We start from the raw sequence: 552,419 nt of genomic DNA on the forward strand, positions 1-552,419 counted from the left end.
GGTGTTTCCCTCCTTGCCCTTACACCCAAGATTTCCAGACTCTTCAGGGATCAATAGACATTGAGAACACCAAGAAAGACAATGAGCAGACTCAGGTTCCCTGGCAGGACCAGCAGTGTCCAGGGAGGATGCTGGTGGCTGGGACATTGAAGCTGCTGGAAAATCTCTCTCCAGAGTTTGCTGCAGGTGCAGGGAGGTGGCTGAGCTCTAGCTGTTAAGCAACGTGCTCTTCCCACTCTGGTGGGTCTGTGCTTAACTTGCCATGACTCAGAGGCAGAGGAGACATTCAGGGACAAGTGGCAGTGAGGGACCTTCCCCACACGCCGGGCTCTCGTGTTGGGCCGGGGCAACAGATCTGGAAGGACCAGACAAATGCTCTGGGCAGCTGCTGGAGCTTTAGGGTTGGATTTCTTCTCTGTGGGGCTTCATCCCAGTGGGCAAAGCATCACATTTCTGATACATGGGGGTCCGCAGCCCTCTGGCATGCCTGGGAGTGGGAGCAGCAGGGATACAGAGATCATAAGGCAGCAGGGCCATCCCCGCACCCTGCATCTCCTCACTCACCCCCAGCTTTGGGGACTCTGATTTTTTGCAGGAGGGATGGGTGGGACCCCCTGCAGAGCCCAGCTGGGGTCCCCAGATCTTCTTGCTCCCCATGTCAGGGCCCTTTGGACCATTTTGCAACCCAAAAGAGGATTTTCCACCTGCCGTCTGCCAGCAGCACGTCCAGCTACCTCCTTCCCTCCTCTTGCAGGAGCAAAAAATGCAACAATGAAAATGGTTGTGGTGGCAGCACTAATGGCTTAAGAGACAGTGTGGTGGGCTGGGGCTGGAGGGATGGCACTCTGCAGGGTTTTAAAACTGCAGATGAGTGCCCAGTGGGACATTCTGCCCGCTCAGAAGGAGCTGAGAGAGGGCTCTGCACTGAACCAGGGAACACGCTGCACGGGCGGGCTTCTAGAAGCAGCACAAGTTGAGCTGGTAAATTATAAAATGCCACCCTTGAGGTCTGTTATGTAACGTCCCTTTACAGAACCTGGGAGCTAAATATAAAAGAGAGTTACGTTTTGGGCTGGTGTACAAAAATGCTCCACATGGGGTTTGTGTGGGAAGGAGCTCTCTGCAGCGCCACGAGAAGTGGGAAAGCTTTGGGCACCCAGGGTTTGCTCCCAGCCTCCACTGCTTGTTTTCCCTGCAACCTTGTGAAAAGCATTTACTGCCCGGGTCTTGGTTTCCCTCTCTTTAAATCAGGAGCAATAAAACCTCAATTTCCTTGCAGCTGCGTTGTCAGGATTAATTCATGTTTGCAAAGTGACCTGAGAATCTATAGAAACCCGAGGAGTGTGTCATGATCCCGATCTAAACTTGGCATATAAAATCAGCGGGGCAAATTCCCCTCCCACATTGGAGAAGAAGGGGTTGTGTCAGCACAGCCCAGAGGAAAATTCCAGCCACTCTTCCTACGCAAAAATTGCAGAAAGGAAAAGCCTTTTGGGCTGCAACTGTTTGGTTTTCCTGGAGGAATTTCCCCCCTTCATTAGCTCCGAGCAGAGGGATCAGCTCCCAAACTGGGCTCATGCTGAAGTGCAGAGGGGGTTAATGGGAGTTGTGGGTGGCTCGTCCTTCCCCTCAGGGATGGTTGGTGATTCTGGGCTCCTGCAGGACCTGCTGCCACCCTGACCTACTCCTGCCCATCACAGGTGACAAAGCCAGGAGCATCTCCTGTGGGAAATGCAAGTGGCAGTGGAGCAAAGTAGAAATGCAGGGAGTTCCTGCATGTGATTTAGTGTGTATATGACACAAGCCAGCCTGCTTGGCAATTATATGGGGCTGTTTTGCCCTCCCTCAGTTCCTGCCCTTTTTCTCCTCAGCTCTGTTTCCACCACCAAGCCCAGTGTGGCCCCCAGTGTCCTGCTCTTCTCAGAGGATGCTCCCTCCTGTCCCGTTCCCCATGAAATACTGGGAACAGCCCAGCCCGTCTTCATTCTCTTTCCCCTCTGCATGCAGAGTGATGACTGGAGAGGCTGGGCAGTCAGGGAAGAGTGAGGTGGATTTTTGGGTCAGCTTTGATGGCTCAGTTTGGGGGCTCAAGGAAGCCAGGTCCAAAGGGCAGGATAGCAGAGGAAAGCCTGGCTGGGATGAGCAGGGGGTGGTGCTGCTGCAGCCTTGGCCTGCAGTGATGGAGGAACGTAAAGGTTGAACTTGGATCAGCCTAGTTCAGCTTCTCTCTCAGACTGGAAAGAGCAGGGGGCAGCTAATGGAGGGCTCCCCAGCCAGGGGGACCAAGGAGTAGCTCTCCTGGGCTCATATCAGATGATTATTTCCCCCTTGGAGGAGCTTCTCCTGCAGAGAGGAGAGGGAAGACTTGCATCCCCTGGCTTTTGCTATGATATGGGTGATGCAGAGCATTGTGGTCCCTGAGCAGAAGCTGAAACGGGTATGTAGGAGCCTCAAGAAGCCAAGAAGCCTGATCACCCCCCCTACAGCCCTCCCCACTGTGCAGTGCCCATCAGAAGCCGTGTTTCATGGCCCGTGCCTGGATGGGACCGGGCCAAAGAGGATGCTCACCCCCTCCAGGTACTGTGTGTGGCTTCTTAAAACTACCTGGTCACCCAGGCCTGCTCCTGCTCCTGCAAAACTCATCCAAATCACTGGGAAAAATGGTTTCTGACAGGATGGAGATTTGCAGGGGAGTTGCCAAGCAACTGGCACAGCTCTGCTGCCTCCTGCTCCTCTCCTCCCTCTGAGCAGTGAGCAGGCAGGGGAAGGCTGCATCCCTGCATCCCTCTGCCCCGGCCAGCCCAGCGCTCCCCGGTCCTGCCTCCGCCTGCCTGGGGGTGCCACTGGGAAAGGCTGGTGGGACAGGGTGCTGCTGGCCAGTGGGGGTGACTCCTCCTGCACACCCGACCCATGGCAAATCACCATCAGTGGCAGGGTTAGAAACAGGCTCAGTCTTCCAACCCATTTCTGTGGATGTGCAGCTTCCTCTTGCAGCAGCCCCAGCAACGTGCGCTGACAACACCCGGGGACACTCATTGTAACCCAACTTTGATTAGTGTCCCCTCTGCACTTCTTTGTGAGTCACTTCAGATTTACACCAAGAGAAATATGGAGCCCAAACCCTTGAGGTTTCCTTTTTTTTAAGCTTTAATTTAAATCAGCTCTTGGGTAACAACTGCCTGTTCCAAAAAATCACCTGATGTCCTTTGTAAAGCCTTGAACCCGCAGCGAGGGGCATGAAGCACAGGCTGGTGGGAGGGGAGGCAACTGATAGCTGTGATCTTGCAAAAGATCAGTTGCTGAGTGAGTGGCAATAAACAGCTAATGCAGCCAGCTCAGAGGAATGGCAAATGGACCTGAGTGTTCAGAACAATCTGTTCCTCCTCCGGAGAAGGGCTGCGGTGCCGGCCGTGGGCTGGGAAAGCGGCTCTTCGCAGTGGGAGCTGGTCTGAAATTCTGCTGCAGGAAAATGGCAGGGCCAGGGCAGGGTAATTACTGGGAGACATGTTCCTAAATCAAATGGAAGGGCTGCAAGTGGCTTTGCTGGGCTGACTCTTTTCCAGGAGAGAAGGAGGCATTGGAGGACTAGAAGGAGTGTATTTTGAAATAAACCTTTTCTCTAGGAGACACACACAGGGCAAAACTCAGGACAGTTGCAAAAGGCTGCAGATCTACAACTGTCCAGGTGTTTGCAATGCATTTAGGACCAAAACTGGTCTTGCTCATTGAAGACTGGCATAACCAGAAAGAATGTGTTCATGGGAGAAGGCCATTCCAAAGCCAAGTCTTGGTAAGGTGACACCGTGAGACCAAGGTATCACTCCAGGTCCACAGGATGACATTTCAGGAGGGATGGACCCAGAGTGTGTGTGGATCTCCTCTGTAAGGTTTTCCCACCAGACTAAGGAGATCTTTCCCCATCACCAGCTGCTGTAGCAGGTGTCAGCGTCTTCCTGCTCCTCCCAGCACTGCAGCTGGAACTTCTGGGAGTTTGATGATGATGATTTAATCCAAGCTTTTAGAGGAGGGAAAAAAGTAAGTTCTGACAGTTCCATATATAGTCCCCTGACTCACAGATTTCATGTGTCAAACACCGAAGATGGGTTAAGTAGAATTAAGTTCTGGATTTGGTATAAATAGGCATTAAGTAACATGAATGTATAAAATTTGCATGAAAATATGGGCCTGATTCTCTAGTTTACTCCAGAGATTTTCTTGTATGTCATTGGGACACTCAAGTGAGCTCAGATCAGAGCCAGCCCAGCTTGGACTGTCCCCTGCAGCCACCACTGAACCAGACCTGAGAAACAGGGAAGTAATTGCTGAAGTTGGGATGGATTTACACTGTTCACAGTGATCAGAATTGGGCCCTTAAAACAGTAAAAGTAGCTTTAATTAGACACCAAATCTGCAGCTGAAGGAATAATTTCTCCATGTCAATCAGTGCAAAATGTACTTATTAAGTCGGGGAAGATGGGTTAAGATGAAAATGGCAGAGAAAGTCACATTTCCTCTGTCTCGTGCTTCTGCCTGCTGGGAATCTCAGGGTTTGCCAAGTCCCTGGAAGGACCGGGCCACGCACTCCGGCTTCTGGGGAAGGGATCATCATGGCTCTTGTGACCCAGCCCATGGGTGCTTCCCTGTGTGGACAGGGCAGAAGCAGGCAGGAATCCTCAACTTGTCCCTGTGCTGAACACCTGAACAGGCTCTGCCCCCAGGACCCTTCCCTGGGTTGGCAGTGCCAGCCCTTGCTGCTCTCCCGATGGTGGGCACCTCAAGGGGGTCTGGGTGCTGAGGGTGATGGCAGGGATGTGGTGGTTGCTGCTTCTCCACGAGCAGAACAGAGAGAAACTAGGTTAGAAGTCCAGGGAGCAGGCAAGGAAGGGGAGGGGACAGCAGCTCCGTGGCCCTAAAACACTGTTGGGGATGGGGCAAAAGGCTTCCAAGCCCCAGGGGATGGGCCAATGCAGACAGCGCAAAGAGAAGTGGGAACTGGTGAAATGAGGGTTTTTGCTTCCTGTGGACATGCAGCCAGGGAGACCTTGGAGCTCCAGGGCTGGTTTTGGGCCATGAAAATCCTTTTGGTCCATGGAAGTGTGGACTGCCAGCACTGCCATGTCTGTCCCTGGGAACATGTTTGTTCCATCTCCTGGGTGATGGTCCCCATGGAGAACCCACCCATACTCCACTATGATGACACCATGTAGCGTGCAGACCAGTGCCAGTTGCACAGCACTTGGAGCAGTGCACAGGTGGCACAGGACTGGAGTTGGATGCCAGCTCTGTGCTGGGATCTTGCCTTTCCTGAGATTCTGTTGGCAAATCTGGGCTGTTTCTTGGGAAAACCCAAGTGCGACGACAGTCCCATTGCCTGGAACCACAGCACCCTGTGGCAGGGTGAGCAGTGCTGGTTAAGGGGGAGAGAGGGGAGCCTGGGGGGCTGCAGCGGGGCTGGGGGGGAACAGCTCTGGGGTGAGGGTTGCAGGTTTGGCCCGGGTGCCCTCCCTGGTTGCTCGTCCCCTTTCCAGAGGTGTGCGCAGAGTGACCCGCTGAGTTAGCCCGAAGACATGAGCAAGATGAACAGACTAAAGGTAAAAACTGAAGCCCAATCCAAAGCCAAACTCCCCCCGAGGTGCTATGGAGTCTCTGCTGTGGGGATCACCTCCTATCTGAGGTGGCAGCCAAGAGCTAGAGGTGGTGGCAAAGAGCTGGAGGTGGTGATGCCATTAACCCCTGTGTCCGCCTCCTCTGTCTACCACCGCTGGTTGTGTTTACTCAAGGGACCAACCTCTTCCTCTCTGTGGCACCAGGGAAAGAAGCAATCGAACCCAAAACGGAAGGAGGATGAAAATGAGGCTGCACGGGAGATTCGGCTGCTGCAGAAACAACTTCAGATTGCAGCTGCCAAGAGGAGATCGTACCACGCCAACGCGAGGCAGCAAATGCTGTCCCAGGAGTGAGTGCAGCTTCTCTTGTTGGGGAAATTCCTCCATGCCGAGATCTGGGAACCTGGGTGCTGATGTGGCGTGGGGTGAGGACCTGCTCCAGCACTGCAGCTGTGATGGGCTCCATGTCCTTTGTTGTTCTGTTTTTACAGAAGAGAAATAGAGTCCATGACGCAAGAGCGAGAAGAGACATGGTTCAAGCTCAGCCAGCTGCAGAGAAAGACCATGCTGGAAGAGAGAGCGCTTGGAAAGCTGCAGCACCTTTCAGACAGCTGGTATTTTCATGAGTCTTTGGTCAGAGAGAGAAAAGGCCTGCTTGCTGAGCTGGACAAAGAGGTAAAAGTGTCTGGACTGTCTGTGACTGTCTGAGCATGGCAGAGTGAGAGCATGAGCCCTGTGACTGAAACTCCTCAGTGTAAAATACATGGAATTCAGGCCTTGGAATGTGATGGTGCCTGCAGGCAAAAGACACATGCCAGTGACCAGTGGGGAGAGCCAGGCTACCCTTCAGGTCAGCAGCACTGGCTAGAAGAGCAAGGTCTGACTCTCAACCTTGTTGTCCTGCTGCTCTCTGCAGCTCCTCTTTGATGGCACAAAGACGTGTCTGGGGTCACAAAACATCCCCCCCCTCAACTTCATTCTTCCCAGGCCTTTATTCCCTCTGCCAGCTCCCCACTTCTGGCAGAAGTTTTCCTCCAATCCTTCCAAGGGGGGACTGCACAGAGCCCTGTCTGGCCAGCATGATACCCCTGCCAAAGCCATCCCTCCACCCTGCCCCAAGGGCTGCTGTGCCTTGTCCAGCACTGGGGCTGAATTTCCCTGGGGGGGGGATTAAAGCTGCTTCTGTAAGTGTGAGCTCATGAATGACATGGTTGCTGTAGCTCAGGTCAGGAAAGGGTATTTTCTTTGGCTAAATGTCCTGACAAGAATCCAGAACACAGGGGTGGAGGTTATACTTCATCCTTTTTGTCTCTGTGTGTGCAGATACTAGAGCTTGAAGAGAAGATTGTGAAGCAAAACCAGAAAGTAGCCAAGATAAAGCAATCCCACAATGTCGAACAGCTAGAAAAGGAGGCTGAGAGACTAGAGAAGAATCTACAAACAGTAAGCAAACATCTTGCAGATGTTTGGAGACCATGTTTGGGGCCACACTGGAGCCTGTGTGCAAAATGCTTTTTGCTGAGGACAAAGGGAAATGGCGCAGATGCGTTTGGTTGACACAAGCTGCATAAAGGCCCTGGCTTGTTCTCCTGGCCTGATGGCTCCCAGGATATCCCAAAGGCTCCTTCAAGCCTGGTGACCCACATGCAGCACTTGTGCCATGCCAGGAAGCCTGAAGGTCTGCATCTGTTTAGAGCTGCCCAAAGCCACCTTGCTTTGGGCAACACCAGCTCCAGGGCTCTGCTGGGATCAGATGTTGCCTCTGCAGTCCTGGGGAGGAGGACAGTGCAGGGCCAGCTTAAAATCTCTTGGGGTGCATTTGTCCCAGCCCTGCTCAAGGTCTGTCAGCAGAGACCTGAGCCCCTCAGTCCTGCACCAGTTTCAAACCATTTGCTTCCTTCTCCCCAGGCCACGGTTCTTCTCAATACCACCCTGACTGAAAATAAGGAGCTCAAAGGGGAGATTCAAAGCCTGCAAGTCCGAAAAGCTGTTTTGGACAACATCTCCATGGGGCTCCATCAGAAGCTGAATGAACAGACCCAAAAGATGACCACTACTCTTGAGCAGTCCACAGGGGCCTATGACCAGCGGTAGGTGGCACTGCAAAAGCCCTCTGTGGCAAACTGGGCAGTGAGGGGCAATGGCAGGGATGAGCAGGGATGTAACAAGAGACTGGCTGCAAGGGTAGAGAGAAGATCCGCTGCTCCTCTCTGGAGCTGGGTGCTCAGGGTTGGGTGCTGGGTCAGGCACAGATGGTGGGAATGGCCAGGAATACAAAGCCCTGCACCAACTCGTGGGGTAACCTGCTGCTCTCTGTGTGCAGGATGGAGACCCTGGCAGAGATGTCAGCACTGGAAGAGAAACACAGCAAAGAGCGTGTCAGGCTGCTGGAGCGGCAGCGGGTCTTTGAAAGCATGAACAGTCTGAGGAGCTTCATGGTGACCAAACGCAGAGACCGCTCACAACTAGAGAAAGAGGCCCAAAAGAGAAGAGGTATCAGACAAGTGAAAGCACCTGCAGTTGGGACCACAGAGCAGGAGTCTGCTGGGCTGGCAAGGGGGCTGCTTAGGGCACTGCACCCCAAAGGCAGGACATCTCCCCTGCCTGCAGGCTCCTTCACCCCAGCCTTTGCTCCAGAGGAGAAAAGGCTGAGCAGTGATAACCCGGTGAGGCCACCCAAAGCCCTGTGTCTTGGGGTGCCCTGCAGAGTGGGAGGGATGTGGAGGCAGGGAGTTGCCGCCATGGTCAGCCAGGGCTCCTTTCATCATCCCAGGGAGGGATCCCACTGTGTTTGCCCCATCCCATGCAGACAGTGAGAGCTTTGCTTCATTTTGGAGTGAAATAAAGAGACTTCCAGCCTGCCCTACCCCCAAGCACCTCGCCAAACCCCACAGCACCCATGGGGGAAGGCTCTGCAAAGGGCAGCCCGTGGGGACATGCACAAGCCAGGCTCTCTGCTTCTTCCTCAGCCTTCAAGGCAGCCCAGCGGGAGAGACTAAGCCGGGGGGAGAGCTGGGAGAGCCGGGAGGCGGTTCACAGGTACCTGCTGGAGCTCTCGGAGAATGGGAACATAGAAGAAGAGCTGAATCGCTGCGTGGAAAAGCTGGAGAAGGAATTTGCCTGCCTGAGCTATTCCACTGAGCTGAACGAGGACGTGGAGAAGTTACAGCTGAGGATCGAGGCTCTCCAGGTCTGTTCCAGGCTCTCCATGTCTCCCCTTTCTCAGCTGGTGCTTTTGGGCTGGGCTGGGTTGGGTTTTTCCTCTCCCATGTGTCCAGCATGACTGCTGACAGCAGAGCCCAGCTCTGGGCCTGCCACACGGGTGGGATGAGGAGAATGCAAAGGGGCAGCAAACAACAGAACTCCAGGAGACAGAGAGCCGCGTTCTCGGAGCCAAAAGTGTCTCAATGCTGCCACCATGTACCCAGCAGAAATACTGCCGTGTCCAAGAGGGCCCAGAGCTGCCTCTGCCGTCTGTGGGGCTGGCTGGAGGGAGAAGAAGGGCTGCCTGTTGTGGGGCCATCACCTGCCCTCCTGGCCAGGGGACGGTGGTCCCCAGAGGGGTCAAGTGGGATGTCCCTGCTCCCAGGGCAGAGGAGGGATGGTCCCCAGCCTCTGTGGGGCATGCCTGGTGGGCATTCAGCCAGAACCCCCTCCACCTGCTTGTGTTTACACAGGAAGAAATTGCAGCCATCACAAGGGAGCAGGACACTGCAAAGAGCAGCAGCCTTCAAGTCCTGCAGGAGCTGGAGGTACGGTGGCCGGGGCTTCCCTTAGCAAGGGCAGCAGAGCCCTGTCCCTCCTGGCATGTGTCCTAGGGGAGCCTGGTCCTGTCAAGGCTGCTCTGGCCCAGGGCTGGAGAGGAGTGGATCAGAAAAGGGCCCTGCACCAGCTTTGGCATCTGGTGACTCCAGGGCTCCTGCCAGCCCTGGTCCTGCAGCACCTGGGGCCTCATCTGCACACGGGGAGCTTGGGAACCCCTTCCTAGAGCCTTTCCCCTGCAGGGATGGGAGCATCCCACAGCCTCTGCTGGGATGTCTCCAGTGTCCAGACTGGAGCTGACCAGCACTGAGGGTGGCAGGGAGAGCAGGGGGCTGGTGTGACAGCCGGCAAAATCTTTGTCGATAGGCAAGTCTAAAGGAAACGACCGAGGAAGCCAACATGTATGAACAGCGATGCAACATGAGCAGCAAAGTCCTGGGCCAGCTCAAGTCTCGCTTGGAGGTTCTGCTCCAGGAGACCAGACGTGACTGCCCCATGGTCCTGCTGGAGCTTGGAGGAACAGGGGAGGTCACAGATGACAACCTGCTGCAGTGTTTCGGTGGGTCAGGGCTGCCCATCTTTCCCCCCACTATGGCCCCACCCTTGTACATCCACCACCCGCTCGTGCTGCATTTTAATGGAGCTGCCATTTTCCCCGGCCCCATCATGCGGGGGTGTCCCTCGTGTGACTTTGGGGTCCCAAATTCCTAGACAACTCAGACCTGGCCGTATAAAATGTGCCAGTGGAGCCCCAAGCCCTCCCGTTGCCTCCGGGGGTGGGACCATCAGCCCTGGGGAGACAGGCTGCCTGGGGGAGACCAGCAGATCCCTGTGGAGCCAAGAGCCCCAGGGGGTGGATTTGGAGCCCTGAGTGACCCTGACACTCCCCGCTGTCCAGGTCTCCTGGAGAAGACAATCGTCGAGCTCCTGCTGCAGGACTCCAGGGTGCTCTACGCATCAACTGTGGACACAGACTCGGAAGAGCCGGTGTCCATCCCGCTGCTGGCCGGCCTGGCGCTGCTGCAGAGGGTGGTTCCCATCCGGCTCTGCCCGCCCGCCCTGGCCCTGGAAGGCCCTGACGAGCTCCTGGAGGCCTGTGAGTGCGGGAGGGGAGGAGGGCCCCCAATCCCCTGCTGCCACCCCATCCTCCCCGGCCAGTCCCGCCCAGCCCGCCCAGCCCTAGCGGGTAGGTAAGGCGGGGTGCCGCGGGTGACGGGGCCGCTCTGTCGCGCAGTGGACGTGCCGCTGGACTACGAGGAGATGCGGCAGCTGGTCCTCCGGAGCCAGCAGGGGCAAGGCAGCGCCGAGCTGTGAGAGCCTGCTGGGAGCGCGGCAGCTGGAGGCGGTTCATTCTTGAGGTCTTTCCTCCTCTGCACCCATCTCCCTTCTCCCCACCAGAGACCAACAAATAGTTTTGGGGTATTATAACAGCTTTGCTGCGTCCCTTTTCCAGCCAGGGAAGCTTGTGCGGGGGGAGGCTTGTGATTTCTGGGAGAGATGGCTGAGGGAAGTGGACTGTTGGAGCTGGGTTTTACAATGAGCAAGGACCTGCCTTTGGGGAAGAGTCTGTCTGCGTCCTCTTATCTCCTTCCTCCTGCCAGATCTCGGGTGTGCTGAGACCCCAAGTCCTTTTCTTTGCTGTCCTACCCAACTCTGCTCTGGCCCCACCACAGCAAGAAGCTGTCCTGAACATCGTGCTCCTGTTGGCAGGAGGAATCCAGCACGCCTGGCGGGAGCAGTTCAGACGAAGAAGAGAGGGGTGGGGGAACGAGGTTGAGCAGCCATCCCTGCCAGCTAGAGTAGAACTAAATAAAGCAATTAAACAAAATTCAAGTCATTCCATCTCCCTTCTCTGGGTGGAGCCTGACACCTTCTGCGGGCTTCAAATGGTCGCTGGGTGATATTTTAGCACAGCTTCACCCACTGCTGACATCTGCTGAGGTGGGAACAGTTGTGCATCGTGGTGCTATCGCCATTGCAAACCCCAAGGCACTTCCTGCAGCCCGGGCACCACGTGGCTGCAAAGATGAGCTGGAGATCGTGTTCCCAGCCCTGCACCGTGGCTGCTCCATGTTGGGGTCCTGGAGGGGTGTGGGGAGGAGGGGTTACCTGTGCTTGCCTGCTGGTCCCTGCTAAGTTGGGGAGCACAGGCAGCTCTTTGCTGGTTCTGGGCTGGTGGGGCCAGATGGCTTTTAGCCACAGCTCAGTGCAAAACGGGGTGTTTGTGGTTGGGAGCTGGGCCAGGCAATGGTGGGACAGAGGGGCTGGAGAGCGCGCAAGGGTGATGTGCAGTGGGGCAGGGAGGCTGTGGGTGATGGGGTCTGAGAGGGCTCTGGGGGCTCCTGCTGGTGCAGACACACCACGCCAGCCCAAGCACCAAGCACCACTCCCCAGCACCTGGATTTCCTCTCACCAAAAGGCAGTTTAATGCAGATGTGTACCCCAGGGAGAGAGGGAAAGGGCCCCCCCCAGTGCCCCCCACACAGAGGGGATCTGGTGGTGCCAGCCCCAGCGCCCAGCCTGGGCTAGTCCTTCTCCTCGCCGTGTGTAATGACGTGGACGAGGTTCTTGTAGTCCAGGTTGCCAGACATGTCTGGAGGGAAGGCTGTGAACATCTGATCGATCTGCTGGGAAAGAGCTGGGGTGAAAAGGTGGCACAGGAGGGGTTTGGGGCTGGGGGGAGGGCTGGGGGGCTGGGGGGCTGGAGGGCATGGGAGGCTGGTGGAGAGCAGGAGGGAGCTCGTACCTCTTCCTGGGAAAATCTCTCACCCTGCGTCATCAGCATCTCTTTGATGCTGCAAACAAGAGAGGGCAGTGAGCACCAGGGAGGCTGTGGTGGGGGTTCCCACTGCCCCCCTCCCCAGGCACCCCTGCACTCACTAGTCGGATTTCAGGCCTTTCCCCTCTGGGTCAAACACTTTGAAGGCATTCAGGATTGTCTCCTCTGGGTCAGCACCTGCAGGTGACATGGTGACATGAGGAGGAAGGCAGCTGCAGACTCCCCTGCTTCTCAAAGCCTTTGGGAGCAGGTGGGGGGCAGGCTGGGAAGCAATGGGCCCTGCAGGAATGCTGACCCTGCAGCTGGGGTCTTGAGTGTAGGTGGTGGGATGAGGGGGAGCAGATGTAGGGTCATGGTGTGCCCACAAAGCAGGAGGTGTCACCACTACCCTTGCATCAGGGATCTATCTAATCTTAGGGTGTATTTATAGAGCTCCAGCACCAGCCTCGGGGCTGTGGAGCCTCCTGCAGATCTGGGGGCAGGCTGTGTGCCTCTGGGTGAGTGATACTGGGTGAATCCAAAGCGCCGTTTGGTCAAAGTCCTGCTGTAGCCAGTGCTCTTGCCAGGGCAGCCACTGGTGCCACTGTGCCCACCAACCCTCTCCTCCACCCCCAGCTCCCTGAGTGCCCTCTTACCCTTCAGCTTCTCCCCAAACATGGTGAGAAACACAGTGAAGTTGATTGGCCCGGGTGCCTCCTTTATCATCTCATCAATCTCCTCATTTTTCACATTCAGGCGCCCTGGGTTAAAGCAGCGTTGGGTGAATCCTGTGTCCCTGCCCAGCTGGACATGCTGCAGACCTCCAGGCTCTGCTCTGTGTACCAGGGACTAAAAGACACACCAAGGGAGCCTTGCCCTGCAGGTTTTTGCCCCACCCTAAGGAAGGAACACAGCGCTGGGAAACCATCTCCAACAGGGAACAGCAGTAGCAGAAGTGACCATGTGGACTGGATATCTCAGACCCTGGTTTCTCAGCCTCCAGGGTCACAAAAAAGAGAGCTGCAAAGGGCTGCTCTGGGTCATCCCACCTAGGATCTCACCAGCCAACAGAAGTGGTTTTGGATCAGGAGGTTTTCAGCAACACAGGAGATCCAGGAGAACCAGCTCACAGCTGGTTTCTTAGTTAGTTGGTCTAACCCCGTGGAAGCTGTTGGAGAGGGGGAGGTCCTAAAAGGGGACTCACCCAGGGCAGCAAATGTGTCTCTCAGATCTGCCTTGTCAATGAAGCCATCCCGGTTCTGGTCCATGATGGTGAATGCCTGGAAGCACAAAAGGAGGGCAAGGAGCACAGGGAGAGCTGTTGGCCTTTGCTGAAGCTTTTGTTCTTTCCTTCTCCCTTCGACTTGGATGGGACAAAGGTGCTTTGAGCTCTGTCCAGGATGGGGCTCTGGGGGTCTTCACACAGTGAGGGAGAAACAATCCAGCAGCAATCCTGGCTCCTGCACCCCTGGGCAATGCAGGGTGGCAGCTTACTACGGCAGCCCAAACCCTAATGTCCTACAGACCCTGTGCCTTGGACAAAGCCCTCTCACCCCTGGACAATGAGACCAACTGGGGAGGACAGCCTGAGCCATCAGCTCCCCCAGCTGGGACTGGGGGACTGTAAGTGGGGTCCACACAGGACTGTGTGCCAGCTGTGCAGAGAGTACGTTGTGAGGAGCTCCTGACACAGCAGGTAAGAGCCAGCTGGGAGATGTTGTCCTGCTCTGCTGGATGCTGCCATCTCCCCTGCAGGGTGCAGGCTCCTAGGACGCTTCCAGGCGATGCTGTATTTAATCATGTCACCGAGTTGTTATTTGCACTTTTAAAATGAAACAACTCCAAACCAGGCTGCCTCTTGTAAACCAGACCTCCTGACCTGAAAGTGCTGAGGAAAGGGCTGAAGGTCACATCACACCAATGACCTTCGGTCATTTCTACCAGACCCACCTACCTCTTTGAATTCCTGGATCTGGGCCTGCTCAAACATGGAGAAGACATTGGAATTAGCACCTTCAATCTTCTTCTTGGCTTTTTTGGGTGCCTGCAGGGGTTCAAGTATGTGTCACTAAGTCACTGGCTTTTTATGGTGTGGAATAAAAGAATTAAACTGCCCTATTCTTAGTCGAGTCCTTCACGGTAGCTTTGGGCTGGTGCTGCCCCTGCACTTGGGTGCTTGGTGGTTTTCCCGTGCGTTGCCTGGGAGCTCTGGGTGCACGTGACCCTCCAAGATACTGAGGGACATTAAGGTTGCTACTTAAATTACAGCTCCAAATCCACTTTCCCGATGAGCTTAGGCAAATAGGTCTGAGGAAAGATGAATTGGGAAATCAGTTCCCCACCAAATCTAGGGCAGGTGAAAGGATCGGCGCTGGGTGAAATCTTCCCTGGTGGAAACTCGGCTCTGGGAGCGCTGCTGAAGCTGCACAGCAACTTACTAAAGAACAGAGCACTTGCTAAAATATTTGCTTTTAAAAAAAATCTGACTCCACCTCTACTGAGGCTTAAAACAACAAGAAATGGCTTGATGTGTCTTAGGAACAGGAGGGGAGGACGGGGCTGCTCACCCTCCCACCCTGCCAATTGTCCCTCTCTCCAACGGCCACTCCTGCAGCTTTTCCCTCTCACCAGGGGGCTCTGCCAGGAAGAGGCAGAGCAGGAGAGTTTTGGAGGACCCAGCAGCCCTTCCTCTCACTGTGCCAGAGGAAGGAGAAGCAGAAAGATGGTGTTTTGACTCCAGACTGGTGTACCCCAGTTAGAAAGCTCTGCTACCATTGGAGACACCTCTTTGTTCCACATGGGACACCGCTCTCTGTTCCCAGTGGGATGCTCTCAATGCAGCCAGATGCTCCCTGGCTTGCTCACCCCCTTTGTGGGGCAGGAGGGACGGATCCTTGGCTGTTACACCCCTGTCATCCCACCATGGCGCCCTGCCCGTTAAAGCTATCCTGGTGAAAAAGTGACCAGATGTTGCCTGTTCCCCCTGGAGCTCCAGGCTCTGGTACTCACCATGGCTCCACGGCTGCCGCTGGTGCTCGGGTGGTGTTGTGGAGACAGTCCCTTGCTTCCCCTGGGCTGAAACAATAAATATCTCCCACTCCGGGTTAAAAATAACCACATGCCCACTTTTGGCTGTAATAGGTAAGTTAGCTGCCCCCAGCCCTGCTGTCTGTGACTTTTCCCTCTCCCTCTAATCTGGAGTAGCAGCTTGCTCTTGTCATCGGCTGATGTGACATGTGAGCCAGAGAGGGTTTCAAGGTTAATGAAGTGCCAGGAGGCCCTGCAGCTCTCATACTGGAGATGCTGACCCATGGTGGGGACTACACAGGAGCAATCCCACCTGTGTGTGTCACTCGGGCTTTTCCCCTTTCCCAGGACATGAAGGGAGGAGTTGGTCCAGGGGCAACCCACATCTACAGTCCCCCAAACCTTGGGACACGGATGTTTCATCAGTCGTTTCTGGGAGCTTTCCTGCCCCACCACAGCATTGGCACAGCAAAGCTGGATGCTGCTTGGCTGCTGGAGGAGCTCCACTGTCCTGGGTGCCACAGGGTCCCATTGCTTGTAGTGCTTGAATCAAAGAATCCCAAACCAGGCTGGTTTGGGTGAGAAAAGGTCATCTAGTTCCAAACCCCTGCCATGGGCAGGGACACCTCCCACTCTACCAGGTTGCTCCAAGCCCCATCCAACCTGGCCTTGAATAGTTCCAGGGATGGAGCATGGATAGCTTCTCTGGGCAACATGGGCCAGTGTCTCACCCTCACAGTGAAGAATGTCTTCTAACATCTAACCCAACCCACACAGAGTTTAAAGCCGTTCCCCCTCTGACTCCCTGCCCTTGCAAAAAGTCCCTCCCCAGCTTTCCTGGAGCCCCTTCAGGTACTGGAAAGTGCTCTAAGGTCTCACTGGAGCCTTCTCTTCTCCAGACTGAACACCCCCGGAAGAGCAGAAGAGGCTGCCTAGTCTCTGGGTGAAGGGACTGTCCTGCTGCAGCTCCAGCTCAGACACAGCTCCCCATCCAAGGGCACTGGGATGCAGCTGGAGGCAGATGCTGAGCTCCCCAAAGCCAGGCAGGCTCCTCTCTCATGTGTCACCCCCCACTGAGCCACCTGTCACCCCCTTAAGCCAAACACTTGCTCGCCCTGGTTGTGGGGAGACACAGGCAGTTAACTCTCCACGTCCCGGGCGCTGGCAGCTGGTGCAGGACAATATCCTGTGGCCCTCAGGAGTAGTGGCACTGGCACTGCTGGCCACCGTGGCCACCAGCTCAACATGGCATGGCCACCCTGGCTGGAGTGAGCCACTGAATCCGTAGGCACCAACCTGCAAAACCTCTGCTGGGCTCTGACTCCTGTCCCCAGCACCCTTGAGGAGCTGAGCTGCTGGTGATCCTGTTTTGTCTTCTTTGTCTTCTATTTTTAGCGTGTTAATTTTATCTCTCCTCCCTCTCGCCTTGCCCTGGTGATGTGAGTGTGCTGCGGTAGGAATGATGGGGGAGTGTGGGGGGCACTTCAGCCACTGCTGGTCTCCCCAAGTTCTGCTGTGCCCAACGTGGTCCCGAGCCAGTGGCAGGAGCTGCTGACCTCGCTGCTCATGCCCCTGCCTGGCATCGTCCCCTCCCTGTGCCAGGGCTGGTGGGTGAGCAGGGAGGGCTGGGAATAAAGGCAGCATGAAATGGAATCCCTGGAGCTCCAGGCTCTGCCCAGACGCTGCTCTCCTTCCTCCAGAGGTCACAAACACCGTGTTTGATCCCTGGCACTCACCGCTCCACCAGGTGGCATTGCACGGGGGATTTCAGGAGGCAGCTGGGAAACACGTAAGGAAAAGCGCCTGGAGAGGAGAAAACTCCTCATCCAGGAACAACCACCTCATCTGGGTGGAGCTGCAGCTGAGGGAAGGGATTTGAGGATGAGTTTTGTGTCTGTTGAAGCAAAAGGGCAGGCAAGAGAGCCGCGGGGCAGAGCTGGGGTGAGGACCAGCCCCGGGCACAGCTGGGGATGAGGGGGACCGATCTTGGGGTGGATGCTCCCTCCTCCTGCCAGGTTCAGCCAGATTCATCGGCCAGCCGAGCCCAATTACCTTAATTTGTGGCATTAAGGAAAAATCCATAAGCATCAGGGAAGTGATGTGTAGCTGTTTAATGGGACCAGTCAGCTGTGGAGCCGCCAGCACTGCCTGGACATTGCCCATCCCTGGCTCTGTGTTCAGGCTGGGCCATGGCTGGTGGCAGCCCTGGAGCCATGGAGGTTTCCCAGAATAGTTTTTCGGGGGGAAAGCAGCATTTCTGTCTGTAGGAGGTTCAGACCTTGGTCCCTCCCTGGTGTTACCCACCTTGTGGTTGGAGGTGAGATGGTGGCTGTGGATTTTGAGGGGCTGGCTCTGCTACAGAAATCCTGGCCAGGGATGGGGTGCAGGTGGTTGCCTGTGCTTCTGCTGTGGTTTCTAGAGGGTGCATCTGCTTCTCTGCTCATCTCTCACTGTCAGACCTGCTCCTCTGTACTGCACCAGCCAGGTCCTGTCCCGCTGGTGAGGACCTTGGTCCCATCTGGGGGTGGAAGAAGCTCCAGGCACATCTTTTCCTTCCCCTGCTGTGGATACTGGGGGACTAACTGGCATGCAGGAAAAACTGAGTGCTTAAAATCTGTGTGTGTGTTTACAGATGTGCATGCAGAGCTCTCTAGTGAACAAAAGAGCTGTTGGGAAGTGGCTGCAGCCTGTGAAGTGATGGTCAGGGAATAACATGCATATCTGTGCCTTGGCAAAATCAAGCATCATCCCTTCTTATCTGCAAAAAGAGCCTGTGTTTTGCATGAAAAAGCCTTTCTAATTAATAGGACAACCCCTCTTGAGCTCCATAAAAAATAGAGTCAAAAGGATTTGATTAGCCTCTGCTCTTTTCAAGCCACGTGCTCTGCCTGAGACACCCTGTGCCTGCACCCCAGCCAAGTCCTGCCCATGGCCCCATAAAGGGCTCCCTCAGCCCAGGGAGCCCAGCACCATCGTGCCCACGGGCAGCCCCAAGTCTGGACACCACTTTGGGGTGTGCAGGCCCCAGGGCTGCCCAAGCATGGCCATGTCAGAGCACTGGGATGCTCCAGACCCAGCCCTGCAGCCACTCCAGGCTGTTGTGGTTTCCTTATGAATATCTTTTGCTCCAACGGGTATTTTTTTCCACCATCAGATACATTTGACTAAACTTATACATATGTATACACACTGGTACATTCCCATTCAAACCAATGTAAATTACCTCTGACCAATACATTTTTCCAGGAAATCAATGCATTTTAACACTGGATAATATTTATGAAATTGAATTTTTTATTGAAGCTAATGCAATTCTCTTCTATTTTATGCATTTTTATTAAACTAATGCATTTTAAATTAAACTGTTGTATATTAGCTGCAATGGCTGTTGGTACTTACAGTAAAATAATATATGTTTGCTGAAATCAATACATATTCCAAACCTAGGAATTTCCACTTAACAAGGCTATATCAAATATAACAAATGCATGTAGCTACTTAATTTGATGCTTATATACACTGGCTGGTATATCTGTTTATTGGTAATGATTATTTTTAAAGGGAGAAAGCTTATTAAAGGTAGAAGGATGGATTCCTGTGCAGCTTGGAGCTGCAGTTTGAAGCCAGTGGAGGTGGCCACTGCATCCCTGGTGCTCATGCCAAGGGGGCTATGGGGGTGGCCCATGTGTCCTGGTGCTGGTGTTGGCTGAAGCCCATCTCCTCTGCCACAGACACCCTCTGTACCCTTGGCCTTGAGGATCCCTGTGCCACAGTTCTCATTTTGTGGGGGTTTGGGAGCATCTTTCCCTTTCCTTGGGGTAGCCCTTGCTCAATCCCACTCCCCTCTGCAGCCCCTCTCTGCTGGCAGCATCTTCAGGAGCTTTCAGAGGGTTTTATCCATTTCCTTGGTGTTCCAAAGGTTTCAGTGGTTGACGACCTATTCCAGACAGACTTAATTTAGCGGCTTTGCCGGATTCAGCTCTATTTTCACTCAGAAGGATCTATCACCACAATAATGTTCAGGAGGATTTGGCCAGCTCAGGGATCTGGGGAGCAGCAAAACAGAGCTGGGAGCTGGCCGGCCTGAGGAGAGGGCAGGTGACAGGGACAGACCATATCCCCATCCCTGAGCTGCTGGCCTGTCCCAGGGGTGTGTCCTGTGCTTTCCACGGGATGTGGCCCCAGGAGGAGGTGGTTGTCCTGGCCTCTCGGGCCGGGGCACTGACAAAGCCATAAATAGCATCATTATCCGCCGCGCACGGCGAGTGGCGCCAGAGTTGAGATAATTTGGGCAGAGCAACAAAAGAAGAAAATTAAAGAGCATGTGCTAATTTTAAGGGGAATGTGCCTGGAAATAAGTAGCCTTGGCAGAAGTGCAGCCGGTGGAGAGTCCCGGGCACCCTCCCCAGGCATCCTGGGACACCCAGGGGGCGCCGAGGGCTGAGGCCGTGCGCAGCTCAGTGCACGAGGTGGGAGGGGAGCTGGAGGGGTGCTGTGCGCCCGCGGTGTCTCACCCTGCGCACTCCCGTGCTCACCATGTCCCCTCCCGTGTCCTTTAGTGTCCCCATCGGAGCATCCCCCTGCGGTGTCCAGCCATGGCCCGCCCAAGGGTGTCCCACCGCGGTGTCCCACCATGTACCTCCATCTTCCCGGTGTCCCCCAGTGCTTCCGTGTCCTTCCCAGCTCCTCAATGTCCCCCACAGTCCCCCGTCCCCCCCCCCCACCCCGTGTCCCGCCGTGCGCCCCCGGCCCGGCCCGACCCGCTGCAATCGCCGCGATGTCCGCCAGGTGGAGCCATTGTAGCGGGTGCCGTGCGGGCTGCGCGGAAACGGGGGCGAGGGAGGGAGAGCGGAGAGGGGCAGGGGGCGAGGGGCAGGAGGCGGGGGGCAGTGGAGAGAAAGGCAGGAGGAAGAGGGGCAGGGAGGGGAGCAGGAGGCAACGGGGCCGGAGGGAGGGGGCAGGCTGCAGAGAGAGGGGTGCTGGTTATGAAGCCATCACCTGCAGTGATGGGCTTCCACACTCGCCAGTCTTACAAATCGTTTGTGACAATACGGGCGAGCGACTGGAATGGCTCTGGGCCCTGCTGTGAGGGGTGGCTCTGGCTTCCCTGGGCTGGCAGAACCAGGCAAAGCCAGGCGTTGCTGGGATTGCCTTGGCCTCTCCCACTGGAGCAGGCTGAGACCCTGCAGGAGGGGGCACAGGGCAGGTGGTGGGACCCCCGCCAAGGTCTCCTGGACCTCACGTCCCAGCTCAGTTTGGTGGCAGCTGACAGGAGCTGCTTCCTTTGCACAGGATGGGGATGGAACTCTGGGAGCAGCTGGGTAGGGTCTCTGTGAGGGTCTTTCTGGTCTGTACCCAGAACTGAAGCTGGCCCTGAGCTCCTGGCCAGCCCCAAGGCCTGACTCGTGCCCCTAGCCCTGATGCCACTGCTGTTCTTCAGGTTTGCCCCTTGTGTCCCCCTGCCTGTCCCTGGGACCCGGCAGCTGAGCGAGCCCACCATCACCACTGGCACATGGCTCTGGCTGCCAACATCCCCCTCTGCCTGATGGGGCCGGATCACTGCACAAAGGACTCATCATGTGCATCACAATCGTCAGGAAGGCAGGAATAAATCAGCGCCTGAGACTGAGTGCGTTGAAATCTGACTGCTCTTTTCTTTTTTTTTTTTTTTTTTTTTTTAAGTACACAGAAAAGCCCCTTCCATATTTTAATTAAAAGCCTTTCAGAAGAGGAGGCAAGGGGCTGCCATTTACAACGGGCTATTGTCAGGCACACAAAGCAAACCCTTCTGGAGACAAACTGATTTATTAACCTGCGCCTCGAGCGCTCCCCGGGGCGGGCGAGCCCTGGGTGGTGGGACTGGGCTCCCCCTGCTCCTTGGGGTGCCCTGGGGCAGTTCCTGAGGGGACACAGGGGGGAGCAGGGGTGGAGCATGCCACCCCATGGCTCTCCATCCCTCAGTGGGGCACAAGGCACAGCCGCTCTCCTCTTCCTGATGCCGCCCATCGACTTATTAATGATTTAGCCAAACAGAAACATTCCTCCAAAGCCCACAATTTAATTTGCTCACCAAAGATGCCAAGTCAGTTTTATTTCTGATTTATGAGCAGGCTCTTCTGTTTCCTCTGTGGCAGAGCAGGGCACTGATTTATGGGTGTGGGATCAGCTTTGTGGGTGCAGGGAGAAGGTCCCCTTGCTGGGACCCATCTCTGATGGTGTCCAACAGCAAATGCCTGGAGCATCTTGGTCATGAGCACACTGAGCCATCCCCACCACTGGCATAGAGAGGACACCATGGCATCAAACTGCAGAAACCAACTTTTACCCCAGTAACAACCATCCATTTCACCTGGGTTTATTGACTCATTTATAACCAAACCTCCCCCTGTGCAGTGCCCTAAAAGAGGGATGGAAATTAATTCCAATGGAGGGATCCATTCTGCCACAGCTTGTGCTCCTACCCCTGACTAATTACAGCCTCATTAAGCCAAAGGTGAAGCACCTGCCTGGCACTGCCAGCAGTTCCACTCTCATTACAAATCTCAGTTCCTCCCAGGGGTTTGGTCTCTCTGATTTTTGTGGTTGTGGATTCAAGAGAGGATGTATTTATAGTGCTTGGGGTCCCAGGGCAAAGCTGGGTGCTTAAGGTGGGTGCACTCAAGCAGGGGCAGTGTAGAGGCACTGCTGGTTGTGGTTTTGGAGCTTCCACAGAATTTGCTGTTGATGCTAACGAGGTCAAGATCGCAGCTCAGCAATTCCATCTGGGGTTCATCAGTTTCAGGTGGATGCTTGTGTTTCAACAACAAAAGGAAGATCTGCTGTAGGAGCCCCCTTCTCTGGCTAGCTCTAGAGGTGGGGAGAGGCTGGAGCCAGGTTGTGGGAGCACCTAGGCTTGCTCTAACACAAGCTGCCTTGGCTCTTGCAAGTCCTTTCTTTGAACTTTGATTTTCTGTTCACTTGCTCTTCTGCCTGAGGCGTTTTGCAACTGTGGGATTGCGAGCAGCTCCGAGTTTCTCTGAGTGGAAGAGATGAGAAGGACAAGATCCTTTCCTAGCTGTTTGTGCTACAGCATGGTGCCAAGGTCACTTTGGGTGTCTGCCTTATGCTTTTGGACAGTTTTCCTGGCCCAGGTGAACTTCAGACCACAAGAAAGGAAGGCACAGACCTGTCCCTGTGACAGCCAGAAGTGCCTGTGGAGCCAGGGGCAGTTTGAAGGATGTTCCTTTTCTTTGGTGTCTTCTGAACTCAAATTGTGCTTTTCAGCGTAAGCCCAGAGCCCTGCAAAATGCAGGTAATGGCAGCAGGATGATACCTGGATTGCCAGATGGGGCCAAAGCACCAGAATGGCTGAGGGGCTACTTTTCCCTAGCCATGGACAGAGAGATGCTCCAGTGCTGCAAGATCTGCTGCAACAAGAGGAGCTGAGAGCTTTGGGGTTGGGACAAGGAAGGACTACAAGTGACAGCAACAGGAGTGCTTGTCCTGGGTTTGCTGGTGTCCATGCACATGGGCAGCAAAGGCAGCTGGAATGGCTGATCATCTCCCTCCAGGCACAGGGATCTCCACAGAGGCACCAGGTAAGATGGGGAGCAGTGTGATTGTGTTCAGAGGGAGCAGCTGCATCTGCCCTTGTCCTCCCCACTGTTTTTGGGGCAACGCTTCAGCACAGCATCCCCCTTCCGTGGGGTTGGGATGGGGGTCTCAGCTCCCCCCACACTGGCTCTCAGGGAGGGGACCCGGGGTGCAGGTTTGTGTCCCAGCCTGGCAGGAGCTCCGGGCTCTTCCGTGCGCAGGGAGGTGCACGTGTCTGCACGACAGCTCGGGGTGGGACCTGCTCCTGGGCAGGAATATTCAAGATGCTACACTTGCTTGGTCTGCAAAGACCTGCAAAACGTACCCCAAGAGGCAGCTCAGCTCTTCTCTGCCCAAAAGCCAGCAGCGCTGGGGCCCTCCAGGGCAAACACAGCTCTGCTGGGAGGTTGTTTACTCCTGGGAAAGGATATTGATGCTTGAAAGCCCTGTTGGTGTAGTCGGTACAAAAGGATATGGGGCAGAAACCATGAATCTTTTTTTAATTATTTTTTTTTTTTTTTTTGCTAGGAAAGCAAAGAGGGTGTATTTCTGGACAGGTATTGTTAATGCTCAAGTGCCTTCTGGTGTGAGAGTTGTTTGAATTCTTCTGAGCTCAACTGCTTTAAGTCATTTAAAAATACGAGTCCTGAGCCAGTCTGAACGTGGAGTTTCTTGGCCGCGCGGTGCTGAGAGGGGCAATTCCCCCCAGGGCCGAAGGTGCTGGATTTGTCAGGTTAAGGCATAAAAACAAACAAACCTGGAAAAGTTTAACTGGCGGCTTTCGGATGGCGATTTTCCCACCCCCACCCCCCGGCGGCGCGTTCGGAAAACACCGTTTTGACGTGAATTATAAAGAAAGAAACAATTTGACGGAGGCTCCGCGCCCCTTCCCCGGCGGAGACCCGCGGGGTGGGGGGCACGGCCGGCCCGGGGGGCGATGCCCGGGGGTGCCGGGGGGGCGGGGCTGGGGGCGGGCGGGCGGGAGGTCCCCGCGCTCCCCTCCGCGCCGCTCCGCGCCCCTCCGCGCCGCTCCGCCGGTTCTCCCCCAAGATGGCCGCCGAGGTGGGATCGATGTTTCGATACCGGACGCGGTTTGATGTCCGCCGGCTCCAGGTTGGTGGCGGCGGCCACGGGAGGAGGGGGGTAGTGGGATGTGTGTGTGTGTGTGTGGGGGGGATCCGGGTGGCCGCCCCCATCCCTCCCTCTCTCCCCCCCCCCCCATCTCTCCCTCCCTGCCTCCGCCCGCCCTTCCCCATCGATAGGTATCAGAAATTGATCCCCGCCGCCGCCGCTCTTTGTTCGGCGCCGCCCGGGAGCATGGAGCAGCGCTAACGGCCATGGAGCCCCGGGCCCCCCCCGAGGTGACAGCGGGGCCGGGGGGCGGTCGCCGCTCCGCCCCGGCGGGAGGAAGGGAGGGAGGGAAGTTGTGCGGGATGAAGTTGCGGGGAGCGCAGCCCCCCGCTCCGACAAGTTTCTTGCGGTCTCTGCCCGCGGGCTGCAAAGTGTCCCCGGTGTCGTGTCCGCACCCCCCGCGCCGGGCTCCCTTCCTCGGTGCCGGCTCTGGGATTGCTTCCCTAGGGCAGAGGCTCCGGCTGGCGCTGATGGATGCGCGGGGCTGGCCGGAGCCCCGCCGCGCTCCCATTGTTAGTCGGGGCCGGCGGTTTGCGGTGCGGGGGTTCGCTCAGCCCTGAGCGGCCAGGAGGGCGAGGGGGACCCGCCGGTCGCTGGCCCGTCCTGCCCGCTGAGGGGGCTGGGATGGATGCGGCGGGGGCGAGATCCTTTGTGGCTCTGGGCAGGTCACGGCTGCCGGATCCCGCCGTGGTGCCCTCGGGCTGGGGAATCACCGGTAAGTCCTTTGTTAACGTGTTGCGAGGGAAGGTTCGCCAAGGGATGCTGACAGTTTGGGACCTGAAATAAGGCACCTCTGGAACGGGGAGGCGGGTGATTAAACACAATAGCTTTCCCAACATAATGGGATGAAACCCAACCTGGATCTACTACAAAAGCCGAGACGCTCGTTTGACGTGGATATTAAATGGGTTTATCCCTGTAGGATATTGTGGAGTTGAAAATGCAGCGTGCTTGGTAGGGGAGTAAACACATTGCAGTGCGAGTGATGGGGCTCCGGGACTCTATCAACAGTTCCAGCATTTAATACATTTTGGCTTTTAAGCAGATTACGTGCTTACATCTGTGATCCTCGACCCTTAAAAGTACCGCAGGTACCGCGGCCGGTCGGTTTGCCACGGCTGCTCATTACGGCATTGTGGTCGGGAAGGGATTAGGGGTCTAAGCGCTTCGGATACAAAAGCATTCCTCGCTACAACGCGCTAATGACTTTCCCTGGGTGTGCGCAGACCTTTATTTAAAGGCAAATATTGGCAGCTACTTTTCCGTGGGTTTGCCGGTTGGTGTTGCGGGAGGGAGAGGTGGGCTTGGGGGGGGTGGGCAGCTCTGCTGGGGCTGGCGAGGGAGCAGCAGGGATTGAGTCCTGTCCAGGTAGCAGCTCTGCCACCTCGCCGGGATCACGGTGGGAAAGGTGACCTTGTGCCAGCTTGGCCTGATGCCCTCCATTAAAAAACAAAATAACAACAACAAAACAAAGGAAGAGAAACAATCCATTTATTATTCTTCCAAGAGCTTTTTCCTTCCCCCCCCCTCTCACCCCCCACTTTTTAATGTATGTGTCTGAGCAGCTCTGCTGGCCTGGGGCTGGCCAGGAATGTCAGAGTTTGAGCAACCAACCCTGATGAATGATGGGCATATGTAAAACATGCAGATAATGTGCTCCTCGGCAGCACTTTTGATCGTTGAGCCTTTTTACAGCAAATAGCCTCGGAAATGAGAAGAGATAAAATTCTATCGAAGATAATACCAGGCATATTTCACTGGGTTATGAGATTGTTTTATTGTGTACATTACTAATGCAGTATTTTTTTACAGCTTTCTTGTGTATAATTGTCAGAGTGGGATTCATACCTTTATGGGTTTTTTGTGTTTTAATTTGCTCTTGGTTTATGTTCTGGCTGGCATTGTATGGATTACATGCTCAGTGTGCTGGGTGCTGGTTTAATCTAACCTGTTCTGTGCTAAAACGGTAAAAAAAATATAAATGGGAAGAGTTGTGAGCTGCTGGTTTGGGATAATAAATACAACTGTGAGTGAGGGGAGAGAGAACGATTATAGCCATCTTTTATAAACGTCTTCACATCTCATTATGCAGATGAGCTCTGGCTATATGGCTCCAGTGTTTGGTTCATCAAAGAAAATCCTCTTGGTTTGATTTTCCCGTAATCCAAATGTTCCCTCCGCGTGCCGGAGCTGAGTTGGGCAGGAACTTCAGTGCTGGCTGTGCTGGCAGCCCAGGGTGGCTGTGGAATGTTTTTTTGCTGTTCAAAGTTTAGGGGAGGGGGGAGGGAAAAAAAAGTGGATGTGATTAAAATATTATAACCTTATGATATTCTGAAGTGCATAAATTTTACATATCAGCTACAGAGGGAGTTTAGACATCCATTAAATGATATGACAGCTTGACTTATCTAAATGTGCTATCATTTAACAATGTGTCAAAATTCTTCTTTATATAGACGACAGCAGTAAATAGGCAATCAGTCCTCTTGGTTGAAGCTTAATTCCTGGAGCTTGGACTAATAAACAAACAGTGTTGTTGTGGAGCAGCCCATGGGCTGGGTAACCTCAGGGGGCAGGCCAAGGTGGTTTTGGGGCTGTGAACAGGAGGAGCTTCACCTCTGCCAATTCCCCCAGTCCTGTGTGGTTTTTAGGGCTCTTATGGAGAGATTGGTGGGATCTTCCAGTTTCCTCCAGCATCTCCAGCAACCAATGCCATTCCCACCCCTGCTTGGTGGAGGTGGAGGGTCGGGTGGTGCCCGTGGTCTCTGTGCCCAAGGGGAAGAGGGGGCAGCCTGGGATGGGGCTCTGGGTGCTCCCATCTCAGGGGGACTGTCTTTCCAAGCTGAAATCTCTGGGTTTATGCAAGTGCAGCCCACGGGGCTGGTTGAGGGATGTTGTGGGGTTGTGAACATGGTTTGTGCTTTCCAGCAGCTCCCTGTGCATTGGGACACGGGGGAACATGGGCTGCAGGATTGTCCCCTTTCAAAAATTAGTGTCAATTTAGGAGCAGGAGCACTAATGAAGCTTGGTTCTTTGCAGTTGTCTGCTTCATGATTGAGTTATCTGTTGTCTGATAGTTGTGTGCTCTTCTTGAAAGGTTCTCAATGACCATGGCATTCATGATGGTTCTTTTCATGTGGATTCTCTGCTGTCTGCTGCTGAGGCTGTGCTCTGTAGCCCCTCTCTTGACAGGGACACTTAGTGATGTTTCTTTCCTTCACTCAGGAGCCCTTTTTCGTTTAGAGATCCAGGGCTATGGCAGCTAGAAATGCTTGTCCCTTCTGTGTGCCACCAAGGAGGTTCAGCCCAACTGAGCCCATTAGAACTTCAGCAACTGGGTGACTTTGTCTCTGGCTGGCACCATCATCGACCACTTTGTGATGTCCCTTTCCTCCTCACCTCCACCACAGCTCTGTCCTTGGGACAGGCTGAAGTGCAGCATCCATCCTGCATCCCACTGTTGCCCCCCCTCAAATCCTTCATTAGAAGCAAATACTTGATATTTCTAATATTTCCAATTTATATGTGAAGGGGAGAACAAAATGGGCCACACTCCTCATCCCACCTGCTGTTGGGTCTGTGTTGTGCATCAGCAGAAATTCGGACTGTGAAGTTCCTGAAATGAAATGTGGGTGGTTTTTTTTTTCTTGTGGCTGAATAATTGAGATGCTGCCAGACAAGAAGAGCTGCAGAAAATGAGAGTTTATCTTTAGCTCCGCAGTTCTCACTTTAGAAACTGGTGACCCCAATTCCAGCCTGAAGAGTGACTTCTTCCCTAATTAATAAATCCATTAATTAATTGTGTGTGTGCTGCAGCCCATTAGAGATGTATGTGTTGGCCTCCTGATCCAGTTTAGTGGATTGTCTCTGTGGCCTTGGAAGGGGAGGGAAGGAAAAAAGGGATTATGACCAAGAGATGAATAGGGGACAGGGATGGAAATACACATTTTTAAAATTTTTTTTGTGTGTGTGGGACCAGAGGGAAGGGCATCAGCCCTGCCACCTCCTGGTGGGTTACCCAGCTTAGAGGTGGGCATGGGGACAACCAGCAGAGCACCTGGGGATGCTGTGCCCACCAAAATGGGGGAGAGCCCTTTTATTGGGGTCTGTGGGCTGTGTCATTGTCACCTCCCGCTGCCTTGCAGCCAGGAGTTTGGCAGAGCTCAGCAGGGCCTTTGTGATGCAGGTGGAGCTGAATGTTAAAACGGTTGGTGATCCGAATTATTATTTATGACCAGATTAAGCAAACAGTGCACTCCCAGCCCGCCAGTCCTTTAGGAGGCACTTGCTTAACTAGATAACCTCAGCGGAGCGTGCAGAGCTCGCTCTTCATCTCCCTCCATATGTTGGCACAGGAGCTGCTCCCTTCAGTTAATTTTTCTTGCTGTCTGCAGAGACTACAAATAAAAATGCAGGCATAATTGTTGTGTGCTCTAGTCCCATAGCTACTGTTTTCTCTGCTGAACAGAAAGTTAACTCTTGGCAAAAGAAGCACCATATTTAAATGCAGAAGGCTTTGCTTGCCTGTGCATTTGGGGGTGGGAGTCCCTGTCTGCTTCCCCATTTTCACCTCCTGTTTTTGCTGGTTGGACAAAAGCAGTGGTTTGGGTTCCTTAGGGTGGCTGTGTCCTGTGGGATGGCAGTGATGCTTCTCCTCTCCTCCCTGGGGTGCCTGTCCCATTGTGGTGCTCTACATCCCCAGCTGTGGGAATTCCCATGCCTTGGATTTCAAGGAATGATCCCGGGAGCTGCCGACACAACATGGCAAATTGAAAATGCGGGGCCATTGTTTGCAGGGAGGGAGGGCGATGGTGAGCTGCTGCAGCAGCCTCTCGGCAGCCTCCTTCCTCCCAGGGAAATGAATGTTGGGTTCCAAAGCCACCCTGCGTGCTCCCCCCTTGCCAGACCTCCAGAGGGAAACTACAGCTCAATGAATTAACAGCGTAGCACGTTCCCTTCCAGATTGGAAAAAGGCCCATTAGAGGCATCCATCCCCACTTCCCACCCTTCCTCCCCCTCCCCCCCCCCCCCCCAAAAAAAAAAAAAAAGGCTGGGTAAAGTTTCTCAGAACATTTTGTACCATCTTGCTCCTATTACCGAAAGATGTAATTCCCCAACTTGGGAGATAATAAGCAGGTATTGACTTCTGCTGGGGTCATTATCAAGATTTATTCAGTCAATATGGCTTCTTGGGTCAATAAATCTTGAGGTTGATAAAGGAGGAATATATACTTGCAGACTTTATTAAAAAGTTTTCCCCTTTCGTAACACTTTCTTGTGTGTGTTGCATTAAGATCTATGACTGAGTTGCCTTTAATTACCTTTTTTTTTTCTGCAGCACATGCTTCCCTGCAGCTTTTGGTGTGTCTTGTGGAGGCAGCAAAACCCAGGAAGGAGTATTCAGCCCTGTGCAGGGTCTGGCTCACTTGGGATTGCTGCCTTGTTGAGATTTCACCTCTCCCAGTTTGGCTGGGGGGTCTGGGGGTGCCTCACCCTGTTGTCTCAGGGCTCGGTGGATGGGGAGGATGAGGATGAGTGTGGGATGTTGGGATTTTCTGTGGGAGGGTTAAAATTTGGGATTCCTGTTCCCAACTCACTGTAGAATACTGGGATTGTGTCCCCTTCCCCGTCGCAGACTGAGAAATCGGAAATTTGGGATGGAGTGGAGCAGTCATGATGGTGGGTTGAGATCTGTCCTGGCACCTGGTTGCTGCCTTGGACACTGGCTTTGTGCCTTAGTTTCCCTGTTCCTGGGACACAAGGGATGGAGTCTTTTGGCCAACCAGCATCTGGGGGCAAACTGCCCCAAAATGGGGCCTGGCAACACCATGATATTTGTGCCCATGCCCTGGGTCTGTGGCTGTGGGCTTGTCCCCAGCTCATTATGCTCTGCAGTGCTTGTTAATGAACAGGGCTCCAGCAGCATCCCCCCTTTCCCACCCCAAATTTGGGCTGAGGGGGGGATCCTCAGACAAGGGGGGCAGCAATTCCTGCCCCCAGGCTCTCAGGCAGGAGTCCCCTCAGAAGGGCAGTGTGTGGTGATGAGCTGCTTCAACCTCACCTGGGTTCTCCATTTATTAGCACATATTAATACCATTTCTTTCGGCCATGTCTGCCATGTGTTGCAGCATCCCCGCCATGCTTGGTTTTTCTTTTTAGTGGTGGGAAAATTGCTTTGAAGTTGAGCTTCCCAATCTCATGCAGCCCAACGCGCTGGCACCTCCTTACAAAATGGTTTGTGTGGTTTTTTTGGTTTGTTTTGTGTTTTGTTGTTGGTGTTTTGGGGTTTTTTTTGTGGCCTTGCTGGGTAATTATTTTTTTGCCTACGTTGGTGGAGCACTTAATGATTTCCCCGAAGCTGCAACGGGACCCCAGAGCAATGATTCAGCTGCAGTTTAAGCAGTGGCCCTTTGAATATGAATAACCCAGCGTGTGCGCGCTCCCTGCTCCGCCTGCAACGCGGATTCCTAACAAAAAAAAAAAGTAAATAACCAATGGGAGCCCCGTGTAAATATTCCTGTGGTGGGAGCCGGGCTGTTGGGCAGCCGCTCGGAGCGCGCTGCGTTGCCGCTGGTAACGCTCCTGCAGTTTTACACCGAAGTCGGGACCTCGGGCATCCTTTGTTTTCTTCCTCGGGGGATAACAAAGTGTTACCTGGCGCTGGTGACGTGCGGTGTGAGCAGAGCTGGGCGCGGGGCCGGCGGGTTGGTGCTCAGCCTGGCTGCGGGGGACGTTTGTTCTTGACGAACCGCGCCGCCGGGGAGAGCTGCCTTCGTTCTGCGGCGCTCGGGGCTTTGCAAACATTGCTTCATCCCCGGGAGCTGGGTAATGATTACCCCTCTCGTCCCTCTGGTTTCTGAGACAGGGGACAGGGTTTGGGGGAGCAGTGCTGCTGAAAGCCGCCTGTGGTGCCGGTGTGTGTGGCAGCAGTGGTGATGGGGAGGATGGCTCGTGGGGACCCCTGCACCTCCCAGGATGGCAGCTGGTCACCCTTCCTGACACAGCGTCGTGCTGGGTCCCATGAGGTCCCCTCAGCTGCGTTTTTGGGCCCTGAAGACAGGCTGAGAGAGTTGGGGGTGTTCAGCCTGGAGAAGAAAAGGTGTTCTGAGGAGACCTTAGAGCACCTTCCAGTGCCTGAAGGGGTCCAACAAGAAAGCTGAAGAAGGACTTCTGAGAAGGGCATGGAGTGATAGGACAAGGGGGAATGGCTTTAAACTGAAATAGGGGTAGTTTAGATTGGAAATTAGGAAGACATTCTTTCATGAGGGTGGTGAGACCCTGGACCAGGTTGCCCAGGGAAGCTGTGGCTGCCCCATCCCTGGCAGTGTTCAAGGGCGGGTTTGATGGAGCTTGGAGCAACCTGGTCTAGTGGGAGATGTCCCTGCCTGTGGCACAGGGTTGGAGCTGGATGCTCTTGAAGGTGCCTTCCAACCCAAACCATTCTATGAATTCAGCACCCTAGCTGCTGGTGGAGGCTCTGCCAAGGGGTCCCTTCCCCCCATGAGTGTTCCCTGATGCTGTGTTTGTTGCAGCAGTGTGATGTCCTGGCTGTGCTGCTCCCGTTCCCTTTCTCCAGCACCAGTGCTGGACTGTGCTCTGTAGGTCCCAGCCACCTCCTGAATCCCCCAAAACCTGTCGCTGGCATTGCCAAGGGCTGATAGGTGCCTGGGGCTGGCAGAACCCAGCCTGTGGCACAGGCCAGCACATGTCCCAGCATCCAGAGCCAGCAGCTTTGCCCTCTCCATCCTCCGCTCCGCACACTCCACAGAGGCAGCAGCATCTCCTGCCACTGCACTTTTCTTTCAAAGAAAAGCAGCTAATTAACATTATTCTTTAATTATTGCCTTTATCAACAAGCAGTCTGGTTTATGCCAGCAGGATAGTCGCTTTCCTTTCCGCTACCCAAGCGAATGCTTCAATTCCTGTTGCTTTTGAAATGAATTTGATGTCATCTGCCCATTGTCACTTAATGGGGACACTTGGGTAATGATTGCCCGCTCCAGCACTGTTAGCAGCACTGCGAGCGTGTAATTCAGCCCCTTAGGCAACGGTACTTCTGAAATCTCTGGATAGTTTTGAACTCTCTGTTCTTAATTAAATATGCAATTTTTCACGGTAACCAGGTTAATTCTTTTGTGTTGTGTTGTAATACTGTTAGGAATTTTCATAGTTCTTATTAAACATTATTCAGGCATTGTGACTTCCATAATTAAAAAAAAATGAAAAGAACAAAGCTTGATTCACTTCTTTCTTTTCCCTGGTTAATTTATCAAATGAATTTTGCAAATTTTTCTTTTTCTCCCCAGACGGCGTGCCAAGTGTTTTAAAGGGGAAGGATTTAATTGCTCTGTAGGGATTGGTTGGTTATGAAGGATTTGGCTGTTTGATTAGTAAACCCTATTGGGAATAGTTTAATGCTCCATGATCTTAAAAATTGTCTGATTGTTAGGCTCTCCAAGGATGTTTTCTCTTTTCCTCATGTACGGCAACAGCTTTGCACAAGTGTGATTATTAGATAGGGAGGAGGGAGCAGAGAGTGGATGGATGGCCAGTGTTGGGTGAGCTTCCCTGCCCTGGTGGAGCTGGAATGGTCCTGGGGCCATGATAGTGGTGGTGATGTTGATGATGGTGGTGATGGGAAGAAAAACCAGCATCCCTGCAGATTGCAGGAATGGATCACTGGCTGTGCTGGGATGGGGCTGCTCCTGAGCTGCATCCTGTGTGCGATTTTATCTTCCAAGATCTGTACCCCAATATCTACCTTATAACTGAATGTGGTTACACAGGATATCTGGTGTACCAAGAGGCAAAACCCTGCTGTGTGCTTTGTGTCTGAATCACTCTGGCATCCTGCTGGTGGGCAGCATCCCTGGGAGGATGCTGGGGTGCACAGGGGGGGCTCGCCGGGTCATCCATGAAGCCCTGGAGCCAGGTGGGCTCATTCTGTGCTGGGAGGGGACTTTAATCCAGATATCCTATGGCAGGGGGAGCTTGTAGGGCCCCAATCCTGGACTTAGGTGGGCAATCAACCTGTGGAGCCTGGGGATAGCCAGCCAGGAGCCTTTAACCTTTAAAAATGGGAAAATCAGCACAAAAACGCTCTGCTTCTTGCCGGCAGGGCTGGACCCTGTGCCGGGCTGCTGAGGCTTTTTTCTTTCTCACTTCCCTTGCATAAGAGGGGCTGAGTCCTGCCCTCACACCCCTGGCCCCGACGCCTTCGACTGAGGTTTGGATCCAAAATCAATGGAGATGACATCAGTGTGTGACGTCAGGGCTGGGCTGTGACTCCAGCCGCTTCCCTGGGCCGGGAGAGCTGTGAGGTCCCGCTGGAGCGGGGCCCGAGGAGGGAGCAGCCCCTGCAGGTGCTGCCGCTGCTCCCTGCTTCTTTGTAAAGCGCTTTCGGCCTTAATATAGCAGAAAAAAAAAAGAGTCAATACTGGTGTTTCTAGTCCTGAAGTGTCTGCTGGGGTCCCCTGGGTGCCCTGGAGGTTGTGGGGTGAAGGATGGTGATGGGCTCGCTATTAAATAACCAGCAAGCCCCCCCCCCCGGCGTGGTGCTGGTACCCAGTGGGTTTTTGGGGGGACAGGAGGAGTTTTGCCTCCAGCCTGACCTGTGGAGCATCCCTGTGAGGGGCTGGGAAAAGGCAGCCCAGCCAGGATCGATCACAGTCGGTCCGAGAGGGGCTCCCCGGGGGTTACTTGGGCTTTAAGGAGAGGTCAGAGAGTCATTACACTTATAAATATATTACAGTTTAAGAGAAGAGCTGTTGTTATCTCTGAGCCTGGTTTATGTGGCGCCAGTTTTTCCCCATTCAGGCCTCTTATGCCAGGTGGATCAACCAGCACCTGGGCAGTGTGGGGTGGAAAACAAAATGTTCAGGAGTGCTGGGCAGCAGGGTCTTTGCCCTGAAAAGCATAAAAACCTGCACTTAAACCTGCCACTTTCCCCCCCTCCCCAGAAAAGAACAAACAGCTTGCAGGAAGATGTTGATTTAAGGTTTGGGGAGTCAAGTGGTGCTGCCGTGGCTCAGCTGATGGTGATCCCAGCTTGCTTCATGTGCTGGTGGTTGGAGTCTGCCATGAGGCTGGTGCTTGGCTGTGTCCTGCCCAGGTGCTTTTGGGATTTTCTTGTGGGAGGTTGGAGTCAGCAGCACCTGAATGCCCAGGCTTGGCACTGAAGCCTGATCCATGCCAACCAGGTGTCCCCAGGGGCACGGTGTGACCATGGAAAAATGCCACCAGCCCATGAAGCAGGATCCAAGAGGCAGCACAGGGGGTCATATCCAGGGGTGGCATCAACCCATTGCGAGGTCTCCATCATTGCATCGAGCAGCGTGGGAGATGGATCAGAGAATATGATGTTAAATGCAAGTGGGGCTTAAAAATAATGATGAAAATAGTAATTAAAAAAAAAAAATCCCAGTCGCTCCCCTAAGTTTCCCTGTTCCTCCATGGCTGATCCAGCAGTGCTGGGCTCTGCTTTAAGCAGGGATGCAAACCATTTGCTCGATGAATTTTGCTGAGCAGCAGCGATGTGGGGCTGGAGAGACCGGCTGTGCCCGCAGGGCTGCTCCCTGTGGTGCCGTGCTGAATCCAGGAACTCATTTTAAGAAACAAAACAAAAAAAAAAACCAACAACAAAAAAGGGACTAGACATTTGCTAGCCTGGCCAGACGCTGGTAATGTATTCCCAGGCATGACACAGAGTGGCAGCGTGTCGTGAACCGTGTCCCCAGGGACCCCTGGGCCTGTGATATTGGCTTTAACCCCCACCAGCTCCGGTCGGGGTGTAAATTCATCAGGCTTTACGGGTATTGCTCTTGGACTGCTGAATAATTTACAGTTGCAGAGCCCAGCCAGGTTCAGGTCATCGGGGTTCATGGGTTAATAACAGGTTTGGTTTTTGTTGTCAGCAGCTGCCTTGATAACATATGAAAGAATCCTATTCTGTTGATTAGATTTTGAAATGGATCAATTTTTAATCAGCAGAACATCTGACTCACTCAATAAGAGTAGCGTGGTGGAGACAGGACGAGGGGCTCGTTATTTACAGGACTGTTTGTTTTTACTAATACGCAAATCCTCTCCGGGGCTGGAGCCTGGTCCCCCCCTTCCCTCACCTCAGCTCCCCCAAAATAAATCGTCAGGATTATCTGCAGCCTCACGCTGGGTATTTGATTCATCTACTGATTCTGTAGGAAATCCATGAGGCTGCTTAAGAGATCCAGGGCATGTGGAGGCTTTGATTGAGCTATCTGTTGTTATCAATGGAAAAACATTTACTTGCCAATTACCAAATCTTGGATATAAAAGCACTGTGGGGGTGCTTGGCTCAGCCCTTCCCAAATTCCCCTCCCTGAGGGCCACCAAGAAGCACCTTCAAGATGAATCTGTGGGTGCTGGGAGAGCTGGGGAGAGACCCCAAGGGGATGTGGAGAGGTCCTGGCTGTGAGCAAAGCTTTAGAGGCAGGAACTTTGATTTCACCATTAATGCTAAGAGAGTTGGATCCCATTAAAAGTTAATACTGGGTGGGGAACTGGGCAGATGTTTGGTGGGTTTTCAATTTTTTATTATTATTATTTTGGGCACAAAAATCATCCCAAACAAGACTTGACATGACATTTTGAGCATCATGATCTAGTGGGAGGTGTCCCTGCCCACGCAAGGGGGTTGGAACTAGATGATCTTTGAGGTCCCTTCCAACCCAAACCATTCTATGATTCTATGACACATCACATTGCATCTTGATAATCACGTGCATTTAATTTTGTAGACATGCCTTAAATGCATTGTTTTATTAAATGGAATCCCCTGGGTAAACATTTTGGCTTGAAGCAAGTGTTAACCACTGCAACAGGACTCCCTGAGAGTGAAACTCTGTTTTTAAATAACAGAAAATGTAAATGTCTTGTAAATATAACTCTGGGGGGAGTGTCACTGGAGTGCTGGTGACAGTGACTGTTGGCTGGGCACTGGGGACTGGCTGTTGCTGGTGGGTGTTGATACAGATAAGGGCTTGGTTGGGTTGCTAATTTGCATGGGTTTGCCCTGGCTGCTTTGAGATTTTACTTTTAAAACTTGTGCCTTCTGGCATTCTCTTTAACCTAAATAAATAGTTTTCCCTCTTGCCACGGATCAATTAAGATCATGGCTGTGGGGGAACTTGCTCCTGGCAGGTTTTTCTCCTTTTTTTCTCCTTTTTTTTTAATGAAAGAGTGGCCTCTTATTTGAATTGGATGGATTTATTAAATTAATATGTGTTTTTCTGTTGACATGATGAGGTAGTGATTTGAGCACCAGTGTGGGGATGAGCTCCTTGGTCCTGCTGGGTGTCATGCCCTGTCCCAGACCCACGGGGTCATCCATGTCCCCTGTTCTTTGCCAGTCTGTGGCCACAACCAGCCACACTCTGAGGTCCCCTTTGGGGTTTTGCAGTGCCTGGTGCTATTCCAGTGCCATAAGCCCAAGGGCTTCTAGAACCTGGAAATAAGGCTGCAAGTATGAGGTGTTTGCTGGTAGCCCCAGCAATAGCTGTTGGGCTCTCGTGCCTGTCAGTGGGCACGGGCCAGGCATCAGTTTCTGCTGAAAACATGAGCAACATCAGAAGGTTAAATATGCATATTATATAATCCCTGACAGTTTTCTTTTCAGGGGAGCAATGGGTGTTGCAAATTCACAACTTCAAAATCAAGTTTATTTTAGTGATGGAAAATGGTGGACCCCTGTTGAGTGTCTGCCGGTTATTTTCTGAGATGAGTTGAAAAAAAACAGTTTTGTAAAGAGGGGCAGTTGACCTGGTTTTCATTTAGTAACAGGTGCTTAGGAAGCCTGGATGGGGATGGTGGGTCTTAAGTGTCCAGTTCTTGTGCTCCTCTGGTAACTTATTAACTCTCAAAATTGCCCTGGTGTTCAGCAACTGAGTAAACAAATTGCTGAGGGGCTCCTGGGTCTTAGTGTCATTGCTGCAGACAGGATTGACCCAAAAGAGTGCTGGGGCCAGCCCTGCACCTGATGGGGGCAAACTGCACCTGTGGGGTTGCAGATGGTGCTTTGCTGCTTTTTTGTGATTTGAGGGCATGTGAGGGGGTTGTTCCTTTGCAGCTGCGGGTTCATTTTTGGGTCTATGAATTTGTATTCAGGACAGTCCCAAGGCTGGTGGGTACAGGCCCTTGTGTTGGTCAAAGGCTGTGCTGGGTAAATCTGGAGTTAGCAAGACCAGCACATTGTCCTCTCCTCTTTCCTCCAGGATTTTTAAGACTTTTAGCTAGTTATGAAGCTCCAACAATTTGGGGCACTGCAGGGTGTTTGGATTTGTTCGGGTTAGCTGCAGGGGACACACAGATTGCCTTTTGGCAGCAGCCCTCTTCTCTTCACCCATCACTTGCTTTCCTATTGAAGACCCCCCTTTCCTACCAGGATGCATGACCTGAGCCTGGAAGGGTTTGTGTCTTTCAATTTTTTTTAGACTAATAATTAACACAAGCAGAGCTCAGCATCTCTTTAAATAAAGAGCAGATGGAGCATCCTGAATATTAGCATGGTCCTGGCTCTGACAGTGCCAGCGTGTCCTGGTGCTGGGGCTTTGGATATGCCCCCCAAGGTCCTTGATATTGGGCAGGCAGCAGCCCCGTGGGATGCCAGCTCTGCCACTCAGGCTGGGTAGAGGTGAGCTGAGATGCCCTTTTCCTTCCCATCCCATGTCTGAATCCCAGCGAGCTGCTTCAAAAAGCACTTTGGTGCCCTGGTGGGGTCTGAGTTTTGCCATCTGAGTCCGGCACGCTGCGGGTGCAGCTCTCCCTGCATCCCCCCTCTCCCAGCAGCTCACCAGCAATCCCACTCTTACTGTTATAACAGGCGTGGGGGTTATTTTTTTGGTGACAAATGTTTTATAATGGATAATCCCAGGTTGCTACTTTAAAAAGCTATAAAAGAAAATAGCACCATCACTGGCTGCAGAGCCTGCCCGGAGCCTCTCGCTCCCTCCTTGCGGTGCCGCCGCTGAGGGTCCAGATCAATCCCCAGCAAAATCCTCGTTTTGCCCCATTTTGTCTCCAACCAGCATTGCCACCCAGCAGCTGTGGTGCTCGCCTCCCACGCTCCTTTCTCATTGAAATGCTCCATTTTTATTTTTTTCTTAAGAAGCTACAATTGATAATTTAGCTCTGGATAAAGCAACCTTAGAGGTTTTTATTTCTCAGAGGCCAAACGTCGATGTTGTGTGAAATGGGAGCTTTGAGGAGGCTTTGTATGGAACTTAGCTTCCTGAAAAATTTATTTACTGCGACTGTGATCCACGGGAGCGAATTGATGTTTATCTATAGTAGTTCTTGCCAGAAAAAAAAAAACACACCACACTAAAATGCATAACTGCACTTTCTTGGGAAGCTTTGAAAGGCCTTTTAAATAAGTGTCTAATAGTGGGCTCTCAATAGCACACAGCCAGGGTGACAGACGGTGTACACTGTATTATTAACTATAAGCAGGCTTAATATTTTTCTCATGTTTTAGAGAATGCTTTATAACCTTGTGGCCAAAGGATTCATGATCACCAGGTATTTGAAGCTAAGCAAAATTATACTGGTTGTTACTGCTGGGAGATCGATGCTGCCGGGAAGCGCGCGGGGCCGCCAGCTCCTCGTGTCCCGGTGGTGGCTGCAGAGCTCAGATTTAGACCACGTGTGATCCCTGGAGAAGGATGCTCCGGGGGTGGGTTGTTATTTGTCCTCTTTTGCAGTTGTCAGGTGGGAGCTGGGGCGTCCTGGCGCTGCGCCGGATTTGTGTGTGGGTCCCAGCATCAGTGGTGCAATCACAAGATTTGGCTCCCATGGGATGGAGCTGGTTCAGCTGCATCTTTCCTCTGCTGGATGTGGCAAAAAAAGAGATAAAGCAGGTTTCTGGCCAGCAGTGTTTGCCCCAAGATGAGGTCCCTGTGAGCTTCTGAAACCCATCTCCACTTGCAATCAAGGGCGATCTTGGCTGTGTAGTTTAGTGCCCTGGTTTGCAGTCGTGTTTTTCAGCAGTGTTGGATCCTGGGAGCTCTGGCCAGGAGTCAGGGAATCGATGGATGGTTGAGGTGACAAGGGGCTTTGCTAAAAAAAAAACCCAAACAATTTTGCAAAGGGAGTTTGCAAAGAGGTTGGTGGAGAGGATCTGCATCTGTGCCCCACATGGCTCACTCCAATGGAGACCTTGCCTCTGACCTGAATTAACCTGGGAAGCATCCCTGGTGTGGGGCATGTGGCTGTTCTTCTCTTGCTTCTATAAACCTATGTGGATCCTATGGGAGGGTGAGCCTGAGGAATAAGTTTCCTTCTTCCAGAGAGAACATTTGGGGAAAATCAGGGAGATGAAGGTGCCTGAAGGCAGTATGAAATTAAACAAGCAGCATTTGCTCAGCTGATACCTTCTTGCTGGTCTTGGAGCTGGCGGCTCTGCCGGCATTACGGGGATGGTATTTACATAGGGATGAAGTGTTCCCATACGGCTCCTCCAGCACTGACACATCTAAGCAGGCTTGTCTCTAAGCTCCACCATGACTGGTTGTTGCTTCCAACTCTATTTTCTCTTGAACAAACATATTCCTTGTGTCCACCACCAAGAAGATCCGATAGCCCGTTTAGGGTGCGCTTGTTGCTTTTGGCAGAGCTCGGTGATGCTGGTGGGATGATGTTGTGCAGGGACCTGATGCTTCCTCCTGGCATCACATACAGATGTTCTCTGGTCTCGTGTCACCATGTAGCCCCTGACCATGTGCTGCTGCAAGGGATGGATTTGAGAGGAATGGGCAGAAATGGCAGGATGAGCCAGCAGCAGCATCCTCCTCCCCTCAGGTCTTTATTTTCCCTTCTTTCCTATCTATCAAGTAGGGTTTCCCTTTGGCTGGTGCCCCCTGGAAAGAGCATCATGGGATGCTTGTGTGTTGCTGTTGGGCTTGGCTTTGTGCTGTTACTTGTTACTGCATGGCTTCATTACACATCCACAGTTCGAGTGTAGTGGATGAAACCACCTGGTATTTTATTTTTTTAATCATACTGGGGAGGCTGTTTCTGGCTGCTGATTGATGGAAACATCTAATCTCCTCTGGTCTAAGTGTCTCTGCTTTGCGTGGTAATGAAGTAGTTTGACACGAGTGTCAAACACTTTTCCAACGATGCAAACAGCAGAGACTTTGATCTAGGTGCAAACTGGCTTCATTACAACAAACAGGCCCCCCTTTCATCTGGAAAAGAAGATAAGGGGTTTCAATTGGTGCTAACTAGCAGCTGCTCTTAATGATTTTAAAAACAAACATAAATATATAATAATAGACTAGTTAAGCTATTATGTTATAAACTAGCCCTGGTGCTGTGGACTGAAATGAGGTGGGTGTAAATACCATCAGTATGAGTGATAAACATGAGAGAGTCCTCCTGAAATAAAATAACAGAAGTCTTTGGTTTTAGGAGATGTTCAGATTTGGTTTTCCCAAATGAGGACATCTTCAGAAATAACCTTTTCTGGAGAAAACACAGCTTGTTTTTCATAAAAAGTGGTGTTTTCTGTGAAAAATAACCACTTCCACTATTTCTTTTCAATCTTCCCCCCTGGTTTTTCTCCAAGCCAAATCCTGGCAGGAGGGAGGAATCCTGAACATTTATGTGACATGGAAATAGTTTTGTTACAGCAAATTCTGAGGTTTCTGGGAAGTTCTCTTCTTCCCTCTCTGCTGCATGGACATGAGTGGCATCAGCCCAGGTGCTGCCTTTTGTCTTCTCACCTCAGGAATTTTGCTTTCAACCATTTTCTTAGAAAACCTTTTCCCTTTGAACATCTTGGACTAGATGATCATTGTAGGTCCTTTTGAACTGAACTGGGCTGGCTCCTGGGCCAACATGGATGCTTGGTGCTGTTGGCCCCACTGCTGGGTTTGTCCCCCTGCACACTGTGCCCTTGGATGTTGTCCCTTTGAGATGTCTCTGCCCAGAGCCATGGGGAGAGGAAGTACAGAGATGGTCACACATGGGCAGAAGTGCTTCATTTAGTGACTCCTTAATTAGTGCAGCAGTTCCTCCCTCTTGCCCTCATCCCTGCGTGCCCCACACTGGGGGCTGGAGTGCAGCACAGAGATGCTGTATTTGGAAATGATGGGGGATTTGGGGCTTAATTTTAGCCAGAACATGTGGCTTGATTTTAGATGCTTCTCAAGTCAAGTGGTGGTGGCTTTGTTATAGCTGAAGAAAGAAAGAAAAATCCCACAAAGCTAGGAGGGCAATGAGGTTCAAATGGTATCTCTCCACAGAGGGAATTGTGGAATTTCATCCAAAAAACCTATTGTGAGGTGCCCAGCCTGCATGGCAGCCTGGAGAGCCTGTGTTTGAGATGAAAACTCACATTTCATTTTTATACACTGTGCTTATTCCAATAATGATCCCGCGTTACGAACGGCAATAATATCTTTCAGCATAGTTAATCAGAAGAGACTTAATGCTGTCACTGTTTATTAACCTTTGTTGAAAAGCAAGAAGTTTTCGTACTAATCTGTGATTGTTGCTCTTGTCAGGCTCTATCAAGTGCAAAGCAGACTTGGCGTTGGGGACAGCAGGGAGGAGGATGCTGCCTTCCCCCCATCTGCTGCATCCCACCCCAGGCAGGGCCCTGGTTCCTTAGGGTGCAAGGGGGGGTGGTTTGGGTGCTGGGGGTTGGGCTGGCTGCTCCTCTCTCCCAACTCCCCACCTGGAATTCACAGAGGGGTTACAGCTCCATTCTCCTGAGACTCCCTCTGCAGGGTTGTGTCCAGTTCTGGGGTCCAGGAAGAACGTGGAGCTGTTGGAATGAGTCCAGAGGAGGCCGCAGAGATGCTCAGAGAGCTGGAGCAGCTCTGCTCTGGGGACAGGCTGGGAGAGTTGGGGTGTTCAGCCCTGAGAAGAGAAGGCTCCAGGGAGACCTTAGAGCACCTTCCAGTGCCTGAAGGGGCTCCAGGAAAGTTGGGAAGGGACTTTTGACAAGGGCAGGGAGTGATGGGACAAAGGGGAGCAGTTTCAAGCTGAAGAGAGGAGACTGAGATGAGATCTTAGGAATAAATTCTTTGCTATGAGGGTGGTGAGACACTGGCCTGGGTTGCCTAGAGAAGCTGTGGCTGCCCCATCCCTGGAAGTGTTCAAGACCAGGTTGGATGGGGCTTGGAGCAACCTGGGCTGGTGGGAGATGTTCCCACCCATAGCAGGGGATTTGGACTGGATGATCGTGAAGGTCCCTTCCAACCCAAACCAGCCTGGGAATCTGTGGTTTTGCAAGGATGTGGTGGCAGGGGCTGAGCTGAGGCACCTGGAGGTGGCTCATCCCTCTCCTCCTAAAAGGCATCACTTCCTCCCTTCCAACCCAAACCATTCTGTGATCCCTTGCACCCCAGCATCACCTCGTGCCATGGCAGGGACAGGCAGGAGGCAGCCAGCAGTGTTGCCCTGGAGTATCACGGCTCTGTGTTGGCATTTCCTGTGATGGAGCCTGGAGTGGTGTTGCTGCAGGGTGGGGTCTGGGGAGGGGAGTGCCTGTGGGTGTGGGGTTTTTGAAGCTCGGTGGTGATAAAAGGTCAGTGCATGAAGGAATTTCAGCCTTCGATGTTCTCCCATTTGTCTCCTGGTGCAGAGAGGCTGGTGCTGGAATTTGCTGTAGGAGTACCTGGAATTAATGAGCCAGCTTGGTGCCGTGCAGGGATCGATGCTTCCTGCATTAATTGTGCTGTGTTTGAGGTTGGGCTTTTTATTCTGAGTTATGTAGTTACAGGGAGAGATGTCTCTCTTCAGCACAGCCCTTGATCCCATGGGAAAGGGTCCTTCTCCCTGAGCCCGTCCTGCCTGGGTGTGGGTGGCACATCCCTCATCGCTGTGGGATGGGGATGCCCAGCACTGGCTGGAGCTGGAAAAACCAAAAACCACGACAAAAATAAACCCGAAGTCTTGCTACTTTCCTCTGCAATCAGCAAAACAAAGAGACCACGGTTGAGGAGTGGGCTGGGTGTACATCTTAGGGTGGAAAAGCCACTGGTTTAGAATGGGGGAGGGAAAGGCAGGAGCAGGGAGGTCTCTCTAGAAGGCTGGAATCTCCTTGCCAAGTGGGTTTGCAGCAGCTTTTGAATTGATTTGCAAATTATTTTGCTTTTATTTGCAAATTATATTGCATTTGTTTGCAATTTCTTTGTTACTTCTGTAACCAAATGTCCAAATGGATGGAGAGCAGAGGACCCCAGACCCTCGGGGCTTCAGGAGCTATTTTGGAAGAGCGGGTGTTGCTGTTATTCCTTATTTTTAGGGTAGACTGCTATGGAGCACTATTCTGATCTCAGCTTGGGCACTTGAACAGGTGCAGTTATTTTATGTCCAGCCACAAAGAATCCCACTTTGCTAATATCATTAAAGCCTAAACATGGTATTTGTATTTTTAGCAAATTGTTCTTTATAGTATTGATTTACATGTAATGTAGCCCTTGCATGAATAACTGCCATAAATCTGGGAGCATTTATCATCTGAAATAGCTGCAAACTCAGTCAAATCCTTTATTTGTTAGACACAATTCAGGAGCTTAAATTGCAAGGTAGAGAGTAAAATGTAAGCTGTACTTTTTGTGACCAGCTCAGGGCTTCTGCCAGCCAGCCCATTGATCTGTGGTAAGAGGTAAGGGTTAAGGTAATTTGGTGAAATGAAAAAGTAAGGAATAAATTACAATAAATGGGATCTTTGATCTGGCCTGTCGATATTGGGGATGGTGTGTGCCTTTGCCTTCCCTGCCTGGCTGGAGAAATTAACTTTTGAACTCTATGGCTCCAGTTTTTTCTTCCTGACTTTTGTCCTTCATGCTGATGGGCAGCGGGGACGGTCAATGGTTTCTAATCCTGTTGATACTGAGCCCAGAAGAGCCAGGCTTTGTGGACCCAGGGCTTACAAAAATAATTTAAATCTTGTTTAGTGATTGTGAAACAGTGATCATATGAAAAAAAATCCCAAAAAAGCAACTCCTGAGCCCTGGCTGGTGCCATGTGCTAGACATGGAGGGCTGGAGTTCAGAGGACTGGAGGGCTTCTTCTTCTAAATTTAGCCATTTAAAATAAGATTATGGACTATTCACTTGGGACTTTTAAAAAGGCTTTTACAATAACTCTTGAAAGCCTGGTGCCTTTAATCCTGAACTTTAATTTAAAATAAAGAAACCTTTTCAACTCACCTCTTTCCCCTCCTCCATCCCACGATGCCAGGTTCTTTCCAACTTGCTTACGGAGCAAAGATGTGCTAAAGCTCTTTTAATTTCTTATGAAGATATTTATTTTTTAATAGAAAGAAAATCAAGTCAACACTCGAGAGTGTACAGAGCAGTTTACAGTGATAGGAGGAATTAATCAGCCTATATAAAGTTCAAAATGTACAAAGAGGGAAGAAAAAAACCCCCCGACTGATCAAACACGAGGCTTTTCTCTGAGATGTGAAGATAAAAGCCTTTTCCTCCATGAGCTTCTCCACTATTGGCAGCCAGTGGGGTCAAGATTTTTTTTTTTTGTTATGGAAAGCTCAAGATAATTAATGTTGTTGAAAGAGGCCGGGTGGGTTGGCGTCTCGCAGGCTGGCCTCCCAGTCTGGCATCTCGTGAAACAGCAGCGAGTCGGGGGGAGGGAAAGTTCCTCACTGAGGGAACTGCCAATTTAACAGAGCAATAAATAATATTGAGAGATAAAAAGAGCATTTATAAAGGGATTTGGTGCTGCTGGGGCTGGTTGAGCCCCAGTTACCCGTCTCTAGCTCCCGTACGTGGTGCTGGGAGGACTGTGCTGGGTTGGGATCCTGCAGCCTGGTGTTATTCCTCTGTTATTCCCTCCTTTTGCAGGGACTAAATGGCAGGGACTTTTGACAAGGGCAGGGAGTGATAGGACAAGGGGCAATGGCTTTAAACTGGAAGAGGGGAGATTTAGGTTAGACATTAGGAAGAAATTATTCGCTATGATGGTGATGAGACCCTGGCCCAGGTTGCCCAGGGAAGCTGTGGCTGCCCCATCCCTGGCAGTGTTGAAGGGCAGGTTGGATGGGGCTTGGAGCAGCCTGGGCTGGTGGGAGGTGTCCCTGCCCATGCAGGGGGTGGGACTGGATGATCTTGAAGATCCCTTCCAATACAAGCCAGTTTGTAATTCTATGAAATACCTGCAAAACTCCTCCTGGATACTGGGAATTGTCAGCCAAGGCGGTGTAGACCCACTTGCTGTGTGCTTGATCCCTCTCATCTCCTGAAGCTCGTTTGGATGTGTCCTATTAGGGTGTCTGTGTTAAATCTGCCTGTGCTAATAATCAATAGACGTGTGGTCACCCAGGCTGTTTATGTATCTCCTTTATCAAAGCCCTGACAACACGAGATCAAGATTTGAGCAGGCAGGCTCATACATTGAACGCCGCTTAAATAGCGGGATGAATTAATTACCGCCATTAATGGTTGGGGAGACACTTCAGGAAGCTTCAGCTGATAGGTCTGAGGGCCTTGAGCAGGAACCAAAGCGAGTAGGTGGTATCTTGTGGTGCTTCATCGCTGATATCTCAGCTCCTGGCTGGGGTGCTGTGGTCCATGGTCCCCACCTGACCAAAATTTGCAGGGTGTGGGAGTCCCTGAAGATCTGGTAGGGAATGGACCTGGAGAAAAGACCTCTCTAAATTTAGAGAGGTCTTTTCTCCCTATCCCTTGGATCCGTCATCAGCAATCCTCCCTCCAGCACCCCTGGCTGAGCATCCTCATGGGATGACACCTGACCAATGGGCTGTGACAGTCCCCAGATGTCCCACCAGGGCTGTGTCTTCATCCTTACAGCAGAGCAGTCACGGCTGGATTTGCTTGTTCAAAATTGTATTAATTACTGTTGGTTTTTAATTGCTTTGAGGGTCTTTTTGTCCTTTCCCAGCCCACTTTGAAGGAGCTGAGATGGCACAGCTGATTGTCCCATCCTCCACCAGTTTTCTATTCCAGTTATTTATTATGCAGCATAACCAGAATTGCTCTCAGACAGGACTTGTCAGCTATAAAAGACACGGGCAAATTTTATTAGTTGACAGAAGGGTTGTGGGGTTTTTTGGTTTTTTTTCCTCCTGAAAATATTAAAAAGCCATTTTAGTTTCGAAACCTAATTTTAATTTGGTTAGGTTTTAATTTAATTTAGTTTTTAAATTCATTTTCCAGCAGAACTCAATTTTTCAAGTGTAATTTGATGCCGTCAGTGGCCATAATGTTTAATGTCCTGCCTATAAATTGTGAGGATGGCTCTGAGATGATTTACAGGATTCAGGGGGATAAAACTGTCTCCTGGCCCCGCACATGGGAGAGGCTGGAAAGAAAATGGTTTTATTGTGGCAGCTGCAGTGGCTGGTGCTGTTACAAATGGAAAAATGGGGGGAAAAACCCTTAATTTTGCTTCTGGTTCCAGTGCTGGGTGAGGATGGATGGGGCCTCTCTGGGGATATTCCTGGGTATTCATGCTGTGGTTGTCTCTGTGCTGGGATGATGGGAGACCTCAATGGATGCAAAAGAGGGTTGGGATGGTGACATTATCCCGCAAACTCATCTCCTTTCCAAAAAGTGAGCTGAGCCTTTTCTGGGTGTGGGATGCAGACAACAGCTGACTGCTCAGGGGGTTAAAAATTTGGGCAGACCCTTAGAAAATGCAGTGGTTGTGGAAAACCCCCTCCCTGTGTCATCCATCCAAGTATTGCATCTAATTACTGGATTGGAGAAGTCTTTGGAGCCTGTATTGAGTGTTATGGATGGGGATGAGGTGATTCTGGTAATGGCTTCATAAAAGCAGGGAGATAGAGCTGTCTGTGTGCACCGCTGGGTCGGGGCCAAATGGGAGAAACCCCTTGGTGCTTTGGAGAGTGTGGCCAGGGGGAAGAGTCTGATTTTCCTCTTGGTTTTGGCTTCTGAGCAGTGATGGCTGGTTCCTTTCATTGTCTGGGGAATGCCCCTGGGAATTATTGTCTGGTGGAATGTGTCTAATTTTTTTGGAAGAAATGGCCAAGCTGTGCATTCATGGGTGGGAAGGGAACATCTGCCAGCGTGGGGTTTGGGCAGCCTGGCAGGGGCTGTGTCAGCTCAGGCATCACCAGGGGTGGATGGTTTTGGCCATGGGTCAGTGCAGCTGTATCTTGTCTTGTAACCAACTTCGATGCAATTGGGGTTTTTCCCTGGTGGGACCTGAGATGTGTGGTTGCTTCTGAACAGGGAGTGGAGTGGGATGTGTTGCTGGCTCCTCAGATGTCAGGGCACCACTGGCCCATTGTACATCTGAACAGTGAACTCCATGGCCTTCAGCTCCATGGGCCCACACCACATGTTCTTGGGCAGGGAGCCCAGTTCCCCTCTGCCTGGCTTCCTGCAGGGCTGTGGCTTTTCCTTGGTGTCCATCCCCCTCATTAGCACTGGATCCCTTTGGTTGATTTGAACCCAATGATGGGTGATGGAAGCTTTCTAAAACTTTCATGAAAATGGGCTGTTAGGCTGCCAGAGAAAACCACCTTAAATGATTGTCCTCTGTGGGGAGAGGGGGTGCAAGCACTGGCAGTGTATTAGACACTGGAGAATCCATATGGGAACTCTTTGCCTTAGCCTGGGCTATGCCACCACCCTCCAGTGCCACCACCCTCCATGGCTTCTCCTGGTGTCTCCACGCTGACTTTGGGCTCCTGCTGGAGAATCCACGTGGGAAACATTGGCCATAGCTTGAGTTGTGCCACCATCCTCCGTAGCTTCTCCTGCTGTCCCCAGGCTGACTTTGGGCTCCTGCACAGTCCAGATGCTGCTGGGAGGGGTCTCACCATGCAAATCCCCCCCCAGCCCAATCCTGTGTTCAATCCCAAGGCCAAGGTGCTGGCTCCAGGGTGCCCATCTCTCCTGGCGTGATGCCAGCGCTGCCCGGCGTCCCCCGGGTTGTCATGGTTACTGACGCATGGGACCCCAGAGACCCGGGCTGGGAATTAATGGCAGCCCAGGATAAAGGATTCCTGTCTGGACCGAGTTGATGGATTGCATTGATGTGCCATTTGTCATAGCGTAATTGTTCTGGCAAATGTAATACCCACTAGTATAAACATTGTGCTGCTTTGCTAATAAAACTGAAAATAGGAAGAGAAAGGATGATGCAGTGTTATGGGCAGGCAAAGAGACACCCCCTCCCCGCCAGCAGCGGGGGCTTCGCCTGGAAACCCGCCCTGTCCTGCCCTCTCCCTCCATGGAAAACAGGCAAAGCCACCAGTGAGGTCCTCAGGGATGGGTGGGAGCTGGGGTGGCTGGTGGTGGCACTTGGCCCAGCCCTGCGGTGCTGGAGGTACCTGTGGGGGGGCTGGACCCCTCCCTTGCCCCCCAGATGGGCAGGTGGGGGGCTTTACAAAGAGGGGGATTTATGGTGCAGTGGGTGCCTGTCCCTGGGTGCCGACCCTCTCGTTTTTTAGGGGGCACTGAGGTATTTCCTGCCCCACTGGGAGCAGCTGGTGTCCCCATCCCTGAGCAGTTCTGCTTTTTTACTGATCAGCCCATGGATCAGGAGTCCAGCGGGGATTTCAGCCAGGGTGGAATTGCTCATCCTCCTGTGAGGGGGTTGGAGATCTCCAGCTGCCACTGGTCCTCACCAGTGGGACCTTCCATGACTGTGGGATGATCTGGAGCATTGTCCCCACAACTGCAGCTCAGCTGGGTGTCAGGTCATGATGCCATGCCCATGTTTTGTGTCTCCAGCGAGACCATCTCATCCTCATCTTCTCCCATCTTGTTGGCACAAAAATCTACAGGAGTGAGGAGGATGGGGAGGAAGAACAATCCCCCCCCCTCAGTGCAGCCTCCTAAATCCTGATGTAGTTCAGAGGCATCATGGTTTATACCATCGTATCTCCAAATGTTTTTAAAGTTTCTGGTTGACCTGATTTGTAGAAAAAAAAAAAAGATAAACACCCTTTCTGTGTTTGCAGTCATATGTAATTTTTATCTCTTGACCTTTAAACGTAAGCAGCAGTAAAATGAAGAACTATGGCAGTCATTTAACACCCTGCCTGTACTAACTGGTTTCTGCCTGTGAGCCGTGGTTTTAAATTGGCTAATGCAGAATACTTGCAGAGCTAATAATAATTCAGATTACTCCTGTCAGCTATTCCAGTTTCATGGGTAATTTAGTAGTTGAATAAATTTTTTAAAAAAATTCATTCGTTCCCATGCACTGTTATGAATCAGTAGATGGTTTACCATTGGCAGCAGTAACTGTAAGAAGATTTAAATTGCTACTGAAAAGGATTTGAGTGAAGGTAATGTTTTATAATGTTCTAAGCCATATGCACTACTTTCAGGCCTCATCAGTTTTACATTGATTCCTAGTGAAGTGTTTAATTGCATCATGAATGCAATATAATTCAGTTCTTTTTGCTAATATGGTATATATCTCAAAGTGATATACAGCACTGACAGTGAGGACTCAGGATTTTCTTAGGATTTGAAAATGTGTCTGGGTGTGTGTATCTGTGCATGGGGGCTCTTTCCTTGCGGGATCCTCTGGGTCGGGGGCTTGGTGCTGGGAGCTGCTGGCTCGCCTGGGGTGTTGGCATGGGCAGCTGCAGGGGATTTTATATATATATATGTGTGTGTACATGTAAATGTTATATAGAAAAATGCATCTAAAAAGTGCTGATCTTACAACGTGGCTGCTGGCACAGAGTGGTGCTTGATGGGCAGCGCTCTCTGGCCGGTGCCGTGCAGCGGGTGACAGCAGCTGGGATGGAGGCATGATGCTCTTGGAGCCTCGTGGACAGGGGATTAAAATAAATCCACTTTCATATTAATGGGAAGACAATTTATTAGGGCCCGTGGGATGCTGGTTAGGGCTGGGGCAGAGCACTGGCCGCTCCCTGGGTGCTTGGAGCTGGCAGCGGGTGCTGGTGATGCACCCAGAGCTGCTCATCCACATGTAAAGGCTGTTTCTGTCCTGCTGCCAAATGTGCTGAGCCGTGTGGGGTCAGCTCTGGAGCTGCTCTGGTGGCAGCCCCGTGCTGGCCCCTGGCCCCTTCCCTCCCTCCCAGATCACTGTGTGCCCACAGGGCAGGGATCTTCCTTGTCCCTCTTGCTGCTTGTGCTCATTGCAGCTTGATCTGCTAATTAAGGATCAGGGCTGTGTGCCTGCCTGCTGGACTCTGTGGGACCCTGCAGAGCATCCTCATGGGGGAAACTGAGGCAGGCCTGGTACTGGCTGGGGTGTTCCCACAGGAGGATGCTGGCTCTCAGCTGCAGTGAAGCAAGCATCGCCCATCCCTGCTGTAACCCTGATCTACAAATCTGCTCAGCTTTCCACTCCTGAATTGCTGTGGCTCTGGGAGGAGAGGAGCACCCAGTGCCACTGGGGTGCATCCTGGCGGGTGGGTTCTGTGAGGCTGCTCCTGTGCTTTCACCTTAGGGAATCTTTTATTTCAGATAAACAAGATACATGTTCAGGATGCAGCATGCCTTTTCTTTTGGTTCACATCTCGCCATAGTGAGCAGAGAAATCCTGACCTTGGTGGGGCTGGGGGAGACCAGAGAGAGCAGGATCTGTCCCCACATTTGGAATATTCCTGCTGGAGGCTCCTCCTTGGCCACGGTGTTCCCACCCAGCGCTGCCAGGGCCGGGCTGCGCGCCGGCGTTGGAGCCTAATGTGATATCAAAGTCACTAACGTGATTATGCTTATATATCATATTAGGGGAAATGAATACTAATTCAATACAAACTAGTAATTCAGTAGAACAGAAAATTGCTGAGAGAATAGAAAATTGCTGAGCGTGCCGGAGCTGGGCATGGCTGGAAGGAGATCTGCTGGCTGCCTCTCTCCGTGCTGGAGCCGTTTCTTGCCGTGGCTGGTGGCACAGTTGACTGGAGCAGTGCAGAACTTCCAAGGTGTTAGGTGGGACCCGTGGGAGGACTGAAGCAGAAGAGCAGGGAAATGGCTCTGGGTGCTGGAGATGAGGGGGCATAAAGCCAGCACGGGAGGGTGAGTGTCCCTGTCAACACCATCTGCCCCGATGGAGCCAGGATTTTAGACGTTTGCTTTTCCTAATGCACCTATCCTGTCTTACTGCTGGCCTGGTGCTGAACTTGAACTGTTTGAGGCTCAGGGAACCATCCCTGTCCCAGGGACCATGACACTGACTGGCACCTCCTGTGGTCCAGCCTTCCTCCCCAGCGTAAGCTCTGAATTTCCTCCTCCTCCTCCTTGTGGCACTTCTGCCTGGCACATTATCCCAGTGAGCTGGTTGCAACTTGGGGAGGACCCAAATTTCATTACCTGACTTCTGAGTAAGGAATTTTTATTGCAATTAATGCATCTACTGTGGGTCATTGGCAGAGCAGGGTCCTCAGTGCCTGACCCTGCACATCATCCCATCCTACACTTCCACCTTCAGACTTGCTGAACATGGGTGGTTTTGGAAATGCTGGGAATTTACCTGGTTCAAAGAGAGCTGTAACTGGGACACACGATGTTTCTGTACTAATATGGTAGGAGAGTCTTATTGTATTAGCAATTTCCCATCAGATCATGTCATATTAGTATTGTATTGTATTAGTATTTGTTTTCACTAATGTGATGTGAAAGTTGCTAATATGATAAGACTCCTGCATTGTATTAGTGAAAACAAATATTAATATGATAGGATGGAAAATAGCTAATAAGAAAGTAAGTTGCTAATCTGACGTGATGGATCTCCTAAAGGAATTGGTTGAAGCTTTCCTGTACTTTTCCAGAGCCACCTTCAACCTTCTCGTGGTGGGGGAGGATGGGAAGGCAGCAGCACTGACGTGTGGCGCCGGTGGGTTTTAAAGGGATGAATCTTCCTGGAAAGTGAGAGCATCTCTTTGGGGATTAAATCCAGGGTTTCATTGGGTAGGGAGAAAAAGAATCCCATGCTTGTGGGAAAGCTTGTGATGCTGGTGCTTGTGTGCTGGGAGCCCTCCCAAAGGTTCTGGGGAAGCTGATACCTGGAAAACAGGAGCAAATTTGAATTTAAGGGGAGCAGAGCCCATCCTCTGGTGGGCTGGAGGCTGCCCCAAACTGCAGTTATCGCACAATCTAACTATGACAAGACATAACCAACATTTTCCTGACTTTATATTTTCCCAGCCACCGGAGCAAAATATCAATTTCTGACATGGAGAGCCAGGGTAGGTGAACCAGAGCTAAATAAAAATAAACATTAAACAATTATTGGAATTTAGGTTTATTTAAAAAATCAGCAGGGTTGAGGGAACGAGCCACCTATTAGTGGGGAAAAAAAGCTATTGGGCTTTTTAACAACATGCTGTTTCTTGGCGAAGGCAGGGATTTGGTGGCAGCCCTGGATGTTATTGATTAAAGATGATGTAGCAGCAGCACAATTATATCACAGTTTGCGCTCGCCGTGGTGGTACCGTCGGCCTCTCGTGTGTCTGTGGGAGGTGGGTTTGTTTGCCTTGCCCTTCCCAGGTGTCACTCACAGCTCCGATGGGTCAGGTCCCCTGGTGCTGGGTGCTCGGGGCAGATGGAGAGACTTGGCTTGGGTCTTGGCAGTGAAAATATTTCTAATTACTTCTCGTCCCTTGTTATTGTTATCACAGGATGGTGAGGGTTGGAAGGGACCTCTGGAGATCATCTTGTCTGATCCTTCTGCTAGAGCAGGATTCCCTAGAGCAGATTCCACAGGAACGCATCCAGGAGGGTTTGGAATATCTCCAGGGATGGAGACTCCACAATCTCCCTGGGCAGCCTGTTCCAGTGCTTTGTTACTCTCAGAGTAAAGTAGTATTTCATAGAATCATTAAGGTTGGAAGGGACATAAAAGATCATCAAGTTCCAACCCCCCCTGCCGTAAGCAGGGAACCCTGCCACTAGACCGGGTTGCAGAAAACCTCGTCTAACCTGGCCTTATATTTAGGTTAAACTTCCTGTTTACCAGTTTGTGACCATTGCCCCTTGTTCTGTTTAATGGGAATTCCAGATTCTGCACTATCACTCGTGTCTGTGCAAATAATAGAGGAACGTTGTGTTTTGGGAGGAACTGAGCTGCCTGGGAGGGTCTGGCATTTCCCTGAGGCTGGGATAGATCCAGTGAGATGGTGCTCAGGATTCCATAGGGGGCAAAATCACAAGGAAAAGTGGCTTTTAAGGCATTTCCAGAAAATTCTGTGTGGGCATTGAGGCAAATGTAGAGGCGAGGGGAAGGGGCTGCGCAGGAGCGAGCAGATAGCTCGCAGGGAACGTGCATCTTCAAATCAGTCTATAATGCAATCAATTCTGTATATCCCTGGTGAAACAGCAACATTTATTTAACGTCTTTTATAGAGCAGCTGAGTTTTATCACAAATCACATTCCATTTCTATTCATCGGGGACCCCTTGAAGGCTAAAACACACTTACTTTCCTCCGAGGAAGTTTACCAATTCTTCAATAAAGCCCCATTTGCCTCCGTATGTAAAATTGACACGTTTATTGAATATTAAACATTTGCTGGTTGCTTGGGTTGCTTCTGTCGACTTTATCTGCCACCCTCAAAAGTCGTTAAGGGATGGATATATCAAAGTTGCAATAAAGGCGTGTTTATGGGCGGGAAGGGGATACTGGGATCTGCTGGAGGGTCTGGTTTTGTCCCATTGGTGGTTCTATCCTTGGAGCAGCCCTTTCCTCCACCATCTTTTGGCAATAACCATTTGGCAGTGGTTTTTCTTGGATTCTTTTAAAGGATTTTCCGTGCATAAAAACTGTTCCATGTTGAGTGCTGCTCAGGGTTGTGCGGGGTTGCACTGGATCCACTTTTCTAACCCAAAGTCAGTCGAGCTAATTAGCAGGAGGTCCAATAAAACAAGTTTTTCTTTTATCCCTGTTACTAAGTGCTGTTGTAAATCAATTAAAATGTATTCTAGTAATTCTATTTTTCCTCAGTGACTCTGTTTAAAGAAATACCAAACCATTAACAGTATTTTGTGGATGTTTGTGTGTTTGTTTATGGGAGAATATTGAACTATTGCCATCGAGGTCAGCGATGAGTGCAGGAGTGTGCTGTGCCCTGTGTTCTTCCTGCAAGCTCATGAGTCTCTACTGGTTTATTTGGAGAAAGGAGCAGGTTTTTCTGAAGGTAATAAGGAGGAAATTTTCTTTTCCTTTAAATGTGTATATTCATACCAGTGGCTGTCCTGATTATTAATTGCTGAAGATATAGCTGTGTCCTTCAAGCACATTCCTAGAGGTGGTTTTTGGAGAGTGCTAGATTAAGAGGATGTGAGAGTGATGTGTGAGCATGCCCTGGTGTGGTGGTCCAGCAGTAAAAGGACCTTTAGGTCCATTCTCTAAGGACATCACTGCCTCTGGGCAGTGGGAGAGACTTCAGTGGCTGAAGGAGAAAATGTGCCAGAAGCAAAAAAATGGGGATTTGCAGCCTTTCTGTGAGTCATTGTGTAGCACTCCCTCGTTCCCCACCTCTTCTCCTCTTGAATTCCAGTTATTTTAAGGAGAATTTACAAGCTTGGGTCAGCTTGTCCTGCTATATGGATAATTTCTCCCAGTCCACTGGCTAATTGAAGATGCATCGTTAGATGGGGAGGGGGCTGCAGGGTGGTTTCACTGACTCTTGAATATCAGCAGAGCATGAAGAGAGATTTACTGATGGTTGGCTGATGTCTCAAATAAAGACCTACCTCCTCTATCAACCTGGAGGGACAGGTGGGCTATTGAATCCTAAACAGAGGCAAACATCCTCCCTGCCATGGGTTAACTTTTATAGCCCCATCCAGGATTTGGTTTTGGAGCATTTGGGAGAAATGTCCCCAGCTCATCCTGGTCCATCAGCTGCACTTAGGAAAAATGAACTCGTTAAATTAATATTCTCCTGAGTGCCAGGATGGGACCGAACTCTGTGTTGTGGTTTTTTTGTGTTATTTTTTTTTCTGTTTGGCTAATATGACTAGCAGGAATGAGGAGCATTGAATTTGATATTTAGGGCTTGGCTGGTTGTTTTTAAGGATTTCATTGTGTCCCTCCTTTGGAGTAAGGCAACCCTTGTGTGCTGCAGGGATGCTGTTGGCTGTGGGTTAGGATCTGGCTCCTGCTTTGCTCTGGTTACAACTCCATCTCTGGATGCTGAATTATTATACCAGGTTGGAAAAATGAAGCTCTCGGGGCTGGGACACCCCAAATAGTGATAGGACAAGAGGGAATGGCTTTAAACTGGAAGAGGGGAGATTTAGGTTAAACACTAGGAAAAAATTCTTCACTGGGAGGGTGGTGAGACCCTGGCCCAGGTTGCCCAGGGAAGCTGTGGCTGCCCCATCCCTGGCAGTGTTGAAGGGCAGGTTGGATGGGGCTTGGAGCAGCCTGGGCTGGTGGGAGGTGTCCCTGCCCATGTAAGGGGGACTGGATGCTCTTGAAGGTCCCTTCCAACCCAAACAGTTCCAGGATTCTATGAAATTGTCCTAGGTGGAAGAGCAAATGGGTGTGCAGAGGAGCCAGCCCATCTTTGTGACGGAGGTGAATTTTTGGGGCGCTTGTCCCTATTAATTTATAAAAGAAGCTGGCATGATAACTGGCTCCTCACCAGAGGTCCAGGAATCATGGCTCATCTTGAGTGTACAATAAAAACAATACATGGCTGCTTCTCGGCAGCTCCCATCTCGCTGCTGGCCGGGGAGATCCTGCTGCCAACACCACCCTCATCCCAGCAAGAAACACCCAAAAGCTGCTCTGGGCACAAATTACCTTCCCAGAGCACTGAGAGGCTCTTCTTTATGGGTGAGAGAAAGTGCTTAAAATGCTTAGAGGGAATAAACAGCTTTTAATGAAGTTACATTGCCACATAATGGGTATCATAAAATTGCCTTCATAGTACAGGGTCCCAGGATGGCTTTTATTATTGACTGAGCAGGAATCCTGTCTGTAAAGCACCGGCAGCTGCAGAGAGGAGAATGCAAAGTCTTCTTAAATTACCTGATTGAAATAACCGGCAAATATTCTGCTTTGCTGCTTTGTTGAAGGCAAAGCTGCCTTTGGGGTGGTCTGTCAGACCTGGTTTGCAGCTTCTGAAGAACACAGGAGTTTCATTGCAGCAAAACAGATGTTCATCTTGTTTCTCTATCGGCTGTTTGATGAGAAATTTATTGCTCTTCTGCTGGGCTGGAGCTCCTCTGCCGTGGAGTCTATTAGGCAGCCTGGGAGCTGGCGGGGAGCCAGGGAAGCTGCGTTTTGATGAAACCCATGAAAAAAGCTTCAGCTTTGGAAGGCGCCAGTAATAATGCATCGGCTAGACTCCTCGGATCGGGCGATTGATTGCCCGTGATTTGATTTATTGATCAATACCCTCGAATTTGGCGTCTGAGAAGCTGAACTAATCTTTAACTGCTGTGAACATCTCTGCCTGGTGGAGAATTAGAGCTGATAAGGAATGTATGAAAGGAATCTGAGCTTATCTTAATCACACAGTGCCCCGGCGCTGCCTGCGCGGAGCGGGAGTGGATGTGTGCAGAACACAATCACCAGGCAGAACAGAGCAGATCTATAAATTGATGGAATTCAAAGCCTCCAGCATCGATTACCATTATAACAAACAGTGGCGCGCTGAATGTCTGATTATTTTTAGACAAAGATTCTGTGCTCTCAGCAGCAATTTTGCTGATGCTGTCACTGTGTCAGATGTCTGTTGTTGATTGCAATTAGATGCGATACAAAAAAAAATATATAAAAATTTTAAACTATCTCTGCCCATAGTTTTATTTCCACTTATTAAATCTCCTCCTTTGTTTGCCTCCTCCTAATGTCTGCAGCTGGATGAAATATTGCATTACCAGAAGAGATCTCTTATATTCAGCTGGGTATAATCACTTTACAGATCATTGGATTATATCTGATACGGTTCAGATAATCCTGGGGAAATGTGGGACATTTACTCTGCCTTGGTTAAACGCGCCCTGCTTTGGGGTTTTGAATGTGAATCTGCATAACATTTGGGTTTCTGAAGCAGGTCTGCAACCCTCCCCATGTTCTGCTTCTATTAAAACACTAATCAATTCCCCATGACGTCAGTCCACTTTCCTGCTGGTGCCGAGTGTTAGGTCCAATGTGGATTTATTCTGTCCTTTTAAAATGGCTTTTGGAGCTGCCACTGCATTGGCTTTCATGGTTTAAGGAATGAATACCCTGGAGTGGTGGCAGGGAGCACAGCACCTCGGATGCTGTGGTTTGTTTTGCTAGGATTCTATGGCTGGGGATCCCACAGCTGCCAAGTGCATCCATTGGATTGATGCTTTCCAGTTTCTCTCTGGTCCCAGAGCGTGGCTGAATGGCTGTTTTTGGGACCCGTCAGTGCTGCAGGAATGGCTCTGCTGCTGGGATGTGGCTGGTAGAGAGCATTTTCTGGGATGGTTTTCCTAATGTGAACCCCCCTTAGAGCCCAAGTCTGTGCAGGGATGCAAAGGCATTGTGATTTGGGGGCTCCCTGGGGAGCCCCAGTTGCACCCGTCTGGGTTTGTCTCTCCGCACCCCCCAGTGCTGCTGGTACAAGATATTTGGAGGATTTAACATTTTTATTTCAAAATAAAAGGGGAGGATTTGGGCTTTACAGTGTGGTGAAGCAGTGGCCGTGGCCCTGGCCCTGACCAGGCTGTCGGTGGAGCGTGAGGTCACCTCTTGAACGTGACCTCATCTTGCGCAGACACGCGCAGCTCCGGGGCTTGATGGAAAAATGCGCCGCGATGGAGGAGTTCTGTGCTTCTGGCAGCTGGTGTTTTCTTTCTTTGGGAAATCTAATATATTGATTAGCTTTCTTCAGAACAGCATCAATAAAGCGTATAATGGCCTGGCTGGTGCCTGCGGCGTCTCCTCCCCTGGTCTGGGACCCCCTGGAGCCGGGAAGGTCCTCGGCTGCTCTGTGCCAGGCTCCGCATCCCGCCGGCTGCTCCTCCCTTTCCTGGCAGCCAAGGGCCCTCCTCTGCCCAGTGAGTTCTTGGCCAGACGCCTTGGTCCTCTACTGAAGGGTTACCCTGGGCAGCCTTCAGAGAATCACAAAATGGGTAATTTGGGTTGGAAGGGACTTTAAAGATCATCTAGTTCCCAGCCCCCTGCATGGGCATGGCTGTGATGTGCTCCTGTCCTGGTCATCCCCATCCCTAGGGTGGCAAACATCACCAGCAGAGCCCCTATCACCCCAGGTTGTGTGTGGAGGGGAACGGACTCATTGCCCCCCTCCTGGATCCTAGGTCCCTTCCAGGAGGATGTGGATGCTCTGCCCATGCTGTCGCCTTCCCTGGCACCATGCAGACCCTCCTGGTGCATGGATCACTGCTCCACCCCCGCGGGGATGATGCAAGGAGACACCTTTTCCATTAAAGCCTCTAAAAGAGTTCAGAGGGTGGTTTTATTGTTGTTTTTGTGGTTGTTTTTTTTTTTTCTCCAAGCTGATTGATCGCAGCAATGAATGGAGCCCAGCAATGGGCTGGCGCAGCAGCTCGAGACCGACCGCCGGGTTTCAAGTCTTGGCTCTGAACCCTCTCAACTATTTCAGCTTTCATCTGTAAAATATGCAGGATCTTATTTAGGGCTCTCCCAGACCCAGATCTGCCCTTGGATGCTGGTGTCTGTCGCAGCGGGTGCCTTGTTCTTGTCAAGAGCTGTCTTACATACTGCTGGCTTGCTTATTTATTTCTTTATGGTCCACTGGAGAGCGGATCCATCTGGGGGGATGGCCCGTTCCACCTTGGCATGGTGCAGTGGGTGAAGGCAGCACTATCCAGGATTGATCTGGCTTTTATTTTTCTTTCTTTTATCTTTCATTCTTTTCTTTTCTGGTCTCCTTATAAAAGGTGCATCCTGGTCCCCTACTGCTCTGGGGTAGAAGTGGCCAGAGCTGCATCTTGCCGGCTGGGCACCAGGAAGGGTTTTCTCTGCTTCCCAAGCATCTTGCTATGAGCTCATTGTAGAGAGAGATTTTTTTTTGCAGGGAAAATTGACAGCTGATGACTATGGGAAGATGTTTTCAAAAGGAGAAACAATTTACAATAATTAGAAATTTATAAAATGTCTTTAAACATGGTGGTAATAGGGATAAGAAAACACTTGCTGCAATGTAATCAGTTATTAGCAGCTGATCATTTATCTCGGTGGATAGTTGCTGCTGGTACATGAGACATGTAATAAAAGGACTCTTGATTAACTAATTTGAATATCTTTTGAGCACAAATTCTGAGTTCTCTTTTTTTCTCCATTGTAACGGATCCGTACATCTGCGAGATAAACACTGAATGAATATGGTAATGAATGTTATTCTGGAAGTGGAGCCCTCAAACGCTACCGTCGCCATCCCGGCCTTGGGAAGAGGGAAGGGGCCTTAGTGAGGCTGGCCAGGAGGAGCTGAGGTTGCAGGATGTGGGAGGGGGATTTGCCAGGGAGCAGGACTAGGCTGTCCCCCTCCATCAGCCCCTCCTTGGCCTCTGGTGAGGAGCAGGATGGCAAAACACCAGTGTGGTGGAGCTGTCCACCAGCAGCCACCAAGACAATGCGTTAGAGCGTGTCCCTCAGTTGTTGTTCTCTTTAGAAAACGGTATTTTCTACTCTCCCAGGAATGGAAATCTGATGTGTGCCTCCAATCTCTGCACTCTGCCATATCCCATCCCAGCTCTTTGGATAATGTGCTGGAAACCCTGATTCCTTTTGAGAGGCTGAGCCCTCCCAGTTCCCCATCTGTGCTGCGGGGGTGCAGGTGACCCCAGGACAGGCCCTGGGGGGCAGTGGTGGGGCTGAGCCTTTTGGCTCCATCCCTGTCCCCTTCCCCAGTGATGCTGCTGAGGGATGGGGGGGGCTGGATACAGCTACTTCCGTGAGGACAGGAAGGTGACACTCAGAGACATTAGCACTGCTCCTCCTCAGTTGTATTTACTGCGGTGAAGAGCAAAGTCCACGTAGCTGTGGATGCAGTTTACAGGTAATTAAACTCTGCTTGGTGAGGATTTAAACATTAATATTGATGCTAAAGTTTTTAATAAAATATAGGGAGAGAGAGAGAGGGGGAAAGGGGTATCGATTCCTACAGGCTTTTTATTTTTTCTTCTCTCCTGCTGTTGTTGTCACAAGAAAGGGTTGATGTGTTTGTGAGCATGAAGTCAGGGTGCCCTGTGCTCATACAGGTTCTGCAGATGAGGACAGATGTGATCCCAGAAGGACAAGGTGGACAAAACTGTTAGGAAAATACATTTGTGATTGATCTGTATGGTGAGGCTGTTCCCAGCTCATCCCTCCTGGGCATCCAGTGGGCACAGGCTCAGCCCTGTGCTTGGGAGCATCATCCGTGTTTTGGGAATGGTGCTGAGCTTCCAGGCTTTCCCCATCCCACATGTTGCTCTCCATCACAGATGGATCAAGACACAACCCCTCGGACCATGTCACCATCTGTCTGTCCAGGCTGTGCCAATGGCACTGCTCCCATTCCCAGAATAGCCCTGGTGGATCTGGGATGGGAGTCCCTGGGGTCCCCTATTCTTGCTGCCTTCACCCCCTTCACAGCCCGTTCCCATACCCCACTAAAGGCCATTAAAAAGATGCTGACGGCCATTTTTCACTCCCTGCTTCTCTGCATACACACGGGACTCGGGTTTATCTGCTTTCTTGCCAATATTTTTTATATATAACAGTGAAATATTTATATTGTCCAATAAAAGGCAGTGAGCTGCAATCTCACGCAGTCATTTGAGACCCAGAGCTTCGTTGTCTGAATTTCACACCCAGCAGTGACCCCGGGAATTGGCTCCATACATCTTCAGCATCAGGGATTTATGTCAGGGGTGATGGATGGTGGGGTCACCCCACAGCCCATCCAGCAGGGGATCATAGAACCACAGACTGGTTTGAGTTGGAAGAGACCTTGAAGATCATCTAGTTCCAGCCCCCCTGCCATGGGCAGGGACACCTCCCAGCAGCCCAGGTTGCTCCAAGCCCCATCCAACCTGCCCTTCAACACTTCCAGGGATGGGGCAGCCACAGCTTCTCTGGACAACCTGTTCCAGTGTCTCACCACCCTCATAGTGAAGAATTTCTTCCCAATGTCTAACCAATCTTCCCTCTTCCAGTTTAAAGCCATCGCCCCTTGTCCTGTCACTACAAGCCCTTGTCAAAAAGTCCCTCCCCAGCTTTCCTGTAGCCACACTGAGCCTTGTGATTGTGGACCCAAGGGTTTGGTGGGACATGAGGATGGAGCAAACTGCAGGTCTTCTAGCTGGGACCTGGGGGTGGCAGCTCTTCTGTTAGAAATCAAATTTGCCCCAGAAGTGCCTGTTTGGGAGTTGGGTGGGTGACCTGGGGATGGGATGCTGTGCATCACTGGTGGCCACAGCTTGGGGCAGAACCGAGCCCCACACAGGCACCTCCTGGCCTCAACATCAGCAATTTATCAAAAAGCAATTAATAACAACAACCACCCCCCCCCCACCCCCAGCTCAAGTTTTATGGTTCATGTCTCCTCCCACTGTCTGCAGGGTGGCAATTAGAGTCTGTCTAATGAGGTTTTCATGGCAGGGACACGTTCTCTCATCGTATCTCCCCATCAGACAAAGGCTTTGCCACGGGTTACGGTGCCAGCGTAAATTTTTTCCAGCAGTTTTCACCCCGACAGAAGCTGGATTGGGAGGGTCTGGGCCATCCCAGCATGGCTGGACAGCAGGATTTACTGGGCAGCACCTGCCAGGTCACTTCCCATCACCTCCACCCCATCACTTTTTTTTTTTCTTTCTTCATTTTTTTCCCCACATTCCACCAAAATTAAAAAGCCATCTATATCTTAAACCCCTTATTTATGAACACTTAGGCATAAGTAAGTCATCCTTGGATGGCTTCCCTCCCTGCTGATGGATGGAATCTGGCACTGGGGTGGACCGGGAGGGAAATCTGGCAACACAATATGCTGCGCTTGACTATTTTGACACTCGGAGCGCGATGTTTTTTTTACAGTTACTGATGAGCTTATGGCACTGCTCCTTTTGGAGGAGCGAGGAGGAGGCTGGGGCTGAGAATATTGATTAGGCAGCTCCTGATTATCTCAACAACCCTCTCGGCTTGCCTTTTCTTTTGCGGGGAATACAGAATTTCTTCAATTATTCATATAAACCCCCTTGTCGATATTGCCATTGCGCCGTGGCTGCACAACATAGAGCAAAATCAGTTGGGGGGGGGGGGTTATATTCCAAACTCACTGCTCCTAAACCACCTATGGTTTTTTTTCCTTCCTTTTTTTTTCCTTTCCCTTCCTTTTGTTTTGTTTTGTTCCAGAAGCAGCTTAATTCTGCCACTCGGGCGCCGGCAGCGTGGCGGGGGAAACCGCGCAGCCTCATAAACATTTAATTGAACTCAGCTGGGAATTTTAAGGAAAATGTACCTGAGGTCCAGGAGATTTGCTGTTAGAGAATTAACTCGGCAGGGTGGTGGATTTCCCTCCTCAGCAACTGAATTTTTGGGAACTGTAGATGTAAGTGGTTACCAGGAATTGAAGCTAATTAGCCGCAAAGACAAATTATAGCCTCTGAGCTTGGGTATGGGGGTTTCTGGCTCTCGCTGTCTCCTTTGGATGGGCAGAGGTGGTTCTGGGGGAATACAGCATCCGTTGGGATGTGGTTTCCTCTTGGATGCATCCCGGCAGTGCGGGAGGAAACTTTGAATTTGGAGACGTTTATAAAAAGCCATGTTGAGCTGGGTGCTGAGCTGCTGGCACCCGGCTCACAGCCCAGATGGGAGGAGGTGGGGGGGGCTAAAAAAAAAAAAATCTATATGAGAAGGGGAAAAAAAAAAGAGCAACTCTTAAATAGCTTTGCTGGGAGTGTTTTCTGCCCGCCTGGGTGGGAGGAAAAGCTGGCAGCGTTATGGGGTGATGCTGGGAAGAGAGGTGGGCAGGGGATTGGGCAGGATCTGCCCCCATCCCCGTGGACCTGGCCCCAGCCCTGGCCTCTTCCCACCCTGTCAGTTCTCAGGGGGCTGGAACAGGGAAGGAAGATCCCCAGGAGGGACAGAAGAGACCTGCCTTGGTGTGGCCGAGGTCCCTGACCTCTGTGGGGTTTCTGAAGCTGATAAAATCCACCTGCTCTGCCTTTCTGGCCAGTGCTGTGTGGCCCTTGTGCCACATGTGGGCAGGGAAAGTAGGACCCTGCTGCCATTGGGGTCCCTGATGTCTCACCAGGGAATGTGGCCCTGTGCTGGAGAGCTTCCAGGCAGGGGAAGGAACCATCACTGCTGGGAGGTGCTGTGGTGTGGGTCAGGAGGTGCCACGATGTGGCCCAGATGCACCAGATGAGGTTGCAATAGGCAATCTGAGGAGGAGCTGAGCACTGGGGTGGGACAACATGGTCCTGACCCACCACATTCCTACAGAAGACATCTCCTCCAGCCTCGAGCATGACCCAGGTCCTCCCCAACCCCATGCTCCTTCCACATCCCCAGTGCCTCTGCATGCCTGGGCTTTGGTCCCCAATGCCAGCAAGAGATCCTCAGGATACCTCTTGTTCTCCCTGGCTTTTTAGTGCCAGCTCTCTGGGGACTCCTTCCTCTGCTCCTCTAACGTGCCAGGATGGAAACCCCTGGAGAGCTGCCGGCACCCTCAGCTCACCAGCAGCCACACGTTAGGATCTGTCATCTGCTGAGCATTACCTGATTTCAAATCTGTCTCTTTGGGGCCAGGGAACTGCATAAGGAAATATTAAAGTAAACAATAAGTGAATTTACACAAATGCGACTGATTTCCATATTTTTCATCACTTCATTTTATTACTGGGTTTACTGATATGCTCATTTATTTATAGGGCAATCCAGTATTGATTCATTCCGATGCACTGTGCATAAACACATAAAAGAGAGTGATAACAATAGGAATACATTTTCAGTCTTTTAAATACTGCATTTTTTTCCAATAGTCTTCATTAGATCAGCTACGAGAAGATGAGCTACGTCCTTTGGGGAGCCCCTGCCCAAGTGGCTCTAGATTTATGAAGGTGTCAGGGAGAGCAGGATGCGATTCCCGACTCGCTGCTGCCTTCCTCCTCCCCAGGGTCTTTATTCTGCAGGAGGTTTGGGGGGATTTTATCCCAAAAGGTGGATTCTGCTCCCTTGAGGTTGGCTTTTTGGGCTGCTTCAGGGCCAGGAGGTGCAGGATGGACACCCAAGAGCTTCTCTGGCTCCTGGGGTGAGGACTGTGGGGTCCTCAGCACCCTTTTAACTCTCTTTTTTTCCCATTTTTTTCATGTTTGTTAATATTTTTCCTCTTTTTTTTTTTTTTTTCCTCTCCTTCCCCCCTCCTTTTTCTCTTTATTTTCTCTTTCTTAATTTTTTCTTTTCCCTCTTTTTATCTCATTTATCTCTTTTTCCTCTTTTTTCTTTTTCTAGATATTTTTTTCTTTTTCCTCTCTCCCCCCTCTTCCTTTCTTTCCTCCTCTTTCTGTATTCCCCTCTCTTTCTTTCCCCTCTCTTTCTTTTCCCAGTTTAAACAACTCCTTTACTATCTTCCTTCCCATGGTCACCAGCCTAGGAGAGCCAAGTGTTCCATCTCCTGCAGGGTGAGAAGGATCCCATAACAGTGGGGTCAGGAATGCAAATCCTTCCCTCTCCTCTTCCTGGAAATGGGAAGGAAAAAAAAACCAACCCCAACAAAACAACCATAACTTTGAAATTATGTCCCTGGGTGGGGACAGATGGGATTTTGGGGCCGCTTCTCCCTGCCGTTCCCAAATACATCATATATATTTAGGCTCCTGCTTCCTTCCTATATATTTTTTTCCTTGAGGACAGAGGAGCAGGGCCAGGAGGATAAATTGTACCTGTAAAAAATAAACCTGGTTTTTATTCCCCCCACCCCCCCAAAATCAGCTGAAAGGCACTCTCTGTCTGTCACCACGAGCTGCCCATGCTGGCAGTTTGGTGGCAGCAGCTTGAGACGGACAAAGTTTGAATATCCTTGTGACGGAGAAAAGAGCAAAGCAAAAGCCCTGCTAATTACAAAAGTTGCTTTATGAAAGATAATTCAAAGCAATAATTTAGCAAACATAATCAAGTAGCGCAGATGGGGATTTTGATGAATAGTTTGCAACATGCAATTAGCAGCTCTTGCAGTTACATATCATTAACCCTCAGAGCACAAAAATTATTTTCTCATTATTAGATGAAAAGGTAAAATTAAGCTGACTAGACAGTAAAGGAACAAACTACAATTAATTACCTTCATTTATTACAGTCATTATTTTAAACTTATTTTTTTTTTACTCTGATAGATAGATGAAAACATTTAAATTAAAAGTTTTGTTCTGCTAAATGGGAGGTGAAACTTTATGATGCTTGGGGTTTGTTTGCCTGCCGGGCCCACCCCAGCTCCATCCCAACTCCATCCCAAAGCCAGGGACTAGTGGGAAGCCCCTCATCCCTCTACTTCACCTGGATAAGGGATGAAGAGACCCACATATCACTGCCCTGCTCCTCCCAGGACCTGAGCCACTGCCCTGGGAAGTTGGCATAATTTTGCAGGAAAATAATTTCAGAGGAGAGCAATTTTGCAGGAAAATAATGTTGTGCAGGAATCTGGCCCTGCTGGGAATTAACCCACCCATGTGGCACCTTCTCATGCCAGCGGTCAGGAATCAACCTGCTCCTTTGAGCCACGTTGCGTTCAATGCTGAAACCTTTTGGTGTGTGTGTGCTGGCAGCAGATGGTTTGGAGTTGCCAACTGTCAGCAGATGCACTAAAAAAATAAAGAGAAGGAAAAAAAAAAAAAAGACAAGAGAAAAAAAAAAAAGACTGGAGAAAAAAAAAAAGAGGATAAAATATTAAGGAAAAAAAATATTAAGGAAAAAAAATATTAAGGAAGAAATCGACTAAACCAACTGGTGGAAAAAGAAATGTCTTAAGTTATGTTGGTAAAATAAGCTTGAAATATTTTCCCTGCTTGCTGGGTGGTGGCTGGAGCTCAGCTGGGGACAGGTGTCACGAGGAGGCAGGAGGATGCTCCTGCCTGGCAGCACCAGCCTCAGTCTGGGGGCTCAGCCCAAGAAATCCTGGCATGTGGGGAAAGGGAAAAGCTCCAGCACCTTCTCCCAGCACTGGCTGGGCCGGGATGCTGTGGAAAAAGAGGGGAAAGAAAATAACCTAATGAGCTGAACATCTTCTGCTTTCAGGAACTTTGCCAAAGCATCATTGAACTTGTCAGGAAGTATTACAACAAAATTAAGATCCAGCAGCAATTTTCTTGCATTCGGGATCCTATGCTTTATAAAGTAAATTATTAATGCATTTTTTTTTCTCCGTTAAGCAGTTATTTGCAGCAGTCTGGGTATATTTCTCATTAGAAATAACATCATCTGAAGAACTTCTATTGATTCTTCTTTTTTTTTTTTTAATCTCTGAATCATGAACGTGAACAACATATTTCTGTGACGTTCCCTTTAACTAGAATTCTCAGGCTTTATTTTTATATTATTGATCTTTTTGACATGAATTGCTTTTTGGCCTTGTGAGAATGGTGGGAGCTGGGGGTGTGGGGGTGGGAGGAGTGGGAAGGGGGGGGGGCAGAATGGGGCTGGGGGCTGCCATGGGGCTGTGCATGGGTGTATATGGTGGGTCTGTGCATGTGTGTGATGGGTTTGAGCACGTGTGTGAGGGGTCTGTGCACATGTATGAAGGGTCTATGTCTGTGTGCAATGGGCTTGTCCATGTGCAGCAGGTCTGTGGGTGCCCAGTGTATCTCTGGATGTGTGATGGATTTAAGGAGTTGGTCAGACCTGGGGCACTGGGAGGTGACAAGGGACCCCCGTCTACACGGGGGACCAGTCCCCATCCCCCATAGCTCTTCCTGGGGACAGCAGCTCCCTCCCAGGCTCTCCCCCCTCACAGCCCTCCCGCTCTCCCTGACTTCTTTACACATCAGGGGAAAAAAAAAAAAAAAGCAAGGAAAAAGCAAAATCTTGCATCAATTGATTTTTTTTTTTCATCAGTTTTCTTCAACATTTGGGGTCTCTGCTGCCGCTTTCTCCCCCCCGACAGCTGTTCCTCTCCGCTGAAAAAGAGCTCATTTGTGGTTTGCTGCCACCAGTATTTAGATGGAAATAACCCACTACTTATCCTGCACTTGATCTGATGGATGGAAGAATAAACTCTGCGCCGGTGCCGATGCAAATCCCGCGCCTTTGGAGAGGGGATGCTCAGACTGTCGGTCCTCTCCGCCGCGCCGGGGGAGCTTTACCATTTTGTCAGTCAATTATAACAATATTTCTGCTTCCAAATGTTTTAAAAAGTTGGCTTCGGAAGGTATAATCATGGCGCGGAGGCCAGCCTGACAATAGTAATTAATTAGGCTATTACGCATTCTGCAGTGATAATTGCTTTGCTGGAAAGTCACCAGCCATGAAAGGGACCCGGCGCGGAAATGTAATTCATCACGCGGCGGCGGATCCCGCGCGGCTGCCGGGCCTCACCTTCAGCCTGGTGCTGCTGCTGGGGTGGGAGGGGAGAATTTAATAGTACATGGACAAATCCTGAGGAGGGAGAGCCCGGCGAGTGGCCAGCGGGGCATTTAGTGTCACCAATGGGAAGGGGGGGAGTGGAGATGCCACCATCCCACCCCATTTTGCTGGGGCTGCTTGCAGAGATGTTCATCTCCCCCATTTGTAGCTGTTATCTCCTCTGATGACACAGGTGACATCACTCTCAGGGAGGGACACAGGGTTTGGCCCAGCTTCTGTCCTGAGAGAGCCAGGGCTTGTTTTTTTTTTCTACAAACCCCTCAATTTCAGGGCTGATTTGGGCTTCTTCTGCGTGTTAATTAAGCTCTCCGTTGAGGAGTAACAGTGGTTTCAGGAGCTGGGGTGAGCTGTGCCCTGCACTGCAGGAGTCACCCCTGGCATTTTGGTGAATTATCCCTATCCAGAAAAGGTCGCTGAAAATTTTCAATATCCTTTTATTTAATTTTATTTCCTAGCACCTCCTTGAAGTTCAGTGGCATTCAGGAAGAGCTGATGGCTCATCATCCTGCTGATTGGCTGCACTGGCGGTGCTCTGGGATCGGAATGGATTGAAACATGGCAGCCCTGAGCCAGAGCCTGGCACAGGGGGACCTGCAGGAGCCAGGGACAGTGAAATGGTCCCCAAATGCCTCCTCTGATGAAATGGCCATGAAATGCCTCCTTCACCAGCAAACTGTAGGTCCTGTGGCTCCAGTTAAGATGCTGGTGGTAGTTAATGGGTCAGAAGTTGCTTCACGTGCATCCCCTGGGATAGGGCTGGAGGTGGGTGAACGCCTCATTCCCTCATATGAACCAGGCAGGAACCTGGATCTGTCCCTGGTGAGATGGTGACTGGTGGCCATGGGGAGGTAAGAGGTTCATGGAACCATAGTGTGAAGATGCTGTGGGCTCCTGTCCACCACAGAGCCACGATGTTCCTGGTGGGGAATGCTCAGATCTCCATCGGCACTGCTGAGGAGAGGGAAAGGCGTCAGATCTTCCCCTTGAAAAGCCCTTTGTCTTTATGAAGTGACTTCAGGAATAAAATCCAGTGGGAACAGCCCAATATGGAGGTCTGGGTGATGGAGAGGTGATGATGGAGAACACCTAAGGGCCGGCTCTTTGCTCTGCACCCTTTGGATCAACACCATCTCAGGGGAGGTGAAGCTCCTCTAAAGCAGGTCTGGGTGTCCCTGTCACCCCATGGCAGGACTGAGCTGATGGGCTCTGCCCACTCCCACCCAAAATCCAAAGGGTGTGGGAAGCAGAGGGGGGATGGGGATCACGCAGGGCAGCCACCTTGGGGCACCCCAGCCCCACCGTGTCTCCATGTCCTTAAGGACCACAAGCAGGGTTCCTAGTGCCACCCCTCACTGGCTGCCTCCCCCCTCCCTTTCCTGCCGGATTCTTCTTATTGCAGAGCACCCTGAAGCCAGGCATTTTTTTGCAGAAGGCTGAAGAAAAACCCCCAGGTTCCTCCTCTGCTGGAAACACTGCGCCGAGGACGCGGGTTTGTGTACGAGATGCTATAAAAAGCCCCGGCTTTATACAAGTGTAACAATAGAAAAATGATCTTTGTGCTCCAGCGCCTGTGAGCCTGGCAAGGCGAAGGCAGTTTGCTCAGGTAGCTGCTGGATTACAAATGAGGGGTTTGCTTGGAGTTTGAGTGACAGGGAATGGCAATCCAGGGCGAGCCGGGAGCTCCGCCAGCACCGAGAAGGGAAAGGATGCCCCGGCGTGGGAGCTGCCACCGGGCTGAGGCACTAAGTTTGGGTTTCATTTGATAATTAGCCAATTGATGGTTTAAGAGTCGATTAATTAACTAGTCTGTTGTGGGTAATAGCGTGTTGGAGGCCGTCTGCTATGGGGACAGGCTGGGAATATTGGGAGTGTTCCGCCTGGAGAAGAGAAGGCTCCAGAGAGACCTTAGAGCACTTTCCAGTACCTGGGGAGGGACTTTTTACAATGGCTGAAAGAGGGGAGATTTAGGTTAGACATTAGAAATAAATTCTTTACTATGGGGGTGGTGATACCCTGGCCCAGGTTGCCCAGGGAAGCTGTGGCTGCCCCATCCCTGGCAGTGCTGAAGGGCAGGTTGGATGGGGCTTGGAGCAACCTGGTCTGATGGGAGGTGTCCCTGCCCATGGTGGAGGCTTAGAACTAGATGATGTTTGAGGTCCCTTCTAACCCGAACTATTCTATGATGATCCTGCAATACGTCTGCCGCCACTGAAGGCTGGGTCGGTGTCTCTTCCTCCAGTATCAGTTGGCGCAGGGGCCCAGTTTGGATCAAACTGGGTGTTTTCTGACACGGAATGGATCACCTTCATCCCTGGCTCCCATAGCAGGGACACCGAGGTCCATGTGTCCCACTGGCATCCCATCCACTGCAGGGGTGTACAAGGAGACCCTTGGCAAACAAAATGCACCAGACCCTGGTGGGCAGCAGCCTTGAAAAATTCCAGGGGGTAAATGATTCATGCTCATCAATGTTGGATGGGAGCACAGCAGATGACTGTGGTGTTGGGTTATTAGCGAGGCAGCACGTCGTCTCCGCACCATACAGCCAGTGTGGGGGTCACCAGCCCCCCGGGGGTCAGAGGGGCACTGTGTCCCCATCCAGGTTCCAGGGGCTAGTGGGAGCATCACCCCAGCCATGCGGTACAGGAAAGGCTGGGTGCTGGATCTGGCCCGGCCAGCGCAGCAACGGGCAGGCTTCTTTATTTCTTATTTAAATGCCAACATTAAATTATAATTTTCATTTACTCAGAGCACATCAATGATTTAGGGTGATGTGACATGGCAGCAGGGTTTAGCCAAAGGCAGCCAGCAGAGCTGTGCCGGGGGGGACCCGTGCACTGAGCAGGGGTGGCAGGGGTCCCGGTGGCCCGGCAGAGCCGGTTTCCTCCCCTGAGCCCATCTCTCACCCCCTTTTTCCATTTCCCTGCAGGTGATTGCACTTAGTAAGAGAAGCAAAGAGGCTGAGACGACTTTCCTGAGTGTTTACAAGCAATTAATCGAAGCTCCAGGTAAGCAACACAGCAGCGACCTGGCTGCCTAACGAGCGGCGTGCCGGTGCCGAGAGGAGCCAGCCCATCCCGGCACGCCTGGCGTCCCCTGGTGCTCTGGAAATACCCGCTGGAGAGAGGAGCAGGAACAGCTTTTGCCGTCGCTGGGTTTCAGCCCCTGAGCCAAATGCATCTTGACGTTAGGAAAGGAATACATTTGCTCAGCCCCTGTCATAGCACCGCGGCCGTCCCCGCGTGTCTCTTTGACGGTAAGTTCACCACCCCCCCAGGGGCAGCCCCGGCACTGCTCGACGTGTTGGGAGGGGGAAACTGAGGCACGGGGTAGCCTCCAGGCTTGTGTTGGCAGAGTGGGTGCTAGGGCAGGGTGAGAGGCCAGGACCCCCTTCCCCACTGCTCCCTGCCCAGGGCTCCCCTGGCACGGTGAGGACAGGGAGCTGCGAATGGCTGAAGATGCACAGAAGGGCTCCTGCAGGGCCACTGATTCATTTTCCAGACATTTAGGAATAACAAAATGTTTTAATGATTTCTTAGGGGAATTAGGGAGACATATTTTTGTCCTCATTAAATTTTCTCCTGTGCTACAAGAACCAAATGTCAGCTCGGTTTCCAGAACCCAGTTATCTTCCCTCCCTGCGCGCAACCGCTGTGCTCCTCCTCCTTGCACACGCATGCACACACGTGCACACCCCAAACTGTGATCTCCACACACACACACCTTCTCCTCCCTCCCCTGCCATCCCACAGGATCCTTCCCTTGCTCCTCTCTCCCCTCCTTTTCCCCAAATTGTCCCCCGGCCGTCAGTTTGTCCGTGTGTCTCTTGTTGGGTGAACTCTTTGTGTGACACTTTGTAAGTCCTGATTCGACATTTTTTGGCTTTGAATGGCTGCTGTCAACACAAATCTCTGGCAGAGACTGTAACGGAGCCTGATTGCTCAGCAAGTATTTTGATAAGTGAGCTGGTGTGTGTCTGTAATTACGGGAGAAAACCGTAAATCTTTGGGATATTGTTCACACAGATGTGGCGTGAAGAGAAGGGGGGAAGCAGTAAAATGTGTTAAAAGCATAATTAATGTCATTGTTGTTGGGGATGATTTGATTTAAGCCTGACTCTGACTGGTGGAGGGATGCGTAGGGCGCCAGTAGATGTGTTTGTGCAGGTTGGGATGGGGGTGGAGGAGGTGACATCCCAGAGGGAGAGGGGTTGGCACTGTGGATGTGCCATGGAGATACAGGGATGCACGTGGATGCACTGTGGATGCATGAGGATGCACTGTGGTTGCACTGTGAATGTACATGGATGTTCGTGGATGCCATGTGGATGCACATGGATGCACCACAGATGCACTGTGGGTGTCCTGTGCTCCTCTTGGAGCTGGGCAGCAGCATGGAGCAGTTGTCACCTTTCAGCCCCTGGCATGGAAACCTCTGCCAAAGGCTGGGTAAGGGATGATCTGTGAGTCCCCAGGGACACAGGTGCTCCCTGGAGCTCTGTCTGCTCAGGAGAAGGTGCTGACCACTCAGGACCTCCCCACCCCATACCACCACAAGTGCCTGGAGCTGCTCTGGTAGCCACACGGTGCTGCGGTGGGGTGTCTGGGAGAGTCTGCTGGTGGCAGAGACCCTCTCCAGCAAGGGAGAAGACCCCTGATCCTGCTCTCACCGTGCTGGGGACACCAGAATTGACCCCTGCCTACTGTCCCCATCCCTGCTGGTGGCACTGCTGGTGCCACTAAAGGACAGCCAATAACGCCAGCTAGTGGCAGGACTTAATATATTTATATATGATATTTTATGTTTTAGTATACATCTTACATATTCCTTCCAGTCCAAACCATTATATAATTCTATGTTATGTTCTATTTTTTACTATATATAAAATACATGTACATATGTAAAATACATAGAAGTGGGGGAGCGTATGGGGCAATAGATAAGCACACCAGGGCCTATTTGTGGCAGGGACTTGCTGGCACATGTGTCACCATGAGCTAGCAGGCAGGTGGTGCCCCGAGGTCCCATTTTGGCATGTGCCTCTCTGGCGTCACTCGGCCGTGCCACTGGTGTCACCACGATGGCATCAGTGCCATCTCCTCTCAGTGCCATCTCCTCTCACCTCCCTCCGACACTGTCCCCTGTGCCATGGTCAGTGTCCTGAGCCCTCCCGCGTGGCTCCGTGTGGTGTCTGCAGGGCCTTGGTGGGAGCAGACCGTGTGCTCAATTTCAAGTGGCTCCTCTCTCCAGCCCTGCAGCAGGAGGTGTTGTCCACGGTGGTCTGAGCATGGTGCAAGCTTGGCATGAGGTTGGCCTGAGCTTGGCACAAGCATGGTGTGAACTTGGGGCAAGTAAGGTTTGCATGAGGTCGGTGTGAGGCTGGGATGAGGTCAGTGTGAGGTTGGCATGAGGTCGGTGTGAGGTTGGCACGAGGTCGGTGTGAGGTTGGCATGAGCTTGGTGCCCAGCCCCTCAATGCATCCAAACACGTGGTGCCTGGTGGCAGAGCCGGCCTCCCAGCCAAGGATGGCACATTCCCAGCCTGGTATCAACATGGTAGAATTAAACCAGCCCAGGCATTTGGCATCAGTGCTGCCCCTGCTGACATGGGTGGCAGAGCTGGATCACCACTGGCTCTTTTCCCTTCCATAAGCTCTACGCCTGTTCACTGCGTCCTGGGATGTTGGCTCTGAACGGGGAGCAGTGGGTGGGGGTATCGCAGGGCTGGGGCTGACAGGAGGGAAAACACTGACCCCTGGAAAATCCCTGGAGCTCCATCAATTGGGCTGGTTCCTGCCATGTTATTTATTTCTCAGGGCAGAGGTGAGAGGAGTTGCCAGAGCAGATCAGACAGGGCCTGTCCTGGTGCTTATCCCTGCAGAGGTGGCTGGCACTGAGCCTCCTGCCAACACCCCTAGGGCTGGGGAAGTGTGGGGGGGACGCCCGGCCCCCGCAGCCCCTGAGCTGGGGCCCTGGAGCGTGGGGTTTAATTAGCCGTGTCGTTATCTCAGCTCGCGTACTTATGGGTGTTATTAATGGCTGTGAGAGCATCCAGTCTGGTTTGGGACCATGCCACAGCACTGTGACACCCTGCCGTGGCACGCTCCTGCATCCGTGGGTGGGGAAGTGGCCTGAAGGGTGCCGGGAGCCACAGGATGCCATGAGCACCCAGGAGGTCCCAGCCAGAGCCAAGTCACCTGTTCAGTGCCAAAGGCAGCACTGTGACAGCAGCACTCAGCACCCTCCTCTGGCTGAGACCCTGTGGTCAAGCTCTGGCCAGCATCTCTGTGGTGTCCTGTGCAGGGAAGAGAGGTTGTTCCCTGTGGAAAAGGATGTGCCGGGGTCTCTTTTGTGTTAGCACGTGGGGCCCAGCAGTCATTCACCCCATGGCAGCGATGCTGTGGAATGGGAGGGCAAGAGCTGGTCAGGGGGACCCTCAGACCCCATCTTGGGGGACATAGGTCCTGGCTTTGCTCCTTCGCCAGGATCATCCATGCTGGGCATTCACAGCGAGGCTCACGGGCCAAATCCTGCATTTTTTGGGCATTTTCACCCCAAAGACACCCAGTGCTTCAGTTGTGCTGGCACAGTCCCAGACCACCCTGAATCCCATGGCACAGCCTTGGTGGTGCTGGACGTCCTTCATCTTGCACCACTGCTATCTCAGCAGAAGACCTGCTCTGCATCCTGTTCAGAGCAGGGACAGCCAGTTGTTTTGATTTTTTTTCCCATCACCATTCTTATTTTTCACCCTTGGATGCCTGCCACGTGTCCCTGCTGTACAGCAGCACACCCAGCTCTGTCCCACTTCCCTGTTTGTCTAACTTCATGACCCTGGAGAATTCAAATCTATTTTCTTCCCTCTTTTTTCCTAAAAAAAAAAAAACCAAAAACAACACAACAAAACACAAACCGAATCCTCAAACCTATATTAACCTGGCTCAATAGGAGGCATTTTCTTGAACTTATTAAAAAATCCAGACTTGTAAATTAATTTGTTCATGTTGTACAATGGCAGTGCAGATGGACTCATTAGCATGCACACAACAAATAATTATAGATGAATTTTTAGCTGGCCTGCTTAATGGGCTTGCTGGGTTAATTATGTCAATGTATAATTACATCAGCCCTGGGAGACATAATGGCACACCCTGCTGAGCAGACACCAGCTAATGATAGTGTAATGCTGACAGAGGGAAGACGGACGGCTCTGCGCACACCTGCTTACCTCGGCACAAACCCAGGCCATTGTCTGCCCCCAAACGGGGCCACCAGAGCTGTGGGTGTCACCGGCTCACTCGGGGAGGTGACAGGACCCCCTGCATGGTCTGGGCAGGGAGCAGATATCCCCGTCTCCCCAGCACACCAACAGCTTTGTGGATGGCAATAGAAAATGTGGGACCAAGGGGTGTCCCCATGGCACCTGGCACCCCTTCCTACTCTGGTTTTACGTGGGGTGCTGAGGGCAACTGCCTTGGGGTAGGTAGTGAGGATGGTGACAGAAGGTCCATGGGGAGGTAGGAGGGGCTGTGGCAGGTGTCCCTGCCTCTCATTGCCACCTTTGTGTCCCACAGACCCTGCTCCTGTGCTGGAGGCTGCCCGGAGCCTGGAGGACCGGCTGCAGCAGCTCCAGCGCCTCGAGCCTGAACCCACCCCCCTGAAAGACCTTGGTGGCCCCTGGAAGAAGCACCCGGAGATTGTCATCATCAAAGGTACCCCCCACCACAGGCCACCCCATCAGACAAAGGTGGCAGTGGCAGTCCCCAGCTGGGTCCCCCCACGTGCCTCTGAGCATCCCAAGGATACAGGGGGTCTCAGAACCCTTGCCCGTGGCCCCCGGTGGCCGCCACTGCTGTCCCCAGTGCCACTGTGTGCAACGTGTCCCCCTGCAGGGCGCAGAGAGGGGACATCCCCCGCGGCCGGGCTCGTGGCAGCGGCCGAGGCCCCACTCCCCAGTGTCGAGGGCAAAGCACTGAGCACTGACACCTCGCTGCAGAGAAATGAGGCAGAAAAGCAAAAGTACGTGAGTACAGGGGCTTGGGGCCTCGCACCCTGCGGCCGGGGTCGTTTCAGGGTGCCTGGGGGACACACGGCTCTGTCCCCACTCTTGTCTGTCTGTCCTTCCCTCTCCTCCTTCCCTTTGCACCTCCTTTACTGTCTGGGTTGAGAGTGGACACATCCTGCCCAGAAGCCTGTTATGTGGTCTTGGGCACTGCAAGCATCCGTCTGTCCATCCATCCCCAATCCCAGGCAGTTTTTGGGCAGAGCAAGGGCAGATCCCTCCTGTTGGCCCCTCATGCCATCTCCCTGGCATGTGGCTTTGCTGGGACAAATGGGTTAAATCCAGGTTGGCAGATGAACCTCATTAAATGGCCTTTTAATTTGGAGGATCCCAGCTTTCCTGGTGCCTTCATTGTTATTCCTTAACATGCTGCACTGGGAAACAAATGAGGAATCTTTAAACCCTAAATTGCAGATCTCTGGGAGTAAGTTCCTGGCAAGTGTAGGCTATAAATAATGCAGAACAACTTTTCCCTGATTGCTTCCCCTCCCTCTAATTAATAACAGGCAGGGGTGGGCTGCCACCTCCCCAGAGGGGTTTCAGCCACAGGGATTGGGACCATTTTCAGCCCAAAATGAATTTTTTTACAACCAGGGTAGTAAGTCCTTTAACATCACAAGGTAACATGACCTGAATGCTTTCCAGTGGGTCTTTTCCCAGCGTCACCAAGGGTTGAGGGTGGGGATGCAGCGAGGGCGTCCCCAGGGGAACTGGGGGGTGGGCACAGTCGTGGGGCTGCCATCACCCATGGGTGATGCCTGTCTCTGGCAGGGGGCTGCAGGAAGCACAGGTCACTTTGGCCACGCGGCTGGGAGAGGCAGAGGAGAAGATCAAAGTGCTCCATGCAGGTAGGGGGGCCAGGGCAGGAGATATTGGCCATGGTGGTGGGATCAAGCCCCCACCCTGGGGCTCACCCTCCTCTTCCTTTTCCCAGCACTGAAGGCCACCCAGACAGAATTGCTGGAGCTGCGGTGTAAATACGATGAAGAAGCTGCTTCCAAGTAAGTCCTCAGTGGTGCCTGGATGTTTTTGTGTGCCCGAGGCCAAATCGAGCTGCCAAGTGGCTTGAGGAGCTGAGACACTTCAAGTGACCTCAGCAGCACCCCAAGTCACAGGGGTCCCTAAGCCTAGAGCAGGAGCCCTGGCTGGTGCTGGAGAGCTGTGTCTGTGCCTCCGCACCCACTGACACCTCCTGCTTTCTCGTCACAGGGCAGATGAAGTAGCCATGATCATGACAAACCTCGAAAAAGCCAACCAGGTGAGCCAGGAGGTGACTTTCCAGCCAGCACAGGGCATCTACCCCTGCTTCCTTTCCACCCTGAACATCCCCATGACCTGAACATTTATCCCCAAAAATTGTGACCAGGCTCCAGGACTGGGAAGCCCTACAAAGGGGGGCTCTGGTTTTATTTGCCTGGTGTCCTCTGAACCAGGCTGCTGGGACCCCCTGCCCCGTGAGCAGGGCACAGTGCTGGGACAGTGAGCCCCATTTTGGGGGGCTCACTGGTGTGTTTGGGTTTCTGCCAGGCTCCATTTTGGCTGCTGGAGCCAATGTTTGTCACCTCCAGCCTTTTGAGCATTTTAGGGCACAATCCACACCAGCCTGGTGTTGGTTTCTGGCATATTAGGTCTGGTTCTAATTCCTATTCATTAGTTACATTAACTTCTGAAAATGTAGGTACAAATAAATGTGCATGGATAAAAAAAAGAGGCTTAAAGAGCAATTTGCATGTAAATATGGCCTTTTGGGTGGAAAAAAAGTAGTGTCCTGGAGGTGGGCTGCAGCCAGTGCCCAGGGATTGAGCCTGGGAATCATGTTAGGAGCCAAAATCCGTGGAAGGGTTTATGGTGATGATGGTGGGAGCAGGGTGGGTTGGTGGGGATCCTGGGGCCTGGCTCTGCCCTGTGTGGGGTGGGACGAGCCCCGGGTGCCCAGCCTGAGGGGCTTTCTGCTCTCTTGCAGCGGGCGGAGGCGGCGCAGAGGGAAGTGGAGAGTTTGCGGGAGCAGCTGGCGGCCGTGAACAGCTCCCTCCGCCTGGCCTGCTGCTCCCCGCCGGGCGCTGCCGGGGTGAGGGCACCCCTGGGGGCCACCAGCACCCCTCAGGGCCACTGGGACCACCCCTGGGGGCCACCAGCACCCCTTGGGGCCAGGAGAACCCCTGGGGGGCCACCAGCACCCCTCAGGGCCACTGAGAGCATCTGTCACAGGCAGGAGCATCCCATTACCCTTGGGAGAACCCCATTGTATCCAGGAGCACCTCACAGCAGGCAGGAGCACCCCATTGACCTTGGGAGCATCCCACTGTAGCCAGGATCACCCCATAGCATTCGGGAGCACCCTGTCATAGCCAGGTGCATCCCATAACAGCCAGGAGCACCCTCGCATGTTTAGGAGCATCCCACTGTGCTTAGGAGCAAGCCATTGCATTCAGAAGCACCATTTTGCATTCGGGAGAGCCCACCATGTTTGGAAACAAGCCAAAAATGCCCACGGCTGGGGTATTTTTCCTCCATGGAGGTGGTAGTGTTGGCCATGCCCTGCCTGCAGCCCCAGGCTCTTGCAGGGAGGAGGACATGCACCCCCTTAGCACCAAGCAGATGTGCCCGGGAGACCAGTAGGGGCAGAGAAAAGGTCTGTCCTTGCACATGGCTCTGTCACTCCAGGTCTCCATCCCACAGGGCTCCTCGTGGGATTGCTTCTGTTGGGGAGGGTGGCCCATGTCCCTGCATCAGGTGGCGGGGAGCTGATGGTGTCCCCTCTCCCGGCAGGACAAAGTGAACTATTCCATGTGCTCAGGGTCGAGGCTGGAGGCAGCTCTGGCTGCCAAGGACCGGGAGATCCTGCGGCTGCTGAAAGACGTGCAGCACCTTCAGAGCTCACTGCAGGAGCTGGAGGAGTCCTCTGCCAACCAGATCGCCGAGCTGGAGGGGCAGCTGGCTGCCAAGAATGAAGCCATTGAGGTGCGCCCGGAGGGGCTTGGGGCTTCCTGGGGTGCAGGGGATGTGGGCCTGGCTGTACCAGGGCTTTTCTGGGAGCCAGCTGCGAGGATTCCCCTCCTCTGCTCCACAGAAGCTGGAGGAGAAGCTGCAGGCGCAGGCAGACTATGAGGAGATAAAAACAGAGCTAAGGTATGAACTGAAACAGCATCTGCACGTGCTGTCCCTGGCCAGCCGGTTGCTGCTAGCACCCGGGGCTCACTGCAGCAGCCATCACACACGGTGGCTCGATGGCAGCGGGAAGCTGTGCCCGCCAGGTCACCCCTCTTGTCTCCCCCCCAGCATCCTGAAGGCGATGAAGGTGGCTGCTGCTGGCTGCAGCCTTCCCCAGGCAAGTGCCGCGGCTCCCACCGACGCACTGGCCGGGCTGGGCTGTGCCTGCCGGCCCGGCCGCCGGCGCCTCCGCCGCCTTTTCCCATCTCGGCTTGGCTCCTTGCAGACCATATCGAAGGCAGAGGAGGCCCTGCTGCTGGGGAAGGAGGCTTTCTATCCCTCGCAGAAGTACCTGCTGGAGAAGCCCAACATGCTGGCCAGCACTGGTAGGGTTCCCTGGTTCTGTAGCAGCCCTGGGAATGGGGGTGGAAGGGCTGGGTTGTGTTCCAGCTGTGGGAAGGAGCCCAGAGCCATCCATGGAGCAGGGAGGATGGTAAAGGGGTGGGATGGCACCTGGGGAAACTGAGGCAGGAGACGCTTCGCTGAAAGACATGGAGCTGTTGGATTGAGGCCAGAGGAAGCCATGGAGATGGTCAGAAAACTGGAGCAACTCTGCTCTGGAGACAAGCTGAGAGAGTTGAGGGTGTTCAGCCTGGAGAAGGGAAGGCTCCACTTCTTACAAGGGCACGGAGTGATGGGATGAGGGGGAATGGCTTTAAACCGGGAGAGGGGAGATTTAGGTTAGACATTAGGAATAAATTCTTCACTATGAGGGCGGTGAGACACTGGAAGAGGTTGCCCAGAGAAGCTGCGGTTGCCCCATCCCTGGGGGCAAGTGATGTGTTCAAGGCCAGGCTGGATGGGACTTGAAACAAGGTGGTCTAGTGGGAGGTGTCCCTGCCCATCCAAATGGACTGGATGATCTTTAAGTTCTAGTCTGGGATTCTGTGACCAGGGGCCGCTGGCTGGGGGGACTCTAGTGTGTCTCCCTCTCTCTCATTCATCTCTAGAGGAAGATCACTCCGAGGACGAGGCAGGGAAGGATTCTCTGGGCCTGGAGCAGCCGTACCCGTCCCCTCAGCACGCCCCGTCGGATGAACCCTCCTCCCCTGCTCCCCTCCCCCCTCCTCCCGGCCTGGCCCCCGACGGCCCCCGAACTTTCTCTCTGTCCCCCTTCCCGGGGGGCGAACGGCTTTTGGGGGACCCCAAGACCCCCAACCTCCAGCCACCTGCCTTCAAGAGCGAGAATGCTGGGGGGGTCCCACCCTTCCCCTCCACTTTCTTGGGGGCTAAAAGCAGCACTGGGCCCCCCAGCACTGTGCCAGCCCCCAGCCCACCCAGTGAGCCGTCCGAGGGCAGCACGGGCAGCTCTGCCGAGGAGGAGCAGCTGGACACAGCCGAGATCGCCTTCCAGGTGAAGGAGCAGCTGCTGAAGCACAACATCGGGCAGCGGGTCTTCGGGCACTACGTGCTGGGGCTGTCACAGGGCTCTGTCAGCGAGATCCTGGCCCGGCCCAAGCCCTGGCGCAAGCTGACGGTGAAGGGCAAGGAGCCGTTCATCAAGATGAAGCAGTTCCTCTCCGACGAGCAGAACGTGCTGGCCCTGAGGACTATCCAGGTGCGCCAGAGAGGTGAGTGGTTCGGGTGGCCTCGGCTGATGGGTCCTGCCCAGCGCCGTGGCGGGGATGCCCGTCGTGTGCTGGCAAGGTGGGCAGCGAGGCCACGCAGAGTCACTGGTGGCACCTGGGGATTGTGCCTCATGGTGCCCCCGCTCAGGGTGCAGCCCAGAGAGTATCCTGGGCTGCGTCATAAGCAGCATGACCAGCAGGTCAAGGGAGGGGATTGTCACCCTCTACTCTACTCTGGTGAAACCCCAACTGGATAGTGTGTCCAGTTCTGGGGGTTTCCAACACAAGAAGGACATGGAGCTGTTGGATTGAGGCCAGAGGAGGCCACAAAGATGATCAGAGGGCTGGAGCAGCTCTGCTCTGGAGACAGGCTGGGAGAGTTGGGGTGTTCAGCCTGGAGAAGAGAAGGCTTCAAGGAGACCTTAAAGCACTTTCCAGTGCCTGAAGGGGCTCCAGGAAAGCTGGGGAGGGGCTTTTTACAAAGGTAGGGAGTGAGAGGATGAAGGGGAATGGCTTTAAACTGGAATAGGGGAGATATAGGTTAGGCATTAGGAAGACATTCTTTACTATGAGGGTGGTGAGACACTGGAACAGGTTGCCCAGGGAAGCGGTGGCTGCCCTGTCCCTGGAAGTGTTCAAGGGCAGGTTGCAACCTGGTCTGGTGGGAGGGCCCATGGCAGGGGGGTTGGACCTGGGTGCTCTTTAAGGTCCCTTCCAATCCAAACCAGTCTGGGATTCTGCGATGCTATGAACTACCCCAGGGGGCAAGGAAATGGCATCAATTAACAACCCCTCGTCGAGGCTGCATCCCCGGATGTGCTTTACTCATTTATTCTGACAAGTGCCATTTAATTATTCATCAGGCTGTTTCGTGGTGTATGAATCAATGTACTGGGAAATATTTTGTTAAAATAATTAAGTCTTAATGCTGCAGGACCTCAGTGTGGTGTAAGTGCCACCATGAAATGGTAACAGGGGTGGCAGCTCCTGGCCCTGTCTTGGTGGTCACCTGGGTCCCCATGGTGGCAGAGGGGGAGAGGGGGACAGGGCAATGCTGGTCCATGCATCTGCTGGTGTTTCAACCCAGAGGGCTCTGATTTGTCCCCTGGATCCAACCCAGCATTAACCCTTCAGGAAGGCAAGGTGGCAGGGATTGAGGCTGTGGTCCCCATGACCATGTCTCTGCTCAGCACCTGGTACACTGGTGGGAAGCAGGTGCCCTTGGATGAGATTAGTAAGGTGGCCGGGAGAATCCATGCTGGAGGCAAGAGCTGGCAGCAGAGGCTACCAGGACTCCCCATGCTCGCAACTAATCAGGAGTGACATTTATCTTAAAACCAGCATCTCTAAAAATAACTGAACATGAGGAGCAGTAAATACTTCCTGACATACAAGTGGAGCTTGTAAAACCAGCACTGGTGACAAAGTTGTTATCCTGCCCCTTTGATCAGGTAGCATCACGCCACGGATCAGGACACCAGAGACCGGCGCTGATGATGCCATCAAAAGCATCTTGGAGCAGGCAAAGAAGGAGATTGAGTCGCAGAAGGGAGGTGGGTGCTGCTGTGGGGCTGGCCCCAGGGAAGCACCACCCAGAGGGGTGGCTGAGTGCTGAATGGCTGTGGATCCCATAGCACACTGAAACATCCACCAAATCGATGGTGTCCTGCATGAGGGTCTCTGCCTCCCCTAGGTAATGTTAACCAGCCTCTGCCAGCCCAGCATGGTCCTGGGCAGGGTGGCACTGGGTGCCCAGCACCAGGTTATCCCCGCAGCTGAGCCAGCAAGGGCTTTATTTGGCATTTCTCCTGCTGACACCCATAGGAATCTGGGACATGGTGGGAGGAAATGTTGCTAAATACTGATGGGAGACTCTTCATGCAGCAGCATTTGTATCTGGGCTTTTGGAAACTTTGGATTTGCTCTTTCCTCCCCCCTGCCCCAAACCAGATGATTAAATGAGGATGCACAACCCATCTGGCAGGAGGAATCATTAAAGCAGCTGCGCTCACAGTCAATTACAAGAAATGAAATACATTAAACCAGGTAGTCTGCTGAGAAAGCAGAATCCTGGAGAATTAAATTAGACAGGAACGGTGGAAAAACAGACAGGAAAAACAAACATGTTTGTCTATTGCCGTCGTTGGTAATGGGATTTATTTTGCCATCATCACAAAAGCAGCTCACCTTGAGCTGGGGGTGTCGCAGCTTTTGCTTTGTGGGTGCTGCTGCTGGTCCTTTTGATCCACTCAGTGGAGAGCACTCCAAACCAGATTGGGATAAAATCCCTTTTCTCCAGCATTTTGAGTTAAGGCCGCATGGTAAAACTGTGTGTGCTGCTCCTGGGGGCTCCTCACACTCCTTGTTTTTTGTGTTTGCAGGGGAGCCCAAAACGCCATCGGCGTCGCAGGCGGTGGCCAACGGGGCGGGCAGCAGCAGCTCAGAGGAGGCCATCAAGAGCATCCTGGAGCAGGCACGGCGGGAGATGCAGGCACAGCAGCAGGCGCTGCTGGAGATGGAGTCGGGGGGCAGCGGGCGCCCCGGGGAAACGCCGCCCACTGAGCGCTCCACGCTGGCCACCGTCAACCAGAACATTGTCCCCACCTACGTCAAGCAGGAGGAAGGGAGCAGGGCCAGCCCTGGACCCCCACAGACCCCCCTGGCTGTCCTCTCGCCTGCTGCCTTTGTCCAGAGCATCATCCGGAAGGTGAAGTCAGAGATTGGTGATGCTGGCTCCTACTTTGACCAGCACTGGGCGTCAGAGCGGACCCTCCTCAGCCGACCCTTCACCTCCGTCTCACCTTCCCTCTCCTCCTCCTCCTCGAGCTACTCCAGCATGGCCAATGGCCGAGCCTGGCCGCGGGGGGAGCCCGGCGAGGGCGGTGCTAACGAGGACGAGCTGCCGCCGGCAGACGACGAGCCCCACCGGCTGGCGGAGATGAAGGCGGAGGGAGCGGGCGCGGAGCCGGCACCGGGTGGTCGTCTGTCCTACTACCCTGCCTACGTGCCACGGACCCTGAAGCCCACCGTGCCACCACTGACACCAGAGCAGTACGAGATGTACATGTACAGGGAGGTGGACACGTTGGAGCTGACCCGGCAGGTCAAGGAGAAGTTGGCCAAGAATGGCATCTGCCAAAGGATCTTTGGAGAGAAGGTACCAGCCTGGAGAAGGGGGGTCTGGTGTCCTGTCTGCTCCGCTACCCAGAGCCTGAGGCTCATCAGTGGCCTCCACTTGCTCCTTCCAGGGTTCCCACTCTCCCCAGTGGATTTCCCCTTGGAGGATGCTGAGTCCTCAGGGTCTCACCCAACCCCGAGCAGTCTCCCAGTGGCCACCACCAACTGGTTGGTGGCACTTCTCACTAGGAAAACCCTGTCCCCTATGCAGAACCCTGTGGGAACCATCCTCCCAGCCCACTGGGTACCCCAGGGAGACCCACCACCATCCCAGCACCACAGGCTGGGGCCAAGGGGTCTGGATGTGCCGTGGAGCCACGGGCTTGGCAGCAGGGCTGCAGCCTGCTTCCCCTCCCTTGGCGTGGGGACGGAGGGCAGGCAGCAGCCCAGTGACACCTGCACGGTGCCCAGGTGCTGGGACTGTCCCAGGGCAGCGTGAGTGACATGTTGTCACGGCCCAAGCCATGGAGCAAGCTGACGCAGAAGGGTCGGGAGCCCTTCATCCGCATGCAGCTCTGGTTGACTGACCAGCTGGGCCAAGGCATCAGCCAGCAGCCGACCCCTTCCCAGGGTAAGTGCCACCATCATCCCCACAGTCCCCATGTGCCATCGGTGTCCCTGGCACTTGTGCATCTGCCCTACACATCCTCCCCCTGTCCCAGCACCTTCTACCCTTACACTGATCCTGGGAAGCCCCATTCATCCCCCTCTCCTCTGATGCATCCAACTGGTTTGAACCACCTCAATTAGTCACTTTGACAATTTAAGGCTCTTAAACAGTTCCTCAAATGTTATTTTGGTCTTTGAAAGTCATCTGGTTTAAAAGAAAAAAAAAAAAAAAAAGAGGAACCACAAACAAAATCCTTGCTTGTGCCTGGTATGAAAAAGTAACTGGTTTGTTGGGGTTTTTTTATATTAATGGTGTTTTCTCTCCAACTATTCCACTGGCTGCTCCTGCTTTGCCATAGCCCCCAGGAATACTTGACTGGCATCCCCACTTTGGAGGGCAGAGCCCCGGGTACCCCCCAAAATGCCCTTCACACTCCCACTGGGTCCCCAACACTCCCCACTGCCACCTTCCCACTGACCCCTGTCCCCTGCTGTCACACAGCCAGCCCGGTGGAGCCCCAGCCATCCCCCTCGCCGCCTCCCAGCCCTGCTGAGCAGGAGAAGAGCTGCCAGGAGCCCCTCACCCTGGCCTTGGAGAGCAGCAAGGAAAATCAGCAGCCTGAGAGCCGGTCCACACCTGTGCTGGGTGGGAAGACGTACCCCAACAGCCAGGGACCTGTGGGCATCCAGGAGATTGTGGCCATGTCCCCTGAGCTGGACACCTACTCCATCACCAAGAAGGTCAAGGAGGTCTTGACGGACAACAATTTAGGTGCGGAGCTTCTCCCCACCTGGGTTTTCGGGAGCTGCTGGTGAGGCTGCATGGATGGATCACCCCAATTCCCGTAGCCACAGACCCCTCCCAGTTCACTGCGGGTGCTTGCGGGGATCCTGGGATGATGCTGGCTGGGAGATGGGGTCCACCTGCTCCATGGGGGGACTGTAGGACCCGTCCCACTGACTCTGCCCAGCTCTAACCACCTCTGCTTCTCCTCCGCCAGGCCAGCGGCTGTTTGGGGAGAGCATCCTGGGCCTGACGCAGGGCTCGGTGTCCGATCTCCTCTCCAGGCCCAAGCCGTGGCACAAGCTGAGCCTGAAGGGGAGGGAGCCCTTCGTCCGCATGCAGCTCTGGCTCAACGACCCCCACAACGTGGAGAAGCTGCGTGACATGAAGAAGCTGGAGAAGAAAGGTGAGGGCGAAGGCGATGCAGCCCCAGTAGGTCTGGGGTGCTGGCCGAGCCGGGGTCTCCCTGGACTGGGGGTGAGTGGCACACAGCTGGGTGTCCTCTCCTGCAGCCTACCTGAAACGGCGTTACGGGCTGATGAGCGCCGGCTCGGACAGCGAGTCCCCCAGCGCCCGTTCTGAGTGTGCCAGCCCTGGCCTGCAGCCACAGGACCTCAGCCTCCTCCAGATCAAGAAGCCACGGGTGGTGCTGGCCCCGGAGGAGAAGGAAGCCCTGAAGAAAGCCTACCAGCTGGAGCCCTACCCCTCCCAGCAGACCATCGAGCTGCTCTCCTTCCAGCTCAACCTCAAGACCAACACCGTCATCAATTGGTTCCACAACTACAGGTACAGTCTCACGGTGCCGTGCCACCAAGGTGGTGTCACTGTTGCTCTTACAGCCCTCCCAGTTCCTGTTGCCTAGACAGGGAGATGCAGACCCAGATGGGTTGTCACGGTGTGGCCTGCCTGGCAGCTGGTCAAGAGCTGTTGACCGCTTTGACCAATTCATGTTGGAAGCCACTTCAAAACTGGTTTGGTTTGGCTGGAAACAGCCCAAAGTGTTGCAAAATCTGGTCCCCTGATTCAAGCTGCAGTGATTTTTCCCCTTAAAAAAATGCTTGTAAAGGCCGATAAGGTGGGGTTTTATGTCTCAATGTCACCACATTTTCCTGGTTAGAGGTGTTTTATCAAGACACGATGGGTGGCAGTCCCTGACCCTTGGTGATTGTGTCCCAGCAGGTCACGGATGCGCCGGGAGATGCTGGTGGAGGGTGCTCAGGACAATGACACAGATCCAGAGCAGAGCAGCGGGGTGGCCATCCCGGGGCGCCGGGCCCCCCCCAGCCCCGACTCGGATGCTGAGGACCGTAAACCTATGTTTGGGGGGGCTGAGCACCCCTGTGCTGCTGCACCAGTGAAGGTGAAGGAGGAGCAGGGGGAGGCAATTGGCTGGGGCCGCCAGCGGGACTCGCACAGCCCGGCCGGGGCGGCCGAGGGGACCGGACCTCCCCAGGAGGAGCAGGGGGCAGCCCCCCACGCCACTGCCCCCAGCACCGGCAGCCTCCCGCGGCGGGGGGGCCGTGCCAACGCTGGGGGACCCCCACCACCACTACACCCTGACAGCTCCCAGTCTTCCGCCAGCTCATCCCGTTGCAGCTTGGAGGTCTCTCCAACGTCACCTTCAGCAGCCTCCTCGCCCGGCCTCACCAGCTCAGCCTCCCCAGGGCCGTCCTCTGCCGGGCCGGTTTCACCAGCGCTGCCGCCGGTTCCCGGCCCCCGGCTCAGCACCAGCGTCCAGCGGCGCCACGAGAAGATGGCCAACCTCAACAACATCATTCATCGCCTGGAGCGGGCTGCCAACCGGGAGGAGGCCCTCGAGTGGGAGTTCTGACCTCTCCCATACCCCACCACCCTCAGTATATATATACACACATCCACATATATATATATATATTTTGTTAAATGCAGCACGCGCCGAGAGGCCACAGGCGGCCGGCGCCACAGAGGGAAGTGGCCCCTCTACAAAGTCACCCCCAGCTTTCTTTTAAATGTGAAAAACTGGGAACAATTTTAGAAAAGAAAAACAAAAACAAAAAATATTTATAGACCTCTTTTAGATATTTTAATAAAAGGATACTTTGGAATTTATTAACAGCTTAAGCTGCTTTGATATTAAAAGATAGCTATAACATCAAGATGATGTAGCAGTCGTGTCATTAAATGTACACTGAAGTCTTGTAGTTTGCCACTGGATGAGATTAAAAACAAACAAAAAGAAACCCCACAGCAAAGACTTCCTGAGCAAAGCCATCGAGAAGCACTATGAGACTGACCAAATCAAATGAACTTTTGCCCAGCAGTTCCCACCTCTGTCTGTAAGACACTGCGTCGCTTCTGCCCCAGCCAGAGACTGCCTCATAGTCCCTGAAGACTCTAAAGTGAAAACCTTGATGCCATCGAGTATGTCTTTAGTTCTGGTGGTTTTATGTTTTTTGAAACCTTTGTAAACACAGAATGTCCCGTGCGGTTGTATATGTTGTAGAAATGTCTGCAATAGCCTTCTGGAACAAGATGTAGTATGGTCCCAACAACATCCCTCGTGCTTCCTCCGGCCAGCAAGCAGTGGCAACCCTGGCGTGGCACCTGCCAGCTCCCAAAGGAAGAGAAAACAGCAAAAAAAAAATGATGCAAAAGCAAAGGAAGGAACCGGTGTCCACCATTTTGGGAACAGGTACCTGGGGGAGATGCGCGGGGATGGCTCCAACTTGCTGGGGATGGGCATACATGGGATCCTGGTTCCACACCCCCTGCCCTCATCTGATTGGGAAGGAAAAAGATGGAGCCTCTGAGCTTTGCACCTGGGGCACCAGCAGCCAAAAATGATGAGCTGCCCACCATGGGGGGTGAGCCCTGCTCGGGGCTGCACCCAGCACCACAGCCAGCTCCAGTGGCTGAAGCACTTTTTTTTAGGGAAAGCACCTGGGCAGGAGGAGTGTCCCTCTGCCCTGGCTGTGTCCCCAGGTGGTGGCTTTTGCAGCCATGGGTCAGCATGCCATGGTTGCTGCTGGGGAAGCCAGGATGAGCCCTGGGGTGTGACCCTAAGCTCCCACCTTTGGCTTTGGCTTGCCAGAGCTGACCTCCTGCAAAGGCACAGGAGCTTGGTGGTGGCACCACCCTGTGCTCCCACCGCCACCAGCCACCTCTGCCAACAAAATGCCTTTAAACCATGCAGGGTGGCCCATACTGGGCTTCCTTGCCCTGTCCCCTGCCTGGATGGCATCAGTCATCACCAACCAAGGCCACCACCATCGGGAAGTCCCCCGCCAGGCTCCGAGGCTATGCATTGACTAATTTTCCACTGTAGACATTTTTATCAGAATAGAAGGTATTTTTATATTCAAGGAGCGATGCTCAGAGCGGCTCTGCCAAGGCAGGGCTCTCCTTGCCCTCCTGCCCTGCCCCAGCAAGCCCCAGCTTGCCCAAGGCCACTCTTTTCCCTGCCACCACACTGCAGAAGGTCGAGGTGTGACCATGGACTGCTCTTCTCTGTCGTGTGCAAGCGGGAGCTTTAGTGGAACGGGATTCGAGGAAGCACTTAGGATAGTCTTGAACATGGCAATCCTGTTGTATTAAAGCTGGCAGGACAAACTCGTCACATTTTTGTTAGGCTCATGTTCTGTACTTCAAAAGTTTCTATATGAGATCGATGAACTTTCTTTTAACATTTTTGGAAGGAGCAAGTTCTGTAAGAGAGCCACTAAATACAGAAGTTGGATACAACTCTGGCCTTGGGGTGTGTTTTGTCCAGAGGTGGCTGGAATGGGCACCTGGGCTGATCTTGGCTCCTTTCACAGCTTTGCTTTGGGTTTATGGTGAGAGCTCTCACTGCCATCAACATCTCCTGGTGCTTTAGGGTAAAAAAAGGGTGTTAAATGGGGTTAGTCCAGCTCAGGCAGAAATCCTGCCCCTGAAAGTGCTGTGCTCATCCCTGGTGCAGGTTTGCTCCTTCTCCCGGGATAGCTCAGCATCCTTGTTTGTGAGGTTCAACACCACGGCCCAGCACAGCTCTTCTTTGGAGCCAGCCATCACTGGGCAAGTTTGCAGCTTCTGACATGAGGCAGGAGTGTTTGCCTTTGATTAATTAATAAATCCATATGTTGCATATCTGTTAAAGCTTGCTTGTTGGCTAACATGTTGGGAAGGATTTATTTTTAATGAATATCTGAACGTCTGGAGAAGCCAGGCTGGCTGCCATGGAAACCGGAGTCTTCCTCTCAAGCCAACTGACGGGGCTGGGTTAACCGTCTGGATGTGGTGGGTGAATCCCTGTGGAGCACTGCCACCACCCCTGGTGAGGGGACAGAGATTTTGTCCCTGGAAAAGACCCCTTGGCAGAGGGCTGGGGACATTTGGTGGGATGGCTGTAATACCCAAATTCCCATTCTGATCACTTGTGCCCAACTGTTTGATCTGTCATGGAGGGCAGGACTATGCTGTCCCTGCTGTGGGACCACTCTGGTACTGTGTCCCAGTGTCCCCAGAGTGGCACCATCCCATCCCACACCCCCATCTCATCCCATCCTGTCCTACCCCACCCCATCTCTCTGGGCAGATGTGGGGTTCCAGGGCACTGCAAGACCCCAGCATCAGTCGTGTCCCACTTGGGTGACACAGCTCATGCCCAGACCCATGGATGTGGTGGGGACAGGAGGGGATTGAAACAGAGGAATCATTCCCACATGGCCCCTCCTTCCCAGGGGCTTAAAGGCACAAATGAAAACCAGGGCTAGGAGGGAATTTCTGAAACAACTTTTATTGTAGCAAGCTCATGTCCCTGTCCACAAAGGGAGCCAGAGCCACCCAACCCAAACCTGGGGCACCCCAACTGCTCCCCCAGCCCTGAGGTGGGTCACCTCATCTCCGGATTAGCAGCTTTATTGTCACTGAGGAAATAAAAGAGAAGCACCAGTGTCACGAGACACTGGCTTTGCTCCCGCACATGAATCATTTGACACCCTCCACCGCTGACACATACGTTCCTGTTCACCCCTGCGAACAATGCTTCCCCTTGGGATGATGCCCTGCCCTGAAATACTCTCCCAGCAAGATGGTGCTGGCTGCCACCACATCCCCTCAGGGTCTGTCCCCATGGCAGGGTCCCAGGCTGCAGGCAGCCATCACCCTGCACCAAACACCCGGGTGTCACCAGCTTCCCAGGGTACGCGGTGCTGCTGCTGTTACGGAAGGGCTGTGCTTGCTGATATTTTCATTTTCAAACCACATCCTGCTGGAGCAGAGGGATCTGGTGGAGCTTGGCTGACCTCAGCCAGTATCTTGTGCTGGACTGGGAGAGGAAGGTGGTAGCAGGCTCCCTGGCTATGAAACACCCGCACAGGGGCTCAGGCAGGTGAGATCCCATTCAAATCCTCCTCCAAAAGCATTGCTGGTGCTTGACCCCTCTGCAAGGGCATCATGGGGCCCCACCAGACCTAGTGCAGTGGTTGATTCCGGGCAGATATCAGCCACCATGTGGTTTGTACCTTGTTTGCACTGAGTGGACAGCCCTGCACCCGTACACAGGCATGGCCAGAGGGATTCACCTCTACAGGGAGCACCCACTGCCTTGCACGAGATGCCTGACAGCCTGGCAGCCTCGAGAGCCTGGGCATTTCATGTCTGGCTGGTGGCACACTGAGCCATCGGTGCTAGGCTGGCAGTTTGTCATCACGCAGCACCAGTGTCCCTCAGCCTTGGTGGCACCATCAGCAGGTGTCCATCACCACCATGGACAGCTTGGCACATCCCAGAGTCAGGAGGGGACCGAGATGGCACCTAGGACAATCTCCTCCTCTCCGTCATGGGTCCTGATGGGACAGGCTGATGTGGTCCCTGGAGCTGGGCCACCTCTCAGAGCTGGGTCCCACGCTGCCTCTCCAGCCAGTCCTGCCGCAGCCGGGCCACCTCCCGGCCGTACCGCTCGTGGAGCTGACAGAAGGTGGAGGGGCTCTCGGCCGCCCCGGCACCACCTGCCTCGCTGCTCGATGCCCGCCGGCGCGGGGGCAGCGGCGGTGGCCGTGGGTTCCCCTCACCATCATGCCCACCACAGCCAGAGGAGTCAGACGGCTGGTTGGTTCCCAGCACATTGTTCCACACTGCGCAGCCATTCTCCTTTGGCTGGATGGCAGGCAGAGCCAGCAGAGGCTCTGGGCACCGCTCTGGCCCCGAAGGCCTTGGCTTCCAGGAGCCAGGTGACCCCCGGCAGCCCCTGCATCCACCAGCCACTCCACAGCGCACCTCCTCCAGCTGCTTCTCCAGCTCCCGCACCACCACGCGCAGGTAGTCGAAGCTGGCCCGTGACAACGACTTCACCCAGGACTCCATGGCCGCCTGGCTCTCGGCTGCCAGCACGTAGGTGCGGGATTTGGCACCGCCGAAACGGATGGCGAAGGCAAAATCCTCGGCCGATTCGCAGAGCTCCACAGTGCAACCTTCCAGCACGATGACACCCACCGGCTCCCGGCTCTCCCGCTCCTCGAAGTAGAAGAGCATGTTGCCCTTCAGCACGAACCAGCGGCGGTGGTAGGCTGTGTGCCGCTCGCCACGCTTGTAGAGGAAGCCGGTGTTGTCAGCCGGGGAGTCGCAGGTGGCATAAAACGCCAGGCTCCGCTCGTTCAGCTTCATGGCTCCTCGCCCTGCAGGGACAGAGGGTGCTCAGCCAGCACCCGCAGGATGGATGGGTGCGCCTTAATTGCGCGGTAATAAACTGTAGGCTTTTGTGCTCCCTGCAGCACCAGCCCTGGCACCCAGGAAATGGAGCTGGTGAATAAACTGCTCCATGATGGCAGCTGGGATAACCCCGCTCCCAGCCCAAGCGCTGTGGCTGGACGGTGCCAGCTGGGTCGGGGCTCCCTGGAGAGGGGGTTTCTGCACCACAGCAGGGTGTTTTCCCACAGAGGAGCCCCAGGAAAGGCTTGTCCCCGTGCCCCACGTCACCTGGCACAGGTGACCTTACCTCTGTTTGCCCAGTGTCACAGCGCTCCTCCCTGTGGCTCCCACGGAGCCGCAGATCCGGCTGCCGCTCCGGAGGAGAGTGGCCAACAACCCCCTCACCCGGGCAAGGCCACCCCTCCCCTTGTCCCCCAAAGCTGGTGGCCTCACCATGTCAGGCTTCCCACCTACCTGGACTCTGCCTCCAGCTCTGGTCTCCAGCACACTCCACCACCGGCGACACACGGGTAGCTGTGGAAGCGCTGGATCCGGGATCGGGGGGTGTGAGGGGGCCCCGGGGGGAGGCAGTGTCCCCGCTCTGGCACCAACACGCCTGCGGGTTTGTCACCCCAGCCTGCAGAGCACAGGGCGGACACGCACCAGGATTATTATTACAAGTCTTGGCGACATTTGGAAGCGAGGTGACCGCCCTCCCCAGCCCCGCTCCGGCCCGGCTCCCGCCCGCTCAGCGTCCCCCGCCCCCGAGCCCTTCCCCGGGCACCTCCAGCCCCCCTCTAGGTCCCTCACGGCCACCTTTGTCCTCGGCTCTCGCCGACCCGGCTGGACTCGGCACGGCCCCGGCGGGCGGAGCGTGGCTCCCGCTGCCTTCTCCTCCTCCCCTTCCTCCTCCTCCTTCTCCGCCCCTCACCGCCGCTCTGGGCGGTCCGGCGGAGCCGGGAGGGTTGAGGGGCTCGCCTGGCTGAGAAACCGCTCCGGGGGTCGTCCCCGGTGCTAGGAGGTCCCGGCTCGACCCGAGCACCGAGACCGAGCTCCGACAGTGTCCGGGAGGGGTGGGAGCACCGGGTGTAGCTCGTCCATGGATGTACGTGTGGATGTCTGTGTTGATGTGTGCATGTGTGTGCACGGATGTATGCATGGAGGTACTCGTGGGTGGCAATCTGGGAGCCTAGTGCTGAAAGTGGCTGCATGACACTGAATCAGGTTTTTTGGAGCAGAGAGTGGATGCCCGGGAGCATGTGGAAGGGCTCAGGATGGGGTGGATGAGAAAAGAAGGAGCCAAGTGGCTGGATGGACATCCAGGGGAAGGTGATGAGTGGCACCAGGAGTGAGAGAGCAGGGGGTGACAAGCTGTGAGCCAAGATCTGGAGCTGCTGGGCATTGTGCAACCACGTGGGCAGAGATGGCAGCCCCCTCACTCCTTCCTGACCACGGACGACGTGGTACTCAAGCCACTGTTTTGCTCTCAGCTGGCCAATGCTTGCCCATCCAGGCAGGAGTGAGCAGGTCCAGCAGCTCCAAGCGCTGAGGCAGAAGGGGAAGATTTTCTGCTACCAGTGCCCATGTCCCAGGGCAACCATAAACCTTGTGGCTGGGAGAAGGCTCCAGCCTGACTTCTGCTCCTGGTTGGCCTCTTGCGCTGGAAGCATCACCAGCTCGATGACCACCTTGGCAGTGCTGCCATCCTCACCATGTCCCAGTAAGTACCAGTGTCAAGGATTTATTCTCCTTATCACTGTCCCTTTCCTCCAGTTTCTTCATTCCCCCACTCGGCTGTGCAGCAATGGGTGTATTTTAACACACAATATGTTGTTGCTCTTTCTACAGGTCCCCAGCTAAGAAATCCTACCATTGGTGACCCCCACTGTGACCAAAACTGCCCACAGGTTGTGGTCCTCACCATTCTGTCCCCCAGAGATGTCCTCACCACTCTACATGGTTGCTCAAGGCTTTGCAATCTCTTGCTCATGGCAGTGGTTTTCAGTTCACTGACGGTTTTCCCTGTCACCTGCAGACTTTCTCTTTCAGGCTATAAAAGGGGTTTTAAACCAGCCCTAAAACCACTGGGGCTTTATCTTCCCTTCTGAGTGGAGTGGTGCTGTTCAAGGACGCTGGTGGGAAGTCTTAGGTCTCTCAGCACCACTTATCTCCCTGCTCTGCTGAGAGGTGCCCTTTCACACAGCAAGATTAGGAGGGGGAAGGACCGTGGGGAGAAGCAATGTCTTTATCAGACCAGCTGGGATTATCAAAAACAGGCGGCTGTGCTCCTGACTCTGCCTTCTTTCCTCCAAAACCCCAGTTGCTTCTTGCAGCTCCTTCGGTTGCTTTCACTGCAGCCACTTCCTGGGGTGCCCTTTGGAAGCTGCTTTGGAGAATCACCCTAATTCCTCAAAAAACAGCAGCAAAATTCCCCTGTGAGTTTTTGCTTCCAATAGGGTCTCCTTTGGGACAGTCTCATGTCTCTGCACAGAGTCCCAGCACTTCCCCTTTGGAGCAGCCCCAAGAAATTTTTCCCTGTTGTCCCTGCCAGAGAGGAGAACAGAGCTTGTGTGCCTCAGTTTCCCCTGCCATGTCTTGCTCAAAAAGATGGGAAAATTATTTCCTGTGATAAGCTTTGCCTAACAGCAGGAAAAGAGGAAAGAAAGGGGAAAGAAAGGAGGCAAGGGGCTGCCGGGTGCCTTTTGGATGTGAGCTGCCCTTCCTGCTGCTCCCATGACCGGTGACTGGACACGCAGTTATGCACGGGTGCTCGAGGGCTCAGCGAGGTGGCCCGAGGAGCTCTGAGTCACCTCTGGTGCTGGTTCAGTGGGGGCCCATCCTGGAAATCTGGGGGTGCTTAGGGTGCTGCTCAACATCCGGCACTGCACGTGTCCCCAGCCGGCACGTGGAGGATGCAGGTCCTCATCATGACCGTCAGTGAACAGTCCCCAGGAATCCCAACTGGTCCCAGAAGCTGTGTCATGTTGTGATGGTCACAGAAGCCCCCGTGTGGGGCTGGCGCGACCCTCCACGGTGCATTTTGGGGTGCGGACACTCCCTGTCTCAGTCCGATCCCGCGCGACAGTCACAGTTCCAAGCATGTCTCCAGCCTGGCAGCCCGGAGGTTGGTCACCCGCTGCCCCCCGGGTCCCCCCACCTCCGACAGGGCAGGTGCAGTGCGAGGGGTGCCCGGGAGAGGGCAGCGGGAGCCCGGCCACGGCTGCGGGCAGCGCCGCGGGAGCTCCGGGCTCTGCGGGGGCAGCCAGCTGTGGGGCACCCATTCCACTACCGTCCTGCCCATCGCCACCCTCTCCATCGCCCCAGCTCCATCACCTCCCTGCCCATCGCCCACCCTGCCCTCTGAAGGGGTGCAAGAAAGCCAGGCTGCAATTTGGGTGGGGGTGAAGGCATTGCCAGCTCAGAGCAGACCTCCATAGCCAAGCATTTCCAGATGTCGCCCCCAGATTCCCTTCGGGCAAAGATGGGGGGACCCTTATCTCATTGTGGGGTGGCAGAGATCACCCGCAGCCGCTCACATCTCACCCCAGGAAGTGCCCATGTGTCACTTCCAAACCACCCCACGCATCCTGGAAACGAAGGGGGCCAGAAGGTGGGAGTTGAAGAGTGAAGTGGGAAGGACAGCTGAAAGCTGGTCAAGGCGTTTCCAGGAGAAGAACGCAGCAATGGTTAAAAGCTGAATCTGGTGCACAGCGGAAGGGAAGCAGAGTGCGTGTGTGTGTGTGCGTGCGTGTGTGTGTGTGTACAAAGGCATCTGCGCAGCTCTGCATAAACAAACAGAAAAAGCAGAAGTCGGTTGTAGTGAATTAGCAGTTGGGGACTGTAGAAAATCCATACAGGAAGCAAAGCAAAAGAGGAATCTCGGGCCACGGGGTCTGAGGACTCAGAGAAGGTGCTTTTTGACAGAGATGGAGCTCCTGAAGAAAAGCGTGCGGTAGCTGCGCGCTGGGACAGCCGCCCCCGGGCAGGCATCGCGCTCCGCCGGCCGCTTCTCCAGGCTCAGAAAAAGAGCCAGAAGGTGCAATTATGCATGAAGCAACGGCGGGAGAAGTTAAAAAGCAGCTTTTAAGGTATGATTTTATTAAGTCAGCTGTTCCCAGCCACTTCCCTGCGGGGTTTGCGGAGGGCTGGTTGGTCGCGGAGTTGCCTGGACCCCTGGAGCAGGCGATAGCCAAGGGGAGTGTGGGGTTATATCCTGCAGGAAAGCTCACATCTGGGTCTGGGGAGGTTTGTGGAGCTGGAAGGGGGGCTGTGGGGCTGTGTCTGTACTGGTGGTAGCCCAGGGACATGGTTTAGGGATGGCCAGCCCCAAGGCACAGCACCAGCACGGGGTTCCTTTTTCAGTCTTTTCCCCATCGAAAGAGGATGGGTTGGAAATGGATGGGGCAAGTAACTGGAATGTATTTTAAAACATCACCGAGGATGGAACCTGCTGCTGGTGGCACAGATGCCCATTCAAAAAGAGCTCATGTGCTTCAGCCCTCTCTCCAAGGACAAAATCCTGCAGCTTCCACCTTCCCAACACACACAAATCGGTTGTGTGGTGTCAGTAAATCCCAGCTGTCACTTCCCTGTCTTTCCCTGGCATGGCAAGTGCCAGCACACGGGCAGAGCTGCTCTGCCACGGCTCCTGCAAGGCTGGTGTGAGCAGCACCCACTTGGGGGTCTGCAGGGCAAGGAGAAGCCCCCTGCCTTCCCACTTCCAACTGGAGAGGATGAGGTCCTGCAGGAGCTCTGGGAACAGTCAGTGACAGGGGTGGGTGATGTCAAAGGGCCAGATGTGACAGTGCAGACCACAAATCAGCCCTTTCTCAGCAAAAGGTGCAGTGAAAGTTTATTGTCCTCCTATTTCCCATGGCTCGCAGGGTGAGTGGCTGTAGCTCCCAATGCCACCCCTGTTCCCCTGGGATGGCACCAGTACAGCACTGGGATGGCCAAGCCTGGCCTGTGTGCTCCCACCCCAGTCCACAACCCTGCTCGGCACCAGAGGTAAACTGTGACTGCTGTTTGTCACAGCTAAAGCTCTTGCCTACGCTGTGGGACAACTGGGGGCCCTGTGACCTGATCCACTCCTGTCGGGTGTGGGAAGCGCCAGCAATGCCTTTCACAGTGAGATAACTTTGTCGACTGAAAAGCAGAGGAAAATGATGAGAAATGGGGTTTGAGACGGCGTCTCGCCCACTGCTGCCACCACAGAGGTCCCTTGGGTCCCAGCCCGTGGAGCTGTGGGAGGACATGGCTGAGCAAGGACAGGAAAGCGGGGTGTTTTCCTGCACACACCTCTCCCCAGCCTCCAAGAGACTCCGATCCCCGAGGGGCTGAGACCAGGCTGGGGCCGAGAGGGACTGCGGTTCCCGGACACCCCCAAATCCACAGAGAAAAAATTGTAAAAGTCATAAAAACTAAAGAACAAAAATTGAAATAAAAAAGAAACCAACCCCCACGACAGCAGCCGGGCTGTTTATGCCGCTGCCTCCGCGGGCGCGGATGCGATAAGGCAGCTGCGTGGAGGGGCAGCGCGGAGCGGTGCGCACCCGCGGAGCGGCAGGGGCGGGCGGATCGAGTCTGACAGACAGACGGGTCAGCCTCTCCGCTCCGCCCCCGCGCAGTCTCCGCCCCCGTTCGGGGTCCGCGCCCCGCGCCGCCGAGGCTTCGGCTCGGCGGAAATGCGGAGCCGCCTGACCCGGTTTCCTGCCTGAACCCAACTGTACCGAGCTGTACCGAGCCGTCCCGAGCCGTGCTGTGCCGTCCCGGGCCTTCCCGTCCCGTCCGCCCCGTCCCCGGGCGCTCCGCCGTGCTCCACCATGGGCGAGCGGCAACCGGCCGCCTTCTCCTGCAGGTAGCGGCGGGTGCGCAACGGAACCGAGCCGGGGTTGGGGCGGGACGGGTTGTGCCGGGACAGCCCCGGGAAAGCGGCTGCTGCAAAGCGAAAGTGTCGGGGGGAGCCGGGCGGGAGGGCAGCGCGGCGGGCACTGCTGTGGGGCAGCGCCGGGAGCCCCAGGCGCGGACCCTCCGCCCCCGCGGATTCCGCTCCGGGTGGGTGATTCCCCCTCTGGCAGCTTCTTGCCCTCGGAGCTCTCCCACCCACCCCTCCGGCACCCCTTTTCTGCCGGGAGGCACTTCTGTCCCAGGTCACTCTTTCTAGAGTCGCCCTCGGGGACCCCCGTCCTCCCCGTAGCCGTTTCCCCCGGGCCTCTCCTTGTTTCTGTGGGTGCCCCTAATCCTGGGGACTCCCATCTTCTTAGCACCCTTTTACTCCAAAGCACCCCATCTTCTGGGCTTCCTGTCTCCCTCTAGTTTCTCCGCTTCCCAGCACCCCTATTTTGAGGATCCCTGATCCAGGGGTGCAGAATGCACGGAGCCAGCCCTGCGCCTCTCCCCTGCCTGCCCCCAGACCCCTGCAGCCCCCGCCATGGGGATGGCCCCTCCTGGAGGCCACAGAACCCTGCGGGGTGATGCCCAGCCGCCTTTGCGGGGTGCTCCCTTGCCTGTGGGGGCCGTGCCCTGCCTGCCCGCCCCGCCGCCCCCTTCTCCTCTGCCCCCGTGCCAGGCGGAGGTGCCAGCCGGAGCCTGCCAAGCGGCTCCTCTGGCTTTCTGCTCCCTGCAGACTTTGTTGGCTGGCAGGCTGTGCCAGGCTTGGCAAGCGCCGGGGCTCGGAGCACGAGGCCGATGCGCCGGTCAGCATCCCGGCGGCTTCCCTGTGCCCTGCCAGCGTGCCCGCTCCTGCTCCTGCCAAACCCCCGCGAGATCACCCGCAGGGAGCCAGGACCCACTGGCTCCGGCAGTGGCAATAACACGGTCATTGCTGCCCGGGCTGGGATTTACTGTCAAGGAAACCGGGATGAGTTTATCGAGTTGCGATTTCGATATTGTTGTTGCAAATGGATTCAAGATGTGCTGGAGCTGTGGGCTGGTGTCCCGGGGGTTTTTCGGGTTGCTGTGCTTAGGTAAGAAAAGCAGCCTGAGGAAGAAGTGGTCAGCATGGGGATCTGGCACTGCCTGCTCTTGCATGTCCCTGTCTGCCATCGGCTTTGCTGGTAGGTTACGGGATTGGAGTTTAAAGGCCTGTGAAATTACTGACAGGTTTCAGTTTGACTTTGGGACTAGATCAGATTTCTTTTGCTTTTGGCAGAGGAGAACCTTGTCCCTGTGCATTGCCCCTGCCCCCGGTACTGCTTTTATTTTCTCCTTTGCCTTTCTGTGTTTATTGCCTCTGAAAAGATCCGTTTTGGTTTCACCAGAGCTCACGGGGCAGTGGCTCTGCCAGCACTGTGGATCACACTAGAGAGATTTTGGTGCAAGTGCTGGTGGCTCTTGAGGGGTCTTGCCCTCTCCTCGCCCAGAGCGATCCCGCCCTCCCTCCCCCATAACCCCATGGGGCTGCTGCAACTGACCCTGCCACTGCAAAGATGTTGGGGACAAATCCCAGCAGGTGAGACAAAGCGAAAGTGCAAGAGGGTTTGTGGTATTGCCAGCGCTGCCGCGGCATGGCGAGGAGAAAGGGCCCGATCCAGCCCTGGGGGAAACCACAGTGGAGGGGGGCTGAGCCCCCCTGACCCTGTGGGCGAAGCCAGGGACCCCCAGCTGGTGGCTCCCCTGGGAATTCTCCCCGCACCCAGCTTCTCCCACGCCTACACTGCCACGATTCGTTTCATGTAACAAAACAAACCCTGTCGAAAGAGGCCACCCTGTTGCTGGGCTTTTCCCTGCAGGCAGTGGGTGTAGGAGAGTGTGATGGTGTAAATGGGGCTGCAGGGTTCCAGATGCCGGTGATGGGAGCTGGGGTGAAGGGGAGCAGGCAGAGGGTCTCGAAGGAGCTGGGCTGGCTGCAGTCCTGGTAAGCTCCTGTGGGTCAAGAGAGCCCAGAGCTTGTGTCTAGCCCAAGATGGGTCTGGGAAAGGTTGTTTCTGTCCTATCTGTCCTGGTGGGGTGGTTGGGGGAAGCCAAATGGCTGGATTTTTCCCTGGATTTTAAGTGCTTTAACACTGACTGTGTTGCTGGAACTCTGCAGCACTGCGCAGCCCACACAGAGCCAGAGTTTAAGGCCAGCTCTAGCCTTTAATATAATAAGCTGTGTCGTGCTGCATGGTCAAATAAGGGGTGTGTATGTCCTGCAAGAAAGTGGGGGTAGGAGAGCAAAATCAGCCCCCCCGCCCCCCAACCTCCTGACTTTTAACCCAATTTCCTAAGAAAACAGCTTGCATCAGCATGTGGTGGGTTCTTTCTGGCCTGTTCCTCAGTCACTTTTCAGTTTGTCGGCTCAGTTCAGCAGAAGAGGGAGGGAAGGTCCCGAGACCCCTGGTGTCCTCCGACTTTTGTGGGAACAGCTGGCAGGTCGCAGGGAGCGATGGTGCTGTGCCATCACCCTCTATGAGTCCCCAGAGAATCCTCACTGCCACAGAGGGCTGCTCCCAGAGGGGGAGAGCAAGGCACCTCTTCCCCTGCACCAGCCCATCCTGCCTGGCTGAGCAGCTGTGTCCCTGTCCCCATCCCCAAATGGCCACCCTGCCTCTCTTGTCCTGCTCCACACTCTCAGCCCAGGATTGCATCCAGCTGCTTCTCCAGCACCCGCTGCCTTCATTCCCAGTGGATTGGGATGCAGAGAGGGGCTGCACCAGCACCGTCCCAGGGGGTTGCTCCACACCAAGCAGCCCTTGTGAGTCCACCCCTGGGAACCCACATCCCCCTAAACCCCCCCGAGGACCCTCATCCCCCCTCCTATGAGCCCCCCACACCGGATGCTCTGCCATTGAAAATGCTGCTCATTGTAACCCAGCCTTTTATAGCTGCCTTGGAGTGGGCTGCAGGGCCGTGCCAAGAAAGGCTGCTGCCGGCTCAGAATAGCTCTTTTCATGGAGGACATCCTGGGAAGGAACAATGTTCCTGCTCTTGGGATTGTGGGAACGTTGTATTTCTGCCACTTGGGAAGCCAGGAGCTGCAGGGCCAGCGAGGGCGTCTCCCAGCCCCTCACTTCACTACCTCCTGAAAATAGTCCTCGGGGTGAATTTGGAATAGCTTCACGCTTATATAAAAGGGAGCTGAAAAATGCCACCGGCTGCTTCTCCTCCGGTTGGGGAGCAGTTGTTTCTGGGAGAGCCAGCCCATAAATCAGATTTCCTATTTACATTGCTGGCGTGCGTTTTCCTGGTGCGGGGAGTCAGGGCCAGTTTCATTTTCAGATCGTGGTGTGTCGGCTGAGCTGCACATGCTTCGGGGCCGCCCGTGTGTGTGAGCCGGACTCAGTGACATGGTCTCTGCTCCGTAACGTTTCCCTCCAAGGCTGGGTTTGCAGAGCTTTGTGCTGGAGGGTGCCCATCCCGCGCAGCTGCAGCCCCCCACATGGCTGCTTTGTGGTGGGAAGGTGTTGGGTTGGATCCTGGAGCCTCTCCATGACAAAGCTGGCCAGATCCGAACCGTTCATCCTCTGGGAGCGGGTGGCAGAGCCACGGTGCTGGCTCCCAGCATTGCCCCGGTGCTGCCACCTTCTCTGGGTGCAATGAACCAACAAACACATTTACTGGGAATTTTGCCACCACCAAGGTGCAAATAACTCATTGCCACATCCAAGCTGTGGTCTCGGGGTTGCTGTCCCGGCCAGTGCTGGCACCTGCTGCCGCAAACGCCAGATTGGGCAAGAGCTTAATGAAATGTGCCGGGGGCGGCCAGGCTGCAGGGCTGGATCCTGCACAAGCCGGGGCTCGTCCCCCAGCCCGCATCGAAGCCGGTCCGTCCCGCTTTTCCTCCAGCTCCTTACCCAGCACCCCAGAACACCCCTGAGACAGGGCAGCCTCTTCCAGCGGCCAGGGTGACATTTTCCCCAATCCCAGCCAGCCTGTGGTGTGTCCGAGGGTGGTCTGGATTCTCCATTTAGTGGAAATTAAAGCAATTAACCCTTGTGATGAGGCCTTTGGCTCAGCAGCGATCCACAGGACGGCCAGGAGCCCCTTGTAGGAACATGTAGGGTATAAGGGATGCAGGTGGGAAGTTTGCCTTAAATCCACTGGCTGCTGAATTCCGGCATCGTGGAGCGTGATGGACTGGAGCAGGGAGGAGCCCACCTGGCAGTGGCATCCCTGTGGCCTATCCCTGTGGAAACGCAGAGCCAGATGAAGGAGCTGGATTCATCTGGGATGGCTCAGGTGTGGATTCATCTGCAATAGCCAAGATAACTGTTCCCTTGCAGGAAGTGTGCCGTTGTTTCCCATCATCACACCAGTTGGAAAAATCCCGTTGCTGCCAGAGGTGGCCTTCAGCTGCTCCCACCACGTGGCGCAGGTGAAGCCCGGCTTTTCCCACTCTGCAAACCTCTCCTGAAGCTGGTGTGGAGGCAGCCTGAAAACTTGCAAGGCAAATTCCCAGTCCTGGGAATCTCCTGCCTGCCTGAGGAGCCATCTGCAGGGGTGCCTCACTTCCCTCTGCCTTTTTGGGGGAACATCCTGCTGAGTGTGCTGTGGTGTCTGTGGCAATTCCCGGGTGCCGGGAGGAAGCGGGGAGCGCAGCTGGAGGATGCTGAGTCATGGGCAGGCTGGTAGCACTGATAGACGGGGGGACCCTGTTGGGGGGGCCCCGACGGGGGGTTCGGCTGGGCCACGGGCGGGCGCACACCCAGCACTGCCGCTGTGCCAGCTGGCCCTGAGCTCTTCTGAGAAGCTGGGCCCCAGCAGGGCTGGCGGGGGACAGATAACATCTCCCCTCGCCTGGAAACTTTGCGGGACGTACTCGGAAGGGCGGCGGGTGGGCAGAGATAGAGGTTTTCTTCCCGGCGTTATCGCCCGCCCGGCTGCAAACAAGATCCGCCGCGTCGCGTCGCCCCGCTCACTTCCTCCCGGCCTCTCCCTTTTTTAATTTTATTTTTTAATTTTGCCTTCCCCCCGCCCCCCGCCAAATGCAATCACTTTTCCTCCCCTCCCAGCAGCCGGGGTGATGCTGCCAGGCAGCTGACAGTGCCCATGCTGGCGTGGCAGGATCCGGGGGGGTTGGTGGATGTTTCCTGCCGGAGCGGGGTGCGGGGCCGTGATAAGTGCAGGGGGCTCTGGTGGGGCTCACTGGTAAGCAGCGTGGTACAGCCGGGCTGGCCGTAGGGAGCATTGCTGCCAGGCACTCCAGGGCAGCTGCACGTTGAACATGGGTATCCTCAGATTGGCCTCGCAGCAAAATCTGCTCAGGACAGAGATACGATGTGGTTTGCCAGAGCCTGACAGCCCCTCGGTGCCACCGGCAGCCGAGCATCCCCCTGGGAACATGGGCTCATCCCTGGCTGTGCGGGCAGCATGGCCACGTCTCCCCAGGCCGGGTGGATCTGGCCGGCGAGGCAGCTCTGTCCCTGGATTTCTGTAGCTTTTCGTGTTGTTTCCTCCCCTCCCACCCCCACTCCGGTTTTATCTGCTCCGTTGAAATAGATCCCTGGAGGGAAACCCATCGGCGCAGAGAAGCCTTGGCAGGAGGAGAGCGGATGCGGCCGGGCCGGGTGTCCCTGCGGGGCGACGGGCAGCTGCAGGCAGCTGTGCTGGCAGGAAGCCGCACAGACACCCTGCTCCATGACCTGCCTGCACCCCACCTGGCAGCTGGGGAAACTGAGGCACAGCCCTGCCAGGTGGGGACAAATCTGTGAGGCCCTGCGGCAGGACTGGGTGCTGGGCAGGGAAACTGAGGCACAGTCCTGCTAGGTGGGGACAGGGATGCAAGACGCTGTGTTTCCGCATCTGGAGCATCATGCTGGGGGTTGCTGGGGCTGTGGGGGGAGGCGAGGGGCTGCCCTGATGCTCCGGTGTGCTCTGTGTTGCAGCGCGGCCACCTCGCTGGAGCCACGGCAATGAACGGGCAGGCCCTGCCGTCTGGCACGCCAGCGCATCCCCGGGGCTGGCATGAGTTCTGCGAGCTCCACGCCATCAGCACCGCCAAGGAGCTGGCGCGGCACTACCTGCGCTTTGCCACCGAGCACCCGCACCATGACCTCCTGGCTGCTGAGAACTTCTCGGTGCAGTTCACCGACCTCTTCCAGCAGTATTTCTGCCATGAGGTGAAGGAAGGTTTTGCCATGAACCAGCTCCGCATCCTGCCCGCCGGCCCAGCGCGGGATTACCGGGAGACGCATCGGCGGCACACAGATCTCTCCTTGGACACGGTGGCCACCAAAGCTGAGCCGGAGCCAGTTGCTCACTCTGAGCAACCCAGCCATGTCCCCGAGGCCACCCCAGCAGGGCTGCGCAAGTCCTGGAGCTCGGAGGAGCTGGCGGGGCCAGCCCGGCGACCCTTCTCCCTCAGCCAACTGCGCCGGAGCTGGCGCAGCCTCTTCCGACGCCGTTCCTCAGACACCCTCCCTGGGGACGGGGATGGGGAGGTGACAGCAGAGGCAACAGCAGCTCTCAAGACAGGACCAGGCAAGCGTATCCTGCCCTGGGGGCTGCCACGGGAGCAGCCCCCTGAGGTGCGCAAGGAGGGGCTGCTCAAGTACGGGCTGTTGGATGAGACCTCCCTGGATGTGGGGACGCGCTGGCAGCGGTGCCGCCTGGTGCTGCGGCGAGCAGGAACATCTGACAACGAGGAGTACGTGCTGGAGCTCTTCGACCCGCCCAAGGTAAGGACCTGCTGATGGCTCTCGAGTGTTTGGCCATGAGCGATGCTGTGGGTTCCTTAACGGTGGACCGGGGACAATGGCATATCCCACTGGAGGGATTTGGGCCATGGTGCAAGTCTGATGGCAAGCGTCTGTCACCATGGGCACTCATCAAATCCCAGGCCAGTTCAGGTTGGAAGGGACCTTAAAGATCATGTAATTCCAACCCCCTGCTTTGGGCAGGGACACCTTCCTCTAGACCAGGTTGAGGTTGTTCCAAGCCCCATCCAACCTGGCCTTGAACACTTCCAGGGACGGGGCAGCCACAGCTTCCCTGGGCAGCCTCGGCCAGCGTCTAATCAACCTCATAGAGGAGAATATCTTCCTAACCTCTCACCTAAATCTCCCCTCTTCCAGTTTAAAGTGATTCCCCCTCGTCCTATCACTACCTGCCCTTGTCAAAAGTCCCTCTCCAGCTTTCCTGTAGCCCCTTCAGGTACTAGAAGGTGCTATGTCCGGGTGCAACCCCAGCACCCACCTGGGTTTGTCGCAGTCCCTCAGCTGCACCTTCTTTATTTAAGACCTCTGAGGAGATCTGAGTTGCTCTCATGGGCTCACATTTTGGGGGGGTAAATGATGCTGTCGTCATGCGCCGAGGGTGATGTCAGTGCTAATTATTGCGATCAATCCCGATGCGATTGCGTCTCTTCTTGCTGGGCCCTCAAACCTGGCTTTTCTGGCTGGAAGCGGAGAACCTGCCTTGCCCTCGGTGCAGAGCTGAGGACTGAGGCTGGTGGGATCTGCACTTCTTGTCCCCAGCTCTGCAGACCCATCTCAGACAGGTGGGAGGTCACAGGGGCTGGTGGCCCCCAAATTCCCCTTTGTCTCCATCCGTGGCTTCAGCAGCCACCAGGACATCTGCTCACCCGGGCAAACTGGGAAAGGAAAGGGAAAATAAAAATTAGTCTCTGCGCCTTCCTCTGCTCCCCGCGAGATCTGTAAGGGAGGTTCATTTTATTTTTTGTGAGTACTTCTGTGGCTCAGAGGCTCCGATTCCGCTGCCCCGGGAGCTCCCGCGGCGCTGCAGGGGCGGAGATGATGCAGGATGTGAGCGGAGGGGGAGCCACGCGGGGGGAGCGGCCGCGTTTCATCTTTTAAAAGACAGTTCCTCCACATGGCAGCTCTTACGCAGGCGTGATGGGCTGGGCTTTCTCTTTTTCCTTTTTTTTTATTTATTTTTTTAAATATATTTTTTTTCGTGTGCGCGCGCGTGCTTAAGTTTAACTTTGATGACTAACTTGTGCTTCGGCAGGAGGAAGCCTGGGGTAGAGCCTTGTCGCTGCCTTGGGCTGTTTGCTGCTCGGGGCGGCACCGGGCCAGGGAGCAGCCGGCTCAGTTGCGGCTATTTCTGTCAAACAGCCCCGTTATTACATAGTAAAAAAAAAAAAAAAAAAAGGAAAAAAAAAAGAAAAGAAAAGAAACAACACTGGAATTGTAAAATCCAAAGGCAAAAGCCCGTTTTGTTCCGCTAGGTCAGGGGTTGGGGTTGTTTGTCCCTGTGGGAGCGCGTGTCCCCATCCCAGGGCACGGGGAGGTCATTTTGGGGCTCTCGGAGAGAGCTCCCAGCAGTGCCAGCGTGGTCCGGTGCTTGCAAACACTGCTTTGTCCCTTTTGCTTTCCCTCCCCTTTTCTTCTTCCTTTCCCTCCCTCCCCCTGGGACGCGAGCCCAGCACATCCTCGCTCTCCCTGCAGCGTTGCCCCACGGGCAGGAGGCATTTCAAACAAGAGGCTCCGCAGCGTTATTCCTTGGAGTTTGCCACAAATCTCCATCTCGTGGAGGTTTTTCCTGGTGAGTCCCCGTCCCTGGGAGGCCAGGGGGACCCTGTGGTCCCCCGTGGCCCCGAGCTGGAGGGTTTCTCAGCCAGCTCCACAGAAGAGGGGCAGATGTTCCTTGCTGGATTTCGCGAGTCTCTGGAGTAAATTGCTTCCTGTGCAAATATTCTCAGGGCGTGTCTTTCCTGTCTAATTAACTGAGCCGGGGCTAGATCCTGTCTCCTTTGCTGCAGAATCAATCCAGCCCCTTTTCCCAGTTGAATTCCAGGGGTGGTGGAAAACCCTGTGCTGTGCTGGTGGGTCCCATTCCCCAAACCCAGCAAGGGGACAAACCCCAGAGCAGTGGGAACAGAACAGCAGGGTGGTTTGGGGTTCTTTGTTTTGTTTTTCCTTGAAAATAACTAAATAATAATTCCCTAGGGAAGGCTGGGGGGAGCACCCTCCCCTCCATCCTCCAGAGTCCTGGGGTGCTCACAGGGCTTTGCTGCTGCCTTTTGCCCATGTCATGGATCTGTTCCTGATTTGAAGGTGTTGTTGATCAATGCGAAATATTAATGGTTTTAAATAAGCACAAGTGTAAAACTAGCCCTGGGAGGCTTCCATCACTGGCTGGTCATAGGATCATAGAGTCATCAAGGTTGGAAAAGACCTTCAAGATCATTAAGTCTAACCATCTGCCCTGCAACTCCTAACCACTAAACCATCTCCTGGAACACCATGTCTAACTGTGAGGATGGTGCTTCCACCACCTCCCTGGGCAGCGTGTTCCAGTGCCTCACCACTCTTTCTGTGAAGAAATTTTTCTTAATATCCAGTCTGGTCTCTGGCTTTGTCACCCTTGAGGTCTCCCCAGAAGCATCCTTGTCTTCTTCCTTGAAACAATAAGATGGAAACGGAAATTCAGCTCATCCTTGTGGCTGTACAACACCAAGCCAAGCCCCTGAGCACTTGTCACCTTGCCATGACCTTGGAAAGGCCGGGTGTTTGGAGGGGGGGGGGGTGGGTGGCTCCTCGTGTGCCCCACCACACTCGGCTCCTGCTCTGTCACTCTGCTTTTGGCAGCTTTTATCTTAATTTTCCCCCCCTGGTGGGCTCCAGCAGGGCCTCCCAGCCTAATCCTGTTCTGTTCCCAGCATCAAAGGGAGCAGGAGGCTTTGAAGAGCCCTAATCCCATTTAGTGCTTGGGTGGCTGCTGCCAGCACTGGGCGCAGGGCTGGGAGGGTCAGGGACTGCCCAGCCTGGGCATCCCATCCCCCAAGGATCTGCCAGTCCCTTGGGAGCTTCAGCCAGATGAGGTGGGGCTTTCCGTGCTGCTGGGTTGGTTTTGGCATCGCTCCTTCCTCCCTTGAGCACTGGAAAAATGATGTTGGAAAGGAGAGATTTGGAGATGATTGGATCCAGAGCTCTCCTGGGAGTGGGTCACAGCCTGGCTGCAGGGCACCAGGGGGTCTGGGGCACCCGTTGTTCTGTGGCATGAGCTGCTGGGGCCAGAGGGTGTCAGGGTATCTAGAATGCCTGTGGATGTGTGCAGGGAAGCCCTGGACAGGGTCCTAGGTGTGCAGCCTGGGTGGATTCTCTGGTGTGTAGTATGAAGGCAATGCTCTCCAGTCCTTCCTGCTTCCCGTGGAGGCACTAAGGGCTTTCCCCTCCACCACCCCATTTATTCTCATGTAACTTGGAGGCTTAGGTATCTCTAGGGCTTCTCCACCTTCATAAATCGAAGCCAGAGATGAAAAAAAAAAAACAGGTTTTAGGGTAGCCCTGGAGGGTTTTGGGGCAGTTAATCAGCTGAGCCCCAGCCCCTTGTGCCTTTAAAACAGCCAAGTCCTAAACTCCCTGAAAGCTGTGATTTGCAACGGAAATGTCCCGAGCCGTTTCTGTTGACCAGATGTTTTTACAGGAAGGGCAAGGGAAATGGGATTTGCATTTGCTCTGGTTTCTTTATAGCATTTTAATGAAATCCAGTGCATCCCATAAATTGATGGCATGCCGAGACGAGCTGGGAAGAGTCCTTCCGGTGGGAACGTGCGGAGCCCGTGTCACGGCTCCAGCGTCTGCAGCCCTGGCCATGGGAGGAGCAGTATTTTTATCTCTGCTCAGCGTGAGACTGTGAGACTGCTTTGACTTCCTTTTTTCTTTTCTTTTTTTTTTTTTTTTTTCCCCTTCTATCTTTCTTTTTCCCCTTCCTTTCACCTGAAGCTGGTTTCTGAGAACTGCCACCTCCTCAGCAAGCAGGTCCTGTGCTGCTGGGCTCTGATTTTCAGCCCCTGAGGCTCTGCACAGCAGCCAGCCAGGCACAGGGTTGGGGACATAGAATCATAGAATGTTTTGGGTTGGAAGGGACATTAAAGATCATCCAGTCCCACCCCTCTGCATGGGCAGGGACACCTCCCACCAGCCCAGGCTGCTCCAAGCCCCATCCAACCTGCCCTTCAACACTTCCAGGGATGGGGCAGCCTCAGCTTCCCTGGGCAACCTGGGCCAGGGTCTCATCATCCTCACGCTCAAGAATTTCTTCCTCATGTCTAACTGAAATCTCCCCTCTTCCAGTTTTAATCCAGTCCCTTGGGTCCTCTCACTTCAAGACATCCTGGTGGTGTGGTCCCCATCCCAGCTCCTCTTGTACCTTCAGGAGCAACTCAAACACAACCCTAAGTGACTCAACTGAGGACCTACAGAAAGGCAGTGGCAGAGGAGGAGCTGCTGCTGGTTCCTGCCCACAGGGATGGAGAGGCCACATTTTGGGAAGATTTTGGCAGCTGCATTTACATCCCTATCCCAGGAAAGGACTTGAGCAAACCCCCCCTCTCTTTTGCAGCACGCTTTGCTTCAAATCCAAAGCACATTCCCTCTTATTAGAAGCCTATAATTAAAAACTGGATGCACAAATGCCCCATGAGCTCCTTTCTTCCTCTATTCCTATGAAAAAAGATGCATAGTGTTTTTTTTTCTCCCTGGGGCAATGGGTGCCCCACAAGAAGGGATTTGCTGGTGATGGGAAGCATCTCAATATCCCATCATCTCCCTGACCCAGGGAAAGGCACGTTTGAGTCAATCTGGATCCCATTTGGTGTCCTCCATCCTGTGATCCAGAGCGGGCTGAACCACGTGTACTCCTGCCCTCATCTCTGTGGTTTTCCCATGTTATTTTCTCTCTCTGTTGTACTAATAATGTTAAATGATCCCAGGCTGCTGGGGGTCCAGCCAGAAGTGACCACATTGAGTTATTCCTTGGTGGTTGAACAGTGTGTAGTTGGAGAGTTGCACCCCTCTCCCTGCATCTCCAAGGACTGCATTCCTCTCCTGATATCCCCAGGGACCACATCCTTATCCTGGCATGTCTCTCCTGGCATCCCCAAAGACTACATCTGGCTCCCAGCAGCCATCTCCCTGCATCCCCAGGGACCACATCCCTGTCCTGGCATCTCCAGGGTCTGTGTGTCTCTTCCAGCACCTTCAGGAACTGTATCTCTCTCCCTGCATCCCCAGGCACCGCACTGTTCTGGCATCCTTCTCCCAGCATCTCCAAGGACCACATGCCTCTCCTCGCATCCCCAGGGACCACATCCCTGTGCGGGCATCTCCAGAGCTTGTATCCCTCTCCCACTGCTCTCCTGGCATCCCCAGAGCATGAGCTGGGAATCCTTTCATGGGGTAAGAGCCGGATGGGTTTGGGTGTACTGTAATTCCCTCGGGAGAGGTGAAATGTCACCCAAAGGCACCTGGAGCTGCACCAAAACCCATGGGCAGCTGTTCCCAGCCGAGCAGGGAGGGCAGCCCCTCCCCTCTCTGCTTTCACTGTTCTTCGAAATCTTTTTGAGATTTCAGTGGTGACTTTTTCTATTTATTCCTCCCCTCCTTTTTTTTTTTTTTTTTTTTTTTTTTTAATTTTCAGTATCACAGAGTGAGGGCACACGGGGGGTGGGGGTGACGAGACAAAAGGTTATTTGTCATTTATTAACCACAACTTTTTCCATCCTTGGTCATGCACGGAAAAAATACTTTGAGCAACATAACCACAGCCCTGGCGTTAATTGCTAAAGAGCAGGGTTTCTTATTTTGGAAACTGTTGCTGGGATGGAGCTCGATGGGGTTGGGAGGGGAAGGGTGCGGGTTGCAGCCCCAACCTGCCCAGGAGAGGGGCTGGAGGGTTTAGTTTTAACCTTATCCTTTAAAATCCATCCTGCAGGGGGGAGGTCCCCATTATTGTGACCCCCCCCTTCTCATGGCAGTGATGCTTCAGGCTGTCTTCTAGGCAGGGATGCTGCAGAGCTACTTAGCTTGGAAAGCACCGTGAGGAAGGCGAGAAGGAAATTGGAGTATTGAGTGAATCACAGGAGAAGAGGCTGAGAAAAGCACTCAAGGCTGGTGCTGTGTCCCCCCAGGCCTCCTGCAGCTGGGGGTGCAAGGGGCTTTGGGGGGGGGGGGGGTGGGGGGGGTGGGCTGCAGTATGTCTGGTGATGGTTTTTTTGGGTGGTTGCCTCTTTTTTTTGTTTTTTTTTTTTTTGTTTTTTTTTTTTTTTTTTTTTTTTTTTTTTGGTTTTTTTTTTACCCAGGATGTGGTTGTTTCGAGGCGAGCGCTGCTGCTCTGAAAGGTAAATATTTATGAGAGGCTGCACAGGCAGCGCCGGAGCTGCCAGGATTCATCCCAGATGGATCCTGCTCCTTGCTGCTGGGTGACTGGTCCCACCTTGCACTGATGCCCGTGATGGGCATTGTCATGTGTGACATCATCTTGAGATGATAAAAAAATGAAGCTTTTGGGGCAAGTGCTGCTTTCTTCAGCCGGGCAGGGACAGGTCCTGCTGTGGGACTCAAATACCTCCCTGGGACAGGGATCAAGCGCTTCTGTTTGGGCTTTTGGAGCTCTTGCATCATCCTAGGTTGTGCAAAATCCCAGGACAATGCAAAGTCCTGGGACATCCTGGAGCCTTGGGGGTGGGGAGGGGTCTGTGCTGGACCCCCCCACCCCCTGCCCAGCCCTGCAGGGTCAGGCTTTAAGGTGACTCAGCCGCTTCGCATTCGCACGCAGACACCTTGTTTGCTTTCTGTGCTCCTTGTTTATTCCAGGAAATTATTAAAGCAGCCCACACAGGAAGTGAGTTTGGCTTAAAATAAATAATGTAGTAGCAGTTATTATTATTATATTATTAATAATTAATAATAATAATAATAATAATAATGGGGCTGGCGGGTGCTGTTTACAGATCGTGTGGATAGCCCCTCTTTTCTTGAGCGTTTAGTGAATGTGAGCTGTGGGGCTTTCTGGTTTTGGGGTGATTTGCAGGGGTTTGGGGAAGGAGTGTTAGCTGACCCACATGGCTCTGGCAGCTGCTCCAGTTTATCCATGCAGGAGGGGCAGCCCTGAGGACAGGGTAGGGGGGTTCAGCCAGAACCCCCAAATCTCTCCCCATGTGTATGACTTCAGCCTGGCTCTTGGGGTTGTTTCAGAGGTTTGATTCGATAAGCAGGCGGGGCTGGGGGTGGTGGGGTCCAGGCTGTGTTTTCTCTCGCTGCCGTTTGCTGGTGCTCGGAACAGAAGGAGCTTTGTGTCCCTGAGCCAGTGCTTTGGGCTGGCACAACGGTGCCTCTTGTCACTGCTGAGCCCTGTCCCCTCGGGGATGGCTCTGTCCCCCACCCTGCAGGCCTTGGCAGTGCTTGGAGACAGGGTGCCTTGGAAACTCCTTTGTCCCTCAAGTGCTGGTGGGTTGAGAGTGCTGTCTGGGGCTGGGATGGACAGAGAGGTGATGGCCAGGGGCTGGGGAGGCTTGAGCTGCACACTGGGGGTCACCTCTCATGTTCCTGTGCTCAACAGAGGCAGGAAACCTCCTACACTGAGAACAGCCAACTGCATGATGGCACTCAGTGCTGCTGTCAGTAGGTTTCAGAGTGAACAGCCTTTGCATGCAGGCAGAGACCAGACTGTGGCACCCCAGGGTCCTCCCCAGCAAGCAGTGCGAGGATGAGCAGGTCTGGGGCGGTCTGCAGTGGATGTGGGGTGCAGGAGGCACGTGAAAGGCCAAGGGCATGCAGGGAAATGGCTGGAATCAGTGGGATTGCAGCCCCCATTCCCAACACCAGCGCGGGCACGGGGCAGACGTGAGCCCTTGGGATCAGCCGCAGGGCAAATGCCAGAAGAGGAGCATTGGGATTATCTGTGCTGCCAACCCCCTGGAACGCTGCGATTAGGAGGACAGGCACTGGGAGTAGCTGTGCTGCAAACCTGTGGGGCTGAGCGCCGGGATTAGCTGTGGTACAAATCCCTGAGGATGAACGCCAGGATTAGCTGTGGCGTAAACACCCGAGGACACGTGCTGGGATTATCTATGGTGCAAAGTCCTCAAAGATGAATGCTGGGTTTATCCATGGTGCAGACTCCCAAGGACAAACCCTGGCATTACCCATGGTGCAAACCCTGAAGACAAGGGCCTCTGCAGTGGACATTTTGTCCCCTCCAGATCCACCCTTGGTGCGTCCCCCCAGCCCTGCAGGACCCTTGTGGCCACCTGCTGCCCTGCACTGCACCAACGGGACGTGTTTCCCCTCCAGTTTGCCTGGCATCTCCCCGGATGGGGCTGCGTGTCTCTGGGCTCCTGGGAAATTTCACAAAATTCCCCAGGGCCTTGGGCATGGGTTGTGGTTTTTAACGCTGGAATAACCCAGCCTTTGCACCGCGGCAGCTCTTGGTGACTGCCCGTCCGTCTGTCCGTCCATCCTTTGGTGGGACTGAGCTGTGCCCGGGCACCCTGCAACCTGGACTGAGGTTTGTCCCTTGCGTAAGGGCTCCGTGATTTACAAGAAGTGACAAATCTGGGCCGGATCTGTCGGGGACCTTGCACAAGGGCTGGTGGTGTGACTCAGAGTGGAAGCGAAAGAGCCGCTGCAGGGAAATCCCCGGCGCGTGGAGGGGCCGGCGGCAGCGCCCGCTGCTCTCGAAGGATTTGCTCTCTCTGGCCCCGCTGCCATGGCCATGCCACCATCGTTGTCACCATGCCACCATCATCGTCACCATGCACCGCCTTCATCACTGTGCCACCTGCCATACCGCTACCATCATCCCCGTGCCACCACTGTGCCACTGCCGCCCATTTCTGTGCCACCGCCATCGTCACCGTGCCACTGCCATCGTTGCTGCGCCACCACTGTCACCCTGGTGCCACCACCACCTTCACCAGCGGGGCCCTGGCCAGATCTGCTCAGGTGGGTGGGTGGCTCTGGATCCCTCCTGTGCAAACCAGCAGCATGGGTGCTGGCAGTGTTCTGGGTAACCATCGGATCAGCCAAGCCCAGGAGTGTCTGGGAGGAGCTCTCCCAGCATCCGCAGTGTCCCCTGCACATCTGTGCAGGTCGTGCTCCTTATGGCCACGGCTCAGAGCATCATGGCAGGAGCTTTCCCAGCACATCTGGCCATGCTGGGAGGAGTTTTGCTCCCCCCCAAAAAAATTACAAAGTCAAGGTATCCTTGTTGGAGCTGTGCAGAGGCACCCACCATGCTGATGCACTCTCCTGGGCACTGAATTTCCCGCTGCCGCTGGCACGTGAAAGCACGAAGGGCAAGTGGAGAGGTGTGCTGGGAAGGCTGCCTGAGGGAGAAGCACCATGGGTAGAACTGGCAGCACGGGTCAGCATGGGCAGCCCACCCTGGCCTCCCCCAGAAAGGTAGGGAAGAAAGCAGTGATGGAGCCGGGGTGAGAGCTGCTGTCAGGGCTGTGCAGGGTGGAACCACAGCAGCTCCTGCAGTGCCTGGCGCAGCTCTGACCTTGGCCTGACCTTCAGCTCGTGCTCCTGGCACGACCGCAGGGCCGAGCTCCCTCTGGCTCCTTCCTATATTTGTCAGACTCCAGCAAACCTTGCTTTCTCCTGGCTGTCCTGCTCTGTCCAGGGATGACACTGGTGCTGTGCTGGCACTCCCAGTGCCACACCAGTGCTCCTGATGACACCCCACAGCTGACAGGACTGTTGTCCCCATTGGTGGCCCCATGTCCCCAGCAGTGCCTGCCTCCTGTCAGGGGGAGAGTTTTTGGGGGATCTGGGCCAGATCCCACAGCTGTAAGCCCTGTGAGCTGGAGATCACCCATGTCACAGCCCAGGGCAGCAGGTTTGGTGTGCCAGGCATCAGGACTGGGGGTGCTGCAGTGGTGACACAGTGGTGGCTGTGCTCTGGGAACTGACTTGCAGATGGAGCTTCCTAGGGCATCGTGTTCTTGGGTGATTTTTGGGGGTACTCAACCTTGTGCTGGAGTTTCCCCCATGTGCACATGGGGTGTCTGGGGTGGGAGCTGGGACTGGTGAGGCTGGGGACTGAGCTGGGGCAACATCCTGAGTGTGCTGAGCATCCTATCCTGTCCTGAGCATCCCATCCCATCCTGAGCATTCTATCCTAACCTGCGCATCCAGTGCCATCCTAAGCATCCCATCCCATTCTATCCTGAGCATCCATCCTGTCCCATCCTGAGCATCCCATTCCCTCCTGTGCATTCTATCCTATCTTGAGCATCTTGTCCCACCCTGAACATCCATCCCATCCTGAGCATCTTGTCCCATCCTGAGCCTCCCATCCCAAGCATTCCATCCCATCCTGAGCACCCCAAGCAACTCATCTCCTCCCAGCCCAGCCAGCAGCAGGGTGTTCCCAGCCCCATGGTGCTGCCCTGACACCTCTCTTGCTGAGGAGGAGCCAGCAGGTGCTGGGCAACCACACGGGCTGTTGAGTTTGCAGTTTTGGTTACCAAGAAATGCCTTTCCTGGTACCAGCCTCCTCCAGCAGGGCAGCGAGGTGGAACGGGGGCACCGTGCCTGCGGTAGGTACTTCTCCGAAGCCAGACTGGTTTGGGTGTTTTTTTTCAGCCTCATATCTCTCCGCCACATCATTTCCTTCTCCCTCCCTTTGGGGGGGGGAAGGGGGGGGCGGGGAGGGAAGCAGACGCAAAGGGGCTTCGCCGAACTCCCTTTTCCTGGAATTCCCCAACCCCAACGCCGCGGTTGGGATGCGTGCTGATAAAACCCATGGGGGGCCGCGTGCCCGCCGTCACGACCCGCGTGCTTTGGCTTGCTCCCTGCAGGATCTCACATGGGTTATTCCTAAAAGATGTGGGGGAGGAAAATGAGGAATCCTTCGGGATAAAGCACTGGGGGGGGGGGGCGGCTGACAGCACCCCTGGACCTGCTGGCGACCGTGATTTCAAAGCTGCAATCACGGTCACCGGCGGGTCCAGGGGTGTCGTGAGCCACCGTGGTAGCACCAAACCCATTGGGTGAGTGACTTCTAAGAACTTTCTTTCTGGTGTTGATAAGGGCTGAGTCCTCTCATGCTCTGTTTCCGGTCCCAAAGTACAGCAAGTCCTGGGTCGAGGAAGGCAGGAAGGAAAAAGAAAAGCGACCAAACACGGTTTGGTTGGGTGACCGTGGAGTCATTGAGTCGTCCCATCTCCCCCTCTACACCCCAGGCTGGGTTGGGGACGTGGTGGAGGTGGCTTTGTTGTGGACTTGGAGCTAAATCAATGGGTTTTGGTCAGCAAAACCAAATGGGGTGGTTTTTTTTTTTTTGGTCTGAAGCTTGGCATCCTTGATGGGGTGGTCACAGATCACAGGAGCATTCAGCAGCTCAGCCAGGATTCTGTTGTGCCGTGCTCGGTGTTGGTTGGACTTTGCTGGGCAGTAGGGATGAGGTCCTGCTCCATCACCCAGCACTAATGTCCCTAAGGGGCATTTTCCACCCAAGAGGGTCCCTGTCAGCCCAGATCCCAGGGGTGGCAGGGGGGGTGATGTGTGCCACAGCCTGCTGGTGGTCAGGGGCTTGTTTGCCGGCACACGGGGCGGCAGAGGAACCGAAAGCTGCCGGGAGGGGTGATATTATTCTTAGCCTCGCTGGAAGTGCTGGCTCAGCGTTTTGTCATGTGCTTGTGTCAGCGCCAGGCCGGGTGGGCGGCCGCGGGGAGCGCTGGGCAAGTCACTGCACCCAGGACCGGGGTGCTCCCTGCACCCCAGCTTCCTCATCAGTGCACACACCATCATGCTGGGATCTTCCTGCTCCCTTCTCCCCTCCACCCAGCTCTTGCTGCCACCCGAGCTGGGTCCCCAGCTCAGCCCCTCAAGGTGGGCGCAGCACACCAGGCAGTGCTGTGCAGGGTTATTTTCTTGCCCCCTGGGGTATTTCATAGAATCACAGAATCCCAGACTGGTTTGGTTGATTGAAACTGGGCATCTGTGCCAACTGATAATGGGGGAAGTGACACCTACCCAGCCTTCAGTGCTGGCAGACATAGAATCATCATTGAATCCTGGAATGGTTTGGGTTGGAGAGACCTTAAAGATCATCCAGTCCCACCCCTTGCATGGGCAGGGACACCTCCCACCAGACCAGGTTGCTCCAAGCCCCATCCAACCTGCTCTTCAACACTTCCAGGGATGGGGCAGCCACAGCTTCCCTGGGCAACCTGTTCCAGGGTCTCACCACCCTCACACTAAGTAATTTCTTCATAATGTCTCTCCTAAATCTCCCCTCTTCCAGTTTTAATCCATTTCCCCCTTGTCCTCTCACTCCCTGCCCTTGTCCAAAGTCCCTCCCAGCTTTCCTGGAGCCCCTTCAGGCACTGGAAGGTGCTCTCAGGTCTCCCTGGAGCCTTCTCCTTTCTAGGCTGAACACCCCAAGTCTCCCAGCCTGTCTTCAGAGCTCCACTCCCTCTCATCATCTTTGGGGCCCCCTCTGGTCTCACTCCAACAGCTCCATGTCCTCCTTGTGTTGAGGACTTGCCACATGGGGTATTTCCTTGTCCCATTGGGTATTTCCTTGCCAGTGGAGTATTTCCCTGCAGAGCTGGGTATTTCCTTGCTGGCTGCTGTGCCTAGGGTGGTTCCTGGTGGAGCAGTGGGAGGTTTGGGGTGCAGGGGTGTCATGGCCCAGCTCAGCACCTGCCTCTCCCTCCTCAGGGCTCCAAGCCAAAGCTGCTGGCTGCCTGCTCTGCCATCCGGGAGGTGCGGAGCTGCACACGCCTTGAGATGCCGGATAACCTCCACACCTTTGTCCTCAAGGTAGGACCCAGCCAAGGGAGGGGGTATCCCACAGCCTGCCCCGAGGCTTTTCCCACCCTCCAGGAGGCACATGCCTGCCCAGAGCTCCTGTGCCAAATTTCAGTTCCCCTTCCCCAAGGAGGGCATGTAGCAACTGAGGGGGGGGGAACATGGGGGGGAAGTGCACCACCCTGGCTGGGGTCAGGGTCAGTCCCCAAGTGCAGGTGGGTGGGAGGGGGATGCACGTGTCTCTTTCTCTCTCTGAAGCCCCCTTGTCTCTTTTCAATGTCCCCCAGGTCACTAATGCCACCGATGTGGTGTTTGAGGCAGGGGACGAGCAGCAGCTCAGCTCCTGGACAGCCGAGATCCGAGAGTGTGTGCACAGGGGGTAAGTGCCCAGTGGGTGTCCCCAAGCCAGGGAATGGGGACAGTGGCTCCATATCCCCCAGCACAGCTTCTGTCCCCAACCAGTGCTCAGCCTGGCTTCTCCTGTCCCCAGCAGGTCTGATGTGGGTGACCCCGAGCTGCTGGCGTGCCGGCACCCTGACCCCACGGCCACCAGCCCCACCGCCAGCTCCAACACCCTCAGCCAAGGTGAGCACTGGGGACACCCAGGAGACCTTGGGGACAGGGTGGAGGTGCTGGGGCATCCCTTGCTGCAGGAGGGGTCCCTGCCATGGCTGGCCAGGCCGATTGGGAATCCCCAAATTTTGTGGTGGGGGGACAAAGGGGAGGGGAAGGGGGGTGACAGGCAGGGTCCCTGTGGCGCTGATCCGTGTGCCCTGGCAGGGGTGACGCCAGGGGGCCCGGGGGAGGCGGCGGGGCCGAAGATGGAGCAGTTCCTCTCCTCCTGCCCCTGGTTCCATGGGCCCATCTCCCGGGTGAAGGCAGCTCAGCTGGTGCAGCTGGGGGGGCTGGAGGGCCACGGCGTCTTCCTGGTGCGGCAGAGCGAGACGCGCCGCGGCGAGTACGTCCTCACCTTCAACTTCCAGGGCAGAGCAAAGGTACAGGTGGGAGAGGGGCTAGAGAAGGGGGAGGGATGTCATAGGAGCCCCTCAGGCAGCTTCCCCACCACAGTGCAGTCCCCATCCCACCCCACCCCATGGAGATGCTCTTCTTGCCTGGTCCCTGCACCGATGCTCACAGTGGGCTGGTGCCCCCTGCTCATTGATGGGGGGGAGGGCAAATCCTCCTACAGCGAGCTGCGGGTGCGCAGCACCTCGTGCTGAAGCCGTTTGTTGTGTTCCCCCACCCCGACCCCAAGTCCCCCATCATCTCCTCCAGCAAGGGAGATGGTGAGAGAGTACCAGGTCTGTGCTCCTCCCCGCAGCACCTGCGGCTGGCGCTGACGGAGCGGGGCCAGTGCCGCGTCCAGCACCTGCGCTTCGCCTCCATCCTGGAGATGCTGCAGCATTTCCATCGCTACCCCATCCCGCTGGAGTGTGGGGCAGCCTGCGACGTCCGGCTGTCCAGCTACGTCGTTGTCCTGCCCCAAGGTAAAAGGCGGGCACGGGGGGATGGGGACCTTCCTATGGGGTGCAGAGAGAGGTGTGTGGGGGAGGTCCTGTCCTGGTGGGAGGGTCCCCCAGGGTGGATGTGGATGCTCCAGGGGTTGGGCAGAGCTGGGTCCTTTGGCCACAAGCCAAACTGGGGGGATGAGGGGGGGGGAGCAGAAGCATCCAGGCAGTGGCACAAAAGGTGGCTCCTGAGCTCCCAGCTTCCTCTTTTGAGAAAGGAGATGCTGCCCAGGTCACCAGCTGCTCCCTGCAGTGGCCAGGATGGGAGTGGGATGTGCCTCCATCCCAGCCTTGAAACCCACCCAGGAGCATCCCACCCACTGGCCGCCTCTCCGCTCCCCCCGCAGCTCCCGGCTCCGCCAGCACCGTCCCTCTCCCCCTGCCCGTTCCCAGCTGGAGCCCCGAGTTCAGCCTCGACCCTGCCGACCCCTCCTGCCCTGAGGCCCCCCCGGGTCCCCCACCGGAGCAGATCTTCCACCTGGTGCCATCACCAGCTGAGCTGCTGCAGACCCTCCGGCCCAGCGGGGTGGCCCCAGCCCCCGGCCCCCGGCACCGCGATTCGGACTATGAGGGGGACGCTCCGGGCCGGGGCCACGTCCGGGCCATCGACAACCAGTACACGCCGCTCTGACCGGCACCGGGATGCACTTTCGGGTGGAGAAATCCTGGAGACCTTCCAGGTATCCCATCGAGAGAAAGAATGTACCTAGTTTCTTCCTTCTGGTTAGGGATTATGATGATTTTTTTTTTTTTTTTTTTTTTTCCAAGGAAGGGGGTAATTTCTCACTCCAGTACGGGTGTGCTCCCTCTCTTCGGCCTGTTAAAGGGCCTTTTATCTTTATTTTTTAAGTTGTTATTATCCAAGCTTTCCTGTTACTGTTTACACGCGCCGCTCCTGCCTGCAGCCCTGCGTACCCAGCATCGCGCCAGCGGGCTCGCTCTCCTGCCACCACAGCGAAGGAACCAAGGTCTTGTGTCACACCCATAGAGTTGGAGAAAGGGAAGAAAAAACAAAAATAGGTTATAAATTCATCAACCAGTTGCTGCTCGAGGCTCCTGCCCCAGCACGTGCTGCCACTGCCAAAGCCTCCAGCAAACCCCGGCCTGCCGGAGCTGAGCTCCTGCAGCAGGTGAAGACGATGATCGTGATCAGAATTTGGGCTTTATTTTTAGATAAGGCGAAAAAAACTGGCTTTTCTTGCTCTTCTGCTCTAACCTTGCACAGCTGCAGTCACTCCCTGCACCAGCCAGAGGAATCCACCATGGGCTTTGCTTACTGAGATGTGAACACTAACTGTGAGTTTTTCCCCCACGCAATTTTTGTACCTCACCCACCCTGTTCTCACTCCCTTTCCCCCCACTGTGTTCCCAGGAGTTTGGGGTATTTGAAGCTCTGCAGGGGCCTCTTGCAGGCAAGGGGGTGCCATGGGTGTGGGCCTCCCCAGCTGGAGGAAAAGCCTTTCCCAACCAGACCACTTCCCCCCCCCGAGCCCACATCAGGGCTGGACACCCCAATGTGCCTTAGGTGGAGGAGGCCAGTGGGTCAGCACCTCAATGGCCATAATTACACACACCGTGCTAATTACACACACCAGCTTGTCCCAGGAGCACCATTCCTTGCACAGGGAGTTGCACACCAAGTGAGACTGTAGACACTGCCGTAATTCCCCTGGGAACACCGGTGCAATCCAGCACTTCCCGGGGTTCACTGTCCCCCCATCCCTGGCCAAGGCTCCCACACAAGAGGCCGGGAGCACGGCCGTGTCCCAGTGGATCAGCTGTGTCCCAGTGGATCAGCCGTGTCCCAGGGTGCCACGGTACCTGCCGGTAGTGGGGGCGGCTGCACCAAGAGGAACCACTTCTTAGAAGCTGCAGTTATTTTAAGAATAAGGAAGGAGCTGGAGCTCTTGCGACATGCAGGAGGGGATGTTCACACCACTCAACTTCCAGATTTCTCAGCACAGCTTTCCCCGGGATTTTGGATGCAAAACTGGCCTTGAAATTGCCTTACAGGAATGCCTTGTTTTGTTGTTGTTGTTTTTTTTTTATTTCCCTTGAGGTAGGATCCCTCGGGAGCATTAATGTTTAGGAATTGATTTCAAGCTAACAAAAAAGCCCCACCAGGCCAAGCCAGGGAGTTTTGCACCCATTTTGCCCACTTGGCCAGCGAAGCCCAAGGAGCCAAGATCTGCTCAAGGTGGGGAACTGAAAGGCAAGGTCTGGCTGGGCCAGAAGGGGCAGATGTAGCACAGGCTGGAACCAGGACAGGGCCAAAACAGCCAGGCTCAAATGCAGCCATGACTGCAAAGCTGGTTTTAAAGGTAGTAGTCATAGAGTGAGACCTGGGAGAAATGGGATAACATCACCTTCAGAAACTGCTTTGGATTTGCTTTTTATGCCTCTCCAGCTTCTGCTCCAGGCCTCTCCTGGGCTGTCTTTGCACGATCAGAGCAGGCAAGGGCTTTCCTCCCCCCTCCTCCTGTTTCCTCTGTTTGAAACCACTTGAAACTGGGCACACAGGAAGCCATCCTGCATTTGGGCAGGGCTCAGCATTTCCCAGAGCCCAGCACACACTCATTTAGAGGGGAGTTGCACCAGTTGGTCCCATCTCCAGCACTGCCAGACCCGGCGGTGCTCCCGGGCACACAAAGGCAGCCCTGTCCATGGCTGGGGCTTCCCAGCTGTATCCACATCCCATTTTCCTCCCTGGAGCAGCACCCAATGGCAGGAGCACATAGGCAGGGCTGGTCAGTGCCAGGGAAGTCATCTCCCTTCAGTGCTGATCTAGACCTTCCCATGCTCTGGCATTTGTAGGAATGAAGAAGGGAAGGGGAGGAAGCACAGCACAAGTTTCTTCCCTCCTTTGCCTGCTTGGTGTGTGGCTCCCAGAGAACACACCCTTCAGAAAACACTTGCACGTGATAAAGCATGTTCAAAATGTTTTGGGTTTTGTTGGGGGGGGGGGGCGGGGTTTAATGATTTTTTTAAAATTATTATTAATTTTTTTTTGGTCCTCCCAGGCTCCAGGCAGCCACCCTCAACGGGATCTTTCCCCAAAAGTGGTCTCACCCACTCATCCTGTGCTAAGAGCATCTGCAGGAAAGCCCAGGCTGGGCAGTCACCCCTGGCACTGCCCTTGCCAGCTGCTTCAGCTGCTGCTGGGCCAGGGGCTTTGGCACACCAGGCCTTGTTGTTCCCAAGTGGCAACAACTAAACATGCACATGCATGTGGCATTTTTAACCTGCAAGGGGTTTCTCTGCCATTTAAATGGAAATTGCTGGGCTTGATGAGCAGAATATTCATCGAGTTCATTATCACCCCATCAGGCACTTCCCCCCCCCTTGTGCAAACAATCTCCAGTGGGTGTGGACTCCTCCCCACTAGTGAGCGGTGGGAAAGTCACACTGATTATTTCATAGGGTTATTCCCATCTTGGCCCTTACCAGCAAGGTAGCCAAGGGCTGTCCAGCCTCCCAGCTCCACCAGCTCCCCATCTTTGTTCTCTCCCTCTCCAGCAGCTCAGACCCACTGTGGTCCCAACCCACCTGCTCTGGGACCCGGGACTTTTTCGGGGGCTATTTCCCCAGTTCCTGAAGGACCGAGTTGGAAATCCCATTTCTCCTGGAAGGCATCTGGCTTGTGCTCCTGCCAGCAGAGTGTCCAGGTTCTCCTCTGTGTTACATCAGTGGGCAAAGAGCATTAAGTTGTTCCATTATATAGAATATAAGCAACCTGGGGGATTTTTATATTCTTCTAAATTTGGGTAAAAATGCCTAGGATTTGGCAGGTTTAGTTCCCCAGCCCACATGGGCTTTTACTGGCCTTTATAAGGTGTCATATATGGAGCTTTGGGTGGGGGGGGAAGCCATGGGAAGAGACCCCACATGGCTGCTGAGCACCTACAGAGGAGAAAGTCAGATGTGGTGGCCGAGGTCTCAGCTTGTGCCTTAGCCCTGGAGATGGGCATGTCCACGAGTTGGATCCCAGGTAGCAAAGCCATGACCCAACCAGCATCCACACTAGGTGCCTTTGCCTGGTGACCACTGACAGAGCTTCTCCAAGGACAGGCGGGTGGGGAGAGAAGCCCCACCTCAGCCAGCTACTCAGGACAGATGCTTTTTGGCAATAAAGACACAAAACAGGCAGTGCCTTCGCTCCCTTAGTGCACAACTTGAGGCCTGAGTCCAGTCAGACCATCCTTCCCTCACCTCCAGCTTTTTGCTGACGGACCCTCCCAGTCGGTGGCCTTTGCGTGTCCTCCTGGGTTCTGAAGTTCCTGACATGAAGCATTATTTGATCCCTTTGTCCATCCCTCCCTCCTGCATCCCAGCCCTGAGGAACAGCACCAGCAGGTTACCAAACACTGACACCCCCAGTGCCTCACCGATGGTTTTGGCATCAAAACTATTTTGGGGCAAAGCTCTGAGGAAGTTGCCCAGGTCTGGGGTGAGGCCAAAGCTCCTCATCTCTGAAGTCTCCAGGCCACAGAACACTGCTGCCAGCCAGGGCAGTTTCACTCTAACAAGTATATCAAATAAAACCTTGAAATCTTGACTAACAGGTTTGAGTATTTCAGATGTTAATTGAAGCTTGAGGGATGGGAACAGACCCAACCTTGGGCAGCAGCTCCTGGGTGGGGGAGGCAGCTGTGCATTCTCTAACTCAGCCTTTAGCAGGATGATTAACACCAACAGTTTGTTGGATGAAAAGTACTTTGATTTCTGAGTTCTACTTTTCACCTGCACAGAAGAATTCTTGTATAGTAGGTTTTTCTATATATTGTTTCTGTATGTACTGTACAAGTAACTTATTCTTGAATAATGCAATTTTACCATAATATAAAAAAAAAATAAATCTGCTCTTAATAAACTGTTTTTAGAACTTGTTTCTCACTTCTAGTCTTTAGTCTGATTCTCTCTAGGTACCTGGATGGTATTTTAACAGACACTGGATGCTGAAAGACAGGAACCCTCCCTTAGAAGTGAAAAGCTGCCAGCCTGTGGGACAAGCTGGTCCTCAGAAGATTTGTTCAAGGAGTCCTGCCCCATGTCACCATGGCTGGGAGGGGCTGATGGCCCTGCTGCCCACCCACACGTGGATTCCACACATTTCCTTGCATGTTTTCCACCAAGTTGCAACGGAAGGGCTGTCCCTGCAAGGCTGTACACGCAACAGTTTACTTGTCCAGTAGAATCCAGTCCAAGCAGCATCACCTTCTGGTCAGCCAGGGCAGGGTGCAGAGGGTCAGGAACACAACAGCACTTCACACACAGCCATCACTACCCTGCTCCTTACTGAACGATACACCAGCCAAGCCCTCTCCTACCCTTCTCCCCACCTTTTCCCACTCCTTTTCCTCAGGAAGACTCACCCCCATCACTGCCTTTCCTCCTCCAGCAGCACCACCTCTTTGTAGTCTTATCACCTCAAGGCCCACTTGTGGCACCTTGGGTGACAGCAGCCAGGACAGCAGAAGGCTCTAAGGAATCCACCTGAACACAAGAAAAGGTTAAAAACCTGAATCCAATTTCTGATCTGGAAACCTCTGATGTCCAACAGATGGACCTGGCAGCCACAGGACACAGACCCAGGGCAAAGCTTACCTGACACCACATGAAACACTCCCTCCAACTGGGGTGGAGAGCTAGAGAACACATTAAAGACACATACACTAAGTGGGTCAGTTTTTAAAACTTTTTTTATTTTTTAATTTTTTTTTAAGTTTTTATTTTATATTATCTACAAAGTAAAAGTTTTCTTAACTTAAAAGTTACATCACTGTCTCACGATAGTGATTATCTCATCAAACGTGATTTATAAATAATAATTCATCAGTTTGACGATTAGAATTTTTTTTTTTTACTGAACCTGTTTCAAGTTTAGTTAGAAGTAAAAGGGATCTCCAAGTCTTGATTTTTAGTGATAATAGCAGCAAGAATCACTCTTGTTACTTCTTTTGCTAGCTGATGAGTTCATAACTTTGAAGGGTCATTAAAAAATAAATAACTTCCAGTTTTCAGCAAGCAGAGTTGGGGCACTTGCAGGACTCAGATACAGTGCATGGAATTATGGAATAGCCCACAAGTTCCTAAATGCCTCTACTCAGTCCGAATCTCTCCCACTGCAAGATGAACTGTTAGCATTCCTAGTGGATGTTACAAGAAATCAATTTTTTTTTTTTAAACAAAATAAAATGAAATTCTAGTTTTCTGTGCTTCCAGTTGGCAGAAGCAGTAGAAGGAGGGTATTTGGCCTACAAAAGGTATCCAGCCTTTCAGTTATTCCAGATGAGCCTTACAACTGCTGTTGGTGGTGGGCTTGTACTGTAAAAAAAAAGTTCAAATGTAAATAATAAATTGGCAAGCCACACAACAGTTTGCTAGTAAAGTGGTCACAGGACAACTACTGAGCTGAACTTTTTTATTCTTTTCTTTTCTTTTTTTAAAATGAACAAAACAAAACCCTGCATATCAAGATGTCCTTGGGATGTTTGTTTGATTTTCCCCTGCCTAAGCCCTCAGAAAGCAGCCTTGTTCTGCTCACACATTCCCCAAGAAACAAAATCAGGTATCTAATTCACTACGTAAGTTTAGAGGCTGCTTGGAAACAAGCAACAATAAAGAAACCTAGATAAGGTTAAATGCAAAGCTGAAAGAAGTCATCCAGCACCTACTTTTGCCAAAAAGTAAAGCTGCAGAATGTTACTCTCAATTAAAGGTTAGACTTCAATTGTCACTTTACTTCAGCCATTAGAAGTCTAACAGCAACAGCCAGCAGGGCTCCCCCAGGCAACATTTTCACTCCTACCCTCGAGACCAATCGCCGTCAAGGTAACAACCCCCCAGATCATCATAAACAGGCTACACACACTCCATCCCCCACGGCAAAACCATGGCAAAACCTGGAAGAACACAGTCCCACAGTGTTTGCAGAGTTCTCCACTTCTCTGCTTCAGCTCCAGAGAAGCAAAATCTCTGCTAAATTAGCTACATCTCACAGGCTCAGCCAGGCTGGCTGTGGGGCTGGCCCTGGGCAGCCTGTGCTCTGCAAGGACATCGATACATTTGGCTCAGTTCTCATTATTATTTTTTGTTCTTTTCTTTTTTCCTTTTTTTCCCCAAATCTGGTTCATAACAGTTCTCCTCACTACTCCGACCTGGCTCAGTTAAGGTGCAGGTCTCCCGGGCACACACTCCTCACCTGAAGGGTGCGTCATATAGGGGAAATGTGTTGTTGTCGAGACTGGAATGGGCTGTAGTGCACTTTGAGCGATGGCGGCTTGGGGACCACCAGGTGGCTGTGTCGTCATTAGCATCATTGGAGCATGGGCAGTTGGGTGAGAAGGAACCATTCCTGACTGTACATGAGCCTGAAACAAAGAGCTCTTTAGTATTAACGGTCACAAGGAGGCACCACTCCTGGCCACATGACTGGCAAAAGTTTTCTCCAGCTGTACCAGTAAATCCAGAGATTTACTCCATTTTAACTAGATTAGCTGCAGGGATTAAGTCAGAGATCTTAACATAAAAATAATAACTAAAAAAAAAAAGAAAAACAAAAAGAAAAAAGGGCTCAAATCCTTACTGCTGGCTCTGAGTCACACGCTCAGTTTCAGCCATTTGGACAGGGAGAAACTGCCAGTGTTAAATGGTGGGATAATTAAAAAAAAAAACAAAAAACACCTCAGCAACAAATCTTTAAAACACCACTGTTAGTAACCTGGGTCAAAGCACCTCCTATGCAGAGTGCACGGGGTACAGAGAGGAGCTGGGCACACGCTGGGAGCCTGGCATCCCTTCCCCAGATGCTCCTTACACAACCCCACACCCTTCCATGGCTCCCTGCCCTACAAACCGCTCTCTCCGGTGACCCGTGCCCATCGCTGCTCATCGGAGCCCTCCCAAGAGGAGGGATTTCATTCCCCCACACTGTGAGGTCAGCTTTGTTCTGCTTCCAGTTAAGCTCATCACAGTTCAGGTCCTTGTGTAATCTAAGCAATCACAGTTAAGTCCCAGCGGAAAAAGGAGCTTAGTCCCTACGATGGCTGATCACCTTCTGGCAAACAAGTTCAGTAACTTGTCAGTTGGCTTCTTTAGCTCAGAGCAGTTCACAACTCAAGAGGTCATCAATTTTCTCATTTAAAAAGCTAGTAAACACTAGTTTCTTAACAGCACAAAACATTAAGGAACTCTTAGAGCTCTCAGTGGGTTTCTCTTGAAAGAAAAAACAAAACAACAAAACAAGACATTTGTATCTAAGGTTTGCTTTGTCCTTCTACCATATCCCATTAACAGAGACAGATAGCAGGTAGTGGCTACAATTTTATTTCTTCAAGACAAAAGGGTTACTTGAAACTCATCACAGACATTCCTCAAACTCTTTATCAGACTTGCACTGTATTAGTAGCACTCAAGAAGCCTTTCAAGGAAGGAACTGCAATTCAAATCTCACTCTTGCTCTAAAAAAAGGCTTAGAAGATAAGGCTGTGAAACAGAAATACCTCTCAGGATCAGCACCATTTCTGCTTTGACAAACATGCTGTTACAGCAGCCATCATCCTAAAGCAGCTATTCATGTAGCAGCTGGATTCAATACACACATTGGATAAAAAATTGCCACTGCGGCTCAAACACTCTGCAAATTGGCAGCTGACAGTACTCTGTAATGGAATACCAAGTACTGCTTCTCAAGTGAGATATCTAACAGCTCCAGATTCATCTGATAACCTAAAGGGAAATTCAACTGATCCCCTGTGTTAGCCTAACTGAAATTCCTGCTACGTGGTAGTTCGGAATTGTGTTCATAAGTTGGAAATGAGGCCGCTAAGAAACTATTAAATCCAGTGATGAGTCTCCCCGCAATGGAGTAAACATGCATTTAAAATGTCTTACAGAACTGTAGTTCTTCCTTCATTAGAGGTTTCTGAGGGAACTAGTACATTTGGAGAAGTCAGTTAGTTTGGTGTAAATATCACGGATTAGAGACTGTAGTTTCCATCCTAGAAAAATTACAGCAGAGGAGACTGGGCGAGTCAAAAATCAGGGGTAAGGCAGGTTCTGCCTGTGATTGCTAAAAAAATCCTGACTGAGTGGTCAGTTCTGACTGAAAGTTGCATCTGATTTCTTGTAGCCAGGTTTGCTCACTAAGTGCTTGGCACACAGAAAGGAAGGCAATGGCGGCATCCCACAGTGCAGGCACGGCTGGGCACAGCACCTCTCCTGTCCAATTTGACCTTGAAGCTGCCCTTGAAACAAACTTGTTTGATGTTCTGAGGCACAGCACTGAACATGCCACTAACCCAGGGGCTTCCTGCAAGACCCTTTGGAAGGGCTGTGTGCAGGTCACCCCGAGAAGCTCTGCAGCCCCACACCAGTGCCATCACACCAGAGCAAAGACCTTGTTTCTGGCAGAAAGCAGAGCCTGGGGGGTACATGGCAAGATGCCACAGCAGGTGTGAAGTTTGGACATCCTCTCCTTATCTTCCCACAGTACAAAAGCAGAGAAATTAAAAGCCTAAATGGAATTAAGAAGCTAAAAAACATCAGTAAAACGATTTCTAAAGAACTAGTAATTAATTGGCTTAACCGACTGTCCCAGGGAGCAAAGCAAAGATTTTATCACAATTCTGCAAGGGACTGGACAGCTATTAGACTAACCTCTGTAATTACAGTTAGTCATGGTATCCCAAACTATCCCTATCCTGTATAAGAAGGTGGAAGCCAGACACCAGGAACAAACTGTACAGGCCAATTACTGATTAATTGTCCATTCCTTGACAAAGCACACTAAATCCACCAGATTTAGTAAACATCAGAAAAATCTTTGTAACGCTGCTTTACGCAGAGCTCTTAATTAATCAATCACGTGCTCCCCTTCCCAAAATTCTTTTTTTTTTTTTTTCAGTGAGTTGACCACAAGAGAGTAGTTAAGAGAAGCGGGTTTCTGATCCTGAAGCAAGGACTCTTGTTGCTCAACAATCATTAGGGATCTCCTGCATAAGCAGTTTGTTTAGAACCAGACACATACACACACACACGCACACAGGTTTCTTTCAGCAAGGATTGTCTTGCAGTCATCTGACCCAAATCTCACCCATCTCCCATTGCAGTGCCTTGCTACTCCCTAGAAATCCTGTGTAATATCCTTTATTGGGTGTACTTGTATAAATTTGACTACAATGCAGAGCCTAAAACTGCCACCAAAAGCAGCAATTCAGCCTTCCTCCACTCAGCTCTCCCCTCCGTTTCTGTATGCCAGCTCTTCCTGTGATCATGCAGTGAACCTGAGTAGTGAACTGATTTTACTGAGAAATAGCCTAAAATGGGGGCAGGGGGGGCACACTTCAGCTGAATCATCTCCCCAGTCTGGTTTGCTGCATGGCCAAACAGTTCTGTGAGCAGAATGGTGGGGCGGGACAAGGATGGGAGCAGGGGACTGGGAAGAGAGCTCAATTTCTTTCAGTAGCAGTGCCACCTTAAGATGTCTTCATTAAACTACAGTTGTAGATGCACTGGGTGTTGGAAGCTGGGGTCCAAATATCTTGTAAAATTCTAAATAAAGGCAATGTACAGACAGAAACCTAAATAACACACCAGGTAGTCTTGTGCTGAGAGGTGACAGAATGAAAATCACTTCAGCAGGCCCGACTGTCCTAACTTTGTGGCATTAAGACATTTAGTCTTGAAGGTTGTTAAACTGTGTTTACCTGGGGGACATGGGCCATGTGTGGCGGATTGGTATATGCAGGTTGAACATGGGAGGGATGAATGGTGAAGACTGTTTGTTGTGCTGTAGGAAAACTATTTTGTGGAGACTGCGTGTTGGAGCCTGGCGTCATGGAAGGTGGGGTTGGAGCTAGACCTGCGTGGTAAATGGCCGACTGCTGCTGAGGGTTTGCCAGGTGGAGTGCCTGAGCAGCCTGGTGCTGGTGATGCTGCAAGAAAAGAAAGAAGATCACTTAGGTTACAGTCCAGAATAGGACACGTTCACTCTGTCAACTATCATCAGAGAAGGATGCGAAACTACTCCTGACTGTGAAGCTTTTTAAGTGGCAAATCTAAGGACCACCACACATGGTCTAAAGGAATTCATTTAAATTCCACCAGATTCATCTTCTCCAGGCACTAGAAAATCACCTGAGCAGGAGCCTGGAAAATGGAACCTAGACTGGCAGAAGATACCAAGGAGACCCTGAAGCGTAGGGCTGGATATACTTCAGAGTTGCACTTAGCAGCTCCAAGTCACTACCAGTGGGTAACTAAGGCAGCAGCACTATCACCAGGCCTCTTGTTTTCAGCTGCTTGTCTTTGACAAAATTACAATCAAAGGCTTCTCAGCATTTATCTGCCATTCTCAGTTGTAATTCCACTCATAGTAAAGCTCTGATAAAATTATGATCCTTATTTAATCATAACACAGAAACAAGCTGCCCCTCATCCCCTGTGAAGAGAAATGAATGTTGGACTCCAGTATTTCCTTACTGAAGAAAAGGGACAGCCACAAATTTCCCTGCTAGTTTATCCGACCAACTATGTCATGAGCCTACAACCTGTGAGTCTTAGCCACTTGCAAGCAGAGAATAATCAAGTTCCATGGCTCTACTTCCTTCCAGAAAACAGAGGCATCTAGACAGCTCCTGCATGTGATCTGACACATGCAGGTCGTGTGGGCAACTGCTCCATCTTACCACTTTTCTTCTCAAAGAAGTCGATATACTGATGTCAATCATCAGACTAATTGATGTAAAACCTTCCAGCATGAAATACAATTTAAAGACATTCAGTCCCTTGAGGTGTGTTACCTGCACAGGGCTAGGAGCAGGGTGGCTTCCAGCATGTTGGCTTTGCTGCTGGCCAGTTGGTGTGGCAGAAGGCTGAGGATGCGGAGGATGCGGATGCAGGGTAGCATTAGGGTGGGCATACTGCTGAGCAAGTGAGCCAGTGGAAACTAGGATGAAAAATAAGAATATTTAACCACACATACAGAGCATGCACCTCATAAAGTCACCATCTGCACTTGAAGATTTCACTCTATCTCAAACTTACTGTAAATATACTCCCCCCCTCCCTTCTAAAAAAATGTATTTATCTTGCAAATAGCTGAGTATCTTACCTTGCTTTTGTGTAGTTTGGTTTTGCAGGAAAGGCTATAAACAACCACAATTAGACAGTTCATCTTCCCTAGTTTGACAATGTAACAGATACTACACAGAAAAAAAGCAGTATTTCATCTTTTGTCAAACAGACCAGTTTAAAATATCAAATTTCTTGTTTTCATACAATTTAGTTTTTCCTGAAATATACTTTTCGAAGGTGTTACAAGCCATTTTTATTTCCACCATCCAAAAAATTATTTGGCCTTATACCTGGCTAACCTCACCATGCTACTCTTCTGGAAATTGCTCACAGCACAGTCAGTGTAAAGTACATACACTGCATGTCTGCTGAAGAGCTGTGGGGACACACAGGACAGAGGTGACAGCTGAGAAAACTGAGGCTGCTTGAGCAGCAAATTTTTGCTGAAATCAGGATCTTGTGCTAAAATCAAGTATTTTGTCTCCCCTCAGGGAGGCTTTTCTGGATCACCACCATTCTGTGAGCTTCTCAACAGTGCCACAAAATTCTTAATTCCTTGAAAAAGTAGTAAATAAGGTATGAAATTCCAAAAAAAGGAACAAACTTAACAACATGAAACTTTCACACCAGTGAAACCACATCTGTTGCTACAGCAATACCAGTCTCCAACAACAAACCAGTATCAACAAGTCCCTCCTTGAGGACTCCTGCTCTGTTCTGCTTCAAAACAGGCCGCACTAAACAATTTTCTTTTTTTACTTCTGAGGGAACCTAAGTAAGCACAAAAAGCCACTGACAGCAAGTCTTCCTTTCTGAACACAAAGCATGCAACTGGAAAGCAAGACCCTAAGAAAATGAAGATGCTTTGCCTGTTTCCCTCTGTTGCTTTTAGACATTGTGCAACCACCAGTCTGCAGTTTGCAACTCCCCTTCTCCCCGTGACAATGTGCATGACCCTCCAATACCACAGCTTGTCAAGATCTAGGCTAGGTTTGCTGACAATAGTGCTACAAGACAAGCTGTCAAAGCAAACTATCAACCTGCTCCTGAATCTGCTCCCTGCAACTGTTCCTTCTTTGTTCTGGTTTTATTTGTTGTGGTTCCTTTTTTGTCTTCTGACAAGGTAGTTACCACTTACTACCTAATGGGTTCCAGCTTTATAAATGGGGTGTGTACTACATGGGAACTTGGCGGGCAAGGCTGTGCCTGTCTGCAGCACATCTTGAGAAGTGATGGGGTTTCTGGTCATGTTTTTCTGCCCTAGTGAACAAAGCTGAAAAGCAGGGCTGAGGGAGAATCCTGGAGTGGAAGGGTTATGCTGCAGCCCCGTGCACCCAGGTGATTGACCGCTCTGCTGCAAGGACCTGCTGCAGCTTGGGGACATGTCACTGTGCTGGGCTCTAAGGCCACGAGCACACAGACCTGCCCGACTGTGTATAAAGGCTGAAAGATCAGGTAAGTGGAGAAAACAGACAAAAATGTAGCTGGTGTCTGAAAGCACAATACTAGGCAGCAAAAGCAAGTCTCAAAAGGACAGCAGCCCCACTGTGCTCCACTAACCAGCCCTGATGTGCTGCTACTCTGGGCAAGCACTTGCTTTCCTCCAGTTTGGTTTGCTAGAAAGATTAAAATACTAATTCTAAAATATTCAAACTCACTAGAATATATATAGTGACATGATCTTTTTTACCTAATTGAGCTTCTGTACAGGTCACTATAAAGGTCTCTCCTTTATACAATAACTGCCTACCACATTTAACTTAACCCCACTCTCTTGAAAGCTCCACTAACCCTTCCCTGACCAAACAGCCCAACAGTGATGTGCACTACAGCTTCAGGCCAATAACGCAGATAAATATCACACACATTTTTAACCCTAAATTCTTGCAGTTTGATCCTAGCATGTAAGTGTACTTAGGCATGAGTGTACACACAGACTCCCACTGTGACAATTTCTGACTGAAGGAGGCTTGGAAAACACCTCGATATTTTTTATGCACACTGCCAAAAGTACCAGTATCTTCTGCCATCTTCTCTGTTATGCATTCAAGTGCAATAAAAGACTTGGTGGTTTTTTTTTCATATCACTACTAAAATTTACTTTGCAGCAGCATCTCAACCACGCTTCTACTGGACTTGGAATCACTGCTCCTTCTTACAATGCTCCTACATAAAAATTACCAATGGCAACACAGATCATTTTCACAGGATGAAGTTTATGGCTTCCTACAGTAGGAAAATCTCTCATTATTATACAACACTCTGAAGAAGGCCAGAAGTTATTATCCCTGTTAAAGCAGGAGAAATAATTGCATAGAGGGATTGTCTTTGTTGCCAAAGGCCATGCTACCAGAAACCCTCAGCTCATCCCACTGCCTGAGCCACAGAGCTGGCATGCCTGACTGCAAATTAACTTCAACTCCATTCAAGAGGTTTTAAAATGTATATGAAAATTAATTCCAAGTTGTAAGATATTCAAGGCTTCCCACATCCTGCCACAATACTTGTTAAGAGCCCCTGAAATAATGTGGTGCTCCCTTAAGCCACTTGTGCAGTTCATCTTTCATTTCTTTATAGCTGAGAGTTATTCCCAAGTAGATACATTATACAGTAGTTTCAATATGAAGAATTTCCCTCTTCAGAAACCAGGTAAAACCCAGGAATAGTATCCTGAAAAGCAGATACAGAAGAGGTGGGAGGATGAAGATTTTCGTCACAGTAGCAGCTCTTCCATAACCTACCATCTTCTATCCACAGCTTTGCATTTAAAGTACCAATTTTTTACTTGCCTAGCTTCTCCTCTACCCTATTTTATCTTAAACAAATTACTCTAATAAGCTCTAGAAGTTTGGTTAAAACTAGCTCAGATGCTGCTACAAATTATGTTTTAGTAGCAATATTAAAAGTATCTTTCAAAAAATGTTATGTGGACACTTATCCAAATCCTGTGCAGATAGTGCATACAAATAAAAAATGGTTCAAAGCAAGTGGTAGCAAGTCTGAAAAACATGCAGAGATCTTTGTCAGTTCAAATCCAGAGCTCAGACTTCAACACCAGAAATGTAAAAGGTTTTCCATGTTTAGCCAGTACAATTAATAGTTCCTGACAAACCAATGAAATTTATCAGGTCAGCAAGGTTGTGAAAGAAGTCTTGCAAAACAGTCATGAGAAACTCACCTGCTTAGCTAAAACTAAAGCACCTTCACTGTGACTGTTTTCAAGAATTTCTGCCTGTTCATCAGAACAACCAACCGCATGTTCAGAAGAGCAAACAAGGTAAGGCAGGAGGTGGGGAAAAAAATTATCCAACCTTTCCCCCCATTGTCTGTACTTTGGAGGTCTTCTGGCCATCTAGTATCCAAGAAAGCACTGAGAAAGCTCTAGGGAATGACAACACACCTCTGCCAACCTCCTTTCTGCAAGTAACCTCAGCTCATTCCAACACAAACACACTGCTCCTCACCCCTTACACATTATGTTCCTCTCCCCAAGAAACATTCCCTGGACTACCCACGACCCTGCTCCGCTCCAGCAGCTTTTCCATCAAGTTGTTTCCTAACGTGTAATATTTAACTGCACTGACCTTGCAGGGACACATGGTGAAGTGATTCAGTAATGAAGTGAGCAAAAATATCAGATGGATGGAATGACTGAATGCAACTCTGCAAAAAAGTGCAATCTATTTTTCTGAGAGGTGAGTAATTAGTAGACAGCCACCAAACCCACAGAAGGAGCTGAAATCAAAAGAAGTCAGAGCACCAGAAATCAAGCAGAACTCCCAGCTGCAAGGGTATATGCAAAAAACATATGTTATCTTGTATTTTTCCTGGTAGGAATTTCAATGCTGCCAATGGTGGTCATCGTTGGTCATCATCCAAAGATGCACTGAAGAGCCTATTTTCAAGAACTGACCAGTGAACAAGCTTCAAAAGTATTGCCAGACCCAGTAAGATGGTGAGGATAACTACATTTAAAAGACCTGAATGGTAGGAAGCAAAGAAATAGCAAATATTTCTTTCATAATACAAACATTTAAAGGAGTCATTTTACACAGGTAAGAGTGGACTTCACTTAAAAGATTATCCACGAAAGGAACGAGCTTATCAAAGCCATTTCAGTGCACCAAACCAAGATGCATGAAAACAGGACAGGTCAGCATCCCACCACGCTACTTCATGCAGAACCGTTTCCGTGCGAGGAACACAGGAAGGCTGTTCCAGAAGCGAATTTTGGAGAACAAGTGGTATTTCTCACATACCTCTTGCATAAAATAACTTGAAAAACCCCAAAAGAGTGCCTGGCATAGGCTGCGCAGACTAGCAGACAGGCACAACAAGCCTCACTGCAGGGCAGGAGCATGTTCAAACACACCCAGGAACTGCAGTCTCCCTTTCCCATGTCTTGGGTGATAACTACAGTTCTTCCTGCCACCCCCTGCTTCCCCAAAAAACCCTACTTCTGAGGGCTGTGAACACACAGGGCAGGATTTTGTGGTTATCCACCTTTCCCTGCCCACACACAGAACTGAATGTACTAGCTGTTGTGTGCTGAGAGTACAGAGACCACTAGCCCTGCTCCCATCACCTGCACTGATGGAGGGCACTGGCTCAGAGCACCGGAGCCAGGGAATGTCCCTGGTTATGTTCACCTGCCAAGGAGGAAGTATTTGATGCCATGTATCAGCAAGGAGCCCTCCTCTAGTCACCCACGTTATAGCAGTGACAACTGCACGTCTTGAGTGACACCAAAGGAACTCTTCAGAGCTTCCCGCACCTCAGCTGCAACTCACGGTATCTCCTCCCCAGGGCTCATAACCTGGGGAGGTCATAAGCTTTTTACAGAGATGAGGCACTTCTCCTTTTAGGAAGCAGGTTAACTTGCCAAAGTTTAAAGTCCCACTTGGAGCATGAAAGCCAGGGAATGAGGCAGTGCCCTAGGTTTCGGGCAGAGGCTATCCACATGCAGTGCGCACTTCTGGTTGCAGATGAAATGGCTGGGTAGCAAACTTTAGATCTTTTTTTTCAGTATGTAAAATTCATTTTTCAAGACTGACAAATCAGCTTCCTGTGATCATATAAATCTGTTCAGCAGCTTCATTCCCATGGAAAGGAACATTCCTGCGTTTTCCACATACTGGTTTGGTGCAAGGAAACTTTTTCCCTCAACACGTCCCATTCCTTTAACGTCTGCTCTTTAGAAAGTGCTTTTCTGTACAATCAAAATTAGTACAAAAAACCCAACTCACTGGCAAAGTAGAAAGAAGGGCCTGTCTCCTTGCTGTATGGTATTTTGGGACATGCTGAATTTGGGAAATAGAAAGGTAAATTAGCCTCTTGCCGCGTGCATACTTCCCGTCTTCTGGAAAGGTCAGCATAATTTAATTTTTTTTTTTTTTTTTAATATATATATTGTAGAACCATGCAGATATTTTTATTTACTTAGGTGCTATTAGAGCTGGATATTTAGTTTTACAAACAAGTGGAGATGAAACAACACAAGTCTCAGGTAAGCCTTCCTTCTAAACTGTGACACTGAGGTCTTCCATTCTTAATTAACACAAAAATAAACTACATGTCAATTAATGGTCTATTACAGTCCACTGTAATATGAAGGTTAAAACGTAGTTACATTAAAGCAGAAATTGGCCCCTTGCTTTTTCAGCTCTATCACTGTCATTCTTAACAGTTCCAGGACACCTTTGCTGACTGGTTCACTCTTACTCCCTGGAGAATCCTCTGAGGTTTATATTAAATCCACCATTGTACTACCAGGGTAATAGAATTTACTCTACTGCTGAGACAGAAACCAGATAAAGTTAGAGACAACACCAGGCCAGTAAAATATATGCAGAAGGGGAAAAGGGAAGGGAGAACAGGGACAGGAAGGAGCACAAAAACCAGGAAATGCATCTGTATAAATCCGAGGTCTGGCTTTACACAAGGTTGTTTTCAAACACAAGAGTAAAGTTTTCCAGAGGACTCCAGTTATCTGCAGGCACAAGCAATTCAGCTGCATGGTCAAACTAACCCCAGTTCACTGTCACAGGAATGAACAGATCCACCCTCTACTTCGATAACCACATTTTCTACCAGCAGCACAAGACAAGTCTAGGTCTGCGTGTGGCACAGCCCGAGCGCTCGGCGTGGCCAGCCAGTTCTACCAGCCCTGTGACACTGGGACCAGGGAGGTCACCCACAGCCACTGCTTCCCAGACAGATGGTGTGTTCTGCCACCAGGGTGGGGTTCAGCAGAGTCAGAGGGACAACTCCATGTTCAGGTACATGAAGGGCCTGCACTGCAAAACTTTTCTCCACAGGGACATCTAAGTGGACCACGACTCCAGACGGTATGAGCTGAAGTGTGTAAGAGACATTTTTATCATCTGGCTGGTAGACAGGAAGAAAGAGAGCTGCCTTGAACATTGTCCTCCTTGATTGTGTTTTGAGGGGAAAACCCAATGATTTAACCACTCCTCCAGTCATGTTTAGATGGGTCTGCAGGTGACCAGGCAGCTCAGCTGCTCTTGAGCTCTGTCAACAGTGGGTTGTGAAACAGAAGCAGGACACTGTAACAACTGGCAATGAAATCCCAGGAGTGTAGAAATATCCCACTCAACAGCATTAGACAAAAATAATTTTCTTTAAAATAGAAGAGTGTTTATCAAGAAGTGTAGGTCCAGGTATGTATCTGGGATTCAGCTCTCTCTTCAGGAGACAGGAAGGAGAACAAAAACCAAATTTTGGCAGTATGGGGAGTTCACTGAATGACTCAACAGGCACTTCTCTTCACTGGCAGGCAGCTGCTACTTGCCACAGATTCTCAGCTTGTCCCAAAACATTAGTGGAGATTCAGTTTCACCAGAAAACATTTCACAACTTAGGGATACTTCATAACCAGTGCCTTCCAACCCCCATGTCTCAGTGTGGTTGTCCTTGCAGACATCTTCTTTCTACCACACAGGCAGGGGGAAAAAAATTGAGTGATTTTTACAAGAACTATCTCAAAGAAAGCACTAGCACCTTGAAGGATAAAAGGGCAGCATAACCCCTGAACCCTGATATCAATGGGGGAAAAGATTTTATTTTTTTTTAAATATTAAAAAAAATAATCAGCATTTTAAAGAGCCAAAGTAAATCTGAGAACTTGTTTGAGCAAGTGCTCCAGCAATCAGAAGCAGTAGTGGTTGTTGTTTCTCAGGGAGCTGTTTTTCTGTACTTTCAAATGAGTTTTAAGACAGGACCAGAATCAAAGAGCATTGGTATATTTAGCTCAAAGATACTGTGGGTAAACTTAAGATTCCCAAAACACAGAACAAGTTACTGGATACTTCCTTATGGTCACTCAATCATGGGTGAATGGTTCCAGCGGGTTGTTCTTTAGCAATGTGCTTCATAAGCAGCTTATCTTTATCACCTCAGGTCTTGCTACGTTTTTCCAGAGCATTCACACATGGATACATGGGAGTTGAAGTGAATACGTAACAAATGAACACATTTTAAGAAAACACTATCTGTTCTAGGCCAGGTCCTCAAGTAATCAGCACATGGAAGACTTGCAAAAATCTGAACTGAGACAGTGCTGCACCACATCAGAAGTCGTTTCATGTGCAGCCCACTGTAAACTTTGTAGGTTAAGGGTACATTTGAGCCAATTGGTGTTCACTAGGCAATAAACGCATCTGAACATGGCAAGAACATACTCCTAAAGAAGTGTCTCATCCAGAGTTCATGATCCAGTTGGGTTGAATGGTTTCAATAACAAGAATTTCAAGCACTTGACCATTCACTGGGAAGGCAGGAGAGTATTTAGAAGAGCCACCAAGCAGCTACTTGAAAGGTCACAGGAGGACATGCAATTTTTGTTAAATTAGGTGCTCTTGGAAAATTAATATTTAATTACACAGCAGAAAATCCCAAAGCATTCTCAAGTTTGACATAACTTAGTTGTCTGCACTTGTAGACAGTCATATACCTACGACAAGCTGCAAAACCAACACAAAATGAAATCTAACAGTTGTAAGTTAGAATATCAGTGAAAAAAATATACAGACATCTGATCAAAGCCAACCAAGGGAATGGGCTTGTACTTCAATGCTGTAGAACCCACTGGTTAGAGAAGATAAGGATGGTGCACAATGGGAAATTGCTAGGAAGTCACATGAAACCATTTGGAATCAAATCTTGATCTCATGTTTGGTTTTATTTTAATTAGGATTTGAGAAGAGAGTTTTCACCAATAAAGGTCTGAAAGCCTTTGATCATTCACTTTATCAGAACTCTATTTAATCTAATGAATAAGCAAACAGAAGATCTGTTTACAGGGACACCTCAAGCACAAGAGTTGAAAAGATCAAAGTAATACAATTAGCAAGGACCTGTGAGAGAAAGACTTAAATCTCTGCAAGTAACTTCCATTTAGCTTCAGCACAAATGAGCTGAAACGTTCTTCCTTCAAGTGTCAAAAAGGGTTTCACTCTATTAGTTGTGCTTCTCAGCTATGTTACCACTGCAGGGACCTGACAGGATGTTTTCAGATGGGTAAGACACAGACTTCTTAAAATCAGAATTGATTTTACACTAAACTTCAGATTCTTAGCCTTGGAAGTTTTCATCACACATCATGGGCTTCCATTAAGTAGCAGAGTAAAACTAAGCACCGGAAAACATACAAAGATGTCTAAAGGTACAGAAAATCTTTTATTAGAATCTAAGTCAATAATATACGTGACCCAATAAAAGTCTTCCTCAGATGCTGTAACAAGTATTGAAATGCCACGTTTTCAAGAGACCATCTGCTGTTTTGACATTTTATGACAATTTCCAAGCCCTCTAGCACCCTTGTTCTATCTCTTTCAAGAGCATGTTTTGCAGTGAAGTTTTTTTTCCTCTGGACTGGGTATTGATTTCTCATACATTTATAATGCTTTAGAAGTTCTTTCACATTTTAATTTGTACCAAGGTAACCCACATTTTTCAGCACTTCACTGTAAGTGAAATACTCCCAACTGATAATGCTGCAGACTAATTGTCAAAGTCAGAGCAAATACATGAGCTGTTTCATATACTTATTCTTGACTTACCAAAAAAGAAAGGTAAGCAACACGTTTTATTTTGCTTAAACAGCAGTGTTTATACTGTTAATGATGCTAGTAGTATCAGCAAGACAGCATTTCACTAGTTGTCAGAACTAAAGTCAAGTTTTGAAACTGAGATCATAGCCTTGCAATAAAACAAGTCCTAATTATAATAAAGAAACAATCAAGGGATGTTGTGTCAAAAGCATCAAGAGAACTTGAACAAACTTCTTTCAGCAGATATTCTTTAGCAGCTCCCAGGTTGAAATTTCATCTTGGTCACTGGCATCCTACTGAAATCAGCAAACTCGTGTTTTCATTTTAACCAGGTGGCTCAGTTTTTCATCAGCTTATGAAACACAAACCACACCTACTGGTGTAATCTGATTGATACCCAGGTTTGAAGCTTCAGACTAAACACATCCCTGCACAAGGTAAGCACTTAGAAAGTTACATATAACACAAAACGTTTCCTACCATACATAGCATGCGTCTGTTCATGCGCACCATACTGTGTTGCAGAGGAAGATACTAAACCCGGCTGTGCGTGTGCTGGTGGTGCCATCATCCTAGCGTTGCCCTGTATTACAGGGCTATAAACATGAGGATGCTGCATTCAACAGAAAAAAGAAAACAGACAGTTAATTGCAGGACTAGTACCAAGAAACTGGCGTCATCTCAGCAATAGTTGTGTACTTGGAAACAGCAGCAGCTTGGCCTTGCTAAGATACAGAGCAAGCTGAAGATTTCGTGCTGGTCTGTGAGACCTGAGCTTGATTATCCTCCTTAAAATAGGAACTCCTTTTACAGGAAAGCTGAGGAGGGACTTTTCACAAGGGCATGTAGCAATGGGACAAGGGGGAATGGTTTTAAACTGAAAGGAGTAGATCTAGGTGAGACATTAGGGACAAATTCTTTACTGTGAGGGTGGTGACACACAAACTGGTTGCTCAGGGAAGCTGTGGCTGCCCCATCCCTGGAAGTGTTCAAGGCCAGGTTGGATGGGGCTCTGAGCAACCTGGTCTGATGGGAGGTGTCCCTGCTCAAGCAGGGGGGTTGGAACTACATGATCTTCAAGTTCCTTTCCAACCCAAACCATTCTATGATTTTATTATTCCAATTGTTTCAAAGAATTTAAGGACATTTTTTGCAGTGGGCTGGAAACTGACAAAAAACACTGGTATATCTAATCTTTGCCACTCTAATAGTAAGCTTATGTAATTATATATTTATCCAATCACATATATATATTTTAAAGCCTTTGAAGTAAGATAAGTACACCAGTTTGGTTTTACAACACATCAGTGGATGTCCTGACCGTGACCTGAAAGGAATTCTTCAAAGTGCTAAAAAAGATAGTATTAATAATGAATGCCAGCTTCTAAGCTGACCTTAAAATGTGTCACAGGCTTGGAAGCACATTACACCACCACCAAGCATGCTCCAGAACACAGAAACTGCTCAGAGTGACTCCTTATGACTGGGAGCCAATACGGTATCTAGGACTGAGCCTTTTCACTCTTTCTGTGTTGGTTTATCACATATGCTGAAAGGACTCTTACCTGAGATTGGTAGTGTGGCACATGCTGCACAAGAGGCTGATTAGGAAACTGTTGGGGACTATATGCAACATATTGTGTTGAATAAGCAGGTGGTGTAGCTACAATTGGAGGGCCCGCTGCCGAGGCAGGATGCATCATGGTGCTCTGGTGGTGTTGGTCTTGCCGTTGCTGTGGCATATTTGGTACTACAAAGCAAAGAGTGCCTCACATTAGAAGGACAGGATGAAGAACGATGATCTTCCTGAAAGCTTCTACATGACAATGTCACTGTGACCAAGTGGAATATCCTCACCCCTCACCTTTAACCGCATATTAGAGCTCTATCAAAAAGGAGCAGCAACAAAAGGAGTTCCTCCAAGAAACATCTGATTTTCACCACTGCCTTTGAGCCATGTATATGGCCACAAACCCAGGCCTGCTTTTTTGTGAAAGAAGGAAGAAAGGTGGAGGGAGAGAAAAACTGAAGAATCAGTAACAGAAGAGAAAGGTTGTATCAGGACACCTACATGAAGCAAATATGATCCTGTCCCCTTCAAAAGGCTTGATTCACCCTCTATGAGAACTACTCAGCAACTGTTCCATCAGCTGGAAAGCTGAGTCTGTTAAAGTTACTTCTGTTTATGGCTGAGAAGAGCACAAAAAAGGTCTCCACGCAGCCACAATTCAAGGTATTCACATCTTTTCAACTCTGTGCTAGCCCTCAGGATAGCAGAAAGCAATTTCTGGGTCACAGCCAACACTGAAAAGGACAAGCCAATCTATAAGAAGAAGAGGAGCAGCAACAGAAGGAAGAAAAATAAAGAGAGCACTGTAGTGTGGGAGCACCTGAGCTATCCCAGCAAGACAACCAACAGAACCACAGCAGCGAGGCACTCTGAACAAACTAACAGCCTACTGAGCTACAGGGCATGAGCTCTAGGGGAGCTTCAGGTGGCTGCAGTGAGACTGGACTAGTAACTACACTAACTGAGGCACCTGTAGATTCCACTGCAGTGTGCAATGTAGAGGAAAGGAGGAAAATGTTGAAGATGTCAGTAAATTCACTCAATGATGACTGTATTTACACTGCAAATCAACAATAGAAAAAAGTAAATCCAGGATGCAACTTGGTCAGTGTAAAGGCACTGAACTTTCACCCGTGCAGCTCCTTCAGGACTCTGCTGCAGAGAGTGGGAGGCAGAAACTAATGAAACTTCAAGAAGAAATTCAGGATAGGAGGGGGCCTCACAAAGCAATGTATTTCTGACTAAACCAATCAGTGCTACCAACCAAAAGATTCCATGGATCAGGCCACAGTAGAGTTAGTGCATTTTAAAACAGAAATACATTGCAGGTTTTTGTCTTCCCTAGATTCATAAAGGCTACTTGTTTATTTCTGAACAGTAGAACTGCTCTTTTAAACAATTTCCTCCTCCAGTGACTGGAGCTGCAGCACTAGAACCTGTCATCATAAGCTACTGTATAAAACAGCAAGAAAGCACCCACTGTGTGGAATTAGAGCATTATCTGAAACATGACTATAAAAACAAGACTGTCATTTTTCTGCTCTGTGGCTGCACTGTAGAGAAGTGAGAGCATCTCTCCACACACGTCCTGGTCTGCACAGCCACAGGTGTCACTTGTTAAAGACACGGTGCTGTTAGCCCAGCTGCTCAGTCACTGCTGCAGAAGGAATGCAAAAGAACTAACAGGAACCAGCAGCAAGTTCTTTCCAGCAGAGCAGCACAGCACACTCTTTTGGAAGAAATAGCAATACTACTTGTTGACCCAAAAAAATAATTGCTATCAAGGCACCGTTCAGGGCTCTGCTGTGAACCAGTACAGAAAGTTCCCTTTAAACAAACCTGCAACATTTCTGAAGCACAGGAGACAATCAGCTTGCCCTAACATTCCAAGTCACAGAGATGTTTTCCCACTTGCCAAATCTGATTCCAAACCAAGCAACTCCCCACTACTCAAACTTATGTTTTGGCTGAATTAGTTCCTCTAGAAATGCGTTAGTATTTCCACTCCCTTTCATTAAAATGGCATTTAATGTATCAATCAAAACCAAACTACCACAGGTTAGACAACACACCAACGTTAGTAATTAGCTCATGCTGCATGCAGACTGAGAACCGAACAGGCAGTATTATTCTCACCTTTACCTGCTCTATATGTCTTGGCTTGGTTCACTGGCATGGGCGTCATGGGAATAGGATACAAAGGCTGAAACAGAAGGAGAATTAAAGCTATGACATTCCTTTAAAAACAGAGTGCGTGTCAAGGTGGGGGACCCACTCAGCTCTGATGTGTTTTGCTTGGTTCTGTTACAGGCTTTAGTGACCTCTGCCTAACCTGTGGTATTTTCTTGGATGACTGTGATTAAGTCTGCACGTATAAACAGCTAAGACCTTATGGTTTGCAGCAACCAGTCAAGTAATGATACTATCGCTACTTCAAGCAATGTACTTGCTTTGGAACAGTTAAGATTTGAAATTCCAGTAATCCCTGCAATGACCAGAAACCAGTAGGACACATTTGGAAGCTAAGGGTAAAGAAATAGTTACTTAAACTGTGAGACTATGCTTGGAGTGGGCAGGAAGTCTGCAAAGATTAATAATAAATATGAGTAAAATGTTGGAATTTACAAGTGTTTGAGACTAACAGGACATCTAGATTGAGCAACCACTGGGAAAAGACAGTATTTACACAGGTAAAACTCAACAACAAAGCATTTGTGCCCCTATTTACAAGAGCAACACAAACTGTGCCATTTCACTGTTTTAACTCAGATCTCCTAAGTCTCCTCAACTTGCTGACAATCATATGAAGTGTTATTAACAAGTCTGCAGGATAAGCTGCACTCACCTGCACGCCTGGACTCACTGGAACCGGGTACATCATATTTGGTGCAAAACAAACAGGCTGAGTGTACACTGGGGTTGGCTGCTGATGACCCACCATGGAGGGGCTGGGCTGAGCTTGTGGACGAGGGGAGGTTGGAGTAGTAGAAGGTTTCGGCTAGAAACAGATTTCAGCAATGCACATGGAAGATTAGCTTAATTATCCTACAAGCAAAAAGTTTTATAATAAAAGATCTACCCAAAAGCAGTGTTAAATGGTACCAAATAACTTACTTGAGCAAAAGATCGAGGGTTGAACTCCTTTGCATTAGGATTAAGTGTTGATTTTCTAACTTGCCTAAACATAAAGAACAAAATATTATGTTCAGCATTATTCTTCTACAACCATATCTGCAGAACTCTCTAACAATTAAAAACTGAAAGGGATTAAATACCCCATTTCCATCCGAGTCAGATTTTTGAGAACTCAAACAGTACATGGATTGCAAAAAGCAATATATTTATACATAAACCTGTTTTTGGGCTGGTGATAGCACAGCTCACATGAGTCAGGAAAACATTTAAATAAGCATTTAGATATGGATTAGGCAGCAAGAGGACCAGAGTTCCACATGTAGCTCTGCCACTGACTCATGAGATTATTTTAACCTGTAATCTCTGTGTAACAGAGAGAACTTATATCAGCTGTATAAACAGTGAGATATTACACATTCAAAATAGCTTTTTCTGCAAATGGCTAAAGGCTAAAACCAAATGTGCTTAATCAAAAAAGCATCATTACTCACTCAGAAGTATCCTTCTTCTCCTCTTTATCCTCTTTATCTTGTTTACTTCCAGGCCCAGATGTCTGTACACCTTGTGAAGTTACCTCAGGCCCTCGCTTTTGCTCAGAACTATTACTTATTGAAGGAGAAATACTTGGACTATTAGGTTTGCTACTACCACCATTCGAGTTGGTATTACTGCCAGTTTCTATGATAGATTCTTTAGGGGTTGATTCTGTCTTTTCTTTAACTACATCTCTTGATTTTTCACCTTCTCGGGTTTTGTTCAGCAGCTGATCCACTGCATCTGAAGAAGAACTGGACTGTAACTGAAAAAAACCCAAGGAATAAATTTAGCAAATTGGTACACGGAACCAGGGAGAGACTGTCTTGTGCTATCACATACAGAGAGTAAAATACAGTCCTATAGGCCTCAACCATCTGAAAAGGACCTTTTAAAACATACATTTCCATTCCTACTAGAAAAGAAATCTATGAACATTGACAATGTTTTAAGCCTATACTGTGAAAGAAGCTATTCAGAGACTCAACTGACCTATATGTTGATTAGGAAGTGACAGGAACACTTGAAGGAACTCTCTGGTCACATCCCACTGCATGATTTAACTGTAGCACTTGAAGTGCTAACCTGATTTAATAAACCATCATAACAATTAAGCAATTAAGTAATACGACTTCATCTTCAATTTTCCTCTGCAAAACCCTTTAATTTTGAATTTTGAACCAGCTCTTTCATATGGACTGTAAATGTGATCACTATTTGTACCTAATGATCAAACAGGTTTCAAGTACTATTTTCAGTGTACAGTCAATATATACATTTACACATATTAGACAACTGTACTAGCAAGAGTTGGCATTGATTTTATAATATCTAGCATTAATCCTGATAGATATTCCCATGAATTAAGCATGAGTGGTAAGGACCTGTTTTCCTGTTAACACATGCAGTGTGTTTCCTTTAGTATCTGGACACACATGAGAAATATGATATCATGAAGTTATCATACAGAGAAACTTACCCTAAAGTCATTCTTAAATTTCTTTAAATCATCAATCTGTTTTCTATGTTCTGAAACAATTGGAGATACACCTGCCAAAGATAAGACCAACATTGTTGTGCATTTCTAATACAAGCTTTATATACAGCCTCTACATCACTTAAGTTTGCAAAAAGGTAATGTTTGCATATCTAAAACTGAAACAGAGTGACACCATTTCCTCTGTAATCTGGTATAATTCCATGAACTACGTGTATGAGCACACAAAAATATTCTGTGAAACCAGGGCATTGCATAACTGACATATCTATAGTTCTAATGCATCACACCAAGACAGAAGCCCTGAGGTGCAGGGACTGCAGAACTCAGCTGAACACAAAGAAGCATGAAAAAAACCATCCTCAAAATGTAATGTCAGCATTTCAAGACACAGCAATTAAAGGTGAAACACTGATCAAGGTTGGGATTGCAGCTGCACTTGGTGATCGTAAAGGGTTTTTTCAACCTAAATGATTCTATGATTCTCAGTTCAACAACACAAAAATATTTGAGAACTGAATGAAAAAGCAATGCTGCAGAACAAGACAAATTTAAGGCATAATAGGAAAAAATAAGCTACAAAAACCTGTGCTGACCAGGATGCTCAGAAGTCTTGTGAGCACAGCTCTAAGTAGAAACACTCATTCAGCTCAAAGAGCCAAAACCCAGCTTTGTGAGCAGGGAAAAAGAAAAAAAAGATGTGGAAGAAAAAAAGAGAAACAAGTGAAAAGAAATCACACCATCCTCATGAGCCTCTACACTCTGTGTTGATTAAATGAGTCAAGAACAACATTTCAAATTCTAGGCCTGACACTTTCCAACTGCACGACCAAATTTTTGCTGCAGAACACCCAAGGCAGATTGTCTCCAAGTCTTCCTTAAAAGGCTAATAAGTAAAGCAGCCAATATAGCAGGTTTAGTGTTTGGAATTCTTACAGCACTCAGTTATATACAAAAGCTTTTGATACAAACCTTTGTTTTCAGGTTTAGGAAAACTAGGAGAAGTCTCACTTGGCTTTACATTCTCCTTGTTTCCAGCTGCAGGATTTTGCCTCTGGTCTTGAAGCCTAGTATCTTTAGCTAGAAAAGAAATTGCCAAAATTATTCTCTTACAACTCAAACTGAGTAAAGACAGATAGGAAGATAGAAACAAAAGAGAGATTTAACCATATTTAGCTTACAAAAGAAAAAAATCTAAGTTACACATTTTCTGCTACCTAGGCAGGTCCTGGGGGTTTATCCTTGCCCCTTCCCCATCCTACTGTCTTGAAGCCAAATGAAAAAGTCCCAGTCAAACACATCCCTTTCATCACACACAGAACCTTAACTAGGCTGAAGAGACTACAAACTGAAAATTAATTATTTTCAGTAGTCCAAGTTCTTAATACAGACTGGTACAAAGATTTGAGAGTTTTTAAGCCATTTGACAGTGCTCCTGAATGTTGGGATTTTTTCCCCTTTCTTTCATTATGCTCAAAATATCCTTTGAAACCAGTGGCTTATGTTTCTTTGAATTAGAAAAGAGTTGGGAATTCAGTTTGAAAAAAAATCCTCCATTCAAGTCAAACACCTCTAAGCCCATACTCCTTAAAGGGTAGAAGAAATTAAGCATAGAGACTTCTCAAAAAGCCTCTCTCCAGCCTGAGTTTAAAGTGAGCATCATGAGAAACAGGGAACTCTCTACATAGCAAAATTAAATGCATCAGAAGTTTTCCATCATTTAGGAAGCAGCTTTGCTCTTCCACAGGCTTATTGTCAGGGATTGGTGACAGGGAGCACTTTGAAACTAGTGGGGGTAACTCACCTTCACTGGAAGGGGTAACTGCTCTGTTGGATGCAGGGCTGGCAGGTGTTGGAGAGGCAGCTGGAACAGGCATGGCAACAGATTCAGCAGGAATAGTACCAGGCTGAGGAGAAGGCAGAGCTGGGCCCGTGGGAGTGCTGCTCTGCCTTGGAGACCTAGGCCTGTGTGTTTTAGGGGATAATCTTGGAACTAAAAACAAAGAGGAAAACACAGTTATAGGATAAGTTTCCTCACCTGCTCAGCAGTTTGCTAATTTTTATAATGACTAAAAATATGCTTTAAAGTACTGAGTGGAACATTATCTAGTGATTGAAAACCTGTTTACCTTTCAGGTACATCTCCTAGTTCTTTACAATGAAGCATTTCAGATTAGTGGTGCCACTTGTCTGCAGATTGTCCCCTAACCACACATCACTGCCCTGTAGTCCCACCATGAAACTACAATATGCTGCCCAGTCTCCCAGCAGGAACAACTACAACAGCTCACATTGACACAGACTCAGGCAGAACAGAAAAGGTGGCCAGGTCTCCATACAAACAGATGTGAAACATTTTTTAAAAAAACATCCATTTTAGGGCATCCTCTTTTGGAGGTTTGCCAGCTGGAAAAAAACCAAGCATATCCTCTTGCAAGAAGATGATTTGATGCGTGTTTCTGCCCCTGTGTTAAAGCAGCAAGGAAAGCTGTATATTCTTTAAATGATAAGTTGTACCTCCTGCTTCCTCCTCATCCCACTGTTAGTTACTTTATGTCATATATTAACTTCAAGTGAATGAGGAGAAAAACTGTTTAACAGTCCCACTTGTAGGTTAACAATATATAAAGTGGTGGGTGGGGAAGGAAGATGAATCAGAGATAATGCCAGAACTGAAGAGTTTAAATATCTTCCACAAGGCAACAGGTCTATGGGGGTCTAATTCATACCTTCTTTCTGAAAAATGCCTTCCCACTACACTCTTCTAGAATTCTAGCACTGCTAAAAAGCACCAGACTCCCAAACTGTTGCTCACTTGCCCTTCGAGTCAAGGATGCCCAGCTGCTCACACCTCACTAGAACATGATCCCAACTACAACAGCTCGAGACTGGGGCCTTTGTCACAAGACTGAGCTTTAAATCTCAAGCCAAATATCAAAAAAAGATGTTAACCGATACAAAAAAGAAGAGACAATGACTATATCTGCTACTATAGTACTTAGACAAACACATAATGACCACTTAAAACCTGCATAATTTTTCAGGGAAAAACATCCAACTGAACTTGAATATAATTTCATCTTCTAACACCATCCTCTACCCAAAGGCCTCCTTCATTTGCAAGCCACAGCCCAGTTCCACTGCCATTAACAACGTATACAACTTGTGTTTCCTTCAGTACGTTTACTAAAAACTACTTCTTTCAACAACTAATTCCCACACTTTTCCTTCCTTTCTCTTCATACAGCATCTGACTTCAACTCTCTGCAGTTACGACCCTTGAAGGACCAACTCACCAACTATTTTCCTAAGCTACTTGGGAACACCCTTTTCCCACTCCATCTAAGCAAGCTAAGTTAGCAGACTAGTGTTTATTCAGAGCCTGAATTGTCTAGAAATGCAGTTTTCTGCTTAGCATTCACACTCTACAGTACCCCTGGCAAGCCATCTGCAATAAGCCAAGCTTTACCTACCCCCACTGACAACTGATGACCACGTCCCACCTGAAGGGCTGCCTCGTGCCACTGCAGTAGTAGATGCTTCCCCTGGTGCATTATGAGATACAAATTCTAAGCCACTTGAAATTGTACCCCTACCAGTAGAGACTCTGTGACCTCGAGGGTGCCGTTGTGCCTTAGGAGACATCCGTGGAGGCCCTGCGGAAAAGAAGACAATCCCACACAATAAATACTGAATGTCCAGCACCGAGTACCAAAAACATACTGTTTTTAAAACTTGATTTCATCTAATAACTCTCAATAATGCAGTAATAGTTAAGCAATTTACACTGCCATCGAGCAGATCCAAGAATCCATCAGGCTACAAAGGCCAAGCCATTGGTCCAGCCAGACTACCAAGACCCTCAGGACCTTGCTGTGACAGCTCACACCCATTGATAGTTAGAAGCTTTATCAGAACTGAAAGAGGTATGTAAGCCTTGGATTTAAAATATTTGAATCCAAGCATCCAATACTGCTTACTGCAAGCCAAGCCAAAAAGGTTAGTGGCTCAGCTCCCTCTGGATAAGCACAGCTCCAGGCTGGCAAACATTTTCCAGAAAAGAAAAATTGCTCTTGCTTTTGTCAGGTTTTTGTCACAGGTCTGTGATAGCAAACATTTATTTACACAGTAGTCACCACTGGCTGACCAATGCTCTTGGGGAATTTCAGCAGAGCATTCTGCACAGAGGCTAAACCGCCTGCAGCAGGTCACAATTCATTTACAAGTCAGCAAAACTGCAACTAAACAAGTTATTGTTATCCCAAGGTTCAAGTCATGCATGTTTAACACCAGAAGCTAAAGTCATAAGTGAACACAGGAATTCTGACAGCTCATACAGCTGCCACACAACAGTTATGCTCAAGTCTAAGCAGCTGTAATTTCTACATCCCAATAAACATTTTCTTTACAAGATAAGACTCAAAGGTTGATACTTCAAAAGGAGAGAAACTGTTCATGACCAGAAGACAATCTGGTTGATTACACTTCATTTTTAATGTAGGTCAAAAAAGAAAAGTTCAGATAATGGCTTTCTGGTTTCAGATAAGGTTCTAAAATATCGAGTACCTCTTCTGGTTACACAAACCTTTAAATGTCAGTCTCTATTTTAACCATGAATCTAAAGTACACTTCAATCCAAATTACAGGCAGGCAAGAATTTTAAAGAGTACACACTTTCTAGCCATCTTCTTTTAGTAGCAGAAATTAAATTTTGCAGTAAGCCTGACAAATCAATTCCAAGTGCTAACAAATACCTGAATTTGCATGTGAATTCTCAGTGGTTTACTACCCAAAAATGAGCTCAGAGTGATACCCTGACAGCAGCACATCATGCAGACGTGCCTACTGCCATCCATGTCCTGGTTAGGGACCATCCTGAGCATTTACCAGGCCAGCTGCAGAACACTGTTATTGATTCCATTAGTGGGACAACTGCTCTCCCTCCTGTGGCTCCAGTGGAGCCAGTTAGAGCAGAAACTGCAAGTTCCCAGTGAGTTGAGTACAACTGGTTTGTATTAATTCCAGGCTTGCTTTCCAGGGTCATTTTTAAATGCACTTAAATAAAGTGTCTAAAATGTGTTCCTCACTGCACCCTCTGAGGACAAAACCATTTAGTTCAGCTAATTGTGGGCACTGTTACTCAAGACCCCTGGGTTAGCCTTTCTCTGCATGTCACTGACTGTCAGGAAGGACACTCACTGCTCTGCCTCACTGCAAACAGATCTCAAGTTCTCTACACATTTGCCTTACCCTGTCCCACTCCACAGTGCACTTCCCTGAGTACAGAGTTTTTAAATTATTATCATTATTGTTGTTGGGTTGGGTTTTTTTACAAAAGGTTTAGTTAATTTACAATTATTTAGTTAAATTTGAAATTGCTTTATGCAGAACGACTGGATTAAAAGATTCAGTATTTTATATAAATTGCTTTTTGTGGAACAACTGTATGAAAATATTTGGTATTTTGTATTAATTTATCAGGTCCTGCATGTTGATGTTGGTCAAGACACTGAGCAGCGTTTACAAAGCTGAGTTTATTTCATACCAAACTTGGGAAATGTCACAGCTTTATTTGGTTTTTGTAAAGTTCTTCAAATTAAAAAAAAAAAAAATTAAAAAAAAAAATAAAAGGTTAATAGAAATAGCCTGATAAACTAAAGTTAAACACAAATTATAGGTTAAGTAATGAAGAGGAAAAAACAATTTTGTAATTAAAACTCACGAAGGAGTTAAACAAAGACAAACAAAAAACATGAACAAATCGTGGTATTGTACCTTCTGAAGACATGCGTTTAGGCATAGTAGAGACAGGAGCTGGAGAACCATGAGCAGAGGGGTGAGACGGGGGCCTGGAGGGCCGCGAGGGGGGCCTGGAGGGCGGCCGTGTAGGGGTGGCTGCCCGAGGTGGAAGAGAGTTGGGACCTGACTGGTAGCGAGAAGGTGGGCGAGAGGAAGGAGATGGGCAAGGCGATGGCCAGGGAACACCTGACAGAACAAATGATATGAAGGAAAGTATAAAAACTAAAGAAAAAATTATGGGGAAAAAGGTCAACAGAAAAAAAAAAAAAGTAAAATATGACAAAATGATTATTTTTTTTTTTTCCCACGTTTAACCCTTTGGAGATTGATTCAAGTGTATTTCTGCAACCCATAAAAGAGTCTGCAAGGTTATTTCTTCCACTTCAGGTCAAATTTAACGTGTGAATGTCACAAACTCCCCAAAGGGTTAATTAGGATCTACAAATACTACTAAGGAATAGACAGTAAAGTTTGATCTGTTAGCCTATCATATATATGTTTTACAGTACCCATCACTCTTGACAAGGTCCTTAAACAGCTACCAGAGGTTCTCACACAGTGGCTCACATATAGTATTGACTCTCCAAACTGCTTCTTTTCAAACCAAATGAGCATTAGCAAGGCTAGGAACTGTAGCTTTACAAAAAACAGCGGTGTTCAGTGTCTGAATCCTGACATTTATGCCTTTATCAGTTCTCTGAAGTATTAATGTAGTCATTTTAATCTAGGCTATAGGGTTCATTGTTTCCAAAACAAAGAAAGGGAATTCACAAGCCATTCTGAATATTTTAGGTATGTGATGTTCATTCAGCCAAGTAACAGGACGACAGAAACCAGAAATACTACCAAGACATTTCAAGGTTAGCATTGCTTGGGCAAGACTCAGCTGTACATCCTTTATACAGCTGACTCTGGACTTGAGAAGGAAGTCTCACTTACCTTTAGATGTTTCTCAGACTTCCTCTCCAGATAGAGGCACTTGAGTATTATACATGTTTCATTTATTCACAGTAACCTCATGTAATAGTGTGTTTAACTTAGAAAAAGAACGCCTCAAGGACAGGCTACTGCTGAAATCCATCTCAAAAAACGGTGTTTGGTTTATGAAACACCAGTTCCTGCTATGCAGTGCACAGCCATGTCTGTTTATAAATATTGCCCATGCGTATAGCAGAAAATACTCAAATAGCTATTTGGAGAGAAGGCTTTTGATTCCTTTTCCCATAACACTGACTTCCCCAACAGTTTTGGGTTTTTTTCCCCCCCATATCACTGTGAAGTCAGTGAGCTGCTTTATTCTTTTTAATGGGAAACAGAACTGATCCATGCACCAGAAGGGAAGAGTGAAGCTTCCTCAACTCCCTTTCACTAGGTGTCAGCACTGCTGCTCCTCCACACAGAGCTCAGCTGTAGTTACACATACAGCAATTTTTCATCTTTAAAGCCACACACTGCACCATCATCTAAGACAAAGGTGTTTGAGAAGGAAAACAAGTGACATTTCTGCTCTGCAAAGCTACACGTGGTGCAGTCAATGCATGTTCCATTATGGGGAAGCTAAACCCAAATCAAAATCACCACCTCTGTGTTAAATGATGAATGCTAATCTAGCTTATGAAACACATTCCCTAAGACCACATCATATGCAGTTTCAACATAATAAGGTATTTGACTTCAATTTTATAAGGCACATTTGTTTAGACTTCAGATACTTGCCTCCGTTAACTACTCTTTGATCTGCTCCAGAGTTAGGGCTGAATTCTGAAGTATGGGATCCAGACCTTGAAATTGGTGGGCCTGATGCAGACTGGCCCATCCTTGTTGAGTTTTGTCTTCCATTTCCCCAGGACAGGACATCTCTGTTCCTCTGTCCAGGTGGAATGTACTTATTTTCTCTGAAATACAGCAAATTTCTATCAGTGTTAAGATAGAACTGAAGACAATGAACAGTACCTGATCAAGTGCTCTGCTGATACTTTCTATATTTATAAACAAGCTAAAAGAAAATTTGAAATACTATCAGATGTTGACCTAACATTCACCTCATGAATTGGCTTTTGATACTGACCACACAGTCCACTTTCTATGAGCCCACAGACACCCAATGATTTAGTACTAATGCCTGAAATTCTCCATGACATACCAAACCACTGCCCTTTCCTGTCATTTGGTAGGAATTCACCACAGTGACACCTGAGAATGGGGAAGTCTGTTTCACCACAGAGGTAGCACAGGGCCAGGCAGAAGTGTACAAGTCAGCCTGGCGGCCAAAACCAGCACATGCTTGTTTATACACGGTTCCTAACCTAATCAGTCCTGCTGAAAAAGCACAGTTTTAATGACTAAATTGCTACTGTACCAAGATACATAGATCATTTCAATAAAATACTATTCATAGCATAGGCAAGTACCTAGTGTTCACACCATGTCCTTCTCGTTCATTAGAATTTCTCTGAACAGCAGTATATTTTTCTTCTTCTGTTCTTTCATCATTTTCCAAGGCAACCCGAGCTTTGTATTGGGCACTTGATTCAATTTCCTCTGCTAATTGAGTTGCTCTGGCTTCCCGTTTTAAAAACTCTTCTGAATTATCTCTTTCTAATGGCACCCTAAAAGAACAATGGAAAAGAATCTCTGAAATGCATTCAAAAGCACAGAGGAGCTACAAAAATTACAGTGTTAATTCTAGCCAGGTTAGAGCAAAAAAAAACCAAACAACCTTGCTTTTAATCCATTAGACTTGCTGTCTAGTTTAGCACATCAGTATTTCTGGACTAGTTTGACATTATGTGCAAATTCAGGGTCATTTACCTGCCTGGAGAGCTGGGTCAGGGTGCAGAGCTTTTCCATATGACTGGCAAAATCCCCAGTCCCTAAAGCTATGCAAAGCCTCCAACTTTGAACATGGCTGAGTACATGAGTACTAAAAAGCTGTAGTCTGTTGTTTAGCCAGGAAGCTACCCTAAAAGACCAAAATTTAATTTATTTACCTACTTACACATTCTCAACAGATACAAGTGTCCCCAGTCTTACTGAAATTAGAGTTACATGCTTAATCCTTCGATAATTCCAGCCACAGGATTTCAGCTCTTCCTGTTATGTGTAACTGCAGAAGAGACAGAGCACGGGACCAGAAACCCATGACTCATTTGCCATGTCCTAGGACCTCAAAGTCATCTATCCTGTGTATCTGGATGAGGGAGTCCCACATTGCAAAAAGCATCTGTAGCTCCCTTAGGAAAGGCACCAAGTAAGAGTTCAACACATGGACAATAAAATATGGAAGGAGCTGACTAGAGATGGACATGAAACCTGGCACTTCCTTCTGCCCACTTGTGTTTTGGTTTTTACCTGTTCCAATTTTTGTTCAAGTATCAGGTTTTATAAAAGAACTTTGTGCTTTGTCTTTGATTCTAATTTTAAGTTCCAAAAGTTGTTTCATCCAACCTTCTGAATAAACTACGTAAAAATACAGAACACAGTGGAGACTTGGACCATGATACTCTGGGCATTATTTAATCACTACCACACATACTTTGAATAAATTTTTTAAAAAGAACATAGAAAGTAGGCGGAGACACAAGCCAAGTATGAAATAATATATGCAAGATTACTCAAGTGTTGGTGGCAGAACTGGGAAAACAAGTAGCTTTGCCAGATTCCAGGCCAGCACTCAGTTACTGCTTCACAAGTTTCTCCCCACACACATTTTTGGCCAGCCAGGACATCTACTGGCCTCATCAATGATAACTACAAGAATATTAAATAAAAAGTTTACTCTTCAGCATGAAGCTCTGGCTCAGATAAGATATGCCCAGGGCCTCACTTGCTCTGCGTTAAGTACACAGACAAGAAAGGAGAACACCCAATACACCCTCTTTTATTTAAAGTGACTGAAAAAAATGAAGGGGTGTATGCAGTAGCACTGCTGGCAATTCAAACTAGCAAAGAATGATTTCACATTTTCTAACAGAAAAAAGGCCATTAAAGATTAAACAAAGGGGATGGGCAAGATGACATTGTTCAGAGCCCTGGTGACAAGAGAAGCATGTAATGCAGTGTGCTGGCTTGAACACTAACTTCTACCTTTGTGCAGCTTGACAAATTGTACCTGCTAAGGCTTAGCTCTAGGAAGAGAAAACAATCAAACAATAAATTCTTTACAATCCCTCAGTTGCACATATAAGCACTTGGCTACACTGCTGCTCATCCCCTACTTGGAGAATCAGGAAAAGTTTCCCAGTTTAGCAGACTGCTACGCAAAGCAAGCTGCTCGACTAGGAAACAATGGAATTTGGCTCTTGCAATTTAAAGCCTCCTTCATGGTTTTAATCTGTTTCCATTAATATCCATAAAGCAGAAAGATGGAAGAGTAAAGTTCAAAAGTACGAAAAGTACTTAAGGCAGTGAAGTATATGAAAAAACAGCTTCCTCAGGATTCAAATTTAAGCCGATTAGGACACTTTGATTATCTTCATGTTACAGGTCTATTTTAATAAAATGGAAAAAAAGATGGTGAACCAGCGACCTGTAGACAAGGGCTTCAATTCTACATAGAAATCAAAATACTCACTGCAATTCCTGGACATTCAAAAGTAAGTTTGCACTTTGGGGGTTAAAAGAATGGGAAAACATTGAAGACATTTCACAATGGCTGCTGAACATCTGCAATGGATTTGTTTTGCAGTTAACATTATAGCTGCAGACCATGGGGAACAGGTCACTACTGCCAAAAGAGCCAGAGTGGGCTTTATCCTACTTGAATATTCAAGTTACTATTATATTGTAACTAAAACGTTAGTTTAGATCTGCTGAACAAGTCAGCCACAGCACACAGGCCCCCCCCACACACACACACTTAGTTATCAGCCATATTTCAACATTCCACTATCTACCAGATCAATTGTTTCAATAAAATCAGGGTTTAGTCAAACTGCACTGCCAGGTTAAACACAAACTATAGGTATAGCAGCTGTGCAAAGACTTCACAGTTTCATAATTTGGTATTTTCCACCCTATTAATAAATGTTTGTTTAAGAAACAGGCATTATTGCATGCCTAAGTACAGAAAATGTTGCAATGGGACTGAACTGTGCCCATTTAAGGGAATATATAAGGATTACTACATCTGACTGTTCACAGAACTCTGGCAATGCTTCTTAAGCACTAGTCATTCATTGCATTTTCAGCTATTTGATTCCAGAACTTCAGAAAGCATGTAAAGTTGTCTTCAGAACACAAGCTCATCAAACCCAGGAGAACATGAAATACAAATCTAATAACAAAATATTTTGGAACTTACGTATAAGAAGATAAACTGCTGTCATAAGTTGATACTACACCATAATTTTCTTCATTGAAACGAAACATGTCATTGGGATCCCATCCATTAGACTAGAAGAAAATGATGCTTGTTTTTCAAAATGACACTGGTAATACATTCCCTTAAAATTAAGGGCTGATGGCAGAAGTTAAACCTTTTGCCCTTTTTCCTGGGCCTATGAATTCACTGTCCAGATAACAAAACTACTAAAGTCACAGTTTATTTCAGGAAACATTGTTCATCAGATGTACAGATTTCACCTTCAAAAGCCAGTTCTTTGTTTGTTGTGGTTGTTTGTTGCTGGGGTTTTTTTTTGTTTTGTGTTGTGTTTATTTTGGTTTTTTTAAGTACCATGCCTGCTCTGTACTGGAAGATTACTGGCTAGCAAGAAATAAATACATTAATTCCTTCCACAAAGTGCAAATGGACACTCTGAACATTAGAAGTGTCCCTAGCTGCGGCAAGTGCTGAACCTTTTCAGATGCACTACTCATGCACTTATCTGAGACACACAAAGCACAGGCAGAAGGCCCCTGTTGATCTGCACAACTTCCCCACTTCAGTAAAACTGCTGTTCCAGCACTCAAGCACAACAATAAATGTTTTGAATGTTTTATAAAAGCACTGACAGTATTAAGTACTCTAATAGATCTCAGCTGTACAATATGTACAGTAAAATTGACAGGATAACTGTTCTACACAGACAAAGTTAATATGCTCCACAGTAACATGACTGGATTCTCTTCTAATTAGTAATATTATCTTCTTTCTTTAACATCTTTCAGTATGAATACCTTACTAAAAGCAATGCATGGTTGAGCAAAAGCTGACTGCTATGATAGATAAAGAAATGTCATTTGAGACCATACTCTTCATCTAACGATTCATAATCTACTCAGATTGTATCAGTGCTTATGAAGTCACAGGTCAGACTTCCATCCATTTCCTTCAGCTTAGCTCACAGACACTTAGCTAAGCACAATTTTCCCATAATTTCCAAATGCAATGATAGTCAGACAGCGATGCTCTGATTAAGCCTAAATCACTTCAGTGTATTGCTGAATTTGGAGTCCTTAATAAAAGCTCCTCTTTCAGCCAGTCCATGAGTCAAACACATCCCTTACCACAGCAGCTGCCATTTGTCAATATTTGCCAGAAGTAGCATTTGAAACCCAGCTATTCTTATTCAAATTGTTAAAAAGTACTGTGGCAGCTGCTAGCAAAGACTGATCATACACACCCATACAATGTAGGCCAGGAATTTGAGTTGAAAGTTCATTACCAGATTAAAATTAAGGAATTGTTGTAAGGTATGCCCAGAGAAATAGCTTCTTTTGTACAGACTGGGGCAGATGACAAAAGCATTACTTACAACATCTGTCTCTAATGGCTCAAGCTCCTCAGCAGCGGTGGTCTCTCCTCCATCCCAAGGTTCAAGATCCTTTTCCTTGTGTTCACCATTAACTTTAGCACTGATGGCTGAATCAGTAAAAGCATCTACAATGGAGTGGGGAGGGATGGGGGTGAAATCAATGTGGTTAAGCACAGGAAGACACTGTACACACTAGTTTACCTGAGGAACAACCAAATACAGCCAAATCACAGGCACATTAAACATCATTCACCTTCTCTTATAATCACTGTATTCAACAGGACTACATTAGAAAGGCTGCCCACTTCATACTTGGAATTATGAAAGTACAGACTAACTTCTAATATAGCAAAGAACAGCAGTAATTACCTCTAGTTACTTCAAAATATTTTACATAAATTACATGTTTTTGGAAAAAGAAATACTACCTGAGGATCCCCATTCCTCCAGAAAACCCCACACCTGCCTAAGGTGCTTTTCCAAACAGCCCACACAGCTGCGCACTGATATATTCCACAAATTTCAAAAAAGCATGAATGCAAACCAGTCCCATTCCCTAAATAATGGGGTGCATTTCCCTTCAAATACCTGACCTGCTTCTGTTTCCACAACTCCTCCACACACACCTTTCCTCCCTCTGCAGTGTAACTCCATCACCCATCAACTTGATGCACCCGTTCACTGTGACATGAACAAGTATCTCCTCCCTCCTGCAAAGGCTTTTTCAAGAAGCAGCTTACCCAAATCACCCATTTCAGAAACTCTGTATCTACCTCTTGTTCTAACAATATATGAAAATAAATATACCATTAGGTGCAGTAAGCAGTAAGAGTATGCTATTGTTCACTTAAATTATAAAAACATACATAAATACATCAAGATCACAAGCTTTTCTTTTCACTTGTTCACCTTTCATTCAAGGCAGACTTTAGAAGAAGTAATACAAGAATATTAAAGTGCCATAAAAACATATACAAAGCCATTCATCAAAGAAGCCAAGCTTTTATATTTGGTAAGCAATTAAATCTCACGAGCTGCCTGCAAATTCTTCAATTACTCAAACAGAAGGAACTTTAAAAAATAAAATAAGCTTGTTATAAGCCTATAAATGAATAAGCCTCTACCATGTCCTGTTATCATTCTACTCACAAAAAAAAGAGCAAACATTTCAGACCTTTAGAAAAGATGCAATCAAAACACTAGGCAGTGCCAGACATGGAAGAATGTGGCTTAAATTAACTTTTGGCAAGATTAAGGAAAATGAACTTTAAAGCCATCATGAAAAGAATTCACAACGTATGAAGATGGCCACTGATGTCACAGGTTGGAAAAAATCTCTAGTGGTTGTTTAAAAGAGAGACTGCTGACATAGCTTATTATTCCTGTTGTACCCAATTTCACAGTGAAATTCTGCACAGATATTGGTATGATCTGTCAGAAAAGTTAACTGTGCTCTGTCTGTCTAACACCATCCAGCACAATCTCATGAAACGCTCACTCAACTCATACACAAAGACCAAAGGAACTATGGGTAAGCAATTAAGCGTTAATAAGCTTCTACGAAACAAAATAGAAGATGTATGAAAAATTAAGAGCTTATTAGCTAAACATTCATTTCAAATACAAAAGAATCAGTAAAACAACAGAAGAAAGCCAAATGAAAGGCACCTAAGGAGGCACACCACTGTTAGGGCTCATGTGAAATTGCAAAAACCTGCACCCATCACCACGGGAGATGTCCCAGACTGCCACCCAAAGCTGGGACAGTTCCTAGCAGCTGGAGTTTGGGCTTTCCAGGGAGACTGTATTTTAGCTCCTCACTACATGCAAGGCCTTCAGCAGCCAGGTTCTGGGACTACTTGTAAACTGTTCTGAGACAGTCACTGGTTCACGTGCTGAGGCAGAATGTCAATCGTTGCATTTTCAGCTGCTCAGAATAGGTAAAAATCAAGGGTGAGAACAGAAGTCACCACGGAACTGCAAGAGCCTCTCAATGATTCTGTGAAGTTACACATGCATGTTGCCTAGTGCCAAAAATGTGCGAGCAGAGGTTTTAAGTTTCCGTTATATATTATGGTAACAAAAGCATTATGAAAGGCAAGATGCAGAGACATAAGAGTGACTGCCAAAAAAAGTTACCTGTTTCTGAAGGAACTACAACAGATATGGAGAGAGAAAAAATTGGAAGACATCAGATATAAATACAGGTGTATTTTTTCACATTAAATGGCTGAATTCAGGCAAAGCTAAACTATTCTAGTCCCTCTCACAGACATATTCAAACTTATTATACACCTCCCACCTTGCAAAGATAATTTTCACAGTAAAACTTAGGAATGCTCCCACCCATTAAGAGCCCAATGTGCTTTCCCATCTTGCTTCACAAAAAAAATCCCCTTCAAATAGCCTACAGAATTCTAAGGCATGTCAACTTGAAATAAAACATCTCTCAGTTTCCCTTCATACGAACAGTTTTTAAAATATACTAAAAAAGCAGAAGATGTGTTTAAAAGTCATCTGAAACTACACAGTAACAGAGCACTGCCTCAATTCACAGTGAAGTAGTAACAAAAGAGAACATTTAACAGTGAGGCAAAAGGCACTTGTGTTTGGAAACTACATTTACCTTATCCATCAATACCCTGTAGCTGACACTGCCACAAACCAGACAGACCAGGGCTGCTTTTGTGCCAAACATCATTCATTCAGTGTTTCATGTTTGATCCTCTCCGATTGGACATTTTACACAAAATACAAGTTGGAGGAGTTTTAGATCCGTTAGGAAACTGTGACATTTCCTTCTGCATTACTTCAGAGGGAACTCTTCTCCAATGAGATTAGATAAATATGAGTTAGAAGGACTGATGACTGCATCTGATGGAGGTAACTGTCTGTACTTTAGAAGGGTGTTCCTATTAAATTACTTCAGAGAGAAATCCATGCACAACTGTGCCATTTTGGATACTGTGAATAAAATACTCACTTAACAAGACCCATCTACTCAACCCACTAATTTTCTTATTTTAAAAGCCACATAAACATCTAGCAGAGTGACGTTAAAAAATATAATGATACAGTTGAACTGGGGGAAAAAAAAACAAACAACAACAAACCAGTCAAAACCAAAACTCCAGTATCTAGTGAATGTGTAGGATGTGAACTGTCAATATTAAGTTTCCCAGCAGAATCCAGTGTATCATGGGGCTCAGGAAGCTTCACTGCTTTTATTTCTTTCTCAATTTAGAATTAAAGTCACAAGTGAGACTGCAACACCAATTTAAGCTCTACAGCTCAAAGAAATTCCAGGTAGGAGAGACTGAACCTATACAGGCAGATTTCTAGTCAGACAATATGGTCTCATGAGCATCCAGGCAAAGTTTAAATGCAGCAGAACAGCAACTCAAGGCACAGATCACTATTGTCCTGGAACAAACAGCTAGGAAGGCACCTGGGACACCAAAGACAAGTCAAACAAGGCCTTACCAAAATTAATGAGCAACAAAACTGAGAACATATGTAAAAAATAAATTTAGCCAAGAAGAGTTTCCAAAACACAAATACTGCTTCTAAGATTATTAGTGAAGTAGAAGCTAGAAGATGAACTGCTGCTACAAGCGCCAACTGGCAGAGTCACAACAGAGAAGATACTGACTGCCCAGGCTCAGCCTCTCCCTTATCTGGTGCCTCATTATCTGAGTTGCTGAATGAACAACTCACATGACACCTTGGCATGGCCAAATTTTTAATCAATTCCTTTTCTAGATGGTAAAACCCAAGCTGAAGAAAAAATGAATACTGGTCAAACAAGGAGCTTGAGCTGTAAACCTCAATTAGCCCCCCACTGCCTCTGTATCTGCTGAATGTGACAACTCCTAAACAAAGAAGTTTGGTATCAAAGACCTTGCTTCTTTTTTTAAAGCCTGCTAACTGGAAAAAAAAATCCCAAGGATAACTCCATGCAACAGAAACTCACATTAAGACAAGGAAAATTAAATATACACATTCTGAGAAAAACTCAGCTTGGACAAATTCTTCAAGTATGCACTATTACATGAGTTCAAGAAAAAGATGCCAGAGTAGAGCAATTAAGAGTCCGGGCTGAATTAATCTCAGTGTTTAACGTGATTGTTTTTGCAAACATATTTTGAGCTACTAATGGTGAAGAGCACAACTATGCAATTAAGTGCAGCTCTGCAGTTCAAATGCTATTAAACCAATCAGGCTGATGTGCCAAAGGTGTCCCTGCTGCACGCTGCCAGCTTTGATCCAGGTGAGCGTGGCCCAAAGTAAGCTGAGGTTTCATCTTTCAACAGTAAACTCTCATTTGTTTTGTAACTACTTACTACTGATTTGAAACATTAAAACCAGTTACCACCAGCTTTGGGGAGCCAACATTTCCTTTCTTTGTTCATAACATGCCTACTGCTATTCCCCTTGCAACACTTTCTCTGGAAGGATGCCACTGTCAGCAAATTCAAGGAAAAACTTACACGGCCAATTCTCTTCTCCCTTTTTTCATTGGGTTTGTAACATTTTTCTCAGAGCGCAGGATCAGTGCCAAAAAAACAATAAAAACATTGCAGAAGCCTTTTACTTTACCAGTAGTTATGATCTTGAATTGTCTTGTCATTAAAGAGAAGACAACAAGGCAACTCTGAAGCCTTACTCAGATTTCAATCCCCTACAAACCAGGGCTGTGGGCTGATCAGCCTGTGGTACTGGAGGAAACACTGCAAGGAGCTTCTCTGAAGAACATCAGAGAAGTGTTCCCTCCTCTCTCAGTCAGGCAGCACAAGGAATCCAGCAACTACAAGATCCAGGCACTTCACCTCTGCCTCAGAAGGTGAGGCAGAAAGATGCTACATGTTAAAGTACAGCCAAGGATTTCAACTTGCACGTGAGAGTGGACTTTTAGCAGTCCATGCACTGCCATGTGCAGAAGACAGTGCATACGCCTCTTTAAATGCAGAAAATATTATCTGGAAGGGGAATGATGGATATAATCCAATTTCACCCAAGTTTTCCAATGTATGTTTCATTCATCAGCCTGTCTGTGCTGCAGAAGGCCCTAATTCCAGTGAGAGGCCCTCAGGTGACTCCTTTCCATTCCTTCTGAAGCCTAACAGGAATCTACAGGAGCCCAAAGCTCTATGCAGACTGAGAGTTGCAAGGGCCCAGGGAGTAGGGATAAATTTATTTTTTAAACATAAACTGTTAGAACATCCCCACCCATGCAGACATACTATTTTTTCTCCCAACCCTTCCAATTTCTACAATCCGGGCAGCAAGAAGTTCTCCACTGGTGCATCTAAAGGAGCATTATCATGCTTGGCACAAGCAAATCTAAGGCTGCTGCTTCCAACCAGGGTGGTTTTACCTACCCCAGGCCTGTACAGTCATTACCTCCCCTACACTCACATGACTGGTGGAGCGGCAGGATGAATTATCAGCTCACTGCTCCAAAGCTGCACTAGTCTGATAGCAAGGAGAGGTGCCTGGCAGACTATTTCACATGGTTCTTTCAGAGACAGCTGTAATTTCCACTCCTCTGAAAGGAGAATGCAACCCCTGCTCTTTCTACCCACTTGCTATTCTTTTCCAGTCCTCTTACAGTCTTGTCTGACTTGGTCAGACAGGCTGACAATGCAGCCAACATCTCTGCTATTCGAGTCTGAGAATAAGGCAGAAGATCAAGACCCAGAGAGTAAGGAGCACCATTTGTCCACACTCCTGCAGTTCAGAAAAGCAAATGCCAGAATAAAAATCCACAGAACTCCAGATACTTATACTGAGCCAGAAAACCAGGATACACTACAGCCACCAAAACAGTATCTTTTTCAGAAACTACTTGAAGGCTTCCTCAAAAAAGCCTAGTAGTCTCCTAAAGGGTGGGAGAAACTGCATATGCAGACCCCAACAAACCTGACTCCAGGTGTGCCTCTCCTGTGGCAGCAGAGTGCTTGTGAAGTGCCTCTTGTGTGACTACTTTTCTAGGGAAGTGACAGCAAGCTGCCTTTCCAACCAAGTATGTCCAAATTCTCTACTAACTTGCCTATGAGAGCCAAAAACCATTGAGGGTTCTGCAATTTGTTCCTGGATAAGTGCAACACTGTCAAACTTCCTTGGGCACGAGACAGTAACCACCCCAATACAAACACAGCAAGGAGCACCATCTCCTCACCCAGGAGTTCAGACTCCCTTTTTAGTGGGTGTCCACACAGGCTTCTCTGACTCAGTGCCATGAAGATTTGGGTTAATTTAGAAGAACAAAAGGCCAGCAGTTCCTGCACGCATGTTCATACACTTCCATTCTTTTGAATCCTTGATTTTTTAATTTCCGAAGAAGCAGGAGGCCCTTCATTGCTCTCATTGCAGGTGTGACCAGAGACTGACTTACACTTTTTCAAGTGTCATTTCAAGATAATACATTTTTGAGACAAAATGGAAAGCAGATTAATTTACCCGCTACAAGTTATCAAGTTTTGCAGCTTTCCCAGTCTATCTTGCTCCACGTCTCTACAGCTTTATTTCAGCTCTCCTCTCCAGCTCCTTAAGAGATTTAGATTCAAAGACATTCTACCTAAAAAGAGTGAACTGAGCAACTGTTCAGCCTGAAGCAGTCATTTTCTTCTAGAAAACTTCCATGGAGTAATTACAGCTACAAGTAGTAGTATATTCTTCATTCCAAATGCTCAAGATCTTAAAGATTGGGTAATGCCCAGTTTGCATTTACATTAAAAGGATGTTCATAGTAGACCCACTAAAAAACAGCTCTTGTGTAATTTAAATTCAAAGGCCCATCCAGAACCTGGAACTTATCTGCATTTCAATGCTACATTTGCTCTGACATTATGCATCATCTTCTGGGAAAAGCAAATTCCTTGAAACAACAAGCCTCACATTCTTCAGCTTTGTATCAGGCAAGAACAGATGTATGTACAAACACAAGGTGAAGACAGAAAGATCCCATTAAATGCCCACCAGTCCCAGCGCATCTCTAAGTGGGAACAAAGCCTGTGTGTCACAATAACCACTGAGCTCCCAGTGACAGTTGTTGATCAGCCTGAAAATGTACACAATTTCCATGGCACAGAAAGTTATGTATTTGCTTTTATTCCTTAGTCCAGCAAATCGGGAACATAAGCATAAAAAAAAACCTGCTCAAAAAGAAAAATCTGCAAAGGAACTGGAGCTGTCTTGACTTGTGAGCCTCTCAGATTCCAGAAAGAGAATTAGGGTCTTGAAGGTCAGACATTAGAAGAATGAGGATTGCCTGACTGCCTGTAAATTGCTTAATTCTGACAGTTTCAAGTATTGAATTAGTATTTTTAGAATACTTTTATGAATGCACTACTAGAGATAGAAGTTTCTCAACTAAATATAGATTTTATATACACACAAACTCTGAACAATAATCTTTTTATAAAGAATTTGTATACCCATAGATTTTCATGCAACATTTCATAGACTAATTTAGAAGAAAGAAAAAAAAGAAAAACACACACAAAAAATAAAAACCAAAACCCAACCTCACAGAAAATCTGTAAAATGTTTTGTAACACCAATAAGGATTTGCTTTCCAGACTGCAGTTTAGCTGCTCAAAGCAGTGCCCCCTCACAAAGATTCTGCAATCTGTATTTTAAATTTTGATAGATTTCTGATGTCAGGAAGTGCTGAGCATTCCCTCTTTCCATTTAACAGGCTATCTGGATGTTCCACACGCTTTAAGGTTTAAGGGTCTAAATGTGAACTTTAGTTTTCAGATCCTAAAGCATCTGGCTTTCAAAATCTTGCCTTATAAGCTCAGATAGAGACAACTTTAAAAACAAGTGTACCTCTTCTCGCATAATTGGTATCCATATCCTTAAAATGCACCATGACAAAGTCTGAAGACTTGAACAAGATACTCTCTAATATGTCTTCACGTTTTGGCCCCAAACTGGATTCTGCAGTTTTCCGATGAGCAGCATCAAGCACTAAATCACACTATTGGAGATATAAAAAAAGGACAAACTAACTTAATGCACAATTCACTACTCAGTAAGCTCATGTACTTGCAAAAAAAAAAAAAACAAAACAACAGACATATACAATAGTTTGCAAAAATAAAACTTCTTGTGTAAACCTCAGCATGAAAGGTCAAAATATTTCACAATAAATATTCAAATTTTAATCAAACATTGATTATTTAGTATTAGAATCTTCTAAAACAGGGAAGAGTCATAATGAAAAAAATTACCTTAGGACTGTAGGTTTTGAAAACTCCTTCATATATACCACCATTTTTCACCTGTACTTCACATTTGGATCCCTGGAATAAAGGAAACATGAAAACAGTTTTCTACCAGCCTGACAAATGATAGGAATTACCTTCTCAAAGATGTATTTTTTAACAGAAGTACAAATGTGCAAAAACACAGCTCAGTTTTCAGTGAAATCTACTCATTCAACATTTCCCCATTTATAAATTCACCCCTGAGTTCTGAAGAGGCAGAGGGGTGTGCACCAACATTTCTCTGAAGACATTTAAAGATCTCCCAGAATTGCTGCTCACCAGACTTTCGACCAGTTCTGCTCACAAACAAATTTTTGAGCAAACCCAAAAGCTGTGCATCTGTGTGTGTAGAAATAATGGTGAAGGCTTATCCTGGCTTCTAGAAGTCTGAACGACTTAATTTTGACATGTCAGGACTTCTCTTAACATCTGGGGAGAAAGGCAGCCATTCCCTGCACACGGACTCATTTTATTTATTCGTAACTTCTCTACAGACAAAAAATTCAAGATGAGCAGTGCCCCTAAGAAATTTGCTGTATTTCTGCAAATTGTATTTGAATTTTTCCAAGCTAAAAATACAGAATAGCTATTACTGTGAGTTTTAAAGTTCAATCTTGGCAAAAGATGCCAAAGTATAATATTCACTCCATTATATTACAATTAGTGGACTAGTTAACAATTCCATGTCGCCATAGAAACTGTTTATCCCCCTTACAAAGACAAAGACTTACAACAACTGATGTAAGGATGTGAACCATTCTCATGTTTGCATAGATGCCATCGAAAGAAATCTGAAAAATAAGAAATTTGTTATCATAAATATAGGAGAAACACTTTTAACAATTCAAAAAGGCAGTGTGCCCAAAGTACTGCAGGCTGCATCAGTAGGAACGAGCTGCTAGAAACATTGGGCCAACACACACAGAACATGGGTCACATTCAGATTTCCAGAGGACCTTTATCCCTTCCTCTCATCAATTACAGATCTGAACACCCTTCCAAACAAGACAGACCTTAGAGTGCCCCTAATGTCACTCAAAAAGGACATTTTCTTGCTGGTTGGGTGAAGCTTGTATGCCTGGATTCCTAACTGAAGAAGCCTTGCTAACGTCCCTCCCTGGTTCAAGAACCATCACAGGATAAGGTGCTTAATATAATCATAGAATGGTTTGGGTTGGAAGGGACTTTGAATATTATCTAGAGTCAACCCCCCTAATGGGCAGGGACACCTTCCACTAGACTAGCCCAGGTTGCTCCAAGCCCCATCCAACCTGCCCTTGAACACTTGCAGCGATGGAGCAGCCACAACTTCCTTGGGCAACCTGTTCCAGTGTCTCACCACCCTCACAGTAAAGAATTTCCTCCTAACATCTAACCTAAATCCCCTCCTCCAGTTTTAAACCATTACCCCTCATCCTATCACTACACACCCACCCCAACTTTCCTGTAGCCTCTTCAGGCACTGGAAGGCCACTATAAGGTCTCCTCAGAGCCTTCCCTTTTCCAGGCTGAACAGCCCCAATTCCCTCAGCCTGTCTTCATCTATGGAAAAGTTGCTCCAGCCCTTGGATCAACTGCTGTTGAAGAGGTGCTTCCAGGCCTGCTGAACTGTGCCTTTTCATCTAACACACCTGATTATAAGCATAAACAGAAGCTAAAGTCATCAAATTGTGGAGCACCAAAGAGCTACAAAACCCATCATAACGTTAGTCAAAGATCCTTCAGTGCAGCCTCAGAAGGGGAGGTCCTGCACCAGGAGAGCTGACCAAGCATCACCCAGGCTCCTGGATGACACACTGGCACATGCAGTGGCAAGGACGTTTTGTTGCCACATCTGGTACCTCTCCTTGTCAACTTCAAGCTTGAGAAACAAGAGATGCTCAAACGTGCAAGGGCCTCACCATATTTTAAGCTTTTTAACTAAAATCACACCTTTTAAGCTGTCTGCTACTTAATCCACCTACTCCTTCTGGCATGTCAGCCACCTTCCTGGTCTGAAAAGAGATATTAAAGGGTACTCCTGTGCCCAACTCTCAGCAGAGGACATAAAGACTGACACCTTCATGATGTTAGTGTTTGCATGTGACCTTTTTCATCACTCTTCCCCAAAGCTTCTTCAATTTTACTGCAGAGTCTTTGTATCTTCAATAGACATTTATCTAAGTAAACTGTAGTCCTTTCAAACCTTCCTATTTCTGCCCCATTCCCCAAAATCAGTCACCCCTGAAAACCAGGCCAATAAAAAATTACCAAATATTTGATTAGTGCACTCTTTAAATTGAGATCCAAATCTTTAGCTTCAATAATACTGTGTTCTACAAGTCAAGCCACACCTGTATTTCAACAATCTACAGCCTTGACAATAACTAAATCCAAGTTAATGATAACACTGGGTTAGCTATTTTATAGGAAAGCTAAAGAAAACTGTTATTTTTCTTTAACTAAATGCTGTCTTACTGTCATCTGTTTAAGGGAAAAGCCAATGTAAGAGTCTTCAGAGAGGAAATATTTCCAAATCACTGTGTTAAGTTGAATGTTACCTGTATCTACAATATAATTGCAAGAAAATGCAAAATATTTGTAGTAATGTACTCAAAAAGTTTAAGTGACCCTTCTCCTCTTCCCCTTGGGAGACTTAAATGAATGCAAGATGTTACATCTTTAGAAAAGCATATCTCAATTTAAAATGCTGAGATACCCAAGGGAAAAAAAAAAAAGAGAGAATATTCCAGTATCTGCTATTCTTACACTGAGATACTTGGGCTCACTGCACACAAGTTGTTTCCCCAAACCCAGAGTGGTACAATAAGGAAGAAACATTTACTCACAGTAGGCTGGGGCGGTCCTTTGCCACTGCTGCGACCTCTGAAATCACAGACATACATTGGATATGATTAAAAGAACTGCCAGAACTGAATAAATTCTTAACAAGTAAGGGTTCAAAAGCTCATCTTAATTTAGTGTTGAGAACGGGATCAAAGCAAGCCAGCACTCCCCCAGAGCAGAGCTGGACAACGCAGGACCCACAGCATTTACCCTCCAAACTACTCCCCTATGAGCAGTTAACACTGGTTAGTAGGCAAGAGGGTTAAGTACAATACATTGGAGGAAAAAAATATGAAGAAAATACCAAGTCTACATTGTTATAAAAATCCCAAAATATTATCTCTTAATCAGAATTCTGTAACTAAACCAAATTCCAAAACTTACTGGCACACAAAACCAAAACCCAGTTTCAGGCCCAAACCCTACCCAGCGCAGAGTCCCCTCTTGGAGCCCAGAAGCTCAGTCCATCCTTTCTGTCCATCTGATGAAGGGCCACCCAAATAACCACCCCATACTGCAGGGCACAAAGGAACTCTGGCTGCAAGTCCTGACCATCCCTCAAAAACACTGACTGCTTTAATGCCAATCTGCCCATGGGGAACACTCAGGACACTTCTAAAGCTTTTAAATTAACCTGGATGCTCTTAATGCCTTGCAGACTGAGGTGTAACAGCCTGCGTCCTCCACCTCAGATATTCCAATCCAAACAGCATCCCTGAAGGTACCAAGTCTGCAACAGCTACAATTCTTCAATTTCACTGCTGTGCCTAGCTTCAAAGTTACTTCCTTGTACCAAGAAGTCCTAGATTCAAGTATTTCTCACAGTGATTTAGGTTTGTACTACAACTTCAGGAGTGCACACATTGTCACGTGAGATAAAAAGTCTTCTGTTCTATTAAAAAAAACACAAACCAACAAATTTTTAACAGACCCACCTTACAGATGCATGGCCATGTAATTATAGAGACCCAAAGAATCATGTCTACATTTCAAAATATCCAAACAACATTGAAATCTGAATCCAACTGAATGTCAACTGCATTCAATTGTGTTTGCAAACACTGCGCTGTGGTTGAATACAACCTTGCTCCCAAACCAACATGCCTTTATAAACAGGCCTGATGAGGTAGTCAGGAAATCAAAGGAAGTTCTCCCCATGAACACAGATACCTCTCCAATAAATTGTGCAGAAACAGGCAAGTCCATCAGAGAACCATGAAAGGCCTTAATAAGGAAAAATTAAAACCCACAAAACTATCACCTAGCTCATTTAAGAAAACAAGCTTCTAAAACAGCCGTGTAGTGTCAGCCAGCATCATGCACACTGGTGACATTTGCTGACTGGCAATAACTGCAGATTTTGGGTGTCTCGCTGACATTTTCAGAACACTTGCAGAGTACCTATCTCACAAAAAAACCCGAACAAAAACCAAAAAAACTAATGCAAATAGCCTTTATTTTATTACCTATCTGCTTTAGTTTTCCATAAGGCAGCTCTGAAGACAATCAAGTCCCACCATTTACCAAGTCTGGCAGTTGTCAAATGGCCACCTACATTACAGTGCTGAGACGAGCCCTTCATGAACCTGGAACATCATTTTTGCACAAGATCCAGATGAATGATCCTCCTCTTTCTTAAAGTCATTTCATCAGATGTGAAATGCCCAAATAAAAAATGTATAAAAGAAGGTACAATCCAGTTCAATTTTTTTCCTTTTATTACTATGAGAAATGTCAGCAACACAGTCTTCCAAAGAATGTGGCCAAAGTCAAACAGTTTCATCAGTTCCCTCTGTTGGTCTCAAAAGATTTTAGAAGATACTCCTTCCTACCTTAGCTACAGAAATGGTCAAAAAGGAAAGAGTTTGGTGTCTTTGAAATGGAAAGCATTCCCATTTTTAGTGACAAGTATTCTTGGAACTTAAATAACTAGGTTGCTAGACTGGTCAGAAAGTTTGGAGTATTCCCTTTAAGCATCAACCAAAGTGTTCTAGATTTTCCATCCCTTACCACATTTCCAAAATTACTGTTTCTACCCATATTTCTTTAAGAAACAATCTGATTGTGCACATCCACAATGGCAAGAGGTTCTAACTTCTACATGAGACCAACAGTGAAGCTAATCATAAAAATTCTCTGTTATTCTGACCTAACATCTCTCCATACACCAGACCTCTTGTTTTCCAGCTCCGACTGTTAAACACAACCCATGAGAAAAAAGGAATGACGTTCACCAAGATGAAAACAGAAAAATATTCACCAATTCTGCCCATCCTACATCTCAATCACCACTGTGTGTATTTTCTGCTAAAACCAAGGCTATCAACTTGATGTTTGCATTCCAACAGCTGAAGACTCAAGTTCAAACCACTCTTTGACTCACCTTTGATGCATCATATGAAAAAAAAAAAAACCAAAAAAAGTAGGACCTTCACAAAAGCAGAAAATAGATGGTATTTGTCAGAAGTTTAGCACAATTTACCAGTAGATTAACACTAAGAAATAGGAGTGGGGGAAACTAGAAGGGTCAGCAGCAATTTGGCACTGCTACCCCAAAACCACACCTTGATTACAGAAGTATGGTAAATTTAAAAAATACATTTTGTATTGCAGAATCGTAGTTGAAGGTAAGCCTGGGAGCAGGCACAGCACCTTGGCAAATCCAGCTTGCAAACCCTTTGCTCTGGTGCAGCAAACTCACGAAGCTGGCAAAATGCTGCACCAGACACAGTTATGACCAAGCAATTAAAGTCATTGCAGGCCAGCAGTCACACCTCAAGAGTCTCCATAGGGGGATTAAGCCCAAATACTGCACAAGAAAACATTTTTCCCCATCAACAACTTGGAATTTTTTTTTCTATTTTTATGAGCATTTACTACCCTATCCCTCAGCATCCCTCACCTCCCACCCAAATGTTTACATGCCAAGTAGAGTGTTTGTAATAAGCAAAACAAGGTCACACGTTTCTATCTTTCCAGTTATGTGAAAACTAATGCAAGGGACACAAGTCCTTCCAGGATGTGAAAGAAAGTCTCAGGTTTTCTTTCCAGCAGCATCTTCACTTTGAGGCTACAAAACAGATGCAACCACACTGCAATTAATGTCTGGAGCCTAAGTGCAACAACAAAGACTGCTGAATGTAAAAGAGTGCATAGATGTTTCTGGAGCACTGGCTGATGTTACTACAGCTTTGAAAACACATTTACAGGACACTCGAACTTTCACTACAAGTGCAAAGAGCTGGTGAAGCTTCCTTCTACAGGAGAAAGAAGAAATACAAAGTTTTCTTGAAGTACAGTATTTGCCTGTGAGAGCTAAATGAATCAAAGCTGTCAAATTAAGGTTCTACAAGAAGTCCTGTAGCATTGTCTCCTGCAGTTTTTCCCCAATCCTGACATTAATAATGTCAATTCCGATCTTCTTGCAAGATGACATCGGAATATGTAAGTAACCTGACTCAAACCTGACCCAGTGCACCTCTGTGACCTGTTGATGGACTTAGTCACTGAAGAACCTTCTTCATATACATTGCCTTGAATCAGCTGTTAAATTAAAACTGACTCAAATGCAGGTACATAACATCACACTGAAGTGCATTAAGGGCAGTAAGGAAGACTTGCACGTTTATCCATTCGTTTTGCTCAGCACTTTGGCGCATACAGGGATCTTAGAACAAACTAGAAAACCTCTGAGTGGCACCTGTGACCAAACCTCCAAAACAGTCCCTTCCATTCTGTCAGAGCTCCTTAGCACTCCATATTCCCAGTCACTCCTGTCTGGACAGAACGGACACCTCTCTTCTGCCCTCTACTTAAGCCTTGAGTCAGGCTAATAAAATAGGATGCCAAGGATGTGTTAAGTCTCAAAAGCAAGATACAGAACATGGGACCATTTCAGTTCCAACTTTTTAATGGGCAAAGCCATTTATAAGAGTCACAGTATTCCTAAAGGACTCCCAAATCCAGCTAGGCAAGGAAGTTACCAAATATAAAGGGAAAAGCCCTTCTGCCACAATTGTAACTAGACACGTAATTATCTAAAACCAGAGCCTGAGGTGTTTCGCCTTCAGATAAAATAACAATGGGGAAAAATTGGTAACAAAAAAGGATCCAGTGCTTGAAGGACTGCTGGGACAGAGGCAGCCTTCAACCACAGGACATCTGAACTTCCTGTGCTTGTATAAGACAAAAATTAACTAAACCACAAAAAATAGGTATTGGAGAATGTTTTGACAAGTACAGCCCAGCAGGTTTGTGCATGAGGTCTATGTTCTCTCCAACCACAGTTCAACCTGCTACTGGCATCCCCCTACAGCCCATTTCCCATCTGCCATGTTGCACATGCAGTTGCTACTGAACAAACACAGCATTTCATTAGTACCTCTTGATAAAAAATGGTGTTAATCCTTCATTTTCTTTTCCTGAACACCTTTAAAGATACCTTTGTTCGTGATTTTTCCACTTATGCAAGAGATTATTAGTGTTATGAAAATCAACACTTCTTTGTTAATCACACAAAACTGTACCTTTTCTAATATGAAATACATCTATCCATCATTATGAAACCATGGAAATAAACCTAGTGAGCAAAGCTGACCCTCCACTCACTCTCAGAAGTGGAAGGGCCAGGTGCTCAGCCCAATTAAGTCTTAACGTAATAAACACAGTGGAAAATTAGGTCCAGGACAGTTAACTATCAACGAGCTTTCTACCCAAATCTAAGCCTTTAAGAGCAACGTGGCCATTAAAAGTAACATTTCTTTGCATCTCAAGAAGATAAGAAAGAAAACCCTAATGCTGCAGGGAAATGAGCTGCAAAACCCAAAAGGAAGAAACCTTGGCGTAAACTGGAGATGTTTAAGTTTCTAATTACTACAGGGCTTCAAACTGAAACCAAGATGGGAGAGCAGCTATGAGAGCAGCTATAAGAGCAATTTGATTTTTCAAACAGAAAAGCCCCTTAGTTGTTCATTGACCTGAGATTTGCAGCGTGAACCATCTTTGAATCTGTACTCCTAAAAACACAAGACTTTTCTTTAGACCAGCAATAGAAGTTCTCTGAAGGTGTTCAAGGGGCCACCAACAGCCCAGAGATTGTGATTTCTGAGAGTCAGAAATACCCTGAAAAACTGATTAACCAAAAAGAGAGTATGAACATCTTTGAAGAAGCATCCTGGTTGTTCTGCAGCCCCACTAGAACTTCCTAAGGACTCCTGAAGTGGAATTTAACCAACAAAACAGGAAAAGTAACACTGGTGGGAGAAACCCATTGGCTTTAATCTTAAAACTTGAGAGTGAAATTGAAGCCTGAATCCCTTAATCTACAGAGACACTTTCTCACCATCATCCTGAATTTTCAAATTAAAAAAAAATAATAATAAAAAGCTGTGGGTTTTGTTGCCCTTCACGTTAACCTCTACGGTGCCACTGTGTGTTGGCAGGGATAATTGTTTAGCAAAGCACAGTAAACATCATGATCAATCCAGAAAGCCATATGTAAAAACTATTAAATCATTTCAATGAAGTGCTGATGTATTATTGTTGTTATTTAACTGTATTTTATCCTTTTCAACCCTGCCAAAGCTCTTCCACTTCCAGTTCCACAGACTGGTAACAAAGTAAAACCCTATTTCCAGGGATGTCCAACAATGGGACCACTGTAAATCCTGTCTTATTGCCAACGCACAAAAAGCAGAGTAAGAATACAAGTCAAGTTAAAGAGTAAGATGAATAAAACTTGAAATGGAAGTGCTCTGAGTGACTATGACCTTCAGAACTGTTACCATCCTGTTTTGATTGTCTGTTATGACCCCCACAACACTGGAAAAATTCACAACACTGGGTAGACTATTTTTTTGGTTTTTTCCCCTCCCTCCTTTCCCTCCAATACGTGTGGATCTGTACAGCTAATGCTCTCGGATAAGGAGCAGGATCAATCCTCCGGAGCAGCGTGAGGCAGCAGGGCCTCCGCAGCGCGGCGGGGCGAGGGGTGGGAGGCGGGGTGGGGGGGGGGGTCGGAGCCGGCAGCAAAACCCCCACCCCTGGGCCCCCCCATCTCTGGAACAGCGAGGCCGTGCTTGGAACCACCGTCCCCTGCCGGCCCAGGCCAACGGGCGCTCCTGCGGCCTCCCTTCCCGCGAGAATTTTATTGCGATTTAAATAATTATTTTTTTAAAAAAATAATAATGATAAAAATAAAAAATCGCATATATATATATTAAAAGAAATAATAAAAATAAAGCCCCATTGAAGCGGGAGCTGCTGCACCGCGGGCTGGGCCTCCGGCCGACTTCCACACGGCAGGAACGCTGCCCCCTCCTTCCTCCCCTCCCTCCCTCCCTCCCCCGCCCCGGCCCACCCCGCCGCCCCCCGGCCCCGGGGCCGCCGCCATCGCGCCCGGCCCCTTCCCGCCGCCGTCCCCTCGCGCACGTGCGGCCGCCGGCTCCGGCGCCCTCCCCCGCCGCCCCCCGCCTCCCCCCGCCTCCGCCGCCTCCTCAGCAGGCGGGTCACGTTGGCCCGGGGGAAGCGGCGCCCCTCGCCCCCGCCGCAAGGCCTCGCCAGGCCGCGGGGGGCTTCGCCCGCCGCCCTGCCCGCGGAAAATGGAGGACCCGCCGTGCCCTACGCCGTCCCCGGCCGCTTGAAGGGCACCGGCCGCGGCCTGGCCTGGCGGCCTCGCCCCGGCGGCACTGCGGAACCGTGCGGGCCCCTCGGCGGGCCTGCGTGCGCCCCGCCCGCCGCCATGCCGGCTCCCGCCCCGCCGGGCGGAGCCCCCCGCGCCGGGCCGGGCCGGGCCGCGGCCCCCGCCATGCAGCAGGCCCCGCTCCCCCTCCCGGCCGCGCCGCCGCCGCCGCCCATGGAGGCCGGTGCAGGGGGGTGGCGGCGGGGGAGGGGGAGCGGCGCCCGCGCCGGGCGCTCCGCAGCGGGGTGGGGGTCGATCCCGCCGCCACCGCGCACCCACCTGCCCATGTTCTGCCTCCCGCCGCCCGCGGCTGACGGGAGGCCGGGGCCGCCGCCGCCGGGGGGCTTGCGGTTGTTGCCGGCGGCCTGCGCCGCCGCCGCCGCTTGCTTGAGGGACATGTCGAGAGGGGGAGAAGGGCCGGGGGTGCGCGCCGGGGGCTGGGCGAGGGCCGGTCCGCGGGGCCTCGCTGCGCTGGCGGGGCCGGGGCGCCGCTGGCTCGGCCGGTTGCTCCCAAACAGTGCGAGCGGGGCGGAGGGAGCGGAGCGCGGCGCGGAAGGATCCGCGGAGAGGGGGGGACGGAGGAGGGGGGAAGGCCGGGCCGCGCCGGCGGGTGAGGGGAACGGGGCGGGCGAAGGAGCCCGGCAGTGGTCGCCGCTGCCTCTCGGGCACCCCCGCGGCGGCCGCTGGGGTTCGGTGGGGCGGGAGGAAGGGGGCAAGGCGGCGGAGAGAGCGGCGGGCGTGGACTCTTTACGGGAAGTCGGAGGGCGCCGCGGCGGTGCTGCGGCGGGTGAAGGGGCGGAGGCGGGAGGCGGGGAGGGGAGGGAGGGGGGACACGTGAGGCGGCGGCGCGGGACGGCGGCAGCTCCCGCCGCAGCCCCGGCCCCGCTGCTGCCGTCAGGGCCCCGCAGCCCCCGCCCCTCCCTGCCCGCTTCTCACAGCCCCACCGCGCCTGTGCCCCTCGTTCACCGTAGCCGCAAGGGCGAGCCCGGCCCGCTGCCAGCCGGGCAGACACCCCCAGCGCGGCCGCTGCGGGCGGGCGGCCCGCAGGCCCCGGCCCCCGAGGGCAGCGATCCCCGGGCCCCGCAGCGCCCTGCCTGCCGTCCTCCCCTGCGGGCGGCCCCGCGGGCCGAGGCCTGGCCGGGCGCTGGTGGGGCCGGGCCCGTCGCTGCCCGCCCGGCCCCCCCTGAGGCCCCGCTCGACCCCCCCCCCACCCCGCCCCGCGGCTCGGGGGGCAGCGCTGCGGGGCGTGCGAGCATCCAGAGACACCAACACTGAGGAAAAAATGGCCGAGCTGCCGACGAGCTGTGAAAGGCGCGCTGGAGAAGCCGGCCCCCCGCCCGGGCAGCCGCGCTCGGCCCGGCCCCGCCGGCAGCACGGCCCGGGAGCGCTGCCGCTCGCCGCGCTGGAAACCCCCTCGGTGCTAGATCCCGGGCTGGTTTCCTTTTATTCCTGAATTGCTGCAGCCCAAAGCGATCCAGGTTTGCGCGGCGCTGGCAGAAGCAGAAGGCTGGAGCCCGAGGTGCCTGTTCTCCCCCTGCCCGGGGCTGCTGCAGAAATCCAAGCCGCTCTCCCGCCTCGTTCTTGGTACCGGCTTCACACCCAGGGGTGGTTTCACCAGCTCATACCAACACATAAAAATAAATCCTGGCCTGTCCTGTTAAAAATCTATGTACATACAGGATTAGTAAGAGCAGATGTTAACTTGAAAACCAAGAGCTAAATTGATTTATAGCCATGGTTACTCAAAATGCTCAGAGTTCAATCTATTCATAGAAATGCTCTAGAAATCCCACAGGATTCAGATGTAATAAAAAGGAGTGGTTCTCTCAGGCAGGCATTATTTATACACCTTGCTTGGAAAGCAACAGCTTTCCCATGCAGCTGGAAGAGTTGTGGGTGGCAACACACAATAGTAAAAAGATAACAAATGTTTAACAGCTTTCTTAAATTAGCATATTTTTTTTCCCTACACTTTTGACTGTTAGACTGCTTGGCTTGTTTCACCTTCCAGGCCCAAATCACCCTGTTAACACCTGATTAGCTTGATGACAGATAGGAGAGGAGCTGGGCTCAGCAAAAAGAAATTTTCCATTGAAAATACCCTCAACAGAGCCAGAGGTTTTAAGGAAACCACGTTGGGTGAACTCAGAAGACACTTGGCTATCTCACAGCCACAGAACCGAGAGGGAAGGATATTGAGGGTTTCTGCAGATGAAGAGTTTCTGGAGGAGACACCTGCAGAGCTGAGGACAGCTCACACCGCTGCTGGCACACGTTTCAGGGCCAGTTACTGCAAAAGCAGAATTCTGTTTCACCACATGTAATGGGATATAACTAACATTAAAAGAAGCTAAGAAAAGACCTTTATACACACACACACACATATATCTTTGAAATACACTAGTATACAACCCCCTGCCTTTAACCGAGCTCTTTAGTGTCCTGTTTATACTCATATCTTTAGGTTGGTCCTGCTGGACCTCAAGCAGAAGGGGAAATGCAGCAGGAAAGGGACTTGAAGAGCCAAAACATGCCTTGAAGCTACCTCAAGAAAGCTACAGCCAGCAAGGGCTCAATATTTACTCAACAGTGTGTTTCATGAGTGCGTTGTAAAATGAAGTGACCAAGAAAAAGCAGAAGGAAGTCTGATAAGAAAGTGGGTCTAACACAGCCAGGTCACTGAATTGTTGGGTTTGTTGGGTTTTTTTTTAAGGACATTACTTCAATGCTTTTTCAGCTCAGAAAGCTTACAGTGCACTGCAATTAGTCACTATTTATGTGGCAAAAGGTTAAGAAGTGTTAAGGAGCCTGCAGTGTTCTGAAGTGGCCGCCGTGCCGGGCGGTTCCTCTGCCAAAGATGGATGTCAAGGATGGCAAAAACAGAGAAAGAAGTTCCATGGGCAGAGATGGTTTCTCAGACATGTTATGAACACACTAAGCTGCATTTTGGGGCAATGTTACATGCTTGGGAAGCAGCATATGAGTAAGACTCGTGTTCATGTCTGTGGTAATGACTCAAGTGCAGTTGCAGTTTGACTTGTTCTCTCCTTCAATGTATTCTTTGTTTTGTTAAGCTCTGTTTGGCCTTCATTGTGCCCTCCCTTTTTTGTTTGTCGAGCATCTTTGTAAAAAAAAAAACAAACAAAACATTAAAAGTAAATGCAGAAGTGACCAAATAAAAATAGCTCCCTCAGTAATGGCCACCAGAGAAGGTTGGTTTCCAAATCCAACAGAAAGTGGCGTTTTAGGTGACCACCAGCACAGCCCCTGCTCCTCACCTTTCTGTCGAGGACAACCCAAACTTCCAGCATAATGGGGTTATATCTTGGGTCACCCACCATTCCTAACACTTTGTGTTTACTACTTTATGGTTTGGTTCTACCAGTTCCTCTTTTTTTTTTTTTTTTTTTTTTTTTTTTGGGCTGTTCCCCACCATCTAATTCGGTTGCAAATGAGGTGACAAAGGACCCTCCATGCAGGAGTCTCACTGTAGAAAGGCTCAGGATTCACAGTCACCTGTTCTCTGGTCAAGAAGCAAATGCAACAATTTCCAGTGGAGAATCTGGTTTGCCCTTTCTGTCCACATTCCAGGTTGGAGCTGCTCTTTTCCAAGGCTACTATTTCCATTCAGATTCGTGACTACATGTGCAGGCTGTATTTGCATATGAAGATGAATGAGCCTGATAATACCCTTACTTACCAGGAAGTGCTCCGTGATGTAACATTTCCTTGATCTAACATGCTGGTGGTGTTGGGCTCTTCCTTGAGCTCCCCAGTGTGCTCCTCAACAGCACCCAACAAGACCAGACAGGCACCTCTGCCCAGGGACAACACACACAGGCACTGAGCTTTTATTTTAAGCAAAATCAGCTGCCAGAGCAGCTCACAGAGCTGAGCATTTCTGCACATGCATTTTTCTCTCCCCTGAAGACTTCTATGATTTCCTCCCATTAACCCTGTTCTTGGGGGCTAAAGCTTTGTGAGCAGCACTGTGGGCACAAGGGAACTCCAAACACTTGGAAAGGCATTAGGAAAACAAATCAGGTCCTCTGGCACCAGCAGCACTTCCTAGAGAGAGGTGATATTAGCTCGTCAGCAAAGCTGCCATCTTCAACTGATGAACACGTTACTGGCCAAACCAGAAGGAGGTACAGACATGACATGAGCCAAACCAAAGCCCAAGCTCCAAACCAACCAGGCAGGACAGTTGCTGCCTCCTTCTGCCTTCCCTCCCCACCCCAGGCACTGCCCAGTGCCTCCTCATCACCTGCAGCCCCTCCAATTCACAGCGGGACTCCAAGCAGAGACCACCTCCCAGCAGACACCGTTTTTAATCCACACTTGCACTTTTGTAGCTATTTCTTCCCAGTTTCTCCCAGCCCACCAGCGTTCCCCTCCAGCTCAGGTCAGACAGGGTGTGGATGATGGCTGCGTTCCTGCTGAGCCACGTGTGCCAGCTGCTTCTCCTGCAGCCACCAGGAGCTGAAAGGAAATGCTGACATCCACAGAGCCCAGGAGAGACGTTCAGAAGCTCCAAAGCTCATTTTACCTATAACCAACATTTTAATGAGGCTTGCTCTCGGTTTCCATTGGCTGCAGACCCTAAACAAGGGCATTTCCTTCCTCGGGAGGCAAAGCTCCAGAACCACTACGTGATGCTGTAGCTCCATAGCAATTGTTTTAGGACAGAGCTGCAAACTGGGAGGCACCAGCTCTGCCCAGCAAACTGCCAGGCAACCTCCAGCCAGGCACCTTTCGCTTTTAGATTTCACGTTATTAGAGAAGGAAGGGGGGGAACCTGGCCCAGCTCCTGCTAAGCAGCAGCAGCAGCACACAAAGCAATTGTTATGCCAAGATTTAGCTCCTAAATCCCTCCAGATTTGGTGCTCACGGAGCATAAACAACCTTTGCCTCACCCCCTCGTTGGGCTGTACCTCCATGTTACCCGAGCACAGCTACACAGACCCGCCAATGCCCGTCCTCTCCCAGTCCCTTTGCAGAGACAGGCATGCCAGCAAGAAAGCCAGTTGCCATGGCATTTTTTCCCCCTACAGACAGATGTCCATTAAAAACCAAGTCAGCCTCAGGTTTGCTTCACAGAGCTGCTTTCAGTCATTATTACCAGCCCACAAGGAATTTCCCCCGTGCCCCTTCACCTCAGATGTTTCGCTGCACTCCAGCATTAATCCCTGGGGATTAGAAGGAAACTACTACAGAGCAGGCACAGGTATGTTCAAAGGACAAATTTAGGATTATGATCTTGTTTTATGTTTTTGGCAGATGACTCCCACATGACTGCGTTTGGAAAGGGTCGGGGGTGTTACCTCTGGCTCTCTGTCCCGAGGTCACCAGGGCTCTGTGCTAAAACCATCAGGCAAACTGGAAGCGAGATGTGGAACTTTCCCACTTCTCCAGCATGTTACACCTAGGGCTCAGATCCGGGATTCGGGCTTCAGGAGGAACCTTCCTGCCCCAGCCAGGAGAATCACTGCCAGCTCCTCCACGTGGGGACACCAGGCAGCCTGGGCAGGCAGGGTTGAGCACTCCCAGCAAACACACGCCTGTCAAGAAGTGATGTCTTCTTCCTTGGTTACCAGGCCACGTTTTTGTTTAAGATTGGAAAAACAGCTTAATGGATTCCATACTCCCCCTCAGCCCATCCTTCCTGTGGTCAGAGCCAAGAGCTCATCAGAGGTGTCCCTTGGGAAAAGCAGCAGAGCAGCACCAGCATCTCCACAGGGCTGAGCTTCAGAGGCAGCGGTCAGGTCTTTTTATTTGGATGGTAACAGCACTAAAATACCTGAGAACAAGATGCTGAAATTTAACTCCACAGTGAAATTAGTTTTCCTCAAATAAAGACATCATTAAAGAAATCCTGGTAGTGATGTCCAGGGAGGGATCTGGGTCTGAAGCTGGCAGGGTTTCTAACGTGTTCTTGATCCAGGCTGTGGCACTCGGGACGTGCAGAGCTGACATTTTGGAGACATCATTGCAGCTGGGAGCCCTGCAGCCAGGCTGCCTCACAGAGGGTCTTCCTGGGCCTTCCAGGGAGCCAAATGCCACAAGTGGAGCTGCGGGATCAGGAGCTCCTGGTAGCTCTGCAGAGCAGCTGGGGCTGAGCTCATACCCAGCTGAGGGATCCCGAGGGATCAGGCCCAAAGGCACTTCCCAAAGAAGCATTTGGATTTCTCCTCTCGGTTGCAGCTAGTGTGGCTGCAAATATCATCAAAAATATCTAATCCTCTTAACTGCTTCTGCAGTTTGACTCTGCAGAGGAAAATGCCATGATTGCAGCACACTGCCTGCATTCCCACCCAGCTCCCTGTGAAGTGAAGCTCTTACACAGCTGTCCATTCCTCCCATTAAGTTCTTGGAAGCAGGAGTAGGTCCTTGGCTCCTTGCAGGTCCAGGGCTGTGCTCGGTGCTCCTTCACTGAGCAGGCAGGATCCAGCTGGGATTTCTTTTTCACTGCAGTGAAGCCACAGCACATTCCAAAGCTGCCAAGGAGAACTGCTTGGAAAAAGTCCTCTTTGCTCCTCAGGCAACCTCTGCACTTGCAGAGGGAAACTCTTGGTATGGTTGTGCTTGGCCAGGATTGTCTGGCTGCCCCTCCCGGGGTGGAGGGGTGTCATCCAGATGACAAAGGAACATGCAGGGACCAGCACAGCCCCAGGAATCTCAGGTGGGGAATAAGACACACACTTAACCCAGCACAAGCACAACAGCTCCTCCTCAGCCCCCTTGCCGTCAAGCCCACAAACCCAGACAACCTTTACAACCACAAAGTCATTGTATCACTAAACCTGCACAAAAGCCCAAAATCTCCCTCTCCTGGTGAGCTCAGCTGTGTCTGCTGCAAGCACAACTCCCAGCTTTGAGCAGCAAAGCTTTCCACCACTTCCCAGCTTTAGGAAACCCTCCACAAATCACCTACCCCAGAGCCAGCTCCAGCAAGGCAGCAACCGCCCAGGTGCAGCAACTTTACAGGAGCTGTTGGCCCTGGAGAAGATTCAACAGGGTCCAATTTCCTGGTGGGGAAGTAAACATCACTCTCTCGGAGGCGTTTGATGTTTTTAACCAGCTTGGAATGGAAGGAGTTTGACTCTTGAGCTCCCTTTGAGAAGGTGGAAGGAAACCATGCGAGTGTCCTGAGGTTTGTTGTCTAACTTAATTTGCCAATTACTTCCAGGTCAAGAAGGGGCAAAGCTATAAATGCTGCTCACTGCTATAAATAGTGTTTGCTCAAGGGTGGTGTGGGAGCAGGAAGTTTTGAGGTGTGGGGTTGGAACCTGGGCTTGAAGTGAAAGCAAAATTCACCAGTTGCTTCCTGCTCCCACCAAACCTGTGGCTATTTTGCTGTTTCCCCTGAACCAGGGCACAGAGCTGGCTCCTGCCCTGGGAAATGTGGGCAGGGACTCAGGCTGGGGAATGAATGCACAAATGTCCCTCCTGTGCTGCAAAACTCCCCTCCAAGCTGCTGTCCTGGTGCAGGACCTGCTGTGGAGAGTGGGGCCAGCCTGATGGGTCTCCTTTTAAAATACAGTTAATGAACCAAAATGGCCATTTATGTATCAGGGGGGAAGCCTAGGAAAAATTAGTGTGAATTTCTCAAAGCTCAAACGAGAACAGACAAGTTGTTTGGTGTGGATCAAGGCAGGAATTTTCCAACCAGGCCTTTGGAAACTGGGCTGTGGTGAAAAGGTAAATGGAGTGGGTGGTGGGATGGCAGCGTGTCCCTGGGGAGAGGCCCAGGCTGGGCACAGCACAGGGAGCACAGTGTGTCCGTGGGGTGCTCCACCTGCCTGGAGAGACAGACACGGATGTTTGCCTGCAAAGTGACACCATGTGGCACCACGTGAGGTTCTTCTAGGGCACAAACCAGAGAGATGTCACCTTAACCGAGACCTCAGCTCCTAAAAGAGCAGAACCAGTGTCACAGAGGGGATGAATTGGTGTTAAGGCACAGGCACTTCCCAAGAGGCAAATTAGCCAACTGAAAAATTAATGAGTCCCTGGAACTGTGTGAAACAGAGAGATGTCAGCCAGATATCACCCCAAACTGTGGACTTCTCCCTTCCCCACGAGCCACGTGTGGGCTCAACCCACATCAACGCTGTGTCCCAGGAGGAGGGTGCCCTCAGCCTGAGCCCTCAGGGGCCTGTTGATCCTCAGCAGCGAATAAACACCCCCATGAACACATGGGTTGCTTTACCACCTGGGATGGTTTTAGGAGAAGCTGGAGGGGACTCAAGAACTCTGGGTGATTTGGTGTAAGGCCAAAGTACTCAACAGCCGTTGGCTTTTCTGCCTGAGCTACCCACTTCTCATGGGCCAGAGAGAACAACCCTGCCCTCTCTGCTCATACCAGCTCAGCTGAACCCAACTGCCCCCCAAGCTAAACAACCAAGAGCTCGTTTGGACAGCTCTGCCTTTGAGTTACAAAGTAGAAGACTTCAAAAAGAGTAAGTTGCACATTTCATCCTGCTCTCTGCCCTCTCTTACTTCCACTTCCCATTGAACACAAAAATACTGCACACTCTTTTAATTGTCAATCACATTTTTAAAAAATTATTTCCAAGATACAGAACAGCATCTTAGTGTTCTACACCAAGCAAGCTTCCAGCAAAAGGTCAGAGTATCTTAAGATGGTTTAAAAATATATCTCAAATAAAATAGTTTCTGTAGGATAGCAAGCTGTGTTGTACATCTCTAGTTCCTTAGAATCATTTACAGAAGGCAGAAGCCTGTTGTAAAATCCACACACTAGAAAAGGAGTGTACACTTGCTACAAAGTTAGAAAAGGTAAAATTCCAGATGCCTGGGGCAGATCTCCCAACCCAAGCAGCAGATGCCACCAGTGCTCTAACATGTGCCTTGTATTCCAGAGGGAGGAAGTTCAACACTTCCAGTCCATGAAGTCAGGAAGCAGATTATAACCACTTGCCTTCTGAGAGTCATTCTATTTATTGTAACTTGTTCAATTGGCCTAAAAGAGCAACTTCTAGCAGTAAAGGACTGGCTGGTTTATGTCTCTGCTCCCCTTTGGAGCTGGTTGGTCAGAGCTGCATTCTCGGTGTTGCAGATTAAGCTCAAGGCTGTTCCTGCAGTTCAGACTGTGGAAAAGGATCATACAATGATCTGGAAAGACAACTGCAGGGCTCCCCTCATCATTTTTAATCAAGGTTCAGCCTTTAAACTCTCGGATTGCAACACACTGACTGGAACAGTCGCTTCTCTACCCAGGGGAAACCTCTGCCCACCCCAGAGCATCGAAGTCTAGCAGACATTCTGAGTGACAACCAGCAAAAAACACCCCCCGGATTTGTCCTCACATTCCCCACGCGGGTTCTGTAAACCTTTGGGGCAAATACCAGCCAGGTTTTGCCAGCCGAGGGTCTGGCCAGAGCTCCGTGGCAGGACAGGACAGAGCAGGGCAGGGCAGGGCAGGCAGCGCCGAGAGCTCCGGGGAGCGGCCACAAGAGCCGCCTCCAGCGGCAGCGCTGCCCGGCTGCTTCCCTTCCTTCCCCGGCTGCTTCCCTTCCCTTCCTTCCCCGGCCGCTTCTCCTCCCCTGCCCGCAGGACAGCCCCGCGGCAGCCCCCGGGGGGAACGCACCCGCACCCGCTCCAGCAGGGCCGGGTCGCTGCGGCAGCTGGGGAGCAGGGCACGTCCCAGGCTCCCCGCGCAGTCGGCACCGCTGCTCCCGCAGAAACGCCTGTAAAACCACCACGTTCAAGTTTCCAGACTCTAAACCTCCCCCAATCCCCCTGCTCCCTGCCCCGAAGGCAGCAAGCACTGGCTCTTCAAAGGGGCAGCTCTAAAATGAAGAAGCAGATAGTAGCAAAGTCCCTTGAAGTGTTTAATACCCCAAATTACAAGCCTTTAGGACTCATTTAATTTCTTACACCACTAAGATGTTTTATTTTCCACACCTCACTCCTTTTTAATTCCACGCTACAGTTCTACTCCTGCACTAGCAGTTTTGCAGTGTCAGGACTGCACCTACTAAAAGGAGATTTAGAGAATCTAATTCACACTGTTTATTAAATAAAATCATTTCTTACTCAAGAATACTTTTAATCCAGGAGAACTGGAGAAGCCTCACACACTGGGCCAAGCCTACTCTACTGCATCCCCTTTGGGAATGCCATGTTTAACACCTACACACACCCCCACCCCAAAACAGGACACTCTCCAAGAAGAAAGTCAAATGCATGATAGGAGGGGCTTTGGAAAGGTAGGAAGGCAAAACAGGCCTTAAGATCTGCCTAAAAATAGCTAAATAGTGCAGTGAAATGCTTTTAAATAGCACAGAGACCTCCATTGACTGACAACCAGTTTTATGAGCAGCTCTGAAGACAATTTCTAGCTGAGCTTTAGTGAACTGGGCATTCCCAGTTGGAGTCCTGAGAGGTGAGCCTGGCCTACCATCAGCCAGCCAGCTTCAGGGGGCAGCAGAACATTCTGCTTTTCACTTGCCCCTCTTGCCACGGCCTCTCCTGGAAGAAGGTTTGCCCGTGCTCCCCGTGGAGGAGCTGGCAGAAGAAGCCACTGCAATGTTGATCTGTCCTTCCTGAATCTCCTGTCGGGTCTCAGCTGGGAGGTGATTGATTTTCTGTTGTGTCTCTAAGTAGAACATGACATCCCGCAACTGCTCCTGGATCTCAGAGATCTGCAGGTCCTTCTGCTCACAGGTTTCCTTTAACACTCTCTCCTCTTCCTTCAGCTTGTTCTGAAGCAAGGCTTGATTTGCTCGCAAACACTTGTTCAGTTCCTGCTCCTCCTTCAGCTCATTGGAAAGTTTGGCCACTTTATTATTCAGCTGAGAACACCTTCCAAAGAGAAGCACAAGTCAGGAAAGCAGTGTACCAAACCAAACACTACCACATCCTTTTCATTCCCAATCCTTGGGACAACTGGCCCCCCAGCTGCCTCAGCCCCACCAAGACCACCTGGCACTTGGTTTTCTGGGAAAAGATGGACAAGGGGAGGTAACACAAGAGAACTCTGAAATCCCCCCAGAATGTTTTTCCCCAGCTTAAGGCTTGCTAGCACCTGCTTGTCTGTTTGGTGTTACCTGCACATGGACTAGGATGTTGTGAAGCAGAATCCCTTCCTTTGTCCCCCAGGAGGATCCCTTCCCTTGCAAGTCAGGCAATTCCATCCCGAGCCCAGTGCCAACAGGGTGTGTGTGGGAGCAGGGGACTGTAACCTTCAACACAGATCAGCAACTTATGGAATAGGCACCAAAAAGGGCTTAGAGATTACACGGAGTCCTTGGAGAGCTAAAGGCAGTCAGGGACTGATGCTGGCCCTGCCACACTCCGGGTAGAAGACCCTGAAGATATCACTTCCCTCGGAAGCTCCCACAAGGATATCAGTAGCCTTGTTCCACAGATAGTGCTTCTCTGCTCCCAGCAACTCCCTGCTCTTCCCCTGGAAGTTTGCTGGCATCATACACAGGCTCCTTTCCACTCAGCAGGGTGGAGGCACAGCACAGCTCAGCAGCCTGGGCTTCCTGCTGCAACCAGGACCACTTGAGAGGCAGCAGTGCTGGGGGGAACAGAGCTGGCAGCCCCACCTGGGGAGCTGAACACACTGGTCTGCACGGGGCCCATGCTTGGCATCTTTCATCCAGGCACCTCCTAAGATTTACATTTTCCTCTGAGCAGGGTGAGATGCCTCTGATGAGCTGCTTTTCTTCCCTTTGGATGTATCCACCAATTGTGGAACAGACTGCCAGCTCCTCCCAAGCAGGCAGAGGGAGGATTCCTGAATGCTAAACATGCAGACCATGGAAAAAGAGCCAAGATCCCCAAAGCTGTGCCCCACTCTATAGGCACTTTCCATTTGTTAACATCTACAGAAAGGAGAGCATTTTTTTTTTCCCCCTAAATAAGCTGTGTTCTCAGTATTCCAGTTTAAATAGCCCCAAACTCCCCAGGAATAGCATGATTTTTTTCTTTCTGGATGTCAGCGCGCGGCATTTAATGGCTGCGCAGAACTGAAGCTGGCAGCAGTACCCACTTCCTCTCCACAGACTGCTTTTCTTTCAGCAAGTCATTCAGCCTCTGTTCCAGACTGTCACACTTCTCAATGGTCTCTTTAAATTTGGTCTTCATGTTGTTAATCTGTAAAAACAAACACACAGGCATTTCCAAGCGATCAAAGTCCTCTGCTCTTCCTCTGCCATGTCTGTTTTCCTGGAGTGGTTTCTAGACTTTGACCAATGACTGTGCCCAGGTAAGGAAGAGCTTTGAGTCAAGAAAAGGCTTCATGTGGATGAAGACCACCTGCTTTTACAACTTTTACAGTTTCCTCCTTCCAGAGGAGGAACTGGGTTGCCGTGGAAGCTGCTCACACAGACCAGCGACTCAGGCTGCAGATCTGTGCCAGGCACCCCCTCCACCCACACAAAAGCTGCATCAGATCCTGAACTTCCTCCTGCATGCAGGGAACCACTCCTTTAGCCATTTTCTCCAACTCCTTTGTATCTCTCAGCAAACTTACATTTCCACCTCCAGGCTTTACAGTGCTGGGGATTTTTGCTCGTGTTCAATTAAACCTCAAATAAAGTTTGGTCAAAGTCTGAAAGGGAACACGTTGCTTTGCTCAGCACTGACTCAGCAGCTGCTGTCACAGGCTGTGACCTACTGACACCAATATCTTACTCATGCAAAACCAAACAGAAACACACATCCATGGGCTTCCTCTCCCTCTCTCCTTCACAACTCTACTGCTGCAGAAAACCAAGCCCTCCCTCTCTAGGCACTACACAGAACTCATCCAGACCTCCCAAACAAGACTTGCAGGAGATTTATGGACAGCAACAGTTGTTTCCCCTGTGTTAGTGTCCAAGGAGTGCCTGCTTGGAGCAGAGACAGGAATTGAAAGGAAAAATGCTTTCCTGAAGGAGCAGTCTGGCTACATGTTGGTGTCAGCACACATGGTGCCTTCCCTGATGCCAGAGTCAATGCAGAGCAGGTCTGAAGCCTTCCAGCCTTCATCACTGAGTGTTTACGCAGCTGATGGTTAATTTGGTAAGTAGCCTAAGCCCTGATAATAGAATACACTGCATGGTGGCACCCATCCAGCCAGGGCTGACATGGAACAAGTGCCACCAGCAAAATTTTGAGGACTTTAAACAGGAAACCATGTTTGGAGGATCTAACAGTCACTTCACTTTCAAGTTGCTTTGTGGATCATGTTTCCTGGTCACGTGCAAGATAATTTTTGCTACAGCTTTTCCTTTTATAGGGCCCTCCATAAGATTTCTGGGACTGTTCTTTAGACCAAGGTCAATGGCCACTATTTCAATGGTCCTAATTTCTGCATTTATGATGCTACTTAGCTGCAAATACTAAATGATTAATTAGAAGTCACACAGAAAGTTCAGTTCAGGACTCAACCCTAAATCCTGACTCACTTTAAACCTCATTGAAAGGATCCAGGTAGAGTGAGGAGCATGAAAATATTCTCACTGGATTTCTGCTAGTGACATTTTTGAAGCAGCCCTGCCTACAGAATGCTTTATAGGAGGATACTCTGAACTTTTCCCAAAGGGTGATGAGGAGAGAGAGGGGATCAGAAGGAAAGGGCAAATCAATATGCATTTGGAGCAGAAAGCCTGCTACTACTTTCTGCAGCCGAGCAAATTAAAGTCATATTGTCTATGCTACACTAACCTTCCCCAGAGATACACGTCAGGGAGATGGATGAGCTGGGAGAGCAGGGATCCTGCAGCAGCCTGGGCTGGTTTCCCCACTGCTGCAGCCTCCTGAGCAGCACATTTAAATCAACCTTCCATCTAGGTGGCAATCTACCTGCTTCTTGCACCACTGAGCAGCAAATTGCTAGATCTGAGCAGCGAGGTAAGGGACATGTCCTGGGAGCCAATTTTCCCAGCTGGTGGTGAAGCAGGCTGTGGGAGGGCAGGTCAGGAGTAGCTCCATCTCCTCTGGAACCAAATAGTGTCCAGAGGCCTGTTTGAGCAGAGTTCAGACAAGCCCAGAGCAGAGCTCACCTCTTCAGCCGTATCCTTTTCTATTCGGACGATCTTGTTTTCCCAATAGATCCGCTGTGATTCCAGCTGGCTTGTCAGCAAATATGAGTACTATAAACACAGGAGAGACACAGAACACTCAGCTGGGCCACGAGGGTGGCTACACTGATTAGGAAGCCCAAAGGGCTCCAATATACAAACCAATTTAATCAGATGAAATTGCGCATGCAGGACATCCTGAGCACACGTGCAAGCGGCAGCTCCAGCAGATGTGTTTCACCAACCTGATTTCAAAATCAAATCACTTGATTGTTTGAAGTCAAGGAAAGCCTTTAGAGCACAACAAGCATCAAGGAAAAGCTCTGCAAAGCTCCACTCAGCATCATGCCAAGAACTTGCTAAAGATGAGACAGATTTTTCACTGTAGTAGCAATAAATCTCTATGAGTTTTATACTGCACAGGAAAATGAAACATCAACCCTCCCTGTCACGACAGTCTGAGATCCCAAGGGCTGAGTTCACAGCCCAAGACCCAAGTGTAAGTGCACAGATCCAGAACATCTCTGGGAAAGCATCCTCGGCTGTGTGCAACTCTGCACAGTTATTGTTCTCCCACAGGCACAGCCCATTCCATATTTTGGCAACAAGGACATATGCCTCACAACCCATCTCTGCCCCCCTGGTTCTGCAAAGCAGTTATGAGAAGGCTGGAAAACCTGATCATTTCTTATCATCAGGCTAATAAGCACCAAATTAGGCATTTACTACAGAATTAAGCACATGCAAAAAGCCTTGAATACTCTCAGAAATACCAGAATGCCAAAATATGCTGCCAAATTCATTCTCTCTAGAAATATTTAGATCTCATAAACGAGACAGAGAGGTCTTATATACTTTAAGCACCAACCTCACAGGAAAAAAAAGGGTTAAAACCAGCTAGTTTAGCATCTAAGTTTTCCTCAGAAGATTAATGGAAAGGCAGCCAAATGTTTATTTGAACAATGAGCTTGTGAAGCCTGGCCTCTACAGGCTGCTCCTCCTCAGGTCCCCTTGTGTCTAATGCAGCTGAAATCACACTGCAGTGTCTGCTGAGCAGAGCAGTGATTCTGGGTTTCTCTCCTTTACCTTCTAGCCAGGGCAGGAGAAGCTGGACAACTGGTACACAATAATCATCATCTGCTCAGGAGAAGGGAGCAGAACAGGGCTGGGGTCAGACAAGCCCATCAGCTCCCTTTGCCAGCTGAGGTAAGCACACAGCTGTGGATTCCTGTGTTCTTGGTCAGTTTACAAGCTGAGCTGCTGGAGTTAACAGTTCCACACACATCCAAGCTCCTCAGCCAAGGCACAGCTCCACTAGAAAGGGTCTGGTGAGGGAGTCTGGGCATTTGGACCCATTCCTCTCTCGAGAGACTTGAGTGTAGCAGCATAACCAGCTAATCTTCAATCTACCAGTGAACACAGGATGGAACTGCAGCCAGCTTACACTTAGCTGCATTGGCTCTGCAGAGCCAAGAAGAGTTGCTCTTTTTTAAAAAACAAACCAAACCAAACCAGTAGTAAAAAACATCCTGCTTCTGCCTGAAGACTACTGCCTAAATGCAGGGAGCAGGTTTGCTGCATAATCTGATGTAATTTTCTTGTAGTAATATCTGGATTTGCAACACTTCCACACAGCAGCACAATGCAGAGTCCAACAAGGCAAAACATTTACCTCTAATTGTAAGGCATCAATTTTCTCTTCCTGACACATGTCTCCCTCACATTCATACTGAACTATCTTCCCATCAGTTTTACTTGCAACCAGTCGATGGACGTAGTTATCTGGAGAGAGAAAATTCAACCACAGGGAGTTTTAGCTTAAGAACACCCAGGTTGACATCAGTGGAAATACTTTATGCAGCACAATTAACCATGCAGACTGCTGCAACAGCACATTAGTGAGGCAGAAAGCCAACACCAGATGTATTTGTTATTTATCAGGCTTCTCAAAGACACCTTACAGGGTATTTATTACTCAGCCCGTTCCCACACCTCAGGGCAAATGGATGGAAAGGGAGTAACAAACATCCTGCAGAGGCTACAGGACTGCCCCAGTTCCTCACAGAACCATGTTCTCCCTCCTCCATCTGCTACAGACCCATGAAACCTGCTGTCAGAGAGGAGATGGATGTTACCAAAAGACAAGGTATTAGTAGACACGCAAACCTCTTCATCTCCAAGCAAGAACACTTACTGAGGGGGCCCAAAAGCTGTTGCAGAAACCAGGTCAGCCTTCGCAGGAGGAAGGCCAAGCACTCACCTCCAGCATAGTCCCAGACCCTGTGGTTGGTGAGCTGCATGGCATAGGTGTGCTGGGTCTCCTCAAAGTGCTTGTACGCGTGCCGGCTCACGTAGCGGCCGCAGCCGATGTGCCCGCAGATCAGGCAGATCCAAAGGTTCTGCCAAGAGAATGAGAAAAATCAGTGCATCCAGCACTGCCCAGGGGTGGTGTCAGTGCTCCGAGGAAGCCTGACCTGACACCCATGGGTGCTGAGTGCACCCAGGCACTTCCTTAGAAAGTAATCAGTTTTGCTTCTCCCCCTCCTTCAGAGCCTTGCTCAGCTGGAAGGCTAAAACAAAGGAGGTTCTTGCAGGTGCTGGGCATGCTGACAGATTACCACAAGCAGGGATGGGAGAATGGCCTCGACTAACCAAGGAGGCACCTCAGCAGGACCACGAAGCAAGCTCTGAAGAGCACAGACTAGAAGGGACCACCAAGTTCAGTGTTAGTTTGGCTCCTGCTATCATACTCATCACACACCTCTGATCAGCTGACATGCTAGTGCCGATTCCCACTCAAAAGGAAAGCAGATACACCACAGACTGGAAAAATCAGCCACAGAATTAACCCCAAAAGCAACTAGAGCAGCTGAGCAGTCAGATCTAGTCTAGATCTTGCTCACCATCCACCCACCTACTTACTTCTTGAACTCCACACTCAAAACACTTGTTCTCTTCCACCGGCTCAGGCGTTTGGCAATATCTGCAGACAGGACACCTAGAGGGCAATAAACATTCTGATTAGACACAAGGAGCTCCATCCTAATATTAGGGTAATTAAAGAGAGAGCCACAGAGCTCAAAGTCAAATGCTTTATGCAGTGGGATGCTCCTCATGTGCACATCTCTCAGCTCACACTCACCCCACTCCAATCTGCCTCCAGCCCACACCAGGCCATTGTCTGTAAACCAGTGACAGGAGAACAAAGAAGCCATCTCACAAGTCTCAGCCTGCTCTGGTTTTGCTGCAGTCCAGGTGTAGAGAACATCTGCAACCAAAAGCCTCAGCAGGGCTGCCAGCAACCTCTGCCTCTGCCAGCAAGCAAAAAAGTCACAGCCAGGCTCAAGAAACACTTCCCTGCCCCAGCCATGAGCACTGCAGGAGGCTCCCGTGGATGTGGGACACACCCCTGGGCACTGCTCCTGGCTGCTGCCAGCTGACTTCTTCAGCTCTCCACTCCCTGCAGGGTTCACAGAGCAGCTACACACTGGTGTGGAAGGAGGCTGCAACTACAGCTGCTGAGGAGAGAAACCCACACTTTGCAAACACACCTTGGTACTTAAAACAACCCTCAGGAGACGAGGTGATGCTTCAATCTCACCCCAACACAACAGGTTCAGCCCTTTCAGGAGAAACATCCCATGTCTGCACCCTAGGAGAATGAGGAGCAGGCACCCCACTATCATCTCTCTTAAAACTATACCCCTGTGCTGCCAGAACAGAAGACCCAAGACCAGAAGGAAGGAACCTTTGTCCAGACCCTAAGGGCTTGAAGCTCAGCCAGGGGTAACTGAGGCTGTGCATCCCACTGCCAGGACCATTCATGTATTTTTCATGAGCTGCTGGATAAGCTACAGAAACATTCAAGGAGGAGACAGCTGGATTGCAGTCAGCTTTCTACACAAATCCAGGCACTTACAGCCTCCCTGGTGCCTAAGCAAAGTGGACAGAGATTTTCTTGTATCATTCTTCTGGACTGGAAGCAGAAGTTCTGCTTAAATTGTGTGTTAGACATTTAAGTGCTATTTTGGATCTTGCTCCTGCCCTGGCTAACCTCCACTGCTTCACATTTAAACTGGTTTTGATTTATGGGGTAAAGCAACCATAAACTTCAATAGCTACAAATCTGATTAATCTTACTGAGGTTCTATTACTTTGACTTATAAACGATATAAACTATACAGAGAGGGCTAAAATTCTCCTCCCACTCCACCAGAGAATCAGGCAATCAGGGGTACCAGTGACAGAAAGCACAGAGAAGCCCAGCAGCCTTCTGCTGCAGTGTCTGTGGCTGCCTGATGTGCAGTAAAACAGCAACCAGAAGAATGCAAAATACAAGAGCGAGCAGGACCTCTGTGCCAGTCAGGGGCTCTGCAGTCAGGAGCTCTCACACCTAAATTCCCAGCTACAGGGATGTGAAGAATGGTAAGAGCACAAGCAGGAAGGGTTGGCAGTAGTGAACAGAAGAGCTGCTTCAAGGATAGAGGCAAGTCCAGCCCCCAGCAGTGCCCAGTGCCAGGGAGGGTCTCCCTGAGCCAGCCTGTCTAGAGCAGCTGCCTCCCATTCTGGGACACTGAATGATCCTCTCATCCTCCCTCCCCTGCCTCTCTTCTGTCTTGCTTTCCAGCCCTGTCCCCCTCAACACCTGCTCTTGCCCAGCTCTTCTTCATCCTCTCCCAGCACCCAAGTAAGAGGGTGAGGCTGCAGGGCTCACAGAAGGTCCCTGAGCTCAGCCAGGTGCACAAGCCTGCCTGCAGCACAGCCTCAGCCACCGTGAGGAAAAAAATGGCCAAACAGGCACACAAGACTGGGTGGAACAGGGCTGTGTGTGCATCCAGTGCTGTTTGCCCCAGCAGTTTTATTTTATGATATTTTAAAATAATCAGCACTACTCTACAACTCCCTTCTTGCCTCAGCAGTGAGGCCCAAGGGAAGCATTTTTCAATTACTTTTGGCAGGGAGATTTCTCTCTGGGAGTCCCTTAATGGGAAAAAAAAAATAAATGCATTAGAACTTGAAGTAATTCCTGCCCCCACATTCGGATGAGCAGAACCAGTCCTGTCAGCACACAACCACCACACTCAAATCAGAGTTTCAGATGGGGAGATAAAGAAAAGGCTCTTACGTGGTGTCCTCCCAGCGCTGCAGACACTGGCTGTGGAAGCTGTGGTTACACAGCGTGGTCAGGATCCCGTTCACGGACTCATCCATCCTCTCCAGGCACACAGTGCACTTGGGCAGCTCTGTCAGATCCATCACAGGCAGGCTGGCCCCCTTGGGAAGAACAAGCAGAGACAAATTGGTCAGCATCTTCCAATCACCATTCACTAAGGACTCACGTAAGAAAAAGTCAAACTTTTTTCCCATGGGCACTTGGGTACAAAACCACCACACGGGTTAGACAGTTGTACAAGAAAAAAAAAGTGATCCACTGCACTAAGCAGAGCCCAGCCAGGATCCTTGTCACAGCACAGGCTCAGCGTGGTGGCTCCATCTCCCACCAGCCCCATTCTGCTTTCTGGATTCTCCAGATCTACTGGTCTGGGGCTGAGACACTGCAGGGAGCCCCCAAAGCCACCAAACAAACTCTCCCAAATAGCAAAGCGCTGGAATGCGAAGTGGGGTTTGGGCTGATGCACTTGAGCAATTCTTGCAGCGTTCTGCCTGGTCCAAATAATCCTGTCACAGTGACCCACAGTGCAGGGAAAACAAGAAAAACCAAACTTACGTCTTCTGACTTGAAGACTTCAGCCCTTTCCACATACACCAGCTGGCAAACGTCCTCCTCGATGGAGTTGAACTGCCGGCCGTTGCACGCCATGTAGAAGCTGTCGGCATCGGCCTGTGCACAGAGCAAGGGGAGGCAGAGGGAAAGGGAAAACTGGCAGCTGGTCCCACTGGGGAAGAGGAAGAGAAACCTGCTGTATCCTCTTCTCCCCTCCACCAAGCCCTGTCACACCAGGGGAGGTACTTTAGACAGGCAGCTCCTGCCAGCAGGCACTGCACCTTGGCACGGGGCTCAGTGTGACCACTTGAAGGCAAGAAGCAGAGCTTGTGGCAGGGGCAGCTACTCTGACACCTGAGCCCTTGGCAGAAAGCAAGGATTTCCCTCCAGCATGGCTTTTGCCCTTTGTCAGCATTTTCGGGGCATTTGCAAAGCAAATTTGGTCTCTGAAAAACTTCAGAGGGCCACATAGCAGGACACTGACAGTTGTGGCAGGGAAAGGAACAGCAATTTAACTGTGAGAGAGGATCCGCGTCAGCAGTCACAGCTCAGAACCAAGGGGCACTGGCAAAGAGGCAGAACCAGAACAAAATCTGTCAAATAACTCATCCATGTTCACTCAACCTCCCCAAACCCTTTCTTGCACAAAGGATCACACCAGATTGAGGCAAATTAGCCAAACACCACATTCCCAGACTCCTGGCCACTCCATCCAGGAGTTTGAAGGCCAGTGAGATCTGCTCTTGCTGCCAGCAGACGCGGCCATCAGGAGTCCCTGGGGAACAGGGCTCCAGGGAACTTCCTAAGAAATGGGAATTCCACTGTGAGCTGAGCACAAGTTTACAGCTTTGCTGCAAGCATTAGGTGTTTGCCCACATGTGACACAGTGATCTACAAAATCCATCTTTGTAACAACAACTGCAAATGGCACAAAACAAAAACAAATGCTGCCCCTGCACAAGGGGCAGGGGAAACACCTCGGGCAGCATCCATGGTGTGGGGGAAACCTCCCCCCAGCCCCAAAATAAGTCATCTGCATTTGGGAGAAGAGAAGGTGCAAATGAGAGGGTCCACACAGAAACTGGCAGGGGAAATGCTTGAAGCTGCATAGTTGGAGAAGAGCTGTGAGCAGCAAACTGGGCCACCTCTGACTGATTCACCCGAGCTGCCCCGTTTTGGGGGTGACTGTACTGGCAGTGGCTGGGAGAGCACCCAGCTCCTTGGAAAAGCACAAGCCCTTCCCAAAAGGCAGACAAAGACCCCTTGGATGGGTCCTTTCTGTTCAGCACAGTACAGTGCACCCTCTTGTTTTGAGCACACTCTGAGTTTAGCAGAGAACCACGTATCCTTAATACATATTTTAAATACCCTGCCAACAAGAAATAGGACAGTGAGAACGTGACAGACACTTGCCTCCAGGTTCAGGTGTGGGACTAATCCTTGTCAGCAGTCCCAGGAATGCTCTGGGCAATAGGACAGGACTGTTTCTCCAAGGATAAAGTGCAAGCTGGGCTAACAGCTTGGGTCAGACAGCACCCCTAAGCAGCAGCGGTACATGGCAGAGCAGTCCCTTCAACAGCAAAGGGGTTTCCAGCCCTTACCTGGGAGCTGAACTTGATCAGCACCATGTACTGGTTGGGAGTGGAGTCTCGGATGATTTTCATGTGCTCAATGACATCGTAGAAAGAAGCCACAAACTTCATCAGGTCGTGGCTGGTCATGGTGGCAGGGACAGTGAGGATGCAGAGCATGGCGCTGCGCCGCACGTCTTCTTTCAGCGAGGTCATCTTGCTGATGGGACAACATGGGACTTCCTCAGGGAGGAGAAGGGCAGAGCTGGGTGGGGGTCCCACCTCCCCAGCTGCAGGGTCTGCAACAGCTTTGCTGTCAGACTTAACCCCACTGCACATTTGCAGAGATTAAGCAGAATGAGGAGGCTGAGGTAAGCAATCACCCAGGTGAAATGGCAACTCTTTGGCAAAGGTTTAAACTGGGCAGCTCCAATAAACAGTGGGTTTGTCAGGAATAATTTGGTCTGTTTGCCCATAAAAGCAGTGAAGTTGGCATCCCATGGGTGCTCAGAACTACCCCTGGAACAAGTGAGCCATGCTTGTTACTATTTCAAAGGCCCATTCTGTGATTCCTGAGAGCTTTCAGCAAGACCCAGAACAAGAGTTCTCACACAATTACAGGCTAATGGCATGGAATGGTAATCCCTGGAATTCAGGATGAAACCTCCTGCCCCAGACAGCTCCTCAGGCCTGTGCCAAGACCCCAGAGATCACAATCCAATTGTGGGATCTCCTTTGGAGCATCATTTCAAACATCATTTTTAAGGAACCTACGTTCACCTTAGTGCTCTTACAGCCCTGGGACAAGCCCTCTCAGCCTGGAGTAGCATCTCCCACAGATGGGGGACCCGGGCCAGCCTCAAGCTCCACCACGAACTCAGGACCTGGCTGCCAGTCACCCTTCCTGTTTGTTCCAGGCAGGAGCCACAGCCCCGGGGCAAGCAGCTCACCCTGCTGGGTGGGGCTGTGGCTCAGGAGCTGGTCCCACCAGCACATTAGTCAGACATTCTTACTTGGTTTTGTAGAGGTGCATAATGCCATGCACGATTTCAACTGAGGGATTCCCACTGAAGAAGGAAATCTGGTCAGGGAGTTGTTTGGAAGGTGAGTCTGGAGCAGCCTCACGCTCTTTACTTGGATCATCCTGTTTGGTTTTGTCCTCAGCAGATGTGGCCTCTGAAGATTTTCTCTCTTCCACAGCAGCTTTGGTTTCATCTTTTACAAACCAGAAGTTTCCACGTTACTAAAGGCACTTTAGAAGTGCTGCTGCTCCCTGACACAGCCTGCACGGACACAGCAGCACCCCTGGAAGCCAAGCTACAACCCTGGAGAGCAGCAGAATGAGACACTTCTCATCTCTGCTGTTCCAGGGGAAACTCTGGAGCTGCCACACAGCCCCCAGCAGGAGAGCCCGGTGCTGCTGGGCAAGTTGTGCCTGGTGAAATCCCGCCAGGCACCAGCAGGGACACAAAGCAGGGGCAGGTTTGCTGGGGAGGGGTCAGGAGAGCCCAGCTTAGATATTCCACAAACTTGGGAGTTTCCATCAAGAAACGTAAACACCTGCAGAGCCACCCAATCCTGTCCCTAGGGGCCGGCAAGGCTGGCAAGCGAACCACCCAATTAATTAACCCTTTGCAGAGTGGGAAACGTTTGCCAGCAACGACCAGCCCTCCTACCCAGACCCCAACAACCGTTCCTCAGCTTCTCTACCTGTTTTCCAGCCTGCGTGACTGACTCCGGACCCGCGGCACCTCTCCCACCCACCCCCCAGCGACAGACACGGACCCCAAAACGGCTCTTCCTACCCCCAAAACATCACCTCCCACCCCCGGGGCCGGTACCTGGCCGCGGCTGGATGGTCTCGATGATCACGTCGGTCATTTCCCTGCGGCCGAGGTGCTGGTGGAGAATGGCCGCCCGCTCACCGGGGCCCTTCCCCTCCAAACAGGAGGGCAGGGCCGCCCCGGTGCTCTCCGCAGCCATCTCCGGAGCTGCGCAGGGAGCGAGAAGGGGGGTTACGAGCGGATCCCCGGCACCGCGACCCACCGGGCAGCCACCCCTGCCCCCCTCCCGGGCAGCTGCGGGGCCGCGGGCGGGGCCCAGCTCCCTCCCCCGTTACACGAGCCGGTGGGAGGGCGCGGGACCGGCGGGGAGAGGCTCACCAGCCGCGCTATAAGCGAAGGCCGCGGGCAGCGGGGAATGCTCGGCCAGCTCCAGCCGGATCACCACCAGAGACACGCTCATGGGCCCGGGCACCGCGGGCCGCCGCCGCCGCCGAGGGGAGAGATGAAGCCGCCGCTTCCGCCTCTGCGACCTTTCCCCTTCGACCTCAGCGGGTGTCGCGGCGGGACGCGGTGACGTCAGGGCGGGGACGACGGGGCGGCCGAGGAAGGTGCGGGGCCGGGGCGGGGGGGACACACACACCGAGCCCCTTCCGCGCCCCCCTCCCTCCCCCGGCCCCACCTCAGGGGGTTTCAGGCGGAGGAGGGGGGCGGGACACGGGGGTGGAGGCGAAACGGGGGTTCGCAGTCCTGCCACAGGCCCCGTTGCCATGGCGACGCAGCCAGGCCTCGGCCCCCCTAGGGGGAAGGGAAGCAGCACGTCCCCCCAGAAAGGAATAGGAGCACAAAGCCCCCCTGCTTCTCTTCTCCTCACACCTGGTGTCCCTCGCAGCTCGGGGCCGGGCCGGGCTTCGGTGTTGTTGGTGATTGAAAGAAATTAAAAGGCAGCCCGGCCTGGAAATTAGAGTCATTGAATGGTTTGGGTTGGAAGGGACCTTAAAGACCATCCAGTTCCATGGCAGGGACCCCTCCCAGCACCCCAGGCTGCTCCAAGCCCCATCCAACCTGCCCTTCAACACTGCCAGGGATGGGACAGCCACAGCTTCCCTGGGCAGCCTGGGCCAGGCTCTCCCCACCCTCACAGGGAATAATTTATTTCTAATATCCAATCTAAATTTCCCCTCTTTCAGGTTAAAACTGTCCCCTCTCCCCAGCCCTTGTAAAACGTCCCTCCCCAGCTTTCCTGGAGCCCCTTCAGGCACTGGAAGCTGCTCTCAGGTCTCCCTGGAGCCTTCTCCTCTCCAGGCTGAACACCCCAAATCTCCCAGCCTGTCTCCAGAGCAGAGCTGCTCCAGCCCTCTTATCTTCATGGCCCTAATGAACATAACTAATGTGCAGTAGTGTAAGTAATTTGCATGTTGACACCCAGAAAGACCTTAGGTCTTGTCATAACGTAGAGTCCATGAGGAGAATGTCCTGCCCAACCAGTGGAAGGTTCTGGTGATCCAGGGATTCTCTGTGAATCACAGAGTAGGGCTATCCAGGAAGGATAAAGAATACCCTTGGATAATCAAGGTAACACCTGCATCCTAGAGCCACTCCTAACACATCTTTGAACCCCTCCCAGCATCCTTTGACATCACAGACAGCTAACTCTACTGAGACTGACTTCATGGGCATCTAGATCAATAAACAAGCAACAAGACTGTTGCAAAAGCAGGGCTGTTCTGCAGAGTGTTGCTGTGATTAGTGACCAGGGCTGTGGGGGATCAGTCAGCGAAGGGCGCAGGGGTGTGAAGCCCCACCCGGCTGCTCCGCCTTGCCTGGGGCACCTCAGGGCCAGGGGGGAACGTGAGGAACACCCCCTCTTGTAACTCTCTGCTTTGGGCTCTTGCCAGGTGTGGATTTTCCTGCCACCCCCCCGTGCCACCTGCAGCATGTACCTGTGTCGCGTGGCCCGCACCCCGCGCCTGCTCCCCGCTGGGATCCCCTGGGGGTCGCTCCGGCGCCGCCGGCACCGAGCCGTCATCTTTGAGGCCAGTGGCCTGCTCCTGCCATCCCCTCACAAGGTGGCCATGGGTGGGTATCCTCATTTGCTCCTCTTCTTCCTACACCTGGAGGGAAAAATAAATGTTGGGTGTCCCCGTCGGCCTGGCTCTGGTCCGGGTGAGATACTCAAGAGCTTGTGGCGGTGGCGCCTCGTGGTGCCACCAGAGAACAAGGACCTGAACACCCCTGGTAATGGAGCTGATGCCACCCAGCGTTGGTGCTGTCCTTCAGGACACTTGAACAACTCAGTGTTTTCACCCTGAGGGTGGCACCCCAAAAGCAAAGGCATCTGAGGCAACACCAAAATAACTTCTTTCCATGTCCGGGTAAATGACCCCAGCCCAGCAGGGCAGTTCTCGTGCCTGCTGGTCGATGGATCAGCCCTCAGAGGGACCTCCAGCCCTGTCCTAGCCCTGGTGATGCCATTCCTGCTCTCTCCTGACCTTCTCTTTTCTCTGCATAGGCTGGGAGGCCCGGAATTGTATTCCAGCTGGCACATTCCAGCAGGCTGTACTCTCTGGAGGGGAAAACAGTCCCACTCGGAAGTACACCCGAGGAGAGCTGACAGCTGTGGAGTTTTTGCAGGAGTTGGGACAGCAGTGCTTTGAGATTGTAAGCCAGTTCCCCCCTCCTCACTTTTATGCTTCCTGGCTGCAGGAAAATGGGATTTTGCAATGTAGTGGCTTAGTGAGGAAAAAGGAGCTTTTAAAAGGAATCCTTTGCTGGAAGGGTCTGGATTTACCATCTAGGAAGCATTACTGTCTGATCAGGGCAGGCTTTTTGCTGCCAGCATCATTCTGGTGCCTGGCAGAATGCTCAGCTGAATTTGCCTTCGCTTCTGCCAGCCTCTTCCTGCACGTTTCATCACTTTTTTTTTTTTTTAATTTCAAGACACCTCTAGATCAGCTGAAATGAGAAGTCAGAGGCAGAGACCAGCTCAGAGGCTTTTGCTCCTTGTTCATACATGGGCTTGCTCAGTGGATGGGGGCCCATGGTCTCTGGGGAGGGTTCTTAAGATCAGCAGAAGCCCCCCCAGCACAGCTGCAGGAGCCCAGTGCAAGAATCCCCTTTTGAATAAAGTCTTTTTGAAACAGCTCAGTCTAAAATGCAGATTCCTTTCCTGCCTGCTGAATGGTAAAGGAGTTTTTCTCTCTAACCTGCCCGGATTCCATGGCAGGCACAGTCCCAGTGCAGTTCTCTTTCCCAAAATCAGCCCTTTCTCTGTGCTGCTGCTGCTGCTGTAGGATCAGTCATGTGAGAACACTTGTTTATTTGGTCTGAGCAATTTAGCTGGGAGGTTCACTGTTTGCCTTCTGCTGCCAAAGGAAGTAGGGCAGCAAGATAAGATGATCAGGCAACCTAGCTACCCAACCACTCTTTATTTTCCTCCCTGCTTAAAAACCATTTATGGCTAATTATCATTCTTAGGGGTTTCTCTGGTTTCTTAGGCCAATGTCTGTGTTCCAGTGGACTCATTTATTTCTGACTTAATAAAAAATGAGATGATAAAACAGCTCCCCATGATGGCAGAAGCTGTGCAGTGTATCCGTGCAGAAGGTCTGAAGACAGCTCTCCTAAGGAACAACTTCTGTCTGCTGAATGGAGAGAGCTTTCTGCCCCTGGATCCAGAGCACTTTGATGTGGTAAGGCTGGGTGGGTTCCCAAATGCAGCTCTGCAGGAAGGGCTGGAGAAAGCAGGACCAAAACTCTTCCCCTGCAGGTAACAAGTGGAGGGCAACCAGCAGCAGGGGTTAGTAGGCACCAAGGTAACAACAGCCTGTGAAAGTGTTCCCTGGTGTAGTTCCTTGCAGTGGCCTTGGAGAGGCTCTGAGGGAGTGGCAGCTACTTGTGCATTTGAAAACTCATAGCAAGATGCCCACACAACGACAAGTAACCGTGTAACAGGCAGAGGTGCTGATGTTGATGAAGGGCTTAGAAGCTGGAACACTGCACAGGGAAGAAATGTTCTGCCCCAGTGCCCCTACCTGGTTTATATTTCATCCTCACTGCTGGAAAGCTGGGTTGATCCCAAAGAATTGAGAAGCATCCCCTGTACCACAGAACCCCCACTACCCTGGCATGCTGCTCTGTCTGGGCAGGCAGAGCCCTGTCCCAGCACACTTCCCTTTCCCAGGGGTGAAGCAGCAGGTCACCCATGAACCTCGAGGCCAGTTCCAGTGGCTCCAGTTTAGCAGGCAGCTGTGAGGACTCGGCACGACAGGGAATTTGCTTTTTTGTGTGCCCCAACTCCCATCTTGGATTTTCAGGAGTTCATTCATTACTTAAGTTTGGTTTATAAACTTGATTGAGACAACAAAATATGCAATGAAAGTTGTATCAATGCATTTAAAACCTGAGACTGTTTAAACTCACCTTGTCAGCGTCATCATCAGCTGGGCTTTCTGATCATCACACCCGTGACACCTCTGAAGTTCTGGTGGAGTGAGACTCTGTTGAGGTGCTCTGTGGTGCCTTTCATCCCAGCCTCTTTCAAAGCACTTTAATAACCATGGCCTAGCTGGTGTCATCACTCATGCAGTGTGGCTCTTCTCTAGCAGCAGGCGACAGCACTGTAATTAGTGGGGAAAGAAATTAATTGAATGTGGTTTTCCATTAGGATTGGCTTTTATGTCTAGCTAATAGATTCATTTCTATTCCTATCAGTGCCAGGGTGAGATACTGCTTGAATGTTTTAGTGTTGAGGGCAATGTGAGTGTTCAGAGACTGAATTCAAGACCTTTTTGATGCACATTTGGGCAGATGGTTATGGTCAACATCTCTGCTGCTGTGAAGGTTGTTGTGGGGTGGTTGGTCGGTGCCAATGGTCAGGACACTGCTTTTCCAGAGCATATGGAAGAGGGTGCAATCCAAGGCTTTCTTGGACAGCGCTGAGGAGTTGGTTCAGCAGTCTGGGATGTCTGGTGGGTCTCCCACATTGTGGCATCTGGTTGGATATCTTCCATCCAAGGACTGGCTGGTCCTGTTCAACTTATTAGAGCTGACAGAGCCACAGCCAAGCACTTGGCACCCACACAGTCACCTGAGTCACATCCTGCCCAGCTCTGTCAGCCCTTCCTCCCCATGTCCCTTATTTCACACGTTACTCAGGCTGCCAGCCTCTTTCCCACCCTCCCTTTCCAGCAGTGCACAGATGTTTGTGGTCACAGTAGGCTCATGCATAATCCATTTGTTGTTGCCATAGATGATTGAATCCCATCTGGAAGGGATGCACAAGCCAGATCCTGGGATCTACCAGCTGTGCTTGGAACGCTTGGGTGTTCAGCCCCAGGAATCCATACTCCTCGACAACAGCAGCCAGAGCCTAAAAGCAGCAGCCCAGCTTGGCATGAAAACCGTGCAGGTACAAAGCAACCCAACCAGGGCAGGCTTTGGGTGTGGTTTCTAAGCCCAGAAGCTGCACTTGACTTGAAGGGCTGAGGATTTTCAGTCTCAGTGGCAGACTTGTGTTGTCAGGCCTTCAGTTTCAGCCTGTCCTTATTCCTACAGGATGAGGCAGGGTTCAGGGGCAGGATCACTGGCAAAATCTGCACTGGCCTCTTCTGTTCACACCTCTAAATCCTGCAACCAGGGCAACCTTGGGGAAGTGGCTTCTCCTTTATGAACCTCAGTTCCCTATTAGAGAATCACAGAATCACAGACTGGTAGGGCTTAGAAGGGACCTCTGGAGACCATCCAAGCCCACAGAAACAGCCCTGACAGCATGGCTGAGACAGCCACATCCATATCAGTTGTAATTAATACATTTCTAGAAGCTCTGAATAGTTCTGGATCATCAGCTGGGGACTGGGTAACTCCCAGTGGGTTAGTGGGAAGAGTGAACCTTGCTCCCCTGGACTGCTCACAGGGAGTTCCCGCTCCTACCCCAGCCCAAGCTCACGGTGCCAATGCCACTAACAGGTCTCTGGGATGGGGACCAAGTAGGAAGGCTCAGTGGGTATTGGAAATGGCAGGGAATGACCCGTGAGTTCCTGTGACTTGGTGGATCCCTGCTGTTTGACTCACAGATAAACGCAGCACAAGTGTGTAGAGCTCTTTCTTTCTTAGGCTATTTTATCTTCTAATTGTCACCCAGTGTTTCTTCCTCCTTCTTGTTTCAGATTGATGATCCAAAAGTAGCACTCAAAGAGCTGGAAACCTACCTGGGTTTCCCTTTGCAAGGGTTTGTTCCATATACTTGTTCAGTGAGACCAAGCACGGAGATCCCAAAAGATCGTCTGCAAAAGTACCTTGAAAATCTTCTTGGTGACCAGGCAAGAGGTACCTCAATGCTTTTTCCTCTGGAAAGCTCTCATATTCCAGAGCCATTGGCTCTTTCCATCATACAACAGATGGTTTGGAAAATACTATGGACAAAAGGCTCCTAATCTCCAGGCAAACAGTGCAGCCATTCAGGTTTCAGTGATCCATCAACATTTTAGGTTTTCCTCATTTGGGAGGATTTGAGCACAAGTTGCCAAAGATGCCAGGAATATTCCTGGCCTGTGAGCCATCCATGAACAATTGCTGGGGATTTGGGACACAGGAGCAAAGTGTAGGCTCATGATTGCTACAAGTGAGATCTGAGAGCCAGGCTCAGGAAGGGGAAGTAAAAACCTGGAAAAGTGGTGGGAAATGATCCCAGCTTATGCTTCTGTCTGCTGACCCTCTGCTCCCAACACTCCAGGCCCACTGGTGTTACGCCAGTTTGGCCACAGACCACCTACCAGGACCTATTCCATCAAGTTTGGAGATCACTTGTTGGTGCTGAAGAAGGAGTCCACTGGCCACCTGTGTCACTCAGGCCTGACTGTTGGAAGGGAGTACAGGTGAGAAGAAGCTGTGGTCCTCATGGCAGCTGCCCAGGGAAGCTTGTAGGAGATCCCCGACAGCCCCATCCAAGGGACAGTGCTCTATTCCAGCCTTGGCTTTCCTGTTCCACATCACACACACAGTTCCCACTCCTGCCTCCCACATTGTCCTGCCCTGTGTTTTGCACAGCTCCACATCCTGGCCTGGGATCTGTCCCTTTGCTTCAGCCAGCACCAGTGGTCCTAGATGGAGAGAGGAGGCTGTGTCACTGCCCTGCTGCTGGTGCAGCTGGGACCACGAGGCTGTGAAAAACACCCTCCTGCTCCTGCACTGCTCCCAACCCAAGGAGCCCTTCACAGCTCTCCCAGTACGTGTTGGGAGATGCAGGATCTCCCTGTGGCATCTGGCCGCTTGGCTGGGGGAGAGGTTGCAGCCCAGCACTGGAGCTGGGCAGCCAGGAGCTGTGCTGAGGGCTGAGGGGTCACACTGCCAACGGGGCTGCTGTGCCAGAGACCTCAGCACCAGAGCAGCAGGCCACCTGTGGGGGCTGCTGGGATCTCCCCTGGGTTTTTCAGAGTGTGTTGGTCTCAGGGCTCTGGGCCATACAAAGATTTTGCTGTGCTGCTTTCCCCTTCCCCTAGCTGTGTTCTTTTAGTGTATTTAAAACTGAGCACAGGGCTTTTTATTTTAATACTGTGTGTCTGCCTAGCAACAATGTAGCTCCAGGATCGATTCCCTAAATCCTTTCTGTGCTGACTCAGCTCTTTGCCTCTCCCTGGCAGGGTACTGAAGGCCCTCTCTGAGGCTGGTGTTCCTGTTCCCACTGTACTTGCTCTCTGCGAGGACCAAAGGTAATCTTGTCCCTCAGCTTTCCCTCCGTGCTTGACAACTTGAGGCAGCTTCCCCAAAGACAGGGAGAGGAGGGAAGAAGGAACCAGACCTCACAAAGTGCACTGGTCTAATTAGTGTTTGTCCTCTCTCAGGCTAATGGAGCCTCCAGAGATTCCAAGGACAGTAACACTTTTATTTGACTTGTTTTAGTGTGTCCTTATTTTAGCAATTAATCAGAATACTGCCTTGCTTTGAAAAGCAGCTACAAACCAATGTTATGGGGCTTCCTGCTGCCTCAGTATTCTCAGGTACCCTGTAAGGAGGTGACTTCTGTAGCTGCCAGTCCTCAGACTTGCCCCAAGGTTTACAGCCACGACAGCAGCAAGTCTGTGGGCAGGACACCCTGTGCAGAGCCTGTAGTCAGCACAGCCACGCTCAGCTCTCTGCTGGCTGCAGTGACACGGTCTCTGCACTGCAGCTCAATGTCTGTCCACCCTTCCTGATGTGAGCAGCCTGACAGCCTGGCTGCAGAGCCCGCTGCAGGGGGCAGGGTTGGTGCTGGAGCCCAGCCCCTAGCTCAGCTTCCCGGGGCTGGGGGGACCAGGACTGCTTATGCCACAGCCATGTGCCACTGGCTGGCAGCTTGGGCTGAGCTGGAGCCCCGGCCACAGCTGGGTGTGGGACCCCAGGGAGCTGTGCTGCTGTGGCTGCTCCTCACCTTGCCAGGCAGGCGAGGCCTGGAGGCATGTTGAAAGTGCATGTGAGGTCTGAGGGGTGGTAGTTAGCAGGATTAACCTCAGACCTGCTGGTTCCACCTTGCTTCCAGCACCCTTGGCACACCTTTCTTCCTGATGGAGCACTGTGCTGGCCGCGTCTACAGCGACGCCTCCCTCCCCACGCTGCAGCCAGGCCAGAGAAGGGCTGCTTATGCTGCCATGAGCCAAGTCCTCTCCAAGATCCACAGCATAGACTTCAGAGCAGCCAAGCTGGAGGACCTCGGGGAGCATGGTGAGAGCAGGCTGTGTATCCTCCATCACTGTTTTCTTCTCCTGTGCTTCAGCATTACAAAGGATAGGCTCAGGGACAGGACTTGGGCCCAACTTGGGAGCAGTTGGGAAAGTGAAGCTGGACAGCAGGGTGTCTGAATGTCCAGGCATGGTGGGAGGGTGTGCAGAGCTGCTTCAGGTCCTCCAGGGCTCTGCTTGCTGTTAGTACTCCCCAGAGCTCCCTACCAGGAGCAAGGTCTGCACTCTGGGTGCAGGAAGAGCTGGTTTGCTGCTATCTCTGATCAAACATCCTCAGCTCCCCCCATCTCTCTGCAGGGCTATCTCAGCTTCTTGGAGTTGATGGAGAAGTTATGTTTTTGTCCAAGATCTGATTATTTGCACCAAAATATCAAATCCTGTGCCAGTTAAGAATCTATGAGACACAATTAAACCTTGGAGCTTATCTCAGGGTGCTGGACTGAGCTCTGCTTGGCTTTTCAGCTTCCCCTGCATGCACCTTTTATGCATCTCTTCAGAAGCTTCTTTGTGCCTGTCCCTTTCCTGAGAGCCTTCATTCCCTTTCCACAGGTGATTACATTCAGCAGCAGGTTGAGACCTGGACAAAGCAGTACCGAGCTGTGGAAACTCACACTATCCCAGCCATGGAGAGACTCATGGAGTGGCTGCCTCTGCATTTTCCTGAGTCTCAGAAGACGACGGTTGTGCATGGGGATTTCAGGTACTGCTTGGCTGGCAGCACTTCCCTACAGCACATCCAGGGAGCTGAGAGCGAGAGATTGTAAAGCAATGTGCAGATTCCAGGGAGGTGCTGAGTTGGGCTGGCACAGCAGCTGCAAAGCAGTTGGAAGGCTGGGCTCTGGGTCATGATCAGCATCCCCCAGGTAACAAAGCCTGGGGGCCACAAACCCGTGGTGCCGCGCTCGCATGTGTCAGTGCTGGGCCAGGGCCCCTTCCCACAAGGTTTAGCACACATGTTTCCTGTGGGACTGGAAGCTGGTGAGCTCTCTGCACCCTGGCAGGATGGCTGCCCTCTCCATTTCCTCCTCAGTAGGCTGCTGCCCTCTCCTGGGGCTCAAACTAGTGAAAGCTGAACCACGCATGATCTACAGCCCATGGAAGTGCAGGGCCTGGAGTTACTTTGTGCCTTTAAAATAACCACAAGATCCCCCTGGACAGTGAGCTGCCCGCTTCACTTTTTGGCTAGCCTGGTCTGTAACATCTGTTAATGATCCGAGAATGAATAACTCTGTTTCACTCTTCAGAGCACAGGTCAGTTAGTTCATCATTAACTAGGGGCTTCACTGTTGAGTAATCTCCCTCCTCCCTTGCAGAAACTGATCTTTCACTTGTGCAGCCTCCCAAAGGACTCAGCAATTTTTTAAGAGAGTGAAGACCACTGGAAAGCACCCACTGCTGCTGAGCACTGGGATATTTCCCCCCATCTTGAGACTTTTCTGATCTCTTTTTCCCTCTGATACAGGATGGACAACCTGGTCTTTCATCCAGACAGGCCAGAAGTCCTTGCTGTCCTTGGCTGGAAGCTTTCAACTCTAGGAGATCCCATCTCTGATTTGGCGAATAACTGTATGGCCTACTTCCTGCCACCTCACTTTAGTGCTCTGAGAGGTACAGAGAGGGGCAAGGTCACATCTGACACATGGAGAGAGGAGTCAGAGTTCAGAAACAGATTAGCTCCTGCCCAGAGAGCTCAGCTGACAGCTGGGCTCATTGCATCTGGAAAGGGCTGTGGGTCTCCAGCCGTGCTCCCTGCTCTGCCCTTTTTCCCCTCCCTGAAGCACCCTCCATCCCTCCAGGGCAGAAGTATCTTTCTGCATGTGTGGTGGTCTCCCCAGCCCATTTGTCTCCTCTCTGCCACCCATTTGGCAGATACTCTGCCACGTGCTCCCTGTCCTGCTTGGTGCTGTCACCCTGCTTGTGCGTAAGGACCTTTTTTAGCAGTTGTGTCAGGGATGCCCCCAGAGAGGAGGGACCTGCTTCACAGCTTGCAACATTACATTTAAAATAATTTTGGATTCTTTTCCTCCTCACTTCAGCTGTAAAGCTGAGGAGCTCTGCTGGGTGGGAAAGCTGTGAACTAGGCCCAGAAGAGGTTTGTCCACAAGGTTATACACTTGTTAAAAAGAACGATATAGGGGTAAGCAGAGAGGAAAATCACCCCGTAGGATTTAGGGAGAATTAGAAGGAAGATCCATCAGTCACTGCTTTCACAGGCTCAGCCCAAAGAAGCAAACTGACCCATGTGCATTTCAGCCACGTGGGCTGGTGCCAACCCCCAGTTTTTCTGTATGGAAACAGCAGAGCAGCAGGGCAGGTGCTGGATGGGTGCAGGTGACTCTGCTGCTCCACAGCTCTGCCACAAGCCTCATGGCATCGCTCTGAGCTCCTCACTGTCTGCTGCTTCACTGTTGCCTCTTCACAACTTCCAGGCTTGAGGAAGTGTGATCTGGGGCGCCTGGGAGTCCCCACGGCAGAGGAGTATTCCCAGATGTACTGGAGCCAGATGGGAATGGAGCGGCCCGAGAACTGGAATTTCTACATGGCCTTTGCCTTCTTCCGCCTGGCTGCGGCGCTGCGGGGATTCCAGACACGCCATCCGGCAGGTGAGGAACCCGAGCACCCCGGCCCTGCTGTGCACTGGTCTCCAGCCAGAGCACAGACAGACGAGCGCTGGTGTGGGGACACTCTCACATGGAGCGTTTCCCTTTTTGCTGGATGCAAGGTCTGCTCTGTTCCTGTTTGTGCTGCTCAGTGGTTGCTGTCTGGTCACTTTTCTTCCATGGAAGAACCGAGCAGAGGCCACAGTTCAGAGCTCAGAGCCGTGTCCTACAGGTGGAGCTCTCAGACTTTCAAACTAGGCACCACCTTCGAAAGTAGGGAGGTGGTGTCAGCTCCCAGTGCTGTTTATCTGCCCACATCAGGTCTGGCCTGGGAGTCTTTATCAGAGAAAAACAAGATGTCATTTTCATATTCCTTAGAGTGGAGTCTCCCCGAGTCCTGCGGGGCTGGCCCAGACAAGGGCACATGGTGCTGTTTGGGATGTGACTACCTAACACAGGCTCTTCCAAACAACAGTGTCCTCTTGTCCCCAGAAGAACCAGCCTCAGGTGAAGGCAGCCGTGAGGATGCAGAGTTTGTGGCAGACCTGGCTTGGGAGTTTGCCATAAAAGAAGGATTCCGTGTCTTTGACAGCCTCCCCACCAGGAAGCTTCTCACACGACGTTACAGCACCTGGTCCAGGTGTGGGCCATTCAGGAGCTATGGAACCTGGCCTTGTCCTGGGTCGGCTCCTGAGCCCAAAGTCCCTCTGGTCAGTCCCCCCACCAGCCTGATGGGGGTGGCCCAGGGTCTTTGCTGCAAGCTGGAAAAGATCATGGGTGTCCAGTGGAGTTTTCTGATTTCCCAGCCCAGATGGATGCCACATCCTCTTCTAGAGCTGAAGGTGAGACATCTCCCTCCCTAAAGCAGCTGTGCTTTGCTGCAGCTCCACCAGGGCTGGAGATCGTGGCATTCTCTGAGTGCCCTTCCTTTCCTGATCACATCAGACACTTGGTACTCCTGGAGTCCAACAGGTTGGAGAAAAAGGGCTAGGTTCCCATTGCTGGCCACATTCAAGTAACAGTTCGGACTCTGGAAAACAGCACTTTCAGAAGCTGGTATTCCCTTCTGAAATGACCAGATTAATGCCACCCCAGCTATAGCTGCTGGTGCTGCTCCACCAAGGTCCTGCCTCCAGAGCTGTTGGAGAGCTTGGCTGGGCTTGGGATTTCCAACACCTGCCAGTCCAGTGCTGGCTCATTCCCTTCCTCTGGCAGGAGGAAGCCTTGCTGTTGCCTCTGTGTGGGAAAGGCTGAGTTAGTTCTCTTTGTTGCCTCTTTGAGAGGTTGCTCAAGTAGGGCAGGGAGCTTCTTGCACCTCCACAGCTTCATTTCCTCCTATGTGCTCTCCCGCCCTGCTCTCCCTGGCAGGGGCTCTGCCTGCAGACATCCCTGTCAGTGAACAATTGCCTGTCCAGTGATAAGCCAAGTGTGGTTGGCAGTGCAGACTCTGGGATGGCAGTTGGACTTCAGCCCTGCTACCATCCTGGGCTCTTCTGTGCAGAGCAAGTGCTGCTGCAGCCCTGACCCCTCAAAATGGAGGGACATTGGTCATTCCTGGGGTGGTGCTGTGGAAGCAGAAACCAGATACCAGCTGCCCATGGTGGGTCCGTGGCAGAGATGGCAGTAGCATCAGGTCTTGAACTGTAGAGTTTTAATTATGCCTCTCTTCCTGCAAGGCAAGTCAGGGCAATAGGCAGGTACCAGGACACCTGTGTTCCCTGCCCAGGCTCTGCAGTCTCTCTGGTTTCTCTTTGCTCTCTCCCATGTTGGTGCAGCTCAGTGTGGCTCAGCCCGTGGCTCTGGGCTGGCTGGTGTTGCAAACAGATCTGCTGGGAGTGGTGTTGTAAGTAATAATTCACAGAGTGTGTCATGAAAGCAAACTTCCCTCTCCTTGACTTGCTACTGAGGTGATGTTCTTAATGTATTCAAGTGATATTATTAACTTCTACTGGGTTACTTAACAGCCCTTTAGCTGCCAAAGCCAAAAAAAAAATAAAAATCCTATCCATTGTAGAGCCCTTCAAAAGCATTGCCTGGTGCTCTGGCAGAAACCAGCAAACCCAGCATTTCAGGGTGCTTAGCAGCTGATTCCCTGAGGAGGTGGAAAAGGAGGGGAAGCAGGAGCTCTAGGGAATCTGAAAGTGCTGAGATGAGCAGATCTCCTTGCCCTTCTTCCAAACACTCATCTCCAGAGCTCCAAACATCAGGACTGCCACGCTCTCAGACTCCGTGCCCTGGGCTTGTGGTCAAGACACTGTTCCTTATCTGGGGGGTCAGAGAGCCCCTTCATCCCTGCCATCTCCCTGTAAGTCCCACTGCTGATTCCCTCAGCATTGTCCCTGGACTGCCAGCTTTGCTGTGGAGATGTGTTGTGAAAGCCAGGGGAGGAGTCTTGCTGCCTGCAGCAGAAGGATAATGCAGTGAAGTGTTAAACAGCCAAAGAGTCCTGGCCTGGGATTGTCACAGCGTCATGTCATTGTCATAAACTGGGCAAGGGCCAAGGGAGAGGGCAAGGCTGCCTGGAGCCAGATGCCCTGCAGGGCTGGAGGTCTGTCCCACCCAGCTTGGCACTCAGGTGCCCTTGGCTGAGGCACTCTGGGGCAGTGCCTGGCTGATCCTGCCACATCCCTCCCAGGGGCCAGCAGGCTTTGCACACTGGTCCCCAAGGCTGCCTGTCCCCACAGTTCCCTGGGGATCCTCTGCACTGCTGGAGTCATGTCTGGGCATGAGCCAGGAGTGGATGTGTGAGGGGACCAGCCCCAGGGCAGGGGGATGTGGGAGGATTTAATGTGTCTCATCCTCTTCCATCAGGCAGAGAGCCAGAACCAAAGCAGTGGGGCTGATGATGCCTGGACAGGCCATGGATCAAGAGCACCAGGTGAGCAGACACATGCCCCAAACATCTGTCCCTTCTCTGGCCCTAACAAAGCCACCCAGGGACACATCTTCCTTTGGGGGCCTCCTCCACACCAGGAGTGAGGCATTCCAGTCTGGGGCCTTTGAGCACCAGGGGTGAGCTGTCCTGTCTGGTGTGGGATCCCAGGTGAGGACATTGCCTCAGCACTTCCTTTCCCCAGGGCATTTAGAAGGGGCTGGGCCATTTGCTGCCATCCTTCCCAGGTCCTGCAGCCCCGTGGGCTGTGATCTCACTCTCACACAGGTCTCTGGAGCAGAGCATCTCCCCAGCACAGACCCAGCCTGCTGCTCCACTCGGACCTGAGCTCCATGTCTGGCTGAAGGTCCCACGTGGTTCACAGGCCAGTGCTCTCCAACCTGGAGCTGAGCCACCAGCTGCAGCACTGGGGAGCCTCGGATGGGAGACTAAACAGCAGCCTGGGAGCTTCTGGATTTCTGTGGAGTTTGTTGTTTTCTTATATCTGGACTCAGTGCCTTTACTGCTAGGCTCAACAGGTATGGGGCAAAATCCAGCCCTGGATCATGAGGCTGCAGGCAGTCTTGAAGAGGTCAGGAATGACCAGGCTTGGGATGCAGGATTTGGCTTCGGGAATAAAAATAATAGAAAAGAGTGTCTGTCATGCTTCAGCACATAATCTTCAGCAGGCTGCAGACTCTAGAAGGACTCCAATCAGTGGTGGGGTGAACTGAATCAGGTCCTCAAAGATTCTGGCCTTGGGGAGGTTCCGAAGCTGAGGCAGTGCCTGGCCCCTGGAACTGGGAGGAACTGGGAGAACTCCATGGTCCCATGACTGCAGTGGATCTCTCTGGGTTTCTTTGGGGATCAGGCAGGATGCAGACTGGATCAATAGGGGCCTTCAGTGCTTCACAGAGGCCAGGAGCAAGGAGAGAACTGTAGGAGCAATTGTGGGAACAATTCCTGGGCTTTTTATGTATGGTCTGGTATTAATATTAAAGTAATGGGCACATTTATTTTAATTCTTCTCCAGCTTTTCCAGCATGAGTGCAGCCTCAAAAACCACTTTCACAAGACCATGTCCATGTGCCCAGGGTCACCACCACACTCCTGCTCTCAGGGGCACAAGGGGTGCTGCAGAGGAACCTGGGAGTGGCTGTGCTGGTCCTCAACACGAGGACCACGGGGCTGTAGGGGAAGCCTCCTAACCTGAGCTTTGGTTTGTCCCAGGCTCCAGGGTGAAATTCTACCTCAACCCCTGGCACTTGGCTCTGCTGTGGAAGGGAGAGGGAGCCTGTATCTGTGCAGCCCAGATAGTTGGGATTATTTCCTAGCAAGCACCTGGCACTTCACACCTCCCACCAGCTCAGCTTTCAGGCAGGCTCAATCCCTGCCAGCTACTGCAGGGCTGAGAGCCTGGGGCAGAGAGCTGGGTCTGTCAGGAAGGTGTTTCCTCCATGGCATGTGGTTTTAGTGCTACTGAGTTTGTCTGCTAAGCCCCCGGAAAGGGAAGGGTCCTGCTCAAGGGGAGCAAAAGCATTAACATGGGACTAATGCCCAGTGTCATTGGTTTTCTGTCCAGTTATCAGCAGAAGACATGGAGGACAGCATGTAGGAGCTTAGCCCTGAGCAAGGCTTGGCTGGAGCTCAGCTCTGAGGGGTGCCCTGTGGATACACAGCCTGACTGGTCCCTCTGGGAGACACGGTGCACACAGGCACTTCCCTGCAGGTATAAAAGGTCTTTCTGTCATGTACCAAAAGTGGTTTAATGCATGTGGGAGGGACAGCCTGTTGGAACAAGTGCTCTTCGTGAGTGCCACCTCCTGCAGGGCTGCCCAGGACCCACTGTCTGGGGCACAAAGGGGAGTCAATCACCCCTCAGAGGACATGGGCAGCCAAGGATGAAAGAGGCTGAGATCCAGCACAAGAGGATTTCTTTTCAGCTGATCTAGGAAACACACAGCCTAATCCGAGTCCCTCTGGATAACCTTGGGCTCTGCCTCTCTGGGCTTCATGCTCCCTCCTTGCAAGATGGGGCTGATATTCCCCTCCTGAGTGCAGTGCCTGGAGACCTGCAGATGCAGGAACCACCACTGTGCTACCACCAAGACTTTCAGCGACCCAGGTCTTCCAGCACAGTGGGTTAAACTATTTTTGAATTGACATATTCTAAAGTTTTTCTGCCCCCCGCCCCCCATCCGCCCCCAGTTGCCCTTCACATACCCCTCCTGAAAGGAGCCAAAGAGGTGCTGTCAGATGCACGGTAGTTAACACAGGTTTACTTCGGAGGTTAGAAATTCTTTGTATTTTTGGTCTGTGGCTTCCTTAGTGATGGCGATGATAACTTGAGAACACCTCTGTTCCCTGCATGTGACACTGCACCTTAGGCACACTGAAGCTGCTCGAGGCATCTTAAGCAAACAAGCAGCAAGCTTTAACCTTTGTTGTGAGCAAAAAGCCTCTCATTTTTAACATTCCCCAGTAATGTCCCTTTTGTGAGAGCACTTTCCTGGCTTTGGTCCGCCCCGCCTACACACGGTGGGTTCTTTCTTTGATCCCTGTGTCCACACTAATGGTTGTGTGTCCAGGTAAGCGGGTTGCCCGACCCTTTACCTCCTCACACCGCTTTCCCTGCAAAACTAGCCAGTGCAACAGAAGCTTTTCTGGTTCTACTCTGCCCTTCTGCTTCTTGATGGGTGGTCATGGACAAGGACAGGGACAGTCACTGCTGGCCACCGATGGGGCAGCCCCAAACCAAGCCGTGCCAATGCGATCGGAACTGAGCTCTGCCCGGCTGAGCCGTGCCAAGTTGAACCCCAGCGGACCGAGCTGAGCACAGCCCGAGCCGATTCGATCCGAACCGACCCGTACCAAGCCGGCTCGACTCGGGCTGTGCCGATGGGGGCAGAACCGAGCCCGGCGGGGCTCCCCGGGGGCGGGCGGAGCGGCGGGGGGGCGGAGCGGGGCGGCCCGGAGGAGCAGGGGCAGGAGCCGCCGCCCGGCCCGGCCAGCGCAGCCCTGCAGCATGTTGCGGGCGGCCCTGCTCGCTTCCCGGCTCTGCCGCGGCCCGGCCCGCCTCGGTTCGCCCTTCTCGGCTGCCGCCGCATCCCCGATCCCGGCGCCCAACTCGCGGCCCGAGATCGCCTACAACAAGGTAGGGCCGGGAGCGGCTTCCCTGGGAGGGAGCGGGGCTGGGACCCGGGGCTCCCGCGAGTTGCGGGGTCCGGCGGGGTGCGAGGCCGGTGCGGGGCTGGGGACACCCCCGGTGCAACGCCGAGACGGGCAGGAGCCCGGAACGGCCGGACGTGGGGGCCCAACGCTTGGCCTTGCAGGAAATCCGCTTGGGAAAACGCAGCCCTGCGTGCAGCGGCTGGTGTGAGGCTCAGGGCGCGGGTCCTGCTGCCGTCGGGCGATATCCCGGTCCCCGTGGTTGTTCCAGCCTCCCCTGCCGTGGGTGCAGGCGGTCCGCGGAGAAGACTGTGCGAGAGGGTGTGCGGAGGCAGGGGAAGGTGCCTGGCTCGGTGCTGGTTGCCTGCTGAGATCAGACCCTCGCAGCGCTGGGGCAACACGGCCCGATCCTGTGCGGGTGCTGGGGATCCGGACCCAGGGCACCCAGCGCTCCCTCCCAGCAGCCCTGACACGGGGAAGGTCTCGGCAAGCACCACGATGTTTGCACCAGACACTCTAGCCAAGGACCTGATAAATTCCCCCTCGCTGAGAAAGAAAGAGTTGGTGAAAAGCTGCAGTTGGCACCTGGTTCTGTTTCAGAACGGTACATGGGGAACCTAAAATCAGCTCATCGGGGAAATGCTGCAAAAGCTCTAGTGCTTTGTACAAAATCAACTTTATCATCCATGCCTGCAGCGTTTTCACACTGTTTAGTCTCTGTATTGTCCATGCCAGAAGCATTTTCCCACTGGCAGTCTCCCAGGGCTCCCACTGTGCCCCTGCACAGCTCCAGCCAGGATTCCAGGTCTTGCAGGGACCTACTGAGAGGGGAACGGCTTCCAGTTCACGTGCTGTTTGCTGATCTGTGAATTCTTTATCTTGACTTGAGGCTGTGCCTTTTGTTGTGTACTTTGAGACTAAATTACCTCCTTAATATTGGTGCCGTTCTGGAGCCCGCACAAGTTGAGCCTCTGAATTAAACAGCCTGATAAAACGTCATCAAACTAAATCTCCTCACGCCTTCAGCTAGGGCTGGCTCTCAGGCTTAGCACTGCTTCGCTGCTTTCCCTGCAGATTTTCATCAATAATGAATGGCATGATGCAGTCAGTAAGAAAACTTTCCCTACTATCAACCCGGCAACAGGAGAAGTTATCTGTCAGGTCGCTGAAGGTGATAAGGTAGGTGTCCTTCTGGTGAGACCAGTTGGTTTTCCCCCCTGGGCAGGTACACAAAGATTGCAGGGGGAGACACTCGACTCTCACCCAGGCAGCTCTGCCAGGGGCTGTGTCTGCAGCCGTGTCTGACGCTCACAAATACTTCAGCACTGCTTGGGTTCTTCCCAGCCTGCTGCTTTCCACAAAACCCCTCTGGCTTTGCCTCTCACCAGTGGCAAGCTGGGACTGGAAAGGTTGGAGGGGAATAGACATGGTGTGCTGTGGAGCCTGAGTCGGGAGGCTGGGGAGCAGTTGTGGGTGGAGGGTGCTGGGGCAGGCAGGGATGAGGACAGACACCTCTGTGGTCCCATGGGTGCTGTGCTGGTGGTGTGACACACGGTGGCAGAGGAGTCACAAGGTCAGGATTCACCTGAACAGCCCCTCTCTGCTGTACACATGCAGTGGGAGATCATCCCCAGCCCTAGGAAATTAAAAGAGACAGAGGTGGGGGGAAATACAGTCATGTAATTATCCCATGCCTTATGCAAGGTCCTCCTGGGAGTCTGTGGCAGGGCTGAGGTGGTATTTCCCAGCAATTTTGGGTTCTTCCTACTGTCTGGAAACTTGTTTGTATTCCCCAAGGGAGGGGTGAGTGAGGGGAACCCTTTGTTGTTTGCTTGTTCATGGTAGACTGGCTTGTCCTGGCCAGACCATTCCAGCAAGCCAGAACAGAACCAAGTAGAAACCAGGTAATGCCCGGCAGGACAACATGATGGATTAGAGATATTTGATCAAGATAAAAAACTCCTTTAGACTGTGCTGGCAAAATGAAAGCTGACATAGTGTCAAAACCACACTTCTGGAGCTTTATCCATGCCTTGTTCTAAGACACAAATATTAACCCAGCAGGTGACACTGCAGGAATAACTTGACAATATTTGCACTCTGCGTGGCTGAAATAACAGAGGGTGTAAGTGCAGGTGGAGGTGGTGGCTGCACCCATCTGTTCCACTGCCTCTTCTGCTCCCTCCTCCCCACAGATGCAGACAGGGTGAAGAAGCTGCAGCCAGTCCAGCGTGTGCTGGGGCTGTGCTGCTGTGCAGCACTGCCCGGGTTGGTGCTTGTGGGGCCAGTGGACCAGGGGCCACAGCCCATGTGCTCCCTGCCTGGGGACTGAGTGTCTTGGTGAGGCAGCTGTTGAGGCTGCAAGTTCTTGTCCCCAGAAAAGCAGCACTAGCAGTCACTTGTTTTCTCCTGGAGGCCAGCGAGGGCTCCAGCTTTATTCTGAGAGAGCGAGTGGGGACTGGTGACTGCTTTCTCACCCTCTTGCCTGGACTCCTCTGCAGGCAGATGTGGAGAAGGCTGTTCAGGCAGCCAAGGCAGCTTTCCAGCTGGGCTCACCCTGGAGGAGGATGGATGCTTCTCATCGGGGGAAGCTGCTGAACCGTCTTGCTGACCTGATCGAGAGGGACCGGGCTTACCTGGCGGTGGGTATCGCTGTGTGGCTGAGCGCTCTGCTGCCATCCCTCAGCTGGAGAGAGGGAGGCAGAAACAGGTGGTTTGTGGTCATTGGGTGTGATGGGGATTTTATTCACAGCTCAAACTGTGAGAGAGAGCTGAAAAGAAGTAGTTCTGGGAAGCTGAAAGGCCAACATGCAGAAGTGACCCGAATCACAGACTGAAAATCAACTCTGTATGTATGACTTTGCCCACCTCGCTCTTCAGGCAACCTCATGGTCTTTTGTAGGCACTGGAGACTCTGGATAATGGCAAACCCTACTCCATCGCCTACCTGGTGGACCTGGACATGGTAGTCAAATGTCTCAGGTAGGCATGGAGGCTGCAGTGACAGCTCAGCTGGCCTGGGGTAGCTGAACCTCTGCTCCTGCAGAGACCAGACACCTCTGAGTCAAGTGTTGTGGGTGACAGGGCTGGATCTGAGCTCTTGGTTTCATTACGGAGAGACAAATGTTTGTATTTACTGTCCATTCTTAAAATCACCATTTTGGGAAATACTGATATTGGCATGGGTTTTATGGAGAGACTGAAGGAGGAAAGCAAATAACGGAAGGAAGTCTTTCTTATTTTCTGTTGACAAGAGACTTATTGTTTTAAATTCAGTGACCAAAACCTTATTGTTTCTAGATACTATGCAGGCTGGTCAGATAAATTCCATGGCAAAACCATCCCGTTAGATGGAGACTTCTTCTGTTACACAAGACATGAGCCAGTGGGAGTTTGTGGACAGATCATCCCAGTGAGTAAAATGTATCAGTAGTTCCTGAAGCATTTCAAGGATTCAGTGTTGACATGAAGAATTGCTTAAAATGCAAGTTACCATCTGTTCCTAACCACTGCTTCCTCCAGTGGTGAAGGAAGTTAGGCTTGCGCCAGCTGGGAGGGCTCTTACTTTGCACTCTCAACTACCTGCTGGTTTCATGGGCTCTGAGTAACATTTACTTTGTGTCTGCTGGGAAAAGAAATAAAATAAAACCCCTAAAATCCTTTTATGGAGTTATCTGGCTCAGGACTACAATCAAGTTTAAACTACTGCCTAACATTAAAACCAGAATTCTGTGTGATGAGGATAGTGTGCACAGTGCAGCCTGAGGTACCTGATCCTGTTTCTGTAGCTGGTAGCAAGGTGGTTTGTGAACAGCAAAGCCACGTTTACACCACGGTGCCTGGACAGGGTTACCTGTTACAGGAGCAGCCAGGTCCTGGTTGTTGCTTACTGTGTTTGTATGGTTTTCATACTTGCATTGAGCAAGGACTGGATGTAATTGCCTCACCAGCCTGGGCACACTGCTCTGTCATCATGGACTTTCTTTCAAAACACCTCAGAAGAGCTTTTAACAGCTAAACTGACAGTAAAGACAAATTCCCAGACAGTTGGGGTTGTACAGTGAGATCTCAGAGTACAGCTTTCCTGGGCAAGCTGAAGGCAGGGCTTGAAAAGGAGCCAAAGGGGAGTGATGACAAACTGCTTCCAGAGGTGCTTTCAAGTTCACGCCAGCAAACACCTCCTTCTTTTTCAGTGGAACTTCCCTCTATTGATGCAAGCATGGAAACTGGGGCCTGCCCTGGCTACTGGGAACGTGGTTGTGATGAAGGTGGCAGAGCAGACCCCCCTGAGTGCTCTCTACGTGGCTAACCTGATTAAAGAGGTGAGCCAGCAGGCTGGTGGGTTTCCAGCCACTGTGGCTGCTGGGGATGTGAGCTGCAAGGGGCTTGTGACAGGAACAGAGAAGGGCTGTCTGACCCCAGGAAAGGCTGGATTGTCTTGGCTATCTTAGTGTTTGATTTAGCAAAAAAACCCTTTTCAATGTGTATGCAGAGGATGTAAATCTTGATTAGGGAAGGACTCTGAGGTTCAATTAAACAGCAAAATTAGAAAGCCGACTTACAGATCTCCAAGCTATGCTCAGGATGTGGGTAGGGAGAGGAGTTGTCCGGGTTCTTGCCAACTGAACATTGAAACTAAAGACTTGGGGAAATTAAAGGAAAGTAGGGAGTGCTACTGAAGTGCTACTAACAGATGAGAGAGGGTGAAATCCTTGATCTGTAAAAAGAATAACATTGCTCTCTCCTGCTGGGACCCACCAGGCTGGATTCCCGCCAGGCGTGGTGAACATCGTCCCTGGCTACGGGCCCACAGCAGGGGCTGCCATCTCCTCCCACATGGACATCGATAAAGTGGCCTTCACCGGCTCCACGGAGGTGAGGGGGGTACCCTAACCTTTCAGCCTGTGGGTACAGGGAGTGTCTCACTGCTGGAATACCTTTTCTGTACCCACCACTGGAGGTGCTTTGCCTTCTACACTTGTTTTTTTTAAAACCCACGGGTAACATTTGTTTTTACTTTATGTAAGAACTTTTTAGGTGCCTTCTTTAGAGTAACCTGTTGTTTCCTTTGAGCTCCTTCTTACTGCAGAGGTGAAGCTCTGGTCAGAGTTCATTTGTTCTCTTAAAGCCCTGACAATGAAGGGATTATTATTAAGCTGCTGACTGAGGCCTGAAAGCAGCAGCGTCTCTGACAGATGGTGCTGTGTATGGGAGTTAATTCCTAATTCCTGTTCTTCTCCCGAGGCAGGTTGGGCATCTGATCCAGAAGGCTGCAGCAGAGAGTAACCTGAAGAGGGTGACACTGGAGCTGGGAGGAAAGAGTCCCAACATCGTTATGTCTGATGCTGACAGTAAGGACCTGCTGGCATAATATCTGACCTGTACCTGACCCCTGGGTCCCTGTGGGCAGAGCTGGAGGGGCAGGAACCCTCCCGTGGAGTGTGAGCCGCCAGCTCCACCAGCTCCTGGCTGCTCTGCCTGGGGGAGGCTTCGTGTCTCCTGCTGTCGCTGCTGGGTCGGTTATCAGCACTTCTCCACTCCCACCATCTTTCCCAGCGCTGTGGAGAAGCCCATTTATCAACATTTATCAACAGAGATGAGAATTGTTCCAGTTCAGCCTCAGTCCTCTTTGTGTTGCCATTTCTTTCTCTCAGTGCACACCACCCTCTAGGTTTTAGGAAGATCTGGTTCTCTTTGTCTCTTGCATATAGGCTCATTTTTGGTCTTGATGAGGCAAACGCACTGGCTTTTATGTGGCAGGAAGGAGGGAAATGCTTCTAGATCTAAAATAACATGTCCTCAATACATAGTAATTTCAAATGAGAACTGTAATCTGCCTCAGATTAGATTTTTCTTTTTTCTCTAGTATGTTTTAATAGACCCTCATACTGATTAAATCTGTATGTAACTTCTGAAGTGTGGAAGATGCCTGTCAGAAGGACCTTGTGTCACTGATAATTGCATGATAATTGTTCAAAAGGAGTCACTTACCAGCTCTGGTTGTCCTGTTTGCTTATTTGTTTTCTCTGTTCTCCCCAATCTCAGTGGACTGGGCTGTGGATCAAGCCCATCTCGCCCTCTTCTTCAACCAAGGGCAGTGCTGCTGTGCTGGCTCCCGGACGTATGTGCAGGAAGATATTTATCAGGAGTTTGTGGAAAGGAGTGTGGAGAAGGCCAAGTCCAGGGTGGTTGGAAACCCGTTTGACTTTAAAACTGAACAGGGGCCTCAGGTAAGAGCAGGAATTGTCCTGAACTGTCATCTCCTGAAATAATCCAACCTTGAGTCACTGTAGATTAGAATGAAAGGTGCACTTTGCTCTCTTGATTCATCTCCTTTGGAGAGGCCCAGTGCCTCCTTGCTTGTACAGGAGGGAGAAGTTAATTAACCATTCTGATTATTCCAAAACCTCCCCTTGATGCTGGCATTTAAAAATCATCATCTCCCTCGAAGCCAGCTTGGCAGGCTGTTGAAATGAGAGACCGTCAGAGCACCATGGTGTGCACAGCAGAGTGCGGCTGAATCCCTTTTCATCCCCAGTGGAGGAGAAGCTGATCTATCTGTCCTTGTGGCTCCTAGGTTGATGAGGAGCAGTTTAAGAAGATCCTGGGTTACATTAGCACTGGGAAGCGTGAAGGAGCCAAGCTGATGTGTGGTGGCAACCCTGCTGCAGACAGAGGCTACTTCATCCAGCCGACTGTCTTTGGTGATGTGCAGGACAGCATGACCATTGCCAGGGAGGAGGTGAGACCTGCAGCCCCTTTCTGTCCATCTCACTTCTTTGTCATTCTGCCCCCTCTGATGCAAAACTGTGAAGCTTGATGCTTCGTGGGTAGTTGCCACATTAAACTGCCCCCCTGATTACCCCCTGGGTGCTTCATAATACGGGAAGTGATTCTGGGAATTTGATGGCCTCTGTGACTGCTGCCATAGACACATAACCCCAGCATCAACCACAGCCTCCCTCGTGACGAATTCACAGGGATTTTCACATGCTCTGTTTGGATTTTGCAGATATTTGGCCCAGTCATGCAGATTCTGAAATTCAAAACAATTGAGGAAGTCATTGAGAGAGCAAATTGCTCCAAGTATGGCCTGGCAGCCGCAGTCTTCACCAAGGATCTTGACAAAGCACACTATGTGTCACAGAGCCTGCGTGCTGGAACAGTTTGGTGAGCCTTGACACTTGCTTCTCCCTCAACTGCTGGAAGCTTCCTTGGGTGCTGCCATGTCTCACTAAGCTTGCTGCTTAATAGCCTGTCTGTGCTTTGGATCCAATGTTATGTGCATTTTGCTGGATGTAACGTCAGACCTTCAGTTGTAACGCTAAATGTTGGTTAAATTTAGGCATATTGAGCTGCTGTGATCCCTCTGTGGATTAGTGGACAGGATGGGGGAAAAGAAATCCAGCACTGCAGCTGCAGTGACAGGAACTGCCTCAGGGCTGTGAGTGCCAGCAGCCATCAGATCCCTCAGCACCTCTGAGCAGCCTTGGCTGCTGCGGTGGATGTTCCTCTGGGTTCTGAGGCTGTGCTGAAAACTCTGCCAAAGTCAGGGCTTCAACACCAGCTTACTGTTCTAGCACGAGAGATTTGGAGATCCAGTATCTGACTATTTTTATTTTCTTTTCCCTAATGGTACTGAGTGAACAAGTAGGTGTTTCTGGTGTCTGTCCTCTGAAAGTGGCAGCCTGGACGCTTGGTTCTGTGGTAATGAGAGACGTGAATTGATGTCGTGATGTTCTGTTTCCTGGTTGATGAGGATAAAGTCCCAGTAGTGATTAATTCTGTTGGCTGAGAGAACTGACCGATGCAGAAATCCTGCCTAGGAATTCAAGGAATTCAGCCATCTCTGTTGTAAGCAGCAGATGTGTCCATTGGCTGTGAGAGGGCTCTTTGGGTACGTGGTTCTGAAACTGCAGGTGCTTCACTCTTGTTTTCCATTTCAGGGTGAACTGCTACAACGTGTTTGGTGCACAAGCCCCATTTGGTGGCTACAAAGCTTCTGGGAATGGGCGGGAGCTGGGAGAATATGGTCTGGAAGCCTATGTGGAGGTGAAAAATGTGAGTGTCCTTGTATCCAAGGTCTTTCCAACCCTCTGCTGTAGCTCTACATGGTATTTGTGCCCTTTAGCTGTTTCTCACTGTAAAGAACATGAGTGTGGGGACTTCTCTGTGAGTTTATTTTGTGGAGAACAGGTGCAGGAGCTCTGGGTGAGAAGAAACAAGGTGCCAGCTCACACCACTCAAAGAGCATCTCTGGAGATATGCTTCTCCCTCTCCTCCTCAAGCCTTGCAGATAGGTCCCCAGTCCAAGGTGATCCCAGTCAGCGACGGCTGACTGGGTTATTCTGGCCACTCCTAATTCTCTTCTGCAGGATGCTGCTGCCTCCCTGCCTTCAAGTGAACAGAACTGTGCCCTGTCTCTAGGAAAGTAACTTGTGACTTTTATTTTTTTCCTAGGTGACAATCAAAATTCCACAGAAGAACTCCTAAAGGATGGCAGCCTCCCTGCACCTCTGCAGCTTCGTGGGAGGAAACCTCTTCTTAACACATCAAAAACTTAGGTGGAAAATACGTAGCTCTGCGTTAAGAAATGTTTATTTAGAAGGTGCCTGAAGGAGCTTTTGTTAGAAAGCTTTATTTGGCTTTATCTTTTTAAAATGCCAAATACAGTCAATTGGGTACTAATGCATTACACGGGCGTACTCCTGATGCATCTGTATCTGATGAATATGCTTTTATTTTTCCTCAAAAAAGCATTTGAATGCTTACAGTAACACTTCTGTTAGCTTGTGCAGCTAGGCCTGTGCACCTCGTGCACACCCCTCTTGCGAAAGCAAAGCTGACTCGGTCGTGCAGCAGCAGTGGGGCAGCTCCTGGGCGCGCGGTAAAAAGCCTGCTCTCTTTGTACCTCCTCACAATAAACGCTACTGATCATCTTGTCACCTTCGTTGGAGCAGCTCGCGTCTGCAGGGCCTGGGGTGCACCGGCAGGTCTGGGCGTTCTTCCCCGCGCCCCGCTGCCTCGGGCGACCTTTCAGGTGTCGGCGGGTTGGGTTGGGTTGGTTTTTTTTCCTTCAGGTGTTTCGAAGGCGCCGCGGGGCGGCAGCGCCGGGCGGGCCGGGCGGGCCGGGCGGGCCGGGCTCCCTCCCGCCGCCATGAGGGGGCGAGCGGCCGCGCGCGCCCCGCACATCTCGCGAGATCTCGCGCCGCGCCTCCCCGCGCGCTCACGCGGCCCCCCCCCCTCCTTCCCCGGGGCGGGGTCTCCTCCCTCCGCACTCACCCCCCCCGTCCGTCATCGCGAGGTCCCGGCAGGACGAAGGTCCCCGCGGGGACCTCGGTGGCGCCGTCGCGTTTTTAGGAGTGAGGGCGACCGCCTGTCAAGCGCCCCGCCGCAGTAGCGGGGCTTTCTAAAATTCCGCGGTGGCGGCGGGGAGGAGGCGGGAGGTTCGGGGCGGCCTTCCGAGGGGTTGCGCCAAAGGACGGTAGCGGCTCGGCGGGCGGCGCCGCCCGGCGGGTGTGCCCGGCTCAGGCGCCGGCAATGCCTGCCTGCCGGGCCCCTCGGCGGCGGCGGCGGCTCCCGGGCTGAGCCGCGGTCCGGGCCCGTCCGCGCCTTCCCCGCCTCCGCGGGGGTCCTGGCCTGCCCCCCGGCCCCCCCCCGGCCGGGGATGAGGCGGTGCGGCCGTGGCACAAAGGCTCCCCCGGGGCTGCCCGTTGCCTAGCGCGGCCCAGCGCCCCCGGCCCCCCCGCCGCCTTCTCGCCGCCTCAGCGGTCCCCGCAGCCCCTCGCTGGGGCCGGGACGGCGGATCTCGCCTCCCCACTCGCCGCCTGCAGCCCCGCGGGAGGATGTCGGAGGATCAGGAGATGGACAAGATGATCAAGGTAGGCTGCAGCCCCCGCCACCCGCCCCTGCTCGCCCCCTGCCCTGCGCGGGGAGCTGGGCAGCCCCTCCGGGCTGCGGCTCCGCTTCTCCGCCGGGGCCCGCTGCCCTGGGGCTCGTCACAGCAGAGCCAGACGCCGGGCAGGGAAATGGGAGCTGCAGGCAGACGAATCCCACGGGATCCTCCTTGGGACACCGGTGTGGAGATGCGGAGACCGCGGGGAGCAGAAGCGGGTGCCCGGGGTCGGGGTCTCCCCTCCCGGCGGCCCCCGCTGCCGCCTCAGCCCGAGCTCCTGCTCCGATGCTGCGATGCAAACAAATCTGGTGTGTGGGATGTTTGTGTTTCGAGTGGTGATAGAGGAGCTGAACCAGACCCAAGATTGCTTTTTTTCAGCACTTCCTGGAGAATCCTTCAGTGACCTGGCTGAGGGGATTTCCCGGAGAAGCGGGGAAACCCTTTTGAGATAAAGTGACAATAAAATAATGTTTTAAAGGCTCTGCAGGATCTTCACCTTCTGCATTTGCTCTCACAGGTTCTGGTTGCTTTCATGAATGCTTATTAAAACAAGAGCAGTAGAGTCTGGTGGTGTTGAAATCTAGATTGATTTCAAATATGCAAGTCTTGCATTTTGATCTGAGAGAGCCCAAAGTTAGAGGGGAGTCAAAGCACCATGTTCACACAGCCTGGGTTGTCATTAAACCATGGGATCAAGGTCTGGAATTGTGCACTGTCCTGCTTCCTTCTCACTCTTGGTACAGTGCAGGTGGAGCAGCTGTCTTGGAGGCTTTAAAAAAAAAAGACTTTCCACATATTTCCATGGTATTTCACATGATGGTGAAGATCTACATCAGACCTCGTGGGGGTTAGAAGCAAAACAGAAAAGCTGAAGTGGTTCTGTTCCTGTTGGGACAGGCCTGATCTGCCTCCTGCCCCTCTCAGCCCAGAGGATTCTGAGCAAGAACAGATTCTGGCAAATCTTTTAGGACTTTTATGTAAGATTCAGATTTCTCAGTTTCCCAAATAGTTGGGTTTTGTTCAGGTTTGATTTGTTTTCACCTGTGTCTGTGGGTGTAAAGAGTCGAGGTAGTGATGAGACCCTGGCCCAGGTTGCCCAGGGAAGCTGTGGCTGCCCCATCCCTGGCAGTGTTGAAGGGCAGGTTGGATGGGGCTTGGAGCAGCCTGGGCTGGTGGGAGGTGTCCCTGCCCATGCAGGGGGTGGGACTAGGTGATCTTTAAGGTCCCTTCCAACCCAAACCGGTCTGGGATCCTGTGTCCCTGTGGAGCTATTTGGACAGAGGGGCAGTGAGCTGGAGCAGCAGAGGAGGGGTCACACTGCCTGTTGGGGTCTCGCCTGTTGCAGGGGTGGGTCTGTCCCCACAGTGCCCGGGTGCCGTGCCTGGTGCGTTACCCTTCAAGCACCTCGTTCCAAACCTTTCCCATGGGTGCTCAGAGGAGCCCCACTGCATGCCCAGCCCTGTCTGACAGCAGCTCACTGGAGATCAAGCTGGGAGAGATCTCCCAGTCCTGCCTCTCCATGCAGCCAGCAGCCCAGACTGCTGACGCGGCGCGGGACGATGCTCCCGCCGTTGTTTTAGGTCCCCCGAGCTGGCTGGAAGGCAGTCGTGCTGCGGGAGAGAAATGGTGATGGAATACATTTTCACCTACTTTATTCCCTTTGACCCCTGGAAATTAAGGAGTGGTTGGAAATGTAAAGCTCCTTTCACAGCAGGAGGAGAAAGGTTTGCAGGAAGAAACTGCACAGCAGCAGGTTTGGTTTGATGCGCTCTCCCCGGCGCTCTCCTGCCTCCTCTGCTCCTGGCCACAGCAGATTAGTTCCAGCTGACCTGTCAGCCAGGCTGCAACTCCAGAGCTGTGCAGCACTGCTGCTCTGAGGGATTTGTTCTCCAGATGTGGAGCTCGGTGCAGAATCCCTTCCCTCTGCTGCCCGTGTCCACAGTGCAGAGATCTAAAGGGGGAGGCGAGGTGTTCCCGCTTCCCAGCGGAAATAACCTGGATATTTTCAGAGGGCAGTTTTGGATCTGTGCATTTTAGGTGCTTCACACTGTTTGAATGTTATGAATCTGTGTTGGTTTGCAGCTGCATAGTCTTGGTGATAGGTGTGGAGCTCCTGTTCCAGAGCTACAAGGGGATATGGCACAAGCTGGAGGTTCAAGTTAAGCAAAAGGAAAAAACTTATTTACTGTGAGACTAACAGAGCCCTGGGACAGGCTGCCCAGGGAGGTTGTGGAGTCTCCATCCCTGGAGACATTCCAAACCCATCTGGATGTGTTCCTGTGGGATCTGCTTTAGGGGATGCTGCTCTAGCAGGGGGGTTGGACAAGATGATCTCCAGAGGTCCCTTCCAACCCCTTTGACTCTGTGACTCTATATAAGCAATTTGTACATTGATGGACATCCCAGTTCTCAAATAATGTGTTTCATATCACTGGGAAATGGGGAATAGTCTTTCTTAATCACTAGATTATTCATTTTTACTTCTAAGTTGTAAAGCTACTTTTGAAGGAAGATTTGAATCCAAATTAAAATGCAGACAACAAAATTGTTGACTTTTTTAGTTAAAGCCATTGGAAAGATGCAGAATGTGAAAGAGGAAATAAATTTTTATTTAAAATGGGCTTCCTTGTAGTTGTTGAACTTACCCTTCAGGAGTTGAGAACAATGAGGTCTGATTCTCTCTTTGTTTGACTCCTAATTCCTACTCAGCTCCTCTCTTCAACTTGCTCAGCTGAAAAAAAGCAAATGGTCTCTGTGACATGGCAGAAGTGGCAGCAGAAGCTGTTTAGTCAGGACTAGGCTGGTGTGTGCAGAGAGTATCTCTTTTTAGCCCAGCCTGTGCAGCTGCAAGGGGTAGGCAGGTTTGGGGGCACCAGATTTCAATACAAAATACTGCAGAATGGTTCTCACTTAGGCTGCTGCTCCAGACTCTGGGATTTCCTGCTCCATTTCAGTGCTTTGACTTCTTAGTGTAAACACTGAGCAGGATCCTGAAAGCATGTACTGAGGAAGTGCTCCTCAGGTCAGAGAAACCCTTTCTCTGCTCATTCATGCTGTAAAATGATGTTTTCATTCCACCTGGGAAGCCTTCGATTCCCTGTATCTGAATAGCAGAACATTCAATTAGCTTTTCCACAAGACACTTCTCACCAGTGAAATTTATGTTAGTTAAATTTCTAAGGAAGTTTCTTTTTGCTTCTCCTTGAAAACAACAACCCCTGTGGGAGCCACGCCGCTCTTCCCCTTTAAAAACCCTACATAAAAGCTCTGGTTAAAAGTTAAAGTTAACTTTTTGCTCTGCACCTTTCATTCGACCGGTTTATGATTCATGTAATACCCACTCCAGACTGTGTTAAAAGGCACTTTTTCCTTTCACATCTGCCTTTTGCACTCTCTAATCCCTTCAAATCTTGCCTTAAATGTCAGCTTTCCTCTCTTGCTTTGTTCTCAGTCCCTGTGGCTTGAGCTCTGGCCCCAGCCTGGCAGTGGTGTTTGGAGGCCAGCGATCCTGGGGTGGGCCCTGCCATGGCCAGTGCCTCAGGGAAAGCAGGAATGTTCTCCCTTTCCTCACAGTTTGTAGCATGAGTGAGCCCTGAAATGCTGCTCATTTTGAGGTGAAGAGAAGGGGCAAATCTGACCAGAAAGAAGCTGCTCTGCAGGCAGCAGCAGTCTCTTCCGTTTGTTTCCAGTGCTTTTGGGAAGTATTTTACCTGCTTGTTTCAGCCCCTCCAGTTCCAGCTTTTGTTACCAGCTCCTTTTGTTGCCCTTTCAAAAATGTGAAAGGTGGAATTGTGGTGGTGTGCATGGCCTGCTGACTGGAGTTGGCACATGGCGTGGCCACCACCAAGCCCTGCTGTGCTGTTGGGTGTGACAGCACATGGCAGCAGCAGCCACCAAACCCTGGGACATGTTTGAGCATGAGAGCACCCAAGCTGTGTCATAACAAAACCAAGCCCTGTTTGTATGGATTTGGACAAAAGGATTATAAACATGAGCCTGGTTCATTATCAGACAAGCTAAAACTAGTCAGGCAGGGTTTAATTTAGAGCATAATGATTCCAGAGGTTTGAAAACCCTAAGAAGGCAGCAGAATTATTTTCTATTGCACCGTATGACCTAAAAATACACAGTGATGTTGAAATTGTGTGTGTTGTGTTTAATTGTGTTTGATCATTTATAGTCAGGAGGATGGACTGAAGAGTCAGGGGAGGAAAAGTGCCCTTGATGTGCTTTCTGTATTAAAGGCACAAGATCCCATTTACTGTTCTCAATAATCCTGTTTCAGAGTGCCAGGGTGAGCAGTCTCAGCTGCACAGAACTAAATTTAAACTGAGATGCATTGTTAGGTGAGCATTTGTATTTATGTTTAATTTTCCTAGGGGAAGCAAAACTCCAAAGCAGGCTCTTTCTCTGCTCAGGTATCTTGCAAATCAGGTCTGCTGAGCTGTTGTGGTTTTTTGGGGTGATTTGTTTTTTTTTTTTGGAAGGGATGTAGTAATTTAATTTATTTTTACTCTCCTTCTCCTGCTCTTTCTGGAATAGGAAACCTCCATTTTAGAGGAGTACAACATAAACTGGACTCAGAAGCTGGGAGCTGGGATCAGTGGTCCTGTTAGGTAAGACAGTGTGTAATTGTGTGCAATTGTTTGCTCAGCCTGTTTCATTAGCTGTGGAGATGTGAGGATGGATTTTAATTGAGATGTGATGTGTGGAAGGCTCTTTATAAGCAAACAAATGTCTCTGTGCTCCCTGCGAGTCGAGGCTGATGCACAGATGAGGTATTGTCTTTTGTGGGAAATGTTTGAAGTAAAAACTCTTCCCCCCCCCTCTCTGCTTTGTCCCTTCTCACTGCTGTATCCCCCAAGCAAAGCAGGAGTGGGCTGTGAATTCTGCTCCACCACCTTTGTCCCTGGGATACCAGTGTCTGTGTGGTGCAAAGGTCGCTGCTCCCGCCTGCGGGATCATGGCTGGAGCCATCAGCACCCTGTGCCCCTCAGCTATTTTTACCAGCTATTTTTTCCCATCATCACGTGAGGCCAAAGCAGACAGTGCCACGAGCTCTCCCTCTTGTACCAGACTCGTCCATCGGGAATGTCCAACCCCTGCAGGAACTGGGAGCTTTCTGTAAAGCCAAACGTCTGTTCCCGTTCCAACAAGAACTCTCTCGCTTGAGAAATCTGCACAAACGCTGGAAAACAAATGTCTGTGCCTCTCTGTTCTGGGAGCTTGACAAGGCAATTGTCTTCTGCCACCATTTATCTTCCTGCCCAGGCAATTGGTTTCTCCTCATTCATTTTCTGTTGCTGTGTTGCCTCTGATCTTTATTAAAATACCCCTTTGTTTTCTGTCCTTTCAGCCGCCCGTCAGTCCGTGGGCCCTGCCCTCTGGTGCAGCGCAATTGTTAACGTTCAGTGGGGGAAAGAGAGAAAAAACGTGTGCAGCACAGTTGGTGGCCTTGCTGAAACAGGGGTTCCCATCATAAACCCTTCTTTTATTGCAGACTACACCCTCCCGTGGTGATATTCAGGCTGCCTCTGTGTGGTGCAGGTTTTTTCATCAGAAGCATCTCTTTGGGCTGAATGTCTGGAGTGCCTTCTGCTTGTCTGCAGTGCCCCGTTGCCCTCAAGTACTTCTGCAGTGCTGGAAATACAGCTTGGGGTTAGATGTTCCTGCATAATGAGTTGGATTGTTGTGGAAGGCTGAAAGCTGAGGCTTTCAAGCTGGGATGTGGTGACAGGTGCCCTGTATATTCCAGATGGTGGGCATTCCTGTTGGCTCCAGCCTGGAGAGCAAACTCACAACTGCAGATCAATTGCTTGAAGTGTCTCTTTTTAACATTTTTGCTGACTGAATAATTTTATTGCTGTAATACCAGAGTCTGCGTGAAAAAATCCTCTCAAGAACGCTTTGCACTGAAAATTCTGCTTGATCGTCCAAAAGCTAGAAATGAGGTATAGTTCCTGTTTATCCTGCCTGCCTCCTGACACCCCGCAGAGTCTCCCCCTTTTTGGTGGATTTTTTTATTTTAGAAAAAAGTGTTCTTCAGATCTTGCTGTGGAGGATCCCTTGGGTTTGATCCTCCAGCCTTGCTGTGCTTAGTCCCTGGAGGGTGAGGTGGTGGGTGAAGCAGAGGGTCTTTCTGAGTTGGCTGTAGGTGTGCAGGTGTAGGGTATAGAGCAGTGTTTTAAAGCTCATGTTCTCCTTCTGTCCATGGAATGTGACATGACTAATTTAGAACTGGTTTTGTTTCCATACATCTCACTCTTGGATGTCACCACTCTGGGAATTGCCAAGAACGCTTCGAGTTGCACCATAAACGGGTTTATCCTCGTACGAGAAAGTAAATCAGCTCCTTGAGACTGTTTGTGACTTGTGATTGGCAAGGATGGGCTGTGGCTCAAGGCATCCTGACAGTGAAAGAAGAGTTAATTGTCCTCAAGGTTTACGCAGCTTTCCTGTTACTAAGCAAATTCTCATTTAAAATTCCCATGGAAAAATGAATCTCTTTACAAAGAACATCAAGTCTTGACTTGATTTAGCAGTCCAGGTAGCTTTAAACTGTGGAAAGTTCCTTAGGTGCCTGTTTCAGAAAGTTGGAACAGGAGAGGTTTCACATGGTGGGAGTGCTGCATCATCATAGAATAAGACTGATTATGGAATGTCAGGCTTTAGTAATACATTTTCAGTTTCAATTGTATCTCTATTGCTACTTTAAAGCTAGTTCTAGCTTTAAATTTGTTTTAAAAAACCCCAAATTAAAAGATTGGGCTTTTTCTGGTTCTCTGCTGGGTTTGATTTCATGGTCTGTGATAAGTTGGAGAAGAGAAGGCTCCAGGGAGACCTCATAGTGTCTGAAGGGGCTCCAGGGAAGCTGAGGAGGGACTTTTTACCAAGGGCTTGTAGAGAGAGGACAGAGGGGAGTGGGTTAAACCTGGAATAGGAGAGATTGGAAATTCTTTAGTGTGAGGGTGGTGAGACCCTGGCCCAGGTTGCCCAGGGAGGCTGTGGCTGCCCCATCCCTGTAAGTGTTGAAGGGCAGCTTGGATGGGGCTTGGAGCAACCTGGGCTGGTGGGAGGTGTCCCTGCCCATGCAGGGGGATCTGAACTAGATGATCTTTAAGGTCCCTTCCAACCCAAACCATTGTAAGATTCTATGAAATATGTTGTCAACATGTGATCTTTGTGTCCTACCTAGTCCAAGTAGCTGTTGGTCACTTGTGTAAGTGCTTGTAGCCACTCAGTTTTTTTTGGCTAGTTCTAAGTTGAGTGTGACTGAGCACAGCTGGCAGACATGGGGTGCCATAGTCTTAGGGGCAGAGGGAGGAACAGGAGTGGCCAAGTGTGTGTCACCGTGTAACATTTCCTCCCTTCTCTTCAAGGTACGTCTGCACATGATGTGTGCAACACATCCCAATATTGTTCAGATCATCGAAGTCTATGCTAACAGTGTGCAGTTCCCACATGAATCCAGCCCAAGGTAAGATTACATAGGGTGATTCATTCCCACAGTTTACTTTCCATGTTTAGGCCAAGGTATAGTGGAGTTTGCTTTTTTTTTAAATCACAGTGTAACAAAAATGAATCTTTATAGGGTGTTCCAGATGTGATATCTACGCTTTGCACTAAGCAATGCTTGCTTTTTCCCCTGTAAATGACCAGACCTTTGCACATTTAAATGAATTTGCATCCTTCATTACTGGTTTTGAATACATCTTCATTTCTTAGGTTGTTCATTGATTCAGTCTGTGATACCTGCATTGTCTGAGAGAGTGTATCACCTTCTGCCCTGCTTTGATATTGCTGTAATAGCTTGAATTGAATTGTAACCTTTGAGCCTCCTTCTGCTTTCAAAGCCCTGTTAAAGCAGGCTTGGAGCTGTGACTTCTGTTGCTACCTAGAATCCTAAATGAGATCCTTTTACACAGTGGTGATTCCTGGGAAATTCAGTGCCAGCCTTCATGAACAGAAAAAGGAAGAAGGAATTGTTTCTGAAAAGCCTAGGTTTTATCCTGTGAGCTCTCAAGATGTTGCCCTGCTTAAAATGAACAAAGCAAAACATGAAACTGACTTAATATTTTTCATACATTAGTTGCTTGGGATAAAAAACATTGTCTTCTAATTGGATATTAGTTGAGGAAAAAAAATTCAGAGCTGGGAGAATTAAACAGCTGAGACCTGTCTTAGCCTCTGTTGTGTCTGATTCTGCTGTGTGGTGAGAATTCGAAGTTCTTAGGTTGCCCAGGGGAGCTGTGGAAGCCCCCTCCCTGGAAGTGTTCAAGGCCAAGTTGGATGGGGTTTGGAGCAACCTGGTCTAGTGGGAGGTGTCCCTGCCCATGCAGAGGGGCTGGAACTAGATGATCTTTAAGGTCCCTTCCAACCCAAACCATTCTATGAAATTAGTTTCTTCAGTATCTAGCAGTCCTGATCTCCACACTTCCAATTTGTTGTTCTTCATAATGATGGCAATAAAACTGTAAATTAAAGCAGTGAGGTACAGTAGAGTAGCCAGACTCAAAAGCATTAATGATAATTCCTCAACCTTCTCCTTCTAAGTTGCCACAAACATCTTGGGTGCCTGGGCAGATGGGCCTGGCTGCAGGGATGGGTGCAGACAGGTGTACTTTGTGCCCTCAGCCAGCTCCAGCCTGGGAGCAGTTCAGCCTGTGTCAGGCAAGACTCTACCTGCTGCAGTCTTCTTTGAGGGCAGGGTTGTATGTTGATGTGTCTAAATGGCTTCCAGCTCCAAGCTGGCTTGCTGTGCAGGTGTGGGTGAAGGTCAGGTGTATCTGTCTGAATGCACCCCTGTAGACCTGTCCATGGTGTGTGTTCCAGCTGGATGAGGGAGCCCAGCATGAAGAGCAAACTGTAGATTCCTGGCTGATAATCAGCCAGTCAGATTGGGCTGGGAGCCAGAAAATCCTGCAGTTTATGTGGTTAAAGGCAATGTGACAGAACCAAAATAGCTGGAACAACCACAGAAGCAGCAAGTGTGTCTCTCTCTTGGCCTGCAGCAGTAGATGTGAACTATGCCTTATTACCTTAGCAATTCTGTTATTTTTTATTACTTTTCATATAACAAAATGAAATGCTTTTGAACAGGGCTCGGCTCCTAATTGTAATGGAGATGATGGAAGGGGGAGAGCTATTTCACAGAATCAGCCAGCACCGGCACTTTACTGAGAAGCAAGCAAGCCAAGTAACAAAGCAGGCAAGTTAACACCCATGTGTAAGCAAATCCATGAATGGTAATGGCTAAAGTATTTAACAATTTCCTGGGGTGGGGGGGTGGGAAAAAAGGAAGTTAAAATAATCCGCAGTTCTGATCCAATGGTCATTGCCTGCTTTGTTATAACCTGACAATGCTGAAGTTAAAAAGAGGCAAAGAATTTGAAGGTGTGGGCTAGTTCTTCTGGTGTCTCTGCTGTCCTTAGCAATGGTTTTCCTAACGTGGTCTACAGAACATTTCACCAGAGAGAGTTCTTCTCCTGCTCAGTCTTCCTGCTGTATCCATGGCTGTTGTGCTAAAAGTGTTGCCTCCAACTGGCCACAGGCTCCTCTTGGGCCTCACATGGTTCCTGAGCTCCAGTTTGAGAACCCCTCTTGGCCACGACACAGACTTGGTGTTTCACTCACCTCAGGCAGGGTAGCACACAATAACCTACACGTGTCCTGGGCTGGTGGTTCCCCAGCTGGCTTCTATATTTGGTTTTATGGAAGTGCTGCCTATGATGGAAGATAACGAGAGAACTGGACCACTCCAGTGCCTGTTTCCTGTGCTGTTTGTTCTGATGTCATTTTTCCCCTCTCCATTTCTCTAGACAACTCTCTCTTGAATGTTGTGTTTTCTTTGGGAATGTGTTTCTATTTGTTTCTGAGCTAAGTTAACACTCAAGTTCTCTTGTCACAGTGATTTTCAGTCTTCTCAACGCTTCACCCCAGGTTCTGTATTTGGGTAGGATCCTTCAGGAGCCAATAGGAATAATTCCAAATATGGATTGTGTGGCTTGACCTTACTTCTGTTACAGTGATGCTGCTGAAGTGTTTATGCTTTGGTGTTCTTCAAGTGAATTGCACTTTGGCATGTACAGTTTGTAGCACTTTTCTGACTGGGTTACAGGTTTCTAAACCCCAGCAGTGTGAGAAGTTGTCTTTGAAAGAGTCAAATAATACATTTCTGTGTAATACCTAATGAGAGGAGTAAATTGCAGGCAGCAACATCCAGAATGATGGAATAAAACTGCCTGAATGTTCACTCCTATATCAGTAACAAATGTAATAAAATATTAATTGAACTATTGAAGCAAGAGCTCACTGACTGCTAAGCAGAATGTAATTGCTGGAGAGCGTGCAAGAAAATGTATTGAGTGTGTAGGCCTGGCACAGCAGGTGAAAGGACACTGTCATGATCTGTTTCACTTAATAATTACTCAAACTAAAGTGGCTGGGAAGCCCAGTACAACTTAGCTTTTATGTTCTGTTTGCTTGCAGTGAAATGCAAGCTGAGTCGCTGGGTGGGTTTCATTTCCCCATCGTCGCGGGAGATGCTGTCCCATGCAGTGTGGCCAGGCTGGTCCTAAATCAGATTTGTACCCAGGTGGAGTGAAAATTCTGGGGTCTAAGCTCTGTTGACAATGTTATTTTTAAAGCTAAAATAACTGTCTGGGCTGAAGGAGGAGTTCTGTAATGGTGGTTGATTTCTTGTGCCCTTTTTCAGATAGCTTTGGCTTTGCAGCATTGCCACTCACTCAACATTGCACATCGAGACCTCAAGCCTGAGAATCTTCTCTTCAAGGATAACTCTCTGGTAAGATGAAGACTTGGTTTTCTGTGGGTGCTGCTCCATGGCCTTTTTCAGAACAGTTGTAAAATGACATGAATGCAGTGTTTTGGTGGCAAAAATGAATCAATCACCTGTTTTGGCTGTGTGCTCTTCCATGCTCTGATCTGCTTAGAGGACAGGCTGTCTGTGCTGCTGCTGTTACATATGGGGCTTTTGAAATACGTTCCAACCTGCATTATGGGTCCTTTGACATATCCAGGCTCGTGCCTGTTTCTTTCTTCTTCTGCTTATAACCACCCTGCCTATGCAGTGACCCCCCCCACAATGTGCTTAGTGCTTTCCAGAGCTTGGGAGGGGGCTGCTTTGGACCCAGAGCAGCCTGGAAAAAACAAAAGTAATTGTTCCAAAGATCACTTTATGGCCTTTTATCTGCTTTGTGGAATGGTAAGGGTATAAATACAAAAAAGGAGAATGTGTGGCAAAGGTAAGATGAGTACAAGGTGAGAAATATGTATTAGAAAGGGTGATACAATGAGGTTTTGTAATGAAGCTTCTTCTCCTTGTTTTAGGATGCACCTGTTAAATTGTGTGACTTTGGATTTGCCAAAGTAGACCAAGGTGACTTGATGACACCACAGTTCACTCCATATTATGTTGCACCTCAGGTAACAACCAATTACAGTTCTAGGCTCAAGGGACAGCGTGATCTTGATTGCCTGTTCCTCCATAGCCATGACATTTTTAAAGCCTTTGCTGTCCTATTAAGAACTTCTGGATGCAGGAATCTTGAGTACTTGTACAGCAGCCACTCTTCAAGCTGTAGTGCCCCAGTGATCTCTTGGTTACAGCAGGAGATGGTGAGGCAGATTTCCCAGGCTGTGTTCTTAGCTCTGAGTTACTGCTGGTGTCTCCTGACTCCTCCAGGCCCAACTGCCCCTGGTGACACTACTCCAGGATTTTGACAGTTGGCCTTTAGCTGTGTTAAAGCATTTTTGGAAGAGTCCCTGCTTCCCAATCCTTCTTCCAGCCCAGGTTCATACAAGATGACATTAAAAAGGACTGTGCTGAAACAAAAAGGTTCTGTAAAGGCTCCAAAGGAGAGCAGTGCCAGAGGGTCCCCATTCACCTAGGCCTGGCCCCTTCTTAATATGCAGTAAGACATAATCTATAATTACAGACAGGCTGGAGTTTGTACTGCTGCTCTTTTGTTCTTTGTGTTGGAGTCCTGGAGAAAATTAAAACTGCAGCTAGATGTTTAATTGCAGTGCTGGGCATGTCAGCAGCCTTCAGTGCTGCAGCTGAAGGGAGAGCAATTGCAGAGCTCAGCCTGTGCAGTCACAGGCCAGTGCCCTGGAAATGCCTCCTCAGCTGGGCCTGCTGGTGAAGGGGGTTAAAACAAGTGAGCTACCAAGCCTGTGAGAAACTTTTCCTGAGCATATTTAAATGGAGATTTTAAAAATTTTTTTTAGAAACCCAGAAAAAGAGATTTGATCAGTGAGGGGCAAATTTAATTTGTTCGTGGGAGATGCAAAAAGGGAGGTCTCTGGAGCTGAGGTTACCCTCCAAACACATCTTAAGTCCTGATTTCAAAGCATGGAGGTGTTAGAGTTTTTGAACAAAATGCTTTAATTCAGGCAAATCCAGAATTTTCATCCAAAGCAGCAAAATATTTTAGCTGAATTTTTTGCCTGTAGAAAGTTCCAGTCTTTCTTGGGAAGAATGGTTTGAATTTGGCAGAGTCTTCAGTAGCTGGAGTAAGTCTACCAAGCAGAAAAGCATCAGGCATCTTTGGTGGAGGCATTGCTGGTTGTGGTGCCTGGGAGTGAGAGGTATTTTTCATCATTTCTTTCATTCCTTTCATGGCAACAGGTATTGGAGGCACAAAGACGGCATCAGAAAGAAAAATCTGGCATTATCCCCACCTCTCCAACACCTTACACCTACAACAAGGTGAGCTATCAAACAGCCCATCAGTCACTATCTCTAAAGCACGGTGTCCTCCCCACTGCCCCCAGCTATCTGCTGGAAAATTGGTCTCCAGGCAGTTTATCACCTAAGGTGATAGACTTTATTGCCCCAAAATGACAGCCTTATGGCCAGGAGCAACAGAGATGTTCTGATCTCTGTGACAGGAACTCATCTAATTAGCCAAACATCTCACACATATCTGCCATCCTTACCCATGAAGGTCCCCAGGTGGACCTTAGGAGGAGCTGGGAATCATGTAGAGCTTTTAAGGTCGCTGCTTGCTGCAAATTGTGCCCCAAAGTGATCATTTCCTTGCTTTCAGAGCTGTGACTTGTGGTCCCTGGGTGTCATTATTTACGTGATGCTGTGTGGATACCCTCCCTTCTACTCCAAGCACCACAGTCGGACAATTCCGAAGGACATGAGGAAGAAGATCATGACAGGAAGTTTTGAGTTCCCGGAGGAAGAGTGGAGCCAGATCTCAGAAATGGCCAAAGACATCGTGCGAAAGTGAGTCAGCTGAGGAGAATGTTGTCTTGCTCTTTGCTTGTATTAAGAAATTGGAAAACCCACTTCCAAGGACATTATCACAAAGGGCTTGTTATTCCAAAGGTGGGGTGGGATTGGCTGCAGCACATCCAGCTGGAAAGTACTCTGTCATATTCAGCATGAATGAAGGCTGGTAAATATTTTTCTTTCCCTCTCTTTTTTTGTTTTCCTTCACAACTGTTGTGTTCCATTTTTGATGTCTCCTTGTCTCTGAAGTGACCAGAGAGCAGTTGTGTATTTGGTTTGTCAGGGGAGCGGGTAACACTGCCTTGCTTCAGAGCAGGGTAGACATTATTTAGACATTAGGAAGAAATTATTTATTGTGAGGGTGGTGAGACCCTAGAACAGGTTGCTCAGAGAAGCTGTGGCTGTCCCATCCCTGGCAGTGTTGAAGGGCAGGTTGGATGGGGCTTGGAGCAACCTGGGCTGGTGGGAGGTGTCCCTGCCCATGCAGGGGGGTTGGAACTAGATGATCTTTAAGGTCCCTTCCAACCCAAACCATTCCATGAGTCTATGATAACACAAACCACTGGCTGCCACATCTGCTGTGGTAATGTCTGAACTCCTGTTCAAATCAGGATGCATTAAGGTGGCATCACAGACCAACATCAGTAGATCTGTCCCTTAAAAGCCTGAGCACATAATACACAGTCAAGAGAGAAGTCTGCAAAGGGAGGTTAAGATCTGTCCCAAGGTGTCAGACTATGAGATAAGGTTTTGCACTGATATTTTATTTTTCAAAAATGTGAGAGGGACTTAATGCCTTTGCTTCTATGGAACTGGAAGGATTAAAGCAACATTAATAGAAAAAAAATCAATTTCTTAAACAATTTTAAACTGTCACTGTCTCCTCTGACATACTGTAACATCTTCAAGGACTTAACATTGTTTGGAAGGGGTGCCAGGACCTGTTTATAGCAGTGCAGGAGGGCCCACAACCTTTGACCAAGTAAACCACAGATTGTGTTGCAGTGAAACTTCTGCTTATACCAAGGTCAGCTCTTTTTTTCTCACTCAGAAGCTCCACAGTCAAAAGGTTTCATTGTCTTTGAAAATGACCATGAAACTCAGCTAACAGAATGTTGTTGGATTCAGTTCACTTCACTTAATTCTCATATGACTGTTATTAGGACTCCCTTTCCTGCTTGTCTTTTCCAGCCAGTGAGTCTGAGTCTGTGCTGATGGTGCAGGAATACATTCAGGCTTTATACAATTCTGGATAAATGTACATTTTATTTATGGAGACTGCTCTTCATGTGGAGTCTTGCTTCTGGAGGTCATATTTTGCATTCCAGCAGCTGCTTCCTTTCAAGCATGTCGAGCTGATTTCTGACCTCAAGCTTTGTGAGCTGGAGTGCTTAACAATAGGTGAGGACTTTGGAAACCCTACAGGGAAGGAATGCACGTGTCTTGGGTCTGGTGTCCAGCCTGACCTTATGGCCTGTTAGGCAGCATGGCCTTGCAGGTGGAGTGTGAGCTGGCCTCTGGTCCTGCTGACATTTTGTAAAAGCTTTTTCCACTTTCTTGGTACATTAAACAATTCTGCTTTGCAGCCAGGAGGCTGATGTAGAGCACTGGCTAAGAAAATGTGACAAACTCATCAAGTCATTCTGTTTCTGATTTAGACTCTTGGCATAACTTGTCAGCACTTGGTGTCAAATTGTACTTTTTTTATTTAAACAGATGTGATTGTCACAGGAAATGAGTTTGTCTGCAAAATCTCTTTTCCAGGGTTTCATTCTAGCAAAATCTAATTCCATAGAATAAAGTTTCTTATTATTTTGAGGTGCTGTAGGCTGCCCAAGTGGCCATTACTTGAGGCTTTTGCAGGGGCAAAAAAGCTGAGTTGCATGGTGGAAGAAGTTAATTCAGCAAAGAGGTTTCCTGAAACTTTGCCTTGGTTCACCATGCCCAGAGTCCTGGTATGAGTAGAGACTATCATGTGGATGAGCCCTAGATGTGGATTTTCAGAGAGTGTCCATCTGGGTTATTTCCAGTTTGTCTGGAAGATAATTTCCCCTCTGGAAGGATGTGAATATAGAGTTCAGCAATACACAGGTATTACTAAAATGGTCTTTGGTGTCTTTCTTTTACACCGACTTGCTGAATGTAACTGATGAGCTGTGGTAGCATTAAAATATCACCACAGGTCAGGGAAGCTGGCAGAAAGTCAGACTGCTTTTGGTTCAGCTTCATGTTTTAGTTGTTAGGAGGTGTTTCTTTTTTGGCCCCTCTACTTCTTAGAGATTGCTAAGTGCTGTGATCCCAGCCCGAGCAGCACACTGTACAACACTAAAGACCTTTTTATGGACTGATTGGTTCCTCCCCCAGGCTGCTGAAGGTCAAACCTGAGGAACGTCTGACCATCGAAGGTGTGCTGGACCATCCCTGGCTCAACTCCACTGAAGCACTTGATAACATCCTCCCCTCTGCCCAGCTGATGATGGACAAGGTCTAAATGACATTTTATTTTATTAGGAATGTTGCATTCTTGACTGTGAGGGTGGTGAGACCCTGGCCCAGAGATGCTGTGGCTGCCCCATCCCTGGCAGTGTTGAAGGGCAGGTTGGATGGGGCTGGGAGCAGCCTGGGCTGGTGGGAGGTGTCCCTGCCCATGCAGGGGGGTAGGACTGGATGATCTTTAAGGTCCCTTCCAACCCAAACCATTCTGTGATTCTATGATAGAGGACCTGGGTAGCTGTTGGGTGATTTGAGTGTTTTCTTTCCCGTGGTGTCATGCAGACTAAGAGCTCCTCTTCTGCCTTAGTGAGAGCCTGAGATCTTGGTAAGAAAATGGAAATGGTTCGATTTGAAATTTGGGATAGAAGATGCCCCGGGATTGGTGGTAAAGAGCAGCCATGTGCTAACAAGTAGAGTATTGTAGTAAACATGTCTGAAGACTCTTGTGTAGGTCTTTTCTATTTTATACTCATGTTTTACACCTGACTACAGTGAGGACCTTGTTAATTAGCAGCAGATGAATGGCCCTTCTTGCTTCCTTTAAACTCTGCTCAGTAGGAGTCCAGTCAGCACTCTGGGGCTTGTGAAGATGAGCAGCAGAGATGATCCTTTGTCCTGTTCAGCCTTGTGAGGTCAGGATACCTCTCCCCACAGGCAATGGCTGTAGTTCTAAGCAGGTCTTGCTAACACAGACTCAGGGTTTGTTGGTGGTGCATCTCTGAAATAAATAGGATTTTGGTGCATCTTTTTTTCTTGTGTCCATGGCTAACATTGCCCACATATTGTTCTTTAATGCCCAAAGAAACCAATTAAAACATCAAGTGCAATTCTTGTCATTCCAGGCAGTGGTTGCAGGGATACAACAGGCTCATGCAGAGCAACTTGCCAACATGAGAATCCAAGACCTCAAAGTCAGCCTGAAACCCCTTCACTCCGTCAACAACCCAATCCTGCGCAAAAGGAAACTGCTGGGGTAACTCTCTGAGTCTGGTTGTGCAAGGTCCCAGTGTAGGCAGCCAGGATGCACAGAGAGTGACTTTAAACGTGTTCCAGGTTCATTCAGTGGGAACTGTGCTCCTGGATTTCTGGCTTGTTTGACACACTCTTCGTGCTGAAGCGGGTAGTTGGAGTCAGGTAGTGCTTGCAGCACTTGGGGTCTTCCAAGATACAGCAGTGAGGGCAGGAAGGAGGTTGGACAGTGTTGTATGGGCAGTGGAACAGATCCCTTCTTAGAAGATAGGTCACATGTTGAGTAAGGTAAGGAGAAATGAGAGAAAGAATTCCAGGAATTTTTTTGTAATCTGGGCACTTATGTACTGAAAAAATCAGGTAATCTCTTTGTTACCTATCTGAAAAAATAGAATGCATTTCAGGATTTCCCTTACTTGAATTAATTTAAATTATTTTTCTTCATATTTAAAGTGGTCCCATAATTCAGGACATTTTCTAATTAATGCTGAATCCAGCTCCTAGTCCCAGCTTTCCAATGAGAGAGAGAGGGCATTACCTGGAGCAGTTATGCAGTGAGTGATGAACTTGAGCTGCATTCCGATTGTCATTGTTTCCTCCTGGTTCTTTTGCAGCACGAAGCCAAAGGATGGTGTTTATATCCATGACCCTGAGAATGGCAGTAACGATTCCAACGTGGCTCTGGAAAAACTGAGAGATGTGATTGCTCAGTGCATTCTACCACAGGCTGGTAAAGGTTGCTACTTTTTAGAAAGTTTAATTCCTAAACGTGCAAGATGCTGAGTTTTTAATGTGCCTGAAGATCAGTCTGTGTCAGTAGTGAGGAAGGATAAAACCCCTGTCATCCTAGTCAGTCCCAAGAGGGAAGCCTTGTCTTGTGGGCTGTGATTTGGTGTGTGTATGATCCTGATGTCAGCAGGGACATGCAGAGCTGTGAAAATAACTTCCAAACAGGAGTGTCTGCTTTCTAACCAATTTCCTGGTGTGTGTGAGACAAGGAGGACTAACTGGACGTGCTGTGTGCTGAAGCTCTGAGTGCTGCTGGGAGGCAGAAGGACAAACCTCTGTTTCTTTCTGTTCTCCTACATAGGAGAGAATGAAGATGAGAAGCTGAATGAAGTGATGCAGGAGGCATGGAAGTATAACCGGGAGTGTAAGTTGCTGCGAGACACTCTTCAGAGCTTCAGCTGGAATGGTGAGGAGCTCCTTCTCTTCCTTGGAGAGTGGTGCTGCTGCTGGGTGTGGAAACAAAAACAAATCTCTCAAATTTGTGTCAGGCTGATCTAGTTAGCCCATCTGCCAGCATAGATGTTCTAGAAATGACGTTGAAAGTTCAGCTTTAAAATGTCTGTTGGAGGTTGAGGGTGGAGGGTTCAAAGGCACCAAGTCCTGCAGGAGCATCATAGCACAGATGGACCATCGTTTTAGAAGTTGTTTTAGCTGTTGGGAGCTGGTTTCCTCCCAGCTGTCTATTACCCTCTTTCTGCTGAGGCCTGCTGCCCTCTTCTCTGGCAGCACAAGTCTGGGCAGGAAGAAGAATTAAAACAGGCCAGCTGCCTCAGGGGTGCTCAGGGGGCTCCTGGACAAAACAGGGGGGCAGAGGTGGCAGCCCCCAGGAGCAGACACTGGTGCATATAAGGGAACCAGGGTTCCAGGTGTACAGGGGTTTGGCCGTGCCTCTCCCCTTGTTTTTTGTGTGTTTGGTTTTGATTTAGGTTTCCAAGTGCTCCATTTCTTGCATTGGAACAGATCAGAACTGATACTGATTCCCTTGCAAACATTGTCCTGCATTTCTGTGTGAAGGACTGTTTTGTGTTCAGATTGTTTTCCTCCTTGTGCCCAGCACCACCTGATTACTTGTTCTTTTCCTTTCAGGCAGAGGATTCACAGATAAAGTGGATCGACTAAAACTGGCAGAAATAGTAAAACAAGTCATTGAAGAGCAGACAAACTCCCATGACTCTCAATAGCTGGAGCTTCTTAATCTAATTTTTTTTATCATTTAAGATTTATTCTTTAACTGTAAAAAGTATTTTTATGTAAATTAATAAATCATAATTATTTCATTAAATTTCCATACTGCTTGAAAATGCTGTATAGTTGTAGATATGAAAAAAAAATCATTGGTACTGTAATATTTTTTTAAAACTCAGTTCCTTGAGGTATATATGATCACTTATGTACTGTTAATCATGAGCCCCTTGGATGGGGCAAATTTATCTTGTTAAAGACCATTCTTTCCTTAACAACCAGTTGCAGAAGCTGCCTTCCATCTGCAATAGATACAGCCAGCTGCAATGACTGTGTATGTGAACAAGACAGCCACAGTTTCTCAACACCCTGCTCAGTAAGTACTTGAAGCAAGTGCTGTGAGACACAAACTTCAGAGCTACCCTTTATGACTAAATTTTGAGTCTTTATGTAGAGGCAACTAAATAACTTCTTGGTTGGCTGGGTGACCCCAGAGGCACACTTGGCCTTGCTGAGGACACCCAAGTCCATCTGCTTGCTGTGTTCTTCAGTTCTGATCAGTAGCCCTCTTTTTTGTCTTCTTCCCCATCTTCCTCAGACCTTTTTTATGGCTGAGTTGGCCATTCAGCATAAGACTCCTCATTTTATCCTATTGTTTGACAGCAGAATAGAGGAATGTTCTAGTTACTTCTGTTCCAGTTATTTCTGTGTTCATGGTGGGATCTTGCACAGTAAGTGTGGGGTTCATTTGCTTCATCCCCAGCCCAGCAGTTGTGTCTGTTCCAGCCATCTACTCCATTCTTTCCTTTCTAGAAGATCCAACACTTAGTTTCCACCTTGTCCTCTTGTTTAAAAGAGCTCATCCTGGCAGGGGTCATAGTGCTGCTGTGTGAATCCACCAGTGATCCCTCTCTTGTGTCACCCTCTGGAGTCCAAGCTCCTCGTCTCTTCGATGCCTTTGAGCTCCTCCTGAGGGAGCAACAGATGCAGGGCTGCTCCTTGACACAATGTCCTTATGCTGCCTGGACCATGAGGCTGCCCAGGGCAGATTCTTACACTAGTCTGGAACATTGGCTCCAAAAGCTGCTTTTTTAAATTTTAATTAAACAAACAAATGAAAAAAAATCTGTACATATTTCTAGTTTTCTACCTTCTGATGCTTTTCTTTCTTTCGAGACTGGTCGAAGGCTTTTTATAGAGATATTTTGGTACTAAACCTGTGCAGACATTGAAAGGTTTGGTCTGCAGACTGAAGTGCCAATTCAGGGCTATTAGTAATGACTCTTGAACATTACTGGTATATTTCATAGCTCATTAATTTTGGGTTTACGTTTACAAACCTGAGCCATGAGTCTCTCAAGTTACTCTTATGGCAGTCCTGCCTTGTTCTTTTTTGTCTGTTTTCTGTACCAGACTTCCTTGCAACCTACAGCTTGATGGCAAACCAATGTCTGACTCTTTCTATGGAATTTTGTAAACAGTGACTTAGTTTTTCTACATGGAGATGCTTCATTTCCTTTTCTTCATCAGCACCTGGTCAGCTTTTTTCCAGTCCCGTTGGCAGTTTACCAATGCCTGATCTGTTGCTGAGTCCCTACTTAGCCATCACTTTCCCTGATGGAAACAGGGAGTTTCTGTGTAAGCTGGAATTGTACCTCTTGACACTACATGGAATATTGTGCACTGACAGGTGTCGATGACAAGGGTAGAGATTTAGCCAGAGACAAGAGTATTTGTCATTTCTTGGTACTATCAGCAAGTTTGCAGGCCCTATTATATGCATTTTTGTCCTTGATCTAAATTCTAGGTCGTCACCATCCACACAATCTCTGCATGTAACAGATAATTACCTTTTAAACTTGAAATACATGGATTCTTTTGTGAGAAATCTCATTGTTTTGGAATTTCTAAGAGTGGCAAATAGAGAAATAAACAACGAAATCACCTTTGTTTGAATGGGAGGGCAAAAAATGCCTCACAAAAGCACTTTGCTTTCCAAGGAGGAAAATCCTCAAGCAGTTTGTTGGGAGCCAGAACTTCTTAGCAAGAAAGTGGATCAGATGATAGCTGCTTTTGTGGGGAGTGCAGAGTGCAGTCAGCAGAGACACTGCCGGGCAGCAGCCAGATAGGCAGGGTGTGACATGCTGGGACCTGTTGGTTTGTTTTTGTTTTTCCTTTGGTAGGTTCTCTGGTGTTAAAGATGACAGTAGTGAGGGTTGTGTGTTGTGTAATGAGTTGTAGGAAGCAGCTTCAGCCTGGTTCTGCAGTGCCAGTGTGTGAGGGACAGTGGGAGCACCTTGGGCTGCTCCTTGTCATGCGGGCTGCTCCTTGTCATGCAGGCTGCTCAGAAATGAGCAGAGGAGATGGGATCTGTCTGTGCATCAGGGGGTCCATCCTCTATTCATCCTCCCTTAACTTGTACCAGAATCATTTCAAGCTGTCACTGGTGGTGAGGTGGGTACATCTGTGAAGTGTTTGGTGTGTGGAGAGAAGTCAAATTTCTAAGGGCTTTTGTGATATGGATTTACTATAGATTTTATTGTCTGTGAGAAATGAGAACAGCCTGATCTAAAACAGAGGTAGGGAGGGACAGACTGAGAAAACACAATTTGAAGATACAAGGTCAAATGGTTTTGTTTCTGTGAGAAAGTTGATTATTTTACTCTTTTAAAAGTCATGTTTCAAATTTCAATAATACACTTTAATGGATTAATTTCGATATTTTAAAGTAGTATTTTACTATCTCCTTCCTGTGTTTTTTTATTTTTCAGTTGACATAAATGCAAGATACCTTGTCTTGATTATATAAGGTTTTGCTTGGTAATAAATCTACTGATCCTTTCTAGTAGACTGTGAATATTGTAAATATCTTGAGATGGAAGGGTTGTGTGGGATCAAAGAGGACATTCTTTGTTGAAACACTAAGGATACGGGAAAGCTCTGTAGGTTTGGCTTATTTTATTTTATTTTATTTTATTTTATTTAAGAGAAAAATCTCTGAAATCATTTGACCTTTCCAAAATGTTATGTATATCTGACTTCTCCTGTGACTTAATTATTTTAAGCTGTCTGTATTAAAAAGTTAGAAGAACTTGAGTAGGCAAAAAAGGTTTTTATTTGAAATAGCAACATGTCAGTGTTTTGCTGTCATCACTTCAGGTTTTTCTTTTGGAAATCTGTCTGTCCTCATGCCATGTTTAACTTCTGTGTATGAAAATGTTTTCATTTTTCCTTTTCAGTGTTACCTGTACTATGTTAGTTTGTTTTGGATCAGTATTATATTGTAAATATTATGCATTGGTGTATATAAATGATTTTACTAAACTTAAACGTTATTAGTTGCTTTGTTTTGGTGGTTTTTACCAAGTCCTTGTGGTACAGAAGGGAGGAATGACAGGGTGCACCTTGGGATGCCCTACACAGGGACTGGAGTTGGACCAGATGATCCTGATGGGTCCCCTCCAACTCAGAATATTTGGATTCTATGACAGTGGTGGCCTGGAGGGCCACCAGGCTTCTGCCACCCCAAACCTGTCCTGCCATGCTCCATCCTCATCCCAGCTGCCTTACCAATGTGATACACACTTTGTATTTTGCAGGAGGGCCACGAGGCTTTGAGATGAAAGAATGCCTGCCAGGACGGGCTGGGTAAAGCCCTAGAAGATGGTGTGCTCTGCCTGGCAACACAACCTGAAACCACCTCTTTTAAACCCTGCTTTCCATGAGGTGGCAGCAGCACATGCCCAGCGCTACTGCTGAAACCCCAAAGAGCTACAGGATTTTCCTTGTAGAAGATGCAACTTGTAGCTGTGAGTTGTGTGTGCAGTGACATTTTCCCTGTCAAGTGTTAACAACTCTTTTTTTGCCAAGCATGTTTGGGGCAGGAACTAAGGACCAGCTGTGAGTGCCCATGTGCCCCAGGCCGCCTTCTTTATAAGGGATACCATCCATCTGCTTGGTAACTTTGAGGAGTTAATGGTGTTGGATAGTGAGTGACTGACAGAGCTTCCATAGCACTGGGGAGTGAGAGAACAATGTCTGAGCACCCTGGGAGTATTTAAGGCAGCTACAACCAGCTGCCAGTGCTCTACAGCAGTGGCCCAAGGAGCGTCTCTCCCTTTCCAGCAAGAAAACTCCCCTCAAATATTTAAAGCAGTGAGCAATGTGCTCAGCTGAGTGAGGAGCTGGGCAGGATGTCTGTCAGCACCCTGCAGGCCCTGCCCTGCAGCTGAAGGTCCCATTAGCAACCACCTCATTGTTTCCCTGGCAATCTCCTATTGCTTTCCACTTAGGAAGGCTTAATCCCCTTTTAAACAAATTGCTGTAGCAGCAGGAGCTCATCAGGCTTTCAGCAAACAGGGTCAGCCCAAGTAGGGTGCAGCTGGCTGGGAGGGATGAGATAGGGTGTATTTAATGAGCTGGTGGCAGGGTTCCATTCTCCCCATGGAATGTTTGTGTTCAAAGGGGGCTGGAGCAACTGTCACTCTGCGGGCCTGTCCATTAGAGCAGCTCTCCCCCAGCTTCCAGGCCTGCTCCAGGGCTCTCCCAGTGCTGCTTTGCTTTGTTGCAGCTGGATAGCAGGCTGGCTCCTGGTGTGTCCTACCTCCCTGATGGGCAGGAAGCAGAAGAGCCCAGAAAAGGCATGAAGAGATGGAGGCAGCTTGTGCCTGAGCAGGGGCAAGAGGCCAAACCCTGAGGAATGGTGTCCTGGTGGTGAGAGGGGATCTTTGCTGCTGGGTTAAAGGCAACTTTTCTGAGGTTTCGCCATCGCCCTCATTTTCCTGGGAAGGCAGTGACCATGGCTCCAACCTGGACACCGTCCTGGTGTGCCCTGAGGGGCAGAGGAGTTCTCTTCAAATTAGGCCTCCCCTTCCTGCTCCTGCTGCCCAGCACAGGCTGCAGCCCCCAGCCCTCTTGGCGCTACACAGCCTATGAGACAGTAATTCCAAGGAAACTTGGCCCCAAGGCAGGGAAAGGCAGCCAGAACCAAGTGTCCTATATCATCAGCGGTCAGGAGGTAAATTACACGATTCACCTCAGGAAGAAAGACTTTGTAATAAAAAACTTCCCTGTATTTGCTAGTGATTCCCGGGGGAAAATCGTTGTGGAACTGCCCCATGTGCCAACAGATTGCTATTACCATGGCTACGTGGAAGGCATCCTGGACTCCATGGTGACCCTGAATACCTGCTCTGGGCTCAGAGGACTGCTGCAGATTGGAAACTCAAGCTACAGCATTGAGCCCCTGGCAGCTTCCACCACTGCTGAGCATCTTCTGTCACAGAGGGAGGAGGTGGTTCCTGAAACAGTGATGTACAAAATGCCCAAGAGAGGTGGACAATTTCCAGCTTCTGGTAAAGCAACGAGGCAGTTCCAGGCCCAGAGACAAACACGGTATTTAGAGCTCCTTGTCGTGGTGGACAAGGCAGGTTTTGATGCCTTTGGCAAAAGTATCACTAATGTGACTCTGGAAGTTATTGAAATAATCAATCTGGTGGATGGCCTGTTCTATTCGTTCCACCTTCGTGTTTTGATAACTGCACTAGAGGTTTGGGTGGAGAAGAACCCAATCAGTGTTACTGAAAACATTACTGAGGTTCTTAATAATTTTAATCTTTGGCGGAAGCAGAAAAGCTCCGCCTACGCCACGCACGATGTGGGGTGTCTGTTTGCCTCCACGGGCTTTGGTGATGGCAGGAGAGCACGGCCCATATGGGGCAAAGCCAACTTTGCCAGTGCTTGTGATCAAGAACGTGCCTCTGCTGTCGTGTCGTTTGCAAAACGGCCTTACATGGACACTGCTCTCCGTGTTGCGCGAGTGTTGGGACACGTCCTTGGCGTGAGGCAGAATGACAGATACTGCAGATGTGGAAACACCTCTAAATGCATCATGAGCCCAGACGGCACAGAGAACTATCAATTCAGCAACTGCAGCAAAAAGCACTATTTGGATTTTATAGCATCAGGGCAAGGATTCTGCCTTAATAACCCCCCAGAAATGGTAAGGACACTTGAACTGGAGTTCTGTGGGAATGGTGTCCTGGAGGATGGGGAGGAGTGTGACTGTGGCTCAGAAATACAATGTAAACTGGACCATTGTTGTGACGATACCTGTCATAAAAAAGCAGGAGCCATTTGCACTTCTGGAGGCTGCTGTAAGAACTGCAAACCTCTTCCAGAAGGAGCAATATGCAGGGAAACTGCTGGGCCATGTGACCTGCCCGAGTATTGCAATGGGACATCTGATCTCTGCCCAGCAGATGTGACCAAGCAGGATGGGACTCCTTGTGCTGACGATGGCTACTGTTACTCAGGCCAATGCCAATCTCGCACATTACAGTGCAAGAGTATCTTTGGCAAGGAAGCAAAGCCTGCTCCTCTATCATGTTCCTTGGAGGTGAACACAAAAGGGGATCGGTTTGGCCACTGCTGGGGAGATGGACTTGCCAGCTTTGAGAAGTGCAAGCTAGAAAATGTCATGTGTGGGAGGCTGCAGTGTACAAATGTTAGACACCTACCTCAGGTGCACGAGTTCACAACCATCATTCAAACCCCGATGGGAAATACCTGGTGTTGGGGCGTCGAGTACTACTTTGACGGGTATACCTCGGATATTGGAGGCATCGAAGACGGCATGCAGTGTGGTGAGAAGATGATGTGCATAAATCGGACATGTATTCCCATGGAGGAGTACCTGGCCTCCCCCTGTTCTTCTGAGAAAACCTGCAGAGGAAGAGGTGTCTGCAACAATAGAGGGAACTGCCACTGTGATAGTGGCTGGGCACCTCCCTTCTGCCACTCCTTTGGCTTTGGAGGAAGCATTGACAGTGGGCCTGCACCAGTCACTGAAATGGAGCTTTTCTGGATCATTGTTGGAATTACTATAGTAACTATTTCTGTTTTGGTGCTCCTAACAATTTTCCTTGACAGTGTGAGAAAGCTCAGAGTAACTCAAGCATTAAGAAAATACTTAAGATCTTTTTGTTCTAGAGAAGGTGCTCCTAAGGAGGATGCAGAGAACCAGGTGAAAGAAGTCAACTCCAAACCAGCTGGGACTTGAACCTCTCCCCTGTAGGACTTCATGTGGCAGCAGCAGAAAGCTGGGCTCGGTCAGGCACTGGATGCAGACTCCAGCTGTAGTAGACTCCTTTGAAATTGATCTCAATGCAAGTGTCATTTTAGGGGACCTCGTCTGTATTCTGTAGAATAGCAAAATTAAATTGTTTTGCTTGACCTCACTCAGTAGGAGAAAAAAAAGTCATTGACAAAAATGGGGAGGTGTTCAGTTTAAATTAAAATCCTCCTAGTGGTTTGTACTGACAAGGAGGATCCCAGAGCCTACTGCAAGGAAAGAGCAGTGGTTGTCCCCTCAGCCCTGACCACAGGGGGCTGCAGCACTGAGTCCCCTTCCCCACCAAACCTGCCATCCCCAAATGACAGCAGCTCGTCCCTCTGAGCAGAGAAACTTCTGAGTCACAGACCCTTCACTGCAGCTCAGAGCAAAAGGTGCAAACCATCCACACCACCATATAGGACTCTGTCCCCACGCCCTATTCCCACCTCCTCCAGAGCCAGGGTTCCAGGGGCACTGGCCACCTTTGAGCTCACCCTGGTCATAGAGGAGCACCTCCCCTGTTGCCCAGGAACAAACAGGAGCTGCTGAAAACATCAGGAGGTATTAAGCAGGAGACAGGAGGAGGGAAAAAATAGCTCTGAGGGTTAATTACAGGAAAAGATGCAGGATATATCTGAAAGGAAATCAGAGGGGGGGGAAAAAAACCCTAATTGTCTCATCAGTGGCCTCTGTGAAAAGTACAAAGCTGGCAGGATCATTTGGACAGGAGCTTGTAGGGAAGCTTTGAGCAGGTAAAGAAACTGGCAACAGCATCTAATGTCTGCCAGGCTGAGCTGACAAAAAAGCTGGGCTGCTGCTGAGGTGTCTGTGCAGGCTGGGAGCAGCACTGACACAGAACAAGGACAGTGCAAAAAAACACCAAACCCACCCCAAAACCAACCAAACAAGTAATTTCAGCACTTCCCAAAAAGGCAGCTGAACACTGGGGAGCAGGAGCACATCAGGCTAGAAAAGGGGAAAAGAGGCAAGGCGGTGGCCACAGGGCATCAACATCTGTCAAATCAATTTGCTGGGAAAAGTGCTATTGTTAGTTCTCAAATTCACGAGTCACAGGCAATCCTTGGGCAGGGTTTCCCCTCGGGGAGGAGGAGGTGGGGAGGACTCACAGCTCCCAGATCTCACTGAGACGCAGGGGAGCGGCTCTGAAAACCAACCGCAGCTTCCTGGCTGCGATGGGCACCGCAGGGTGGAAGCACAGCGGGAATGGGGTGCTCTTCATCCCCGTCACCTCCCAGGAGCACGCGTGGTGCCCCAGCCTTGCCCCAGCCGGCCGTGTGTGGCAGCAGCACGGCGGGGCGAGGCGGCAGCGCTGCCAGAACCTTCTCAGGCGGCGCGGCGGGGAACGGCTGCCCCGCAGGGCGGCAGGGCACCACGGGCCTTCCTCGGGTCCTGCACCCGAGGGGACGGCTCCGGCACAGCCGCCAGCTGAGCGCTTCAAGGGAGAGGGGCAGGACGGGGGCCCTCCAGAGGTGTCTCACCGCCATTTTGAAGGCGTGGGCGATGAAGCGGCTGCAGGCACATCATGGCGGCCGGGGGAAAGCGCGGCCTCCTCAGGCTGGCGGTCTGGGCAGCGCTGGGGGCCTCTCTCCTCCTCAGGGCGGGCAGCCATCCTCCACCACCGGGCTATGCTCTCCACGAGATAGTCCAGCCGAGGAAACTGTCCCCCAGGGCGGGAAAAGCTGTGGGGGGAAAAGTGTCTTACGTCCTCAGGGTGGGCGGGGAGAACCACATCATCCACCTCAGGCAGAAGAGAGGACTTCTGGCGAAAAACCTGCCGGTCATCACGTACAGCCGCAGGGGGGCAAGGAGAGTGGAGCAGCCCTATGTCCCTGAGGACTGCTTCTACCTGGGCTACGTGGAGGGCAGCCCCGGGTCCCGCGTCACGCTGAGCACCTGCTCGGGCCTGAGGGGGAAGCTGGAAATCAGGAACCTGAGCTACAGCATCGAACCTGTGCCAGGGTCCCTCACCTTCCAGCACCTTCTCTATCGGCGAGAGGAGACCCAGAACATGTCCTCAATGTGTGGATTGACAGATGAGATGATCCGAAAGCAGCTGCATAGGATGGGAGCTAAAACACTCTTAGGAAAGCAGGACTTGTCTCAGAGACCGAAGCAGACTATGTATGTTGAGATATTTGTTGTGGTGGACCACTATCTGTTTTCCTTCCAAGGGAGCAATGAGACCTCCACGATGCTTCTGGTTATAGATACAATCAATTTATCTGAAACATACTACTCTCCTCTGAAGGTTCGCATCTGCCTGATCGGGCTGGAGATCTGGACACACAGCAACTTCATCAGTTACAGCCAGGACATAGAAGAAGTTCTTGACAATTTTAACAACTGGGCAAATAAAGATCTTTCTCGGAGGACACAATACGACATTGCACATTTATTTACTTACATGGACTTCGGCCTGTCCCTTGGGCTGGCCTTTGTTGGTAGCATCTGCCTGCGCGGTTATCAGTCAGCTGTTATCTCACATATCCGCAAAGATTTCATAACCTTTACAATTGTTTTTACTCATGAGCTGGGTCACAACCTAGGGATGAGGCACGACAAAAAGGAGTGTGTGTGCGGAGAAACCAACAAGTGCTACATGGCGGGGAGCTTGATTGTCAACGCCAAGGCTTTCAGCAACTGCAGCCAGCAGAACTACTTCGACCTGCTCAGCAGAGGGGATGGCAACTGCCTGCGCAACGTTCCCGAGCCCCACAGACTCTTCCGTTTTCAGCGCTGTGGCAACAAGGTGATCGAAGAGGGAGAGCAATGTGACTGTGGGAGGCCACAGGAGTGCCAAGGCGATCCCTGCTGCCACCAAAACTGCACCCTGAAGCCGAGGGCTGTCTGCTCTGTTGGGCAATGCTGTCACAAGTGCCACTTTCGTGCTGCAGGACACAAGTGCAGGGTTGAGGCCGACGAGTGTGACTTGCCTGAATATTGCAACGGGTCTTCAGAGTGGTGCCCAGAGGATCTCCACGTGCACGACGGGACACCCTGCAAGAATGACGGCTACTGCTACCGTGGGAAATGTCCCACCTATGACAACCTGTGCCAGAAAATCTTTGGGGAAGAAGCTCGGGGTGCTCCAGAAAGTTGCTTCAAAAATCAGAACATGAAAGGGAATCGATTCGGCAACTGCGGCAGCAAAGGGGCTAAACCTGTTTTTGTGAAATGTAAACCCAAAAGCGTGCTGTGCGGAAGGCTGCAGTGTGTCAACGTGAAGAGGATCCCTGTCCTGGAGGGGTATGAAACCATTGTTCAGATTCCAGGGCCCGAGGGTTGGTGCTGGGGCACAGCCTACCACACCGGCATCGATACACCTGATATAGGAGGAGGGCTTGATGGCACCAGATGTGGGCCAGAAAAGATCTGCATTAACAAGACTTGCACAGCTGTCATGCTTAGGACCGAGTGTGATGGGAACATTTTGTGTGGGGGGAAAGGGGTCTGCAACAACCTCAGACAGTGCCACTGCAAAGCTGGCTGGGCTCCTCCAGACTGCCAGTTCCACGGCCCGGGAGGGAGTGTGGGCAGCGGCCCCCCCCCACCTCTCAGGAAGTCCCTGGGGGAGATTGTCCGTAGTAAAGCATTTAGGATAGGAATTGGGATCACGGTTCCCCTTTTTCTCATGTTTGCTCTCCTCGTTGCTGTAAGCAAATACAGAAAGGAAATAGCTGCATTTTTCAGTACCAAGTTATCCAAAGAGAGCAGTGAGACTTCTACAGAGGAGGAGGAGCAGGAAGAGGAGGAGGACGAGGAGACGACTACGGATGAAGAACAATCAGATTTTTAAAAACCAAAAACATGAAAGCAGTGGGAAACTCTCCAGCTGAGGTTTGGAAAGGACTCTGGGCCCTGTGGGTATGACCCTGAAGCTGGACTGCTAGTCCCAGGAGATTTTCCACAAAGGGATTTCCACAGCATAACTGTGTACACTGTATGCAAGTTAATGGCACAAAACTTGAGTGTTTCCTCTTCTTGTATTACCTGCTATGTAAATACATTTGGGTTGAACCCAAAAAGGGGAGCTGTTAGAAAAAAGCGTAAAAGTTAGAGAGTTGTTTTCAATGCAGCTAAAAATCTGTTTTATTTCCTGCAGAATGGTAGGACCTAAATAATTCATTTGAGCATCTATAAGAGCACAGACAGATTCATGCAACGTTCTGCTCACCTGGGTCAGGAGAGATGCTCCACCGGATCAAAGCAGCTTATTTTTCTGAGTATTGTAGCTGAGCAGGAGTTGGCATGAAGGACAGAAGGGAAATGTGCAAAAAGTCAAGGCACAGAAGTGAATGCTCATTTTTTTTATGCTACTTTTCAATTTTTCATTCTTTGCAGTTGGCTGTTAGTACAGGACATGTTCTTGTTTTTATAGCGAATTAAAAGTCAGAGATTGAAAAATATTCACCTTTGCTTTACTGTTAACTTGTAATGGCAAATACTTACAGAAGTAAAACAACCTTTGACCACCTACCCTCAAAGGAGCTGTACCAAATCTCTGAGCTCCTACATATAATTGGCTGCATTTCTAGAGATATTTCCGTGAGGGGAAAGTCTGCACTAAAGATTTACCACGTTTAAAGAATCCATTTACAGTCCACATAAACCTGTAAAATAAATAACTATCTTCACTGAGGTGTCTGTCTCCAACAGCTCCGCTCAGGCTCCTCCAGCACTACAGCTCACTTTGCTGCTGCCAGGAAAGTTCCCAGGGGACAGCCAGGTCTGGCTGACACTGCTAAAGCACGACGAGGTCTTGTCAGGATGCTCCCAGTTCTCCTCCAGGGCAGGGATTCCTCAGAGCAAGGTGGATGTGGACCCTCCTGCATCTGGCGGGCTGGCGGGGAGCGTGCTGGCGTAGAACTTCTTCTGGGAACGCAGGAGAGGAGTCTGGGTGTCAACGTCCCGGCAGGCGTTGCGTTTGAGGGAGAGGAAGACGTGCTGTGTCCAGCCATAGACAATGCAGTTGAGGAGCCCCTGGGAAGCTGCTGTCAGAGCCTGGGAGAGAGCACAGGGCAGAAGGGGCTGTCCTGTCAACTAGTGCTGCACAGCACTCCACAGCTCCCTACCAGGCTGTCAAACCCAGCACATTATTCCAAGCCTCCCACTTCCAGTATGACTTTATCTATCTGCATCCCCACGTGATACAGGAATCTCACAGTTATTTGAATCACCTTTGCTACAAGCTGCCTCAGGCACATCAAGCAGCTGGACAAGTGTCGTGGAAAAATTGCATTTGGACACTTCCACAGAAAGGGAAGAAACCCCAGATTTCTGGGGGTCCCTCCTAGGCCTATTTTCTACATTCCCTTGGTGCAGTGGTTTTGTTTACTGACACCTTCTCAAGCCTGGGAAAAACATGTAACAACTAACAAAGCTCTTTGCCAATCAAAAGCAGAAATCAACTGGACTTCTGATCACTGTGGCTACAAACATACTTTGTCCAGCAGGGATCAGATACAAGCAAACACTTATTTTTCTGTTCAAGTAGAGAAAGCAAAAAAGAAGGTTGTAAGGGAGACATTTACCTGCAGGATTAGAAGAGCCATGTAGATTTTGCTGTTTGTTGCTGTTGTCAGCTTCAGTATTCCAAGGAGGACAGCTGTGAAAAGGGATGAGCAAGAAGGTATTGCTTCAACCTCACCTCTTTGGAATTTCATTGCCAGGCACTATGTCTTAGGAGAATGTTGTGAAAATCACTCAGCTCTCTGCTAACCTGGGGCCCAGCAGCAGAAGAATGCGACGGGGTAAAAAACCACTCGTTGCTCCACCATCTTAATCATGGCCCACTGCTGGTCGCCCAGGAATCCCGTGGAGTTTACGAACCTTTTGTATAAACCTCGGGCTTGACTCAGTATAACCTAAAAAAGAACAAGCATAAGTTGTGGTTTGTACTTTTCTGCACGTGCTCTGACCTGGCTTGTTCATCTAGGACAGAGTATCCCATGTTTTTTTTAGCTAAAACCTCATTTCAAACTATCCAATATTTTCAAGGATAAATTGTTCTCTCTGGGGGAGAACAGTTCTTTATATGTGATCTTGTCTGAACAGCAGACTCTGAATTCATTTGGGCTCTTGTTGACCCAAGCCATGGGTGATCTCTGCTCCCATACCCTGAGCCTTCTCTACTTGTTTTTTGGGATGAGTTGACAGAACTCAGGACTCCAGAAGGACTGATATGGTGGCACAATGATAGTGTCTCTCCCATACCACCCCTTCAAAAAGGGAAGCAGCTCCACACCATTTGTCCCCTGACATTACATGCCTTCTGGTACCAGCCAAGCAAGAGACGAAAACAGGCAAACTTCCTCACACTGACCAACAGCTGGTGTGCAAGGATGAGGTTTCTTACCAGAATGGCTATGAAGCTGATCAGAAAAGAAATGAGGAAGACCCCAATGCCATAGAAATGCATCGCATGGCAAACGGAGCCGCTCAGGGTTTGTGGCTCGCTGGAGGACACGGCGATTTCTGTGTGCATCAAGAGACACCTGTAGGAGAAAGGGACCAGCCTGAGCTTCTGCTGGGACTCACAAGCAGCCAGACTGCTTCAGAGACTCATAGAACTTACCCATGCTTTTGGCTGAAGTTTTGGTAACAATTACTGCTGTTGCCCAGGCAAAACACAGGCACCATGAGAAGGAAAGGGACCAAGCTACGAGGAGAAAGGACAATATTGGTTATTGCTCCCATCCCCAACCAAACACTACGTGATTCTACTCCTGTCACTATAGAGGACTCTAGAATGTAGAAGAGTATTTTATCAGCTTTACTAACTTGTGCAGTTACATTCATGCAGACATCACATTGGTAAAGGGAGCAAGTTCTGAAAAACTACATGTAGTTAATATGGTTATAACCAGCTTGGTTGGAGAAAGGCCTTTACACCCAAAACCTCCTACTCTGAGGTCACTCTGCTGTTACTGATGAGCTTCACAGTTTTAATAAAACTTGCTTCAAAGTAAGCAGGAAGGAGAGATCAGCACACTGTAGTTTCTCAAAACCAGGTAACTCTCCCCAAGATAATGAAATCTTACCTAGATGAGATCGTTGCTACTCGGCCAATGCAACTCACATAATCTACAACCTGCAAAATCCAGAGATAATTTTAATTAATTAACCAGTAATTAAATGATCTTTTCAGCCACTGGTTCACAGGAACCAACTCCAAGGAAGAACTTCAGCATCTGAGGGCTCTTCAAACACTGATTAATCCCCAGACTGAGCACAAATGTTTCTACTTCACACTGATTCCACACCTCTGAGCTCACTCTGTGCTGATTTGCAAGAGAGGCAACTGATGTTTCCTCCCCCTCACTGCCTTGTCCTCATTCAAGACAGGAGGATTTGAGAAGGGAACTTGGAACTGGCCAAGGAACAGACACTTGATAAGCTCTCTGGTGTAACTTACTCATTTTTTGTACTGCTTATTCACTTCACCTGGCCCTGTTCTTCAGGGACTTCATGTTCTGGTGAAGAAGTGTAAGCAATTTGGAGTGTCCTGGTCTCTACTCACCAGGAAATGTGCTTTGGCAGCTGGCATCCACACACCAGCACAGATGCCAATGCAATCACCCAACACAACGTGGGCACAGCTGTAGTGGTAGATGTTGTTTTGAATGAGAATCCAGCAAGAAGAAAACCAGTCCTACAAGTGGATCCAAACAAAGGGACAAGAGCCCTTTAAATATTGACTGATCTGCCCAGTCTGCTGCTCCCAAACCAACAACTGGAATTTCTGGGATATGAAGGTTACTGTTCACAGCTAATGTCTGGGGAAGAGAAAGACTCTATCCAGAAATGCGGCTGATGGCTTTGGAGGGAAGAGCTGCACAAGGAATCTGTCCTCTCACAGCATCAGGAGCACACACCAGTCACAGCAGCTGTTGAGCCAGGTGTGAGGAATGAAACAACCACAAGGAGAGACCTTGGTCATGAGGTATGTGAAGTGTTTGTTTAGCCTGCAACGCAGAGTGTGTTTTTCTGAGTACTATGTCCTTGTTCCTTGGTTCCCAGCGATCATATTGGTTCCCCAAAGGGCTTTTGTAAAGGCCAAGTGATGATGAAGTGAGGCCTGGCCACTGTTCAGAGAGCCAACTGCTCCTTTTATCGCTTCCTCACTTCCATCACACCTCCTACCTCAAGCTCTTAGAACACTTACTGACGCTCTTGAACACTATGACACCTGGGAAGGACAGAAACTGTCAGGTCTCAGTTCCAGGCACTCTCTGCTCTCCTGTCCCCTTCTGCCACGCACTGGCACCAACAAACCAGTTCCTCAGCTGGTGCAAGTTGCTGTTTTTCTACCTGTGGAAGAACTTCACCAATACCAGTCATGATCTTTCTCTGCTCTGAGGTGCATGCTGCCATGGGCCTTTGCCTGCTTTGGTCTTGCAAGCCTAACCTTTCACTGGGATCCTACAGCTGACCACAGTGGGCAAGACATGCCAATTCATACAGCTGTGGGGAAGAAGGGCCTTCAAAGTCCTTGTGGTGAGATAAAGGATTATATATGGACCCTGGAAACCCCACCACAACCCCACAGCCAGACCTTGGTACCCAGCAACTGTTGCATGTAAGTCCTTCTCACCTGGGGGGGCATCCGGTAAAGGTTTTGATTGTATTTCACCTTTAGGTCCATGTACAGGTGCCAGGTGTAGTTGACAGTGTAAAGGAAAGAGGCCACGTAGAATATCTGAGAAATACAGACAGGATTTCAGTCCTAAAATAATACTAGCAGTTCTGAAGCACTTTCACTTCATCCCTGATGAGCCCAAAAGCCCATGAGCCAGAGGCAGATGCTGAAAAGTGTTGTGTCAAAGGTGAGGGCCTCTGCACAGCCCCTGTGCTCACATCTACTGGGGTACAGTGGGACACCAACTGGGAAGAGCCAGGGGGAGGAGGGGTTCCCACCTTAGACCCGATTAAGGCAGCTTCACTTTGGCCCCAAGCTAAGGACAGGAGAACTAGTGACAGCAGACAGCCTTAAAAATACAAATCTTTGACTTAGCTCTTTTTTTTTTTTCCCTAAATCCTGGCAAGATTGAAAGCACTTTGACCCTCTCTATGCCACAGCCATTATGAAACACAACACAGATGCAGCACTTAGACTTGCTTCTCACATAATGAACTCTCCACTCAGTGAATTCACGGAAACAGAAAACAATAGAACATTTAAAGAGGAAAGTGGGGTCAGAGAATATCTGAGTTCATATCCCAATAACTCTTTTCTTTCCATGGGAAAAAGGAGGGAAGATACAGAACATTGCTTCCCATGGAGAGTTTCACAGCCCTTGATTCCAGCTTGAGATGAGACCAAATATCTCAAATTTCCTGTAAAAAAACCCCAAATCTTTCTTGCATTTGTTTCTGAATCCAGGCTACTCCGGGCAGTCAAGTATAAACAGCATTGCCTAATCACACACTGTATTTGCATGTGCTGTGTTTGTTACAGGAAACACATGCTCCACTGGCAAAGGCAAAGAGGAAGGGCTGGTGAAGTGACTTTTTCTGTGGATTTGCTATCCCTTGCCAACGAGGCGAGGAGCACAAGTTTGCCATCCTGGTATCATCTAAGTCCAGGAAAGTAGTCACTAAATAAACTTAGTCTTCTCCACTGAGGTTGCAAACACTCTTGGCTGACGCAAGAGGCCGAGTCCAAGGGGCTGTGACGTTGCAGCAGGAACATTACAGTGACTTTCCAGCTCATTAAACGAGGTTTAATGAGGGTTTGTTGCCCTTTTTCGATTACTTCCAGGGAAGGTCATCAAAACAGTCCACAAAGATCATTCTCTTGCACTTGGGACTGCCTTAGAGAGGTTCTCAAAATGTCAGCACTGCCTTCTTTTTTGGAAGAGGGAACCAAAAGCCACTTGTGAGCACTGCCAGCAGAAAGCAAAGGGAGTTCTGCTCTCCTGAACCCCAGCTTTGGAGCTGGGGACAGTCCTGCAGCACTTGCCACAAGGAGATAAAGCAGAGGCTGGGAGATGTGAGAGTCCCTCATTATAACACTTGTGTGGCTTCCCATTGTGCTCACCAGCATGAGCAGAGCCTGCCAGGACATTATTAGGCCACTGGAACTGAACTGGAAGAATGTGGGGGAATTGTGCAATTATAACCACAATCTCTATTCTGGAGATTATTATTGTAACTCAAAGGGAAGGCAGGGAGGAGGAAAGAACAAAGTCAAGGGGCAGCAGAAGGGAGCAGTATTTACATTGAATATCAACCAAGAGTCTGGGGCTGAAACAAGGGAAGTCCAAGAAACAAAGTAATCTCCCCCTGTATGACACAGCATGGATGTTAAGGGAGTTCCATCCTCTGCAATGTCTGCCCCTGGTGATAAAGTGATAGTAAACAGCCTGAATAAAATACTGTCCTGCTCCTAAGGCAATCCCTTGAGACAACCACATCACATGGACTATGGTGTGAGTCTCTCCAAGGGCTGCCGTCTGCAAACACCAGTGCTGAGCAGTCCTGAGCCTGTCCCCACCCTTTTCATTCCGTGCACTTTCCATCTTTGAGGTATTTGTGTGCACAGAAGCTGTGTGTGTTTATGAGACATCCAGGAATGCAACCCTTGAAAGACTTCTCCACTCAGCACGGGCAGAATGGGGCCAGGAGCCATTCCCTCATTTAATTTGGTTCCAGATCACTTACACTCTGCAGAAGCTGATGGTTAAACCTGTTACTGACTTCTACTTATGCATGAGGTGTTCCCACCACACCAGGGCACTGCTGGGGTGCTCAGTAAGGAGGTGTCCTGCACCCTGTCACGTGCACCCTGCAGGCACAGTTGCTATGGCAAGAGCTCAGTTTGTTTTAATTTCTCCCAGAGCAAACAGCAGTGACAGCTCTTGCCAGAGGCAATCTGGCTCTGCCACCCCAGCAGCCCTCCTGCTGGTGGCACGCAGGAGTGGAGCCCAGAGACCTGTGGCTGAGGTTGGGATGTGGCAGGCACCCTGCACACCCCACCACAACACCATGACTGTCCCCCATGCAGCTGAGGCAAAGACAATTCCTTGGTCAAGGTCAGCTCTGCCCTGGAGTGGAGGTAAAGCTCCCACCTTGCCCCCAGTCCTTGCTGGTGTCCCTGAGGAGCGTGGCCACAGGCTGAAAAAGGGCAGAAAGAAGCCAGAAGGCTCCTAATGCCTCTGCTGAGAAATGATGGTGCATTGTCTACATCCAAACTGCTTCTCCTCTAGCAGTGCAACCTCTTTTCTCTCCAGGCCATAACAAGATCACAGCAGCATTAAGAACTGTCCTCCAGGCAAAGGTGCAAGTGAGACAGCTCAGAAACACCTTCAGTCCCAAACGCTCCTCTCACCTTGCAGCTCTGAAAAGCCTCTCTGAAGCTCTTCCCAGCTTCCCCTATAGCAGCATCTTTGAGGTTGTTCTGCATCATCCCAAGTTACCCAGGCCTCCGTTTCCTCTCTCGAGGTGAACGTATTGTGGAGCTGCCACAGGGGCACAGGAGAGCTGCAGAAACCCAAGCTCAGCTGCTCTTGCCATCACGAATACTACAGTTTTACTCTACAAAAAACACAAGTTGAAGCAGCCCTGGGCTGCAGGCACCTGACCCCAGACACACAATAGCATGAACACTTCCACACCCTCGCTCCTTCCCTGCCCTCCCTGAGGTACATAGAGATCCTTTCCAGCCTCAGATGCTGCTGCTCACAGAGGACCTTTCAGTTCCTATCTGTAGGTACCATCACGCTCCCAGGGAGTTGCCCAAGCCCACACCACACACATCAAGGCTCCTGACAGCCACTTGTCCTTTCCAGCCACATTGTTGTGGGTCCTTCAAAAAGAAACTGTTCAGCCCAGAGATGACAGCTTGTGAACCACTGCCCTGGCCCAAGCCTGGCCATACCCTGCAGGGTTTTTTGACAGGGGCGATTTGCAAAGGCCAGTGCTGGAATGGGAACTGGAGAAGACAAAAGCAACCTGCCAGGAAAATGGTATTTCACTCACTCTGCTCCAATTAGGCTCCAGCACACAAAATCAGCTGGAAAGCAGCCAAATCGCTGGGGCATGGAGCTGAGCTCATGCAGACAGAGCAGCCCCTCAGCATCCTTGGGATTGTTTGAGGATGGGGCCAGGTCAGCACAGGCTGTTTATATGAGTCATGTTGTGAATTCGAGCTCAAGAGAGTTGCAGAATGTGTCTCTTCCTGCCCAGGATGAGGAGGAAGCAAGAAGAGGAATAGAAAAGCTGCCCTGTGAGAGGCACAGAGCTCATCGTTGGCACGGGTCCAGCAGGAAATAGATTAAGACCCATCTACTCACTTTACACAAGCAACCCAAACCAGCAACCACAGAATCCCATGCTCTGCTTGCCTTCCTCATTGCCTCACACAAACCAGACCGACCTAAACTTGAGCATCGTTATCTCCATTTTACACACAAGGCAAAGAGATCCGACAAGTCAAGTTCACACGGAGAGTCTCTGCCCAAACCTGTATACAAATAGTCCCCCACAACCACATTCTGATCACCAGGGAGGCAACTGGGGCCAAGGGTGGAAAGTAACAGTATGAATGGTGATGCCAAGGCTACTCACTTGTCCTGTTGCTTGCAGGTTATAGCAGATGAGGTCCTGCTTGGATGTTGGTGTGCTGTAGAGGAGGGCCCCAGCGAGCCAGCACATGCCCAGAAATAGGTCAGAGAGACTCAGGTAGAAAAGAGGGCGAACCTGGGAAAAGTGAAACAGGTCAGAAGGTCTGAGCAATGGACTCAAGGCTCCCACAACCACCTTTAGCCCATCATCTAAAAATGCTCTGATGCCACAGCTCTTTTGGCAGGGCAGCTTTCCTTGCACACAAAAATCATGCTGATTCCTGTTCTCAGGAGCTGTTTCAATGCAGATACCTCTCTTTAACCACCCTCTCTGCCCCAGGACCCTAAAGCAGCATCAGCTCTTACAGAAAATATCTCAAAGGTGCAGAATGTTCCAATTCTGCAGAACAGGACAGGTTGGCAAGGAGAGGGGATGTTATTTCTTCCCTCAGCTGACAGAGAAATCAAACTTTCGGTAAACACAAACCCTTCTTTACATCTGAAAAAACTTAAAGCAGACATTTTTCCTGTGTGTTTCAAGTAATTTCAGCTGGTGACTAAGGCTGAATCTATCTTACATGCCAGATTAATTTTCACTAGGAGTCTCCCTGCTGCAGACTGTGTCTTGCTGGGACAGAGCTGCCTCTCCTCTAATGGGCAGTTTCCAGCCCATTTCCAGTTTGCATGCCCTAGCCAAAAGGACTGTAAACACTGTAGGAAAACATTTGTGCAAAATTCTAGCCAACATTTTTGTTGTTAGTGGGAGAGCAAACACTCTGGAAAAGCAGCCTAATTATCTAGATTCTTAATTGTAGCCTTTTCTACCTAGTTTTCAGCATCCTGGAAAGGAAATTATGGCCTTTTAAAAATTATTTTTTTCCCTGCAGGAAATTACAGTGCTGAACTCAGCATGGAAACATTTCAGGACACCATTTTAAGATTTTTTTTTTTTTTCATGGGACTGAGCTTTTGGTGAGATTTGCCTCATTGTGGTCCTTTAAGTAAATAGTTGCTACCCATCACATTGTGTGACCCTTGTCTTGTTTCTGTGAGCAACACGGAAGAGCTGAGTGAGATTGGTAAGCAGTCAGGTAGATCTGATGGAACCAGATCTGTCCTTGTGCACAGCTGGAGGAAGATCTGCCTGGTGCCTTCCTGGGTCCCCCACTAGGTCCTCTACCTTCTGCAGAATTTCTCCTCCAACATCCTTGTCTCTCCAGTTCCATATTTGTACCATCCCACCCAGCAACATGGAAAATCAAACTGCAGTTGCTGAATACCTGGAGCTAATTTGTATATCATTGCATTCACAAATGTCATTTTTAACCAGGCTTCTCCTTGCTGGTGCTGGGCATGACAGGCTGTGGACATCATCCAGTTTGCAAGCACAGCAGGTTAAAACCAAGCAGCTCCAAAATAAGCAAAGAAACAATTTTTGCAATCAAACAGGTGACCCCTTTCTCTAGCAACAGGTGCCCTTGGAGCAGGGCACTGTTGTTTGGTTGAGGAGCTCTTTTGGCACAGACCTAAATGAAGAAGCAGGTGACACAGTGTTGAGTTAAAGGCACCATCATTCTTCCTTGCAAGAGGGAAAAGAAAAAAACAAAACCAAACCAACAACCAAAACCCCAACAAATGGTATTTATGAAATGGAGGAAGGGAATGCAAAGACATAATGATTCAGATGAGCTGCCAGGCTGCAGCATACATGTTGATTTAGCTCTGTCTGGCCATTGCCCAGGGACATCTGCCTGCCCAAAACCTGTTGACATGACAGAGGAAATTCTTTGTTTGTTGCTTGCCATCATCTCTTCTGAATGATTTAGCTTAGGCTGAAGTTGTATTGACCTCCTAAAGACAGAAAACAAGCTTCAAGAATGCAATCTTTGATTTCCTAGGCTGGGGGAAGGATGGGAAGTGTTTGTAACATTGCTGTCCTCCCAGCCTCCAGAGCTGTTTATTTTTAAACATTTTACTCTGGAGCCTCATGACTCAGGGAATAAGCTGTTTGAGGCAAGTTTTGATATGGATCTCTTCCAAACCCTTTGTTTACAAATTTCCACTTAAGACCAGAAACACAGGGGCAAGGCAATGGGGAAGTTATTGCAGATTTTGCTGCTTTTGAAACACCAACAAAGGATCTCCCCTGGCAGCCTGGAAGAGCCTGGAAGACTGATGTGGACGAGTCAGTCCAGCTGGTATCCATCCCTCCTATCCGGATTTGCAGAAATAATCTGAGCAGGAACATCTGGACTCCCTCGAGCAGAAAGGGTCTATCTGTGTGTGGCTCACCAGCAGCTAGAGTGTGGCCACAGCCACATCATATGACTAACAGCACAAGAGCTCCTGAGTAATGCAGAGTTTGGGCTATGGAAGTAAATGGGCTGAGGCTGCTGAGTCACCCCGGGACACCTGCCAAACCCAGCTCCGTATCACACCAGAGTGGAGGACCCTAGGAGAGAACCATGTCTGGAGCTCTCCAGGTGCAGAAGTGGTGAGGCAGCCTTTGATGTGCTCCTTGTGCAGCACAAGCTCAGGCAGGTTTCCCATCCCAGCACTGAGGTGAAGTCCCAGCCTTCATTCCTCCCTAGGAAGGGAAGGAAATCTCCACAGTTCATTCTTGATGTGCTGGGTAGAGCATTTCCAGGAGCAAGACTGCCCTGCATGTTGTAAAAGTTGTACATTTTCCCTGCAAACCTGGACACACATTCTCCTCCCCACCCAGCTTCATCCAACCATGTGTCAGGTGTTAGTTTGACGGCATGCCCTCCTTCTCTGGGGATCACTGACTGCACTCCCTGGAAGCCCTGTTCTCTGGGCTGTCGAGCAAACCCAGGATCATACATACAATCATAGAAATGGTTTTGGTTGGAAGGGACTTTAAAGATATCTAGCTCCAACCCCTCTTGCAACAAGATGATCTTTAAGGTCCCTTCCAACCCAAACCACTGAAGAGGAGGGAAGTACAAACACAGCTTTGTCACATCATAGGTGCCAGCTCTAGTGTCCTACTGCTCTTAGCAGTAACCTGTCATCTGCATGGTCCAAAGACCAGGCTCCCAGACATCTGCAAAGTCCTGAACAACAAACCTCAGCTTCACACAGCTCATCTCTGTGCACTGCCTCTAGTAAGTCCTGGACAGACAGAGGGATGGCATGTGGACACCAAAAGCCTGTCAGATCCATATTGCACACGAGGACAGTCCCACCCAAGGGAGGTTTGCACCCGAGTCCCACTGCTTCAGTGTTAGAAATGTTTGTGGCTCTTCTGCACTACTGAAGTCCCACTGCAGAGCCCAGCACATCAAACTGCTATTCAGCCCAATCTCTTTTTGTCTGAACCCTGCAGCACCTTTGAATTGTATCAGTTCTAGCAGCACGCCTGCCTGGAAAAACACTCAGGAATACCTGAAGGCAAACACCTGTAATACGTTTCCTTCAGTGGCATCTCCAATTTGCACTTCAGCAGCTTTGTTCACAGCTCCTCAGCCCTGCAGGCGTTTTGCCCCACACAGGAGGACACGCTAACAAATCCCCGTTCCCAGGAATGGCTGGAGGACTTTCCCGAAGCAGCAGAAAGTGCAGGGAACCTGCTTTTCCCTCTACGGCTGCGATTCAAGGTTAGTCCCTTCAACTCCTATCACAGACAAGGGCCAAATTCTTGGCCAAACTATTTGCCTCCCGGCAGTTCAACAAGGTTTAACCATATCAACCTGAGACCCAGCACACCGCCCGACCTCCAGGTCTGTGCTGCACCTGAGACCCATCTGCCAGGTACCGGCACCTCGATCCGGGGGGAAGGAGGCGCAGACCTTACCTCAGGGGACCGCACTGCGTTTTGGAAGACGGCGTAAGCAACGATCGAGCTGGAACCTATAACGCTGAGAAAAGCAAAGAACAGGTTGGAGCAGGAGCGCATCTGCCTCGCTGGAATAAGTAGTTTGTCTTTTTTTTCCGGAGCAAAATCGGGGTTGCAATAGTAACTCCAGCCGGGTTTAGCAGCGCGTTGTACCTGAGCATGGCCATGGTGAACTGTATCCACTGCAGAGCCGAGTAGACCTGGGGAGAAGGAGCGGGGGGAGCTCAGCGCGGACACGGCAGCGGCTCTGCGGGCGGCCCGGGGGCAGGACCCGGCCCGCAGCCCCCGGGGAGCAGCGGGCAGCCCTGCCGGTGCCGTGGGGCTGGGGAAGGGCTGACCGGTAAGGGGATGGGGGCTGAGGGGACGGGCGGACTCCCGGGAGCGGGGACAGCCGCTGCCCCGGGGGCTCCCGGTGCCGGCGGGGCTCGCTCACCTCCTGCCAGCCCCCGTCCAGCCGGGCCGCCTCCCCCGGGAGGGCCATGAGCGCCCGCCGCCACCGCCGCACCGCTCCCGGGGCCACGGACACCGCCCGCGCTCCGCCCCGGGGCTCCTCCGCGCCCCGCCCGCCCCGGGCCCGGCCCCCGCCGTCGGGACTGCCCGGTGGTAGAGAGGGACTGAGGGGGGCACGGAGCTCCGGGGGGGGGGAGCAGCCGGGGTTGGCAGCGCGTGTCCTCGCCGCCCCGCATCCCCCACGGCGGCGCGGAGCCCGGCCGGGATCCGGCGGGAGGACCCGAGGGGACAGAGCCCCCCGGCCCCGCCCCGCCCCGCGCGCTGGTCGCGAGCGGCCGGCGCGGGGGCTGCGCTGAGGGGGCGCGCGCGGCGGGCGGGAAGGGCGCGCGGCGGGTCCCTCAGGAGCCGGAGGGAAGAGCCGTCCCGCAGCCCCGTCCCGCAGCCCGCTTGAGGCCCTTCCTCCTCCCCTTCTGGCGGGGAGAGGGCGCCGGGCTGCACGGACACCCACCCACGGCTTCGTCTAACCTTCCCTCTCTGGGGCATTCCTTGCGCATCATCCTGCTGGTCAGCTTTTGCCTTCCTCTCTAACCGCAGAACCATCGGCGTTTTCTCTAGAAAGCAGCTTAAGAAGCAGCTATCAACTGGAACCATTTGTTTTTTTATTTTAGCATTATTAATACATTTTTATCTTGCAGCAGTATCTGCTCCTTGTACCCACCCCCGGATTCAAAAGGCAGCAAAGCTCCCACAGAAATCAGTTTTGCTCAGCTTAAACCATAGTCTTAAGGTAAAATGCTCAGGTGTTTGTCGTTCCAACTCTACAGCCTCGATCAGGAGCACAGCATCTTCCAGGCACCGTCTGAATTCCACACAGCAGGAACAGCACCTGCGAGACCAAGTTCCCAGGACTGACCCCTGCGCCAGGTATCTCCATTTAAACAGCCATAGATGGGGCTCATAAGGACACAAGTGCTTTTGTTTCCTGTTTCAAGACTTAATTTTCAAATATTTTAAACTACTAACTGCTGTTGAAGCTTTAGTTTGATGATGCCAGTTGCTTCTGAAGACAAAGCCGGAGAAAATACTTTGTTAACTATGGCTTGAGGCTTTCAGACATTCTAACTGGTCTCACCCTCATTTTGAACCTGGGAAACGAAGCTCAGGTGTGTAATCACACAGGCATGGCATGTGCTCTTCAGCCATAAGAAAACTCACCCTAATTTACCTCATCAACAGGCAAGTCTAAGTGTAATAGCACCTCAAGGAGACTCTGCCCTTGCTCAAAGCTCAAACCACTCGCTGTCAGGGTACCTACAAATGATTTCAGGAGAAAATATGCTGAAATGGCTGCTCTGGCCAGAAGATGAGGGCCAAGTTCTGATAAGCAGAGGACCTGTCTTAATAATTCTGCCAGCATTTGGCTGATGCCCAAGCCAGAGACAGGAACCACTGAAGGAGAAGGCAGGAAAAGGAAACTCCAGGTTTCTTTGTCAACAACAGGTAAGGAGAACAAGACTCAGATGAGCCCTTTTGGGAAAGGTAGCAGGAGGGGAGATTGAAGAGCATAAAACCCAAGGGGTCTAAAACCAGGGAAAGGTAGGGGTGCAGGGGGCACCCAATCTGTACCTTTTACAACATGTAAGATTGAACGTGAGGCTGAATTTTATTCTTTGCCAGGGAACAGCTGTAAAAACCACCAGGAATGTGCTTCAGGCCAATTCAGTGCTTTTTTTTTTTTGGTCTACTTTAACACTGTTATTGAACGGTATTACACAATACTGGCATCTTGCTTTAAGGTGATTTTTCCAACATTTAGAATAGTGTGTTTTTAAGGAATATCTTCCTCTTGGTCTTTGAGAATACCAGAAGGAAATCTGCTGCTCTCTCGAAGTCAATGGGAAGTTTGCTTATATTAGGAGAACTGGTTAGGACTCTTGACAGTGTTTTTCACAGCTTGTACAAAGTTCTCCAACATATTAGAGCTCATCTTTTTCACTATTCTTCTTCAGGAAAGAAGCAAGGATATTGAGGCTTTTCTGGAGCTCCTCCTTTTTTCCATCACTCATTTTGTTCTTCTCAATCAATTTTGTGATTCGGACGACTTCGTTAGCAGCAAACTCTTCTCCCTGCTCCAGTATCTTGCTCATAATTTTCAAGTATTGCTCAGCTGACTTCTTCTCCATTTCTTTTGTTTTTCCTAGACTCTCTTGCCCCCTTTTCAGGAGGGACTGGCGTTCTGATTTCTCAGTGGTGCTCACAAACTTGCTGGCCAGCATGTCATACTCTTTCAGGCAGCCTGGCATCCCCAGATAGATGCCACTACTCTTTAGCCAGCGCTGAATAGCCCCAGCCTTGATTTGGCCACTGTAAGGTAAAGGATTGTCAAAGTCACCATCTTGGAATAAGTAAAAAACAGGGAATTTCTCCTTATCCAGCTTGTACTTTTCTCCCAGCTCAGTGTTCAGTTTATCGCCATAATCTGTCATGAGAAAATGAAACACAGAAAAGCACAGTACTTTAATAAAAAGAAAAAAAAATACATTGGGATTCTCTCCTACACAAACTGATAAATACTGGCCTCCAGATTTGACACACGCCCTAATAACCTCTTTGCCAGGAAATGCCACACACTGAAACAAAAAAAAAGCCCCAAAACTCATTTGTGCAAGGCAAACCTTAGGGTTTCCAAAGAAAAATACAAGGTTCTAGCACTGCTTTCCTGTGACTGTGATAGTGTAAGACACTGGCAGGACTTCTACATACAAACTGTGTCCTCCTTACAGGAAATGAATAGCCCTTGTTTTGCTCTATCCATTGATTTTATCTGATTTTACATTTAAATGGATTTTCTTCCTGATCTATGTGCAAACCGTGTACACTGATTTTAGTTCTAGTTCTGACAGCATGCCAAGCTACAAGATGTTTTCTCATTTTACATAAGTTGCCTTTATTCTTGAGGACAGAAAACATTAAGAGCTTTCAACTATGGTATTTAGCTAAATCCGTGCTTGTTTAGAGATGTCAGTGTGGGTGAAACTTCCCAGCTTGACAATTCCTGTAAGCTTAAATTCTTAATTCTACCTAAAAGCAAGTAAAGTGACAGTGACCCATTCTGCACCGCTCTTCTCTTAAAGCAAATCACAAGAACATCAAGTTACCTCAGCCCAGGGCACAACAACCACTTTCAATGCTTCACCAGCAAAACCAGAGGGTTTGTTACAATGAATTAATCATACCACATCTGCTTTGTTTGACCAGGCCTGTGGCTAAAGCACGATTCTTTTAAGGCCTGCTCCCTAGAAATGGCTAAAAATGTTTATTTTAGCAAGGAAAAAAAAAAGTGCTACAAATAAGGAGGGTGGCAGCCAGTTTAGCAGCGTGGGCTGACTTGCTTCATTAACCAGCCAAAAAGAGATAAGCAGCACTCCTACGCTCCTGGCAGGAGGCACCACGGTCCAGCTCAGCCACCAGCAGGTGCCTTGGTCTGGCAGGGCCAGCCCAGATAATTTCTCAATGTCAGAATTACCTCAGAGCCTGTTTTCATTAGGAATTGCAGGGATTTTTATTTCTCCACACCAGCCCATACTGTATTCATCTCTTTGGAGCTCCTCACCTGATATCCCCACTTCAGCCACTAGAAGATCCTCACTGGAGCCTGAGCTCTCTGCCAGCTTTTTAAACTCATCTTGTTTCTCTCCATATGGATATTGTGTATCAAACTTCACAAGGACGAACTTATGCTTTGGAACTACCTAGAACAAGAAAAGGGGTAAAATAAGACAAAACATTAGCATGAGATTGAGTAATCTAGAAATCAGCTAAGGTTGCTTCAGCTTGTTCTTCTTTTCCTGTGCCACGAGGGAGAGTGGGAATTTTATAATTCTGGCTTTTTAAAAATGACTCACTGCAGTGTGGAGGAAAGACTGAGCTTTGGGTGTGCGTGTTCCTACACCAGATAACCATGGTATGTGATAGGTTGGGGGGATCTCATAGTGCCTTTAATTGTACATGATTTGCCTATTGTAACCCTCATTAGCATCTGGGAAGGAAGTCAGCTGAACAGTTTCCAGTGGAACATTAATAGGTGAGAGGCCAGATCTCATGTCACTCTGAGGTGTCCCAGCAGAACTCTGAGCTAAGAGAGGGGGTGCAGGGCGGGTGCGGAGATGCTGGAGGTGCTGGACTGGTTCAGCCAGAGGAGAATTCGTGTTTTAATCAATTCCTCTTGCGCTGTTGATTTTGAATTTTGCTCTGTTTGGATGATGCCCTTTCAAATGAGCTTGGAAATGGATCTGTCACCTGGTTTGGGATTATTTTTTTTTTCCCTTCCTGGATGAGACCTTGCAAAATCTCTTTTCTGGTGAACAGGTTTGGGTTGCCACACTGGTCCCCACCTACCCAGCGCCCTGCAGCTGTTAACCAGTCTTCAGTCCTGGGCCTGCTCATGGCTTTATTTGCTGCTCTGGTAGGAAGGGAACACTGCAGGTGTTAGGGCTTTGATATTTCTGCTGGCCTCCTACAGTCCTCTTTGCAATGCTCTGCCGATTACTTCCAATTCTTCTAGTGGCACAAGAGCTGGAAGCTCCTAAGGGTTGTAGCATTTAAACACCAAAAACGGTTTGTCAGAGCACAGAAGTGAAGTGGGGGGCTGGCCTGTCGTGAGATTTGCTCATGCCTGAGCAGTTTGTTTAGGGCAGAGACTTTTCAAACAGCTCAGCTGGTTGTCTCTTCAGCTCATCCTGCTCCAGCACATGCTTTAATCCTGCCGTACGAGTGAGTCCCTTGGGACGGGTGTCTCGCCATCTGCCCCGAGCTGGGCAGAAAACCTGCGAGCCCTGCTGTGTCACCAGCCTGTTGCTTTCTCCTTCGTGAACAAAAAAGAAGTGAAACCGGCCCAAGCAAAGAACGCGCACGGGCCTGACTCCCGCCTGCCCTGGCTCAGCGGCACGGCCAGAGCAGGAGCCAACTGACCGCGGCTCTCCTGCTCCCTGGGCGGGGTGCGAGGAGCCGGCTGGGCCGGGGGCTGCGGCGGCAGCAGCACCGAGCGCCCCCGGGCCGCCCCCCCGGGCCGCCCCCCGACCCGCCGCGCGGCCCCGGCCCCGGCTCCACTTGGACCCCGCTGATTGGCTGCCCGCCGCGGCTGCCGCTCGCTGATTGGCTGTGGCGCGGCGGGCCCGTCGCCTCGGCCATTCCACGAGCCCCCGTGGCCCCCGCGCCGGTGGCGAGCGGGGCGGCCTCGCGGTGGTCCCGCATCCCCAGCCCGCTCCGCTCCGCCCCGTGGTCCCCCAGCCCGTCGCCACTCTGCCTGTGGCCGTGGCCGCCGCTCTACCGGAGCGGCCGCCCAGCCTCCTTCCCCCGGAGCGCTCCGCTAGACCCTTACCTTGTAGAAGGTGATGGCGTCCAGGGGGACGGAGCCCTTGGTGTGCAGCGCGCTGCCCCCGGGCAGCACCAGGCCGAGCAGGCAGAGGAGCAGCGGACCGGCGGCAGCCGCCGCAGCCATGGCGGAGCGCGGAGGGAGCGAGGCTACCGGGGCCACGTGATGGCACGGAGCGCCGGGGGCTCGCCCCGCCCCGCCGGTCCGAGCGGCTGCCCGCCTCCCCGCGCCCTGCCCGCGCCTCGCACCGCGGGGCTGCTCCCGCACCGTCCCCCTGCCCCGCACAGGCAGCCTTTTCCCTCGGGGAGGCTGGAGCTGCGAGCCCCCCACCGCCCGGCAGGGTGGACTTAGGCCGCAGGTGGAAAGCGATGAGCTTTTTTCCTCCTCCCTGCTTTCCATTTAACTCCATTTTCTGCTTGCTCTGCACTAGGATAATCCGGCTTCACCAAGGGGCTGACAAACCTCACCCGTGCACTTCCACACCATCTAGACAGAAAAACAGGAGGCAGCAATACTGATTTTTAACGAAACTGACTTTTATATAAATTATAAACCCATCCAGTTTAAAGCAGATCAGTTGCAGTTGTGTCACTTAAATCCAAAGAAGGCTGAGGCATACAAATCTCCTACAGTCATAAATTAACAGTGAATAACCAAGGAAGAGAAAGTTCAGATAAGGCTGCAGATATAAAGACAACAACAACAAAAAAATCACCCCTTTAAGACTACTAGCAGTTAAAATAAAATCATGATTATCAATGACTGCAAAATATAAATGCGATTTTTGAACAGTTAAAAAGTACAAAAATGACAGGCAACACAAACATCATTGTACATCTTGTCCTTTATGTAGAGAAAGCAGGGTAGGACTTCTGACCTTTACCTATATTAGACACTGGTTTTAAGCAGAGTTGAGGAAATCTGTAAAAGGATCGAAGCTCATGATCCCAGTAGTACAAAAGCAGTATTTTTTTCAGTCTGTAAACAGTAGTCGGTAGCTTCTTCTATGTCTGTTTTTCAATTCAACACAAAAAAAAATTCTGAACAAACAAAACCACAATCCCAAGAGTGGAAAAGGTGGAACAGCAGCAATGGATTATAGCTTGAATTTCTTATCAAGTCCTTGTGGGACATATTATGGAGGGGAAATGCTCTTTTGTAAGAAATATATATTTAACTGTACACAATTTATAGGGGGAGAGAAATTCTCCCTCAACCAAGCCCCCAGTCAGTGCGTAGCCATTTTTGTACAGTCTCCTCCTGAAGAAAAACTACAGCTTGTGAAGAGATGGCACCTGGTTTTATAAAGAACTGAGTAATAAAAAAATTGCATTTGTTTGACAAGCTTATTGTTCACCAGTGTCTGGAACTGGAAAGGGGTTAGCAGCTAACACGGAACAGCAGTCAGTATTCCCTGCGGTGGCACAGGAATGGCTGGAGTGACCAGCCAGCACAGGACCTGTGCCATGCCAAATGCTGAGGGGAAACGAGAGCAAGCCATAGTTCCAGCTCTTCTCAGACTTTGCTTCAGATGACATGTCCACCCCCCAGCAGTTTCAATTCTGCTTTTAAGAAAGATGATGCAGAAAACCTTATTTAAAGCAAGTTCTCCTTTCCAGCACATGGGAGGATTTTAAAAGCTTGATTATTTTAACCTTGTACTTCACTTATATTTTCATCATTGCATATGGATACAGCTGGTAGAGTTCAAGCTGTTGTTAGCAGCTGTGGAAGGAAACTCCAGCATAAACCTGGGCTGTCCCCTGTGGATGCAGGTGCTGTGCCAACCTCAAATTCAATGCTGGTGCTTGCACAAAACCCTCTGCCCAGAACTGCCACCGGGGCGGGAGGGACAGCAGCAGTTTGTCTCAGTGAAAAGGGGCAGTGCAGATTTCTGGCTCAGTGCTTCTCTAGGAACTGCATCATCTCAGCAAGGGGACTGTTTTCACTCACCCTACACATTTCAAAGCATCAACTTCAGTCATCAGTCTTACTTTAACTTAAGGAGCACACCCTCCTTTCCAAAAGGTATTTTTATACAACATGTAAGAGTTCAGTTGTATGTTTTGCCTTCCCCGCCCCGCCCCCGGAAAAGTATTACTATAAAACAGCCCTAGCACATTTTGGTATTCCTCCAGCCCAGAGCACTTACCAGACATTGCAGTTAAACCATCAGGACATCCGTTACAACTTAAGACAACCTGCAGACATTCTTCTTTCCCTTTCAGGATGGGGCAAAGCAAATACAAATCCAGCAAGAGCAGCAATGTGAATTTTTTTTTTTTTTTTCACACTGGGGATTTATTTTAAAAAAATACTCTCATCAACATTCTAGCATTACTAACAAAACATACCCAGAAGAGATGACAAAGGTAAGATTGTCAGCTCTCTTAAAACTTTAAATATAGACTTCAGATACTAGCTGCTTTAAATCAGAAGATGAGGAATCTGTAGTCTGACCTATCCCTTGTACTGCAGGTACACGTCACTTTTTTGCCTACCTATTTTAGGCTGCATTAGTCTTTAAAAAGGAAAAAAAACCAACAACAAAACAACAAACAAAACAAAACCAACAGCAGAAATGTAGATTCAGTGGGAGCAGATGATGCGACTGCACTTTCTAACAAAATGACTAAAGAGCCAGTACTTGAATAATCAAAGATCAACTGCAAACAGCAAGCACGGTTACAAAAAGTATTCTCAGCCTCATACCACAGCGGAAGCAAAAATTACCTCTGCCAACTTAAAACCAAAGCCAATAGGGTTTAATTTCTATTAAAATATTTAAGTCTTAAAGTTTCAGTAATCTAAATACATTTTTTTAAAGTAATGATGATTGCTGTTTTACATTAAACTGACATGAAATCAGACCACGGTGTCAGACTTCACTGCAGCTATTATATACAAGGTCTCTGGTTTTGTCTTTTTTGCTGAAACACTGATTCCTATCTCTCTAAAGCTTAACAGCAAAGTTTGCTCCTCATTGGATTTGCAATTTTTTCCGAACGTGAAAACAACCTGTGTGTACCCTGACACCACCTCTTCCCCTTGCAGTTCTCTCCTTAGAGGATCCTGCCTCACCAGGGCAGGGCTCTGTCCCACCCTGCGAGGGATGGCCAGGCTCTGCTGAAGGCAGCACCAGAGGTGTTCCTCCCGCACAGCCTCCCCTCTCCCCACCAGACCAACACACAGAGTTAATTCAGCAGGACCAAGTGGCTTGTGGACAAAACAAGCAGTTCTGGAACGGGCTTGTTTCATTTGAGGTGGCTGAACACAGGCATCTACAATTTCTGCATTTCTAAGGCAAGGACCATACAAAAATTATAAACACTGTATGGTGAAGAAAATACAACTCCTTTGAGATATATGCTTTACACTGGATTTCTATTGCTGCTTCTAAAGTCCATCTCCAGTTGTTTCGAGAGATCAAAAGGGAAGAAAGTTAATTTTCTCCTGTTGCAGTATGCTTATGAACATGTATAAAAAGTGGTCAAACCCTGATAAGGGTCCCGGCTTCTCATTTATGTACAATAATTTAAATCAGCTCAATACATCTGTAATACCTAAAAAAACTGTTTTATGATTTTAAGTCCTTCATGCACTATGAGGAAGTTCTGGATTAAAGTGATGGTATATTGGATGTTGCTTCTGTCTGGGACTCTGGTGTCACTCCCTTGTGGAGTCTGTCAAGGACACATTCCTCAAATCTTTAGTTTTTTAATCGTATCGAGTCTCTTTTTCAGCAGCTCTCCAATTTCCTGAACTGAGTGATGGTAACTGCTCTGGACCTTCCCTTGTACAGTCTTTGTAAACTTTTTTTCTTCCTGAAAAATGGAAAAGAGAAATAATTCATTCCACAGCAACTGTTTTAAATCCTCCTGTTAAACGTCCCCCATTATCTCAAAGACTCATAAGAAATTAATGAGGATCACAGTGTAAGTTTACAATGGGAATGTCAACAACACAGAATAAGAAGCAGCAAGAATTCCTGCAGATACTGGTATTGCCCAGACAGGGCTGGTAACACATTAATGTTTCTTCAACAATTCTGGAAATATCCTCGTGCAAAATATTTGTGGTTGAAATCCATAGTGCATGGAGCATTTTGTTTTAGTCAGCATTTACTGAAGTAGATAATTCATTCTAGAGAAAGGTGATCTCACAGGTACCTAGCTTTCCCAAAGGGATTGGATTCCCTTTAATGAGCAGTTTTCTAAAATGCCCATGCTAAAAGGCCCTCAGGAGGGCCACCACCATGCATCACTGTTGGCACTGACCCTGCAGGCACAGCGAGGTCAGCATTGGACCTATCACAAACAATTCCATGTGCCGGAAGAGCAAACCCTGGTACCCAAAGCAGCAGCCAAAACCACCGCTCTGTCAAGAGGTGAGCTGATATCAGCATGCCTTTTGCAAACACAGGTAATGAGCAAAAAGCCTGCAAGGTACAGCCCAAGGAAAGCAGTCCCATGTGGGAAAATCTCCCATCAGTGGCCACGTTCAGCTCACATCACCAGTATTGCTCCAGCCACACCAGAATTTTCACTAATACCTCAACAGGAGGATTTTTCAAAAGCATCTTTTAGCTCTAAACACTCAGAGTTGCAATCACAGCTCCAGGTCTGAACAGATCTGTACAGACTGAGTTTACAGGATTTACTGCAACAATGTCCAACAACAAGCAGAACAGCAAATATTGTGCACAAACACAGGAAAAGCTGCAGACTCCCACAGATGCTTCTGCTCAAACCCACATGGGGGTTTTGCAGATCTGCCTGTGTAGTGATTTGATGCTTCGCATCAAAGGGAAGATGGAGGGATTTGCTGACTCAGCAAGGAATTAGAAAAACTACAAAGATCAACAAGCAGCTAAAAATGTCTTATCCCTTTAAAGTGCAGATTCTTTGATGATATTAAGAAGCTTATTTATTATTTTATTCAAATTTGCATTAAATACAGTCTAAGGGATTTCCTTGCTTTCTATCAAGCTTTTACAATATAATTTTGAGATATTTCTGTATCAGCCTCATATAGGAAGAAAAGGGATATCTTAAATAACGTGTTATGAAATAAACATGACAATCTAATTGAAAAAATAGAAGCTGGCCAACAGCAGCTTAGGGGGACAGAAATGCAATTCTGAAATACCTGGGTGCAGCTTTTAAATCCTCCCCACTTCAAAAGCCTTCAGATCTCCCACCTAAACAAAGATGAATGCTAACAAGGGGGTAAATTTTCCAAAATTCTAATTCTAGGCTTTCAGTCACCTCCAGGCTTTTTAGCTGGACTGACTCTGACATGATTTTCAGGATCTCAACCACTGTTTGAAACAAATAGCTTCCCAGCAAGTATTGAACTGTTAGAAGATCCCTTGTGACAGTATCATTCACTTGTCTGTCACAAGGTTTAAGTCTTCTCTGATTGCCATGGCTTAAAAAGCCAAGCTTCCTCATAAGGCCCATGCTTCACACGTCTAAAGTTGGCATGAGATTTGGCATTTGCAGTGCTTGTTACTCCTGCCTTTTTCCTCTATTTTCCCCTATATAGCTGGAGGGGGAGGGAGTTGCCACTCCTTTTTCTTTAAGGATCAAGTAATTGTTTCCAGAGAAGTGACTAATCAGCAGTAGGTGAATTTCAAGTGTTTCTTGGCATAAGTATTTTCATCTATTATGGCATACTAAAATAGAGATGATAGAACAAGTCATATCACTGACAACATAATGTTAAAACCTGAAATTTTTCTTCACTAACATACCGTATTTTCAAATTCTTGTGTTTAGACCTCATTTTTTGGTATTTTGTGCAGTGAGCTAGAGCTGTTCAGAAGAGGCAAAGTCAATGTCACTATAAAAACCTAACTCACCACTCAAACTAAGCTTTCTAGCAGTCTGTTCCCTAACACCTTGTTAAGAGCAATTCAGTCAGTTGTAACAGGTGGGGTTTTTCTCACTAGTTTTCCTTCTTTTTTCCTTGCAGCAAAACATTTTTGGGGAAAAACATTTCAACAAAGTTATCCCATGTACATACAGGCTCTTATCAGTCACACCCAAATGAATAGAGCACACAAGTAAAGATGCTGAGTTCTTACCTGTAAAAGCAGAGTATCCTTGAGGGACAGCTCTTCAAGTTTTAGTGCAGTCAGAATTATTTCAAGCCCTTTGATGTGATCTATTACATTGGAAGTTAATGTCTGTAGTTCAGTAACATAATCCAGAAAATGTGTAAATATAGGTGGCTATAAAAACAAATATATTTATAAACATATATTAATGCCTATTCCAATGACCATGATTTTTCTTTCAGTATAAATATGCTGTTGGATTGGGGGTGAGGGAAGAAAAAGAGGAATATTGTCTACCATTGCTACACTGCTTTCTTTTTTTTTCTTCTTCTTTTTTTGCAGGTTGGATTTAAACGGTCGGAGGACACTGTCACAGTAACTTGATACCCACAGGGCAATGGAGATCGTCTGGAAAAAAGGTACAAATACATTACAAGTTGCATTTACAGGAGACTTCTAAAGTAATTTTCGTGTTCCTACTGATAAGACTTGGAGTAGTTAGAATATGCAACAAAAAACTCTGTTTTCATGAGTGACTGAGAAAAGAATTTTCAGTGTGTTTTAGTCCCAACATTTTTACCCTCTGGTACTCCAAAAATTATAGTTTTCAAATAAAAAATACCTCAACAAAGAAGACTAGGTTTTCTAACAGCTTTGGATGAGTTTTCAAGGTGCCATCTCTGACTTCAATCAAATCACCTTTACATTTATTGAACAAGTCTGAAAAGAAAAGAAGCCTTATTCAGAACATGCAGATCAACTTACTATGCATTTCCTGTACAGTAAGTGTCTAGGGCAGTGTGCAAAGCTGTCAGAGGACTGACTACTGCGCAGTTAAATGATAAATTTGGCCAAAGCCTCTCAAGGTCCAGCTCCGAAGTCTCCTCTGAACTGTATTCCATTACTAACAGGAGCTCCACTCCCTTTATTAGGACACCTGGACCAAGTTCCAGGGAGACAACAGTGACTAAGATTAGGCTGCAAGGTAGCAAAATAAGACATAATGACATTCTGTGGCATGCAAGAGCTCCATCATCACACAAGCCAAGGGGAATCTCAGCCTTGTTCTCTAGTATCTTTCAGAGGGGTCTGCAGATGCATTAACACCCCGCCCATCATTGCAGCACATCCTCAGAGCACCATGAAGTACCTTAGGTACTAGTGCTTATTCTTGAGTTACCATTTACCTGTTAGTCGTTCTATTAAAGACTTGAAACTATTCCCTATCCTCTCTTGGATTTCTGCTGAATCTTCTGAAAGAAAAGAAAAGTAGTTATAAACTACAAGTTTGTGTATTTTCTGCTTCCAGAAAACTAAGAGGCATTTACATGTAACTTAGTGTTAGCAGTCAGAAGCAAATGCAACTGCTTTCAAAGAGGATCCAGTATTACATCAACACACGCTGTGCAACAACAAAGACTTGAATAAAACATTAAATGAAGGTGTCATCTCCCAGATAACTCAGTGTCACTCAAAAAGTTAACAGACAAGTAACAGTTTGGGTCCCCATCAGCCAACACCTAGCAGTTTCCAAACTAAACTAAGACCCATCTGACTCCCTCCCACCACACATCATGACAATCTGGTTAGACCCCTGCCCCTCAGACACTTACCTAAGCCATTGGTATCTAGTTCATAAATATCACTAACAAGATAAAACAAGCTAGTCTGGCACTGACAGCTGCCATTACTGAAGAAGCCAGCCATTCGGGTAGGAGGAGGGCCAAGGACAGGATACTAGGCAAGAAGCAAAGAAAAAGATAAAAGGTGTTGCAGCTTTTCCTTATCCAGAACACAGTGTTTGTCTCTGGCACATCTCTCAGTCAGATTCATACACTACAAACTCAGGGTCAGTTACGTGCATTCTGCAGCCTGCTGGACAAGATGCATTCAGTTTCTCTGCTTGCATTCACGTTCATTTAATACTTGGGGATACCTTTTTCCTTAATGGGTACCTGAATTTTTTGTTCTAGAAACTTCTTCCCTGCATCCACTGCTGCTTCCAGCTGCTGAAGCAGGGATCGAATTGTATCAATCTTGGACGAGACGCCGTTCTCTGCAGTCTTTTCAGAGTTCTTTGGTTGAATAGTGTGACTAAGAGTTGGGAGTCCGCTTACTAGCCTTAAAGTTAAAGACCGGATTCGCAACCACATGGTTTCTTCCTCCAGGGAGAGTTTCCTATGTTCTTCAGAAATGTCCCTAGAGAAAGGCACCAAATGTTTTCAGGGAAAGGCTTCGCACAAAAGCCTACTCAAAGTTATCTAATACTGTATGAGGGAGGAGTAGTCAGAAATTCAGAAAACTGTATTAATATGTAAAAAGGCAGCACTGCTAGAAGTGATGAATGATGCTTGTTAAGTTTGCAGTTAGCCAGCCTAGAGAACATTTAAATAGGGCAATTGCCCTGAATGGGTTTTCTTTGACATGTGTGCTGCAAGGAAAAGGTGTGGCTGTACAGCTGAGGTGTTTCTACCCACCTGTCTTTTGGATCCCAGTTAAACAAGACTGTCAGGTCTCTGTTGTCATGCAAATCTTTCCACGGAATGTCATCCTCCTCTGGGCTCAGACTCATAGACTTGATACTTTCTTCTAAACTGGTTGATCTGTATGTAAGAAAAAGCCCCGTCAAATCAAACATTCAGTCACTGGAAACAGAAAACACAGCTCACTGACAGACCACACCGCCTCCCTGGTTCTACCCTTCTGATGTCAGAAATGTCACACACACACACGGTACTGACAGGGATGCTGAAGGGGAGAGCATATTAGAAGCTGAGAGAAGTAGCTCACAGGTTTTTGCCAAAGAGCTGCAAGTGCAACTCACTAAGGTCTCACTAGGCCTGTGTTCTGCCTATGCACAATTCTTCATTTTTTTCCCATTTGAGTTGCTGCTGTACTTACATATTTGCTTCAAGTAAGAGGTCTAACAACATCCGTTCTGTGCGAACTTGCGCAAAGTGAAGGGAAGAGTTCAGCCTATTTCTAAATGCAATGAATTCTGGGATCTTCTCAAACGCACCATACTTGTAGGCTTGAATGATATATTCTGAGGTCTGGAAGAAAACACACCATCTCTGTATTAGTTACTTCCATACATTCAGAATAACCAGTCTATCAAGGTGACTGCCAAGAAATTGCATTTCTGTGGTTCTCATTAACCCAGAGGTACAGATACTGAGTCCCTGGGAGAAGCCTGCACTTCTGCTTGTCCAAGTCACCCCAGCAGTTTTGCTACTTAGAGAATGCTCAGATGCTCCACCAGGCAACGTGATTTAATAACCGAACCAAGACTAAGAAACATCATGTTGCTGTTGCCACTGTGACCAAAAAAACCCAACAACTTATGAGGGGAGAGATGATTTTGGAAAGCTCTTTTTTTTTTTTTTTTTGAGATTCAAATTACTGTTTCATTGCAAGAAGTACTTTCAGGCAAAATAAGTATATCCCAGATTTTCTGGAACTGACGTAGAAGTGCATCAGATCTTACCACCATGTAGATCAAAAAAATTACTCACACATTTTTTTTCAATTATCTTTTTTATTAGATTTCTGAATACAGTATCACAAGATAATACCACGCAGGGTATACACATTACAATACAATCTAGACACCAAAGGCAACTGTCAGACTCCATGGGATTGTTTGCTTTCCCTCTGATGAAATGCACCAATACAAGGCATGCAACTAGTATTCACATCAGTCCAAGCAATCTCCAGCAAGAGATTTATATAATGAAGGAGCTCCAAACAAGCACTGTATTTTAATAAGAATTTCTAACTGCAGACAGAGAGTGAACAATTTATGCTCCCAGTCAAGACAGATGGCTGTATTTTTTTACATCAGAATTACTCCACAAGTGAGAAATTCTGGCAAATGAAGTATTTTCTTCTGAACAAGACTAAGAAATGCACTGAAGAGGAAAGGCACCAAAAAAGGCCTCTGGTTAACTGAACTCCATATGGTTCTAACAGACTCAACCTGTCTGGAAGGCTCTGAGAGACTAGAAACTAGCACTCGCAGATGAAAGCTACTTTTTTTTTGTTCCCTCCAAAAGCAGAAATGTCCTCTAGGTAGCTCTGCCTTTTTCCCTATGAAATTTGGTTATTTGCACTGTATGAAAAAAATATGCCAAATATTCAACAACATACCCTCTGATAAACAGCCTTGCAGAGGTGATTGTCAGGCTGCGGGACTGCACTATGGGCGCTAATTCAACTGCAGCGGCGTGGTTTTTAAATCCCCACAGGACACGTTGGTGCTCTGTTTGCCTGCAGTATCTGGAGAAATTAAAGACGGACGGACACAAGAAAATTAGAGAGATTACTTGTGATTTTGCATATTTAAAGGAGGACTACCTTCAGAAGGATAAAGCTGCCTTTTTAGTTTTGGCCAAATCAAGCAATACTGCCTCCTCTCCTCTCTGATCTTAGAATCCTCTCCTGATGCAGAAGTACTATGTAAGGACTGCACAGCATCCTAGGTGGCTGTTACTCATGGAACACTCTTAAACAGGAGTCACTTCAGGCTGTTAAGTTCAGTAATTCAGAGGAAAATGTATTTAAAGCACTCAGTTTGCATCAGCAGCTATATTTTATGCTTTGTTTCCATCCCACACTTCCTGTTCTAGGAAGAGTCCCACACACAGTGTGATGCAGGACACGTTCTCTATGCTATAGCAGACATTCCAAGCTATCTTAAACACCAACCTAGAGAGGAGCAGGCAGTATTCTGCCATCAGGTAAAAAGATAACTTATGAAGGATAGTCCTCCTTTAACACTGCAGATGCAGGGAGTCAAATGGGAAGCTGGTATCAGAAGCCTGAGTATGAAGGGGCAAGCCCAGCAGAACCACAGCAGCACAGAAACCAGCAGCAGATTCTGACCATGTGATACTTGGGCCATGTCTTAAGTAAGGAAGCTGTTTCTCCACTCCACTCTTGACATGCCATCGTTCTAGATGAACAGTACCCTGAACTGAGCCTTCACCTCCTGTAATTTGCACTTTATGGTTGGTTCTAAGGATACTTGCTATTTCCAAATGAGTACAGTTTTTGATGTGTTTCCCAATTAAACAGATCTCAAGGAAACAGCCACTGAACTGTCCAGGACACACGAGAGATTTGGCTGCCCAAGATCAACAATTGTTTGTGGTCCTTTGGTCACAGTACTCTGTCTCCAAGATGAGATATGATGCAAGCAGGTTCCTGAGTCACATCTTTATCTTGTAGCATGAAGAAGTATATAATGTTGATTGCATCCCTTTCGCCCCTCTTGCAATTTCAACCTTTTCAGGTGTGTTAGTGGGGCAGATTGAACCATTCAGGCACTGCCTTTTTGGGATTTCTGGAACACCAGTTAAGTAGCATTTTCCTGCCAAGAGCACTTGGAATGTGGCTGTCTTCACCTGTGTACAGATGTTGAGCTACTGGAAACAATCAGCTTTTCTCTGCTTCAAGAACCTTTATTATTCATGCCAAAGAGAATAACCTTCTTTCAGGGTAACCACACCTGAAGTTACTTCAGATTGTTTTCCAGGGAATAGATGATTTCTTGATGCTTTACAGTGCAGTTTTCCACAGCAGACAATCACAGCTGATAGGGTTGTTTTTTTGTTTTTTTTTTAATTAACTTTTTTCACCTGGTTCTCCAGGAGTCAAATGTTTTATTCAGACAGTTGGTTCCAAGTGTGATTTTCGTTTAACATTCGCTGAATGAATTTTCAACAACATTAAACAAGTTACCCTTCATTAAAAAAAAGCCACCACTGCCAACAACTGACATACAGGATAAAGCTATCTGGAACCAGGGCTTCACTCCAGCACAAAACATTGCACCCAGGAACCCAAAGACTGTTAGGAAGTAGGATCATTGCTTAGAATATAAGCATAAGAGGGAAGCAGAGAAGAGTGCATCATACAATCCATGTGCTCCTCTGCACAGCCCATTCCCTGCAAGGAAATTTCTGTCACACAGAGCACAGTGACTCAGCATCTACCTTCCAGGCACAAGTAAATGGCACCTGGTATCTCATACACAGGAACAACCTGGGCTGCCAAAAGAGCAAGGGTAGTACTTTGAGGGATTACTGTGTAGGCACCTTAACTACTTAGTACAGACAAGTCTTGTGGTTTTATCTATTTCTGGAATGGCAGGAAAACAAATTGTATGACTGCAGAGCCTTTGGAGCTAACTTATCCAGTGGCTGACTGGAAGACTTAGTGGATCACACCTTTGTTTCTTATGAAGTAAAAATAATTTTCTTCACCTTCCTCTCAACAGTGATCTAACTGTAAAATATAAAGATGCAGGATATATTTCCACTCCTCAGAATGGGACTACCTTGCAAGGTCTAGGGAGCTGGGTTGTTATACATACACTTTCCTGCCACAATTCCAGACTATTTCTGTCCCTATTTGCCCAATAGACTTCCACCAATACTTAAAAAAACGTGTTGTTCTACTGTTCTCCTACCTAACCTGTTTTTCATGACTCCATGAGAATTCTGAAACAGAACTGACATTTTCGTTATGAATGCATGGAAAAGTAAATCAGTGTATTTTCCAAATAAGATTACTGACAAGAACAGTTAGTTAATAATTAGCAAGCTACAACCACGCTAGATGCCATGGGCATGGCATGCATTTTGAGGAGCACCTGATCTCTTTGGAGGAATTCACCTACTTTCCCTTCACTATCTCCTCCATTCCAGTCCCAAGACTCTCATTCAAGACAAGTTCCTTTTCATTCATGCCACTTTTGGGGATGAATTGAATGAAACAGGTAGTCCCCATTAGCACAAGCGCAGGTTTTGCAGTATGATCCTATCGCTTCAAAATAATGCAGTTAGACAAGGGCTCTGCTTTGCCTCCAGTGGAGGTGAGTCTTCAGGACTCAGTTTTTCCCCTCTGAAATCCTCCCACCTTGCTCCCTGTACTTTCCCTACCCTTTCAGGGGATGAGCATTCCTCTCCATCCCTCTGTGCCCTGGATGGCTGTCACTAAAATATGCTGCTCCAGTGATGGCAATAAAAAAGATCCCTAAGTTTGCCATCACTGCTTTGACCCACCATCCCTGGCTGCTGCAGGGCTTTCCAAAATGCTAGAAGTTATATGACACCAGGACTTACTTGCCACATGACATTTCACTTTGCACAAAGTGAAATCACAGTCCATACATTTAAAAGCAATCACACCTGTTTTTTGTGGAGCATTAAAACTGTTTTTTAGATTTGAAAGCTAAAGCAAAACTCCATTTAACAGTAAGTTACATACTCTTGCAATGAAACAGAGGTGAGGCAACCTTTCCTATAAACACACAGTTGCACATATTATTCCTTTCCATTATCAACCACTGCATTTCTGTAAGCCCATACACAGAACACAGACTTCTGCAAGGCATCTTGACATAACTGCTCTGTTGTAAGGACAAGGAGGTTTCTTTCAACTTACATCTTTCTGGTTGGAGTGGAAAAACCTGAGTGCAAAATTGCAGGATTGGGATGCAGCAGCATAATGGCCAAGTGACTCTGCATATCGTGTCAGAAGATAGCTGCAACACAACACAGCCCAAGTCAAACATCAGCACACAACCCTGAGGAATCCTGAGCTTCAAACACAGCTCTGCACAGAGAGCTGCAGCACAGCTCAGGCTGAATGAAATGTCTGAAGATTTAACTGAGGACAATCACAATATTCATATTAAAATTTAAGTTTTTAACAGTAAGGAATTCTTAATATTTAAAGGACTTTATGTGGGGCTTGGAGTTCCTCCATCCACCTTGCTAAGCATGCAAGAGCTTTACCTAATTATATACCCACAAACCAAGGCAAGGCCTTTGGTATGTCTGTGTACCCAGGACTCCTGAGCTCTGCTGAGTAATGACCCAAGCCAGAACAGCAACCTATAACTGCAACCAAGATAAACAGTTCACAAATTTACTTCAGAATCCTTATAGTTAATACTCTGAAAACCCCAAACTGATAAAAATAACACATGAAAGATATTCCACTAGAAGTATCTTGTATAATTCCAAAACACGTTTACACAACACTATAAAAATTAGATAATCTGCTAACTTCCAGCAGCAAAAGAAGCTGAAGATCTCAGGACTAGTTACTGGGGGGTGACCAGCAGCAATTATTCTCAGTATATACTACCCACCCGATGGTGTCGTGCTGTATGTGTTTCGCATCAAGGCTGGAATACAGCTCTGCAACAGGTTCAAATGCACCAAGCCTGCAGTAGATTCGAATGAGCAGCAATTTAAACTGAGCATTAGAAGGGCTATGAGACAACCCCTCTTCTAAGAGAGTTAGGCACTGCCACACAGCCATCTCTTCACCTGGTGACAAAGACAAAACAGACAGGCCTGATCAGAGAGAGGCACTGAACCCTGACAGCACAGTTCCCCTTGGCACTGAAGCTTCAGTCCTCAGGTTACACACCTCTCAGAAACAGCCCCATGTTTAAACATGCAGGTGGCATCATCAGCCACTGCCCCCAGCACTGTAGCTCAGAGGGAAAGGTGGAGGAGTAATTCTTCACAGGGAATATCTAGCTCACATTTGTGCAGAGCACAGCACTTGCACGCGGGCCCATTGCAAAAGAAGTGATCTTCCCTGCTGAGTCCTGGACTGCTCAGGGAATTCAGAAGCCCAGGCTCCACCCATGACCTGCCAGAAACCTGACAATGGATTTACTCAGGTTAAAGACTAAATCTTTCTCAGAAAAGACAAAAGTGTAACTGGCAACTATACTAAAGATCAGGAATACAAACAGGGCCTGTGGATGGCCACCATTGGAGACTGACTCTGTGGGATAAGGAGACTAACAGGCAGAGCAGATGTGGAGCAACACTCTGGAAGGCAAAGTATGTTAGGGAAAGGAATACTTTCAAAATGCCTCTGGTATCAGAAGGGAATTGTCAGCAGAACTCATGCAAAGGGAGAGAAAACATTGGCTACATGGGGAACTCAGAACAAGCTTCTAAAGAATACCTAGCACTGGGCTGCAAGAGTCATCAGCAAAGCTCTGCCAGGACTTGCAGGAATGAACCAGAAAAAATAAATGCCTTCAAAGGTCAGTGAGGTTTGTATCAAACACCAACTGAATAGAAGGACTTGTGAAATGCCTCATAATGGGAAGGAAACTAGAAGCTACGAGCCTAACAAGCCATGCCAGGTACATGCTGACCACAGGGACACTGCCTCTGCATCACAACCATCCAGGGTGGCATTAGGCAAGACACAATTTTAGGAACATACCTTCTAGCCACAGATCGAGCAGCAGGTGAACTGCAAGCAGGCAGTAATAATCTGAGAACTGCAATTCAGTTTTCAAACAAGATTTTCCTACAATGAAAAAAAAAAAAGTTAGCCTTGAGTTATCCAGTGCTGTCAGCTGCTTCTCACGTTGTCAGTGCTATTGAATGACAGAGCTACCTGGTAGATCTTAACTACAGCTTACTTTATAAAACCCAGAGTTGTCTTAAAAAGTGAAATAACCATATACATGCTGCATTAGTTCATCACACAAGTGGGACTTTGGGCTACTTTGTATGTTGACATCTGCTGGAAGAAGAAAAGACTCCTAGGACTGCAAGATTTACAAATTAATATTATTGCTCATGTCTTTGTCCTGTGTAAACCAGTGACAAAGTCTGGCTTTGCTTAAAGGCACAGGCAATTCTGCAAAGATACAAATGTACCATCTAGACTACCCAGAAACGCCTCATTTATCTTTAAGATATACAACTGAAAAGACACAAAATTAAAGGGAAACTGAAAATTCAGGTATCCTCAAGGATATAATCATAAAGAAGCAAGCAAAAGCATCATCTAGCAGCAGGCTGGGTGCTGTGCTCCCATTTACCATGGGAGTTTGTGCTTTTCCATCCCCCTGAAAAAGCTCTGAATGTTTGCTCATAAAAAGCTGCGGGTGAAGAGCAACACTAGTTTCAAGATTTTTCTCACCAAACTCCAATCCATGGCGGTATCTTAGCATCAGCTCCCGGACCACAGTCAGCTTTTGCTTCTTGTCCATAGCGTGGTAGATCCCGAGCAGCCTGGAGAGCTGCACCACACACAAGTGCTGCTGCAGGGCTTTGATATCAGCCGGCAGCGCGATGGAGCTCTCCCCAGCTGCCGACAGGGGGATTATCCCCAGCAACTGACTGATGAACTGAAAGAGCAACACGGTTGTTAAATCCGCAGGGCATCCGGGACTGCAAAACCAGAAGGCATCATTTCCTTCCTCAAATCAAGCAAATCCCCCCCCCCAAAAAACCAAACCAACAAAACCCCCAAAAAACCCCAAGGTGGAAATGTCAGTATCAACCCTGACATCACACTGAAATCAGCAGTGAAAGAGCTGGCTTCAATTTTTTATTTTTTAAAGGTGCTGAGCAAATGGTTCTGGTTGCACTCAACACCTTTTAGCAAGTTTCATCAAACAGATGGAGAAAAAAACCCAACAACATAGGCAAGTTTCCAGTAGATGGACACACAAGGGAGTTCAAGCACCTGTTAACACTCAGAGTAATAACATATGCAATTAAAATAATTAGTTACTGAAAGGCTTCACAGCACACTTCCAGGAAACACTGTTTTTTTACTAGCTTTTACATTTTCTCTTAAATCTGGAAGTAATGCACTGTACTCAGTGAGGTCACCATCTTTGATTAATGACTTATTTTTTGAATTAAGCTTAAGAAAAGCAGCCTCACATTGTTTACACATTAAATAGGAGACAGCAGACTTCTCACAACAGGCAGTCAGGGCTGGACAGTGGGTTTTTGTTGCCTTAAAACCCAAAAGTATTTATAACTTAAAGTCGAGTTAGAGCAAATGAATTCAACATCTCTACATTCGGTCCTGAAGCACAAGAACTGCACCAAATGCATGCCCGAGGTAAAAAGCAGACAGCTAGACAGGAGGAACCCACAGCACCACGCTTATGCATTCCAGTTTTCCTGAAGATTTTGATGAAGACTGTGTTGACTAATCTTTTCAGTTTGAGATTTTGCCAAGCTGGGCAAAGTCAACCCAATCACCAGGCTGCATACTTCAGTTTATGCCTCAAGTTAAGATGTTTCGATGATTATGTCTGAAACACATGGTGTGCATGATTGCTACATTCTCAGCTACTGAAGTGTAACACTAGCCTCAACTCCTTAAAAACAAAAAAAAAAAAGAGGATGCCCCCAGCTGTGTATAACCTCAGTGTGACCCTGCTGCTGTACCCAGGACACAGCAACCCCCAGCATCTTTTGCAGTAAAACAAGAATACAGCTAAAATAATCTATGATATCAGATAATCTAAAAATATTTTTTTAAAGTAACTTAAACTTTCAGGTTTCAAAAATGCATCAGCACTTTAGCACCACTAACCCTCCTCAGCTACACATCTCCTTAGCTAAGCTGCTGCAAAAGAGTGCTTCAGAGACACAAGAACCAGAAGAGACTCATACACTGGAAACACACCTTCCCATATGTCAGTATGACACAGTGATATATGCACTAAGTCACCAGCAGTTTTAAGGTCAACCAGAACATTTTAGAGAATTTATTCCAAGTCATAGTTTTACAAGCACTGCGACAAAACTGTAGTCTAAAGTACTATTTTTTACATACCATTCCCTCCTGCTCTAGGGTTTAGAAGTTTTTTCCTGGCAAGTTAGGATAAAACCTGCTCAGGATTTCAGGGTTACCTTGCAATGATATTACCATTTTCAGAATAGAGTTAAATATTCTACTGACCCCATCTCTTGCCAGTAGAGTAAAACCACACTTTTTAACATAAGCCATTAGCAGCAACCCATATGTGCCACCACCCTCCACAGTGAGGCTGTGGGAAGAGCTTGCGTTAGAGGTCTAAAAATAATTTAATAAACTAAGGAAAGATCACCACTACCTACACTTTGTTTACAACCACTTCATCACCAGCCTCTGGCTGATCCAGGATTCTTTGTCTGGCCCTTCCCAGCTCTGATAATTTTACACAATGGCTTAGGAAAACAACAGGGTGAGCAAAAGGATTCCCAGCTGCTGAAGTCACTCAATAAGCTGCTCATGACTCTGCACAAATTGTCTTTTCAGTTAGAGTGCTTGTTTCAGGAAGAGATTCTGGAAAAGTTGTCACAGATGAGGGAGCAGATTTTCCCGATTAAACATAAATTTAATTGGAAAAACAACTGATGGTTCCGAAGGGAAAAAGGAGGATGTCTTTGGAGAACAGAAGTTACAGTGCATAGCAATGAAAACTGCAACTGAATGAACAGGGTGGTCTCTCTACTGTTTTCACATTACTCCATTTTGTAAGCTGTGATCTACTAACAAAAGTGATGAGAGATTATTAATTTAAAAATGAGCTAACTGGGTAGCTTATCAGTTGAACTACAATTCCTAGGGAGCTTTTCATTACAAGATGTGAGCTGGTATCTTGTCATTTTCATCAGCATTACGGGGTTGTAATTTTCCATAAAATAATTTAACTAAGACTGTCTCAAAACACCCTGACATCTTGAAGTTATAATTAATAAAGCCAAACGAACACTCCATCTGGGGCTGAGAATCTGAAGAAGCAAACTTAAGTTTTTAGCCTTCAGAATAAAAACAACCTCTGAATGAAATTGCTCAGTGTATTCAGATGTTAATTATATTTTCTACACTGCAAAATTTTCTGAATTTCAAACAGAAGGTAAAAATTTGATGTTTCCCATCTTTAAGTATTTTAAGATAAAGGGATCAGAGTGCAAACAAGTGCTGCAGTTCCTGCCACCACTTCTTTATCTTCCCTTACCTTTGTGTACTGGCTGGATGGGAGGAGATCCACAAATACTCTGAGATCAGTAAAACAGCAGGGCTTGTCCCCAAATTTTTTGAAGTATTGGAACATTAGTTCTTCTGGATCACCTAGAAAAAAAGACCAGTTCATCTTTTTAATACACTCCAGTAAAAGCTGAACCTGTAAAATCACTGTGAGAAATCTTTGTTAATGCTTTTTCTTTCTCTTTGAGATCACACAGAGTTAGAAAACAGCTGAACTACTGCAGATTTTAACAGAGCCTCAATGTCTCTGGCAACCAAGGATACATAAAAAAGCCTCCATTCAAGCTACTTTGGCAGATAAGAGCTCTGCATAACAGACACGCATACATAGCCTCTGCTTATCTAACAGTACCTTATTTTGGGATGGAAACAAAAAAGGAACTAGTAAGTAGCACAAATGGTGCTCTGATCACATTCTCTCCTAAACTGATTCCCTAAACACAATTTTTAAATGCAAGTTTTTAAAAAAGCAACACCTGGTACTACTTCCAAAAAACCTAAACAAGAAAACATCCAGAGATTACAGCATCCCCACAGGACTCTATTCAAAAGCAGTGCATCAGGAACACAGTTCATTACAGTGTCAGTGACTGTGCTCCTAGATCCCACAGCTCCTTCTGGAAGTCTCCAGGCTTGCTTTTACAAGCCCTGGAGCAAGCTGGAACTACCTGCCTTTCTTGAAGGCTCATCTTCTAATGCTTTACATACAGACAACAGCACATACGTTTTCATAACAGACAGTGATGCAGTAAAGGGTTTGTTCCAAGTTTGTGCTCTCTCCAGAAGATTAATCCATCATCCAGTTAGGGGCTCTTACCTAGTTTATATTCATCATTGCAACCTCTGTGCCGCAAACGTCTGATCAGCTCCAGTTTAGCTAAATATGGTCCCCGGAGTGGCCGTGAGCTCTTAGATTCTTCTGTTATCCTCTCTTCTATAAATTTCACAGCTTGCTCTATGGAATAATGTACCTCTCCTTCCAAAGAGCTGTGCAATTAAAGAAGCAAAAGGTTCTTAGACATTTCCCATTGCTAGGGTGTTGGTAACGTGCTCAGCATACTCACAGGATACTCAGTCTGGCATGATGGATTCTCTAACTAAAACACCATGAAAAATACAAACTAGAACTGTTCTGTAGTGTACAAACCACTATTTCTACAGCTGTTTCTAATAAACTACTGCCAACCTCCAAAATAAAGCAGGGACAACACATCATTTGGGGTCTGTTGTCAAGAAGATACCCAAAGACACAGAAGTGCCCCACTGAAGATATAAATGCAAACAATTTGCTGTATCACAAATGAAAAACAAACCAACAGCAAAACTGTGAACTTACTGCTCTTCTTCTGCTGGAGGTGTCCAGGATTCATCAATGAGTTGAAACACTGAATCAAAATAAGTTATATAAAACTGCCAATCATCTGAGCTGAAACAAAAATTGGGCATAGAACAAAGTTTAGGGAACTGCCAAAACAAGAACTCACTTCTAAAACTGCTGAATTTAAGGAATAGCATGTATTCGTATTAACTGCAATAAAAACAGTTTCTCCTTGAACTTCCCTAAATGTATTAAAGGAAACAATTTCAATACAGAATTGACAAGCTACAAATTCTCCTCTTAACATGTGCGCTCCAACCAGAGCTCACCAATATCCCCATAAAATGCTAAAGCAGAAGCTTCTACTGCGCAGGTTCAGATGAATTTAAGAGTATAGAACAGGAGATGCCAAATACAAAGAGGTAAAGCTGAAAACTGTATTAATTCTACATGTTGTCAATATTCTGTTCAAGTGTCCTGTAAAGCAGATGCTTATTTTCTCTAGTTTTTCCCACTGCAAATATACTTAACAAAAATTAAGTATCAGGAACAACTTATTTAGAGAAGAAACATTTTGCTGTCCCTGTGGACAGTGGATGCAGACAGAACCTTCTAATCTTCAAGCCTCTGTATTTAACTTAAGATTAGCTAAATACAAAAAGAATACAGCAAATCTCTCTGGACAGTTCCAAGAGGCAGATTTGATCACACTAATACACTCTCCTGATGCATCTGTTCAAAGCATTATGTTCATTTCCCAGGATGAAGTCTGGCCAAGTGAAAGAAATGAAGTTCCAGAAAATTAAATGTAAATGCAGTTCTCCCACTCCCACCATGAAAGTTAAGAGCCAGACACTGAGCACAGCCTTTAGAAAAAAGGAAGCAAACAAATTTGTATTACATTAGTGTGTCACTAAAGTCCAACTTCACCAAGAAGCAACTGCACTTCTGACACTGATGCTCCCTGTGACCTTCACCATGTCCCTTTAGCATTCCATTCTGCTGCTTTTGTCCTCAGGCTTTGGAGTCTGAAAGTTTGGAAATGCTTTGAGATCCCTTGATGTTCTATTTTAAGCACCATTTACAAAAGCCACTCAACAAGGCAATTTACAACCAGCCCAGAATTTTCCTTCAGTCCTTCAGCAGGACTGCAGAAATACCATCTCACTTTTTCAGCAGCAGTCTTCTCGACAGCGCGTTGCACTCTGGCCACCTACACAGCTTCTTGTACATCGCCATACACTTGTTCTCACGGCTTTGGAGCTCACTCGTCAGCTTCTCTAAATTAAAAACAGAAGGGCAAGTTGATTTAATTAATGCATTTCCTTCTCTGCTTTCTGCACAAAGCTTCTTATTATAGCCAAGGATGCAAAACAGTAAGTGTGAGAGAACAGAAGAGAGGCACTTGAAGGATAGAAAGGACAGACTTGCTACAGAAACCTTCATATCCCAATTCCTGAATACTTCAAGTGCATTTTTATCTCCAGAAAGAGTCCACAAAAATGTACAATATTAGAAAAGACTTTTTGTTTTAAGATGGCACTTACAACAAACTAACCTGCTATCATTTTCTCCTGCTAGGAATACTGCTGTGAAGTTCACTACAGAATAATACTTTATAGTATAAGCAGGTGAGCAAAACCAGTTTGCACCACAACATCTCCAGAGTTTGCATCAATATTTGAAACTGATTCTAAGAGTCAGGCTTCTTACATCCCTTTTTTTCTGGTAACTAGTGGACAAACCTGAAGCAAAGGAGAACTGCTTGTCCTCTACACAACTGTGATTATTAATTGACAGAATAAGTTACCCCCTAGTTTTCCTCTCACGACATCCAAGGCTTCCTTATACTTCTCCAAACGTTCCAGAATCATGTAGTACAGTTCAACCTTAAAAGAAAGATTAGACTGCAATGAAATTTGCTAGTAAAACAATATACAGGTGTGCCAAAAAACAGTGGCTTGTGTTACTGTCATTAGAAATAGGAGATAGCCAGGACTGCAAAGCTATCTTTAGCAACCCAGAGGGTGGAGCATTGAGGAATTTAGGTCTTTTTTCCATTCTCAGTTCTGAAGTTTCTCTTGGGGCCTCCCAGGGAACAAACCCAAGTACTTCATCAGTCAAATCAAAGGCCAGAAAATTTCCTTGGCCACACTCTTCCCGATCCCTCTCAACCCCCTGCTCTTGGTTTTCATTCTGTCCTGCTGCATTCACATTTACTTCCAGAACACTACTGATTATTGTCTTGGAAAACTGCTAAAATAATCAACTTCCTTAACAGTGCATTCCTTGTCTCAATAAAGTTCAAATCACACTGAAATATCTTCAAGTCTTACTTCAGCCTCAGCTTCAATCTTATCCTCTTTCACCATTTTTTCCACCATTCTCTCAGCTAGTGGCAAAAACATCGTCTTTGAGAGGTTTTCATCCTGTGCTGAAATAGACTAAGTAAGAGAAGAATTAATGCAACAGCTCATGAGCTTCTTGTTTTGTCCCACCCACTGCCTTTTTCATATTAGAAGAATAAAAAAAAAGACAACCCAGGTGCTTCAACCCCTCTGAAACAACACATTCTGAGCTGCCATCTATCACCGGCAGAGAGCAACTGCTCTGTTAAAAGGCAGCAATAAAACCTGTGATATACTGAAAAGCTCCCTCTTGATTACATTGTCCAGAGACTCACTTCTGGGCACACAATATCCAACAACATGTAGCACAAACACATTTGTGTTTCCCAAGGCACAGTATTTTAGATAATGCAATTAATGCTTATTTTTTGCTTGGCTATGTCAGGTTGTCTGATTAGTGCCCAAATCTGCTGTCTACTCCTGCAGGCTTTCTGCAGTTCTGCAAACATCCAGAGCTCTCATTTATTTCCTCCTAGAGCCTTTATAACCTAGTTAGCAAGGAACAGTTCTGCCTCAGGAGCTGCAGATATCTGAGCATTTATTCATTAGCTCTCTAACTAAACGGACCAGAAAAGAAAATTCAAGTTGTATTACCACGGCAAGGCAAACCAGGTAAATTGCATTATAAAAATACCACAGCATTCATGCTGAACAACATCAATAATGCTGTTGAAGAAGGGCTCAGCACTTCTCCCAGCATCACAAAAGAACAGTTGACATTTAACTTCAAATACTTCTAAACTTGGAACATTTCTATGCTTGCACTATACCTGCAGCACAAGTCACTCATTTGCAACACTATACACACCTGCATAATCAGGCTCATCACAGACCAAAAATAGTAAGGATTTTTGGGTACAATCTTATAAAGTGCCATTCCAGCCTGAAAAACATAAGACAAAGTTTCATCATTCCTCAGTCTACTTACGCGCTGCCATGACAGACAACGCAGGCTGAGCCGCAATGACGGCAGCAGACAACACAGAATTAGCAACTAGATGGGAGGATTTTTATCAACCCAGGAACTATTTCATCCTAACACACACGTTCTAAAGAAAACAGAGGGTGAAAATGTTTCAAAGATAAGTACTTCATGCAAGTCTGTAATTGCCTAAATGGATGACAGCTTTAATTAGAAGTGGTAACTACATCAAGAAGCAGAAGACTCATTCTTTACGAGCGAGAGGAATATTTGCAGTGCTGCTTATCACAAGGATGCTCAGCCCATGCTAAAGGCACACTGAACCACCTGCCTCCCTTGTGTCAGAGCTGCCCTTCAACACTCATCCATACACATGCTCAGATATCTGGAACCTGAGGTCACCTATACATGCAATACAGCCCTTTAGCCCTTTAGTCAAGCTGAAAGCTTGGCTGTATCAAAGCACAGCTGAAGTATCAAGGTTCTCTAGCTTAACACAGGAACACTTATTCACAGATTTCCGAAGTCTATATATAATGGACAACACTTTTACCCTTACAAAATCTCTAATTAATTTTGAGAAACTACATATAATCCAGTCTACTCCCACAGAGGGACTTTTCTGCTCATTTCCTGACTGCAGTTTCAAGTTTCATTTTCCAGTTCTTTTAGCTGCAACACCCCAGAATGCTGAGCTTTATTTTCACTTTCCAACCAATCTGCATCCACTTGCTCTTTGCATCTCCAACACCTTAGGTCAAAGCACAGGCCAACGTGGAACAGCCCACTCTCTGACAATGTCTGGATAATATAACTAGATATATGTTTTATGACATTTTAAACATACAAAAGAGCAGACAAATGTTAAGTATGTGCAAGACTGGCATTTTTTCCACTCCTGGTTGTGGACAGGAGTACAATTAACATACAGTCATCTCTGAAGTTTACATTGTCATACAAGGCTTGTAATTTCATGTGCATTCATAACTTAGCCTGTACCTAGACCCTGAACCCAGTATAAAAGTTGGGCTATAATGGAGAACAATCCTTCTGCTCAGTATATTCTCTCAGTTATTTAAACCAAGCTTGTACAAATATTCAAGTCACCTTAGCACAGGGGGAATGAGAGGGAGTTTAGGACTCATTTACTTGGCTCTCTGTGCCTTTTTATATCGAAGAGTGAGCATGCCTGCTTTTAAAAGAATCTTCCATTTATAGGCATTTTCCAGGCACCTAATTTAGAAGGGATGAAAACAAAACTAACCAGCCTGACACTGTTCTGACAACTACGAAGTAAGAGGTACTTAAAGGAAGTGCTTTTTAGTTTTTCTTTACTGATTACAACCAATACAAGCCTAGTTATACGTTAGATTCCAGAGATAAGAGCATGGGCGAGATTACTCAAAGATAACAGCAAACTGAGGAGTAAATAGTCCGAAAACTTGGATCAGAAGATCTTGCTAGATCTTCTTTTATCTATCCCAAAATTTTATTATACAATGCCTCACATATAACCACCATACTGTTCAAGACAGGTTGATAAAAACTTTCCAAAATAACCAACGTAGTCTATCAGACCAGAGATGCACACAAAAGGCTCAGCTGTCCTATCCCATGTAAGGAAAACATCTGCTTTCACATAATCCACCCCCCTTTTCAGTATTTCTGTAAAAACTAACCTACAGTTACTTCTGCATTAGCCCAGCTTAGCTTTCTGGAAGATTACACACAGTATGAAAAGGCACTAACAATTATACATATAAAAAGAGACACCTTACATGACCAGAACACAAACTGTTGAATATACCTGTTGCATCTTCTTGTACTCTCCAACCCTGGCATAGGCCATGAAGAGATGAGAGTGATACTCTTCACTGTTGGGAACCTTCTTTACAGCTGCCTCGTAAAGTTTAGTTACCAGTTCCGCTAAACCAAAACCAGATTGTTGAGTTAAGACAAATTTGGGAATAATTTGAAAGCACAACTACCTAAAGACAGCATCAGTGACAGTCTGAACAGTAATCACACTCATCAACAACAGAAATGGCACTCTCTCCCCCAAGACTCCAAGCACTACAAACAGTAGTCAATGGAGGAAAGTGATTTAAAATCCTCACAAACTTCAAATTTAGAGTAAATAGCAACAACTGACTGTTCAGAAGCACTAAAGTATTTTTCTTAGGGAAGTTTATCTATTTTGGAGCACTGAACTGAATGAAGAGTTCTACTCTTGTCAGACTGACTGTTCCATGTGTGTTATGGATCAAAACACAGACCATTTTCAGAGCTTAAAAACAAATTAGTTACTCCTATTACAGGTTTACTTACATTATATCCTATTGTTTCCCAATTGCCTATTTTAGTACTCTTAATGAGTAAAACACTTCACACCATACTTTTTAATAACAGATTTATCATGACTACTTATGATATTGTAATACGCAGGACTGTCTTACATTTTAATCTTTCCAGATTTTTTTCCTTACACATACAAACATATCTCAGTGTAGCATTAGAAAACTAAATTTAATCTGTCTTTCACGTAGTTTGTATATACTTAACACACAGACATAAGACATCCAATTACAGTTTTCCTGCAGGATCAAAAGTGGAAGTCCCCAAAGCCCACCATTTCCTTTCTGAGTTACAAACCTAAGTAAGAAACCTGAGGTTCATGCTCTGCAAGTTGTTTAGAACCGCAGAAAGGCTTTTGACATTTTCAAGGGTTTACTTATGTTGAAGTCACACATATGCACAAAAGTTTCCTGTTATTCAAGAAATCATACATTGCACATATACATACACACACACACACAAGGAAATGAACTAGGAGAGCATAATTAATTCTAGTATTGCAGACTGATAACAAATATCCTTTTCTACAGAAGTTGTTTCACACCATCACTGCTCCAGCCAGAAACTACAACTCTTCCTTAGGGCTGTAGATAAGCAGTATGTGAAGTCTGTTTTCTCCCAGAAAATCACACACAATTCTACTGCCACTCAAACATACCTTATCACCACAAGGAGCAGTAACTGAAAAAAGCTGCTGTGGTCAAATCGAGAGGCCAGGATTTCCCTTGTTTGTCACACAGCTCCTTGAGGCCTGAACCACTCAACTACAATCTCACAGCACTAAGCACACTCCAAATCACAGACTGTGTAATTTGTCACCTCTACCACACATACTGTCAACAAATTACAGTAGTTTCATTAAAAAGTGAACTCATCAGTTGATCACAATGGACGACTGTTAGCATGCCACTCATTTAGGAACTGTGTACACAATAATGTTAAGGAGAGAAGCCCAAACAAGGCTCTTAGCTTTATGGCGACCACCAGAGCCTTAAAAGCCCTTACAGCAGGTGTCACTTACATTTGCCGAGTCTCTTAATAACAAACCTATATGTGATCCATGGACTTTGCAAGTCTCCCATGAAACTGTGGGTCACATGCACTTCTGGAAGAACATAAATAATGATAGCTTTTTAGAGAGGCAAAGGAGAAAGCTTACGTCTGTGCATTTCCCGGTAAAGAATAGTTAGTGCTTGCAAGGAATTATCATCTGTGGGTTCAAGTGCTGCTACTTCTTGTGCCAGAGCATATGCTTCATCTTGCTTGCCAGTTCTCTGCAAGCCAATTGCCTTTAGAACCTATTGACACAACACAGAGGCAGCTGTTAAACACAGTTAGCAGGTACCAGTGAAAGCCCTCTCATCCCTGTCTAGGAGATGCTTTGCCCAACCACTTTTATGGAGCTTCAGGTTTTATTAAGTTTCTAATCCACATTACTGTAGAGGGAAACTTCCAGACACAAGCTGCATCAAATACTGTGGCTTTGCATTTCTCAACAGACATGCAGGTTGCTCTCAAACCTGCATCAGCTGTCAATCAGTTTTCCCTACCTGCAGACTAAAGACTAACCAATCCTTCCTATTTTGATTTTTCTCTTTCAATAACTGGCCAGAGAGAAGTGATATAAATGAGATTGAGGTCAATGACAAGCACTTCAGCTCAGGAAGCTTTCAAAATATAGAAACTAAGAACTTTAGAGGAAAACCCACAGGGAAAAAAAGAGAAGTAGAAAGACAGTCATGTTCAAAAAACCAAGGAACAAAAGTCCTTTCCCTTCAACAGGGGCACAGCAAGGAGAGCAGTGAACAAGAAGCTTAACATCAAATGTCTCCAAAATCACCTTGTTATGTTTTACTAAGGACTACATGGCCCAAGAAAATGTTTTGGATTCAAACACTACAGATGGGTAGATCAACCTTAGGTCCAAAGGAGGCGTTATAAGCCACAGCCCAGGTACCAAGGCTGCTTGCAGTGGCTCTGACAGGGAGCTAAACAATTATAGGCACCTCTCCAAGAGGATCTGTACAAGTTTTCAGGCAAACATGATATTGTGCGAATTAGAAGAGCCTGAGATGTTTCAGAGGGTTCGGAAAACATTGTGGGCCCTGGAAGATCACGGACACTGCTAGAAAGGCAGAGTGAAACACTCCAAGTCTCAGAGGTACACTCACCAAACAAGGTCATTCCAGTCACACTTACCTTTGCACAGTGAAGATCCTTGTGCTTTTTGAGCAGTTTATCCGCTTGCTGGATTGCCATTTTATTATTGCCATTATCGAGATAATCTGCATGAGAACAACATATATTGTATTACATCAGAACACAAGGCCATTCTGGAAAGCTACCTCTAATTTTACTGTGGAGTATGTGCTGTTAGGTCAGTAGTGCAAACCCTATTTTCATTGTACAATTACTACAAAAGCCAAACATTCAGGAAACATGACATTTTGTAGGTGAAGTATATTCACCTCACTGTACTAGTTTCAGTGGTTTAAACAACCAAGCTTTTGTAATTACTCCACATAGATCATTACAGCAACAAAAGAGATGTATAATAGAGTGGGATCTGCAGCAACAGCTCTTTGCTAGCAATGGAGCTTAAGCTCTTTGGTTCAGTAACAGCAGAAATTAACGTGGTGTGCCTCTGGGAGACTTTCAATGACTTTTACCAGGAAGCAGGTTAGAAACTAAGCACTCACAATCTATTGAAGCATTAAGATCTACCTGTCCACACAATCCATACTTCAGGCAGAGCAAATCTGTGCCCTAGCAGAAAGTATCACTATGCTTTCTTACTGGTTTTAAAGAAAAATGTCTATTTCCTTGGGGGATATCCCACTATCTAGTACAACATCAGCTGTAGAAAACCCATCTTGAGACCATTTTCTTATTTTTTCAGCTCAGCTTTATAATTTTCAGCTTCCACCTTGTAATTAGACAATTACAAACAAGCAATTTTAGATTAGAACACGACCCCCGTCTTCTTCCCCTCCCTCAAAAATACTAATAAAAAACTAGCAGAAAAGCTTAACTGCACCTACTGTGCCAACAGGGAGAGGTCTGCTCACGCTGTTCTGGACTCCCCCTACCAAACTGCCAACAGAGCTAATGCCAGTTAATTGAAATCACATTACACATCTCTCTCTCATCAAGACTGCAGTTCTCATTATGAGAGATAACTCTCTTAGCAAGTAGAGAGGTGACCTTTAGGGATTCCTTGCTATATGGTACAAAGTGTGCATCTACAGTAATGAGATTTATATTCAGCTGCTTTTACATTTGCTTTCACAACCAAGTAAGTGCTGCAGACTTAAGGTAGAGCTAATTGGGCTCCTGAGACCATAGAGACAGAACCTCAAAGGAGACAGGCTGCCTACATTAACCAAACATAAATGTTACTGCATAAAATATAGTTTAAAGCTGTAGTATATTGTCTTTGCATGGGTCAGATGGCTACTTTAACTTACGAGAACCTGTGCATCACCTTTAACATTAAAACTTAAGCAGGGATTTCTCAGTGAAGAGGAATCAAAACCATGGAACAGAACATCCTGGCGATCTCTTCATACATGAGCAGAGACTTCTTGATTTAAGGAGCTGTTTTGCCCAGTTCACTTACACACAAATTATCTGTCATACTGCACTGCCTGCCTTGGGTTGTTCAGCTGTGCTGATAAGATCTCTGCTTTAAGTCTCCTAAAGCAAATCAAATAAACCACAAACCTCTCTAAACTTCAGCAGAATAAAAAGATTGTATTTTGCTGACAACAAGTTTGTTGGAAGTGAAAGTAGTTGGCAACTTCCAAAGGAATTCAAAGTAAAGAAAAATAAACTTAAGCCTACATTAGTTGCAAGTCTGTAGGTGGAGATGTTCAGTGGCTGGAAACGTAACACATGAACCTTCAGGTGAAGGGAGAACAAATCAAGATGAAAGATAAACACAGCTGTCGAGTAACCATGGTCCACGGTGCCAACTGAAAGGCACTGCTTTAAGTCAAAAATCAGACCTCTGACCTCATGCTGCATGTCTCCAGTTGAAGACTGGTGCGAGTTCTGCAGTTCCCTCTTTAAGGACATACACTTTATCACAGGTTCTGCAGCTCTTAAGCCTGAATTCAGATCCTACAATGCAGGTAATTCCTTCCAGAACTAGCAGAAAGCTATCGTAAAGCTCGCTTCCCCATAGCTATACTCTCTGAAATGAACACAATGAAATACATCTCAACATCGTCTGCTTTATTATTGGTTGATTTTACCAAGCTTTTTCTTTTAAGAATATTTCAGATGCTACACAGGTTATAACACAAATAACTGTGCACTAATGAAAATGGCAATCATGGCTAAAACTAAGGAAAACCAAGGGAAAAACTTACACTAGTTACACAGAGACAAAATGCACAGCTGTGCTAATAATTATGCAGTGAGTTTTAAGACAGTGTTTCCACTTTTCATTAAACAAAACCATCTCTCTCCAGTTCACTCGGACTCATCATGGATGCAAGTCTCCACCACAGCATCCTCACGGCCTGAGAGGCAAAGCACATTCATCACAAACGAGGGCAGCTCTCCACGTGTTTGCAGCAAGAGATTTTTTTTTTTCTGGTGTTGAAAACAGTTGAGAGCATTTTCTGAAATCTCTCTCCAATCTTCAATTTTAGGGATGAAGTGACACTGTAGCCTGGGGAAGCGTTTTTCTTTTCTCTTTCTCTACATTTGCATAAACAGAGACAAGCGTGCCTGCAGTCTCTTAAGCAATCTCGAGTGTATGTAATACCCTTGGAAATACTCGGAGACAACTTAATACAAGAGGTTTCTTAACCAGAGCGTCTCCTTCTCACTACTTCACCCTCGTCTCCCAAATTTCATTGCACACAACACCTCAACAAAACTTACAGGTTTCTGCGACTGCTCTTGTCCCTTTTTTTTTTCTCCCTTTGCAGGAGAAAACACCAAAGTTACCCCGTCCGAGGAGAGGCAGAGGACCCACCGCCCCCAGCCGCAGAGGTACCGCCCGGCAGCACCAGCCCCTCCACACCTGCCCCCGGGGACCGGCTGGGGGGGCCTGGGCAGGGAGACCCCCGGGCCGGGAGCGGGGGGAGCGCAGGGGAACGGAGCCCGGGACACCCCCGGCCCCACCGAACTCCTGCTGCCAGCCCCGGGCGGGCCCACCGGGGAGGGGGAGAGCCGGGGCCGTGCTCCCCGGCCCCCACGGCAGCTCCCCGCGCACGCACCGCGGGCTCACCGGGCAGGAAGGGCGGGCTGGCGGGAGGCCGGGCGCTCCCCTCGGCCCGGCGCCTGCCCGCCCCGCGCAGCGCGGGGCTGCGCCGCTGCCGGGGATGGGGCGGGAGAGGCGGGCGAAGGGCCCCGCCGGAGCAGCCAGCGCTTGCCGGGCCGGGCCGCCCGGCGGGTCCCTCCGCGCCGTCCCCAGGCACCGCCAGGCGGGCCGGGGCGGCGGGGAAGCCCGGGGGAGCAGGGGCGGGGGGCCGCGAGGTCCGTACCGTAGATGGGCCGCAGGCGCCGGTCGTTGGGGTCCTGCACATGGCCCCGCGCCGCCATGATGAGAGCGCAGAACCGCAGTGCGCAGCCGCCCGGCCGGCCCGGGGCGGGGGAAGGGGCCGGCAGCGCGGGGCGGGGCCGCTCCGGGGTGCGGGGCCGCGGAGCGGGGCTGGGGCCGCCCGGCCGGTTCCTCGCAAGCGCCTCCCTGCGCTGCCCGGGGCGGCGGTGCCTGCTCCGTGCGGCTCCCGTGGGGAGCGGCAGACCCCGGCCCTCTCCCCCGCGGGGGGAAGGGGCGCCCCGGGGTTGTTGCCGGGCCGCTGAGGGAGGGGGCTGCGTGTCCTCCAGCCCCCGCACAAACCATGGCCATCGCCGCGGTGAGCGAGGCGGAAACCCGGCTCTGCGGGAACTGGTGAGAAACGAAACTGAGCGTTTGTTTGTCGGGCTGTGGGTGTCGCTCATCTGGGCCAGAGAGCCCGGGCGGTTAAATAAGCAGGCGTTTTATGTATTTCCTTGATTGCTATGAGATATTAGAGGGTGCAAGTTGATAATGAACATAGTACCTTTTTAGAAACGTTTGGGATTTGGTTGTACCTTGTCCAGTGTCAATGTCTTAAGTAATTTTCCCAGCCTTTACTCGAGTTCCTGACTTAACGGGCAACTAAATAGAAACCGAGGGTTTTTAATAAAAACAAAGACTTGATTTTCTGCCAGTTAAACATGAAGTGCATTATTCCAAGTATTTCGTCAGTGGCTGTTCAGCTCAGAAGCAGAGATGTGAAAGCGGAACCAGTAGGCACACGTTCATGTGGCAGCTGTCTTTGGTAACAGTTCTCTTGCCCTACAATGTAATCTCAGAAGTTGCACCTTAAACACAAGCAACTGAAGAATGTATATATTTTTTTTTTCTCAAAGAGACATCAGAATCCTCACAGTTCATTGCAACATCAGTCTGGTTTGTTTGCAAGCAGAGAGGATGGGCAGTTTGGATACTGCTGGTGGACTTTGCCAGGCTGTTGGTTGCTTGGGATCTAGCAGGGGAGAAGACTGAACAGTTGCAGAGTTTTTCCTTTGTGACACGGAAGGCACTAAGTAATAGGTTATAAAGTTAATTTTGGTGTTCTGAAGGCTGATTTCTTGTGTGCAGAGAGGGAATGATGCATCCATCTAGAGATGATCCTACCTGCTTGAGGCAGGAATAAGGGCTAAGCTCCTAGTGCCTCAGCTCTTTCTGCACCTTCTGTGTTTGCAAGCCTTGCAACAAGATAGGAAGATTAGTATCTTAGAAATGGGGTGAATTGGGGAATTTTAGCTACAGAGTAATATGGTTGCTGCTGAGTAATATCACTCCCTGAACAGATCTGGCCTAATAGTATCTGTTATTTATTTTTTCCCAGCAGAGCACTGTTTGACCTCTCATAGCCAAGTTATTTTCAGGAACAAACTTTTATCTTCTCAGTTTATTATCATGAACCTTGTTTATGCTGCAAAATTTGCCTTTCACAGAAAGAAATGAATCCACCTTGATTTTATCTTAGTGCAGGGTGAACACTGTGACCTTTGCATGCTATATACATTAATATCCCAACTATAAAGGAGCAGGGAGGGCTGGCTGGTCTTGCCTATCTCTTTACTTACTCAGTTCTCTAAATCATGAATTCATAGAAAGTTTTCTTAGGATTTTTTTTTCTTTAATTAAAAACTGCTTGAAAATTCTCAGTGTATTTTCTGCAAAGCAACCTCTGTGACTTTCCCACAGCCAAAAGGATGTTCCTGTTGCTAATTTCATCATGCATGAGATCCACTGTAGCAGAAATATTGAAGTATGCTGCTACTGCAGAGACTCAATCCCAAAGTCTGAAATGAAGAACCACATTGAGTCTGAGCATGTACAGGTGAGAAACAAATTTCTCCTCTAAAATTGCTGACTTCTGTGGCACTTAATCTAATGAGGTCTTTTTATTGTAGGTTACCTGCAAGTGTCAGATGAAGATAGAAAAAGGTCTCTTGAAGGATCATGAGGTTGGTGGACTTTATATTATTAAAGACTTGAAAGATGCTCTACGGTCTTTCCAAGCAGGTTCCAGAGCCTTTCTGTCAGCCAAGATTTGGATTCTAACCTGTGACTGATGCATCCTTATTATTGAACTGTGCTTTCTGAATTCACACCCTCTGAGAGAAGGTGGTTGGAAACTGCCTTAAAAGTGGTGGGGCCTGCTCAAGTCTTTGTATCAAAGGGGTGTCTGTGATAATCAGCGATTTTGTCCTTATTAGTGATAAAGATGAAAAATGGAATGCTTTGTCAAAAGTACAGAACAGGATTAACTTGACTTTTTTCATTCCATTAACATCACGCATTTCTGACTCTGCACTGGTCATGATGTGAGCTTTAATAACCCGTTGTGTCCAAACGGACTTTTAAAATAGCTTGTAAAAACAAGCTAAAGTAGGACATAGTGGGATTTTTCTGAATTTCTGAATCCAGTTGGCTGCTGTCACAGGGATTCTTGTTAGAAATGTCAGTACCTTCCTTTCCTGTGGGCTCATGTGAAGACAGCTCTGGAAATTCCACACAAGTCTGTTTATCAGGGAAGGAAAAAATATTTTCTTTGATGATATGCCCAGTTCAAAACACTGGAAGGAGATTATCCTGCACATTTGTGTAGTGCTTTTAGTTTTGTTTATGAATCAAGTGATAATATATTATTGCAGCACTTGCCATTATGACATACATTTCATCTATGTTTAACCCCTTCTGAAGGGCAACTTACCTGATACTCAGTGTAGGGAAAAGAACATACACAAGCAATTCTTGTTAAGTATTAAATGTGCTGCAAATCTGTTTCCTAATGTAACACACACCAACATGTTTTTTAGCAGTACTCAATGAAATGTGATTAGTACTGGACGTTGAGACTATATCTAAAAGCTGACTTCAAAAAGCACTACATGAATTTGCTGTCCAAGGGTTACAGATTTAAAAAGAATGTTTTGAGTATTCAGGGTGCTTTAGCTGGCATGGTTATGACTACACAGCTTATACAACATGCTGTTCTTGTATTTCTCACATAGTATCTTATTTCAGGCTATTCTTTAGTGTAGGTTTGCATCTGGCTAAAAGAAACAATAGACTGCTCAGCTCCTAAGCAAGCTGAGAAGCTCCCTCCACCTTTGCCTCAGTCTTCCATATGTGAAGAATAATCCCTCTTGCTTTTTCCAGGCGTCAACGTGCCCTCTGCGTCCTGCCCTCTGCCAGTACTGTGACATACAGCTCACCTTCAGCAGCCTCCAGGACCACGAAATCTACTGCGGAGCCAGGACCGAGAGGTGTGGTGGCTGTGGTCGTAATGTCATGGTGAGAGATCTCAAGGAGCACCCTCGAGTCTGTGGGCAAGAGGTGAAGCAAGTCAGAGGACGCAGATCAGGGCTGTGCTTTGAGGATGAGGATGCAGACCCGCGTGCCCTCCGGGTCAACAGAAACCGACTCAGATCAGGTAACTGTGCTGGGCCTTTGTGCAGGATGCCCAGGGGGCCAGAAAAGCAGATTTATGGCAGCTGTGTAGGAGACAAAACACTTAAGGACATTAGCAGGAGAAATGTTTCAGCAGTACAAAGAAATCAAAAGCATAGGAAGGTTTAGAGAATAGTAGTGATTGGCTTCTAATTTGACATTTGGCAGCAGATCCAAGTATAAGGTTTTATAATTGCTTTCTGTGAAAATACTGAGTAATGAAGGCTCCAGAGGCTCTGTGAGTAGGACTGTTGTACCCTGGAACAGAGCTGCAAAGCTATAAGCCAGGTAAACAGAGGACTGCTGAGGGACCTGGTGTGGAAGCCCAGTCTGTTGCCATAAACTTTCCAGCTTAAAAATTAAATTGGAGTTGTTTGCTCACTGCAAATCCTGTCCATTTTAGTTTAGCAGCTGCCATTCCTCTTTACTTCAGTTAAGTAGAACGGTTGGTAGGACCTGGATGTGAGTTCACGTATTCAGTGCTGTGCCTTTCTGCAGTAACAACCTGTACCTTCCCAACCAGAAAAGATTTCCTGGTTTTCTTCTATATGTGTATCATTCCCACTGTTGTCAGATATAATATCACTAAAAGGAATTTGTTTTCCCATTGATGTACTGGAAAAGCAAAGCTGAAGTGTTTAAGCCTTGTAAAAGGGATGAGACTATAGTAGGTTAATAGGACCTTGTTCCTCAGTGGCTTCGTAAGGTTCCCAAGAGGCTTACACCCAAGCTTTTGGAGGAAAAGGAATTACTTTCTTCTTTTTCTCCTGTTTTGCTTGTTGAAAACAAAACCAGGATGACTGTTTTCCATCTTCCTCCTGAATTTGGTAGAGGTGTCCTTCTAGGCTGTGAAACACTGACCTCCATGAGCATCCACATGTGCACTAGGCTGAGCTAGTCCAATGCACAGAACTGAGTTGCTTGTTGCAGATTTAATGTTCTCTCAAATTTATGGTGTTTATCTTTTGAAGAGGATGAACTGGAGCAGTTGGAGAGAAATGAAAACACTCGTTCTTCACTTTATGAGGAGTGGAATGCAGATTTAGACTACGTGTTGGCTCTTAGCCTGCAAAATGAGACTAATCCTCTCAGTAATGCTGCAGCTGAAATCCCCAGGGACTTCTGGGACAGCTACTACACCAAAGATTCTGTGCCCTCAGCATGTCTTAAAGAACCAGACAAGTCAAATATCTTCTCTGCTGACTCTTCCATGTCCTTTAGCACGTCAAACTACATAGAAAGTAAGTATAAATGCTGTTGTGGTGGGTTATTTTACCTTAAAAGTTTGAGGGAAGTGAGAAGATAAGAAAGGATTATTGGATTGGGAATGTCCAAGATTGTCTAGGTATTTTAAAGTGTCAAAATTAGTCTATTTGAGATGCCCTCTAAATAATTTTTAGATAATACACAGATTAGACTCTCCATGAGTACTGTCTTTCCTTCCTCTCTTAAATGTTCTGCTTCCACAGAACTTAGCAATATTAGGGTTCAAAATATCTTTCTAAGAGGTATTACTAAAGCAAGACAGCAAGGGAAGAAGAAATAAAAGCTGTGGTGAATATCTGACCTTGATATGTGGTGAGAGCTTCATTAGAACTGAGGAGGTGGCAACTTTCTTTTTGAAGTTAATATGAGAGGAAGGGACGATTTGGGGGAGACCTGAAGGGCCATCTTATTTTGAAAGGAGAAATGGTAGTAAAGGATTTATTGAAGTCATTAATGGGCTTTTTTACCAAACTGTTCTTCAGCCCCAAAACTTTGTTCTCACACTGGGTGATGTGAATCTGCTGACATGAAATTAAGCAAATGGGACTGGAGTAACTCTGTCCTTTGCACTTGCTGTGCTTGCTGTTCTGGGCACAGAGCAGGAGTGTGTTGCTTAGGAATTTTGAAGATAAGTCACTCCAACTGCATCAGACCTCTCTGGTAGAGAACGTAACTATTGCTTTCTCTGCAGATTATGACACCACCGTGCTGCCATGTGAATTTTGTGAGGAGCTCTACCCAGCTGAAGATCTGATTCTTCACCAGGTTCAGTACTTTCTTGCCTTGTATCTGCGGGTTTGCAGTAAAGACTTTTTTCTGTTACCATAACTGAACAAGGGTGCAATTTACCCGTAGAGGAGCTAGGAGAACTCCTGCCATTTGCTCTTTGCAGGCCATGGTTTGTACAGTCCATCTGTGTTCAACAGGAGCACTAACTTGTCCATGTCTCTCACATAACAGACAGGTTGTAACCCAGCAAGTGCCTTCGCCTCGTTCAGCAAAAGAAGGTCTCAAAATCCATTGGAATATGATGATCTGTGTGATGCTGGCTCCAAAGGCTGCTGGTCTCTCTCTTCATCCCAGCCCCAAGCTGTCCAGGCAGAAGGAGACATTACGATTCCATGTGAATTTTGTGGCATCCAGCTGGAAGAGGAGACTCTCTTTCATCATCAGGTACAAACCACAACTTGACCCCTTGTGTCACCTCCATTTGTTCAAGAGCTGTGCCAAGTCCTGTGGTCTCTTCTTGTGGCACATTTCAGGAATCCAAGTAACTGTCCCCTGTGTCAGATCATCCTAAACATACACTCTTGGCTTTGCAGTGCTCTGCAGTGTTGTTACAGGAATGAGTCTGGATGAGCTGTCATTTAACTGTGTGTTTCCCCACAGCACCACTGTGACCTGCGCCCAGCCAGCCCAGCAGCCAGAGCTCCAGCTCAGCAGCTGCTGCCGCTGCAGAACAACAGAGAGAGGAGGGAATCACCAGAGCTGGCCCGGAGACGGCTCCGGCATCAAGGTGGGAGAAAGCACAGACTTACACACTCTTTTCCTTTACATTTGCAGAAGACTGTGCATATTCCAAACTGAATATGTGTTACCCTGTTTTATCTCTAAAATTTAAAAAATCTCCCCCCCCCATGTGTTTAGTTGTACACAAGAAAGATTAACTCACTGAAACTCAGCATCCTGAAAGATTCTGGTTATGAAGCCATGTGCTGCTGGAATGGCAACAAAGTCTAGCTGTGTTGTCTGAATGGTCTCTAATGTCTCGCACTGCATTCCCTATCCCTGTTCAGCACTGTGTTCTTGTCTCCTCAGGAGATGTTTCTGCGCGGAGCACAGAAGGCTTTGAGCAGCAGAGGCTCAGCTGTCCTGCCCAAGGGGCCAAGTCACTGAGTAATGCAGCGAACACCAGGAATGTCCTCCTGTCCTCTTCAGCCAGAGCTCGGGATGCTCCTGACGTGAGAGGGAAGCCGAGGAAGGGGCCTGGCAGCGAGGGAAGGGCGAAGAACAGAGGGACAAGTGAATCTGCAGGTGGGACAACACCACATGCAAGACCTGCTCGGAACACTGATTCAGAAGGCTTCACATCCAGCTTCTCCAGAACTCCTCCAACCCAGCCAAGGTAAGGGCTTCTTCCCAGACCTTCCAGAGTCTCTGTGGTGTGAAGGACCCGTGTTTATTCTGTGGTGAAGGTACTGAAAGGTGCAGGTTTGCTTCCTCTGAAAGCTCCTCTGCTCTTCTGCAGCAGCAGCAATGGAGGAGGAAGGAGCCTTGGGATGTCAGATGTTCCGGCTGGCTCCAGGCGCAGGAGTACAAAGGTAAGGTGCCCAGCATGGGCTCCGTCTGGGATGAGGTGTGATGGATCAGAGGACAGTGCCCAGCTGTTACCCTTAGGTTTTTGTAGTGGTTTTGCCAGGCTGAGGAGCTTATTTTACAGCACTTTCTGCTTCAGTGAGGTTTTTATTGACTGCTTGTTATCAAGTACTCTTTGAAAAATGACATTTTTCCTTTTCTCCTCCCCCCTTCCCTTTAGGCCAAAGCCCAGAGCCCAGCACCTGATTATCCAGAGGAGAAGTGATCCATTACTTAGAAAAAACATGTTTAGCACTCTAGTACTTATTCACCTGAGTGCAAGTAATATCAAGCTATATTGCTGTGTCACTGATGACTTTCTATGATTTTAATGTTTTATAGGCAGTCATAATTTTCTATATATATATACACACATGCACACATGTGTATTTTGAATTTGGGAGAGCATACTGCAGGGTTTTTACCTCTGTGATCTCTACTAGCAACATCCCAAGACAGCAAATACACCATCTGGGCACCACCCTAGTTGTGTTTCTGTACTTGCTCTTTGTGACACCCAGTGAAAGAGAGTTTTTGCTATCCTGGTCTTCCCACCCAGGTCCTGCTGCTTTGTTCTCCTGACCCGTGTGCCAGTCGTTACAGCTGTGCCCAGGTCATGGAGAGGGGGCTGCTGTCCATGGAGCAGCTTTGAGCCCATGGCTGTCTTGTAAAGCGCTTTTTAATGCTGTGTTAGGCCATGCTGTTTAAATTCCTTGTAATAAAATTTATCTGATGGTGTCCCAAACCACTGTGCAGTGAAGATCTCTTCCATGAAGGGAATGTTTGAGGGTAAGTTTATCACCTGCACTGGCCAGTGCAGGGACATGGGGCTCTGTTCAGTTGTGTTCCACTGTTACTGGTTGCATTAGGGTTTTGTTAACTTGCTTCCTGAGAGCCACCAGCAGCCCTTGTGCCTCAGCACAGCATTAGGGTAGTGCACAGGCTGGAGCAGGCAGATCTTAGATAATGACTGTGGGCTAATTAACTGGGTACAGCAGATGGCATTAGCCAGTCACCATCCTAGGGCAGGGCTGTCCCTGAACAATGAATGCTGGCTGAAGTGATCCTAGTTCTAAAATAAAAAGATTTTACAGGCACTTCCACCAAATGTCAGCATTTTTTTATACAAGAGAAGCAGAATAAAGGTATTTTAAAACAGGTGGCAGCCAACCCTGCACTGGCACTTCTGGGGAAAACTGCTCTGCTGAGGCCAGGGGACCTGTGCTGGGGATTAACAGGAAGCATGGGTCAGGTATGGTTAGTATGGAGAGTCATGAACTGCTGAGCTCTGCTATTCCTCAGGTGTGAGAAATCCTGCACTTTCTTCCTTAAGAGGAATATTAGCAATTGTTGTGCCTGCTTTCCCTTTTGTACAAAATATTTACATTTCTCTTCTACACAAATACAAAGGGCAGAGTATCAGCCCATAAAGGTGGGATTTAAAGGGAGAGAACTTGCAATTTCATGCCAGGCAGCTCTCATCCTCTGCATCAATGCAGCTTCATCAGTGGAGGAATTTTTGGGTCTCTTTTTGTCTTTAAATGATTTCCAGCCCCAAAGAAGGACACGGTACATATAAAGGGATGTTAAGAATCTCCTTTATGCAAGTGTACACTGTATGGCCAAGAGCACTTGACAGGTTAATGCTGTGTACGGCACCAAGATGGACACACCACGCTAGAACTAACACCCAGCTCCAGAGGTTGGGTTTTTTTTCCATTGTTTAGTATAATTTTACATTCTGAATATATAATAAAAAAAAAATCACAAACCAGTCTTTGCTTTGACAAACAAGCCTAATACAGACAATGTCAAGTTCATTTAAAGCACAAGGAAGTAATGATGATTAGAAAAGCTTTAATTAAAAGGCCATTTGAGCTACAGTTGCACCACTGCAGCACTTCCTTCCTAGTAACAGGAAAAAAAAAGCCCCAAGCCCCACCAGAACTCCTCCTTGTGCAAGGCTCACACTGCTCCTCAGGACAACCCAAAGTCGATGTAGTTTATTTACTGGCATGACATTTCTCCTGTATAAGAAGCTTCATTTACACAGCGAGGTGTAAACAGCTAAAAGTTTGTTATTTGTAATCATAAATAATTAATTGTAATAAATATGTATCAAGTAACTTTACAGCACACATTTCAGGGCCAAGACGCAGATAAGTTCTGCTCCAGCGTGCTCCGGGGCCAGAGCAGACAGGCAGTAGCAGCAGTTTCTCAGTCCCTGTGCACCCACAGCCCTGGGACACGCCAGGACATGCAGCTCTGGCACCCTTGGGGCTGTGCTGCCAGCCCAGGAGCTTGACGCGGGGTGGAAACCCAACACAGCCCCCAAGCCAGCTGCCAGGAACAAACCCCAGAGGGGTCATTGTCAGCAGCGACAGCTCTGCCATGAAATTCAACTGACCTTCACATCTCCCGGATGGGGATAAACTCACTCCAAGCCATCCCTTCTGCTTTGCTTTCCCCTTGGTCTGTGTAAACTCCACGTGCATCTGCGCCTCCTCCTAGTGATTTCTCAGCTACATATATGCTTCTACCAGGAAATGGACAAGATTCAAGAGTAAATATTCTCCCTACGTGTATCTGTTCCTTTGGAAGGGCAATGTGCAATGGAAGGGTTCCACAGCTTTCCTAACCACAGGATTGGGAGACTCTGTATGCCAACACCTATCTCTACAACTGCTGCACACACAGTTTTCCATTCGCTCACAGAAGAACAAGAATATACACATTTGATTAGGCTTTTCTCTCTTACTCACACTTTTATCTTCCAAGTGCCACACACGCCTCACTCCCAATATTCACAATAATGTACAATAAATACAGCTTTTTCAAGTCTCATTCCCACTGACAAGCCAAGTCTTCTAATGAGACATAAAATACCCACCTTCGGTGCAGTTACACACACACCAGTGAGGACCCCTTGTGTGGCTGATGTGCACTAAGCACACTGGAAGGAAATCAAGGAACTTGTCACTCCATGCTGGCATTTCCCTGACATCGAGCACCGAGCCGAGCAGCACAGCCTGGGGCTTGCTAGGACCTCGTCGATTCTTCAGCAGGCAGGGGATTCTCACTGCCAGGTTCTGAGGGATGAACAGAGCCACTCGGGGCAGGGCAACTGCTTTGACACAAGTAACAGCAGAGACACGTGTCCTGTGCTGTTCTGAAACCACCCAGAATGGATTTCACAGGATACAAAAGTTAAACTTGGAGGACTGCTCTCCCTCCACAGTCTGCTATTATCTTTCCATAGAAAACAGAAGCTCTGTCTTGAAGACAGCACTTTGTGCCTTCCCGCCACCTCGCCCAGGGGTCACATTTCTCAGATAATTTGCTTTTAGATCAAAGATTATTTTTGAGTACAAAAATGAGTTACAGGTGTTTAACCACAAAGTGATTATTTGGAAAGCTCGTTCGGAAATAGGATAAAGTCACAGATTACAAGCTTGAAAGGTGGTATCTTACACCAGACAGAGAGAAGCCGTTTTGTTTCTGCTATATTTTAATTACAATAAATTACTTTGTTACTGAGCAAAGCAGACATTCAAGAACATTTGGGGCAAGAACCCAGCTGAATTATAGCTCTTTCACTGTTCTTTTCAATGATAAATCTTCCTCATCAAAAGTGTCTAGCTGAAACCTCAAATTGTGGCAGCTGCCCCTGTGCTTGATTATAATTTAAAAAGTTACAAGAAAATGGTGGGAATGTAAACATGCAGTTTGGCAGCCTATCTTCTGCTCTAAAACTCAAAGCAAGTGCTAGAAATTCTGCACGTTCTCCACCTGTGACAGAAGAGGTGCTGTGCTCTGCTCCTGCAGGTGTCCAGCGGCAGCTCCCTCCCCACATCCGATTCTTGCCATTTTTGTACTCAAAAATGTTTGAGGGGAGAGCAATCTACGAGCCTTCACCTCCCAGTGCTCCCCAACTCAGAACGCCCTCAACCTTTGCTGTGTTCGTGTGGGTCGTCGTCTCTTTCTAAATTACAAAATTAGAAATGTACATGTTTAAAGGTTTTCCAAAATTAAATTATACACAAACTGGTCTTTACTAAACTATCCTACAAAGATTCCACAAACAAGGCAGCAAAATAACCAGTCCACCACAAAGTCTACAAATACAAAATGTAAGTCTTCCAGTAATTATTGTAACGGGAACAAAAGTTCAGAAAATAACCTCCCGCTGGTCACACAGTGTTACGGGAGGTGTTGTGATGTGAATAGGAGGGTTTCCAACGTTAGCAGAGTCATGGAACCACCTGGGCAGGCACCTGGAGGCAGCCCCTCCTCCCGCTCAGCCGCTGAGGGGATCCTCCCGGTAGTGGATGGCATATCGGAGCTTCTCCAGCATGATGTCCAGCGAGGAGTACTGAGGGAGTTTGATCATGAACATGCATGTTTCAACGCGGATGTACCGAGAGTCTGGAGAACCTGCAGGGCAAGAAGCACCAGAAAGGGTTGTAATACAATGTCCACCTTTCACCCTCACTTCCAGAAGCCTCCTTTCCTGCACTCCTTACTAAGAAGTACCAAAACAATCCAATTCCTCCCTATCATCTTTCTCTTGAGCCTCAGATACTTCTGTGCTTCCCAGTCAGTCCTCGGGCTGGTATTTTTTCGAGTCCAGCCATTGTAGAAGCATAAGAGAAATCTTACACAGAATCTCTTCTTGCCTCTAGAGGGCAATGTTTTAAGTAGTTAAATTTTATTTTTACATGGTTTAAACACCTCTTCTCATTTACAGCCGTAACTACCTGCCTCTCTTTTGTGCTTCTTTGCACATTAAATACATATTTAAATTAGAAACAGGGGAAATGAAAGTCAGAAACATGACACAAGCAGAACTGATTTTCTTTGCCAGAGGAGACATAAGGACAACCCCACCTGCAGCCCCGTCTGGGGGGGCGATTTTCATGGGGTACGGCGGGACGTGGGCAGTATCGGGGCCTCCGTCCTTGCAAGGACAGGTGAACGGGATTCGTTCCTGGTTACAGGCAAACTTTATGAACTTGCAGAGCTCCTCCTGAGTGAACATCTCCAAAGCGCTCCAGAAAAACTCGATGTGCTGGTCAGTTTCCATCAAGCCCACCTGGTACATGGTGTGTGCCTGGCAGAGAAAAAGCAACATGTCCACTGCTGCTTCCCTCTCCCTTCATAAACCGTCCCTACTCACACTTCAGGAGGACAGAAGGGGAGGTTCTTCCTACCTTGAGAAACTCCAGGTTAATGTATGGAAGTCCACAGGTCCTCAGCTCCATCTCCAGCGGGGTCAGCGTGGTGAGGAGCTGCAGGGGGATGATGGAGCCCAGCCCAGCCCGCACAGCAGTCATGCACTCCGGGGTCTGCAGCTCCCGCATCCTCAGGCTCCGGATGGCAGTTGCATACACGTCCTTGTTCTCCCATCTGCAGGACAGGAGAGTGTGTGAGAACCCCCTGCCCTGCCCCACGCCGTTACACACAGGAGGGGGTTACATGGAGATTCCACTTTTCAATGACCTAGCATTAAGATCTTTGCATTCTCATGCTTCCCAATTCAATTCCCCTTTATTCAGCTCCCTCCCCTTCTCTTGTTCCTGCCCATTTCCCATGGGCCTCTCAACTGGGAGTTTCCTGAGCAGCAAAGAGCTGACTGGGGCTGCTCCTCCACTGCTTGGCACACAAGGCACTTACATAGCACCAGTGATCCTCAGTTCCTGCCAGCAAACACAAAGCTTTCCCAGATCGTTCCAGCCTTCAGCTTGTTAGAAAAGCACCTCTGGAGAGGCTGGTGCTTGGACAATTATTCCAGAGATACCTCCCACGTAATCCAGTGCAACATCCTGCCAAGCAAGCTGTTACTCACCCCACGGGAATGTGCCTGCCTCTGGGACAAAGCTCCACTTCTTCCCCCATCATGGTCAGATAGGTGAATTTGCAGCATGGCTTGTTGGGACAGTCAGGGCTCTCTGTTGCTAGATGCTGAGAGGCAATTTCTGCACACAGAGCTTCCAGTTCTGTCTCATCATTTATCTGCCAGGAAACACAGGCAGGGTGTCTAATGCCCAGAGTGCCACAGTACATTATTCTTGTGGCTCACTTAAGGTATCACCACAAGGTGTGTTGTGCACACAGACAGCGAAAGCCAGTAATCACTTTGGTGGATTCTTGTCTGCTTTAGCGCTGCCAGGTTCCAGTAAATGCTTCCCAAGGCATAATTCCCCTGCGCCTGGCAGCAGAGGAGACTGAATAGCTTCTCCAAGCCATTAGGATATAAATTCCTGCACCCAAGATGAATCAAAACACTTCATGACCCTGCTCACGTGAAAAACACCTGCTACCTGAGAGGCCAAGCACTGCCACTGAGGGCAGGCAGTAAAGCAAGCTGCCACTAGAGCAAGTAGGAAGCCCTGGAAAAAAGAAGGGATGATGAAAAAAAATTACTTACGTTTTCAAATTTTTTGACGTAGTTGTAGGTGAGGATGTCAGCTTCCTGGAGATCAAGGTCAGGATCCAGTGGCTCTCCTACTAGGGTCTTCCAGAAGGAGGGCAGGAGGTCAAGTGGCAGAGGAACATCTGCTCGAATGGCAATACCCAAGAGCTGCCCAAAGAAATGGAATAACTGCTCCTCGGCGTAGGTGATAGGGCTGGGTGTCAGAATGTACTTCCCCTTGGGAAAGAGAAGAGAGAAGAGCACACAAACCAGCAGTGAACACAGGTTAACAGGCTCATGAAAAACACTGGGTTGGACACAATTAAAACTCTAGTTGGCTACAAAAGGATTTGCTTGTGTGGCACAGGGTCCATAGTATAGTATAGTACAGTGCTGTACTATCATCACCTCATGACCACAAGCAGGGCCATCAGGATGGCACCCCCAGAGCCCTGCTCTGATGAGTTGTTAATCAGCATTCATGGGATTTCCCTGTACTTGCGTTCTCAGTTTGGTATCTGAGTCTTTCAGCTGTGGGGTGTTGCTGAGATCCAGCCCGGATATGCAAAGCCAGCTTTGCTATGTGATTGGCCCTGTGTGAAATGAGCTGTTTTCCTACCACGTGGATACTCCAGGGAAGGAACCACACCTCAACTACTGTAAATTCTTTGGGCCATAAGCTTTATCTTGCTGCTGTAACATAGCCAGGGCACAGAACAGGAGGACACTAAATATGCCTTCAATAGCAGAGTTTTAGTTCTGCTGCACTTTGCAGTTTTGACTACTCAGCTCTTTCTTCAAGGACCTGCAGCACCATCAGAATTGCAGTAGGGGATTCAATGGACAGTCATTTTGAGGTCCAGCAGGCATGAGGCCTATCTGGTCAGCTGTGCTAATGGGCTGCTGGTCTGAGGCTTCTCTCTATGTTGCCAAATGTGTGTGTTCTGCTCCTGGTCAAACATGCATTCAAAAAGAGAAAAGAATTTGAGGTGTCAGACCTTGTTCTTATTGACCGCAGAGCTGGGGCACAACAGCAGAAGGGAGAGCGAGGAGCTCTGCAGCTCTTTGCACACTTGCCAAAGGAAGTGACGGAAAGATCCACCTGGAAAAGAAGAGGGGCAAAATTATGAGCTGCCCTCTGAGGCTCCTCACCTTCTAACCCAGGATTTGCTCTTCTTGAAATCAGGTTTTATGGTTTAAATGACACACTTAACCTCTGCACAGATATTTGCCTTGAACAAGGGCAGGGGAGATGCCAGCCTACTGCTCACATGCTGTCCACCTTACCACATGCACCACCTCTGCAGCTTGGCTGGGACAAGCTGAGGTTCACACTTCTGAAAACCACCTTGCCTGGGCATGACCAATTTTAATTGTTAACACTTGCATATCCCTTGGCAAGTATGTTTGATAATATATCCTATACTAGTATTGAGGACTTCACCTGTTGGCTGTACAACCTCACAGCACTTCAACAATAAGACAGATCCACAGCATCACCACCCAGCTCACCAGCAACAAGCAAATACTTAAAAAACCAAAATCCTTATTTTCAGCACAGTCTGAGCTTATCATGACTGAGCATCAGAACAAGCTGAAGAGACACTGACTAAATGTTCTGCCTGTGCTTCAACCAATTCATTATTCCCCATTTACTCACTCCAGTTAACAAAGCCTCATGCCCAGGCATTCATGCTTCCTGCTGTATCAGCTACAATGTGAAAATGAACCATCTGGCTTGTTTAATTCTTGGCAGCATTGCTCTTTTCCATCTGCAGGACTGCAAACACCACTAACGCTGCTCCTCGAAGTTAAGAGGAGCCCCAACCTGGTGAAGACTTGGATCCCCCCTGGAGGCAGCTCTCACCACTGCACCCAATGTCACCCACACTGGTAACTCTGATCCCAACTTACTTGTCCCATGCACCTCCTCTCCCGTGAAGCGGATGTTGAAGGCATATGTGGGGTCTCCTCCACTGGCCAGTTTGACACAGAGCTGGGAGGAGGGCACACAGGCCAGCTGCCTCGCCGCCTGGCAGAAGTAGGAGTTCTCTGAAGAACGGATCTCCCCTAGTTAAAAATCAGAGAAAAAAAATAAACCTCCCACACTCTAAGTAATTTTGCATTTATAAGCATCTGAGCTTGGTTAAAACAGACCCGAGTTGTTGCAACAGATTAAAATGGATTTTGAAAAGGGCAAGTGCTTCCCATACCTCCTACAATTTCCAAGGGATCCAGGGTGATTTCTGGGGCTGCATGATCAGCAGTTCTTTGGACAGTGGCATTCAGCACTCGGTTCATTACAGTTACTTTCGTGTCATAGAAGATCAAACCTAAAGAAATACATTTCAGTATAGTTAATTTATCCTTCCAAAATCTTCTGAAATTCTCTAATGGCCAATGGTAGAATAATAATTTCACCTTCATTAGGTAAGATATGGATAAACCACATCATTTTCCTAAAATATTTGTTACTAATGTTTACTGGAAAGAGTGCACTGGGTTAGAACATGGATGAACACAACCGAAATGTTACAGAAATGGATTGTAGCAACTGCAGCAGAATCTCTGTGAACCAGGCACACTTTGTCAAATAGCCTTCAGAAATCTGAGATGTTTTGACAGAAATGCTAGAGGGAAGAAAACATGATAAAAACCAGGGCTGTCACATTGCACCATAACCATGGGCTCTATAAAGACAAACCTCTGAACATTTCTCACTTCCCCACACTGGATTTATATGGTATTTTTTCTGGGCCAGGCTAATATTAAAGTTTCAGAAGAAAACAAGTTTAGGAAATGTAATCATCCTAAATCTTGGGTTTGTTTGTTGTCTAATGAAGTCTTGTAAAACCGATTTTAAATACTGGTGCATGATGAGTATTTTCTTGATCTAATTCTGCAACTTCAGTGACAATATGGATGACAAGGTGTCCTGGCACTTTCACCTTCATCAATCTCTGTTGATTAACAGAGAATTTTCATTCATGGATACCCCCAAGAAGATAAAGACATTATCTGAAGGCCACCTGCAGACAGCAGAGATGGGCCACCTCCCTTCAGAGTCAAGAAACATGCACAGCATCTATTAATGACTTGCAAGAATAATCCCCCTTGCTTTTAAAAAACAAACCAAGGAAAAGAAAAAACTCCCACACTGAGAAGTGCTCTTAGGTCAATGCAGGTTTTTGGCTGTCCCCTGGGCCAGACTGTGTGCCAGCACATCAGGCTGAGAACGAAGCCAACCAGCTTTGCTGTCGCACTGAAACCATTCGCTATCTCGCTCTCCCTTCCATGTTCTCCTTTCTGTCACATGAATACACACATTAAAATCTTCTGCAAAATACACTAAGAAGCCCGACGTGAGGCCACCCTTCCAGGCAACAACCACGTTCCTGACTGACCCACCCTTGGCCTCCTGCAGCAGCGCGGCGATGCTGTTGGTGTACATCTCGGTCTGCCGCAGCTCCACCAGTGGCAAGAAGAAGGTCTCCAAGGTTGTATTGAGGGACTGGAGGAGGGCAAACCGGAGGCGTAGACTTTCAACAGGAACATCTGAGGTGGGAAACATTCAATCAGAGAGATCATGATTCCCTACCTGCCGTGAAGTCCATCTTTCCTGCAGATTCAGTTCTTCCTTCTAAAGCAACCCCTCCTGATCCCTGCTCTTCAAGAGGGCTGAAAGAAGCAAGAACGGCCATGACCTGGGATGCTCTCTCCTGGATCTTGAGTCTCTGGGTGTCTGAGTCCAGTGTCTCTCATCGCCACTGAACCTGCTTTATCTGGAGACCCTCTTAAAGGAACTTTGTGCTTAGAACAGGATTTAGGTGACTGAAGTCTGCCTTGGTCCAGAGCTGAAATCCAACCCTCCCTCCTCTCTCCTTCCCTTCCTGCTCTGGCTGGATCTAGGAGGTGGGCTCAGAGAGCAGAGAACAGCTGCAGTGTGTTCCTAACAGAGCTGCACAGGTTCCCCAAGGACAGACAAAAAACCTAGACTCAGTGTTCCCCTCAGCCCACAGAAACTGTTTTCTACAACCTCCAAAGAAATATCCCAACTACCTGAGCTCAGGAGCACTACCAAGCTTTTCAGTTGAAGAAAGCCTCTATGAAAGCCTCTATACGTACTCAACAGACAGGAAATTCTGGGATCTGCTGCATCAGCTGGATCCAAATAAACTTCATGGGGATGGAGTCGTGCTGGTGTAATTGCAAGGTGCCGACAAAGCCTGTTAATATACTGGACAAGGGCAACATCCATCTCCAGTGTCCATTTCCGGGACGCTTTCTGAGCGTGTCGTGCATCGATGCAGGCACACCTGGAATGCAAAAGGCACACGTGCACAACTGCTTCCTGAGAGCACGTCCAGTACAACACCAGGTACCTTGTCCCCCTGCTCTCAAGCAGAGATGTTTCATGACAAAAATTCCAGTCTGAGAATAAGAACTGATTTATCACCTGTCTTGCCTCACTGCTGTTAAATAAGAAATAAAGGAACTGCCTGATAAGCTACTGCACTGCCTTTATGCTCTGAAGTGGATATAGGAACTGGCAATTAGCCTGTGGCTTGACACAGGGACAGAAGGAGGATTAATTTTTTCCTGTCCAGTATCAAGGCAGTAAGCATCCCCTCTGCTGCATTACTGCTGACCCAGCAGCAGCTCTGCCAGTTTAAACCACTATCCAGTGCACAGAACAGAAACGAGAGAGTGCCAGATGGATCTAAAATTCTCATCATGCCAATTTATGATACAGTTTGGAAGCTATAAGGACAGTATGACACAGGATTTTGTTAGCTATGTTGTGCACAAGAAAGTCAGGAGCCTGCATGGTGACAGAATCATGACTCTTTCAAAGCAAGTTCTAAGAAAATAACAACAGTTTTTTTTTCTGCAGGCCTTGCAGCCATGGACAGAAGTTTGTGTTTCACTAACACACTGGTTAGAGGTACCTGGAGTGGGAACACTTGGGATCAAGTGTTTTTAAAGTGAGCACAATTAATCAGTATCACATTTATTTAAAAAATTGCACAATGTACCTTTCAAAATGTAGATCATATCCACAGGACAGAATAGCTCTCCAGACACTGCGGATATCCTGTTTAGATCGGTCAACCACAAATCTGTGGAATCCATCCAGTGTCAAATACTTCTCCTCAGGAACTGGCAGCAGAGACAGGACCATCAAATAGTTAATGACTTACTGTGCAGTCTGCACACCACACAGGGAAATGGTTGGTGTTCAGGGTGGTTCCCTGCCAGCTCTTGCCTGTTTCTACCCATCCCACCATGGCTCATTACTCATGGAGTTCTGAACATCATCCTGTTCAAGGTCCAACCTGACCTTTATTAAATGACACTCGTTCTATCCTCCTGAGGACATAAATCCCCACCTGTCCTCTGGAATCCCCACTGTCCCAAAAAAGCCTTGACACTGTAGCTCTTAGGCAGTCAGTTCCCAACCCAGTGTATCCCCAAGGCCTACACATGCACGAGCTGCACCGGCTTGGTTTGCTCTCACTTGCATCCATGAGTCCAGATTTACAGATACACAGATACACTGATACCACTATACAGATACTCTTATACCACTATTCAAAAAAAAGTAAGTTAGCCTCATTCAAAACAAAGCCAACCCAAATCTATCATGACATCATATGAACATGCCAATACAAAAGATGTATTTCTTTTCTATGCTGTAATACTGTAGAAAAATTCAGCAGAGCTCCTACCTTCCTGTTTCTTTGTGGGAGACTTTTCAGGGTCCTTCTCTTCAGGTTTGCTCTTCTCAGGAGATTTTGGCTTTACAGTAGGTTTCTTCTCACTCAAGGCTGTTCGGCTACAGGACAAAGTGCGTATTAGGATGAAAGTTCTTGTGGCTGCTCAAGAAAACAAACCATTTCTTGAAGGTCTTTTATAATCTCAAAGTCACATTTCCCTCTTCCAAGCCCTACATGGAAATCTAGAGGGAGGGGGAATAAACATCTGGATTCCTAAAGCAAAAATCAAAGGTTTCACAACTGTCAAAAGGCTGAAGCCACCAACCTGACACTATTGAGCATGGACTTTTCCTTTGTAGGGGGTTTAGTAACCGGGCGCTTGGTGCTCACAACTTTCACTGGGTGCTGCTCCTTGCCTGCCTTGTACTTGCTCTTGTCAAACTTTGGCTTGGGGACACCGTATTTCCTTAAAATCTTCCAACACAGAGAGTGAACAATTAATTACCCAATGCTTGAGTTACCTCAAAAAAGATGCTGCAAATGGTTTTCAGAGCACTACCTGGGTAAGCTGGTCCTCCAGCACTTTCTTTGGAGGCCGGACATTTGTGAAGAACACGTGAAGAAGGTTTCCAGGAGTCTGAGAATTGATCTGCTCTTTACTAAGATAGATATCAGTGACCTTAATGGGCTTTGCTGGAGTGAGGCTCAGCATCTGCTCAGAATGGATGCAGCTTTTAAATATTTCTGTGAGGACTTCCCGAGCACCTGGGACCAATTTCTCACCTAATAAAATAAAATAAAAGCCTTATGGTACAAAATACCATGACAACTGTTTAGAATGTGACAGGTGAAAAAACATTTGGCATTCAGCTAAAATACTGTGACATGCCACTTGCTCCAGGTGAGAAAAGTCACTCTGAAGAGTTCTACTAGCAGACCTGACCTTTCTGCCCTCTAATACCCATTTATGAGAGAGACCTAAAGGGCCTCTCCTGTTTTGGCCACATACTATGATTATTATTGGAGTGGCTGATGTGATAATGAAAAAGTAGATGATTTATGATGCCAATGTGAGAATGATGTTGTGTGGGTACACACCAACAGCCACCAATTGAACTAGGAGTCAGCTGAACGTCCTCTAAGTATTATGCTGCCCTGTTCCCTGGCTTAGGATTCTGGCCCCTTTCTGGTATATTTAGATCTATAAATTACTAGCTGTTCTACTTGAAGAGTTTTGACTCTAAAATTATGCTGGGTCTCACAGTGGTAAATTATTACAGTGGCTATTTTCTCAAAAAAGTCACTAAACAACTCAGTGGCTTTTCGGGTTGGTGTGGGGTTTGGTTTTGTTTTTTTTTTTTGGTTGGAGGGTTTGGGTTTTTTTAATGTTTAGTTACTGTAAGGACAGTTAAGCAACATTCAGATGGGAAGTAGATGCTTGCCAACTGATGAGAGGGAGGAAACTTGCTTTGAAAATACCAAATTTACACCAGCAAGGAGAATCTGATCCTTGTATGTCTCCCAAAAAATGCACAATAGAAATGCTATCCTTGTCAATATGAAAACCACATACCTTTTATTGACTTATCATTGAAATAATCTTCTAGTGCTGGGCTCCCTTGGGTGTCAAATAAGCTCTGATTTACAGTAGAAACAGTTAAAATCTCTTCAGTTGACATTTCCATCAGCTCATCTTCACCATCCAGACTTGACAAACCAATGAGGTCACTGCTATTAAATAGACTGGCTCGGATCTTCTCTATTTTAGCTCTTGATCTTATCTGTACAAGTAATGAAATTAGTTATAGGAATTCTGGCAAAACAAATTAACTTCTATTTATATTAATTTGGGCCTTAAGCTTTCTCCCCTCCCCATGTGAATAATCACTACTCTATCTCTTCTGCTGTTCTTCTGCATCAATAATGTGACACCAGAATTAAGGTTCAGCCCAGAAAACATCCTTTCTAAGCACACCCAGACATTTCTTAGCCTGGAGACAGCCCTTAGAAGTATCAGATAACCTGAAAGTTTCAGACAGGTAACCTGCCATTATTTGCAACTCCTTTGGCCTTGCTTCAATTCTTCATTTAGAAAAATATACCTAAAATTAGCACAGGCCTTGAAGTCTCAGCTACACAAATTGGGAAGAGGAACAAGAACTTCCGTTGATTCCAAGAATAACCACCATGCATCACCAGAGCAGCTACAGGCTTAGAGCAGGTTTCAGTGTGAGGATGCTGACAGCTTTCTGTACACACTACATGGTTTATTTCAACCCTGGTGTCTTCATGTCAATTAATAGCTTAAGAATAGCAACTGAAGAGTTTCTATCTAAATAAGCTGATTTTCTTCTAAAAGGGAAAGTGATACAATCCCAGACTAGGCAAAAATGTCCCCTCTAGATTCACAGGCTATCAGAAATGGCTGTGATTTTGAGAGTTTCTGATAAATTCACCTTGTGGCCTCAGTCAAGCAGAGGGATCTTCACAGAAGGAAACATCCAGCACACTTTGTCCTTAACAGTCCCAGTGTTACGCACAAACCACAAGTACAGGATTTCTCAAAGCCAGGCATTATAAAATAGTTACAACAATCAGATCTCACTCTTTCAGACAAAACTGACCCCAAAGACACCCTCTCCTGACCAAAGGCTATTACCTCCACAACAGCAAAGCCTTTGATTGGCCGTGACAGAAGGGGCTGGTTGTCCAGAGACGTGACTGTGTACATGGATCCCACATCAGACACGGACGCAGTTTCGACGTTGTCAAGCGGCTCCCCGAGGCTGCCCAGGCTGCCCAGGCTGCCCGTGCTGCAGTGGGACAGATCCAGACTCTCCTGGCTGGAAATAACATGTGGTTCTAGCAGTCCTGGTGGGATGGCCAGTTCCAGTCCTCCTTGGGACTGGTCAACTGAGATATCACTGACGGTCCGAGATATTCCCTGGGAGCTGCAGAGGGAGGCCTGGCTGGTGGAGGCCGAGGCGCTGACGCTCATGGCTGGGGTGACGCTGCTGGAGCTGCTGATATCCAGACTGTCTGCACTGCTGGAAACGGTGGGTTTCTCCAGCTCAGTTCTGCATTCTCCTCCTTCTGCTTTGTCCTTGATTTTTTTGGGATCCTCTTCCTGCAAAGGGATGTAGATCTCATCTTTGAAGACTCCCCCATGTGCATTACAAGCCTTCCTGATGGCGCTTCGGACAGTGCCCTCCTCCAGGTGCGTCGGTATTCCCGAAATGACGAGCAGGCGGCTGTGAGCTGTGGGACCTACCAGTGCTTGACAGGCATCTGCTACTGCATCGTTTGTCACCCCCAGCCCCTGGGGATCCTTTTTAGTTAAGTGTCTAAGAATTATGAGCAGAGTCAGTGCCCTGTGAAACCACAACATGTCCTCAGGCTTGCTCCCTCCTATACTGAGGATTGCAGCATCTGTTTCAGCTGCTCTGGACGAGGAGCGTTTGCCTGAAGATGACGTCTTTTCCCGCTTCATTTTGACTTTTTTCCTCTTTGACAGCAAGCTTGGACTCTGTGGTGTCTGTCCTGGAGAAGACGAAGAGGAGGATGAAGAGTCACTAAGATTTGGGGCACTTGTTGAAGACATCACATTAGCTGTGACACTCATATTGATGGGTAAGGTTACTTCTGCCACAGCAAGGCAGACTTCCATCAGAGCGTGAAAGTAGGTTGAAAATCTTCCTTGGTCAGCTGCCCCCACACCAGAACCACCACAAGCATTTCCAGATACCCAGTTCTGTGTCTCTTCATCATACAACTTGTGGAGTTCTGACTGCAGCGCCATGAGCATTGCTAGACAGGGATTCAGCTGAAGGGCAATGGAAGAGGACAATCCGGCCGGGTTTTTTTTCTGCTCCAGATTGTGAATTTTGCGAAGCAACTCAGCCAAGAGATGAAAGATTAACTCCTTCACACATGCTGCCATGTCAGTTGTCCAGAGGAAGTTCCCTGTGTGTGGAAGGCAAGACATGGAGTCAGCAGTATGTCACTCTTAGTAGCTTTATTACATGAGTTGCAACAGGAATATTATAAAAAGCCCAAGAAAAGCTTGTTTCAGTGGCTGTAGGGCAGCAGTAAGACAGACAGGAAGGCTACTTCAAGAAGTGCACTTCAACAGAAAATTTCTGGAGCCTGAGGAAAAATTCAATATCATGGCAGAGCTCAGAAATACTTTGTGACTGTAATGATCCCTTTTTTCCTAAACTCTCGATTGGAGCCAGCACATTATTGGTGCTCATGACTAAGTAAATGCTGCATTCTCACCTAAAAATTCCACTACTTGCAGGAGGATTGAAGCAGGAATAGTATCCAGTTCATCTTCTGATTTTCCATCCCCATCTTCCAATTTCCAAGTTAACAGTTGTTCTGTGAATGCCATTGCCAGGGGGAATTCAAGGGGAAGAGAATGCAAGACCAACACAGCTCCAGGAGGAGGAGAGACTCCTAAGCAAAAAGGTCAGAGAAAATACTTATCATCACTCTTAACACTTGTCAAGTAGAATTAGTAACATATCTTTTAGGATTTTTTTGAGGCTAAATTTATGCTAGCTGAAAATTTTCGCTATTAAGTACTTTGTAATAAACAAATAGGAATGTTTCTCTACAGTAGAGTTGATTCAAGCTATAATTATAAATGTACAGATAACATTCTGTTCAGAAGACATATGAAACAACAACTATTTTTAGCCTGTACATACCTAGATGCATATAGGACTTTCACAAAAACATTTATATGTATGTCTGATGAGCATTAAGAAAAACATCAGAGGTGCTGTAGTTCAGTAGAAGGACTTAAGAACCTTCAACAGGAAGTTTTAAGAGCTTACTGCAGCTCCATCACCTCCACTGCTCTAAATAAATCACACTCTCCCTTCAATATTCTTTTCACCCTTCCAGCCTAATGATTACTTGAGAAGCTGGGATGACCTATGTATTACTACACTGAATATACATTCCTGTGTGCATAAAAGAAAAGAAAAAAATATAAATTAATCTCTGTCTGAAACACAGCATCTTAAACAGCCCTAACACCCACTTGAACACTGCAGAGACACTCCAATGTGCTGCTCTGGGAACTCCTGGGGGACTCAAATCAGAAAAAAATGCAGCTTGTGACAGATTTAACACAACAAAAATTTGAACCAGCTGGCTCCTAACACTCATAAAAATAATGTTTTCTTGGTTAAGAATGATTGCTTATTTCTGCTAGGACACATTTCTTAATGCTTTGTACAACAATAGTGTTATAACTAGTGGTAGGAGTGGTGACAATACAGGAAGCTCCTCCAGGGGCAAAGATGATGCTTGCCTCACTTCTCAGAGTAAGTGTAAAAGATTTTTTATTATTATTTTTTTTTTACCTAGTTTGATGTGGACCTTGTCTGTGGGGGTGATGATGGACGGGTACTGATTGGTTGTTGGGGGTGGGGTGAGGCCAGTGTTGGTTGGGGAGGCATCACGAGGGTAGCACACGGCTTCGATCAGGTTCAACTGACCATTCCTCTTCACTTTATGCCCCAGCCCATAGACAAGCACTCGAGCCCAGGGAGCTTTATAAAGGGATGAACTAAGAGAAAGAACAGTCTGGTTAGGCTGTAACTAGCTACTAAAAATCCCAACCCAATGGTAGAAAGACAAAATGCTTTGGAATACTTATCCCAACACACAGAAAATGAGCCTCTGAAAAGAGAAAAATCTCAAAAAAAAAAAAAGCACCTAAATACTCAGGGTGCCTAGAGGCTCAGTGGCACACCTTTCATCTGTGCCACTCTTGGCCCCTCAGTTACTTACTCTTTGCGGAATCCAGACTGACTTTCCTTACAGGACACAATTACAAATGCAGCCCCAGGAAAATTAACATCCATATTGACTTTGGATTCTGAAATTGGGAATTCTTCAGCAGGAAACTGTTCTGGTGCCGTCTGTAACACAACGTTTCACAATGAAAGGCCCCAGGCAGCAGCAACCAACATCCCTCTCCTTTTGTCAAATCAAAACACAGCATTAAATAATGACACGGTGTGAGGTCACTTCCTCTGAACACCATCCAGAGTGTTCCCACTGCTTTCAGCCTTGTGTCAGAATAGGAGTGCAATCCACCCAGAGGAACAGTTCAGTGAGAGGGATGGGGTTATGAAAGTTAGACTCACAGTAAGGAAGCGCTCCTTAGAAAGAAAAACAACACTGCTCATAAAACATTACTAAGTATTTTACCTGCAAAAAGGAGCAGATCTGTTTAGTGAGGTCCAACAGACTCTCCTCTCCCTGATGCAGTGTCCGAGTAATGGCAACAGTCAGCCACTCCCTGATGGCCTGGGAATTGCCCTGGTAGAAGAGGTCTGTGGCAGCACAGTTCTGGGAATGGACACAGTGCTGCAGGGACTGGGCCAAAAGAATAGAACTTGAACTGATTGTTCCATCTGTAATAACAAGATATGACAGTTTTGGAGGTCACTTCAACCTGTTTGTGTAGCCTGTGAAACGGACAGTGGAAAGAAGTTTTACAACACTTGGAAGATTAAGAGCATCTATTTTCACTCCTGAGCAAGTGCAAACCTCTTCCCAAAGGTCAGCAGTGGGAAGGATCCATCCAAGCCCAGCCTTGCACCCTGGGATGGCTCTCTAAATGCCAGCTGAATTCCTCACCTGCCTTAACCAACCCCAGGGAGCTCTGCTAGGCATGAGCCCTGGGGCTTCAGGGCTGCCCTGCTTGGCCCTGTGTGTGCAGGAAAAGCACAGTTCAATTTTCTACAGAAGTACAAGAGAAGTGAACAGAAGTGCTTTCTTCCCTGCTCATTCCAGATGAGGTGGAAGCAGCTTTACCTGTCCTCAAGCTTTCCCCAGATATGAACAAGGAATCTTTTGGGCAGCCCTGAGTGGGTCATGAGCCTTGAGATCTCCTGACTGCCATTCCAGAGCTAATGGGAGAAGTCAGAGAAAAACAAGGTGCAGCGCACAGTGGAAAGGGCAGTTCAGCAAAACACCAGCTGGGAAACTGTCTGTATTAGCAGGACTTGAGTTAGACATAATTTAGGGAGGAAAAACTAAGTAAAAGCTTGTCAAATTACTCTGAAAGCCATGCAAAGTAGCGCTGTACTCTGCAAGAGGATCTTTCACAATGCAGCATTGTTAGAGGTAGCCAAGTTTCAAAGTAACTGGAGGAGGGAACAGGACTCTTTCCAATGGTAAATAATTACTTGCAGTTATTCAGAGCCTAAGTATAGCACTTCCTACTTCCTCCCTGTGCTCCAGCCACATTACACACATTTCTCTGCATGCAGAAGAGCTATGTCACGATAATTGTCTTTGTTAACACTCACTTGAATTAGCCAAAGATTCTTTTCCATGATTCAGCTCTAATCAGATCTGTGATTCCAGTAGGAAAAGGACAAACCACTTTGTGAAATGAAGAAGAGTTGAATTTTGAAAACTGAGACCCCCAACTGGCATTTAGTTTTACAACTCTGGATTTAACCTAAAAAACCTTCTCCATTTCTCACAAGCATCCCATATAGATACCCCCCAGCTCCATAAACAGATCACTGGTGCCAAAGGGGTAGAAGCATACTGAAGGAAAGGAGGGACCCTCAACTGCCTTGAACACTTTTAATTAGATCATTAGCAAAACTTTACGTTTAGTACCAATCTCTAAGTTCAGGAGTCAACTGAGACCATTTCTCAAATACTATCATTATGAACTAGTTAATAAGTCCCAAACTCATCTGATTTATTTTTTTTTGGCCCCAGAAAACTATAGTACCAACAAGAAGCTGTGATAAGACTCAGCGTTTACCAGGAAGAGGTGGTGCAAGAAGTTGGTTGGACAGCAACTGCAGGTGCTCCAGGGTGATGTCACGGATAGCAGGAATATGGAACAGACGAGTAAACATATGTGGGGATTTGGGGGCAAAAATGTTGAGGAGAGCCATGCGGCAGTACAGCTTGGCCAGAGCAGCTTCACTTCGCAAAAGCTCTCTAGAAAACACAAACATCAACCCATAACATTGCTTCACCAAATGTAAAATAAGTCACATCCAGCAACCTGCCCCTGAATCCCAACATTTACGCCTAATTTATTCTTATTTAAAAGGTTCAGGTAGACCCAGATCTTTCTTATTCACTTAAGACAGCACTCAGCCCATCCAGTTCTGGTACCAAATTAAGGCACCTGACTTAGAAGCCAACTCTCCACAAAGTCAGTTGAGAGATCTTGAACATGTAGAAAGCAACTGACCAGAAACCTAAGTGCCTTCAAGGAAGGCACTTGTTAGACCAGCATGTATAAATATAAAACCACTCCCAGGTGACTAAGTAAAATCCTTCCAAAAAGACAATTATAACCAATTTTCTTCATTACAAGAAAAAATAAATAATCCAAACCCCACTACCCATTGAAACATGAAGATTCAATGAATCTTTGTCAGCTTTAATTCAACAACTACAGTAAGATTCAGAAGTTTCCTACTACTCAAAGCAAGGTAGATAAATGCAGTACAGGAAATGCTATAGATCAAGTCAGATAATACAAATGCCACCTTCTAACTATATTGTTGGTCTTCTTTACCTGTGAATTTGGATGTTGGTATTATCCAGGGTAACCAAACCATTTGTTGCAGTCCTCCTGTAACCAGCTGGTGGCCTTTCTAACATGTCAATTGGATACCAGTATCTTACCAGAACTCCCTCACTTCTGAGATATGTCTCCACTTGTACCAGTTCATTTACCTGGAACACCAAAACCAACACTGTCCATAACCACAGCAATGATCATATTTTTCCCTTCAGAAAAAACACTGAATCAGCACTCTAAGCAGGTCTGCACACTTAATCCTATTTGCTCACAGGCCTGTGATGCTGAGACAGTTCCAAGCCCTCCCAATGTATCTTTACTCACTGAATCCACATCCAGAACAACCCCATGAAGACCAAATGTCTTCAGCATCCCACGAATGGCAAACTTGGGTAAAGCTGTTCCAACAGCACTGCTGGCCACGTTGTTACTGTCAGGTGAGCGAGTCACCACCGTAAGACCTGGGCAGAACAGGACAAGGCCATTCTTAAGGCACAGCATTTTCCTCAGGTTGACAATTTATGCAGCAGACCCCCAGTATCAGAGCCCCTTAGCTCTTCTTTTTCCCTCAAGATACTTTTGCTGACCTTACCTTTCCGTACTTTATCAATTGTAAATTTGTTTGCTTCATCTTTGATATCCTCGATAGTGGGAAGGTAGAGATCTCTCGGGATGCCACCATTTTCCTCATAGAGGAATTCTACAGTCTGCCGTGCTATATCAACCATTCCTGTTAGACAGAAGGGAGTGCTCGTTATTTTCCCCAGCCACGTGAAATAAGTTCTCATTCTCATTAACATCAGAAGCAGATGAGTTAACTAATTACTTCAACATTCTTTCAGTCAGGCTTATAACAGGGAGAGAAGCTATCCTGGAGGCACTTGCATGCTTCTCATCAGGGCTTACAATTTATACTTTGCTCTTACTGTGACTTTTCCACAAACAGGTTCTCTTGCCAGAACTGTATTATTTTATAAATCCTCCCTTATTCAAGTGTTCCTTAAAACTTTTGTCTTGATGTAGTCATAGACAGAAAATGCATGTAGATAATTTCTTCCCAAACTGTTATTGCAAAGTATTTCTGTATTCACATCACAATAGCACAACAAATTCTGTCACTATTTCTAAAGTAATTTTCCTGTTTACATAGTCCAACTTCAGGAAAAGCATTAAAGTAAAACCATGACCTCAAATCAAACTTTAAGCACTTGATGAAAACAGCAAGTGACTTTTTTTTTTTCTCTAATTTAAGACAAAAGAAACACAGGTGTTATATTCACAGTTATTGCACATCATATAAAACAAACAGTCATACCTAACTGCAAAGCTCCTTTAATTTGATCCAACCCAGACTTCCTCTCAGCCTCATTACGAAATCTTCTTCTAATTGTAGGGAAAACTTTTGTTTCCCAGGCTTTAACCAACAGGGCATAGTGATCCTCCTACACAGACAAAGGTTATTTAGAACCAAGAAGAAAGAAAAGTTAACAACAGCTGTATTTTCCTTAAGGAAGCAGGGAAAACCCTTGCGTTGCAAAACTTTAAAATCTGAACTAGAAGACCTGTATTTAGACTACAAGGCATAGGAGGCAGAGCTTGCCCTGTTCCTCACCCGGGGAATGTCATCATCATCATCATCATCACTTTCATCATCTGCAATAGGAGGGGGATGAGGATCAGGGCCTGATGTGATAAAGTTCTCATAGCTCAGCTCCATTTTATAGTGGCAAGATGTGTCACTGTCATATTCTGCAAAACACAGAAGGAAACCATGAGATCACAATGCACTAAAGGCATGGAAGAATATTCCAGAAGTTGTTGAGATATACTGCATTCCAACCAGTCTGTGGAAATGTAGTGCACTTTGACACAGTGTACCCAACTGGCTGATTGAACCAATTGCAACATCTTACTCTACTCCAAGCTCTAATAAGATAATTTCTCATTGTAGTTGCATTAATTGGGAATAACTTGTGTATCCATAGAAGGGAAGACCAAAGAAAGATTATCATTTTGGTTACCTTGTCTAAAATCAAATAAGCATGTGTTTGGCAATGCCTCCTGTCCTGCTTTACCTAAACAGGCAGTCCCTAAGGACTGCAGCCAGGACGTGCTTCCATCCTATTGAATTGGTTGGAATTTCTCCTGAAAGAGCTTTTATGAAAAACAGAAATCATCACTTTACGTTGTTGAGCTGTAGCAACAGCAGCAATCCTACAGGGAGGTCCATGGGTCCCAGGGTCAGAAGCTATGCTGGTGCCAGCATCGTTGTCACTATCAGAAGCCATGGCAAAAGGCAGGGCCTCGAAGTTGGCGCTGATCTCTTCGGCCAGGTCGATGCAGAGGTCGGCGGCGTTCCGGTGAGCCTGGCCCTCAGCATAGGCAAACTGCCGAGACCCGAAGTTGGCACGGACTTTGGTGTTCTGGAGGGAGATGCACAGGAAAGCAGTAAGATGGGCTGTGGATTGTTTTGATCCTTCTCTTTGCTCTTTTTAAAAATCTCAGCCAAAGGGATAAGCCGATCACATCTCCACGCCGGATGGTTTGCCCAGCATTGCTAAGCTGAAAAACTGGATGCAGCAGGGGAAGCATTAAGCTTCTAAACACAAACTTTGAACTTGCTTTCTTCTACCTTCAAGATACAGCACTTTTAGCCAGCTTACTGTGAAGCAAGGTCACTGCTGGGAAGGAATACTAATGGAAGGGCTACTAGCACAGAATAATGCCATCTCATCAAGCCAGTGGCCTAATGGGCAGAGAAAGTTCCAAACAATGACAAAGCATTTAGCACCTGGGAAGGGTAATGGAACCTAACTCAGTAAAGGTACAAAATATCACTCTACTTTTTAATGGATAGGTAAGCACTGCTTAGTTATATAGGGTTTTTAATATTTCTGAAACAATACATATGGAGCAACATACTTCTGTTTAAAACTTGCCTTTTTCTGGATGTGGACAACTGGCCACATTCCACCAGAGACATCTTCTAGATACGGCCCAAGTCGCTGCCCACAATAGGTAAAATAAACTCTGCCTTTAGCTGGCTGCCCTGGGGGGGGTGGAGTTCCTTCTGTTCTCTCCCACCCAATTCCAGCTACATCTCCTGTAGAAAAATACAAACATGGCAAGAAGAACATGGATTAAATCTGTCTTCCCTTGCATTTGAGGGATTTCCTGATTTACCAGATAAGCAAGTTAGCTGTACTCATACATACCAGGGGAAAGAGTCACATCCAGTCTAACACTCTTCCACTGCAGCAAGCTGGAGCCATTGTAATGCACTGCCCGCCCGTTGCTGAGGAGTAACATGAGAAGCAGATCAGAAAAAGCACAAAAAAGGATGACAACTCCCTTCCAGCTACAGCCCAGTAGCTGTGGTGCTGACAAAAGGCAACTCAACTCTCCTAATTTTGATAGGGAGACATTCTAGGTCATCATTTTAACATTTCAGTTAAAATGTACGTGTTGCCTGGTGCAACGTGCTCACAATACTTCTCCCCAAGGAGGGAACAAATGTGCTGAGCAAGGTTCTGATGGAGACCTCCAACGTACTTGTGGAAAAGACAGGTGCCCACTGGGTTTGTCCAAGCACCATCTCGTTTTTCAGCTTCTGTAGCAAATCCAAATGAAACTATTGGTCCCGTGTCATCATCTGTATCTCCATAGGAAACTATTTCAATTTCCCAGTAGAATGATGGTGCCTAGAAATAATAACAATTATAACAATGATAACTAATAGTAAGAATCATCATCATCATCATCAAATCCTAGACTGCCAGGTTGGAAGTGGCCTCAAGGATCACCTGGTCCAACCTTTCTAGGTGCTACTATAGTTTATGAGACGGCTCAGAACCCTGGTATTATAGCACCAGCACCACCACACAGGTAAAATATAAAATTTTATTTTTTCTTTTAATGCATTTCTGAGTATGACATGACACAAATTGTTGCCTAGTTGTGAATTCTCACCTGCACTGGAACTGGTGAAGTGGCATAGATAAAGGTGCCCCGAGGAAGTCCCCCCCCTGCACTGGGATCAGCCAGGAAGGTGACAGCTGTGAGATGTGATGAGAACATGCAGGCTCGCACAGGGGGAAACACTCTTGAGGGGCTCCAGGTGATTTCTTTGGGCTGCAAACAGGAACAGAGCATTTTATTCTACCAATTACAACTGGTCATCTACCAAACTCCAACAAGACATTCTTTTATGACATGCACATTTGCACATTTAGCACAACACATGTAACTACCAGAACTGCAACCACAACAAACCATAACCTGTTACAGAAATTCACATTAAATGAAATGTTTAAATAAGGATCCAACCAATGTGGCTCCACCACCACAGGCAGACCCCCTGCCCACGGTGGCTGGGCTCACTTGCAAGGGGCAGGAGGCTCATTCTTGTGCTCACCTGTCTCCTGTCTGCTTGCAGTGGAGGAGGGGGAGGTCGAGCACAGTCACGATACAACATTCGTAACCTCTCACACTGCATTTCTACAACAAGGAGCCTCTCCCCTGTAACAACAAGCCAAGCCATGAGCTTCCAAGCAAATCTAGTTACTTGAGTTCAACAATGCAATTTAATATTGGTAAGTAAAAGCAAATATGACATTTGTATTGAAGAGATCTAATCAAATAGCCTCACTTACCTAATCAACAAAACGAAGGACAAAATCTAAAGTAAACAAGCAATTGTTTTCCTCATGTTTAATTTATATTTGGTTAGCAAAGACATTATTATGCTAGTTAAGACATTAAGTTCCTTTTAGTGAGCAAGTTTATGACCCAGCAAAAGCAGGAAGTCAAAAGAATTTATGCCTACTATCAAAAAATCAGTACACTCCCTTTCATACTGGAGATCACACTGAAATCCTCTTGGTCCTGACCCTAACAGCCTTCATTTCAGCCACTCTTCCTCCAATGAAAGGCTCTGACATGTTCCTAAAACTTGCCCTTGAACTAAGGCTTCTGCTGGGCCAACTGCTTATCCTTAAAGAAGAGGGAAGGAAGTCAACAGCTCAGTGATAAGGAATCTAAGAAAACATTGTAAAAAACCAGCAAAAAGGTCATAAAAAAGAAAACATACTGTAAGCAGGAAAAGTGGAGAGGGTTCAGCAGCACAGTAGTCCAGGACTTGCACAGTATAATGGCCTAAACTTTATGTCTAATATGTAAACAGTTCAGTGTGATTACTAGCTACTTGTATGTTAAGAGCTCTGCAGCTATGACAAGTCATGCTGTACTGTGCTAGCCATCATAAGCTCTAAGTAGCTGGAGGACAAAAAGCTGAAGTGATTTTAAAAGTGACAAATACACCAGTGAAGCTGCAAGAACATGTTGAAACCTACCAGGACTGCACTCCTGAGCCACCAAATTAAGAACCTCGACAGCAGCTGGACACTGTTGAATGAATTCTTCACAGAATGAGCTGTCTTCCAACAGCTGAGCCATCACCAGGCATGCTCTTAATGGAAAAACAGTATGTTTAAAGCATTACAAAAGTGTATGCTGAATTCAAAGTTGTCTTTACATGTATTGAATTAAAGCCTTTTAAAAAGGCAGCACGCTGACTGATCTGCTTCTCTCTCTGGTTGGTTAGCTCTCCACTGCAGCTCCCACACTGCCAGCTTTACCCTGCTTCACAGCTTTTATCAAGCATTTCATAGAATCACAGAATCACAGAAGGGTTGGAAGGGACCTCTGAAGATCATCAAGTCCAACCCTCAATTGCTCAATGCATTCCCAGGGCAATAAATAAAGGGGCACTTTATTTTTGGTGCTGATTTTAACAACATCCAGACATCAAATGTACTCAAGGAAGCAAACAAGCCTTTTTGCCTTGTCCCCTGCTGTCCTATGCCAGTATCAACAGAGGAGGAGAACAAGAAGCCATGCAATTTTCTTGAGCAGTTGGTATCAGAACAGGCTGGAGTGCTGCACAAACCCAGGGACTCACCTGGTTCTTATTTCAGCAAGAAGCCGGACCACTGCCATTACTGGAGTTGAGCCATCTCCTGTTGCAGGAAGTGAGGTGTGAATAGATAGACTTCCCTCCTGAGGAAGCAACATGGACTGGACTGCCTGTACTACCTTCTCAGTAATGGACAGTTTATGAAGAGGCAATGCCTGATGGTGGGGGGGCACGGTAAAAAGTTAAATTCAAGTAGTTAGTTTCTAAGAAATGAGGGTGTTTTATTACCTGGAGTTAATTCTCATTTTGTAGTATTCACAAAACCAGCACCAAACATCAGTCAAAACAAGAAAAAAAAACAACAAAACAGAAACAAAACAAAGAACCCAACACAATATGCAATGGAACATCTTCAGCACTAAAAGATGAATATCCATGTTACTTGAATGAGAACATAAATATATTGTTAAGATATGTTTAAAATAATGAAGCAAACTTTACAAATAATATTTAATCAAAGATGAAACAGACTTTTTACATGCTGTAGGTTAATTGCAGTGACAACAACAAAATCATAATTGATATTATACTTAGTATTGGATTCTTAAAACTACCGTACCTCAGATCTTGGAACACAGAGCCTAGATAATGGAATAGTTAATGTTTCTGATGCCTGGGAGGTCTTTCTACCGTCTATAGTGGTAGGTGGGAATTTGACTGTTGCTATACCTTCTTGTTCATTAATAGATGCCACAACTCCAACACTTCCTGCTATTCCTTTACCTAAAACCTACAACCAAAAGAGGTCTGTGTAAGATTTAAGGTTTTCAAGCAAGAAACACTGAGTGTTTAACACCACACACCAACTCAACACACAATTAGAGCTGAGGATTTCAGGCAACAGGACTAACACACAGTAGCAGTCTCCACAACTGTTACTGGGAGTGCCCCACCAAGGCAGGCAGTGTGCACACTGCAGGCAAAACCTCCTCAAAAGCACCAATTCTCATTGGAGGTACAAAACGTGAACAGTGCTGAATTACCTGCACTTCAGAACCTATTTTAATTGTCTCCTTAAAGCCACCCAGAGCACAAAGGGCAGCTACTGCCTGCCGAGCAATTCTTTGAAGTTTTGCAAGTTTCCTTCCACTGCTGCTCCCATTCTCCAAAATACTCTCTGCATATTTCCCAAGCTGTGGAATGTACATCAGAGCCCGGGACAGAACCTGAAGACAGAAGCAAAAATATCAGAGAATGAGTTCAAGGCACAACTCAAACAAAACCCAACACTCCAAGCCTCCAGCCCACAGTCTCAGAAGAATTATTTTTGTTCTTGAAGAGAATTATAGAACTCAGAATATTTCAGGTTCTTTGAAGTGTGAACACCACCAAAGCCAGCTCCATTCCCTAATCACCTGTAGAATCACAGAGTTACATATAAAATCTTAGCAAAACTCTTTGCTCAAGGATTTAGCCTCAGCAACAGATCAGGTGCTGCAGGATTCAGAGGAACACAGAAGCAGTGTCCTCTGCTTTCCAGCCAACACAACAGACCCTCACAGGTCATGGCAAAGAGGACTGAACAGCAAAGGTAGAACAACTACCCAGCTAATAATTAAGTTCTCTTCACCACTCAATACATGCTTGGCATAGAATCTGATACTTAATCTTGTGTCTGCTCACTTTTTCAGCAGTTGTTGTCCATATCTGAGCTGCATTTGACTCTGGTGCCATCAACAAGCTATGCAGCAAAGCAATCACCTCTGCTGCCATGCTGTTTGCAACGTGCCCACTGATGAAGGGCCTCACAGGATCTGTCCTGCAAGGAGAAAGCAATTTGCCCATGGATTTCAAACCATGAGAAGAAACTTCAGTCATCAACAACACAGCACAAAAAGAGGGAACTTTATCACCTAGATTATTTTCTTGAGCACTACAAAGACTGGTACACAGAAGAGCAGAATCTAGACTCTTAACTGTAGAATCAATGAGACCTACCTGGCAAGCTCAGAATTCCTCTCTCTGCAAATAGATGTCTGTGCCGTCTTCTTTTTGTCCCCAGTGGACAACCCACTAGTAGTTTCTGGATTGACAGTTTCTATGGGTGGCCCAACACTAACTATCAGACCAGACTGTGCCCACTTAGTGGCTTTCCGAAGAGCTGCAGCAGCTTCTTCTGTAATAACTTCACAACAGCCACTCTGAAAATAAAATTGGCATAAAGACAAATCCTAAAGTCAGATCCACTCGGCCGCGTGAGATGATGCATTTAACTCTCGTCCCTCTGCATACGCAAAAGAACTGAGAACACATCAAACATCCTCCTGTGTCTGTATTAGTCACAGTCATTAGACAAATCCTTTCAGTTGCTTTTTCTCATCTACAAAGAGATCAGAGATCCATGTGGACTCATTGCGTTTAATACTCCATCCTTAGCTTAACAGCATAGTTTCACTTCTCTGATCAAAAAGCCACACGTGAGTATGTCTGGTGCAAATACTCAAGAGCATGTCTGAAAATACACATGAAAATGTAATTTAAATATGTGCACTAAACACTTCAGGAAAGAGAATATTTAAGGGGCTTAAACATGACCTACAGTGGTTGGAGGAAGCAATAGCTGGAATTCCTTTTCATCATTTACCTCTGTATTTACATCAGTAAGTATATAATGCTAACATTACATATAAAGTTACCTTTCTGAACAGTTCTGTAAAGTAAACAACATTTAACAAAGGGGATTTAACATCTGTAAAAAAAAAAAGTTGAATATTCTTTAGTTATTCCTTTTCTTACTTTTGTCATGTCTCGATCCATTTTCACCACTTTCTCCATGTTGGCTCCAGTTCCTAGTCGGAATGGACGACCCTCTGAGCTACTATTGAAGTAAGAACAAAACACATCAGCTCTGCTTTCATTGGTGGAAAAGAACAGCTGACTTATACTTTTCAATTTAATTTGTTATGCATGTTTTTACATTATTTGAAAGCAACCCTTGCAATTGCTCAACAGCAACAGGAGTACTTGTTAGTTCAGGACATACCCAGTTGCACTGCAATTTACAAAAGGAATGCAATGGTATTGAATGTAGTTATTTGCATTGCAATTTAACCCTTCCCCCCTCAGGAAGAAGCATCATGAAACTGGCTTTTACTGAACACAGATCCCGAGGGCTCTGAGTTAATCTCTCCCCTCAGAACACCCAACAGCTCTACCTTTTACTGTCATTTTTAAGGCACAAGTTCAAAACCAACTTGGAGTGGGAGAAGCTGAGATGAACAGCACAAAATGCAAGAGGTGCCAACACTGGCTGGTTGACACGCAGAGATCTCAAAATCCAGGTGGGTACCAAGAATACCAAAGCAGCTGCAATAGCAAGTTATTATGCAGTGTATGCATGATTGACCACAATGCTTTTAAGTCCATTTTGCTTTGATAGTTCTATTTGTTAGTCCTACACGGCCTTGTCATACTGTAACAAGATAGTTCCATTTTCTGATGGAGCATCATTTAAGTAGCTAATTTTTCATGTGATTGTTCTCAGATTAAGATGTTTTTATCTTCCTTTGCTAGTTGCTTGTAAGTGAGCCAAAACATCACATTTCTTATCCCTCTCCTCCTTTTAACTAGATGCTCTGCTCAGTTTCAGCTCTGCTGCTCTCATCATTGCTAGACAGTCTTCTAAAAAACAGACAAGCCCAGGAAGTGTTGGGATTTAGATTCTTCCTGCTGCTGCCTCCCCACAAGCTCAGGAAGGTGGGATGCATTTTTATCCAGGTAAGAGTATGCTGAGCAGCAACTCTAGAAACCATTTTTGCATTACTGTATTATTTTACCAGTAAAGACAACAAACTGGGAAGATATTTTGCTTTCCTATTTCTGTTATGTTTAGGATGCATTTTTCTACAGCTGTAGCACTAAAAAAAAAAAAAGATAAACGGAATTAGCCCAATTGGTTCCAATCCAGTGAGTTAAGATTACCTTAGCAATGGCTGAAGGACTTCATGGGATGACTGGTCTTCCCGTTTATGAATGAAAATGGAAAGCTTCCCATCCACTGCCTCGCTTTCTTCTCCAGGATCTTTATCACCTTTTATGGAATTTTTAGGGCTGGCTTTTGCCAAAGCAGTGTCTGGCTCAGAGGCAGTTGGAGAAAGAACTGTCTGGCATCCTTGAAGCAGAAAGGAAAAAAAAAACAAAACAAAAAAAAACATACAACCGTGAGCTCCATCAACAAACTTGCTTGCCCTTGAAACCAATGCTAACACACCCAAGGTGGGTCTGAAACATCCCTGTGACACACACCTCAGTCTGAGAACAGCTACATGAAACTCAGACATCTCCTGTCCTTCAACACTGAGGTGTCAAATTCCTTCTCCTATCTGAGCTTTCTGTCAATACAGAAGGTCCTTGCAGAAACAGGACTTGCTTGGCAACTTCCCAGATTAGCAGGACACCGAAAAGATGCTGGTACCTGGTACTACGTAGTCCGCCAGCTTTGCCAGGAGCAGAGAGGCAATCTTGGAGGCTGGGTCACTGGGATCGTCCTGTTCGCTGTTCAGGGAGGGCACAGAGTAACTCCAGGGAGGCAATTCCACATTTCCACAGTCCTCAACACTCATGAGAGGCAGCGCGGCACGGCACAGCTGGAGGATTATAAGGACCAACTTGGGAGAAGGACGCTGATCCAAGAGAAGGGACAGAAGCTTGGACACACAGGCTGGCTGGCTCAGGATTGCTTTACCTATGTGACTCCTGAAAGGGAAAAAAACAGGTAACTGCTGTTTGGAAAAAAACAGATTGATGCTCTTGTAAATAATAATGTAATTTGTTTTCAAGATGTAATTAAAAAAAAAAAGTCCAGCATCTGACAAAACCTTGTCTGCAACAAACGGTACCTAACCTGATAGCGCTGATTAAACACTAAGATTAAGTGTCACTCTACAATCAAGTTTCAGAATGGTTTCCAAAGTTCTCTTACCTTCTCTACTGTCAAAAAAGACAATCCCCAGAGGAACACCCACCTGCTTTCATGCCTAGAAAAAAATACCCCAGCGGCAAAGGCCTAGTACCTTGACAGGTCATTCAGAAGACTGAGGACATCCTGAAGTGCGTCGTTCCCTGCAGCCTGGTTCCCACAGCACTCTGTGGCTCGTACCAGGTGGTTGGTGAGAAGGCTGGAGACCTGGCGAGCCAGACCAGAGTGAACAGCTTCTGTTGAGCCCCCTGAGAAAGGCAGGCAGGAACACACAGCTGTAAGGAGCAACAATCAATGTACACGTCTACCAATTTCTAACCCGTCAACTGAAAAGAGTAAAAATTTTTGCTACAGCAAAACATTTCTATGCAAAATGTCTTTGATTAAAATAAAACTTGATGCTACATCTATGTCACATCAGCCAATTAGCCACATGTCTATGTTTATGTATGTTATGGATGAATTCTATTACAGGAGAAATGTCTAAGTGATCCCTCAGGGACTCTGGGTTCTGTGGTTCTGTCTGGGCAGAACCAAGTGGCAGACCTGAAATTATCTGCAACAGAAACACTCTCATGAGGAGGAAAAAAACCTATAATTGAGAAAACAACAAGAAGATAATGACCTTGGACAATTCTACAGCCATTCTAAAACGTCAACACATTTGCAGAGCTCCTACCTTCTTCTTTCTCCCATTCAACACAGCGATTGGCTAGCACCTGGAAGGCAGCCCAAGCCATCGTGGCCACCTTCTGTTTCTTAGTTTGCTTTTCATTTGAACTGGATTCTGTCTGGCTGCTTAAGCTGCAGAGCCTGTCCATGAGCTGCACCAGGCCACTACGAACCAAACACTTCTCTTCGCTCCTGCATGAGAAGAAAATAATCAGATTTTACTTCAGTGACTTTTCAGTCACTAACAACAGACACAATGGAAATCCAAAACTTGCTGTTAACTCAAGCAACTAATCACTCTGTAGAATGGTGGTTCTGTCTCTCCTTTGGTCCCCGTAGAGGATGAAATTCTGTATTCTCAGAAAATTTAACAGGATATTTTGATATTCCTCATTATGAAGAGAGTAAAATGATAACATATAGTACTTCTCCTTAAGGCAAAAATCTATCAAGGACAGCTGAGGATGCCCTCCTTCCCTTTCAGAAAGAAATACTTTCCTACCTAGTGTAAGGAATAGTGCATAAGAGGCCAATGCTGTTTGCACAAGCAATGGGGTAACGAGCACACAGTGAGACCACGGATGTCATCGTCTCTCCAAAAGCTTCCTGGACTTGCTCCACCATCCCACCACACGTGAGCTCTTCAATTCTGTTGGCAGTGGGATATTTGAAATGGCAGGCTTAAATAAAGAGATCAAACTTCCCAATATAGCTTTAAATAAATAATTATCAGCACATATTAAGAATTACTCAAGGAAGATTTAGAAGCAGAACGGCAAGTCAATGTTTTAACAGGAAACATGTAAAGAGGAAAGTATGGTGGTTTTACCTCAGACACGACTGAAACTTGACTACAAACAAAATACAGAATATTTTATCAAATTTAGATAACCATATTAGTATCAGATAAATCTACCACTAATACCTAAGTAACATGAATTTAGAATCAAGTAAGGAGAGTAAGGTGCATTATATACCTATCTGTCGACATGTCATCTCTGTGTGAAAGTTCATCTACTGCCAAATCAAGCACTTCTTAGAAGTTTCTGCCTTTTTACCCCACAAAGGCCAATAAAAGTGCCTGCTGAAAGCTCAGTTCTGCAGACAAACCCTCATAGCTTGTCAATTCTTGTGGTTTCTCTCTTTGCACAATGTGATCTACTATCTTCTACAGAGACAGAAACGTTTAGTTCTTTTCAGAGAAGTAAACAAACCTTGGTCCTCCCTGAAGCACCATGGTCACGGGGCCTACAAGATGTGTCACCCCACCAACCCGGACTGCTGCTGTCAGCAACTCCCTCATGTGCACCAGGGCCTGCTTCCTGGTGTTCCCACGTCGCCACCTTGTCTGAGCAGCCAGCAGAAAACTGCTGCTGGACACCTAGGAGATGTTGGTTGTTTTTGTTAATGAGATGCAAGCAAAACACCTCCTTTCTTTGTGAAAGTCTGAATTTGAAAACAGAATGGCTTGGCACGTTTACAATGACCTACCGCTTGGTCAGGATTTGTTCCAATGAAAGCAAAGAGCTGCCCCAGCAAGACACTGTAGGTGGGTTTGTCTCTGCTGTCCTCAATGGCCAGAGACTGGAGGAGAGTAAACGAGCTGCTTCGATGGCTGGTGACGTGGCGGCGCCTACGAGAAGGCAGGGAAATTACACCAATTTACACCAGTAAATTCATCCAATGAAAAAAAAATAAAAACGCTCTGCTTGCAGAGCTTATGGTGATTGGACAACACGAGCCATGTGATTGCCAAGCAGCCCCACAGAATGACTGGTGCACACCTTTGAGTTGATCTGGCAAACTCCAGGTCTTCACTGCCAATCATTTCTAGGTCAGAGGGCGCCGACATGCTGCGCAGGAAGACGGGCTGGCGGACGGCGTGGGAGATCACTTTGGTTTCAGATGCTGATTTACAGGCTGCAACGTTAGACAATATGAAAGAAAGTCACTGATGGTGCAGGAGGTTGTTTACAAACAGTGACTTTATAAGTCACTGTTAATACTCCAGTGGCAGCAATAACATAGGATGGGGAAAACATGGCCTAGGCGAGGACCTGCAACTCAGCTCTCAGGACCTTCCTGCTTTCAGACATTGTTTCAAGTGAGTTTTGTTTTGATTAGGTTAAGGAATTTTTCCCCCAATAACTCAGGAGACCAAAGTTTAAATTCCACGTACTACTACTCACATCTTAATTTACCATCACTATGGAAATCAGAAAAAACAAAATCAACTTAATCTATTGTAAAATGTATTTAGTGTTAAAAATGATTTCATTTTCATTAAAGTGAAAGAAGAAAAATGAGAGAAAAGGAATAAATTTTATCTTTAGAAAAAAAGGGAAAAAAAATAAGGATGAGCCCTATACCTGGGGTCTCTGCAGGGGTCCCAGATATACTCCTTGTGATACCAGACTGTGCTGCAATAGTGACATGTAATAACAGCTCTGCTCTGTTCATCAAGCTCTTCACTAATGTTTTGGTTTTTGCTAGGGGATGAGACGTCTTCTGTATTAGTGAATTCACCTCTTGAAAAAATTTCTCCCTAAGATTATGAAGGAAAAATAAAAGAAGCAAACTCAATTAATGCCTCCTGAAATAAAGTGTTACTGTGAGAATGGTTATTTCAAAGAAGTTTATACAGTATCAAGCTAATCTATGCCAACAAAATAGAAAACAAAAAAGTGATTTGTTAGTAGGTACTTGTAGCTGTATGTACTAATATTAATATATTTAGCACAAATGTTTGTAACAATTTAATCAGATATTGCTGGATAGACAGGAAAATTAAGTTTTAAAGTATGTGCATCCCTGGTTAGAAGTTCATCTGAATGCTCCAGCCCCCAAAGATTGTTTTCTATCTATAGGTCTACCAGCCTTCAATGAAATTAGAACTAAAGTATTTTTGAAACATGCAGTGCCAGCTTCTGTTTCACATTATGAATTGTCACAGGGTACAGTGAGATTCAAGAGCCTGCTTCAAGAAGCATTTAAATACATACGCAACTTGAGGCCTGCAAAACTACTTTGGGAACTCACCAACCATCCACAGCTGCTTCATGTTACCTTATCTTTTTGTTACCTTGCCTAAATGGTACACACACAGCCAGCTACTGACCTTAATGCCAGGACCACATTCTCAAGATCACTTCCATCAAAAGAAACTTCTTTCATTGAACAAAGAAGTTCTAGTTCTTTCATCTTGCTCTAAACAAAGCGAAGGAAAAGGATGAACATGTATTGAGAGAGCAGCACGAAGCATGAACACACGGAATGAACACACAGTGCTCACCTCATTAAAGTGATAATCATAAAAGAAAGGGACATTGTTCTCCAGCTTCCCATGCATGGCATCATCCACCTCGTTCTGCCATTTCTGCTCCAGCTCAGCCACACTCTAATCAAGAGAAAAATAACAGTTATTGCAGTTGCTCATCCTAAGGAGAAGAAGAGATCTTCAAAGAAGAGATCCTCAAAGAAGAGATCTAAGAAAATTTTCATTTTGTATTTCTGTGTTCCTAAAATGCTGTTAACACATATTTATTCTCAAAAGAAAAAGTCTTCTGGTTTTTAGGTAAATTTATTTTTACCTGCAATTGTCTCTCCATGGCATTTAGCTTCTTAAATGTCTCTCCCATAATTTTACAAAGTAAATCATACTCTTCAGCATGTTCTTCCTGATACTGGAAATTTATCAGGGACTGGAGTGCATCAACCAAATTCAAATGTTTAATCACACATGAAACTACCATCTCCTCCATTACTTCTGGCTGAATCACTTCCCTAGGGTTAGAGTAAAGCCAAGCTGATTAAGCTAGAATGACAGACAAACTCTGGCAATTCTGTACAACTCCCCAGATGCTGCTCTCATAAACCCACATTCACAGAACATTCAATACACACACACAACAGCCATGCCACATCCTCACTGTTGCTTTGGCATCAAGCATTCAAAATAATAGAAGTTAGGTTAGAAAAATAGAGTGAAACAATAACTACTTACTTTATACTGGGTCTAAATTGAGGCCGAGCCCGTCCAGAAATTTCCCTGAGTTTAATCATGATTCCTGGAGGCAGCCTAATCCTAGGCAGATCAAAGTAGTGTCCAACAGGAGGCACTAGAACATCAGAAGGATATGTAAATTCTCTGTCTTCATCTATAGTAAGAGGCAAGGGAGAAGGACTTGGTGTAAGGGCTGGGGATATTACACCATTAGCTTCCACCTGCCACTGGCACCTGGGAAAAATAAATAAAAACAGATTTAAAGGGGTTTTAAATTGTTCTTTTTCCCTAACTATGCCCCATCATTGAGAAAGACACATTAGTCCACAACACCTTACAAAGACTGCATAGTAAGTGTGGCCTGTCCCAAGCAAAACCCAATCCCCTCTTTTTCCTCTAAAGAAAACCTCTGTTCTGTAGAACTTTCCCTTAGCTTTATGCAGCCCAGAACTGCTGAACAAACTTGGCAGGAAAAATTATCAAAACAATCACCTTAAAACACAAGACTTGAACACCACTACAAAAGCCACCTTCCCTCAGAAAAAACAAACAAACAAACAAACAAGCCACATGGGAACTCTATTATTATTTTTTTACCTTTGTAGCAGTTTTGATCTTAAGAGCTCTTGACAGGTTTCTTCATCTTTGGTAATTTCTGGTCCATTGTAGAGTATTCGCAGCATTGAACAAGCCAGCACAGAAAGGCCCAGGGCCAGGTCAACCAAGAATGGCAAACCTCCTGACACGTCCTCTGAAGACTCCTGGAGTAGGAAGAAGGACAAGTTGCACTAATCAATCAACCATCAAGTCCTTCCCCAATACATTTCAAGATAGGATATTTTATATATAAGATTATATGTAAAAATCTAACAGATATAACTACGTGTCTCTTAGACAGAGGTGTATTTAAAACTGCTTTATATATTGCTTTAAATTGTTAAGAACAACTCAAGACACGAAAGAAAGGAACATTATTTTCCTGAACCAAGAAAGAAAATAAAAAGTATTTGGTTCAGTCATTTTCTGGCCTGACAATCTGTCATCCCACGGATCTAGTCCTAGATTCCCAGTAGCAGGATTCAAGTTCCCTTCTGTTTGATCCCAGTGTCCCTCCCTCTTGTCTTTATAGGCTGGAATTGCTGTTCCCCCATTAAAGCTTCAGTTTCCAGGTTGTTACAAGATACCCCTCTCTCCAAAGAAAACCTGATCTACAAGCAGGAGGAGATACTGAAGTGACTTCATCCAAGTCCAGCACCAATGACAAGAGGTAGATAAGACCTAGTAGGTACTAACTAACTTCTCTAAGTTTGCTTCAGGACATCTCTAGCTAAAGAAGCCAAACATTTAACACTCAGGTCCTTTACACTGTAAGAAAATTACTTGTCTTATTGCCAGATAAGTAAGCTAGGACTGTTTTAAATTTCTAATGTTAGCTTCCAACTTTGAAATACATTTCTATTTGACCTGCTGGGTGTAACAGAGAGCAGATAAACTGAAGCTGAACCTGTCCCCTGGAACCTGTCCCGTTGGAGTACCTGTGCTCGGACAGTGCAGGCAAAGCCCCACATGGCTTTGTCTGGAGTGTTGTGCTCACGGCCACTCCGCATTTCAAAGGAGAAGGTGACTGTATCTCCTTCCACCTTGAGATTGTGGTGGGGAAGAGGGGGAAAAAAAAAGATACATTTAAGACTTGAGGCAAACAAAAAGGTTTTTCATAAAAGTGGCTTATTTTATGGATTAATGTTTTTAGTGACACGTATTTTTAGCTCCAATTATATAATTTAAAGATTCTTCCCTTTTTGTAAGGGTATCTTTTAGTGGACAATTGGATTTTAATTTTGTTGCTGGCTAACTATAGTAAAACAAATAACCACTATAAATCTGGAATCAAAAGTAAAATTTATCAGTTTGTGTTACTTGACCTTGATTTTAATCAAAACACTTTCATTTTTTATCTGCAAGAAACCATGCAATAATCAACAGTTCTCTTCCTGAAGGAAGACAAACAATCTCTTCAAGAAGACACATCAACAGAAGAATTGTATAAAAAAATAGGTCTGCAAAATTAATTACATTCCATTAATTGTGAACAATGGACTGCTTTTCTGCAAGCACTTTCCAGTTTATTACTTCTTGTCTTCCTTTTTGAAATTAGTTTTTTGTGTATACCAGCCCAGTTTCAGTATGGGACAATGCAGCAGCACAAACACATTAGGAAAAGTAAATCCTAGTGCATACAGTCTGAGGGAACACACTGCAAAATTCTTGGAATACTGAAGGTTCAAAAAGTTTGAGGGATTTTTCTGTCTTAGCTATACTGCAGAAAGCATCCAATATAATTTTAAAACCCCACACACGTTTGGAAAGCTGCTACATTTACTATTTGTTAGGTAAGTGGGTTACTGTCAAAAAATGCAGCCATGGCCACTGACCTTAAGAAATTAAGTACAGACTGGGCAAGAATTTCTCTTAGAAGATACACTTATGAGCCCAACAGTGTCATTAGAGACTCCAGGAGCAAAACATACCCCTAAGAAATTCCAGTAAGACAAAACAAGAGAAGCACCACACATAACATACAGTCAGTTTACAGTCATTCCCCAAGGACATAACAGCCCACTTAAGAGGTGATCTCATCATGGGTAACCACACACTTAAAAGCTTGGACTTCACTGCTGAAGGGTTAAAATGGACTCGACACGGTTTCCAAATGGGATTTTTCTGTGTGAAAGATGGTTGGATTATAATACTGTACCTTTACTAAGTCTTTCGGCCAACCCGTTCCTAAGACACTACGGCTGCCATATCCCAGTGTATTGCCTCCATACTCAGCAACCTTCCTACTGTTTGTGTTAGGACCAGCATAGATCACCAACTTCAAAACATAAAATACACTGTTAGACTGTAAGAGAAAAACAAGAAAATCTAATAATAATAATAATACTTAGCACTTCCACAGCACTTTGTATTTTCAAAGTGCTTCATCAACATTAACAAGTCCTCACAACAGCCCTGTGAGGTGAGCAGGCAAGTATTATTATCCCCATTTTACAGATGGGGAAACTGAGGCAGGGAGGAAATTTAATGACTTGCCCCTGAGGTCACACAGCAAGTCAGCAGAGGAGCTGGGAGCAGGAATCAGGAGAAATCCCAACTTCCAGACCTTGTGCTGAGCTAACTAGAACGTACTGCCTCTCTACTAATAAATGCATTGGTCCTGCTCCCAGCAAAGTTAATATTTTGTCAGTGACTTCAGTGGGAACATGGAAAGGCCCAAAGTTTTCTGGAGGACTTAACCAGTAATCAGTGACATTAATATTAAATAGGCTTATAAATAATTAATGAGAATTAACGAGAGTATCACAGGACTTGCTCTACATCAAAGAACATACAGCAACAATTATTAAGCAGCACAAGTAGCTCTCTGATTAGACAAAGTAAATAAATGCTATTCGTTGTGTTCTTGAAATTGAAAATATTTGTCATATTAATCCATGTAAACAAGCCATTTATCAGGGGAAAAATAATAAAGGAACTTTTCCAGTTCTGCACTGTTTAAACAAATTGCTGATGTACAAAGTAGGCAGCTAGATTAAAATTTGATCAATAAGAAAACCTGAACAACAGCAAAAATGAGAAGGAAGTCAAACTTAAGACAATCTGAGCCATCATGAAATGAAAAAAAAAATATGGAAGAGTTGGTATAAATTTCTAAGGGGCAAAAAAATACCAAAACAACCAAACCCCACACCTCTGGAGCTTACATTTCTGCTACTTCAACAGAACCACTACTTGGGCATCTTTTGAGACAACTTCCTAATCACAGCACCTAACTCTTCTCAAGGGATCCTCATAACTGATACGCTTTAAACACTAAAACCATCACTGGACATGATGTTCTAAAACAATGCACAAGAAGAATTAAACAGCTAATATTTTTATTATTATTTCTTCGAGAATATTAGCAATTAAACCATTTTTCTTCACAGTTCTGCCTCTTCATGTCATGTACCTTTTCTATCACTTAGCTAGGTCTAGCCTTAAGATGAAACCCAAGAATTCTTTTTACAAGTTACTGTGCCACACAAGAAATAACCTCTTTGCCTCCCTGTATTTTATGGCCTTGAAATAAGTAGACTGTGACATTATAGTGCCTACTAATGTCAATAAAAACCTCCTGCCTTATCCTGAACGCTGGAGATAAGGTACCATGAAAGACATGGGACAGAAAAGATGAAAATGGGAAGTGTTGCTGATGGAAATAAATAAAAAAGAAAGAATTTCTGAACTGGCTCTTGCTTACCTTATCGTAGTCATACTGGGAAGAACATCTGTTGTCAAATCTAAGATACAAGCAGCGGGCTCCTGGAATGTGTACAGTTTCCTTAAACTTATAGTTGTCCCTGACAGGATGAACTGTTTCCACAGTCTTCCCAGCAGCCCAGGGAGCAGGGATCTTCAAACCCGTAAGAAAACCTGGTTCTTCTTTCTCTTCCAGCATTCTGAAATTAAGAGTGAAAAATCAGTCCTGAAATACCACACACAGATTATATTCAGACATCAAACTATAAAAGTACTTAAAATCACCTCTCAGCACTGACACATGGCAACACGAGGTAGTGATTCCTCATTGTAGGCATAACTGCATTGAGGAATCATCTGCACTGAGGGATGATGCAGAACTTACACAGCATGAACTCTGTCCATTGGGGATAACCAGGCCAACCTCCAGCCTGTGAAATCTGAGCTTTTCCCTGTGCTTTCCCATTTCCAAATACTGGTAAACAAGCTAAGCAGCACCATAGAAAATAAGCAGCACTATATATGGATTCTAACACGATTGGTAGCATAAAACAACCTTCTCTCCTGGGACAGCACCCAAAGCTGATTATATTGACATAAAACAATATGCCTGATGTTCCACTGAAACTGAGGATTGAAAGTAAGTTCTTCAGAGTTTGCACATAGCATATTGCACATGATCACAAGTGTTTAATACTACAACTTTGCAGCATGGCAGAGAGCTAGGATAAACATTTTTTGTTTTTCTAAGCTGAGACACAGGATTTAAATGCAGGACTTAAAATCATTATACTTCTCTATGCAAATAAAACCATTTAATATCTTTCTGATAGTTTTAATACTGTATTTCATGCTGCCAGAGCAAATTACATTTTCTCATTATGGTCTTCCTTAGTCTAATTTATTGTAAGAGGAACATTTAGAATTAATTCCTAATGCTTGAGGTGAGGGAAAAACCAAAATAAACCATGCCCTGTGCAAAGAGGCTGAATATATTAATGATTTAATTCTATATGCTAAAAAAATTTAGAACAAATTGTCTTTTGTCAAGTCCTGTATATCTCTAAGACAAGCTTACAAACCATTACAGCTTTGCTTTTGACAACAACAACAAGATTGTTGCTTTAACATTTATTTGTTTGAACATTACAGCTAAGGTATTTTACCCCATGGAAAGACTCAAATGTAAAGAACATCACCTCTCGTCAGGTAAGAGCTTCCCTTTCTGTTCTGCTGCACCACTGGGGGAACTGTTCAGTTCTGAGAAAACTGGAGACTGAGTTTTAAGCAGCAGTGCAGTCTGTGGCACAAAATATAAAGTTAAACATGCAAACAGCACAGCACTTTAAGGTCTCGTTACCGAAATACATTAACAACCACACTGCATGTTGTTATTGAGAATAAGTCATTACTTAGTAGCTGTTGTATCAAGTAAAATTCAATATTCAGCATTATCAGCTTCTGCAGCTGTTGAGCCATTTTTAGGCTATGATCTGTGGATCACTCACTGCAGAAAGTTGACCAAAATCTACAGCACTGTAGAACATGCACACCACCTCTTTTCTTCCTTTGCAGACAACTGCTGACACCAAGACCATACCTGACTTGTGTAAAGAACCAGCTGCACCAGCTGAGGCATCAAGGCATCAGCCATAGTTAGAGTTTGCAAATTTGGATGCATCAGAGATGTCAGCAGGACAGGAAGCAGATGACCAAGCATAGTTGCCTTTGTGATTTGTTCCAGGCCTTTTAATCTGTAAGGAGAGTCAAGGTAACAACCCTTTTCATAAAGCATCACTACTATTTTTAGTCACCTGTTTAATCTTGTAACAGACTAGGTGAGTAGGCAATTCAAAATTCAGCAGAGAACATTTGCATTACAGCTAAAGAAAAAAACCAACAAAACACACAAAAACTTAGTATCTTGAAAACATCACAATTTCTCCAGAGGGTTTTCATCCTAGTCTTTGCTGCCAATCCTTACTAAACAACGACAGACCAGAAGACAGTAAATCAAGAGTGTAATAATTATTTAGATAATGATAAGCTCCCATGGGCACAGGATGAAAGTCACATCAAACACAAGCGTATTTGTTCAGTGAGTGTATGAGGCTCCTCACACACATAGTTCAAAGTACTTTAAAAGAATCTGCATCTACAAAAATATATTTGAGCATGAAACCCATCTGAAAATATCTTGGAGGAACTGTGTATTAGCAAGAAACAAAACTCATCTTGTGGGCACAGAAAAGCAGAGAAACTGAAGCCTGAAACACAACTAGGAGAGGGAATTGTTTAACTAGAGAAAAGGTTTACAGTTTTTGTTTACATTCCATTCCCAGCAATTTTTTCAGTGAAGGGGAGAGAAGGAAGGGGAAGGTGATGCTGCCTGATGAAAAATGCAGGATATCATAACAATGTCATGAATAAAAACATCCAGTCCAGCTGGTACAGATGTAATAGTCAGGAATTTAAAAATAACAAAAAACTGCCCTGGCTTAGAGGAATATTCCCAGCTGACTAAGGACAGTTTTGTTTCCAGTTACCCTGCTCATAAATACCTTTGTAACTAAAACCTTATCTATTTGAAGTTTCTCTAGATTATCAAGCTAGTAGTAATGACATGGAGAGTCTGCTTCTAAATTCTTCAGTGCTAAGCAAAAGCTGTGTTAAGGAACAATTCCTAGACACTGAAAGCTCAAGTATATAAAGAACAAGTCATGCAAACTGTGCTTGTACAATAAACCAGAAAAAGTAGCAGCTGATTGTTCCCAAGTTATTATATTGATACTTGTCTCACCTTTGCTCTCTATCAGAAATGTCACTGTTAATTAGTGCAGTAGTGACTTGTTGCAGCATTTCTAAGACTTCATCACATCCTGTCAGAATTTGTGTAGCAAGAGACAAAATGCTGGTCTTCAGCTCCTAGGTACAGAGAGAGTTAGAGGATACCTCAATGCTTAGAGAATACCAAAAGAGGACAACAGAACAAAACGATGGATTTCCAAATGAAAAGAATGATAATGTGACCTGGCAGGCCTGCAGCAGGAGATTCATCCAAGACTTAATTTGATTAATGCTAAACCCCAAAGTGCTGGGAGAAACTAGGTGCATATTTTACAGGATGCACATCCAGTTTCTAGAGGGAAGGAATCCCCAAGTCCAGCACAGGAGAGAGAGCTGTTAGCCCGCCAAGGTACAGCACTGGTGACAGAATGTCCTGGCAGGTATGAGGATCACTGTAGAGAGAAACTGAACAATGAAAACATGGGTGAATACAAGACAGGAAAAGTACTACAGTATTTAGCATTTTCTCAATGAGCCTGAACAAATAACTTTCTACTGCAGCAAAGTACAAGTACACAAAGTCTCAAAGAGTAGCAGACAAAACCAGTTTAACAACACCAGAAATTCAGAAGTCAAGAGCATTACAGAACAATTGTTACTGTTCCAAAAACTACTGTGGTGAGCCAGCCTGCTTGCTAGGGCCACCCTGGCTCCTAGGAGCTCCCTCAAGAATACTTTAGAAGCAATATGAAATGACAATATTTTTATAAAACGGGACCAGCAAAACAACTGCTATCTGCAAACCTTGCCCTCTGACAGTTTCCCTGCCACAGACACTAGTCCTGCTATTTCAGAGAACAGATGTAGGTTGCTCTACATAAGCTTAGTTAAAACTGCAAAAAAGCAGAAGCCAGACAAGGCAAATGAGAAAACTCTTCCCTGTTTAAAACTGTAAAATATTTTTGAAGGACCACCTTGAAAGTGGTAGTTTGGAGGAGAAAAAAGCAGAGGGTAGTGTCTTCAGAAAGGATTCCTGGCACATGAATTTTCTTACATAGGAATCAAAATGTATTTTAAACCTCATGATACAGATATCTAGTAAGGGAAGTGTCAGCTCTCAGTGACAATATAGAACCCAAACCGGAACAATGACAAAGAACAATTGCAGACTTTAACTGGAGAACAGGAAAATAAAACTATCTAGTAATTTAACTAGATCAAGAGGAAAAGAACCAACAAAACAGCATAAGAAGAACACACTGCAGGAACAAGAGGTGTCACAGTAACACTGACTGTAGAGAGCCATACTAGAATAAAACTTGGTGTTTACCTGTACCTTCAATGTCTCTCCCTGCAAGGAGCTGTCACTGTCATCATTGTCATCAGGTTTAATCAAAACAGTGTTACTGAGGAGGTGGTTCTGTACAGCCATCAGGTACCGCAAGCAGGAGGATGCAGCCTTTAACATAAACAAGCACACTTCACATTATCTAAACCCTTCCATCAACCTTGATTCAGGCAATCCCTGCACTTTGAAATATAACAGAGGAAAAAAGCTGAGGGAGAGGACAAGCAAAAGCAAAAAATAAGTTCCCTTGAACAGAAATGATTTTGCTGATTTAATGTGAGCTTGTTAATTCATAATTAAGAGAAGAAACTGGTTGTAAACTACTGAATTTAATGAAATAACTTGCAAAACATAGAGAAGCAGTACCATTTTATTCAAGTATGTAGTATTGTAGTAATATTCAAGTACTGTAACATTAATAAATTCTTAAAGATAACACCATCACTGGCTTAAGATTAATTCACACTCCTGAAGGAGATGGATCCATGTTACTACTCCTTTCCCATTCTCCTGCAGGCCATGACTTTGTCATGGAGAGACCTGACCCTGCTGAAAACATCTACACATACTTTTACCATTATTTAATGTCAACTATCACACTTTTTTCTCTGTAAATTAGAATCCTTTCCTCTTGCATGAATCATTATACGCACCTGTAGAAGGAGTTTATTTTGGTTTTTAAGTTGCTGTAATGCTTTGAAGATTGAACCTTCTTTAAATTGAAACAGTTACCAGAGCAATTGGAAAATACATCCCCATATAAACCTGTTTTAGCATTACTGTGTGATTTACTTTGTTGTAAGAAATGGTTTCTTCTTTCCCCGCACAGCATAAACAAAAGACATTCTTTTCCTGTACTTGCTAAGACACACAACTATAAAAGTTTCACCTTTGTATACTCAGTGAAGATGATGGATTTGAGGAGGAAAAGAAGCCAAAGGCCAATATACTTTTATCAAAATACATTTTACTTACAGGCACAGTTGAAAGAAGCCTTTGAAAATCATCTTTAGATACAGTTTGGCACTTGGTGATTAAGACACAAGATTCTCGGACAACAATCTTGAGAATGTAGTGCAACAGCTCATCATTTAGTCTTCAAAAATGCAAGAAAGATGCAAAATGTTAATAGTCTAATTATGGTGCATTTTGTATAGCTCATCTCAACAGTCTCTGCAAGCTGTGTCACCAATTACATGAAAGCAAAACAAATATTTTCTCAACTCCAGAGATTCAGACACAAAGAAAACCAAATTTGAAATGTTTAACAACAATCAGTGCAAGAGATCCTGGTGACCTCCTGCCCTGTGCGAAGACATGACTTTCAGTGACTGCTGTAAAAAGACTCCTCCCAGCTTGAACAGGTACCAGAGATGGACAGTTTTACTGCTGAAGAGACACCTGATGTAGTGACATGGAGAGCAATGTCATATCGTCGGACTTATCATCCACACAGACATGCTAAGAAGCAGGGAATCCAAACTTCAGCCTGTACAGAAGTCTCCAAAGTTGCCCCTAAAATGCCAAACCTCTCTCTCCCTTGTCCTACTGAAATTCTACCCACTATGACACAGAGATTATGTTTCAGGTCACGCTGCCAGTAAGATAACAAGCAATTTCAGCAGAATTTTATGCCAGTTTATCTAATGCAAATAACAGAAACATACATTATAAATGGTGAGGAGGGAGAGCAGAGTGTTGTGTTTTACCTATAATGATCATCATCTTCACTTCCAAATCTGTTGTTCTGAAGCTGCTCAGCTAAATTAGTGAGGATGACGTCGCGGAGCTGGGAGAGCCCACTGTTTCTCTCTCCTAACATGGAATGCAAAAACTTTAGCAAAACAGCAGTTTACAAAATTATTTTAATTTCCTCAGATATCTTGCTTAATATATGCTACTTCTCAGAATTTTCTGTCTTTACAGTGTAACATGACTCCCTGTTGATACTACAGGCAGTTACAACTCCCTCTGTTTTAAATTCCAAAGACTTTGACGCACAAACATGTTCCTGTGCAGGAACAAATTCCTGTGCATCAGCTGCTTCTAAGTCCAGGCTCCCATTTCATAATGAAGGCAAGGAGATTATTAATCTTTCACTAAGGACCCCTGGTTACTGTGTAACTGCCACAGGTAACACTAACTGCTAACCAGCTGTTCTGAAAAACAACCTGGACAAGAAACATCACTAACAGTGACAAAAGAGAACTTTAATCCTTTTTCAGTTTCAAACAGCTGCCTAATTGAGACAAATCATCTAATATACGCTTGACTGTGTATTCATTCAGAAGGCAGCTTCAGAATTTGAAGCATCCTAGAACAGGATGGGTTTAAAGCAGACCAGTGCTCAATATTCTGAACTCTTCTCCCTCCAGAGCTTGAGAAGTATTCTCACTTTTTGTTTTAAATTAGAAAAAACACTCTCACAGGTCAGTAAGATATTCTCACCTTCAGTTAAGACCAATTTCAACAAATTATTGATTTCTGTTTCTCCAGGATACAGGATATTTAAGCCAGAGCTAAAGAAAAAATAAAACCATGTATTACCTTATGTATTTAAAAATGAACAAAATATTCCAAAATAGAAATATGTGAGAAATGGTGTCACAGAATCTCAGCTTAGTACCTGACCTAACATTTAAAATGACTAATAGCTTCTTCCAACTTAGAAAGGCATCCTCTGTATTTTAACATTTATATTAGTCATAAAATAAACAACTGCTCTCTCCAGAAGTTTCTTGTAATCCACTGTGTTTTATTGTCTAGGTCCCAAAGCTTCACCAGCTATTTGCTTCCCCCTGTGAAACTCCATCACTTGTGTCTGACAGCACAAGCATTCCTTCCAAGAATCAGACATGTCCAAAGAAATGGATGAGGACTGAAAAGAACGACTCAGCTCTGGAGATGAGGTAAGAACTGTGGCTTATCTGTGATGAGAACAATGGAAAATGCAAAAGACTTATCAAGGAGTCACTATTGCTACAGTTTTACACTTACTAAAGACTGGCTCCTTGTAGAGGTCTTTGTTTAAGCTAAGCAGAAGATTCCAGAACTAGCACTTTGGAAACAACACAGCTATGCATGAACACCTGTGGAGATATTTTTCCCTCTAACTGGTGATGAACTTTGTCCTTTTTACATATTTACCACATCAAAATAGAAAAGCACAATAACTTAACAGGAGTACTTTGTGACTGAAGAGTTGAAACTATTATGCAGACTTTTCCTTATTTTCTTCCTCCTTTTTCTTTTTACATAACATTTATAGAAAAGAAAACTAGCATGTTTCTCAGCTTCACACTGAGAGCAGAGATTATTGCAGCTTCCTTCCCTCTGGTTCATGCTGACCAATTCGAGGTACAAACATCAGAGAAAGTCATCATACATTGCAAGCTAAGTTTGAGGTTGCTATTGGTACCAGAATCCCCCAATGGGAAAACAGGAGGAAGGAGAGATTACCTAATTCCCACCTCTTGTTTTTTTTACAAGTCATTGGAGCATACAGGGTTAAACAAGGGAAAATGCAGCAGTTGTACACAGAGCTGACAGGATACACTTTTCCCTGTCAAAAAGCGAGCTGAAAATGCTAGATAATCATACTAAAGATCTCCTGTTCTTCACTCAGAGTTGCAAAAAGCCACTGAATTTTGGAATGTCATGATTCACACACCAAAAAAAAAAGTAGGTTCATCTTCCAAAGATTTTATTCTCAATCTCTGGAGCACTTCCCACTTGAAAGCAGATTCTATTTGTACTTGGAGTGCTGTCTCAAACATCCTTTGTCCTTGATATTTACATTACCTTGTTTTCGTGATACACGATCACGCTTTTTGCTGGCTTCCCTGTACTTAGTCATTCTGCTGTTTTGACAAGCTGGAGAAAGGAAATTACCCAGCAGCAGGTTCAGGAGAAGCAGCAGTTCCTATGATGTGCAGCTGCAGCAACCATCTTGTTCCAGTGTTTGATAACCTGGCACACCAGCCCAGAGACATAAAGCCCACTCCTACCAAAATTGATTCATTTTTCCTAAACATAAACCTGACTTTTTCCAGACAGTTTTGCTACCCTGCCTGAATTTTTCCCTGGGCTTACAGGATTCCTCAAGTTTTATTCGTTCTGCTTCTCCTCACATTCCTTTTGTTTAGAATTTCAGTGTTGTCATTTGAAGCACTGGTGTAACAGCGTTAGCTTTCCCTACTCCAGAACACCAATAAGCCATATGAACTAAAGAGCCATCAATGAAATGCAGAAAACTTTGCTTAAATTTAAGAGTTATATTGTAATAAACATTAAAAGCACCTCTAAAGAGAGCAAATAAAAAGCAACAAATGAAAACAAGCATGGAAGGTAATTATTTCATTCAGACAGACTATATTTCCCTTCTTCCACATATAAATCATAACAGTTTCATCAGACTGTGTCGACCTAAATTTTATCATATTAATTTAAAATTAAACTGCTGAATACAATTTGACTGTTCCTCTGTTACAACATTTTCATATAGTCAAAAGTCTAAGTTAAGGTTAATTTGCCCAAACAGATACTTACCTAATAGCCAGGCAAACCTCCTTCTGGATTTCAGAGCAAATCTGATCCCTTGGTGCCATCAGCAACTGCCAAAGAAGGAGGCCCGACCTTCTAACAATATCTCTGTTCCTTTCAGTTTGTGGGCTGAAGAAAAATTTAAAAACCACCTAAGAAAGATTAAACACAACAATATTAAAAGCTTAAAAATTGTTCACATTAACTCTTTTACTGCAGGCAGTTTCTCAAACTATTTTTCTAGGTCACTAGAAATCTGAGGCAGAAACTGACTTTGGATCAAAATTTTAAAAAAAAGGAAAAAAAAAGGAATCAGGAAGTAACCTCTCATGATTTTATTTTCATCTGTAAAGGTGGCAACAGCACATTTAAATGAGGACTCTTCAAGTGGTGTGTAAGATACTGCAAAGCCACTGCTAAGTAAATATCCATTACATTGAGTGCAATGGAGAAAAAAACCCCAGAACTAATACAATCTCGTGATGGCTTATTGTGAAGTACATTTAAGATGCTCTTGTACCTGAAAGACAACCAGGATGCAGCGTATGATACAAGTATCTCCATTCACCATAGCTTTCTCCATAATGTCACAAATGCTGCTGAGGTGATGGGCTTCAATTGGATGCTGCTTGCCCAAAAAATTTGTGATGGGAAGATTGTTGCTGGCTGCAAGGAGGTTGAGTTGGTGGATACACATGGCACCAACATGGTGCAGTAACTGGTTAATAACCTCATTTGTGGTTGTTGCATCCCCTAGAAGAAGACAAGCAGTTCAAAGCCAACAAACAGACTACAGCAGTGGTATTTGCTTCTAAAATGCAAGATACCATCATTATCACCTCTAACTTCAGGGCACCCGCTCACATGACAAGACTGCTTTTCATGTGCTAAAGGCAGCAAGAACCTGGAAACTTCCAGACAGGTCTGGCTTTTTGCTTTTTCCTGTCTTCAAGCAAAGAGAAACCACGACCAATTTACAAACAACTTTTCAGGAACGAACTGAACTTTTAAGAGAGTTTCAAAAGGTGGTTTCTCTATATTTTTTCTATGCTAATCATACATTTCACTTCCACTTTTTATTAAATGCTGACCTGGGAGTTGACCTCACCTTTGGGCTCTGTGATGACATGACTCACTCCCAGTCTCTGGCAGACACAGTGGAATGCCTGGTTCCCAGGATTGCACCACTGGTCAATATAATCATTGGAGCATGTCCATATCATGTTGTTCATAGTATCATAACAGGCACCTAAGGGAAACACGTTGCACATCACATTTTAGAATGTCACAAAAATAGACTAATGTATTTTTATAGCAGATATAAACCCAAATTATTTGCTTAAAAAATTCTCTGTGGTGTGGCAGTAACAATGCACTGGAATGAAAAACATTGAAAGAAGGTTCCTTAACAAAGGAATTAAGTGAATGTGCATCCCTTGTGATGTTCCAAGTACATGTTCAACAGCATTTGTTTCACGTAAGTATCCAGTGCAAAATACACTGTTCAAAAGATTATTTTATTATACCAAGCATGTTAAAAAAAATATTTTAAAAAAATCCCCTAAACACTAATGAAATTTCAGTCATAAAGCAACAGAGAAATCAGAAATACCTATAATGTCTTTCCAGCTAAGATGCATTTATGTATTTTCAAATGTAGAGCTAAGCTCCTCAGAACTTTGTAGCTCCTTACACTATTAGCAGGACATAAAAATCAGACTTCTTTCAAGATAGTTTTCTGCCACAGCAAACACTGTTCTTGAGCTTGTGTGCAGCCGAAACTGCAAAAGCAGGACAAGGAATTCTGAACTTTCAAAAGCATTAAATGTACAAAATTTCACCATGGACGTGAAACCCCACCAACTGCCCAGCTGCTTACTGCAAATTAAAATCCAGATAGATTCCTCAGAACTGAAGGGTTTGCTCTATCTAGTTGTGGAATATTCCAAGAGAACAGACCCATGTCTTACCAAGTCCTGGAACTAGAGCACCACGTCCAAGTGAACTCCCTGCAGCGTCGATGAGATCTGCTCGGCTGGTGAACTGCCCATCCGAAATATTGAACACCAAGCTTGAAGCAAGAACTACAGAGGAAAAGGTCTCCAGTCAACTTCTGAGAACTTTCTTTTACTTCAGAAAACCAAGAACTTAAAGCCTGCCCCAAACGTGCCCGACTTACTTTTTAAAGATGACAAAGCACTTGTTCCTCCAAAGAGGGAGCGTGTGGCAGAACTGCCTGATCCTCCTGGGGGTGGGACCAGCATCACCAGGTATGTTCCACACGTGTATATGGGGGTCTTCCTCAACATCTTCAGTGGCAGCCCACAGCTGGTGTTTGCAGCTGAAATATTACACAGGAAAATAGAAAACAAACCCCTATTTCTTCATACTATCAAATACTCGGAACACAACAGCAAACGAGGCAGATTTCTATTTAGGGCTTCAAAGAAATCAATATGGAAATTGATTGAAGAGACATTTTTGCAGCATTTACAAGTTGCTTTAAGAAGTTGCATTCAGGACCAGTGTCATCATCTCACACATGCAGCATCCCTCCCCAGAAGGACACAAGCAGGTTCACAGGTTATTGAACTGAAGAGAACAACTTAAAAAAAAAAAAAAAAAAAGGACAAAAAAACCCACACCAAACCAAAATCTCTAGTTTCCAAACCAGGCAAATTTGGAGCCTAACATTTAAGTATAAACAAAGTATAAACAAAACTGTTTTAAGAATTGTATGGTAATAAACATATTGAGAGCTTATTTTAGAGCCAAATAATCTTGTAACAGAGACATCACTTGAAATTCACTACGCATTTACTATTTTAAGTTCTCCTGCTCCACATGGAACGTGTACAGTCATAATGATCTAGCTCCTGCCACAGCTGATCAACACTTTCCTGAGCACTGACTAAAGAACTATCCAAGAATAACCACTTTTTCTTCTTCTTCTGTAGCACTCTAGTTGTTAACTGGCAAAACACAGCCTTTAAACTAGCTCTTCAAGCCAATTCTTTATCAGTTTCCCTGGAAGCATATCTATTTCCTGTATATTTTTAATGGAAATACTTTTAATTGTTTAAAACTGAAGAAAGAAAACTCATGTACTTATGAAGAAGAGAAGTAATTCAGGATAAACTGAATAAAATCTTAAGACCAATCCTACAGAGCTCCAGATGATCCTGAAAGCCATCAATGCTGTTCCTTCAGGATTCCCTAATTAACTTGGGTAGTTTCACTAAGCCCATAAAAGGATACACAAACATTTTGCCATTTACCTCAAAAAAGCTAAATTATCTTCAATTTATAATATTCAACTTACTTGTGAAACAAGAGTTTCATTTTTTTTTAAAACTGCAGTCTGTTTTTACACAACAATTAGAAGCCCAGCAGAGAAATGCAATCACCAGCTTGATCAATTGTGGCATAAACCAGTCCTGTAATTGAATTCAGGGGGGAAAAAAGGCTGCCACAAGTCTTCCTCCCATTTTTAAACTTTTCTTACAATCAATGCCTAATTTAGCAAGGGAATTTGTCATTCATTAAGCAAATACTGAATAGATGTATTTCAAACATTTATTTTGGAAAAATAAAACCAACACCCCCACATTTTTTATGACATGTCCTAAGAGGCCAGGAATGGCTAGAACTGATACTCTGTGTGTATGAAACAAACCATGAAAATGACTAAGACAGTGAAACCTCTTCTGACCTGCTTGGTCTTCTTTCAGTGTGTTGGAGATGGTGGAGCCAGTGAGAGCTGCCAGGGTTGCTGACGGGGAGGCTCGGTACCGTGACAGCCTACTCAGGAGCATCTCGTTTATACTCTTTGCAGATTCACCCTCTTTCCTCATTAATATAATTCGTTCCTGGAGAGGGTTGGCTATACAGATGCCATTTTCTACCTAGTAAAATGGAGAACAATAACCCTACATTTTAGATCTTGAAAGCTATAGGATACCAATTACCCGAACAGTAAAATTGAACAATACGATATAACAAGTACTGATACAAACTTGAATCCTGCTGGCATAATTTCTTACAAAAAAGTGTTATAAAAGCTAGACAGATGAGTATTTCCTTTGTTTGCAATTCTGTCGTTCAATACAGATCTTCTATTTTGTCTGTCCTCAAAGACAGAACTGCTTGTCATAATCTTATTTATGGAACTCGACTTAAAAATATTTAACCTCCCTGTATTGTTAATGATGTTTCACTGGCAAGTTTTGGAAAAAAAGAGGCCATTAAATACTTTGCCAGCCATCAAGTGTAAACAATGATTTTTTTCAGATCATAATCTTCAGGGGACGTGTCATTAAAGAACACATCTCTTATTGAAGACAGGATCTGATTTACAGCATTAGGCATCTTCCCCAAGTTGCACCACTAGAGCAAATCACTTCTAGCTCCATCACCTCACTAAATACAGTACTTCTCTGTTAAAAGTTGTTTCATAAACACATTACAAACAGCTATTCAGATTACACATATCATTATTCAAACATAATATATTGATTTGAAAATGCTGATGTTTAATTAAGCAGTAGCCAAGCTACCAACTCCAGAGTCATAGAAAACATATAATTTTCTTACTATAATTTCAAAAATATCCATAAAGACCGAGTGGCCTTTTGGTGTTTTTTCATTGAGGCTTGCAGGTGACCAAATCCAGTAGAAATATGTACCATCTGAAGAAAGATGCACTGTAGTCATAGTACTGCCAACTGGGAAGTGGTTCACTGGCATTGGGACTATCTGACATACCTAGGAGAAGGAAAGCATCTTAACAGTTTGTATTCTGAAGTCTGTGTTAACAGTGTACTTAAAAATAACTACTTAAATTAAGATGAAGTGCAGTTAGTCCAGAAGAGGCTTATTATAGGACATAATAGTACTATTACATGTATTTGTTGTGAAGAGCTATTATATAATGTTTGCCAAATGGATCTAATGCATAAAAACCAGTTCATATATCTAAATATTTAACATATCTAAAAATAAAAGGACCATCTCCTCTCTAATGACTGACAGCATATCCACAGTACCATAAGGAAAATACACATAGTACAGTTATCTATGCTCTGCTGCTTCTCTGAACTTTACTTGAAACTTTGGAAGAAAGGGGGAATCAAAACATCCTCAGTTTCAGGAAACATACTGGACAGAAATGTGCATATCCATCCTTAAAACCAGGCAGGAAAAATACCCCAAAGAAAACAAACTATCCCATTTTCACAAAGGATGACAGCTGTTTATCTACAAAACATAGTTAGATCAGAAACAATACCTGAATTTATTATCTCAAGTGTAAGAATAATGAGCTGTTCAGGAAGATGATGTTTTCAGTTTAAGTCAAAGGCCATTTTGCTATTGTTTGATTGTTTTACAATGTGACCATACTATATTTTACGTCACAACACTGTCATAATATAGCTCAGTGTAAGTCTATATACGCATATATATATCTATATCTCTACAAAAACACATGCATATACATGCACATAAATACACCTAAACACACACACACACACTAACACATGGAAACACAGCAATGTCTGTAACAAGTTGTATCATGCAATGCTTTCAATGGGGGTCTGTAAAAGGCAGCTTCATAAAGTAATAAAAACAACTTCAAGGATAAATCTAATTAAGGCTAGAAATTAGTGTGATTAATTGAGAACATTTTCCTACTCTTAGTACAACTCTGCAATGAACTGTTCCTTTTACCTGAAGGGTATGCTGATCCACCACCTGGAAAAGGGAGTGAGGTTTATTATCAAAAGAGACAGGTCTGTGAAGGAGCTTCCCGCTGCCAAAAGCGACCCAGCCAGCCTCCAGCTCCTCATTTCGGCAGTACACAAAACCTCTGGCAAAAAACCCAGTATATTAGAAATCTTTAAAAAAACCCTCTGCTATTTTTATTGTTTTTCTAACTCACAACCAGGTCCCTGAACTTTGACCGAACTTCACGTCAGCATAAGGCAGCAATTTCTACTGTAAATGACTTCAAGCATAAGAAGCCTCATGACTTTCAAGCAATGAAGCAGCAAGAAGGCACAGTGACTCACACCTGCACTAATCATTTATATAATCAATGACATAATTAGAATTTAGTAATTGTACAATGAATAAAAAGATCACAAAACTAGTCCATAGTATATCCCTCTCAGCAAGGAATAAAACCACTCACTATATTCTGATGGAACACCTCTTTGCAGGAGGTTGGACTAAATGGCCTCCAGAGGTCCCTTTCAACATAAATTCTAGAGAAAACACACTCTAGAAGAATTTCAGATGAGAAAACCAAACCATTAAAATATCATCATGAAAATGCATAATAAACACCAGTCTAACATCTGAGAGAGCTTTACCAAAACAGTAACTTTCTCTCAAGAAAGATGTGCAGAACAGCAACCATCCAGCTGTCACTCACCGCAGAGTGCCATGCAATCCAGATCCTAATTTGCTTATTCCTCTGCCCACTGAATTGGTTGTATAAAGATAGAGCCCATCTGCTGCAAGACAGCGCCCCAAGTCTGCATCTGAGTGAGGGAGAGAGAACAGAGCAGAGACCTCCTCTGTAACACACATTCTCCATGGTCATTACACCTCTGGGGTGGCTCCCACAGCAACTGGAAACCAGCAGATGCTCATGACAGGTCCTCATTGACAGGTCAGAATAATTTTTTTTTATACTGAATTTATTATTTGGGTTTGAAGAGCTACTGTAACACAGTCAAAGTCCATTCTTTTTACAGTAGTTTATTTCAGGCATTATGGAGATGCTCAGATATGCCTCACTCCTTCATACAAACACTCAGGATATTTACATCTCCTACTGTTGCCCAGTAAACTTAACAAGAATTAGTGTCAGTCACACAGCTTCACTTTGAGATAATAAGTTACATTAGCACTGTTTTTTCATGGTTCAAATGTTCATCATCCATTTCTGATTAATTTCTTTCTCCTCATTTCAGTGCTAAGGACTGCTCTTTGAGTATTATGGCCTAAGCTGCTGGAAAAAAGAAAACAGTAAGTTGGAACTTGCTTTTTCTGCACACTATTCAAAACTATAAATGCAGTAGGAACTAGACCAGCAGATCCCACCATGCTTAGGATTACAGGGCTATTCAACTGAGCCCTTTTCAAATGGAAAATTCCTTTACTTAAATACAAAAAACTTGAGAATTTGCTATTAAATGCCTTCAGAATGATGCAAAGGAACAGAGGACCATTCTCTTCTGCTTTTGCAACAGGTAAGGCTGCTCAGAACTCAGAACTGGCAGCAAGATGAAATGCAAGCAAGGCTTATGGCTGTGCAAGCCTTTGTGCTCAGGACTGCTGGTATAACATACTGCTGGTGGGGAAGGAATAATCTAATAGCAAGCTTTGATCTAATTTTCAGTACAATTCTGTGCTTCTCTTAAAGCTACTAAGCAGAGCCTTGCACCTCTTGAACACTGTTAAATTAAGACAAAATGTATTCCAAACATAGCTTTGTCACTCACAAAGTAGTAATTATTAACACGCAAGAGGGGACACACAAGGCAAAGCCTTATTAACAGGGTGTCAATAAACCAGCCCAGTCAACCTAATTATGTTCACAGAATCTGAACAGTCAGCTAGAGAAAGGAAAATAATCCAGTGACTCTGATAGCAAGAAGAGCTCTTCAAAATATAGATGTCTTCAATAAATCTGCAGACAGCCTAAAATGACAACTGAAATTTGTCAACTCCTGCAGCTTGCATTAAACTTAATGAGATGTCAAAGCTTGAATTAATGTTTCTAAAGCAACGTGAACTCCCTCATTTAGTGCAAAAATAGTAAGCAAACAAAGCAGTAAAAACTGAGAATTAATTCGGGGGGGGGAAATACAAAAGAAAGCATAAAAAAAAAGAACATACAAACCAGATTGGACAGAAACAAAAGTAGACTAGGGAAGGGAAAAAAAGAAAGCATTGAACTTGTACTTCTAAAAATAAACATGCTCTGCCAATGATAGCTATCACTGAATACAGTGATACTGCCCAGGACAAAAAAAAATATGCTTACTGAGAGCCTAACGAGTGGATAATATCCAAACTCAGTGTGACCTCTGCAAAACTGCCACTGAAGTCAGGGAGGGTCATTGCATATACTGCTTTTGATTGTTTCCTACAAGCTAATCGCTATGCAATTTAAAATAGCATCTGGTCTTCAGCAACCAAAAAGCAAGACTCTTCTGAATCACGTGTTTTTAACAAATCCCCTGCCTTACTATCAGTAACACACCCATCTTCAGATTGATCCTCTCAGTTTTAATATAAATCAGGATAATTTTTTCTATCTGATCTAACTTGAAAAAAAGCCAACAAATAATTTATGTATCGTGGTAGATTAACTTAACGAGCAGAGGTATTCCAAGCCAAAAAATGTAAACAAGGTAGTACTCCTGTAAATTAGGTCCATGTTTTCAAAACTTCAGTTCTGAAGGTACAAAGACAACAAAGTGCCCAGACAGCTGCTGCCCTCCCCCTCTCACTACTTATCAGGCCTCAAGACACTCCTGGGATGCCCAGTTCTCTCTAGATGGTCCTTCTGAACCCTTCAGTCATTTGCTATGTCCTGTACTTGCTTTTACATTACTTCTAATAAAGAGGAGAAATCCTTTCCCACTCTAAAACTTTACATTATTTTTAAAACAATTATCACCACAAAAAGCTTTTTCTCCCCCCTACTAATTCTGACAGTCATGAAATTCACCTTTACTTTCACTGCTGGAACTAGTGTTGGCATCAGGTGCAGGTAACATGTCTTCAAAGCCCCAAGACACTATGTGCTTTCCTCCAAGCAAACAAGAGGGTGATCCAGGTCCTCCCTCCAAAAGCAACAACCTTTAAGCAGAAAATAAAATAAGATGCATAGAGAACAGTGATAGCAAAAACTAAATCAAAAGTTAAGACACAGATATGTTCTAAGTTCATAGGCCACTTAAAGGAATCATCAATATTTAATTAAAAAAACTTAACATCCCAAAAACAATTAGCAGATTCTTTTAGATTTTACTTCCTAATGTCTTGCTTCTGCAATGGAGTAAATGTTGATCTTTCCTAAAGCTTTCAATAATGCTAGAGGGTTTTAATCACAATATAAAGGCATTAGTCTGCAAATGCACTTACACATTTTCAGAGCTGATGTAAAAGTGCTACAGTTAGAAAAGTCAGGACAAACCTGTACAATACATCAGCCACAGGCAAGGATCCCAGATCAGTCTGTTTCTGTAACAGATGCACTGTGTGAACAAAGGTTTTCAGCGACCCTCTAAAAGGATAAGAAAAACATGAATTAAAGATGTCTATTGAAACAAGACACAATAGAGACAGGCAAGAGCAGCTACGTAGAATATAATATCCAGTACCATAAGGAGAGAATATCCAAGATATGGCATCAAGCTCCTTTCCTAATTTGCATTTCTTTTCTGGATGATTTCCATTCTTTTGTGAAGGAAGTGAAGAGAGGAAGAGAGGGCTACAAAAAGGAGGAATGCTGACCCATTGCCAGGCCAAGTCATGCTATTTTTTGGGCAGAGGACGAAGCACCATGCAGGTAGGGAGACGAGCAGCCACAGGCTGTGTACAGTAAAGGCCATCTAGGCACACCATAAAATGCCTCAATCTTGCAGCTATTACAGACAGCTACTTGCAATATTCCTTGTAGCTGATTAATCATATTTAGATCTCCAAATGCAATCTGCAGGTCTTCCTGGGGCTGAGCCAAAGCATTAGGGAGAGCTGCTGCAGACACTGCTAGAGAAGGCTTCCTTGACTAAAATAGAAAAGACCAAACTAATTAATGTATTATCAAGACTCTGATTATTTTTGCTTCCAAACATAAATTTGGAAGCTTTTCCCCTCCTGAAATGATGCATTTAAATGTATATAAGGAGTAGATATTTCTGAAAACAAAAGCAGAATTTGTTTCCAGTCTTGCCTAAAAATGTGTGCTGTTTTAAAATTTTATTGTGATACTTACAAACAGATGGAGATTGTGATTCTAATTATAATTCTTGTTCATTCATAAGTTATATACTTTATTTTGGAGAACATATGAAATCTGTATGTTAATATAGTGGAAAATGCCTGGTTTTTGTAGAAATAGAGAGAGAGAGAGAAGTTAATATATATATTTTACAGTTTCTGTTTTAAAGGTCAGGGTATGAGGAGGAAGTCATTTTCGGAAAGATGTGGTGGCTTTATTTTTGGGCATAATAGCCTGGCTAAACACAAGAATCCTGACTGTGTCTCAGACATGATAATAAGCAGTTATGAAATGATTTCTTCAGAAGCATGACTGATCAATTGAAGAGATCCCTTCCATGCACTCCCCTGAATACAGCCTTGTGCTTTCTGTCACACATGGTCAGTCTCAGCTCCTTAACTCCCTAACAGCATCTCCTTCGCCACACCCCAAACCCTGTTTTTTCCACTGTCATTTTCAGCTCTGTGCTTTCACTGATAAACCTCTAGCTGGAGAAAATTGACACTGAACACTTCAAAGCACCTGAATTAATTATTTAAAGCAATACTAAGAATAAAACAACAGGGTGAATAATGTGAAACACCAAACATTTCAACTTTTTTGTCCTTTTGAAAGACAACTTCTTCATAAGGGTACCCAACAGATGACTTCCATATTTAAAGGAAAAATGCAAGGCTTTCACAGGTGAGCAAAGCATGTCAGGCTATCACAACTCCGTAAGCAATGCCAAACAGATTTGCAAAGAATATATTAGTTCAACCCTTCATTTCAGAAGTTGTATTTGAAATTTAGCTCTTTTACAAATTCAGCTGCAAAAGAACATCCCATATTTCCCGAAAACTGACATCTGGGGAAAAAATAATAAATGTGATCATATTTATCCAATCCAATTTATCTGAGCTGTGTTCAAGCACACTGCCTTTTAGAGAAGGCAGCTGTCAGTGCAGCAGTTTGCCACGTACAGTAGACTCCTCATTGACTTCATTAGGCCAAGTACACTAGAAATTAAGTGTTTCTCATTTGAATAAACCTTTTTTCTAAAGTAAATAATGACGTCTCAGAACTTCAACATCTTAAATCAGAGTTAAACTTCACAAACAAGACTGCAATCTGAGAAACATTAAAGCCAAGATTTTCAAAAGGCAACTGGTGACTCTAGACCTACATCCATAAGGCTCTGCAGAAGCTGTTTTGTATGCTCCTTCCCTTCTCCCCAAGTCCCATCCCCTAAAAAGAGTAAGTTTTTAGTGAAAGTTATTATGGACATTTTGTCCATAACCATCTGATGCTGTCCTAAACCCATGCAGGCCATAGGATAGCTCAGCCTGCACTGGTTGAACTCTCCACTGGCAATGAAATGACAAAGTGTCTCCAGATGTTTCACAGGCAACACTGAAATCTGAAATTAACTGACCTGAAACTTGGCAGTAATGCCTCCTACATCCAAATGAAAATCCATAAGCTACAGGATTAACGGGGCAGTACAAAGGGAAGAGCGAGACAACTTTTCCCCACGATAAAAACATTTGGAACCATTCCTAGAACAGATCACTGCAGCAGAAGCAGCAATATGCACAAGAGTGTTTCTAACCTAGATACTTGTGGCTTTACATACGCTAAACACATATAAAATAAATGCTTAGCTTCTCAGTTTCACCCTCTCCAAACCAATATTTGAATATTAGAAGGAAAAAGACTAATGTAAACAAAAAAATTAGTAGCAACAGTGTGGTCACATCATTTCTTATTCTTATGTTTATATTTAAACACTCGCTACCAGTATCAACCACAACATGTCCTTTCAGGACAGCTTCCTTACCTTGCACAAGCCAAGGCAACTAGGGCAGCAGCAGCATTTTCTCTTTGCTTATATGGAATCTGTTGGCCTGAAGCAGAAGTGTCTTCCAGCCAGGAGCACAGCAAAGACTCTATCCCGTTGAGGCAGTCAGCTGGCTCCTTAGTCAAACTCAAAGGCTGGCAGTCTCGAAGGCAATTCAATAGCACCTCAGCAGTTATGTTACAGAGAGAAGGGTCTGTTCTACTTTGAGACTGAATGAGGGGAAAGACCAACAGAAGCCCCATCCGTGAAGTGAACGGCGCCTGTTCAGGCTGCTGTAACAAGCCCTGACGCTTGAGCAAGGCCAGTGCCTCCTCATCCCCTGAGCTCTCCCGGTCATGCTGCTCCTCCAGGGCCAGCTGGCGCTGGGCGTTCCAGAGCCCCCGCAGGGCGTTCAGCCGGTACTCCAGCAGCCGGGCGTACGCGTTGCTCTGGTTCCCGCACACGGACCGTAGTCGCTCCGCCAGCTCCGTCGGGTTCTTGGTCTCAAATGTTAGTATCTGAAAAGAGGGGGGAGACTTGGTGTTTATTGAGGTTTTCTGGAGTGCTGTGTCCAATTCTGGAGCCCCCAACATAACAAGGACGTAGAGCTCCCGGAATGAGTCCAGAGGAAGCCATAATGACGATCAGAGGGCTGGAGCAGCTCTGCTCTGGAGACAGGCTGAGAGAGTTGGGGTGTTCAGCCTGGAGAAGACAAGGCTCCAGGGAGACCTTAGAGCACCTCCCAGTATTTGAAGGGGCTACAGGAAAGCTGGGGAGGGGCTTTCTACAAGGGCTTGTAGTGAGAGGACAAGGGGCGATGGACTAAAACTGGAAGAGGGGAGATTTAGGTTAGACGTTAAGAAGAAATTCTTTAGTGTGAGGGTGGTGAGACACTGGAACGGGTTGCCCAGGGATGTTGTGGAAGCCCCATCCCTGGAAGTGTTCAAGGACACGTTGGAGCAACGTCGCCTTAGTGGCCATGGCTGGGGATTGAGACTAGATGATCTCTGAGGTCGCTTCCAACTCCAACCATTCTATGTTTCTATGATTCTTTTTCTTAATGGGGGATAAAAGTGCAACATATGCCTGTAGTATGATTTATACATCAGCTGTCCTCAGCAACAGATTGTGGGATGTTTTTTTTTTAATTTCTGGGAATGAATAAAGTTCTATTAGAGGCTGAAGAGCATGAAGCGATAGGAGTCTGTTACTGCTGAGTCAGCACCGTCACTGAAGTCTGGGCTTGGGGGTTGCTGACAGAGACTTTTAAACTTTCAATCATGATGCTAGAGCAATCATCTAGATTACAAAGAAAAATATATACGGAATAGTATCTTTGAAAATAAAGACTCGCCTCCCCTAGAGCATTAATTTTTGTTGTAATCGAGGCAATTTTGCTAAGAACTTCAAAAGGACTAAGGCACTGAAGGGTCCCAGGGGCTGAGTTTATAGCCCTTCTATGGGAAATTACAGGTCAACAAGATTTCATAATGTTTATATTCTAGTTTTACAGTTTTTCAAACAAACAAACCAGCCAACAAACCAGTCCTCTAAAATGAACCTAGAATTTTGTTACATGCTCTCGCTCCCCTGTTTTTTTCCCTCTTCAGTTTTATCATATTGCACTTCGCTGCATCTTCCTCAAAATATTTCCAGTTGCTGCCATGGTTTAAAAACCTGAAAGTCTCATAATCATCATTTCAGACAGAAGAAAGAGGCCTTTCTGGCACTTGTAAATAAAATCGGAGACAAAGCTGGAACAACAGAATACCAAGCAAACCAGAACAGAAAGAAACATGTAAATGGGTTAGTACCCAGCCTGATACTTGAAAGAACTCACGATTTTGAGTGATTTACAGATGATTGAGTCGCTACAGCACACACGGACAGCTGAGATCAGCAAAGTCACTTCAGCTGTGGCAACCTCAAGGAAAGCCAAGAGCTAAACATTTTCTGATACTTTAGATCCAGCATCCGAAGGGCTTCTGCCTGGACACCACATGCCCCCTCTCACTCACCCCAAGCACACTCTACTTGGCCCATCTCTATGCTGTAAAGATGCCTTTCCCCTCATTGCGTTTAAAAAAATTTTTAAATGGATGGGGAATGTGAGAGATTAAGAGTTGCAATAGGTAATTTCATACAGGATTGGTTGTTTGGGTTTTTTGTTTTGTTTTTAATTGTAGGCACTAGTCATACAGAATGCGAAATAGATGTTTATGTCTAATTGTAGACTTTTTAACAGCTTGATAAAACATTTCAGGACTAATCACATCTGTCACTCTACAAACACCCTTACTAAAGTCAATGAAACAGCTTTTCAATAGAACACTTATCATTAGAGTCATGAAAAGTTCACTTTAAAGTAATTCACATGATAATTACACTTGAAGAGATGTTAGTATTGAGCTTCTTAAAAATAATGATCCTCTTTTAATTAATTTATTCAAAGAGATTAAGCATATTAATCCCTGAACCACACATTATACATTTAAAATAACTACCTCATGTTAATTTGTGTTTTCTGTTGTCTCAAAAATAAGTTTAATTGTTTCCTGTTAGAAATACAGTTGCTTTCTAGACCAGTTTGCTTTTGACTTTCTTGAACTCAAGAAAGTGCATGATGGATCCTGAACTAAGTAGCAACCAGCTGCAGAAATGGAAGAAAAACAGACTCAGTGTTTTCATCATGAGAGCTAAATGCTGATGAAAACAGATCTATGGTCATTGACTATGCTAATGCCAAAGAGACTGGTAAAGACAAGCTGGGGTATGTTTAGGTGGCTTTCCCATTAGATTATACTTCCATGGAGGGAGAAGCTGCCAACAGTCTTCTCCCCTTCCCATACACATTGTGGAGCCCTGCAGTTGATGCCAGATAATATTTCAAAAAGTTGCACCCACCTAAACTACAAGTATCCCCCTACATTAATTCACAAACTTTGTACAACCTCAGATGGACTTGGAGCCAAATCTGTACCCAGTGCGTAATACCAAACAGAAGACTGAAATATCCAAATATTCAAGCACAAGAACTGCTTTATTTCAGCCAAATTACAAAGGAAACCAGAGACTGAATTCCAGTTGCAACTGCTGAATGTTCAGTTTCCTTCCAAATACTGATGTTACCTTTGGGGGTTTCACAGCAATAGAACTATAACCAAATTACTGCAGAAAGGTCCATGTTTTGGATATAATTTAACATTGCAAATTTTGCCACGCATTAGGGTCCAATTGAAAGTACACTCACAAAAACCAGTCACACTGTGTTACATGCTCTTGCTCCTCAAGTCCCAAAGCTCAGGAGGAAGAGGAATTTTTCAGTCTTTGATATTGCTCTATATCTCTGAGCTTGTCTTGTATAAACCAAAATTAAAAGTCAGTGTCAAGTATTTGCTGATATGCTGACAAAAAGCTTTTTCCTATTGAAGTTTTATTTTCTCATTCATCTCCCAGTTTATAATAATTTGCTTTACAAGCATCCTGTGGTCTGTCTGGAACTGTTGAGTGTTTTGCTTTGGTCTTTGATAAAGGAAATATGCACTAATATAGGTTAACAATAGATGAAGTATACTAGATTCAACAGGTTTAGAAGACAGTTCTAAAATGGGACATATGGATTTTTAAAATAAAGCAATTTACATCATCTCCTTTTCATACACAGCTTATGGAACTTGTGGGAACAAACAAACAAAAACACACTTTCAATGATGTTTTTGCCAATACTGCTCCAGAAAATGGTCACTGGCATTCACTATTATTGGGGTAAAGTGTTTCTCTACTGATAGTGAATACCTGATGTACTACAATTAAGACACACTAATTCACATGAAGAGTTTTAGCCTTAGGTTTTATTACTACATTAAGTAAGTTTAAAAGTGAGATGTCACTAAAAGGCAGCTTCTCTGGCTAAAATTACTCCCTCCATCCTCTCTCTGGTGCTTGCAGTAATGCCTGGCAGGTTTGGGTTTTTTTGTTTGGTTTTTTTTTTGGTGTTTGTTGTTGTTAGTTTTATTTTGTTGTTAAAGCTAGATTTTTGGTTTAGACCAGTTGCCTCATGTGGAACGCAGGCAGAACGGAAAGTAAAATGGAAAAGAAAGAAGACAATGCATGGGCAGTGACAGATGTGAACTAGGACTTTCTGCAGTAGCTCTCCCATTATTACCTCAAACAACAGTTTCAGGCTGAATATCCTAGTTTTGTTGATTAGTTTTAATTCTACTACATACGGAGTTGATGAGCAGTGAAGCTGTTCACAAAGGTGTATTTTTCCCTGAAGTTACATATTGCAATGGAACACTTTTAAACGTCCAAAATAGCATTTAATTCCTTCTCTACATAATTAAATTGGCTGAATTTCACTCATAAAGAGAACAACTTCTTGAAGATGGTGGTACATTCACCAACACCAGTTAGACTTGTAATAGCCTTCCGAGTATTAAACAAGTGTAATTCCCACCTCACAGGAGGAACAAACCATACAGAAAACCAGAAACATTCTCAAAATTGTTAGGTAACTTTAACAGCAGCCTGAAAAAATTTAACACTTTCAACACCACATCACAGCTATACGGTCATTCCTCTCATACCAGAGTTAACAAATAGGGAACACCACCTGCTTACTTGGGTTGTTTCTAGAAATACAAATAAAATAATGTAAGAAAGACTGAATTACAAAATTTATAGATTATTCTGTAAGTTAAATACCAAACTTGACAGTTTTAAGGTACCCTGAGAAATGAAATGCACATAAAAATTTAAACTTCTCCCACAAACAACATTGTGTTCATACTCCTAGTCCTCCACGTTCTGTTGCTCTGCTGGGTAACAGCATTTCTGCTCATGGCAATTCCTGAAGCCACACAGTAGGAAACTGTCTTAGTTCAAACACTGCCTTAATTTCTTTGAAAACATTTTTCTAAACCCTCTATAAGGCTTCTTGTCTGATACACCTGTGTGATTGAAAAAGAGGTAAATATGTGCAAACACTTTCATCCTGATGTTTTGGATATTGAAATTGTATAGGTTCTTCGCAGCTGCTGCATGCTTTACATTATGCTTTTAGTGTTGCAGTTGAAAACTACAAGTTTGAAGATTGTTCTGATTTTTTCTGCTTCAAGAAATTTTAACCACATCACCTTGTTCAAAGCCTCTACTGATTTATAATCCTGATTATAGCAGCACAGCTTTTTACCAACTCAGCTAAAACCATGAACTATTTTCCCTTGTGAAAGCATTAGAAACCTAATTACTTGCTCAGAAATGAGCACTAGGAAACCTGTCTCTTTTACTGCACACACAACACTGTACCAGGCAAATTTGTTGGTAACTGTACAAGTTTACCAAATAACCTTGACATTTAAGATGATTTACAGAGGACAGGCAAGCTGTAAACACACCAAAAGAGTGCTACAAAAGAAAGTGTTGTTTCCTTTGTTCATCTGTTTACTAAAATATTTACTTGGATTTTAAGTAGTAGATGAAAAGGTAAAGAAAAACCTCTATCATTTAAACACTTCAGAGGGCAGATCACTGAACCAATCAGCTGCAATTGGTAATAAAAACTGTACTTGGGAAACACCTTTGCAAAATAATCCTTTAGAAGAAGTTTTCTAGTGTTTCCCCACCAGGATAGCTAAAATGTGACTTTAAAAATAAAAATGCAAGAGGCACAGTAGTTCATATTACAGAAGTTTAATAAATTCAGACAGGTCATTTTATGATAACGGATGATAACTGCAGCAACTCTGCTGGAATTAAATCACACCATGTTGGTGGCTTACAGATTATTCAATGAAAGTGAGCTTATAAAGAAAGAGATCAAGATTTCAGAGTCCTCTCAGAAGGCAGGTGAGACACTTGGTGATGTCTGAAAGAATGGCACCAACTCCTAGGCAAACCCAACATCCAAGGCTCACATTTCTAAGGTTATCTTTCTGTGCAGAATTAGCTTCAAGAACCAGCTTCATCTCGTGTTACTCTGAACACTGGAGTCTCTGAAGTGGAAAGGGATGCAAAAGGCAGGACTAGAACAGTTACAATCCCGACACACATGCCTGGATCAGCAATTCCCAAGCAAGAGGTCATCACCCCAAGAGGGGTCATCCACTTAGCACAACGTCAATTGTTTGTGCTGGCATTAGGGATTTTTATCTTGACAGAGGTGAAGCTTGTAGATGGAAGTAGGGTCACAACTAGAAAGACTTGGGAAGCACTGACCTAGATAATTAGAGAACTACTCTCTCTTTCAGCAATCAGGGGAGAGTGTAAATACGTTTCTGCTAGTCCATGAGGAAAATGGGTGGAAGTTTTGAGTTTAGCAGATCCCTTCAAGTATAAACCATTTTGACAGAAAACACAAGTCAGTCCCAGGATTGGCACATCCTGTTAAAACAGCACTGAACTTGAGTTGTTCCAACTTCTCCCCAGAGGGCTAGCCCAGGCCAGACTGGGGGAAACAGGAATAGACATCACCTTCTTAAAATATTATTATTATTATTATTTTTTTAACACTTACATTTGATTAAAAATAAATATCTGCAGTGCAGAATGACAGCTGCCCAGTGGCATCTCATACTCTGTCCTACAATAACAGAGCTTGACAAGAGTCAATACATCAGATGAGGATAAATATATACACGATCCAGACAGCTACTGAGGTAGGAGCTGCACTTCTAGGTTCAGCTGAAAAATATAGTAAAGAAAAAACTAAAAAGTAAAATAAATCAGGTATTTAGAACTTTCCCAGGCTATGCAGGAGAGCAGCAAGAAGAGATATCCAACTGACTGTTACCTCTGTTATATAAAACAGAGTGCTTATGAGTGAAGTGGAGTGACAATAAGGTTGTTTTACTTTAAACTGTGACTTTATATTGAAGATTTGTCTTTCTTCCCAGGTATTTCCTTGTGGAAAAAAAATAACTGAGCCTATCACTAGTAAGCTGAAAAATTGCCAATATTGTAAAGTTTAAACTAATGAAAATATCAGCCACAAAGCTGAAGAACACAAAGAAGGCCTCCTGGAATGGAAGGATTACAACAGCAAGGTATGTTGACCCCCTTGAGCTGCCCAGATACAAGGGAATGTTCTTCTGCCACCAGACAGTCGTGTCACACTCTGTGTGAACACCCACTGTTCAGAAGTGTCTTTATTAAGTTACCAAGGGTTAACGCATGAAATTACATTGCTGGGGCTCTCATAAGTCTCAGCACGTTGACTCTGGTGTACTGGCAGATTAAAACTACATGGCTTAATTGACCTCTACCTTCAGACATATCTCTTGCCCTGCTCCCAGGGGTTATTGTCTCTGTGAAAGATGTTTGACTGAGCAGATTCTGAAAGTGCTGCAATTTCCATTGTGGCACATTAAAGAACAGCTCGTCTTCCATTAAGCTGTCCCTCCTGTGCAGGCATTGACATCCAGGGCAGAGACCAGACAAAATGTCATGGCAACATCTTGAGTTGTTAGTTACTTAAGGTTGCCTCCAAGAAGCAGAAGACTTTGGACTCTGAAAGTAATTTCTCTGTATGAAAGACTTTAAAATAAGGGTGCAAAGGCTTGAATAATTGCTAACTAACCTAGGCCTCTTTTGACTAGAAGATTTTATTGAGAAACCTGTACCAGGAGCAGTTTTTAAATGTGCATCATAACAAAATTCTGTCAAGTTAAAAAAAAAAAAAAGTGCCCCCTTTCTTTTAATATGTATTATTTGAAAATATGCTGACAGGCTAAGAAGTTGCCATATATCATTTACATCACATAACAAGTAAAAAAAAACAAACCCCATGCTCTTTCAACCTAAAGATACTCCTACAACAAGTTACCTTCACATGAAAGAGAACCTTAACACTTTTGCAACCTACCATGATGAAAAAAAAAAAAATATATATACACACACACATAAAGAAATATATAAGACTAAATAAAAGTTGTATAGGAGTAAAAATAAAAAAATAATACATTTTCATAAGCCTTTCTTGGCATAATACCAGTACCATAACATTTTTCCTCTGCTTCTCTTTTTATAAACAGACAAAACCTTTGAACAGAAGGACAAAGGAAACATCCAAATATGACATTACTCCCCAATAAGCTCTTTAAAGGGACACTTAAAAAAAACCAGAATGGTACTCCCTTCCCCCTAAAAGAAATAATTTTAAGTATACTATATTTTTTTAATTACACATCATATCAGAAATTCAGTCAGGGTTCTGACCACCATTGATGAAGCCCAAGAAGTTTACTAATCAAAGCAGCAGCTCCAGCATCTCCCTCTCTTGTCCAATAACGTATCCCAAGAGATTTCTATTTGGACCATGTTCAAATATATTTATTACATTGCAAGTAGGAGTAGAAGCAGTACAACCGAGCTATTCAGTGTATAAATCGATTGCATGGCCACACTTCAGTAAGATGTATGCACCTATTTCCACAAAATGGCTCCTCAAAGCCATTCCAGTTTACCAAGATAGCCCTTTATTTAAAAAAACAAAAAAAACAACAAACAACTCCCCCCCAAAAAAAAACCAAACAAAACCAAACTTTAAAAAAGGCAGATAAAAGTTATGAGCTAAATAATTTATATTTACATCACTTGAAATTTTACCTTGTTTTTAATGCTCCTCCCTCAATACCAAAAACTATGAACCATTTTAAAAACAAGATCTGAAAAACTAATCACTTGTGCTCATCAAGTCTTTCAGCAGAAGGAAATAATATGCTTTAATATTCTGTGACTTAAAGACTACAGACGAACGTGAGCACCACAGCAAAAAAAGAAAAGTTTAAATTTATTTATTTATTGTAAAGTTTCATAGTACAAACATGCACAACAGAAAAAATACAGACTCTGGAACATGAAAAGTGCTGTGAATCAGTGGCACTGGATTGCCAAAACACTCACTATAAGAGTGTCATAAAGGACAAAACACAGTAACACTAATTCCATCCCTATCTCTCCCAAATAATTATAGTTTCAGAGACATTCCTAGCACTAACACAGAATTCTCCAGAGCTAAAGTATTTGTCTAGTGAAGCTGTGTGTCAAGTTTCATGCTAGAACATACTTCAGGCTGAGCTTGCAAAATCTTAAAAATAAGGTCTGGGACTTAGTTTTGGTTTTTGTATTTTCTTTAAGGCTATCTGCATTTACTAGGACATAACGTGAATAATGCTGTATTATGTATTATCCTAACACAATTATTAGACTCAATGCTGCTTCTAGAACTATGTAAAGGAACTGAAATATTTTCTTGAAATATTTTCTGAAATATTTTCTGACTGCCAGAGTGGACTCTGATCACAAGAGAGAATCATTCCATGTTTATAACTCATGGAGATAAGTCATCCACCTTAGAAGTCTCTTTTCCTGTTCATGTGATATTTGCCAACATCCATTTCATGGGAGCAGCTCATGTTCCCATCCCAATCCCCAGTGTCACATCACACAGCAAACGCACACTCAGCAAAAAATTATCTTTCCTCAGATAAAGCTGTGGGAAGTTTTCATAAACATTAGAGAGACTTTACATCACAAGATGAACACCGATGTCAGAACTGCAAGCCTGGCTCCTGGGCTCCTTCTGAGCAACACCCCAGTTTGCAGCCAATGCCTCACAAAAGGGTTTCGCGGCCTAAACGTTTGTGACCCAACACAGCACCCAGATAAAGCTCCTGCTGAACCATCCCCTCTCAGCTCACACCACTCAGCTTCTCCGACAAAGACCCTGTGTCATTGCAAGCCACATTGCTGGAGAAGAGGGCGGGGTGAAAGAAGAGAAGGGAGGCACACGGGCAGGGGGGGGTGGAAATGCAGTCTACAAAATAGATGCAACCTACAATCCGTGACATTCAGTCCTTCACCATCTCCCCTTAAAACAGATGTACCATCCGCCTGCAGCCCAAACCAGCAGCAGTTCTGAGAAGGTAAAAAGCTGGAATGAAAATCTCAGCTGCCCTCCTGGCTCTTTAATAGATGTCCCTTCCAAGCCCTACCACTCTGTGATTCTATATCACTGTCAACAGCCTAAATAAAACAGCCCAGAAGCCTAAGCATCTTATCGTAAGGCTGATGCTTTATAATTAAGCATCTAAAAGTAACAGCAAAGACAGAAAATCGTCAATAAAAAAAAATGGACTAAAGACCACCGTGAAACACTTGAGGGTGGTCCAGGTTTCCTAACCCCACCGGTTCAAAACAAGGAGGTAGCTCCAACACTTCACCCTCCATCTTCGCTAGCGCCTCACCACCCTCCTGCCCAGCTCCACTTTCCCCGTTATCCGAAATAAATTAGACTGACTTGAACAAGTAGCCTGCCTCGACAGCAGCTGGCTCCATACCCCAAGTCTTTCGCCCTCCACCCGCATCCACCATTCTCCACCCCCCATCCTCCCCTTGTCATTTTCTCTGCGCCCCCCCATAACACCATCCCCCTCGCCTCAGGTCCCACTGTGCCCCCTCCTCCTCCTCCTCGCCAGCCCCTCGTCCCTACCCCGTCCGTCCCTCGGCTCCGGCCCGCGGGGCCGCCTCACCTCCAGCTCGGTGTCGCCGGGCTCGGCGACCCCAACGATCTCGCTGGGCAGCTCGGCCAGGTCGGTGACCCGGATCAGCCCGTCGTGCAGGAAGATGGTCTCCTCCTTCACCGACAGCCACTGGGCCGAGTCGGTGGCCGCCGTGGCCGCCGAGGCGCCCGCCGGGGACCCCATGGCGCGGGCGGCGGGGGGGCTGCGCAAGGCTGAGGCGAGGCGGCTCCCGCTACCCCCCCATGGCGGGGGCAGGGCGGGGGCAGCGGGGTCCCCAGCGACCTGGGTGCCGGACAGCCGGAGCGCGGTGGGAAACAGCGAGGAGCGGCGCGTTGCCACCGCGGCGCCAGCGGAGCGGGGACCTGCGGGAGCCGCCGTGTCCGCCCGCAGCCACCACGTCCCGCTCCCTCCTCACACACACAGGTGACAGCGCGACGCCATGTTGGGGGCTGAGGCGGGCCCGGCATGCACCGCGCGGGGAACAATACCCCCTCCCCCCTCCCGGCCCCGCGGGGCTCCGCGGGGCTCCGCCCGCCGCCGCCTCCCCCGCGGCTCCTCGGTGCCGCCCCCCGCCCCGGGAACCGCCCCCCGGGAACCGCCCCCGGGCAACCGCCCCGCGGCAACCGCCCCGAGGGCGGCTCCCGCCCGCCGCGCCCCGCAGCGCCGCGCTCCGCCCGGGCGGGGATCGCCTCAGCGCCTCCTTCCCGCTCCCCTCCTTCCCGCTCCCCTCAATCCCGGGCCCCACCCCGGGCCGCTCCCCGCCGCCCCTCCCCTCCTCCCTCCACCCGAAAGGCCCCTTTCCTCAGCCCCTCGGCCGACACCTGCTCCCTCAGGGCCTTACCCCGAGGGTGAGGCCGTTCCCCTCAGAGTTCCCCTCTTCAGCCTCAGCTTTTGGGTTAGTCAGGGCCCCTCTGAAGGTGGCCTTTTCCCTCAAGGCCTGATCCCTCTTAACGCCTCGCATTCCCCACAGGGTAGTTTCTCCCCTCCTTGCACCTCTGGTCACCCTTTTTTTGTCTGCCTCATCCTTCCAGTATGGCCTCCCTCTCTCCCTTCCCCTCCACTGCCTGTCCCACCATCACCTCCTCGAAGGAATCCTGTCACCTCTCAGGGAGCCTTTTCCCGAAGGACTTGTGAGCAAGCAGGTATGTCCCTTCAAATCCGTGCCTCCAGATTAGCTACGTAATGAGGGTGCCAGAGGGTGTGTAGTACAAGGTTCCCCATACATTTTATGTTTGGATAAAGGAGATCCAAACGAAATTCGACCCTTCCTTCTCTCAGTGCCTCTCTTCTGGGCACCATCGTGTCACCTTCTCCATTTCCCATTAGTCTAATTTGACATTCAGTTGCCTCAGACCTCCACATGGGCCTGTTCAGAGAGGCACGAAGTGTCACAGGCAGATGTACCTGATTGCTGAGCAAAGTACGTGCTTCTGAGACCAATCACATTAATGAGAAAGATATGATGATAAATGTCAAATATTTTTAGTTATAATTACTGTGGGGATTCCCATGGTAAGTGGCTGCTTTTCATGAAACAGTGACTCTGCACAACAGAACAGAGGTGGAACGCCACAGATTTATTTACCTGTTTGATCAGATTAAATTATCTAATATATTAGTGCATTGTAACAAATGTGCTGTGGTACTGGAGGAAAAGGTTATTCAAAGCTGTAGTAAAATGGTATCTACTGCAAATGCTCTATGCCCTATTATATCTGGTTGGGAAGAAGCATTTTTCCCATGTAATGGAACACCTCTCAATGCACAGCCCACGCAAAGCACCTTCATATCACTGATTCAGCAGGATGAGCATTCACACAATTGTGTTCTTTGTCACTGAGGCCAGTTCAGACAACACAGGGTTCAGGTAAGTTCATACGAGTGGTTGTTTACAGGTCTGTGTGAAAGTTCAGTACACTGTCTTTGGTAGGATATGTATTGGAGAGAAGTCTCCAGGCTTGTGTTTGGTTTTGGTTTATTGGGTTTTGTTTGTGTTTTTTTTTAAATAGAAATAGATAATACTTGCCTCTGCACTAGAGAGTGTCATTTTTTAATAGAGAGTATGGAAAGTTGGTAGCAAAGTTTTTTTGTGAGGGAGACACTGTTCATGGACATCTGTTATTTTTGGTCAAGACATGACAGCGAGAACAAAGGTTGCAGATGGACACATCCATAGATATGAAACCCACCCTGATCCTCCCACGGGAGCCCTGCTTGTGCTCAGAAGAGAGGGAATGCTGAGATTTGAGGATTTTATGGCAGGTGGGATGTGGCAGCTGAGTTCTGGCAGTTGAGATAAGCTGTGCTCACAAGGTCTCCTCAGAGGAATGGGAAGGCTGCGGAGTTCGATTAGTCACATATTGCAATCATTGCAAGATAGTGACTGGTGGTGTTTTGCTATCAGAGTAGGAGTTTTACATTGTTTTCCTTCATTCACATGAGACAGGAATAGAGGAAGATAAACACATAATGTGTATACATTTTAGTGGGAGTAACACTGAAAAAAATTCTGCCTTTAGATTTTGTAGTACTATCATGGTACTGGTTGAGTATCTTCCACAAAATCAATACAAATAGCAGAGACAGGAGTAGAATATACTGTTTACTCCACAAGGAACACTCTTTCCAGGAAGGCCTGTCGACAGAAAGGATTTGCAGTGTTTTCTAGAGGTGGCTGAGTTTTGGACGTATCTGTTCTTCTCCAAAGGACTGTTTCATACTCTGGGTAACCCCCAGGCTGAAAATTCTTTGTCTCCAGCTTTCATGTGCTCTTTCCAGGGCTCTCTGGACTGCTTTATCCCAGAGGAATATGGTTGTCACAGTAGCTCCCAGGTGGAGAATCAGGGTTTGATATAGCTGTCGATTCAATCCACTAATTGCTCTGAAATACAACCCAAGGCCCTGTATTAGAATAAGGGGCTGACTCAGAGCTAGAACAGAGGTACGTGTGACTCTGGGTGTGTTCATACCATGCTAAGCCAGAAAGAGGTGCCTGGCTAAATTATATACCTGCCAGAAGCTGTGCTTTGTCATTTGACAGGGGTTTAGTGAGCAATTTCTCACAGACAAATGCTGATACATGTGTTTTTGTGTGGTAAGTAACCTGAGCTGCCCAGAGTAAAAAGCAGGCCACTTAACTGTGCACTGGAAATTGTGCAGATGTTTCAGAAATACTTTTTAGCTGTTGTTGTGTGAAGACATCCCAAGCTGAACAGAGGGGATGTTTACCCTTTTAGAGTTGCTTATTTGGAGGTCTTCTGAATTATATTGATTTGACGATTTCAAGTTAAAAATCAGTTATTGAATTAATCTAATACTATGAAACTGAGAAATGAGACCTGTTCTGCCTCACTGCAGGTAAATATAATACTTACTAGTAAATTTAAGATTTACTAAATTATTTTAGGTCTCCACCACTCAGGAATTAACAGTATGTTGTACAACCTACAGGCTTACATGGCATGGGAAGGTAACATAGCTTTCTACATGAAATTTTCAATATTAAGGCTCTGTAATGAATTCAGCAAATATAATGCAGTTTGCCTGGCATCTGCTGCACAAGATGTTGTATAATATAATGAAGAAAAATATTTTTATCCTGCACGTCACCAGAAATGGTCAGCCTCTGTAACTTCAATGCAGCATTCAGAGATTAACTGCAGTAACTACAAAGAAGCCTTGTGCGACATTGTGGGAGGTGGTGTGACTTGAAAACCAGACTAGAATAACTTTGTGGCACAAATCATCAAGCCAAAGCAATAAAACCTCTTGCTTGAATTCTTTTCGAGCAGCTGGGTGTCGGCTGCTGGGGTTGAGTCGCGCCTGCCTCTGGTGGCAGCATTCTGGAACGAGCTCCCTGGTGTGCAGCTCCCTGCTCCTGCTGCTCAGTGTGCACTTGTGCTTTCTCAGTACATCGCGGGTGCTGAGAGTTACCAGAGGATGCTCAGGATCTGTGGGCAAAAATTGAGTCTCGTGAGCTGGAAATTCACTATTTGTGCTTCAGGTTGACCATTTGCCAATGATGTGGTGGAATTTAAAGGAATGTTGTCTTACCCTCCAGTTTAATTGTATACTAACAGCTGTAACATATGGTGGAAATCCTCTTCAGCCTACATCTGTACATCTTTCTATTCATGTAGAGCTGGCAGTTTTGGTTTTAATGACCATTATGTCACTAGGAAATGTGTGCAATAGAAGAAATAGTTTATATTTTTATGTGGTCTCCAATAAGCAAATTTCCATACCCTGAATCCTGGCTTCTCTGCCTAGTACATGTTATTTAGAGAGCCCAAACGCCATCATTAATAAGGCCATGATGCAAGGAATACTGGCATTTCTTGGCAAACTAACTGGGATTAAAAGGTACAGTTTCTTCATTTTTTTTTCCAATTAAAACTTAGAAAAGGTTGAAGTGGAAAAAGACAGTATTTGACAGAGGAGAAAGAAGAAACTAGACAGTGAAATAAAATAATTTCAAACTTCATGAATGTATTTTAATTGCAAAGGAAAAATGTTAATGTTTTTCTCATTTTGATGTATTACCAATAATCTCCAAAGAAAGCTGTGACTGATGGCAAGATAGGCTTGAGGAAGGAAGAACAAATGAAAAGATACATTTATTAAAATGAATAAGGACAATTTTATTACAGGCAACATGAGTATGAATCACCTGCCTTGCAAACATAGCCTTAGCTAAATTGGACGTGAAACAAGGGTAAATTGTAGGATAATAACAATACTGGAATGTTTTCTTTGAGGCAACCTAATCCAGTGCAGTGACCCAAGCTGTAACTGCACTACCTGCTACACAGCTAATGCGCAGTGGTGGAGACTCTACCTGCTCTCTCTTCCATTGTTGAATTGCCATTACAGCCAGGGAGTTACCTAATGCTTAATTGGACTTCTTTTACTGTAATTTAAGTCTTTTTTTTTTTTTTTTTTTTTTTTTTTTAAGCTGTTGTAGGCACAGGGGACAGTTTATTTCCTTCTTCTGTGCAGCCTTTTTCAATGTGAAGGCTGTGACCACAACTCCTCTCCATCATCTCTTCACTAAGTAATACCCATCCTTTCAAACCTTCTCTCTAGGCCATGTACTCTACAAGTCTGATCATTCTTTTTGTTGGGATTTCCTCCAACTTGTCCACATCTCTCTTGACTTGCCGATGCTTTAGATGAAGGCTTATCAGTGTGAAAAGGTTTGAACAGATTCCTGTGTCAACTCCTATTGTGTCTCAGTATCATCTTTGCTTTCTCTGCAGCTGTATGATATTGTTGACTCACACTGGGCTTGTAAAAGAAATAAAAACTTACACTTAAATTCTGCTTGTGGTATTTCAGAGGCAGAAACAAAGCAAACTGGCACTTAGCATTACTCTTGCTAATCTCATATCTCATTTTCTTATTCAAGAATTAAACACAAGTAGCCTGTTACGGAGGGAAGTATTTAAATGCTGCCCATCAGTGAGGAAGACTGGTTAGGAGCTGAACAGAACCCTGAGTAGTTGTCCTGAATTTCTGAATCTCTAATGTCTCAGAAGACTCATTATTAATATCCAAAAATAGGTAGGTTTTAAATACAGCTACTCTGTACTGTTTTAAAATTCAATCTTCCTGAAAACTGGTGCAGTAAAATGAGGAAAAAAATAAATGAGCCAAAGTATGTTACAATATTCTGATCAATATTTTAAAAATATAAATGTAACAAGGTGGATTTATATAATTCACAAAAATTATTGCGAGCTCCACTTTATAAAGAGTTTCTCAGGGTTTTTAATGTTAGATTGACAAAATCCCTTATAGTGTGGCTGTGATCTGAGGATTTTAAGATTAGTTCTTGCAAATGAGTTACAGAAATTGTATTATTTTGGACCAGTGAATGCTGTGAGACCTGCAATGTTTTCTTCCTCTTGTAAAAGAGAGCTGCTTGGCAGTGCCATCGTGCTGCTGGAAGTGGTCAGCAGAGAGATGGGGCTGGGTCTGAGACACAATTCCCAAATAAATCTTCCATCAGAACTATCTCTAGCTTTCATCCCATATTTTACATAAAGTTTTACTTAAAACTCTTGGAAAGAAAGAGGGTCATAAGCTGATTTTCTATTACAGTGTTAGTACATAGTTTGAGTTTCTATATCTGTATTTCAATAATTTTCTATATTTTTCCAAGTAAATTGGTTGAAATGCTAATTCTGCAAACCTCTGTGTTTGAGAACTACTCATTAATACCAAGGAAGAATTCCAGTTACTAAGCACAGAACATACAGACTTTTGTTTTTTCTTCTAGGAGCATCACCTCATCTCTCAAATATGTCCTTTGTTCCAAGGCAGACATCTAAAATGTCCATTTTTTTGCTATATTTGTTAAAAGCCCACAGCTTTAGTTGTAGTAAAAGCAGTATAAGTTCCACTTGGGGTCACAGCCCTGTGTCATAATTTTAAACCTCTGATTGTTAAAAACTGAAAAGGGATTATTGAACATGTTAAAGCCCTCTCCTCTTTCAATTAAATCTGTTGTCTTCTTTTATATGAAATAGTCTGAACACTTCATGCTTGTATTTTAAGGGGGATTCCCAGGTGAAGCCACCCTCAGTACTTCCTGCAGCAATGGAGGTGTATTCACCTCTGGATCCAGCTGCTGTCCCAGGGCCCCGAAGCACAGCCGGGAAGCAGGATGTTCACTCCTCCAGGAGATGGGTGTGGTGATCTGCAGGTTTGTGTCTGATTCATCAGACTCCCTGAAATGTTCATTCAGCACTGATTGAAGCATGTTGTCAAACCTGCCATCAGCCTTCCCGGGGGAGGATAAGGACGTTCCTGTCACCAAAGCCTGATGGAAACGTGAGGATTGCAGCTGCGGCACAAGGCGGGAAGCGTCACACCTTGTGCCTGCAGGTGCTGAGGAGGGGAAGGGCTCCCTGTGGCCACCAACACCCTGCCTTGGGAAATCAGCCCCTGGTTAACTAGCCAGCTGGTTAACTAGATGACTAACCTCGCGGTGTGAGGGCAAGACTAGGTTCATATCACTTAATGTTGGACAAGAGCTGTAATGAACAAGAGTTGTATTTTGCATAACTTAAATCCCTGGGAGAAATGAGTTCTCTCTCCCCAGCAAGGTGACCCCACACAGACATTGTCTTAAAGTTGTCTGAGAACTGGGCAGAACTTAGTAATTATTATAGAATATTTACAAAAATTGTTTAATCCCAATCAGAATAAAAATACGAACTTTTCACATTTGCAATGTAACACTTCAGGGGAAAAAAATACATTCCAGGACATTTAACTTACTTCTCTTTTCATTCTAGTTTTACTTTATGTTATGTAAGAGTTTTATTTAATCCATATGTTGTGTTGTTTGAATTTATTTTTATTTGATACAATTTCTTCAAAATGTTGATGATGAACAAAATTAATATTGAAATGAAAACTCCTAATATCTCTTCTAACACTAGAAAATGACGTTTTGTTAAATGTGACTCCTTCACAGGAGAAGTTGATTTCAATTACTGGCAAACATTCTGCCAGCTGTACCTATCCTAGACATCTCCACTATCACCAAAACTGGCTGAGGAATGATCTGTTTAGTGTTGCAGAAAATATTGTGACATCTACAGGAGTTTATATTTTATCCATAATCTTATTTATATCATTACTGGCAACAAAGGAGATTTTTTCATTATAGTACATACATTTTACTACCTTTTTACATCCCAGTCATCCCATCAGAAGCATAAATAAGGATTCCCAGGAAAAGCTTCCCAGTACAATGTTTTTCTTGCAGTCTTACCTTGGGATGGCTGGTCTGCACTGGTAGAAAGCCATGAATTAAGTGTACCAACTTGTGAAGGCACCTACCCGGCCTGAATCACCCTGATTCTGTCAGACACTAGACAGTCTTGCCACTTTTTTTGCCTTTTTTTCTTTTTTTTTTTTTTCTTTTAATTTTAATGTTGTCAATGATGCCTCATTGAACTGGACTGAACTGATAACTGGAAGTACATGAAAAGTCAAAAGAAAGGGTAGGGAGGCTGGTGTGCTCATATTCTTTGCATGTGAGTGGAAAGATGTATTTCCCATGAACTGTAGGGGTCAGGTCAAGAAACATAGGAATTAACTGCTATGGGCATTCTGTAACTTATATTTCTTACATGAATATCCCATCCTATCTGTTTATCTCATGTCTAAATATTTATATCAAGCTTTAGTGTTTTTCTGCTGCAGTAGCAATCAGCCTACCCCAACCAGATTTCAAACTATTCCAAGTGGGGAGCTGCTCTCCACAAATAAGGATACTTTTGCCTCTGTGACAAAGCAGAACTAATACAGAAATTGAAATGGGTGCATCTTGGCTTTTTCATTTACTGTTAATAAAAGTCTTGATTTGCTACAAGAAAGACTCTAGAAGTAAAAGAAATAAAAAGTTTTCATGGCTTTTCAGAGTACCAGGAAGTCAAACTATCTAGAAAAACTTATAAGCATTAGGCTAGTTTAATTTCATTCATGTAGCTCAGCCTAAATCCATGATGCAGTAAGGTTAGAAATATTTCAACATGGAGAGTTTAAAATGTATATAATAAACTCAGTAAAATGAAATTTATGACTAGGTAAGTGGGTGGAAAGCAGGATTATGACTGGCAAGAATTTGTCTATACTACTTATTTTTTCTTATTGCCTGTAATTCTGTAGCAGCTGTGAGCTTCATTCTAAAGCAAAATCTTACTGTGATGTTTTACAGACACAGAACAGAACTGCTGAAAAGCTCAACATGAAGCACTGCCTGGATAGCTGCATTTGGAACTGATGATCGTATTTCAGGAAGCTCATGGATGTGCTGAGGAAAGTCTTGATGAGAGCAATCAGGCATCTTGAAAACACCACCTATGAGGAAAGCTGGAAAGGATTTTGGATGTTCAGTCTTGGGAGAAGAAGGCAGAGAGGACACGTGGTAACGAATGTGTGAAATGCTGAAGCAGAGAGAGAAGAAGCTGCTGTTGACTGGACAAAAAGCCATGGGTTTAAACTGCAGCTGGGGAACTACGTGGCAGGCATCAGGCAACATTTGGCGCTGGTTTGGTGTGTCCAGCAGGACACTGGGTTGCCTGCTGCAGATCTCTGCTCATGGAGGGCTTGGCAATGCACTAGGCAAGTATCTGTTGGGCCTGGTGGGGCCTTAGCAGGATTAGATGTTTTTTATAGTCCATTTGCTATTTTCTGTGCTTTGTTTAAAGTAATTTCCATACCCATGGCAGAGAGAAAGCAGAAGGAAGGAAAAAGACCCAAAAAAGGAGGTGCTTTGGGAATGTCATGTGATAGCTTGTCCACAGGGAGAAGGAGTGATTGAGGGAATGAAGGGGGAATTGCTCAAAGATGGCAAGAAGCAGAATTTTGCCAGCTTGAGTCCATCAACCATGTTTTTGTAGGTGTCATCTAGAATTAAAAGCCTGAGACAGCTGTTTGCTACAAAAGGCTGGAGCTGGGTCTTTATAGAAGATAAAGGTATTCAGGTCCTGACAAAAACATCTATTCAGTCACCCATGCTGAGTTAGCAATATTAGGAATAAACCCCACAACTCATGACGTGTTATTCATGCAAAAATGACTTAACTTTCATCAGCACATCTCTGTGTAAGGGTAACTTGTGAGGGTGTTGCAGGCAAGGGAACAGTGACTAGGGAGTCTGAAAGAACAGGACATGAAAGAAAAGAGTCAAAGCAGGATTTTAAATGACGTTACTTTTGAACTTTTGCTATCTTTGTCTTTTAGTTGAAACTCACAAATCAGTTCCAATATCCTGTGAAGTCTTAATTAGCAGGTTTTCACAGGCATTGCAGCGCTAACTACCCTTTTTCCTAAGAAAAGGAAGCCAGGTCAGTGAATCTCTGGTCTGTGCTGATTTTCTCTTCAGTGGTGGCAGGCATTCAAAACAAAAGGAAAACTGAAAGCCACTAATTGAGAACTGAAACCATGCAGTGCAGATTGGAATGCCTTTTCCTCTGGGGAGGACAATTTTGCTCTCTGTGTGATGTCACTTTGCAGTTCTAAGTGCCCACATCTCCAAAGGTGCACTTCCCAAACTGCCTACCTCTCCTTCCCTTCTTTCCTGCAGTGTTTCTTCTGTTCTTTCCAGTATCACTTTCCTAAAATTTCCAGCCAGTAATCTACTTTTAAAGGAAGAGTAAGAACTATTATGCAATAAAGTCACAGCAAGTGAACAGTCGATGGAATAGAAAAACAAGGGAGACAAACAAAAAAGGATATGTATGCCCACTGTGGTTTTGTCAGTGAAGGAATGTTGCTGATCTCAGTGCAGTCTTCTCATGCTCACTATGACTCACCTGTTTTTCCCTCTGTTCCATACAGCCAGATGGCATGAGGCAGGAAAGGCCAAATAATTCATCATTCTACAGACCTGTGATGAACTGACCCTCAGATGAAGCCAGGATGGTCAGAAATCTTTTCATGCTGCTGCAGGTAGGACAGTTTATTTGTTTGTCATATTGTAGAGTTGAGTTTATGAATGCTGCAGTGGAAAGACAAGTGCTAAGAAAACCCTGGTCTTGACAGGTAGAAGTCAGTCTTTTCTGAAATTATTTTATAAACCTTGACTTTATGCTTAACAACATAGCAGCATTTCTTCAAAAAGAACAACATCACAAGTAGCCTGCAGATAAACCATGAAGAACAGTTAATTGCCCTGCAACTAAAATAACTCCATGAGTAATCAATCAATGGAAGAACCAAGAGCAGAGCCGTCTGTCAGTCACCCAAAGTTACCTCACTGTTTGGAGGTCTACACCAGCATCCCTGCCTTCATTAGGTGCTTGGTTCACAAACAGACAGCATCAGCCTCATCTTTCACTTGCAACAGTGACCATGTTAGGGGTGTTGTGCTCATTCCTTCATTCTCAGGTTGTTGTCATACGGCTATTTGTTGTGCAAGGCAAACACATAAAAAAGCCATTTCTTATATTTGATTATCCAGTCTCCCCAGGCTCGGCACAGTGGCCAATGGAATGACATGAAAAGTTGCATCTTGGGGTGACAGGATGGGAAGGGGGATAGAAATTCTAATGAGTGTTCTCATAAATCCCCAGGAGACAGCTGCACTGACTGGCTCACACTGAGACACCCTCCTCAGGTACTTGTGAAATCAGCTGTTATTTCAAGTAAGCCCAAGACACATAATTTGTGATGTTATTTGCATTTATGGTGGTTTGTTGTTTTGTTTTTTTTTAATTCAAGTAGTTAGTCAGTTTGGAGATTCATGGGTTGCCTGTGTTAGTTGCATGAGGATGCTAGACATTGCTCTGATGAAGTCCTGATATCTACAAAGCATGAAAAATTCTTCTTCCCTAGAGTGCTGGGTTAAGCAAACCACAGATTTTTGTGCACGGTGCTTTGACCAAAGCCTGTATTTAAAAAAAAAGAAAAAAGAAAAAAGTTCTCTTGCATCAGCAGTCTCAAAATGTGGTTTTCCTTTTTCTCCCTCTCTGGCCCTAGTGTGTGCATTGGTTTATTTCCCTCACACAAACACAAAGCCCTAGATTTCAAATGCCTTTTGCCTTTTCTGTGTCAGTCCAGGGGGAAGCCAAGCGGATAACATGCAATGTACAGAGGCTCTGCCATGTGCCTGTCATTTGAGTAATAGTTGCTGCTGTTGCAGTTCTCCAGTTCTAGAGGGGCTTTTGTTTATTTTTTTGTGCTTATTTTAAGGAACAGTTATGGCTACCCACCCATTTCTATGAAATTCTGTGGAACAGATCTTCGTCCCCTTTTAGCAGTAATTTGAACATTGATCTACATTAAACATCTCCAGGGAAACATTTTGAGGGTGCATAATTCTTTTTAGGGCCTTCACATTTCCTTGCTCTGAAAAATAACCTTCCTCCTTTGTCTATCAAGGGCAGAAGTTTCCTGTCTAGGTCTGGTTTTGTACATTTTATCTCTGTATATTATTTCCTCATGTGAAAATGGGCATTTTGAACAATAGGATACCATGGATAGCACATGGTGATATCTGAAAGCCTTAATTTTAAAAACAATTACATCCTAAGTGTATCTGTCAAGCAAGTGAAAAAGATCTAGATCAAGTAGACTGACAAAAGAGCTGAAGATGTAATTGCTTCTGGTTTAGTCTTCTATTTTCTTCATGAGGTGTAAAGCTTTTCCTAGTGTTACTTGGTGTGGTTCTCTGCATCCCACTGACTTGCTCTAGTGGACTGGATAAATCATTTTACCTCTGTGTACAATTTCTTGGTGTTATAATGGCAGCTTTTGCCTCTGCTGGGTGTCAGGAGGCCAATGTGTGCTCAGTGTATGTCAAGTATGAGAAGTTGTTTATGATCATAATTAAAAAAAAATCTGCAGGCAAAGTGCTAGGAGCTGCTAATGGGGCAAAATGTAGAAACAAGAACCTCACCAGAGAATCTTCTAGCTGTACTATCCTGTATAAATATAATGGACTGAGTTCTGCAAAAAATGACATTACAACTGATAAGTAGGAATATGAAAACATTTATTCTTCACACCACCTGTGCCAGACTCCAGCACCACACAGTGTTTTCCTTTTTTGGTATTAAATGTTGTTATGATCTCAGTAGGGGCAGATTAGAATAATGGCTCAGGTTCCCTCCACAGCGTCATCTAACTATAGACTTTTTATTCCTTTATGTACTTTAGAGCATTGTCATAAATTGTACGTCTGCAGAAGTTTAAAACACTTCTTGAGACCTGATATGAGAAAGTATTACTGCTGTTCTGCAGGTATGTGAACACTGGCCACAATGAAATTAAGTTATTTGCTCAGGATCACAGAGAAATTCAATAGAGTTGGGAAAAAAAATAATTGTTTAATCTCAAGTAATATTTTGACTACCATGCTTTCTCTCTCCTTATCATTATTCCTGCTAATAAGTATTTATGTCTGGTATAGTGTGAACCATGGTTAGATCATCAAAGTTGCTGGCAGTGTGTAAAATCTATCATGTAAAGTCATTTCCACTAGAAAGATAAACACTGAAATAATGGGGGGAAAAAACAGGCTAAAATGAGCCAAAACAGGCAGTCAGCTGACAAAAATGTTTTTTGACTCTTCATCTGCAAAAGGGTCAAACCTGGTCTGATCTAAAATAAAAACCAAACAACAAAGAAACAGTGAACTTACACGTAAGAACTTAACATGTAAGAAATGTCACGGTTGCTTATTGGCAAAGCATGTGAAATTCCACACACAGCCAGGACAGACCAACCTGGCGTGACTCAGTGCAAATGTTGACTTCAGCCAGTGGAACCAGCTCACGTTGTTCAATTAGTGGCTTCCTGAACAAAGAGGGGAAAAAAATAGTGAGAACTATTATGAATAAGATCCTTATAAATATATGGATTTAATTGCTCTAATTGCTCAAAAAATGAGGTGTTGAGTGCCTACTGCAGACTGGAATGGAGAACTGGAGAAGAGAAATTGACAGGTAAATATTCCCCTTTTCTTGCATCCTCACGTGCCCACACAAGTCACTGGGAACTTCAGGTGCTGTCTCCAAATCACAATAGAAGCAGGAGCTGTTAATACTCTATGCTCATCATTTATGTGGCCTGCTACTTCAGGACAGCAATGATGGAAGAAAATGGAGTTTACATGATGCTCCTGTGTTGCTCTAAACCTCTTAGACTAAGCTGTCCCTGTGTCCATCTTGCACCAGAGTAACAGCTGCTTAGTGTCCTAAATAGCACAGGAAACTGGTGTGATCTCTTATTCTACAGGAACTTTAGGAGACCTCAGTAACACAGGCTTCACAGGGAGCCAGGGACAGGGCAGCTCTGCTGTCCAGTTTCAAACTGAGCTGTGTAATCGTTCACTGGAGTTGTAAGTGCTGGTTAGAAAACTGTTAAGATCAAATAGTTTTGATCTTAAAAACCAGTTTATTTTAATAAGGAGAGACCAGGAAGCCCTCTTCACTGGAAGACAAGAAACAAGAATGTACAGAGAACCTGGAGCAAATTCTGTCAGTAACATCCATTTGGATGGGGTTTCTAATGCTTGGATCATTCAAAATGAGATGGGAATCAGCATTTGGAGTAGAGTGGAAGGAGTTACCTAGCGCTTGCTAGAGGAAGGCTACCTAAAAGCCAGCTCTTCTCTATGAATGGTTTATCAGTTGATCTTGCCTGCATTTTCTGTGAGGCTAAAGCAGAGCTTCTTCCAGGTGGTGAAGACAAAGAAACTGTCCCCAAATTCTCTTTGTTGAATTTGTGGGGAGATCCAGAGTGATTTTCTGCAGAAGTGGGGCTGGGTGTACCAGTGGCAACAGTTCTGTGAGCTACAAGGAGAGGAAGGGCAGGGGTCAGGTGGAAGTACACTGAAGAATAAAGGTTCAGCTGTCCCTGTGTCACGAGGCACATCCTATAAGTACCTTATAGCACAGATGAACTGTCCAGCTGTTCACTGGACATTTGGCCATTCCCCTCAACACCTGGCCAAAATAGTCCATGTGGGTGTCCTGTAAAAGCACCTTCACACTCCAGCCATAGCATCTTCTCTTAATGTTAAAACTAAGTGTGTAACACCTGAAATGCCAAAGATACTGTTCTCTACAAACCTGGCACTGCAAAGGACTTGGTCTTGCAAAACAAGCCTGAATTTCTGTGGAAGCTCCTCGTCCCAGAAGCAAGGCTGGTGTCTGCCGCCCTGAGGCTGCCGGCCAGCACGGCAGCTGGGACACAGCCTGGCTGGGCTGGGCTGAATCCACCAGGTCATTTCCCAGAGGCAGCTACTAGGTAAAAAAATAGGTGCCTGGAGATAAGACGGCATTGCATCTTATTACCAATTCCCCGGGAAGGCAAACATCCCTCTGTCTTTCCTCTCAAAAGGATGCTTTATTATAATTACATGTCACTTTATTAGGCAGCTGAAGCAAAGAGCAGAGTTGATGCTAATGAAGTACTGCTGTGGTTGAGTCTGTCACTATTTTTGGACCTGCACATCTCCTGCACTTTTGATTGGGTGAGTGAGGCTTTGGATGTCTCTGGCTTCTTCTGTGGGGGATGCTCAGTGAAAAGCAATGACTCAGCGAGCCAGGACTGCAGAACTGTTTACATGCTCAGAATGAGAAAAGCTGCGGGACAGCGAGAACACACAAAAGCTCTTTATGTGCTGGAAGTATTTTTCAGGTAGTGGACTGTATTCTCTAGATCAAAAAACCTTTCTGAATATTCACTTTGTTTCTGGGTTGGTCAACTGGACAGTCCCTGTTTTTCCTCTTTTCCATCCCCCACCCCAGAGAATTTCAGAAAAAAACCAGGTTTCACAGTACTCAAGGAAAATACTTTAGAGGTGATGCGAGACAAATCACAGCTGTCCACTGGCTGCCTTTCCTTAGGAAAGATGAAGCTTTTGCTGTCTCCATTTTCTGCAGCAAAGCCTGAGGAGCTGTTTGTGCAAAGGCACGATTTGGTGTTCAAATCTGCCTCACCAGCTCAGCCCCCAGAAGCAGACCTGCTCCCACGCCCCTTTGTGCTAACACCAACATTCATCTGGTCCCACAATGACTCAGTTCAGGCATCTAAATGAGCACAAAAATATTCACTCCTCTCCCTCCCCACCTCACAGGGCTGTGTTGCTGGTCACCACCAGGTCAGACAAGTGACAGGACTGCGGTAAGGGAGGCAAGGGCAGCACGTGAGACAGTGTCTCCATACCAGAACCTATTAAGACAACCAAGGTCTTACCAAATAACTTCCTGGCAGCACACTGGGAGACAAAGCCTCTCCATTCTATAAACAAAGTTAATGGTTCCAAGTAACATGTCATGTCTTCTGATACACAAATGAGGAATGTGTCAGAGTAATCAGCAATTATAGAAAATACCATTGAATCTAAATGCCTGGTTATTCTTTTGTTACAACTTCCCCATTCCCAGAGGGGAACGACTGAAGCACTAGTTCCTTTTCAGTGTTCTCTCAAACCACAATCCTGGGTCCAAATCTTGGTTTGCAGATTTGGGCACACCACATGCTGCTATAAACTATTTTGATCAACACTTTTCCCATTTAAGTGTTCCCACATAAAATTTTTATTTTAACTCAGCTTTCTAAGCCTATTGGTTTAAGATCTTCCTTTGGTAGTATCAGCAAACTTATCCTAGTACCAGCAGTGAGATGCGTGCCACGCTTTTCTATCTTTAGAGTTGATTTACGTGAACAGGCCAGTCCCACCACTGCAGTAAAATCTCACATGCATTTCAGAAACCTCTGACTACACCCATTATCCACCAAACCACACACGACAGAAGATGTAACTCATCACAGACATAGTTCTCATGACAGGAAAAAATATAAAGAACATCCTCCCGGAGCAGCACGGGGCAGAACCAGTTCTGCGTTTTGGACACAGCTTGCTCACAGGCTCCCTCTGCTGAACCACACTCGGATGTTAATTATCAAGAGGAAGATGGTGGAAGAATAACCCCTGCTGTGTACTCTTTTAACACTAGCCAGCATGAGCTGTAGATGACCACAGCCTCTTGATGTGAGAATCCAGAGCCAGATGTTCTGCAGCTATTTGGGTTTTTTTTGTTTGCTCTGGAGCCCAGGGCTCTCCTGCCCCATGTTGCAGGTTTCCACCTCGCTGAGGGCCACGTTACTCCCCTTTTCTAGAACACTATGAATTTGATGACATCTCCACTCCCCATCAAGTTTGACCCCATTGGCTCCTTTCAGCTGAGAATTAATGGGAAGACAGATGGTGCAGTTATATAAGCTTTGTTCCCTGCGTAAGTCTGGCTAAGGAAGAGCTCAAACCTGCCAAATTTGTTATTATGTACATCCTCAGTTTCTCTTAAAACCAGAGCCATTATTACCCAAGCCTCCTCTTCCAGATATTTGGTCACTGACCTCAGCAGAGAAAGAAAACAGACAGGACTTTCTCAACTTGCTTTCTGCCAGTTTCTGAGATAGGAAAAATTGCTGAGACTCTAGAACTAGTCTCCCAGGATAGAAAAATACTTGCCGCTCACAGAAACAGCTTCTGCCACACTTATCAACAAGGAACAGGAAAGAAAGACATGGGATTTGGGAAGGGACATAACTTCCAAATTCTGTTATGGTTCCCCCAAGAAGTTACCGTGCAGAACTCTGAACATCAGAGAATTTCCAGTGTTTCCACTGCAAAACACAAGGCATAGCTTGTGAAATGCCTCCAAAAAGCTGCTATATTTGCTGAGGCTGCTGTGGTGATTGATGCATCAAAGCTGTTTGTCAGAAAAACCATCTCAAAGCTGCACACAAGCTTTAAAACATTGATGAGGTACCTAGCAGTGATTCCCTGCTATGTCCTGGCTCCTCACGTAAGACACCTGAAGCACTAAGGGTGCACAGGAATATGCCAGGGCAGACATTTGGCTGGATCTTTATTCTGGAATGCGTCCTGATGGGGAGTCAATTCAGTATTGTATATCCTCTTTCCCAAAGACAATGTCTGTGTGTTTCCCTGACTCATTCCTAGTTAAAAAACCTGAAATTCAAGTGCTAATTCCTACCTGTGCTAAACAGGAAAAAAATCCCAAACAAACCCAAAACACAAACTAACCCCAAACAAACAAAACCCCCACATCCAAACCCTTATACACTCAACATTCTAGTAATCTACAAGCAGCCCCTCAGAATTCCATGCCACAAGCAGCTTCCCCATCTGCTAAATAACACACACTGCAAGATTTGTGCAACATGTTCTAGCATGAATTGCAATGAAAACACCAGAGGCCCTTGCTTTTTTTTTTTTTTTTCCTTTCAAATTTAATGTGGTGCTTTCAGAAGAGTTAGAACACCAATTTGTGAGGATAGACTCCATTGGAGAGACAGAACGTGGAGCGCAGGTACCCACGGAGCTGAGGCACCTTCTTGATCCGCGCAAGGATCTGTGCGTCCACAGCCTTCTGGTCGGCCTTGCGCTGCTCCGTGAGCTCGTATTTCTAGAAAGTACAAAGAGTGACATGAAAACCCTGCAGGGTAAATTCAGACTCTTCTACAGAGATGATAAAACTCAGGGCAAACCCTGAGTTCTGGCGTTTTCAGGAAATCTCTTCTACATTTGTTCTAAATATGGGAAAGGTGGCAGGAGACCGGAGGTGGCAGAGAGAACTGAAGCCTCTCTCTGGCTCAGGCTGCAGAGCCTGGAGCCAGCAGCATGCTGTTGGCAGCATCCAAGCAGTAAAGGTGTTTCTTGGTCAAAAGAGGACATTTAACTGAAATAATTATTGCTGCTGTTCTGGCTGAGTAATCCCCAAATTTAAAAGGGGTTTATTTCAGTGCTGCTGTATTAAGTAATTTTAATGGCATCACCTAATTTTATTGAGGACCACTTAAAACTCATTGCCCATTTGTTGCATGGCATTTCCCCCTTTCCCACCTGGCTCTAATTAAAAAGGGCATTCAGAGAGAACTGAGCAATCATGTTCCTTACTTCTTTTTCAGTGTCAAAGATCTCGCCTTCCTGGTGCTTGGGCTTACGCAGCCTCTTCTTCTTGAAGTATGCGTCGGTGAGATGCTTGGGGATTTTCACCCCAGAGATATCAACCTTTGTAGATGTAGCAATAACAAATTTCTGATGGGCCCTACGCAGAGGGACACGATTGATAACCAAGGGTCCTGAGGGCAAAGAAAAGAGAGAATAAGGTTAGCTTTTCTGGCAACAGACACTGCTTCTAAGTTGAACTTCTGTAGAGTGGAACGTGATTAGTTTCTTCAGAGATGCCTACAGCTAAATTGAACCATCAACAAAGTCTTGTCCCCACAGCCTCTAGAAAAGCTAGAAGATGCTTTTATCAGGTATTGAAGCTTAATTACCTCCCCTCCACTTCCCTGGAAAGCCACAAAATGTGATTCCACAGTTCCATGAATACATGATGCATCAAACCATCCACATGTTGATCTGTAGCGCCACTAACCCTAGGGACAAACCTGAACTTAACAGTACCCTCCCCCCCCTCAAGAAAAACAAAACAGCAACAAAAAACCTAAACAACCCCAACCCATAAATTCCCCTAAAGAACCAAGAAAATAATCACACTCAAGTAAGTTTGTTACCTGTAACGAGCAAAAGGCCAGTATCAAGCTGCTTCAAGAAGACAACACGCTGTAAAGAGATGTGATGTTAGTCCTCAGGTCCCAGTACCCTGAAGTGCTGCACCCAGCCTACGACCATGCCCACCCTCAGCACAGCACCCAGCCACAGGCACAACTCTGCCACTGCAGAAGTGACCAGCTACTCAAGAGCACAGCTTGGCCAGTTACCACAGCAACAGCAGACTGGGACTCTCCTCTCATTTGAGGCTGAACAAAGCCAATTAGTCATTTTTTTAAAAATCTTTTCCTTTTCTAGAGGATGTCAAGACAGCCCTCTCATCACCCAGATTCTTCATACAATTTAAAGGCAGGAACTAGATGAAACCCACAAGGGTATCACACAGGGGCACCCCAGTTATGTTTTATTCTTTCTGGTCAACTTTTCTTTCCCTGAACAGCATTCTTTTAAGTGATGTGACACCAAGGCCAAAGAATTCAATAAAATACAGGCTGTCAGTTAAGACCTGTTAGCAAACATGAAGGTGAAGGACACAGCTTAATGTAACCATCAAGTGTTACCTTGATAATTAGATTAAGAATGGAAATGTATTTTTTCCTTTGCAATACCTAGCGTAAGACAAAGTTTTGGCCTTGTTGCAACAGTAGGAGCAGAGACCGAGTCTGCCATCCTGCAGTGCAAACCTACACACTGCAGGAAGATTCCCTTAATTTTGTCTAAGCAGCTGGCCTAGCCTGTTTCATTTCCTGCTCTGGGTAGGAAAACTTTCAAGACCATTTTCCCTAAAGGCAGGATGAGAGAAAGCATTGGGACAGTTCCCAGAAAAGCAGATTCACATCTTGTGGCTGAGCAACATCCCGTGACACCAGCTGGTGATTTTGGGATGCCTCTGCTGCATCAAAGCAGCTTCAGAAAGAAATGCTGCAAAGCCACCATGACAGTCCCTGGGGGGAAGAGCACAAGAAGCAGCTCCATGTACCTTGCCCCGGTGACGGCCAGTGAGCAGGATCAGAACAGTTCCTGGAGTAATGGAGGCCCGCAGCCTCCTCTTGTGCTGGCAAAAGGGCTTCTTGCCATGACTCAGAAGCTTGCGAGGAACATCCTCAGTGGGATAGTATCTGGGCTAGGAAAGAGAGAAGCAAAACGTTGCACCACCTTTTGTTCCACAGGACAGAAAGCTTTCACTACAGCTTAGATTATTCCTGTTGTAAGAGATACAACGACTTTTCCGAAAGACATTTTTCCTGTTGCAACCAGCACTGCAAGAACACACCAAGTATCTTCTGCACGATATGCAACAGCAGAAGTTGAGCCCAGCTCTGTGTTTCTTACCATGTTCCAGTCCAGCACAGCCACACATATGGCAGGGCAGAACCTGCTCTTGCCCCACTACCCCTCCCCTGAACCACCAGCATCCCCCAGGCACAACAACTGCTGGCTCTGTACCTAGAGGAGGTCAGAGCCACCAGTCGGGTGGAGCAGGGCACAGGCTGAGGCTGCTGCATGCCCCAGCCTAGAGACACACCATCTAGCCACAAGTGACCCGTGACAGCCTGCACCTGCCAGCACCCCAGGCCCCGTCCTTACCATTTTGCGGATTTTAACCACGCGGCTGCCTCCGTTCTTGTCTCCGCCGACCGGCTTGGTGATGGTGGCACGGGGCTTTTCCTTCTTCTTCTTTTCTATCTGTAGGCCAAGAACACGGGAAACACATCAAGTCCCACACCAAAGGCTCCATGAAACGTGGTTATTTTAACACAGTAGTTCCCCTCCTACCTTTGTCTCGGGAGCCGTGTACTTGCGCTTGTACAGCGCCTTCCTGGCGTACATGGCTGACCGGGAGTACCTCCCGATGCCCCGGGCCAGGACAGGGTTGCGGCTGGCATGCTGCTTCCTAGCCCTCTTCTTCTTGTCACCTGCTGCCTTCTGGGTCGATTTCTGTTCACCTGGCTTCTTCTCACCTGGCTTCTTAGCAGGCGCCTTCTCACTTGGCTTTTTCTCACCTGCCATCTGTGGATCCAAATGACACAGAAACCAGGGCTTATTCCTCCGTGCGCAGAGGAGGGTTTAAGTTGCAGAAACAAAAGAATCAGAGCTGGATCCTCTACACCATCCTGACAGCTGTCAGCCACCTTACAGCCCAGGCACACCAAGACGCTGCAGAGGAGCATCCTGCCCGCTGCACGCTCGTCCCGCACACAAAACGCTCCCCCGTGCTAGTCAACACAGCTGCGCTGAATTTTGTCCAAGCCCCAGGAAACGCCGCGGTCCCTCCGTCCCGAGGGCTGGGCTCCGGTTTCCCTACGGCCCTGCCAGAGCTGCCGTGCCCCGCCACACCGCAGGCCTACAGCGGCCCTTCCCCGGCTCCGCTCTGCCCTGCAGCGCCTCCAGCTCCAGGCGCAACCGAGTCCGGATCCCGCTTCTCACCTGAGCCCCCGGGAGGCCCCAGCCCGGCCGGTCGGGGCCCAGCCCGGCCTGCGCAGGCAGCCGCGGCCTGGCCCGGCCGCAGCGGCTCCACCTCCCGCTCCCCTCCCGCCCCCAGGTCGCTCCCCGGGCCTCAGCGCCGTCTCCCCGAGGGCGCCGAATCGGGCCGGTGAGCCCAGTGCAGCCGCCCGAGGGCAGATGGCAACGGATAACGCCCGCCGGCCGCCGGCTCTGCCCGTCGCCGCTCCGCCATCCCTACCTTCCGGGGAGGGAAAGGGACCTACATCCGGGCACCAGGGGCCTAAAGAGGGGGCTGCGCCTGACGTCACCGCGCCCGCCGCGGGGCGCGCTGGGACTTGTAGTCCAGGTGGGGCCCGGACGGCCCGGGCCAGTCCCGGGTCACCCAGCGAGGGGAGCGCGGCACAGCCCTGTCCGGGCGGCGGGGGCGGGCACCGGGCACCGGCAGCTCGGCCCGGGGCGGGCTGTGGTGACCAGCGGCTCCGGGAGCGGGGCTCGCTGTCCCTCCGCTGCCTGGCCCTCCCTCACGCTCAGGGCACGGCCGAGGTAAGGCTCCGCGGGACCCGGCTCCGGCGCTGCCGCGGCGAGTGCCACCGGGCCGCGCTCCCCCGGGCCCCGCTCCCCCGGGCCGCGCCCCGCGCTGCTGGCGGGGGCGGGGCGGCGTCGCAGCCCGATGACGTGCGCGGTGACGCAGGGCGGGCCGCGCCGCGCTCCGTGCGCCTCCGGGGCCTGAGGCCGCCGTTGTTCGCGCTCCCCGCAGGGCGCCCCGGGCCGCGCCGGGAGCCCCATGTGAGAAGCGGCCGTCGAGGCGGGCGGGCGGGCGCACCGCGACCCGCCGGGGCCGCGGGAGAAAATGACATCGCGGAGGTGAGGCGGGAGCGAGCGGCGCCGAGCCCGGCGGGGGTGGGAAGGCGGGCAGGGACCGCTTGCCCCCCGGGCTGCGCGGGGCCCGGGACCCTTAGCGCCCGCTCCTGCGGGGCTCCCGCTCCGCGCCGCGTCCCCGCGGCCGGCCGGGCCTGGCCGGGCCTCCCGCGCCCCACGGCTGCGGCGCAGGGGGAGCGCCCACCCGCTGCCGGCAGCCGCCTCCGGGCCCCGCTCCCCTCCCGCTCCCGGGGCGGGACGGCTCCGCGCCCGGGGCTGGAGTCGGGGCCTGGCCCGCTCTGCTCCCGGACCCTCGCTCCGGGGTGTGCCCTGCCCGGCGTGGCGGGGCCGGGCCGCCGGCATCGGGCTCCCGGGGCCCCGCGCGGAGGCGGAGCTGCCGCCGTAACTTTGGCTTGGTGGGGAGTGTCGGAGCGAGTCTCCCCCCGCGCGCAGCAGCGTGTGCCCCGGAGCCATGGGCTTCGTTCGTGTGGCGGCCCCGTTCTCAGCCGGGAGCCCGGGCCAGGGCGGGTGGTGGGGCTCCCGGCAGCCGAAGCTAAAACACGAGGCAGCTTCAAAACCAGCGTTCAATAGCTGAGCTGCTCGGGGCTCGCAGTTCATTAGCAGCGTTCGGGCTTACATCAAACCCTCGTGGCGTTGCAAGTTCAGAGGGATAACGCTGAATCTGTTTTCTTTGTTGTCGCTTCTCATTGTACTTGTTTTGACGTTTGTCTTATTTTAACAGCCCTTTTTGGGCCAAGAGGTTAAGGTAAGTGTTAGACTTCAGAGGAAATGCTGTCCTAAAAAGGAAAAAGATTTTTACATGCTTATCCAACATACCTATTCTGATATTTGATACATTTCTATTACCTATTAAAATGTAACTCCTTTAACAGTGGGTTGTTCACCTTCTTGTTCTGCTTATGATCATGGAACTAGATGGGCAGGTCCTCAGTCTGTAGCTGTTTGTAGTTGAATTTGGGCTCTTCTGCTGTGTGGAGGGTCCCTGGTGTGTGCTGGGTGTTCTGAGTGTCCCTGCTCAAGCAGCACAACAAGGGCACAAGTCACCTTTTCAAAATACTGCCAGACTTTCTCATTGAGAGGAGTAATCCTCTTATTCTGCTCAGAAATTGTAACTTGTGAGCAGACTGGAAAAAGATGAGAGATATAAACTGATGAGCCTATAAATAGGAGTAATTAAACTACCAGTCACCGCCTCCCTGAATGCTACAGTTGTGACAGCTGAGACTCAGAACTGATTTAATCTCCTGCTCTTGGAAAGGTGATTAGAAAAGCTCAATCATGGCATGGAAAAATGCATTGATTTTTTCTTTTTCTCCCTTCAGTTTGGTAAGAGAGAAACACGCTGGTGATGTATGACTTACCAAACACAGACCCTGCTGCTCTTTTCTGGACTAGGCTAACACAAGAAGAGATTTGTAGCAAGGTTGTGTTTCCTGCCAGGTAGTGGTTTTCATCAGAAGATTTCCTGCTTAGCTGACAACCCCTGAGTTTTGTAAAAGAGACCTCTGCTGTTTCACTGGGTACTTTCCTGCCAACGTTTCCATCTTGCTGTGAACTGAGGAGGGAGGGGAATGGTGCTCTCCTGAGCCCCCAGGTCAGCAGGGCTGTGCAGAGTGCTGCAGGGACAGCGAGGACAGCTTGGTTAATTACAGCCTGGGTTACTTGCTTGATTGTATTTATTGGCTGTGCTGTCCTGTGCTTGGGATAACCTCTGCACCTGCTGGCCTCGGAGGCTGAAGAAGGAGAGCAGAAAAAAAAGCTCTAAAATGCATTCCATCCCTATAAAAGGAAGTGTGAGAGAAAGTCCTCTCTGGAGCTTACGTTACTGGTGCCTGTGCCCACAGTGCCTGTGGGATCTCCTCCGGGTTTGGAAGGGATGGAGCCACCCAGGTTCAAAAGCACGGATGTGATGGCATTTCAAATGAACCATCCCCACCACCCGGCCGGAACCCTGGAACAGAGATCACTAACACCCCCATTTTTCTATTTGGGGTGGCTGACAAATGCAGCTTCCTACTCAAAGCCAAAAATACAAAGATGAGAGAGCAGGAGTACAAGTTACCCTTAGAACAAAAGTTACATAAAGTGCAATAAACTCCATCCATCTTCCAGATGCAGCTTTGCTTTTACTGCACTTACTTTTTGCCATCTTCCGTAGGGGTGTAGGTATATTTGGGGTGAGATTATTTTTTTAGACAATCTCTTATCTTTTTAACCTCTCTTTTAAGCAGCAGTTTTTGTAGTCCCTTCTGTTCGTTAATTTACTGTATTTCTATTATTTTACATCTTCTTAACAACTCGTGCAGTTTCTTCCAGTTTCATTAGGGTAAGATACAGAAGATACTATATTAAAGTTCATGGAATTACCATAATATAATAAATCTGCAGGCCTGATCCCAAGAATTTCTCCTTTGCATGTTTATCCATTTTTGTATACGAGCTTGAAAGCTTCCAAAGATATCTCATGAATCCAGTGCATGTTTAAAAAGCTTATAAACTCTTAGAAATGTTGCTGCACTTCTTTTTGTTTGTTTGTTTTTGTTTTCTTCTAATGGAAGTAAAATTTTGAAGGTGAAATTGTGGTGAATGTGTGATCAGCTTCCTCAGATCAACCTGTCATATTCCGAAATACATTATTCGATGTTCTGTTCATCCCAGGTGCTGACACTTGTGCAGTTTCTTTTGAGACACTGCATCAAAACAACTTTTCTTGACCTTTGAGTAGTCATTAGATAGATGTAGCATTCTTTATTAATTCATTCCCATTTGCTGTTAACTTGGAGGTATTTTTAATATAGTTTTTCATGACCTGTGCTGCATAGGTGTGATTTTTGTTGTTGTTCTTCAGTTGAAGATACAGTGGTATTTACTGCATCTTCTTGGTGCAAGCACAATATCCTCAGCTAGAGAAAAAAAGCAAGATTACCAAGAATCATCAATTTATTACATGGAACTGGTCCTTAAGTAACCCTAATTCCCACCTGAGTGATGTTTTAGAGGTTTGGCTATCCTAGAATCTGGAAAATTTCCAGAATGTTGCCATGAGAATCTGTGCATGAAGAGGACAGGCTGGATAAGACTGGGGTAGGAATATTGTGAGTTTTTCAGTAAAGAAGGAATTGCTGAAACAATGGAAGTGACAACCCTGAATTTAGCCAGGCACTCCCACATGGGGCTGTTTTAGCAATTTACTGCAGGCTGGTCATGAGTGATCAGAGGTGCTGTGCTATTTTTTTTTAGATACAGCACTTACAGCTGTGTTGAGGTTGGTTGCAGACTCCTTTGCCTTAAGGTTTTGCTTCACTTTGGAGGAGCTAAGAGCCTTGTGTACCAAGAGGAGCAGCAGCCCATGTTCTTTCTGCAGATACAGGTGTGCATGTTCACTCCTGCCCTCTGTAGTGCCTGATTTATGATGACTCTGAACAATAAAGTTAATAATTTAATTACCAAGTACAAGTCTGACAAAGCCACTGGAACAGTTCTTAGTGGCTGTGTCTCTGGGCTTTGAGGTGGTTTGTTGTTGTGGGTTTTTTTTTTTAAACTTTGTTTTCTAAAACCATTGAAAACTCCAGACTTTGATCCAGAATATGGGGATGCAAATTAGTCCTGCAGGAGCCCAGTGAAAGTCCTTGGTTATAGATGAAACACAGATGTGTTAATTGCCTGGCTAAGAATAAGTCTCCCAGAAGTTAATGCCATAGGTGGGGACACTGAGCTTCTGAGATATAGACCATATAGAGCTCTCCTTTGGCAGGGCACTATAATAGTCACTTAGGAGGCTGGTTGTGGGTGGTGAATATTGAGATGAGATTCCCCACTGTGTGTATTTAAGCGGGATGTATTTGGACCAGAGAGATTGCCATGGTAGTGAGGAGACAGAGAGGGGCTCCTGGCAGCAGGCAGCACCACCTTCCTGAGGAGGCTGGAAGAAGACTGGGCAACTGGACAGATTGTCCACAAGTGAAGTCCCCTTCTGACCCTCACCAGCTGGTGGTCAACCTGTGTCCTAAAGCATGAGGTTTTGTAAAAATTTAACCTTTACCATGTTGTCAAGTGTCGCTTTGGATGTTTTGTTTTCTTTTACAGTATTTTTCCTTGTTGTCATTCAGTTGCTATGTGTGTCCTGTCCTGCATGACTTTTGTGCTCTCTGCTTACATTGTATACCTTTGATGTGATTTTAATCCAAGGCTGAGTGTGTCTGGGGGTAGCTCTTTCACTTACAAAGCATCTCTTCCCAATACATAAAGTGGTGATGCCATATGAAATTCTTAACTTAGACTTTCTGCTAAGATAGAGATTCTGAGCAATTTAGGAACTTCCTGGTTTTGAAGCTGTTGGATTGTTCTGTTTAGTCTTGTTGTGTAACTGAAGACCAGAAGATCTTCTCTTTATTTATTAACACTTTTTATGTTTAACCTCTTGTAGATGGTTTCATCCAAATATTACTGGGGTGGAGGCAGAAAACCTCCTGTTAACACGAGGAGTAGATGGCAGCTTTTTGGCACGGCCCAGCAAAAGTAACCCAGGAGACTTCACACTCTCTGTTAGGTAAGTGTAAATGTTTTTTTGTCTTTCTCCCCAGATGGGTGAAGGTCTTAACTTGATGTTGTTCTATGGGAAAGAGTTATAAATGAACTGCTTGTGAGAAATGAAAAAGGAAGGGTCTGTTGGTCACTACTTTTTTCCTTCACTTTTCTGCAAAGAAATTACCAAATAATCTTACCCATCTAGGAGAAACTAAAGGTTGAAGGGGGGTGGTTTCTGACCCTGCAGAGACAGAAAAAGTTAAGAGGAGGCAGAAGTAGATTCAAAATAGCATTACTATTAACCCATTAAAAATATTTGATAACCATCTGAAGGTAGCAGTACTTATCTGTATTACTGATTGGACACATGCAAGAAAATGCTCTCCAGATTCTCTTGTTTCAGGAAAAGTCAGCAAGTTTTTAAGTATTACCTCGGCTTCCAAAATTGGCCTTTGATAACATTTGTCCCCTGACACTGTGGGTCCAGTGGTAGGGATGGGAAAAGGACAGCAGGAGGAAGTAGGTGAAGGAAAAGGGAAAAGTGGAATTGGTGGTAAGAGTAATGCTGCTTGGATATCTTTGAAATAATGGGCCTTGTTGAACAGAAGGATACTCTTTCAGAGGAAAGGAGCGAAGAAGCTCTGATGGGTGTCTTAAGAACACTGAATTCTTCTCACCCCTCCACCCCTTGTGTGTGTGTGGGGGCAGTTCTTGGGGGTATGAGGGGTTTCTGTCGGAGGTCGTGAGGCCACAGGGCTCTCACTGGCTTCAAGGATCCATTCGTTAGGGAATTAAGTTGTTTTGCCCTCTGTTCTTCCTGACTGTTGGTGAGCCCCTTCGCTTTCTTGCAAGCCACTGAAGTGTGGCTGAAGCACACTGGAGAGGTGCACTAGCTTAGCTATTCTGCACTATGTCAGTTGGAAAATTGCACAAATGTCAGTATGGATTTCTCTGACTCGGCCGACAGAACACTGAGTACAGAAGTGATTGATTGGAAGTCAGCTGACTGGGGTGGGTTTCCCTTTGTTTCAAACACTTAGACGAACTGGAGCTGTCACCCACATCAAGATCCAGAACACAGGAGACTACTATGACCTCTATGGAGGAGAGAAGTTTGCTACGTTGGCTGAGTTAGTCCAGTATTATATGGAACATCATGGACAGCTGAAGGAGAAGAATGGAGATGTTATAGAGTTGAAATACCCACTGAACTGTGCTGATCCTACATCTGAAAGGTCAGAGGAAGAGTGGTGATACCTCAGTGTCTGTGCACTTCTTAATAAATGCATGTTTTATCCCTCTGAACACTACAGTCAGCTTCCATTTGGTGAAAGGGTGGCCACTATCTTGTGCTAAAAGTGGTCCCACTGATCCTAGTGAGATTACTTTTAAAGGAGATTAATAAACAAGATTAGAGGGGCAACAGTCTAAGCCCCAGAACCTATTTTCTTCAGCATTCTTCCTGGTGTGATACAATACTACAAAAGAGGGCATATTTCTCTTTATTTTTACTGGGAGAATGTTTTATTATAGAAGTTCTCCCAAAGCTTCCTGAAGGTGTTATTACTGCAAGGAATTCCAAGATAAATTCCATGGCATATAACCTTGTACTATTTTTCCAGCAGTGTCCCTGGGTGTGAGCAAGTGAAGGTGAATCCTCAGGTTACTCAGACTCCTGTTTTGAGGAACATGGCTAGGAGGAGAACCTGGGACTTTAGATTTGGTGTATGCTGAGGAGCTCTGTGTGTGTCAGACATAAACCTCTGTGGCCAGTAGAAAGCCACAGTTTATTCTCAGAAAGCAGTTTATTCTCAGAAGTGAAAAAAAAAAACCGAGGAAGAACATGGAAACAAGTTCTCTCACTCCTCAGAATGTGTTCAACAGCAATGGGGAGGGTTACTGCCCTCTGGGCTGTGTTTCTGGAAGAAATGAGACTGGTGTGATTATCCTGTCCTAGTGTGATGGAAGGGTAAGGTCTCAAGGATGATAAGTTCTTCCAGCTTCATCAGGAAAGTGCAACCTCCTGAAGGAAAAAAAAAAAAAAAGCCTTGGCTGAGGAAGAGGTTGCAGTGTAAGCTCGTGGTTATTGGACACCAAGGAATCCATTTGGGCTGTTTTAAGGGATCCAAATCAAAGCTTCCTTTGAAGCTTGTGTGAAATGCTGATTTCAGTGCTTATGGAAGTGCTTGATTTAAAGTGTTTCTGCAGTCACTGGTGTGTGTATGTATGTGTACACTTGCAAGGCTTATTTTGGTTTTTATTTTTATAAACTCGGGGTTTCTGTAGACCTGGATGTAGTTGTTCAGTGCACTTAAGTGTTTTACTGTATAATAAATATTTAGAACAAGCAGATTCAACCATAGCTGGAATGACAAGCAGAGTCCCTGTCTATGTGTGTATTTAAAGGTGGTTTCATGGGCATCTCTCTGGAAGAGAAGCTGAAAAACTATTAACAGAAAAAGGAAAACATGGAAGCTTTCTTGTGCGTGAGAGTCAAAGCCACCCTGGGGACTTTGTGCTTTCTGTCCGGACTGGAGATGATAAAGGAGAGAGTAATGATGGGAAATCCAAAGTGACACACGTCATGATTCACTGCCAGGTATGGTGAAGCACCAGCTGCTTTCCCAGGGCTCCTTCTGTGGGCACTGGGTTTGCTCCAACAGGGGGGCACCTTCCCCTGCACTGCAGGGCACTGAACACCCTTCCCCTGGTGCACTCTGTGTGCTGGGTGTCATCTGTTTGATTACACTGGCTAATTTGATAGCATCAACATTTAATTAGTGTTGATTTTTTTTTGACTGCTTGCCTGACTGGATCATGTCATGCTATGCTATACTGTCAGGTACCTTCTGAGAGATTTGCTTTTGGTTGTGTCAGAGTCTGTCTGAAATCCTCAGCTGATGGAGCCTTTCATGTTCATGAATCTTCTTAAGTGAGTTGCAATCTCCTGGATAAATTATATATAAAAACATGAGTAATTGGACAAGTAGAGATCCGAGTATGCCTATTTCTCCTGTCAGTTTATAAAGATGCACCTGATAGATGATCAACATTCTGTGAAAATTTTGAGTATGGAGTCCAAGGAACAGTTTTAAATCTAAGGCTTGAATTTAACATAGGGTAGTTCTTCACTGAAGTATTATTTGTTTCTAGTCTTTTGATACTTTCAGATATGCCCGTGGGTTGCTACATGTGTTTCTTTTTGTTAGGTTCCTGCCATCCCTTAGCAGAAGGATTTTTCTAGATTCTTCTACCTAGGATTTTAAAGAGAATTTCTCCTGTGTTGCATAGTCTAGAGATGATATTAGAGTAGCCTTTATTGGATGAAGTGCATTTATTTTGATGAGCATCTGTCTTTCAAGGATCTAAAATACGATGTTGGTGGAGGAGAGAAATTTGACTCTCTGACAGATCTAGTGGAACATTACAAGAAGAACCCTATGGTAGAAACTCTGGGCACAGTATTGCAGCTCAAGCAGGTGAGTGAATGGACAAGACACCACTAGGCTTTGCTACCTTCAGCATATGCAGTTGAAGCACAGGCTCTTCCCTGTGTTCCCTGAGACATCTGATTTTTTATTAATGCAAAAATGAATGATTGGATGACAAAATCAGTCATTTAAATGGGAACAATGTTTTATATGTCTGTGGATGATAGATTCTTGTGACTCTGGGGCATGGAGAGTTTCTCTTGGTTCCATCGTGGTCCATGGGGGTTGCAGCACGAGTCCAGAAATGAGACAACTTCATGTATTGAAGAACAACCATGAGACTTTATCTAAATGCGGTTGTTTCCTGCCCCCTTCCTCTTACCCTCACTGCTCTTTGTTGTATGAATTGTAAAGTTTTGAAGTCCAAATAGATGTCTGGATCCTAGAGTTGCCTCTATAAAATGTACTTAGTGCAGGAGATGTGTGTTTTAAGTGTCTTCTCACAGTTGTTGTTTGTTAAACCTTTATTTAATATTTGTATCTTTCTTAGCCTCTGAATACTACCCGTATTAATGCTGCAGAGATTGAAAGCAGAGTGAGAGAGCTAAGCAAGCTAGCAGAGACTACAGATAAAGTCAAGCAGGGCTTCTGGGAAGAATTTGAGGTATTTCATTACATTCCAAGTGTTGTGGTATTAAATCTCTACATTACTAAAAAGTTAGGTTTGTTACTGCCTTCCTGACATTTTCTCATCTCCTCCCTCTGGAAAGTCCTCCCTCTGTTGCTTCATATCCCTGTTCTTGTACCTATCTCCTGTGTCAGATACAGCATGGGTTAAGATTTTACCACTTCCACTCTTGTGTCTGCTAGTAAAAAATATTGAAATATTTGCCTTTTCTCCTGACTCTGAGCTGATGATCTTCAGTGCTGTTCATGGCCCACCGGGACAATTCATCAGGTTCATTCCTGTGTTCCTTTTCTTCCTATGGACAGGAAGAGGCCTGTTGACTGGATTGGTGTTTATGGAGGCAAAGGACTTAATTCTTAGCCTGCATTATACTTGGTGACCCAAGCACCAGTACAGCAGTGGTACTGGATGCAGTTGGAAGCTGTGGGATGTGTTGTGCTTGTGAAGGGGACTGCACTGTGCTTTCTGCTGTGTGTCAATGCAGAGGATGGGTTGGTTTGCCCTCTGCTCTGCTGGGAGGTTGGGTACCCTTGCTTTAAGGAAACTTCACTGTCATTTCTCAGACAATATCTGCTCTTGCCCTTGAGTTTGTGGCTTTTTGATAGCTGGTTTTGGAGATCTTAAAACTGTTGTGGAGCAGTAGTGACAACATTGATTGTATGTATTCCTTGGACTCCTGGAGATTGGTTTTGTTTACTTTGGGTTTTTAATTTCTGCCTGCAGCCAAAATTCCATTTTCCTCCCAGAAGGTAGCATTGCATTTCCTTGTCTCTTATCCACACACCTCTTGTGTGTGGAATGTAGCTGTGCTGTCCCAGCTGCCCCCTTTGAAGCCCTCATGATTTCAGGGAGCTACTTCAATTTGAAAGAAAAAACAGCTGAAACTGTTAATTCTTCAAGCAGAGGAAATTAAGTATGAGTATTAACTAAGACACTCCAAACTGCTGGAGTCTCACCTGGCTCCTAACCCTACTTTGTCAGCTGGTGTCACCAGCAGCTGCATCCACGTGATGGGCCTGGTCAAAAGCTTTACAAGTGTCCTTAAATATGGCCTGGCTCGTGCCACACACACATGGGAAAACCATGGTGGAGTCTGGAACTCCACCAGCAGATGGCAACAGGAAACTGGAAGTCCTGCTCCTTGACAGCCAGACAGGTTTGGGCTCTTGCAATGCTAGTTTGGGATGTCTTGAATAGGGACACATTCTTGAAGAAACTGGTTTTTTTTATTAGACATGTTAATTAACTGAATGTACTGTCCAGTCTGCTCTGAGATTGGTGTCAGAAGGAGAAAAATTATTCCATGAAAAGCAAAAGAAAGAAGTAACACATTTCACTACCAATGTGGATGAAGGATAAGAAGAGGATATTGTGGCAGTGGGGACATGATAAAATGAGGATGCAGCTTTCTCCTTGTTCTTCCCCTGTGGCCAGCATGGGGGTCAGTCCTTGGCCAGGGCTGCTGAATGGCCCAAAAACCCCCTGGAGGGGGAAGGAGGCCAGCAGGGGCTACTCTGGCCATGGTTGAGGACTTGGGACTCTGTCTTACCCTAACAGGAGATCCCCTGAGGAGCAGTTCTCATCTACTGCTGAGGTCAGCTTAGCTTCAGGCAAGGTTCACAACCTCTGAACTGCTTCTCTTGCAGAGTTCAACACCTGAACTTTGATCTGGAGCCTGAAGGGCTAAAACTTGCATATCTGCTTCTTCCAAAGACTGATGGGTGGTGGGCTTTATCCTGCCATGGCACAGTCATGTAGATTGGGTCTGTGACCACTGCTAGTTTAGCCTGAACATATGTTTATTTGCAAGTTAGCCAAGCAAAAGGTGTCTGTTTGCTTCCCTGGGGACTCTAAACGTTCCTTACTGTTACTCAGGGGGCATAAAAAGGGAAGAACCCTGGCCCTTCTTGTCATTGGTGCTGGTTTACTAGAAGCCATGGGAATTAATGTGGGCTTTTTTGTTTGTGATTTGTTGTGTTTTCTTCAGGGAAGCACTTTTGTGGGGTCTGTTTAGGAATGCGTTGTTAATTTATCAAAATACAACTAAATATTCATTCACACTTGAGACTTCTGACCTCTGGTCTTTGTTAAATACATTGATCTTGTGATGGATTTATCAGCTGGTCCTTAGAGGCAAGATGTTTTCCTGTCTTGTGGCTTTCCTGAAGAAGAGTGTTTGCTAGATAGCCCAAAGTCTTACAGAAGAAGTAAATGTAAGAAATGAAAGATTTTACTTGTGAGACATTCCTCTCCTCTGTCCCCTTCACTGCTGTTAGTGAGGTCAGCACTAAGCCTTATTTTTTTCCACTGTGTTTTTGGAAATGAAGCAGTCTCATGGCAGTTCTAGCATCATGCTTTTTCATTCACCTCAGGCTGAAAGCTATAGCTGTCAACCTTGGTGGCAGGAGGCAGGGGGACAAACTCTAGGTTGTCCATGGATCTCTGCCTGTGCTGTTTATGGTTTGGCAGTCCGGATGGTGGTTATAAATTACTTGTCTTCAGGCATATTTAAGAATGTACCTCTTGTGCTCTGAGCCACTAGACAGAAACATTGACAGTCCTTGTAATGTTTTTGCTTCTGAAAAATGGCTGTTGGATGAGCTCAGTGCTTGGGTGCTGTAGTGAAATTGAGGGCTCTGTTTCAGATTTATTGTTGCATTGTGTACATCTCTTAATGGGCTCGTTAGAAGTCGCTGCTGCTCACATATCTCTCCTCAGGGATGCTCAAAGCAATCATAATTAGCTGTATGAAGTGAAGATGTGTTTGAAACTATGGTTTCCGCACTCTCGCTTATTTCCATTTTTTAACATGCTGGCAGAGTTTGGCTTTCAGGTCTTTCACTTGATGTTCCGCTTATCTGAGACTCAAAAATGTTAATATTCTGTAAAGGTGCTCTGTGGTAACAGCAGTTGAAATACTCCTGCAGTGGCAAGAGGTGAGCTTACTGCAAACTGCTGTTTCACCCATCACTGGTAGCAGCAGGCAATGCTTTTTGGGATAGTTTTTCTGTCTTTTGTTTCCCAAGCATGAAACCTTGCAGGTCTCTTGTATTGTTCTTTGGCTTCCCTGTCTTTGGGATGAGCTTAATTGTCCAAGGTCACCAAGTGTGGCAGTAACAATGACAGAGACCAAAGCAGAAGTGAGCAAATGTGCCTGAGAAGCACAAGTTTTAAAGCAAAAGAAATCTCTGCAAGAATATTAAGGATGATAACAGCAAAGGACCTTACTCCTTTGCAGGCTGGCAATGTTTTGGATGCATTTGTTACTAATCTTTATCAGTACTAAAGCTAATGCCAATTCAAGGGAAATTTTTTAACTCCTTACCTGCCTGATTTAGCAAAAGTGAAATGCAGTAGTGCTCCTAACTTTTATGATTGGTGAGAAAGACCTACTGATAAATACGTTTCTTGGACCTGCTCCATAGAATGTTGCCTGTGGTGTCTGGTTTATTTCAAGTGCCTTTTAACGTGGCCAGATTCCCACAGACAAAATTTTTTTGTGGTCCTTTGTGGCCAGTTCTGATTTCCTGGCACAGGGTCTTACAGCTTTAAAGGACCAGCTTGTCAGCTTGGTCAGAGCAGTATCACAAGGACTTGCTGATAATAGGTTGTGCTTTAAAGAGCTTTGAATTCATAGGTGTTTATAATTTTCAGATGGAAAGTAGCTGGCCTTGTCACTCAAGCTTTTGTGGTTCTTGCATACCTTGGAAGCAATGCTGTACTAAGTCTGAATGGAGAAACCCAGTACCTCCCTCTGTCTCTAACTATCTAGCATTATAATCAAGTATTATCATTTTTGTGAGAAAGGATCAGTATGATAGTGGAACAGCCCATACTGTTTTTATTAAAACCAGTTATTTGTGTTGTTTTCCTTTAGACTTTACAGCAGCAAGAATGTAAACTTCTCTATAGTCGTAAAGAAGGGCAGCGTCAGGAAAACAAAAACAAAAACAGATACAAAAACATTTTACCCTGTAAGTATTGATTCCCTCCATTACAATGTAAGCCTGCTAGTTTTCTATGCTTTATTTTCTTAACTTGTAAATACAGGGTTAATTACGCTTTTGCTTCTCTTCAGGGATCATTTCCCCTCATGTGTCAGTATTAGCCCAAGCAATTTCCAATTTGCCTTCAAACATTTGCACTTTGTAGATACCAGTATTTTGATTCCCAAATACTGTTTTTATCTTCAGCTTTCATTTCAAAGCCTCACATCTCTGAACTGTTACTCAGCAAACTGAAATGCTTAAGTTGAAGAGGATTAATTTGTGGTACAAAACTGCATGGTGAAAATCCAGCAGCCATTTCCCTTGACTTAGTGCTTGACAGTCCATGTACCTGTGAGTTATGAGGGGTCCTGAACACTTCTTTTGTTCTAGCTTGGTATGATGTGGCCACTTGTTTTCAGAAATGACAAAAGATGAAAGGTTGAATGTTCTAGCCACTAATTTATTGAGTTTGATAACTTAATAGCTTCTGGTAGCAATAAGAAATGTACCTGTCTGGGGGATATTTAAAAATAGCTGTGTGATCACAGCTGTAACAGAGATATATATTCTTGCAGTTGATCATACCAGAGTTGTTCTACATGATGGTGATCCAAATGAACCTGTTTCAGACTACATCAATGCTAACATTATTATGGTAAGTATACTTCAACCTACAGGAGTCTTGTTGGCACAGCCCATCTCCTCTTTGTAACATACCCGCCTAAAACCAAGTTAGTCTTGTCACCATTTGTCACTATTTTTTAAACTGTTTGTTGTTTTGTTTTTCTTTCCCTCTAGCCTGAGTTTGAAACAAAGTGTAACAACTCAAAGCCAAAAAAAAGCTACATTGCTACTCAAGGTTGCCTACAGAATACAGTGAATGATTTTTGGAGAATGGTGTTCCAGGAGAATTCTCGGGTGATTGTTATGACAACAAAAGAAGTTGAAAGAGGAAAGGTAAGAACAGACTCTCAAATTAGAGTATTTGAATACAAATAAGGATTAAACTGACTCAGTTATATTTGATTTCAATATTGGTATATATTGATATGCTGAAATCTGGTGTGCAACCACTGTCTTTGGACACCTGGAAGGTGCTGACTGTCCTTCTTCATTGGTGTTTGTGGGAATTGAGGGTAAATTCCTATCATATCATCAGGTCTCCCTTTTTAAGCATTGACTGATTATATTTTAGCTACTGAATGTGAGTCAATGTATTTTAAAATGATGCAGGGAATGAGGCACTGGAATGTGAGATGGAACCAAACAGCCATTCTTCTCCCTGTTCCTGTAGCGAAAGTGTTGCCATTTGTTTCAGCTTACCAAGCTTGTACAGACTTCACTAGAAAAGCAGAACTGTGGGACTTTACAAGAATGAATTGAGATGATACTCCTCCTTACCTAAAAACTACAGTGTGGAAGTGATTGCCCCATATTCAGCTCACTCAAGGCACATTTCTAGACTAAAATGCTGTTCCCTCTTCTGGCTTTATTTTCTGTGCTTGAATTTGATAACATTCTTCTGATGTGCTGAGCTAGTGATTATGACTGAAACTACCTGTCTGGGAATCCCTCAACCAAATGTGGTTTAACCCTTCTGTTCTTAAAGTCCTGTAAGGCTATACATCATTCCTCTGGAAATTCTCAGTATTTTTAAACCCATAGTTGGGTGGAGATACAAGTAACAGTATTTTAATCTCCAGGTGTTGAAACTATCAAGGCAAAGCAGATACTGAGATGATCACGAAAGCTGCTAAAAGGAGAGATTGCCTGGACCTGTTTGTCTGAAATAATCTAGTGTTTGGTAGGGGGAAGATAAACTCCCCTCTCAAATGTGCTTTATCTTGGCAGCTAGATGTGCAGTGGGCACTGGTAATTGTCCTCTCTGCATTCAGAAATGAAAGCTTCAGGACTGTGTTTAGTAACTAGTTTACAGTCCAGCCTGATGACTCTTTCTTTTTTAATCCTGCAGAGTAAGTGTGTCAAATACTGGCCTGACGAGTATTCCCTGAAGGAGTACGGTGTTATGCGGGTTAGGAATGTTAAGGAGAGTGCAGCACATGATTACACACTAAGAGAACTTAAGCTTTCTAAAGTTGGACAAGTAAGTATGTTAGTAACTGTCCTTTTAATTTAGGCTGTAGATCTAAAAAAAAAAAAAAGCAGAAATAGACTGTTTCTTTGCAATCAATAAAAGCACTAAGAGATTAATAAATTGAGCCCTGTCTCTTTCTTTGAAGCTCCAGCTTTAGTTCCATCCATCTTTCTCTTTGTCCTTGGGATAATAGAAGGTGCTTATACCTAAGCACTTCTTGGCAGAAGATGCATGGCTGCAGATCTTTGAGGAAATCTGGAAAGAGGGAGGATGCTTTTAAACAGTCATGCTTTACTGAAGCCAGGCATTTGATCCCTTTTGTGGAGATGGTTGCAGCAGAAGGAAATGGTTTTGTGTGGGTCCAGTTTGTGGGAAGAACACTTAGGGGAAGGGATACGAAAAATAAGGAAGGAAACAGTGAACTAGTGTGGACATAGCACTTCCTTGTTAAGGAACAGTTTGGCTTAAGGTGCAAAGAGATTTGTGTAAGAAGCACATAAGCAGAATATATTAGATTGGTATGTCTGTGGGATTTGGTGAGTGGGAAGAAGTGCACAAGGAAAGTGCTGCTAGGTTAAGAATGAGGAGTATGACAGATGAAGGTCCCTTTGCAGTTTTTCACCGTCAGGACTTTGCTGTGGCTTCTAGAGGTGAGGAGGGAAATGTTGGAAACAACTGCATGAGAAAGAGGGAGCTGAGGAAACAGGTGGTGTGATCAGCTAGTTAGACCAGGGAGAACTCTGGCTTGTTCCCTCCTCTGAAGGAGTTGTGGTGCTGTGGATACTGAGCAGCAGGTTGGATAAGGCATCTTCTGATCTGACTCAGCTTTGCCACATACATTCTTTTAGCTGGATTTTAATCTGAAGGATTTTGTTGTCATGTGTGGGTGTCTTCCTTCCAGGGGAACACAGAGAGGACAGTCTGGCAATATCACTTCAGAACTTGGCCTGATCACGGAGTCCCAAGTGACCCTGGAGGTGTACTAGACTTCCTAGAGGAGGTCCACCATAAGCAGGAGAGCATTTCTGATGCAGGACCAGTTGTGGTCCACTGCAGGTATGGTGCTGCTCTGTGCCTCTCCTCCTGCTACTCTCTGTGCCAGTGGACTTCTGTTTGGTCATTTGGGGATTTTGGGTATGGGGAGCTGAAAACTTTAAAGAAAACTTTCCCTGAGAGCTACTCAGACTTCCCTCTGTCAAGATGTTTGCTTTCTATTTGCAAAATGGTACATTCTAGATGGGTGTCAGATGGTTACACCTGGTTGGCTTTCACAGTGTGCCTGTCTGTATGAATAAGGATTTGTGATGTTGTATGAGAGGATGGTACCAGTTTTGGCTAGATACATTTGATCTGACCTTGTAGGGTTTTTTTCTGATTCAAGGGTATTAGTAAATGCTGAGGTACAGAAGTGCTGTTCTGACTTCTGAAGTCTAATGTGTCTTTAGTATTAGACTTCTGTGTTTTGCTTTCTGTTCAGAAAGAGTAAAACAATAACTTGTTCTTTTCCCCTTCTCTTTTTACAGTGCTGGGATTGGGCGAACAGGAACATTCATTGTGATTGATATTCTGATTGACATAATCAGAGAAAAAGGTGGGTTTCGCTTCCCCTTTTGTTTTCCTGTGGGTCACTGCCAGATACACCACAGTAAAACATGAGGAGTGTTGATAGGATAGAGGATTCTAGTGATGCTACAAAGCAGGTGTGTGTTTGGCACAGAGGGGACTTGCTCATTCCTCTTGACTGAGTTGGATCAAGGTGCTGAAACCCTGCTCCAGTGCAGCATAAGGAAAACCTCCAGCTGAGGATTAGCCAGGAGTCTGATTATGTTTCTCTTATTGTTATTTTTATTATTTATTTTTCTGTTTTTCTTCTACAATCATTCAGGAGTGTGTGGCTGCCAGTGTACTGATGCATGGGGGATTTCAGTAACTTCTTTTCAGGGAGGGGTTTGGTGTTTGTGGATGAACTGCCACAAGCTCTTGACGTGTGTGTGGAGCTCGGCTGCATCTAGTGTCATCTTGAAAAAGCATGAATTGCTGCAGTTTTCTCCCCATGCATCATGCTGTAGCTCTGCAGAGCTGTGTGTTAATAGTCAAGGACAAATCCTCTCTTGGAACCTGATAATCTTTAAGGTCCCTTCCAACCTTAACCATTCTATAATTCTATAAACTTGCTTAGTGCAAGATCATTCTGCTGGAAGGCGAGGCCAGGCTCTCCTCCAAAGACAAAGCTTAATTCCACTGTCTTTAACGCTGTGATGCTCCTTCCTAGGTGTGGACTGTGATATTGATGTTCCAAAGACCATTCAGATGGTGAGATCCCAGAGGTCAGGAATGGTTCAGACAGAAGCACAGTACAGGTTTATTTACATGGCAGTGCAGCACTACATTGAGACTCTGCAGCGCAGGATTGAAGAGGAGCAGGTATGTTTGTCCTGAGGATAACCTGTTATGTAGGAACATGTTATCATTGGAACAGGGAGCAGAGCTGCACGTTGGCTCTCTGTGGCTTTTGGAGGCACAACTGCTGAAAGGCTGGCTTTATAACCTCTTAACCCTGTTAAGAGAAGTTAGTCTGTATTTCGAATCATTATGCTTAAGAATTACTCAAACTATTAAGTGGTATTGGAAAAGTAAAGTAAAAACAGTGTGTTTGGCCACTTGCAAAGGAAGAAAATCATCAGTCTGGGAGGCTTCTCCATATAACTGCAGCTACTGCTGCTTTGCCTTCCAGGAAAATGCTTGTATATGTGGGATCCTGTCCCCCAGCCCCTGCACCCCAGATCTCAAATTCCCTTAATAGTATCTAGTTTTCTGTGCAAGAGGGATAAAAGGTAAGACTGTTAATTAATACAGAACCTTGTGCTGTATTGAGCTTTGAAGAGATTTCAAGTCTGTTAACTGTGTTTCTAAAGTATAATGATAAAATTCAAATGCTAGTACGTGTTACATGTACAGTGTCCAAACAAAAGCAATTAGAGGAGAGTTTTAGTGTGGTAAGATGAGTAGTTTTGGAATAATTGACGGCTTTCACCTTGCTTTCTGTTTAAATACTTCATTGCACTCAAATTCTACCATCTTTTACAGAAGTTACCTTGTTTTGTAAAAAAGAACTGACATTTTACTCACTGTTGCTTTCATTCTCTGTCTAACCTCTGATGACCTGGGTTTTCTGTAGTTTTGTTTCAGAATATCAGTATCTTGCCCTCTGCAGCTCAGCCTTAGCACACTTGTGTGCCTTCTGCCTGCTTGGGAGTGTGGCAGAGCTTATTTTCTATTTGCCTGCATGATGTAGATGCACAGTTCAGCAGAGAGGCTTTATTCCTCTCCCCAGGACAGCTGTTGTGTGCTCTGATGGTGATGAGACACAAAGTGAAGAACAAGAAATCCCTCAGGTGTACTTTTCCCCCTGGCTTTGTTGTCTCACTTCTCCTTAGAGCTCCTTCATATCTCTCTGTGTGTAATTATGCCAGCCTTGTGTCCTCAGCCTTTTGAATATGGCCTCATTCTGCTGCTGCTGTTGACAGAGTAGATCTGTGACTCTCTCTTGGTGGTTGTAGTGGATTTGGAATAGTATTTTGATATATAATGGAGCAGTGTATTTCTCCTATAGCCATTACTTACTTGTGTTTCATCTCCTGTTCCATTATTAGCTCAGAAGGCACAGGTATAAAAGTTTAAGAAATGGTAATAGAAGTTTTTTTACCTCAGGAGATCTTGACCTGTAACTAGAGTTAGGGGCAGCTATAGGAATAAAAACTTCTCAGGCAAAAGCAAAGCTTTGTGATGACTATTGGAACTAATGTCCTGAGAAACACATGGTGAATTGGGAATGCTCCAAAGGATGTTTTGACAGAGCAAGAAAAAAATGGGCTGAGTAGTAAAATACTGTGCAGAATGCTTGAATTTCATCCCAAAAAGGTAAGTTTGGGAATGAAACACTGTATTTTGAGAAACTTCAACTTCTGGAACCTTCTCTACTCTTGCTTTAATTGCAACTACAAACAGTGAAAGTTGGGAAAAAAACCTGGTGAAGTCAAATTAGGGCACCTTTATGGGAAAGAATATGAGATCGTGCTCCCTGCCTGCTTTTCAGTGTGGATGAGCACAAGTCAGCTCTGAGAAGAAATTAGGTAGTGGCATTAGCTAACTTGTTTTCATGCAGGATTTGCAGTCAGCAGGACTGAATAAGTGGATTATGTGAATAGCTGCTTCCCTTCACATAGATCTGCCTGACTTTTGTTTATACTTAGGAAAAATTTCCCTCCTCTGCTAGAACTCCCTCTTGCGTTGCAGTGCTGAGAGCCTCAGGGTTCCACAGAGTTAAGTGTTGTGTTAAATATTGCCTGTCCTCTTACAAGTGCAGAGGAAAGCAAAGTGGGTTTGTTTCAGTCTTTTTGTTTGGTGTTTTCCCCTCTGGAAATGTGCATATCTTCACATCTAGAAACTAGCAGTTCTCACCACGTTTCTGTTATTCTGAGATGGAACAAATAGTTACAGTGAATGAAGTGGAAGCAAGAGGAGACAGAAGCCTGCTTTTTCTTGGCTTGTTTTGTCTGTTTCAGTCACCTTAAGTAATAGAAGAACTGACTGAATCTTTTTACATTCCACAGAGGGGTGGAAATCAAGCCCTAGTTTTAGGCTTCAGAATATTATTGGCAGGTGAGGGGTTTGTACCAATAACACTGTAGAATGCAGCAGAATTTGAACCTTTGTGTTCTGTTTAGATCTTATTTTTTACCATTAACCTTCCAGGTAATTGATGTGGACTGGTGTTTTATTTGAAAGTGAGTAAGGTCAGGAGTAATTAGGAGATTGAAAGGGGAGAAGCTCGGTAAAATAACAGAACAAGTTAAGCAAGTTTTGAGCCAATCTCAGAAGGCCATCTTGGAAAAAGTTCAACCTACATTGCTGTACAGAGCATTCTTAATGGAAACTCAGCAGCCAGCTCTCCCCAGAGGCTCTGACACCCTCTGTGATGAGACTGTTTCAGGCCAGTTATTTAATACTTGTTTGAGCATTTAAAAAAAAACAACAACCAACCAAGCAACAAAAAAAGCCAGTACCCTGTAACATTTTGAAGCAAGGCTTTAATTATATGTAGGTTTCATTGTATGTATGCATTGTGAATGTTTGTCTTGAAAATGAAGCCACATCCCCTTCCTTTCCTAGCCTAGCTCTGCTTGCTGGAGCCTTGGTGTCTTTAGATGAATGCCAGCACAACTGGCTGCAGCTTGGAACATATGCTGCAGAATACAAATAACAGCTTGGGTTCTTTTCATATTAAACCTAATGGGCTAAGATGATGTTTTATTGGAGATCTTGCAAACAACACTGTTACTCATTTGGCCACATCTCTATGCTGGAAACAAGGTCAGTGGGAAGCCCACTGGCTGGTGCTGTCTGTTAAAGAATGAAATGTGGTTTCTTCTGCCAAGTAAGATGAAGATTGTGTACCAGTGCTGATTCGTGAGGTTGATAGGTTCTGCTGGAGATGGTGGTGGAAAGAGGAATATTGAAAAGTGAGGCTTTTCAGGTCTTGTAACAAAAAGCTAAAGCCAGCCTTTGAGGTTTTATCCATGTTGTGTGAGTTGTGTAGAAAATTGATCTTGCTTCTTTTCACAGACAAACCTTGCTTCTAGAAACATGCACAGTTAAGTTATGCATGTAGTTTCTGCACCACTTCAGTGATTGCTTTCTGTTACTAGTACAAAACCTGGCATTTATATTGCATTTTGCTTCACAGAAGAGTAAGAGGAAAGGTCATGAATACACAAACATAAAATATTCTTTATCGGACCAGACAAGTGGAGATCAGAGTCCTCTTCCACCCTGCACCCCAACCCCAACGTGTCCAGAGTAAGTTTGCTTCTGTTGTTGGTGTCTTAAGTTTTGAACTGTACTAAGTAATCTTCAGGGACCTCAAATGAGTTACCATGGTGTCTGTTGGCCTGTGTTTTGCTTTTAAACTAAATTGAGCAAAATAAATTGTCATTGGATGACACTGCTGTGTACAAATGTGATTTTCTGGAACTGGGTTCTTTGGATTGTAAATATTTGTTTCATTTCAGAATGAGAGAAGATAGTGCTAGAGTATATGAAAATGTGGGGCTGATGCAACAGCAGAAAAGTTTCAGATGAGAAGATGTACAGAGACTTCCATGCAAAGGCAGGTGAGTGTGTTCAGGAGTGAGGGCACATACCCAGCCTGGAGCCGTGGGGTTTTGGAGAAAGTGTTCATAAACCTGAGCTATGAGAACTACAGGAAGGACTTTCTAATGCCTGGAGTGCATGTCATCTAGCCCCTTAGGGCATTTAAATTCCAGAAGCTAACTTCGATTGATTTGTATTTAGGTCTACCCTTTCAAAACAATATGGATTATTAGCTTGGTAGTTGGGCCTTTGTTCTCATGCCCTGACTCACTGGTGACACAAGCTGCAAGTCTTTATTGGTCAAGAGACTAAAATTTGAAGTTCTGCGTACTAGCAAAAGATGAGTAGCAACTACAGCCTGAACTTTCCATGTCTTTTATGAGTGATCTTTGCTCCTTGTCAATGCTGAGGATTTGTGTGCATCTGAAGAGGTTCAAAGAACACTTAATCTCCTGCTCAGCCTCATAAAAAATGTGATGAGCAACATTACTGCTGTGGCTGTGTGCTGTGAGCAGCTGGTGTAGTATTATTGCCATCCTAGGGAAAAAGAAGTCCTTGCCTTTGCTGGGAGAGGAATCTGTAGATCCCTTTGTTATTTTTTTAAAATGTCCTTTAGAATTTGGTTCTTGCAATCAGACAACTGAATAAATAAATATATATATTATTGGTTATAAGCTAATAACCAATATCTGATACCTCTGTTAATGGGCTGTGAATACAGCAAAGGAATACCTTTGGATTTAAGGTGTCTTTAGTAATTAATTTATTTTGGATTCTAATCTAAAGGTTTTTGTCACCTTTCCTCTTTTGTTTTCAAAGACCTCAGAAAACCTATTTTCCCTTCTCCATTTGGTAACTGTTTGATCCATTTACTCCAGGGATCATCTTCAAGTCTAGAAATGATTTACACACAGTTTATAATCAGGGTTTGAGACTTTTGAGTTCAAGGCTTTCATGTGTCAAAATTGAGCACTTCTGTATAATGTCAGAATAAGAAATACAAGTTGGGCTTGTTTTTTTTCCTGAATTTTTTTCTCCCTTCCTTTCCCAGATATTAATATGGTTTTTAAAAAGGTCAAGAAAGAGATGGAAGAAGCTTCACAAGAATGGTGAACTCTGAGGGCTTGGTACCTTTTTATTTACGGTTTGAATCCTCCAACAGTAGGCAAAACTTAAGACCATCTAAAGATTGTTTTTATCTCTTCTCTCCAATACCTGATTCACAGTTGCTCATTTTCCAAATAAAAGGAAATCCTTTCTACAATGTAGACAAATACTTTGTAGAGTCAGTTTTGAATCCAGCAAACTGTTGGACTGTCATGCATTTGTTTTTTTAAATAGTATTTTTGTTTCACAGTATGGCTATTAGTTGGGGTTTTTTTGTTATTTGAGAAGTTGTGGGATATTTCTTGGGGGGCTGGAGGGGTGGGTGGTGGGAGAGCAATGACATGGATAAATCCGTTACACTAATGTAAAATACTGGTGGGAACAATACTTGATTGTTTGAAAACAGTGGATCACCAGCATGAATAGAGTCACCTACATGGTAAAATTAGTCCTAACACATTTCAAACTCAGACTGAGTTTCATTGGGGTGAGCAGTTACTGATATGAAGGTGCTTTTTGTGATAACTGATGGCTTTGATTACGACTTCGCTGAGTGGCTGGATGGTCTGTTTTTCAGTAATTATGCAAGGTAGCCTTTACATCACATGAAATTTCTTTTAGATGATCTCTCCCCAAAATGGCAATTTCCTGTATCTCTCAAAAGACACTGTGGCCTAGTGGCTTGTGAGGACACTGTCTGTGGTAGTTTGTGTTCATCTGTTAGGCAGGAGATTGAACTTGTAGAGTTAAGGTATTTTGAGAAGTTGCATGATCACACCTTGACAACATAGTAAACCCAGTGAAACGAGTTAACCCGCTGTGCAGGCACTTACCTTAGTACGTGGTAACCTCCTTCCCCTTGTGCTGGGGAGGTGGAAGCTGTTGAGCCTTCTGGATTTTTTAGTAAGGCCTTATGCTAGTGTGAGTGACTAAATTAAAGCTGTGTGGGGAAAGCAGCATGTGGAAGTGACCTACCCACTACGTTTGCCTTAGCTGGGAAGGGCAGCAAGGTCAGCAGCTTGTTCTGGGTCATTCCATCAGGCAGGAGTTCATTACCTGAAGTGCCTTTCAGAGCTGCCCTAGGTTTGCTGTCCCTGTTAGAATAAAAAATCACGTTCATCTGAAACCACTTCTGATTGTTGTAAATGAGACAAAGTCCTCCTTTAGAGACTCTGGAATGAAGAACTGCTGTTAAGCTGCCAAGTAACTGGGTTTCTTGGCTTAGTTTGCTCTGTCCAATTATCTGGGCCAGCATCTCCCCTTGGAGCCATCAGCAGCTGCATGTGTGCATTAATGGGAGTGTCTTACCTGTCCCCATGGCTCTGGGGTAGTTCTGTCACCTCTCTGGAGTTACAGAATTCTTGCAGTGGGTGCAGGTGGTGAGCACTGCATTTCCTTGCTGTCTGCAGGGGTGCTGGCCCAGCAGGTTGGTGTCATTGGCCTTACCAGTGAAATGATGCTAAAGCCTGGAATGTAATTAGTGCAGCTTTGTGAAAGGTTGAGTGGGAGATGACATTACCTTTCCTTGAGAGTGCTTTGCAAAATCAAATATTTGAACACTTAGTTTGAACTGAATGAAGGGTGCTTCTTTAATGTTAAGCAGAATTTTCTTACTTTGCCTTTTGTCCTTTGAGACTTTGGGTTTGGTTTTTGTTTGGGTTTTTTTGGAACTCCTGTCACCAGCATACCATGATACATGTTTTGATATCACAGCCTTATTCACTAGTCAAAAATACTTGTGCCCTTTCTAGATCTGACATTTCTAGGCAGGATGGGAGAGAGATCTGTTCATTTGGTAGTGAGATACCTGTTCTACATCACCTGCTTCCTCTCCTGTCCCTGTTTACAGCTTCATCCTTCTCAACAGGGATCAGTTGTGTCAGTATTTGTACAGAGCAATGACAGCAATTAAATATTTGTCTGAAATTTGGTGCAGAGACAGATTCCACACTTCATGCATTATAGCAAGGTGGAATGTGTGTTCAGGAGCTGCTCTGCACCAAACTGAAAAGTCAGGGGAAAAGTCAAGAAGAGCAAGAGAAGGATCCTGAATGAACCTGAACTCTGTAATGAACTCAGTTTATGTGATGTGTCTCAAAAGATTGACCTGTATAAGCAGCAATCAGTTATGTGGCCAACGTGAAGTTGCCTCCTATGACCTCATTTTAGCTGTTAAGAATCTGCCTCTGTAGAATTTTTTAATTATTTTTTTTTTCTTGGAACCAGGGAATTCTTACTGCAGAATGTGTATTAATCCTGGGGAGCATATGATGGAAGAATGTCAATGAGGGGGAACAGAATCTGAAAGATTGTGAATAAATCCTCCTCTCTCAACTGGAGTGTGAGGCCCTGCTGAATACCAGAGGGGAGACCTTGCAAAATAAAATCTGCCTTTGGTGCTCTGGCAGGAGAGGGGTGATTCTTAAAGCATCTTTTAAATTATTTTAGGCAATGGCTGAGGTTTATGACAGATGAAACAAGAAAGAGAAATGTCCTTTGGTTCAGGGGAGATAAGTGAATGTGGGTTTCATGTATTTCTAGTGAGTTTTTTAGAGAATAAATGTTAAGCTTTTGCTGTACCAATGGAATGGAAAAGGGATGCAGTTCTGAAGTGTTCTGATGTAGAAGACTTTATACCACAAGGGAAACTTTAACCCAACTCCTAAGGCACAGGAATTTATGCCAGCAGGAATTTGCTGCAGGCTTCATTTGCTGAATGTTTTAGAGCATACACTTTAATTTCAGCTAACTGTTGTTAGGGCTGATTGGTTCTCCTATTAATCCTGACCAAATTTTACTTTTTCCTTTTAAGATGTGTGTTTGAAACACGATTAACTAGGATGCAGCTAACGAAGTTGTAAAACCTGTTTCCTTTTTTATTGTAGGGATATGGGAAAAATCGCAGCTGGTACTAGGATGTGTCGTCAGGTTTTGATTTCTACCCATAACTTCATAATTTCAAATTAATTTTTAATTTCCCCCTTTTAAATAGTGAAACGTAATTAATAATTTCAAGCCTGTTTATTTATGACATTATTGTGATCTTTTTTTTTTTTTATTACAGTACTAAAGACTAATGAAAAAGGATCCTCTTATTAGGTGGAGTAGACCTTGCATTTATTTTTTTTCCTGCAATGTATGAAGTATTGTACCAGAGTATTAAATGAAATGTAATATTTTATTGAAAAATCTCTATCCTTTAAAAGGAATACATTTAGGATGTCATCAATTTGATGTGAATCATGTAAATGTTGATAATGTGCTGTTTATTATACATCTAGTGTTTCAAAAGACTCACTTATTGCCTTTTGCCCACATCCATTCTGTAGACCATTTACAATTGTCAAAATGTGACATTAAAATAATAGTTCCTGTATAGAAATATTGGTGGTTGTCCATTGTTTTCTGTGCTGGTATTTATGGGTCTTAGTTCAGCTGCTCTGCAAGCTGCCTTGTGATTCTTACTGCTGCAAAGCTGTAGTATCAGAAATAAAAGCATATCTGTAAGCACCAGAACTTCAAAAAAAAGGAAACAAACAAACAAACAAAAAAATAAAAATAATTTTCTTAAGATGGTTTGTCAGTTACTCTGTTCTCCAGCTTGCAGTCAGAGGAGATGGTGTTGGATGGGCACTGGTCTTCAAGCCTGGGTCATCGTGTTTCCCCTGTGGGATGAGAGGCTCCTGAGGAGCAGCTGTCCTTCCTGAGAGCCACTGGAGCAAAACTCCTCTTAAATATGATGTATAGGAGCTCTTATCTTTGTGTTCCTGCTGTCTGCTGCCAGCTGGCTGCCCCGTGGGAGGTTCTCCAGGCTGTCCAGGTACTGCCTTTCCAGCTTGACCTCCCTGGTGCTTGTCCTGGGAGTCCTGCCCCTGTGCTCCTGCAGTGGTCAGGGCAGTCATTGTCCTCCTGCTTTCCCTTTCCTGCTCCGCTTCCAGGTAATTGACACTTATTGTTTCTCTCCTGATTTTTTAACTTGGTGTGCAACTTCTTCAAATGCTGAGTGAGGTTTAGCCTCTGTTTTTGCTGGGTATTAGTGTGAAATCAATGGCTTTTAACTGGGGAGAGGAAGGACAACCCAGTTGCTTCTCTGTCCACATCGCACTGAGCTGCAGCCAGCTCTTCTGGGGTGAGGGAGAAAGAAGCTGTTGCTCTTTCTACTGTTGCTGCTTGCTCTCAGATCTTTCATCTCTCACACCATTTGTCTTTGGGGCTCTGCTGTTTCCTGAGATCCTTTTATGCCAGCACCTTGCAGTGACTGAGAGGGCTGGTGCTTTGGAAAGGAGCCGTGTTGCTCCCCAGGCTCCTCTCTACCAGCCACTGCTGCCATACTTCAAAAGCCATCAGAATTTCTGACTGTAGCACTTCCAAAAATGTAACATCCTAGCAGTTCTGTAGGCTAGAGCAGACGACTGTGCGTGTGGCCCCACGTGTTGCCTCTCATTCCAATTTTAGGTCCACTAATAGTGCTTTTCCTTCCTTACAGCTGTTGGGAGGGTTCCCACCAGGCGTGTCATGGCTTTTACTGATTCCCAGAAGAAAGAGCCCAAGTGGCTTCTCTAACATAGGGAGGGGTTGTAATTCAAAGAAATTCAAGGGAAACTGAATTCAAAGAAAGATTCCACTAAGCTCATCCTCAATCTTGCTGTTGGGGCTGATTGGTAAAACTGCAGCTGAGCCATCTTGCAGCTTTTTTGGGACATAAATGCTGTGTGTTGTAAGGCAGACAACGTGAGCAGCGCTGGGTGAACACCGAGCAAATGGCAGCTGAATCTGTAGTAACACAGGCTTAATCTCGAGGCGAGGGCACAGCACAGAGATAATCTACTGAAATGCCAGGAAGGAGGCAAAGCCCCGTGGTTGAGGCCTCTGCAGATTGATGCAGAAGCTGAACCCCAAGCAGGGCAGTGGCTGTGCAGAGCAGCGTGGCCTTAAGGCGATTATCTTGCAGGGTAAGATTGACTTTTTTTTTTAATATAAATGCATCTAACAGTTTGCATCTATCTCTGCATATAACAGTGGTTTTATAAGCTGCTTTGGGGCTGGGGAGGGAGGGGGACTGGCCCAATCTGAGAACTTTGACAAAGACTGAAGGCGATGGTGATGTAGGAACACCTGCTTCCTCCCAGGCGGCCGTGTTGCGTTTTGCTGCTCGGTGCAGGTAAGTAAGAATAGAAATAATTCTCACAGTGCTCTTGGTGTTTATACAAGCCTAGATGATGGGATACTGCTCAAGGGCATGTTTATTATCTCCATAAAACCTTGAAACTTTGCCTGACCAGTACAACTCCAGTGCAGTTAGTGTTGAGGTCAGGTGAATTCTGAAACGTGCCTCTGGTTATATGGCAAGACTTGTCTGTCGTGCTGCTCTTCTGGTCCTGTAACAGGGGGATCTGACTGGGTCAGGAAGGATGAAGGTGTCATTCAGTCGTCCTATTTGCTGATTCCAAGGAAAGTGTTTTTCCAGGATGTCTCCCTTGGCAGAGCTGGTACAAATCCGGTTCTGTTTTCAGGGAGGTGATTCTGGTTCCACGTCCCTGTGTATTGCACCTGGGTGTGCTTTTTAAGCCTTCATGTGCTGGTCCCATCACTGGGGATCACCCTTCAGCTCGTCACATGGTGCTTGTCCTTCAAGTCTCTGAAATCTTCCTTTGCTTTGAGCTGAGGCCTGAGGCTCAATGTCTGTCTTGGTTTCTTTTCCCTTTTTTCTTTTGTAATGATTAGGAAAGATACCTTCAAAGGATTCTTGATATGCTGATTCCTTCCTGTTTTCCCCATAGAATACGACTCAGCATAACAATTCACAGATCAAAACGTTTGATTTGGAAAAAAAACCCAAAACAGGTGAATGCCTGAAAGTATTGGAGGGGCTGCTGCATTTTTAGTGTGTGTAATTTTGACAGCTCCCTGTTTTTCTTGACTATCTGCATGTTTGCTCCTGATGGAAAGACATCTTTGGGTTCTTGTGCTGGTGCTTTTCTCAGTTTCCTTATTTGTGTCATTGGGTGTGAAACAGGAGGGGGAGTCTCTCTTGTGCTAGAAATGAGGCTGGAAGATGCTGTGGTTCCTTCTGGACTTTTTATTTAGTAGTCATGTGTCTGAGCTTAATTTATGATTGTTTTTTCTGGCCACAGTCTTTGAATTTATAGCTCAGTGAAGTTCCATGTGTATTTACAGCTACAAAAGATAGCTAAAGGGCCATAAAGTGCTGTGTGAGAAACAGGAGAGAGAAATAATATGTAAGTGCTGGCTTTTTCAGACTGCTTGCTCTTACTTTATCTTGTGTGTTTAAGGTTTTGTATTTGTAGAGGGGGTGAGTGTCCTTCAGAGGGAAGGGAAGAGCTCTGTCCCTCCTTGGGGGCTGGGCTGTGGCTGTGCAGAGCAGGTCCAGGGACTGGCTGTAGTGAAGATGGATCATGCTCAGTGTTTCAGATAAGACTGACCTTGGTGCCCACTCGACTGCAGCAGTTCTAGCTTGGTCTGCCCATATTTGGCCACCCTGGTCTTCCCGTGGGAATTGGTGTCCTTTGGGAGCCTGTGCTTTGAATACAGACCTGCACGTGCACACATCCTCCTGCTGATCTCCTGATGCTTCTAGCATCCTTTGGCAGCAGCTGATCGTACTTGGAGCACTGTCCTAATATAGCATAGCAGAAAACTGCCTTCTTTGGGGTGGTGTTGTGTAGGCTTTTGTGCTCGGCAGACCCCAGTTCTCAGCCCCCCAACCTCCCTGCTTTGCAGCTCTTTCCCCCAGCAGCATCAAGTTCTGCTGCTCGCCCACCTCTGCCATGGTGTGTTGGTGTGTGAGCTGCTCCCCCTCCCCCAGCCCCCTGCAGTCCTCTGGTTAATCACAGCCGTTTGAGGTGACTTGTGTTCTTGTAATTAACGGCCTGTCTGTGCCTTGCAGTCAGTTCACGTTCCTCATGGCTCCCGAGCTCAGGGAAATGCAGCAGTTCCAAGCATCCCCACCGCATCGCTTCACGCTGCGGTCCCTGCAGGTGTCCTGCACTACCCTGCAGCCTTCTCCTTTCCGTGGCACAGGGACTGCTGTTGTCCCCTAATAAAGAGATTTGACTAAATGCTGTATGAAATTCGAAAGCAATCTCCAAGGGTTCTCCCACAAGGGTCTGTCTGAAAGTTAACCTTTTGATTCATTGCAGCTCATAATCGTACAAATCGTCAGTGGCTGTGCTGAATTTTTATTAGCTTTGGTCCATTTCCCAGGCCTAGATCTGCATAGTAATTTCAGTGTCTGGACAATCTGCTCCTAAAAGTCAGTCAAATCCATCAAGAGGCTTTGAGTGGTGACTTCCATTGCAGAGATGCCATTCTGCACCACATGGAAGAGCAGTAGACATGGTTCCTCAAGTTGCCCTTCACAGGTGTGTGTCTCTGGATGGACTCAGTCTGGATCATGATGCTTTTATCAAAGGCATGAGAAAAATTTGAAGTTGCCCTCCAAAATACTCAGTGCCTGGCAGTGGTGAAAAGCAAAGGATGGAGCCAGCATGGTTGTGTCACCCTGCAGAGCAAGGGAGTGTGTCCTCAGGGTGGCTAGCTGTGATAATCTATGCTCCAGCCTTTCCAAAGGAGCAGTTGGGGTCCTGATCCCCATAGCTATGTCTTGCCTTTCAAGGATGAAGCTCTTTTGGATGAATTACACAGTCTTAATGGCAGCTTGGGAAATGAAATGGAGGATGGAACACCCATCTTGCCTCGTGCTTATTGTCCCTCTGATTGACATCACTGTGCCTTAAGCTGTACAAGAGGATCCCAGGGTAAACAATCTTTGGAGGGTACAAGGATTTCCCTCCCAAGGGCTTGGAGCCTTTTTTTTTTCCCCTCTGTTTCATGAAAAGTGTGGGAAGAAGGGCTGTGGTGGTGGTGGGCTTCGGTCTGCAAGGCTTGCTCCCCTTTCTGCAGCCAGTCAGTGAACACTTCAGATGTTTGGTGCTCTGGTGTGGGATCAGAAATGCCAGGAGAGGCTTTGTTCAGTCCATGCTGCAAAGGGGCTGATTGCTGGGGCGTAAGAGCCCACGGGCTCTGGGGTGTGAGCTGGTGGCTCAACTGCAGGAATCTCTTTGTGCTTAACATGTTCAGCTCCTCTGGGCTTTGGGGCAATGGGTTGAGTTAAACAATTCACCAGCAGGCTCCAGCTCTGCTGAGTTTGACTCTTGGAGATGCAGGGAATATTAGACTGTGCTGACTTGTCAGGTATATTGTGAAGATAAAACACCATGGAGATCTCTGGCCTCTCAAATATCACCCTGGTGGGCACCATCAGTGCTGAGCGTGAGACGTTTCTGTGCAATTCACCTGGCTGGAGTGCTCACCCTGCTCCCCTGGAAGCCCCTTTGATGGAGCAAGGAGGTAATTTTGTCCCCCAGTGCCATCAGCCCCAGCCAGGGCTTGCTGGGAGCCCCCAGCATCCCCCTCAGACTCCCCAGGAGGCTGGAGCAGCCTTTGCTGGAGCATCCCTGTGCCACGGCAGCAGCGCCGGGACCCTCATCCCTTTGCAGCACCAAGTCTCACTCTTACAGGCTCTGGTGTTAATTATTCACCTGTTAAAGATGCAAAATAAAAGAACGTGTGTTTGTGTTTGCCATTCCTGACCCTGTCTGCAGCCCCTGCAGCTGGAGGCTGTGTGGTGTTCCTGTTGTCCTCAGTGTTGAGCAGGGACGTGCAGGCGCAGGACACGCCGGGTACCGTCGGGCTGGGGCTCACGCGCCCTAGTGGTTTTCTCTCTATTAATAGTTATTTCTTCACTGAGGAGTTTCATGCTTCTGTGCACTCCGGGAAGGTGCTTTCAGATCTTCTTCCTATCGCTCATGATAAATGGTGTGTCAGTTTCAGGATAAATAGGCAGGATGGGAAAAGGTGTTGTCATGGTAACCGAGGGATTTCGGTGATTGGTATCCATGGCAATTGTTGCTAAATTCTGAGAGACTGAAAAAATGCTTTATTTAAAACACAAAGAGTGTGCTGCTGCCTCTAGCACTGTGGGAGCACGTGTGTGTGTGTACGCACACGTGTGTGCACAGCCACACGTGCTCTCAGGAGGGAGCTCCATCCTGCATAAGAAAGGAGGAGAAGTTTATTTTAAGGCCATTCAGATGCTGTGTCGTGTGGCAGGGAGACAGTGTCAACAGTCCTGTTCCAACCTGCCTGTGCTGGGTCCTGGGGGGCTCCTTCACTGCTGGGGGTGACCCTTGAGGCTGGCCAAGTCTCTGAGATGAGGGGGTTGCACATTTGGGAGGGTGTGGTGGATACCCAGGTCCATGTCTCTGCGGCCACAATGACAGGAGCACCTCTGGAGGTCTGGGGATGGCCAAAAGGTTGGGGTAGGGTGCTGAAACCTGCTGAGACAGCTGGTTGATGCCCTGTGGGTGCCTGTCCTGGTGCAGAGCGGGGCACAGCTCCTTTGTCCCTGCAGCATTGCTGGCTTGGCCCTTGCTCCTGGGAGAGGAGCACCCTGGATGGCAGCCACCCCACCAGCAGGAAGGTGCTGCTGGCCCCGTCACACACAGCAGTGCTGGGAAGGGCAGCCTGTTGCCATCTGGGCTCTGTCTTCTGCTTCAGTAGACCCCCGGGATGTGGCTTTGCCATCCTCCTTGGCTCAGCAAGGAGAGAATTGCCGTGCTGTGGTGTGGGCTGGGAGCAAACAGGTGGAAAATCCCTTTTCCAGAGGCCCCGCAACGGCGCGGGAGCTGGGGTGGTGTCGTCTGGGTGGCCCGGGAGCCGGTGGCTTTCGTGCTGCTCCTGCCACCCCCGTGTGATTGCAAGGGGAGCAGGAGCAGCTGCTGCCTGTTCTTTAACTGTCCCATCCTGGCAGGGTGCTGGAGAGCTACTGCAGTCAAAGCCAATTAACCACCTCTCCAAAGCAATCCCAGACCAGCCAGGAATTCCATTTTATTAGCGGGGATGGAAAGTGATGGAAAGAACATCCTCAGGGACCAGGCTGGCGGTGGTTTGCTTATTCTTTTGTATCTCCAGGATGCAAATATTTGACATGCTCACTGGGAAAAGGTCCATGTAATGCAAACAAGGGCCAGGAGGAGGTCCAGCGGGCTCCAGCTCCCCTGGGGCAGGCAGAGCTCCTGGCAGAGCCCCCAGCCCTTGCTGGCTCCCTGCCCCAGCACCGAGGGAGGCCCTGAGCACACCTTTGGTTTCTTCTAGGGGAAAAAAGGTGGCATTTAGTAAAGAGCAGCTGGTGAGAATGTCTCAGTGGCCACACTGGTTTAATAGGTGGAATTTGTCTTTCCCCCCTCTAGGTCCAAATACTCTTGTTCTGAGCTAGAAAGTTGCTGCTGCTTTTCACCCCAGGCTTTTCCTTCCCCTGGACAGAGGCAGTGCTGGGATGCAGGGTTAATCCATTTCCCCTGTTCTAGTGATGGCTCATGCAAATGCCTCCACCTTTGCTGGCAGAGGTGCAGCTGCCCTTTGTTTCTGCACTTTAGGAGATTGAACTATGGACACTTTGTAGGTCCTACAAAATAAGAAGTTCATGTGATTACATGAACGCAATCGTTTCTGTGCCAGACACATCCAGCTTGGGAAGCTTTTTCCTTCAGTGTGATTGTGCCAAGGATTTAAACATTTTCATTGGGTTTGGACAGCTTGATTCCTGTTTGCCCTGAATCATAGAATCCCAGGCTTATTTGTGTTGGAAGGGACCTTAAAATTCCAACCCCCTGCCGTGGGCAGGGACACCTCCCACTAGACCAGGTTGCTCCAAACCCCATCCAACCTGCCCTTGAACACTTCCAGGGATTAAGGATCCACAGCCTCCCTGGGCAACCTGTTTCAGTGTCTCACCACCCTCACAGTGAAGAATGTCATTTAAAGCCATTCTTCTGTTGTCCCATCACTCCATGCCCTTCTAAAAAGTCCCTCCCCACCTTTCCTGGAGCCCCTTCAGGTACTCGCAGACACTCCAGCCCTCAGATTATCATCATGGCCTTCTCTGGACTCCTTCCAACAGCTCCATATCCTTTCTGTGTTGGGGGCTCCAGAACTGGACACAGCACTGCAGGGGAGGATCTCATGAGAGCAGAGTACTGCTGAATTTTGTCCATCAAACCTTGGTATCTGGAGGTTTTTTTGAGGGTATTCTGTGTTGCAGCCTGATCTGGGCTTTCTCCTGTCTTGGTCTCAGCACAGTGGCTTCCCATTGGGTTGGTGTCACTGCTGCCCTTCTGCTGGCTGGTGAGACATGGGGCTAAATGTTGTGTATGAACAAACCACGTTTGTCCTCGATAGACTCTATCAGTGCCGCTTTGCCTGCTGCAGCATCGTGCCTCACGTCCACTGCTGTCATGTTGTGGGCAGGCATTTCCAAGGGCAGTGCTTTGTACCTGGGTGAGATATTCCATTGCTTTGTATTCTTGCTGGAAACGTAACCTCGGGTTTATGTCTCAGTGCCCAAAGCAAGTCGTGCTGAAGCGCCTCAGTTGTTGGGAATGGAAAGATCTGTCCTTTTTAGGAGGGGTGGCTCAGCCCTGCCCGTGCTGGTGGGAGAAAGGAGAGACCTTGAGCACCAAAGTGGATGGGTCACCTGGGGCATTTCCTCAGCAGAGCTGCTTTTCCTTAGAAATACACCAGCTCTGGCACATGCTGAGTACCAGGGGGTTCTTTTTTTGTCATTTGATGCTGAAAAATGAAGCGTGTGTTAGTGATCATCGCAGCGTCCGCCAGGATCTTTTTATGAGCTGATTTGCACAACTCCCTTTCCAGGCTGCTAGGCATGATAAAATACTGCCTGTCACAGGGATAATTGCTTGGCATTATGAATCATAAAATGATGTTCCCCCCTGGAATTTTATCCTGACATTGATTTAATTTTTCTTGACATCTTGTCCGTTCTCTTGTGTCGCCTTGCCCTCCATAGCTGAATTTGCAGGCTGGGTGGAAGGACCAACAAGTGACTTAAAAGAGCAGAGCAGGTCTTAGAGGGAGCATTTGGTCTTTCTACATGAGCTAAAACTTTGCAAAAAGGAAGCAGGATCCTCTCTCCTGCTTAAACCAGGAGGAGAGGGACTTTGCTTTCTGATGGGGATGTGATAGGGCTGTGTCTGAGCTGGGCTCGTGGGGCAGGAAGGAAAAGTTGTTGGGTTTTTGTTTTGCCCAGCCTCACCCAGTATTCTGCACTTCCAATGCTCCGAAAACAAGGAGATAGGATAACTTCTTCTATGCTGGCCAAGGTTGTCACCCTGTGCCAGGAGGGTCCCCAGGGAAGCATGGAGGACGCCGCTGCTCCACGGTCCTCCATGCTTCCTCAGGGACCCTCCTGACACATCCTGACAGCCTTGGGCATGGTCGTGGTGGGTTTCCAGCCCACCATAACTGGGGAGGGTCACAGAGTATCTGCTCCTCTCAGTGTGGTTGCAGTGCTGCAGAACAGCCCATGTCCACCAGGCTGGAGACACACTGCAATGCCACCATGAGTGGGTTTAGCTCATTAGGGGCCTAATGTGCTTTGTGCAAGACCCTGAGCACCCCTGGGGGGCTTTGGAGGCAAGAGAGCACCCCAAGCTCTTCACTCACCCTTGCTACTTCTTTTGGCCCTGCTCTAGGTAGGACCCCCTGGAGCATCCCCAGCCAGGGCTGGGACTTGACACTCAGAGCCACAGCTGCCTCTGGCGCAGGCTGGTAATTAGTGCAAGTGTAGGATCCTATTAATTGCAGCCATTGTGATGTTTAGATTTCTGGGCTAATTGGTAATATCTGGTGTAACTTTTTTTCCCCTCAAGCTGTTTTTGATCACAGTAATTAACCTCCCCCGTTGAGGGGAGCAGACATTGATGGCTGCGCTCTCCCGCAGCGCCCTGGTAGGATCCCTCTCCAGGGGTGCCGTGGTGGGATCTGGGCTTTGGGGCAGAGGCTCAGTCCAGTGTGTCCCCTCCGTGCATTCATCTGATGTATCTTCAGGAAGCTCAGGAAGGCCAGGCTGATTTGCCCTTGGTCTGGCAGCAACAAAGCTGCTGCCAGGGAAGCGTGGCTTTGGGAAGGGGCCGGGTGGTTACAGCTGGCTTTGCTTGCTTCTTGCTTCTGCGGTGACAAATGGGAAGCGGAGATGGGACCACGAGTGCCCAACACGGTTGCCCAACCATGGCGCCCTTCCATTTCCCTTCCTGCTCCCTGCTGGGTCATTTCCTGCAATCCTGATGGTAAATGATGATGAATGTCCTGCTCTGGCTCTGGCCAGCACCAGAGAGTGGGAGATGGGGTGGAAAAAATCAGGTTTGTAAAGGTCAGCGTGGTGTTCCAGCACGGCTCACTGCCTGCCCTGTCCTGTCGTGATGGGATCTGCAAAGGCAGGTTTGCTCTCACCAAAGCCTTGGATGAGCCTTTCTGGGTGGGTGATGGGTCTCCAGGGATGCTGGTTGAGCTCTTGTAGGGCTGGAGACAGGTTTTGGGTTTTGTTTGTGAATTTCTCCCTGCTGGTCTTGGAGCTCTGCATGACTGGAGTCATGCTGAGTCAGGTTTCTCTCTCCTCTCCTCCATCTCATGGTGTGGAGACACTGCTGAGAGCAGTCTGGAGCTGTAACCATCAGTCATGCTGGCTCTTCTGAATTCTATCTGAAGAAGCAGCTTAGAAGCAGTGTGGGTGTCAAGTTAGGGCCAGCTGGGAGTAGGGCAGGTTCCCCAGTTGTGTTTGTCAAGAACTTTGAGCTCAAGTTTGCTGAACAAAACTTCTCTGAACTCAGTGGGTCAGGAGCACAGTTGCTCTCCACCTGAAGGGCCACAGTCTCCTCTGTCATGGCAGGTTCTGCCCCCAAGGAAACATGAGGTCAAAACATTTTTTCCCCAGCTGGAGAATACACTCAGCTTGCTTTCCATGAGGATAAGTGGTGATAAAGCAAGCAGAAGTAATTCTTGACTGTCTTGAAGTTATTGACCTAGCAGTGATGCTGTGATGACAATTAGTTGGGGATGAGAGAGGTGTGACCTGAGGTGACTGCAGAGCTGTGTCTTCTAACTTTGATCCTCCTAATAAGTGGGGTTTTTTTTTCAGTTGTTGCCTGTTGTGGAGCCTTTCTGCTGATTTCCCAGGAGAGGAATAAAGGCTTGAGCAGAACTCCAGCACAGGAGGTCCCTGCTGGTGGGCATACTGGCTGCAGCCCTGTTTGAAGCCACAGCAGCACCACGATGTGCACCCAAATGGAGCAGGAGGCAAGAGAAACCCCTGCCCTATGTTCACCCCATGTTTCCCCTTTCCCAGCCCTTTTTAAATTACTTTTAAGGCCAGGAGGAACCTTTTCTTCTGAGCTTTGCTTTTACCTCAACTTTAAAACTGTTTTCCCTATGTCCATTATTTAACCCTCATTATCCAGTGGCTCATCAGCCAGCAGAGCAGCCCTGGCAGGGGCAGGTCCTTCCTCCAATGACATTTTGGCAGCTGCATCTTAACCAGCTGTTTAGAGATTTAACAGGGTCTGTGTTGGTTTTTATGTTGTTCCAGCTTCTTCATCAAAATGTCACCTGCAGCTGAATCAAACACCCTGTCGTGTTGATAAACTCATTTTAGAATCTCATAAAAACCCCCTCAGGTTGGTTTAATGAAATCTGCTTTTCATAAATGCGTGCTGATTTGGCACTAATGAAATTTCATTTCTTCCTTAAGTGAGGCCTCTTGCAGATCTTCCTTTGTTTTTGCCTGGCTTCAATGTCAGCCCAATTGTTTTGGAAGGCAATAGGGTTTGTTTTAACACACAAGGAAATAAATCACACCATTGTGATTTAAAGAAGCCTTTTAAAAAGGACTTCTAGATATAACTAGAAATAACTCCTTGGCCAGCTATTTAAATCTGCTTTCATTCAATTGCTCCAGATCTTGCTGCTTTTTACAATTTTGGCATTAATAATCTCTATTTATTGGTGTATTTTAGTTTGTGTTGCAATACAAAATGACTCCTTGTACTATGGCATGAAGGCATCATCTCATTCTTCCTCTTCTGTATTAAATACACCAAATTTTGCTGCATTATCCTCAGCTCTTCCACTCCATCCTTTGGTTCCAGGGCTTCTTTCAGCTGGTGTGGCTCACCAGCCATCTCTGTCCAGCACGGCAGGACCCTGGGACCAGCCTGTTGAGCTCCACCCCGAGCTGTAGCCACCAGCTGGGTGCTGGGGAAGGTCCATCCCAGTGGAGCAGTCCCTGCTCCCACTGCTCCATTTCAAAGGGCATCCCTAGGGATGCTCCAGCAGGTAAGTGGCCAATTGTCCTTTCCACCTCCCTACCTTTGGTTGGGGCAGGGTCCTCCCCAGAGCTGTGGCTCTCCCTGTTAGGGGAATATCAGGAAGAAGCACAGAAGTTTTCTTCCATCTCATGAGGGGGTTTCTTCTCCCCCTGGATCCACTGTCTGTGCTGGCAGGAGTGTCTGTGGGAGCCATCACTGTGTCGCTCCAGCTTGATTTACTCCAGCCCTGCTCCTTCTGCACTGCAGAGCAGATGGAGAGGTTTGGTCCTTCTGGCCTCAGGGCTTTGCAGAATGCCACAAACATGCGCTTTTATTTTTTTTTTTTTTTAATTTTATTTTAGGTCTTAAATCCTTTTGAGCAGGGAAGCCCCAATGAATTTTAAATAAGCTGTTGAAGCTGTGTATTAAAACCTAACGAGCCAGATTATCAGTATTGCTGATGTAAATGGGGAGTAGCTCCAGGGAAGGGAGCGATGGCCTTGAGTTGGGGCTGGTGTCAAGAGATTAGGACCTGGCTGAGTGATGGGGGCAGAATTAATCCCACTTACCTCTGCTTCCCATCGTCAGGGTCATGGCTGCACAGAGGGAGCATTAACAGTTAAAAGCCTGAAGGTGAAGGGAGTGAGGAGCTGGCAGTTCAGAGGAGACTAAAAACTGGGATGGCTGGGGTTGCAGAAGGGCTCTGGGCTAGCGGAGCCAGGATGTCACACACCAAGACCTGTCCTGCAGCAGGGCATGGGCAGAGCCATCATCTGCTCTGACCTTCATGGCTTGGTCCTTGCTGGCACCTTGGTGCACTCTGGCTTCTCTCACTGCATTGTTCTTGGACACCTCATTCCATGCCAGTCCCTGGCTAGGAGGACTGGATCTGGCAGGGTCTGTGTCCTGCAGCCTAATGCACCAAAATCACAGGCCAATGCACCAAAATCACAGGGTAATGCACCAAAATGCAGTTTGTGTGACTGCTCTGCTGCCTTGTTCCCATCCTCCAGCACTCTGTGAGCTGTTGGACCACTTGATAAAGCACTAAAGGTTTAAAAGGTAATTAAATCTCTACAAGTTGGTGTGTTGGAACAGCAAGGCAGAGGTAAACAGTTTCTGCTGCAGGGATGTTGAGGTGCTCAGTCTTTATCAGACACTAGAGAATCTACTTGGGACACCAGAAATATGGCCTGGGAAATGTGGGGGGAGTCTGTGGTGCCATGTGCTTCTGGGGGAACCCCAAGATTAGGAGGGCTGGGGGGGTCCAACCTGTGGGGAATTGCTCCTGGAGCTGCTGTGTGAGATCTGACTGGGGCAAACCTGGCTGGGAGGGAGGATAGAAAAGGAAAATGTTTAGTTAATCCATTTTGAGGGCAATTGAGGTTGATCAAGGCTGTAAGCAGGAATGAATGGAGGCAGGAGAGGGGGCTGTTGGTGGGAGAGGGCTGATGAGCATCTTGGATGATAGAAAACTGCCATTTCCAACATGTCCCCAACTTTTGTCTTGGTTAATTCAGCGGCTGAGGCTGCAGCAGATAAATCCAGGGCAGGTCTGTAAGTGCTGCATTGCTGGCAGCCAAAACACAAACACAACCTGAAGGGCTGCCAAACAGTAAAAAGCAGGAGGGGAGGGGAAAGGCTCGATGTCGGGATTGACAGCCCTGGAGAAGAAAAGGCAGCAGCCGCCTGCTGGGGCGGGCTGGGAAGGGGATGGAGCGGCCCCGAATTCCCTCCCGGAGCAGGAAGCAGAGGGAGAGAAGCTGTGCCAAGGGTGCCCGCAGCACAGGGGGGGTCCCGGAAGGGGATTTGAGTACAAAAATATGTCCAAATCCATCTGTAGTTGGAGGTTTGGCAGTTCCCGTCCTGGCTGGAGCATCCCCGCATCCCTCCGCCCGCGGGCATTCCCGGGAACTGCCCCGGAGCCCCGATTCCCGGCGGCCGGTGGGGCCGCTCCTGGGGGGCTGCTCGGCCCCGGCGGCAGGACCGCGGCTCTCAGCTCTCGGGCTCTTTCCCTCCAAAAATCTTGGGGGTGAAATCATCCAGCTCTTTCCAAGAAGGGACCGAGGGCGGGGAGCTTTGCCCTGGCAGCTCCTCGCAGGGTCCCCAGCGCCGGCTCCAGCCCCGCCGGCCCGTTCCCCCGCGGGGAGCGGAGAGCGGCTCCGCGCTCACCGAGCGCTGCGCTTTCCCCTTCCTTTTCCCTTCTTCTTCATTTTTCTTTTCCCCCTTTTTTTCCTTATTTACCTTTTTTCCCCCTTCTCTTTTTTCCCCTTTCTTTTTCTTTCTTCCCTTCACCTTTTTTTTTTTTTTTTTTTTTTTAATTCTTTCCCCCGTCTTATTTCCCCTTCTTTCCCCCCCTTCTTTTTGCTTCCCCTCTCTCTTTTTTTCCTTCCTTCTTCTTTCTCTCCCTTCATTCTTCTTCCTTGTCCTTTCCTTCCATTTTTTCCCAGCTGGCATGTTTTACTCTCCTTCAGTGGCTGCCCCCTGGAGCAGGTGGCTGCCCGCCCACCCCCCAACGGCTCAGGTGACCCCGCGACTTTCTTGTGCCTGATCCCACATCCAGGGACGGGCTGGAGAGACCTTCCCTCAGCCAGCAGCAGGACAAGATTTCTCTGTCTCCATGGGCATAGCTCCCCCGGCCCACTTCATACGTGGCTCCAGAAGTCAGAGAAATCAAAGACATCCAGAAACAAAGCAGAGGGCTGTGCAGGACTGAGGCTGACTTCCAGTTCTGGGCGTGCATCAACTTCTGGATTTGTACCTCGACTTGTTGGGATGGATCAGGAGATGTTTTGTCCCGTGGCACTGGCTGCTCCATGTCCTACACATCTAATTTATTTCCCTGCAAAGGCACATCATGATGCAGATAAAAGTTATTGATCGGGTGGTGAAGGCTGCAGCTGCTCAGCCCTGCCCGTCCCTGCTGCCACCCTAGGTGCTGGGACACAGGGCTGGGAAGCAGGGCAGGACGCTGGGACACAGGGCTGGGAAGCAGGGCAGGACGCTGGGACACAGGGCTGGGAAGCAGGGCAGGACGCTGGGACACAGGGCTGGGAAGCAGGGCAGGATGCTGGGACACAGGGCTGGGAAGCAGGGCAAGGTGCTGCCAGGGCCCATTGCAAATCGTGGTCACATTTGGGGTTGAAATTCAGGTCAGGTTTTGCAGGTGGATTTGTGGGCTCAGCCCTGAGGGCTGTGGTGGGGGGTCTCTGGAGGGATAAGCTCATCCTGGGTGATTATGAGGTGTTTTTTTTCTTGTTTTTCTGAAGAGGAGGCAGCCCTGGGACAGGCTGGCTCTGCTGGTGCCTGGTCTCTGTGGCTGGATGCGGTTGTGCTGCTGGAACTGTGAGCCCCATGATGAGGTGATGGTCACCCCCCCTGCTTTGGACCTCGGGTGCAAGACCTGGCCCCTGGGATGCTGACACCAAAAGCTCTGGGAGATGTATGTGTCCCCAACCAGGTCACCTCCTGCCTGGGGCTGTACTGGAGCTGAAGGGAGATGTGGAAAGAGATTTGGGCCACCCATCAGGATGCGGCACATGTCAGAGCAGTGGCCGAGCTGTCCCTGAAGTGTCATTGGGACACCAGGCTGCAGCTGGGGCACAGGCTGACAGCCACCTCCTTCACCTGAGGACAGGTTAGGGAGGACCTGAGATTTCCTTCACTTCCCAGGGAGGAAGAGGCTGCTCAGCTCTTGCTCCCATGATGGCAGGCTGCTGAGTCCAGCCACAACCAGGCATCCCACTCTTCCCCACCCCGCTCCATGCACACCCGGGTGACACGTTGCTGTGCTCAACACTGACTTGCTGTAAGGAGAAAACAATCGAGGTGGAGGTAGATTTTCCTGCAATGAGACAAATCTGTCCTTCCACTGGTGCCAACCTCTGGTGCTGTTGGCACTGAGGGACTCGCTTGAATTGCTCGGTGCTAAACCCTGGGCAGCTGCTCCTCAGGGATTAATTCCTTCCTGCCTGCCTTATTTTCTGCTTCCTGAGCAGGGACGTGGAGACAGGGCTGGCTTCCCACCTGGAAGCACCAGCTCATGAGTCTCTGCTGGCCTCGTGGAGGTGCAGAGTTGTACAGCTGCAGGGTTCTGAGCTGTCACTGCTGGTCCATCAGTGGGACTGGCACTGGTGGACCTTCTGCTGCCTCCAGCCAAATCTTCATGGCTGGGTGTGGGCTGGAGGTATTGCCAACTCACTTTCTCTTCCTTAGTTGTCTCTTGGTCCAAGGAGAATGTGTTTGTTTTATCTCATAATTTCCTGATGCCTTAGTTGGAGAGGAGCATCCAGCTCTGCCCCTGGCTGCATCTGCTGAGGCAAAGATCAGGCCAACCAAAACACCAGATCTGATCCTCTGGCACAGACCTGCAAGTTGTGGTCAAGTTTTGCACAGCAGTTCAAAGGTTTGTGGGTGCATTTGGGGTCTCACATGGAGCGTGGAGTGGGAAGGTGCTGCCCCAGACCCTGTGGCCGATGGCCAGCCCAGTACCAGTTGCATTGTGCTGGAGCATCCTTTGGGGAGTGGGATTGAAGGAGATCTGTCAAACCAAGTGTTGAGCTCAAGCTGGCTCCATCCAACCTTCATCTGTCCATCTGGTGAGCTCTCAGCAATACATTTTAGCACCTGGCTCCCACACTGTGCCTGTTCTTGGGTCACGGGTCCAGTAGCAACCTTTTATCTTCAGTAGGAACCTCAGAGCTGTAGCTCTCAGCTACCTGCCTGCAGCTTGCCCAGTGACAGGAGATTTGTATTCATTGCTCTGATCTAGGTGACTTTCCCTGACCTTCTGCACACTCCTCCTGGAAGAGGAATGATACCAGTATCCCACTGGGAGGCTGCTCAGGCTTGGACTTTTCGCTAGAAAAACCTTTATCCAGGTTAACAGAATTGAGTGTGAATGCACGTTAGCTGCTGGGGAGCATTTCTCAGCCACAGTGTTTGTGTTTTCAAGAATATCAAAGCCCTCGGAAGTTGTTTTTCCTTTAAGCAGCAGCAATAAGACTCCACAGCACTCAAGATCAAAGCAACTAGTTCCAGTGTATCTCAAAAGCTCTCCTTGCCTTCCCTGCTGCAGGTGGTGGTGAGAAGACTCCTGCAGTGATATTCCAGGTTAACCCTTCCTGGGTGCTGGGAGATTTGCAGAGGCTCCAGCTCACTGCCTGGAGCTGCTTGTCCTCTCTGGAGCACCCAGCAGGCTGCTCCTGGCAGAGTTTGCTGCCCGGGATGAGAGATGTCTGCTGGGTTTCTTCCCAAAACCAGGCATGCTGGCAGCAAGGGCAGCTGTAAATCCACCAACCAGCCAGTTCTCCTGATTTAAAGCCTGGTGCTACCAGTCAAGCAACCTTTCCCCTCGCAGCCCCCTCTCGGTGTTGCGTGAGAACCTCAGCTGCTGCTGCTGAAATTTTTCAAAGCGAATCCTGGCCCTCCAGGCATGGGCTGGAGCAGCCATGGATCCGTGTCCTGCAGGCTTGGCTGGGAAATAAAACGAGCTGCAAACCAGCTCTTCCTGTAGGGACGGTCGCTGTGGCTTTGGGTTGAGCTGCCCCGCGGATGCAGGGGTGTGCTGAGCTGCTGCTCTCCAGGGACCCAAATCACAGCCCCAGGACCCTCCGCCTTCCCCGGGTGCTGCTCATCTGGGATTTGCCCCTGGGATTGACCCCAGCAAACAGCTCCGTGCTGGGAAGGCTCAGGAGCCAAATCCCCTCTCAGCCGTGTCTCACCAGGGCTGTCCTTTGGATGGGGCTCGACGACAGGATCAATTTCTAAGCTTGTTAAACAAGCTGCAGTTGCTGGAAAAGGCTCCCTCTTGCTCCATCCCTTGTGGATTTAACCCGCGCCAACTTAACCCCTTAATCACCCTGTGAAGAACAGAGCTTGGGTTGTTTAGACTTGCCAAGGCTTTTGCCGTGGATTGATGTGGAAAGGGGAGGATGTACAACAGGGGGATGGGGTCCCCACCAGACCTGCTGCCCTACAGTCCTGAAGAGCCACATCCCCACTGCCAGTGCTGGGAAGGGACCTCAGCTCCCGGGCACCGCAGGGGAGGGGACAATGCTCGGTCCTGGAGTGCTGTAGGAATGTGATCACAGTCACCACCACCACTTGAAAAAGCCATGGAATTATCTAAGCTGTGGGTCTGGCTCAGGGACTTTGCTGCTTTCCCCGTGTGGATGTGGGTGTGATTCTTGGCTGGGGAAGGATGGGGGATCCACCAGCTGAGCTCTGCCTGCATTTCCTGGCAGAATGGGAAGATATTCCTGGAACTGGGCTGGGGAGTGAGCAGATACCTGTGTGCTGCTGCTTGCTGCTGGGCTTCCCTTTCCCAGGGTAAAATTTCCATTTGGAAGCTGCTGGGGAGAGAGAGAAGAGCGGGGTGATGCTTTTCTGTTGCAAAGCAGAGCAGCCAGCCTCTCCACGGGAGAGTGTTTCCAGGTCTCTGTGCCTGGCTGGGAATGTGGCTGCCTGCCTGGAGATCACTGCTTGCCGGGAGTTAATTCCTGTGGATTGAACCAAGCTGCTGCTGGAGCTGCAGCTCAGGCTGAGCTGGGGGCTGGTGTCTCTGATGGCTTTCTCCAAAGCCTGGCCTGGGGTGGTTGTCCTCTGTCACCAGCTGGGGCACCAAGGTGAGACCCAGCACCATGGGGATGGGCTGGGCACTGCATCCCTGTCCCAAAACCACCTTGGTGACATCCTCATGCCAGGACACATATTGCTGCACTCTTGGAGTTGCTTATTCTGGGGGTGCAATGTTGCCTATGCCTGGAGGAGCGAGGGTTTGCAGCTCCCCCCCTCACACCCCTTCCCCTTTGGCCGTGGCTGCCAAGGCCTCAGCAGCTCAGCCTATGGCCGTGGGACATGGGAAGCAGTGAGACTCTATTTTCATCCGCCGCTGTGGGTTGGTGACCTAGAAAAGCAGCTCGGAGAGCAAGAGTGTGAAGAAGTCCAACCTCCCCCGCTGTGAAGCGTGGCTGTCGAGCATGGGGTGACCTATTTAAAGTGATGGGAGAAGTCTCAGGGGGGAGACGGGACCCCCAGCCCCAGGGCTGTGGCTCAGGACTCCTCCATGGGCATCCCTGAGCACCATGTCCCTGGGCTGCAGAGGGGATGAGAGGTAGAGAAATGAATAAACCCCCTCATTTGGTGAGGGTGCAGCATGGCTGGGCTGCAGGGATGCTGAGGGGATGCAGGTGGCTCCCTCCAATCGCTGCGGGATAGAGAGGATCCATCCTGGCACTGGGGGCTGTTACCAGCACCAACTGTTATCCAATATATATTGGCACTGCTGTAGCACAGCTGATGCTCCATGTTCAAGGGTTGAAGGGGAGATAAAGCTCCTTCCTTCTTCATAAAGCACCTGATCAGAAATAATTTAAATAATTTAAAGCTCACAGGTACATGCTCTTTGCTGTCTCTAAAGTGCAGTGAAGCCCAGTTATTCTCAGCTGAAACCAGTAAGTTTCTGAAACGCTGTGAAGACACCAATTAATTAGATCAGTAAATAAGTTTTACTAATTCCATTAACAAAAGAGGAGCTGGAGATTAAATCTTTTATGGCACTTATTGAAAAATTAATGCAGGCAGTCTTTTAGGAAATGTATTCTTCCCCTCACCTCGCCAAGGATAACAGTGCAGTTATATAGGACAGAATGTTATCAGGAATGAGAAATGAATGTAAAACCAGCACATTTCTTATTAAAAGAGTGTAATGAGCTGCCTACATGATTGAGCTGGGCCTTCTGAGCTCAGGGCTGTGCATCACTGCTCAGCCCCCAGGCTGGGGCTGCAGGAAGGGGACACGGGGGTGCTGCCAAGGGATTTGGGGTCCTTGTGGGTCTCCTCGGGATCTGGGATGAGGTGGGTTGGGAATGGGGATTTGCTCCTGGGGTTGCTGGCACTCAGCATGGGTGGGAATAGGGTGGGATGCTGAAGCCCCCACACCACAAATGCTTTCCCACACCTCTGGCAGGGACAGTGCCAGGATGGGGCTGGCAAGGGCTGACATGGAGATGCAGGGGATGGTTAAAAATGTCCCAGAATCCTCACAGGATGCTTTTCCTCCTCAGTTTCCCCAGCCACAGCTTCTGAAGAAGAGAAAATTTCCTTTTACCACTTCTTGGAGCAGCTGGGTGTCCCTGTGACACCCCAGCACCTGAATCAAGTGACAAGGGATAAAACTTGCTTTCCTTTCCTTTTTAATTAATTTTTAACTATTATTTCAGCACTTTAATCAAGGAGATTAATCGAGGATGACTCCTCAGGCTTGTGCCTTGCTTGTTATTTTCTGAGCCAGCAGGAGGTTGGGCTGGAGGGGGACAAGGTGTTAATTAAACTGCTTGGATCTGGCCACATCCTGCGCAGGTCCCAGGGAAAAGCCTGAGGGAGGGTTTTCTCCTGCTCTGGCCTAAATCTTGGCTTGGCCTTTTGTCCTCTTGAAACAGTAAGTGCAAACCCTCTTGTGCCCAAAGTACTGAGCTCAGCCTCCCTGGTTGCAGCATCCAGGGTCCATCCTGTTGGGAGAGCTCAGCCTGCTGCTAACCATCCATGTCTCCATCTTCTTCTCCCTATTTTCCCCTCCAAAATTTTCTCTAAAGCCCAGTGTAAGGGTGAGGAGCCACGCTGGCTGCACCGGGTGGCTGCTGGTGGATTTTGGGTGTGGGGAGCTGAGCCCTTTCCCCGTTCCAACGCAGCTGGTGCCCGGCTCTTCTTCCAGGACAAACCTGGGGGGCATCCCTTGGGCTCTGCAGCCGGGCGGGCTCGGGGAGGAGCAGCTCAGCTTTTGGTGGTTTGCAGCAGTGAAAAAAACACTCTCTTAGGAGCCCGAGCTGCCATCAATCATCACAATTGAGCTCATGCAGCCAGCGGGTTGCTGCTGGTGGTATTAAACCCAGGAGCGTGGGTACCGCAGGCCGGCCGGGCACCGCGGCCGAGGCTCCGAGCACGATGGGCTCTGGGGTTGAGTGGAGCATTTTGCTGCTTGTTGGGTCAGACCTCAAGGGGAAATATAACTGACCCTTGAGATCTAGAGGGCTTGGGGACGTCAGCATAAAACCTGGGAGGAAATAAATAAATAAAACCCCCAGGCTTTGATCTGCTGCAGGAGATGCCAGACTGCCAGGAGGGGTTTCTAATTCAACAAAAATCAAACTGGCTCTTTCATTTTTAGAACGTGGGCTAAAAAAAAAAGGGAAGGGAAGTGCCAGGCGTTCAGAACAGAGAATGGCAGGTGTTGCTTTTTTCCTTTCTGGAAGGTGGCTTTTAGATCTGATTTTCCAATTTCTGCACATGCTGCTCCCTTTTGTCAGTCTCCAAGGAAGGTGTCAAGACAAATCAGCTTGAAAGTGCTGTGCTCGTCTCTCCAGCTACTTTGCATAAGTGAGGGATCCTTTCACTAAATAAATATACATGGATGAGCCTGAAAGAAAAGATGTCCATCAAGCTTCTAGATGAATGCCAATCAAGATTCAACCTTGAGTAGTGAAATATTTTCCTTGCTGAAGGCAGGAACATGCTCCGTCTTTCAAGGATTTATGTCTCTTCAGGGACTTCTTTTTAAATCTAAAAAAATAAAGGTAGGATTTTCTTGAAAGGCTTACTTGCAACTGGCTAAAAATATTTTATATAAAAGAGGTGAAATCTGGCTATAGGAATGAGAAACTTTCCTTTCCCCCGTGACTCAGGCTTCGCATCCTTGGTGTTGCTCAAAGCCTGTTGGTCTCCTGCTCGCAGGGGCAGCCCAGGACCACGTCTCACCCCCTTGGCTTCATCTCACAGATCCTTTCATTAACGTTTTTTATTGAATTCCTCTCCTTGGCCACTCGTGCTGAGGTCTGAGGCCAGCTCTGATTTCCATCCCCCTTCCTGCCAGCAGAGGCTCCATCCAAGTCACTTCACCTGTCGAGAGGGAATGCAGGAGCCACCGGCAGGAGAACTTCTGGAAAGTGAAGAAAGCCCAAGGGTGTTATATGGTTCCCCCTGGAATATTGAGAGGGAGTGAAATGGGGCTGCTGGAGCTGATGGAGGTGGCAGGAAAACATGCTAGTGAGCCAGGCTCCATCCCAGCCCAGCTCTAGCTCCCTCCCAGTCCCTGCCACAGCAGGAGGGAGGTTGGTCTCCAGCCAGGGCATACGAGGTGGGTCCTGGGGGTGGGTTCAGACTGTTGCTCCTTTCGGTGTGTGAAGTTGCGGGTGTCTCAGCTCAGGAAGAGGGTTCCCACTGAGCTCTGAACCCTCTGCTGTCTCCATTCCCTGCTGTAACTGTCCCTGCAGATCGGAGCTCTCCACAAGGTCCCAGCATGGGGCTCAGATGGTTTTTTAGGGTTAACCCAGGCAAGGGAACCCAGGCTGAGGGATCCCCCAGGCTGATCAACCTGAAGTCAGGGATGAACCCCAACGTGGGGGAGCTGGGCCAGGCTGACAGCTCCCACAGCCTTTGCCTGGTGCTGTGGGGGGCCAGGGGAAGCCCCTGCCCCACTTCAAGGGGAGGAGTTGCTGGCGCAGGCAGCTGGGGGCTGGGGCCAATGCTGAGGGGTTGCCCAAAGCCCAGTAGGGGCCAGGATGAGGGATGGAGAGGGGATGGAATGGGATAGGGGAGAGGGTTGGGAAGGAATAAGAATTGGAGAGGGGAAAGGCTATTGGAGACGATGTGCAGAGAGGGGGTTCCTCCGGCTGTAACCCCCGCTTTGGCAGAGGGGCTGCACCGGGGGCGGCTCCCGGGGCGGGCAGCGGAGCGGGGCTGGCCCCGGCCGTGTCCCCTCCCCGCGTCCCCTCCCCGCGTCCCCTCCCCGCCCCGCTCCGCAGTGCTGCCGGCGGAGCCGCGCCGAGCCCAGCCCGGCCGTGCGCGGGGAGACAGCCCGGAGGGACCCCGGCCCAGGTAACGGGGGGATGGGGGATCGGGGGGAAGAGCGGGGAGAGCCGCAGATGGGGAGGGGTCCGGGGGAGATGACGGGGGTCGGGATGCATCGGGGGATGCTCGGCCAAAGGCGAAGCCCCCGGCAGGGAGCAGCCGGCCGGGAAAGTTGGAGCATCCCGGGACTGGGGGGACAGTGGGTGACCTGCCCACGGCCACGTCTCCCGTGGCAGCGGCCGGAGCCGGGACCCAGCCGGTGCCTGGAGCTGGCATCGGCCCTTGGGCACGGTGGGGTCGGTGGAGGGTTGGCCCAGTGGAGACTTTCGGACTTCACCCTGTGCGGGCAACTTTCGAACACGTTGGGCGTTTTAGGGGTTTGAAGCCCCTGGAATTGTCTCTTGACCCTTTTTTCCTGGAGCATGAGGAGCTGTGATGGGCTCGGGAGCTGAGCTCCAGCCCTGTGGTGGGCTTGAGGAGCTGAGCTCCATCTCTCTGACGGGCATGGGGAGCTGAGCTCCAGCCCTGGGCATCTGGCAGTAGTGGGATGCGGGCACCATCCCAGCCTTGGTGCACAGAGCCTGCTGCCCAGGTGCTTCGCATTTTCTGCTCTGAGTCAGGGCTGGGAAAGGGCAGTGCAGCCCGGCACAGGGCTGCCCCAAGGGCTTTAGCAGGTGCCTCCATTGCCCCTCTCCCAGGACAGGCAAAAGTGTTGCAAACAGCATTAAAAGCCATTTGGATTTGTAGCCCGAAAGCTCCTGGAGGCAAAACCAGGCTGAGGTGGCTTGCTCTGCCATTACCAGGGATGGGGTGCTTTAGAGGGCAGCTGATTACCTTTCTTGCTGGTGTCTTTCTATTCATTCCAGTTTCAGATATAAAGCAGAGCAGAAATTTGACTTTGAGCAACTAACACTTCTTCATTTCACTGCTAAAAAAGCTCTGAGCGAGGTGGCTGCCCTGATCGTGGCTCTGCTTTAGGCTTGCTCCATGCTCAGAAGTGTGTGTGGATCTGCCTGATCCCCCCCTTCCCGGGAGGCTGCAATTAAAAAAAAAAAGATAATACGGGGCTTCAAAACACAGCCAGTTGGCTCCAGGGATGCAAAGACGATAAGAGATGAACCATTTGCTTTAATTACTGGTATCAAAAGCCCAGGCTGCAGCTTAGCTTGAAAATAAATATTGTTAATGTTGTGATACTGGGCTTTATTTGTTGGTGCATCACTCATCTGGTCGGGATTTAGCGAGCTGCTCGCTTTGGCTGCCGGGGCTGACTCAGGAGATCTGTGTTCAGCCCCTCTGTGGGGATCAGCCAGGGGGAATATGGGGCTGAGCCCCCCAAGCTGCTTTGGGGATTGCTGGAGCATCCCATGGGCTCCTTGCTGGCACCCCCAGGGGACCAGGGGGGTGGGTGCTGCTGTCCTGCAGCCAGGCTGTGCCAGCCTCCTCTGGCAGAGCTGCACCAGCTCCGTGCCATGCCCTGGGGGCTGCTTGCTGTCGCCCCTGTGCCCTGGCATCAAACCCACCAAGAAGAGCAACATCGCTGGGTGAAAATAACATCACCTGCTCGGCATTGTCTCCAGCCCTGACCTGCTCTCTGCTCCTTGGCAATCTTGCTTTTGTGCTGCCCCAGCTCCCAGGGAGAGCCAGAAAGTGTGTTGAATGTGGAAAAAAATTGTTAATTGGGAAGCAGCCTTTGCAGTGAGGTTGAAAGCCAGGAGCCCATTGCAGGACTGTGCTGTGCCTCTGTGGGTACGTGTGCTGGCATGAAATGCTGCTCCAGTCCCTCCCTGGTTTTGGAAAGGACAAGGGGAGGAGGACTGCTGAGAAAGGGTCAGGGGACCTACAGCTCCAGAGTCTTTTTCTGTGCCTAAGTTTTGAGGGACTTCCTCTGGGACCTGAAAAGGAGCTGGTCCTCCATGCCCACTGCAAGTGGCAGGGGCTGTGCTGGCAGCCCAGACCCTCTGCACTGCTGATGGCCCTGGCCCTGTGCCCTCCTTCTGCCCACAGACAGGGGACGATGTCACTGCAGTCATTGCCAATTAGTGGCTACAGCTAATGAATTGTTCCAGGTGGTCCTGGGTGGGGAGGAGAGTTCTGCTCCCCGGGGCTCTGGCCACAGGCCTGATTAATTCCCCCATCCTCATTAAGCTGGTGAGTGGCTGGGGCTAACGACTGTGATGTTATATGAGGTTCCTGTGGTGGAGGATCCTGGTTCTATCCTAGTGGGTCTGAGCAGCACCAGTCTCCTCCAGCCTCAGGAGGTGTGTATGGGCTCTCCTGTTCGGGGCAAGAACTTGGTGATGGGCATGTGTCTGGCTGTGTGAAACCACATGCTGAACGAGGGGGTGTGGGGAGAAGAAGGAGCTGAACTTAGTGTCCAGTCTGGCATCTCCCTGGCTGGTGCCAGGGCTCCCTGAGGCTCCTGGAGAGGGTTGGGCTGCGGAGCCGGGGGAAACCTCCACACCAGCCTGGCATGGTGTGCCTGGCTCTGCATCCCCACTGCCCCTGAGCAGGGTGGGTTTGCAGCCCTGAGCACCCAGGGTGATGGCCTAGGGATGGGGCACATGCCCACCCTGTCAGTCAGCACGGTGCCCACGCTCCTCAGCTGGGACCCCCCTGCCTGCGGGGAACGGACCCTGCCAGCCAGCAGGACCCGCTGCCACCTCATTGCCAGGCTCACAGGTGCTTCCCAGCCTCTTCACGTCCCCAGACTTCCTCCAGCTGCTGCCGCTGGCCTTGCCTGGGGTCCCTGCAGCATCCTCCCGAAGGCGCGGCTGGCGGGGCCGGGTCACCGCGGCAGCTCCGGCCCCTGCCCCGCGCGGCGCTGCCGCCCTCTGTTGCTAAGCAGCCTCGGGAGCTGCGGAGCTCGGGATGCTGCTGCATCTCACACAGCACCCTGAGGGCCTGGGGAGCCCTCGGGCCCGGCCCTGCCCCAGCAGCCACGGGTAAGTCAGACAACCCCCCGTTTTGATATATATGGGTTTTTTTTCCCCCATCTTTGCCATTCCTGCAATTAGTCAACAGGAGTCAATCCTCCTGACAGCAGTGGAGCAGTGCTTGGTTGCAAAGGAGCTGCTGGAGGAAATGTCAACGTGCTGCTTAAATAAAACTGACTGCTGCTTGGCTGCCTTGGGATGGACCTTTGTCTGGAGGATGACAGGGAATTAAGGGGGAGGGGGGGAAAAAAAGGTGTAACTCGGCACCTTAAGCTACTTTGAAGGCAGCATTGGCCAAGGTATTGGCAGTTGGGATGCTCTGGGCTGGGCTGTGGGTTGAGCTGGATGGTGGTGGAGAGCAGCAGTAATTAGCCAGCTAGTGCCAGGGTGGCCTGGGATGTTCCTGGTGAGGGTCTGGTGTGGGATGAAGCAGGTCATGGCCCTGGGTTTGGGACTTGCTGGTTCTGGTCTTTCTCAAAAGCCAAGTTTCAAGCACCCACAGTCAGGGAGAGGCTCTGCACCTCCTGCTGGGGTGCCACGGTCCCTGTGGGATCATGGGCAGCTGCCCCATGAGTGTGGGGCACTTGGTGCTTCCCCTGGAGTCCCAGAGGGACTGTCCTGCTGTCCTATGCCCCTTTGCCAGACCTGTCTGTGTCTCCACAGGTCAGGCAGTGCCAGTTTGCTGCTTCCATGTGCTCCTGCCAGCTGCCATGTGCCTTGCTCCCTTCTTTTTTTAAAGGGAAGTCTCAGACGTGGGCTGTTTCCTGGAGCAGCATCCATAGAGCAGCCTGCCTGATTTTGTCTGAAATTTCTAAACCAATTTGCATCCTAGATGAGATCAGGAGTGGGTGCTGGCTGCCTGCGGATGTTGGAATTTGAGGGAGTTTGGGAGCATGGGACCCTGCCCTTCTACCTGCTCTACTCCTTGTGCAGCACAATGTGGCTGCTTTGGCAGCTGTTTTGGGGCTGCTTACACTTGTTTCTTGTTTGCCAGGTAAATCCAGTAGTGCCAAATCCTGTGTGAGGCTGGAGGGGAGTGAGCACCCTGCTGTGGCCCCTATAGCCATGCATGTATGGTGGCAGGAGATGCTATGAGGTGTGTGGAGCTCCTTTTCCTGGGAAAAGAAGATCTGGGGTGTTGTGAGATGCTCAGGACAGAGCTGGGTGTGGGGGCACAGTGTCCATGTCAAGGCTCTGGTTGGGACCCTGTGGCTAACACAGCTCTCCTGGGCACCAGGGACTGGGCCCCAGTGTTGGGATGTGGAAGGGAAGGCAGGATTTGGTCCTGATGGCTTCATGATGTGGTGGCAATTGTCACTTCTAGCTGGGAGAGAGCTCCAGCTGGAAACGGTGTGTGGGGACATGGGTGGCTGTGAGTGGCAGGAGGGACATGATTCCCATCCTGGGGCTGCCAGCACATCCCTGCAACTGCATTTGCTCATCTTGGGGAGTTCCCACTGGGTCCTTGTCACCACAAACCACGCACCCCTTCCCCTTGGGTATGGGAGCCCCATCCCATACTCATGCCCGGTTTTTCCCTCCCCAACCCCAGCTCCACTATCCAGCTGGGAAGCATAAAGCATCTCTGGAGCCAGCCTTGGAGCTGGCGTGAGAACCCTCTCAGCTGTTTGGATCCCTTTGAGTTCAAAACCTCCTCTTTGATAATGACAGGCAGAAATAACCCCTCACTTGGCACCCAAGCAGCAGTTTGTGGTGTTTGTTGGGGTCTGGTGGTGAAGAGGAAGCTGTCACCGATGCCCTGTCTATGAGTGTGTTTGTCTCGGGTGAACGAAGGGGCTCAAAAACCTGCTCTTTTGAACCAGATTAATAGCATTAGGCTTTGTCAATGCAAAAATTACCTCATCATTGGCACTGGCAGGTGGTGGAGAGCAGCAGACTTATTCAATATTTAAGAAAGCTGCATTGCAGAGCTGAGGAGGCTGGAGAAATAGGTTGCCTGTGTCAGTATCTTTGCTGGTGGAGACGATCTCTGCAGGCACCGCTGAGTGTGAAACACTGAGCTCACTGTAAAACCTGATTATTGCCCTGAGAGTCTTTAAAATACGGAATCTTCTGTTTGGTGGGGTTTTTTTTGCTTGTTTGTTTTTTTTTTTTTACCCTGGTATGTAATTTCCAGACTGTTGAAGTGGTGTGTTTGGGCAGCCCTGTCACAGACTCTCTGCAGACGCCCAGCTGGCGGTGGCACTGCAGGTCCTGCTGGTGGCACCTGCTGCCCCGTGTCCCTCCGGTTGTCCCTGGGGTGGGATGGGCTTTTGCTGTGGGGCTTCTGCTGCCTTTCCCTGCCTGCTCAGGATGCTGGAGGACCAGAGGGACCTGCTGGTTCCTGGCACTGTGTCTGGCAGACTTTGGGTGCTGGCAGCAGGCCCGTGAATTGGCACCTCTTGGCTTGGAGTGGGACACCAGGGCCAGCGGCTCGGGGAGAGGCCGCGTGATTCCCGGAAGATATTAAATCCCTTTTTTTACTAAGGCATGATCAAATTCATGGGCTCTGTCATACAGAAGTAACAGAGCAGCATGATTAGAGTCATGTGGCTCTTCCTTAAGGCCAGAAATTAAGACCTCGCTTCTATTCCTGGCTCTGCCTGGGATGTGCCTGCCTTGGCGCCAGCGGGAGCTGCTGCCTCGCTCCTCCAGACCTCCGCCTGAAATTAGGGAACATTGAGCATCTGGGGACAAGAGGGACATAAAGGATCAGGTTCTGGGACCCTTTGGAGACAGGCAAACCCTGGAAGGTTCATGGCATCCTCCTCGGGCGAGATATTTCCATTTCATTAAGTAACTGCTGCTGCATCCCATCGATCACAACTTGGATTGCCGTGTCCTTTGCTCGGGAGCATGGATTTGGCAGGGGGGGAAAAAAGCTAGGGTAAGCTGTTATTTTGTTCTTTACCGTGTGCTAAAAATGCAGAACCAGGCATTAGGACAAGCAAGAGTAGTTGCTGGAAGTAATGCAAAGTAGATCTTCAGAATCTATTATTTATAGGTGGAGGGAAGGCTGGTGAATTCCTCCAGGAGCCGTCCCCGGGCTCCGCTCCATCTGCAGCAAAGCGAAACGCCGGCGGCCTCTCTATTATTAGCAGAAAGTTCTAGTTGGGGGAAGTTTTCCTCCCTCCCAGTGAAGTGTCAGTGGTCACTCTACCCTCTTCTCTAGGAAAGCATGGATTTTTTTCCCCCTGTTCTTTGTGGGGCAGGGACAGCTGCTCCTGCTTGGGCAAGTTCCATATCCATTTGCAGCTCCCCAAAAATGGGCGCTGGCAGCTCAGCGCTGCCCTCCTGGGCACCCTGTTAAATCCATGTCCATCCTGGTGAGACCCTCTGTTCCCAGCTGGGCCCTGCATCCCGGCAGGAGTTTGCTGCTGCAGTGCAGATTGTGGATCAGTAAATGAGCAATTTGCTTATTTAATTGACCTTGTCAATCAGAGCCTTCTGGGTTGGCACAGGAACAGGCACCATCTGAAACCAGCAGAACACTAATTACCCCATGTGCTTCACTATATATATATATATATATATATATATGTATATTTTTATTTTTTGAAGTTATCAGTGAAGCAAAGGTGAGCCTTCAGTCTCTGCTGACTTGTCAGGGATGATGGAGAAACCCCTGCAATATTGCAGAGCAGACAGTGGAAGATGTGAATTTTTTTTTTTTTTTTGCTCCTGCTTGGGAATGTTGCCTGGTCTTTTGTGGCTCAGTCTGTGATTTCAGCTTTCCTTTTCCATCCTTTCCTCAGGACAGCCTCCTGCTGGAGTTTTGCTGAGAGCTGGAGTAGCTTTGTGCCCTGTAAAAGTGTATTTGCTGGATTTTGGCTGAGCCCTGGTCCTGCTGGGACCTGTTGGCAGCTCCAGGACCCTGACTCTGGGTGCTGGGACCTTCCCTTCCAGCCTGGAGGAATCCAGGGCAGCATCTTCCCAGGGCAGCAGGTGTGGGGGGATGATGGGCTGGGATCTGCAGAGGGTTTTGAGCTTTTATGTTTTTGTTTCGGTTTTGTTGTTTTGTTTTGTTTTCTGCTGCAAGAAGTAATTTGAATGCAGGTGCAGAGGATGCCCCCCCCTGAGGGAGAGGAATGGGGTCAAAAACCTGCAGATGGGAGCTAGCTGAGCTCACAAACATGACCCATTGATCTGTACCCTCCCCTGTGCTGTGGGCTCTCCATGCTGCTGCACAGCCAGCCCCCCTGGGCCAGGTTGTCCCTTGGTGATGGTTCCTCTGGAGATGAGCAGACAGAATATCATCTTTGAGTCCTTTGCCACCTCCTCCTCCAGCACCTCCCAGGGTTTCATTTTGTGATAAGTTTATTAAACAAAAAAAGGAGGAATTTAGTTCCAGAGGGGATGTAGTCTGGGGGAGGACAGTGAGCTGTGCTGCGTTTTGGGGGGAAGCTCCTAGTTTGTAGATTGTTTTTTTTCCTCTAAAGCAGAAACATCCTCTTTCTTCCCAGCTCTGGAGCCTCATAATCACCAGGAGCTCAGCAATCTCATTAATTACACCAGTGCTGTGTGTGGCTCTGTCACCCTCCTGGGAGGGTGGCAGTTGTAGGCTCAGATGTCTCATCCATGACAGCAACTGAAGTGACGTTCCCGTTCCTCCTGCTCCTCTTAATGCCAGAAATAAAGACCTGCCTGGTGTAATTTGGTGGGATTTGTGTGGGTTTTTTTTCCCCCTACAGCCTCTCTAGAAGCCCCAGGTGACCTGGCTGAGAGCAGGGGCAGGCTGATCGACGTCCCCAGTGTGCAGCTGGCAGAGGAGCACTGGTGTGCCCAGACTCTGTCCCCACGTCCCCTCGGGGGCCGGTGATGACTGACGCGGTGGTTGGTGGCAGCTCGGACCGGTGGATGTGCCCTGGTGACAGGACCATGTCTCTCCGGGCTGGGTGAGAGATCCTGCAGGATGGAGGGAGGGGAGTTGAGTCCCTGGGGGTGGCAGGTGATGCAGGTGCCCTGAGTCCTCCTCAGGGGACAGAGTTGTGAGTTTACCCTGGTTGGATGGGGACATAGGAAAGAGCTGGAGCACCTCTCCTGTGAAGACAGGCTGAGAGAGATGGGGCCATTCAGAAGAGAAGGCTCCAGGGAGACCTCCTCTCCCTGCAGGGGAGCAGGGACTTATTACAAGGGCAGGGAGTGGTCAGACACAGGGTAATGGCTTTTGGAAGAGGGCAGATCTAGGTTAGACATGAGGAAGAAATTCTTCCCTGTGAGGGTGGTGAGGCACTGGAACAGGTTGCCCAGAGAAGCTGTGGCTGCCCCATCCCTGGAAGTGTTCAAGGACAGGTCAGATGGGGCTTGGAGCCAGCTGGTCTGGTGGGAGGTGTCCCTGCCCAGTTGGGACTGGATGATCTTTGAGGTCCCTTCCAAACCACTCCATGATTCTATGATTTTGCAGTGTTGTCCCCTGGGGAAGGGTGCACACACCCCAGGGCCAACTGGAAAACCCGTCCATCTGTCCAGCCACTGTGAGGGTGATGCCACATCCCACCACCCAGCAGGTCTCCATCCCCAGCTGGATGTGTGCTGGTTTTTGGTGGCCAGAATCCATGGACAGTGACTGTCACCCTTGAGGAGGAGGGAGTGCTGAGCTGTCCTTGTTCCTTCTCTCGCCTAATCCTTCTTCCCTCTCTTTCCCTGTGCCTCCCAGCAGCGAGAAGGAGCAGTAAGTACCTCACTTGCTCTTTTTTCTTTCTGGCTTATTGCTTTTCACCTGCTACTTTAATGGTCTTGAGAGACCAGGGAAAAGCTTGTCCTGCATTCAAGAAAAAAGCAAGTAGTCCTGGGAAGTGTTGTATGGGGTTTTAATGCATTTTAATGTTTAAGACAGGGCTGATCTGCTCAGCCTAGGGGGGGAAGGAAAGCTGAGCAGAAAGATGTGTTAAAGCTGCCTGATGTCCAGGCTGTGCTCACTGTGTGAAGGGATCTTTGGAAAGGATGTTAGGAGAACACCCACAAAACTGCCTGCTCCTGCAGCCCTTGTCCTGGCACAGCTCACCGGGAGAGCTGGTGTCACACTGCAGAGAGCAGGACATGGAGTTAACCACATCAGCTGGTGCTCAACATGGAAATAATGAGGATGTTTTTGAGAGGAAATGGGCTGTCTCCGTATGGAACTAGTGCTTCCATATGAAACCCCCTCAAAAATGGAAAGGAGAGCTTTGACCTGGTGGGTGGGGGCCATTTGCAGGCTAGAAGAGATGCGTGGAGAGGTGTCATGCCCCCTCTTCCCTGGGCTTGGGAATGGGTGCCCGGCTATTGCCCACACAAGTGTGCATGCACACACACGTGCACATGTGTGAGCTGTGGAGGAAGCCCTGACCCCCTCCTCCCTCTCTGCAGGCTCCCCCAGGGCTGGTCAGCACGGGGCGGCCAACCCGACCGGCAGCGCAAGAGTGTGGAGCTGACGGATGAGGAGAAGGAGATCATCAACAGAGTCATTGCCCGCGCTGAGAAGATGGAGGAGATGGAGCAGGAACGCATCGGGTGAGGCACTGGGAGGGCCTGGGACTGGCTGGGAAGGCACCAGTTGGGCTGCTCTTCTGGGCAGCAGCCTCTGCACTGCAGCATTTCTGCTGCTCAGGAGCCTGCAGGGATCTTTTTGAGCCGGTGTTGGTCCTTGGCCAGGAGGAACCTGTGAGCAGGGGATGGAGCCTCTCACGTCTGGAGCAAGAGTTAATATGTTCATTGATTAATTAATTAATTTATTTTTTTGAGCCCAGAAGGATCATTAATAACATCACATTTGGTGAAGCTGCTTGCCCAGGCCTGAGCATGAGCGCCCCTGAGTATGGGCAAGGCCACGGCTCACCAAAAAGGCATTTTGTCTGGTTTTGGGAACATGGATGGATCCATCACCCCCTCTGGCCATGTGTCCAGGTGGATGATCCATCCTGTCACCCAGAAATGAGCTGTGTGTGGAGCTGACTGGGCCTGAGTGATTCTCAGCCTTAGAAATATTCTCATTATTTCCATTTCCATGCCTTGGGACCAGCTCCCAGGGGCTGCTGCTGCTCCTGGCTGCATTCGAGGTGGACATCCCTGGTGCTCATGCACCTGCTGTGGAGCAGAGGGCAAGAAGTGCCCACATTTGCTTTCTCTGCATGTCTCCCCTGCCTGGGCAAAGGTGCCAGGCAAAATAATGCTCGTGATGAGGTATATGGGTGTGCTCTGCTGGGGGTGGTGTCAGAGGGGCTCTCCGTAATCCCATTCATCAGGCATCACGCCTCTTTTCATTACAGAGGAGCATTTTATTCTTGCTGAGCTTAAGCATCAACTGTTTTTTTTTTTTGTATTCCCCCCCCCCGCAAGGGAAGTGGTCAGGCCCAGACAGAATCCATGCTTTCTGCTGTTTCAGAGAACCTCAAATCCCCTTTTTCTCCTCAATAATCCTGAAATAGGGAGGGTGCGTTTGCGATGTGTGAGCACAGGCTGCTCCAGCTGCCACACACAGCCTCCTCCACAGCTCCTGAGGGGTGGATTTACTTACTTGATATTTGAAATCCCTCATCTGGAGTGGCTCTGTGAGAACCTCAGGCAGGTACCAGTTCCTCCTGCTGCCCAGGGCTCAGCATATGCCCCAGGGACGTGCTGGCTCCCGCTGGCATGATGAGGTGCAGCACTTTGCTGCCTTCCTGGCAGGAACCAGGTGCCAGGAGCTGTGAATGGGGGTGATTCATTCCCAAAAAGTGCTTACAAACAGCCTTTCCCTGCCTGTGCCCATTTGCAGCCCGGGAAGAATGACTCTCAGATGTTGAGGCTCTTTGGATTAAATCAACTTTAGCAGGGAGGGAGGGAGAGATGTTGTATTTTTTGCGCGGCGCCTTCCCACAGCTGCTTGTGCACCTGCCAGAACTCCCCCTCTGCCTTCCCTGGCTGAGTCGGGGGTGGTTTTCTCATCCTCATTCATGAAGAAGCTGGGCAGAGGACTTTGCCTCCTGCGTGTGGGCGCAGCAGGAGCCACGCCAGCTCCTTTGGGCTCGTTGCCTCATCCAACGGGAGCTGGAGGAGGTGAAGCTCCAGGGATGTGGGCCAGAGCCTGGATCAGGCTGGTGCAGCGTTGCCCACTTGGGATGCAGCTGGGATGTTATCCAGGATAGCTCCTTAGGTTACACAATAATCTGGGTTTGCCAGGCTGGCCTCTGGCAGTGGCTGTTGCTGTGTCCCTCTGTCCCACGGGCTGCTCGAAAGAGGGAAAGCCTGGTTTTCTGCAATTTTCTATTCCTGGAAGGGGAGAAAAGGAAGATCTGTTAAAATCTTGGTTTTGGTTAATATGAGGAATAGCTGACATGAATTAATCTGCCTTCCAAAGGGGGGATGTGAGGTAAATACTTGGTAGTATCTTCACGAGTGGATGTGTTTTGAGGGGTGCATTTGAGCTTTACATACATTTGAGCTCTTGGAGTGAGTCCAGAGGAGGCCATGGAGATGATCCAAGGGCTGAAACCCTGCTGTTCTGGAGACTGAGAGAGTTGGGGCTGTTCAGCCTGGAGAAGAGAAGGCTCTGGGGAGACCTTATAGCACCTTCTAGTGCTTGAAAAACTGTGGCTGCCTCATCTCTGGAAGTGTTCAAGGCCAGATTGGATGGGGTTTGGAGCAACCTGGTCTGGCAGGAGGTGTCCCTGCCCATGGCTGGGGGTTGGGGCTGTGTGGTCCCTTCCACCCCAAACCAATTTGTGATTCTGGGTGCAAATGGGCCTACTCCTGTCTTGAAGTCCCTCCTGATCTAGTGCCCATTCATCTCTTGCCCTCTAGTGTCCCCTTTCCTGCATCTGCCCTGTCATAAGCCCCTTTCCTTGGCTGAGGGTGAGAACAAATCAATGGTGCTTGTTGAGAAAATGTTGGTGGAATCAGGCTTCATGTCAAACCCAGCTCAAATTAATCTAGCAAAAGAGTATTTTTAGCACTGGAGGTGGATGGAGGCCCGTGGGAGACGTGATCTGGATGCTGATGAGGATTGGAGGACAGGGACGTTTTGGTGTGTAGGGGTTTTGAGGGTTTTGGGTTTTTTTGTTTGTGTTTGTTTTGTTTTTTTTTTCTGGCTGGGTCGTTGTCTCATGTCACAGAGAAGTGAAATAGGAGCTGAAATAATCTTAAACGGTGATACAGAGGCAGTGTGCTGGGTGGGAGGTGGTGAAGGACTTCACAGCTGCCTGGAGATTGGGATCATCCTTTGGGCCAGTTTAGAGACATGGGTTGAGAGCTGGTGGGCAGAGGGATAGGAGGAAAAGTGGATTTGCAGCAGGAATGTGTCTGTTCTCCTCCCTTCTCCCTGCTTGGCCTGGGCTGGTGCTCAGGGGTCCCTGCTCTGTGCCATTTTTGGGGGTGATGCCCCAGTGCTGCTGATGCTCTGGCTGTGGTCTGTGAGGAGCCGTTTCCTCCCCGCTGACACAGGAGCTCCTGCAGACACTAATTGGCTCCGTTACACACTGATAATTGGGTGCCATCAATAACCCACTGAGTCTGCTCTGCTGCCTAATGAGGTCCAGCATGTTCTCAGCAGTGAGGAAAATATCTTAAACCACTCAAAGTTAGAAATCCCTGGTTTTGGAGAGTGCCTTGAGGCACAGAGCTGGTTCTGCCAGGGGTGAGGTGACACATGGCACCTGGATCTGGCAGTGCCCCTGCCTGGGTGCAGCTACTCCCTTCCCTCTAAAGTTTAGTGTGATGTCTCCCCACGGGTCCCAGCCCATCACCTTTCCTCTGAGGGGATCAGCTATCAAACAGGATTGCATTTTAATTTGGCTGCTCATTGCTGGGCTGACACATGCATAATGCTGGAGCAGATGGCTGAAGTCACAGGGGATTAAGTCATTAACCTCGGTGGCCAGCAGCAGAGATGCTCTCTGGGGACCACGCTCTCCGATTTTCTTCCTTGTGTTCAGACAACAGGAAAATAAAAATAGGGGCTGGGAAGGACAAGGTGGGTGCTGGAGGCAGACAGCAATGTCTCCTGAGGTGCCACCTCCTAGAAGAGCTGAGGTCAATGCACGGCCAGAAGATGTGCTGCTTGAATTTGTGAGTGGTTTTGGGTATTTTCCTAAAAGACAAAACCTCCTCTTTCATTTCTGAGACTGGCATGAACCTGAAGAATAACCACCCTGCTGTAACCCCTCCCAGGAGGGAAGGAGCAGCTGAGGTGATGCAACAGCAGCAGACAGGACACTTTGACATGTCTGAATGCCCCTGGCCTCCTGGGGCATCCTCGTCCGCTGTGGGGACCCTCAGCAGACAACAAGCCTTGAGGGTCGACCTGTAAAAGCTCAAATGATGCTTTAGCTCTTGTTACCTGTGCACTTGTAAGGGAAGAAAATAACTTCTAATTTTCCCTTCTGGTTTTAATTATGTTTTCTTTAATCTGTAGCTTGACTGCTTTTCTTGACTCTTTTATGCCATTAAAATTAGCCTTAATTTAATATTCAGCCCTTTAAGGCACATGATTTCCCCACGGAGACAAGTCAGTGCTTCGTTCTGGAGGCAGTTTGTGACCTCCTTTGCCTTATACTTTACTTCTTTTGCCACGTAAGTGGTGGCCGAGTCTGTCCCCACACGAGGCTGGGAAGGACCTGGTGCCCTGGATTGAGCCCTTCCTCACCAGTCAGGTCCTTCTCCCATCTCTGCTGCATTAAATGTCCTCCCCATGGTGGTTTCAAACCCATTAGGCCTGTTTTAGCCCTTCCTTTCTGCAGAGCAGAGTTGAATATTTAAACAGGACAAGCTCCTGTCTCTGCCCCACCTTTAATCTCGTTTCCCGAGCTCATCCGCCCCACACGCCAGGTCTCTCTGTCCCTCTTGGGATTGCTCTGGTCCCAGAGCAAGGGAAGATGCCAATTCCCTGTGGATTACTGCCCCATCTAGGTTTCAGCCCAGCTGGTGGATGGTCCCTCAGCCCAGCTTTGCTGCATCCCCATGGGACCATACCTCCGCCTGAAATCGCAGGAGATGTTTCTAGGTCTTCCTTGGAGCACCAGCCCTGCCCTGGGGCTGCTCCCCTTTCTCTTCCAAACCACATTTCGGGGCCAGGCAGGTGTTGTGTTACCAGGGGACTGTTTTATTGGTGCTACCACCTCAAGTGCATGTGAAACATTTTGGATCCAGTGCATTGCTCAGTCCTTCTCCCTCTCTCGCATCAGTCACCAACAGGTTATTTCTCTGGACACTCTCTCCAGGAGTGGTGATGCTCCTGGTTGCAGAGCTTAGCAGCTTTGATCACTCCTGTCTTGGTGGTTTTTTTCCCCCATTTTAACAATTTGAAGCAGATTTCCTCCTCTTTGAAGTCAGTCTTTCAGAGGCCGGAGGGACGGGCACTTTGAAGTGCTCATAATGGTGAGGAAGATGCTGCTGTTGCCCTAGAGACGTGCGAGGGAGAGGGATTAATTGAGTGGCTGTTTTATGAGCAATAAGAAGGAGACAAATGATATCTAGGGGTGAGAAAAGCTTTTGGGAAGGCAGAAAGTTTGTTCCTGGCTGCTTCCTGGGCAAGAGCAGGGCATCAGTAGGGGAACAGCCCACGTGTGGGGCTCCAGCACGTGTGCAGGGGGATGCTGGATGAGGTTGAAGAGAAACTTGGGCAGTCTGCTCCCAGTTATCACATAAATCCAGATGTTCCAGCCAGTGGGGCTCAGTGTGGTCCCCCCTCACCCAGGTCTTGTTGCCAGATTCACACCAGGACTTGAAGTTTAACCTTTATACAGTCCTCTTCTGGCAGTGTTTGAACTGGGGGGAAATAGCCCGATTTCTCCAGCTTGAATGGATGTTTTAATTAAGGAAATGGGCTTTGTTTGGAACTGGAGCCACAGGTGTGAGCACTGGCTGCTGAAGCTCTGCCACTGCTTAAAAAAATAAATCCACTTAAGGAGCTGCTGCTGGTAAATAAGAGGCTGGGAAAGATTTTGCAGCTCAATAATGAATCTCTTGAAATGCAAAGGCTTGTTTTTTTTCCCTTTGATTGTGCCATTTGTTCTAGTTTCTATAATAAGTTTGTTTGGGCTTGCAGATTTCCAACTGGAAGCTGCTTCTCTCAGAGCAGAGCTCTTGTAGCAGAGCAAGGGGAACTTGCAGAAGATACAGGGCTTGTACACGTGCTTTGCTGCTGGGAAAAGGCAGATTTTTTTTTCCCCCAAAATGTGGAGGTGGGAGCAATGTGCTGCAGGAGAAGCTGGATGTTGATGGTTATTTGCTGTCAGGGGCTTTTTAATGGGGCCCTGCATTGATGTGGGCTGGGAACAACTGTGGTGGGATTCATGTAAAGAAGAAACATCTGGGGAACAGCCAGTTTCCAGGTTTTAATTGGGATATTGGGTGTTGCTGGCCGGGTGTTTCTGGGATGATGGAATCCCTGGGACTTGCAGGGGGGTGGATCAGCACCAAGGGCAGATGAGGGCTTGTGCAGCTTATGAAGAAATTCCCTACAGATCATCTGCAAAACACTAAGCAGGGGCTCAGGGGCAGGGATAGGCAGCTGCATCTCTCAGGAATAAATCCGGAGCAGGGAGTTAGGCGAGCAGATCAGCTTCCCTTCTAAGACCAGAGTGGAGCAAACAGCATTAGAGCCCCTTGCTGTGGTCTGAGGATGTAATTTTTCAACAAACCTGATTTGTTCAGGCAAGGAATTAGCTTGGGTTGAGAACCAGGATTCCTGTATTTAGCGGGCTCGTGGTTGTGTGGCTGAGGAAGCTTCGGGTGAGATCGAAGGAACTTGCAAGCTCACCCATCTGCTGCCTGGTGATGCTGGAGATGTGAATACAGCTGCTTCTCCTGAATCCCAGCTCTCCTGGCTGCCTGGCCCTAGCCTGGCTGTCCCCTCTCCTGGCTGAGGATGGGCTGTGAGGCATCGATGACTGTCAGAAGGCACCTGCACGGCAGCAGCTCGGGAGATCAGCCCCTGTGTGTGGAGGAGCAGGAAATTCACCCCTGGGTTTTGGTCAGGCTGGCATCTTCAGCCTGATCAAGATGAGGCAATAGTCTTCTACCTAAACAAGATGATGGCAGAGTTAGATGAGACATGAGGAAGAAATTCTTCCCTGTGAAGGTGGTGAGACACTGGAACAGGTTGCCCAGGGAAGCTGTGGCTGCCCCATTCCTGGAAGTGTTGAAGGGCAGGTTGGATGGGGCTTGTAGCAACCTGGTCTGGTGGGAGGTGTCCCTGCCCATGGCAGGAAGTTGGGACTAGATGACCTTTAAGGTCCTTCCACCCCAAATCAGTCTGGAATTCTGTGAATTACTTGGTCTTGGCTGGTTAACGTACACTGAGTCATGTAGCCAAGTGTCCCTTTCAGGGGGGTTGACTCAGTGGCTTTGAAATGCTCCTGTTGGTGGCAGTGAGCTTCTAATGGGGCATTTTAGGAACTGTAATAGGTTACATGTTCCATGATGCTGTATTTTCCCCTTCTTGCTGCTATTCCTTTCCCACACACCCAGGTACAATAACACATTTGCATTTCCCCGGTTGTCCTGCGAGCAGCTGGAGACCGACTGCAGTGGCACCTTCCGTGCCAGGGAGCTCATATATTGTTTATGAGCCATTCCAAGGTGCCAGCAGCCAAGCCAGCATAAATCTGATGTTGTCATCAGACATGTGGGAAAATGTCCTTTAAACATTGGGTGGTTTTTACAGCCTCAGGTTTGTCAGATTGGGGTCAGGCTGCCACAGGAGCAGCCCAGGTGGCGAGGGGCTGCTGCTCTCTCTGGTGGGCTCAGATCTCCTCCCTCCCTTCATTCCTTTTCCTTCTTGGCTGAATGGCATCAATAATGCATCATTTTTCCCTTCTAGGGCTATTTTTAAGGTCAGGATTCTGGGTTAACTGAGTGTCCCACTCCCCACTGGCTCTCAGCAGCTCACTCCAGCTCCTGCTCCCTCTTTGCAAACTCCTGTTCCCAGTGCTGTTTGGTTTGCTTTTTGGTTTTGTTTCGTTAGTTGGTTTTGTTCTGGTGGGGTTTTTTGTTTGTTTGGGGTTTTTTTGTTTTTCAGAAGCTGCTTAACTGGGTTGTTTTGTTTCTTGTTTTTCACCTGTGCAGGAAACAGATGTGTTTTTCTAGCCTGCTCTCCAGTGGGCTCTTTGCATTTAATTCAAAGGGCTAAGAATTTCCATAAAGTAAATTATATGCCTTATTTTTCCTTAGAAAATGAGAAAACAAATTAATTCCTTCAATCCTCTCACCAGAGCCCTTGTGAGATCTGCTCACAGCTCTTCCACAGGCAGTCACTGGGACTCAGTGGGAAGTTTTCCATTGGGGAGGGGGGGAGTGAGAGAAACAGCTGCTTTGCTGCTGCCAAACTGCTCTGTGGGAAGGTGCTGACTTGGGTATGTGGGAGCTGGGGCTGGAATCCACTCTCTGGCAGTGTCTGGAAGTTCATAGTTGTGTGATATGAAGCTATAGGGGAATAGAACATTCTGACATGTCCCCTGGGATGTGTCTTTTCTGCTGGCTGCATTCCCGTATCTGGAAGAGTCTGTTGGAAGCTGCACCAGGAAAAGGAATGGCTGGTCCAAAAGCAGCAGGTGTCCCTGGGGAGCAGGACTCCTGCATCCCAGCCATGCTGTGATATTCCCAAGAGTCCCTAGATAGTGAGACCCTTGCATCCCAGCTGTGCCATTCCCGACAGCCGCTGGGAGCAGGGCCCCTGCATCCCGGCCATGCCACGACATTCCCGACAGCCGCTGGGAGCAGGGCCCCTGCATCCCGGCCATGCCGTGCCATTCCCGACCGCCGCTGGGAGCAGGGCCCCTGCATCCCGGCCATGCCGTGCCATTCCCGACAGCCCGTCTCCGCTCCCGGCAGGCGGCTGGTGGCGCGGCTGGACGACATGCGGCGCAGCGTGCTGGGGGACGGCGTGAACCGCTGCATCCTCTGCGGGGAGCAGCTGGGGCCGCGGGGATCCGCCTGCGTTGTCTGCGAGGACTGCAAGAAGGTGAGGCGTCCCCGGGCCCCTGCAGCTCCCTCTCTGGTGCCAAAACTGGCATCCTGGGGCTTTCGGTGCCTGTCTCGGTTGCCCAGCATCCCTCCAAGCAAGGGGACATCAGGGATGGTTGTGCTGGGAAACCTTGTTAACCGCCTCATTAACCATCTCTATTAACCTCACGTTCCTGAAGGGTGGTGCTGGTGTGGTGGGACCCTCACGACAAGAAGGACATTGAAGGGCTGGAGTGTATCCAGAGAAGAGCAACGGAGCTGGGGAAGGGTCTGGAGCACAAGTCTTACGAGGAGTGGCTTGAGGGGATGGGGGGTGTTCAGCCTGGAGAAAAGGAGGCTGAGGGGAGAGCTCCTCATGCTGTGTAACTGCCTGAAAAGAGGCTAGAGCAAGGGGGGTTCAATCTCTTTCCCCAGGGAGCAAGTGATAGCCTCAGGTTGAACCAGGGCAGGTTGAGATTGGATATTGGGGACAATTTATTTCTGGAAAGGGGTGTCAAGACCTAGCACAGGCTGCCCAGAGCAGTGGTGGAGTCACCATCCCTGGAGGGATTTAGAAACCATGTAGATGTGGTGCTGAGGGACATGGGCTAGTGGTGGACTTGGCCGAGTTAGGCTAATGGTTGGACTGGATGATCTTTTCCAACTAAAACAATGTGATGATTCTATGACCTGTTGATGGCCACGGGGTCCCTGCTGCCACCTGCCCTTTGCTTTCTCTGCAGAACGTCTGCACCAAGTGTGGGGTGGAGACCAGCAACAGCCGGCCCCAGGCCGTCTGGCTCTGCAAGATCTGCAGCGAGCAGCGGGAGGTGAGTGTGGCCCCAGGGCCCTGCCCCTCACCCCACGGCTGGCTTCTCTGGACCAGGGACAAGGTCTCTTCCCTTGGTTTCACCCCACGTACTATCCTCACCCCAGACCTCTGAGACAAAAGCAGCTCCAGACCTGGGGGATGCTCCCAGAGGCTTTCACCACTAAACCTTGCTCAGCTAATAGGATCGTCTGGTTTCCTATCTAAAACGCCATTTATTTTATTTCTTTAAAACAAAGTATCAGGGTTGAAGGGGTCGTTGTGGCCAGAGCTCAGTTCCCTGCCACCTAGAGTGTGCAAAAGCTGATGAGTTAATGAATAAGCAGGATGGGCTGCGGGATACAGGGATGCACATCCTCGGTGTTGCCTGCTGGAGACAGACCCTGGTGATGCAGGGGGGTGAAGGCACCCAGCACCCTCCCCGACATGGGTGCCACCCCTCTGCCTGCACCCCCAGGTGTGGAAGCGCTCCGGAGCCTGGTTCTTCAAGGGTTTGCCCAAGCAAATGCTGCCCCAGCCGATGCCTGTCAGCAAGAACAAGGGACCCCAAACCCCGAGCGAGCCCAGCCCATCCGAGCCGCCCACCCAGGACCCGAAACTTCCCTCCCGGGCGCCCACCCGAGGTAGGTGACAGCGGGTGCGAGGGGCAGGGGGCCAGCCAGTCTCCTCCTCCTTGTTGTCAAGGGTGAGCCCTGGCAAAAAGCCTCCAGAGCAGCCGTGGAGCTGTTGTCTGTTTTCCAAAGGGTGCAGAAATCTTTCCGCTGCCCTCCTGCCTGCTGAGGCTTCCTCTGGGCTGTCCAAGTCGGGACGGCTGGGATTGCAGGGACAGCCCGGGGCAGGGATCTGGGGCACCCGGCCGGGGCTTCTGACAGCGTCTGGGTATGAACACGGTGATGGAGGAGCCCGGCAAAAACAAGAATAAGGAGGGAAAGGTGGGGAAAGAGCAGCAGCAGCAGGGCCCGGGCTGGCTTTGGTGGGGTGGGTGGGCTGCAGCTTCACCCCTTCTCGCTCTGTTTGTGCCCCCAAGGCCAGGCGGACGCCCCGGCCGAGCAGGACCCCGACGGTAAGCACCGGTGTTCGCACCCTCCCCGTGCTGCTGCCCTGGTGCCGGGCCCCTTCCCTCCCTCCCTCCTTTCCTTACAGCGTTTTCCCACGGGATGCTGCAGCGGCAGGACCCCTCCTTGCTGCTGCCACCCACCCCGCGGGGACAGAGCTATTCTGGGGCTTCCCCACCCACTGCACGCGCCTGGGCTGAAACGCTGCAATTTAGAGCCCGGAGCAGAATTGCCTCCGGGGGTGTCGTTTCCCGATGCTGATTGACGGGTGTTTTTCTGGTTATTTAATGGCAGTCCTTGAAAAACCCTCCTGTGGAAACTTTTTAGGCGGTTCGGGGCGGGGGATTGTGTGTGTTGGCGAGGGCTGGAGCAGCAGAGCTCTGGCTCTGTCGGGTTTCCCCCACCGAAGCTGCTGGTGCCCTGTGCCCAGCCTTGTCCTATGCACAGGTACCAGGGCAAGGAGGCAGGGGTGGCTTTTGAGGGTCATCCCTTGCCCCCCAGCACTTGCAGCCCCCCAGGGCTCTGGTTGTGTCCCTTTTAATAGCAATGCCAGCTGAGGAGGCTGTGGTAAGCAAGCAGCAGTCCATGCCTCATACACCCTGCTCTGGACCTGCATGCTCTGGATGTTGCCATTGGCACCCCCAGGAGCTGGGGCAGGGGGTCCCGCTGCTTCCAGGGAGCCAGTTTTGCACAATAGCCCATTTTCACAGTTTGGCATTGGAGAGCCAAGGTGATGACATTTCCTCACACCCCCTCCAGCACCAGCAGGGAGATGATCAGGTTGGGATACCGACAGGGGGATACCCATGCTCCAGCTCACTGCTCCAGTTGAGCTTCACCAAGGTTGTGCCCACCCTGGTTGTGCCAACTGATGATCTTCATCTTCCCACGCCACAGCATTTGGGGAAACCACTTAATTAAGACTATTTAATAGCAATAGTAGCTGGTGCTGTTAAGCTTCCCGGCCCCACAACAAGCTGCTTTTATTAAAAGCAGTCGGGGAGGGTTTGCCAGGCACCCCAGGTCTCTCCTGGTGATCTGCATGTCTGTGATTTTCCTAAAGCTCCCTTGGAAAATTACGTATTGCATCCCTAATTCTGCACCATGGGGGCTTCTGATTGTGGATGCTCGTTTCGTCTCCTCCCTTCTCTTCAGCACCAAGGCATTTTCCCCCCTCCTCCTCTTCCCTCTCTGCCACAATCTGTTGTGTTTTGCTGTCTCCTTGTGCCTGGTGACCCTGAGAGCCCAGCCAAGGATAAACATCCCATTTATGTCACAGCAAAGATTTATCCCTGGCATCTCCAGCACGAGCCAGGTGAGTGCCAAGATCTTTTCCATCCTGTCCGTGGGCTGTGATTTATCACCACGGAGCAGCCTGAGCACCCTGGTGTGTGTGGCTGGGATTTATCCTCCAGGACAGCCCCAGCAGGGTGGCTGCAGAGGGAGGTGAGGACAGCTGTCACCCTCATCATGCTAATAAATGGCAGGGGATCAGCATAAAGAAAATATGATCCCCCTGTGCCAGGGACCGTGGAGCTGTAATGGCTTGGGGGGTTAGTTGGGAGCTGTGGAATGGCTGATGGATGCTTCTGGCCTTATTTTCCTCCTGGGCTCTTGTATCTCCTGGTGTCCTTTGGGTTTTCCCAACCACAGTGTGCAGGTCTGATGGTGCAGAGCCCTCCTGTTGCCGTGCCAGGAGCAGCTGGCTGCAGTTCCTGAGGCTCTGGTTTGATGCTGCAGTGACCATCCTCCTTCCCCCCTGACGCCCCAGCCAGGTGTCACCCAGGTGGCTGCTCTCGGAGCCAGGGGGTGGTTGGGGTGCCAGACTCAGCAGCTCTTCTGCCCCTCTCCCTGCAGGCAGTGATGTGACAGTGGGTGCCCAGGGAAGCTACGCCAAGGGCAGGCCAGGTCCCTGTGGCAATGAGGACACCAGAGGGGACACCGAGAGCCGTGACCACACTGCTGAGAGCGGGGTCAGCAGGAGCCCTGGTGAGAGCTGTGCTTCTGTGTGCTTGGGAGGGGAAGGGCTGGGGCATGATGGCAGCAGCTGTACAGGGGTTGTCTCTGCTGGACTGGAACACCTCTGCTATGAAGACACGTCTATGGGGACCCAGGGAAGCTGTGGCTGCCCCATCCCTGGCAGTGTTGAAGGGCAGGTTGGATGGGGCTTGGAGCAACCTGGGCTGCTGGGAGGTGTCCCTGCCCATGCAGGGGGTTGGAACAATATGGTTTTTAAATTCCCTTCCAACCCAAGTGATTCTATGATTTCACATCATAGAGCACTGGCACCTGCTCCCTGTTTGGTGTCTTACATGGCTCCATGGGGCTTGGTGGAGTCCAGGGGAGACATGGCGGGGGGTCCCCATCCCTTCCCCTGCATGTGGGAGGATCTTGCAGTGCTTTTTCCTGCAAAGAGGCATCTTATGACCATGGAAGGACATGAATTTGAAAAGCTTCATGTACGACCTGAGAGCTGTAGGTGAATAAGGGAGTGGGCTCAGCACTTTCCAGGCTGATTGTCAGCAGAGTGGAAACACAGTTGAGTTGGAACTAAGTTGCACCTGCTCCCCACAGCACGGGCCCCAAAATCTTATGGGGCTGAGCCATTATCTCAGCTACCTCCATCCACCAGCCAAACCTCTCTCCTCTCTGCTGCCTCTGGCTGCCCTTCCCCAGCTGTTTCTGGCTGTAGCCCCCTCCTCTACACAGGCAAAGCCCCCAGGACCCAAAACGCTGCTGCTAATTCTCCCTTCTTGCAGGGGTGAGGAGGATGAACTCCATGCAAGCCCCACGGCCACCCCCACCAGCCACTGCCAGCCCTGCTCCTGGTCCAGCACCCCAAGGTAGGATGGGATGGGAATGCAGCCAGGATGCTCAGTCCCTGCAGGGAACATCCTGGTGTCATGGGCAGGAACTCTTCTGCTTGGGAAAATGCCAGTGCTGGGGTGGGAGAGGGATGGAGAGTTGTTCAGGTGAGCACCCTGGTAATGCTGCATCTGGGGAAGGGTCTGGAGCACAAGGTTTGTGAGGAGTGGCTGAGGGAACTGGAGGTGTTCAGCCTGGAGAAAAGGAGGCTGAGGGGAGACCACTTCATTGTCAACAACTGCCTGAAAAGAGGTTGGAGCAAGGAGGGGGGAGGTTGGTCTCTTCTCCCAAGAAACAAGTGATAAAACAAAAGCAAATGGCTTCAGGTTTTGTCAGGGGAGGGTGAGATTGGATATTGGGAACAAACTTTTTCATGGAAAGGCCCTGACCCAGGCTGCTCAGGGCAGTGGTAGAGTCCCCATCCCTGGAGGGATCTTAAAAGCCACATAGATGTGGTGCTGAGGGACATGGGTCAGTGATGGCCTTGGCAGGGCTGGGGGAATGGTTGGACTGGATGGTCTTAAGGATCTTCCAGCCAAAATGATTCCATGATTCTACCTGTCTCCAGCAGTAGGAAGACCAGCTCCTGGACCAGCTCCTGGACCAGCCGGCCGGTTCCCAGAGAGACAAGGTAAAATTTGACCACCTGTGAGGCCCTGGGGGTTGCAGAGGGTGCTGGGGGCTAACGAGGTCCCTCCCACAGTGAGCCCACCGCTGGGACCCCCAGAGCCAGCCCGTGCTGCTGCCAGGGAGGAGCGAGGAGGGGGCTATGCTGTGCCCCCCGGCAGAGAGGAGAGGCTGGGCCGGCAGCCCCCTGCCCCACAGCCCCCTGCCCCACAGCCCCCTGCCCCACTGCGGCAGCAGCCCCAGGAGGAGGAGGAGGATGCCAACAGCTACGACTCTGACGAAGGCAGTATGTACCCAGGGGTGTGTGAGGGGGGTGGCTTCTTTTGGAAATCCGGGATTTTGAGGAGGTGGTGGTTGCTGTGGGTCTGTGACTCCTACTGTAAGGACATGGATCTCCAGCACGGAGGGTCCTTGGGGAATGTTGCTGACCTGTGGGGCTCAGAGCTGGGGCAGGGTCTCACAGGCTGTCCCTGTTCAGACAGTTCAGTGCAGCTCATGGGGTCTGCGCTGGTTTTACACCAAATCAGCAGGCTCTGCTGTTCAGGCTCTGTGCTCCCACCACCTTCCCCTTTCCAAATTCAAGCCCTGAAGGCAGCTGCCTCCTTCCATCAGAGCAGCCTTGCCCACAAGCATCACCACCAGACCCATCTGTTGGAAGGGCTTGGTGGCTTCCATACCTTTACACTGTCAGATCTTGGTGTTTGGTCTTTTGCTCCCCAAAGGAGGGAGTTTGCTGCATGAGGGTGAGCATCCACGGCAGGATATTGCTTCCCTGCCCAGCCTGGTCCCTCCCAGGGTGGGAAGAACATTCTCCTTTGCCTGATAAAGATTAAAATGGGCTCAAAAGCCCCAGATTCACTCCCTGACCCTGGGACAGGTCCAACTTTGGAAAGCCCTGAGAAGATCTCATGAACCTGGCTTTGCATGTGACAGTTTGGCTGATGCCAGCACGGACGCAGGTGCTGGAAATGGCTTTACAGTTGAGCCACAAATCTTTCTAATTATCTCTAATCAGGGCTGGTTAACCAGTTATTGGCTGGGGTTTTTAATAAGGTCCTTTTCCCAACTCCTCTCTCCCTCCTCCACTGCCAGCCACGCTGGGAGCTCTGGAGTTCAGCCTGCTCTATGACCAGGAGAACAGCTCTCTGCACTGCACCCTTATCAAGGCCAAAGTAAGTGATCCCTTTTTTTTCACCCAAGTTCATCTGCCTCCTGGCTTCCCCAGTGGGATGGTCTGGGAGCAGCCTGGCCTCTGGCAGAAGCTGCTCCATCTGGACGCCCAGCTCGTGGTGGCACCCACGCCTGCTTGGGGCAGAGGTCACAGCTGTGGGGTGGCTGAGCGTGTTTTCATAGAATCACAGAGTGGTTTGGGTTTGAAGGGACCTTTAAAGGTCACTTAGTCTGACCCCCCTGCAGTGAGTGTCCTTGTGCTGAGGGCACCTGAGCTGCTGAAGTTTGTCCTCTTCACTGAGTTGCTTTTTCTCTTCCCTGGCTTTGTCTAAGGAGGATTCATGGACCATGTTTTCTTTATGATCTTTTAGGGCTTGAAGCCAATGGACTCAAACGGCCTGGCAGATCCCTATGTCAAACTGCACCTCTTGCCTGGGGCCAGCAAGGTGAGGTTTGGTGCCTGGGTTGGATGAGTTTTGGGCTGGGATAAAGCAGAGATTCCCCAAAGCCCCCTGAGAGCCCTTCCTCACATCAGATTTCCTCCCCTGCATCCCCCTTGCTCGCTGCTGCTGTTTTACCCAGGAGGTGTCTCTGAAAAGGGGTGGTTCTTGCAGGTGCTCTCCCATGGGCTGCAGACAGGGATCTGCTTAGGGATGGAGGGGAGCTCCAGAGGAAGTGACACTATTAATGCGTCACAAAACGTATGACACAAAATCTAATTATTACCAGAGCTGGAACAATCAGTTTGCCCTGAAGCTGCAGCACCTTCTCGTTAGAACAACATGTGAAGAAACAACCACTGAGTAAACTCTGACCTGCCCATCAAAACAAGCCCTGGAGATCCTGCTCCTCAGCCCAACTAAGCTGATCTTGGTGGGGAAACCTTTAAGGAAGGGTTGACCACTGCTGGCTCAGTGCCTGAGGGGTGAAAGACACATGAAAAATGGCAGAGCTCCTGACTTCCCAACCTGTCATTTATTAGACCACAAGAGCTGTTACCCAAGCCCTGCACAACCTCCCCTGTGCAACTTTTTCAAGTGTCCTTGAGGGAGCAGAGCCCAGACAGTGAAAAAAGTTGGGTGGTGAGGGCTGCCCTGGCCCCTGCAGGCAGCTGAGCCCCTGGTGCTTGCATCAAGGTCCACTTTAGACCATCTGGTCGGTGATGCTCACCTGGTGTGAGCTCGTGGGCTCATGGGTGCAACAACCTCCGTGGTGAAATCCTGCAGGGTCCTCCCTGTCCCCATCTAACCACCTCTTGTGAGCCAGAGGTGATGGAGGGTCTCATTTACAACTGCTGGGAGCCTAAACTTCAGTAGGGAGAAGTTCTAGGGTGTAACGATGCAATGATGCCACGTTTGGTTTTGATGCCACAGTCAAACAAGCTGAGGACGAAGACGCTGCGCAACACCCGCAACCCCGTGTGGAATGAGACCCTGGTGTACCATGGCATCACAGATGAGGACATGCAAAGGAAGACCCTCAGGCAAGCAGAGGAGCTGGGGTATCCCATGGTGGGATGAGGACCCAGGGGCTCCTCAAACACAGCATCCAAGCCAACCTTCCTTGGGATGAGGTCGATGTTCACCTTTCCTGTTCCCTCCAGGATCTCTGTGTGTGATGAAGACAAATTTGGCCACAATGAGTTTATTGGAGAAACCAGAGTTTCCTTGAAAAAACTCAAAGCCAACCAGAAAAAGAACTTCAACATCTGCTTGGAGAGAGTAATACCGGTGAGTTTGTGTGAAATTTCTTTCTGCTACCATTAATATTGCTGACACATGGCACATGAGGAGCTAGTGGTGAGCTTGGAGCAGGCACCAGCCTAGAGCTGTAGGTGCCTGACTTCACTGGCATCTTTAGGAGCTGGATTCCCACTCATTCTGGGTGATGATATGACATGTCAAGGCCAGGAGAACACAGGGGAATTAACTGGGGACTTCTCTGGTGCCACAGATCTGCTGGCTTTGCCCATGCTGATGTGTCACTGTGGAGGAGAGGGCAGGTTGCTTTGTCCCTGAGCTCTGCTCCCCAGTGCTGGAGGTGAGGTCCTGAGTCTGCTGAGGTGGAGGCTGGTGGAGCAGATGAACATACCTGAGCCCTCTTGTACTCCTGAGTTGGTGACAGATCTGGGCAGGGCCCCAGGGGGGCTGTTTGCTGCAGGATGGTGCCTCTCCCTGCTGTGGTCACTCACTGCAGTCTCTCTTTTTCTCTTCCCCATCCCAGATGAAGCGTGCTGGAACGACCGGCTCATCCCGTGGGATGGCACTGTATGAAGAGGAGGTAAGAGCCCTTGGAGGACCGTGCACTCCCTGCACGTTTCACCCACCCTCTCTCACGCACAAGCCACCCTCCCCGACCCCACCACGGGGGTATGGGGCTCCCTTGTGTCTATCTTGTCTCATCAGCCCCCCACTTGACCATCATCTTCTCTCAGCCCCTGTGTCCCCATCTCGGGTCGCTTCCTCTCACAGGTAGATCGCGGTGGGGACGTGGAGGAGCGCGGGAAGATCCTGGTGTCCCTCATGTACAGCACCCAGCAGGGCGGCTTGATCGTCGGCATCGTGCGCTGCGTGCACCTGGCGGCCATGGACGCCAACGGGTACTCGGACCCTTTCGTGAAGCTGTGAGTGAGATCTGGGGATGGTAACGCGTGCTGGTGGAGCCACCCGCTGTCCTAGGGTGGTACTTGATGGGCTGAGAACTCCTGAAGCCGCTGGAGGGAGGAGAGCATCTCCCAAGCACCTTGCAACCTGTGCGAGGTGCTGTTGCCCTTGTAAGGGCTGAGGTTAAGGTGAGATGGACCTTAGACCGTGGCTCCATCCACCTTCTGCACGTTCCCAAGTGTGCAGACCTGACAGCCACCCTGCAGCTGCAGAGCTGGAGAACAAGAGGTCCAGGTCCTTCTCCCAGGCTCTGCCCCACTGTGGCTGCAGGGCAAGGGTGGCTTGGTGGCCCTTCTGTGTGTGATGAGGAGCACGTGCCCCACTTGCCGCCCCACAAAACGTGCTGGTTGGAGCTGGGAGCTGGGATGGCCCTGCCGTGTCTCTCCCTGTCTCTGCTGCAAACAAGTTGGCCTAATTACTGTGGACAGCAGTGGGTGCTGTGACATGGAGCAGGTCTCCTGGGCCAGAAGTGCATCCACTGGGGCTCTTGGCAGGCAAGGGGGAGCGGCACTTGTCCAGTAGCTCCTGCCAAGGTGGGGGAATGAGATGGTTTGAACTTGGAACCTCATAAACCAGGACATGGAGAGGACCTTGCAGTCATTCCCAGCTGTGGTTTTTGTTGTTGTTTTTCCTTTGCCATTTGTTCTCCCTAAACCTCATTCAGTAACTCTTGTGTTGAACATTTCACACACCTTCTCGTAGCTGAGGGGGGAACCAAGCAGTTTTCCTTCTTGGTCTGTCTTACTCCTGTCCATTTGCCATTCCCACAGCAGAAGATGGGGCTTTCCATTTTTAACTCAGCTTCCAACACCAACAGTTTAGTTCTGGGTCTGTATCCAGGCTGTGAAGCCAGAGCCCAAACTTTTCTCTAGGTCAACCTACCCTGGCTGAGCACCCCAGTCTGCAGGGTGGTTGTGTTCAATGGGCTGTTTTCATTTTCCATGTTTCTCCCCATCTCTCTGTCCTCACACATTGGTGGCTGTTTCTCCAGCAGCCAGGCTTGGTGACCAGCCCTGTGATCCCCCTCGTCTGCTGGCGACCGTCCTGGCTCCTCATTTTTCCAAAAATCACAATATTCAGAATTTTATTCATTTTACACTTATTTTAGATAAGCTTAGAAGGTGGGAAGGGAGACTGTCTAACCCATTTCTTTGCCTCAAATAAATATCTTAGTTGCTTTTTTTTCCTAGCCCCACAACTCACATTTTTGTTTAGCTCATGAGCTCGTGCGGTTCTTGCCCTTGAGTTTTGAGCTGTTTTCTGTTGCCCCCAGTTGGCTGAAACCTGACATGGGAAAAAAGGCCAAGCACAAGACACAGATTAAGAAGAAAACATTGAACCCTGAGTTTAATGAGGTAAGGCTGGACCTGATGGGGTTTTTTTTAATTATTAAATCAACTCTAGCTAGTTGCTATGTTGTGCAGAAGAGGTGGAACACAAGCTCCTTCCTCGCTCAGGCTCCTTTTTCCCAGGAAATATTTTAAGAAGGACTTTGCCACGGGACATGTCACCAGAGCAGTGCCCAGCAGCACCACACACCCCAAAACCTTCCAAGTGCTGGTGGCTCCGTGTCACCCTGGCTGGGGGGATGAGCTTCCCTGGGGATCCCATGGCTGGTGCTGCCTTGGTGGGACACTTAGTGCTCACTGAGATACAAGGGGGGAGCTCAGCTTCTGGGCTGGTGCAGCTCACTCTGATCCTGGGAGAAGTGCCCCAGGGAAGGAATCTGGCTTTTTCCTTCATTAGTATATTTTAAATATCCTCCCCCTGGGTTTTGAATTCAGGCTGCACAGAGAGATCACTTGCACTGCCTTAACTGCAGCTTTCTGGGTGTCTTTTCCTGGGATGCTTGGAGTGATGTGGGGGTTGTTCTTCTGCAGGAGTTTTTCTATGATATAAAACACAACGATCTGGCCAAGAAGTCACTGGACATCTCGGTCTGGGACTATGACATTGGAAAATCAAATGATTATATCGGTGAGCTGAAAAATCTTTGGGCTCTGGGGTGTGGTTTTGGTGCCTGAGGTAGTATGGGAGAGACACACGGGTTACCTGCCCTGCAAGGGATCCCAGGCTGAGCTTCAGGTGGGACCATGCAGGTTGGTTGGGGGCTTGTATCAGACCATCAAATGGCTGATCCAGTGTTGGGAACTACTGCCCTGCCCCTCTCCAACATCCCCTGGGGTGTCCTGTGCAGGTAGAACAGCTCTAGCTGTTTCCATGAGATTTTTCAATCCAGGAGGTAGAGATGCCCCAAATGGGGGCTCTGTCCCCATGGAAGTGTTTTCCTGGAACATCAGCATCACCCCTGGGAATGATGTCTCTTCTCCTGCCTTTCCTGCAGGCGGCTGTCAGCTTGGCATCACGGCCAAGGGGGAGCGCTTGAAACACTGGTACGAATGTTTGAAGAACAAGGACAAGAAGATCGAGCGCTGGCACACCCTCCAGAACGAGAACCACGTGGCCAGTGATTAGAGGAGCTGCTGCCCCAACCTGCCACCAGGGCCCACTCTCTGCCAAGCCCTGTAGATCTCTGATGTCCGTCTTCCAGCGCAGTCATGCCTTGCTACACGCCTCTGCTCCCAGGGCAGCCACCCCCTTCTGCCTCCTCCGAGCCTCCTCTGTGCCCTGTCCTCACCTCCTCCACCCCAAGACTAACCTGGATCTTTTGTATTCGTTTCCTTGGATTTGTTTTGTTTGGGTTTATGTGTGGGGGGGTGTCATTGAATTCTCCCGGTGTGTAATTTTGTCAAGCAATAGTCACCCCTGACTGTTCCTCTTTCTCACTAGTCTCACGCCCGCTGTGATGAGCCTCCCTGTTGTGTGTGTGATGCTCTGTGTCCCTCCAGCCTCTGCTCACGTGGCTCGTCCCATCACCACCAGCTCTTGGCTCCTCCATCTCCCACCAGGACACGTGGCCGCCAGCCTGGCCGTGCCCTGGTCTGGCTCTGGGGGTGCTGAGGGCAGGTGTGGGAGCATCAGCCCCGTCTGGCTTGTGTGATATTGATCCCTCAGTTGCAATAACCAAGAAGCTGTTTGGCTTTGGTGTGGGTCGTAACTGTGGCCTGGTGTCTGTGTCCTTGTGGTTAGGCTGCAGCCTGTGTCACTGATGTCACCCTGTGAGTCCTGCTTGAGCTGTAGTTCTGATTTGGTACATTCGAGCAGTATCGTGGTCCATCCGTTGCTGAGAAGATCCTCCAAGAACTTGCTAATGAGCAGCAGGGAGCTGCCTGGTGCTGGCAAGGAAGCAGGGTTGGGTTGGTTCCTGGTTCTTTCTTTAGCCTGAAGAACTTGCACTCCATTGCTGTAGGAGCACACCCGTGTTTCAAGCTTGTGACTACCTCCTCCTCACATCCTGTGTGTAGTAGTGACTAGCTGAGCCCTGAGGGCAGCCCCTGGCCCTCCCCAGGCCACCCTTGCTGCTGCCAACCTGCAGGAGGGAAGCCAAGGAGAACACAATTCCCAACAACTAGATGTGTGCAAGGGTTATTGCTTTAAATTATCACAAATCCTGAAATCATCTGGAACAGTTAGAGGTCTTCCAACTTGTTTTTCTTTTTTAACAATGGCAACAGACTGATGCTGAGGGGGTTTGGTACCATTCACTGTCTCTGGGCGACCTCCAGCACGGCAGTGTTGGAAGCAGCACAACAAGCACCACAGGATATACCAAGGGTTGGGTGCACACCATGCATGCTCTGAATCCCCAGGCCCCTTGGGTTCCTGCTGTTGGCCCGTGACCTGCCCTGCAAGCCCTGCTCCAGCCTCCTGGTGTGTGCTGTGCTCTTAACTCAGCTGTACCACAGAGCTGTTTCCTTGGGATTGGATGAATTATCTTCCTATTCTTGATGATTTGCATTTTAAAATTACCTTCCTCCCCCACCCTTGCCCCAGCAGAACTTGCTCCCAGTGCTGACTTGCCATGAGCATCCCTGCAGGGCTGTGTGCTGGGCGATGCCAACCTCCCCATGTGATGCCAACCTTTGTGTGTCCAGTGATGCTGCTGTGGAGCAGCCTTTCCCCACTTCAGGGCTTGCATGTCCAAGAAGGTGTGGATGCTTTCCTTCCCAGGCAGGTCCCTGTAGCCATCTCTCCACCAGGAGCCACTCTTGGACCGCAGCTGGGGAAAGCAAACCCAAACCAGTGTGAGCATCCTCTGCTGCCTTCAGCCCGAGCTGAGGCTGCTCTTCCATCACCCCAGACTCTATCCCTCTGGCATGGCTGCTGAGGTGGGAGCTGCTCAGGGCATGATGCACGGGAGAGGACACACCAGAAAAGGCTTTTTCCTCCCTTTTGTGCAGCTTGTGCCTCTGCACCAGGAAGTGCAAGGTCCCTGAGCCCCCAGCCATGCTGTGCAGAAGGCCCGGGCTGAAACAATCCGGTTCTTTCAGATCATTTCCATGTGTCCAGTGCTGCTGGAGGTCTTTTGGCTGTAGGATGCTGCTGTAGTCCCTTCCAGAGCGCTGGACCTGTCCAAAACCTTTGCATGGTCCTTGCCTCTACCTCTTGGAGCAGCAGCTGGGCACAGGGCACCTCTCAGCTGTGCTGGGGAGAAAACTGCCTTGAAAAACAATGATCTGAGCAATTCCTTGACTCGCCCCAGGCCTGCAGCAGCCCAGCCTCCTTTGTACGTGCAGAACAATGAAATGAAGGTTCCCTCTCCCCAGGTCCTGTGCTGACACTCTCTGCTTTCCCTTCAGACAAACAATAACTCGACTCACCTCTTTGCACCCATCAAAATAAAGTGCAACCTGCCAGCCCCCCCCTCTCAGTATCCCCTGTTTGCCACCTCCTGAGTTTCTCTGGCAGGGATTTCTTGCCCTGAGTGATTTATTTTCGTTGTAAATAAAGCATGCACATATGGATTGGGAATGGTGCAAAAACAGAACAACAAAACAAAAAAAAGAGCCTCTTCTACTGCTGTTTGCATTCAAACTCGCATGCAGTGATTTTACAGCAAACTGCCAGTTTACAACTATTAAGAGAAAAAGTTACACAGGAACTAGAACTACTCCAGTCTTCCGCTGCATGCAGCACAACCTCCTCTCTTGATGTGGTATCTAATAAAGTGAGACTATTGGAAAAGAAAAAAAAAAAAACAACAAAACACAAACCATAAGGGGGTTTTTTGTTGTTTCTTTAATTCCCTGTGGGAATACAAAGTGGCATGGGTTGGTGAGGGTGGGTGGTTGTCCTGGTTGTGGGAGCTTGGGCTTGCTAGAAGGTGACGTTGGGTTGGAGAGGCCAAAGTGGAGTTTGAGGTGGAGAGGGAGAGGGAAGGGGTCCTGGCCTGTCCTGGATTTCCTGCACTCCTGAGGATCTGGGAATGCTGGGGATGAGTCTGGGACCAAACCCTTTGTGCACAGGCAAGATGTCCACGGGTTCCCACTTGTTTTGTGCCTCATTGGGTGCAAACACGCAGGGTGTGCACTGCCAGGGAAGACCATGGGCACGTCTCCTCTTGGAAAACAAACCCAGCCAGTGAGAAACAAACCTCCCAGTGCCCTTCATGAGGCCCCCGGTGAGCCTGTGCAGCTCCTGCTGCACCACTGCAAGACATCCCCTGTGCTCTGGCTACTGCACCACCCAGACATCATTTTTTCTCCTTTTTGTTTTAATTTTGGCATTTTCAGGCTGGATTTCCAGCTGATACTGAGGTGCTGGCCACAGCAGCAGATGGTGGTTCCATGGAGGCCACGTCCAGCCTTGGGCAGGGGGGACAGGGGTGGTGACCTCGGCTCCGTGGGGACACCCAGACCCTCCGTGGACCCAGGGAGAGCCCAAGGGGATGGAGCTGAGCACGGCGGATCCGGCGCCAATGCCCAGAGACAGCAGCAGATGTCACTAATGTTCCAGGTACGGCATGGGAAGGATGCCCACCACCAGGGCTGGTGTCTCTCAGCACCCTCCGTCCCGGTGGTGGCATCCCCTCAGTATCACCCATCTTGGTGGTGGGACCCCTCACCTCTTCAGTAGCACCCACGGTGGTGGTGGTGGCCCCCCAAGTGCTGCCTCTATGAGCAATGCTGCTGAGCTTCCATGGATGGCAGCTCGGGGTGGGTCCCAGCCCCATGGCTGCTCCCACACCCCCCAGGTTGACCCACAGTTTCCCCGCAGCCAGACCGGTGGTGGTTCTTAATGGAAGGCCTGTGGGCAGCTAAAGGTCCCTGAGGTGTGGGTTGCACTTGATCACAACCATTATTTGCACTTTCTGCTTTTGTGGGTAGCTTGGATTATGTCTCAGCACATCTGAATTGTTCTGCTCTTCCAGCCGGTTTCCTTGTGTGCTGATTAGATTTAGACCTTTGGTACAATCAATAGATTCTCATCTCAGTACTGGCCAAGCCAGTCATGACCCATGATTTACAGCTCCAGTTGCTCTGCAGTCAATACTGATCTGCTCTCCAGCAAGAGGGCTGTAAAATGTGGGTGACAGCAGGCAGCCAGGCAGTTGACAGGGAAGCAGGTCCCTTCCTGGTCCTGGAAAGTGGCCAGCAAAGAGAGGAAAAGCTACAGGACCAACAAGCAGAGCAGACCTCTCCCCCTGAACAAGTACCAGGATGAAGATGTGGACCACGTGTTGGGCTCCTCTCCTGGAGCTGAAGATGCAAAATACAGCATGTGGCCAAATGGCCCCTCTCCAGGACAGAATCATAGAATCACAGAATCCTAGGGGTTGAAAGGGACCTGGAAAGATCACCCAGTCCAACCCCCCTGCCAGAGCAGGATCACCCAGAGCACATCACACAGGAACGTGTCCAGGTGGGTTTTAATGTCTCCAGTGAAGGAGACTCCACAGCCTCCCTGGGCAGCCTGTCCCAGGGCTCTGTCACTCTCACAGGAAAGAAGTTTTTTCTGATGTTTACGTGGAGCCTCCTATGCTCCAGTTTGCACCCATTGCCCCTTGTCCTATCACTGGACATCACTGAACAAAGCCTGGCTCTGTCCTCCTGACACTGCCCTTCACATATATGTGAACATTGGTGAGGTCGCCCCTCAGTCTCCTCCAAGCTCAAGAGACCCAGCTCCCTCAGCCTTTCCTCATCAGGGAGATGTTCCACTCCATCATCTTTGTGGCTCTGCCCTGGACTCTTTCCAGCAGTTCTCTGTCAAGACACTCTAGAAGGTCATGGCAGCACCCAATGACCCAACCCATGTGAGCATCTGACAGTGTCCTCTTCGACCCTATCTCCTTAGGGTATCACTCATAAAAAGGACACGTTCTGGAGCTCTCACAACACGTCCTGCATGAGTCCAGGATGTCAGGAGAGCACTGAGGCTCTCCTGCTTCACTGAGGAGGAGAGAAACACCCCATGGCTTCCCATTTTCTGGAGAAAAATGAAAACAAATAAAAGCAAACTCGCACTATTTAACATTTTTCTTAAAAATTAGAGAAGCTCAACTAAATAAATCCTGTTTCTATCCGCTTTCAAGCCCAGCTTTTTTTTAAAAAAAAAGCCTGCAGCTAGAAATCTCTTTATCTCATAGGGCACGGATAACGATGTAATTATGAGCTCAGATCAATGGCTTTCATCCAGTCTGTGCTCAGCCTAAAAATAAACTATTATTCTTTCACTTCGACGCGCAGGGCTGGGCTAATATCTCCTCTGGGCTGCTGGCCCAGTGCAGAACCACCTATGAGCAGCCCTGGAGCTGGAGACAATCTGTGGTGGGGTCTGGAGAGCCTGTGGTGTGATTCATAGAGCCCACAAAGTTTTTCCCTGAGGGAAACTGAGGTTTTGGCTTCTCTTGTTTCTGCAGGTTAACGTTGGATCTGGAGAGGGAGAGGCCAGACAAGGTGCCTGGGTGATGCTCACCTCCCAACCACCCCATGGAGCCACCATGACATTGCTCGTGAAATATGGAGCCATGTTGTAGTGCTTGGGTGAGTTTTGGCAGCTTTCTTGGGAAAGAAAACCCCAAAGAATAAATATCAACCTGTTTTTATCACAGGAATTGCCTAATAGGAATAGAACTTGCTGCTGTGGGAGAGCAGGGTGGTTGGCAGCTACTGCAAGTCCCCAGTTCCAAGAGACTCTGCTTGCACCTTGACAGAAGGAACAGCTGTCCGGGCATAACCAGAACAGGGAATGGAGTATTTTGGTTAGTCACAGTGGTGAGGGCTTGGACAGGTCCCAGCAGAGGCTTGTCCCTGCTTGCCCTCAGCTGGGCCACCCAGCTGATGGCTTCTCCTCCCTGTCTGGGGCAAACCCTTTCCACCTGGTCACAGACACACTGGTGAACTTCTGGTGGTCATTCATCACCAACCCTCTCCAGCCAGGGACTGCTCTGGGCTGCAGTCCCATGGGGTGCAGCTCTCTTTAGAAAGCTGAAGCACGAAGCAAAGCTCATGAACTGCCTGCAGAATTAAAAACCCAGCCAAAGGGAAAACCAAACTCAGAAGGTCCCTGGGGCAGGGATGCAGAGCAGGCCTCTGGTGCTGAGCTGGCAGGTGCAGGTAGCACCTCTGGACACACATGAAGCTGATCCTGCTCTGGAGCTGCTCTCCTGGAGATAAAACCTCATCGATCCCTTTTGTTTTACAAGCAACATCAACGTGATAATACTTGGCAGCAACATTAATGCTGAAATATGAGCTGCTCTTGGGTCTTTTTGTATTTAATCATTTGAAAAATGACACGGGGACAGCAGCTGTGCCCTGGCAACCTGTGGGGTGGTGCTGCCGGCAGCGTGAGGAGATGCTGATTGCCAGGCTGGGGACCTGCTGCTGTCGAGGGGACACTGCCAGCACTGCAGAGCCTGTGTGCCAGGGGAACAGTGTTGGCCATCCTGTGCATTCCCTGGCATCTCGTGGTCTTGCAGCAGCCACAGGGTGACAAGGGTGCTGCAGTTTCCTGGACACTAGTGGCAGTGGCTGCTGGCAGATGGGGCTTTGGCTGCTGTCTCTGGGGCAGAAGGGGATGGGGACAGCACGGGAAGGTGGGGGCAGAGAGTGCATCGGGGCCACCTGGGAAGAGCCACCAGTGGTGGCAGTTCAATGTTTATTCATCTCAGTTCATCTCCTGTGACTCCATTTGCTCTTCCCTGTCAGGGCAGCAGGAGACTGCAAAGGTGGGGACTAAAACCTGCAGGAGCACCCAGTGCCCTTTGAGTTCTGGCAGATATTTGGGTGTCCAGTTTCCCTGGCATCACCTGTGGGTTGGGGCATAGCCCTGGCAGGCTGTCCCCATCTGCACTCTGTCCCCTGGGGAGGGGATAGCATCCCTAGGGTGACAGCAGGGGTGACAACAGCTGAGCCACAAATTTGGACCCCCCACAGTGCAAACCCAGGAGCATCCAACCCTCCTTCCAAAGAGGCAAGAGCATTGCTGTGGGACACAGGTGGAGGTGACTGATGTGGTTGGTGGCTCCTTCCCTGGGGATGAGGGCACAGGGACATGTGTCACCCTCTGGGTGCTGCCATCTTGGGGCCAGGGGATGATGCTTCAATGGGACCATTCCTGGGAGTTTGCTGCTGTTGGCAACACTAGTGACACCTGGTCTGGGGGAACAGGAACTGTGGTGGGGTGGAAACCAACGGCTCTGCTGCAGCTGGTGGAAAGGTCAGTCCCTGCCTGAGGGGGAATGCAGTGACCTAAAACAGTGATGAATATGGGAAGGGGAGGGAGGCAGACAGCTGCACCCCCGGGGGCTTTGAAAGCATTAGTGTGGAAAGGAACATTTTCAAACATTGCAACTTATTTGTGCCTTTTTTCCTCAGCACGGAAAGGGACATTTTCAAACACAGTGTTTTATTTACGTGTTTGGTTTTTTTTCCCCCTAGCTTTTTATTTGTATTTTTTAGGTAGACACAGGACAAGGCGTGATGGGTGCCTGGGATCTATTGCTGCTGAGGTCATGACTGGAGCATCCAGCCAGCAGAGCTGGGGCTTTTCCCACCTCATGCCAGTGCCGTGGAGCAGTTTGGAGGCTGAGGCCCAGGATGTGTGCCGGGATAGGGATGTGTGCCTGGATCTGGACACGTGCCAGCCTCAGAGCAGCAGGATCTGGCCCAAGGAACAGCTTCCTGACCCAACAGAGTACTTGGTCCTGCTTCCAAGTCCTTGCTGGCTCCATCAGCAAACAGAACCTGCTGGAGCTGAATAATTCAGGCTCCGCAGCGGCTGCCGGTGCCGCCGGGTGCAGCATCCCTGGGGAATGCCAACAAGGCTGGTGCTGCAGAGCAGCAGCTATTTGGGCCTGAAAAGCTGAAAAATTAATCCTTGCCCCCCAGTCACCTGAAGCCACCCAACCCCCAGGGCATGCCTTCTTCCCAGTAGAACCAAACTGCACTTTGAAGCCCCGGGATGGGCTTCATTTGGGTCCAGGATGCGGTGCTGGCACAGCAAAGCTGCTCCTGGCTGCCTACTGGGAGACACAATCGATGTGGTGGCCTCAGGGACATGAGTGATGATGACATGAGGTGGTTTCAGGACACGGATAGATCTTGTCCCCAGGTCCTGGTCACTGCTGTCCAGGACGTGTCTCTGATGGAGGAGAACTGAGTCATGCCGGGTTATCCTCGCAGCATCCCTGCCCTCTGCCTCCTCCTGCTCTCCCAGGGCTCTTCCCAGGTGCCAGGGCATCGTGTGATGAGGAGGCAAGTGTCACATCCCTGGGAAGAGCTGGCAGGCTGGTCCCCAGCCTGAGAAGCAGGACCTTGGCAGGCAGCTGCCTGCAGCCCCAGCACTGCCCTCCATCCCTGCTGGCACTAACGGCTCCGTGTTGGATCACTGGGATGCTCAGGGATGGAAGCCCAGGAATGCTCAGACACCTCAGCACTGTCTTGCTGACACCACAAGAAATTCAAATCACTTCCCAGTGGGAATCAGCAGGAAGCTTGGAAAGAAATATTCCCAGTTAGGTACAGAAATTGTGCCAGACAAGCAGGTTTTGACGAGAAGAAAGATAAATGTCACTTTCTTTCATCTCTTAGTCTTTTTTGCAACTTTAGTGTCTGAATCAGTATTAACTTTTGAGCTGGGAAAGCACCAACTGCTGATAATTAAGCCCAAAATGCACTGGGCTGAACGTGAGGTGTCACTCCCCCCCCCCCAGTTCAGTCCCCAGCTCTATTATTTTAAATTGATGCAATTATTCATCTTGCAGAGTAATATATTTTTTTGTTCTCGGGTGCCCAGCAGACCTTAAAGCAGAACAAATGCTTTAATAAAATCGAGATGATGCTTCTTGGAAGCCAGAGCACTGGGTTATTCAGAAGAAGAACAGGTCTGAGAATCTTTAATAAATTATTGCCTAATATTTCCTTCTTGCAACATATCTATGTGATTAGTAAATGTTTTCTGTTCAGTGATTAACTTTGTTTATTTCCTAATTAGGTTTCGCACCGTCTCGTGGTTAGGAAATAATTGTTTGATTAATGTGCCTGGATTTACATTTTCATTAAACCCCCCCGAATCAGTTCCGTGCCAATTAGGCGCGCTGCAACACGCGGATCTGGGACATTAGAACGACAATTTTAGCCCATTAAGTAATAACTGTTCTATTGATCGGTGATAATGGTGCAGGGGCTGTAAATCCAGGTCTGGGTGAGTTGCAGCATCCCCGGGGGGCGATGTCGGGGGGTGGTGGGTGCACCCCAGCTGCACCCGCCGCTCCGACTCCCCTTTGCCACCAATCGGTGATTAAGCGGCTTTAATTGGCAGTTTGGGCTCCCAGGTGAGGATGCTCCTCCTTCCCGGTCCGGTTTTGGCTGACGCTTCCAGCCGGTTGGATGTGGGGGAGACAACGGGAGAGCGGGGGGGGCCTGGGGGGTCCGTTCCGGAGGGAATGAGGGCTCAATTAGTGAGAGGTAACGATGAGCAATTAACACTTGTCTTTAAAGGGCAATGAGCTGCACCCTGGGGGAAGGGGATAAAAAGAGGAATAGGGTTGAGGTCGGGAAGGAGCAGGGAGGTGATGTTGCCGAGGAGACTGGGCTGCTGACCCCGCGGGAGGGAGGTGACCGTCCGGCTGGGTCACCCCTGGGATGTCTCTGAAGATGCTTTTCCACTAGGAAGCGCGGCAGGGGGACACGACACAAACCAACCATTTTCCCTCTTCCTGGGATGATGTGACCCCGGCGCGGCTGCACAGCCCCCCCGCAGAGCCGGAGCGGGGGCGAGTTGCTCCATTTGCTCTCGCCAGAATCGCGGCTGGCTGTTTAATTTTTTTTTTCCTTCTTCTTTCCCAGCTGGATCCTGCTCTCCGGAACTAGGGCACGGCCGCTCCACGTGCCCGCTCCAAAGCTGCCGTAATCTCCTGCCGTGGGTCGGGCCGGGGAGCAGCGGGACCGGTTTGTCGGGTGCCCGGGGGGGCTGGAGGGGACGGACACCCCGGGGGGTCCCCTCTGGCTTCAGCCTGGTTGGAAAGCTGGGGCTTTGCGGGACCGCAGTGCCTGGGGACCAGCAGCCATGGCCGTGTGTCCCCAGCGGGGTTGCAGCCAGCTCAGCGGAGGGACAGGCAGCCCAACCCAGGGATTGTTTTATTTCCCCGAAAATGGGTGTGTAGGGAAGGCAGGCAGAGGCTGCGGGGAGTTCAGCCCTTACGGGGCACTGAGGAGTCCCCGGGTGCCATTACTAGAAGGAGGATAGTGAAATGGAATAAAAAAGGGTGGGGTTTGTTTGGGTTTTGGTTTGTTGTGTTTTTGGTTTTTTTTTGAAGGTTTGCATAAGTTTCTATATTCCAGGCAGGAATATATGCATGTCGTGTTGGGCTGGCCTCCCTGTGCTGCATCTTTTCCCCATCTCAAGTGCTACACCAGGCCTAGGGAGAGCAAGGAGCATCTCTGGCTTCTGCTTCCTGGCACAGCCTGGGGGCTGGGGGAGCAGTCAGAGAAATCCTTGCCCTGGAGAAAGGCTTTGGTGACACTGGCTACCACAGCCTGGTGCCTACACCTGGTGCCCACCATGCTCCCACCAGCAGCTTGCAAGTATGAAACACATGGAAGACAAAACCACGTCTATCAGGTAGTGGAAAGAAGTTAAAATTAATTTTTGAACACTATCCCCTTCTGCCCTGAACAATTGCCTCCTGCCTGGAAATGCCCCTTCCTGCCCCAAAACATCCCTTTCTGCACTGAATTGTCTCCTCCTGCCCTGAAACACCTCCCTTCTGCTCTAAAATGTCCTCTCCGGCTCCAGGCCAGCACAGCAGCCCAGTTGCAGCATGTTGGCTTTTTACAATGTATTAGTAGAGCAATCTGATTTATGTCCTGTTCCCCTGGGACCTGCTGACAAACAAGATGTTGCATTTCAGGACTTTATCCCGGGGAACAAATAAATAAACAGAGAAATGGAAACCTCATGATTTTTTTTAAGAGCTTATCAACACCTTTCTTCCCCCCCTTCCCCAAAGGCAGAATGGCTGAGAGGGGAAATATCCCCTCCATCTGCATTCTCTGCACTTCTTTTCCCTTCAATCTCTTAATCCTCTTCTTTCCAGCTTTAATCCACATGGTTGCCTCTTTCTTGCTTGGGTTTTTTTTATTAATTTCCCCCACTCTAAATAATCACAAAACTGATGCCAAGATGCCAGAGGCCTGTGTCCATCCTGCTGAGTGGCTGCAGAAGCCTGTCTCAGCATTACAACATCCTCTTTCCTTTTTTTTCCCCCCCTCCTTTTACCCTAAGATGACCCCTTTGCTTTGCATTTCTTGAATCTGCAGGCAGCAGGGCTTGGGCAGCCATTCATGCCTGTGCTGGAAGAGCAGGTCCCTCCTGGAGGGCTCTCATCACCTTTGCTGGCATCCTAATGAGTTAATTAAGAAAAATCAGGGTAAGAGAGTTGTGAGTCCTCAGGGGGTGGTGACTGAGAGATGCAGTCTCTCCGGAGAGATGTTCATGTTGATCCCAGGGGATCATGCCCAGGCAGCTGCTTCTTATGCCCAGGGGAGATGCCAGCATGGGGGAGGAGCCCAGAGCATGTTGTGGGGGTGGTTCAGAGCAGGTGGGCTCTGTGGTGCTCAGCTCTTCATGTGAAGAAGCTAGCAGAGCAGCTTTGCAGTATCCCTCTTCCCCAAAAGGCTTGGCCCATCCTTTCCAGAGCCTGGGATGGTGCTGGAGATGTGAGCAACGCTTGAGGTGCTGTGTCTCACACACCCCCACTGCCTCCCACCCCCTGTGCACCCCCCAACTTGTCCCTTCAGGGAATTAAAAGCCACCGGGGCAGCCCTGCCTTACCCTCATTTCAGCGACTCCATTTTGCTCCTGCAAAATGTAAATGAAAAGGCAGAGGAGGAAAGGCATCTGCATTGCCAGCAGAAGCTCATTAATTTGCAGCATTCATTATTTCTGGCCTCTCTCCCTTTCTCACCCTGCATTGCTCAGGTTGGGCAAAGCAGAGACAAGCACCGAGTGCAGGAGAGTTGGTGAGTATTGACTTTCCATCAGCTGCTCCCTGATAAGCTCCCCTCCTGCTGCTGCCATGGAATGCTGGGGACCAGGGAGAGAGAAATCCCTTCCAACTGCACCCTCTCTCCCCTCAGCTAAAAATTTTGCTGCAAGAAGTCAACATATCACAAAAGGACCCAAACTTGGCTTCAAAACCAAGCTAGTTTTATTCCATCCTGGCTGGGTTAGTGGCACAGAGCAAGAAAGCAGCAAGTGCCCCATTTTAATTGGAGGTTCTGACCTTTATGCTTAGGATCTTTTCAGACATTCTGTTCACAGCTTTATTTTTTTTGTGCTGGCACTTCATAATCCTCCAAATGAGATTTATGGAGTCTTTTTTACTATTATAATTCACCACATCCCCCCCTTTTTTTTTCCCCTGCTGACAAGCTCTCCTGGGCAAACAAGTTTCTGAAAAGACCCATGGATGAGGGCTGCTGCCTTGGTGGGGGGGAGGGAATGGCCTCCCCTATGTCCCCACTGCAGTGGGGACCTTGTGTGTACCCCAAGCCCTTACACCATGAAAGTCACCCTGGTGCCAGGGCATGGAACACCACAGGCTCTGCTCCCCTGGATAAGACTGTCTGTGGAAACTGCCACAGTCCCTTTTGGCTCAAAACCTGATCTCCCTGACGTAGGTATTTATTTGGTGACATAAGTAGTCAGGGAACAATTAAGGCCAATGTCAAAAGTCCCTGGGCAATAACCTCCAGGCCTTTGGTGTGAAAAACACCCTTAAACTGAATCCTTCTGGTGCAGCATCACTGGGAGCAGCTAATGCTCCTAAGCATGATTTGGAGTTGCTTTGGTTCCATCCTGGTCAATGAGAAAAATCTGATGTCTCAGGATGATCCCTGATGGCTCTTGGGTCAAGCCCAGAAAGAGCAAAATGAAAGTTGTTGAACATTATTTTTGCTAGTGCTTATTTTACACCAGTGACTCTCAGTTTTCCTTTGCACCCAACAAAATGGCTGTTGAGCAGCTGACCTGTCAGAATGGGCCACATCCTTATTCCTCTGGCCTGGGCCTGCTTCAAAAACCCCCAGGTGTGTGTTGGCCCCTTCCCTCACCTGCCTGTGCCACCCTCTGTGCATGTATGTGTCCCCTGTCCCCCCCATGCCCCCCCCCGGGCATATCCCAGCCCCTTGATCCCCAAGGGGCAGAAGCCAATGAGGTATTTGCAGCAAACTTTGTGGCAGTGGATGCTGGTCCGTGGGGCAGGCAGTGTGCATCCCACCAGGAGACCTGCAATTGTGAGCACCTGGATGAGGAGCTGCGGGGAGGACGGCCCTGGCTTTCTGCAAGACAGAATTGAAGGTTTTGTGGGGGGGATAATGGGATTGTTTGGAAGCAGGGAAAGCCCTCGGGGGGTGGGATCCATCGTGCCGGGGTGGGGGGCTACCTGACTTGTGCTGCTGTCCCCAGCTGGTGGCAGGTCTCACCACCACCACCACCCTCCCCCAGCTGCCCCCAGCCTTGGCTGGAGGGAGGATGCATTACTGGGGCATTTGCACGGCCAAACCCGAGAAACCTTCTACCGGGAGGATAAAAATAGTACGAACAGCTCTTCAGCCCCCAGCCTGGAGCTGAGGCAGCGCTCGCCAGCCTGGTTTCCTATGGAAACGAGCCGCCGCGGTCCCTGCGCCTGCCTGGGGCAGCCTCGGGTGCTTCCCTCGCGCACGGGTGCTCCCGCACCCGGCACAGACCCAGCTGAGCCCGCGGTTTCCTTCGCAGGGACAGCGGCAGGATCCATCCCTGCTGCTTTCCCGAACCTCCCTGCCGCGGGAGCGGGGGCTGCCAGCGGGATGGAGGGATGCAGGGACGCACCAACCCCAGAAAATCGCAGCGCGTTGCTCAGGGTCCCCCCGCTCCCCCTGGGGCCGAAGCCGGGCGCATCGCACCGAAAAATACCCCCCTCCGTGCCCCTGTCCGCAGCAAAGGTGCTCGAGGGAGAGGGGTCCCTGGGCACTTCGTCAGGTCTAGGCAGGGGGATTTTCTCCGGATCCGTTTTTGATTCTCTCGCGGTGACGCGGGGCTCGGGGGGGCTGCCTGGCGCGCCGGGGAGGGGGCAGCGGGAACCCTGCCGTGGGGGCAGCGCCGGGCAGGGGACGGGGGCTTCCCGTGGCCACCAGCACAGCCTCAACATCGCCCCTCGTGCTTAAAGTTGCCGAATAAAGGGGAGGGGGGCAGAAAAAATAATAATAAAAAAAATCCCCTCCCACCTTAACCTCTTTGTAATCGCAATTTTTCCTACTCCCAGAGTCGGGAAGTTCTCAATTTTTCATTGATCTGACACAAATCTACGTGTTTTTTTCCCCCCCCCCCACCTCGTTATGTTTCTTCCCTTGCTAGCTCAATAATTGGATGGAATTGAGTGTGGAGGGGCTTGGGGCAGTGCTGGGGCTGGATCCCCGGGGGGTTCCAGCAACACCCTCAGCGTCCTTTGCTCTTGAGGGCCCCGGGGCCGAGGTGGGGGGAAGAGGGGAGGGAACTGCGTTCCGTCCCCGGGCTCCTTGCCGAACAAGGTGGGGGGGGAAGGAAAAATAATTACCAAATCAAGCGATGGAGGGCGGAGCGGCGGGAGGGAAGGGGTTAAGCAGCGCTGCAGGCCGGCGGGGGGGGAGCGGAGCCGCAGCGGAGCTGGATGGAGCCGTTAAGTACCGGAGCCCGGCAGCGGCTCCGGGCAGAACCGAGCGGCAGAACCGAGCGGCGGCCGCCGGGCCCGGTCCCTCCCGTGGCCGCGGGAAGCTGAGCCCCGGCGGGGCAGGGCCGGTGGTACCGGTACGACGGGGTCGAGGGAGGTCAGGCCGCAGTGAGAGACCACCTCGGCGGCCCCTCCGTGAGCTCCCGGGGGCGGCCGGTGCATGGAGCGGCGGCGGCGACCGGGCCGGCCTGGGAGAGCGCCCGGAACGGGTAGGAAGCGGTGCGGGGGAAGGGATGCGGGGGAAGGGATGAGGGGGTGGTCGGGGGGCTCCGCCGCGAAGTTGGGCTGCGGGGAGGAGGGGAAACCGTGTTAAAAACGGGGGTAAAGGGGGAAAAAAATGACAAAAAAGGAAAAGCGCAACACACCGCGGGGGGAGCGGCGGGACCCCCCGAGCCCCCCGCGGCGGGAAGACTTCTTAGCCCCGGGGAGCGGGGAACCGCCAGCCCCTGGGCCGAAGGACCCCCCCGAGGAGGAGGGATCCCCCCGCCCAGCCCCCAGCGAAGGGGCTTCCCCCGAGCCCCCCAGGGTTGAGGAACCCCGGCGACGGGCACCGAGCGGGGGCTGAGGGGGCCGGGTCGGTGGGGATGTGCGTGGGAAGATGCGGAGCAGCTGGGGCGGGTGAGGAGCTCGGCGGCCGCAGAGGGCTGGGGATGCTGTGGAGGTGCTGAGCTGCTCTCGGAGGGTTTCCTGCTTCGGAGGGGAGCAGGAGCCAGGCAGGGAAAAGCTCTTCTCCTCATCCGGAGACTTTGTGTAGGAACATCTCGGCAAGGGAGATGGGGAGTGACACTAATCCTCCCAAACCCACCTCCCCTCTTTGTTCTTTCCGTATCCATGCTGGCAATTTACTGGAATATTTTAATACAACCTTTTTTTAAAAAAAAAAAAAAGTGTGGAGGAGAAGCAGAGGCAGTTGGAGAGCCGTGTGAAGGTTACCTTGAACTGAGCAGAATCAACCGTTTTCTTCTGGGAAGGCAGGATTAAATAAACTTTCTCAGTGAGCTGGAGCCAGGAAGCACAACCCAGCTGTGGGAACCAAGCCCCCGGCCCCAGGATGCTCCCAGCCAGCCTGGCCCACCAGCAGCTTCCCACCCTGCTGGCTTTGGAACGTCCCCTCTCTGGGAAATTGTGCTGAGATACCCTTTGGAACAGGCTGCCCCTTCTCTGGGCTGGGGAAACTGCTGCCCTGGCTGGGTGGGAAGTGCCAGCTGGCCCTTGGGGGTCCAGCACTGCTAAGCATGAGGGGTTCCTGTGAGCTGGGGGTCATTAGCAGTTATGATTGTTGTTATTGTTATTTATTGCTGGTGTACAGGCCTGGTGGGGAGTGCTGTGCAGCTAGGAGGAAACCCCCATGGGGTTTTGCTCAGTTTTTTGATTCATTTCCCAGAGCCCCACACCCAAGGAGATGATGGGTGCTTGGGTCCAGCATGGCTCCCCCCTGCCCACCCTCCCAGCTTTAGGGTCCCCAATACAGGGAGTTCCCCACCTCTGTTTTTCCTTTCCCAGAGCAGAAAGCCTCATCCCAGAGGATCTTTTCCCCAGCCTGTGATGCCACCAGCCCCCCAGTGCCTTTGCTCTCTCCCTGCCAGAGACTCTCACCTCAGCCACCAGGACAGGGTTACCCCATCCCTGGCTTCCAGCTCCACTGCACTCTGAGGTCTCCTTGGCCAATATTTCCTTTCCATGCTCACTGCAGCCTCATGCTGGAGCCCAGCCTCTGCTGGGCACTGTGTCCTCAGCACCCCCTGCCCTGCAGGCTCCTCTCCCAAGTCACACTTCCCAGGGCTGAGGCAGGATTCCCTTCTCCCAACTTCTTCCCTTTAGGGATTCAGCCTCTCCATGTGTTTAGGATCTCTCCCAACACAGTGCCTGCTGGCCAGCAGATCTCAGGAAAATATTTGCTTTTTCTAACCTCCCATCCCCTTGGGACTACCAGTTCCTTGGTCACCTTGCAGGGACCTGGCTCTGCTCTGGGTCAGAAATCTCTGGGCTTTGGTACCTCCATTGGAACGTGCTGGTCCCCTATGCAGCCTGGAGCTGGAGGAGGAGCATGGGTCCCCTCAGTGAGGAATGAGATGTCCCCCCTGCTGCAAGATCTGTCCCCCATGCTGAGCTAAGATCAGGGTAATCCTGGTCCCTCCAGAATTCGTGGCAAAGGCAGATCTCTTCCCAAATTTGGCCTCCAGTTCCCAAGAGCAGCTGGATGCGATGCTGCTGGGTCTGCAGGGAGAGAAAGACTTAAGCCCTCCCACCTTCCCCCCAGGAGAGGAGGCTTTAAACCAAGAAATAATCCTTCTCACTATATACATTTCAATAGGCAGCAGCAGGCATTGTCTGCTGCTTGAAAAGCTGTTTTTTCCTAATTGCCCCAGTGCTTCTTATAATCCCAGATTACTGAGGGCTGAGCGGAGTCTCTGTGCACAGACCTGCAGGAGCTGAGCAGGGGTTTCATAGCCAAAGCCATTTCAGTTCTTCCCTGCCTGGGAGGCTCATGGGGATTAATAACAGACCAAACTCTCCTGTAGTGGGGGAAAACATCCATGGAAAATGTTTTGGTGGGGCTGAGCCACCCCCTGGGGGATGTGTGTGTCACACCTCCTAGCTGATGCCCCCTGTGCATCCCATCACGGTGTCTGTGGGATTTATGATGCTATAGGTACCACCAGGGGGTGGTCTTGGAGAAGATGCTGGTGGGATGTGTTTGGGTTTCTCCTGGGCAATCTTCCTTTGGTGCCTGGCAGCTGAGTCTGGTTCTGGTACTCAAAACTTCAGGATAAAACCTGTTGAGGTTTGGCTGCAGGGTTTGTTCCTCTAAGCATAGGAGAGCAAAACCAGTAGTCTTGTGGAATTTCTCTGGAATAAGGAGCCCACGGGCTCTGGATGTGTTGGTGGCTGTGGTTTGGGGTTGCTTTGCTAAGGTGGTGGGGATGGTGCTGGTGGCTGGGATGCTCATGGGGCCAGCGGGTCCCAGTGCTCTGCCTGCGCTGGGATCTGGCTACAGGAGTGGCTGAAGGCTTTAGGGACAATGAGCCCTGCCACCTCCAGAGCCACAGGAGGCTTGGCCAGCCCTGGTACCTCAAACCTCTGTGTCTCCTGGGGAGAATAGATCCTGCCTACCTCCCACCCTCCTCCTCACCCACTTGGGAGCAGCCCGCTCGTCCCCTCCAGTGCCCGGCTCAGCTCACTAAGTCTTATTGAAAACCATAACTGGATTTTGCAGACTGGGCATAAAGTACAGAGGACATAAAACGTATTAAAACTCATTAGGTTAAGCCCATTTACAGACATGCAGAGTCATCTGAATGAAGTTAAATCACCTTTTTTCACAGGGCTTAAGTGATGAAAAGGTGTCGGGAGGGGGAGCAACCCAGGAGCATCCCTAAGTGTCCTTGAGACCTCTTGGGGGGGCCCTTTCTTAAACACTGACAGAGGCCTGACACTGTTCACATCCAAATGCAGCTCCTGTTCTGGAAAACATGGAAATACCAGGGAAATAGAGTTTTCTCAGCCCTGCACGTGGGGCTGGGGCTGACGCTGGCAGCAGGGATGCTGCTCGGGGAGGGCTGCGGCAGGCGAGGGCTGTGCTGGGTTGTTCATTTCTGTGGTTGAAAACGAAGCTGGATCCTGATCATTCCTGCTCCCCAGCCCACCTGTGCGTGGCTCTCACAATGCAATTAGCCAGGGGAGCAAATGAGGGAGCTCCCTGCTCCTTCCCCAAACATGCTCTGGCCCAGCCAAAGGAAACCCAGGTCCTGGCAGGTGGGATAACCCTAATGGAGAGAGTCGGGTAAACGCACCCACTTGGGTTTGTTGCAGATTAATTAAAATAATAATAACAACGCTGTAACGTAGGGCACAGTCAACATCTCTGCTGTACTGGCTGGTTTAAACCATCCCCCTGCTTCCCTGCTATCCCCTGCCTGCTGAAATCTCCGGAACACACGGCTAGTCCCTTCTCTGCCTCCGGTGTCGTGGCGTGTGCTTTTTAGATGATTCACGGCTTAAAATATTTTTATGAGCCTCTTTCACACTTGCAAGGGGGAATTCATCTGACAAGAGGCTGGAAGGGACTTTGATGTAATTGCCTGCAGAGGAACATAGCACAGGGGGAAAAAAACAAACCCATTTCTGCTCTTGGGCCGTGGTGAAGCAAAACGCACAGGGAAGGGAGTGGAGCCCTGAAAGCTTCTTCAGGCTGCAGAGGTGGGATTACCTGGTGACCAGTGTCCTGAAAGCAAGGAGCTCTGCTTTCCCTTGCTTTCAGGGGCTGGGTATTCCTGCTGTGCCTGGGCTTGGATTTGTTTTGGGAGCACCTGATCTGCCCCATAGCAAATCCCTGGCCCCGACAGCTACAGGGTGTGAGTGGGATGAGTGTACTTGCAGTGCCAGGTAGCTCAACAGCAAATGTTGTAGCATTTAAAAATGGGGTTAAAGTTGCTTAAATAATCTTGGTTAAATAAAATAGCCCTTCTGGGATGTGCTGCAGGCCCTGGGCTTCTCTGTGTAGCATTGATCACTCACTCTCAGTGCCTTGCAATAACGTGGGGCAGGATCCAGCCTCTCATCCTGGGGTTATTTATAACTCACAGAAACAGGGCTGGTGTGCAGGGGTTTGCATCCCCTGGAGAGAACAGGGAGCACTAATAGGAGGCCAGGCAATTAGCATGGCCTCATTTCTGTGCATCTCGAGGCCTTTTATTGATGTGAATCAATTAGTCTGGGGCAGACTGGTCCCTCTGGATGAAGGGATCTACAATACCCCCCAGCATGGTGCCTCCTACCCAGCTGTGGTGCCACAGCCCTGGGCAAGTGCTGAGACCATCCATAGATCATCTCCAGAATATTAAACAATTTTTATTATTTATGTTTTTTGCCCCTAAGCTGGAAAGTCAGCTGCCTAATTTCAATCCAAACCTCTCCATTGACTCTTAGTGAGGAGGAAGATTTACAAACCCTCCAACAGGCTTGGAAACCCTGTGCAGAAAATCCACTGGCAGATGGGCAAGTCCTGCTCGGGATTTACAAATCAGGCCAATAAATCCCAAATAAGAGGTTTGACCTTTGTGTATCTTGGTGGTTTGCCTTATGGGAAGGGATTTAAAAGCTCCCCCAGGAAGGACATGCCTGGGAAGCATCTCACGGGTGAGGGAGAGGTGCTGGCGTGAGCAGTGCCCCCAGTGGGGATGGAGCAGCCAGCACTTGCTGTCACACTTGAAAGCTGCCGAGTCAGCGGTTTTTAAGCACCCTCCAGGTGCAGGGGAGGCACCAACTCCTGTCTCAGCAACGTGCAGCCAGGGAGCAGCTAACTAAATGATCTTGACGGGTTTAAGCTGGGTGAGCTGGGCTGGTGGATGCTGGAGAGGAGGTGCAGCAGAGGGCCCAGGTGTGTTCTGCTGTGACAAACGCTCGATTTTCAATGTCCCACTTTAGCTCTGTTTTATTCCCACCAGTGATGTTATTTGCATCTAATTTGCTGCTTCTGTTTTAAAGAGTGAGGAAGGGTGAAAATGCATTTTGCTGGGGCTGAAGAAGCTGGTGGCAGCTGGTGGGAGCTCGGGTTGTCAGTCTTTGCCAGGCAGCAAAGCTGAGCTCCTGCTGTGGTCAGTCCCTAGGGATGGAGGTTAAAAAATGCCAGGACCTAGGGTGCCTGGTGCTTCTGGGTGCTGGTGCTGGTGTCACTGGCTGTTAAGGTGTGAGGCTGCAGGAGCTGCTCTGTGGTGGCAGTGGTCACCTCTTGCTGGTATCCCATGGAGCTGATGGCAGGGATGGAGGGACATGGGCAGGTGAGAAAGCAGGTGGTCCCTGCACTGAAGTAGGTGGGTTTTGGGTGACAGCAGGTCCAGGGAGCATGCTGTGGACTGGATCCTTGCACACCATGCACTGTGTCCTTGCACATCTTCACCTCAGCAGAAACCTGGGGGGAAGCTGTGCTGTGCAAGGGTACCCAGCAGGGTGCAGGGCTGTGCTCTTCCCCATGGGACCCTCCAGGACAGGGCCCCTGGCACTTTGTCCTGCAGTCATTAGACTCCATCCCTCCGGATTTCAAGGCCCTATTCTTTCCCTGTCCCTCTGATAAGAAATGCTAATGATGTGGTGAAACTGGATAGTTTGGCTGCCTTCTCCTCCTAATGGAACTCTTGTGTTCGTTAATTTGCTGTTTTTAATGGGCTGATTGTTCTCCTGTGCTGGGGGAACCACGTGAGCCCCTCTGTGTTTTGCCGCGGTCAGATGTGAGGTGGTGCTTGAGGGCAGCTGAACCTCGGTGCTCAACAATTGCAGAGCCATTTGGAGACGACCCACGTGTATAATTGATCAGTGCTTCTTTCATCCCAGTCACAAGTGGGCGTGGGGATGCTCGGGGATCTCAGGGATGCTCAGGGACCTTGGAGATGCTCAGAGTTGTAGGGATGCTTGGGCTGCTCCGTGCAGCCCCCTTGGGACCCATGCCCACCTCTCCACACACTGGCTCTGCTTGGGAACTGGGGGGAAGATAAATCTTGGAAATTAATGAGTTTTTTCTTGGCTCCACAGCAATTGCAGAGCCCCCAGCCTGAGGGCAGAGCTCTCTGCTGCTGCAGAGGGAGGTGGGTTGGGTGCTCAGCTGGGCATCCTGCTGCTGGGACAAGGATCTGGGCTCCTGGCAGGAGTTTGGTGATGGAGGTTGGTGAGGAACCAGCACCCCCATCCCAGCTGCACCCGCTGCCTTCTTGTAATGGTGCAAAGTGGGAGATGCTCCTGTTTTGGCTCTGGGTGCCAAGGGGGTCTGGAGGAGCAAGGTGGGTGCACAGCCAGCCCCCAGTGTACCAAGCCTCGCCTGATACAGGGAGCACTGGTGCTGGTTTGATTTGCTGCACTTGCTGTTTATAACCAGTAGCCAGGCAGGGACCCCTGGGCTGAGTGCATTATCTCCTCCAGACAATTAGCAGAAGCATTAATGGAATATATGCAAATGTGCAGTAATTGACCTGTGACTCTGTGGTTTGTGATGGAGAAGGATGAGCTGCAGACGGTTTAATGATAGTAATTTAAGCCCCTTCTTTATATGCTGTGCTTCCTTGCCATAGCCTGGCAGGACCTTTGTCCTATGGCAAAGAAGCCTGGAATATAACGAAGGGTCTTTAATTTCTGATGTCTGTCCCACCACAGAGGTGTCTGCAGATGCAAAAGCCTGGATAGCAAGGAGTCTCCTTGCTCAGCTGCTACTCTGAGCTTACTCAGCCCTTACTCAGGCTGTGTTGGCCCCAGCGTGACTGGGGGGGAGTGGTTTGGGGCAGCCCGAGTGGCTTGTGCCATACCAGCAATCAATCCCATGCCTTCTGCCCAGCCCTGAGCTCCTCAAAAGTTCACCCAGCGGAGCCAGAGGTATCCCAATAACCACTATTGGAATGCAAATTAAAATACTGATGTATAATTCATGCCATATGTTCCACCGATATTTTTTATTTAATCAACTGAAGACAGATGGCAGGAACATAAAGGCCATTAAACTAATGGCACTTTGTCTTTCCATTTATTTTCCTCTACTTTCCTAAAATAAGATGAATCCATGACAAGCAGCACACCCAGGCACGGGGCTGGTCCTGTCCCCACTGATATGCTGGCAGGGTGTGGTGACAGTGGCATTTCCCACCGTGTAACCTGGTGTAGGTTTGTCCTGGGCAGGGCTGGAGCAAATCCTCCATAGCTGGGGGCCTTAGGGGAGAGAAATCCCACCAAAGGAAAAGCTCCTGAGGGGGCTGGAGGGGACCATCCCTTCCTGAGGATTGCCTTCCCTCCCTGTGCTGAGGGATGTCCCTGGATGTCCCTGGCTGTGGCATTCCCAGGGCAGCTCCACGTTGATCCAGGCTGGCAGGATGTGGCTGAGGATGGTCCAGGCTGGAGAACAGAGGGTTCCTCAGCCCTGATGGCTGCAAAAGCCTCCCTGGGGGCCTGAGGGGCTGAAATGCAGCCGTGGGGGTAGGTGGCAGAGCCCTGCAGGAACCACCGTGGGGTGGCCAGCTGCCTGCAGCCAGCTTCACTCCCACATGTCCCCATCCCTGTGCTGGGAGGGTAGATTGAGCTGCCCTTCTGCAGGGCTGAGAGGTGAGGAAGACCCTGGGCATCCTTCCTCCCCCTGCGGGGGGATGGGGACATCCATCCTCCTCCTGTCCTGGGCTGCTTTCCTAAGTGTGCCTTTCTCTTTGCCTTGCAGGTGGAGGTTTCTTACCCGGACAATGAGCTGAATTCCTCAGACAAAGGGTCCCAGGCAGCATTTCAGGTCCCCAGAGGCGTCCAGGGACTTTCCATTCTTTGCCTGAAAGGGCTTCGGTGCCGCTGCCACCGGAGCGATGCTGGCGAGAGCGGAAAGGCCGGCGGGAAGAGCTGCGTCAGCTCATCGGCTTTCAAATCACCTTCAAACCCTCGATTTCCTTAACATGATCCCTCCGTCAGCCCAGGCGCTGGGGCACGGCCGGGGGGCTTTGCCGGGAGGAGAATAAACCTGGGAGGGCAGTGACAGCCCGTGCCAGAGAAACCCCCGCCCCGTGTACTGCTGGGGGGGGGGGCTCAAAATCCAGCCCTGCCGCCTTCCCCAGCCCTCCTGGATTTTTCTGGGGGTCGGGCAACAGCTCTGCACAGCTTCACCCCTGCGCTTTCAGGGCAGCCCAGGAGACAACTCCAGACGGGGGTTGGGGTGTGCAGAATTCCCCTTGGAGCATCCCTGGGGCCAGAGAGCAGCTCCCCCGCGGCGCCGGCTGCCGGGGAAGGGATGAAGACGCTATGGCCAAGTTCTTGGTAAAACTCCAGCGGTATTTTCGGCGCAGACCCGTGCGTTTTTTCACGCTGCTGGCTCTCTACCTGGCAGCTGGCAGTTTGGTTTTCCTGCATTCGGGATTTTCCGGGGAAGCCACGGTGCCGGGGAGCCAGCGCGGGGCTGGGGCCGGGGAGGGGCCGGGGCTGCCCTACCTGGGGGTGATGGAGCTGAGCCGCGGCTTCAAGGCGGCGGCCACGATGCCGGAGAGGGGACGGCGACACGGGCCCTGGTTCAAAAGCACCTCCAAGGGGCCGGCGGAAAGGGGCAAAGGCGGAGACTACGGCAGCAACCGGAGCCGGGTGCTCAGGGGCAGGAGCGGCCGTGAGAAGGAGGAGGACAGAGGTAAGAGTTTGGGACAGGTGTGTCCAGGGAGGGGGGTCCCTGCTCTTGGAAAGCCTCCTGTGCTGGGGCAGTTGTCTCTGAGCTGGTTTGGTTGTGCAGTCCTGCCAGGAACACATTGCCAAGTATGTGCCCCCGGCAGATGTGTGTTTATGTATAATCCTGCTCCTGCTACCCCGGGGGTAAGATTTCCTTCCTGCATCCCTCAGGGTGCAGCACCCCGCTTTGGAGACTGCTGGTCCGGAGGATGTTCCCAGAAAGATCCTCTCCTCCCTCCCTCCCCAAGTGCTTATAATCCACTTTCCTTTTCCCGTTTTCTCTCTCCCACTTGTGCATTGTCAGGCTCTGAGCTCCTTGCTGGGATGGGCACTCTTCAGGAAGCTGGATGAGGAGATGCTGCACCCCAGCACCATCCCATCCTTCAGCTCTGCCACGGGCCAAATTCAGTTTTCATTCTTTTGGCCCTGATGAACGTTACAAACAGACTTATCCTGTGGTTGCCTGTTGAGGCAGGGGCTGCCTGGGGTGCAAGCAGGGCTGGGGTTTGGCCTCTGGAGCTGGGAGATCCCTGCCTGGCCACTGTGCTGCCGGGCAGCCCCGTTATTAATGAGCAAGGAGAAGCAGCTGTAGTAGCTCTCATTGACTTTTAAAATGTCAACTATTTATCCCAAAGGCAGCCGTTCACAGACCAAATCGCTCTGTTTGGGTGGCCAAGAACTGCCCAGCAGGGCTTTTGCATCCCAGTGGTTTTTCCTTGGCACATATGAGCACCCAGAGCTGGCAAACCCCACCCCAACACACCCTGTGTCGCCCCCTCTGCTTGGCTCTGAAGGAGCATCTCCTGCTTCTGGTGAAAGCCTTTGGTCCTTAAAGGAGTGGGATGGCAAGGAGGAGCAATCCAGGTTATTGCTCCAGCACAGCCACGGCAGCAGCCTTAAACTGGAAGAGGGGAGGTTGAGGTTATACATTAGGGAGAAATTCTTCACTAGGAGGGTGGTGAGACGCTGCAACAGGTTCCTCAGAGAAGGACCCAAACCAGCCCTGGATTCTGTGATTCTCTGATTCTGTGTCTCAGCACTCAGGGCACGAGTTGCAGCATCACCCAGTAGAGGAAGCTCAGCTGGGAACTGAAAGAGGGAGCAACTGGGGAGGTACTGGGATGCTGCCGGGCTCTTCTCTGCCTGTTGCTGCTTGCCCTCCTCTCCTGAGTCCCAGGGTTGGTAAAATCTCGGGGGTGGGGGGGGATGCAGGTCTGTGGGGAGCCTGTGGAGGTTGTTTTGCCTGAGCAATCTTGTGCTCCAAGCTGGGATTTCCTCTGGAGCTGCTCTGTGGGGCTTGGAGCAATTCCCTGAGCATCCCAGGCTGGGAGCTGCAGCAGGGAGCAGGGGGTGTGTAAGAGCAGGTGTTCCTGCTTGGAAAAAAAAACCAAACCACAAACAAAAATGGGAACCCCCAATCCCATGGAAAAATGGGGGTTTTATGAGGATTGTGGTGCTGAGCCAGGCTTGGCCCCCTGGCCCAGGTGGCTCCTGGCACATGGGTGGTTCCTCCTCTGCCCCTGGCAGGTCTGTGCTCACAGTCATCCAGGCAAGATGCACAGTCCAGGCTTGGAAGTGGGTGGAAAATGGCTCGTGGTGGTTAAGGGATATTCTCATGTGAAAGTGAGATGAAAAGGGGTTTTCCCACTGTGCCCCCATGCAGGGGGGTCTCCGGGAGCCTTTGTGAGGTGCCTGTGGCCACGTTGCTCCATTAATGTGAACTGACGTGTAGTGAGTCCTCACCAGATGGTTCATGAGCCTGAGTGTCAGTCACCAGAACCCCCCCCACGCAGCCACTCCTGTCCCCAGCCGTATGAGATGTGTCCACCCCAATTAACCTCCAGCAGTGCCACCCCTGCCCAGCCACAGCGGGGGCTGGCGGGGATGTGGGGCTTGGGCATCACTGATTTAGCTGCTTGTAGGTGGTCTGGGAATACTGCTTCCCTTTTTGAATCTCACACAGAATCATTAAATCGTTTGGGTAGGAAAAGACGTTTAAGATCATCAGGTCCAGCCTTTAACCCAGCACTGCCAGGGCCACCACTGCACCGTGTGCCTCAGCACCACATCTGCATGGCTTTTAGATACCTCCTGGGACAGTGACTCCAGAGGGAAGGGGACAGGCTATTTTACCATGTAACTCATCTCTTTTTGGAGCCACTTTGCTCAGTTTTGAGGCCTGTGGGAAGGAACAGGACAGAGAGGAGAAGCCTTGGTGCAAACCCTTCCTAACAGCAGTGGGTGTTTCTGGGCTGTACCCACCTCCCCTCCCAGGGTGTGCAGGAGAATGTTGTACCCAGAGGAGGTGTTTCTGCCACAGACAAGGAGGGCGCGTTGCTGGACATCCCTGTGTAAGGAAAAATGAAAAGAGGGGGGTGGGAATCATGGGCTCAGCCCTGGCTGGTTCTTACTCCCTGTCTCCTCTGCCCTCCCCCCAGCAAGATACATCGGCTGCTACGTGGACAACACTCGCCGGCGGGCGCTGCGCGGCGTGTCCTTCTTCGACTACAAGAAGATGACAGTCTTCCGTTGCCAGGACAACTGTGCCGAGCGGTAGGAGGAGACACCGCAGCTCCAGGGCTTCCCACACCCACCAGCCTCCCTGCCCTCCCCCTGCCCTGCCCCACCGGCTCCTCCCCACCTTCCTTTGGATTTTTATTTCATTTTATTATGTTTTATTTTATGGTAATTTTTATATTTTATGTTTTTTGTTTTATTTTTGTTTCTAATTTTAATTTTTTATTTTTATTTTTATATTGCTTATTTATTTTCTTAAATTTTTAATTATTTTAATTTTTTTTTTAATTTTTTATTTTAAATTCACTGGTGCTTTCCAGGACCCCAGTTTCCCCTGGGGATGGAAAAACATCAGAGGGGATCATGGGGTCCATCCTCACATGGGACAGCAGGGTGTAAAGGTGCTGGGGGGAGCCTTGGGTGCTTCCATCTGCCCAGGGCTGACCCCACCAAAACACCCTCCCCAGAGCTTCCCAAACTGCAGCTGGTGAGACACATGGATCCCTTGGGCAGTTTTCTCCGTTCCCTGATGGTACCTGAAGGATGTGCTCTAACCACAGCCTGTGCAGGGTGGCACCCCTGGCACTTCGACGTTTCCGAACTCCCTTGGAGCCAAAACTCACCCCTGCAGGGTCCTGCAGCACCTGGGGACACCCCTGCAAAGGGCCATCACCCAGCAGGGAGACGTCCCTGCCAAGGGCTCATCCTCCTCAAGGTGCTCATGAGATGGACTTGTCTGTGAGCCAAGCCAGCTGCTCCACACTGGGATAGGATAGAATAAGGACAGAATTAGGTTAGGATAGATTTGGGCTAGAATAAGGATAGGATATAATAGAGTAAAATAAGGATAGGATGGAATTAGAATGGGATGGAATAGAATTAGGGTAGGATAAAGTATTTGCAGTTGGAAGGGACCTAGAATGATCATCTAGTCCCACAAGGCACCCTCGGGTTGCAGCACTGGGTGTGAGCTGCTGCTGCAGCAGGGATGCTCCTGCAAAACCCACGGAGCCAGAGGGATGCCTGGGAACGTGCTGAGCCCCCATCTCCCTCTCCCCAGGGGCTACCTCTACGCAGGGCTGGAATTCGGCGCCGAGTGTTACTGTGGGCACAAGATCCAGGCGCCGAACGCCAGCGAGTCCGAGTGCAACATGGAATGCAAGGGAGAGAGGAGCAACCTCTGCGGCGGCGCCAACCGCCTCTCCGTCTACCGCCTGGAGCTGGCCCAGGAGTCCGCCCGGAGATGTGAGTTGGTGGCATGGATCTGGCTCCATCTGGAATGGGGGGACCCCCTTGTGGTGCCAGCGGGAGTGAGTCCTGGCATTCCCACGCTGAATCACAGCTCTGGAAAGGTGGTTTGGGAGTTTGTGGTGCCAGTCGGGGGAGTTTTCTCCTTTAAACCACTGGGATCCTGGTTTAGAAGGCAAGTGGAATAGGAATAGAACAGGAATAAGAATAGAATAGAATAGAATAGAATAGAATAGAATAGAATAGAATAGAACAGAACAGAACAGGATTCTTTTCTGATTGGAGCCCCCACCCTGCTCTCCTTGCTGGCTCTGTCCCTCCTGCAGCCTGAGCTGATAAAACTAAGGAGGAAAATATAAACCCAGCTTTGCTGCTGGGAATTTTGCCTTGATTTTGCACCGTAAGCAGCCGGGCGAGCATGTTGGGGATCACCTCACGGCCAGAGGTGGGGGACAGGGATGGGGACACCAGGGCACACAGACGCTCTGGCTCCTGAGCCTGGGGCACGCAGGGTGGCAGCAGCAGCATTTTTGGGGTGCAGCCCCTGCTTCTGGTGCCAGGCCAGCATGGCTCTCAGTGCTGCCGGGGCCTCTCTTCCCTTGCAGACGGCAGCGCGATCTTCCGGGGGTGCTTCCGCCGGCCAGACAACCTCTCCATCGCTTTGCCCGTCAGCCAGCTCATGCTGAACATGTCAGTGGACAAGTGTGTGGACTTCTGCACGGAGAAGGTACTGGGGGGGTGGGTGGAAAGCTTAATTATTGAAATCTTAATTGTCAGAATCACGCTTTGATGTACCCACTTCGCTCCTGCTCCCGGGGGTTTCTGCAGGAGCGTCGCAGGGTCCTGCTCTGGGCCAGGGATGCTGCAGGGGCATGTGGCCCACCAGCAGGCAGGGGCATGTGGCCCACCAGCAGGCAGGGGCAAGGCTGGCAGGGGCATTGCTGGAGGATTTGTTGATTACAACTGGATGAATTATCAGGTGGAGGAAAAGAAAGGGAGAGCTCTTCCAGAGCTGGAGGGATGCTGGAGCACCCTGTGCTGCTTAGGGGCCGGGGTGGGGAGGAGGGGTGCAGGGCAGAGGCAGGGTCTGGGTGGGGGCCGGTGCCCCCGGCTGCCCTGCACCCATCCCTGCAGGAGTACCCGCTGTCAGCCCTGGCTTGGACCTCCTGCCACTGCGGTTTCCCCACCACACTCTTCACCCTGCACGAGCGTGAGGACGAGCAGCTCTGTGCCCAGAAGTGCCCCGGGGAGGAGTTCGAGAGCTGCGGCAGCGCCGAGTTCCTCCTGGTCTACCAGACCCAAGTGCAAGGTGAGGAGGCACCGGGCTCGTCCCGCCTGCTGCCGGCACCGCCTTCCCAAGCCCTTCCTGGGAAGGAGCTTCCGTTAAAAAGTTACCATGTCCCTTGGGTGGTTCTCACTGCAGACAACCGCTGCATGGACAGGAGGTTTCTTCCCACCCGTGCCAAGCAGCTGGTGGCCCTGGCCAGCTTCCCTGGGGCTGGCAACACCTGGGCACGTCACCTGATTGAGCTGGCCACCGGCTTCTACACCGGCAGCTACTACTTCGATGGGTCCCTCTACAACAAAGGTGAGAGAAGGGTTCATTGCCAGGGGTGCACCAGTCCCACTTGGGCAGGGAGAAGGTCCTGGTGCCATCTCCATCCTTGAAAGGCTGAATTTGGCAAATCTTGAAGAACTGGGCGTTGCTGTCCATGGTGTGGGGCCTGCTTGCCCCCCTTCCTGCTGCCCCCCATTGTGTACAGGGATTTTTACACTACTAGTAATTCCACCTGGGAGAGGGCTGCAGAGTCTGCTTCCAGCCCCAGCAGCATTTATCCAACTTTGCAAGCTGATATCCCCCCCCTCAAGCCCTTTCCTTTCCCCTTGGATCATTTTGATTCCCAGGGGCGCCCACTTGCTCCGTTGCAGGGTTCAAGGGCGAGCGGGACCACTGGAGAAGTGGGAGGACCATTTGCATCAAAACCCACGAAAGTGGCCAGAAGGAGATCGAATCCTTCGACTCAGCCATCCTGCTCATCAGGAACCCCTACAAGGCTCTGATGGCCGAGTTCAACCGCAAATACGGGGGACACATCGGCTTCGCTGCTCATGCCCACTGGAAGGGCAAAGGTAGGCTGGTCCTGCTCCCATGGGATTTGGGTGGTCTCCAGCCTGGCTGGTGGAGCTTAAAGCTTGTTGTTAAAGCTCAGCAGAACCTAGGTCTAGCTCCCCATTCCTTTGGGGTTCCCACGTTGGAAGAGCATCTTCTGGGCTTCCACTTGCAGCATCCATCTAGCATGGATGAGAGCTCCTGCATGGCTGGAATGGGATGGATGGAGAAGTCAAGATGCTCTTTGTTGCTGTGTTGGGTCACAAAGGCAGCAGCAAAGAGGTGGCAGTACCTAGGGACACAAGTCCAACCTGGTGCCAATGAGGAGAGAATTAGTTGGATCAGCAGGGACCCAACTTTGCCCCTTATTTGGAGCAGCTCTTCAAGGCTAAGGGCAGCTGGCCTGAATGCTTGGCTGGGCAGAAGGAGACCAAAGAGAGGTTAAAAAAATATAGGTATCCATCAGCCTTCTGTATCCATCACCTGGTGGGCACTTGCATGGGTGTGGGGCTGCAGCATCTCCATGGCAATGCAGAGTTTGAAGCTGGATCCCAGCAGGACCACCCTGCCCACAGAAGGGTGTCAGGAGGGGATGGGAGGCAGCACCTCAGCTCTGCCTTCCCACTGCCACCCCCAGGCGTGTTGTGGAGGCTGCTTAATTAGAGCAATTTCCAAATCGCTGTTGTGGAATTGGCGTCATTGGAAAGAGTTAAAATATTTAGCTTGATTGAACATCTGCTACCCTTAATTCCAAGTTTATTTAAGGGGAGCTCTTGCTGCTGTTGCTGTTATGTGCCTGGAGTTCATTATCACCATGTGCTTGCAGCCCTGGAGACCAGCCCTGCTCTCCCCACCGCCCCACCCCCTAAAACCAGGGATGGGAAATGTCCCACTGTTCCACCAGCGGCTTGTCCCCCTGGGCAGGTCCTTGGGCTTGCATCACCCCTGCCAAGGGGGTCATGAGCTTCTCCTGAGGTGTGTTTTTGTTTGTTTTGGTTTTTTAATCCCCATCTGCTGCATCCCAAAGGACAACTGTGAATTGCAGATCCAGTGTGGAGGGGGATGCAGGACAATCCCCTCGCAGGAACCCCAGAACCTCAGGAACCTCCTGAGCTATCCCAGCCCCAAACCCCCCCACATTTGTGTCATGTGTCAGAGGAAGGGGGGCAGGCAGATGAGACCTTTCCCTCTATCCACCCCAGCACTCTCCAGTGTGACCACACATCCAAACACATCACCAAATCCTTGCTGGAGGATGTACGGGGTAATTAGCTGGTGGGTTAAAGTGATTAAAAGTGAGTAAATCAGATGGGGCCATGGGGCTCCCCTTCCTCCCCCCAGCCCTGCTCCCCAAACTATTTTCTGCTCCCAGGAACTAATTTTGGGGCAATTTTGAGGAAAAAAAAGCCATGCCCTGTCCTGGCATCAGGAGGGATTTCCCTTCCCCTCTCCCCATTCCCAGCCCTAATGGAGCCCCAGGCTCTGAACCCCCCTTTGGCTCCAGCACGTTAATTTTACACTGTCCCTGGAGTGGTTCCAAAGCAAAGTTTTATGTGCTACGATTACACAAGGTGAATTGTCTTGTGTCTGTTTAATGAAACAGAGACTGTGTTGAATGATTCTCCAGGGAATTAAGTACAATTAAGCTATTAATCAGGCCTTGGTTTTGTGGGGAGGACGGGAGGAAGAGGCAGGTACCCGGAGCTTTTATGCATCATGAGGTAGATGTACACGGCCCTGCCAGGGGAGCTGTGGCTTATTATTGATGTTTCATTATCCCTTTTATTCCCTGTTTTTTACGGCAAGATCAATTAGCCGGAAGGATAAGTGAAGGATTTCAGCCTAGGCATGTGGCCCTGGAATGTGGGATGCAGGGGATGTGAGAATCATGGAATCATTTTGGTTGGAAAAGACACTTAAGACCATCGAGTCCAAACATTCCCCCAGCCCTGCCAAGGCCACCACTGCCCCATGTCCCTCAGCACCACATCTACAGGGCTTTGAAACCCCTCCAGGGGTGGTGGCTCCACCACTGCCCTGGGCAGCCTGTGCCAGGGCCTGACACCCCTACTGGGAAGAAATAGTTCCCAATATCCAATCTGAACCTTCTCTGACACAGCTTTTCCTATCACTGCAGTTGTAGCCACTAAGAAGGTCTCCCCTCAGCCTCCTTTTCCCCAGGCTGAACACCCTCAGTTCCTTCAGCTGCTCCTCATAACACTTGTGCTCCAGACCCTTCCTTGGCTCTGTTGTCCTTCTCTGGACACGCTCCAACATCCTTCTTGCTGTCAGTGGCCCAGAACTGAGCCCAGGGTTTGAGGTGACAGCTCCATTGCTAACCATGTCCTCTGCTCCTTCCAGAGTGGCCAGAGTTTGTGGCCAACTACGCTCCGTGGTGGGCGACCCACACCCTGGACTGGCTGCGCTACGGCAAGAAGGTGCTGGTAGTTCACTTTGAGGACCTGAAGCGGGACCTGTTCGTGCAGCTGCAGCGGATGGTGGGACTGCTGGGCATCACGGCCTGCCAGGACAGGCTGCTCTGTGTCGAGGGACAGAAGGACGGCAACTTTAAGCGATCTGGCTTGAGGAAGCTGGAGTACGACCCTTACACCCCCGAGATGAGGAAGGTGATCAGTGGCTACATCAAAACGGTGGACACGGCTCTGAAGCTCCGCAATCTCTCGGGGGTCCCAGATGACTACTACCCAAGATGATGGTGATGGTGGCTGGGGGACCTGACCATGCGTGGCGAGGAAGGGCTGGGGTCTTCCCGGCCTCTGCCTACTTCCACCCAGTGGGTGGCTTTTCTTGGAATTCTCCATCTGCTGCTCTTAGCTGTTCATCAACTCCCTGCATGAGCAACCGACGCTCCCCAGCCACTGCTGAGCTTGCTTGGCCCTCGCTGGTGCGGACTCGAGCAGGATGGAACCACCCAGGGGATGAAGGTACCATCATATAGAATTAGACTGGTTTAGGTTGGAAGGGACCTTAAAGATCACCCAGTTCCAACCCCCCTGCATGGGCAGGGACACCTTCCACTAGAACCAGTTGCTCAAAGTCCTGTCCGACCTGGACATCTCCATCCCTCTCCTCTTTTGGTTGCCACAGAGCTCCTTGGCACTGCAACAAGTGATTTGTTGTAGTGGTGGGGATGTTACGTTGGTGTCACATAGGGAGCTGAGCTCCCCTTGTGGGGGGAATTCCTAACTCCTGGCATTGTGTGGGTGATGGTCCTGCAGCTCCTGGGTATGGAAATGGAGGAGAACAATGCCTCCAAATGAGGTGGCTGTGTGTATCATCCACACTGTCCCATGGCTCTGTGGGAGCTCTCCAGCAGCCTGGGGATAGAGGGGGGTCCTATGGGCATTGATGCTGTGTCAGCCCTGGGGGGGCCTGTGGCCCAGACCCAGATGGGGGGGGAAGATGCTCCAGAGAGGCGTGTTGGCCCCAGACAGAAGAGCTGATGGGACTCACCAGCTTGTCCTTGCCTCATTCCCAAAGCTCCTGAGTTAATGCAGCCCTCCCTCCACCTCAGGAGCAGTTCTACAGCCTGGACACATCGTGTCCCCTTAGCAGAGGGGAGCAAAGCTGGGGGATGAGCTTTGGGGGTCCCTCTGGCCCAACCCAGCCCCTTACTGGAGGTCCCCAGCCCTGCCCCCACCCTTGTGCTGCACAAGTAAAACCAAAGGATCTCTGGGTGCATTGGGAAGAGGCTGGACACCAACCTGGCTTTGTGCTGAGCTGCATGTGGTCCCCAGTTGTGTCCCCATCCTCTGCCACCCTCCCTGTCCTGGCTTTGGCACAAACGAGCTTCCCAACTCCTCTCATCCCCCCCCTTTGGATGTAGGTGCAGAAGCCATATATTGTATGCAGCCTTTTCTAGCATTAGGTAGTTAATGACTGGCTTTTAACTCTTGGTCGGGAGAGAAATCCATGCATGGGTTGAAGATCTAGAGCCATCCCTTGATCTAGATTCAGAGAGAGAGAAGAAAACTCCACGGAGAAAAAGGAAAATTTAAATAAAAATATATTTTTCTAAGGTGTGTGCAGAGCAGAGGTTGGGCAGGGCTGGGGGCTTCAGGTCCCTGTTTCTTTGCACGGAGGTGAGTGAATAAGTTTGTAGGGAGCAGCTGCCCTGTTTTTAACTCTTCCCTTGACAAAGAAAGGGCTGGAGGTTTTCCAGGAGCCAGCCTGGCTCTGGGAATGGAGCAGAGCCCAAGCTCCTCTGCTGGCTGCAGGGCTGCCCACCTCGGCCTGAACAAATCCTCAGGTCAATCCAGCTATTAAAGGAGAAATTTTGATGCTATCCTGCCTTCCCGTGTGTTTGTGGGGCCACCTGAGCATCCCAGCACCCCCCACCCAGCAGCTGGGCTCCCCCAGGACTGGTGAGTGATGGGTGGGCAGCTCCTCTCCCCCTGCCTTTAATCCCCTGCAGGTAATTCCTGTATCTAAACCACTGGCAGCACAACCAAAGCGGCTCCTTCCCAGGAGCTTGATGCCCTTTATCATGTACTTAAAGGCAGATTCAGGTGAGTGGGGGGAGATTTACTCCCAGCTTTATTCCCATTGCCTCCCATCCTTCCTTGGCTCTGAAGAAAGAGCAGGATCAGTGGGATTTATTCCATTTCCCTTGGCTGATTACCTGCTTATCAGGAGTTGGTGAAATGCCTTTTTTTTTTTAAATATATTTGTATAGTGTTGAGTTTACAGGGATCAAGATCCACGCCAGGTGGGATTGGTTCCGGCAGGCGAGGTTCCCTTCTGTGCCTGGCAAGTAATTAAAATCCCAAAAAGCCAATTAATCTCCAAGATAAAGCAATTAAGAGATGACAATGCATGCAGCTGTGGCTTGTAAGGGAAGGTGTGAGGAGGGGGCTTTCCCTGACCTGGGGACCCCCCACATCCTGGGGACATGGTCACCTCCACCAAACCCCTGCTGAGCCCACGGCCATAGGACAGAGGAAACTCCAGCACCATCAGCTTATCTGTATTTTTTTAAATTTACTTTTCTTTCTCCCATGGCTGTAAGGATCACAGAAGCTTTAATGCCTTTATTTCATTGCAAGCCCTTTATTTATTTATTTATTTATTTATTAAATGCCAGGGTGGGGGTTTTTTTGGTTTATTTTTTTAAAAAACCACGTGGGACTGGAGTGGAAAGAGAAGCAAACCAACCTTTCTGCATCATTTTCACATGCAAAACTGGTGACCTTTACCAGCTGCCCTGCTCAGCTGGCTTTGTGATGCCATCAGTCTGGCTGGGGGGGGAGCTGGCAGGATTTATTTTTAATTTATTTAAAAAATAAAAAAGGCAGCAAATCTTTCCCCATGACTCAGCCCTGAGCATCCCTGGGCTGGAGCAGCTGCCTCATACAGCCCTGGCTGGGGGCTGCTGGGGGGACCCTCATCCCCCCCTCCCTTCCCTGGCTTTCTGTACTAAAAATAACCTATTTTCTGTCCTCTCTCCTCCCCGGCAGCGTTTTCCTGCCTCCCTGTGTGAGGCTGCAGCCTCCTGGGCTGCCTGGGGGCCTGGGGTGTTGCTATAGCAACGGCGTCTGCACCAAAACTCCCTGAATCTCCCCCAATCCCCTCTGGGTTCTGCACTCAGTGGGTCAGTCTCTGCCAGGGAGGAGATGCTGCTGCTGCTGAAGGAGATGATGCCAGGGAGCAGTTCAAGCCTGGGGTTGGTAATGGATGCTCCTTTTGGGGTGAATTCAGGGGGTTCTGAGCAATGAGCTCAGTGATGGAAATGATGCTGAGATGGTGGGGGGCAAAGGGGGGCACCCAGAGCAGGTCAGAGGGAAGGGACTCCCTCCCTTACTAAATCACACACAAAATTCCTGCTGCTGGTTAAATGAGAGGGCAAGAACCCACCTGATAGCACAGAAGCTGCGACAGCACTTTCACAAAAGCTAAATAACCTGGAGGAGACGGGAGCTCTAAATCTGAGCTGCAATAATATTCATCCCTGACAAAAGAACCATGTTTATTTATCAGCTTTACTGTTTTCCATAAAATTTACAGCTGATGATCTGCCTGAACGCAGCAGAGATAATTTAACCATGGCTCCAACCCACCTGGCATCAAGGAAAGGGGAATATGTTTATTCTTCTCTTTTTTTTTTTTTTTCCCTGTCTTCTTAATTCCAGTTCTAGATAAAGGGATGGATTTATGGGGGAGGGAAAAAGCAGCTTTATTTCAGGGCCATGACAGCTAATTGAAAAAGAACAGTCGTTAAGGATGGGAACATGTTCCACAGAAGTGATTTTTGGTGGATTCTGGAGTAATTTCCCAGCTGCTGGTGTGAAATGAGACTCAGGCTCAAGTTCTGGGGCCTTGTCACCTGTGGGTAATTTTGGGGAGGCAGCAGTGGGGAGGGGGCGGGTTTGGCACATCACCAGGATGCATCAGGTGAGGACATGTCCTGCACTGGGGGGCTGGGGGTGCTGAGCCCCCCCCAGCACCTGGGCTGTGTGGGACCCCAATGGGTAGGGAAAGAAGAGAGGGCTGAGGCAAGGAAACGGGGTCTTTGTGTTGTGGGGTGGACAGGGTGGAGTCCTGGGTTCAGGATCAGGGTCCCAGGGCTTGACATGGGGGTCCTGGACTGGGGGTTGGGGTCTCAGGGCTGGATATGTGGGCCCTTGGTGCTGATTCACTGTGTAACCTGGCCCTGGAGCTGCAGCTCCCACCGAGCCTCATCTCTGGACACTAATTACAATTTTCACACATCAGTCTCGAGGTGGCCATGGTGTCATTAACCTCCTGCCAGCATTAATCAAGAGAACACATTAATTGCCAGCGAAGGCCATTAGCCAGCAGAGCAACGAGTCTGTCATTCCCTGTGGGAGCAGGACCAGGGTCACTGAGACACCTCCAAGGACCCACAATTTAATACAGTGGATCTTCCCATCACCACAGGGACTGTGGCCAAGCCCAGGGCCAACACAACCTCCAGCACTGAAAAATAAACTGGAGAGCTGGAGGGACGCATTTTGGGAATACCAGAGGAACTGGGCTGGTATTGAGTGGGATCTCTGTGCCATGCTGCTGGAAGGGGAGGAAAAATCTGGCTGGTGCACATGGAGCTGAGGGTTTGTGAGGAGTATTCCTGCCCTGCTTCTCTTTTGTAGAGATGCATTTTTAATGGGATCTGTTTGATCTCTTTGTCAGCCTTGATGTGGGAACAGGAATCACTGAAATTCCAGGGGAGGTTCACTCAACACCTGGTGGGTTAGAGGCATTGACAGGTGAAGCTCCAGGGATTTCTTCCCTTCTTGTCCCCACCCTCCTCCCAATCCCTGCTGGGATAGAGGGGATGGAGCAGCAATGCCCTGCTGGTCCTGGGGCGTCTGGAGGGATGTTGGGGAGACCTTCAGAAGATCTTACCTGCAAGCCCAGGGATCAGGGCTACGCACTGGATGATTTTTAAGATTCCTTCCAACCCAGCTATTCCATGATTCTATAACCAAGTGATCCCACCAAGGAGCAGACAACTATGGAGCCATTCACCAAGTCCACTCAGTTCTGGAGGGTTCAGCAGGTCCTCCCTGGGACAACCCTTCCCAGCCTATGGACCTGCTCCCCAGCACTTTGCATGAACGACTCACAGTCCCAAGCATCAAACCACTCTACAAAACGTACCACATGAAACATGCCCATCACAGCAGGGGTTTGCTCAAAAGACACTTTAAATGAACCTCTTTCTTTTTTTCTCCAAGTTTTCAACATCAGAGACCCTGTGCCCAGACCTAGTCCCTATCCTGGCAGGTCTGGATCACTTAAAAGACATGAAGATGTCCTGGTTCATCACGGTTGGGATATTCCAACCCCTCTTATGAAGGCACTTCTCTGGCCTGCTCTGGGTGCAAAGTGCCCAAAACACAGTTAAAACCACATTGCACCAGTACCAATATACTTGAGGACATTACCGTGAGTAGCTACATAGAGGACATGGAAAGAGCATCACCCGTTTTGCTGCAGCAGGTATCGTTGGTGGCCACCATCATGGTGGCAGGTGTGGGCAATAGCAGAGGACTATGTCCCTCCTCAAGGCATCCAGAGTTTAGAGGACTGTCATCTCCTTCTCAGTCATTGAAGACATCTTGGAGAAGCTCCTGTGAACGATGCTGGAGTGGCCTGTCTCCTCGCTGAGGGCATTCACCAATCTGGAAAGGATGGTGACCTTAAACTTCTTGAAGTCCTGGCCCATGAAGACGTAGAGGACAGGGTTCATGCAGCTGTTGGAGGCAGCGAGCGCCGTGGTTATGGGGATGCTGATCTCAAACACAGAGTGTGGGATCACATCAGGCTTTGTTTCCAGGAGGTTCAGCAGGTGGTAGGGACTCCAGCAAAGGAAGAAAGTGACTATAATGCTGACGATGATCTTGAAGGGCTTTTTGGACTTGGCAAGGCGGTTCCGGCGCAAGTTGAAGACGATGGCAATGTAGCAGAACGTGATGATGGTTATGGGAAGGATGTACCCGGCGAGGAACCTGGTGATGTTCACCGTTTGGTGCCTCATTAGTGCCAGGGCTTGGTAAGATTTATTCCTGGAGAGGGAGAAGTTGCTAAAACAGATGACGGAGTCGCGGGTTTGTGCGGTGTCTCGGAAGACAAGAGAAGGGCAGCTCATGATGATGCCAATTGTCCAGATAATGGAGCAAACCAGGTAGGCGAGGTTGGTGGAACGATGGTTTTGAGACCAGACAGGAAAAACCACAGACACGTAGCGATCAAAGCTGATGGTGGTGAGCAGCAGGACACTGGTGTACATGTTGAGGATGAGGAGGAAGGAGTTCAGCTTGCACATGACTGTACCAAAGATCCAGTTGTACCTCATAGCCGTGTAAGTAATGTTGATGGGCAGGAAGATGTTGAAGAGGAAGTCAGCGACAGCCAGGTTGAGGAACCAGATGGCATTGACGGACTTCTTCATCTTCAGAGTGATGATGGCGATGACGAGGCCATTCCCCAGGATGCCCAACACGCAAGACACGCTATAGATGACAACAGAGAGGATCCTTGCAATGTCCTTTGGGTCATGGGATGGGTCTGTCCACACACTGCTGGTGTCCTCGTAGGTGTAATCTGCATAGTCACTGTAGTTATCGACATCGTCCAAGTAACTGGACAAATTGGAAAGCGCCATGATCTGCAAACAAGCAACAACATGGTTGGTCCTGGGCTCTCTGGCTGGTGATATTTCTCTGCATGTTTCTGCTGAGCAAACCCATGGTGGTAACCACCACAAGCCCAGCCAGGGGGATGGACCCCAGCCCCCCAGCACCCACAGGGACGAGGGGCCATGGGGACGAGGGGACGGAGCACACATGTCCTGGGATCTGTGGAGACCCTGCCCCCGGAGGAAGATGCTCCCATGGCTCCTCACTGGGTTTCCACCTGACCAAGAGCCACCAGCCACAGGATGTGATTCAATCTCTCATCTCCACTAGGATGTGGCCGTAGCCTCATCCTGTAAAAAAAATGCCTATTACCCACCAGCTGCTGGGGGAAAACTAGAGTGATGCTCATTAACAGCTCATGAACAGCCTGGGGACCTTCCAATCTGCAAAATATTATGGCTTGTATTTTATTTTATTTTATTTTTTTCTCCCAAGCACCCAGCAAATCAGACTGCAATCCAGTGTGTGGCTCACCAGGTACCCAAGTGACACCAAGGACTGGTGTGATGACCCCACTGCTGGACCCTCTTACCTCGCTTGGCTCCACAGCTGGATGCCCGGTGGGATGCAGGAGAGGTGAGATGGGTCAGTGTCCCACAGCAGGGTGACAGGTCCCTCTACAGTGGTCTAGGGATGAAGCTGAAATATTGAAGCAGAGCTCAAACAAAAGGGAGGAAACTGACACTTGGCCACCACAATTTAACCCTGTGCAGCCTCCCCAGGAGGTTGTACTGGCCTGGGCTCCCCCCACCACAGAGTGGGTGAAGTTGGGGTCCTGTCGTGATCCCAGCAGCTTTCAGGATAACCCCACACAGAAATCCTGGCCCCCACACTGGATGCAAGCATCCAACAGGACACCTCAGTCGGTGAGTGGGTCCAGCACCAGCAGGTACATGGCAAGGACTCCACCATCAAGCCTTAATACCATAAACATGTATGAGCTGCCTGGACTCTCATAGGGTTACTTCTCTGATTAAATCGTATTTGATAAAAGCTAATTGTGATAATGAGGAGAGCTGGTTGCTGCAATCCCAGGGCACCGCAGCCAGTGCGTCCCCGTGGGAGGGACCTGGCTCTGCCTACCCAGGCTAGACCCTCCTGTTCTTGGGGAGTTTCAGTGCCCTCCCTGCCAGCCCAGCTCTGAACTGGGCTGGTTTTATGTTATAACCTATTGTTTCTCCCTGGGCTTTTCCTCCTGTTCCTTCCTGCAATTCTTGCTGCTCCCATCACTGCAAAGTCCCTGGCTGGGGGCTTAAATCCCAGCCCTATCACCTCCCCCTTGCCAAGCTCCGGGAGGTGAAGAGCAGCTGCAATAAATAAGAACTTAGGGCAAAGCTTGGGAATTAGAGCTGGAAGGAGGCCTTGCCCTGAAGAAGCCTTGATGGCCAAAAGGATGAATTAAAGCTGATGAGCAGGTGGAAGGAGCAGGCTCAGCAGGGCTGGCTGTAACTGTGCTGACTGATCATGTTCCTGGGCAACGAGCCGTCCTGGCCACGGCCACCACAGCCCAGTGGTTTGCATGTCATCACCCTCCCAACGGCAAAGCTGCAGAAAGGTGGGGGAGACCACAGCTCCATCTCCATTTCACCACATCCCATTGCATCTGATTGCAGCCCACCCCACCCTAACACATCCCACCCCACCTCATCAACCCTGTTGCAGCCTATCCCACTGCATCACATCCCACCCTACTCAACTCCATCCCACCCCACTCCATTACATCCCACCCATCCCACCCCATTACATTCCACCCCATTGCATCACATCCTACCCCACCCTTTTTATTGGGTTTTAACATTTGCCTGATGGACAGGGCAGGTGAGGGAAAAGAATCCACCACCCCATGACCTCCGCCAGGTTGGATGGGATGAACAATCCCAGGTTCCCCACTCAGGACTAGGGGCTGACAGTGGCTGGAGAGCAATGGGAACACCAGGGCTCCACTTCCCCCTGGGATTTGGCAGGTGATGGGATTGTTTCCAGGAGCCCGAGGGGCAGCTGCGTGAAACCTCCCCATTTCTTGCTCAAAAAAAAAAACCAAAAAACAACACCCCAAACCAACAACCCAACATTTGGAAAAAAAAATTAAAATCCATCTAATCACAGCATGTCTCAGTGCTCCTCTGCCCAGCTCAAGCCAAAACCACACTGCTCGTCAGCCCGTCCAGCCCTGTCCTCCCACTTCCACAAAACCAAGCGCAGGATCTACCCAAAACCTCCTTTCAGCCCCATCATTCCCACAGCTCGATTCGTTCTGGTACCTGGGAAGGCTGAGTCTGGCCCGTGGGATCTGGGCTGGGTTTCCCGCCGGGCGGCTCATGCACCAGCATCCTGGTGTGCACCGGGGGAGGATGAGGTCAGGGATGTTGTTCTTGGGAAGGCAACAGGAAATGGAGAGAACTGCAGAAAATGTTCAAATCCAGCTTTTCTGGGCAAAAGCTCTTCTGTGGCTGGCCCAGACGGGCGGGGGGGACGGATGTGAGTGGGGAAGGGGGGAGCTGGGCTGGATCCACATGCCAGGGATGCGGCCGTGCCCAGGGAGGGCAGGGGATGCTCAGAGCTCTGGCAGGGGGCACTGCCGGGCACGGATACTGCCCGAGCAGGCAGCTGCCTGCACCAGGCACTTCTAGAGCCAGGCAGGCTCCTAGCACTGCCTTCTGCCTCCCCCAGTGCCAGCAGGCAGGAGGTACTGGAGGCACTGGTACAGTCTGGGGGAGGAGGGAATCAAGTAACACCAAAGAAACCCCAAGAAATTTAAAGAAACGCTATGAGACCCAAAGAGACCCAAATAAAACCAAAGCCAACCAGCAGACCAGCCTCTGAGCACACCAGATCCTACCTGTGCTGTCAAAGTACATCGTGCTTCTACCCCCATGATCCTGCAGAACCTTGTGCCAGGGTGGGGGTCCCCACAAGCACACCACCCTCTGCCCCAACCCTGGGGAAACTGGGGGTGCCCTGAGCTGAATGCTTGTCCTCCCCCCGAAAGCACCCACGGGGTGCTAAGTGTGCAAGGGACACGGCGGGACAGGACAGACAGACTCCCATGGGAAGCAGGTGGGTGAGCAGGGTGGGCTCTGTTGGCCCCTGCCAGCCCTGCCTGCACAGCTGCTGCCTCCCCCAGGCACGCCGAGCATTTCCCCTCCCTCCCGGCAGCGGTTTCCGAGGTCCCGGCGCACCCCGAAGCCACTTCCCGGGGGGGAGGGCGGGGGGTGCCCCCGCAGCCCCGGCACAGCCCCGCTTCCCGGGGATGGGAATTGCTGACAGATGTTTGGGGAAAACGCGCAGTCGCTCCTCTGAGGAGCTTTGGGGAGGACACGGCAGGGAAGCAGCACCTCGCTGCCCCCCCCCGGACTAGCCAGAGCCCTGGATTTCTCTCTCACGGCAGAAATCCCAGTTCCAAGGGAGTTTATACCTCCTGTCCCAGACCACGGGCTGGATCCTGAGGGGGAGTATGTCCTAGGGAACCCATCCCAAGCCAAAGCCACCCCATCCCTCCAACACCCACATTTTTCCAGCCCGGGGTTACACGGGAGAGATGTCACCACTGGGATCCAGTCCCACACCAGGGATTGTCAACAGGAAAAGCAAGGAAACGAAAAGAATGGGAAAGCAGCTCTGGGCACCCAGCTCCAGTTCACCCTTCTTTGAGCCACCAATCGCCATGGCAACAGCCAGCACAGGGAGAGATGCTGAGCAGCACCCTGGTCATGGCAGGATGCCTGGGATGGAGCCCCAGCCCCTGGCGTGAACCCCCCCACCCAAAACATGCCCAGCAAAGGGCAGCTCAGCCTGGCCCCCAAGCCCTGGCTTGTACCAGTGCTGCTCCTGGCTGTGGTCCCAGTCCTGCCACCCGTTCCTCAACCCTCCAGCCAGCTCCAGGGAAGGGGACAGGGATGCAGGATGCCAGCAGCAGCACGCTGAGCACCCATGACAGCCTGGTGCTGAGCACAGTGACGATTCAGACTGGTGGCCCTCCCTTATCACTGCCAGCATGGGACCACCGAGACAGAGGGAAGCAGGGGAAACTGAGGCACGGGGCTCTGCAGGGTGGCAGGGAAGCCCAAGACCTACCTGTATCCATGGCACTTGGACACATCCCTGCTTCACTACCACGGAGCATCCCTGGTTAAGGCTTCATTCCCCCCACCCCGGGTGAAAAGGGGAAAAAAAAAAAAAAAAAAAGGACTGGCTGGAAAAGGCAGCCCTAAAAAAGCCACCATGCCCAGGGTGGGACGGAATAACAACATGAGTCAGTGTTTATCTGGGCAGAGCCAGCCAGGCAGGACGGGCCAGGTCGGGGCTCCACAAGCTGCCCACTGTCTGGGGTCATCCCAATGGAGAAGGCACCCCAATCCAGCTGGGAACTGCTGGGGAACCTCAAAACACAGGTCATGCTCTTCCCAGGATTCAGCTCCTGCAGGAGCTGGGCAAAGGAACGCAGCCTTCCCTGGCACAGAGCGCCCGGGTCTGAGTACAAGCCTGGGTGAAGCTGACCCCTCCCTTCGCTCCCTGTCCTCCCTGTTCTTTGAAGGGTTGAGTAGTAAAAGGGAAAATCTTGGGCGTTTGTACCTCCACGGGCAAAGATTTTCTTTAAAAAGGGCAGTTTGTGTTTCTGTGCTGCTTAAAACGACACAAGCCGCTTCCAAGATCATCAAAGCTCTTTCATCTCCTCTCTTTTTTTAAATATATATATAGGCTGCCATGAATCTGATCTCCTGGCACTTTGCAGGCAATAAAAAGACTAAGAAAACTCCCTTTTTTCTGAGCATCCTCCCCACTGCATCACCCCAGCCCAGGTGGGTGGGACAGGACACAAACTGCTGCAATCCCAGGAAATTTCCATCCCTTGTAGGGACCTGCCTCAGCCCTGTGGGGATGTCCCTAACCTTGGCCTGGGCTTTATCACAGCTGGTTGGGGACAAAGTGGGGAGGCGAGAGGGAGAGGCTCGCGTGCCACTTGCGAGGCTGCTCTCAACTGCTGAAGGTTTTGAGGGTACAAAGAGGAAGGAAACCAAGAAAAAGGAAATAAGTCCTGTCCCTCCTGCTGCCGGAGGGACAGACGTGACTGTGGTCAGGGATGGGAGACAGTGTGTTGTCCCCCCCCCCCACCACCACTAAGTGGGAAAGTCACCCCCGGATCCCCAGGAGCATCCTCCAGCTCCCAGCTGGCAGCTGCATGCCACGTTCCCTGCATCTTGATCAGGATGGCAAAGAAAAGCTCCCTGTTCTCCTTGTCCCCACCGAGGTGACACTGCCACGCTCTAAGGACATCCCCCCCACACTCCTCCCTCTCTCCAAATTCACACCCAGTTCCTCTCTCTGCAGCTTTCCCACCTGCAAAACCACCACAGGGGCTCCTGTCACCGCAGACTGCAAAACCCAGCTCCAAATATTGGGCGATTTTATGGACAATCTGAAGAAAATGGGATCTTGGGGTGGTGGTGACCTCCAGGAGGCCACCACCACCCCCCCACACCAAACCCTAAACTCACTTTATAATAACAGAGGAGCCAAAAACCTCGACTGGATGCAAATCCCTTGAGCCAAGCAATGATTTTCACCCGGTCACAGCAACCCCCTCCCTCCCAAGTACATTAAAAAAATATAAATATTCATATATTGCTATAAAAACCCAGAAGTATTTACCTGAGCTTGATAAATCCCCCGAGGCTTCTGAGTGCACAGAGGCTGGATTAAATGTCCCTGGGCTTGCACAACACCGACCCTGGGGTTAAATTCATCCTGGGAAGGGCACACACCTCTTGCTGACGGGAGGATGAAGGGGAAAAAAAAGTAATAAATGCATAAAGCAACTGCTGGGCTGGGAGCTGAGACGGGCAGAGCCTGCGAAGAGGGAAGCGATGCTCAGCGGCAGGATGTGGGGACTCAGGACATTGGTAGAGGTGGTTCAGCTGGACACAGAGAGGGGACAGAGCAGCTGGCTGCCCTCGGTGCTGGGGCCTGGATCAGGATTCCCGTGGGATCCCTCGGGCAGGGTTTGAGCATTCCTCACTGGTGCAAAAAGCTGTGGTCTTCTTGATCCCAGCGAGGGGGGAGAGCAGCCGAAGGGCCCGATGGAATCTGGGACGGGGCATCTACACCCTGGGCTGTCCCAGCTCCCTAGACCCCACATTCCTGCTTCCCAGGACACTCACATCCCAGCTCCCCCGAACCCCTACATCCTAGCTCCCCCGAACCTCCACATCGCAGCTCCCCAGGACACCCATGTCTGTGCTCTCCACAACACCCACATCCCTGCTCCCCAAGACCCCAATGTCCCTGCCCCACTGCCTGGGATGCTTCTGCCCTCACAGATGCAGGTCCCCAAAGCCCTCCCTGGGGTGCATGGCAGGAGGGGAGCAGGTCCCCCCTTCACTGTGCCGCCCCCTCCAGCACTGCTTGCCAGATCCTGCTTCTTCCCAGCTGTTCATCCAGCTGGGGCCCACGTGCTGAGGTGGGTCTGGATCCAGCAGTGAGTTCCCAGAGATGGATCAGCCTGTCCTGGTTCTCAGAAGGACCCCAGGCAGAGGGGTGGCACTCTGTAGTGGGCACGGTGCATCCAGTGATCCAGCATGGATGGTCACTAACCTCCATCCCGAGCCAGGGAAGCTCATCCCAAGAGAAATACACTTAAAATTCATGCACGTGCAGTGACTGGACCAAAACCCAGCACCACACACCCACCCTGGGAGCACCCTGTTCCAGCAGAGCCAGCAGTGAGCCTGGCAGAACCCCTGCCACCCGCCAACACCAACACTCAACTTCTGGCTCTCCCACAAGGGAGAAATTCCAAGTTCCACAGAGCCCATAACACCATGACGGGAAACCTGTCACCAAACGCGTGACCCAGGGAACTTCGGGTGATGCTCCTGGGGACGTGGGGACATTAATCCCCCCAGCACGTGGCTGAGGTCCCACAGGAGCTGCAGAAGAGGAACCAGCAGTGGGGTCGATGCTGCCTTTGCACAACCCCGTGTTGCAACATCCCCCCCAGCTGAATCAGGAGGAAACCTGCTGATGCACCCGGATCGGCTGCTCTGGGAAAGGAGAAGGGACCCGAAAAAGTCCAGACGTCTGCACCAAGCAGGGATGTGCCAACCCGGGTGGCTCGTGGCCAGCACGTTGGTGTCCCCACTCCCAGGGTTTTGCAGGACCCCCGGGATGTGGTGGCAGCTCCGTGGGTGCCGGTGCCAGCAGCGGAGCAGATCATGCCACGTTTGTGGCATCTGTGGCACGTAGCAGGTCCCCAGTGGGACACCAACCCCCTGCACCCCAATGCACCTGGGTGAAGCTGTCCCCCTCCTGGCAGCAGGAAACACAGGTCACCCCCAAAAGTACTAAAAATCCATGGGAAACAGGATCCTGGTGGTGTGGGCAGCGTGGGCTGGTTCTGCCCCATCACTCCATCCCATCACCAACTGCAGTAACACCTCCCAGTACCCCCAGTATCCCCATCTCCGTCTTTCCAGCGACCTTCCCAAATACCTGGTGCAGTGCCACGCTCTCCGTGCCAGCGAGGCCAAGGTGCCAGGGCTGCCCGTGCCCGGCGGGGATGAGGAGTGGCTCAGCCCAGCCCCGACGCCGAAGGCTCCCCAGGAAGAAGCGGGATCGCATCCCTGAGCTGATCCCGGTGCGGCGGGGCCAGGCGCAGGCACAGAGCCGCTCCCCGCCGGATTTAAGGGCGAGGGGAGGGGGAAGGAGCAGCGGCCACATCCATCACCAGGGCTTTCTTGGCAGCACGATGCTCCGCCAGCAACAGCTGGGAGAGGGTGTGACGCCGGGAGCTGGGAACGCTGGCCCAGATCCTGCCGCGACCCAGCATGAGGAAGCAACAAGCCGCTTCCCGAGGGGCCTCCTTTCCTGTCTCAGCCCCCCCAGCCAGGAACACGCCGCCCTAACGAGGGCTAATGAAGCACAGAGAGCTCCGGAGCGCTGCCGGCCCCGAGGGGAGGCAGGTGGCTGGCAGCCACCTCGCCGTGTTGTCCCCATCCCGGGTCACCCGCTGTCCTCAGCCACCCACACCCCCCCCAACACCCCCCCCCCCCCCCCCCCCCAACTCCTTCCAAGACGTTGAGTCACTTCCCTTCGTCAAATCTGGCTCCCAAAAGCCGCGGGGCTGGTTTCCCCGATGGATTTCATTACCGCCAGGATGCGGTGACAGCTCTGTCACCTCCCACCCCCCAGCCCCATTAACATGGGCTCGTGGGGGGCACGGAGGGCTGGAGGAGGCTGGATGCAGGGATGGGGCTCAGGGGGCTGCAGGGAGGAGAGCGGGAGGTTTTCCGGGACAGCCCCCGGCTTGGGAGCGCGGAGCAGCGCAGCCCCCACCCACGCGGGGCAGGAGGTTGGGAGAACTCCCAGTGCTTGATGTGGCACCGTGTCCCTCCCTGCGCTTCCCCCGGCCCCGCCCTTAAACCCACTGCAGGGTTTGGCTCCCAGGACATCGCCTGGGAAGCAGAAGGGGGTGCGGGGGCGATGCCCCCATTTTAGAGCCCTCCTGCCAGCAGGATGCAGCCAGGAAAGGAGCAGGATCCATCCCTTCAGGACACACCAGCGCAGGGTTCACCGCCAGCCGGTTCACCCGCTGCCCTAGCAGAAAGGCTGGTCATACATGAAGAGTACTTAATTATCCTTGGCTGTAAAGACAGCCCGAAAAACATCTCAGAAAACCACCCCAATGCATGAGGGTGCTCAGCCACGGGTGCTCCTCAGAGCCCAGCACCGCAGTGGTGCTGTGCTGCGGTGACAGCCAGCCTGGCAGCACCGGGGGTCCTGAGCCTCAGCTTCCCAGCAGCCCCCAAGCACTGGGGTGGGAGCTGAGCCATGTGCCTGGGCAGGATCAGTCCATCCCTTTGCCTCTGAGTCCTTTCCCAGGCACCTGCCACTTGCACTGGGCCAGGCAGGATGCAGGATTTGGCCCACGGGCACTTGTCCCTGTGCTCAGCAAGACGAGAGTTAAAAACATGCTGACAGGGGGTAAAATGTCATGTCCTGGGTGTTTGCCCTGCACGGTGGTTTGGGGGTTCCCTCTGAGGAGCTCAGCACTGCCTGCTCAGCAAACCCTGCAGTGGGAGATGGATGGACAAGCCCCACATTCCCACGGACCTGTGGGAATGCTGGAGCAGCCATGGGAAAGAGCTTGGGGAAGGGGCACGGGACTGGCACCTCCCACCGTGACACAGGGCACCAGTGGAGTCTTTGGCATCCACCACATCCCTGGCAAACACACCCCGTGCCACCCCCACCCAATGCCACCCCCACTGAGCAGAGCAATCACAGCTCTAAATTCAGCAGTTTGGGGGAACTGATTAGGTATATTCTGACACACCCCCCCCAAACACCTCCCTGCCACGCTGGGGTGCCAGGGGGAGCGTGGCAGATCCAGCCCAGCCAGGGTGGGTGCTCACCCTCCTCTCCACACGGGTGGTGGGAACCTGCCTGAGTCATCCCAAAGCAGATGTCACACTTAATGTGGAAGAAACTGCAGCAAGATTTTCCCTCTCTGCGGGAGCTTTCTCCATCCTTCAGCAATGCTTTCCCTCACCCTGGGCTGAGCCGTGGGAAAACAATGGCTGGGAAGGGAGCTGGGTTCAGCAGCGAGGCCACAACATGGGGCTCCCACCCCATTTCCCAGCCCCAAAGCCTGCCCCATTCCAGGACCGGGGTTATCCTCATGGATAACCATCACTCTGCCTTTCCAGGTTGTGGGAAGCTCATTCTTCCTGCTCTTGGCTTCACGACCTGCTGCAATAACCAGCTCCGTGTCCCGGCCCTGCCTGGCCAGCCGGGTGGAAACGAAACCTCACTGCACAAATAAAAAGCCCACAGACAGGATGTCAGAGAGACTCCTCGCTGTCCCCATTTTGCTGAACCGATACAATCGCTGAAAAAACCCCAACACAACAGCCCCAACCTCGTGCAACTCCAGGCCTATAAATAGCAACGTGGCACAGGAAGGAGCCGGGGCTGTGCTTGGATCGCCCTGCCCGAACCCACAGCAGCCCCAGGGCTGGAAACAGCATCGTGTCCCAACACATCCCATGATGTCCCACCGTGTCCCAACACATCCCACCTCATCCCACAACCAGGATGGGCAGGATGGGGACATTCCTGCTCCAGTGGCAGGTGATGCTGAGACACCTCCAAGCTCCAAAATACCCTGCTGTCCTCCAGAAAACACTTCCCTTCATCCTGCTGATGGATCCACCAGCTGGCTGTGGCTCCACGGATGGATGCGGTGGGACGAAGAAGTGAAGCTGCTGACTAAGGGATTAAACTGACAACGATTCCAGCTCCTTTCTGCAAGTTACGTGTCAGTCCCCATCGCCTCCACTAATTAATTTTAATTCCCTGCAGGATCCTCTCCATGTGTTTTGTTGTACAAGATTAATGGAGAATATAAAATTACATTTTCCCCCTCGAGACATCACTATAAATCTGGAAAAAGCCTCAACAAGCGCTTCCCCAGAAACATTCAGAGACCAAGAGTATGGCTGAATCCTTCGGGATTCACACTCACAAACAGGATTCCCCAGGGAATGCCATGCAGTGCAGCAAACTCCTCCATGCAGGGGAAGACCCTCCTGCAAGGTGGGCTGGGAACACAAGGGCCAGGGAGTTGAACTCCCAGGCACGGATCTGCTCCTTCATTTCACGGTCTTTAGCTAATTTGAAGGATTTTTATCCCCAGCTGTTCAGCAGAGGCGGGAAGGAAAGGGGACGCTCTGCTGCTCCACTTCCCCAGTTTACCCCCAAATTGTTAATTTTGCCAGAACCGAGTGTTTTCTCCGCCCACCACGTCACCCTGGAAACCTTTTTTTTGTGGAAAAAGTGCTACTTGCCTCTTTTTCTCGAACTCTGAGTGTGTTTTTTTAACATGACATCTTTTGTGGGAACCACTCCCAGCCGGGGCCGCTTGTGTCTGCATCTCAGAAGGGAAAAAAAACCCGAACAAACCACCAGCTCTGGGGTTGGAAAACGAGAAGACTCAGGGATTTGTGACGGTGCAAAAACTCAGCTGGGACGCTGGTGGGTGTGAGGATGTGGCTGGCAGCATCCCTGCCCTCTCCTGGGGCCCCTGCACTCCTCATTTGGTGGCACAGTGGCCACCAACTCCTGGCTCTGGGGGGATTTAGGATGGAGGGGGTCAAACGCAGCCCCTGCCGAGCATCCTGCCGGAGAGCAGGACGATGCTGATGGGTTTTTAACAGCTCACGTTGGCTACGAAGCTGCTGAAGCTTGACACGGGCTCCCCCTCCTTGCTGCCCCCCGGCATCGCTCCGAAGAGCCGCGGGCCGAGCTGCTCCCACCGCCGCCCCCCGGCAGGGACCGCAGCGGCGCAACGAGCAGATAGAGACGAGTATTCCGGCCATCTCAGGGCGACCTGACAAACCCCTCGGGAAACGCCCAGTTATTTAAGGCACCAGCTGGATTTGTCTTAGTCATAGAATCCCAGAACCCCAGACTGGCTTGCGTTGGAAGGCACCTTCAAGATCATCCAGTTCCAACCTCCTGCCATGGGCAGGGACACCTCCCACCAGCCCAGGCTGCTCCAAGCCCCATCCAACCTGCCCTTCAACACTGCCAGGGATGGGGCAGCCACAGCTTCCCTGGGCAGCCTGGGCCAGCGTCTCACCACCCTCACAGTTTCAACTTCCCAAACCTCAGTAACAAAACCTTCTTTAGGATCTATTATTATTATATTTAAAATATATAAAATCTTGCAATTGATTTCTGGCCAACCACTGCTCCACGGAGCAAGGCTTTGCAGACACAAGTGTCTGGGACTCTCTGACTTTACCAGTGGCCTCACCCCACCTCCCACCACCAACAGCGTGGGGGCTGTGGGGCTCCATGCTGGGAAGTGGCACAGCCTCTGCTTCCCTGTGGGAAGGCTCAGCATCCCTGCTCAGCATCCCAGCCACTCTGCCTGCTGGCTCCCAGCTAGTGATGCCATTTTCAGCCTGGTTTCAGCCGGGGGAGGGGGTGGCCTTGGTGCAGGTCCCTGGGGCTCTGCTGCCCCCACCCCGTTAAAAATAACAGCAAAATATGTTTTATTCCTGAGCCCATGCCAGCACTGGGACTATTTCTGGAGTGATGAGAGAGTTGCCAAGACACCTATGCCCTCGCCAGGGTCCCTCCCTGATTCCTCCCACAGCCAGACGTGGATTTGGACATCCTGATATCCAGAGCTCATCCCTGTGCTGGAGGGGCTGGCACCACCCACAGAAGCCCTGCTCCCAAAATGACAATGATTTTTTAAAAAAAATAATAAATATATGTTGGGAATATATTGAAAAGGATTAATTAGTGCTGTTGATGGAAACCAGATCCTGAATTTGCTTTGGAAAGACAACAAACCAGAGCCCAGCAGGAGCCCGGGGAGGCAGAGCTGCACGCAAACGCCCCGTGTCACATTCTAGAGAATTCCCATCACGGCTTCTCTGTGCAGATGAAAAGGCTTTAACCTAAAGAATCAATTAAGCTTCCTCACAGACAGGCTAATCTAACCCTGGGGGATTCAGGGGGGAGAGCAGCCCCTTGTCGCTCTCGATGGCAGCCATAAACCTCTGCCCTGTCACAGCTCCGCTCCTCGAAGCCCCAGGAGCCACGTGCCACAGCTGCAGGGGTTTGTCACCTCCAGCCAGGGGGAACACACAGCCCAGGAACCAAATCCAGCCCCTGTCACCAAGGGGGGCTGGGGGAAGGAGAGGAAACGCGTGGTCACCATCACTGCTGCTGGCTCTGGCTGACCATGGCCTTTTCCAGCTGGAGCACTTGGCACTGCCTGCCCCACTGTCCAGAAAACCTTCTCCATCCCTCTGGACCACTCTGACCCCACTCAGGCTCACCCACCTGGCTGTGCATCCAATGCTGCCTGTCTTGGCCATCCATCCATCCATCCCAGCAACTCCAAGCCTGATCCAACACCTCCCATCTGTCCGTCTGTCTGGACTGGACCACACAAGCAGTTCTGGATCTCCCTTCCCACAGGCTCCTGTGCCCATTTGCAGCCTGGCTGGAACACACGGCTCTTCCCCTGCTGGCTCAGGGTCATGGGCTGGGACATTCCTGATGATCTTGGAGGGCAGCATCCTGCAGGGAAAGAGCAGAGTCAGGATTGTCTGGAACTGTCTGATCCCACAGCGCCCGTATCTCTGGCACAGCGATAGGAGCAGCACAGGGTGACCCTGAGGCAGGGGTCACCCACCCACGGCAGCTCCCGGGGACATGGAGGCAATGGCCATGGCCTGGCTGGCTCTGTCCACATATGTGATGAGTTCAGGAGGTCTCAGCTCAGACCCACGAGTCTTGCAGAGCGTGGCAGCAAAACAGGGACATTCCCGTGTCCCAGCACTGATGCTCCTTCAAGACAGCTTTGCCAGCCCCTTTCCCAGGCCAGGATGGGGTTGTGTGACCTGAGTCACCATCCTTGGAGGTATTAAAGAAACATGTAGATGTGGCACTTCGGGGCATGCTCTAGTGGCTGAGGTTGTGGGGGGTTTTGTGGGTGTTTTTTGGTGGAGTGTGTGTGGTTGGTCGTGTTTGGTTCTTTTGGGGTTTTTTTGTGCTGATGGCTGGACTCAGTGATCTCAGCCCCCCACGCCTTGCTTCTCCATAATTGCTCCATCTGCCAGAAGCATCACGTTCCCTTCTGCCCCAGCTTCCCCACAGCTGGGCTGGGCTGGGCTCCTTCCCCACATCTCCAGGCACCTTGGCTCCAGCTCTGCTGTGAGAAGAGCTGAGCTGAGTGATTCAGATCCCTTGCAAAGCTGGAGGGAACAACCACGTCCCCACAGGCTTTGCCAGAAGGGCCAGTGATTTAATTATCTGTAATTTAATTAGGTTTGTCTCTGCTTTATATCTTGTAACATAGAGACATAACGAAATTTTGAAAATGCAGTCATTTTACACCAAAAGGTTATTAATACCCCAGCCCTCGCTAGGAAGAGAAAGTGAAATGATCAGGCATGGGCTGCTCTGGTTTTGGGTAGATTTCAGAGCTTTTTGGGCTCCTGACCCCCCGTGGCTTCCCCAGCCAGCAGATATTGTCCAAGAGCCTCAAGGCAGCAGGGGACAGCAGTGAGGAAAGGCCAGTTGCTGCTGTCCACCTATTTTTTAAGTCTCCAGCTCCCTCAGCAACCACCCAACCATGCATACACAATAAAAGAAAAAGAAAATGTAATGAGATTTCAAAGTGCCTTCTCCTGAATTCTAACTGCTTCATACATCATGTTAATGGTAGCTCCAGCACTTCCCATTTTCCTCCAGTCTTTTCTTCATCTAAGGCAAGTTTTTGTGCTAATGAATTCCTGTTTTTTACTCACTGAATAGTGCAGAGGAGATCCTCACCACTGGTGGCTCTGGAGCAGACACAGAAGGTCCCCACCACGGTGCCTGGCCTGTTGGGGTATGAAGCTCACATACAGCTGCTCCACACGCTGCCACCAAGGAGGATCCAGTAATTGAAAAGACCTTATAAATCAATAGAGCTAAATTGAAAACTCAGGCAGGACTTACATAATTCACCTGCTCCCCTGTTGAGACTTCTCTACGATTTCTGGGAAAAGGAAAAAAAACCAAACAGGTTGGTAAAGGGGAATGTGAGGTACCCCAGGCTTGATGCTGCTTCCCTGGCACATCTGGTGGGGGAGAGGTCACAGGAACAATTAATCCTGGCTGGAGATCCCCCAAATGCCAGGAGACCTCCAGTTTATTTCCTTGTCTTTCCAAGTGGAGGAAGTGATGGGACAAGTGGGAGGCCCCAAGCCCCAGCCTGATCAGCGCTGACACCTCCCTCATCCCCTGTTGCTGATCCTGGAAACCAAGAACGGTTTAGATGAGCCATTTATCAATTAAATGTGCTGTTTTGCGAGGCAAATTAAAATCTATCCTCTTGTTTAATTAATAGGGCAGCTTTATATTCGACAAATTAGGAAGAGTCTTGATGAGCTAATTTGTTAATTAATGGAAGCCTGGCGGCTCTTGTTTCATTAGACACTGGCAAATCCTTTAATCTGAAGTGTTGCTCCTCCCTCAGGACCCCCCTCTCTCCCTCACACCCAGACCCCAAAACATCCTCAGCATTGACACCCACCCTGGGAGAGCTCCTGGCTTCCCCACACCAGGATCTGCAGCCGTGGCTCAGCATCCATGCATTGCTCCTTTCCCTTCCTTCAGGAGGATTTCTGTCTGCTGTCAAGGCAGAGCATGAGGTGCTGGGGCTGAGCTGGAAGCCCAAACTTGTCTCCAGGAAGAAAAGAGAGAGAAAAAACCCCAAAATTTTAAAAAAGGAAATAAAAGATTTGACCCAGATCAACACCCAGATGGCTGCCACAGGAGCCTCCAGGGTAAAGAAATCCTCCAGGTACAACCAAGCTCCTAGGGTCACCACAAAGGTGGCAATAGGCACAGCCACCCCCAGCAACCCTGTCCCACTGCTTCCAGTACAAACCAGTAGGATGGTGCTGGGGCTGCAAGGGCACCACTGACGTGTTCTAAGCAATACCATGGCAAGAAGAAATGCACCAACCCCAGGGCAGGGAGCCCCAGACAAGGAACCAAAACCTCACCAAGAGCAGCACCAGTAACACTAGTAAGAGCAGCATGGTGGGACACAAACCCATGCTGACCCATGTGGAAAAACCCACCCTGTGCCTCATGCTAAACATCCCAGTAGGGCTGCTCTCCAGTCCTAGAGCACAGCACTGCAAATCCTCCTTTGCCTTCAAAACCCAGCAGTGTGATTTCCCGAGCTGGTGCTGTGGACCATTTCCCCCCACACCTGGTTAACCCAGAGCCACACAGACCAGCTCCCTTGTTTATTTTTAGCTGGCAGTGCCTGCTGCACTCCCCACCTTATCAAGTCTGTATGGGAAGCCAGACGCCGCCAGCAGAGAGGCACCCAGAGACTCTCTTATCTTTGTTTTTAATGGACTGTCCCTTCCTGAGCTGTACTTGCTTTCAGCCTTTAAAAAGAAACACCAGATTCACTTTATACCACAGAAGTTTGCCAAGTTTCCAGCTTTCCCTGAAACTTGTTTCTCCAGAGCAGGCCTGCAGAAGGGCAGAGAGCACCCTGAGAGAGGACACAGGTCACCCTGACCGAGAGAGCAGCAACCAGGAAGGAAATGGCAAATGCCTGTTGCAGTTCCCACCAATATTTGGCAAAAAAAAAAAAAAAAAAAAAGGTTGTTGTTCAAGCTGACCCTGTTTGGGTGCCTTTTGTACAAGGGCACTGGTGGTTTGAACTCAGGTGCTCCACCACTGGCTCCTGCTCTGGTCAACAAGGACAGACAAGCTGGAGCTCCAGCTGGGTAAAATGCCTGCTTGTATCTGGAGCTATTTTCATTAATCACAGATTAATTGAGGTTGGAAGGGACCTTGGAGATGATCTGGCTCAAGCCCCAGCTCAAAAGCACAGCCAGCCTCCCAGTACATCAGGCAGCTCAGGACCTTCTCCAGGGGAGGTCTGAGCACCTTCAAGGATGGAGATACCACCACCACTCTGGCCCCTGTCCCAGGGATGATCCTCCCCCACCACAAAGGGTTTTTTCCTTCTTCCCAGTGGAGCATCCCCTCCTTCACTCTGTGCTTTCAAGAAGAGCCTGGCTCCACCTCCTCAACCACCCAACTCCCTCAGACAACAGCATTTTCAGGAGGGAGACTGATCACTGACGGAGCATCCCGCAGCATCCCACTCTTCCCCTGGGCCATCAGAAGCTGCCCAAGACAGGGAAATCCCTCCAGCTTTTCCACCTTCCCTGACAGGTCCATGGGAGCCCTGAGCCTGGCAGCTCTGCCTCTCCCTGCAGCTCCACAAATCAAAGGGGTGCCAGAAAACTGCTGCTCAGTCCCCTTGTTTATTCTGAAAAGAATCGTGTGTGTCTGGGGATGAAGCTGTCAGTTATTCTTCCCCTCTATTTTCTAACACTGCAGCCTCAAATCAATAAATTAATTCAAAATCATCTAACGAGCACTCAGCCTGTAATTTATTTTTCATAAGTGTTAATCCAATTCCTTCCAAATGTTATGCCTTTGGGACCCTCACAAATTAGGAAGCTATTCAAGACACTTCCCCGACATTACTTAGGCAGAAAACAACATTAGACTGAAAATAATAATAATGCCAAGCACTTTCTAAAGATGGTTTTCAGAGCCCCCAAACATGTTTCATTTTATTTGATCCTCTGCTTTCTCTATTTACTGAGGTGCCCTGGGGCCCATCCCCACGCAGCTCACTTCAGCCTTTAATAACCACCATAAAATGAGTCTCACCAAAAGCCTTGATCTGATGTGGCTTTTATTGTGATCCAAAATAATGTGCATCGGGGGAGAAGCTCCTGCATTAGCTGTCACAGGCCTATAAAATACACAGGGACTGCAATCCAGAGCCTCCATGGCTTGTTGTTCCTGCCTGCATCTTGTCATTCCTGCCTGCATCTTGTCATTCCTGCCTGCATCACGGGAACTCTCCTTACATTCAGAAAGCAAAGCAGACTCCAAGAAATATGAGGAACTGATTCCAGGCTATTTTAAGCTTAAAAACAAGAAATACCAAAGCTTCTCCAATGACTCCAGAAGCCAAGAGCTGCCTAAAGGCAAAGCTTGGTCGGGAAAATCAGGGGGTTGGTCTAGATGCTCTTTAAGGTCCCTTCCAACCCAAACCAGTCTGGGATTCTATAAAATCGCGGTTCTCCATCCTTGGTCTCCAGACACAGCCCAGCCCTGCCAAGCACATTTTAAGCAGGTCCCCAGTGAAACCCCCACTCTGGGGCAGCAGTGAGGGGTGGGCAGCAGCACCCAGGGGACCCCAGCTCTCCTCTCCAGGACTGTCAGGCACAGGGAACTGAGCTGACACAGGAACATCTCCCTTATTCCTGCTGGAGTGTGACTGCCAAACACTTGGACTGGCAGATTTGGGGAATTTCAGCCCAGTCCTGCCCCGTGCACCCAGTGACCATCCCTTCACAGAGGGTGCTTTTCCCCCTCTCTGCCATGGTTCCCCACAAGTTTCATGCCCCAGCTGCATGTGCCTTCAGAGAAACTTTTATACCAACACCTTAAAGTGTCTCTTGTTCTTACCTAACAAGATGAGGCACCTTCCCAAGCTGTGCCTTTGTTCCATGTCAGCAGCAGGTTGTGCTGGGAGCGGGAGAGAAGGAAACAGATGCTTTTCCCTCCTGGTTTGCATAAAGCATTTCTCCTTCCACTTACTGTCTAACATGGTGTGCTTGGCCTAAAAAGAGGGGGGAAAAAAATTGCAAGAATATTTACAAGCTAATTAGGCAGAGGACTGAGTTGAACATCACTGGGATACCAGAAAAAAGCCAGCTGGGCTGCGTGGGGCTTTTCCTGAGTTGCCTCGGAAATGAAAACTGCAGCTGGCTACAGCAGGGAGCTGGAGCTGTCCCTGGGACCTGAGCACAGCCCTGCTCCCAACCTGCCCCCCTGAGTCCTTGCTGGACCTACTCACTTTACCTCCAATTCATAAAATGACTGCTGAGAGAGGCAGGGAAAACAGCATCTGCTCTGCCCATAAAAGAACAGGGTCTGAATTTCTGTGCCAGGAGATTAGAGAAAAATTAAAGCTACGCTTGAAAGAAAGAACAATTGCCTTTTATTTATTGGCAGCAGCACTCTCCTGTGCAAACACCAGCCAAAACACCATTTCCAAGAACACAACCAGGGTTACATCACATCAAACTCTGTGCACTAAGGGAGCGAAATTGCCAAGACTGAATTGCTTGTCCCTTCCAAGCATCACTTCCACCACAGCTATTTCCCACCTTGCCAGACATCAGCCCTGCCCCTCCCAGGCTCAACAAGCCACATCAGGGTCCAGGAGCTGGGGCTGGAGGCAACTGGGCCGCCCTGAGGAGGTTTCTGCCTCTGCTGACATCCCCATTATCCCTCAGCCAGCAGCTCGTGTTCCCAGCACTGCTCCTGTCACTCAGATCAAGCCAGCAGAGTCAAGGGGAAATAATTGTTTGTTTGCTGCTCAGCCCTCTGAAATTCAAGGAGAAAAGGAGATTTTGCTCGCTTGCTTTTAGATCACGGTTTGTTCCGTGGTTTGCTTTGTTGTGGTTTTTTTCCCCCCCGCTTATTTCAAAGTTCCCATTCCTCCCGTTCAGCTGACAGACAAATGCAGGGAGCTACTGGCTGCATCCCCACCAGCATCCTGGGATCTGGGGAGCAGCCCGTGGGGTGGCTGCTGGCACAGCTCGGCACCCAGGGAGGCTTTGATGAGCCCAAGAGGGAAATTTCAAGCCCGTTTTGGACCAAAACTTGGAGCTGGTGCCCACAGAGAGGCGGATTTGCAAAGCCTCATGACCTCAAACCCAGATTTAAATAGTGCCTGGACAAGAAGCACATTCCAGACAAACAGAGATGTTCCACTGGATACATTTAATCTCATTAACCCGGAGCTGTGTGTGGTTTTGCTCCATCCTGGCAGAGCAGGAACACAGCCACAGCAGCAGCTCCACGCAGAAGCCAGCAGGGAATGTGCACTCAAATCAACCTGTCTGCTTTAACTGCCCCTCGAGCAGCAAAACCACCACAAAATAAATTCCCTCTCGTAAATTAGTGTTTCTTTGGAATGAGGCAAGGAGCTCCCAGAAGGGCTGACTCCTCAGGCAGGTGATACTTCTGTGGGTCATGGCATTTCCCACGCTGGGAGCCCTTGCAAAACACAGCAACCATTTCTCTCTCCACTTCCCTGCTCTGCAGTTCTGGCCCTGCCAACCTCCTCCTCCTGAAGAGGGGTGGAAGCAAGGGCAAGGGAAGGACTTGAAAAGGGAGTTTGATTTCAGAAATGGGGGAGACAGCAAGCGCAGGGACAGCGCCAGGGCTGCAGAAGGCAGGATTTACAGCCCTCTGCTACAGCCTTTCCCACCCATGCTGCACCTCCACCCAGTCCAGTTTAATGGAATTAATTTCTCTGCATGAGTAGCCACATGACCCAAGAGCCTTATTTACACCAGGACCTTTCCAGTGACAGCACTAATAAATGCCAGCACAGAGGAGATGCATGACCCCACTGCAGCCTGGGTGAGACAAAGGCACAACCCATCTCCCCTAAAACTCACTCTCCTTCCACAAACAAGATTTACCATCCTCAGACTCCATAGGTTCCCTGCTGATGCCAATGTGCAGCCCCCACCACATCCCTTTGGCCCTACCCAGATACAGATGCCAGGGCTCAGACCCCAGGTGACTTGGGAGCACCAAGCAATGGAGACTTCAAACCCAGCTCTGGCTGCTGGGTCAGCAAAAGGCAAACCTGGGTGTCTGGTGGCATCCCTCAAGGACTGAGCATGGCAGGGACAGGACAGAGCTCCCTCTGGACCCTGCTGAGACTGGAGAACAGGCCAGAGCCCTTTGGCTCCTCTCCTGGCTGTGCTGGAGAGGCTAAAGCAAGAGGCTGACAAGCAGCATCACAGCCTTTGTAAATGGTTTCTGTGCACAAGCTGCAGGCCTGCTGCTTTTCCTGCCCCTGCCTGATTCCTCACTCAGTTTCTAGCTGTATTCCCTGCTAAATAAAGACACTTTAAAGCAAAAAAAAAAACAACCAACCAAAAAAACCAACACCAAAAAACCCACCCAACCTCAAACTCCACTCCAGATGGTCTGGAGGAAACTCAAATCATTTGCCAAAAAGCCTGGATTTTGCTTTCTCAGTCCTGAATTTCAAGCTCTGAAAGGTCAGACCTCCCGTAGAGACAACTGCAGTGCACTCTGCACTCTGCTCTTTTCTCATCACTAGATTCCCCAAGGTTTGTAATTCCAGCTCATTACACCAACCCCAGACTACTGAGCTCTTGTCAAATCCACTCCCTGCTTCTGCCTCCTGCCTCTTTCGAGCAGCCAGCACATCCCTGGGGCAGGCAGGCACCCTCCATGCTCAATTCTGACCCAGCTTCATGGCTGTATGACTGGAGTGTGTCCTCTCACTACCCCGGGCTTCACCAGAAGAGGCAGGAGGAGACACATACCAGGGTGTTGGTCCGAATGACACCAAGATCTTCGGTGCAGAACATGAGAACAGAGCAAGTCAGGCACCCTCTGAACCCCAGCGCTCCTGAACGGCGGTCGTGTCGCAGGAGGCCCCTGGGACACGGTTTGGCCAGCACAGCCCAGTCCCACCCGTCTGCTTCCAGCAACTCTACCCCAGCAACCCCCTTCTCTGCTGTCTGGACCTGAATTCCCCTCTGGCACATGAACCATTCCAGTCTGTGTATGAGTTACCCCACGCAGGACGGATGTCCCCTCAGCACTCGCTTCCTGAGCTTCAGAGTATATTTTGCTTCTCTCCCAAATGCAAATATTCAAGAACCTCCTGTGAGGTGCTCCATCTGCATTCCTGGATCCTCAAAACACTACTGGGGTGGAGACCTGAATCATGAAACCACATTTCACCACCATCAAACGCTCCTGTCAGACACTGTTGTCACCTTCTCCTGAGGCCGGGCACCAGGAGCACAGCGTAGTGCTAGGCCAGCCCAGCAGCTCATCTACATCGAAGGAAGCAGCTCCTACAAAGCATTTATACCACCCACCCAGCATTTCCTCCACTCTTAGAACACCAGGGAACATTCCTGTGAGATATGAGAGAAGTCACTGGTTTGGCTTTAGCAGCTGCTGTGTTACTCTGAGCTCTCTTCCATCACTCTTACCTGCTGTCTCATCCCTGAGCCCCAAAGCAGCCCCGACAGGGCACACTCTGATCTTGGGGACACTGGGAGCTGCAGGACCTGCTGCTCCAGGGCTCCCTGCACCTAAGAAAGGGTGTCTGTTTCCCTGAGAACAAAGTTGAAGAGCAGTTCCCCTGCCCTATCCCACACTGGGCACAGCTGGTGTCCCCTCTCAGCACTTTGCCCAAGAGGTAAATGAGACTGAAGAGAAACTGGAACAAATTGCACAGCCCAGCTCTGGAGCTGCCTGGAGGACCAGGCTTAGGAGTAACTTTTGCATATCAGGGTTCAAAGAGGAGCAGGGGGGAAAAAGCCTGTGTACAGCTGGTGTTGTGCAGTCCCGGGTAGGCTGCCCAACATGCTGTGGCAGCTTGGGCAAGGGGAGCTCCTCACAGCAGATCACTGCTGGGAAAAGCCCAGCAGAAAGGGACAGGAGAGACACAAGGGATGTTCTCAGCAGCAAGGCACAACACTTGCTGCACACCCTGGAGGATCCTGAGCTCTGGTGTTAAAAGTGTTTAGAAGAGATGGCAAAGATCTGCTCTAATTGTTCATCCTGGTGAAATACAGGGAAAAGGAACTTTTAGAAATCAAAGGCTAATGCATGAAGCAGATGTGCCAGCAGTGATAAGGCAAAGAAAGGCTTTTAGAAACCAAATTTCAGCTTTGTGCAGATTAGACATTAAAATGAACTCACTTAATTTCATGGCACATGCAAATCTTTACCAGCTGTCAGCTCTGTAGTCCCTAGAGACTACATGTAATAACTAAACAGGGACAAAATCACAGTGAAGCTTGGGTTCTGCACCAGCCTGGCTCATAAGCAGGTTCATGCTCTGGAAGTGGGGTCACCTGCCCAGCCTGCTGGTGAGGCACAGAACCAAGGGCCAGCAGGAGCCTCAATCAAATGTCTGCAAAGAAAGTAATGGTAAAAGATGAAGCTACTCCTTCCTCCCCACATCAAAGGTTTCCCAGGCAAGCTGCTGCTGCTGCTTTCTGCACAATCTATCACTAATTTGGTAGCTGAACTAATTAGTGACCCAGCCCCAGCAGAGCAGGGACCAGGTAATCACCAGGCATCTTCCCAGACCGCAGCTTGATGGGACAGCAAAGGCCCACCTCCATCCTCAGGCTTTTCCCTTCCTTGGTAGCCCTGGGTATATGATACAGATGTGCCATCAGCCTGAAGTCCATAAATACAGAACAAGGAGAAACATTCCTGTTCCCCTCTAGAGCAAATAAGCCCTTAAACACTGATCACCACCAAAGGCATCATCCTGGCTGGCACTGGGACTGAGCACACAGCTCTGTGGTGCAGCTGCATCCCTGGAGGAGCTGCACTGAATTCTGACCCAGCACTGGCCATTTACTGAAACATTCAGCAAATCTCAGCTCCACTGGAGTAATTCCACAGAGCCCTTAGCTCCTGCCTGGAGCCATTTGCCATGTCTGGAAGAAAAGGCAAGCTTAGAATTGCTTCTGAGACGGGCAGGTCTGAGCCAAGGGAGGCAGATCGTTGCTGTGTGCCAGGGCACAGGGCTGGCCCAACCAGCGAAGGCAACAGATGTGCCACAGCTTGGAGGACCTGAACTGCATCCAGCTGCCAGCCCTGCTGGAGCAGGAGCTGATGGAGAGCTGCCACCAGCCCGGGGCTGCGGGACAGGCAGCAGGAACAGGCAGGGCTGGAGAGCAGCCTGAGCATCCTCAGTGCCAGGGGCTGCAGGAAGTGAGGTGTGAGCGGAGAAAGGAGGTAACGACCTGGCTACGAGGAGAGAAACAACAACAGGGCTTCCTCAGCAAGGCTCCCTCCCTCCCCGCCGTCAGACAAAGCCCCTGCGCCGACAGACAAGGCAGGAGCCCCTGTGAGCCTGCATTCCTGGGGAAACGCTGCTCCACCAACACGCTGTGCCCACCACGTCCTGCAGGACGCGGCTGGGACCGAGCCAGCCCAGCAGCACCAGCACATCGTGCTCAGCTTTTCCCATCCCTCACCCGACAAGGAGCTGCCACACGACACCGAGAGCAGCCCCTGCTGCTCGCCCTACGCACCAGCACAGAGAGATTGACACACGCAGCTCCTGTTCCAGCTCAGCCTCTCCCTGTTGAAAGCCAGAAAGCCCAACAGATTGAATATTCCATCTCCAAAGTCATTAAATCCAGCCGTATGAAGGGAAATGTTGAACAGCTCCAAGTTTGGCAGAATGCTGGAGGAACCTGATAAAGATGGAGTTGCACTGCTGGTAATAAAAGGGGCTGTTCTCTGCACTGTTGCTAGCAGGGGGGAGAGGAGAGCCTGAGTTTTAATTTGGAGGAATGTCAGAGGACACATTTTGTTTAGCAGCATGTGGGAAACTTCACAGAGAGCCGTGGAAAGCTGTGAACTACACACGTTCCTTCTCCATATTTCCAAGAGGGCTCTCAAGTCAGCATCTGAGCTCTGCTGAGAACAACACAGATTGCTCTGCAAGACCATTCCTTCCAGCTCCTGCCTTGCTGCTTTCCAAGTGTAGGTGCTGAGAAACCAGTCGAGCAGAGCTCCTGAGGTCAGATCTCCAGGCCAACGTTAACCACCACAGAGATGCTTTGTGATTTATACAGGCTTGCCCACCTGCTTTGGTTTGTATTTGTAACAATCAGCATAAACAAGGAGCCATTTGAATAACCCAGGCTCTGGGAGACTTTGATTCATGGAGAAGCAAAGCTGGAGTGGCCAGCAGTTCCTGAGGCTTCTGCTCCAGAGCCCCCGCCTCCCCTCCTGGGATTTAGGAGCTGAAGCAGCTCTTAGAGGCTGCACTCAGGGAGCATCCTCGTTACCAAGCACTGCTCAGGGCAGCCAGCTCTGAGCAGAGACCCTGGCAGGCTCCGTTCCCTTCAAAAGCCTGAGATGTTGGAAATGAGCCCAGGACCAGGACACACTGGCCTCTGGGACCAGGACACACTGGCCTCCAGCCCCCAGCCTGGGCTCACTTACAGTCCCTGGCATCCTGGGGCACCTCTGCCTCCCTAGCATCCCTGTGCTGGCTGCTGTTGTCATGGTGACCCAGCATTGTCCCTTCTCCTGGCACCTTTAAGGAAGAGTGTCTCCCTGCTCAGCAGCCACCCGTGTCCCCAGACTGCTCACAGATTCCTCCTCTCCCCCAACCACATCCTGCACCCAGAACTCTGGCAGGCAGCACAAGGACCTCCTGATCCCACAGGCTAAACCAGGCAAGACAGGGACAGATGCCTGTGAGGAAGCACCTCTGGCTGGACAACACCACTAGCTCCATCCTCAGCTGCCAAGAGCCTCCTGCAGCTGAACATCACCCAGCACAAAAAAAAATATAAAGGCAAGAATAATGAGGATGGGGTCATTCCCAGATCTGGACAGGGTGAGTCTTTGAAGTGAAGTCCAAGAAGGGAAAAGCTTGAGGACATCCAAGACTAGAAGAGGACCCCTGAGCACAGAGAGCCCAAGCGTGGTGCCTGTGACCACTGCCTCTGGCCCTGCTACAGCTGATGGCAGAGGCTTCTCCCTGAGCCCACAAACAGCCCCCAGAGACCATAGTGGCCCTCTGAGTCTGACAAGCAGTTGCCTTGTCCTCCCAATCCCCTGTGGGAGGGGGGGAGCTCAGCTGCTCATCTCTGGTAGCTGTGGGTACCTTAGCAGGGAGCAAGCTGAGAACCTCACCAGATAAAATAGCTCCTTTTCTAATCTGCTTCTACCAAACACCTACCCTTCTGGCTCATTTTAGCCCTCCTTGCCCTAGATTACAAGCCCTGGAGACTGGCAGGGTACAGAGTTGTAACTATTAGCTGATGTCCCCACTAAGCTGCCTGCTGGAAGAGGTCTCTGCTGCAGCACAGGCAGCTCTCCCCACTTCCCTGCCAGGCTGCAGCGTGAGCACCGCCCTGATCCCTCTGCTCCTCTGGCACCTGGAAAGGATCAAGAGGTTGTTCTCCACCCCCTGCATGGCTCCCAGGGAGCTGCTCATCCTTGTGCAGTGATCCAAGCAGGTTTCCATGCTCCCTGATATTCAGAGACCAATTCAGCTCGGCGCAGCGTGCCAGGGGGACGGACAGCAGGGACATGCACCTACGTAGACTTTGATGCTAAATCCCTCTTAAGGAGCATTGCTTGTGTGCATTTTTAGCTAAAACCCCCTCCTCACTCTGCTAGAGGAGCAAGAGATGAGATGATCTATACCAGAAGGCCTCATTATCCCAGGTGGTCTCCACTGCCTCCTGTAATGAGGGAAATGGGCTGGAGCTGGGGATACCTGCACTTCACAGGATCAAAACCCAGAGCACAGCCCGTGGCAGGCAATTTCCCTTCTGGTATTGACATGCAAATAATTGCTGCAGTAGCTCATGGTTTTAATATATTTCCAGACTGCCTGGCGTGGAGTCACATTAGTCAAGTCTATGTGGCAGTTGGGCCAAATTGACTCTCATGACAGAGTGAGCATTTTCACCTCAGCTTCAAGGACAGGCTGGAGACGAGTCTGCAGCCACTTGGCTTCCCCCTCTCCCTGCCCCTCCAAGGCAGGGAGCCCCACAGGGCTTGGGGACTGAGACCAAGAGGCCAAGAAGTCCCTAATGAGGCTGGCTGGTGGACACAGACTGAAGTCCCCAAGAAATGTCCCCTCCAAACTTGTGGCTTTGCGTGACTGCAGCTTCCTACAGCCCTCAACTTCCGTAAAGCTGCTAGTTTGTGCTCCAGGCAGCAAGAACAGGAACTGACACCACAAACAATGTTTTCTCACACAAAATATGCTGGGTTTTTTCCCAATACTTTTCAGATTTGCCCCCTGTTCTCCACAGCTCCCAGCACCATGGCTGAAAGCTCTTCACAAGTGCTGGAGTGTGGAGGCATCCATGTCCGCCTCCACCCCTGCCTGGGGACAGTGCAGGCCCAGAAGCCACCACTGGCTTGGGATGGTTGGTTCTGTGCCCCAAAGCCTTCCAGACCTTCCCACCAGCAGCAGTTCACAGCTGACAGAAACTCTGCTGATCACTAGTGCAATAACGAAAGAGCTTTTCTTCCACATGGATGGGACCCTCATTCCCTTCTCCCCTCTAAGCTGCATTCCTCGTTATACCCAGAGCTGCAGAGTGGCTCTGCTTGGGACCTGCTGCTTGAAACGGGCTTATTGGGCTGATGTCAGAACAGCTCTGCCCCAGCTTAGCTGAAATAACACCCTGCTCAGCTGCACTATTGCTTTCAAAGTTTTCCTTTTGTCCGTTTATTCCCAGTGCCGCAAACCAATCTGTCTGAGAAGCTCATTCCTCATTATTTGCTGAGAGATCCAACAAAGCCCTCTGTTCCTGCTGCCTCTCAGAGCTTTGTTTTCAGCTATATTCAGTCTTCTGTTTGTGCTTCTCAATGTTTGCTCTAAGAGTTTTAAATTGCTCACTTAGCCTTGAACCCTCTCACTGACTTTGGTTTGCAGCTAGAAGAAGTAATCACCACGGTGCAATCTAGCTCTTGCTTTTTGCTTACTCTTCTATTTTCTCTTTAATTAAGCAATCCCTGTGGCCTTGCACTGGGTTCCAGGACGTGGTTTCCACTTGCCCTGCAAACAGTGCAGCAGAGAATGGCAAAACTGTTTGTCACAACAACCTTGCTTTGACCGGGGTGACAGCTTTACCACCAGGCGTTTGATCTCTTACTTGCCCATCTGTTCATTGATTAAAATCCCACACTTCAATATGCAATCCTGCCTCCCCCTCCAGGAGCTTCTCCTGACAACAAGACCCTCGTACAAGCCAAGGAGCCTTCCCCACGTGCTGCTGCTCCTCAAGGCCACCACCTTCACCTTGCCTGACCCAAGGGCAACCAGTGGCCAGCAAGCCTCAAGGACACTGCCCAGGAAAGAAAAGAGGTGAAACCCAGGCTGGAGGGGGACAGAAAGAGGCCACCATCAAGGCAAGGCTGGTGGGGGGTGCTGGGGCTGCAGAACTTCACCTCCAGCCACTCACCAGGCTCAGGGCTGGAAGGGGAGAGCAGACAAATCCTTCCTTTGGCAAAGATTATTCAAACACATGCACACACCCTCCCATTAACATGTGGCCCAGGAAAGCCAGAGAGAAACAACAGGAACGTTTCTGCCTTATCACATCTTCCAAAGGCACGTCAGGGGAGATTGTCACCAGGATCAGCCCAGCACTGGGTGAGCTTCAGAGAAGCTGGAGGTCTGTGCCTCCAGCCACCCTCACACCTCCTCAGCAGCACAGCCCAGAAACCTCCCTGGCGCACAGAAGGGAGGTTTTTATCCCAGTACAAGGCGTTCCAGAAGGAAACCAGAGCCTTAAGATATGCTTTTCACGATCGCTGCCTCTAACAGCAGAAGGTTTAAAGGTCCAGGAGAGACTGCAGCTCGCTGGAGGCCTCTCTGGAGCAGCGAGATGAGTCAGTGCCACCTCCTGGCTGCAGGGGCCCTCCCGCTGCCACTGCCACCCTGTTCCACCTCAGATACTGAGGAACCAGTTCTTACGCATCAGCTTCTTACGCATCGTCTCCCATCACACAACTGAGATGCCTCCAGCATCCCCCTGCCACGCTGTACCCAAAGCACTGCTGGTGGCTGAGGCTCCAGCTGGGAGCCCTTTGGCACAGCCCTGGCTCCAGACGTGTCCAGGAGCTGCCCGGGAGCCCCGCTGGGCCAAGCCCAGGGCTACAGCTCCAGCCTTGCACAGCCCTGCTCCATCCCACTGTCCACGCTGGGATCCCCCTTCACTACCCCTAACAAAACCAGAACTAGCCGGGCTGCGGGAGGCACTGAGTGGCAGCGCTGGCCCGTGCTGGCTGAGGAAGAGCTGCAGAAATGCCAGGTCCCAGCAGAGCTGCTGGCAGCCCCCGGGGACAGCTCGGCTGCCTCAGCTCCCAGTGACCAGCAAGTATCACACCAAGGCTACTGAGGAGCTGGGGTGAGGTGCCAGACATTCCTGGCTATCTCCTCCCTTGGGTCAGATTTAATTGGTGAACAGATTCAAAACGTGCTCCTCACCATTTTTAAGTGGAAAATACCTCCTCATCCCCTGATGGGTCTGTAACCAGGCTGGGGCACCGTGTCCCTGGCACTGAGGGAAATACACGTCTCTGTCCAGGCTTCCTCTCGAAGGGCAGAGAGGTTTGCTCACCCTTCAGATGCTAATTATCCCTCAAACTTAACAGGCTGTGACAGGCTCCAAGTGGCTGGAGGACCTGGCAATTCCAGGCTGCAGGAACCGCCTTGGGCCCCATGGGCTGCTGGGGGGCTGCCAGCCTCTTTTGAGGGACAGCGGTTGAACCGAGCTCATCGAGCTGCTTTTGACGACCCCAGCAGAACCAATAAGCAGATTTCGGGGGGAGGGGGGGAGAGGCCCAGCCCTGCTGCGGAGCTC

The 552,419-nt window shown here is 48.7% G+C and overlaps 22 protein-coding genes across 57 annotated transcripts; 12 read left to right on the forward strand and 10 right to left on the reverse strand.

The window, feature by feature from the left end:
• The first annotated feature begins 5,567 nt into the window (after positions 1 to 5,567).
• Positions 5,568 to 10,682, forward strand: CCDC63 (coiled-coil domain containing 63). Its single transcript, XM_051634319.1, has 10 exons — positions 5,568 to 5,956; positions 6,098 to 6,281; positions 6,930 to 7,049; positions 7,515 to 7,696; positions 7,930 to 8,099; positions 8,576 to 8,796; positions 9,284 to 9,363; positions 9,740 to 9,927; positions 10,267 to 10,464; positions 10,603 to 10,682. Exons 1-10 carry the CDS (start codon positions 5,568 to 5,570, stop codon positions 10,680 to 10,682), a joined length of 1,812 nt encoding a protein of 603 aa, XP_051490279.1.
• Positions 10,683 to 11,810: 1,128 nt separating this feature from the next.
• MYL2 (myosin light chain 2) lies at positions 11,811 to 15,170 on the reverse strand. Its single transcript, XM_051634040.1, has 7 exons — positions 15,136 to 15,170; positions 14,081 to 14,170; positions 13,331 to 13,406; positions 12,783 to 12,887; positions 12,249 to 12,324; positions 12,115 to 12,163; positions 11,811 to 11,992 (listed from the first exon to the last, which is right to left on the reverse strand). The coding sequence occupies exons 1-7, from the start codon at positions 15,136 to 15,138 to the stop codon at positions 11,894 to 11,896; spliced, it is 498 nt and encodes a 165-aa protein (XP_051490000.1). The 5' UTR covers positions 15,139 to 15,170; the 3' UTR covers positions 11,811 to 11,893.
• Positions 15,171 to 23,752: 8,582 nt separating this feature from the next.
• Positions 23,753 to 88,490, forward strand: CUX2 (cut like homeobox 2). 2 transcript variants are annotated; one of them, XM_051634374.1, is made up of 19 exons: positions 23,753 to 23,838; positions 70,291 to 70,369; positions 74,935 to 75,072; positions 75,253 to 75,379; positions 76,194 to 76,270; positions 76,357 to 76,423; positions 76,632 to 76,680; positions 77,386 to 77,490; positions 78,192 to 78,383; positions 78,493 to 78,551; positions 78,702 to 78,958; positions 79,583 to 80,203; positions 81,652 to 81,753; positions 82,582 to 83,357; positions 83,789 to 83,948; positions 84,489 to 84,758; positions 84,988 to 85,176; positions 85,283 to 85,556; positions 85,950 to 88,490. In XM_051634374.1, the coding sequence occupies exons 1-19, from the start codon at positions 23,776 to 23,778 to the stop codon at positions 86,599 to 86,601; spliced, it is 4,257 nt and encodes a 1,418-aa protein (XP_051490334.1). In that variant the 5' UTR covers positions 23,753 to 23,775; the 3' UTR covers positions 86,602 to 88,490. The 2 variants fall into 2 exon arrangements, with proteins under 2 accessions (XP_051490334.1, XP_051490335.1); XM_051634375.1 differs by lacking the exon at positions 23,753 to 23,838 and having other exon boundaries at positions 70,318 to 70,617.
• Positions 88,491 to 89,504: 1,014 nt separating this feature from the next.
• Positions 89,505 to 92,287, reverse strand: PHETA1 (PH domain containing endocytic trafficking adaptor 1). Of its 2 annotated transcripts, none has more exons than XM_051634400.1 (3): positions 92,232 to 92,287; positions 91,890 to 92,052; positions 89,505 to 91,402 (listed from the first exon to the last, which is right to left on the reverse strand). In XM_051634400.1, exon 3 carries the CDS (start codon positions 91,389 to 91,391, stop codon positions 90,618 to 90,620), a length of 774 nt encoding a protein of 257 aa, XP_051490360.1. In that variant the 5' UTR covers positions 91,392 to 91,402; positions 91,890 to 92,052; positions 92,232 to 92,287; the 3' UTR covers positions 89,505 to 90,617. The 2 variants fall into 2 exon arrangements, with proteins under 2 accessions (XP_051490360.1, XP_051490361.1); XM_051634401.1 differs by having other exon boundaries at positions 89,505 to 91,420.
• A 2,898-nt stretch (positions 92,288 to 95,185) lies between these two features.
• On the forward strand, positions 95,186 to 121,309 carry SH2B3 (SH2B adaptor protein 3). 6 transcript variants are annotated; one of them, XM_051634393.1, is made up of 9 exons: positions 97,231 to 97,272; positions 102,834 to 103,027; positions 103,220 to 104,011; positions 116,753 to 116,854; positions 117,130 to 117,221; positions 117,333 to 117,427; positions 117,623 to 117,837; positions 118,164 to 118,329; positions 118,698 to 119,214. In XM_051634393.1, the coding sequence occupies exons 2-9, from the start codon at positions 102,887 to 102,889 to the stop codon at positions 118,979 to 118,981; spliced, it is 1,887 nt and encodes a 628-aa protein (XP_051490353.1). In that variant the 5' UTR covers positions 97,231 to 97,272; positions 102,834 to 102,886; the 3' UTR covers positions 118,982 to 119,214. The 6 variants fall into 6 exon arrangements, with proteins under 6 accessions (XP_051490356.1, XP_051490359.1, XP_051490353.1 ...); XM_051634394.1 differs by lacking the exon at positions 97,231 to 97,272 and adding an exon at positions 119,576 to 121,309 and having other exon boundaries at positions 102,474 to 103,027; positions 118,698 to 119,030; XM_051634396.1 differs by lacking the exons at positions 97,231 to 97,272; positions 102,834 to 103,027 and adding an exon at positions 95,186 to 95,503.
• A 2,722-nt stretch (positions 121,310 to 124,031) lies between these two features.
• ATXN2 (ataxin 2) lies at positions 124,032 to 176,533 on the reverse strand. Of its 16 annotated transcripts, XM_051634378.1 has the most exons (26): positions 176,287 to 176,533; positions 169,331 to 169,367; positions 167,234 to 167,293; positions 166,467 to 166,538; positions 166,063 to 166,213; positions 160,366 to 160,380; positions 158,227 to 158,351; positions 156,834 to 156,925; positions 153,943 to 154,140; positions 153,248 to 153,426; positions 151,508 to 151,717; positions 149,206 to 149,388; positions 147,537 to 147,725; positions 146,705 to 146,812; positions 145,715 to 145,785; positions 144,693 to 145,000; positions 144,181 to 144,244; positions 143,912 to 144,064; positions 143,203 to 143,269; positions 141,062 to 141,246; positions 139,977 to 140,109; positions 135,672 to 135,725; positions 130,152 to 130,297; positions 129,057 to 129,284; positions 125,552 to 125,720; positions 124,032 to 124,674 (listed from the first exon to the last, which is right to left on the reverse strand). In XM_051634378.1, the coding sequence occupies exons 1-26, from the start codon at positions 176,403 to 176,405 to the stop codon at positions 124,646 to 124,648; spliced, it is 3,345 nt and encodes a 1,114-aa protein (XP_051490338.1). In that variant the 5' UTR covers positions 176,406 to 176,533; the 3' UTR covers positions 124,032 to 124,645. The 16 variants fall into 16 exon arrangements, with proteins under 16 accessions (XP_051490338.1, XP_051490342.1, XP_051490340.1 ...); XM_051634382.1 differs by lacking the exon at positions 160,366 to 160,380 and having other exon boundaries at positions 143,209 to 143,269; XM_051634380.1 differs by lacking the exon at positions 160,366 to 160,380.
• Positions 176,534 to 185,851: 9,318 nt separating this feature from the next.
• On the reverse strand, positions 185,852 to 199,610 carry BRAP (BRCA1 associated protein). The gene is made up of 12 exons (XM_051634498.1): positions 199,505 to 199,610; positions 199,184 to 199,333; positions 198,356 to 198,557; positions 197,373 to 197,562; positions 195,775 to 195,888; positions 195,172 to 195,320; positions 192,969 to 193,044; positions 192,307 to 192,445; positions 191,719 to 191,828; positions 190,029 to 190,118; positions 188,033 to 188,136; positions 185,852 to 186,837 (listed from the first exon to the last, which is right to left on the reverse strand). Exons 1-12 carry the CDS (start codon positions 199,584 to 199,586, stop codon positions 186,477 to 186,479), a joined length of 1,767 nt encoding a protein of 588 aa, XP_051490458.1. The 5' UTR covers positions 199,587 to 199,610; the 3' UTR covers positions 185,852 to 186,476.
• Positions 199,611 to 199,665: 55 nt separating this feature from the next.
• ACAD10 (acyl-CoA dehydrogenase family member 10) lies at positions 199,666 to 214,331 on the forward strand. Its single transcript, XM_051634496.1, is given in 17 exon segments — positions 199,666 to 199,734; positions 201,022 to 201,202; positions 201,636 to 201,784; positions 202,621 to 202,815; positions 204,375 to 204,533; positions 205,291 to 205,450; positions 205,857 to 205,998; positions 206,764 to 206,832; positions 207,639 to 207,820; positions 208,387 to 208,537; positions 209,300 to 209,445; positions 210,267 to 210,440; positions 210,930 to 211,279; positions 212,213 to 212,280; positions 213,249 to 213,315; positions 213,598 to 213,628; positions 213,631 to 214,331. Coding segments are annotated over 16 exon segments (2,229 nt in total). The 5' UTR covers positions 199,666 to 199,734; positions 201,022 to 201,060; the 3' UTR covers positions 213,675 to 214,331.
• Positions 214,332 to 216,265: 1,934 nt separating this feature from the next.
• ALDH2 (aldehyde dehydrogenase 2 family member) lies at positions 216,266 to 225,414 on the forward strand. Its single transcript, XM_051634499.1, has 13 exons — positions 216,266 to 216,463; positions 217,552 to 217,656; positions 218,979 to 219,119; positions 219,380 to 219,459; positions 219,778 to 219,889; positions 220,671 to 220,799; positions 221,239 to 221,352; positions 221,726 to 221,828; positions 222,523 to 222,707; positions 223,055 to 223,219; positions 223,490 to 223,647; positions 224,424 to 224,538; positions 224,938 to 225,414. The coding sequence occupies exons 1-13, from the start codon at positions 216,335 to 216,337 to the stop codon at positions 224,968 to 224,970; spliced, it is 1,569 nt and encodes a 522-aa protein (XP_051490459.1). The 5' UTR covers positions 216,266 to 216,334; the 3' UTR covers positions 224,971 to 225,414.
• A 517-nt stretch (positions 225,415 to 225,931) lies between these two features.
• MAPKAPK5 (MAPK activated protein kinase 5) lies at positions 225,932 to 248,399 on the forward strand. 2 transcript variants are annotated; one of them, XM_051633944.1, is made up of 14 exons: positions 225,932 to 226,358; positions 230,915 to 230,988; positions 232,248 to 232,323; positions 233,752 to 233,849; positions 235,472 to 235,580; positions 237,087 to 237,176; positions 237,722 to 237,817; positions 239,022 to 239,102; positions 239,443 to 239,630; positions 242,001 to 242,121; positions 242,972 to 243,102; positions 243,713 to 243,834; positions 244,189 to 244,293; positions 244,974 to 248,399. In XM_051633944.1, the coding sequence occupies exons 1-14, from the start codon at positions 226,323 to 226,325 to the stop codon at positions 245,066 to 245,068; spliced, it is 1,422 nt and encodes a 473-aa protein (XP_051489904.1). In that variant the 5' UTR covers positions 225,932 to 226,322; the 3' UTR covers positions 245,069 to 248,399. The 2 variants fall into 2 exon arrangements, with proteins under 2 accessions (XP_051489904.1, XP_051489905.1); XM_051633945.1 differs by having other exon boundaries at positions 225,934 to 226,358; positions 243,713 to 243,828.
• A 1,011-nt stretch (positions 248,400 to 249,410) lies between these two features.
• Positions 249,411 to 252,307, forward strand: LOC127391324 (disintegrin and metalloproteinase domain-containing protein 9-like). Its single transcript, XM_051633943.1, has one exon. The coding sequence runs from the start codon at positions 249,868 to 249,870 to the stop codon at positions 252,127 to 252,129; it is 2,262 nt and encodes a 753-aa protein (XP_051489903.1). The 5' UTR covers positions 249,411 to 249,867; the 3' UTR covers positions 252,130 to 252,307.
• A 1,069-nt stretch (positions 252,308 to 253,376) lies between these two features.
• On the forward strand, positions 253,377 to 256,116 carry LOC127391497 (disintegrin and metalloproteinase domain-containing protein 20-like). Its single transcript, XM_051634320.1, is given in 5 exon segments — positions 253,377 to 253,380; positions 253,440 to 253,593; positions 253,595 to 253,645; positions 253,647 to 253,749; positions 253,751 to 256,116. Coding segments are annotated over 5 exon segments (2,562 nt in total). The 3' UTR covers positions 256,001 to 256,116.
• A 484-nt stretch (positions 256,117 to 256,600) lies between these two features.
• TMEM116 (transmembrane protein 116) lies at positions 256,601 to 269,144 on the reverse strand. The gene is made up of 11 exons (XM_051634328.1): positions 269,060 to 269,144; positions 268,780 to 268,826; positions 268,585 to 268,648; positions 264,772 to 264,903; positions 260,798 to 260,902; positions 259,245 to 259,294; positions 258,779 to 258,862; positions 258,560 to 258,698; positions 257,924 to 258,068; positions 257,736 to 257,809; positions 256,601 to 257,205 (listed from the first exon to the last, which is right to left on the reverse strand). The coding sequence occupies exons 1-11, from the start codon at positions 269,105 to 269,107 to the stop codon at positions 257,005 to 257,007; spliced, it is 1,089 nt and encodes a 362-aa protein (XP_051490288.1). The 5' UTR covers positions 269,108 to 269,144; the 3' UTR covers positions 256,601 to 257,004.
• Positions 269,145 to 269,713: 569 nt separating this feature from the next.
• ERP29 (endoplasmic reticulum protein 29) lies at positions 269,714 to 274,622 on the reverse strand. The gene is made up of 3 exons (XM_051634263.1): positions 274,457 to 274,622; positions 272,690 to 272,828; positions 269,714 to 271,555 (listed from the first exon to the last, which is right to left on the reverse strand). Exons 1-3 carry the CDS (start codon positions 274,574 to 274,576, stop codon positions 271,053 to 271,055), a joined length of 762 nt encoding a protein of 253 aa, XP_051490223.1. The 5' UTR covers positions 274,577 to 274,622; the 3' UTR covers positions 269,714 to 271,052.
• A 340-nt stretch (positions 274,623 to 274,962) lies between these two features.
• Positions 274,963 to 305,911, reverse strand: NAA25 (N-alpha-acetyltransferase 25, NatB auxiliary subunit). 2 transcript variants are annotated; one of them, XM_051633820.1, is made up of 24 exons: positions 305,841 to 305,911; positions 302,542 to 302,627; positions 301,502 to 301,640; positions 299,795 to 299,913; positions 297,874 to 297,948; positions 296,994 to 297,101; positions 296,468 to 296,546; positions 295,826 to 295,937; positions 294,676 to 294,765; positions 294,157 to 294,326; positions 293,311 to 293,423; positions 290,484 to 290,691; positions 289,776 to 289,862; positions 288,673 to 288,853; positions 287,961 to 288,060; positions 283,413 to 283,564; positions 282,989 to 283,114; positions 282,467 to 282,710; positions 282,125 to 282,248; positions 281,699 to 281,764; positions 281,134 to 281,231; positions 280,809 to 280,919; positions 280,539 to 280,685; positions 274,963 to 278,274 (listed from the first exon to the last, which is right to left on the reverse strand). In XM_051633820.1, the coding sequence occupies exons 1-24, from the start codon at positions 305,896 to 305,898 to the stop codon at positions 278,152 to 278,154; spliced, it is 2,916 nt and encodes a 971-aa protein (XP_051489780.1). In that variant the 5' UTR covers positions 305,899 to 305,911; the 3' UTR covers positions 274,963 to 278,151. The 2 variants fall into 2 exon arrangements, with proteins under 2 accessions (XP_051489780.1, XP_051489781.1); XM_051633821.1 differs by lacking the exons at positions 296,994 to 297,101; positions 297,874 to 297,948 and having other exon boundaries at positions 305,841 to 305,904.
• An 85-nt stretch (positions 305,912 to 305,996) lies between these two features.
• TRAFD1 (TRAF-type zinc finger domain containing 1) lies at positions 305,997 to 313,712 on the forward strand. Of its 2 annotated transcripts, XM_051633548.1 has the most exons (11): positions 305,997 to 306,247; positions 307,595 to 307,730; positions 307,804 to 307,857; positions 309,056 to 309,329; positions 310,318 to 310,587; positions 311,304 to 311,377; positions 311,573 to 311,785; positions 312,002 to 312,128; positions 312,431 to 312,737; positions 312,861 to 312,933; positions 313,149 to 313,712. In XM_051633548.1, the coding sequence occupies exons 1-11, from the start codon at positions 306,198 to 306,200 to the stop codon at positions 313,191 to 313,193; spliced, it is 1,623 nt and encodes a 540-aa protein (XP_051489508.1). In that variant the 5' UTR covers positions 305,997 to 306,197; the 3' UTR covers positions 313,194 to 313,712. The 2 variants fall into 2 exon arrangements, with proteins under 2 accessions (XP_051489508.1, XP_051489509.1); XM_051633549.1 differs by lacking the exon at positions 312,861 to 312,933.
• Positions 313,713 to 314,547: 835 nt separating this feature from the next.
• On the reverse strand, positions 314,548 to 385,010 carry HECTD4 (HECT domain E3 ubiquitin protein ligase 4). Of its 9 annotated transcripts, none has more exons than XM_051633540.1 (76): positions 384,596 to 385,007; positions 374,064 to 374,581; positions 371,438 to 371,527; positions 370,976 to 371,100; positions 368,660 to 368,768; positions 367,954 to 368,092; positions 366,820 to 366,990; positions 365,939 to 366,131; positions 364,406 to 364,567; positions 364,197 to 364,310; positions 363,335 to 363,475; positions 362,747 to 362,979; positions 362,233 to 362,378; positions 360,133 to 360,203; positions 359,394 to 359,499; positions 358,660 to 358,780; positions 357,667 to 357,795; positions 356,350 to 356,474; positions 355,150 to 355,303; positions 354,749 to 354,849; positions 353,551 to 353,749; positions 352,003 to 352,149; positions 350,783 to 350,887; positions 349,845 to 350,008; positions 349,248 to 349,481; positions 348,835 to 349,027; positions 348,537 to 348,641; positions 348,363 to 348,451; positions 347,614 to 347,789; positions 347,029 to 347,164; positions 346,736 to 346,877; positions 346,459 to 346,625; positions 345,747 to 345,893; positions 345,252 to 345,436; positions 344,667 to 344,847; positions 344,069 to 344,349; positions 343,576 to 343,765; positions 342,391 to 342,472; positions 341,593 to 341,795; positions 341,278 to 341,413; positions 340,638 to 340,820; positions 340,214 to 340,384; positions 339,640 to 339,809; positions 339,032 to 339,147; positions 338,095 to 338,198; positions 337,650 to 337,811; positions 337,233 to 337,381; positions 336,896 to 336,975; positions 336,620 to 336,783; positions 335,866 to 336,103; positions 335,293 to 335,429; positions 334,996 to 335,122; positions 334,273 to 334,410; positions 334,005 to 334,141; positions 333,675 to 333,835; positions 332,904 to 333,085; positions 331,325 to 331,530; positions 330,902 to 331,032; positions 330,472 to 330,677; positions 329,375 to 329,554; positions 327,756 to 329,059; positions 326,670 to 326,877; positions 325,656 to 325,879; positions 325,422 to 325,570; positions 325,109 to 325,215; positions 324,416 to 324,539; positions 323,505 to 323,695; positions 322,788 to 322,934; positions 321,593 to 321,712; positions 321,294 to 321,449; positions 320,378 to 320,481; positions 319,395 to 319,616; positions 318,813 to 318,979; positions 318,178 to 318,373; positions 317,855 to 318,077; positions 314,548 to 317,401 (listed from the first exon to the last, which is right to left on the reverse strand). In XM_051633540.1, the coding sequence occupies exons 1-76, from the start codon at positions 384,767 to 384,769 to the stop codon at positions 317,265 to 317,267; spliced, it is 13,305 nt and encodes a 4,434-aa protein (XP_051489500.1). In that variant the 5' UTR covers positions 384,770 to 385,007; the 3' UTR covers positions 314,548 to 317,264. The 9 variants fall into 9 exon arrangements, with proteins under 9 accessions (XP_051489500.1, XP_051489505.1, XP_051489499.1 ...); XM_051633545.1 differs by having other exon boundaries at positions 344,667 to 344,820; positions 352,003 to 352,122; positions 357,673 to 357,795; positions 370,970 to 371,100; XM_051633539.1 differs by having other exon boundaries at positions 357,673 to 357,795; positions 370,970 to 371,100.
• A 17,334-nt stretch (positions 385,011 to 402,344) lies between these two features.
• Positions 402,345 to 406,667, reverse strand: RPL6 (ribosomal protein L6). The gene is made up of 7 exons (XM_051634251.1): positions 406,342 to 406,667; positions 405,435 to 405,668; positions 405,246 to 405,344; positions 404,638 to 404,781; positions 403,661 to 403,709; positions 403,038 to 403,222; positions 402,345 to 402,546 (listed from the first exon to the last, which is right to left on the reverse strand). Exons 2-7 carry the CDS (start codon positions 405,666 to 405,668, stop codon positions 402,394 to 402,396), a joined length of 864 nt encoding a protein of 287 aa, XP_051490211.1. The 5' UTR covers positions 406,342 to 406,667; the 3' UTR covers positions 402,345 to 402,393.
• Positions 406,668 to 406,795: 128 nt separating this feature from the next.
• On the forward strand, positions 406,796 to 432,354 carry PTPN11 (protein tyrosine phosphatase non-receptor type 11). Its single transcript, XM_051633932.1, has 16 exons — positions 406,796 to 406,967; positions 411,409 to 411,531; positions 412,550 to 412,744; positions 413,916 to 414,108; positions 414,872 to 414,988; positions 415,491 to 415,604; positions 419,506 to 419,602; positions 420,193 to 420,272; positions 420,416 to 420,574; positions 421,590 to 421,721; positions 422,614 to 422,768; positions 423,236 to 423,303; positions 423,985 to 424,136; positions 427,459 to 427,571; positions 427,784 to 427,885; positions 428,917 to 432,354. The coding sequence occupies exons 1-15, from the start codon at positions 406,954 to 406,956 to the stop codon at positions 427,851 to 427,853; spliced, it is 1,782 nt and encodes a 593-aa protein (XP_051489892.1). The 5' UTR covers positions 406,796 to 406,953; the 3' UTR covers positions 427,854 to 427,885; positions 428,917 to 432,354.
• Positions 432,355 to 454,969: 22,615 nt separating this feature from the next.
• RPH3A (rabphilin 3A) lies at positions 454,970 to 487,147 on the forward strand. The gene is made up of 21 exons (XM_051634321.1): positions 454,970 to 455,023; positions 462,624 to 462,827; positions 463,589 to 463,603; positions 464,281 to 464,424; positions 472,720 to 472,849; positions 473,574 to 473,660; positions 474,117 to 474,282; positions 474,687 to 474,722; positions 476,572 to 476,703; positions 477,474 to 477,557; positions 478,148 to 478,210; positions 478,283 to 478,492; positions 479,299 to 479,378; positions 479,748 to 479,822; positions 480,750 to 480,859; positions 480,980 to 481,106; positions 481,600 to 481,656; positions 481,848 to 481,999; positions 483,313 to 483,394; positions 483,920 to 484,016; positions 484,384 to 487,147. Exons 2-21 carry the CDS (start codon positions 462,751 to 462,753, stop codon positions 484,512 to 484,514), a joined length of 2,055 nt encoding a protein of 684 aa, XP_051490281.1. The 5' UTR covers positions 454,970 to 455,023; positions 462,624 to 462,750; the 3' UTR covers positions 484,515 to 487,147.
• A 20,411-nt stretch (positions 487,148 to 507,558) lies between these two features.
• WSCD2 (WSC domain containing 2) lies at positions 507,559 to 518,766 on the forward strand. The gene is made up of 8 exons (XM_051634094.1): positions 507,559 to 508,264; positions 510,738 to 510,852; positions 511,877 to 512,061; positions 512,670 to 512,791; positions 513,199 to 513,373; positions 513,488 to 513,652; positions 513,994 to 514,194; positions 516,536 to 518,766. Exons 1-8 carry the CDS (start codon positions 507,889 to 507,891, stop codon positions 516,886 to 516,888), a joined length of 1,692 nt encoding a protein of 563 aa, XP_051490054.1. The 5' UTR covers positions 507,559 to 507,888; the 3' UTR covers positions 516,889 to 518,766.
• A 3,078-nt stretch (positions 518,767 to 521,844) lies between these two features.
• On the reverse strand, positions 521,845 to 531,352 carry CMKLR1 (chemerin chemokine-like receptor 1). 3 transcript variants are annotated; one of them, XM_051634096.1, is made up of 5 exons: positions 530,845 to 531,352; positions 529,006 to 529,124; positions 525,618 to 525,756; positions 523,889 to 523,995; positions 521,845 to 523,325 (listed from the first exon to the last, which is right to left on the reverse strand). In XM_051634096.1, exon 5 carries the CDS (start codon positions 523,320 to 523,322, stop codon positions 522,237 to 522,239), a length of 1,086 nt encoding a protein of 361 aa, XP_051490056.1. In that variant the 5' UTR covers positions 523,323 to 523,325; positions 523,889 to 523,995; positions 525,618 to 525,756; positions 529,006 to 529,124; positions 530,845 to 531,352; the 3' UTR covers positions 521,845 to 522,236. The 3 variants fall into 3 exon arrangements, with proteins under 3 accessions (XP_051490056.1, XP_051490055.1, XP_051490057.1); XM_051634095.1 differs by lacking the exon at positions 525,618 to 525,756; XM_051634097.1 differs by lacking the exons at positions 525,618 to 525,756; positions 529,006 to 529,124.
• Between the last annotated feature and the right edge of the window lie 21,067 nt (positions 531,353 to 552,419).

This window comes from Apus apus, chromosome 16, assembly GCF_020740795.1.
Source record: "Apus apus isolate bApuApu2 chromosome 16, bApuApu2.pri.cur, whole genome shotgun sequence".
Taxonomy (NCBI): domain Eukaryota; kingdom Metazoa; phylum Chordata; class Aves; order Apodiformes; family Apodidae; genus Apus; species Apus apus.

Bases quoted from the DNA above. Each gene is read 5' to 3' on its own strand.
- WSCD2 (XM_051634094.1), top strand. From the start codon at position 507,889: ATGGCCAAGTTCTTGGTAAAACTCCAGCGGTATTTTCGGCGCAGACCC. The intron at 513,374-513,487 runs GTGAGGAGGCAC...TTCTCACTGCAG, and splicing joins CTACCAGACCCAAGTGCAAG to ACAACCGCTGCATGGACAGG. The intron at 514,195-516,535 runs GTAGGCTGGTCC...TGCTCCTTCCAG, and splicing joins TGCCCACTGGAAGGGCAAAG to AGTGGCCAGAGTTTGTGGCC.
- NAA25 (XM_051633820.1), bottom strand. From the start codon at position 305,898: ATGGCGGCGCGGGGCCATGTGCAGGACCCCAACGACCGGCGCCTGCGG. The intron at 288,061-288,672 runs GTGGGTAGTATA...GTTGTGTTGCAG, and splicing joins ATACAGCACGACACCATCGG to CTATCTTCTGACACGATATG. The intron at 278,275-280,538 runs GTAAGAACTCAG...TCCATTTTTCAG, and splicing joins AGGATACTCTGCTTTTACAG to GAAGAAAAAAAGTTTACAAA.
- MAPKAPK5 (XM_051633944.1), top strand. From the start codon at position 226,323: ATGTCGGAGGATCAGGAGATGGACAAGATGATCAAG. The intron at 230,989-232,247 runs GTAAGACAGTGT...CTGTAATACCAG, and splicing joins GGGATCAGTGGTCCTGTTAG to AGTCTGCGTGAAAAAATCCT. The intron at 235,581-237,086 runs GCAAGTTAACAC...GCCCTTTTTCAG, and splicing joins CAAGCCAAGTAACAAAGCAG to ATAGCTTTGGCTTTGCAGCA.
- CUX2 (XM_051634374.1), top strand. From the start codon at position 23,776: ATGGCCGCCGAGGTGGGATCGATGTTTCGATACCGGACGCGGTTTGAT. The intron at 76,681-77,385 runs GTGAGCCAGGAG...GCTCTCTTGCAG, and splicing joins ACCTCGAAAAAGCCAACCAG to CGGGCGGAGGCGGCGCAGAG. The intron at 83,949-84,488 runs GTAAGTGCCACC...GCTGTCACACAG, and splicing joins GCAGCCGACCCCTTCCCAGG to CCAGCCCGGTGGAGCCCCAG.
- SH2B3 (XM_051634393.1), top strand. From the start codon at position 102,887: ATGCGGCCGGGCCGGGTGTCCCTGCGGGGCGACGGGCAGCTGCAGGCA. The intron at 104,012-116,752 runs GTAAGGACCTGC...CTCCCTCCTCAG, and splicing joins AGCTCTTCGACCCGCCCAAG to GGCTCCAAGCCAAAGCTGCT. The intron at 118,330-118,697 runs GTAAAAGGCGGG...CTCCCCCCGCAG, and splicing joins CGTCGTTGTCCTGCCCCAAG to CTCCCGGCTCCGCCAGCACC.
- PTPN11 (XM_051633932.1), top strand. The intron at 422,769-423,235 runs GTATGGTGCTGC...CTCTTTTTACAG, and splicing joins CCAGTTGTGGTCCACTGCAG to TGCTGGGATTGGGCGAACAG. The intron at 423,304-423,984 runs GTGGGTTTCGCT...GCTCCTTCCTAG, and splicing joins TGACATAATCAGAGAAAAAG to GTGTGGACTGTGATATTGAT.
- ATXN2 (XM_051634376.1), bottom strand. From the start codon at position 176,405: ATGTCCCTCAAGCAAGCGGCGGCGGCGGCGCAGGCCGCCGGCAACAAC. The intron at 167,294-169,330 runs GTGAGTAAATGT...CTTATTTTTCAG, and splicing joins AAGGACCGCCCCAGCCTACT to ATTTCTTTCGATGGCATCTA. The intron at 153,427-153,942 runs GTACTTGCCTAT...GCTGTATTTCAG, and splicing joins GGACATGGTGTGAACACTAG to AGAAAATAAGTACATTCCAC.
- CCDC63 (XM_051634319.1), top strand. From the start codon at position 5,568: ATGAGCAAGATGAACAGACTAAAGGTAAAAACTGAAGCCCAATCCAAA. The intron at 5,957-6,097 runs GTGAGTGCAGCT...CTGTTTTTACAG, and splicing joins CAGCAAATGCTGTCCCAGGA to AAGAGAAATAGAGTCCATGA. The intron at 9,364-9,739 runs GTGGCCGGGGCT...TCGATAGGCAAG, and splicing joins CTGCAGGAGCTGGAGGTACG to TCTAAAGGAAACGACCGAGG.
- RPH3A (XM_051634321.1), top strand. From the start codon at position 462,751: ATGACTGACGCGGTGGTTGGTGGCAGCTCGGACCGGTGGATGTGCCCT. The intron at 474,283-474,686 runs GTAGGTGACAGC...TGTGCCCCCAAG, and splicing joins CTCCCGGGCGCCCACCCGAG to GCCAGGCGGACGCCCCGGCC. The intron at 484,017-484,383 runs GTGAGCTGAAAA...CCTTTCCTGCAG, and splicing joins AAAATCAAATGATTATATCG to GCGGCTGTCAGCTTGGCATC.
- HECTD4 (XM_051633538.1), bottom strand. From the start codon at position 384,769: ATGGGGTCCCCGGCGGGCGCCTCGGCGGCCACGGCGGCCACCGACTCG. The intron at 354,850-355,149 runs GTATGGTCTTGG...TTTGTGCCACAG, and splicing joins TGGTTCTTTACACAAGTCAG to ACTGCACTGCTGCTTAAAAC. The intron at 337,382-337,649 runs GTGAGAATTCAC...TATTATTTCTAG, and splicing joins CTTCACCAGTTCCAGTGCAG to GCACCATCATTCTACTGGGA.
- ALDH2 (XM_051634499.1), top strand. From the start codon at position 216,335: ATGTTGCGGGCGGCCCTGCTCGCTTCCCGGCTCTGCCGCGGCCCGGCC. The intron at 219,890-220,670 runs GTGAGTAAAATG...CTTCTTTTTCAG, and splicing joins TTTGTGGACAGATCATCCCA to TGGAACTTCCCTCTATTGAT. The intron at 223,648-224,423 runs GTGAGCCTTGAC...TTTCCATTTCAG, and splicing joins CTGCGTGCTGGAACAGTTTG to GGTGAACTGCTACAACGTGT.
- ERP29 (XM_051634263.1), bottom strand. From the start codon at position 274,576: ATGGCTGCGGCGGCTGCCGCCGGTCCGCTGCTCCTCTGCCTGCTCGGC. The intron at 272,829-274,456 runs GTAAGGGTCTAG...TTCTTGTTCTAG, and splicing joins ACGCCATCACCTTCTACAAG to GTAGTTCCAAAGCATAAGTT. The intron at 271,556-272,689 runs GTGAGGAGCTCC...TTCTCATGACAG, and splicing joins GGCTGAAGTGGGGATATCAG to ATTATGGCGATAAACTGAAC.
- TRAFD1 (XM_051633549.1), top strand. From the start codon at position 306,198: ATGGCCATCGCCGCGGTGAGCGAGGCGGAAACCCGGCTCTGCGGGAAC. The intron at 306,248-307,594 runs GTGAGAAACGAA...ACTTTCCCACAG, and splicing joins ACCCGGCTCTGCGGGAACTG to CCAAAAGGATGTTCCTGTTG. The intron at 307,858-309,055 runs GTTGGTGGACTT...TGCTTTTTCCAG, and splicing joins GTCTCTTGAAGGATCATGAG to GCGTCAACGTGCCCTCTGCG.
- PHETA1 (XM_051634400.1), bottom strand. From the start codon at position 91,391: ATGAAGCTGAACGAGCGGAGCCTGGCGTTTTATGCCACCTGCGACTCC.
- MYL2 (XM_051634040.1), bottom strand. The intron at 12,888-13,330 runs GTGAGTCCCCTT...GCTTTAACCCAG, and splicing joins AGACACATTTGCTGCCCTGG to GGCGCCTGAATGTGAAAAAT. The intron at 11,993-12,114 runs GTACGAGCTCCC...CTTTCCCAGCAG, and splicing joins AGAGATTTTCCCAGGAAGAG to ATCGATCAGATGTTCACAGC.
- CMKLR1 (XM_051634097.1), bottom strand. From the start codon at position 523,322: ATGGCGCTTTCCAATTTGTCCAGTTACTTGGACGATGTCGATAACTAC.
- LOC127391324 (XM_051633943.1), top strand. From the start codon at position 249,868: ATGGCTCCAACCTGGACACCGTCCTGGTGTGCCCTGAGGGGCAGAGGA.
- BRAP (XM_051634498.1), bottom strand. From the start codon at position 199,586: ATGAGCGTGTCTCTGGTGGTGATCCGGCTGGAGCTGGCCGAGCATTCC. The intron at 197,563-198,355 runs GTAAGAATGTCT...TTGTCCCATCAG, and splicing joins ATGCACCTCTACAAAACCAA to CAAGATGACCTCGCTGAAAG. The intron at 191,829-192,306 runs GTGAGTGCTTGG...TTCTCTCTCCAG, and splicing joins GGTCTGGGACTATGCTGGAG to ATAACTACGTCCATCGACTG.
- RPL6 (XM_051634251.1), bottom strand. From the start codon at position 405,668: ATGGCAGGTGAGAAAAAGCCAAGTGAGAAGGCGCCTGCTAAGAAGCCA. The intron at 405,345-405,434 runs GTAGGAGGGGAA...CTTGGCCTACAG, and splicing joins ACACGGCTCCCGAGACAAAG to ATAGAAAAGAAGAAGAAGGA. The intron at 403,223-403,660 runs GTAACAAACTTA...CTTTGCCCTCAG, and splicing joins TGGCCTTTTGCTCGTTACAG to GACCCTTGGTTATCAATCGT.
- TMEM116 (XM_051634328.1), bottom strand. From the start codon at position 269,107: ATGGCCCTCCCGGGGGAGGCGGCCCGGCTGGACGGGGGCTGGCAGGAG. The intron at 258,069-258,559 runs GTAAGAAACCTC...GTTCTTTTTTAG, and splicing joins TCAGCTTCATAGCCATTCTG to GTTATACTGAGTCAAGCCCG. The intron at 257,810-257,923 runs GTTAGCAGAGAG...CCCTTTTCACAG, and splicing joins CTTCTGCTGCTGGGCCCCAG to CTGTCCTCCTTGGAATACTG.